Genomic DNA, 511,342 nt, shown 5'->3' on the forward strand with positions numbered 1-511,342 from the left:
GTTCATTAAAGACCAATCACGAGCAGTAATGAAGTGGCCAAGAATAATAAGGTTGTGCTGGGTCTTATTCTCCTGCAGTTGCTGCTGGAGCAGCTTGAAGCTCCAGAGCCCTTTCTTGCAAAGTGAAAAGAATACAATTATATCTAAAAATTAACACATAGGTGCAGATGACCTGCCCTCCAGTGCTGCTCCCCTTGCAGCTACAGTGGCAGTGGGTACGAGGAGCCACTGGGAAGGTTCAGGTGAGGCAGGAGACTCTGTGGAACCCCCCTCAGGGCAGGGATGCAGACTAAGAGCCCGGCTGAGCTGGTGAAGCTGCTGGTGTGGTAAGATGAGGTTTGGGCAGATATTTTGGGGCAAGCTGGTGCTGCTCTTGCCCAGGAGTGGGGCATGGAGCTGTTGATCAAGTAGGCAGGGGGAGAGCAAATCCTTCTGCTGGGGAAGCCCCAGATGAACTTCGCTGTTGCATCATCTGGACACAGGGTTGAAGACCTGTGCCCTTTATCATCTTTGAGCAGACAGGACCCAAAGGTATTTTATTAGGGTGCTTTCCAGGCACACACCACTGTGGCAGGATGAGGAGCTGACTTGGTGTACACAGCGTGGGGGTTTCTAGCTCACAGTGTTCTGCTCTCAAGTCCTTGTATTGCATTATTAATACTATTTGTCAAGGTTGTGTATTCATTTTCCCAAATGTGAGTTGGCCCCATGGGCTATTCAAGGTGTGCTAAGAAATTAGTCGTATTCCTCCCTGCTGATAGCTTGTTAGCTGGGCAGAGCTGGTGTGCTTGTGCCGGGCATGCTGTGTGAGCAGGCAGAATATTCACCTGAATAAATATTCCTCCACTAATGAGAAGTAGCTGAGAGATGCTTATTTTCTTCTTCTTCCTTCCTCATGGGATTTATTTATTTACTTCTTACTTTTTTCCCCAAATTGACAGTCAAACCTACCTAGAAAAAACAGCTTTTTTCCTTCTTGTTTTCCTTGTCCAGCTTTGGGGTCTTGGTAGGGTCTCCTTCACCCCACTGCAGCACCCTTTGCTCCACCAGCTCTTTGTGCCCAAGAACCACAGCAGCTCTTTAACTCTTCTTTCTGCAAACTGGCTGCACCACAGCTGTCCTGGACAGAGGCAAGCTGTGACTCCTGGGCAGGGAGCGGGGTGTCCCCAGGGTGTCCCCAATGCCCCAGCTGCTCCGTGGGTGCCACCACGGCTGGGATGCTCCACTGACCTTTCCTGTGTGCACGGCAGGGTTTCTGTCTATAGCTATTGTGTAGATGTCAAATCCCAGCCTGTTCCCATGGATACAGTAGAATGTAGAGTGAGAAGAGCTGCCTCGTTGCTTTATCTTCATGTAGGGTTTTATATACCTCAGATTTTGGGTTCTGGTGGCCTCAGTGGGCAGTGGCTATAAAGGGCAGGAGGTGGCTGCAACAATTGCCCTGTGTGTCTTTAATTGCAAGCCAGTCTCCCAGATGTAACCCCTCTTTTCACACCACTTTATCTTCAAATCTCTGGTCAATTCGGTCTTTGTGGAAGCAAGATTCTTTTTCATTACTATTACAATTTGTAACACAGGAAAGCACTATTTCCACAAAAAAAAAAAAATTAGCCTCTACTGTGTTGCCAGATTCTATCCCAAGGGCTGGATTTGATGAATAGATTGACTCTAACTGGATATTTTCATGTCTTGAGCAGTTTGCACCGTGATGTTCTGAGGACTCTGTCCAGCGCTTTTAATCAAACCACCTCGGAACTCCCCAAGCCTCATCCCTCTCTCCATTTCCGGTGAAAGGAGAAGTATTCACACAGAAACTGTGATTAATATGCCTTGAAAATACGCAGCACCAGCAGTCAAGGTTATTCCCCAAAAGGCCATCACTTTTGTCACCGGCTCCGGACAAATCTCCTGGCTGTGATGAGATGCAGCTGCTTTTAATCTTTAATGTTAGGATAGCGTGCGTTCATTTTCTTAGAGGCAAAACAAATGTGACAGGGGTGCAGAGAAGGTGTTCCATAGCTTGTGCTTATCCCGGTTTTGCAGCTGCTTAAACTGAGGCTGCTGCAGCTCCATGTGCCCAAAGGGCAGCACCAGCCGCGTCAGGTCCTGGTTAAGCGGCTCATTTTGGATCAAAGTCACTCTTACCTCAATTAGTCCCAACCACCATCAGCACCTCTGGATCTACATGTAGATAAATCCCCAGACCTGAGATTCAGCTTTGTTGCTAATTAGCAAAGTATTTAGGCACGTGCTGAAGTCCCTTGGACTCCAGCAGGATCCACCTCGGAGCCAAAATTAAGCCCAAGCAAAGTTCTGCTGAACAAGAGCTGCCTTTGTTTAATAGCGCTTGGTAGTTGGGTTTCGTGTATCCTGTAGAGGAGCTGGAAGGCACAAAAGAGGAGACAGTACAGAGACATAACCATAAATTTATTATTTTCTACAGTGATAACACTTTTAATGAGGTTCACAAAAATATAACCCTGAGGCTCTCACATCTGCCTGACATCCTGACACGCACCAGCTTCCCGCTGCAACTGCAGGGGAAAACCTGCCAAGGAAGCTGAAAGGTGTTATTTAATTAATAACAGCTAATTTGAATACATACTGAAATGTCACTCTGCTGATCCCAAGGGGAGTGTGGGGAGTTCACCTCCGTGGGAAAGGGAACACGATCGGTGTCATGCGCAGAAGGAGCAGCAGAGTCTGTCCTGTCAGTGCAGGTCAGATCCTGCTCAATTCTGTGTGTTTAATAAGTAAATCTATGGCATTTAGATTTAGCAGAACTGAGTGCTGTGGGGGCCTTAATGCTGGCTTAATCTGCCTCCAGCTCGGCTCATCAAAGGCTGCTGAAGTGAGGGGATAAGAGAATTTGTGGCACTAGCCAAGGCTGTGTAGTGCCCATCCAACGTCTTAAATTGAGATAATGTGGCTTTTAGAGCCTTGCTTCTATGCTAAACAAGCTCAAATATCTGAGTGAGAGCTCTTGATTATCCTGGAAAAGTAAATTGTGCTTTATTTTAGCAGAAATTACGGGGTCTGTTTCTGGAGAGAGCATCCTCAGCTCCTGCTGCACTTAAACTTTGGGGTGACCTGTGTTTGTCCAGGACAATAGGAGTATCTATTATTTAGTGTTATTATTCATAATTTAGATAAACAGAGAAGGTCTCTCCAGCAGTGCAGAACACATACATATAAAATCCCCATCAAATTATTTATTTCCATATAAATTATGTACTGTCAAAACTGTTCTAGTGATCTGAAGGTTAAAGGCTTCATCATGGAAATGTAGCAGCTCCCTGTCATCTTGATCAGAATGTGATTATTTACAGGAAAAAAAGCATCGTAGTGGCTGTGGGTTTCCTACTGATCTGCTTCAGCAGCCCTGTCTGACTGAGAACAGCTGAAATACATGAAATAAAACCACAAACCTATGGTTGTTTCATCTTCCCATAAAAAGTAGGTCATATCCCCAAGTGAGATGTATTTTATTCATGTAAATACATTTTTACAATTAAAAATGCAACAAAAACTATGTTCATATCAACAAAGCTGAGCCTGGTGAAACTGGGTTAGGGCTGATGTCAGGGCCTCCTTGGGCAAAGCCTTGCTGATGGATGATCAGCTCCCTCACGCCTCTACTGTGGGCACAGATCCTCAAACCACATATTTTGGAGCAGGAAAGTGAAGCAGAAGAAGAGTGAAAGAGCTTAAAGCTTTCCATATTGAGTTCCATATAGGAATAATTATGGCTGCTATTTTAAGAAGTTGTTTAATAATGTTAAACCGATGACAGGCTGAGATTATAGCCCTGCCACCTCCATGCTCCTGGGGGCTTTTTCTTCCCCACTCCCACCCCACAGTCAGTTCTTGTATATTTGCATTTTCCCAAGCCAATTATTGTGCTCCAAAGGCTCTGGACCAAGCTGGGAATCGCTTTGCACAAGGGGAGAGGACAAGGCATAAGCCCCTCTCCTGGTGTGTATCTGGAATTTGCTCAGCAGCAATATCTGCATTGTCATTCAGTCCAGGAAAATATTTTAGGGTAAGTCAGAGCTGCTTCTGGGGCTGAGAGGTCACCCCAAAGGTACCACCCTGCATGTGTGGGGCTGCAGACTTCAGGAAAACACACCTCTGTCTCAGCTTTCCTATTTGTAAACCAGAAACTGTACCCTTGATTGGCAGCTTGGCACTTTGGGACCTCTGGATGAAGTGTGCTGCCCCTAGCATGCACACAGATAATTAATGATTTTTTTCTGGAGGTTTAATGTCTTGTTTGTGCTGCATGGTGATCAGCACTGAGCTCCTCCTCACAGGATGCTCCCTCCCCAGTGAGGGGCCTGCAACAGAAATTGGAGCTGCTTATTGAAACTGCCCTGACAGGGATGTCAGGGCTCTCCTAGGGACATGCATAACCAAAAAATTAGAGCCTGAAACAGAGGAAGAAGAAAAAAATAAGCTAAAAAAAAATGGGACTTTCTGCCACATTTTCCTATTTTTCTGGTGTTTCATTTGTAATAAGGGGGAAAAAAAAGAAAGGGTTTGAGTGCAGCTGGCTGTTGTTTAAGAAGGAGGGTAGGAAAGTGATAGCCTGAAGTTCCCAAGGAGAGGGATGTGGGCTCATGTCGGTGCCTCCTCTGAAGCCATCACTGGGCCATTAATGGCCAGAAGAAACCTTATATCCTCTCTTTTCTCAGGTCTGTCCTTGTTCAAAGTGATGTCATCAGCTGGGATTCTTTTGGTTGATTGGTTATTTCTCGTGATGCTGGGGGTAGAATTGTCCTTTCCACACACATCACCTTTTTCCAGCTGGCAAGGAACAGCTGTTTTCCTGCCCCATGCTGGAGCTGCACAAGGAAAAAGAGATTAGGAAGATCAAAATGTAATTTCAAGTAGTGTGAAAATAGATCTGTCAACCTGGCCTATTTGCTTGAGGGTCCTTGGGCTGTGTTTGGTTGAGTTTTTTAAGGTTTCAGGAAAGATGCTGGAAAATAAATTAGGTTTCATTTAGCTCAGAGTAACAATTAAAACTTGGAAAGATCAGGGCCTGTTTAGGCAAATCAATTAAAAGATTGGCACATAAATTACGTGTACCTTCATCTTCCACTGTTCCTGTCATGCTGGGAGAACTTCAGACTGGGACTTTTGAAGGTGAGGCCACTAATCCAACATGTGTTTCCATCAGCCCACCCTACAACTGTCCTTCCTTCCTGGTCTCTAACCTGGGATATTGTGGGCTTCTCTCTCAGGAGGTTTTCTCCATCACCAGCTCCTCCAGCCTCTTTCATTTGAAGCAATTTTGTTCTGCATCTCCAAATTTATCCCCAGGAGCTTGAGGGAGCAGGCACACCCCACTGTCTGCTCACAGTGCTGAAGGAATCTGCTCATCCCACTCCAGGAGCTGTGGCTTTCCATCAGCGGGATAACTCTTGGGAAGGGCAGAAAGGTAAGAAGCCCTTGGGAAGTCCAGTCCCTGTTTCACACTCCCTCAGTGGTGGATTTAACCATTTTCACAATATACAAAGAAATTGGGAAAGGATTTTGAAAAGAATTGCTATTTAAAACAGAGAGAGCCTGGGGGGACCATGGACACAGCACAGAAGACACTGGAGACAGAAAGACATTGGATAGAAGGGGACCCTTCAGTCTAGAGGACAAAGGCTAGAGGAGCCTGGAATGGGACAAAATCCAACCAAAACTGTTAAAGAGGAGTTCCTGGTCTCAGCTTCAGCCCAGCAGCAGTGCTGGTGTTCGGGTTCTTGGGCTGTTCCCAGCATCCTGGACACACAATGGGGCTCGGCAGCAGGCTTGGGAACATCAGTGGCTGCTGTGGCATCCCAGCTGCAGCACTCATTGCATCAAATATTGATTATCCAAAGGGATGCAGGGAGCTCCCAGCCCGCAGCCCCCTGCCCGTGGGCCAGCAGGTCACAATCCAGGAAGCCAATATCAGATCTGTGACACCAAAAGTGCTTGGGAGGGACTTGACGGACCATCAGTGAGGCTGAGGGAAGGCCCCAGGATTGAAATACTGAAGAGCAGCCAGGATGATTCCCTAGTAACGACCTCAAGGAGGCCCTGTCCTGCTCTGAAGGCCCTATTTGGCCTCCAGCTGTGGCTGAAGGAGAGCAGCACCCAAACAGCAGCTGGGAATGATGATGGACAGACTCCCTGGATGGCTGGCAGTGTGGGGGATCAGCCAGGGCTGTGTGACAGCACCCAGCATCACTGAACCCCCGCTAGGGGGGCCTCCCTCCCCAAACACTCTGAGGGATTTGTTACTCCCGACAGGTTCTGTGCAAGGAGCTGAAGTGAAAGCTGGGATAAAACCTGCTCCTCGTCCAGGTCCAGGACACGGGGCCTGCGCTGCCCAGCACGTCCCTCCGGCTGCCGGGCTCCAGGGGCAGGGCAGGCTCTCAGCCTGACCCCTGTGCTCCCTGCCCAGGCTGTGCTGGAAATTCATGGCATTTGTTTTTTCACTGCAAACTGCCCCAGGGGACCTGGAGGCCAAGCGTCCAGCTGAGAGGTACCATCACCGCTGGGACAAGAGCAGCAGCCTGAGGAGCCCATCTGCCTGGCACGCTGGGGGAGTGACCCTTGCCAGCTCCAGAGCTGGCACTTGGTCCAGGCAGGGATGGATAAAATAACAGCTGGAGAATCCCCACCCATTCTTCCTTCGTGAAAGACGGAACAGGTTGTAAAGTTCACCCCTAATCCCAGAGATAGAAAAGCTGAAAATGTTTAAAATGTGGAGTTTTGAACACTTTCATGTTCCTTTTTCTTTTTACTTAAAAACATTGTGGAATGAACATGTGCAGCAGTTTCCATCCTGAACTGCTCATAGCTGGGAAGGGGAAACGCTGAGTTCCAGAGGGACTTCTTAATAATTTCCCCCCCCCCCCCTCCCCTTAGCAGAAAATGTCTTTTCATAGTCTGGAGCTGGGGGGACACTGGGGCTGGGGTGGCTGAGGGACGCCGGGGATGCCTCTCCCCGCAGCCGCCCCGCAGCCGCCGCCGCTGGTTTCGCAGCACCCTCTCCTGCTCCTACGGCGAAACAGCAGCCGGGAAGGCTGGGAGACTCCCAGAAATTGTTTTTTCCATCTCCACTGATCCTGTAAATGATCCTCACCGACCCTGAGCCCCACTGATCACATTTGGGAACACAGGAGGCTGAAAATGCAGGTGAAACTCTTTCTGGAGAGGCAACGGAGGGGGCTGCCCTCTGGAAATGATGCAGCTCCTGCAGAAAGGCTTTCATTTGTTTTTTTCAAGAACTAAAAGCAGAGCTCAGAGTCTTCTCTCAGGTGTAACTCGCAGAGGCTGTCAGGAATTTAATAAAGCAAAAATATTTTAAAACAACAACAAAACAAAAACTAAAACAAGAAAAATACTAGGGTAGGCTCAGATTTAAAAAATGTATATATGGATACTGCTTAAGAGCAGAAAGGAACAGCTAATAGGGGCAAAGAAAGTGTAAAGTCACTCAGCTGGTGACAAAATTGCTGTTTTGGGACCAAACAGTGGCCAAAACCTTCCCCATATCCATGCAGTGCTCCCGCTTTGGTCCTGCAGTGTCACAGCCCCAGCAGCTCACTCTGATTTAAACCAGACATGTCCCTGCACCAGCAGAAACCCTGGGGCTGCCAGAGGGGTGTGAAAAATGTAGTAAGGGAGACACAAACCATGAAACAACTACCAGAGACTGGTTTCTGATGGGCCTGTGGGTGGTTTCTCTGGTGTCTGCTGGAGATAGATTCCCGCAGAAATTCTTCCTCCGGGAGGGGCTTTAGTAGCCTCCTTCTCTTTCATCCAGCTGTTTGCAGTGACTCTGTAGCACTCTTACATTGCTCCAGCTGGGATCCCACATCAAACTGAAACAGCTCAGGAGTTCGAAAGGTGCAGAAAGACTCTGACCGGTCTCTGGACTATCACACACTGACCACACAAAGCAGGTTTTCCTTGGAAGGAATGGTAAAGAAAAAAACAACTGAAAGTTTTATAAATTCTTAGCAGATGGAGAAAAGGCAATACAGTATGAAAGGGCAGAATGAAGGACCCCTGGAGTACCACCAACGTAGTGCTGTGGCAGGGGAGATGCAGCACCTTCAAGCAAGCAAAGCCAAACAAGAATGTGGGCTTGGAGAAAGGAATCAGAAAGCACAGAAGCAAAGGAGCCACTTAAACCTGCACGGAGCAGAGAAGGGGGATAGCACCCAGTCCTGTGCCGGTGCTGGCAGAAAAGTGGAATCAGGGATTTTCTGGAAAATGGCGCCGAAGCCGTAACAGCAAATATCCAGGTTAAATACCTGGGCTTTCCTGAAAGCCTGAGAACCAACTGGTGGTGGTTTCACCCCTTCCAGCACAGATTCCCAGCCCTTCTTCCCCCACGTGGAGCATCTTGGAGCTGGATAATTGATTTTGTTCTGTATTTTCATCTCACTGGTTGCTCAGAGTACCACAGGAAACCCTCCCCGTGGGTGTCAGGACCCCACTGCCAGCTGCTGTCACAGGTGGTTACTGAAGATTTCAGTGGACCCGCATTTTCTGCTATGTAGAAGTGCTGGGTTTATGACATTCAGTAAAAGGGATCTCACTCCTGCCTTTGCTTAGACATTGAGGATACTCCACATTTACGCTATTGGACATGGGAAAGCAGAAAGCAAGCAGATGCCCCACAAGGGAAAGAGCCTGACATGGGAAATATCCTGCCCTTCTCTAGGTCCATAGCTCCAGGGCAGGAGCTTTATCATACTATAATGGTGCAGGTTTTTTATTCTGGCAAAGAGATGTGTCAATAAACACCTCTTTGGTGTGATTTCTGCCAGCTGAGCTTTGATTCATGTGGCCTCTGCAGCTACCTCGGGGATACAGCTACACAAAACACATGGATTTTGTTGCTAAGAGTTGAAAGCCTCAATGTGGACAGAACTGACCCTCCAATAAGTGCTGTCCTAATAAGAGCTGCCTTGCTCCAGCCGGGCTGCAGCACTGGGCAGCTCAAGGTGGGTTGCTCTGCTTAACCATGGACAGCCCGGACAGGGGGATCAGGGGAAACAATCCCACAAAATTACCTGGCAAAGGCAAGGAAAGAAGGAAGGAAGGAAGGCAAGGAAGAGGAGGGAAGATGGCACAAAAAATGTCCGTCCTGTGCAAGGGCAGGTGAATGCATCCTCCTGCATCTGCCTGCTGAGGACCAGAGCAAGGCAGGAGTAGAGAGGTCAGAATATTCCTTATAAATTAAGGATGTTCAGAGAGCAAGAATCCCCCTGAGTTTATCTGTTATTATTTGGAAAAGAAAACAAATGAAAGGGGTTTTTATTATTAAGAGCCTGTCTGAGGAAGCCAAAGACCTCCTCAATATCTGCTTGAATTATTAAAGGGGATGAATCATTAAATACACTTTGAGATGCAGTCACAGGAACCAGGATAAATCAATCCCCCAGAAAAAGAAGCATCAGCTGAGGGTCTTATTTTCAACTGCTCTTCAGAGCAATTTCAAGGTGTGCAGGTCAGTGCTGCAGGAGGGCACCTGCTTCCCTTGGCACCAATAACGCCTGCAGCACATGGATCTCAGGCCGTGGGGAAAGCTGCTGGTTTCTGTGCATCCATGGAGAAGCCAGGAGCTTGGCTTGAGAGAAACAGCAAACGGTGCTAAAGGAAAAAAACCCAAGCCTCAACTCTCAGCAATAAGAGAATTAGCCTGACAGATGGCTTGCAGAAAATGAAAAACTATCTCGGGCTTTGAGATTTGTGCTGACTGAGTCTCAGAAAGGAACTATTGCAATTAGCATTTGTGCCGAGTAATTGAGGAGCATTGAGAGAACCAACCCAATTTGCCACCATTGTCGAGCCTTCATTGTTCTTGATTTTGGGTTGGTGTTTTTTCATTTTCCCTTCAGTCACAAGTCTGGGGGCAGACAAAGTGCCGCTTTGGGTTTTGCCTTCCTGGGGAGGAAGGCAGAGCTGGGCCGAGCGCTGCCTGGGCTGAATGCTCATCCCATGGGCAAAGGTAGCGCAGCCTCCCTTGGGAGCGCGGGATCGTTCCTGCCTCGTTAGGCAGGTCCATCATGAAGCAAACACTGTGATTCATCAATATGGCTAAAGGCAGAGGGTGTGGAGCCGTGTGGCCACGTGCAGCTGTCATTTTGCATTGCCGTAACACAAAGCCGGCCCGGCCTTTCTCTGGGATGGAATTCCTGTCTCCACCAAATGCACCCGAGGAAACGCCTCCCCGGCACACGCGCTGCGAGTCATGGCCCTGGCACCCATCACTCATCTGTCTCCTTCTCTTTGGAAATCAGCCTTGAAATGCCAGTGCTCCTCCTGCTTCCCGTGTTTCTGGGCTGTGGCTGCGCCCCAGGCTCCGGCGCAGGGCATGGGCGAGTGGGGATCAACCCCAAACAGTCCCAAAACTCCTCTCACTGCTCCTTACATACCAGACCTGCCCACAGAAAAATGGGGGGATACTCTTCCATGCGAGTTATGTCCTTTCAGAGACAGAAGGTGGCAGACGAGGTTGCTCTGAGCGCCTGGAGAAGGAGCTGTGATATTACTCAGAAGTTGAAGAACACTGAATTTCCGGGTGGCTCCCACCCCCCAGGCCAGGGCAGCAGCCCTACGGTTGCTCTCACCTTTACAGGTGCTCTGCTATGGCACTGCTGAAAAAGAAGCCCCTCGCCCACAGCTGAGCTAAGCTGGGAAACAGGGCTGGGTTTGCTAAAGCCCGAGAATTTCTGTTGTGAAACTTATATTGGTTATTTGTTAGCTTTTAGTGGTTAAGCTACAGGCATAGCAAAGAACGGGGCAAAGCAGGATTTAATAAAATCTTTCCATTTATGACATTTTTCTCAGTGTTGGGGGTTTTTATGAGTTGCTCACATAGCCAGCATCTAAGAGACATCTGAGAACAGAGCAATGGAACTAATCCTGGCATGGCCCATGCAAGAAGCAACACATGCAGGATAAAACTGCCTTTTTTTTCCCCTTTGTTCGCAATGCGTATGTGCAGGACAGTAATTTTTTCCCAGTGCAGAAAAGGAGAAGACATCACTTCCCCATGGATGACTGCTCCAACTGCAGCACCCACAGCATCACCTGCAGCATCACCTGCAGCAGAAGGTCTCATTAGCGAGAAAGGGCACGGTGGGGCAGCACAGGAGGTGCCTCTCTCTACCTGCTGCCTCCTCCAGCCCTGCTCAAAGCCCTGAGCTTAGCCAGGCTTAGGTACATCCTGAGCTCAGCCAGGCTTGGGTACATCCTGTTCCCCTCACCTGCTGCCTGCCTGCCCTGGACAGCAGGTTTGCTCCCAGGCTCCAGGGGATTTCGTCCCCTTTAATTTGTGCCAAAGAGGTGGGAAGTGTGGGGCTATAAAAGCTCTGCAGTGAGCCCTGAGGCCCCTGTGGAGGGGAACAGTGGATCAGGTAAGGATCCTCCTCTCTGCTCCGGCATTGCTGCTTCCCAACTGAAATTTATCTTATTTTTAGACCTGATTTCCTCAGGAGCCTCTGCAGGCATCAGCAGAGGTCCCCTGCTATGCCCAGCAGTGCTGAAGAACCTGCTGGGGCTGCAGTTTGAGCCTCAGGAGAGGCTTCTTGCCTAGAAAATAAAAGTTAAACTGGGGTAGCAAACCCTGGATCCTGTGGTCTCAGCTGCTGCAAGGTCCAGGCTGTGCTGGAGTGTGTCATGGGCCTGATAAGAAGGAAGAGGGTTTGCTGGTGTGAAGTCTGTTGGCTTTAAAAGCCATATTTTAATGTTCCTGTCTTTAAAAAAAGAAAAAAGCTCTCCTTATATGTTTGTATATCTATCTGTCTATACATATATATATATATTTATGTATCAGGACCATGTGTGGATAAAGACAAGAGGTGTTGCACCCTGAGCAGGAGAAGGATGGGGGAGATAGGCTAGAGAGAATAATTATGGTCCTAGTGAGAAATACTTGAATTAAAATTACAAATGGGTTCCTCCAGCTCTCTGTCAGAGAATCCTGTGATCAGGTGGTAAACTCCTGAGTGGATAAACCCCACTGCTAATTCCCTCATCCATCTTTCACTGCAACAAATCTTGTGTTGCAGTCGGGATTTTCAATTTTCACCTAATTATTAGGCTGCAGGTTGATGTTACTCATCACCCATTCCCTCTGCTCTGGGACAGGTCTAAACTGTTGTTCAAAAATCATGTTTCAGACAAATTCCAGTTCTGAGGAGGATTTGGTTCAGCTGCCACCTTCCAGAACAGGGAATTTCAAGCTTCCAGGTGATGATAGAAAACTTCGATTGTGCTTTCTTTCCATACCAGGATACTTCAGTTTGTTTATCTATGTCTTTATCAAATTCAGAGGAAAGCCTTGAGCTTAGGGTAGAGCTGGATCCTTTGAGACCTGTGGGGAGTTTTTTGACCAAAAGCTTCAGTTTTTCAATGTTTCATCATTAGCATTATGAACAAATAAAGGTGAGTAACAAACCTCCCCTACCTAAGTGAGAGCAGTTATTGGTAGTTCCTAACAGTAAAATGAAAGATAACTTTGCTATATTGTAATTTCAGAAAATGAGTAGGCCATGCTCTATCTAGAGACAAACAGGATAGCAGCAGGGGTGTATCTCCTATTCCATTTCCTGCTAATATCCCATTTATAAGGAACACCTTTAGCTGGGAATTGTTTTCAAATGAGTTGCAGGGGTGCTGGCAAAAAGAGCTGTATTGCATTAATGTTCTCTTAAAGGTTCAAAACTGTTATGGAACAAAAAATTATCAATTCATGCCACTTCTTTAATGGGCTTCCTAATGTATACTTTAAAAAATTAAAAAAAAAAAAAAAAAGTGGATTGCAGAGTTTTCTTGCCGAGCTGTCGAGGCTTCTATCAGGAGCAGCTTCAAAGCCATTTTTCTTTTGCTTGTCTGGTGTGTCTAACTGAGCATGATTACTTTTTCCTAAATGAATAGATAATTTTGCCTTATTTATAAGTAGAGCACCAGGATTTTTTTGTCTGTGATGCTCTTGAGCTGTATCTCAGGATGTCTTCATGTAATGCACGTTCATTATTTAATGAAATTTGTTTTGTGGGGGTTTTTTCCTTCCACCTGGATTTGTTTCCGAGTCATATATTTTTGCCATAGAGCATTCAAACACACTTGAAATATTAATGAGGCAAGTAATGGCCCATTTCAATTGAAGTTTGCCATAATATGCAAGTAATCCTTCACAGGTCTCTGTTTTAGTAATGACGGTCATTAAAATGTCTCATTTTCTTCCCAGCCAAGGATTCTCATTGGGTTTTGGGGTGTGACAGTCGTTAGCTACACAGTGGCTGAACTCATTAAAAATGCTGGGAAAAGGGCTCTTGGTGGGTGAGTTATTGATATAAAACTGCTTTTCAGGCCACACACTCACTTTTTGGCCAAATTTCCAAGGCCTTCAATGAAAAGGCTGGATGCTGGAAAAACCCAAACTGACTCTTAAGGTGGTGAAATGCTTTCATGGCCATAATGACTTCTAGTCGAAAGTTTGAGGTTTTGCCACCCCAGCTTGGGCAGGTCTCTGAGCTTTTCCTGGGGCCAGCAGGGATTGGGGGATGGATGGAAGATGAGACTTTGCCTTCCCATGCCAGCCTCCCTGTGCCTTGCCCAGCCCAGCTGCTACCAGATTGACACTGTTAGTAGAAGGCCCCTGAGATGATGTTGCCTTTGGAGAACTTGACTGAAGGGTCAATGTGGAAAAAAGGGAGCACAAAAGCTGCCTGTGGAGCCCAACATCACTGGCAGGATGGCTCCTCGCTGCAGTGGCCAGCTCAGAAATGAGGGCAAGAGCCTCAAAGGAGGATGAATGGCTACAGAGAGCTCAATCTCCTGCTTTTACAAGCAGCTGTGTCAGAACTTTTGCTAAAGTCATGACTTTCCTGGAGCCTCAAACCTCTCAAAGCTGCCTTCCAGGAAATGCAGCTTCCTTTTTGACCCCAGAGGAGAAAAGAGGGTTTTGATTTTGAAGATGTTAAGAGGCTCAGCAGCTTCACAAGAGAATCCGTGAGAGCTTTGCATCACCTACAAACCCATTTTCCTTAGATCCCTGGCTTCTTTCAGGACTGTCAGGCTGTTCTGTGCTTAAGCTTTATTCAGACCTTGCAGAGAGAAATCTCTGTGTCTCAGTATGTTACTGTGAACATAGAGCAAAAGCTGGTTTGGGACGGGCTGGAAATGTGCACACAAGTCCTTTCCTGCAGCCCTGCCCATGGGTTAAGTCTGGCAGGGGCTCTGATGAGGGGTGTCCCAGCCAGCACTGGGTTCTCCAGTTGATAGACTGAGAAGTAAATACGGCTGGCTTTAAGCTGCAGAATCTGATGTCAACAGCATGAGCTGCTTGGGGAAGATTGATCGAATATTATTGACATAATTCAGTATATTGAATTACATATCAAGCCAGAGCTGTTCTGCATTTTGTGCCTGTTTTGTGAAGGCAGCAAGATCCCCTCCAGGATCAGGGTGTGTGGCTGGGGGAGCACTATCCCTCTGTGCTGAGCACCCCATCCCTTCCCTGTTTTCTGAGCAGAGATAGAAAGAAAAAGGGGAGAAAAGCAAGACGTGGATACTCCTGCTCCATCAGGGAAATTGGCTCTGAAAGTAAACAGCTACCCCAGGGAGGCAGGATTACGTCCAAATCCTGGGAACGTAAATCACTCTGCAGCAAGTGCTTATCTGTAAGGCCTGATGGGGAGAGCCAGGCACCTCTTCCAACTCCCAGCTCTGCTGCTGATTTGCAATGAGAACTTGAGCCTTGAAGGTACCTGGAGAGGCACATTTGTAAAAAAAGCCCCAGAGCTGAGGGGTCTGAAGGAGGAAAACCTTTAGATCCCCTGGAACTCTTGGAAACCTCATATTCTTGCAGCAGAGATCAGCAGCCGTCCTTTCCTTTTCCCAGAGCCACCAGCCTCAGGGTCAAGTGAGCTGCCATATTTCCTGCTTCTCCTCTCTTTTTTGTTCTCCATTTATCACTGCTGGCTGACTATTATGGAAATTATCATGGCCCTGGTACATAGTACGTGCATCACTGGGTCTGCAGAATTACTACAGGGATGAGCTGGCGAGTCACTAACGTGTTTGAGCTGGTAGTTTGGCTCCAAAATTGTTGTTATTTCTTAAGTTGCTGTAAAAGAGAGGGTTTGCCTGTACTCATGGCAGAGATGCAAACGCTCCATCTTTGTCAGAACTCCCTACACATGGACCTGGTTAAGTGATGTTTCCGTACTCCCCTGTAGAAAGGCAGCCTTGTCTTTCTGCTGGTGGACGTGGGCCTTGCCCTGGTCTCGTTCACACTGCTGTCAGCTGGATGTAACCCCTCTGAAGCCAGAATATATAATGCAGCTCCTTGCCACGTTTACATATTCTACTCCTTACAGCATAATTTGTCCTAGTTTTTTAAGCTCCAAATGCCTTCGTAGGAATTTCATTACAGAGCGCAAGTTTTGTCAAGTGCATTCTGCTAGTTTTGCTGGAGGTTGCTAAGCATAGTCTATTTTTTTCTGAATCCTTTGTACTGATAATTATATTTGCTCATGCCACACAAAAATTAAAATACAGCATGTAGGAAAATGCAGCTTTGTGTCGCATTCCTGGAAAAAAGATTGCTCTTGTAAGGGAAGAACTTTCTGTGCTAGGAAACCTATCTCTGGTGACTCTTGGGGATGAAAATGGGGACAATCTGAGGGTAATTTGGAGGATCTCAGCCTTCTTACCCAATGGCACAGCAGTCAGTGCTGATTATTGATTTCAACCCATCTGCAAGATGAACACCTGCTGTGCAATATGGCTCTGTAGCATTAGTTCTCCCTACATAGCTGGAGTAAAATCTCCATTGTTGACCTGCAAGATTGGGTGCCTGTTTGCTAAAATTGGGACCACATCCTACTGTGAAGTTAAGGGTTCTGTTGCCCTGTATTTTAAATACTCTGCCTTGACTCTTCAGCATTTCTGTGGATTTTAATGGGCTTCTTTCTTTCTAAGGAAATTTAATTCCATTACTAAATAATGCATTTGGCCTCCAACCTGATTTGTGCTAATTACTCACGTGCTGAATGGGCTTTAAATCTTGTTTGGAAACACTATAGGGCTTATTGTCTTATTAAAAGCACCTAATGTGAGCCGTTCTTTTTAAGAATGCAATTGGTCCCTAATGAAAACAAACAGATAATGCAATAATTTTTCACTAAACTAATTATCAGAGCAGAAGATGCTAATGTGTTCCGCCAGCTGTGTCCATGTCTCCTCGGTTAATGTGCAGCATGGCCACGGCTGCTCAGCAAGACTTTACATCTCTGCAAGCACAAAAAGGAGGCTGAATTTAGTTCAGGCTGTACCACCTCTGCCTGCACTTAGTGCTAATCAAGTGGGTTTTCTTCCACAAAGGACTTGCGGGGACCTCATTTACATGGATTCCTGAGAGGGTTGGATTTCTGGGTTTTCTGCTTACAAAGGTCCCAAGTACCCAATTCTCAAAAATTACATTACTTCAACTGTGTTGGAAATTGAGGTACCCAAAGTGAATGGCTGCTTGAAAATATCCATGAGATGTTTCTTCAAGCATTGAAATAGATCTCTGTGCACAAATGTGGGATCCTGACCACATGTGTGTGCAGGGGCTGACAAAATGGTCACAGAACCAGGCCTGACAGAGCTCAAGGAGAGCTTGGACAGTGCTCTCGGGTCATGGTGTGGCTCTTGGGGATGGCTCTGTGCAGGGCCAGGAGTTGGACTCGATGATCCTTGTGGGGCCCTTCCACCTCAGCCTATTCTGTGATTCTCTGTATTACTGAGAATGACCTCTCATTTTTAATTACCTGCAGTATGCAACAAGGGTGAGCTTTAAAAAGTAACTAAACAAATATGGAGGCTGCAGAAAAGCTGGTCCTAGATGTCCAAAGCCTGAAGAAAGCCCTGAGTGCTGAGGAAACTGTCCTTTCCTTGGAAGAAGAAAAAAATGAAGAGTGAAAGAAGTTTCACCTTGAGCAAATGTGACCACCGTGTGCTTCCCTAGCTCTCCTCAGCGCAGGCTACATTGAAAAAATTGCAGCTTTGGCAAGGACTGGGATTTGCCTGTCTGATTGTTGTTACTTCCCAAAACAAATAAACAAAACACAATTATCTTTGAATGTTACCCAGGCTAATGTGTAGAAGTGGCACTGGGGAGCGAGGAGAGTAGAGGACACCAGGCTAAAGTCATTAATTGGTAATGGAGTGTGTATATTTGTCAGCAAGATGCTCAGCTTGGAGAGTTGAACAAGAAAAAAATAAGCTGCAGAAAAACAAATGCATACCAAGCCTTGTCACTGACATTTATTTAACAGCCTGTCACAGAAAACAGCAGAAAATGTGGATCAAAGGTAGGAAAGGCAAGGAAGGAGCAGTTCGAGTCCAAGGCATCTGTTCTGCATTGCATCAGGGTTCACTTGTGGATTAGGGTACGTTCTGCCACATCGTGTTACATCAAGCAAGTTGTGAAATGATGGAGCCTAATGCAGAGTGAGTGTTGGGAATGGGAAGAAAAACAACAAGCCGTTGTTTTCTTATTCATTACTCGCCATGGGTTTGGGGGTTATCCAGGAACAGAGATACTGTTTTGAGGTGGAGAGTTAAGATTGCCAGGCTGTGCTTGGTAAGAGAGCCCTGCAAATTGCTTAGGGGATCTGATGTTGTTGTATTCTGCCCCCAGAACAAATCATGGTGGTAGGGGGGTTGGGTTTTCCTTTCTTAATCATTGGAAAAACCTTTACAGAAGAACCCTTCACTCTAAATTTTAAAAAAAATAAATGGTCTTCCTTCTTTTTAAGTTTTTTTCCTTCTTAGTCTCAGATCCTTTTACTGGCTGCACCTTCCTCTTTCTCAGCTCCTTAGGTTGGTCCTGCCCTATCAGTGGAAGTGCAGGGTGAGGTTCACTGGGTTGGTTTGGTGATGACGGTTGTGGCATTGCACTTCTCCACAGGGAATGCTGCTGGAGAGATACACGTTTCCCCTCTGGCCACCTAAGCAGAGGTGACTGCTGGCCCCAAAGGACCAGCAGAGGTAACTGCCCTCTGATGTGTTTTTGGCCAAGCAATGCGAACATGAAGCTTAACTGGATAAGAGATGGGAACAGCTGAGGGAGCAGAGAGAAAATGCCAGTTGAAAAATAAGCATTGCTCAGCTATCAACAGAATGAACTTGAAATTCAACACATAATTTTCATGTCTTTGCATCAGAAAGCAATTTGGGAAGGGAATTGATTTCAATTATTGGAATTTCTTCCAAAAGCTTTAAAGGCTTCCTTCCTAGCCAGCCCCAGTGCTAAGGAGATGAGTGATCAGCGAGAGAAATTGCAGCAAATAATGGAAGCAACTGGTTTATCATACTGTAGTGTGTTAAACAAAAGCTCTGTGTGCTGAGCAGCCTCTGAACATTGTTCCTCACACTGAGCCCATGTGCCTGCACTGAGGATGACTGTGCAGGTCTGGCTGGCAGCGAGGAGCTGCCTTGGTGACTTTCCACTTCCCCTCACAGTGCTGATGGAAGCAGCGGCCACCACGGCTGTGGCGGCCAGGGTTATTAATCACCTCCCCAGCTGCAGATCCTGCACCTCCTGGCCGTGCTTGCGTGCAGGAAATGTCACCTCCAGGATTAATGGGTATTGATGAACTTGCTTAGCAACCTCATCCCAGCTGGCAGCGATCCCTGGGGATGCACAGCTTCCCCATGCTCGGACAGAAACACCGACCCTGTGCAGAGCAGTGCTGGGCTGCAAGAGGGAAAGGAGGATGGGCTTGTGCCAGCTCTGTGTTTTGAGTCCCGTTTATGCTCTGTCTAAGCCCAGACTGGTGGCTCCAATACCCAGCTTTTGGCCAACCAGGGCCAACATCTTCCGTTTCAGAACGATTTCTCGTGTTTCATTAAACTGCTGGCTTTGGATAGGAATTGCAGCAGTAGCATGATCCACGTGCTGAGAGTGCCTCTGGAGACTCAGGCTGGGGATAATCACATCCTTTTCATACTGCTAATAATTAACTCTTAAAACAATTTACTAATGAATGTAGTGGCTTCTTTAAATGATGAATTGATATGATTTAACACAGCTATGAGATATGGGCTTGATGCAAGTATTACTGAGTGCAAATCCAGCCTGCATTATAGCCTGTTGAGGTCAGAACCTATTAGCCATAATTCCTCTTAGCCTAAATTCTCTTCATCTATGGAATACATTTTTCCTACAGAAATTATTCTAAAACCTTCAAAACCAGAGCTGCATGTGCTGTTATCATAAGGCAATGTATGCTGTCATTCACTAAGTGGAGGAGAAGTGTGTTTATGAAATCTCCAGCCAAAAATATAGTCTATATATATATAGTATAAAATATAATATAGTGTTACCTAATGCAGTAAGCTTATTGGATATTTTTGTTTAAAATGGATGAACCTTGTGTGCCTGAATAGATGAAATTATATTTCCTGGCAGAAAGTGAATTGGTTTAATCAGAGTAACGGCTGTTGAATGGGTCTAACATGGATTAATTGAATATGGAACTAGTTTTACCTGATTCTTTCTTTTAAGAGGTTTCCAGTATTTACACAACATAACTGTCACAGAAAGTTTAATTAGATATCTGAGATCTCCCAGATCTTGTCAAATTAATTTCTGAACTCTTGACATTTCTGTGACAATACTGTCCTAATTCTACTTGTAGCATGTTCCTAAGACAACTCTAATAACTAAGAGTCATGTCTGACAAAATAAAGACAAGCTGTTATTTCTCTCGAAGAGATGACAGTTCCATTTTTCAAAAGCAAAGGGAAGGCTGCTCACCGTTTTACTTCCTGCAGCAGCAAAATTTCCAGGCGTGGGACTGGCAAAACAAAGAGTTACTTGCTGTAGGTGAAGGGTTTTTCTTTGCATCCAACCATTGCGCTTGGATAGAAAGGTCAGGTGTGTCAGAGATGGTTAAGGCTTTGAAGAAGACAGATGTGTGTATGCAGAAAGAACATAAAGGGGATTGGAATAGCTTAAAGGAATAAGCAGAATTGGAAAGATCTGGGCTTTAAACTTGGTTCTGCTATTGAAGTCATTGTTAGTGCTCTCCCCAATGGATGAAAAAATGTCTTGGGGGTAAAAAAGCAGAAAAAAATGAAATATTAAATGTATTTTTCCAGCTATCTCAACTGCTGGAATTATAAGAGTGCAAATTACTCCAAGCTTTTAGCAACAGAGTAGAATCAACTTGACCTTTCTTTCCTCTCCAACCTTGTTTTGTCTTCAGCTCTGGGTTGGGATTGTGGGGACAGGTGCTGGCTGAGCTACAAAAGTGGCGGGGGGGAACAAAAAGGTGTCCTGCAGGCTCCAAGCCCAGAGAAGTCTGGAGAAAGAGAGTATGTGTGCAGGACCTGGCTGTGCTCTTATTCTCAGCCAGGCAGGTTTCTGTGCAATAATTGAGCTGGGCTAGCAATCAAAACCTGCTGCCATCCACAGAGGGAGGGACCCCTGTAGTCCCCCAGCCTGTCCCCACAGAGTGTGACAACCACCGCCCTGCCTGGCACCAGGATGGAGAACAGCAAAGCCCTGTGCAATCCCAGCCCTGCGTGAGGGGTTTTCCACCTTTAAAATATCATTTTGTAGGGATGGTGTTGGAGCACTTGCTCTGCCTGTCACTAAACCCACGAGATCTGTGTGGGGTTTGCTGCATTCCAGCCCCGCTGATCAGCCCAGCTCTGCCTGGGGAACCCTCACACCCTCCCCACCTCCACAAGGCTGCACAGAACAGTAAATAAATCATCACGCTCAGTCTAAACAAGAAGAAAATCCCCAGCACATAATCAGTTTGTTGCAAATGGGGATGGATTCTATCACTTTCTTCAGTGAGGCTGCAGTCCGGGGTGGCTGTGGGTGTCCCGCAGCAGCCAATACTCATTAAATAATCCTGCCCACCCATGCTGCCCCATTTGGTTCATCTGCCTCCACAGTGTTCCATCAGGGACTGATTTGGGAGATTGAAAAGCTGCTACATCTTCTCATTACCCCTGTAATGTCCCCTCTGAGAGGGTATTGGAATTTCTGGTCTGTCACATGTAATCTTCACCATGCCATATTTGCCACTTCTATTTATTTTCCATTTTAATGCTTGTAACACTGGAATGGACTTTTTTATAGAGGCATTACTATTACGGGGAAAAAGTCAACATCTGCCAGCTCTTGCAGTAGAGATGCTGTGGGTTTTTTTTTTCCTTGCTACCTAGAAACCATTGTGTTAGTAGAGATCTGCTGGAATGCTTTCCTGTGAAAAATGTAAAAAATCCTGTGAAAAGGTAGAAACATTTATGTTAGAAATGTTCACCTATATAATGCAAAAAAAAAAAAGGGAATGGGGTGGGGTGGGGGAGAAGAAAAAGGGACAGGAGGAGGGATAGGATGGGGAAGGATCAGATGTTCATATTTTGGATTTCTAAGTTCCATGTAAGAACATGCACATATTTCAAGAAAAGGGGGCACTTTTGGCAAAAAAAACCAAAAAAACCCCAAAAAAACCAGTTGAAGGCATGATTTTCCTTTGAAAAATAGAATTAAACAGGACAGTTTTAATGAGTTTAATCATGAAGTCTGACAGTAGATGTTGACCTGGTAATGGTTCTCTGCTATGAGAAGATGGGTTATTTACAACCAGAATTACTGCTGCTATTTTTCATTCTACTAAGTAAATTATAGTAGAATTATTCACATGATACCATTGTTGTGTGGAGCTCAGTAGAAAACTAATTCCTTTCAGCTTTTTGAAACCTCATCCTCATTCTTTAGCAGTTTCCTCATAGATTACAAAAAAAAAAATGTCTGGCTGCATCCACATATATGTGATGAACCTAAAAGACTTTCTAGAGATTTATCTATTGAATTTCCTACACAGAAGTTTAATGGATGCACCACAAAACAGCACATTATTTATTTGTTAATTGAATTGAATAATTATTCAATTGAGTCTTATATGTGTGGATTTTTTTCTCCATTAGGAGAGCTCAAAGTACATGGAAATGCTGTAGGTGTGTTCCAGCCCTTTTTTGCACAGATCACTCAGAAAATAGTGTCTTTTTAATAGCAATGGCAGTAACCATCTAATAACCTGCATTAGAAAGGCTCTAACAATTGGCAAGCTGTTTTCTGGTTCTCTGTGTTAAATATTTTGTCAAGGCTTTTCACAGCTCTGGCTGCTGCAATTCCTTGTCTTTCTCCAAAACTCATTTTCCTTTTGAGCTGATGAGACTTTTCTCTTGGGCAGAACCTCCTGTTTCCTGGATGCTCTCTGGCAGCCCTTGAGAGCTGTGTTGTGCCAGGGCAGCATCACCCCAGTGCCATCAGCTCTGGAGGGCATGGCCTGGAATTGTCCTTTCCATACGCAGGATGGGGAAGCCAAAGCAGGAACCCAGGGACTGGAACCACATGGCTTTGCCCACCCCACCAGGGCATGGGGCTCTGCTGCTCCTCAGATAATCTGAACTACCCTTGCACTTCCAGCTGATGACAAATCAGTGCTTCCCTTGGGATGAGGGAAGCATTGGGCTGGTCTCTCCCAGCCTTGGCACACCCCATCCATCACAGCAGGAATGCTGGTGGCACTGGAGCTCAGCCAGCTCAGCACCAAGATCCCTGAAGGGTTGTGAAGTCCCACCAGAATCTCTTAATCTCTTCTACATTCTTCTAATTATTTTTCTGAGAAGAGTTTCTCGATGGGGAACAGAGAAGGTCATGTTGGTTCAAGGTGCTTCTGAATTTTATTCTTTTTGACAATTTTAAGATGTTTTTCTTTGGTTGCTTTTGATTTGGTTCATATATTGATTGCTGTCAAAAGCCCTCTTACAGAATTTTCTGCATTTGCAGTTTATTGCTAAATGTCTATTGTAGACCTCTTTGACTCCCTCAAACCCCACACCACCATGGGGGAAGAATTTAAACTCAACCTACAGGTGCTACCAGCTGGATGTACTTAGTCACCGTGTTGAGCATAGAAACTTCAGCTTAAACTGAACCAAGTTTAAACCATTTTACATGTGGCATTACCAGGATGTAAAGTGTTACTGGTCCTAGCAGCTTTTCCTCCAAAAAACATCAGAGTCAATATTGGGTTTTCTTGGAAAAGGAAGGGGAGGAGAGGAAACCCCTGGGACCTTATGCTGATTAAAGACTGTCCCAGCGAGTTTATGGCTCAGCCATGGAGTAGGTGTTTGCTGAGTGAATAAGTGTGCCGTGACCTGGCTCTGAGCAGACAGGCAGCATCTGAGGTGTGAAAAGAGATAAAAATCAATATGTACACCATTTACTCAGCCCAAACAAAATATTTCATGGAGACATTGGTGTGGCTTTAAGAAGTGAGAAATTACAGTTCCAGAGCAATGTGGACAGCAAGGCTTCATGGAATTCTGCTGGCTGTATTTACAGCTCACTTAAAACACTGTGCCAGGGTGTTCTGTTATTATTGCTACAGCTTTTCTTCCTCTTCTTCTCACTGCTTCTGTCACATAATGGTCTGGGGAAAGGGGTCTCTGCCACTGCATGTACAGTTGCTAAATGAGGAAGAGGTGAATGGATTCTTCCAGCATTTATTCCACCTCAATTAGCTCGTGAATTGGGACTGGGTTTAAAGTTCTGCTCTTCCTCTTGGCAAAACTCCCCCTTGAGTTTTCCTGTTTCTCACCACCCACCTCCCCTCGCTTGCTGATTTCTCTATCTGGAAAAATAATTACATTGAAAATGGAGAAGAGCAATGGAATGCGAAATCCTTGTCAGAGACAGGCTTAAAGCCTTTCTGTTTAGATAACCTCAGTCCAGTTAGGAGCCTCCCAGCAAAGCTCTGACTACCTGGTTCAACACCCATCTTCCAAGTGTGATTCTATGGAAAAACAGCTCTTCAGACTCATGTTACAAGCATCTGATCAAGAGCAGGTTTCTGATAACTCGTGCTCAGCACCAGAGGTGTGGTTCCAGATGATCCAAAAGGATTTCCTGGTCTTGTGTAGAAAAAAAGAGCCAGAGCACAGGGAAGAGCAGATAAATCCACTTGTGGCTGTTTGTTCTATCCCTGACCTCTCAGAAGTAATGACTAGCTGTCATTTCACCTTCCAATTTCATTTTTTAGCAGGCTGAATGTTTATAAAACTTTTTCAAGGGAGTTGCTGGAGTGTGCTCCTGGAAGACCATCTCTCTGGTGAATAATCGGCTGAAATTCTAATGAGAAAATCCTTTCAGTGGCCAACAGCCTTCCTACTCAAATGCTGCATTATCAGCTCCAAATTATTCAGACAGATCTGAGGAATTTACTTTAGGCAGCTTAGGAGATAAATTCAATGCAGCAAGTTATCGTGATTGATTTAAGTATTTAAGACTTATCCTAAAAACCTGTTTTGCTCAATCCGCCTCCTAACACACTTCCATTGAAGCCCCTTTTTTTCAGGTTAAAAATCAACCTGAGTGCAGCAATTTCCCTCTCATCGGCCAGGGGTGATTCTCCTGCACCCTCTGGGGCTGTGGGTGATGCAGTGCTTCAGAGGCAATGAGCTCCCCACAGATTGCCTAATTTTTTACACTCCTGTGACTTCAGCCATGCTGCTCTACAACACCTTCCCCCCTGGGTCTGAGAGGGAGCATTTGTTCCAAAGAGGATTTACAGATTTATTTGTTAAAGGCCATTAAAGAGACTAATGTCGCTGTGTTTGTAGGAGATTAGGAGCTGGTGCCCAGGAGTGCTGGCAGGATGTGCACACACACGTGTGGGCTCAGGGAGAGCCCTTGGAAACGCCAACCATCACCGGGACATCCCACTCCCTGTTCCATCTCCTGGGCTGGCTGCAGTTCATGTAGGGTTGTGTGGAGTAGCTCTGGGTGTGTGTTTGTACAGCATAAACAGGTGCAGAGTTGTTTCTTAGAGGTGGCTCATAATGGGTGGAATGAGAGAACCTCACAGGCATTTTTTTTCCCCTTCTCCACCCTCCCCATCATTGTACTGTATTCCCAAGGAGAATTTGTATTTCCCTCTGGACGCTGCCCCGAGAATGAACCAGCTCATTCCAGCAGTGCTTTGTCTGGATGAATACACACTCAGCACGTCTATTTCTCCAGCATTCAAAAGATAATGATTTTTTCACTGCCCTCTTGGCAGGTTTCTTGTGCTAGAAACTTCCATACTGTCTCATCAGGACACTCCTCTCAAATCCTTTGAAGTATGATGCAAAATCAAGGCTCCTATTAACCACTTGCTCTTTCTCCCATTCCCTTTTTAACACCTTAAACTCGCAAGTAATCCCTGCTCACGGGTTTAACTCCTACTCCAGGTAATCTTTAATGTGCCATTTGCCACTGCAGTGAATTTCCTTGTGCTTAGGACAGGGACAAGGTAGAACTTGAGACATGGAATTGCATGACAGGTAACAGACACTGTGAACTTTAGATCTGTGTGACATATGCAATATTAGTTCGTACTGTAGCTGGATGTGAATGCTATTGATATTAAATATCTTTCCAGGAGGGCTGAGTGTTTGAAGGACAAGCATTCATAATTTGCTTTGACATTTGACATGATCAAGCAAGTAAAGGAATAAAATTGTATTTCTCCATTGTCAAAAAGATAATGAGTTTCATAACTATTGTTATTATGGGAAAAATAGAGCCTATGTAGTGTAAAATGTGTGAGAGCTGCTATATATTCTTCTATAAATTGTGTATATCATGTTCTTTTGTTGGTCCTATTCAAACACAGCATGCCTATCCTTTTTAATTTTCTGGTTTGCTGTGCAAGTCTCCAACAAAAAATATTTCTTTTTTTTTAATGAAAAAGTTTTTTTGAAATTATTTATAGAAAGAGCATGGCTGTCATCGAGTCTGTCTCATCATATCGTTCTTGGGTATCAATTTCTAGGCTCAGATGACAAACCATAGCAGCTACTTTTCCAATAGCAGCATCTGGCTTCCTGGCAAACTCAAAATGCTGTTATCTGGAGAGCTTCAGAGTTGCTTCTGAGCACATTTTATTTGTTAGAAAGCAGTTGTGTTGCTTTGCTTCCCATGACTAAGGCAAAGCATATTTAATATATTAAAAGGAATAATAGAATCGAGGCCAAGCTGTTGTCCCTCAAGTGGAAAGAAATGACAATATTTTTCCTTTAAGATGACTGTTTGTTCAGCTCTGAAGGACAATCTGAAACTCTTTGCCCTCATTCCAGATGCTCTTTTAAAGGTCTAAAAAAGAAATTCAGCCTTATAGCACCTCAAACAAAATTCAAGCTCACCCTTTCCTAGACTGAAATGCGATGGTGACTTGTCTGCCAGCCTTGCTGGAAGAGGAAGACCCTCTACAAAGAGTGGGGTCCTCAAAGGTGAAAGACACAATGTCCTTGCAATTTATGGGGAATTGTAATAGAAGGAATAGGTGAGTCTGTGGGTCAGGTTCTGTGCCATCCCTGAAAATGAGGGAATTCAGTCTGTGTTTCACCACAGAATTTATGAGCTTGGTAAATCATTTGGATCCAGCTCTGCAAAGATCTCCTAAGGTAGTTCAGTAGGTATCATGATAATCTGCAAGATGTGATCCAAAATACATGAAAATACAGTTCCAGGAACAATTTTTGTAGTACTCCTTCTTAAACATACCTGTGACCCACTGACACCTTCTGCCACGTCCCAGATTCTTGCAAGGTTCTGTGCTCAGGCCGGGCATGTGAGGCTCTGCTGCTCATCTGAGGGTTTAATCAAATCCCACCACTGCCCTGGGGATAAAAGGAGATTATCCAACACTGTACAAAATGTATGAAACATCAAGTTCTCCATACATAGCATAATCTGAAGGAGGTTATTAAGGATAAGTTTTCCCCAGCATCAATCAAATTAGATAGGAAAGACACCAAGACCCATAGAAGATGACAGTCACCAATGATATAGATGTCCTTATAGTTTTAGGACATTCCTAGATGCTAAAATTCATTCTCACATGCACAGAGCTAAAAGCTGAGAAAGAACAAGGGAGGGTGAAATACCTGTTCCAGGTTTTGATGATGGTGGGACTGTATCTACATCAAAAGCCCTATTTAATTGAAGTGATTATTTTCATTCTGAGAAAGAGCTCTCTCAAGTTCTTCTTGAGCAATTTCCAAAAGTTTCTTTCAGTAAAATTCTAGTGTTATTTTTCTAGATGATAGATTAAAAAAAAAAAAAATCCTAATCTGTTAAGCTCAATATGTTTGACACTTAGCAGCAGTAATGCTAAATGGTAACATCTTGCAGTTTTCTTCTGACACCAGTGGTGTCTCTGGGGCAGGATTTTATTAGTGACAGCTCTCACTGAATTCAGTTAAAGCCAAAGTTTTGTTTCCAAAGTAACTGTTATTCAGTTCAGAAATAAAATGATCAGGCACAAGATTTCATTTAAAGCTTTGAACATCAACGTTGAGGAATCAAAACAATTCTGTTTCAAGATTCTGTTTCTCCAGGGTAAAAATTATTTCTGGGTTTGGACTCTTGTCCTTTCACGGTGTCGTGCTGAATTACAAGGAGACGCTGTGGGGCTTTCTCTTCTCATTGTCCTGAGCTTCTGCCTCTGGTCTGATCTTGGAACAATTGGGTCTTAATTCTGATTGAGGATGGAGGAGGCTACTGCAGTGCAAAACACCCTGCCAAGGCTGCTCTGCTGCTACATTCAATGGCAGCTTTATAAGGCTGTATCATAAGCAAAGCCTGCAAATCAAAGGTGACATGGTGGGCAACCTTTGCTGCATGCAGTGGGTCAGAGAGATTTTGTGTTTAAGAAAAGACTACACGCTTTTCTGCTGTTGAAGAGCATAAGCACTTTTGCCTTCCTTCCGCCACGAATGGAGATTATTCAGTGGTTGGATTTAATGAATTCAAAATCCTTAGAAAATCACTAGAGCCAGACATCAGTGTAAAATACTCCACCAGCTTTCGGTAGTGGAATATAATATTAGCTCTCCCACAATCTTCTTCATGCATTTCAAAAGAATAGAGAACATTTTTAAACTAAAGAAGATAGCTTGGGCAGAAAATTATTGCCTGCCTTGGATGCTGCTCTGTAACCCTTCAGGAGCCTGTGTTATTTCTCTCGGGGCTGGAGAAACAGAAACAGATGTCTTCTTTGCAAAAATGGGAGGGGAAGGAAGAGGAGCAAGATATTTTATTAACAAATTCTGTTAATGTGCTGTTACCTTGGACAGTCAATAGAAGTGATGCTGCAGGGCTGGTGGCTCTCAGCCCATGGAAACCCTGTTGTTGTGTGTCCCCTTTCTGCTGGTGGAGGCTGCTGAGAAGCCACCAGAACAACCACCACCCTCCCTGTGTCCTGTGGAATGTCTGGACTGGGAGTGCTCAAGGAGGACGTTTCAGTGCTGTGTGGAATCCCTGCTCCAGGTACAGCCCACCCAGCCCTCCCCCTCCCTCTGCTCCTTGTTGCGGAGAGACAGCCATAAGCATCTCTGCCAGCAATACTGTAATACAAATAAATAATATTAATTAAGGCTTGATAGGTTTAAAAAACTATGGAAATAGCTTCTCTCCCGCTGTTCCAATATCTCATTTCCCCACTCTGTCCAAACCCCCAAAGCCCAGAGGCACAAACATATATTTCAAATGAGAAGTTTATTGAACCTCATTAGACTTAAATGCTCAATCCAGTTTTTCTGAACAAGGTTTCTCTGCTTTTGAGTTTACCTGATATCATTCTTCCATCCCTAATGGAGACATTCATTTAGAAAGTGATTTTTGCAAAGGCACTGATACATCTACAAACCACAACTGAAAAGAAAAGCATAATTTACATTTTTAAACCAAGCATCTGACTTTGGAGCTCTTCTGTGTTTATAGGCTTCATGCCTGTGCAATTCGCCGAGGTGTCTGTGAAATAAAGACCAGTTTTTAATTTGTATTTGCTTTTTGTTCTCCCAGTTTTTTTCTGAAAAGGACGAGCAGCTGAAAAGCCTCTCTGCGTTGGTATGCTGAGCATTGGAGTCACACAAGCACCTGCAGCCATCCACGCACTGCTTGGCAAGAGCACTGTATTTCTTGAGGTTTGTAGCTCTTGTCCTCCCACTCCCTAATTCATATACATAAAACTGGTGTGCTGCCACATTCCCTCCACACAAATGCATTAGCTGATCAGGAAGCCTTCCCATTCATCTGGCTTGTCACTTGGATGAGGTGGAGGCAGGACCGGCTTGTCAACTCGCAGTGATGAGAGTGATGGGTGGAAGACAGGATAACGCGACAAAAATGGTGTCGATACTTCTCCCCTTGGTTTTCCAAGGGAAAATATTTTCAGGTGCTGGATTGTCTCCATACCCTTCCAAACAGGAGCAAACCAGCAACCCAAATACTTGCCTACAACCTCCTCATGTAATTAATCGCAGAGTGAGGCTGCAGGAGGAACTCATGGCTAAACCCCCTTGTTGGCTCTGCTGTAGCTCCCTGGCAATGTGGGCATCATCTTCGAATTGCAACACTTCATCCCCACTGTGTTTGGCACCGTTTCCACGGTGATTTCCAGGGCAGCCCATGCAGCAGAAGGAAGGTGTGCAGAACCCACCCAAGAAAGAGCAGTGGAGGTGCAGAACTTTGCACCTCCAGAGCGGGCAAGACCTCCCTGTTCTCCAGACAGATCCTGGCATGCTGCAGGGTTGAGAGCCAACCTCGTTCACACTCACACCTTCATGCCTTGTGAATTTCATAGAATCATGGAATGGTTTATGTTGGAAGGGACCTTAAAGCCCATGTCGTTCCATTATACTAGGTAGCTCCAAGCCCCGTCCAACCTGCCTCGAACACTTCCCGGGATGAAACATGTCAGATGTGGCAGAGCCCGCTCAGACCGAGGGACCGGAGCGATGCTCGCTGGGCGCGCACCGGGGGGCCGGGGCCGGGCTCTCCCCAGCGGGGCGGCGTCACGTCGGGGGTCGGGAGGCTCTGTGCCTCCGGTGCCCGCGGCCGGGCCGCCCCTCCCTCCCTGCCTCTCTCCGCCCGTCCCCGGTGCCTGCGCGGCCGGGGCGGTGCGCGGGGGCGCGGCCGGCGGCGGAGCCCGGCCCCGCGGCGGCGGCAGCGGCTCCCCCCGCCTGGCCCCCGCCGCCGCGCCCCCGCCGCCGCCTCCGCCCCCCGCCCCGTGACTCGGAGCCTCCCGCGGGCGCGGCGGCTGCCGGGCGGTGTCGTGCGGCCCCCTGCGCCCGTGCGGGGACTATGAAGCACCATGGTGTGGTGTGACCGTGGCGTCCAGATGCTGCTGACCACGGTGGGCGCCTTCGCCGCCTTCAGCCTCATGGCCATCGCCATCGGCACCGACTACTGGCTCTACTCCAGCGCCCACATCTGCAACGGCACCAACATCACGACGGACGAGGCGCAGGGGCCGCCGCGGCGAGCGCGGGGCGATCTCACGCACTCGGGGCTCTGGAGGATCTGCTGCCTCGAAGGTAGCGGGGCCGCGCCGGGGAAGGGGGGAGCAACTTCCCGGGGGGGACCCGGCTGCGCGCCCGGAGCCGCCGGGCAGAGCCCGGGCAGAGCCCAGCCGGAGCTGGACCCGGAGCCGCCGGGCTGAGCCCCGCCGGAGCCGGGGCCGGAGCCGGGGCCGGAGCCGGAGCCGGAGCCGCGCCGCTGCCTCGGACACGGCCGAGGAGGAGGATGGCGTTACCGTGGCAACCGGCATCTCCGACATTGCCATGGGAACCGGCGGCGGGATGCGGAGCGCTGCCCAGGGGAGCGCTGCCCAAGGGGGCGACCTCGCTCCGCGACAATCGCCGGGGCTTTGAGGGGCTCCTGGCGGGGTCGGGGCTTTTGGGGGCTTTGGGGCGTACCTGAGCCCTGCAGGCTTCGGGGCTGGGGCACCTCCCCGGGAGCTTTAGGAGCTTTGGAGCTCAACCACAGCTCTCGGGCAGGACAGTGGGAACTCCACTTCCTCCCAGTCTGCCCTCAGACAGAGGCACCGGGAGCTCAGGTGAAGGTGGTGTTGCCACCGCTCAGGTGCCTCAATGTGGACTCGGGGTTGCTTAACACAGCCCGAGGGTCAGGCTGAAGGATAGTAATAATAAATAGATGGGTGTTTTAGTGGCTGGGCTGGGCAGCAGACCCCGCTCCCCGCAGAGGCCGAACATGTGGCTCCCGCTCTGAAAATGGAGTTGTGGAGAAGGCGCGGCGGTAGCTGCCGGGACAAAGAAGCACATGGGTGTTGCGAGGATTTGGCAGAGCAGGTCGCAAAGCCCAGATGGGAAACAACATCTGCCAGCTGAGAGCGCGGGGCTCTGACCGTGGGAAAGCGGCACATCCCCGGGAAAGGGACCTGTGCTGTCAGTGGGGGCCGTGGCCACCACGGTGGCTCTGAAGCTCCTCACCTGCTGGTCCATTCTGTCTGTGAACAGCCAACAGAGCCTCCGTGGTGCTGGAGGAAAGGGAGAGTGTGGGGGAAAGGGAGAGCAGAGGAACGCTGGTGGCTTGTGCCGAGCTGCTCTGTGGCTCGTGGGGGTGGGGGCACGCCGGAGCCCTTCTCCCCACAGGGATGCACTTGCAGGGCGGGCTGCTGTGCACCCAATTCCATCAGCACGGCTTAGCACACGGGAACTTCGCAAACCTGGCTTTGTGCTTTATTCCAACTGACAGACGGCTCAGCCCAGACGAGCCCAGCTCCAGTTCAGAATCGCAGCTGTGTTCAGATGGGGTTTTTTTCTCCCCAGAAAATGCTGTGGCGTGGTAGAAGACACCTCATTCTCACGCATGTTCTCATCTTCTCCTTTAGCTAATGATTTAAGGCTACAGTGTAACATGATTTTTCTCTTAAAATATCGGATTTGCTACCTAGTAATAGTAGGCATCCATGGAAGAGCTGTACAAAGAGGAAATCTTTTTGGATGCTAAAGAGAGGAAGGATTATTGAAATGTGAAGGTTTAGGGTAATAGCAATGCTTGACTTTATGACTCTTAAAGGAAATCTAACTCTCAGCATGGGCTTTTACGGCACCTGGAAAATGCAGGCTTGCATCTGAGAGCTCCTGAGTTTGCTTGAGCGATGCTGAGCATCCTCCACTTGAACTGAATCTTGTGATCTTCACTGAGCTTGTTCTAAGTGTCTTCAGTCTCTGTTTTTCATGGAAAATAAGTTTGTTTGCATCTTGCAGGAGTTGCTGAGCTTGCTCAGCTAGGCTGGACCTGTCAGGAAAAATCCCTGAGTTTCCCAATGTCAGGATTTCTGTGTGGTCTCCCAGTAACACCGTTCATAGAAGTAAAGTGCAGCTTCGACTGAAACTGGTGGAATTTCTGCCTTGATTTCACCTGGGCTTAAGTCAGAACTTTATTTAGGAGAACAGCAGTCAGGGGAGCTGTGAGGAATGGGCAGTGTTGAAGCAGCTCCCAGTAACGTGGCTGAGCTCCAGTCTCACTGCACCACTGGGCAGCACCGGTGCCCTCCTGGCACTCACCAGGGTATTGGCTGAACAGCTGCACCCAGGAGTTGTATGCAAGTAAAGCTCAAACCCCCACCAGTTTGGGGGATAAAAAGGGATTTCATGGGATGCATCAATCAGCAAGGCAGCTGTTCTGCTCAAAATTCAAACGCTCATAATCAAATTATAAAGTTACAATTTTTAAAGTTGTCAAATATGTGCTAAGAATGCCCAATTTGAGAAAGCTGTCATCTGTTCACAGAGATGAGGAGCAGAGACTACATTCTCTCCTCTTTTTTCAGTATGTTCTGTTTTGTAAGATAAAATCTATAGATACATTAAATTATTCATGTTTTAAACCATACCATGGGACTTGGATTTCAACATGGAACCATTCCTTTGTTTTACAAAATAATAAAACCATTTCCAGAAGCTGATTTAAAACAATACTCTCTTGACCATTTCAGAGCCTCATTCATTTGAAGTGGGTGAGTTTTTCAGTAATATAAAGGTAATATTGCAATTCTGAGGAGATACCTAGCAGGAAAATAACTTCAGTTATGTATTTTTATATGTGATTAAATGGTCTGGCTTCAAACCTATTTTTAGAAATCTTCTGGTGTTTTGGAGAAATAATTGTAAAAACCTCCTTCATTTATTTTAATGGTCTTTATTGCCATTTCACTCATGTCAAAAAGCCAAATCTGAGACACAAATGTGCAGAAGCTGAAAATGCCTTAAACAGCCTCTGAAATTGTTTTTGACATACATAAAGCATTTCGCTCAGCAAATTTCAGGTCAATTGAAATTTCCCAGTAAAATCTTTCTCAACTCTATCCATAATACAATCTGTATGCTGGATTTTGAGCAATCACCTGTTCAGTAGCCCCAATTCAAGATTTCAAACAAAATTACTGAAACAGGATGTAAAAGGATAAACTTGTAATTCAATTATCAGGTGCTCCTCAATGTTTTCCTGATTTTCTTTGAAACAATATTTTACAACAAATTGGCATCATAATTGGAGTGATACAGCTTAGGGATCAAGCATATTATTTGTTTGGAGCTGCAGGGATGAAATAATGTTTCAGTACTAGTAGTTGTTACTACTATGGAGCTTAGTCACTCAAGAAGCAGCGTTAATGATACATCAGTCAAACTCTTGCCTGTCTAATCCCAATTTTGTTCTTTTAGCATGTTTGTCAAAGGTGGAGGTAGGAGGTTCATTGAGTGGATTTTAAATAACAGCACTCTGTTTCTGCGTGGATTTTTAAAAGTAATATCCAAGGTAATTGCCTTCGGTCAGAAACGGAAATGATTCCTGGTGTGGATGTGCAGGACAGAAGGGGCTGAGCCTCTGCAGGAAGATGGCCCAGGGGCTCTCTGGAAAAGCTGTGGTTTGGTTTTCTGGGCCCGAGACAACCACAGTAAATGCAGCCTTGGCTGCTGAAGTTGAAATGTCACCAGAGTAGGGAGTTTCTGACAGAGCCCCCATGCAGCCAATCAACCTGAAACCTGCACCCCAGCCCACAAATTCACAAGAAGAGCAAATCATCCCCATTTCGCGTGGCTGCTGTTCTGTTCCATGTCCACACTTGAGCTGTGGCTGTCACAAGCTGTGGGTCCCTGGGTGCAGAGCAGGATCTTGAAAACACAGCAAAAGCTGTGCCCTGTGAATAACCATTTTGTGGTCAAGCTAACCTGAGAAAGGGAGATTAAACCACTCAGATTTCCCAGCAGCCCCTATTCCTATGGGAAATGTGCAGCACAGCTTTGTAAGCCTCGCAGTCTTACTCACGAGGAAGATCTGATTAAAGTATTTGCCTAGGAAAACACAATGTTAAAACCACCACTTTATCCACTGAAACTGCTTATCTTGGTGAACAATCGTGCTGAAGTTAATAGGACAGCTCACAATAGAGCGCTCTGCTGGCTCTGTGACATCAAGATAGGAAATCAAGTAATGTAGTTGTAATTTAAATTTATTCAAAGAGTATTTTATTAAACACTTCATTCGCATATGAATCTCTTTGAACCCATTGTGTCCACTGCTTTTAGTAGTCTCTGTTTGCCATTTACTTTTCAAGTGGTGCAGTTGGCTATTTAATTCATGTGAGCTCACGTGTCCTTTTTGGCTGCGTGGCTGGAACATTTATAATGGGGAGGAAGGATCGAGTAAATCATTTATGATTTGAAAACTTGCACAAACGCACATTTGCACAATTATTTGCAAGTCTTCCAGCTTGGATGAATGCGCACAAACATGGGAGCTGCGGCACCCGCATGCGCTGCTTCCATGGATACTCCTAAAAACAAAATAAAAATGCTTATACCAGTGTTTGAGGCAAGCAAATAGAGGCAGGCTGCTATCCATCAATACTGCAAATTCATGGCTCATCCAAAAAGAATGAATATTCCTTAGTATTCTCCAAGCACAGCTATGAAGCTCCAGCATCACCACTGTTTGTAATAAACTGAATACAATGCAGACTTTTTCTTCCAGTTCTGTGGCCGAAGTGTTACTTGGTGTAGAGCAAATGTTAAATCACTCTAAGAGCAGACATGACCTGTCTTGGAGGTTGTATCCACAGGCTCCGTAAGAGGTGGTTGCTCTTTTTAGTCTTTGCAGGCACTTGAGCCTGTGCTCACACCATGGAAGAAAAGTGGTTGCAAATGGAGAATACACAAATGGGTGTCTCTGCTCTGAAAAACTTCTTTTGTGGTGCCATGGCCTATTTTTAGGACAATATGTACGTATTATTGCACTCCTGAAGAGTGAACTTTCACCCATGAATCTTTCAACACAAACATAAACCCATTAGTGAAGGACTTTGCTGAGATTCAGCCTGTATTTTCACTCTTTCATTCCATATGTCCTGCTCATACCATCTTTGTTTCCTTGGTAAAACACATGGGGAAGGTCCATGTGTTTTACTCACTGTTTTTAAGAGCAATTCTTAGCACTCCAATGTCAGCTTTGCAACCCTGGCAGAAGCAGGGCAGTTTTGCCAGCAATTCATGGAGTGATTTTTTAACAGCCTTTTTAAGTTAATTTTTTTTTCAAGAGCATTCCATTTGTTAGAGTTTCTGAATTTGGAGCTGCCTCTTGGACACAGAGTTCAATCCCTTTGAAGTATTGTCCATAGTATAAAATACTTTAAAATGCTGAGAAATTTGGTGCTGGAGGACCTGTCAGCAGAAGATGGGTTAAGGTATTATCTGTTCTCAAATGAAAAAAAAAGCATGTGTCTCCTCAGTGCACCTCTTTGAACATTTGTACAGAGGCTCTCAAATGATCATATTGATGTCACAAAACGTCTATTCTTCCCTGCTCTATGAAACAGGGATCTGAAGCTAATTGACTGAATATATGTCACTTTAATGAATTAATTTGCTTTCTTGAATTTGATCTACTCCATATCCAGTTAGGAGCTATCAGGCTACACAAAGGTTTTGGTTTTTTCTCCGTGGCTCTCAGCATGTCAGATATCCCAGTGCAAAACTTAGATCCCAAAGACTCTGTGTGCATTAGCGATGCTCCCTGAAGGCTGCAAACCAATGAAAGCAGATTTGTAATCCAGCTGTAAAGCTCCTTCTACTGTGCAGGATGCAATGTGGAGAGTATTAATCTTACCTCAGTTACAGGATTGTTCTGTGGAGGTTTCAGAAATGTTTTGTGAAGAGTCAGGGAGGCGTTGGGTTGTACAAATAGGATACTCGTGGCTGTGTTGTGCTGTAGTTACTGTTTTATTCTGTATATAGTTACACTGCACGTTCTGAGGACTTGACAGGTGGCATTTGTGGTAGGATCTTTCAGAGCCATAGTAACTCATGTTGGGGTTTGTGGGGACCTTTGCAATGATGTAATGCAGCCTTTGGGCTTCGTCCAGCAGCTGTTATCTTTAACTGAACTTCTGCCATGGGCTTTTATTGCTCTTTTTAGATACTGCCAGGGCTTGCCCTGCCTGCTGGCAGCTCTACTGACCCTCGCCAGTGTAAACTGGTAAAACAAGTCAATATAAAAATGTATTTTTTTTGCTCCTGTGAAATTTGAACACAGTGATTATTCCTTCGGTGCATTCTTTCCCATTTGCTGGGTCACACAGTGTCACCTCTGCTCAGGTCGTGCTGTTCCACCTGTAGCTTTGGTCAGTCTTGCCAGGTGCAGAACACCTCATAAAAAACTCAGGGATAAGGGGAGTGTATCTGATGTCTCCATTCTGTAGTCCTGTGTATTTTTCCAGAAACAGAGAAAAAAAAAAAAAAAATTAGGAAGGGAAGCAAGTGCTTTCATCTCATCTCTAATTCCTTTGAGGAGGTAGGAGTACTTAGGTACTGAGTGTAATCTGAAGTCTGTTATTAACACCTCCCAGCTCCCAGATATTTAGTTGGTGTCTCTGTGGTTTATGTGTTAAAGAGCAGCAATTTCTGTAGAATTTCTGTATCCCCAAACTGAAAATGGAGAGGGGGGAGGAGGAGGAGGAGGAGGTGAAGGAGGAGGAGGATGGGCTTGTGGCTCTGGGCTTTGGTAGGTTTCCTACTTGATCTGGGGCCAGTTACTTTATCTTTCTGCCCCTGACTAGGAGGGATAACTGTGCTTCCTTTCCACCCACTTCCCTCTCATTCTAATAATAAAATGGAAACGAAGATGTGGAGAAACTGGGACACGGCGATAGGGCTGCCCAGCTCAGGGAAGATGCATGAACACTGCTTTAAATGGGGTTGAAACATTTTGCTTGCAACTTATGTTTTATATATGCAATATTTGGTGTTTAAGCATGTCTTCCTTGAGGGACAGGATTAAGTCTGATCCTCCACCTACGTAGACTTAACTGCTTTCTAGGAAGGCGGTGGAATTATGCCAATATGAAGCCAATATAAGAGAAGGGATCACAGATTTGTCCCTTCAATTGGACCTTTTCCTGCTGGTCCTTCTTTTCTGAGCCAAGGCTCATCTCAGGAAATAAATCAAACTATCAAACTGAAAAACTGTTCCTGCTTCCAAACATTACTCGGTGCTTATCTTCGTTTTAGATTTCTGTTTACTGGTATTTATTATATCTCAGACTTATGGTTCAGCATCCAAATTCTTCCCAACAGATGGCAAGGCAAGATGCACAGGAGTAGTAAAATAAACAGGATAAATGCACAACTGCCCATATGTCTGAGAGGCTGATACACATTTATGACTTCAGAACAAAGGGGTGTTTTCAGCAGACAGCACCAGTGCTGGGCAGGACTTCACGGTTTTTTTCTGCCTTGTTCTAAAGCTTCTCACTTTTCCAATGTGTTTTGATCAGTTAGATTGCAACATATTTTGTCCTCCCTCTTCTACTCCCAGGTAGTTCTTTCCCTTAGTTATTTGTCTCCACTCCCAAAGTACATCAGTTCATTTTGTCTTCAGCATTTTAACGTGGAAGGTGGCTCTTTCCTGGGCTTCAGCTCGTATTTTTTCTTTCAGTGTGGTTGTGACTTTTTTGAGGGGCAGACGGAGGTGCTGGGGACCACAGCAAGATTTGAGGCTTTCTCTATATTGAGATTTATTATAATATTAATGACAAGTGTCCTCTCTACTATCTCAAAATAGCAAGCCTCCAAGCAAGCTGCCTGCAGGATGGATAGCCCAGCCTACACAGACTTTAGCTAGATTTCCCCTCAGATCTGGGGGCATTTTTGCCAGTTGTTGCATGCTGTGAGTCAAATGCAGTAGAAGCGTTGAAGAGGTTCTTGATTTAGCCTGGCAGATAGTCCAGCCCCTCTTTCTCCTCCTTCCCGTTGCATCCTGTCATCTCAACATCTTTGTTCTCTTTCTTTTTTTGCCTCTTCTTGCTGAAAAGTTGTAACCTTCCTTCTGCTAACGAGATACCTTTGAAATTAGCTCTTCGATGACAGTGCATGAGTCCTTCTCTAGAAAACTAGTAGATACTGCCCCAGGTAGAAATTTGAGATTTTTAATTTATCTTCTTAACTCTTGACCATCTTCTGTGCCATCCTGCCAATGAAAAGCATATAATCACTTACTTATCCAAAGGTATCGTTTGGGTTCTCTTTTTCTCTACCTGTTTTACTTGTTTCCCAGGATTAATCCAGGCTCCTGCCTACTTTAAAAATAACCCTGTATATTATTCTTCAACAGAATTGAGTCATTTCTTGTCAAATGTTATCCATGAAGGAATGATAGATTATAAACATTTGGTCGTAGTATGAAGAGCTGGGTGAAGGGAGAGCACGTTATGGAATTACAGTATTTCCTGTACCAATTGCCAAGCCCTGATACGAATTAACCTCTTTTATTGTTCTTCTTCAAGCATTCCGCCTTTTAATTGCTGTTTTGGAATTGTGCCACTTAGTTGTGCCCTTTAAATGTGTCTCGCTTAGCCAGTCCTGTTAGCTTGATAATGCCAAATGTTTCTGAGATATTCAGAAGTGCAGAACATCCCCTGCTCGAGTGGGAGAGGAACCCAGTTCAGGCAGGAATTACCACCCTTGTTTAGCTGCCAGGGTTTTTTTCAGATTAAGTTAATAACCATTTTTAAGTCACTGCCAGTTCTCTACCAGGGGTTTCAGATCAGTTGTCTCCCATTTATACTTTTTAAATGATGCAGTTTTCTGTGGAATATGGATGACTGGATATTTTCTCCTGTCCAAATATATAGCATTCTATAACACTGGGATTGTTATTGTCTTCCTTGCATCCCAGAGGCACAGTTTATCTATTGGTGCTGCAAGGCATTAAAAAGGAACCATGACATGTCAGAATTATGACTTGAAATAGGATCTTGCCAGAGGAACATTGCCTAAATGTAATCAAATCCAAACTATAACTTATTGCAAATACCTATTGGAGCTGCGCACACCTATCTCACAGCTCGCTGGCTATCAGTGATAGCTGATAGCAGGGCACTGGATGATTTTTTTGGAAGAATTGTCATGCTGTTGAGGTTTTTTAGAGTTCAGCCCCCAGCATTCAAGTGCCTGCAAGCAAATGAAATAACAAACTCTCAGTGCTGGAAGACCTTGTGACTATTTAGGCTGAGCTTTCAAAGGTATCCAGATATGAAAGTTTGTGATACTCTTCTGTGCATGACTCACTAATGGCAATAGTGGGCTTTAATCGTCCTTGTCCAGTGGATATTCTAAATTCAAGTAAATCATAGCAATGCTCTTTTACATAATGCATATCTTTTAATGCAAAATTTGCTAGACTTGGTTTCTTTGTGTGTTAGTTTGGTTTTAGCCAGATGATGAAACAGCAAGTTGCATTGTGTCACATCACATTTTCATCCACAGGGATTGTGAACAGGGTTGAATCCCTCAAATTCATTGAACAGAGCCCTGGTACTGGAGCCAGTGAAGCCAATAGCCCAAAATGGATTGTTAAGCTCCAGATATGACTCTGCTGAGTGTGGGAAGGTGATCTGCTTGCAACTGTGAACTACCAAAACTTCAGGAACTTGATTTCCATTGGAGAGGGAGAGCTCCAGACTCTGCTTCCTCCCAGATTTAACCTCCTGTTCCCATTTAGCCACCTGATGTACACCTGGCTGAAGGCAGTTTATTCTGTACCGTTGGAGCTCAGGAACAACGTTAACCATTTCAATTGCATTTTATTAGGGCAACTGTTGGAAAACGTCACTATCAAACAGAGCTCTCCGAGACATGATTAAACATCAATTAATAGATCTGGGAGCTCAGTAACAGTTTGGAAATGTTTCTTAAAACCGAGTTGCTAACCCAAACCAGTTGGGTCCTTACTCTCATCCTTCTGCCAGCCAGCAGGGGCTCAGTTATTTGCCGTGACAGCAATTTGGGGGTCACCAGAGTGCTCTTTGCAGACAGACTGACCCCTTCCAGACGGAGCAGTAGGACACAGACAGCTCCAGTCCAAAAGCCCCTCTGCACACACTGAACCAAAGCCAATGAATGTAGCAAGAGGCTGAGTTTCTTGGCTCATGTTTGGAGCTGCTTGGATGTTCCCACCCTCTGTTTGGATCAGAGCTGGTCCACGTCCCCCCAGTTCTGCCCACTGTGAAAACACATTTTTGTTGACAAAAGATGCTCCAAGACAGTGAGCAGACTTTCCAAAGGGGGAGGCTTTCGACCTCTATCCGAGCTTACATCACACTAAGAGTCAACCAAATTTCATTTTTTAAGTTATTTTTTAAGTTTCTTGGCTCATGTTTGGAGCTGCTTGGATGTTCCCACCCTGTGTTTGGATCAGAGCTGGTCCACATCCCCCCAGTTCTGCCCACTGTGAAAACACATTTTGTTGACAAAAGATGCTCCAAGACAGTGAGCAGACTTTCCAAAGGGGGAGGCTTTCAACCTCTATCCGAGCTTACATCACACTAAGAGTCAACCAAATTTCATTTTTTAAGTTATTTGGGTGTTTCAAAATATATTTATCCAAGACTGTGCCAATCTGCTCACTGTGAGATTAAACATCCCATGGTTTGCTCCAGAGGATGGGAAGCATTTCTCCTTTGCTCTGCACATTTTGCTGTGCTCTTGTCCTTGCCTTTAGCGCTGACAAATGCAGACGGTTCTGAGGTGCTTTGGGATCCTTAAAGATGCAAGACCTGAAATAAACCATGTAGCCTTTAGGAATTATGTTCACAGCACCACTTCTAATTACAGCTGTTCGAACAATTCATTTGCAGTGTCCCGCTACTGTGGTGCTTATTAAAACAGAATCCTCTTTATAGTTTGGTAGCAAATTAAGAGGGGAAGAACACAGCTATCCTGTTCCACCCCATGCTTTTGAAAGAGGTTTACCTTCATAACTTGCTTTCTAGGGATATTTTCCTTGTTTTCACTTGCATTCCTGATCTGATTTTTTAATTACTTACTTGGTGACTCTTGGTAGCCATCTTCCAGTGACCTTTTTCCTCATTTTATTTTAATTTCTGTGTATAAATGGCAGTGTTCTAGCTGGAGACAGTCTTTGGGCACAGCACAAAAACCCCATAGGGAAGGAAAAACAGGCCAGAAATTTTACACCTGAATTTTAAAGTCTTAACCCAGGGCTTTGGCTACACAAAGAGCCATCACGCTCAGCTCTGCAGGATCGGGGAGCACTCGCACACCGGAGCTGTATCCTGGTCCAGGATCAGGGCCAGACCTGGGCAGCAGGACCTCACCATCAGCATCTCCAGGCATCAGCACTGGATGCAGCTACTCCTACAGGTTATCCCATTTTTCTGGCATGACTGCTGTGCCCTGGGAGGGCTGAGCAAGTGCTTGCAGCTGGCCAGAATATGGGTACACAGCTCCTAATGCTGATTTTATAGCATTAATGTGCACCTGTTTTGGTGGCCAACTGGCACCGTGCTCAGCCTAAAATGTCTGTGTAAGCTCTGTATTAAAAGAGGCATAAGAATTAGTGTGTATCAAACATGTCATTAGACACGTGCCTGGTAGACATAATGTGGTATAATGAATATGATCACAAGAATAAATTAATAACTGAAAACATTTTTTATACATGTGCACACTTAAAACAGGGTAGGAACTAAGTGACACTTGTGTCACCAGTTTATAATTAAAATGCAGTGCTTGAATGAAAATGTAAGCTTTAATTAGCCAGCACGACCCTGCTTCCGGCTTTACTTCCCACTGAAAAGCAACGATAACAAGCTCACATTTATTATCAGAGTTTTTCCTGGAGCTGTGCACTGAAACATGCTCACATCTGAGCCCTTTCACTGAAGACATTTTTTCGCTTCAGCAGTTTGGCATGCCATACAAAGGCTCTCTGATTTTTAGTGATGTTCACCTCCTCTTACATAAAAATGTTTTCTGTGCATATTATTTGGTTTTAGTTAAAGTCCAGGTGCACGGGTTACTGAAGAACGAAAGGGATGGCTCATCACAGAGCACAATGGGCAATTATTGCTGAGCTTCACTGTATTGCACAGACAAATCCTTTCTTGGAGCTCAGCATTGTGGCTATGAGAAAGAGAATACCTACGATCCAGCCCAAAGTCCTGCCAGGGTAAGAATAGATCCTGTGGGAGATGCTTTGCCCATTTCATTTTTAACTCTCTCAAGGGACAGAGCTTCACAGTTTTGTTTAGAGACACTGTTTTGCATTTTAATTTCACCAGTGGGAAGTTAATACATATATAAATTATGAGGTCTCATGTGTTCCCATTTTCATCCCAAGAGGATGTTAGGCTTTTTGTAAAATGGCTAAATAATTCTCTGGGTTCTGCCCCCCATTTAAACCAAGAGTTATCTTGATTTGTGATCCAAATTTTGCTGCTGCTTTGCCTGAGGATTGAGCTTAATTTCTGCAAGAGAGGGCAGAGTCCTTGGCTGTGCAGGCAGGAAGAAAACCCATCTTGGCTCCTGCCCAACCCCACACTTTGGGTACCTGGCCCAGCACCCCATGTGAGGGGCAGAGCCATCCACGGGAGATCCAGATCCTTGTGGTGCCTTTTGAGAGATCCTGACATCTTCCCAATTTCCCCCAAAATAGGAACCTTTTCGTCTAGGACTTATTCAGCCTTGTGTCCATGCAGGAGGTACCTTATTGGGTATTTTTACACCCTTCAAATTGGTTCATGTGCAGAGAAGGCTGCAGGAATCTGTGTCCCAAATAATAAGGATAGGGAATGGCCACCTCAGCCAGTGCTTAGGCGAGCTGGTGAAAAGCACACAAACCCCAACAGCCCCAAAACGTCAAGATTGAGCAGCTGAGCCTCAGAAAGTGTATTTAAGGAATGTGGCCTCTCTGACAGAGATGGACCAAATGCCCACATGGATATCTTTTGCAATGCCCCCTCCAATATTTTAAGCAATTTCTACGGGCAGAATTCTTGTGATGTGGGAGCAGATGTCAAGCCAGGATGTCTCAACTCAGAATAGATGTGTGCTCATAGCTTTGGGTCAGGCAGTGACGTGTGGTGGAGTTAGAGCCTCCAGGAACTCTTCAAGTTGTAGGAACTACAAAACTCCTGGTTTTTCACTGGTGCTGTTCACATGGGACAGAATGACCTCTCCAGAAAGCCCTTCCAACAGCAGCCGCAGTCTCTCTCAATAGCATTTAATAGCTACCCATAGAGAAAATTACACTCTATTTAAAAGGCCAGAAAAATCATCTTCAGTTTAACTCTGCTGACTTTGGTAGAATTACACCTCAAATGAGTTCTGTCTGATATCCTTTCCCATACTAATGTTCAGTAGCTGGGCATAAAAAGCCTTTCCAAGGCAGATTAAACAAGCCCAAATGGTGAAATATTCTTTTAATTTTCCTTCACACACGTTATTTTAGGTGTAGCTTGGAACTCTGCCCTTACAAGAGGCATCCCTTTAAATATTTATACAGCATAAATATGTAGCCACCTTCATACGTTTTTAATGATATGTTCCTTTCTAAATTAACCATTAGGTAACCCTGTCCTATAGTGTTCTGTATTTTGCACTGCATTTACGCTACTCTTGGATTTTTATTTTTTTATTTCTCCGTGGAACAATGAAGATGTCAAGGCAAGGCCCAGGGGCACCATGGAAATCGAATTCTTGGAGCACCACTGCTGTTGCCATGTGGACACACACTCAATAGCAACACTGTGCTGCTCTGCAAACCAAGGGGATGCAGCCCCAGCCCGACTGCTGGGCCGTGGCAGTTCAGTGCCAGAACAACAGCAGCTCCTCGCTCCTGGAAATGTAACTCCAAGCAGAGAAGGGACAGGAAGAGATATCTCTATTTCAAGGTTCTCCTTGAGAACCAGTAGGTTTCTGAATTTTCCAGAGGTTTTTCTCTTTTTTTCCTTCTTAATTGTGTTATTAAGATGCTACAATGTGCCAAGGTGAACAGGATAAAGCCCAACACTGTCAACTGAGTCAGAGATCTTTTTCTCATGATCTCCTTGCTCAGCCCTGATTCAGCCTGAAAACCCACAGATGAGTAAAATTGTTGGTACAACCCATGGGTTTTTATGGCTCTGGGATTTTTGCATCCTGTTTAATTACACCACTATCATAGCAAAGCAGTTTCTGCAGAAGCTGCTTATGGCTTGTTTCCCCTCCCTCCCAAGGGGACCACAAGAGATGGCTGCACCCTGAGATCACGGCTGCAGAACCAAACACTTAGCAAAGCCTCAGCAGACAGACAGACAGCACCCCTGAAAAAAAAAAAGAGACATCAGAGCTTATCCTATGCCCTGTTATACTGAAAGTATTCCCACACACTGCTTCGCAAAGAAGAGTTTCACCCTTTAGAGCTGGAATCCAACCTCTCCTCCTCTGAAGGAGCCTTACCCTGTACTTGTTTTGTAAGTAAGAGCTTCAGTTAAGTCAGCAGAGATTTTGTCTGAGAATAATGGGCTCAACAAAATACTGAAATGCAATTTCCATGAGTTGCAGGGTATTGAAGGCAGAGATTGAGTCACCAGCAGGGCCCTTCCAGCGCCGGAGCGGTTCCACGGAACACGTCGCGAATCGGTCCCAGGCAGAATATTACCGTCTCCTACAATGTGGATAAGGCACTGTGTAAAAGGCACAGGGGTATTTTTCTGTCTTCCCTCCAGTGAAGCAAATCTGCTAGGGTTTGGCTTCGGCAGTGACTTGGTTTCTGGGTTTTTAAATGTACTGGTAAAGGGACATTGTTTGCTCCAAACAAAAGCCGCCTGGGCTTGGCATTCCTTACGGGTGCCTGAGGAAAAGAAGCCAGGCAGCAGCTGAAATCCAACAAACTGCTCCCTTCCACCACGGGAATGACAAGGTATGGCCAAGCTGAACTTGTGCTGTTATTCGAGGCTTTTCTTTGGGTTGCAGAGGCAATTTTTTTTTTTTCTTTTGGTGTTTGCTGCAAATATGTTTAAATTCTCTCTGGTTTTGAGGCAAGTAGTCAATGCATCTGAAGTGCATACTTGGCATATGTTTCTTTTCGCATGCTGTCCTCCACTCATTTCATGCAGCAGATGCTCAGTTTACCACTTTAAATGTATTCTTATTTACTAGAAATTATTTTAGAAAATAGCTGTTTGGAACTAAACATTTCCAGCCCTTCTTTTGGGTGCAGGGAGCTCCTTTTTGCAGCTGTCCTGGGTGGCTGCATGCAGATGTTGACAGGTTAATTTGCATTTGAAGAGCTGGATGCAGTGAGCTAAGCAAGGGTTTTTCTTCCCTGCCTCTGAAGGCAGTCACTTCACATTCCTTGCCAAATTTAGCCCCAATGCTACTCTTCTTAATTAACTAGAGCAACGTCCAAGCTGAGTTTGGCCCATTGTTAGCTGGCCATTTATTACAGGGTTGAATTAAACCCCTTGGCCACGTAGAAGAAAGGCTCTTATTCTGAAAATTGATTGTGCCAAAGTGAAACACAAGGACAGCCCTAATTCACAGCAAGGTGGTAGGTACAAGCTGGTTTATCTGATTTCCTCTATCCTGTTGCCAGAAACTGCAAGTCCAACCTGGTTTTCCTGCCTGCTGCACACTGCCGGGGTCAGAAATGGCTTAGTAAAAAGGGAATCCTGGTGTTAAGAACAATGTGCAGCTCAGACTGCTCAATCCCCCTTCCCAGAGAGTATTCGTTCTCTTCTTGTTGTGGGTTTCTTTTTTCCCTTTAAAATAAGTTTATATCAAGACTTTGAGCACAAAGACCCAGATTTAGACTTCAGTCCCTTCCATGGCTATAGGAAAAGGCAGAAGTCCTGATTCACAGCCCTTCTTTCAGCCTCTAGGAACTGTTGCTGCTGGTCTTTCATGTGCCTGATCCATCCACATCGGCTCAAAGCTCAGTTTAGCAGAGACCAAAAGCTTCCACGATGCAGCAGGGAGAAGAGCTGGCATTCAAAGAGCTGGCATTCAAAGAGCTGTAGCCCTGTCACCACCAAGGCCCCCACATTTTGCTTCCTCTTTGGTTTCTTTTCTTCCTTTTAGATGTTACAAAGCTGTCAAGGAAAGGTACATCCACTGGGTATTAGAGCACTGAGCTGAACCTACAGAGACATGGGAAGACATAATTAATGGTTTTCCTGGCTTTTTCCACCTTTTTCGCCACACTTCTGTGCTTCCCTGCCATGTCCCTGCCATGCTCTGCTCTGGGCAGATGCTGGTCTCACTTCCCCCATAATCTGGGTTTCAGCTCAGTTTGCTGTGCATCCCCCTGGCCGAGGCTGCCATGGGGACAAAGTTACCCACCTGAGGGACAAAGTTACCCTTCTGAATTTATCAGTTTTGATGTCCATTTGCAGGCGTTAAATGAACACTAGTAACACATTGGATTCAGCCTGCATTCCTGGCAAAATTCTTCCTGGTCACAGTCAAATGCAAACGAATTCCTCACCCCAGCTGTGTATGAGGCAGGTACTGGCACAGTGCACTGTCTTAAAGAGAAGTGTTTGCTGCAGTCCATCATCTGCATCACACATGAAGCTTTTCTTGGAGATATCTTTGGGTTTTCTACGTAAGAACTTAAGGGGAGGGGATGGGAATGGAGAATGTTGCTGTTAGACAGGCATGATTCAGGTACCCATGGCGACATGAGATCACTGCATTGTCACCAGCACAAGGAGATTACCTTATACAAGAATAACTAAGAATAGAATTTTTGACCTTCAATATTTCCTTATCTGTAAATATTAGATCTGTGGAGCAGTGCAGCCCTGCTTGTCAACAAGAAGAAATAAAAGAAAAATAAAACTAATTTAAAACTCCACAGTGGCAGTGGAATAAATTCATACATTTATCATTTCAGAGGTTCCCATCACTCCTGCCTCTTTCCTGCAAGGTTTAAATGATTACTTTTTTTTTTTTAATGTTATGTTTACTCTCCTAAGAATAGAACACACTTTACAGAAGCTCATATGGATGAAAAAGCATTTTCCTTTTGCACTGTTGCTCACAGTTGACACACACAAACCTACACCTTGAGCTTTCTAAAACCTTGGTTCATACCACCATCAAATATATTCATGAAATATTTAGAAATTTATTTTTAAGTCCTTAAAAGTTGAATGTTTATTAATTGAACTTCAACTTTAAGAAATATCATGGAACTCAGTGTTTGGTGCAAGACTTTATCTGGTCCAGTAAAAGGGGCAGATTCTTCACAACACTTGCACCTGCCCCTGCTCCTGCCAGCGCTAAAATTGGAGATATTTGAATGAAAAAAGATCCTTAAAGTGAAGAAATGCAGGATGAGGTTCTAAGCTTACCATAACAGCTGGAAAGAACCTTGTAAAATGAAATTCAGCATCTGCTTCTATAGATGTCTCAGGTTTTAAGTTTCTGAGACAGAGGGTAATTTTTAAGCAGAATTTTAACTTGCACATACATGAATTATTTCTAGTGACTGGCTCAAAAATAGTGATTTGAGCCTGTGCAATGTGTTCACACAGGGCTGGAGCATGCCCAGGCAGCCTGGCCAGGCCTGGGGACACAAAACTTTCTGTGCATACCTGGACCACATACCCCGCCTTGTGTCAGGCACCGTGGGCTGGGGACATGCTCTATGTGTCCCTTGTCCCTTCCTGGGCATAGGTCATCAGGAAATGGCCAGAGTTTGGGGTGCAGACATCTCGCTGAGGTCTGAGCCATAGTTTGGAGTCACTGGAGGCCAAAGGCAAAGTGCTGTCCCCCGAGAGCAGGGGCTCATTGTGCTGTGTTACTCAGATGTGCAGCTGTCACAGCCTCCGTGGCTCCTCCTGTGATGGGAGTGGCTCAGGCACCGTGTTGGGACTGGGCTTCAATTCACCATCCAAGTCGTGGTGCTCAGGCTCCTCATTTGCTTCAGGGGAGAAAGGACTTTGTACTTCTCTGAGAAGGAAAAGGAGGCTGTGGTGTGGGAAAAGCAGCTCCCAGGTTCTCACTCGTGAGAGCACTGCTGGAAAAAAAAAATCCAAGAAACACATTTAAAACACAAGGGGATGGCACTATCTCTGCTGTAGCCCCCCAGAAGTCCATGAAGGAACCCCTGGTGTATCCAGCATTTGCAGGTTAGCAGGACACATCAGGTAGGATTGTGGGGAGCTGCTACAGAAAACCTCTGATGTCTCATGAGGGTACAGCTCTCCTACTCCAGAGCCTGCAGGAGCAGGTCTGCAGAGGGGTTTAGGTGATGCTGTGGCTAAAAAGTCAACCAAACCCCAGCGCCCTGGACAATAAATGACACTGGAGAGCAGAGCGCAGGAGCTGGACCCTAATGCTGAGCGGGCTGACATCAGACCTCCCCTTTACAACCCACAGGGCCGATGTTTGAGGGCCATGCTCATCCTGAGGGATGGACATCACATCTCTGAGTGCTCTGGATGGAGTCAGCAGTGCAGGAGTGCAAGGCACATCCCTCCCAGGGCACTGGTGCTGCCCTGGCAGCACCATCAGAGTTAAATTATGTGGCAGATACGCACTCTCCAGTAGGTATTTGCTGGCCATAACCTGGTGATTCCAGTCTGTAGAGCAGAAGTAATCCACAGTCACTAGGCAAACTTTGTCCAGAGCTTATTTGGGAGAGAAAGCCCTGCTGCATTGGCAGCACTGGGTGCAGGAGAGCTGCTGGAGCCAGGTGATGTTTCAACATGACTGAGTATTTTTAGAGCCATCCTATAGTGCAGGATTTTTAACTTCCATTTCACAGCCCTTGAAGCCTGGCAAACTTTCATTAACATTTGATGCCTTGAAGTCATGCAAGGTCTGGGGGGAAAGGGAGGGGAAGGAGGAAAAAGGAATACACCTTTTTGGAACGTGTAGTTTGCGAAGTTGCTGGGGAGCTGAGGAAAAGCCTCCAGTCTCTCCTTTTTGTACCAGGGGGTTTTAAAGGACCCCAACCATTCAGAAAACAAAGCTAGAATTCCAAACCATGGCTGGGTGGAAGAGTCTTAATTAACATGTGGAATACCTGGAGTCTCTCTGGCCCTTGTGGAGTTGAACCCCACCACCTTGCAAGGACTATGCCTCTCTTCTTTGCCCATTATTAGGCAACTTTGCTCCTATAGGGCTGTTTGACCCAAAAATCCCCAAATCATTTATAAGCCATCACGCATCCATCCTCAAGCAGAGAACACAGGCCATGGAGAAGTCAAAGGATGTGCTCCCATTTCCCACTGCCCTCACTGCCATTTCTGCTCAGCGCAAAGTGAGGCTTTTTTGCCCAAAGTTATAACCAATGAAAACAGTGCTTCCCTGGCTACAAGGCAGACTTTCAACTGGAAAATAAGTTAACAGAAACTCTATTTTTCCCCCCTCTAAATATACACACATATATACACACACACAGCATCTCTTTGTGCACAAAACTGAGATATTTCATAGGCTGAGGGAGTAGGAAGAAGAGACATATTTTTGTCTCCTTGGCAAAAATATATTGGCAGCGTATCACTGAGTTGTAAAGATTGAGTAAGTACCAGAGCATGGCCCCATTAAGCAGGTTTTGGAAAGCTGCCCTTTGGCTGCCCTGGCCTGTCTGCCAGGGCCATAGCAGGGACACTGCCTTGGGGGGACTCAGCCTGAGGGGCCCCAAACAGCCCACCCAGGCTCCTGAGGAGGAAGAGGAGGTTGCACTAGCTGGAAATGAGAAGCTACCAGCTCTGCATCATGCCAGACGAAGTGTCTGAAGGGGAGAGGAGCTGTAAATCTCCCCCTGGGCATGGCAGCGTTCCCGGGCAGTCAGAGCTGCTGCCTGACTCCTGATGTGGACCTGTCAGGAGGTCTCACCAAGGCAGTGACAGACTGGTCCTCTCCTGCTTTCAAAACTCAGGGGGAAATCTGGTCCCCAAAATGTTCTTATCCAAGGGCATGGAGGGCTGAGGGGGAAGGAGTCAGTGGCGCAACAGCCACCACAACCTGCCTTTTGTCCAGTCTTCCCAGCAAAAGGAAAATGTTTTGGTTTTCTCCTCCCAGTTGTAAACATTCCCAGCTGCTTCCATGCCATTCTAGGACAGCAAAAGGCAATGAGCATTTCTGGTTACAATGGCAGATGTGCCTGATGATGGTGAGGGCTGGGACTCTCAGATACATTATTTAAAGGAAATTCTGAGATTCCAAATTGGACTGCTCAAAGCTCCCACCACCGCTGTCCTTCCCCAGTGCAGGTAGAGACATTTCATAGTAAAACAAAATCCTGAAATACTGAAAGTAAACTCAGAAATCTCGACAATAAAATATTTATGAGTCTGTGCTTTGGTGCATTGTAATTTTGCATGATATGTTTTGCTTTTCAAGACTGACTAGATTAAGGCTCTTCTGATTCATTAAACACATTTTCCCAAATGCTGTTTCTACAAATATTGTTGGGTCATTGTGTTTAGTTGCATTTATTAGCTGGTGTAACAAGGAACTTACATCTTCCATAAACCTGAGAGGAACCCGCTTAAATGTGTTGCTCTGAATCTCAGCAGAGAAGAAAACAGTTCTCATGAATAATTAAAGCTTAAAGAGGTCATGCTGGTTTTGCAGCCTCATTTTTATTTTTCACTGCTTAGTTTGCATTAGGAAATAGGAAGTTTCAGGTGCAGGAGCCAAACGGAATCTCTTCTGCATATGTTCATTTAAACAGATCTATTTGGTAGCCATCTCCATTTTTACGTATTAGGTCATTTGTTAGCTGTAATAATTTAAATCACTCCTGGGAATTAGAAGTTTAAGGCTTTTAATTTTTTTTCAGGCAGTTGCTATGCATCCCTTTGCCTTCTGGCAGGAAGGGGCACCAGCTCCTCAGCCAGGCAGGGCTGGGATGCAGGCAGAGATGGGATGCCAGAAGGGCTGGGATGCAGGCGGCGCTGCTCAGGGAGGACCTGGGTCACCATCTGGTCCCCATCTCCACAGGCCCCTCCAAGCAGCCAAGCCCCTGCTCTCCTCCCAGTCCCCCTGCTCACCTCCAGCCACCCCGTGCCCACCCTTCCCCTCTCTTCCTCAGCTTTCTCTCTCTCCCGCTTTCTTCTGAGCTTCTTTTCCTCCTCCTCTGTGAACAACTTCCCATTCCTCCACATTCTGCCCCAAAGTGCTCCTTTGCTCTTTTTCTGGTCCTTTGCTCTTTTTTCACATTGCTCTCCGTCTTCCTCCACGAAGGTGCAGAACCTCTTGGGTTGCACGTACTGCTGGGAATCAGGAATAACCAAGTCAGTAGTAACTCTAATTCAAGTTAAAATCCTACATGCTGCCTTTATATTCCCTTCCAGGGTTTAACAGTTGTGAAATATTTTTGTTCCTTTCCTTTTTTTCCCACTGGAACCTGCTCAGCCTCTCCATCAGCTCTGCTATTTGTTCCCAAGGTTAGACGTTAGCCCTGGCTATTCAGCTCAACAACCCCCACAGCACTAATCTCTCCTGGTGGAGTGTCTTTCGCACTAATACATCATGCAGATGATTACTGAAACCTTTGTCTTGCATTTCCCAAATCCAGCCATCAGCAGGGTTTGGCAGTTACATGCCTTTCTCCCAACCTTTAGATTCCCTGTTGTCATCTGCCTTGTTTCTGCCCCGCATCACTGATTGTGCATGATCAATCTCTAGAGGCTTCTCTTCTATGTATAACTCAACAAGCTGGCAGAGGAACCAGGAAGACTCATTTGTGTGCTCCAAAACGAATGGAGATCCAGCTCAAGGTCACTGCATTCCAAAGACAGACACATTGCAAGCATTCCTTCCAACTAAAATGGTTTATGGAGTGTTATTTCCCTATTGCTTCTTCAATATCCAACTATTTTTCTGAATGCCACCATCTTATGATGAATCTCCATGGATTGAAGAGATGTGGAATCACTACAAGATTCCATGAGTGTCCAAATATTCTGCATATTCCTAATCACTTCACTAGCAAGGTCCTATATCACTACTTTCCAGTGTAACCCTCATGCTTTTTTCATTTAAAAAAACCCAACTTTGCCATGAGCCAATGAAATGAATGAGCCAAAAGAAAGTTTGTAAAGGAAGTTCAGCTCTAGATGTCAGGTTAGAGACATTCCCTGCTATTGGAGCAGACAATAACTCATTTAATGCAGAGAGGTAATTATTTAGTGCCTTGCAAGCTTCTGCTACACCAAGAGAGTTCACCATCAGCAATCAGAACCATCAGTAATCAATTCTCAATATTGATTGCATCAATATTATGAAGCAGCACCTTATTAATAAAATATCAATGGTATGAACCATTAATATGAATCATTTTTTCTACTGACTAGATCTGGAAGGTTTTTCCATTAGAGAAGAAGACACCAGGTGCACCCTGTGTGTGTTACTCCCAAAATCCCGAAGGATTACCCAGGTCCTCATTCTGGAGAGTTGTTTCTTAAGTTTTAGACAGCTGTATGCCAGCTGCAAACCTTGCCTGATGTGAAATGAAAATGTTTCAGAAAATGGAGAAAAAAATGGCAGTTTAATAGCGTCTAAAAGTAGAAGTTAAGACTAGGAAGGTAATAGCTGGAGGTTGTGCATGTGTGAAAGTTGAAGTGGCAGAAAATACAGGGGATTAAGCATCACACATTGCACTGGGTGTGTTTCAGGTAGTTCAAGAAGCACCCCAGAGGTGACCATGACAGTGACTCAAATTATAAACTCAGTAGAAACTCTGAAGAGACATCAATGTCCATTTCCTTAAATTCACCCTCCCAGGAAGTTCTGAGCCATGAGACAGGATTTGTAGACGTGCTGTCATCCTAAAAGGTGAAACCATCCAGTTGATCGCCATGTTAATGAGGGAGAACTGATGACTTACCGAAGGAAGGGAAACCATATGGATAAAGACCAAACTACCCCTTAAGGGAAACTTGATTCCAATTGTGCAAATACAGGAAAAAGGCACAGTTTGACATTGTGAAAATAAACATGATTTGTCATTTTGCAGCATGTGAACTTCACCAGGCAAAACGAGGGTCTGTTCTCAGAACTGCATCCAGTACAGTTTGGGACTTCAGCCCTCTCACAATGACTGATGGACTGGCAGCAGCCTCCCTGGATGAGCAGACTTTGGACTATTCAATTTGTGTCAGGGTCAAGAATACTGGGAGGAAATAATAGATATTGGTCCAAATCCTGGCTAGCATTCAGGCCAGCACCATTTATTTCCCGCACTGAGGTGTTGGAGTGGTGATGGTCACTGTGGGGCCATTCACAGTTGAGAAAAACAAGTCAGTCTCTGACATACTGTGCCAAAAGCACTGCCAGTTACTAAAGTACCTCTTTAAATTAAGGTGTTTGGAGCCAGAATGTAAGTAAGAGCTGGAAACACATTGGAGGATGACTCTCAGTTCAGAGCTCTGATGGATGAAGGCTATTCATCCATCACCTAAGAAGCCAACACCAGCTCCTCAAGTGTTAGACTAATTTTAGCTAAGGTAGAAAAACCAGCTACAGAACTCTAAACTCTAAACAGAGGTTTCTATCCAAGCTCCAAATTCACTTTAAAAGGACAAGGAGGATTATATCAGCCACCCAGAAACAGCCTCAGCGATGTGGCAGCAGAGCAAAATATGGAAGTGAGTGGTGAGACAAACTTCTGGGCTGCCGGGATAAAGGACTGTGGCAGGAGATGCAGGACGAGATGAGGTGTGAAGGCAGAACACAGCGAGTGTGGGCCGTGGTGGTAGAGAGAAAAGCAGACACAGAGAAGTGAGTTAACAACCCCACGACAAACTAGAAATGTTGACAGTTTCTTGGGACTGAGCCAGGCATGAGAATACTCACCGTGGCAGGGCTGACTTATGTCTGACTTTAAAATCTTCCTCAAACAGCATCACCAGTGTTGCCCCAAAACAACCACGTCATACCCAGGCTGAGGAATTGCCCCTATTTCCCTGCGCAGTTGATCTACGAAATGCAAACTGAACATCAGGGCTGGAAGTTGGTTAGTCTTTCTTCCTAGAAAACACAGAGCCATTCCCTCAATAAGTTCCATAAAAAGGAACAACAAGAAAGACTAAACCAGGATCCCCTGAAATTTCCCCCACTTTTCCATCCAAGCAGCAGCACGAGAGGTTGTGGTTGATAAGGAGAAAATTGCAAATGGTAGTAGGAAGACCCTTCAGCAGCACTCCTGGAGTTACTCCATTATCTGCTGCTTGGCCAAGGAAAGGAAGCTGGGAAGGGATAGGAGCACTGCTGAATAACCTCAGTCATTAATTCCATGGCCAGAATGATGGTTTATGAGACAAACATTTGAAGAAACTTGAAACTGAGTAGCCTAAACCAACACTTAACACCCAATTCTCCCCTACTCTGCTGCTGTCCTGCATTTCCCTGGTACCATTGGTATTCACTGTGGTAGCACAAGGACACTTAGTACTTTTGGCAGCAGTTTTGTAATGACTGAAGAGAATTCAAAGGACAGCAGCCAGACACTGTGATGTGTTTTATTAGCTCCCAGATGTGCAGGTAAGGTGAATATTTGGGAAATGAGTTTTGCTGCCACGGGTTTTCTAACATCACTCAAGGTCTCAAAATCTTATAGTGGAACAAAAGGCTGTCATAGAATTTGAAAGTCATCTTTGGCAAAGCATCTTTTCTGAATCTGTTCATTTCTTACACAGAAATACAAATGCACGACATCTTTGATGATATTTGCCCAGCTGAAAACAGGAGGTCAGCTGCTGAGGCTGTGTGTTTTCCACACGAATTATAAGTGACTGAGCCTCTGTAGGCATTTCCTGGGATATCTTCTGGTGTAGATGATCCAGAATCTGGAGATGCTTTACCAGGCTGTATAAAATAGTGTTTGGTGCATCCTGGATTGCAGATCAAAATAACAAAGAGTATTTTGCTTAAAGAGTAAAATTGTTCCTGCCAGAATTAGAAGTCACCCCCGAACAGCAGAGTTGCCCCATCCCTGGAAGTGTTCAAGGCTAGGTTGGATGGGGCTTGGAGCAGCCTGTTCTAGTGGAAGGTGTCCCTGTCCACGGCAGGGGGTGGAACAAGATGAGCTTTAAGATCCCTTCCAACGCAAACCATTCTGTCGTTCCATGAACAGTGGACTTCTTTACCACCTAAGCAAGGTTCACCTTCTGCTATGGGGCCAACTTCTCTGGGAAATAGTGTGCATCCCCTGGCATCTGGAGGAGGTCAGCTAAGGCATCACATCTGGTCCACAGGAAACTCAGGAGTTTTCTAAAAGGGGTGGTTGTGACATGAAGGTTGAACTGCCCAAGTGGGAACCTTGCCAGTTGCTATTTGCGGCTGTGGAATTGGCACTCAGTACGCTGGAGGTGGCTCCTCGGCCACACCAAGCATGAGCTCCACTGCAGTCTAAGACCACTGTAAAAAAAGCAATGCAAGCAACAGAGCAGCACAGCCTTCATTCTGTGGGACTGTGGTGAAAGAAGGGGCTGTGAGCGGCCTCTGCTTCCAACAGAGAGGGCTTTGTCTAGGAACACCAGGGAGAGGCTGTGGACGGCAAAAGGGAATCAGATCAAGCACTGCCACAGTGCAGGCAAGTTGGGGAAAGCAGATTAGAATATTCTAAATACTGGAGAGTGGTGGTATAAGACAGTCTCTTCTCTCATAGAAAGTCTACAATAAATACAGGAGGGAGTATTTATGGAGTGAGATTAACAGTGAGACTGAGCATATCAGACGACAAGATAAACCCAGACCTACTCCTGGAGAAAACGTGCTTCTGCCAGGCTGGAGGGGAATGGGGAGCACTAAGAATAAAGACCAGGCAAGAGCTCCTTGCCAGCCCCAGTTCCTCTGCAGTGCATGGGCAGCAGCAGCAGCTGCTCTGGCGTCTCCTCCAGCTCCTCGGAGCCCTCCTGAGGTACTGAGCACACCGGGAAGGTGTTCTGCCTTTAAAAGCCTTAAAGAGGAGCAAAATGGAGCAGGCATCAAATCCTGACTGGTTGTTCCTCACCTGACACCGAGGGGACTGCCAGGAAGCTCTGAGCAGTGGAAGGTCTGTAGGCAGCAGAGGGGGAGGACTGGAAAAAGGGGAAATTCATGTCACAGCAGAAGATAAGAAAATAAGAGACTTGAGGAGGAGTTTTGCTTTGCCCACCAGACAATTGAAAATAGATCAAAAGAAGAACCCAAAGGGTTTGTTTGAGATGACAGCTCCTAAGGAAGAAAGTGGGGCAAATTTCATACATTTCAACATTTAAAAATAATTTTCTTTCTGCCCGGGAAGTAGATGGGAAGCAAACAAAAGGGAGTAGGCCAGATTCTGATATCACTGGGTGAGACAGATTTGAGTCTACTGCAGTGAAATCAGAATCTGGCCCGTAAGTAGGCAGTTCCACTCCCTGCAATGACAAACAAGTGAGTTCTGAGTTAGGGAATGACAGACAGAGAAAGAAGGAAAGGACTTCTATAAGTGAAATACAAGATTCTTTTTTTCACAGTCTCAAGACCTGTAGAGAAACATGGTTAGGAGTAAGGATGAACTCCTTTTAAGGACTTAGCTGAGCTGAATTTGCTTTGGCCTGACCACGACACACACGGGCAGCTTGTCCTGCCCAGCTGGTTTATGGTACATTGTAGCCCACAGTTACGGGAATAAACTCCTAATGTTTTTAGGTTCTGAGCATTTTCTGGAAACAGGACCTACCCTGGCAAAAGTATGACAATAACCCCAGGTATGAGCAGTGATCTTCATCAAATTCATCAGGATGGAACAAAAATACAAACTGTCATGGGGACAAATTTCCAGGACTGGCAGGACCCCAGGGGTGTCAGACAGAATCTGTCTCAAAAACAGCCTATGCTTTGAAGTTCCCACCTCTCACAACAGCCAAACTTTTTCAAAGGCAGACACCAAATAAATGTGTATTTAACCTCCTGAGGCTTCTTCTTCTGCTGCTGGCTCCATCCTCCACGGTGATGAAGGCGGCTCACAGCAGCATTGTGGTGTAGCAAATTCACATGAGGTGTGTTTTGCACATGACCTGCATCAATAGTTCATGATTTCTTTTATAATGACAGCATTAAACATCTCCAGGCAGAGGCTCATGGGATCTGTGCTCATTCGAGTAACTTAAGGACAGGCTTGTGAAACTCTCAGCAACCAGCAGGAGACAAATAATCAAACTTGGGACAGTTTAACATAGACAGTTCCAAGCTACAGGAAAATCTAATGCTGTTCCTTGTGGTCTGAGGGGAGAGCTCAGGACAAGAATAGCCCATTTGACCACCAGCACCACAAAGCAGGTTTTGAAAGTAAAAGGAGGTGCACCCTCAATTCCTCTTCTTGAGGGTTATTTTACAAGAGGAATGAGAAGAAAGCGAATGCAGCAGCTGCGTGTACTGTGGTGTCAGTCCAGTGAGACAGGGGAGCTGTACTGGTGGAAAATCAAACAAATGAACACAGTGCACAGATAGATATTTGTGTAGAGATGAACATTTTTTGGCATGTCTGATCTCCTTTGCTCACTATTGCTCAAATCACTCAGCAAAAGGCTTCAGAACCTGTCAGCAGAGAAATCCTCCTAAGGAAAAAAATACACAACTGTTTCTCTTCTCCCCTGGCAGAGTCCAGCACTGAGACACTCTCACTCACTATAAATAGAGGTTCTGCACTGATGTCCAAGGGAAGTGTAAAGCCATGCCATTAAGGAAACCCAGTCCTGCATGACATGCTGGGATGGACACTGTGTTCAGGCAACTTCTGTTACAACAGCCCCACTCTGCATGTCACGCTTTTCTTGTGGTCTGTGATGCTATCTGTCAGTCAGCCTTCTCTGTGCTGATATATTCAGAAAACTTGTCATTTAAACATTCAGATATTCATGTGTTGCAGTAAATCAGGCTGACAGTCGGCTCTGGAACTGAGGCACAGTATTTAATCACAGAATAGATGCAACAAGCAGAACCATTGGTCCAAATTTCCCATGGTACCTTACTAACTGCCTTATTTTTAATATACAGTCAGCTCCTTTCAACTTGTATTCCCTGTTTCCGCAAGCACTTGCTGTCAAATGATCCTGAAAATAATTCTGCTCCATGTCTCCAAACCATCCCAGAAGTCCCACATTTGCTAGAAAGAAATTGGCTGGTTGGTGGGATTTTGGGGTGGATGACTGTGGGTGTATTTACCTGCCTGCAGGTGACTGCTGGAGCCAAGTGACCACTTCTGCAGCTGACATTCACAGCCCTCATTCCACTGGTGCAACTCCTTTGGGAGAATCCCCTGTTTCACACTATTAATAGTGTGCATGTGTGTGCTCCAAGTATCCACAGCTGCCCAAGAGCTGCAGGAATGTGGCATGTTGGCAGGAGAGAGCTTGATCCAAGACATTGCAAATGTCTGGTGTCCCATGAGAAAACAAGAAAGGCTTCTCTACCAGGTCCCACACCCAACGTTTTACTGCATAAAGAGGGCTGGCAGCTGAAACAGTTAATGGAGCAGTAGCTCTGCAGAAGATGATGGAGAAGGAGGGAGCAGCTCGGCCCCTGTCTCCTCGAGTGTCTCCCACAGCTATCGGATATCGCCTCCTGTAAGTGCCTGCTCAGCACAGGGAGACAAAAATTGCTATTGACAGAAGTCCCCCGCAGACAGGGCCCTCTGCTGCAGAGCTGCTCGAGTCTGGAGTGCTGGAAACCTATTTTAAATGACAACAGAGCAGCAATGCTATGGGAAGATCTTTTTGTGTAGAGTTTTCAGGATTAGGTCAGGGAGAAAACAAAAGTACAGCCTTGTGTTGACAAATATTGTCAGAACTTGAGGGTTCTGTTTTCCAGTGCTGATTTGTGCGAACACTTCCAGGGCATCAGGGAATGTTGTCATGTATGAACACTAATCACAGGAAATGGCTGTTCTCAAAGACATGGCTGATGTTATGGACAATAACGGGATCATGTAATGTATGGCCACCAAATTAATAAGCATTTGCACCCTAAGCATTAACTTTCACTCTCAGTCATGAAAAAATAAAAACCCAGTGAGCAATCTGCAGTGGCAGAGGCAGGATTATTAAAAGATTATTTGAGAAAGAGCAAGGAGAAGGCAGTATGTCATCAGAATTTGGGATCACTACTTTGATTTGCTGTTGAAACCTCTATGTATTTTAAGATCTCAAACCCCAAAACAAAGCTTAATCTTCACTTAGGCACTACAGTTCCCTCCCTTATCACATTATCCGAGTACATCACACTCTAATTATAGTTGTCTGAACAACACTTAGTGAGATTGGGAAGTACTAACCTTGCCAGAGAAGCCCTTGAACACACAGTAGAACCAAGTCAGAAATGCTTTTTAGTTCTTAAATGCATACAGTTAAGTGTGCTGCAACCAGTGGAAAAAAGTTGTTCTTACACCATCAACAACACTTCAGAAAATTTACCTCTTCATTATAATTAACACAGATCCTGAAGTCCTGGCTCAAAATTGAGAACAAAGATGTTGTTATTGTGAAGGAAAAAAATACATTCTAATATTTGTATTTCTAAAAGCATCATTAAAAACATATCAGTAATCATTCAAAGAAAGGAGTAATACTTACAGCATCTCAGTGGGATATTATATCTCGCTCTCAAGAGGTATTCAGAAGTGCTTCTCAATATTTTAGTATATGTTAGGCAGTGATTCCAGTTTATTTACCTCTCTCTAGTGGGTACAGCAGTATGAGTTAAATATTCCATCTTCCTGTCCCAAGGATATAAGGGACTGTATCTCCAAACTCAAGCAAGGAAGAAAATCTCTCTCCCACATCACCTCCTGGGGTGGGAAATGGCTTCATGTGCCTCAGTGACTGTGGACCAGTGGCCTTGTTTGCCTACATATTTCTTCAAGGCAGCTGCTGAGAAGCCTTCAAGAAGAGCTTCAAGGAGCCCAGACCTTGTGCAGATGCTGCAGAATGGTTGTTACTGAGTTTAACTGAGGCATTTCCTTTTCTGCCACCTCTGCCATTCCAGGGCTTTTATTCTTTTTGCATTGCTTTACATGCCAGGGCATGGAGATGGGTATTCCACCAAATCCCAGCTTTGCTTTGTTCTTACTTTTAATGTATAAATACAACTCAGACTCTGCTGTTGTGCTTTTAGAGCTAACCACTGCTTCAGTAGCTTCTCCAGCTAGTTTTAATGTTTGCCAAATCTGAGTTTCAAAGTCCATCATTATGAAGAAAAGAGGAATTGTTACTTTTCCTAGCAAGCCTTTATTTATGCTACTTTGTGGATTGAAAGAGGCCTCAATACCCTGTAAATCACCAGGGTTCTTGATAGCAACTTCAAGCCTCACTGAGAGTTTAATAAGCTGCTGCTGAATTACATTGCATTTGTTCAGTTTATAGAAAAAAGTTATCCAGTTGGCTGCTGTTACTAGTTATCAAATACCACAGATGTTAAAGAGGACCTTGAACCAGTATCTCTGGTCTGAACTACATCAAAATACTGAGGAGAATATTTTGGATTCCTAGGCATTGATACAAGTCCAAATTTCACAGTCATTTGCTATTTCTATATTTTAGCCAGATAAATAATGACCAATCAATAATGACCAATCCCAGAATTCCTAAAAACTGAAAATAAAAACAACTCTCAAATTCATCCAGATTTTGAATTTTTTTTTTTTTTTTTTAATGGGGGGAGGTGTGGTTATCCTGTTTTTTGCCTCTGCTAGTCTTGCTAATACTCTTTCATGTGAGAGGCTCTAAATATAAGAGCCAGGAAATGAAGATCTCATCACTGCTGTCCTGCTGGTGCATTCCTGCCCTGCAGTGGAAGGAATGGCTTCATGGCCTCTGTGAAAGTTCTGCTGAGGGGCCCGTTTCACTCAGCAGTTTAATTACGTTGGGCCATTTTACAGAGCCCAAACCCCTCCATCAGTCCATCAGTGCTGCAGCACAAGAGGCTTGGGGAACGTTTCAGTCTTGCAGACTTCTTGTCTGTTAAGTTCTGGAACTGCAGTGTTCTGAAACCGCAGTGTTTGTTTGGGCTGTTGCCATGTCCACACTCTGTGAACGTGCAAAAGGAGCTTATGGTGTGTGCACAGAGCTCTCTCCTTCAGGCATCTCCCTTGCTGCACTGGGAGCTTGGTGACCTGGGATACTTCTACTTTTTTATCAGCTCTGGATAAATTCAACCAATTACCTTAACTTTTATTGGAGAATCATAGAATCATGGAGTGGTTTGGGTTGAAAGGGATCTTAAAGCCCATCTCATTCCACACCCTGCCATGAGCAGGGACACCTTCCACTATCCCGGGTTGCTCCAAGCCCTGTCCAACCTGGCCTTGGACACTTCCAGGGATGGGGCAGCCACAGCTTCTCTGGGCGAGCACCCTCACAGGGAGGAATTTCTTCCTAATATCCCATCTAACCCTGCCTTCTGTCAGTGTGAGAAGGACACAGAATACAATACCTACAGAGAGAGAAGTGTGTACAAACTGAGAGATGGCCCCACCCATACACACACAGGCACAGTCATTGGAAAGCCTATTTCCACAGGAAATTAGGATGGGAAGATTATTTAGATTTTTCCTTAATAAATAGAGAGGATAAAAATCACACTCTGAATGTATTTCCGGTAAATTGCACGCCTTAATGGAGAGACCCAATGAAATCACCATCCAGTCTCAGAGACTCTGTAATGCTGGGAATGATTCAGTTTCATTGCGTGAACTGCCATGAAAATAAGCACTGGGATCTTTAAAACTTGAGGTTTGGGTTGCCATGCCCAAGAGCCGTCAGGAGCAACAGACACAGTGATGGCCATCACGGGGATGCTCAGGCACACAGGCTCAGCAGGAGCAGTCCCAGCTGAAGTGCTCTCCCCACCTGGCAGCCAGGACAGGTGTGTCACTTCCAGATGTGACATGAGCCACTTACATGTTGTTCCCAGGCTTTGAAGTGCCGTGCAGAGAAAGCCTGAGCCGCTGCTGCAATTAGAGCCGATACATCATTTACTGGAAGAATTAAATGCGCTGTAGTAGCAAGCCTGCAGTTGACACTCACAGGGTGCAATTTAAATCCTCCGGATTAGTAATTCTTTTGAGATCTTCGTAATCATTGGTAATAGGTAGTGAAATAAATCCACATTTATATCCTACAGACTGCAGCTGTGCTTCTGTTAAAGTAGTATTAACTAATGGGTTTTAAATCCTTCTGCCAGCTCAAGCTGTAAGCACCAAGGCTCCTGTGCAGGGATAACTCAGCCTGGGTGATGTGTTCCTAAGCAGGAGAGCACTGGTTAATGAATAATGGAAGCACCACGGCACAGTCACAGCTCAGGGCTCACTCCTGCAGGAAGCTCTCTCGGGAGAGGTCCCCACGTAGCTCCTTGTGCCACAGCGACCCAACTCCAGCTCAGACTGTGGATAACTGTGATGGGAAAGAACACAAAATGCTCATGGAAAGCTTTACCTACGTGGACAAAGTGCTGAGGTGTCCAGTCGAGCGAGGGGTTTGTCCGGCCAGCTGCAGCTTTGTCCCTTCAGGTATCAGGAGTGCACACTGTGCCCTGATTTACTGCACAGGCTCCCAGTTAACTAAACAAATATGCTATTAAAAGCTGAGCCAACCTTGAGTGGGACATATGGGCTTAAACTTCAGGAGGAAGAGATTTATAGACTTGTTTTTGCAGCCTAGAGAGTAATTGAAGAGGCCTCAGACAATTCAGCATTTACCAGCTCTGATAAGGGAAGGCTGCACTTCACTGGCATGAGATGGGAAGGGTGATGGGAGCAAGATTGGCACTTAGAGCCCCAGCCATGGAGCAGGGACTCAGCATGACGGCCACTCTGGGAACAAAAAGAAGATTTGCAAACCCAGTATGCTTGTAAGATAAGCACGGCACTGATAAAGTGAAGCACTTAGAGATTAAAAAACTCAAGAGAATGATATAAGTGGCTGAAGGAAAAGAGCCCAGGAATCCTGGCTGTCCCTTCCTTCAGCCCAATCTGCTCAAAATTCACTACTTTAAAGATGGTTTCTTGACAGGTAAAAAAAAGCACATTTACCTGGTTCTGTTCTTTATGGGTTCTGTTTGCTTTGTTTTCATTTAGGCATCTACAAAGGACATTGTTTCCGAATCAACCACTTCCCTGAAGACAATGACTACGACCACGACAGCTCCGAATACCTTCTCCGTGAGTGACAGTGATACCTAACACACAGATATGGCCTGAGAGGCTTCCCTGGGTGTCTGTTCTGTAGAGTTTTACTCACTGCCAGACTGGCCCAAACTGGGTTGCACAGCTCAGTGGTGGCACATGTCCAGTTCATGCTGCAGCTGACACAACCATCACCCTTGGGGACCCCAATTTCATAGTCATTGAATCATGGAATGGTTTGCGTTGGAAGGGACCTTGAAGACCACCTAGTTTCAACCCTCTTGCCATGGGGTTTCAAGGATTTTTTCCAAGGGTTTGCTTCGGCCAGAGTAATGCTCATGATTTTGGTGTCCATTCTCTAAACATCATATGGCAAATTTTCAAATGAAAACTACAGCTATCATGCCCAGATTGGCGAGGATATTTTACAGAGGGAGTATTTATTGGGTTAGTGTAACAAAACAGATTTGAGAAGTGGGTTCCAGCCCATTAGGAAGATTTACCTAATGCTTAAACCCAATCCTTACTCAAGCCTCAGCCTGTAACAGCTGCTGAGCCACCTTCCCCTGCAGTGAAATTACTGAACTGTAGGAAGGAATCTGAAATTTCTGCAGCTAACAGCAAAATCCCGGCATGAACAGGGGCTGTGGCTTCCCTGCCTGGCCAGCCACCCACTGCTGCTCCATGCTGGCATGTGATTCCCTCCAGAAGGGGCTTCATCCACCAACCTGGTGCTTGAAACAAGGGCAATTGTTTCACCTCCTCCACATGACCATTCTCTCAGCTGATGGGAAGTCTTGGAACCCAACCATGAAACCTGCAAAGCTGAAGTTGGGTTCCCCTTCCCCAGAGGACTCCTTGCATTGTTGTTCCTTCTGAACGAAAGAGCTGAGCAGCCAAGCTGAAGGCAGTGCCCTTTACCAGGGAGAGGAACTGCAGCTCACAAGATGTTGGGAAATCAGGGAGCAGAGAACAATACCGCTGGCAAGGCAGAGAACTCCTCAATTACAATATTAATTACCTGAAACACCACTTCGAGAACCACTCTGCCCTTCTTCTCACTTCTGGGCAACAACTTCTAGTTGCTAAGACATGAAGAAGGAAAAAAATCTCCAAAAAGTTTGCCTCACTAGAAAGCCCAGATGTTTTTTTCCTCTTTGCTCTTGTCAATTTAGATCAGTCATAGCACCCGGGTGACATAATTTCAGAGCTCAGGCGGAGTGTGAGCACAGCTGCATTTATCTTTCATACAAAGCCTTGGAACTAATGTTAAATTGATGCCAAGTCAGCTTTAGGAAACAAACATTATTAGTAAAATGGAAGAGGAATTAAGTAGCATCTTGATAAAAGTACATTTTGCCTTCTTTATATGGAGAAAAGTGAGAACTGGGAAAAACGGTCTCCAGCTCCACATTAAGACATGAGACTGGTAAATTGTTTGTAAGTGTGCTTGTGACGAGTGTTCCTAAAAGCTGTTTGCAAAAGTGACTAAGTACAGACCTTAAAAACAAGTTGGTCCAACCCTTTATGTCTTCTGCAGAATCAGTCTCCGGTGTCTCCCCCACAGAGCAGAGCTCATCTCACAGAGTCTGCACGGAGACAAGGCTCCTTGGCTTTAACTTTCATAAGAAGAACTGCAGTTTCCCATGCATACAGTTGATTTAGAGATTACTGAAAGGTTACATGTCTAAATCCAAAGGAGATGAGCTCATACCTATATGTAATAGGGACCAAATCATTGTCTAAGACAGGAGGATATTTGCATCCTGTTTCAAAGGGATGTGAGAGCTTCCGTCCCATTTTTGCCCTCTGCAACGCCTTTGCAGTCTATTGGCTCCATATCATTCTCCACTGTTTCTGGCCATTTCTTGGCACAGTTTCTCAGAGAGACATGTTGGGACTAATCCTTATTTTTCCTGCCTGGCTTAGACAAAGGCACCAACACTCATGTATTTCGTGCTCCTGAAAGAGCAGCGTGAGGGGTCTCAGCCTCTACCACTGTCCCCAATTTAATTTGGGCTTCAGAGAAATGCAAACATTGTAGTGCTAGCAGGATCGAGCCCTGGTCCAAAACCCCATGGAAATCAGTGACAAAACCGACTCATTTTAGGAGACTTTGGCCCAGGGTGTGGGTAGAGGCAGGAGTTTGGATTTTGCCCTTTGGTGTTCAAGCTGCTCCCTGCAAAACCAAGCGAATGACAGCACGGTGACAACTGACACGTGCAGAGGAGCTCAAACAAGACCCTTTCTATTGAACCTTCCCCGTGGCAACACGCGCCAATCTGCATGTCTAAAAAAATCCCCCTCACATGCCTGTGCAGGGCCCCAGCGAGCAGCAGATGTCCCACTGCCAGCACGGAGAGCCCGCGCGGTCCCCGGGCTGCTACCGCATCCCCAGCGGCAAACGTGCCCCGACTTCCCTCCTCTCCCGCTTCCCTCCTCTCCGGCATTCCTTTGGGCACACAAAACCCGAGCTGCTCCCATCCAGCATCACAGGAAACACAAGCACCTCTCCCTTTGCAGAAGGGGGATCTCATCCTCACTGTGCGCTGAGGATGTCGGCGCTCTGTTGCTCTGAGCAAGGGCACCCCGTTTCAGGGACATCTCTACAATTTTATCCCTCCTTCCCTGCATGCTAGAGCATCCTGTTTTCAAAGCCATTCCCTCGGCTCTTGCCTTTCTGGAGATTAAAAGCCCGAGCCGAGCAGGGTTTGCAGCCCCATGGGGAGGAGCAGCGCCGCGGCTCCACCGAAGGAGGTGTCACCACACATAGCGGAGCACAGCAGGCGATGCAAACCGACAGGACGGTAAACAAGGGGGGAGAAAAAGCCAGGCAGAAAGCAAAAACCAGATTGCCGTAATGCTTTTTGATGTGCTGTCATTTTATTACCAGTATCAGGAGACATATGTAAATTCTACGTGGTACCTTATGAGCTTCCTTTGAAATTTCGGAGCTAAAAGTACATATTGTGAGAAAAAATATACTGTGGAGTTTTTCAGGAAGAGAACACTGTGTGTTTTGTTTCTCTTCGCAATAATTCCCTACTACCGAAAAATCATCTCTGGAGTTTATTAGTACAAATGGAACAACCCACCCCCTACAATTGGCATGTCTGACAAGCTCCTTCCAATGATATCACTGAAGCATTTTGGGAAAGCTCTTTGACTTAACTGGAATCATTATAAACAGCATGACCATAAAGTACAGGAAACAACATCCATAAAGGGTGGGCCACAGGAGATTTTAAGCCTTTAGCCAGGGCACAAACAGACAGACAGCGATTTGGGGTGCCTTAATGTCCAGCAGCAGAGACTGACTTTGAATCTTTTTCTAATAATTGACTGTAAAAACTGACCCAAAAGCCAAAGTGCTGTTAATTCATACCACACACGTGAGGGTACACCCAGGACAAGGGAACAGGCTCTCACCTCTCAACAGGCTTTGACCAGAGACCTTACACCCACCCGCATCACTTGGATTTGGCAGTTCCTGCAAGACGCTGTCTGAATAGCAATGCACCCGCCTGGACTGGGCTCAGATCCGGCTGGAAAATGCCCCATCTGTGAAGGACACGTGCAGCGACGCTGCTAGTTTGGGAATGGATGGGCTTTTCTCGCTGTTGCAGATCGATAAAGGCAGAAGCTTCCCAGGCAGGGACTGTCTTTTTGGGTTTGTGTCTGCACCCTCCCTCCAAGGCCCGGGCCGAGCGGGGGCTCCGGGGTCGTGCAGGGCACACAGAGCGATGCTGGTGCAGCCCCCCAGCCCTGTCCCTCCCGCAGCCACTGGGAGCTCTGCCACCAGTTACCAGGGGAATCGTTAGGAAGCGATTCACTGAGTCGGGAACGCCACGGCCATCGACAGCAAAATGAGAAAGCAGCAGCTGTAACATCTGCCCGTTTCTCCCGGGGAAACGGGCGCCGCTCGCTGTGCGTGTCAGCCAGGAGGATGGACCCGGAGAGACCGCGGCGGTCACGGCACCGCAGCGGCCCAGATGGCGTTTTCTCCTCTCCATTCATTCAGCCCTGGGGTGCCCGTGGCCTCCCAGTCTGCTGTGGGATTTCCATGCCACTGTGACAGCAGCCCCGACTCTCACTCGCCTTGGGATCCCCCCAGCCTGGCACCCCTCGCACTGCCAGGGCTCCCCTCTGTGCTCTCGCCTTTCCCCGACCTTCAGAGTGATCCTGTTTTCCGCAGCAGTATTCAGCACCTTATCTCCCCGACTTAAAAAAAAAAAAAAAAAAAAAAAATCCTCTCTCTAGAGCAATAAAACTCGGTTCCTCACTCTGCCTTTCAGGAACCCCTGCCAGCTTTTAAACCTGAATGGTTTTTACAATACAGACATCTCTCTTCTCATGCTTGTTTATTTTTTCTCAGCCCTTTTGTTCCTTCCCTGCCACTTCCCTGTCGATTGCTACTCTTTGTTGTGACCCGACTTTGAAAGCTGGCTTGAAGTAGTGTTTTAATATTTTTGTGGGGGATTTTATAGCCCACGCTGGTGAATGGACTGAAGCATACAGAATTTTAAATGACTATTTTGCTGTCAGGAAACTAAACACATACATCTAAGATACACTTGTTAAAATTCCTTCCTTAGAAATCTGAAAGGTTTTGATGTCCTTAATATCTAGCAAAAGAAAAAGGGGTTATTAGCCATGCTTGCTGGCAACATGGGTGCTGCTGACTTCAAGAGCTGTAATTTGCTCACCTTGGGTGTGCACCACGGAACAGATCTGTCTGCTCCAGCTGTCCCAAACGTTGTAGGGTTCACAGCCAGCTCATGAATTTTTCACTGCTGCTCCCTGTGTGATGCTGGGTCTTACTGTCACTTACCTCATGCTTTGCCAGAAATATTCTGCACACGGTGGCATCAGAAAATGCCAATAACACTGGACTTCCTGGGAGAAAGCTCAAAAGATTGAAGCCACTCAGTTGAGAGTCTGTCACACTGACCACCTCATGGCCTCATCATCCCAAAAACATGCCCAGAAATGCAGAATCGGTGATAATTCTAGCAAAAAGGAATAAAAAAAAATAGTAAGTTAGATTAGGGAAAATTTCTTCACTGAAAGGGTTATAAAGCACTGGAATAGGCACCCCTGAGTATGTTCAAAAACATGTGGATGTGGCACTCAAGGATATGGTTTAGTGCTAAGCATGGTGGAGGTGCTGGTTTCACAGTTGGATTTGATGATCTTAAAGGTCTTTTTCAACCTTAACAATTCTCTGGTTCTATTAAATCATTCTTCTCAAAGATTTTAGGAAAAAGCAAGGGTTTTGCGACTCTAATCTCCATGCTTCCACCCAAGGAGGCATTGGAAATGATTACTGTCTCTCTTCCTTTCCTACCTGTCTCCCTCCAGGCATTGTCCGTGCCTCCAGCGTGTTCCCCATCCTAAGCACAATTTTGCTGTTGCTGGGAGGACTCTGTGTCGGAGCAGGAAGGATTTACAACAGCAAAAACAACATTATTCTCAGCGCTGGGATTCTCTTTGTTGCAGCAGGTATGTTTAAATTGAGTTCTTAAGAAGTCCTGCCTTTTTCAACTGGAAAAGACTGTGGAAAAGCTCCTTGGCAGTGCTTTCTCTGCATCCCTTTCCTGAACGGAGGGCATTAACAAAACCACACCAGGCACATTTCTCAAGACAAAATTTTGCTCTTGAAGCCCTACAACAAGTATGTTCTAGAAAAGCTTTTGGTTTTCCTGCAGAAGGAAGTGAAATTCGGTAACAAGCATGTTTTACACTATTTAAAATGTATTAAACATTAGATGAATCAGGCATCTCTTATACCTAGGGCCTTTTTTTTTAATATGAAGGCAGAAAACATTCACCTCTGATAGGTGAACCTGTTTTTCACACTAGAGACATCTGAGAGAGTCAGCCCCATTGTTAATACCTCTCCCTGAAGCCTGGATTAAGCATGCTGCATTTAGATGAAAATTCAGCAAGATGGAAGAGAACTTATCTTGATCAAGGTGAACAGCCATAGCCCTGAGCTCCAAATGTATTTTTATCATTCTTCTGGATGTTAGAATCCCACTAACAATACTAGCAAGCTCCCATACGCTTCTTCTTTCCCACTGTGGCAGTGAAGAGATGGGAAAAAGTCCTGCTGAGTATTTTGGGATTCATGTGAGCACGCGTGACCCATATGTTGATCTATTGGTTGTTTTTCAGGAATATTTTGAAACCTTGAGATAAATGTAAGAGTAAATAAATATAATAAAATTTCCTTGTCCCAGTCTTAGAGCCATTCAGGTCCAGAAAGTAACGTGGCTTGAATTTTATCTCCCCAGGCACATAACCACTGATTTATGTTTTTCTTCCTCCAGGTCTAAGTAATATCATAGGGATCATTGTCTACATATCGAGCAATGCAGGTGACCCAAGTGACAAGCGAGATGAGGACAAAAAGAACCATTACAACTATGGTTGGTCTTTTTATTTTGGAGCCTTGTCTTTTATTGTGGCCGAAACCATAGGTGTTCTGGCTGTGAACATTTATATTGAGAAGAACAAAGAGCTGAGGTTTAAGACCAAGAGGGAATTCCTTAAGACTTCTTCCAGTTCTCCTTATGCCAGGATGCCAAGCTATAGGTACAGGAGGCGGAGGTCCAGATCCAGCTCCCGATCCACGGAGCCTTCTCCATCCAGGGACATTTCTCCGGTTGGCATGAAGATAGCAGGCACCATCCCCATGAACGAAATTTCCATGTACACCCTTTCCAGGGAGCCTTTGAAGGTTACCACGGCTGCCAGCTACAACGCAGACCAAGAAGCCAGTTTCCTGCAGGTCCACAACTTCCTCCAGAAGGAATTTAAGGAAGGACTCCATGTGAATATGGTCAACAGGAGAACGACACCTGTTTGAAGCATCTTCCTTCCTCGTGCTTTTTGAAGAGATGTCCAAACAGGATGGATCTGTCAGGAGCGATGTTAAAATACCCTCTCACCTCTTTAATTGTGGCATGTGTTGAGGTAGCAAGTGGAGATCCTCTGGACCAACATAAAGATATTTACATGCTCATAGCTTTTTTTGAAGCTAATTGGAGTTTGTTGATTTCCGTTCTTGGTGTCACAAGATGAAGGCAGTTCATGTTCCTGCACTTTTGTAGTGTGTACACAGTCTTGGAGAAACTGCAAAGGACTGGCCACCAGTGTGTTTTAAAGGATTACTGAAAAATTGTTGTACAACTTTTTTTTTCTAATATTGAGATCCCTTAATACAAACTTGCAAATATAATTTTTAACCAAGCCCAAGGATGAATATGAACTACTCATCAAGTGAGCCACTTTCCTTTGACACGGCGTAAGCTTTGCCTCTTTCAAAAAAAAAAGAAAAAAAAGAAAAAAAAGAAAATATTTTTGAAGGCAACACTTTCTAAAACTGACCTGTGCCACTGAAACCGTAGAGCACCCATGTACTGAGCATTACAGACTCCCCAATGGGGTGGGAAGGGGGTCTCCCATTCCTGGGGTAAGGCATCCCTTGGGGCAATGCAGGCCGAGGAGCAGAGGGTGGGTGCGTCTTGAAACACCTAGAAAGGGAAAAGATTAAAGTAGGTGGGACTCGAGCATAGTTGCAAATATCATTTCTTGCCTAATGTTTAGAAAACTTGAATTCTCATTTCGACGAGCCCTAGTGCCTGATCTGGCAAGGTGCTGAGTGCTGGCTGTCAGGAGCCCCTAGAGACTTCCTAGAGTGAGGCGAGGAGCAGGGCTGAGCCGGGGCAGCCGCGGAGCCGCCACTCCCCTGAGACCGCATTCCTATTTCCTTACTGCTTCACAAGTGCAACACTAACGCTACTGGAAACGAAGATCTCTGAGCAACGTGCGTCAGCAAATGAGAAGCTCATGCGCCTGGACTGGCGAAATTCCCACAGCAATGGGAGCCAAGCGTTAACAGAGCAGATGACAACTTTGTATTTTTTAAAACAGAACAAAACAAAACAAAAAAAATAATCACAGTTTATGAGATATTTATTAAACTCTTTTTATTATTAATTAAGTGCCGCATGGTGCAAGGTATAGTTGCTTTTAGATGGAAATGGTGGTTCGACCTAATTTAATTTATTTTGTAATGATGCCTCTACTTACGTGCAGAGAGCTCACAGCAAACTCTATGCATCACGTAAGGAGGGAACTAATTTGTACCCTTTGCTTCTGTATGTTTTTGAAAGAGTCTGAAATATTTTTTTTTTCTTATAAATTCCTGCTTTCAGTTTTTACACTTAGGCTTGGATCTCAAAGTTCAAGGTCCTGACTCAAAGGTAATTTAATTTAATAGTACTCATGCTGATTTTAGTGACCACTCAACCAAGCCATATGAGAATGAGGTGCCCGATTCCCCTCAGATGAATTAGATGCAGTGAGAGAGGAGCATCTAATTCCTGTAAATTCCTTTGAATATCCCCATCATCTTTGCCCAGAAAATCTTTGCTAGCAGAAGACTAGACAAGTGGTGACAATAAAAATTCCATAATTTGGAAAGTCTGAGTCACTGGTAGTGGGAGATCTCAGCCAAACTGTTAAAACCTCTTTAGTCTTCATTTATCCTATGATGGCCCCAGGGCCAGAGACTCAGTGGTGGTTTGGATACAAGGCTTTCAGCTAGTGGAACCAAGTCCTCCAGGGAAATCCCGGAGAAACTGCCTTAACATCCCAAAAAGCAAGTTGAATCCCCTCTCGCCCCAGATAAACCCTGCTCAAGCCTCTCTCCTTGCAAGAACCAAGACACAATTCTCAATTTTAAGCGAGAGTCTTCCCCTAGTCACTGTTAATCTCTGCCTGGCCCTCAGCCTGGCAGAGCCACATCGTTATTTTGACAGAGGTGGGTTGGAGCCTTCATCCCTGCTCATTAAGAGTTTCCATTCAGGTTAAAACTCTGCTGGGATCCTTTTTTCAAACCTCTGAATTCTGAGAGCTAAAGCGAATGGAGCAATGGGAACGACTTAAAAGTAGAAAATGTTGTGCTACTTTCTGTATCAACACACTATGGAGAAAGATGTTACACAAGCTTTTTAAAAAACATTCAAACAGAGGCAGAAAAGAAAACTTTTTTACCTACTTTTCGGCTAGGACAACATAAAAGGGTTCTAAAATTATTAAAGTTCTTGATGAAAGGTTTTTTTACAAGAATCTTTATGCTTTCAAACAATAAATTATTTCCTACTTTTTGAGACTTCGTAATATTAAAATACTTTGATTAGCTATGATAGAAGTAGAAGTTTGCAATGAAAAAAACCAACCTTCTGTCTCATTAGTGTGTCATAATAAGTGCTAATTAATTTACATCTAATTATAGTCAATGTATTTTTCAAGTGCAATTTCCCAGAAATATTTGTTTCCCACTGTGTTAATAAACTAATAGTTAGAACTAAGTCCTCATCCGTGTTTACTGTAATTAAGAATAAAACCATTCCCTTTAAAACCAGGAGTTAGATATAGGCTGTTTCTCTAAACTCATGTACCTTGAACTGGAAGTGGACAGTGTGAGGTTTGCTCCACGCGTGGGTTTTGTTCTTTTAGTCATCGTTCTCCAGTGAATGTGCTTCAAACCACCCATCTGATTCCAGCCAAAGTCCAAGGTTTTTCTTCAGCCCAGCTCAGACCTGCAGAGGCACGTGCAGTATTTTTGGAAAAGAAAAGTCTTGCTGGGCTTTCTGGGATGTTGCTCTTTGCCAGAGCTTCCTCCCCCAGGGCAGGGCTGGGTCCAGCAGCTCTCCAAGAGGGATGCCCTGTTTCGGTCCAAGCTGGAACATCTGCTCCTTCTCCAGCAGGCACCTTCAAGAAATGGAGCTGGAGTGGGGATCATGGGCTGCTCATGGGGTCTGGACAGGGAACAAAGGCATGGGGAGATAACACGGACCAGAGCTTTTGTCCTGTGGGACAACAAGGGCTGCAACTGAAAATGCAGCAGCTAAGTTTCAGTGCAGTAAATTGTTCAACCAAAGCCAAACCCAAAAAAATTCATTTGACAATTCCAGTAAAAAAAAAAAAAATCTTCAAAAACCCAGTCCTTTTCCATGGAAAACTTTGATTCTGACAAAACTAAAAAATTTGCAGCATTCCTGCCCATGAACAGTCTTGCTCCATGGTTGATCTATCTGAACAGAGTCAGATTGTGCTCAGACTTTGAAACCACTCAGTGATAGTTTAAAAAAAAATCATCTGTTCTTCCACATCTCTCTGGTTTCCGTGGACAGCATCGAACAAATGAGCCGCATTTCCCAGCAAGGCCTGCAGATAAAACCATAAAACCATATCATTAACAATAATCGGCTACTGTAGCAGCAGAACTAAAAAAATAATAAATGCTATTGGATCAGATATGATTTTCCAAGAAACAAAGTTTCAGGTATACCATGAGCTCTCTCTTCCTCATTTCTCATACACAATAGGAGTAAAAGGAGAAATCACTTCAGCTGTCCAGACATCTAACAATAAACTCTTTTTCTATTTCCTTTTCTCTCTGTATGGATCACATATCCACAAGGGCTAATATATCACGTCCCTTGAGGCTACATTTCTGTCTGCAGTTCTAAAGTGTTATTTCCACTGTGCTTCAGTTCTACTGGTATAATCACAACCATGTATAATGTACTCAATCCTTACTTTTTAAATAAACCATTTTAAATGTATTTGGTTTTGTGTGGAGAAAGGTATATAGGTTTTTAATTTCCAAATTCTCTGAGCTGAGATTTCTGTTTATTTTTTCATGTTTTTCACTGTTTGATTGCAGCTGGCCATGTTACTGGCAGCCAATATTTCAGAGGAGATAAAATTATCCTTGTGGTTCCACAGACCACAAAATCTCCAAGATAAGATATCTTCACAATATTTCCAGTTATTTGGTTGGAAAGTAAGAGAAACCTTCTCATTTCCAGCTTAAACTTGTCCCGTATGACACACACTGTGGTTTCAGTGCCCAGTTTGAGCCTGGTGTGGTGGCCAGAGGCCACTGCAAACCACCCTTGAGGAAAACAATCCAGAGTGTTCTGAAGTGCCCTCCCCAAGCCTGAGCTTTCCTCCAGCTTTTAAGGCTTCTTATGATCTCACCTCGAGCATCCTCCTCTCCCTGATCTCGCCCATTTTGCCTGAAGGAAGCCTGACCCCACGTGCTGAGGCTCCACACAGCCTTGCTGTGATCACCACACAAAATCCCAGCAGGACGAGCAGTGCTGAACACGGGCCAGCAGCTGAGCAGCCTCTCCCTACTCCCAGACATCCTCAACCATCCCTGAATCAGAGACAATATTTCTTCTTCAAATGCTTCTTTTAACTTCACCTCCCAGTTCCTCAGCCTCCAGACTGTCTACAAAGATGAGGACTGGCTGCCTGTCTCTACCCACCTCTCCCAGGCTCATGATGAATTGGCACATCTGGAGGGAGGTAGAGGATTCATCTTTTCAAATGCCTCTGACATGTGGTAGTGAAGCCATTTAAAGCTCAGGCCCAAAGCTGATTCCCTTGGACTGAAATAAATAAGGGTTTTTCCCACATTTACATCCCAAGTCTGTGGGTAAATGGTGACTCCAGGAGCTGTGGCCACCCCACTGTGAGCAGGGGTGTTGGGAAACGTGGTGGTGTTATAGGAGGGGGGAAGCAGAGACAGGCTTCGGAAAGTGGAAAAAAGAGGATGTGGCATTTCCTTGGAATGAGCAAACAAACAGACATGGGCAGTGCTGAAACTAAAAGGGAAAGGAGAAGCTCTGCACCTGTCTGCAATCCAGCGCGACCTTCAGCTGGCGGTCCGTGCTCCCAGAGCCAGGGGATCGCTTTCCCCAACGACACAGCCGGCATGGCCGGCGGTATTTTGGGAGCACGGAGCTGTGGATCAGTCACAGGGGCAGCAGGGATGGCCAGCTATATACAGCGGGGTGGGAGTCTACTGAAAAATAAAATTGCCAGCCAAAGCACACACACACGTTCCACTCTTGCCTTCCATGATCCCAACCCCAGAATCGGGGAGCTTTCAGAGGGTGCCATTGGTGGCATTCCCAGATATTGGCTGTGCAGAGCCCACCCCGATCCCAGTGGTGTCACCACACTGGGGCAATGCAGGCTGGGGAGCCCAAATATTACTGAGGAGCCCCTGTTTGAAGAAAGCTCTTTGCTGAACTCACATTTGAGCTGAGAGCAGAGCAGGTGCCATCTCCCCCTCTCTGGGTTATTCTCACCTGGGGAGGGTCTTCTGCAGAGCATTGTTCTGCAAGCAGGGAACCACAGAGTGAGGTTAATCTGGTTGTGGTAGATACTGAGGCTGGTCTGGGAGAAATACAGAAGAGTTAAGTGCTGGGGAGCAGAGCCAAGTCACCACCTCTGCCAGGGGAAAAAAACAACACAATAGTTGGGCTTCAGACGCCTCCTTTGCCGTATTCTCCAGAAGAGAAACAGAATTGTGTCCCTCACTCACTGCTGCTAAAGTGCAACTAATTGCAGCCCTCCCTGATTTCCAACAGGTCCTCATTAATAGTCTGTTTTTATTTCACATGATATCAATTTTTAAATGTGAGTATTTACCAGCTGACACAGGGAGACTGCTGGAACCATTCCCAGAGGATTAGGTATCGTGATCTTCTGGATGTGCAGAAAACTTCCAGGATTTGCTTTAGTCCTGTGCTCCTCCAGAAATCTGGTTTGCTTCTGCATTTTTCAGGTGCCCAAAAATAACCCACAAAACCCTTTTCTTCCCATGGGCTGGCAGCACTAGGTCATTTTTGGGGGCTGGGGACAGTGTTTCACCTCAACTGCAGCAATGTGAGCTTGGAGAGCCACTGCTGCCCATGCTGGGGCTCTTGGAAGCCTGTTCACACTCCCAGCTCCACTCAGCAGTAGGGAAGGATCAATTACTCCCTTCTGATTTCACTTCATTTGTTTCCTGGAAATTAAGAAACTCAAAGCCAAACCAAACCCATAGAACTTCTCCAGAATGAAGGAGCTAAATGAGAACAAGAAGTGTGATTCTTGCCAACACCGGAAGAGGCACAAAGACCAACACCAGTGAAAAAGTTAATGAGTTCCCACCCCTGCAGTCCTTGTAGGTTGTAATTAGTCTAAAGCAGGATCATTAGCACTTGATGCCTCAGCAACCAGAGCCTCGCTTTGTGCCCACATTTGCAAACACACATTCACTTCCCTCTGCTCCACCTGTGGAGTTCGTAGCATCAAGGAATTGAAGTCGGGATGCAGCTCCTGAGATCGACTGATGTCTAGTGAAATTTAACAAGCGTCTACTTCAAAGGAAAAGGCATTACATCTTTAATGCATTTCTTTTCTGGCTTAATGCTTTAGGCCTTTCTGCTTTCATGAGAACTCTTGGTTCTGGTTTAAATGGAAGCCTCTAATATCTCTGTCAGCCCCAGCACAGATGTGCCTGTCGTCCCTGGTCACTGCCTTGCTCCATGTCCCCACTTCCCTCTCTGGTCCCCTTCCCCTCCAATTTTGCACCTTCACTCCTGCCCACAGTTCCCACATCCCAGCAAGAATGGGGCACCAGATGCCACTCTGGGTGCCCACACATCCCTGTGTTCCACAGGGGTGTCTAACCCATCCCTGTCACATGCGGAGCAGAGTAATGTTAACCCCTCTAATATTTCATATTTCAATTACAGTTATTTTAGACCAACATTTTTTAATTTACACTTTTTTTTCTCTCCCTTTCCCATGCTCTCCCTACACTTTAATTCCTTGCTCCACATTGTCCTCATCAGCTTGAGCTGACACCTCTGCACCTTTATTTTGACATCAAACTGGGGTGTTAATAAAACAGGGCTGGAGAAGCTCTGACATTATCTTGACACAATGATATTTGCAGCTTTTCACTGGCATTTTTTTAACCATTCTTTTAACATTAAGGTACTGTCACCCTCCTCAGTTTGACATCACAATTGTAATGTCACCTCCACAGTGGCCTCTGCATTGACATTACCATCAAATTGGCTTTACAATCAGCTGAAATATCAAAGGGAAGGAGAGAGACTGGCCCAGCCCCAGCAATCTGGGCTCAAGGCAAGAGAAGTCACTTCTGGAAGAAGGAATGGATGTGCCGAGTGGCTGCTGGAGTTACTGTAGGCATTGCAGGGAACCTGGTTGATAGGAAAGGAAACAAGCATTTGAGAGATTTTGCATTAGGAAAAAAAAAAAAAGACACAAAAAAAGCTAACCAAAAGAAAAGCGAAACAAAAAATACCCGAAACAAATGGAACCCACAAACCACCACCCCCCCCCCCCCCCCCCACTACTTTGAATAGTTCAGGTTAATTTAAAATAATTGTAATAAAAACATAGAATGAAAATAACTATAATATAAATAAATAATAAAATAAACTAGTTGGCTGATTTTATCACTCTCTGACACAGTGCTGGGCTCTGGAGGCACGTCCAGCCCCAAGCTCCGTGCAGGGGTTCCCGTGAGCTGCAGGCGTGGAGCGAGCGGGCTCCAGGGCTATTAAACTGTTTAGGATCAGTCTGAACTCAGGCCCAGTACCATTATAAACACAGATGTTTTTGTAACCCCGCAGAAAAGTTAATCATCCTATTAATGCCTATTTCTGGGCATGCTGCAAGTCAAGAGATCTCAGCCCCTGAGCGGCGGCTGCGGCCGCTCCAGGGAGTGCCCGCCCTGCCAGGCGTGGGAATCCAAAACAACCCGGATGGGACGGGGCGAAAGCTGAGCTGTGCATTGGGAGCCTCCTGACACAGCCCAGCAGCTGCCTGCGGCCCCGGGGCTGACATTTCCAGGCATTTAGATGCGCCAGGATTTCGGGAGCCCTCGCGAATCCCCCGCCGCGCTCCGTCGGGAGCGCCGGTCCGGAGCGGGATGGACGAGAGCAAACCCCTGAAGGTCCGGCTGACGTTCTCCGTGATCTTGGTGGGCATCTCGCTGCTCTTCGCAGCCGTAGTGACTGACCACTGGGCCGTGCTCAGCCCCAGTGTGGAGAAAAACACCACCACCTGCGAGGCGGCTCATTTCGGGCTCTGGAGACTCTGCACCAAACGGATTTTCATGCAGGAGCAAGGTCTCAAAGAGAAGAGCTGTGGGCCCATCAGCTTGCCAGGAGGTACGTGAGCATGCACGGGAGAAAGTACCAGAACTCACACCAGGCTTTGTTTAGCAGGCTGGAGGACATGGCAGAAGGGAAAATAGGCACTGCATTTGGGATGGGGTGCATGGGGCTGTTTTCATGTTGGTCTGCAAACACACCTCGTTGCCAATCCCTCCTGCCGGGAGCTGCTTTGCTGTGTTGCCTTGCACATCTGTCTGTGACCATATTTGAGTCTCCCATGCAGCAGCAACAGTGGCGGGGAGAAGGGGAGGAGGATTGGGCACAGTGGGAATCACAAAGGGAAATTGGGATGGAGGGAATCTTGCTGAACCCCAGCCAAGGGTCCTACAGGCATGTTGACAGCAGCAGGCAAGAGAGAGGATATATGGGTCCACACAGCCGGATCTTAGGATTTCCAGATCCATATAATCCCAGAGGAACAGCCCATCCACGGTGGGCACTGGGTTATCTCTGAGCTTTTCCAGTAACAGCCATTCCTCAGGGCAGGGAGGGAGAGGGACCTGCAGGATAGTTTGTCAATCTCCAGAAAAAGAGTCATAAATGGAGTTTGAATCAATTTCTCAAGGACTTAGGGGGAGCCTCCTCACCTCTCACCAGAGGCACCTGCTCTCACACACGTCTCCACCTCCAGTTCAATCGATGGGCAGGGCAGCGGGCACAGCAGCTTTCCGGGAAGGCTGCTCCATTCCCATGGTTAAAGGAGCTCATTATATTTTTGCTGATTGCCAAGTCAGCAACATCTGTGCTGTTTGCACTAATACACTCCCTCTGTGACTGAGCCACGCTGCTTTTTTAGAAGGCTTATAGGGTACTGGATGCTTTCCAGAATAGAAATAACAGGATTGCCTTCATGTTAGACTCACTGCTTGAAATGAAATATATGTTAACATATACTTGAAAATTTCCTGTGAAAAATCTTCCTGCTTGGGCTGACTGTATATTGCCTGTATTACTGCAATCCTTTATCTCTTTGGCCAAATTACATATTCTGAGGAGAGGAGCTGAGCCCTCAGCACGTGGATCTGCCTCTAATCAAACTTGGGAGTGTGTCATCCATATGCTTAATGTCTCTCAGGAAGGTACTTACGTGCCTAGAGATGTATTCCTCGCTGCATGCCTTCCCCCGCACATAGAGAACTCCCACAAAAGGAAAAACAATAGAAATTGGTGGATAAACAGCAAAACTGCATGACCATGGGGTAAATATAAAACTCATAAATATCCAGCTGTCTGCACAAAGCAAATTCATAGGCAGGGCACAGAAAAGCAGCCACTATCTTTGACAGACATCAGCATGTGCTTGCATAGACATTGAATCACATCCCAGTGCCGCGTTCCACCAGGCACAGAGTAACTGGGAATTATGGAGGGGCTGGACTGTCCCCCACACCAGAGCTGGTTCATCCAGTTTTTAAAGATATTTGGGAATTTGGATGATAGCCTGCATCATAATCATGTTCCAAAGGGTGAAATTCACACCTCAATTATAACATAAATACCCTCATCCCTGTTCTAGTCAGGAAAGGATCAGAGCAAGGGGAGGGGAGCAGAGCCCTGGGGCTGGGGCTGCCGAGCGAGGCTGCAGCTGCACGGCTCCTGTTAGATTGATTTCACACTTCTGGGAAGGGATGTCAGCAGGGAAACACCAGGGTTGTGAAACCTGCAGCAGCCGAGAAAATGTGAATGAACAAACGCACAGTAAAAGTGCAGATGCGGGTGCTGCTTTTCCTGAAAATCATGAGACATAACCAGACTTTACTGCCAGGACTGGGAAAGAGGCATCAGAATTTATCACTGAATTAATAACCATTTACTAGTCGCTCCCTGTGGAGAAAATGGATGGCATGATTAATGTTATTTATTAGGTTTTGAGCTCAGCAGTGCAAAGTGGGGAGGATGACTTGGCTTGCAGTCCACAAAGCAGGGCTGTGATTTAGGCAGAGCTTTAAAATTTTACAGCACCCATCCGAGGGTGTTGACAAATTGAAAAGGGTTCAGCATCCTGCTGTAACAAACAAAAAGATCAGGGAGATGTTTGTTAAAACCAGGCAAATTCAGATTAATACTGAGACATTTTTAACTGTGGTCGGTGGGCACTGGGGCATTTTACTACCAGCTGTAAACGGAGTTTGGCGTCACTGCCTGTAACTCCAGTGCTGGTGCTGTCCTGAAAAGTGGCTCCTGTGCTCTGAGCAGTAGCAGGGATGTTCAACAGCTTAAACAGGTCCTTGTAAATACAAGAACCTGAGTGCAGGCAACTGGAGAGGAGAAGTGCTTGAGCAAATGGGTTGTCAGCAGGGCTGCCTGTTCCCTGTTACAAGGGACTCACTCTGCAAGACAGGTGTGAAATTAAACTGCTTGGAGAGACCATCTCCAAAACTCTGTGTGTGTCAAAGGCCTCGTTGGCCAGGTCAGAGCCCAAGGCCTGCCCCCCTCCACTGCTCAGCCCTCACCTTAACACCTCCTCTAAAGTCCTGTCTCCCAAACTCATCACAAGTGGAAAGCCCACACTAAAATCCCAGATTTTCTAACCATCCATCCTGCCACAAACCCCCCATTCTCTGTCCATCTCAGGTTCCAGAGCAGGGTGGGCTGCTTTTTTTTTGGTGAGCCCTTTCCCAGCCTGTCACTCCAATTCTTACAGGGGAAGCTGCCACCCAAAACTCTGCATGGCCCAAACATCTCATCATCTTTCCACCCTTTCTTCCCCCACAAAGTCTCCAAATTGCATCTCCCCAAGGTTCAACCACAGTTCAGTGGGCTTGCACTTCTCTTGCATCCCATGCCCGCATCCAGGAGCGATGGATCTGAACGGCAGGGAGCAGGAAGGCTGTGAGGGGGTGACTTGGAGGGGTGAGGACACTGTGATAAACCACATTACAACCCTGAAGTTCATGCGACCACAGAGCCCCTGGACTGTCCCCATCAGCACGCTGGGGTGACCTCATGGCAGAGATAATGCAACTGGGGTGGAGAGAAAAAAGATTACCACGCAATGTTCATCCATTATCAACCCCAGTGTAAATCCTATCTGTTATGGAAATGTGCTGTGACATAAATGGGCTTTTCTCTTATTCATGATGGCACCAGAGTCACTGCAGTGCCTTGGTTCTGCTGAATAACACACTTGTTGCAACAGATATCTCCAGCTCAACAGAGCCTGGAACCATCTTAGAACTGAAAACAATTCAGCATTTCACCAAAATCAATCTAGTTATATTTTCCCACAACAAGCACATTTTCCAAAAACACCAACCCACCTCGGTGATGACCCCTTTTATCATACCTTGGCAGAGCTTTGCTAAGGGCCACAAAGGACAGAGGCAGCTCCATCTCCTGCAGGCAAGTCCAACTCTGAAAGGTTTATGAGAATGGAGGGTGGACTGGGCTGGTTTGGTTCCCCTGCAGTGGACACAGAGCTATGTGCTCCCACCACACCAAGTCTGGATGCCTCCACCTTTGTATCACATGCTTGGGGACTCCTTTGAGTTCAGGCTCTTTAAAGAATTAATGAAAAGCTAAACCAAACAATCCCAAATAAAGCATCCCAGACACAATGCTCAGCCTCAGCCACCACTGAATTGCTGGTGGAGGCACACAACCACTGCTTTGAGGCTCAAAATTCATGATTAGAGTCACAGAGGCTGAGATCAAATATATTTCTTCCAGTCATTTGCAAGGATAATAAAGAACAGGTCAGGAGATGCAAGAGCTAAACATTAACCTCGTCTCTAGCAAGAAGAATCTGCAGATGAAATAAAAGTCAGCTTATAAACTTAAGTAGATAAGAGTGTCTCAAAGGAATCTTCCACTAACAGGCCCAAAAATGCTGCTTTGCAATTACCTATCTCCTGGGAGACGGAAAATAAATCCTCCCTGAGTCACTTACTCCAGCAGCCGCCATTTACATGACAGAAAAAACCCACAAGAACCAACAGGTAGAATACAGGGATCTTCTGCCAGAGGAATTAATGCTGTAACGAACCACTGAAATGCTCTCTGTGCCCACAGGCAGAAACCCACAGCAGTCCCTGCATGGTCCTGCACCCAGCCTGGCTCAGGCTTCCCCCTGTGCTGGAGCACCCTGTCTCAGCCTGGATGTGGAGAGGCTTCCCCACAGCATCTTCTGGAAGCTGGTGCTAACTCCATTATTTAATGGAAGCAACGCTGGCCTTAACCAAGGGGTGCCTATTTTTTGTGTTTCGGGCAGCCTTGGCTCAATTTCCTGGGCCATTGGGAGCCCCCCTGGCTGCCCAAGAGGTGCTGGGCAGGTGCTGAGCATGTCGTCCCCCCCCCCCCCAACCCAGCTCAGCAGAAGGGCACAGTTGGGGCTGGCACTGCTCAGCATGTCTCCACCAGTGCACCCTTCCAGCCAAATTCCTGGTGAGCAACTGTTCTCCCAGCTCCACACCCCTTCAAACCCTCAATTAAATCAGTTATAAATAGCAAGAACACCCTCCACCCTTACCCTGCTGCTGCCAAAGATCCGAGTCAGCAGGTCCTCACCAGACCCCATCCTCCTGGGAGGCTGAGGCTGGAAGTCTCTTGTGAGTCTGCTGACAGCAGTGACATTGCTCCCCTGGCTGGCCCTCACCAAGCTGAGGAGGAAAAAGGATCGTGGCCATCAAGAGACTCAGCTAACAACCTCCCTCGTCCCCATATCCCCCTGCCCCATAGTCCTGATCCCTGATCACTTCTCAACCCCCCTATGAACACCCCATACCTGGCACTGTGCTCATGTGAAGTCCAGACAGAGGAACTTCATAAAGCTCCCTCTATCTAACTCTGCTGTCTTACCAAATTACCTTAATAGGCTGCTCTGATGGGATCAAACTTAGACAAAGCCTGGCATGAGAGCCTCTTTGCCCTTGGCTCCTACGGCCTACCATTCCCTGGGCAACTGCTTGGGCTTCAAAAAGCTTTGGTCTTTTTTTACTTTTGTCTTTTTTTACTGAAAGAAAAAAAAAAAAAGCTCTCAGCATCCCTATCTTAGTAAAACACCATGTGCTTTGCTGCATTGCAGCAGCCTCATCTCTGGGACCCCCATATCAGCAAACTCCTGCATGCAGCAAAACCCCCCCAACTGCTACACAGGGATCTGGGAGCTGCAGGAGGGAAGAGCTGGGAGGGAGAGGTGGATGAGAACACCCCATCCTCCCTTTTTGGACTCCAAGGTCACCACACCTCAATGGGGTAATGCCACTGTGGGTGGGTTGGTGAGGGAGGAGAACTGCCAGCTCAGCTCTCGGCATGGCAGGTCACATCCCCAAGAAATGCTGCAACACCGAGAGGAAGAAACGTGATGGCCAAAGACAGAATGAGAAAAATCATCTCTAGTTCGTATTTTAAACAGAAGAGCAATCAGCTCTGAGAGGGATACAAAAGGTATCAGAGGGGCTTCAGCCTTGTCCATGCTGGAGCCTGGTGTCCTCATCTGCTCCTGAGGAAATCAGATCCAACTCCAGTTCCTCGGTATCACCAAGAGTAGGGAGCCTCAAAACCACTGCAAGTTTGGTACATCAATAAAAAGCTAATTGACTTCTACTGCATTATATCAGAGGTTTCCAAGCACACAAAATTGAATTTTCTTTTCTCTTTCAGACCACAACTGCTCCTACTTCAAGCACTTCACTCCAGGAGAGACCTCGGAGATATTTGAAGTAACCACCCAGAAAGGTAAGAATGATAACAGAAGAATATTTTCCTAATGTTGGATGAAGTGATGGGCACATAAGATCTAATGGAAAGGGGTCCCCAGAATGAGGGTTCAGCCCTGGTTCCACTGAAAGCAGCAGAATTTCTAACAGGCATCATCAGCTGGGAAAAATGTGGAAAATGCCCTGGACAAGGTCAAATCCCAGCTTCCTGGGGACAATTATTTTTATATATGATCACACTCATAAACATGATTTTACATAAGTTGTCCGACAAATATATAACAATGTCAATATGCAGGAAAACTGCAAGAAGTCCTTTCAGCATAAAAATGACTTCACAACATTGGCACTATCCATGACACTGAGCCTTTGCCATCAAAGGGGAAGATATTAATAAAACCTAAATGAAAAAATCATAGCCCAAGCAGAGTCTTGACCCTGAAAAGAAGTGCAGAGGCTCTCTGAAGACCATTAGGAATTTTATGCTTCATATTGATTTTATATGAAAGTCATGTAAAAAATAGAGCTATCGATGGATGGAAGGAACAGGGATCCTACAAAGACATGAACTGTCAGTGTTTACAGCAAAATAGTCTTTCATGGACAAGTTTCACATTTTTAATAAGTCCAAATATTTTGAGGGCTCCCCTAAAATGCTCCTCTCTCTTTCTCATCCTCTCTTTGAGGACAAATTCCTTCCTAGTTTGCCACACAATGTATTTACTGTGGAAAATGTGAGCCAATGGTTACATTACATGTATTAATCTGCTTTGCTTCTAGTGAAAATTGTAATGGTGGAAAACCCTGAAGATAGGTTCCCTAAAAGAGTAGCTTCCTAAGACAGGAAAGACAGGAATTTTAACTGAATAGAAAAGCATATATTTGAGTCACCTGCTTTTGCTCACTTATCTGCTGTCTGATCCAGCCACCCGATCTTCAGAATGCACCCAATGCCTTCAGGGCAATGAAGAAAAAAATCAGGAAGAATTTCTTCTTCAGAAAAAAAAAAAAAAATCAGGAAGAATTTCTTTTCTTTGGGGCAAAAAGAAAATTTGAAGCCCAGCAAACAATTTTACAACGAAATGAACACTTTCAGGCAGTTCCAGCACAGGGAAAAGAGAAACAGTTAGAAAATTATAGTAAAACAGAGATACAAAAAGCAGTAAGAACAAAGAGTGAGCTGCTCTTCCTCTTCACAGAAATAGCTCATTTGTATGGGAGCTAATTAGTAACAGGCAAAAAAATTCTTCATGATTTTGCCTGGGAGATATTTTTTTTAATGGCTTGAAAGGCAAATATCATCAGGCAATGTGATGTTCATGCATGGCTACATGTGTTAAATATTAAACTAATCTGAAAACGAACACAACATGCAAATGAAGGCCTGAATTACTCAATTAGCAACTCTCCCTCTCCACCCAGACACTGAGCTGTGCTGGGCTGGGGGAAGCGTCCAGGGCATGGCTTAGCAAAAACCAGGAGTTCTGGGGAAGGTTTAATCTTGTGCCCTGAAGAAGCTGGGTTTTCACAGCTGGAAATCATTGTTGTAAAGGAAAAGGAATAAAAATGACCTGTGCAAACACTTCACCCGTGGCCCGCTTGGGTGCTGAACCTACAGAGCACTCGGCTCTCCATGCTCTGGGACAGCATCAGCACTGTGCACGGGCCAGGGCTCTGCAGAAAGCATGGAATAAAAATAGCAGAGGGCTGTCTATTTACTCCAGGAGCAGAGTGTGGGGTGATGTAAGGGACGAGAGCATGGAGCCCAGCAAGGCTTTAAACATTTACACGGCAGAGCCAAAGGGGCTCCAGCCCGGCGCTCCATCAGCCCCATACAGATGAGCTGATGAGCAAAGGCGCCCTGGGCTTGCTCAGTAGGTCTTTAGAAAGTGTTTTCCCCTTCCTGCTCTGATTTTATACCCTCCACATTCAAAAGATACATGGCCAATACTTGCCCTTGTTTTCACTTGAGGGAAATAATTCACCAAAGCCACCTCGCCCCAGCCTCAGGAGTGCACGTATTTCAGAGTGAGCTGCTGCAACATCCCCACAGCTGATGGCAGCGGGCTCAAAATGTGCACACACCATCATTTTTGGTGTTTTTTTTCCCTTTGGCAGAATACAGCATTTCAGCTGCAGCCATTGCCATCTTCAGCGTTGGCTTTGCAATCATCGGGACGATCTGCATCCTCCTGTCTTTCAGGAAGAAGAGGGATTATCTGCTGAAGCCAGCATCTATGTTCTACACCTTCGCAGGTACGAGGAGGGCTGCTCGCATTTCTGCACTTGGTTCATAGGACAAGACAGAGAAACTTAAGATAGATCCAGGGGGAGGGAGACCCTTCTAAAAATGCCCTGAAAGCATTTTCTTCCTGGCCACAGACTACAGGTCCCTGTGTGGTGTGAGAACGTCCTGCTCAGCAGCTGGTCTGTATTTTCTCCAACCCCCTTTAAAAGTACATTCACTCCCTTCTAGTATATTCACTGCCAGCCCCAGTCTGAACCAGGCACACACAATATTCTGTCTCATTTATTAAGCCTCAAACCAACAAAATGGCTCAACAGGCCCAAAATACTCAACTGTCTCCCAAACACATGAAGACTGCACTTTTACATGAGCCAGGAATACCTTGACATGCCACAATGAGTGAAAGACAAGGGTGCAAATTGTCACCTCAATACAAAATCTTCTTCAACCTCTGAAAAAGCTCCCCAGGGAATGCAATTACTCCTCCCCCTCTTTGAGCTTCCCATCCAAGCCTGCCTAAGAGATCACGCTCAACATCAGTGGCTGACCTGGGTTATGGCAGAGCTCTTGGCAGTTCTGAGCATTGGTTCCTTCAAACACTGAAGTCAGTGACTCACCTGTGAATCTCACTGCAGTTCCTGTATGCAAAACAACAGATGAAGCAGTTAATTAAGGATGAAGAATTGACAGCTGATTCAACCCACTGCTCCTATCTTCCTTCAGGTCTCTGCATCATCATCTCTGTTGAAGTCATGAGACAATCCGTGAAGAGGATGATTGACAGCAAGGAGACAGCCTGGATCAAGTACAGTTACTCCTGGTCCTTCGCCTGTGCCTGCGCCTCCTTTGTGCTGCTCTTCGTCTGTGGCATCGCCCTCCTCCTTATCGCGCTGCCCCGCTTCCCCCAGAACCCCTGGGAGACCTGCATGGATGCAGAACCGGAGCACTGATGTTCCCTGCACCCATGAAAAAATCCAGAAAGTGTTCTGAAAAGATTAGTATTTTTTAAAATGTCTGGGTCTCACTACACAATGTGAGTCATTACTGAACCAAGGCATGTTCGATTGCAATTGTTGCTTTCATTTTTCTTTTCCTCTCTTTTTTTCCTTTCTTTTTTCTCTCTTTTTTGATTCTTTTTTTTCTTTTTCTTTTTTTAAGAAAGAAGAAAGACCATTCAACACCACCATGGGTGTGTGTGAATGGCACTGCTCTGTGCCAATTTGGGGCTGACCTGTGCTGATGCAGTTGAGGGGAAATCTGTGTCGGAGACAGCTTTATGATGGAGAAGATGTTTGGTGTAGTTGGGCGTAGATCCATGAGGGATATCAGGCTTTTATACTTTGCTTGGTCAGAGAGAGACTCTGTGGGGAGTCAATGTCCCCATTCATGCCATTACTCCTCTCCTTCCCTCAGAAAGGTTAGCTTGTGTCTCCAGAATAAGTTGGAGATCCTTATGCTCTTCTATTAAACTGTTAACATTTGATATAAAAACAAAACAGCACTTTGTGTAGCATTGGGATAAAAATCCCCCCTCCAAATTTACACCCTGCAGTTCCATTGTTTTAAATCAAGCTTAAAACCCCACAAAACAGAGTCTTTCGTTTTGCTTAAACTTCAATGGCAAAGCCAAGAAGTACTGAACATGAAGAGTGATATTTTCCTTTAATAAAAAGCATAATCTTCCAGTAGCATGATTTTCTGGAAAATTATTTTGATGGATGAATCACTTGGCCCATCAGATTCTGCCAGGTCCACGACAACAGTGCAGTGCTGGGTGGTGTTTGCTGCATGGAGCTCTCATTTGCTCCCCAGGAGTGGCTTTTTAAGAGCACCCTGCTTTGCACACTGCACACGTGTACATAAAGCTACATATCACGAAAAATCCTTCAAGGCAGCTGCCGAGATGGAAAGGACTCAGCCTGAAAGAGCCGGGAGAGGCAGCCCTGAGAACACCCCGCCGGTGCCTCGCTGCTGCTGCTGCTGCTGAAGCACAGACCCCAGGCAGTGCTGGGGGATGCTGCGGGCACTGCTTTGTTGCTGAGAGCCTGCAGGGCTCTGCCACAGCTGCCTGAAGCACTGGGGGGGCTGGGAGTCCCCCAGTCCAACCATCTGCAGCACTGGGCGTCCCCCAGTCTCACACGCTCACCCAGCCCTCCAGCCAAGCCCTTTTCACCCTCATGGTCCCCCCAGCACCAAGAGGTGGGGTGTTGTTTTTTGGGTTTTTTTGCAGTTCAATTTTCAGAATCTGCTCAGCATTTTCCCCCCAAGCAGGAAAAAGTACATGGTTTACAGTGTACTCTTTTCACCCAGTAATTTAAAAATCAGGAGAAAGGGGAACTGAAGTGGCCTTCCCTCTGTGTTTAGCTGTCCACAATCCTAAAGAAAACCAGAATTCTTAACAGAAAATCTCTGGTCAATTTGAAGAGGTCTGAAATCATGGCATGTTCAGACATTTGGAGAAATTCCCCAGCAATTCAGTGCTGGCTCAAGGGGCTGCCCTTGGCCCTGCCGTTGGGGTGGGCTGAGCCCCAGCAGCCCCAGCCAGACTCAGGCTCATCTCCATTTTCCCCACTAGCAGAGTGGCAGCAAGAACAGAAGCCTTTTGTGAAGTTGCATTAATGTTTTTCAAGGTCTTAGAAGTTGAAAAACACTACAAATACATATATTATAAAGTTTGGGGATAAAGCACGCATTGGTGCTCAGATCTGAGTGTGAGCTGAGGAGCTCTGCTTGTCTCTCATCATGAGAGACAACGGCAAGTCTTCACGTTGTCACAGAACCACTCTGAAATGCTAAATGGTTTTGAAATCTTATTTTTGGGTACAGAGCTGACATCCTGAATTTGCATTTTCATTGTTCAGGAAAACAGAGGCTAGTTTCTAGGGAGATCCTTTACATGCAACAACAAAAAGGGAAGTAGTCGGTGTGACCCCCGGGGTGGCTGACCCCAGGCTGGGACATCCAAACCTACACAGCAAAGATTAATCTAAGCAGAGCAACTGGCAGGAACAACAGCATTCCCAGCTCAGCAATCATCATCATCATCACCTCAGACATGGCATGGGTTGAGATAAGCAAGGTTTGGGGACAGGGAGCTGAGTTTGTCACCCCATGCTGAGCAGTGACATGTCCTGTGTCCCTGGGAAGCCCTTCACCCATCCACACTTTTTCTGAAGTGCCATCCCTCTCTTTCAACACCTCTCCTGGGAGAAAGTAATTTCTAGGTGGGTTCTTATCCTGATGGGCCAACTTTTTGCCAGCTAAGACGCTGCTTAGCCCCGTTCCTGATATTCAAGAGTAAGACATTCACATTTCAGATAAACACACCCTGAAACCCATCTCCTGCACGCTCCTGATCCGCTTCATCCAAGTCTTAGTGACGGCAATGGAAAGATTCCTGGTGAGTGCTGGTGTTTGGCCTGGATCCAAGGTTTTACAGTCTCTCTGGGCTCACTTTACTCATGAGTCAGAGAAAACACACAGCTCACGGCACCAAGATCCTACACTCACAGCCAGAGATCAGGCGGCTCAGCCAGATGCCTCCTAAAGCCCTTAAAATTCACTGAGTTTTATTCTCTTTCTGCTCCAGGCTGAGGCTTTGTGATCATTCCCTACTCTGTATGGTCCCTGTCAGACTGAGAAGACGCATGTGGATAACTTCATTTTCTTCCAGATATTAAGAACTGCTGAAGAGGGACCTGTCCATTAAATTGGTCGTTGGTTCTCACAGTGGGAAGGGCTCTGCTCCTGCAGCAGGTTTGTTCTGCCAGAGAGCTGATAATGTGTTTTAAGAGAGTTAATAAAAGCAATTGGCCTTCATAAAGGAAAGGGAATATAATGTTGGAGAGGGGAGCTGTAACCAGTTTCAGTTTTTGTTCTCTCAGCTGAGCAAATAGCAGGGAAGAGCCACCAGAACCTCTGGACTGTACCATGAAAATGTGAAGGAAACATCCTCACCGGCAGGGAGTCACCAGAGCCAAATGGGGATGGGAACCTGGCTGCCACATATCCAACAGGAGCCCTCGTGGGTTTGGGACACAGCCAAAGAACTGAGTGGGAAACATGCACCAGAGAGAGGGAGAGGCAAAGCAATCTGCAGAACAAGGAACCACCAGCAGCCACCATGAAAACCTGAGCGTTGGTCCTGCCACTACCAGACCGACGGAGCCCCTTGGGCATTTGCCACTCCCTAATCCAACACCAGTGCCTGTCCCCTGCTCAGGACACCCACAGAGAGGTGCCCCAGGGCACTGCCCAAGTCACAGTGCTGAGATTTGGGCTGCTTTAGTCTGCCAAAGCCCAAGTGTTAAATCACAGTCAACGGAACAGAAGACGTGAAGGTTTTTGTTTATGTAAGATTTGCTGTGAGGCATGGAGAGAATCTGCTTCCCTTGTTTTTAAATGCTGTGTTGTGTGAATTTAATGTGCAGAAAAGGTGTCAGACAAGCAACCCTGAAGAAGAAAACTGCCTGTTTAGCAGCAAGCTGAGCTCTTGAACACCCTTCATCTGCAACGAGGTACTGCAGGCACAGCCCAGCACCAGCAGGCGGGGAGAGAAGAGCTCAGCACACAAGGCAGCACAGATGGGTGCACGAGAGAGGATTTCACTCAGAAATCCTGGTACACACCCCTATTTCTCCTGCAGTCCAAACCTGGAAAGTGCCAGCACATGCAGGATGCTCAGGTGTTTGATCACCCTGACTTAGTTTACAAAGCCACAGGTATTTACAAATTTACTTTGTTTTTTTCACTGATCCCTTTCCACTCTGTGACTTCCTTGTGGCTGTCACCTTTTTCTCCTCACTCTGACAGCTGTGGAAATGATTTCCAGGAAGTCCCAAAGATCTGGGAATTTTCCGCTCTGCAATGAGATCCCTGGCCCTGCTGCAAAGGAGCACTTTCTATCCTGGGCCTGACAGCTCTTGAGGAACACACCTGACACAGAAGTCAGGACTTCCACCCCTGGGGAGGACCCTGGGGATTCACATGGAGCCAGAGCTGCAGCTGGGCAGTCGCATGCCAGGAACCTGACCATGGGAAGAAACTGTTAGAGAATAAATCTCAGCCTAAACTTCATTTAAAACGAGCTTCCACTGTCCACGGTGGGACAGTGCCCCTTGGAACACCACATTACTTTATAACAACTACAGGAGCATTAGGCTGCTCTGTACCACAAAACACACAGAGCAGTGGGACCTGTTCTAAAAGCACCCATTCCAATTCCCCTTTCCATTGTCACCAAGGGACAAGAAAAGAGCATCGCAACTTTGCTTTGACTGAAGTAGAGGATGAGATTGCTGTTGCTTTGTCACACTTGATCGATGCTTAGGCTCCACTGAAGCTATTGAACATAAATTCAAGGCATGCAGACATCACGCATGCCCACTCTGCATCAGACACTGAGCTGCTTTGCTGCTTTCTACAAATGAATCCAGAGAAGGGAATAAACTTAGATTTCTGGACTATTTTCTATGTAACAGAACCAGCAGCACAATTCCGTTTGGCAAGGCTGCACCCCAGGCTCTGGCTCAGCTTCGTGCCCAGTATCACCAGTCTCACTGGGAGCACCTCGATGGCTTTACAGCTGGTCTTGTTGAGGTATTTACCCTCCAGCAGGAAGCCAAGTCTTCTGGAAAAGGGACTCACAACATCTTTTAACCAGTCTTGGATAATTCACATCACAGAGCATTTTCTGTAATTTTGTCAGAAGCATCTATTAATCCATAATGAGGTAAAAGCTCCTCAACATTTCTCAGCTAAAGTTGCCAAAAAACTGACATTTCCATTGCTGCTGCTGAAAATCCTTTTAATTCTCTTGAATGGAAGAAAGAAACAAATTTAGAAGGATTCAGCCCTTGCTCTCTGACACAGCCAGCAAAAAGAGACTCGCGCGAGTATTGCTACACCAACAGAAATAGCCCATATTTCATGTCAAGGAATACGATGTGCAAATTTTTATAGGCACCATAGATCATCACCATCTGCCTTGACAAGTTAATTGTCTGCAGTTTTTCTAGGAAAACTAGAAACTTTAAAAACTAACAAAACAAGTAAGTTGAAGGATGATATGGGCAGAGCATGAAGCATCGTGGGCTCATTGCCCTGGAAATGTGCAGGTTCTGATATGCCTGAGTTCTGTCTAAAAAGAATATTTGGAGTGGTCAAACACTGCTCTTGGTGCTACTTATAGCACTGGGTACTACATACATAGCAAAAGAATTGCTTATAGAGCATGATCTCTGCAAAAAAAAACCAGCTGAACTTGACAAATCTGGGAACAAAGTATTAATTAATCAAAGGAGGGAATGGCACTCACAGGGTTGTTCGCAGTCAGTGGCAGGACTCACATCCTGCAAAGAGCCAGCAACACCACAGCCCATACAATTAAAAATCCAGGACAAACTGTATTAAATGACAACCTCCAGGAGAAAATGTGGATGCTGGGACCTTGGTTCTAACCAGCCAGCTTTATGCAGAACAGCAACTTAGGAGCTGTCTTGTGGAAACGCCGAAAGCTGCCATGTGACCACAAAGCGGGATGGAGGGGAACTGTCCCTACAACCCACTCTGGGCTCCGAGGAGCTCGGCACTGCTGAGACACATCCTGGGGACACCCACTGCACTTCAGGGAGTAGCAGAGGACACCAGCACACCGTGGAGGGGCCCCCAGCACCCAGAGCACTAACGAAGAGAGACAGGGATGTGCCACAAAACCTCTGCCTGAGCCTGCCGGGTCCTTCAGGACAGGCTGGCAGCTGCAGGACCAGGGCCAGGAGCAATCCAGGCTGTGCACAAGCACATCCATGTCCCACACCATAACCCAGATGAGCCAGGACACCACAGGCAGGTCCTAGAGCGTCAGGAGGTGTGAATGTTACCTCAAAATCCAGCTCCAAGTCAGGCTGTGCTCACAGCAGAGCGGCATTACCTCCGGCTGCTCCTGACCTAGGATGGCCAAGTGGAAAGCTCGCAGTTTCGTAAGAATTCAGTCTTCAAATACACACAGAAAAACCTCCCAGCTGCCACTAAGTGGCTTTTTAAAGGGTGGAGGCTCTATTTGAATTGTAAAAAAAAAATATTTTTTTTTAGAATCCAAATAATTTTTTTTTTAAATATTTCCCTTCATTCTTCATTAGCTCTTATCATCACACTGACAACCTGCCATGAGGCATCCAGATTTTTCTCATGAAAAACTGGAATTAAAGAAAACAAACCCAGAAATTATCCTTTATATTAAATACAAGCTTACTAAATTTAGATCTGTCATTTAAATTTTCCACGGACAACAATGGCAGATTATTCCTGGACAAGGGGCATGGGATTTGGCACTAACTGAAGCATAAAAAGTCAAGGAGCCAAATGCCCAGTTGGTGCATATGCCCCAGCTTCCACTCATCTCCCTCAAATTGAGATAATTCACACAAAGTCAATTTTGAATTTTTGCTGTAATTGCAACAGGTCCATATTTACAGTGCAGCCTGAGCAGTGCCCACTGGAGCCATCTGTAAGGCTTAATTTCATTTTAATTAGAGTTTTATTTAAGCCCTAGGAGAGTTTAAAATACAGTTTTGGGGTTTTCTAAACATGACTTCAGTAAACATTGGATAATTTGCTCCAAAAACCAAAGATCTCACTCAGGGCTGTATATGTGACATACAATGGCTAGACAAGACATTTAAAAAAAAAAAAAAAAATCTTTTGGAAAAAAACTAACTCTCAGAAATCCAAATGATTCATGACAAAGCTGTTAAATCAGATCATCTCTATCATATCATCCTCAAATTCCTGGGTGAGAGCACTTATGAAAATTTAGCACCAAAACCAGCTGGGGTTTTCATAAAGTTAAAGAATTGAAATTCTAAGTCAGAGAGAAAATGGGTTTTTATCTGTAATATTTTCAGTGTAGATAAAATACCAGTGCAAAACAGAATAAAGTGTGGTGAGATGCAACCATCTCCCCTTAACTGATTGACAGATAGCAGTAAATTAACAAGTGATGTTTATTAGTTTAATATTCAATATTAATTGGTGAACAGAATCAAAAGGCTGCTCCACAGAACTGAGTGACTTTGAAACCCCTGAAATTACAAAATGCTGACTCGGGGACGTGAAGTGCATTGTATCCCCAACCTCTGCTCCTCCCTTCCTTGGATCCCCACCTCAGCTCTGCCAGTCCTGCTCCCCTCTCTGTTGGATCCCCAACTCTCTCCTCTCTCCACTGGATCCCCACCTCTGCTCTCTCCCAGGACTCTGCACAGAGCAGTGCTCAGGACACAGATCCATGGAGGAGAACTGACAGTTCTGCCAAAATACCAAATCTGAGGCAAACTCCACTGGGCCCCTGCCCAGCCCCTGCAGGCAAATTTCCCACAGACTGATTCCTGCAGCCAGCAGCTTGGCAAAAAACCCATTTAACAGCAGTTTTGCTTGAGTCAAGGTTGCAGAATTTGGCCTCTCCTCATTTTTGGGTCGTCTGAGTTCAATGCCCTGTGCTGAAGTGCTGAGCAGAACTTGGCAGGGGCTGTCCCCTCCCCAGCATTGTTTGTTTGGTATAACATTAGGAAATAAATTAATGAGTTACACGGGCTTTGCTTTACAGTAAAAAGAAGGAAAAAGGTTTTCAGGTAAGTTTCTGAAACATAACCCAGCAAAGAATTATAGTAAAAAATTTATATGCAAACCTCTGCAGTGTACTGAGCTAAAATCAACCCCATTACATAATGACCCTTGTCTTACCACATGAATTCAAATGCAAAAAAATAAACCTGACTGATTGTAACCAGAGAAAAAAATCTGATTGAACAGAGCAGCAGCCACTGCTCCCCTGTAAGGTGTCCCATGGACAGCTGCAAAAATCTGAAATCACCCCCACACAGCTCTAAAATTTCAATTCTCACAGGTAATTAAGTGGAGGAATTCTGAACTACACCTTGCCAGATTTAAAGTTACTTCAAGTTTAAAAGGAGGACTAAGGAGAAGTAAAGGAGAAACTCTACAACCCCTCTGGAGCTCCCCGGCCACAAAGCAGGGACAGTGTGCAAGACCAGAAATCTTTATCCACAAAGATTTTATCATCTGAGTTTTCATTCACACGTTTCTTTAATTTTTTTTTTTTAATATCCCATAATTAATTTTTTCAGACTGGATTCCTTAAGGGCCAGGTTCATGGAGAACTTCACAGAGCTCATGGAGATAAATAACCTGGTAACCACTCTGATCCCCAGAAGATTTAGATTAATTTGGATACAGCTTTGACAAACATTAAATCTCTTCTTTAATGATGTTCCTCAAACAAAACAGTTAGCAAAATATCTGAATTTCCTTGTATAATGTCACATTTTAATGTAAACATCAAATAATGTACCAAAAGTTTTACCGGAAAAAAAACCCAAAAGTTAAAGCGGCACAATTCTTTATACCACTGGAGAAGAGGGGAGGAAAAAGCCAGATTACAAACATTTACACATGCATAGTGGAAAAAAAATTAAACAAACAAAAAAGTATTTTACTAAAATCACGCATTTTTTTTAAAATAGTTATTAAATCTACTAAGCACCAACATACCTAAAAATTTATTTTCAGCTTCATGATTCATTTAAAAAACCTATCAAATTAACTTTTCAAACAAGCTTATATTACTAGCTTGTCCAAAAATAAAATGTAGAGTTTTTTTGGGTTTTTTGTTACTTTTTTTCTTCTTTTTTCAATTTTTTAATTATTTTTTTAAAGTATACCAATACTTTTATCTGAATGTTTCCAAACAATGGCATAAGTGTCTGCAAAGAATGCCTTTACTTTACCCTACAGTGGATGGAAAATACAATACCACATCATATAGAATCTAAAACTATAAAAGTCTGAGAATGCAGCATCCCTTCACAAAAAAGCTGATAAAACTGAAATTATTTAGAAGATGCTGCACCTTTATTTAAAAAAAAAAATTAAATGAATTTAAGCAGAAATAACATACATTTTTACATTAACTGGCCATTTCTGGTACAGAAACCCAGCATAGTATGCTAATGTTATTGAATAAATGTAAATGCTACTTACAATCTTCTTAAATACAATTTAGACAAACTTTTTTTTTCCTTTTTTTTCTTTTTCCTTTTTTTTTCTTTTTTTCAAGTTGTACAGGTAATCTCTCAGCTGCTAGTTTAATGCAACATATCATTAACATTACACAAATTAAAAAATAACACGTGTTTTCCTACAGAAAAGCTTCCGAAAACCCGACCCACATCAAAAAATGCAAAAAAATGGAATATAATAATAAAAAAAATTAGTTGCAAGTCTAGCAGCAAAGCAATTAAGTGAGGATATATTTACTAATATAAACAAAGGGAATATTTGCAACTACAGGTGAAGCCCCAACTATCTTAGATCTACTGACACAAATAAAAATTAAATTCTCTCTAAAAAAAATAATCTGATTATTTAAAATAGGAGTAAAAGCCATTGCTACCTGATGAACTACCTAGGCTAAGTTCCTGAAACAAGGACAGGGGGTCGCTGTTCTTTTTTGTCTGCTCAGGAGGAGGTTTGGGCTTGGGGGGAGCCCGCAGAGCGCTGGCGTAGGACATGACGGGTTTGGTGCTGCCCGCAGGCTGGGGGATGCTGCTGTTGGACTCTACCAGCTGCTTGCTGGGCATCAGAGGGGGGAACTGGCCCAGGTGCTGGAGCACATTGTAGTTGAAGGAGTTGGAGAGCTGGATGTTCTCGGCCTTCAGGTGCTCCTCCGGGGGCTTGGCCACCTTCGGTGGAGCTGCGAAGGAGAAACCAGAGTTGGAGCAAATGAATGGCTCTGACTCAGCCAATCCACCTGCAGTAAGCCCAAAGCCAGTGCTGACACCACCCCTTTGGTAACCTCCTCCCACACCACCCATCTGCTCTGTTTAGTCACTCTGAAAATGAAGCTTATAGAATGACACAATCACAGAACGGTTTGGGTTGGAAGGGATCTTAAAGCTCATCCCGTCCCATCCCCTACCATGGGCACAGACACCTTCCACAGACCAGCTTGCTCCAAAACCCATCCAGCCTGGCCTTGAAGTGATCCAACTTCATTCCCAACTCTTGGATCATTCAGCAGCAGCACAAAACTGACATTACTAAACACATCCCCCATGTGTTCGTACCCTACAGCCATAACCCCAAACCTGCAATTCCGCACAGCGGATTCTCTGGATGCACTGAAGGGAAGCTGCTTCCAAATGGGATCTACTCTAATTTAAGCACTTTATCCACTGAGACAGCACAAAGAGTATTTCATTCTTCTTGCTTTACAGCTTAATAGGCTAAAATTAAAATTTACAGCACCATATATAATTCATTCTCCAACAGCAAATCAGAGTCCTGAATGCCAACCAACTAATTATTGGTATTTCAGGCTGAATGCATTCCTGCTAACTGATATGTTCTTGCTCCACATTTAACAACTCCTGTAACTATCAGAAAAAATGGTGCTTTAAACCATAGGTATAAAACTGCTTTCGTGAATTTCCTGAATCCTAATGAGGTCCCTTACTTTTGTCTGTAGAATTCTGCTGTCTTGCACAGCTAGAGAGACACCAGACTGAAACACAGTTCTATGTTCTATCTGCAACAGTCTAGGAACTGGGCAACAGATATATTCTGTAATTATTTCAGTCTTTAATCAGATAATGTTATTTTTAAAGTGCACATACAAAAATGTACCACCAAATGAGTGCAAAAGTAGAAAAACATAAAGTTTCTCACTGGAAAGGTCACACACAGGCTTCTGCTTTTTACAGAGCACTAAAAAAAAAAAACAAAAAAAACAAAAAACAAACAAAAAAAAAAAAACCCGCCCCAAATCAGCCCATAAAAGAATGGATATGGAAAGAACACAAGCAAAGCAATTTTGCTAAGGTTGCTATGACTCAACAAAAAACAAACAACCCAGAACATGAGCAAAAAACCTCCCAAAATAACCACAGCACTCAAGAGAAGACAAGTAATGACAAGCAGGGCCAGAGGTGAAAGCTGTGTGTGGTAGAGGTGTCTAACAGAAGGCAAAATATGAAATACACATCTTGAATAAGAACTTAAATCATTTTCTTTCCATCAGCAGAAAAAGCAATGCATATCAAACTCCCTAGATGCAATTTTGGAAGTGCCTGCATAGAACAACCCCGAGCAATTGACAGCAGCTCTCCCTGTGCTTCATAAATCCATCCTGATCCAACCCAACACTGGTGCCACAGCCACTCCTGATGTACAGGAGAGATCAGTCCTTGAACAGTCTGGAGTCAGGGTCACTCCCTCTCAAGCAACAAATGCAGGCACAGGACTTTCACAGCATCACATTCTCACAGGGTTTTATTTCATGGATAAAAACCAACAGTAATGGTGCAGTTACTGGTCATTAACCATTAGATCTATAAAACACATCTGGGCTGTAAATATGATCACAAGCAGTGAGCTGTAGATGTGGAAAGGCACAGCAGCCATAAAATGGAGATGTGTTTGCATGAACCATTAGATACAGGGCTCTGTTTCATATACATTTATTGACAAACAGAAACCATGCTTAACTACAATAAAAAATATTTCATTGCAAATGCAGTTACCAGTGAGAACTTGGTATTTTCACTTAGAATTTAGTATTTGACAGCAAATGTGTGTACATGGTACTTTTTACATACACATCTGTCCTCCGAGGACTTTACTCGCAAACAGGGTTCTCAAGCTTTTCATTAAAGCAAAGAAATGTGGGACTGGCTGATCCCAATATAAACGTGCCAGAGCTCCTGAGCTCCTCTTAGATAACCACGGAGTTTAGAGAGCAACTCTGTGTGAGCAATTCAGTGACGAATGCCACATAATACTGTGCATTCAGCTCCTTAATTTTCAGAAAAAATAGAAATAGATTGAAGGAGGTGCGCTGAGCTTGAAGCTTTGAACTTAGCATGAAAGATGCTGCCATAAATATGGGTTTGCAAAATAACATTTTCACATTTTGGAAATTAAAAGGCACCTTAGGAATTTAATTCTTAACTGCTGTCGCTGATATAAAGAGCTTTTTTCATTCATTCTACACTGCATGTTCCTACTTCATAATTACTATGAAATTACAAGATGTTTTAGGTTTATAAAGTTTGGTGAAAAGCAATTAAATCTTTTAAGGCAAATAAAACCAGCTTATAAATATTTTTCCACATTATTAAGTGGTTTTAATATCCACGCTGGAATACTGTTTGCATTTTTAATTATTTTGTTTTTAAATTACCACTGGAGATTCTTAAAACAAAATCACAGGGAAGAAACTGTACTACCCTGGTAATTTTGTTTTTCATAAACACAAGAAATATGGAGAACAGAAGAAGAGAATAATAGTTGCACTGCTCCAGCTCTCTCTTTGCAGCTTTTTTTCATCTCGAAAAGTTAATTTAGTTTCTGTCTGCTCAATCAATCAGCACTGCTGCTACCACCAGGGAAGCCACATTCCACTGAGATTCTTCCACGGTGAGAGAGAATTTAAACTCGTCACTCCTTTGATGAAGTACCAGAATTTACTAGAGAAATGCTGAGAGCACTAATTCAGTTTATGTGCTGCTCCCCCAGACTGTAATACCAACACAAAATATCACTGATTCTGGAAAAAAATAATCTATCTTGCAAATAAATCCCACCAGTCACCTTAGTTCCCTCCAGCACAAAGTCTGCTGCACTCGAAGCCACTGTAAGAGACTATCTGGGTTTACTGGAACTTTTGGAGAAGACTAAGAAGCAGCATTGCTTTTCTAGATGAAGAACAGGATGTTAACAAGGTGGCACATTAAAATAGGTTTTTCAAGCAAACCTGTAACTACTGAAACAATGAATACTTCAAAATCTTTGCTTAAATTGGTTTTGGGAATTAAAGAACTGGCAGAAAACACTGGGTGGGAAGAAATCCACAGGCAAGCCTGTCCCTCAGCCCTGGTCACTGCAGAGAGAAGCAGCTGCAGCTGTACCCACCTAAGAGCTCCCGGGGGGGAACGGCTCTGCTGGCTCCGTTGCATGGAATGTTTGGGTATGGGGCAGAGGAGGAGGAGTTCACCCACAACTCAGGGGAGGAGTAGTTGAACGACGACTGGTTACTGTGGTCCTGAAGCTCTTTACACTGACCAAGACTGTCTTGAGGAGTGCTTAATTCTTCAGAACAAGCCTGGACTGAACTAGAGGAAATTCTTCTTTGGTACAACGGCCTGCCTGGTCCTCTTGGTTCATACTGTGAACAAAAAACACCAAACCATAAAATAGCCCTTTGCTCTTTTGATTCAACTGCATGTATCAAATACCATTTCCCTATTCAACTTTTTCTCTGAAATGTTTAACCAAAAAAAAAAAAAATCCTTTGCATTTAGGAAAAAAGTCTAATACATTTCAAGTTGTATGCTGTATACTGCAGTCACTGATAACATATTTTGATCACATGAAATACAGAATTTTAAAGGAAGCACAAAGTACATCAACTGAAATTTCTTAATTCTTATCAACCTTTACACCTTTATATCTCACACTTCTACGTGGGCTATGGATCACACAATGAGGAGGAAGATACCCAGCATTTACAGATGAGGCAAAGGAAGCAAAGAAATACACAAGAGCAAGAAAAAATGTTCTTACAATGTAGTCAGGAATAAAATGGCTTTTCCTTTTACAAAGGATAAATTAGTGACTTGTACACCAGGATCTGGGGAAGCAGGATACATTTGTATACTGGTTTTTGCACATACAAAACAAATGCTCTGGAGAAGCGAGTGCCCTCGGAAGAAATAATGCAGAGAATTTTATCTGAAACCACAGAAATTACTTGCTTCCATAACTCTGTAGATCATGTAGATGAAAATGGCAGGAACTCCATTAATTAACCTGTGAGCTTCAACAGTTCAGATTTAAGGGCTCTCTAAGCTTTCTCAAGATTCAAAGCAAGTCTGTTGTATCACAGTTTATTTTTAACAATAAATACACTATTTACTCCCATCTGCACTGACTAACAAGAGCACTAATAACAGAAAAGTCATACAGGTAAATCTAGACTTGGTAAAGGGAAAAAGAACTATCCTAATGAAATGTCGCAAGAAATCAGCTAAACAAACATCAAGTAACTTGCTTGCAGAGTCCCAACATTGTTATTATATCATCTCCAACAAATAGACACGGGAAAAAAGTGCAAGAAAGGAAACTGTTACATCTTATTTCAGTCGCCACAATCAGGGGATCAACACTTGGATATCCTGACAATCCATTCCCCTAAGGAAATTCTTCAACAACAACAAAAACAAAACAAACAAAAAAAAATTCATAAATTACTGCCCAAATCAACCCCAAAAGTATACATTTATTGAATGTAAAAGGGCTATTTTGGTAAGCAAGCAGGAATTTATCAAAGTTCTGGACACTTGCAAGTACAGAACCAGACAGAATAACTCCAGTATTCCCTCTGATGTGCAGTTCAGATCTGGTCTGACTAAACACATGCAAAAGCTTTCAAGTATCAAGTCAATTAACAGCTTTATAAACAGTGGTTGAGGAAACAGTTTAGTAAGGATATCAAAAGTCAAGAAAACTGCCCTGACAAGTGCCTTGTCTGAGGGATGTCTGTTAAAAATACACCTAAAACCCCATATTGATTTCTTTGCGCATTCAGTCCTACCTACCAGCTGGACCAGCAGTTTTGGAAAGTTTGTAAGCAAGTCTCTGTCTTGTAACACTTTTACTGTATTTGGCAGTTCTGTCACATATTTTGAAAGGAAGAAGAAATAAGAACTAAACTGAATTTGCACTAATTACATAAAGGCTCACTCTATTTGTCTTCAGATAGCAGGAGCTGTCACAAGCTCTATAGGAATATTTATTGGTTTATTACTGCTGAAAAACCATTGTTCCTACATCCCGCTGTACTGACAGCATTAACTGTTGTCACAAAGTATTACATTTTATACAGGGTGGTATGACTTAATGGACTGAGACATCAAATTTCTAAATGTCTATAAACCCAAACCTTACTACAGCTCTGGCTGGGCCTGAGGACTCCATTAACCTCTCTGGATCTGTGTAAGAGAGAAATTTGTAAAATGCACTGGAATTCAATTTTAGTTATTTTTCTCATAAACTAAATATTTTCTGTTTTCAGAAGTTGAAAGACAAATTAAATATGTATTGTGTGAGACAGCGATGAGCAGAGCTCCCTGCCCAGCTTCTGTAAAAACCTAAACAGAAATGCATCACAGAACAAGCCACTTATGTACAAATATTGGATTACATGCAGTAAGTGAGAATATTAATTCTCAGATTCCTGGAACGCAACCTGGCTCCAGCATACTCCATGTTTACACATCATACACTCTTTAGCACCTCAGATTCCAATAGGGAATAAAACCTCCTGTTCAAAACATGACCTGTCCTAGCAGGACTGCTGGCACAGTCTGCATCCCATAACAAACCCCCTTAGAGTCCAGGACAAGAGAAGATGAAAAGAGACAGAGCCAGCTGTGGCAGGGTGTGTGCTGGAGCCAGCCTCAGGGAGCACAGCTGGATGTCTCTGATTTCCAACACACAGCCCCTAAAATACACAGGATGGCTTTGTACCAAATTAGTGCAGGCAGGGTGGGATTAATGACATCAGCTTTTGGACCATGTTGGAACAGCTGTACAGCTCTGGTCTCCTATGAGCAGTAACTCAACCACATTCGCAGCTCAGTACTGAGTCAACTGGCTGGGTCATTCCAGCTGACTGTCCAGAGTCCTCTCCTGAGCTTCCACCTGGGCTGTGGTGGATTGTCACTGCAGATAAATGACATGCAGACACAGAGCAGTGACTGCACAAAAACTCTGAGTAACATTCCAAAAGCCAAGGTTTCCCATTTAGCAGAGAAAACCTTACACCTGCAGTGACAAGAACCACAGATCTGCTCACGGTGAACAGCAAAGACGCAGAGAACGATTCCACCTCACAGAAATTCCCACTGTGAGCTTTTAATGTGTGAGGTGTTTTGCACTCATGACCACTTCACAACATAATTTGATATTAAAACAACAGGACAAGTGCAGAGCAGACAAGAACACCCACCTCTTCTAAGCTGTGGAGCGAAGAAGCAGAAACTGCTCGAGATGTGAGTGGATGAAATGGCTCCTGACCGACTGCGTGCTGATGATTCTGGATTTGTATAAAAGGGCTTTGCTGCGACCTGTGGGGCAGTGGAGGTATTCCATAGTGAAAGCCCTGCCCCAGGAGGTGATTCTGCTGTAGGTTAGCGTAAGTCCAGGATCCATCAGGTTGCAGGTATTTCAAGGGAGATGGGGTTATGTGTTCGGATGGCATTGAGAAAGGGGGGTTGTACATTTGGGGTAAATGCTGCTGAAATGCTGGGTTAGTGGGCAGTTCAATGTCTCTGCTGTTCTCAGTGAAGTTGGGGAAGTGGGCGCTGTGGTTGGAGTTGCAGGAAGGAGAAGGGAGTGCTGGTGGGCTTCGGGGCTGGACTTGTCTGTATTGCAACAGTCTCGACTGGGGGGGTGGCATTTCGGCTACGTCCCGACTCTCACTTGGATCGCGGTGTGACAGCTCTCGGAGCAAGTCCTGGAATCTGCATTGGCAGAATAAATGTATCAAGAAAAGGGGGGGAAACAAAAAAAAAAGTTTTGCTGAAATCTCGCTCTTTTTGAGATGTAGAAAACTCAGAGCACAGAACACTGAATTTAAATATTCTTATCTTTGCACTTACTGACCCTAACTTCAAAGGATGTGACTGAGCAATCAGAAATTAGGCACAAGAGGATTAATTGGATGAAATACTCACCTGAATCATCTCAAAGTTTTAATAACTCTTGAGATTTTCTTTTCAGTCAGAAGAATCAATTTTTTGTTATCTCTTAAGAGACAACTAAAGGTAAGGATTTCCTGCTTTACTACACAAAGTAAAAAGTTCACATAGTTAAAAGAAAATTTTAACCCCTTTCAAGGTAAAAGCCAGAACAATCAGGGACTCCCCTCATTTGCGCAATATACTTCCGAACTTCTTCAAAACGTCAAGAACATTCAATGCAGCACTTCAAAGAGTCAGCTAAGAAGGCATTTAGATGCTTTACCATGGCTATAACAAACCAGATGGAAAAGAAAGCATAGTGGGAGATGACAGTAAACAGAGGCAATTTAAAAATCCAGCCTTTACAATACACATGATTAAAGTTGATGACCACTGGAACCATTTTTCTTTTGATGTTCAACAGCTTCCTTTCTTGCCCCCTAAAGCTCCATCTCAAATACAAGCATTTTAAAATTTAAATCTGCTTTTAAAAGCAAAGGGTTTTTAAAAAGGAAGAAAAGTTGAGGTTTCACTGGGGAGCAGTGTTTGGGGAGGGACTGGTTTGTTTATTTTCAAGCACACAGATCTCAGACTGCTACTTCAAACTGAAGAATTTACAACTTAAATAGGCCTTAACTACACTCAGACACCTCTTTCATAAAAACCCAAGGTTGTTACTCTCTATCCATTCCTTATTCCATAAATACAGCACTGAAAAGCTCCATAAAAATATTTTTCCACTACAGCTTTACTACCCAATATACTAGCAGAATAAAGCATAACACATAATAAAAGCATAGTTGTAAGTCAGCCTGTCAACTATTTTAACCTTCATAATAACAGCAGCAAAAAGCAATACCTTTAAGTGCCTTGCACTTGATCACAGTGTTACAGATAGGTGCCCACTGCTCAATTTTACACAAGCTCTGATGACTCAGTAAACAAATACCTTGAATATGTTGCCTCTGTTTCATCTTCTGTATTACTGGCAAGTTTCCAGTTTGCCCTAACTTGCTGCTGCTGATGTAATCCAATTGGTTGCTGAGGAAGATGTGGTAGATGAGGATGGTGATGGTGTTGATATGGAATAGTGCCTTGACTGAGATAGGCATTATGTTCATTCCATTGCTGTAACCTGGCTTGTTGTTGCTGCCTTATTGTTTCCAAAGCTACATTTCCATGCATACGATCTATAAAAATAGTTTTAAAAAAAAATTTTATCTAATGCCCCTTTTTAAAGATCTTTATGTCAGAAAAAAAAAAAAAAAAGAATACTTTTTATACAGTTTATTCCAGGGTCTATTATAGACTAACTGCATTGCAGTGCATAACCTGGTTATTTAAATCATATGGAAAATCATATAAACATAAATCTTCTAATAAAGTGCTGAATATTCAAACATGCCTCAAGCAGCAAATTATGCTCAATGACATTACTTATGGAAACTAACCCAACAATGACCCAATTCAGAGCAATATGCCTGAAAAAGGTAAATACCTCCTTCATTTTCAATTCAATGTAGTTATAATCGCACACTCTGAATTTAAATAAAGAAAAGTCACCTACCTAAAGTGTCCCCTAAGGGCATTCCTGACGGATTCTCTTCAATGAAGTTGTTCAAGTGGGTTGGCAGAACTGGGTTGTGCTGTGCAATAGGCCTCAAAGGATTACTGACTTCTTGTAACAGAGGTGGGGGGTGTTGTTCTGAAATCACAGCATCTACAGCAGGAGAATGTGGTCGGTGGGGAATGGGATTATTAAAAAAGGACTGGCTGGGGCCTGCCTGGAAAGCAGGGGAAAGCTGCGAAGGTGGTGGAGGCTGCTGATTCAAGTGATTATGCTGCTGAACTACCTGGCTCTGTTGGGGTGGCATTTGGTTGGGCTGTTCAGGCAAGTGATTTTGCTGTTGACTTAAAAGGTTTTGCTGCTGCTGCTGCTGCTGCTGCAGAGGGTACGGCTGCCTCGGGATCTGGGAGAGGTGCTGGAAGTGGCGGTTGGGAACTGCAAACTGGGAGTGGGGTGGGGTCAGGTGCAGGTTCAGCTGCCTGAGGTTGGGGTTGTCTTTGCGATGGAATTTAGCATTGGGGTAACCAACACTGGAACGGGACTCTGGGCTTCTCTGTTGAGGATTTGCTTCTAAATCAACCTACAAAAGGAGAATAAAAAGTTTTGTAAATTCGCATTGAAAGAAAAACAAAACCATTTCAGTAATGACTAAATTCTTTAAGAGAGAGTATGAAAAAACAAACAAACAAAAACACCCAAATCCCCACCAAATAAACAAACAAAACAAACCAGAAACCCATACAAGAGAAACCTACCTGCTTGGATTCCAGAGGTTTCTTCTCAGGTGTTCGAATTTTACTGATTTCAGGTCCAGCAGTGTTTTCACTTTTACCTAAAAACATTTACAAAATTATTTAGTTTCAATAGAAGAATTATTATTTTGTGATTTTTTTTCCCCCAGACACAGGAAAATTGACTTATTAGTATGGCATTTACAGCATCACAGACATTTAGTGTCATTTACCTAAATAACACCTTCCCTTTAATCTCTGCACTCTGTTCATTAATCATCACTAAGTAGTTCTTCCAACTTAATTGCAAATAACATCAGCACTACTGCAGAAGGGAGATGGAACAATTACACCCTCAACACCCCTCCCCAACTCCCATTCCTTCTGAATCTCACAATATCTCAGTCATTCTATTTGAAATGGCAAATCCCAGGTTATTTCTCCAATCTGGGGATCCCTCTGTAAGGGAGGAAAGTGCCACAGATAGAGAGGATGGAGGAAAGAAAGTCCTTTCCACAATACCCTATTTCAAGCACAAACTCTCCCCAAAGCAGAGCAGTTTCAAGTGCCATTTCAAGCACTAACCATTTCGAGTTTGTTCGTGCTGCTCCTTGTCCTGGTGCGGGAGCTGCTGCTGTCCTATGCTAACAGGAGAGTGGTGTCCCAGGCCATACGGGATCGGGGACCCTCGCCCATGTGCCTGTAACAGGTTCATGTTATATGCCATAGCTGCTTGATGAGTAATGAGTCGAGGGTCGACTGCAAACCTACCCTGATACCCCGTCCATGGTACCTAAGAGGTAAAAAAAAAAAAAATTAAAAAAAAAAGAAAAGAGAGATGTGATCTGTTTAGGTACATTGAATTAAAGGCTGTGATAATGAGTGCACTGATGTTAGGTCAGTGACAAGAGTTTTTCATGCATCAGATGACCTGACACACACACTACAGCTGGTGCTGGAAAGGGAGAGCTATAAGGGTAGGCAAAACAAGGGGCAGAGATTTTCAGGGAGAACCCTGGGCAAAAATTTTCTATCAAAACCCATTCTTGTTTCAGTAGTTTTGAAGTTCAGAGAGAAAAGACTGATGGACAAATTGTAGTTTAATAAACTTCAGATTAATCTCTTCTCTAATTAAATAGAAATGGGTGAAGTTCAAGCAAATACAAAGCCTTTTCTCCTGGTACGTATGAGGCATTGGGCTGTGGCTCAGAGGTGGGGACAGAGAGAGAAGCCTCAAAGTCAAAGAACAGACCTTGCAGCACCCAGTGCTGTGATTCTGGGCCACAGAAGGAGCAGCTGTGCCCACCTCTGCACACACAGGACACTCAGTGAAGTTACCAGGACTATTGGTGGAACCCAGAGAGTACCCACAGGTGAATAGTGATAGGGAGTGACACTCCAGTGTGCCTGTGCTACATGACTCATGTATTGCAGAGTCAAAGGAAAATCCACCTCCTGAACACAGGTAGAAAGTCGGGATATTTTACAATAGTTTCAATTTTATTCCTAAAAGGAATGCTAAGGAAGATAGCTCTGCATCAAGTGAGTTCAATCTTGTCCTGTAGGGAATTTATTAAAAGAAGGGAATTATATGAATAAGAGAAGATTGTAGGGAAAGTCATCCCCAACACTCAGGCTGCCAAAGCATTCTTTACTGATGGCAGCAAACAACCTCCTCTAGCTTTTACCTTGGGTATGGAAACTGCATTAAACAAAGACATCATTACATCTTCCATGAACATAAACACATTTTACTTCAGTACCAACTTGTTTCAAGTGTAACAACTTTCATCCAATTATTTTTTTTTAATTACTATTTGCCCTTGAAATGTGCACTTTGAACTTCAGCTTTAGGCTACTATTGCATCTGTACAACCCCAAATCATCTCCAAGCTTCTTTTCAAAAGTAGCAGTCTCATTAGTACCTCAGTCTTCCCACTTAATTATTTAAAAATCCATCCTCATGGAAGGTAAGTTCAAAATACTTATTTTTAATAAACTTCTTTTGATTGGAAACACATAAAAAATACATTAACCTTGGAACAATAAGACAGAGCTTTTTAAATTACCTTGGTTTGATATTAATATAATGTGAGCAAGCGTGACAAAGCTACAGCTGCTGGCCTTCTCATTGCATTTAAATTTATCCATCAAATGCAGACTTCTAGTAAGTTTAGAAAAAGGAAAATTCATTGGCCTAGCAAAGAAAACCAATTTACAGCTGCCAGCTGATCTAAGACACAAAACTGAAACTACAGCAAGTCCCCCATTCAGCATCCATAACCCCAATTACAACAGAGGACTCAGAATTACTGGAAAAAAACAAATTAGCTGTATTCCAACATTTAGCATTATGAATGGAATTAAACACATGCATGTGTGGGTTCCACGTCCTTGCCACGGTCTTCAGGAGTTGTGTACAACACAGACATGTTACTCCACAAGCTTCTGCAGCCTTTGTTCTTTCCATGCATTTTCCTCCTGGAATATGTGACTGTGAAGGGTAAAAATAAAGCAGAGACTGCTTCTTTAATGTGTGCAAATTTTGGTGAGACAGTTTTATTTGTAATCCAAAATTCCATGCATAAATGTAGCCTAAAAGACCCGATTAGAAATCTTCATTCTGTTCCCGAATGTCATTAAGGAAAGGGACTGGAGAGGAAACTGGTTCACTATGAGGTTCTGGAAGGGAAAAACATCCCATTATGCTTATTTTTCTTATCACTTCACTTCAGACACCTTGCACTGCAGACATCCAAAACTTGTAATTTAGACTGTGTGAAGCCAATAAAGAGAAACAAACTTGGTGTGAATCACTGAGGTCTCTCCAATGATTAAGAACTGAACCAGGCAAATAATTCAGAGGCAGGTGTCTCAAGTCAGATGAGACAGATTCCACTGGTGTGCCTAAAACACACCAAATTACATGAACATGAAATTGCTTTTAGCCTGCCTGGAGTTATTTGTGGGAGCAAAGCTTTCAGGTCCATATTTTCTGGTGGTCCTCTGCACTGTCACTCCTAAAGCCAGCAATGCCCACAGATTTGGAGTGCTGAAAAAAACCTGCAAAAAATTCACTATCTGATTTTGCCATACATTCATGTGCATACAATAACTGAGGTGGGGACGGGGGAGAAACAGAAAATGAATTCTTACAGGCAAAGGCACAGACATGACCATATTTCCTCCATAGACAGCAGGTACATATAGAATACTTGTCCCAGTGTGTGGATCTATCCTTTGAACAGGACTTGGAGATTTCCCCAGATTGGGGTGAGGTCCCAGAGGAGGAGGGGGAGGAGTATATGCTCGGATAGGATTTCCAATTAGAACAGAAGGATTGGGCTGAACTGAAAATAAAAATAAAAGATACATACATACAAAAAAAGAAGATATATACACAAAAAGAACATGAAGATGACCATTTCTTTGGGTTTTTTTCATCCTAACAGCATCTATCTTTATAATGTATGTGTGCAACTCTCTAACAGCATAGGTCTGGTACACTAACAGAAAGCATTAATCAAATCCTGTATTCCATTTCAAAAATTTGAAGAGGCAGAAAATACGAGCTGAGATACAGAGAAACAGGTAGCTGGTAAGTGCATTAATGAAAGAATGTCCCAAACCAATTAAATATGCTGACAGTCAGAGTGGCTGTTAAGCACTGCATCAAAAACTAAAATAACCCTCCTTTTCTAGCAGGGAAGACAAGCTGTAAACTAATACTTTTTCAAATTAATAACAAAATTATTCAGCTGTTGCATGCTACCTTGCAAAGGTATGATCAGGAGTATCTGGCTATATGACAGCACAGTTTACCTTCAAAGTACCTCAGAAAACAGTGCATGCAAAATAATCTCCAAACCCTCTTAGTGCAAATACACTGGTACAGGGTTGCAACAATGAATTTCAAACACAGCCATTTTTCAAAGGCCAACAACTATGTTTGTGTTAAGGCTCCAAAGTCAGTGCACACACCACCTATAAAGGGAGAGCCTTGGAAATATCAAATGTCCACTTAACAGTTTGTGATCTGATTCCCACATGCAAACAACAAGTAAATGCCTTTCAAACAGAGAAGAGACCAGATACTCAATGTATATCAAACTACTGTCAGCTTCACTGGGCTTGGGAATTCCCCCAGGAACTGCAGAGGCACTTACCAATTCCATCAGGTGGGAAATGGTCATTCTGGTTGTGATGATGGACCTTGCCCTTTAAAGGAAAAAACCCAGTAATAGTGATCTTTGCATTCTTATACAAACCAAAGCTTTTTATTTCAAGTGAACATGATAATTAAACATAAAACAGAGTTTGAAAGGAGTCAGCCCAACAGTTTATTCTGACACATTCAGCCATCCAGTTCCACCACCTGACTATGAATTCACAAAGCTGGACATAAAACACCACTAAATCAATTAACCAGTGGGTCATTACAACTCCCTCTGGGAAAACTCTCTCCCAAAGTCTATTTTCAGATGCAAAGAAAGTTACAGCAGATATTTTGATTTTCTTTTCCCACCATTTTATTTCCCACTGTCCCACATCTTTCAGGAGCAGCACCCAGTACCAATGTAACCCTCAGTACTCCTCTGCCATAGCAGCTTTAGTAGAAGAATGATCCATTTTCTGCTCCGGGTTCCAGCTGAAAAACACTGGAGACAAAGGAGCTGCCCCCAGTTTTACTCAGTTGCTCACCCAGCCCCATTAGACATTTGTCTCCCTGCCCCACCTCATTTATCAGCTTCTGGGCTGTGGTTCCTCTGTGACTGCTCCCCAGAAGTACAATACAGGAGAGTAAAGAACCCCAGTGCTCCAGGGAAACTGTTCTTCCTTGGTGAACTGTACGTTAGAAAAGGATTTTAACAGACCTGAGTTATCCCTACTACTTTCTCATGAGTTTGCAGCATCAATTAATTAGTTAATACTCATAAACTGTGAGCACATATTCCATTGCCAGTATGCTCTCAAGTCCTTTGCAGTACAGAAATACTTAATCAGGACCTAAGTATGTTCACAAATTTAAAATAAATCTAAAAACGCTTTGATGCTGCAAAACTTTTCTTGCCCAGGAGATAAGCCTAGGCAGTTTTCCAGCACTCCGAGCAAATTAGTCAGGGTACAAAGACAGGTTGTTTGACAATGTTGACTCATGCATAAACCAGATTAAAGAACTGGTCTCCAAATTTTCCTCTCATTTGAAAAATGAATTATGGAAAAATAAAATAATAATTGCTTTTCATTGCAGCACTTACACAAAGGAAGCCTGTTTATTCAACAGAGAAGGATTCAATCTAAAAACGTGGAGGAGCTACAGCCTTAATCACTCATGGACAGCACACAGCATTTCTGTATCTGTTACAATGTCAGAGGCAAGCAGCATGTGCAGAAGTCTGACAAACCTCTGTTCTAACCTATCAGACCTGTATTTATAGGTGCCATATTTTTAAAACTGAAATACCAAATAATGCTGTAAGTTTGTAAGAAAATAATGACGTAAGTTTGTAAGAGGAGCTGTCCTCTCAGTGGGAGCTTCAGCACGTCCCTGTATGAGATTGGTAAATGAAAGTCAACTGGGGCCACCTGGAAGTTGGGGAAGGGAGTTGCTGCCTTTCTTTTTTCTTTTTCTCTTCACAGTTTTGACAGTTCAATGATTTTTTAATAGTCTGTTACTAACTCAATTGTTACCATTTCTCAAAGATTTTCACACCAAGGCTCATGTCCCCACCCATCTCCAAATACCTAAACCTACCCTAGAACTGATGGTGACTGACACCACTGGAGCACAAATACACTCAGTTTCCTCTAAAAATTCACTCTACCTTTGGAATATAAAAATCCACATGACATAAAGGCACTCAGAGGAAGCCCAGACCAAGATTTGGGTGACTGCACCCAAGATTTGGGTGAGGCAGTCAACAGCTTCATCATTCCTTGGATCCCCCTTTAGTCAACAAACGGGAGTAGAGAGTTCTGGAGAGATTTATTCCAACCTGTGGTCCTCACTGACTGCAGGAAATGTCTGGGATGATGATGCATCCTGATTTAAGTGCCTGAATCCAGACCAAAAGCTGGCAGGCAGCAAGTGGGAGGTAGGAAAGTTGTAAACTCAGAGCTTAGTTTACTGTACGTGAACTACCCTGAGCGAAGCTCCGAGTTCTGGAAACTTTCCCTTTCCACATCATCACCTTTAATAAAGGCTGCCCCCATCCAACTCCGACATTCCTGCCTCACTCCCATGCCCAGCCAAGCCACACAAACACAGGAGAAGGCAATGCCCTCACACAGTTCCATGCTGGCTGTTTGCCTCTCAGACAGAGAAGACTGAAACATATTTCCTTCTTTAAAATATAAACAGCAAAGAGGTTTTTAATGTCCCTACATAAATCCAGGAGCAATTCTGCTGAATAAGAAGGTGCTGTTTGTACAAAATCACATGTGAAAGACAAGCCCTGCCTTGCACAAGGTCCATAAACTCACCACAAAACATGGTACTGGAGACTGTTCTTATTTTTTTGCTAGGTTCTAATCCTTCATTTTTAATGTTAAATACTGTACTAGGATGTCTAAAATAAGCAAAACCAACCATCTGCTTTCAAAACTCAAGCAAAGGGAAATGTATCCCTGATCCCAGCCGTATTCTCAGTGTATTTGATTATTACCTACTCACTGCTCTGCTGTTACTGCACACACTCACTACCTCTCAATGGCATTCAGAGGGAAGATTTTATTTAGACTTATGATATAGGTGGTTTAAACACTTCACATCTCAAGCTGAAAACACAGCACTGGCAATCTGAACAGCACAAGGGCTTAGTTTGCCAACAAACTAAAGAAAAATAAACAGAGCTTTCTACTTACAAGACTCTCCCCAACACTCACTCCCCTTTTTTTAACGTGTACTATACCTGCATTTTCAAATACTTTTTTTTTTTCATTTAGGAAACTAGAAGTATTAATAATGATGCTCTATTATTAAGGAAAAGACTGAAGAGCTCATGAAAAACGAGAGTGCAGCAGTGGCTTTAAAAGACAATTTTGTAATTTCTGGTTTTCTATAAGCCCAGTGTTTTGACACATGACTAGAAGCTTTAGAAATCTGGTGTTTGTTTCAGAAAGTAATGCATCTTGATGAAGAAACCAAATGTTCTCACTTACAAGCTCCCTTTTAGGAAGGACTGCCAAAGGGAAGGCTTTCCTTTTTGTATCAAAAAAACCTGTCGTAAAAATTTCATTTCAATGATACAGCCTGGAACAAAAATGCAAAGCTATGGGAAATACATGCAGTTCTTCCTTCCTGTACACTGAGTTCATCACAAAGCTGACAACCTGCATTTCAGCTCCACTTCTAAACACAGTTTAATTAAACTACAACCCAAATGATTTTGATATAAACTACAAAGAACTATTAAAATAGAATTCATTACTAATATATTACCCCCCAAGAAAGCTCTAAAATTTAGTGTTGTTCTTTACCATCCGAAGGAAGCTATGTATTTTCATCACTTCTTCACCTGCTTTTATTAAAAGAGCTGATGAAATTACCACTCAGAGGTAATTTTATCTCTCTGTCCTCTTGATGCTAATGAAATTTGGTCTTCTGAATGACATTATCACTGAGCTAATCTATGCAATAAACCAGTTTACAACATATTTTTAATTACATCAAAAAATTATCTTACGTAACTTAAGTCCTTGAATTTTAAACGTGATTTTAGACCAAACCAAATCCCTTCTGGCTATTATTTTGTTGGCTTCTTTATTCCTTGTCAGTTTCTGTATCAACCTGATGTTTCTTGAGGTACAGTCAGAGCACAGCTTGGGATAGGGAGTGGCTCTTGCTCAGAGGGTTTCGTCTGATTTATCTAAACCCTGAGGTTCCATGGCTGAAGTTCTCCACGGTCACTGCAACACTGCCAAGGTGTGTTTTAATAAGGAAACAAGGCTTGGACTACCCCTAGCTATACTGCTAAAAACTTCATGATAATACAAGTCTGGAGGTTTCACTTGAAAATGCTGAGGATCCCTCTGGAATTTGCATTCACCTCTGATTGCATTGATGCAATTTTAAAACAAACAGCTTGTTCCATAAACCTTTTATGTTCTTTCTCTACGTTCACTTCCAGTTTCTGACAGAACCATCACCAGTAACACTTTACCTTTGGAGGTGACTGCTGCTGTTTGGTGGGATTGGCTGAGTGCTGATGCCGGAGAGCTCGGGGGATGAACTCAGGGGCCAGAGGGTTCAACACGTAAGTTTTCTTTAACTCCAGAGCTTCCAGCTGAGCTTTGATCTGCTCAAATGTGATGCCATGAAGACTTTCGTTCTCGTGACACAGGGCAATAAACCTTTCCCAGAATTTCCTATGGAAACGATTTTTACAAACAGTGAGGAAGACTCAGTGGTGATTGTTAAAATAAAAACAGATTTAATGTAACTGTGGGACACTTATTTTTTGTGTGTGCACAGTTTACACACCAAGCCATCCACCCTGAACCTGCTCCCTGCAGCTGAACCCCACAGCACAGTGCAAAGCTCCCCAGCCATTTCAAATGGACACACAGGGCTGTCCATGCGCATCAGATCACAGCACTGGCTGGGTACCACATCTAATATTAATAGCATGGACAGCTCCAACTCGGAATTTTTTCCTAGAAAACCAAAAACAGCGAATTCAATGTTTAAAATTCTGGAATGTATGTGATTTAAGGCATTTATTGAAGCTCAGTCACGGGAATTATACAGATTCTCAGTCCTAGATGATGTCACGAACATTCTCTGAATTTAGGCAGATCATTCAGTGTAACAAATACCAAAGCTGAGATATACCCTCAAAACTACTCTTATGAAACACTTCAGAAGCACATGAAAATTAACATTTTGGGCAGTTTCTAGAGATTGAGATCCTCTGGTAGAAAACAAGCAAAACCATAAATTCTAGTGCATGTCAGATTTTTCTGTAACATATAGAAGTATTTTCGAGATAGAAAGACAACCATCAGGTGACACACAACTTGTCTACAAAAATTCTGTTTCCAACTTTTTGAAGGATGGAGGGGTTATTTAAACCATGTAATAAGAGAACATTCCTCCCTGTCTTCTGCTTTCTCATGACATGTCTTTCTACTGCTTTAAAAAAACGGTCTTTTTTTTTTTTTTTTTATAACATCCACAGCAGGATCTATACGAAAACTTTACACTTATGATTTTTTTTAACCTCAAAGGAACTTTTTGGGTGAAGTCACTGAAACTTAAAAGGTATTTAAATAAGGTCTGAAGATGTCACATTAAAAAAAACCCAACAAACCTGACTGAGCTGTCTCTTTCAAAAATATCAAGAGTAAAGGTGTGCTTGACTATAACTCCTGCTTGTTCACCCTTCAGTAATAAGGTCTGGCCTATCAGCAAGCCCTGTTCTTTCCCCAAAACCTGTAAAATGAGAGATTGCTGCACACTAACTTTAATAGCAGTGTCACATTTTGCTGAGTAGCTGACTTTGTGAGAAAGAACAAACTTCTGTCTTGCAAGAATGCTGGGATGCTAGTGATGTTTTTAAGAATTCAAAACAGTTTTCCCTAAAAGCCCATTTCTGTTGTGATTTTATAGAGGCAAGAAATGCTCTTTCAAAATTCAAGATGCAAGTTGGCCCTTTTTCTCCATTTTGCACTAAGGCAAATAGATCTTGCAAGGTTTTAAAAAACCAAAATTAAATGCATCACTGGGATGCTTTAATGATGGAATTCCCTCTGATTAATCAATTCTGTCACCAAACCTACTGCCAAGTACCACAAATCCACTGAGACTCATCCACTTTTGCTCAGAATGCTGAGAATGCCCCAAGCAGTCTCTCTACACATGGAACACTTGTTCTGGGGTGTAAGAACAGAGAATAAAACCCTGCTGTCTCTGTTTGAGTGTGCTTGGGAGTTTAAAGGGGGCGTCTGCCAAAACAGCCCTGTCTAGTCCAGTTGGAGCACACAGGAATGTAATGATTACCCTGGGCATACTTCACAAAGCCCTCTACAACTATCATTACAGTCTTGACTCATTTTGACAGGTATTAGAATATTTATAAAATTCAAGTACACTCTAAACTTTTTTGAGGTCTGTTTTTCCTAACGAAATGTCACTTCTTTCAGACTTCTCTACTCCTGTTGTACTAAAAAAGAACCATCTTCCCAGCAGCCTCCCTGAGCCCCTCCAGCACTATTTCCAAAGAGTGAATGTTCAATTATTCAGTGAAACAAGACAATGGTGTATTAAAGGAAAAGCTTGAGATACATCTTAATAAAGTTTCAGTGTTCCTTGTTTCTTAATTATCTTTTAGTTTCACAATTTGGAACAGCTCTACGTCTATAAACAGCTGCTGGTCTTCAAAATGCAAACTCAATCCTTAACTGCCAGCACTGTAATTTATTTACCATGCTGACAGCCTATATTTTTATTTTATTAAGTTTTTGCACGCCCTATTTCAGATATTTTGTAGGAGCACTTGGGAGGCACAGGGGCTCTTTGTCATCAGCTCATTATATAAACCAGCCCATGCCTAAAAAACCCAACCAGGTAAAGGTAAAAATGAACTAAACCCACAATAACTATTTCTCTGTCAAGAAGATGTTAGAAGCCATTTAAAGCAGATCACTACATTCATGTACAGATACTCCTGATGTGGCCCCAAGCAGGGAAATGGTGAAATTCAGGTTATATTTCATACATACAGTAAACAAAGGTTTGAGTTCCATTTGGCTTTTTCAACTCTAATCTTTGAAAAGCACATCCCTTTTCAATACAGTAGAAGAAGCACTGCTCAGGAAACTAGAACACAACATAGATATAACAACTAACATGTATTTTTAGCTTTATTTTAATAATGTAGTCAGTGCACTGTTTCCTCTCTTCGAGAATAAGCTGCAGGGTTTATCTCTGATCACCTCAAAATTTCAGCTCTTCCATCAAAAAAAAACCCTTTGAAGAACAAGAACTTGGAACCCTTAACGTGTTTACATATCTCAGCATTTTTCACATTTCTTCACTTAGGTCTATAAAATGTAAATTCACTCAAATCTTAACGAGTTTTTTCCGAGTGTCATAAAGACCTATCAAAACACAAATAATGTTTCTCAAATCTTCTACCATCCTACAACTGCCATAATATTCAACTTTAGAATACCACATTACATCACAATTTTAAACTCCGAATTACACATCAGTTTTATTTGTGCATAAAATTGTAACAGGTATACAACAAAACCCTACTAGAAAGTAAAATGAAGTATCTTCAATTGTTACTGTAAAGTGAAAATTTGACCAACTATAAATATGTGAGAACACCGTTTATCAATGACCAGGTATAGCTAACTCACACTTTTTCCCTGTTATCCATGATGACATCCATCATTTTCCTAAATCCATCAGTCACTGATAAACACATTCTCTAGTACCCTTAAGCCCTGATTAACTAAGGAACATAGACAAAGTACCTGCATCTTCCAATGGAACATAAAGCAATAGGATCTCCCACCACAGCTACCAAGGATTGTGCTCTTGTAATGGCAGTGTTGAGAAGTTTGTAATTCGACAGAAAACCGTAATCCAAGTCTTCTGTTGAATCCTCCAGTAACTGCTCTTTCCTTTTAATTGGAGTTTGCTTATGTTTGCATGTATGCCGTGTTCGTACTGTGCTGAGGAACAAAACTCTGAACTGTTTTCCTAAAATGAAACAGAAAACATCTCTGAGATAATTGTTGCCATTTCTGCTCATCCCACGATCAGACCACTGCCCTTGCCAGCCAGATTTCACGCCTAGATTTTCTGAACTCATAGCTACCCTTCACATGAAGAGCTTTATGCAAGAATAATTAAGATTTAAAAATTTTAGAAGATGCGTATTTCATTACAAGAATATTTCCTCTTCAAAAAACTTACGTTTTCACCTTGATATTAATCCCTCCTGAACTTTCTGAAATGTTAATTATCATTACAGCATTGCCAGTCAGTCAATAGCAAATCTTGAATTTATTTATTCTACCTTTAAAAAAAGTTCTGGACATTTTTGATTCATATTTTAAAATTTCTCAAATACATGAATATCCACCATGAAAAAACAGAGCAAACCACTCACTGTCACTCGGTTACTTTATCCTCTGCCTTTGTTTGTTACTGACTAGAAGTGCAACCTAGCAACAGGCTATGCCTACATAAAATCCTTGTTATCAGTGTGATTTCAGGAAGAAACACCTAAATTTTTAGACTCCTTACAGTTTATTCCACAGGTGGAAAAGAAATCAGCAAAACACTTTGAGGCTAAAGTTCTGTTACATTTGTATTTGGAACTGTAAAATCCATCAGTCTGTTAAAAATGTTAAAATTATGTCAAAAATCTCATTTTTCACAATTTTCACTCCATTTATTTTTTAAATAAGGTTGAACTTAATTCTGAGAAATGATAATGTCCATGAGTTTATAGTCAACGTTGGAGCAACATCTGTGTCACAGCTCTCCTTTTGCTTCCATTGCTTTAGGATAATTTTAATAAGTTATTATTGCAGCAGACACATTTCCCCCTTGCTCGGCCCAGCTCTGGGGCCCAGCACTGCTCCTCACCTTGAACGTTGAGTACTCTCTCCACGCTAACGTCCGAGAGGCGCTTCTTGCGCAGCTCAGCGCGGATCCGGAACACCTGATCGGCATACGGGGTCACCACCCCGATGCTGCCGTCGTCCAGCTTGCCCCAGGCCACGGGCCACTTCCTCCTCAGCTCCTCCACACGCTCCACCACTTCAAACACCTTAGAAGAAAGGCAAGATTCTTAGAAGTTATGCCCCACTGAGCATCACTCTTTGATATGGAAAAGGAATTTGAACTTTAAAGCTCTGAAACACTTACATGACACAGCGTTACACAAGCAATGACACCACTGCATCCTACAGTGATACTCTAAAGTATCATGTATTAAAACAATGTATTCACTATACAGCCCCCTTTTTTAGCTTGAAGTAAGTTTTCCCACAAAAGTCACTGTTAAAATTACAAACTCCAAAATTACAGTAATAATCTTAATTTTCATTCTTAGGTTCTTATGAAAACATCAAGTGCACTAGGAGCCTTCTTGCAATACTTAATCTTATTAATTATTAATACTTAATCTTATTTCTGTAAGTAAATGTACTGCCTAAATAGCTATAATTTTATTTTTCTTCCGGATTTCATATATATGTCATCTTAGAGTCTGATAACTCTAGACACAGAGTCCGTATACCAGAGCACAATCATTTCCCATTCCAGAGGATACCATTGGGAGCTTCAGATTATTCATCAACTGCTAGTTCATCTCTGTGAAATACTATGAAATGTGCTGCCTGAGAAGACTAATGTGTAATAAAACCTGAAAACCTCCTCCTGTGAGGATACAGCCTCAAAGTAATGTCCTGCCAGAGCAGCTCATTTCAACACACCAGAGGTACTGCACTGCAAAAGGCATTTCTGAGTAACTTTATAGGTTTGTGATTCCTTTTCTTTTTTTAAATTTATATTCAATAAATATTTCTTCAGCTATTTAAAGCATAATTGATGATGTAGTTTTCCTACAGCATCACAAATGCAAGCTCAGCCTCTTAAAGAAAAAAAAATCTGTTGATCCTTAAAAAGTCACAAATAGGTTTTTTTTGGCAATTTTAGAGGACAGTGAAAATATGGGACTGTTTTTAAGCAAGTCCTGAATATTTTTGTGACATCAATTCTTGTATTTAAAATTCCAGCTCTACTGACAAAGGATATTAGAATAAACTTTGATATCTATAAAAACCATAGCACAAAAATAATGATCTTTTGTAGGTATTTGGGCAAGATTCTCTGAAAGTATATAGCTTCTGGGTGTGTATTTAGAATTAATACCACATAGGAAAATTTTAAAATGAAGACCAACAAGGGAAAGTGTATTTCCCAGATTAATTCTTAATATAGGCATCAATGAACCCCAAGATGTCCCAATGCAAAACATCCATTAAAGGTCAAACTGAAAAAATCTCCATCATCTAATTTCAGTTTTTCCTGTTGGTGTTTAAGGAGCCGCTGTCCTTCATTTCTGCCTGTGGCTATTAATGACTCACAGTTTTCAGACAGTTACTTGGCCACTGAAGTTATTTTTAGGTATTTTACAACTTTTTTTAAATGGCAAAGTAATCCAAGTAGATTAACGAAAGCAGTCAGGTGTCCAGAAGTCATTGGAGCTTCTTATTTAGGAAGGTATTTTAACACAGCAAAGAACGTTTAACAAGCACAGCATAAGAACAACAAACAGGTTTCAAATTGTGCATCAGATGAACCACACTATGATCAGCAAAAGGAAACAGACAGCTCTGCAGTGCTTCATAACAAGCACTAACCAGAAATTCCTCCTAAACTTACAAAAATTTCTGCTATTTCTTTGATTTTCTCTCCCTCCCCTAACTGAAGGTGACTGGAAAAAGGCATCTTCCACTATGAAAAGCGTTATCGAGTCAGAACGTGGGAGGTGGGTGCTGCTGTATGTGTTTGTTTTTGTGGGCTTGGGTTGTTCATTTTTTTAAAACACAAGGGAAGGAATGAGAATGAAAGTAATTTTTGAAGAATACCAATAAATCTATGTGAAACAAACAGATTGAGAGTAAGTTTTCACCTAAAAGAATCTCATCTGCACATTATCAGTTAGACACTGATCCTAAACATATTAAAGCAAATGTGAAATGTTACTCCAGAGGACTCTTATCTGAGTGGGAACATTTCTACAACAGTTAAAGAAATCTAAGTTTTACTTCAAATTACAGTTACTCTCAGTTGCTAAGATGCATCTATCAGAATGTCACATAAATTATCAGGAAAGACATCCTGAAGAATGAGACTGAGAGAATGAGATGTGGCTTATAATTTGCAAAGAAAGAAGGTAAATTACTGGAAATATTTACTACAATTGCAATTTTCATTACATCATGTTTAGCAAATTCCATGTTCCCCTCTCCTAGTAGAGGACAATTTATGTCTTCCACCCACACTGAGCATAAACCAGTAAATCTGGGGGAGTGAAGCTTTAAGAAAACAATCAATAGTAAAAGCAAAGAAGAGTTACCTCTGCATTATTGTAAAAAGCTGTACTATTTTTTTCTTGCACATCTTCTCCACGTGCTGTGAAGAAAGTCAAAGGGTAGAAATCTTTGTGTGCTGGCTGCTTTCCACTCGCCATCAATTTGCCTTCATAGAAAAGTTCGGATGTGTAACTGTAACGAGGCAAAACAGGGTAAAATGTGGAGTCTACACATGAGCTCACTGATAAAATATGCAAATCTCCCGGATGCAATATGCAACCACAAAATACTTCGTAAGGAAAACAGAACCACTGATTACTATTCAGCATCTTCAAATGATTACTCTGAACTGATATTTCCCTACTACAGACACAGCAGAAGGCACTAAAAATATGCTTCTCCAACACTTTCTCTACAAAGACTGTTTTTTCTTCTCATCTAAAGTTCAACAAAGTTATGAACATTCTCACTGATGTTTCACTCAGAAGTTCTGATGGCTGGAAGCTGGGCAAAAAGAACACTTGCTGTCTGGCACTGGTTATTCCCCAGGCTGGACAATGAGCTTGCTCATGTCAGTTAAGAGTTATTGGACTTGGAAGATAAATTTACTACAGATTTCATGTGCACTGAGCATGACGCAGGCCAAGCGTTCAGATGTCAACCAAGCCTTTCATCTGTGACTTCTACTCCAGGCTGATCTATGTTGCTAGAGACCAGAAACACAACCAGAACAGAGTTCCTCTGCTGGCAGCAGCCACTCCAGCAGCTGGCTGACTGAAAAAGAAATGAGGCAAGAACTCCTTCATGGTGAAAAGCAGGAAGGAACAAGACAAACTGAATGGAATGAGGCAAAAAGGCAGCAAGGAGAGACTGCAGAGTGCTGTAAATCCTGTATGCTATTGCACAGCAGAGATGAACTAATGCACTGGCTTCCAGTAGTTAGTGAATTTTGGTGTCATCTAACTTTTCAATGCTCAGCCTCCAACCTTAATATTCTTCAGATATCACTCAGAGGCTGCAATAACCTGAGTACAGCCTGACATGAAGACAACCAGAGCAGTAGACTGTGCAGCTGGTGGGTCCATTGAGTTCTTCCAGGATTCCAGTTATTGCAGCTTAAGATGGAAATAGCTGCTCATGGAAAAGCCACAGAAATTTGTCTGAGACCAAATCACCATTAAAGCACTGCAGCCCACCCCTGACCTGAACTGGCTTACCCTGGACAACCCTGAAGAACACTGGACTCCTCTGTGGGTTGGGTTGCAGCAGTCAATCCACAGCACCCAGGGGGCAAAACTAACCATTTCTTCTGCAAATTAACTTTTAGTAATGAGATCTCATTAAACAACAAATTTTTTCTGTATGGGCTGTTTTTTCCAATTACAGCTCCAAAGTCAGGCTGAACTAATGGCATGCTCTTTCCTCAGTTTCTCACGGTGTCTCTACTTCAGTGAGGTAAAGATGATTAATGAGCCCTTCATCTTCCTACACTTCTGTCCTAAGTGTCATGGTCCCACTTGTCAGGGGAAATTCCACATTATACAAAAAAGGAGACTTGAGACATCTCCTAAAGGGACCACCACCATGAGAGTGTTCAGCTGGTTTCACCTCACACAGCAACACTTCCCAGTGGAATTGGGCACACTGGACTTTTACCAGAGAGCCAACCAGCCCCAGTGGTGTTTCTGCATCCTCACCTCAGTGTTCAACACAGTGGATCTTTCTTGGAACTCCCTGTCTGAACTCCAGCTGCTGAAGTGAATTTTCATGATCTTTCTGAAGCAAATGACATGGAAGTGATCTCTAAAGAAAAGCTGAAACGATCCCTTCCTTTACAGATGTTCTCTCATTTCAAACTCAGAAACTCAAGCAATGTGTAAGAAATTTAGCAGCACTCAGCCTATAATTACAAAGTCCATAAAGTGAAGATAGATCAAGCTGTGTAAAAAAATATTTTACATTCTCACTTTAGATTCCCCAGAGCACTTAAATATTTCTGCTTTTGCTTTGAACACAGTGATAACCTAATTAGTATGACTGGATACCAACATAATATTCCTCAGTACATATCTGAGCCAGGATTTAAACTTTAGCATTTTTCCCCATGATTGCACTTATTCTTTCCAGCACAGCTCATAGATGAGCTCATTACACTGGCAGCCACTAGTTTATCATAGCAGAAAAATGCAAACCCACTGATTAATGTGTCTTGAAAGAAGTAATAAAAGATGTCAACAGTAAAGAAGTATGCTCAAAATTTGACCTATTTTTCCCATTCACAGTTGCATATCCATATGTTCCTTACATTGCCCACAGCTTACCATTCCAAGATAACCCACCCCAGTAAATCTAAAACTCTGAAATGGTTCAAAGAAGCACAGAGCCTATACAATAGACTGCACAGTGGTTAAAAAGGGAAAGTTGGCTCTTCTTTGGTTTAGTGCGCAAGCAGCCAAAGCATCTCCACCTGAATGAAGGGGTCTGTCCCTCTGGCATCTGCTCTAGGAGACCAAATTACAACACAAAATTACTAATTAACTTTGAAACAACTAAGATTTCATGACAGAGACACTTCAGCTGTGCTTGGCTCTTTTGTTCACTCACAGCAGTCAGAAGAAGCACATGATACAGTGAAAAAGTTCACACCTACTTGATGATTGCTTCATGGGAGCGATAGTTCTCACACAGCAGGATCCTGCATGGGAATTCTGCAGGGTAGTGCTCGTAGAGTCGGTCAAGCAAGGAAACATGAAGGTTTCTCTCCCTGGCAAATTCACTGTAGACAAAAGGACTGAGCTGTAATAGACACACACACACAAAGAAAATGTAACTAAATAGGTGGACTTGGAATTTCATGCTCCCAACATATGTATTTTGCATCAAACCAAAAATAAAACCTTCCTTTTACTGTACATTCATAGTTGGAAGACACAGACCACGGCTATTCCACAGAAATGCTCCTTCCTACCAGCAAAGTGACAATAGACCAGCATGGTCTTAAAGGAACAATAAAATATTCAATAACTATGCAAAGAGACCTTATATTTAAGTTCAACACTCCAAACTGTGTTTAGAATGACTTTACACCATTATTCTGACAACCACTTTTACAATTAAGTTATTACCACAAATAGTACAGATCAGAAAATAAAGAATTTTTAATACTATTTTAAAAGTTAAATAGAAATGTTGTTGAAAAAACAGAAACCCAGTGACCTATTTTCTGTCACACTAAACTCCTACTGGGCTTGTTTAACAATAAAACCAGCATCTATTACAGTAGTAAAAATAGAACCAAAAATGATGAAAAACAGATTTTTAAAATACAATTTCAAAGTGTAGAAATAAATCCAATCTATTTTGTCATTCTGAATTCATATGATTCAGATTCTGAGTTTCACTTCAGCTAAATATTAGTTTCTGAAATTTAAATACTGGACACCTGATCGGGAATCTTCTGGAAGACCCTGAGCTATAGAGCAGCCTGGGACACACAAGCCCAGTCAAGACTTCATCCACCCAGTTGGGCTGACGAGATCAAGCCTGAAGTAAGAATTCCAAACTCTTGAGAAGCACTTTTGAGAGCAATATTCAAAAAGCACTGCCTCAGCCCTTGGCATTACTAATATCATGACTTTAAATGAGCCAGCAGTATTAAATCATAGGTGGCAACACCATTCTAAGTTTGTTACTGTACCAAAGCAAACATCCACTTTACTGCTACTGTGAGATGTGAAGAGAATTAAAGGCTAATCTATAAAAACAAATAAATCTGGCCTAAATCAATAAAGCAAGTAAAGCTGACTTTTCCAAGCATGCTTTCCTATGCCTACAGGCTGCAAAGTGACAGGCATAATCAGTGTTTCAAACTCTCCACACCAAGCAGCTCCCAGGCACTTTGCAGAAATATAAAAGCACTGGCTAGTTTCAGTTTCCCATTTTTCACTTGTTCAAATCTTCACCAGATTAGATGCTTCTAATAAAAATGTGAAGTTCTCTAAACCCTAATTCTCCATATTCTTGAATTCTTTTAAGAATCAACAGGGGAATACCAGTCATAAACTCCTGACTATAATAACTATCACCATATCTTACTCAAATAACATCCCTGGAATTCTCCTTGGCTTCCCCATCTATTATATGATTTGGTGCAGATAAACAAATATATAAATAAAAATATGATACATATGCACTTCATACTCAAAAATTCCATAGCTCTTACCTGCATGTGGTCTCCAGCCAAGACAATTCTTGTGTTTTTATTAGCTAATGCTAGAGGCATAATAGTTTCACACTCCATAGCTTGAGCAGCTTCATCTAACAGAATGTGTGTAAAAAACCCTGTAAAACAGAGATATCAGCAAATAAATGCAACTTGAAATATGATAAAATGAACACTGATACAAAACAAAAACTTGAACTTAACATTCTGTATTCTGACAGTAACCGAAACTAGAATAAAAAAAAATGTACGATTACACAAATTAATTCCTAGCAACTACTGAAAATTACATAAACAATTTTCAAACCCATCAAATGACCAACAGTGGTCACCTGGTTGCCAGTGACATCAGCAGGAGCAACCCAGGTCTGCCTCTTTCTTGTGATACACATGAAATTAAACATGTTTTATCTGAGCCCTCCTTACACCAAGAGGAAATGTCTCTTGGCAGACCATCCTTCAAGAGGTTTCTCACATCTGAAAGTCATTTCACCACCATGAGACTTGAAGAGCTTTGTACAGTGACAATGACAAGGAATTCCTCATGTACTTGAGTCCTATTAACTATTTTATGTACTAAATTTCCCATTAAAATTGCACACATACCTGAGCACTTTGCTGGTTATGGGCTTAAAGGAATGTTGGGGGGGAAAAAAAGGAACAGAAGTTGAAGGAAAATTTAAATTCAATCTTATGATAATATTGGACCAAAGGTTTGGTGGGAATCTATGCACTAAAGAACATGCACTTGAGAAAAAACTTGGCCACTGTAGACTTATATTTTATGAAATCTAAATTCAGGATAGGTATAGAAGTGATTTTATACATTGATGTCTGTGATATATTAAGGTTTAAAACAAAGTATTAGAGGACTTCGTGTACCATCCAATTAAGATTACATACATAAAAATGTAGCAATTTTCTTTGGAAAATATGAATTTCATACAGCTGCACACACATTGCTATGGCATGACTGTACACAGCTCGTTGCCAAACAAAGCAGCTATTTCTATCTAAAGACCCAAAAATATTTACCATAATTCCGTATTAGTTTTCTCTGTTGCAACAAATGCTTAAATGTAGCCATATAAACCCAACCCTAACAACTTATGCAAAGAAATTCCATGTTTTCCAAAAAGCAGATGGATTTAATTTGGAGATCAGGAAAATAATAAACCCTAAGCAGCCTCTGCCCCAAAAAATCAGTCTAATATATTTCAGTTTAGAAAACAACCCTAAATGTATCATGTTAACAAAGACAGGGCTTGTATGTGTGGGAATTGTTTGCAAAGCTAAACAATTCACAAAACAAGGGAAAAAAGCTCTCTGTTATTTATGCTTACATGCTCCACTGAGTAATGACCTTAATGAGCATAATATTCAAAGTCAGAATCTCAAACAGACTTTTCCCTCTTGGATCTCAGAAACACCAGAACACAGATAGTACTGCTTCTTTATTAAATTTTTTTAAAGAAGGAAAAAAAAAGAATAAGCAAAAGTTTAATTAGAATGCCAGCAGTTTACAGCTTTGTAATAAACATTTATTCATAAAAAAACAAAAGAGCATTTTAAGATTATCATTGTTTACTTTATTTTTTTAACAGTTCCAAGAACTGGGTAAGGAACCAACACTGGTAAGAGGAAGATACTTCTCAAGCTTGGATACTTCTTGTCTAGAAATTATCTTACCTGGTTCAAGATCCAGCTGACATAGATACTGTGATGTATTTAAAGTAACAACTACAACTCGTTGCTTAAGAATGTCTTCTTTCTGTGGCATCTGAAAGGTGGAATGTGTGCTTGAAATCAAACAGTACTGATGCACAACTGGGTGAACAGTCTTTACCCAGCGATTTCGGAAATATACCCTAGGAAAGAAAAAGGGGCTTATTTTCTATGAGGTTTGAACACAGCAACAGTCTAATATTTCAAATACTAATATTCTGTTTTCTGGTAAATAAACATCATCCTCAAGAAGCAAACATCACAACTGTGCAGAATTACATGCTAAAATGTCTTTGATTCACCTTCTATTATTGCAGTGCAGTATTACATACACAGTTAGCAGGTTTTAATTCACATATAGAAATCTGTAAAGTCTTTGAACATTTATGTTCTGTGACCCTCACATCAATGCCTATTTCATTTTAAATTTAAAATAAAGTCATTTTAAAGAAATATTTCCTGATCTGAAATGTAACTATAGCCCAGAGCATGGAACTGACAGTGGGCTGCACATCTCACCCACTGCAGCTGATATTTGAAATATATTCAAATCCTGTTGTTCCTTTCACACATCCTGGATGTTGTCTGAATTCTAAGAACCAAACATGAGTTGTATTCATCTTTTTATCATACAGGGTCATAACTTGATACACTGGATAAAAGAATGAGGGAACGGTGCCAGAAGTTTGGCTGGAGCCTAAAATATTAGGACACTGACTGGGCTTCAAGCATCCTTCGATGATACATAAAGGTCAATTTAACCACCATCCCATGGGATGGATCAGTGACGAGTTTTTCTCTGGAAGGGATGACATGTTACAGCCAGTTTAGCTAAATGGAAGAGAAACAGAGGACACAAAGGCTGTGCCTCAGAAAACAGGAGTACAAGTAACTCCACAGGGGTGAACAGAATGACTCCCAAACATATGCAAAGGAGCTGGATAAAAGTGCCCTGTGACACCTCCATCAGGTGTTCCTCAACACTATCATCTCTATCAAGAGCTACAAATCTGAAGTAGAACCTTCAAACGACAAGAAATTCCTGTACAGATATTAAAGTTTGGAATTAAAGTTTTTCAGATTTATTTCCAAAGCAAATTAAGATGAAATTAATTAATTTCATTTCTAAATATGGGATTTAATGCTGTTCAGTTTATCTATTCATTATTTTATTTCTCCTGCACCCATAGTTCAAATCCCAAATCATTAATGAAGTGTTTGGAAAAGTGTAACTATGCACCTAACTGCAAAACATGACTGCACTGGCTGGACTCTGGATATCACATGTCCACCCTCATCTGAAAATTACAGCTGAGCTCCACATAATGTGAGAGAAACGAGTACTACGATTAGAATAAATTTGGTTTGTGAAGATACAATATCCATTTTGGACGAAATGAAATGCAAAGACACTTCAGTATCCTGAATGACTTTTTATCTGACAGCATAACCAACCCAAATCCACACCTGGAGACCACAGGTAACTCCAGGTAAAACTGGGTTCAGTGCAGGAGCAACCCCCACACTCCTGAGTCATTCTCAGAACAAGAGGCTTCTATTGTTACCCCCATGTATTTATTTGTTATCAGCTATCAAACGGATGAGCTTTATTTGATAAATTGTTATTACACTAAGTCATAGCCTAACAGCTACAACAAGGTAGTGGAACTGAGATCACCCTGCTCCACATATCCTCAGCTTTTGGGTGCTTCACTTTCCCAACCCTAACTGAGGTAATACCCACCATCTCACAGGAGTATTGTGAGCATTACTGAGTTTATTGGGAGTTTATGTTTGTAAAGCACTTTGAGATTCTTGGATGAAAGGTGCTATTGAAATGCAAAATATTATGGTTATTAGACATTATTATACCTTGCACTGTCTTTTATTACAAAAATTCAACTGTGGGTGACTCACAGATTGGCTGACAGCCTTTCAAACTGCATTGCTGCTTACCCATTAATTTCTTTTATTTTGATGTGAGATCAAAAAGGTATCCCAGAGCTATTATTCACCACTGGCATAAAAACACCTGACAGATGTGACTACTTCGAAAATGTCGTGATAGAAGTTAAGCCTCACTGAACAAGGACTTTCTTTCTCGGGTGCAACTCAGGCTAATAAAATCACCCATAATTTCATTATTAGGTGTTTTTTCCTCAAGGTTGGAAAAACCAATTACAAAAATGGGGTTTACCAGCTTAACACACATCATAACATTTCACCCTGCAACATGCCCTTAGCTTCTGATTAAAAAGAAGACTAAACTTCTAAAATGTTTAGTCTTAAATCTGCATGAGCAGAGTCCCTTAACTCCAGCAGAGTCAGGCAGTTACTAAACACTCATTAGTACCTACAACACATTTTATTATTATTTGGGTACAAAGTGGGCAAAAGCTGCAGCCACACAACCCAAACCCAGCCACAGCTCACAAGAGAGATTTTCTCCTATCACATGCCTCATACCAAGACTTTAATTCTGGAGAAATGAAAACCTTGCAGGGTAAGGTTTACCCAAACCACAAGCAGTGAAATTACTGGCAAATACATGGAGCACTGCCTCAAAATGGAAATCCCAGAAGATTATAGATTAGGGACTCAATCTTCTGCAAATAAAGGCACTGAATACATCCACTGTACTTCATGCTTGGTTAACACGCATGGAATCTGCATGTCCTGTGGAAATTCAGCTCACCTTTATTTCTACATGTGGCATCTAGGTATCTACAACAGAAGCCTTAATTTCTGTGCATCTCCAGCCAATGAGCCGAAGAATGCAACAAGCTGTCAGCTGATCTGCCTGTGTTTCCATTGCCTTCCCAGCCATGACATCAAAAACGACATCTCCCCCAACTATTTCAACTAAGTGTCAGTCAAATCAAGTAGTTCCAGGCTGGGATTCCTTCTAGCCACTTAAAATACACTTGTAAAATTAAATAAAGGGGGAGTCTGGAGTCAGAACCTCTGAGGGAGGCTAAAAAGAGTTTCATTTGCATTCCTGCCCTTCAACAGCAACTTCCTTTTGTGACTCCTTACAACGGAGTGGGGACTAAACTTCAGTTCTTCCAAACTTCCCTGTTGTGAACTGGAAAACACTGACTCCTCCCAGTTCTCCACAGAAGTTCTCTTCCCAGTTCTCCAGGACTCTCTCCTTCAGGCTGTGCTCCAATAAACCCTTCTTGGCTAAATCCCAGCTCCTCAGCTTTTGTGCTGTCACTTCTCACCTGAAATCCCTCAAGTAAAAAGAGCATAGAAACTCAGAGGGAAAGGAATCTAGCAGGCTAATTTCATGTCTCTGTTAAGAGACCATTAAAAAAGAGAAATCTAACTAGTCCCAAGAAGCCTAAAAAAAATTTTAAAGCACCTGATTTCCCTCTTCCATTTCTTTAGATCCATCTCCAATGAGAGGCTCATTCTCACAAACAAATATGTTCTCTGGATGCAGAAAACATGTGAAGAACCTGTCCTACAACTTGAAAGTTCTCTTCCTTAATCCCTTTTTCTTTAAGGATGGATAAGATAGAAGCTAGAGTTTCAAGAATAAAGTAACTAGCAGAAGACTCATTTATTTTACAAACTAACATTTGGTAAGATAAATTAATTCCATTTTCAGTACAAGAACTCATTTGGAAAAAAGGGCAATGGTCTTTTAAAAACTGCTGGGGGTTTTTGGTCTGGGTTGCTGTTTGCTTTCTTTTTTAATTCAACTCTGGCTCCTATGGATCATTTTTTATAACCTGGATAATTCTTAGCTAGCAGCCACATATTGAAGCTACCTGGTTCCAGGATATATGCAAGACTTACACATGTATGTTATGATCAAAGTACTAAAAAAATCAACTGAAGGGGTTTCAGTGAGATATTTTCAACAGAATCAACTTATTTTTTGACACTGCTGAACTGACAGTCAGCAAGCACATGCTTAGGAATAAATTAAAATACTCAATACATAGATAAAGGCTGTATCAACCTCTTTCCTTTTCCCTTAAGTATTACATACAAAATCAGTGTATGGAAACAACTAAATCTGAAATATGCAAGTAAAATAATACCAAATTAATATTAAAATAATACCTCAACCACTGCCCAGAAACATACAGAGGAATTGCTGCTATCTGCTTCCTGGAGTTTTTAGGAGAGGGTAGTAATCTGAATTCTCCTGCTACAGTGCTCTCCTACCTCAGCACCCACCCCCAGAAGGTTCTAGCAGCTGAGGGAGACAGGCACGTCCACAGAGAAAAAGAATATACAAATTAGGAGCCAATTACTCCCTCTTACAGCTCTGACTCACCATCTAAAGGTGCCTGGCTGCTCCTGCACACTAAAAAATTAAGTGTCTCACCATCAAACAGAAGCACTTAATCAAGGCTCTCTCCTCCCAGCTGTAGCTTGGGTTTGGGTTTCATTCCTTCAGAAACATTTCTGAATTCATTTACGTAAGTATATGAAATTGTTTTAGTGTCAAGTTTCCCCAGTAAAAGACAAGTTTTGGAGTGTGCCCCTAATACAGTTGACTCATCTAATCAAACCCAGGGGCACAGTTTTTTTTCTGGGTAATAATTTGTTTATGGGCATCAGGACTATGAGAATTTGGCCTTCAGGCTTAACTGGTATTTCATTTAGGTGCAGAACTTAGATTTAACATAAATTCTCAGTGTTCATTCTGACTTCGCATTTTCCAAAGGGCATAGAAAGTTATTTTATTAAGAAAAAATACAAATTTATAACATGATATTTAAACAAAAAACCCCACAAACTCTACTTCTCAAACTTTTACGTCACATCACTGGACAGGATAATTTATTTAGTGTACATCTTACCTACAGAAATACCTACACGGTTTTCAGTACAAAATGTTAAATAATTTAGCTTTCCTTCTTTAAAGACAACATAAATATTATAAAATATTATGCTGCTCCCCACTAAGCCAACTCATCACTTGTAGAGTAAATAAGGGATAAAATCTACAGCTAAGTGTTCAGTTATTTAGAAACACAACAAATTCTGCACGCAGTGCATCTACCTTTAATAATTAACTGCTTTCACTCCACTTGATGTTTCCTTTAAAATACTACAAGAGGCTCAGATCACCCTGTTTAACCTAACAGTAATGATTTTCATTTGAAAATACACCTTTACTACAGTCAAGAAGGGAGGTACATCCATAATTAATTTTGAGTTGGGAGTCTCACACAACTCCAGTTCTGATTCAGAAAAATTGACCTTTAACTCCTTCCAGAGCAGGTTACATGCACTTTGTGCTCAAACAATAATTATATGTCAGATTTTTTACTTGAACCATACATACTTGTGGATCTGTTAATATATCTATCCAGCTCCAGAGGTGCCTCCACTTTCTTAAACCTCAATTTTTTTCTAGAGGTGTCCTGACTATTTGAACAGCATCAGACAATCTACAGCAGCCCTTTCTGAAGACTTCATAACAAATACTACAACAACTGAATTCAAACATTCCGTGACTTTTAACTTAACTGTGCTATGATTTTCTTGGCAAATACACATATAAATTTTAACCATAAGAAAAATACCACTTTTTATGTTTTTCATATTTCTGAGACTGGACTACACAGTTGAAAACAAGGTAGCAAAAGCCTGGCAACAATAGAACTGTACTTAACTCCTTGCACTGTTAAATCACACTTCAATATTTGCAGAAGAGCCGATTACACACATTTTTTTCCCTTCAGAAAATTAAGACTCCATAATGTTTTTCATCCCAAAGTGCTTTACAAATCACCTTAAGACAGTCTGTGTTAAAACACAACCAGATCAAAGGTATCTTTTCAAAAATATGCTGCATTCTTTCCCTTGGCCAGATCCTCAGTGTCCATAAAATGTCACATGGCAACTAAAGTCAACAGACCTAAGAGAATTTACACCTGTTGCAAATGTAGCCCTTTCACATAACTTCATTGGCTTTACTGACATTGCATAAAATATAAGTCCAGGATGGCTTTTAATAGCTAGCAAGTAAACACAGAGTCATTTTCTTAGTAATATTATAAATTCACCCACCGGCATTCAGAAAATGATGCCCATAATTTAAAAAAAATTATATATATATATACCAAGTTAGCAGTATAAAGTATACATTGTGATTACTGAGCAAAATGTTCCCAGGAGCAGATAAATCCTTCTTAACTATTTCCTATTTTCATATTACCCTCCTTGCTCTTAAGATTACATTTCTTTTTTTTTTCCTTAACTAATTTCCCCAAAACACCCATGGTAAGTACATGTCAACATATACATATATACAATCACTTCAAATTGACTTATCAGAAGAGGCCAAACTACTTTCACTACTTTCTCTAAATAAGTAGCTCCTATGACATCAAAATATTTCTCCAAGAAGCCAGGTGGGGAGCCCCAGTTTCCAAATCAGCCTTGTAAATGTAAGTCAAAATTTTCAGAAATTGAAATACAATTAAAGTTCATTTTATCATAGTAGCTTTTAGAGGAGCATATCAAAAGCTTGCTCATTAGGAAAGACACATTCATCAACAGAATAATAAAAGCTTAAAAAAGGATGTCTTTATTTTTATTTAACAAATGACCCAAAATTATGTTACAGTATTTCACATTCCTTTTAGGCTGTTTTTAATAGAACTGCTGGCAATGCCGATATGCTTTTATGTTTTAGAAGTTCTTTAACCGTTTTTTATAGACACCTTTTCTTAAGAATAGTATTTTATAGATACATAATAAGCCTTAAAAAATACCTGAGAGGTCTTGCCTGGGGATTGCCTGCTTCTACATATGGATGTAAATAATCCTTTATGTAGAGATCAGCAGCACTATTAGAATGGGTGCAAATGAGAATCCTGCTGGAATAAATGGATGCAAATAAAAAAGCAATGAAGAAACAGAAAACAATTCAAAGCAGTAGAATACAAAAAAAAGGAAACAGTGGCCATCTTCCTGCACATTCCTCTTCATGAAACTACTCCCTAACCCACTGCTCTTCCCATGATCCAGCCCTCAACTCAAATCCTCCAGTTATCAGCCATCAAACACTTTTTCAATAATCATTTTGTAATTACTAATCTAGACTTCATTTCAAAGAACAGCTTTTGTTATCTACCATGCTGCAAAACTCCCCATGCCGAGCAAATTACAGCCATTCTATGTAACTTCCATTTTAATTAGTTTTGTTCTAAATGGCAAATACAGGCTAAGATTATAAAATTACTTTGTCATCCCAAACGATGACGGGTGGCGTGGCTTTGTTTGTTTCTAAGATGGGTGGAAATTCTGTATTTCTACCTTTCACTTGAATTTAAGCAAAAAATCACATCCTCTCTGCTAGTGTAGTCCTGCTCTGTGTTCAGTGCCCCCTCTCACCTGGTGTCCTGCTGTTGGAGGATGTGCTTGACTGCCTGAGCCAGAGTGAAGGTTTTTCCTGTCCCATAGGGACCGATGATAAGAACAGGAGGCAGTTGTATGGAGAGTGGGGTGGTGATAGCCAGAACAGCCTCTTTCTGCTTTGCATTTAGCCGAGGGTCCAACTGCTCATCCCATTGTCTGTGCAAAAGGAGGCCACAGAGGTTAAAAACAGAAGCTTTCACAATCCACTGTCAGGCAGAAGTTAAATGAGGGAAGATTTCAAAAGCATTAAAGAGCCTTTACAGAGCTGCTGTATGGCTCGTGTCACTGAGGCACATGAAACAAATCAACAAAACAATCACATGCTTTAATCATTTGGTATTTACAATAAATCAGTTGGGTTGGTTTTTTTTTTTCAACCTATTCTCAATTTACATCATCCCACCTAACAGTAATTAACCTGCAGAGCACACATTTTAGAAGAAGGACATACTGCACCATCCCCTGATAATAAAAGCAAGTAAACATACAATGATTTTCTACTATTATCATGCAAAATATTAGTTACATTAGTTATGTTTCTTCCCTGCATTTACATTGTCAGCTTTAAAAGTCAACAGTTACACAACCCCGGGGCTTGGTAGAAGCTATCTACAATCAAATTTAAAAACTACTGGCTACTAATTAACTACAAACTTCTCTTTACTTTTTTTTTTTTTTTTTTTTTTTAAGATCACCAGGGCACATACCTCTAATGGGAAAGCACTCTGAAAAAAAAGGATTTTTGTTGTAAGCAGCCTAGTGATGCCAGGATTGGGAGGAAGATGCTTTCAGAAAATTCTTGACAGAGTTTTTAGTATTCCCACTGACAGATTTAAAAGTAGACATGCATAGTAAAAAACACCTGTCACTGCTGCACATATGGCCATACTTTAGTAATGTGATCTGCTTTGGTACAAGCACCACACTACTTACAGACTGGGAAAGTTTCTGTTCTGTAGTAGTTTGCAACAGGGAGCAAGATCAAGAGGGAGTAGACTGAATTCCTAACTTTTAAGATGCCTATGAACAACAAGCTAGCAAGAGACTAAGAAACACTGGAAAGGAACAGGGACATAAAACAGAAGAAAAACGAGGAAGACAGTTTGGAGCTAGTTTTGATTCTTAAGGAACGACAAATCAAACCACCAGATGGAACTGACTTTAAACTGAACTACAATCATTATGTATATTATTTATGTATACAAAAAATACAAAACATTATACCAACATATCAACTGCAACTGATATGTACATAGAAGATAAAGTTCTATCCTATTTGACTTACCTCCTTTTTATTGAAATCACTACTTACTTCCAAACTATTCTTAAACACTATTTCCTTGTAAGACTCACTCAAAACCTAATTAAGTCAGTGAACAGATTGTCACTGACCTCCATTAGCTTTGTAGTGTAACTCTATACAGAACCTATTTCCTTCTTCCTCTCAGTACTGTCAAAGCTCTGATGCACACAGTGATCATCCCACCCAGAACACTGATCCCACTCTTTTATTGGATCTGTTCTTCTCACAATTCCAGAGACAAACTACAATTTTTCCAGTTTTTTGTCTTACAATATCTCACTGTGTCAGCTTTCTGACAGATCACTGTCCTTTTAATCCCTGGGCTATCTCCTGATTTGTCCTGCATCACAATCACACTCCTAATTCTCACCTTCAAGACCCCCCACCACTCTTCCCAGGCTGAACAGGCTGCCAGTTCCACATTCCTCTCATTTCCCTGGTCTCCAAGCACAGAAACCTCATGCCTCTTTTATCAAGAGCAAGAATACTGACCATATTCCCTGAGCCACACAGCCTCACATTTCTCTTCCCTAAGCTTCTTCTTCCAGAAAAACTATTTTCACTGCATCGCTGCATCAGCCTTAAGTTTCTTCAGAAGTATTTATATGACATAGGGGTTTATCATTTCATAAAGGAAACTGTGAGACGTATAGAAAGAATCTCTGGGCTGCTTGCAAGAGCAGGGCTGGTCCTTCAAGAATCATTCCCACACCTTCCATAACCGCACCCTCTGGGATATGTCCAAATCTGGGCTCACTGAAGCTCAAGAAGTACTGATGGATTAGCCCTTGCAAACAGGACTCTGCACGCTTGGGATCCTGCACAGCAAACTCTTGGAACTGGCACTTCCATTCCTATAAAGTATCATGTTTTCAGAAGAGGATGGCAGCACAGTAATTAACAGCAGCAGGTTTGTTTTCTGCAGCCACAGTAGAACTGTGATGCCTCCAAGCCCCAAGCTCAGCCCCAGGGAAAACCACTCAGCAGCTTCTGGCCCTGGGAGGATCATTCCTCTTGTTTTATTTAGCACAGCTCCACTCCCTCCTCTGAACCCCTCACCATTAATGAGGAGCACGGCTTGTCTCCCGTTCAAGGACAGATTTCAGCCATCTGCTCTGAGAAATTCAGTGCTGCATCACCACCCAATCTTTGATATTAAAGTGTTTGTGTTCGTGTACCTGTTGGGACTCCAGGGTATGGTGGGAGTCATGCTGACATCTGGAAACAAAATGCTGTTGTCCTTAATCCTGTCCAAGGCATAATGCATTTCACAGAGGGGTAAGCGGTTCAACTGGAACTGAAGTTCAACCTGCAGAACAAACGAATTAATAAATGGAGAGGTGAACAAAAAGGATTTATTTAGAAAATGCTCATTAGACTTTGCTGTACATGATACATTTTTATCTTCCTGCAGACCACTGGCTCTCAAAAGAAAACAGCAACAGCATTCAATCCAAAGATCTATGATAAAATTAACTTGCTAATTTTTTTTTGTTTTGCATCTAAGATAAATACAGCATTTTTTCTAATTTAATTGTGTTGTTTGACTTTCTAGATTAGATTCCACTTTCTGAAAAAAATTCAAGGGAAAGCATTCTTGGAACTGTTTTTTTAATACAAAAAACACTTCTGGAAAATATTATTGACCTAAAACATTATTTTTACAAAAACAAGCTTTCATCTCTTATTGTAAGAACAACCTCAAAAAAATGTCAGGCCAGAAATTTTACCAGATAAACAGATGATATAAATCAGATGTGTGACCAGCAAAGATAAACCCCAAACACTATTTCCAGTCAAACACTGAAATAGAGTAACCTGTCATTTTTGTTCAATTATTATAACTCTCCAAAAGTTCATTTCTAACAATCAGCTGCTTACCAATACATTCTTGGTTTTGGTCTCTCAATTACACGTGTTTTAATGCTAGTAAATAAAAGATATTGCCAACATAAATTCTGGTACAAAGCCAGAAGCATCACGGAGAGCACTTAACATTCCCGATTCAATTCAGAATGGACCAATACATAGTGAAAGTAGTTGACACATACACACACTGAAAGGGTAAAGAGAAAAATACAATCTAAATTTGAACAAGGGATAAAAGCAGCTCCTGGGGAAATCATCATAAAAACAGTTCACTCAGATTATCATTTACACATATTTAAATTTGCAATTGTTAATCTCTCCAGAAACAAATGAATCTGATCAGAGCATTATGCTGAAGAACTCCACGTTCACAACACAGAAGCCTTTAGACAAAATTTGACACAGATCTGCACTAATAAAAACCCGCATAAAAACACCAAAAGCTGCTGAAGAATTTCAAGTGACTAATACACATTTTTAGATTTTTTCCAAAGAACTGCTGTCACTATATATTTATGTATTTACTGTGCTACAAGTCTAATAAGCATTTTTGATTAAATGGGAGTAAATCAGTCCCTTTCTGAGATTTACAATAAGTGTGTTACATGTTACAAACAGCAGCCACATTACTGCAACCTGTCTGGAATAGCACCCCTCATTTACCTGGAAATATCAATTACTTTACAATTTCTATGCCCATCTGCACCGAGAGATTTCACAACCACCTTACAGAAGCTGGTTCTGTCCTACCAATTAGGAGATGAGAAGAACAGAAACAGAGCAAAGATGAGCTGAATCTGGTCCGTCCCAACTGAAGGTCCAGCCCCAATGTCCTCCCAGAGAAAAGCCATGGAGGTGTCAGTCATTCCAAATGTAACCCCATGCATGGTCTCAGATCTACTAATTTTCTCCTCTAGCATTCACTGATTCACTGTTAGTCTGCTCTTACTCAATCACACTTTAATCTCTTGGTAATTAGTGCTACCAACCAGAAAGTTCAACAAACACAAAGCAATACTAGAATATACTTTTATAATTTTTTTTGACAACTTAGAAAAAAACCTTAAAAAGTCCTTGTCAGTTAAAAAGGAAGGATGAAAGGAAGGAAAAGAAAAGTGATCCCTTCTCTTTCAAAGCCATATAAACTTCTCCCAGGAACCTTCTCCTATGGAGGAGAATTCCTCATATAGAGGAATAATTTATCCTTCTAGATTTAACTACTTCTTGTACCTGACACTCCTTCATCTGCCTACAAAGCCCCTTCCTACCACAGGCATCACACTGGTGCACCAGTAATGTTTACTACTTGCAGATCTCCTTCAAAAGGCTTTGTAAATTAGCATTTTCTTTTTCCTACTCTTATTTCAGTATTACAGTGTTCATATCATTATGGAGCATGTAAAATCATCACTAGCTTTGCTGTAAATAAACAATGTTTGCTTGTATCCCTGCAGAGTGTAGCCATTAACTTTCCATCTCTGGCAGATATAAAGACATTAAATATTCATCTTGACTATCACATTTTACAGCAAGATGTACAACCGTAAGTCTGAAGACAAGGGCAGTAACAAATCTGACAACGTTAAGCATGGAACTCACTGAGGTGTGTGTAAGTGCTAGGAAAACTTTTTTTAAATAGGATACATAAAAATTCAAGAATTATTTTTCCCCACCGTGAAGTTTGTGCTACCTAGCCCCTCAGTCCATGCCCAGCTCTGGCACTCGTCAGGAGTGACAGCACAGCTCATCCTGCCCAAGGGGCAGCTCGAGCTCCTTCCCAAGCTCTCTCCTACCCATCCCTACTAAGTGCTGATTGGTTCCCCAACCACATCCTGCAGATGTTGGGAAAGACTGCCACTCAAATGGCAATGGTCCCAAACTCGTGGTTTGATCTATCTGGGCAAAGTATCTTTGCCCAGACAGACCCCAGGCTGACAAAAGACCACACAATGTAACAAGGGTAATTTAAATGCAGAAAAACTGTGATGCTCATCTGGGTGACACTTTTAACAGCCCCTTCTGGGAGTCCAAGCAAGGTGCCTGGCATTAAATACCTATTATCTACCTGCATTCACCCCTTTCTTAACAGCTTGTGATTTGTTTTGTTTTTAATGCTGCTTGGATGGAATCTAATAGCTCTATTTGCTGTTGCAGAGTACTGAATGAGGCCATCTGGGAAGGAGAGGGACGTAACCTGCTTTAATATACATTCCACAATCAGAAAACAGTGGGAAAGGAAGTTAATCCATTGCCAGGTTCACAGAGCGAGACACAGAACAGAGGAACCACTCCAAAAATAAAAGAGTGGCAGCAGCCACGGTGCTTTAAAGTTCACTCCGCCCCACCTTTATGAATGGTTTACTTGATAAAAGCAGAATTGTGTATTTATTACAGTTTAACCAGAACAGCACGTGAACAAGGCACCACCAAGTTTCTGTGACTAATTATAAGAGAAAAAGGAAAGAAACCACCCAACTTATCCAAAATCCACCGAAATCAAAGCAGTTATCAGTGTTTGAGAATCACATACAGAATATCAACTCTACTGAAGAGAGCAGCAAAATCTCCAGCACCTTTAACAAAAACTCCGTACATCCAAATTACAACCTCCTCAGTTCTAACCTGAGGATCGCTTTCCAAAATTTCAATTAATACTTCATCATAAAAAATTTCCTCACAATTAAAATTCATTCAAATATAGGTAATGCTTTAAGAATCTGACCACCAGTTCAGTGACACATGTATGAAGTACTAAATGATTTTACAAACAACTTTAGGACCTGATTTCTAATGCAGAACAGATCTGCTGCCTCAGGCCAAGATTTGTAAGACACTCAAGGGAAAATTAGCCAGTTCCTGGAGCCCCAGCTCATTTGGCATTCCAGTCAAGTTTCCAATAGAATCAATTAGTAAGTTTAATTATCGTTTTAAGAAAACAAACACAAAACCAAGAGCTCAGAACAACATAAGTCTTCCCAGACCAATTACTGATGTTAAATTAAGACATTAGAATTCTTGCATATGTTTCCCCCAAACAAAATAAATGGGAAGAGATAAACCTTTGGTGAAAATGCATTCATTCCAGGCAACTCCAGAGACCTTAATCTGAGGTTATTTCTGTTTGGTAACAAGATCAACTATGGAGCCAAAGCAAACACAAGGCAAAGAGTTCTGACACCACAACCACCTCCACCCAGACCTACCTGCATTTCACAATCGGCCCGGAGATTCAGCTCCTCACAGCATTCCCTGGATACCCTCAAGAAGATATAATCCTTTGTCTTCTCCTCGATAGCCGCTTCATAAACCTTCTCTTTGGTTCCTTGGGTCTGTGCTGACTTTTCTTTAGTGACAGGCAATAAATAAACAGCATTGACTTTGGTCATCACCAGCCGTCCAGCCAAAGTGTCTTCAGAAAGCGTCTCAGTGAGCTTAAAGCGGCCAAAAAGTTGTCCATTTTGGGCGTATTTTGCACCTCCAGAAACACCAGTGAGCATGAAGCTTGCTACAATCTGCAACTGCACTTTTATGTTGAACCTAAGTGAGAAAGCATCGAGTCAGTGTGCAAAAATGCTCTCAAGATTCTGAAATTTCATGCATTCAGAGTGAAGATTCACTTCATTAATTAATCTTTAAGTATAAACAAGTACGGTCAAACTGACCCTTCGTAAGTATGCAGCTGTCAAATATCCACACTTTTTCCTTTTTACTGTAGCCCATAAAGTATGTATTTAAAAGGATGAAGTTTTAAAAAAGAACCCTCACAAGAGAGAAACAAATACTAGATACCAAAAAAAGCTTAGTGTGAATAAATTACATCTCCCAAAGCAGTAAAAATTTCTATTTAAATAGTCTGTAATCTTATGCTAGGTATGCAAGGAGAGACAGGCAGGCAAAGAACAGAGCAAGATTCCTATTTATCCCATCTGTATCTTCCAGGCTGCACACCAAAGAGGGCAATCTCCATCTTAAAAGGTAAATGGTATTATACCTATAATTCAGAGGGATTGATTAAAATGTGTTGAAACAAATCAGATTGTAGGCATTAAAATGATATAATTTTATTTGAAATGAGGGGCACCACAGGTTCAGCCCTATAAACCATCTATCCACAGAACTCCTATTAGCAGCAGCTTCCTCCTGTAATCAGTGATGTAACAAATTCATCCTTTGCAGTTATCATTTTCCAGAAGTCACATGCACAACACATTAAAGTGACTTATTATCACACTTTATTGACCTCTCACCAATACAAAGTAATCTCGTCTTAGTGTGTTGGGGTTTTTTAAACAGATTGCTTCAACCTGGTTTTAAAAGAACAAAGGAGGAAAAAAGTCTGACACAGTAACAATATTCAGTTCTTTTCTCATCAGCAAGTTTTTCCTAAATTTGCAACAAATTACAGAAAAAAAGTAAAACCCATTCACAAATGAAATAAAAACTCTTGGGAAAATACATTTTTTTCTTGTAATACTTTTCATACTCATACTGGTTTTATTTGATCTGTTCTTCTTATCATTTCTATTTTAACCTAATAAACTGGTAATTGATCATTTAAGCCCTGCAGTATCAATAATCATAAGCCTCTAACAATAAAATCCAACATTTTGGCTTGCTTGGTAATTAAACATCTACCAAACCAATCAAATACATTTTTTCAGATCTGGCAAATCACGAATCTTGCACAAAAACTGCAAGTTTGCCCCCATGTGGTAACAGCTGCTTCTTTACAGAATATGGGCATTGTCAGAGCCGAATTTCCCAGTCCTCCACTCTCCAAAAGCAAGGGAAGTTTTCTTGCCTAAGAGGGATCTGTTTGGTCCATCACTGACCACAAATGTTACTGCACAAGCTACAGTGAAAGCATTCACCCAATCTTTCCCATTTCCACATGGGCCAATAAAAAATCCATAACAAAAAACAAGCTTTCTCCTATTCAAGTGCTGCACTATTCCAAAGAAGCTATCAGCAAGTCAGCAACATCTGAAACAGGTCATATCTCCTTGTTAAAATACCATATAAAACATTTAACTGAGAAACAAGGGCTGGGAATTCTTACTGAGATACAATCCTTTGCTATTGTGAATTTATTTTGCTGAAACTTCCCTGAAGTTGATTCCTATGCTGCTGAATATGTATCAGCTGAAATTCAGATCTATAAAAACGTGCTGCAAAACAGTTTTACTGCATTTCTGAGATAACGCACAGGTTAGTGTTTTCATAAATGACTGAACTGCATCTGCTGCACTAAAGGGAATCTAAAGTTTAGATTATCAAGCAATTTCCATTGAGCAAGCTGACACCTTCTGGCAAGCTACAAAACTACAGAATCCTCTCAGGATTTGATTTTTAAAAAATCAGAAGTTGCTTCTTTCATCCATTTCTCACCCTTGCTTTGCAGGGTTAGACAAAATAAGGTTTTCAGTCAGGCTTATAAAAAACAAACAAAAAAAATCTTTTATTTCTTCCTAAGCACTGCAAATGCCAACCTACCTGCAGTGTTTGTGAAGCAGCTATAAGAAAATCTGTTGTTCATATTTAAAACCACAGAATAATTATGAAGAATGACTTCATAAATCATTAATCATCCAGTACCAATGCAAAAAATAAATTCCCCAAAGGCAAATAAACCCATCCTGGCCAAAGCCCCAGGTGCCACTTTGCAAAAGCACATTCAGCACGTTTGTTCTGACACCGACACCTGCAGGGATCAGGGTGTGCAGTGGGACACCTGCCTGGGGAGTGATCAATGGAAGACACAGTAATGACAAAAGCAAACTTATTTTCCATCAGAGCCAGCATTTGACACACTCACAGCTTTGAGGATAAATCTGCTCTGTAATTCTGGGCGCACGGAAGGAGCTGTCTGTCACCTCACACACTTAAATGTTCATACAAGAAAATGTTCTAGTCACTCTAGCAAGTATATATTGCTTTTCTCTTCAATATGCAAGAGAGAAAGGAAGAGTTTTAAAACCATGAACAGATATTAACACTCTCCAAAACCAAACTACTATCAAGATTGGAACACTGCTTTGCTTTTCCTCAAAAACAGTGTGTTTGTACTTGGAAATTCAACAGCAGTGACTCCCTTATTAGTCTATTTTGTGATACTCATGTGTAGCAACTTGTATAAATGCCTCTTGAAATAGTAAAATAAACAAGATTTAAAAGTAAGGTTCTCTTGAGACTATCCAGAACTCCCTTATAACTGAATTCAAGACACTTAAGAGCCACTGCAACTTTCACCCAATACTGTCCAGTTCCACTCAGGTGATTCCACATAAAGTCTGTAACAGCACTTTCCTAGAAAGTGGGAAATCATCAACATTCTGAAAAACCAAGGATCCACTTCAATCTGAGCTGCAGACACTCGTGTTACTCCAGTGTTGTCAGAAGAGACCACACTGACAATCCTACTCCTTTTACAATGTACATTCACAAACCCTTTTAAAAGTGCAACAGCTCATCAACAGTCACTCATGGCACCACTTCAGAGGTGTTAGAACCCACTTGCATCTGGATTTCTCAGCCCATTTTTAGGCTTGCAACCCTGACACTTCACTAGAGAATACCAAGTGTGTGATCTTAGCCACAGAGGAGTGAAACGTCTGCTGGTTTGAGCCTTGTTGCAATGAAGTGGGTCAGCTACAAGATCAAAAGAATATTTCTGTCATCAACACTATCAAAACAGAAGATTTCAAGAACATTATTAACACTTACTTATAACTTATCAAGCAATAAATTACTGCTGCACCAAATAGTCCAAAGGGGAAGCATTACATACAGGATACAATTATTTTTCTTTCATTTCTCCAGGTTTATTGCTCTTTGGTTTCCTATGAGGCATGAGAGTGCAAATCTCCAGGTGAAAATCCACTTGGTAAAAATACTGCTCATGTTTTGATGATATTTCATAATATTTACTTTAAATCCACTTTTTTCTCAAAAGGCCTTAGAAGAGTCAACCTGTTTATAAATATGCATGATGGAGAATATTTCTGTACGCTGGAAACAGTGTTCAAGCATGATTCCTCCATATGTTAGACTCCAGCTCAAGAGCAGAGTGCAGCAGTGATAAAAGATAAGAAACAGTTCAAATACTGCCCTTCAGCTGCAATTTAAAAAATAAATTGAACCATTTTTCTGGTTTAAAAGAATTAGAAATACAAGACTCATAGTATTTTTTTTTCTAAGTTCTAGAGGGTTGGTTCAATTGAACCTCTATAGCTCCAGGAACAGTTCTTCATCTTAAAAAAGACTTCCTGATTTGGAACTTTCAGTAATTGATAGAACTGAATTTGCTACCAAATTAGGCTAAAAGGATGTTATATCTTTTAGACTTTCCATTCTGAGCAGTGCCAACACTTTAAAACTCTTTAGTACCACATGAATGCAGGAAAAATTTTTGATCACGAATATTAAACTACAGAAAAAAAGTTCACATGAAGGTCGGTAAGTGGGAATTTCACATCTTCCTAAATCCATATTTTTCAAGCATCTACACCAGTTGGGTAATATGTACGTAACACCTAAAGACACAACAAACCAAACAATGTATATTATATGCCTTTTATTAGGAACTTTTATTCAGAAACTGGGTGTCAACCTATTTAGGAAATAAATAAAAGTCAGCTGCCACATCATCACAAGATCAATCTGATCACCCGCAATTCAACTCTTTATACAAAGATTTTACATATTCCTTTTCTATAACCTACTTTCACACAGGAACAAAAACATAACTATTATTAATATATTTTTGTACAGACGGACAAAAAACTAGAAACAAAAATAATTAACAAAACCATGTACAACAGCTGCTTAGTGCCTGCAACTGTAAGCACAGACTGATACACAGTTTGTTTTCAATGAAGTAGCAGTAATTTATATCTGTCAAGTGCTAGTGACCTTTACCAAACAGTACTATTCCCTGCTTTGTTCAGGTTCAGTTCAAAGAAACAGGAAGCCTCAGTATCTTAAAGAAGCAGGTAGGTTTAACGAAAAAAGCTGTCACCCCCATTTTAATAGGAATATTTTTATAAAGGAATCACTTACTTGCTAACTTCCTTATACTGTGCTATTTCCTCAATATAAAGGAGGTCATGGAGCCGTGACTGATAGTTGGTCTTGGTCAATGATTTGTCCAGGACAGATTGTGTGAACAGCTGGTCAGCAGACAGAGGGATTTGGTATCTGGTGAGAAGGCTCTTCTCCAATTCAGTAGTTTCATTAGGCTCAAACTCTACAATAGTCTTAGATGTGGAATCCCAGCGCTTGGCTGTGGTCAGGAGCTGTTGCCGTGCGTGCATCAGGTATTCAAGGTCTGCGTGGACAGACAGAACAGGGAAGGTGTGGTTTGTTTTTACAAACCCCAGGTGGTTTGCTTTGATTTCAAAAAAAAAAAAAAACAAAACAATCCAACAAAACCCACTAGTAAAACCAATCTCCTGAAAAACAATGAACTAAACACAGGCAGGAGTCTCCTCTGCCCACAGCACCTTTAGGAAGTCATTGCTGGTACTTACCATCCCTACTTTTCAGGTGTGCACAGAGAGCAAGCAGGCTCTCCAAGAGTAACAGAAAATAAAACATTCTATAGATAGCAAATAGAATTAATAAAGACAAGCAAAGAAAGCACTTTTAACAATCACCAACAGCTTTGAAGGACTTGGCACCACAATACACTTTAAAACTCAACTGCAACATCCCCTCATTTCGAAAACATTAAATAGTGAGGAACCCTAAAACATATATTATAAAATTTAGGAGGTCATCAAAACAAGTCGATAAACCAGCTGGTAAGGAATCATCGCATTTGCAACACTGTGAAAGCCTTTTAAAAAATTCTCCAGCCCCCGAATCTGTGTGTGGTGCAGACAGTTACATAAAGTAGCTAAAGCTACTTTACTAAGCAGAACTTAGGAAATGTAACCTAAGATGATATAACATTAGAAAATTAAAAGGAAATTAATTTTTCAGTATATCCTGATTTCAGGGACCACATAGCTTAGATGAGAAGACCAAGCACTTGTCTACAGCCACCTAAAATATACCCATTAATACCACAAAACCACTATGACAACAGTGAATCAGTTAACAGAATTGCAGTTAAATTGCAGAGCTGAAAATATTTGGCATTTATAGTCAAGCTATGCTATATTAATATATAATCTCTGAGTAAGATTTAACATAGGTATCCAGGATATCACACCAACGCTGAAAATGTGCAAAAAAGACATTTTCAAATTCAAATTAAATGCTTAACATCATCTTGACTGTCTTTAGACTAAATAAGAAAAAAACCCCAGCATTTTAGCAGAAGAAATCTCCATTCGGCTTGACTATGACTACAGGAACATGGCTTGTGTTACTCACTGATCTCATGTGTTCACTAAGAAGACACATTTAAATATATCCCTCAAGCCTGAACCATACCAGTCGCTACAGTTGTATGGAAAGAAAAAGTCCAAGTTTATGTGGTTTGTGTGTCTGAAATAACATCGCCACAAATGAAGCTTTCTCTGGTACAAATCACACCTCAGATGCCAAAAGCTCAGTAATTATGCTGGGACTGACTCCTTGCTTAAGCCATTTAATTTGCAGCACTGGAGAGGCTCTCCCTGGAAGCCTGACATAAACAGTTCCTGGCACAGATTGCACACACACAGTGACACTTTCTTAAAGAGCAGTTAGTACATAATCAGTGCACAGAAGACTTTGTAGAGCTCCCTTTTTCTGCTGTAAATAAAGATTTCAAAATGCAGAATGCAGGCTCCTCCATTAAAATACTTTAATGTTGACCTTTCATTCCTGCCTTAACATCCAGACAGGGCCCTGAATTACATGCAAATGTAGAAACATCGGGCATCTTTCTGTTAGAAAAGCACTTCCACAATATCTCAATCTATATATACCAAAAAGTAAAAGAAACAATGGAACTGGACACAGATCCAATGCAGTTATCCCTTTCCCTTTCCTATTACACACCTCTTAGATTACACAGCAAAAAGCCCAGGATTCTGTACTTAAAATTATCTGTAAAACTCTTAACACCTTTCCATAGGAAATAAGTATTAGTGATGACCTGCCTGAAGACTTCAGTGTCCCTGTGCACACAGACAGGCAATATGTGGAAGGAACAGCAGTACCTAATGCCGGGGACTGCTACCTCCACTTCATCCATCACCTTCATGTGGAATTCAATTGGCTGTTCTGGGATCCCTGTGGTTAGGACTTGGTTTAAGGCACCAGACCACAGATTGGTTTGACAGGAACTCTGACTCTGCAAGTAAGTCATGGCTTGGTTCCCTTGATCTTACCCAGGTTTACAAGGCAGTGTCTGTTCTCCACAGGCTCAGTGGCTTAGGCAGCCTGTGATTACCCACATGCTCCACGGAGATCACAGAATAGCTCCCAAACAGACCTTGCTTCCAAGATGCCTCTCCCTGGCAATGCCATACCCTCTATTTCCAGAGATGTTACACTATGCACAGTCCCCTGCTCCTGGCTGCAAGTGCTTGGGTCATCTCAAAAGATCAGTTCATGATCTTTGGTATTTGCTATTTACAGCTTCGTTCTGTGAATGTTGCAAATGTTAATGTTATATCGAAATACAGGTCAGGAATAGAGAACTGCTGTTTTCTCAGCTTCATCTTTTTTCCTTCCTTTTCCCTTTTGTTCTTCTTTCTGCTTAAATCCCAGCACTGTAATTCTGTTTTGCTGGTGTTTTTATCTCTCAAGTTTTCATTAAAAATTAAGATCCTGTATCCCACCCTATGGTTTACTGCCAAGTGATACAGTGACCTATATTTATCTCTTACACCACAAATCAAAGTCCTTCCTTCTTTTTTTGCACCTCTTCGAACATCTTTCCATTTTCTGGCATTTTTCTCGTACTGGAGTTATTTCAAGTTTGAACTGAGAGACATAGGTCAGTTTAATAAATAGATTAAACACTTAGAGTAACTTATAGCTCATTTTTTTACTTGAAAATACAAATATAATTACACTTCCTTTACATTTTCAAAATTCATGTCAACAGCAAATTACTGAGTTACGACCCTATACTCAGTCTCTTGCCTATGACAATCCGAGTCAGATATTGCAAGAGGAGAAAAAAATACAAACCAACTTCTCAGATAATCTGTTTTAATTACTGGGTTTATTACCCCATGTATTCTTATACAGAAACACTTCATTTCTCTAACGACCTTTTCTGACATATTTAATGTCCTCATCAATATACGAATGTTTATAAAAACATAAACGTGTTTTTATAAAGGCAGAAGTTGCAGTACTGCACTCAGACACATACCAAACTAGAAAATCCCAGCATTTTAATAATACTTAGGAACCATATTTAACACAGAGTAAGTCATATGCCAATTATCTGCCTGATTTAGATCCTCTGAAGCTTTTGCCCACTATTTATATTCATATCTGTGAAGAACATAACATACAGTACGAAACATTCACGAGCTGTTGACAGAGTTCTGCCCAAAACTGAAAAGGAAAGAGATGGCATGAAAGATCTCCACTATTCAAAAAAAAAAAAAAAAAGTTTTAATACATTACCTTCAGTTGAAGCAGCATCAATCATCACTCGTTGCATGAGGACTGGTTCCAATCCAAAGTCAAACACCACAGTTTGGCGAAAAGTCCCAAAGATTTCTGTGTTAAAGGCTATACTGACTTTGTATATATAATGATCTATTCCATTCTGGACCATCTTTCCTCCTATCCATTCCTGACAGTTTTCTGGAACTTCTTGTGATACCTGGGTAGTGCTGTCTCCAGCAGATATTGCAACGATACTAAAGTGTGGTCGATGGGCATCATAAAGCAGTGCCACTCGATACAACATTCTTGCAGGCTGGAAAAGAAATGCAAAGGTTGAAACACAGAAATTATTCCAGGAATAACTTCATTTGCAATCAGATAAAGAGGGTTAATAAGAACTACCAGTTTCTCAGAGCAGATACAGGTTCTGCCTGATTTCCAGAAATCTGGACAGTTGGTACATAATCACCAGAGCTGCTTGGAAAAGAAAAGAGAAGGGATGGTGCTAGGAAGTTTCTCTACGTTAAGAATGATGCAACTGAAATCTTAATTGCAAAAGGTTATGGGTTGCATTCTAGTTATTACTGACTCACTTTTAAAAAATAAGTAGTCCTACCTTACATGTGAGAGCAAATGTCCATGTCTGGTGAGACTTTTTGGTGGTGACAGTTACTGACAGCTCAGGATTATGTTCTACTCTCACTCCTTCTACATATTCACTAAGCTAGATTAAAAGAAAAGGAAGATAACATTAAACTTCTACAGGCAGTATCAAAACACAAACATTCAGGAAAAGGTAGCATTTTTTCAATAGAAAAAGGAAAGAATGGTTTCGCAGATCATGCAGGATTGATGCAAGTCCCACTCAGGAATTAATGTAAATACGCGCTAATGCAGAGACAAGCAAGCTGAATCTACCAGATCAGTCTGTGTAAGTGCAGAACAGAATCATTTAGGGACAATTAACCACAAGACTTGATTTTCAATAATGAACTTAATTGTAAATTTTTGAAGTAGAACAAGATTTCATTTGGAAAAAAGGATCTGTGATACAATGAGGCCCAGAAGACCCCAGATCTCACTAACATCAATGAGACTACTGAGACAACAGGAAACGAGAACCAGGCTTTCTACTCATCAATGCATTTTGCATAAAGTCCACTTTTCCCAGATTTTAATCAACAATAGATGGACCAAAAATTCCTTAGGGTCAGTGGTAAGTAGAGCTGGTCGAATGCCAAAAAAATATTTCTTCTAATTCCAAAGAGCTGCTAACTTTGATCATATCCATACCCCCCACTCCTTGGTACTCAAACACTTTTGAGTATTTGGGGGATTGGCTGTTCTTCACACCAGTGCCTTGCAGCTGCAGGCAAAGAAAGGGAGCCACACACAAGTAAGAGTATTCCCCACTAAGTTGTGAAAGCTGCACCATTTATTGTTGTCCAGTTTAAAAAGTTCTGCCATCTAGTCAGGGAACAGGAACAATACCATGGGACTTGCCTGATCCATCCTACACTGGGAATAGTGAATATGTAAAATGAACAAGCTGTGATTAACCCACAAATCAGCCCAAGTCTCTTTGCAAACACACCTAGGGCAGGATGGAAAGGAGAGCAAATGGGTTGGACAATTTCTTGGTGAGGAGTGATTCGACCAGCTCTGATAGTCAGGGCCAAAAACAGGCTCATCTGTTAAGTTTTAAATAGGAGCACATACGGAAGCAGTATATTTTCCTTACCACTTTCTCAGGAGATAACGAATTCATCCATTTCTCAATCAAGGTTTCCATATAACTGCCCGAACACTGTTTGTTTTCCTTTTGCTGTTTTAATCTGATCAAGCGGGAAGCATATCGTTTTTGCCATTCTGTGAGCTCTTCCTGGGAATGTGCTGAAGTACACTGGGCACCATACCTACAGATCCCTTGCTCTAAAAATCTACATGAAATAGGAAAAACGATTATGCCTTGAACTTCTCAGCCTCCAATTAGAAAAAAAAATAAAATAAATTTATCAAAATTTTACTTGTAAAGCCAGAAGGACCATTCTTTAAGTTTCTCTCACAGAACTAAAGGCAGTTTAGTCCATGTGAACTAATTTGGAGATATATATATTTATACAGCATTTTCTAAGAGAGACAGCAGCTTCTCTTATTGCAAAGCCCAGGAAAGTATACCAAATTTCTTAGAAACATAGGGGGACAAAAGTCTTAAGAAATTTCCAGCTTTAAAGAAAACAGAATCAAGTGTTTGAACAGCAATTAACAAAAGGAGATCACAGAGCATCCCTGAAATGACTAGGCACTGTATTAATATGCATCAGCTCCCTGTTAATCAAGGGCAAAGGAAAGATGTAGCATAATTTCTTCCAGTGATTACATTTTTAGCTGATAAATACTCATTCAGCAGTTTTTCCTGGAGCAACAGTGACATCACATGGTCCCTTCTACTAAACACACCTACACATAAACCTCTAGGAAAAGGGTTAATCCTCTTCTTTGGAAAGGGTATTAGTCTAAAAGGATCCATTCTTGAAGACACTAAGAATTTCTTAAAGAAATACATTTTCCATTTAGTGGCATGTGTTGATGCATCAAATTAATGCTGTTCCAAAGGCCTGGATACAACTGAAGCATTCTAGTTCTCAGGATATACTGCAAGTCTGGGCAAATGCCTGTATAACTTGGGAACTATTTTTATAATTTAACTTTGTATTAAAATTATAAACCACAAGGCAGTAGATGCACCTCCATTATTCTTCAAAACTGAAGCACTTTAAAAATAGATGACAAAATGAAAATGAAATAGAGGGATAGGCTTAAGTTCTGAAGGTACCAAGAAAGCATTGGATATACAGAATAAAATTAGACCAGGAGACTGTTTTGTTTGTTTGTTTTGCAAAAGGAGACTATAAAAAGTTAATGCAAACATCACATTTTTTTATTTCCACAGTACATGTGTTATATAATGTGAATTAAACTGTGAACTTTGAGCTATGAGACAAAACCAAGCCACACCTGACTGACATGAAAACCTTGCAGCACAAATACCTGCATATCTAGGTCACACTTGCATCAGTGGTTATAATTTGATTTAGCATACACTTTTCCTTTAAGAAATGTATTTTAAAGTTTGCATGCCCAAACTGTAAACAAAATAAACATGATATATAACACCATATTACTAAAGGCCTTCTCAAGCTATGTTTCTTGATATATTTGAAATTAAAATGTTTTTCCTGGCAGTCAATTTCAGTACTTCTACTGTCAATTTTCCAAGTCACCACTGCATTAGAATGCTAAAGTACAATTATGATTTTCATGGCCTAAAGTAAATGGAGTGCAAGCATATAAAATTGCTGACCTGTTCTTATAACCTACATAACAGATTTAAAATCAAGTGGGCTTCCTTTTGATTATTTAATAGGAAAGCATATTACTTCAGAATTCGTCACCATTATACAGGTTTTCCAAGATCCCATTGTTCGTATTTTTAACACTTTTTTTTTCCCCTCAATTCTACCTTCTTATTTAATACCTCCTGCAATTCCATAGCTTCATTATCTAGAATAAATATGCTGCACTCCTACTGCTTTACGGTACACAGGGGAAAAATAAACCAGAACTTCAAAAATTCATATTCAGTACCTGCAACTGTCTCCTCATAAGGAACTAAAATCTTTAGTCTCTGGTCAGAATGATGCTGTTCAGAGGGATTTGCTCAGTAAGGCACATCCTTCTCACTGGAATGGTTAACAGTGAGCATAAAGCTCATTATAGCTTTAGTGGAAAAATGTTTCAGAGCAGTGGTTGGAAACATGGGATAGATGTTACTCAACAAAAGATCACCACAAGCTAAAAACTGTAAATATCTGGTTTTTTTAAATTGCTGATTAAGCACCAGACATGATTAAGAGTCAAGAAAAGTTGCCAAGATTTAGCATCTCTAGAAAATCATGCCAGAAGTAGCTCAAAATCAGCAATTCAGTCATTTCATTTAAAAAGCAGGTCAGAACTTTTGAAAATAATTTGCATTTGTTACATAAATGGCAGAAGCAAGTGCATAATGATGGTTCCTCCCCATATATATTAATACAGTTTTATGTAGAGCAATCACAATTAACAACACTAAGTACAGGCATTATTGACCAGAAGACTGGAAAAGACAAGGAAAAACACCAATGCAAGCCACTGGATCTTCTCTGTGTATTTGAGTTTATGCAAAAGGACAAATAATGAGATCTGAGGGAAATTCTACTTTTTTTGTTTAATCTGAAGACAAAGCCCATTCATCTGAAGGCAGCACCATAACCTCACTGCGCTTCAGTGTGCTTACACTGCTGCTTGGGGAAATTTTCACACCTCTGAAATCATCCGAATTAGAAAAGGTAGGGGAGAAAGACAGGTGCTGACCTGTCACTAGAAAAATGCCCCTCAAACAACTATATTATGAAAACTGAGTTTTATAGTGATTCCATTCTATAAACTGAAGTGCTCTTGGATAAACTGACCCTTCCAAAAATCGGTGAACAGGTCAACTCCTGTTCTAACAAGTACCTTCGCTTTCCTGGCCCCTTAATCATTCTGTCAGCAGGTAAATAAAAGAGGAACCATTCTGCTCCCTTGGAGGAGCTTAACATGAAGCACAGAGTTTACCTTTTACAGAGTGTGTATTCCTCACTGCTCGTGACGCCCCTGGGAGGGGGGCGGAAGTGCCAACTGTCCCGGGACCCTGCCGAGACACAACCAGGGTTAATTCTCAATTGCCAAGAGTTTTCCAGTCAGACACCAACTGCTCAGGGATCCATATCTCTAATCATCAACCCAAGGTGTAGCTGGACACAAGCAAAATTATCCCTTCCAGAATTGATTTACAATCCCTAACAAACTCATTTAGAGCACAGGTTGTGAAGGCAAGTTTCAAACCATCTCCAGAACGGAACAGGCCCTGATAGAGCCCCCTGGTCAATAAACAGAAACTTCTGCCTCCAAATGCAGACACCACTGAGATAATTCTACCTCAGACAGTGGGGCTCATCACAACAGTCAAGCCCCTTTTTTGCTTTTTGCCTGCAATGCAGCGCTGAGCATTCAGCAGGATCCAAGTCTTCTCACTAGGAAATTATGTAGCTTTAAAATTGAGTTACATACCTTCATCTAAATCTTCTACATGATATCCTGATGGTACTTTACCAGCTGCCTAAAATTACATAAAAAAGCCCACAGTTATAAAGGAACACAAAACAATTTCATCAACAGGAACTGCTGTCAAAGTGGGTTTTAGAACAACTATTACAAAAATATCACTCATAAGTTGAAATTACTTCCAGTCATAAACCCTGCTGATAACAGGGATTCTGATGAATTTTGACAGGAACACAAAGTCAACTGGTTAGAAGAAAATTTTAGAGATTTTTACAAGACCAAACTCCATCCTGTGATCAACTTAATGTGGACTGCAGTGAATTTCTAAAACACCAAAAACTAAACTGCATTAATAAGTCCTTCAGCTTTCAATCTACATCAAAAATAAAGCTCAAATAAATGACTAAGCATAAGGAAAAAAAAGAGAGGGGACAATTTAATCAGCAGACAGGAGAGTTTGATGTCCAGTACAAAAAAAAAAGGTGATTAAGAAGGTATTTATATTGTTTAAAAAATTCTGAAGTCATGTTTATTACTTCAGACCAATTTCCAACAGAGAAAAACATAATAAATAAATAAATAAATAAAGCGTATCTAAATGCTTGGAATTCTTTCTACTTTCTATTTCGAGAATAAACAACCTATTAGCATCATTTTTTATTTTCTCATACGTCCTGCAAGACATTGTTGGGTAAAGACCAACACACCAGCAGAAACAATAATGTTTGAACCAGTCTGTTCTCAGCCTGGATCTGAGCCTGGATCTTCTGGGACACGTGGAAAGCAGCCCTTCAGCTGCTTCAGGTACTGCTCGTTATTTTCCCAATAATATCCTCATTATTACCTCTGTTTCAGCAAGAAGTGTTTTCAGTCGTGTCAGATCTTTAGTTACCATCCCGTTCTGGGGGCAGAAAGAATATTAATTAATGAACACCATTACATGCATTAAACCACAGCAAGCAACTCCATTGCCCCCTCAACACCAAGAGAAAGGCAAGAATGAAAAGTCGAGTTTGACTTACAACACCAATTTTAAATGACACTAAATAAAACTGAGTAAACATTATGGTGAAAGAGTGAATTCTACACTGGCCAAAACCAGCACTAGACTTACAGCAAGTATCCATACAGGACAATTCAGGAAAGTACCATATTAAGAAGAACTTGAGGAAAAAATTATACCATGGTTACTGCAACACTTCAGCTCTGAAGAATTAATATAACAATCTTTCACTGCTGTTGGAGTGATGGATTCATTTCTTTTTAAGGATCTGCTTCACAGATCACTAATTTCTGCAGCTCCATAACTCTTCCTGCTCTGATGTAGACTGTGTAATTTTTGGAGTTTTCCCTCAAAAGTAAAGATTAGCCATGTAACTAACTGCATAGTCAAGTACAACTGAAGTAAAAATCTTTCAAAATTGAATTTATGTGAAATACATAGCTATTCGTAACAATTTCACACTCTTTTAAGTCAAAACTTTGATTAAAGGAACCCAGACCTATGGGGTTTGTTTCTATAATCTCTTGCAGAAATTTAATTAAGTGCTCCTACATTTGTTAGATTTCTCCATGTTCTGACTGTGCTACTGAGCAGCAGAAATTACTCTTTGCTGAAAACTTACACACTTAACAATCCTCACACTCAGGCTTTTTCCAAAATGATTTTTCACTTTTGCAGCAGAAGGCTGAAAATTGAACTTGTTGAGCTTAAATGTATTAGAGCAAAAAATGTTACCAAGAATCATTCTCTTAAGCCACTGGGGATGAAACTGGATGGATTCCAACTCTTCAATAAATTCATTCCAAAACTTTGTTTCACTTCTTCTTTCAAACAATGGCACAAGTCAGAAAATCAGCTGCTGATTTTAATATTCCTACTGATAACAACTGTGTCTAACAACCTAAAGCTTGTAAAAACCTCTCAAACTCTGCTTTGGGATGACACTCTGGAACTCTATACAAAGGTACCTTTATTTGCACAACAGCAGCTCAAAACAAGGGCACTCTACATTCCCTGCAATAAGGCTATTTTACTAATTTTTCCTGAAGGCAAGTTTCCTTCAACCTCACCAGGAATTTTTCAATGAAACATTTTTTCATTAGAAAACAGCTAAACAAAGAAAAAAACCCCTTTCTTTATGTAAAAATAGCCAATGGCCGGGGGGAAGGGAATTCAGGATACAGCCCAGACAGACAAACAGAACTCTCATAAATAACCTAGTGATTCAGTTAAGCACCAAGACATGGGAGACAGGATCCAATCTCAGGGTAAGAGGTTCTCCTGCAAGTTTCTGATGTCACACGTTCCCCTCAGTCTGACCAAGCTATGACCATGTTTCTGTTTATTAAGGCCAGCAGTTCATGATGATGAACTTCCTATTTAATCCAGATAACAGAAATTAAAGAGACGCTATTTTTGAGAGACTCACATATGTCCCTAATTTTCCCCATATGAGTAGTCACATAGGAGTCAGAAGTTACTTACACATCTGGGGTTAAAAGCGTCTTTACAAGTTTTTAACAGTTCAAGGGTAAAATAGAAGCTTTGAACTCAGACCTCTACCTTCGTCTTGAAATGCAAAGCTTTTGTTCTTTTCCTGAAAAGCTTTTTATGCTGTCTTACAACTTATCATGGGCCAGTTATTTGAAAGTCCAATCAATAATTTTTCTGCTTTAATGGACAGAATTCCAGAAGTCCATGCAAAATGGGGTCAGGTAAAATTTAGAATAAGCAAGCAAAAGTTTGAGATTTGTATTATTCTCGTCAATCACACAAATATGCAAATTTATTTTACATTCCCTGATGATTCCGGGCCAACAATGAAAAAACTTTTCAAAATCCTAACAACTCTGAAACACTGGTTATGCAAGAACCTGGCATCCTGATGACATATGCGTGCCCATATATTTATCTTTTCCACACAAATAATTTTTGTTGCAACCTGCCAATGAAACGTACGTTTGGAAGTTTGTTATTAAACAGATTTTTTAAAAGAAGGAAATTTAAAACTGTTTTTTTAAATCATGTAGATTGCAGCAAACCCACTTACCAGTGATTCCCCCATCAGTGATTTGGAAAGAACATTAGACACAATTTGCAGCTTCCCTTTGAGATGCATGCAGCAGAGCACTGCCCGGAGAGATCCATCGCCCTTGGCCAGCCCCTCTCCCAGCACTGCAACACAAATCAGCTACCATTATCCTCAGCACACCAAACATTTAAGTCATACATACAGTTTTCCTTCAGCCTTAACAAGAGAACAAAGTCTGAGGCTCAGGTTGAATCCAGGGCTTCTTGGATGTAAATTAAGTATCATGTGCTGTTGTCTAATATTAACTTGAAGCTTGTCTCCCACCATCTAATAAATGCTGCACATGAGCTCAAAAAAGGTTGTCATGTTTGCATGCTAAAATAGACATAAATTAAATATGGGAAGGGTAAATTCAAATATCTGACACAGACACAAAGGACCTCCTCTCACAGAAAGAGTAAAAAAAGAAATAGCAACCAACAACCTCTCAGTAACACAAACATGCTTAGGAAGATCCATTCATGCTCACAAAATGCATGCCCTGTCGTTTCCAAAAATAGCCAACCTCCTCATGGGCAATTCCTGCTCCTTTAAAAGGGCTTTTATTCACTTATGCTGCAAAGTGTGGCATATAGGAACGACTGTCTGAGCCCAGAAATTTACAGGCTCCATGTAACAGAAAACTTTCTGAATGCTTCCTAGCACGGGATCAGCAGCGAGCAGTGCCAAACAGACACTTTCCTGAACACTTCCAGCAGGGACAGGATTTATTTCACGATACAGACGTGCTTCAGACAAGCTGGAACAACATTTAATCACATGTATTACCTGTCCAGAAAAGGAAATGCCAGAGTGACTAAAAAGCTTAGCAAGCCTAGCGTGTGAATTGAAAAGAAGGCTGGACAGTTGTTTAAAATTAAGGAATTATAAAATAACTGTTATTGCAGGCAACATCAACATCTGTGTTTATACTGCTACTCATGCAGATGCAAACGGCCCCTGTTAGTGCTAATAGGAATTTCACATTCACCACAACTTCAGGGTTACATTTTAGAAAATTAAATCAAAACTCCTCACTCAACAGACGTTCACGTCGTTAACAGAAATTGCATTAAAGGCTCAATAAAGAAATAGTCCCACAAAACATTTAAATAAAAACAGCTAAGCATCTCTTCAAACTGCAATGGTAACTAAATCCTTTCTTATAAAGTGCCTCAAAAATTAGTCTGAATTCACCACTCTGATAGTACTGACCACATTGCCAAAAATAGAACTTACTTCCCAAATCAGAAGCAGAAGCACCAAAAATAGCTTTAACATGTCTGACAGTTTGCTATTTTAATCTCAAAGATTAAATCTCCAATTATGATATATACCACTATCTGCATAATATCACCAAGCTAAAACATACGGTTGCACATAAAAAGTTGCAACACATTAACCAGTATCTTTTGGGAAAGATTTGTGGAATAATTTAACAGATTTTAAGTTATCATAATTCCTTGTAACACTGCAAGCAGCATACTATAAAGAACATGTATTTCTCCAGCTATTCCAAAATACACCGATCATTCAGGTTAAAATAAAACCATCATAGCTGCGCAATGTGTCAAGTCTTGTAAAAAAGCTTTGCCCATTATAAAAAGCCTGTGAGCATCAAGGAGTGTGAGTATCAAGTAGTCCATGCTAAGGTTGTTTCTTCCCAATACTTCAAACATCAAACTAAAACTAAGACCTTCTGGGATCATAAATGCAGATAGCAGATACTCTAAATGTCAAGGTGCTGGGCTACAATTGATAACCACACATCATGGAGAACCACAACCAAATCATTCATTCGTATATTCATAAAAATATGGTATGTGTGTATATGTGTGTATATATATATATAAACACATACACAACATTTTTATATACATACATAAATATGGCATTAGTAAGTTCAAAAATGTCCTCAGTTTTAGATCTGGAAAAAAATATGTGCAGAATATGCTGGCATGAATAAAGGAAATTAACATTAATCTGGATGCTATTTCTTTGTTAACTAATATACATTTAAAGGCTGGTTTTTCCTACTTAATTTTAAAAAAGAAGATAAGAGATCAGTGGTCCTATTCCACCCACTTCTACGCCTGTCCAGTGAGAGATGACAAGCAGTTACCATGACAGTTCCTTTGAGATACTGATAACTGACACACACACCAAGAAAAACTTCCACAGATAAATGTCACCCCTGTCCCCTATGACAAACCCATCAGAGCTCATCAATGAGAACACTATTCATTAAAAACAGCATTCTCCCTCCTACCTCCTTTAACCATCATTCGGCTTTCCATATGTCTCTCACTTTTATTTGCCATCATGAAAGACAACTCTGAAGTTAGAATATTACACCCCTATAGCATACATCAATAAGGTAAAAGAAATTTTTTAAAACTTTCAGGCTATTTTAAGAATGGTACTGATTAAGCGACATTCAGACTTTTGTAAGTTATTAAACTTTAATTTTACACCTAGAGAAAGCAAGTTTCTTTTTCTTCGTCAATTTTTATGGACCTTTACAAGCAGGCTGCAGAGCCCCACAAATTCCCCAAACTATGACTTGACTATCAGTGAAGACAAACACATTAAAGAAAACCCAAATCAAATTAAAATCCACAAACCCAGAAAGGAACAATTTAAAGATTATCATTGCTAGCATAGGAATGTCAGAAGAGTAGATCACAGTCTGTGTAACAAAACTGCACCTGAAAAAACTTCCTTTAACATTCAGGAGTAGTTAAAGAATTAAAACCGAAAGGTAGGACCTACCCACCTTTTCTTTCCAAATCTAACTGATAAACTGTGTTCCAACACTTTCCAAACTCAGTGAGCTCTCAGTGAATTCTGAATAATTTGCGTTATACATGAACAACAGGGGATTAGGAAAGATGGTTAACTCCTTCAAAAATACCCAAACTGAACAAGGCAGCGAAACATGAAAGGCTCAACTTCATTGTGACATAGGTACATTTGGAAGCTTTAACAAACGTGCATCATCTTGATTTTCTCTGAACTAAGGCCCAAATGCAAACCAAAATATCCACCATGTCCCTGGGAAGAAAGGCAGAACAATCAGCTGTCTTTTTGTCTTTATCTTCATAAGAATCCTGACATTATCAACTCTTCCTACATTTGTGCACTAAAATAACTATTAGCTAAATAGCACCACTGTGCCAAAGACATGTATTTGAGTCCTGGTACGTGAGCAAGAGCTGAAAAATAGTGAGATCTCTCTTTAAGGGAAAAAAAAAAAAAAAAAGCAGAAAAAGTATTATAAAGCAGATACATAATTTTAAATAGGAAAAAAAACCCTGTTAGCAAACTAACAAATCTGGGCATCAGTTTTAAAAGTTCAGACAACTGACTGCAATTCATAACACTATTTAATAAAAAAAGAAAATAAGCATACCATGCCTACAGTCTTCATCTGCTTGCCCATACTTTTTCTGAAAGGTAAAACATGAAAAGTTTAAAAATAGCATTATTCCAGTTAGCATAAACAACTACATGTTTGAATTACAAGTTTTTTAAAACTTTTTAGAAACCATTACCTTGTCTTTTCCTGGGTGGAACATGTAAAGAACATAAATCACACGTCAATTATAATTTAATTAATTCTTAGAATGCTGACTCTTTCTCAAATTCTCAGTTAATTCTTAAAATGCTGACTTTTTCTCAAATTCTCAGCACGGAGACATTTTAAAAGAAGAGCCTGAATGTGCAAAGGTGTATGTTTTATACAACACCTAGGAAAAAAAATAGAAAACTTAACTTTCTAGACACTGTGTGGTTTTTAATCTTGCACTACTGTGGATCTGTTGAAATTTTAAGATACGCACATTATTTTATTCTGTCTTTTCAGAAGTGATTTTGAAGATTATTTTGTTTAGAAAACAAGAAGGAAAGTTTGGATTGTTTTCCTCTTTTACTTTTAAGACTTTACATATCTATATAATTCAAGTCTTTAATAGGAAAGTTTTGATTTCAAGTCTTTTTCCAAACTCCCTGCAGACTTACTGCAATAATAGCACTATAATGAACATCCAGATAGGTGTCTCAGAGGATTTTCAAAGAATGGCGTCAGAAATGTATTAAATACTCCAAGCACCAATGTGCGTATTTGCTTATGGAAATAATTCTGAGAGGTCAAGTCTGCGGTAACACAACTTCTATTAGAAAAACCAACCTCAGTTATTTGTGAATCTCTTCCCCTGAGGAGCCATAAGATAGGTCACTTCTTCATTTAAGAGGTTTCCCAATTCTTGTTTTGCACACTGAATAGTCCAATCCAGCTATTTATTTAAAGAATGCTTAAAAACACTCCCTCATCAGATGGGCAAGATTTGTCTTAAAGCTGCCCAGCAAGGTCTTGTGACTTGGCCAAACTTTTTCCACCTGGGATGAAACAGCTCCTACTCAATACATAAAGATTTGGAGTGGATAAGGCCCCTGTAAATCTGTAATAGCATTACAGAAAGGTAAGAAAATGCAGGTTGTAGGCTTATTCTTAAGCACTGTAATGTCCTTTCCCTTAAGAAACTGTAGTTCTGATGCTTTAAAGGAAGGACACGACTTTGGCAATGGGGTCACCTATAATTCAGGGTTATGCTTCTTGCTTTGCATTTACAAACCCTTACAAGACCTGTTTTCACCTTTCCACTAAATAAATATTTGCCAGAGTCTAAAAGTTACATCTTTCACCAGATATGCGCTAGTCTAGCCCTGGAAAGCTGGGATTAAGCATTAAAAAACTAATTTTAGGCATACGCAAATGGAGCTAAAGCAGGTATAAACCAGTTACCTAGATTCTGGCATTTCTTAACTTCATTTTTTGAGTGTTTTTATTTGTGGAAACTTTAACTTCATGCTCTTTAAAGATAAGGTAATTTGGTATGTAATTTAGCATATGTACCCTAAACTTAGCTACTTTGCCTTCCTGGAATATATATATATATATATATTTTTTTTTTTTTTTAAATGTTTGAAGTATTTTTCCTTATTTGTTTAGAAAAGTGTGATTGAGACCCAAAGTAAGAGGTTCCAATCCTGAAAAATAAACGGATCAGGGAGAGCTACAAGACAGAAGCCTCACATCATAGCAAGAGGGATTCTATGGGCAGAGCAACATGCCAAAAATTCTGAGTTGTATTTAAATCTTGACAATACAAGATATTTGACTTTTCTTTCCAGTTCACTAGATACTATAAAGAGTCACACTCACAAGTTGTAAAAAGGAAGCAATTCTATACAGAAGAGTCTCGATTTTGATGCGGTCGATTTCTGCCTGGCAGGGCTCCAGGAGGTGAGCTGGGGGGTACTGGCTGAGGGAAAGGAGAGCCTCTGTGCAATGCTTCACTGCCACTTCATAATCCTGCTGCTTAAGGGATTCACATGCTTGTTCACATGCCTTCTCTGGTCTTCTGTCTGCCATGACTCAGGGACAGAAATCCTAGAGCGGGGGCAGAGGGGACGATAAAATGTTGGTTAGCTGTGGAATGGCACTGAAAACTTGCCAACCAACTTCCATTCCCATCTCAAGGTGCTGTATCACATCCCCCTTGTGCTATGCCAGTCACATTTCCTAAACCAAGCTTCTCACTAACTAATTTCTTCCCAGGCTTTTCTCCATCCCAGCTCTTGGTTTTGATTCTAATTCAAGAAGGTACATAAAGCCCACGATTGATTTTAAGAATGTAAGTAGGGGTTTCAAATTTTAAAGTCAGCATGGATTTAAGCAGAGGCTTTTGGGTCTTCAATGGCAACACAACCTTTGCTTTGGAAGGAACACAACTCATCCCCTAAGTGCTGTCTCTTGAGCCTGCAGCCATGGACTCCACAACACCTTCTCTTCCAAGTACTTCTCACCTACACTCGGGAGGAGGAGGTGCTTCCTCTGGGGAAAGGACAACAGGGAGGACAGGGAAGGATAGGAAAGACCAGGGGGTCAACAGCAAACCAAACGCTTGTGTATTCCTCCTGCTGGTTTAGCTACATTTACAGCTGAGAAAGTCTAGATACCCCTGCCACACCAACACCTTTGTGCAGAACTTCTTAAATAATTTTAAAGTAAATATTTGAGGGGATTGAGATAGTTATAATAGAAATCTGTATACAGACAGACATTATCTGCCAATAAACTAAGACAAATGGTTATCTACATCTGAACCACCAACAGAAGAGCAAAGCACTTCTGTAATCTCTGTCTACATTCTCCCTTCATTGACATAATATTTAAATCCATGATACACATCCCTAGAGACACTGTACTTTAAAGCAGACTTCACAAAAACGGGTTCTGATAACTGAAAGAGGAAAAAAACTAACAGTTCTCATTTTTGCTTTTAGCAAGCAGCATATTGTCAATATTCCTGATTACAGATCAACTATTACAATTCTCTCAAATAACTATTTTTAGTCCACTTTAAGAATTCACTGTTAAAAGCTTCCTTTATACTTGGTATTTTCAGATTTTCAACCGAAAGTAAAGTAACTTCAAGAATTTATCTGGAAGTCAAATAAATGCATTTTCCCCATATGAAAAATAATCCCTGACCCCACTTTTCCCATTAACACATGCCTAAGCCAACATTCAGGAGAAATGTAAACAAGTCTTTTAATATATTGTACAACATAGTGTTCTATGTTTTCCCTTCTATTCTAAATTTCCATTCAGTATCAAAATAATTATATAAAGGAATATTGATTTTTCAAGACATAAACTAGCTTCCCTTTTACAACACTGATATAAAAATTTCTCATATACAACTAAAAAAAAAATCTTCTCTAAAATGAAATAACGTAAGCATGACTATTTCACAGTTATCCTGGTACAAATCTGTGACATGTGTCTCTTTCTTAATAACAGCCTTGTAAAATATTACCTCATTCATCCACATTTTTTTTTCTTCTGCTAAAAACGTGTCTGCATTTTCAAACAGAATAGGAACAGGCAAGTAGGTTTTGCATTTCCATATGAGTAAATTCATTCATGAGGTAATTCTATTAAAGATTCTGCTGGATCACTTAAGCACATATTTTCAACTACATAAATGTTAGGTATTCTTAGGCTGTGTATGCAAGGACCCTTTATAGATGCAACTAAAAATCACACTGGTTTCCACTTCACTACCATTTTAGACCACTGTGTATTTCACAAATCTAGGATCTGCTTCCACGGTGATACAACAGTTAATTGATGCTTTTCTCATGTACACTGTTTTCCTCCTAAGGGACTGAAAATAGAGGACTCCATGAACTCTGCTGTACTTTTGATTTCCTCACTTCCTGGCTGACATATAACCAAAATTCCTTTGACCAAAAGGCTGAGCAGAGCTTCTGTGTGTTTATTCTCAAAGAGCTGACTAAACACAGATTCCATCCTAAGTGACCTGGCCAGTGCAGCTGACAGGCATTTGAAAGCCCTTCTCCTCCAGCACGGCACCACGTAAAAGACAAAGATGTTCCTTATCATTTGCCTTACGCTGACTAGTTGGATAAATATAGAACTCTTGTGTTTGAGAAGCTGGATTTTACACACCTAGAAGTGGCCACACAATTTCTTTGGTCAATTTGAAGACTCCAGAGTCCCTCAGAGGACATAACTGACCCTGAGCAAAATCCCGTAAATTAAGTGGAAGCAAGAGCAGTAAGGACCAAGCTGTTGGATAACTGAGTCACACTGATGATATTTCAGGGTGTAAAAAACCCACCAAAATCACAGTGTATGGGACACAGTGATAGATACGGAGCCACTCCAGTGTAATTTGTTTGGAAAAAAATCAAATTATAACAAACAAAACCAGTACGTGGACAACATGTGGAAAATTATGCACTCAGGCTCTCATTTCATTTCAATCCCACCTATGGCCGTACATGCAGACTCAAATACGGACATTTATTAGGTCTTTGTGCCATCTACTTCAGATTCCAATCCAGGTGCTCTAGACTGTTCCTTGGAGACACCTGACCTTTCCTGCTGACTTCAGAAACCATTGTTCCTAGTTTTGGTACCCTGTATCAACAACTGAAACTTGTGAACATGAATTACAACCACCATTTCTTAAAATCTAGTCTGTTGAAGTACCTGACTTGCCTACATTTAAAATCATTCAGAGCAGTTCCTAAGTCCCAGCAGGACCGGGAAAAGCGACTGCCCCTCTGCTGGGCACTGCTGATGCCTCACCACAAGTCCAGTGTCCAGTTCTGGGCTCCTCCCCTCAAGAAGGGCACTGAGGGGCTCATTTGAGCCCAGAGAGGGGAACAGAGCTGGGGAAGGGTCTAGAGCACCAGTGTGATCAGGAGCAGCTGAGGGAGTTGTTGGGGCTCAGCCTGGAGAAAAGGAGGCTAAGGGGGGACCTTCTCAATCCCTGCAATTGTCTGAAAGGAGGTTGTGGCCAGGTGGGAGTCTGGCTGTGCTCCCTGAGAAGAAGTGACAGGACAAGTGGAAATGGCCTCAAGCTGCACCAAGAGAGGTTTAGGTTGGATCTGAGGAAAAATTCCTTCACTGGAAGAGTGGCTAAGCATTGGAATGGGCTACCCAGGAAGTGATGGAGTCACCATCCCTGGAAGTGCTCAAAAACAAGTGCACTTCACAATCTGGTTTAGTTGGCACAGTGGTATTTTGTCAAAGGTTGGACTCAACCTTCGAGGCCGTTTCCAATCTTAAAGTATTCACAGAATCATTAACAGCCAAGGCGTGAAGGCACTTGTTAAAAGAAATTTATTTTCAGTTCTACAAATCTTTATTTTCAAGATTTCAAGCATAAAACTGGAATTTCTACATTCAGTCTAAGAGTAGAATTTATTACAGATTAGAATTGAAAGCTGAAGTGTCACAAGGTCTGTGCTATACTCCCAACTCTCTTTGCAAAACTTATGAGCTTCCCTTCTGTCTGCAAAACTGAAATTAAAATACTAAACATGTAACAGGACAAACGTCATGATTATTCATTTTCTCAAAGAGACCTGGAAAACCACATGCCGAAAGAGTTCAAAATTCAATTTTGAGAAATAACTTACCCTATAGTGAAGTTTAATACATCTTCAAAATATTGAAGAACCAGTAAACAGGCATATTCCCACTAGCTGAAGTTGCATATCTGAAACAGGGGGACTTCCCTAAGAAATTATATATATAAATATATAATCTGGCATCATACTTTGTACCTCAAAAAACTCCTGCCCTTAAGTAGAAGAGAACTTACTGAACTTGCATTTCTTTGAAGGCCAATTTGTACTCAGCTTGTCTTCCACAAAATATTGTTTCAAAGACCTGGTTAGTTCCAACTGGTGTTACTTAAACCTCAGTGGTTTTTACAACTAAGCATGACAATTTTTCCCCCCCTACGACTAATGATTTTCAGGCTCAATATTCCTAATGAGTATTCCACCTTCTTGCCAAAGGGCTTTTGTAAACAAATACAAAAAGAGTAACTAAAATTTAATCTCCAAATAAAGCTGCACATTTCCCCTCCAGAAGTGCAGAGGGGGCTGGGAAAGGCAGAAGGGACAGCTTGAGGAGGAAGAGTGATAAACAACGTGATCTACACAGTCATTTACTTCCAAGTAAACACTACGCCTGCTTGGTGCACAGGAGGCTCTGAAGAGCTACTCCACAGTCTGATGAGTCCAACTTCAAATTAAAATCTATGTAGGAGGAGAGAACATCATGAACTAAAATTCTAGTGTTTCACAGCAGTTTTACTCATGACTGTGCACTTCCATGCTCCACAGCTTACTGATGTGTTTTATGGAATCAAAGGGTCCATGCACTAAGATAATGATAAGTTAAAGCATGTGATGGTTCCTAAAAAAATTTCAAACAGATGCTTTTTCAATTCACTGTAAAGCATCTAGCCAGATAACTCTCGCTGTACTTCATAAACAAACAGATTAGAGGGCACAATGCTGTTCCTATTAATGTTACTGGCAAAATTCCCAATGTCTGCCAAGACAGAAGGATCAGATCCAAGGTCTCGCATGCCAAGCTGACAAACAGTAGACAAGTCAGTAAATATTTGCATATTTTAACCAAACATTAACATCTCTTGTAAAGATTTATGCTAAAGCAATGATGTTCAACTTGCAGTCCTACAGTGAGACTGGTAGGGATTTACTGTCAATTGAATTTACTTCAAGAGCCACATCCTGGGAATCACAGAGTGAAGCAAATGAATGAGACCCATTGCCATGGGGAATGTGCAGGGGAAGAGCCTCTCCAGCTGCCTCCCATTACAATCCATAACCCTTCAAACAGCTCTGCTGAGAGAAATAAGCACAAAATATTCCTTGCCAAAGCCATTCAGCCATGTCCTCCTGTTAGCAGCCTCCTGTCCTGCGGGAAAGGAGAGGAGGAGATAGATTTGCCCTTCCATTGCCTATTGGAGTCAAGCTGGTGCAGGCTCTGAGAGCAGGGCAGAATGAATTCCACTCATCCTGCCCCTCTCTACAGAAATGCAAGCACTCTGTTTCCCAACCCTTTGGGATTTTTCAGCCCATCTCACAGACTGGCCACCAAACTGGACGGAAGTTTTAAACATGTAATAAATTCAGGCAATACTCAAGAAAAGACAGCTGGTTTATCAGAACTTCCCAGCAATTCCTTTTAAGAGCAGTAAGAGACCTACTGGATTTATTTACGAGACTGGTTGCTCTGTCCTTCCTCAGTAAGTTCTGAGCTTCAAGTCAATTGGAACTGAATTTCCCAGAAGTCTGAAGGGTCTCGAAGATGCTGCAGGTTTCATGAAAAATGTGTAACAAGACAGATAACAGACCCAGGGAAAGGTTAAGTTATAACTCAGCCTCTTACTGATACCAAGACATCAGTTACCTATCAATTACTGCCATGTGCTGCTATTTACCATCAAGAGCTGTAGCAAAGCATCACTCACCAGTGAAAGGAAAGCCTTATTTATTTTTCTTGCCCATAACAGTCAATGCTATAGGCTGCATTCATCAGCTTAACTGCTCCATGCAGTTGCTCCATGATCCATCCAACAGTCTCCAGGTTTCACTAAAGCAGAGTTTCCAAAGTTTTTAGACCACAGACCCAAGCAGTACACATCCCATCCCTTTCACAAAGTTATTACTGGTAAACTGAGATGTAAGCAATTCACACATTAAGGGCTCAAAAATTTGTTATTTCCATAATGTATACAAGTAATATTTGAGAAGTCACAAAGTTGGTATGGCTACAATCCCTGTGATTAATAGTTTCCCTCTCACTCAAAATTATCAAGCAAAAAGTGACAAGATACTTTAGTTTATATAGGTATGGAAAGATGTGGGTTTTAATCTGAATTAATATCTTGAATATATGACACAATAAAAAAGTTAGCTACTGTGAACATGCCAACATAATAGTTAAAAATCAGGGGCCACTGAAATTCAACTATCAAAACTCTGCAAACAAACCGCATTTGCCAGTCCACAAACTAAAATAAGAAATAGTACATCTGTCCACTGTTGAATCATATTATAGAATTGCTCTGGCATCTCTTGTGATCCCATCTTAAGGCATGCTTCCATCTCTAGATGTCAATTGGTTTTGTATTATTACCAAATACCACTAAAATACCTTTATATCAGTAAAATAAAATTAAATATCCATTTATTTTCCTTATCTATTGTGGTAAAATAACCCCATCTTTGCCTTGAGATGAAAAAATAAAATAAAAACCCAAAACCACTTTATTCAAGCCTCCAGGATGGAATAAAATAGAGCTGCACAAAATACAGAAGTGACTTACAGACACATACAGAAAAAAAAGTGCTGTCCTAATGTCATGACCTACACATCATAAATAATCCCAGTCTAAAAAATCATTTAATAAAATGAGAGTAGATCATGATAGTGCACTGTACCAATGTAACAAGAGAGGAAAAGGATGGTGCATCTTTCATACACAGGTTGCAAAAAAGAATTATATGAAAGGTGCTTTTAGCTTTTTTTCTTTCAAGAAAAATATAACAGCAAAGATCTTACACACTCATTTATTGCAATTATGGCTGAAGTCCGTAATAGCAGCTAAGGAGTTTTCAGAAATGCACTGCACACCTTACAGAACAAATACAAAAGCCTCCACCCTTGAGAGAGGACAATCTAATCAGTTTTCTGAAATAACTGAATTACTTTGGCTAATGTTGTACAACTCCAGGCAAAATGACCCTACTTTCAATTACAAAAATGATGTTAAATCTGAAATGGAGCATACAGAATGAGGCAAGCACATTTCAAGGTTTTATTCTATACCATAACAGCAGCAAGAATCCTGCTCCAATGCCTCTGAGGAACATGATATGCCTGTTTGGGGAAGGGAAAAAGGGGAGAGGAGAGGTTCATGATGCCCTCGACCACTAAATGCTTAGACTATCCTTTCACATTGAAAAATCAAAGACAGCACCATAAATTAGGAGGACAAGTGATCTCTGGCCACATAAATGGAGCTTTGAGTCTGCTCCTGTGAACCTAAAGTATAGAATAAACACAACCACGTTTCTTGAAAAGGAAACGAGAGCCGTGCGTGGTTTATCATTCACATAACGACAGAGGCAACTGAGATTAAGAGCAAATGCCTTCTGCATCTGGTTCCTCTGCAGGCTTTAAACCACTTTACATACATCACAGACAGTAACAAGTTACATTTTTTTGCATGCCAGTTATGACTTCAGTACAGACTACTAAGTGATTATTAACACTTTATTACCTTTACTAATCTGTTTTATTTTCATTTTGGAAATGGCAGCAAAAGGACAATCTGTGCAGCCAGCAGCAGCAACACTCAGACATGGACAGACTGGCTATCTTTGGCTCAAAATCTAGAAATAACTCATGGCCTCAGCACTTGCAACCACCCCATCCACCACATCCCTAATACCTTCACATCCTGCCTTTAAAATGATCCTTTTTCACACAGATGTCTGAAAACATCACCTGTCCTGACGGAACTAAGCAAAATACCTGGCAAGTCAAAGCACAGCATCTACATGATGTGTGCTGGTGTTGTCTGAAAGCCATCCACAGCCAACAGATACAAGGTTCCTGGTTACACAAAGCAAACATATACATACATATTGCATTCATTAACTTCACAGAACAAATACTAGCTTGTAAAGTTCGATAGTCTGAGGTTGTGTGAGGACAAAAGCATCTGTACAAGCTTATGTTGGCCTTCTGTGTGTCTGCATTATTATGATATTGCCTCTAACTGCGTTAGTCACAGAGTACATTTTCCAAGGGCTACCTGGCGGAATGAGCAGGCAGAACAAGGGCTGCTGCTTAACAGACATCCAGTGAAATACTTCAGCACAGGGCTTGAGGCCTTATTTACTGTGTGTTACTCAAATCTTGTTGTAAAGACAGCATTTGAATGTTTTCACTAACTCTTCAATGATGTCTACAATACTGTGACAGACCACTTTACAAGAATTAAGAAAATATCTTTATCATTCTGACAACATGCCCATTTTCAAAGAATTAAGATAAGAACACACAAGGCCAAAGTTTCTATAAACTTCTTATATTCACATTAAGAGATCTAGAAGTGATTTTTCCCCATTATGCTCTGCCTGTACTCTACAGCCCTTTAACATGACCAACGCAGAGCACTCAGTGTCTGCAGAGTGACTTAGGAGTATCCAGCATTTCTCTACATCACAACATGAGAAAATCATTAGAAATACAGAAAATTAAGTGTAGCAAAGATGGGGCTTAAGTAGGATTTGCCTTCTCCTTTTTTGCTATTCCCTGCTCCATTTCAGAAACACTTTGTAATTTATGCAGATAGCAAAACTGTATTCCAACAAACAAGTGTATTAGCATTATAAAATAAATCATATGTACACTGCACAGCCTCCCTTCTATTTCTTTCGAATACTAATATTTTTCAATCTCCTTCCCCTCATTCAACCACCCCCATCTCTACATTTATTGTACGTAATTCTGCAAAAATCTGCATTTTGCACCTTCTGTTTAAATCCAGTCGCTGCTTCCTCTGTGCTGCAGGAAGGTAGAGCTGAGAGGAAAGAGGACCTTGGTATCAGGAGAACAGAAAGAATTTTCTGTGCTCTCATTTTTATCCAAAATCACACCAGGGGGGAACACAGGAGCCCTAGCCTTCAAATTACAGAGAAATCCTGTTTAGCTGAGGCTGAAGCATATTCATTGCAGGGATTATCTTCTACATTTGTACTTAATGCTGATTTGACCAACCCTGAGAGGATTTTCACAAGGTTGATCACAAGTATATCCTTGGCAGAAACACTATACAATAACGCAACTCAACTTTTCACAAAGCAGCACTATAGGTGATTAATTTCTTTTCTAATTTATCATGAACACAAGAAGAAAATATTTTGCCCAATTTCTAGAAAAGATGGAATCATGTTGGCAGAATCTTCCTCTCCTCCACAGCACCCAAAAAGTCAGACTATGAAAGACACCTACCATGGGAAATTTCAACCCAAATAATTAAAATCTGGCAAGCAATAACCAAGTGACATGAGAAGTATGTCATAGTAAGCACCAGGTAACATAATAATAGGTGGTGCTTCTGCCCCACCTGAAGTTTTTGGCTCCTTCATAGAAAATCATTACTTAAACAATCTTTCATAATGACTGATTAACAACAGCAGTTTGTATTCCATATACCTCTATGTTCACACTGCTTTTTGAGAATAGAGTTTCTCACACTTACCCAAGATGAGGGCATTTCAATTGGAATATTGTCCCATGGTTACCATTTTATCCCCATAACAACATCACCAATCACTTACTTTAAAAAAATGCATTAGAAAAGTAATTTAATCTTTGCTTCTCTTAATGAAATTTGCCAGAGAAAAACAAAGGGAAGAATCAGCACTGCACGACCAGCAAGATCTCCATGAAGCAGCACCAACCTAGTGGACTCAAAACTCAAACACACCTTGCAGAACAATATCCATATTCTAAAAGCTGGTTTAAACATCACAATCCACAGCTTTCTAAACTATAGCTCACTTGTGGCAGAACCTCTTTTCTCAACACTTGAATAACAGAACACAGCCTTGTTCCTGTCTCTGCGCTAGTGTTTAGCAATAAAAAAACTGAACACCACTCATCTTAAGGACTTACCGAGTCCTGCAATTCCCAATACTATTCTCCACTGAGTCACAAGGTAGTGCCAGAAGTCCTCTCTGAGAAATGTCTGCTCTATGATATAGCCACATCCGTGTCGATATGACTAAACATGTGTCACCTCATTTTCAAAATGCCAAGCAAGTGCCAAACTGTGTTCCCAAGGAATGCAAAGGGGAGTCAAAGAAGATTCCCAAGCATCATTTCAACACAGGACACGTACCACTATATTTACAAATATGTTTCAGGAGTTTAAATGCAAAAACATGTCACAAAGTTTTCCAGTGCTCACTGAACCTGCCGCTCATGCAGCACTGTCTGCAGAGAGCACCTGACCATCATTCATTTACCAAAATCACCGATTTAATCAGTCTCAGAGACAGAATCAAAATTAGCAGTTCCTAACTCTCAGTCTCATGTTCCATTCACAGCTTCATCTAATACAGCTGTATTTGGATTTCGGAAATAAAAGTGTTTTTAAACTAGGAAATTATTTATCACAGCATATTCCCATTTCAGAAGCCCCATGCAAACTCTTCCCCATCCCCAGCAGCTCCAAAGCTCTGTGCTCAATCCACATTTTCTCTTCTTAACAGGATATTGTAGCAATGCTGAAACAGTGTTCCCTCAAATGTCAAACTTTCATTTTCACCCAAGAACTTTCTCCACTCCTGAAATGACCTGATACTGCAAGGCAACACCCTCCTGGGAGCAGATCTACCTGAAGAGCACAGCTTTGATCCCGAAGGCAACTGCAGATGCTACAGATATCTATCACAGTTTTAAAGTTGGATAAATGGGAAAAAAAAAAAAAAGCCCCAAGTTCATTTGCTGTTTGAGATGCAAAATATGAATCACTCTTTCAATCCATTCAAAAGGCAAAAGATTGTAAAAAGTCTTCCTGCTGAATATCAGGTACATTGCACAGGTCACAAACCAAGCACAGGAATCAGCCAGAACATTGCGGCACAAAACAGGAAAATTTTCTTTCAATATACATCAGCCTTCATTACAGCTTTATAATGAACTTTAATTTATTATAGTAGTGAATAATACTGTGACTGAGTTTTTTGTTACGCATTTACACAGTGCTTAGCACAAAAGGGTCCTACCGTAACAGATTTAATAACACAATCATGCCGCCCACAGATCCTCCAAACACATCTTTCCCCAAACCATGCCTATTATGTAACTGTACAGGGTATTTTTGTGAGCAGTTTTGAAAGTTCAAAGCAGTAACTAACCCTCCACCTCTAAAAACTGCTATCTTTGTTGTAAATAACCTTTGAAATTCATTTTTATATGACCGTGCTTCAAATAGTTCAGCATAATATAGCTAAGCCTGGTTTGGGGAGTTGTCTTCTAACTCTTTATTTTAATTACATTAACCTTTCTGCATATGGATGATGCTTTTATAACATCCCTGTTTCCTCTCCTCAAATGCCTGACTGTGGTAGTACCAACAGGTTCAATTTTTAGACTCTTTCAAGAAGAGAATATGGATTCCCAAGTTCTCCCTTCATAGCAAACCCTACGAGCAACACCACAACGTGCATCCAGAACACGTTTCCCAATGGGACTCACTCTGCTCATTCCTTTTGAAACGAACATTAGCGATTCAGTCACGTATTTGAAACCCCACTCAAAGAACTGCATCAGCAGGAATGAGTAATGATCCTGCTGTGGTTAACAGCATAATCCTGACAAAACTTGGGAAGCAGAGGAGCGGTGTCTAGCCCAGCCAAACAAATATAAACAAAGCTACAGCCAAGTAGTATTGGTCACTTCAAACAACAAAACAAATGTCCTGCACCATTCCAAACGTGAGTGTCTCAAGATATGGCCAGAGCACAGTTACCTCAAAACCATTAGCACAAACAACTATAATCAAAAACATCACTGGAATAAAAGACTCACAGCACTGCGTTAGCATAGATTCCGAAGTATGCAAAAAACATTCCCCTTAACGACCTCCCTGTGTAGATAATGAGAGAAATCCAAATAATCCTGGCTCCCAAGATAGCAGAGGAGCAGATGCAAGGCAGCTATCGTGGCTGACCCAACAGTATTTGGGAATCCCAGCTGATGGGGAATTTAGTTGAGACCTGTGAAGGAACATTATTGGGAACAGAGGCCAACTACCCATTCCGGTCCCCCCAGTATCACCCCAGGACAAAATGAAATTTTCACTTAAAAAAATACAGACGACCTTACATTAAGTGAAAAGATATATAGGGAAGAAGCGTTATTGTATATGCTGCCAAAACCACTCCACTTTCCATTTGTGGCATTTTCCATTTATGACATCCACAAAGATTTGTTACCTTCTTGGTTTGCTGAACCACTAAACATTCTCCAGCAAATTAAACACTCGTGCCGCATTACTAACAACCAAGATTCTCAAGAACAGCTCATGTTACAGATTTCCCTCTTGCCAATGAGGTCTGAAGGGCTATGAAAGACCTTTTAAGCATATGTAAGCACCGTAGTTTTTTGTGTTTTGATGAATACAGTATTTTTGCTATATATAACTACGGGGGGAAAAAAAAAAACAGACTGTGAAATTCACAGACTGAAAGATCATTTCTAAGTAACACTTACCCTAACTACCGTAAAACCAGCTCAGACGAGTCCACACAGTGCTCACATTTCTATCCTTCACTTCCTGCCGCTCCAACACTCAAAATTTCATACCAACCACAAACCTACTGTTCTTTTTCCTCCAATATTTCATTACAGCTCCGAGAATCACTAGTCTTGCTACTGCTTACAAACAGCAGAGAGCATGACAGTTGTTTCGCCAAACCATATATAAGCCAAAGATTCAAAACATTCACCTCAGACACATCATTCTGCAGGCAAGTGGTATTTCCCAGGACTAACAGCAACAAATGGCACAACAGCTCACAGTCACATCTCCAAAACATGTTTCTACATAACATCACCTACAAAACCTCTTGCTACCAGCTCAGCAGTACTGTGTATCCACTGCTTCTTGGAAAACCTACATAGTCCAGTGCTATTAATTCTAAATTACCTTCCTGCTAAGGTTCAAGCCTTCTAACATCTGACAAAGACTCCATGCCACTCAGAAAATCTGATAGTTTGTGCTCATTCGGAAGCAGGATGGGGTCACAGTCACCACTCAAACTTTGTAGCCACAAAATGGAACCTCTCAGTGTAGTAAAATTACATTTAAGGAGGAAAAAGATTGAAATCTATGATTTCTTATCTGGCTTTCCTGTAATAAGGCTGTAATTTGGTGTCATGGAGGACTCTGAGAAAAGACTGGATAAATAACCAGTACATTTCTAATTAACAACAATGAATTTGCATATAAAATTATAGAGGAATATTTGGGTATTACGTTATAGCCACATGAAGTATCATTTAACTTCAACTGGCAGTGCGATAGAAATGCAACAGAGAAACAAATTCTCACCCATGGGTAATTACTATCTCCCTGCTTAAATTCCCAATCCCTTCTTTTCCTACAGTAATATTCACTTTTCTGTGTTTCTCAAACATGAGCAATTGCTTCTGTTTGAAGCCTCATGTTGTAAACATTCGTGTGAAGAGAAAAGCTCAGTAAGCAAGACTGTTTTGGAATAAGGAACCTGAGTCACATATCAGTGTCACCATAATGAAATCCCCAGAAACTGGTCTGTTCCTGTGGAGCAGTCTCTGACCTTGCAGACTCCAAACTACCCTGTCTACGTAGTTATTTCCTCCCACCCCAAAACATTTGGGGCAAACAAATGTTTATTTTCCCAGTCAGTATCTCCAGAAGACCAAGCATTCCTTCAGATTTTTTTTTAATTCCATACCAATGCTGGGTGGAAACTTTTGAAAAAACAATCTCTTTTTGAAACATTCTCTCTTCCTTGTTGAAAAAGAATGGCAGTCACAGAAGTTTGCACAAAGGGGAGGAAGAAATCCAACATATGAAGTACCAAGTCTTTAAATATATGTCATGGATACATATAAACACAAGTGCTGTCTTGCTGCCAAAGGCCATGGAAGAGATAGCAAGACAAACAAGAACGAAAAAGGAAGGTCTTGTTTGTTCTGATAATCTAACTCACAATCCTTTCATTTATGGGGGAAAAAATACATGTACCATGTAGTGAAAATGAAATTTTGCCACAGCATCTCAGCAAGGAGCGAGGAAGAATTCAACAGCTGCAATACGAGCAGGAGGAAGGGTCGGGATTACAAAATTCGGAATTTCCCCCCCCCACAATGAGCCACTGGCAGCACTGCACAGAGAGGAACACTGTGGATCTGCTTCCTTCCAGGAAGAAAGCTTCGGCACTGCCAGGAGAAAAGTCAGGACAGGACTGAGGCTCACTAGGATTCTTGGCCTACCGATCCCCCAGGCAGGGGAATTCCAGCTGTCCAACCACTCTATCCCTAAGCTAGAGCAGCATGACACCATCCTTCCTTCTCCATCTCCAAGCCAGCTCCCACGACTTTCCCCAGTTACTCAGGCTGTACACAGGGGATGGATTTAAATTATTACCAAAGACTTTTCTAATTTAGATTTCACTCCTGCTACCAGACCTGTGAGGTCCCACCGACCTCAGGAGGGGATGCCAGTGAGGTGAGAGATTCAAGGGCTTTAATAATCTGAATTGCTCCAGCAATTGTTTCTGCCATTACTAAAACGAAAACACCAAGAATAATGTTCAGTAGCAAATATAAGATGGTAATAAATAACAAATAAGAAGAAAAATAAACCAACACACTGAAAGTCAGAAAGAATATCCAGCTATAAATGCAAAGGGGATTTTACTAATAAAAATAATTGCCAACAATGGAGAAAATATTTCATCAGATTATTGAATTAACAGAGTTGAAAAACATCAGTAATATTACTTCCCAGCTCCTACATGGGCTCTTTCATCCGTATCAGGACTCCTTACCAGTCAGTAAAATTCACTATCCCTATTTTAAATTCCTTCAAAAGGAAGCACAAACAGGTGAAGTGATTTGCATCAGGCTGTCCCTATCTCTCAAGCATTAGACCTGTACCATACCCACCTGTGAATATCACCTCAAGCTTTCCAGGCACTCTGACTTACATTTTTTAACATAAGAATTTCTCTATGAATCAACCTTTGAGTAGAAGCTCTCTCCCACACATAGCCCTTCTTCTACAACCAGATCTACTCATGCTGATCCCAAAGCCCAGGAGGAACTTCTCCAAAACCACTGAGATTTCACAAAGGAAAAGAATCCTCCATGACAGATCAAGAAGCAGAACTGGGACAAATTAGAGAATAAGATGCTGCTTCCACATCTCCCTTCAAGTTTTAGTCTGATGGGAAGAGGTAAAACAACCCCCCAAACAAGCAAACAAAAAAATCCCAAAATAAAATTAAAAAAAAAAACAAAAACAAAACAAACAAAAACAAAAAAACCAAAAAAAAAAAAACCAGCGGTTAGAGGTTACAACCCTTCAAGTCTTCAAGCCATGACTTTAACAAGCCTCTTCCACAGAAAAATTCATCTGGCTCACCTAAAAAGGCACAGTGTCTGTATGAATTAAAAGAGGGAAAATACACACTGTACATTTCAGAAGTCCAACAAAATCACAAAGCTGAAGAGTGATAAAGGAAATGTGATTTCAGCCAGGAACAATAAAGAAGTAATTTCTGCTTTCAGAACAAATTACAAAAAGAACTCTTATTTATCAGTAATAACACATAAAATGTCCCTTCACTTACCAATAAAGAAAAACTGTTCTGCTAATTAAAGTTCAACAAAAAAAAGCTTAACTCAGCTTCCACCACTCACAATTTCTGCGCTGTAGAAGCCAAGCCTACCAAAGTCTGATTCCCTGTTTGCACCCCAAGGACGTGGAGGGAATGTGGTGGCCCCTTGTACACTTTCCCCTCCTCTAAGTTTGAACTGAATGTTCAAAATCAGTTCCTCCCTGTAGACCTGCCCAGCACCCCCAGACTATCCCCATCACAAAAGCTTTATCATTAAAAAAAAAAAAAGAGAGAGTTTTCATTCACAATCTGCTATGGCTCAAAAGTACTGAAACAACTGAATTAAACACACATTATTTTAAAGCCTCTCTGTTCTGCCTATCAGTCTTGGAAAATAATACAAACTTCCCAAGTATTATTTGCTTTTTTTTTTTTTTTTTTTTATAAAGGAACATGTCTTTTCTTATATAAATAATGGCAGGTGATGCATTTTATCCTTTGCCTTGCTTCAATTACACTATTTATTAGGAACAACAACATTAGACGATGTCAACAATCCAAGCCACCCCAAGAGGACCAGCCATGGTGATACACTCAATCTGTCAATGGGGATATCCAATTTCAGGGTATATTTCTGTCTCACAACTGAATTCTTTTATTTTTTCAATGAAAAGTGAAAATGTGTTATTTTAAAACTTCCTCTCAAGCTTGCTGTACCTTTGATAATGCAAAAATCCTATTACCTTGTTAACTCTTACTCATTTTCTCATTAACTGGGAAGCAGCCTTGCAATTATTTCCCTGCAGTTATTTCTTAATTTCCATCAATGATATGTTTAATCATATTACTCTAATCAAAAAACAATTGCCTAACAAAGCGCTGAAGCCAAAACAACTGCACTCCCTTGGAAATTTAACAAAAGGACACGTCCCACCACAGGAGGGGTAACACAGATCCTTCTCCTGCCTGGGGATTTGCCCTAAAAATACATATATAAGTGTCTGCTGGAAGGACTGTGTTGCAATGTGCAGTGGAAGCTCTCCTGTTCTCAGTTTCAGAGCTGTTCCAGGGTATAAAAGCTGCTCTCAGGACCTGTGTTAAACCTCTCCACTCCACTCTCCCTGCCTAAGTCTCCTGCAGAAAACAAAAACATAAGCTCATCTGCCCACCCTTCAACCGCTCCGAGGGGGTAATTTTACAACAGTTGTTAAATTCTTCCAATTTATTTTTCCATCCCTCCACAAACCCTACCTACCCCATTTTTTTCACTTCTATTTCACCATTATTATTTCCCGGCCGTCTCTCCCGTCCCCTCCCGCCCCGCCCGGTACAAAAACAAAGCTGCCTCCCACCCCCCCTGCATCCCCCCGAGAGCACCCCCCGCTTGTGCGAGGCATGCCCGGCTCTCCGGGCCGGCCCCTCGGCCCGGCCGGGCGCGGGGCCGCTCCGCCCGCCCGCGGGCCCTGGGGAGCGCGGCGGCGCCGGGGTCCGGCCGAGCGCCCCGTAAACACCCCGCGAGCGGCGGCCGCCGCAGGCCCTCCGCGGACACAGGGCCCGCTCCCGCCGGCACCGCGCGGCCCCCGCGCTCCGCACCGCCCGCGCCGCCGGCCGCGAGGCCCCGCGGGTCCCCCAAGGGCGCGGCGGGGCCGCCGCCGGCCGGTCCGGGCCGCGCTCGGTGCTCGCGGGGGCGGCCGGGGAAGTCCCGACTTACCTGTCATTACTTTCTACGCCATCTTGGATCCACTTGTCAACGTCCCACAAAGCATTGTGGGAAAGGCTGGCCCTCCCCGCCCGCCGCCGGCCCGGAAGGCGGAGGGCGGCGGTGTGAGGGGACGGGACGGGGACGGGGACGAGGACGGGGACGGGGACGGGGGCGGGAACGGGAACGGCGACAGGATATGGATTGGGATAGGAATGGGGTTCGGGTCCGGGACCAGGACCGAGACGGAACGGCGGTGGAGACAGGGTCGCGGTCCGGAATAGGGGATGGGGATGGAGTCCGGGTCCAGGATGGGGACTGGGACCCGCTGTCCCCTCAGCCCGGCGGCCGCTGAAGCGCAGCCAGGGGTCCCCTCACGGAACAGCGTCCGGGGCTACCTGCGTGCCGCCGGCGCTAGACAACGGCAACGGATTTTCCGCGGTTTTTTTCTGCTTGGTTTTTTTTTTTTCCCTGGGCTCGGAGCGCAGCTGCGGAGCCCGAGGGTCGCTGGCGGGGCCGGTACTGGTGGGCGTTGGGGGCCGGCCAGAGCGGCGACACGGAGCCCACCCTTGAAAAAAGCTTGGAAATTACTTTTTCTCATAGTTATTCTACTGCGTGAGTTGGATTTTTTTGTTTGTTTCTTTGGTTTGGGGGGTTTTTTAAAATTATTTTTCTATGGCTTTTTCAAGTTCCTTCCCTTAAAAAAACTTGTGGGAGCCCGGGTCCGGGTGCCGAGGCTGCCGCAGGTGCTGGAGCAGCTCACGCTGTCGCCGTGTTTTCCAAGCCCATCCGCCTGTGCTGAAGAACTGCTGGTAACGCGTTGCTGGCTGCTCATGAATCCCAGAAACTGCTTTGCATAACAGTTTTGTTTTTGCGGAGTAATCTTCCCTGTTAGCTGTGTTTTCAGACTCTTTGGCAATCAGTTCTTAATACCTACACTGTTTTGCAAACTGGCTTTTTCAAGGCGTTACTGGCTCAGCTGCCGTGGATGGGTGCCCCGTGCTCTGCATAGGCTGTTGTGCTTTAGAGCAAAGTGGACAAGAAATTGGGGAAGAGCAGCTTACTTGAGGATCTTAGGAAAGTTTATCACCAAAACAGGATTCCAGTGTTTTTTAAAAACTTTGCCTTCCCCTTTAATTGAAATAAGATCCAGATCATTTTAGTATTGGATCTTCCTGTAAAATGTATTTACATTTATATTTAAATTTACGTCTTAATGCCTCGTAACTCTTTGAAGACCAACCACCAGCCAAGCCTCTGATGCATTGCCACTGCAAGAAAATACTTGTGCCCAAGAAGGTTTTCAATATTCATCAGTAATGCATTTATAAAGAGAGAGCTCCTTGCAAAAATGTAAATACAGGAGGAACTAAATCTAAATAAATTGTTTACATTTGCAGCCCCAGTCTTAAATCAGTCCGCTTTTTAATTCAACTTCATAACTAGTCGGGAGTACAGTTGTGCTGTCACAGAGGGGAGTGTGGGTGGTCCCAGCCTCAACGCAGGAGATGCTATTTCAGAATAAAACCCTCCTGTGGAACTTGCCATAGGCCATGTCTGCTGTCCCTGCAGCCAGCCTGACAGCTTTTCTAGTGGCTTGTGTTTTCCATGGGCACTGTGTGCAAGGAAGTAATCAGATAAAGCTGAAACCATGTTTGGGATCCAACTAACTTTGTGTCATTCAGTCCAGGTTGTTGAAATAGAATTAGTCCTTTTACTTTCAAGGCTGGTTGTGTTTGGTTCCTAGTTGTCTTGGGGGTGACTTTAAGGTGTGTACCCTCTATTGCTGCTCTATGCCCAGAAATTAACTTTGTGCCTTTCTGTGCCTTTAAATTGAGCCTGAGAGGGGGGAGAGGAAAAAACCGAGCAAACTTTTCAAAGCGGTTGTTCAAGGACACACGTACACACACCTCTGCTGCGGTAGCAAGAGCAGAGGAAGCACCCTTCTTGCTCTTCAGCCAGCTTTCGGCTCCTTTTCTCCTGAGGAAGATGGAGAGTTGAACTTTGTTTTCCTGGGACTTTGGTTTTTCCCTTCTTCTCTTCTGGACTGTTTCAACATCAGAACACATTGGGAGAATTTCCCACCAAGGCCCTGGAGGTGGGCCCACAACCCAGCTCCAAGGAGGAGGAGAGAGATTACATCTACAGAAGGACTCTGAGATTTTCCCAGGTTTTTCTCCACAGCGAGAGGTTTTATTATTTAGCATTATTATCCTTTTCCTGTGTGTTTGTTAAATAAATAGTTTTTATCTCTTTCACTTTCCTCCGAGGAAAAATTCTTTTTTTTCCTGAACCTGGTGGGGTTGTAACCTGCCTTCTATCAGAGGATATTTTCCTCCAAATTTGTCCAAACCAGCATACTAGTGAGCTTTATATTACTGGTAATTTTTTTCTGTTAGAAAATGCAAAGGTTTTCTTTAAAATAAATGATAATTAGAAAAACCAGTGGAAGATAGAATTATATTTATATGCATATTTTTAGATATATGTGTTTATATCCTCTGAAGTTCAGTTTGGAAAAGACAGAAATTTAGTTGGGTTTATTTTTCACATAAGCTTTTCTTGAGTCCATTTATTCTGACAGTATTTTTTTATAATGTGCTAAGAAAAAAATTGTGTGGCAGTGACTGAGTTATAGGAGGATCTGTTCAGTGACAGACCCCATTCTTATTACTCTCTGTCTCTGCTGATTTAAAGTTCCAGATTGCAAGTACCAAGAGGCAAAGGCTGCTGTGAAGAGGTGGCAGCTCTGCCCTGTAGGAATAGCCCAGAAAGGAGCTGGGAAGGACTATGGGCGCAGGGGAATCCCCATGTATAAAACACAGAATGGAGCCCATGCCCTTGCACCCACTGCTTTTAATGATCTTGGTACTTTAATTAACCCTGTTAGCTTCCATATGAAGGAAGTTTTAGTCTATTTTGTGAACTGGTCAACTGTATTACATAAACCCAGAGTGGGCGTGCCAGAAGCTGGAGAGGGAGCCAGCAGCTCCAAGATGGGGGTGGCTGCCAAGCACTGTCCTGTGCAAGCACTGCCACTGAGCCTGCAAGCTTGGAACAACTCTGTTTCCATGTGGTGTCCCCTCCAAGCTCTTCCAAAGTCTTTGTTACCAGATAGAAAGATGAAGACTTGGTCCAAAACAAATTGGGGCTCCAAGTGCTCATTAACCCTGGAAATGCTGCGCAAAGTGAGAATCCTACAGCAACTGGCTTAAGGGATGAGATCCCAAATCCAAGGGGCCTAAAAAAACTAAATTTGAGTTCAGAGCCACTTCTGTGAGAACATCCCATGAGACAGAGTATGACCCGGGAACTGGTTACAGATTACCTGGGAAGAAAGAGACTTCTTGTAGCTTTCACTGACATGTTTCAATTCACTATTGAAGGATAATTTAACGAAATAAGGTCATTATATTAGCTACTACTGTGGGAGGAGCTCCATATATATCTATATGAGACATCTCTTTCTCTTTCCTTGATGTGTATTACCCAAGTGGAAGCTGCAATTTTGCCTTCCAACACATCATTCACAACCCCCCAGGATGAGCTGACAAGCCAGGATGTCACTGAGCACTGGGCAAGGCACAGAACCAGACATGTTACATGCTGACTACTGCCTTGCATTTCCAGAATTGTCCAGACTTCCTAAATTCCTGGAATCCTGTGTGCTATGCTCACCAATGGGGTTTCATGCCAAGGAGAGCTCAGAGTGCTAGACTTCTGCCCAAAGAGACCAGGAACAGGGGGTCACAAGGAGCCTGGGGGGAGAAGAAAAGCGACAGTGGATGTTGGAAATATAAGAGATACCAAAGGCATAATGAGGAAACATGAGAGAGTAACAAAGACAAGCAATTCCCACTCAGCATCATGAGACTTGACAGGATTCAGATCCTCAAAAGCCTAACAGTGATATTTCTAGGCGCTCATTATAATGGTAAAATTTAAAAAAACCCTCCAACGAATGCAGCGATATCAAACTCAATTCCACTTGTACATTTTTTAGGATTTTGAAATCTTTCAAATCTGAAAATAGCAATTCCCTACTGAAAGTTTAGAAAGCCCACCCTGCCAGGGACCATGTCTGCAAGGAATCCCTGTACAGAAGCCCTAACACATCCTGTCTCCCTACTCTTCAGTCAGGATTCTGTAAATTATGCTGGCTCACAGGGCTCCCCCCTATTTTGTGAAGCTAGGAGCCATGCCCTGGTCCTTGGAGAATCCAGGCTCCTTGCCAAAAAACAGGGGTTTGAAAACCTGGGGCCACTCAGGGCTGCTAGGCTCCCTGCCATGAAGCCAAGATCTGAGCAGAGCGCTGAAAGGTGTGGCACAGATTCTGGCAGAGTTGGGAACTCTCAAACCCTCACTTGCTCCAGGGCTAATAGAGCGCTGGTAGCCAAAAAGCCCTGGAGTCCTGGCTCGCCCATGAGCTGCACACTTGGAATGACAACTACAGCTTAGTTTCTACATTTTCAAAACAAAAATATTCTATTTGAAAGTTATACTGCTACTTTTTTTCTTTCTCTTCTGCTTTCACAGGAAATTCAGAAAATCAATTTCCATTCTATGTTCAAGTTCACTCCCATTTCTGGGAACTGGTATTTTGTGAATACAGAAAACTCCATTTTCAATCAGCTCCACTCATGATGTCTAACCAGAATACAGGAAAAACCATTACAATTAACATGTAAAAGTAATAAGGACATAATAGAATACATTCAGCAGGGAATTGCCTCCCTGACCCTGCAGCCCAACATCCCAGCAGGCTTCTTGAACAAATCGTTCATCCCCGAGGAACAAAACAACAGGAGGCCTTTCTCAATGGAAGTGCCAGACAGAGTGCAACAACAGGAGCAATGTTTTCATTGCCTTAGCACACTGGACCTTTATAAATTTTGAACTCCGTCAGAAGCAGCAATCATGGGAAAGTAACAGAAGTTAAGTGGTTTACCCTCTTCCACAAACAAGGCAGTGGTAGACCTGGAGTTAGATAGCAACAGTAATTCCTAGTCTTACTAAACAATAAAGCAAACTGTTTCTAGGCAACCATTTAATGTCTCATTATTAGGCTGAAGAGTAGCAAGTTTTGATTTTCCAGCATGAAAATTCCCCTGGAATTCCTCCAGAGTCCTCTCATGAACAGATGATCTCAACTTTAATCTTACTTTGTAATTATCCAAGGGTAACATTTCAACATGGACTCCTTAAACACATGTAATTTCTAGAGCAAGTAATACTCAAACTAATTCATTTCTCCTTTGATCCACAAAATGAGAGCATTGAGAAGCAACCAGCAATAAGGGGATGTTGAGGGTACACTGAGGAGATAGAAACTACAAAGGTCAGAGTAATGTAATGGTTTAGTCCCACACTGTCAAGATCAAGGATCTTCAGTCTCTGCATTTTTTTTAAGAAGCTGGCATGTCTTTATGCTGACCTTTAAATTGCTCATGGAGGAGTTATATCTGACATATATCTGCATTCTTGAGATGAACTGGCACCAAAAATTTATAGCTTTTTTCCTAGCAACCTGAATGTGACAACCTTTTCCAGACAGACTCAAGATACAGTTTCATCAATGGTAGTCTGCAAGCCAAAAAAAAAAAAAAACAAAAACAAAAAAAAAAAACAAAAACAAAAACCAAAAAACACCAAACCCAAACTTCAAGCTAAATAGATTCTTTTCCACTCACTTGGAATTACCCTATAGCCCAATAATTCCAGAGTTTTGTCTTAAAACTTCTCTTTTAACTTTGTGACGTATGGGGAGGGAAACCCTGAGGGATTCTTGCTTCTGGTAACAAGTACTCAGAACACAGCAAAAGTCTCCCTCTGAGGACAGGGAGGGAGTCTGCCTTGGGCAGTATGTTCCAAGCCAAGACTAAGGTGTTCCAAGTGCGAACAAAAATATATTTCAGATCCAAAGACAGAGAGCTTGATCATTGTGGATCTTTGGCATGAACACAGACCATGAAAGTAAACCTTTATAATACTTCTGAACTGACTTTTAAGGAGATACCTGAACTGTTATTTCCATGTTCTTTCTAATGCTGACAGCAAAAGGTGGTTGTGAGGGGAAAGAAACCACCTCCTCTCTCCAACAAACTCCTGCTCTAAATGAAGCCAAAGGCAGCAGAGAGGGATAGAGCCAGGCCAGAGAGGGAGGAGAATTTGCAAGAAACCCAGAAAGAGCCAGGGAACCACTGAAACATTCCACTCTAGGATAAAAAGGAAAAGAGGGTTGGCTGGGGAAACAGGTCCAACATATCTCATCTGGTAAAGCATCAGAGGCTTAAATGCTTGGGGCTGAAGATTCCAGACCAGATAGCAAATGGAAGGAAAATGTTTATTGTAAGAACAGGGAGAGGCAAGTTCCCACTTCCCCTGATGACCAATTGTTCCCCTCTCTGATAGCTCTTGCCTTGGTTCCCAAAAGATACATTGGTTTTTAAGCTACTTTGTCCATTGTTCTGACAGCAGCCAGTTTTGCTCATGCTACTAAAGCCTCCCAATGGCCAGAACATCCCATGCTCAGACATGGTCATGACAAGGTTTTAAACAACTTGTACAACTACGATTAGAATATAATTTAGGAAGTTAGATGGTAAACATTCTGTGCATTCTGAACACCTGCTCCTCTTCCTTCCCTCACTGATAGTTCAGCTGCCTTTTTGTTGCTCAAATGCAGTGAGCTGGATTGGTAACGCTTTGAAAGTTACAAGCTTTCCAAATTACATTCCCAAGTTTCCCATAAGCTATGACCAAAGTCTGCATTTCAAACGCAAATCACTGTTTACAAGCTTCTATCTTTTCCTGTCCCTTCAGACTTCCCTCACTCAAAATCCCTGTTTGGAGTTTCCTAATTTCAGTGTATTCACATGAAAAGAGCATTACTCTGAATGAAGTTCAGAGTGCTTGTAAAGTGATGGGATTTATATATTTCTCAATACATCATTTACAATTATAGTCTCTACTTAATTATGAACAGAATAGTTATGACTAGCATTAAAAATCATTCCAAACCAGCGCAAATTCAATGGAAGTTCCATTGATTCTTACTACACTATTTGTGCTGCTATTTCACTTCCTTAAAAAAACAGAGCAGGGGGAAAAGTCCACAGCTTCCCTCCATTAGAAGGAGGTTAAAGTAAATAGTAGGGCATTATCTGCTCAGAATGTAACACACCCATGATGAGAAGTAGCAGCTTTAAAGCACCATCTTAGCTAACTGATTAACTTGCCATTTTAGCTATTACAAACTGTAACAACAAAACAGGCAAAATTAGTGACTTGCAAACAACATTTACTTACTCATGTACTGATTGCTCTGGCAGTTCAGAATAATAAATTTTAACTGTAGTACTAAATCACAAGAAATAGCATTATTCATAAGCATAAATATCCAGAATTTTGTTCAAAGAGTATCTGACATAATTTCACAGTATTATCATTTTAAGTTACCACTTTGTAAAACCCTAGGTTTTTATTATTTACAGTATATCCTCTCAATCACAGTCTCAAAAATAGTCCTGTAATGAAATAACCACAGAATTTTGTGTTAGACAGATAAGGGTACACATGGAAAAAAAGAAATCACAAGACTATTATTATACAGGCAATACAGTTTTATTCTGTTCTTTCACCAATTGTAGCAAAAACATTTAACAACTGAATGAATAATCAAGGGAACTTAATTGTCAACAGGAATTTCAGAATTATGTTCTAAATTTTAGACCAGGAAGGCTTGACAGGGAGAAAACAAACCATATACACACTTGTAATAATAGTCTCTATTATGAAGATTTAATGCCTTCTTTAAAAGCACTGAGATTATTGAGGCACCTTACTGCAGGTTATGGATCATCTCTTCTTTGGCAATGAGATGTGTGGTTTTGTTAACTAGGGCCATGAGGGAGTTGAGCTTGTGAGACCAGTCATTGAGTATATTGTTTGGGTCCTTAGGCCTCTGGAAATTGATAATTCCTGCCAGCCTGTCTACTTTAGCAAAGATGGTCTTATTAACTACTAGGTTAGACAAGAACTCCTCCGATTCCTGTAAAGACAAACAGCACTAAGTCAAGAAAATAGCATTTTTACCTACAAAAGAATCAGAATTCCTCCCAGACAGCATGAAAGCACCAAGAATAAGATTTTCTTTATACACAAGTACAGCTGTAACAATCTTGTACTTTAAAAAATGCACGGCATTTTAATATTACACGTGCTGGCAATGCAAGGTGCTAGCACAAACTATTAAAAAAAAAAAACCTTTTTGTTTTCAATCGACCTATATCTGATTATCTTTCATGAAATTAAAAGTTTAATATACTACCCCAATAGACTTTTACACTTTGGAGTACTTGGCTACACAGATACCAGAGCAAGTCATGTAGTAAGCAAGGCTTAGGAAAATCCCAGTGAACTAATTACTGGCCACTGTCAAAAAAGGGTTATTTCTGAGTTTGTGGGAAAAGCAGATTTCATGAAAAGGCAGAAGGGTAAAGCTCTTCATTTGCACTCAAAACACCAGAATGTGTCATTCTACTTGGAAAGCTCTTGAAAAAACAAAGGAGGGTGACAGGAAGACCCCCTCCACCCCATGTTCCCAAAGTACCACCACCTATGAACAGGGACATTTACAGGTGAAGGACCCTCTCTTCAGATGATTTTCATCCCTCATTGACAAGAACTTTTTAACACTGAAACACCAGAGAAGCTCCAGCATTTACACAAGGCCTTGAACATAAATTAACTTCTAAGAGCAGCTTTTGCCTTACGGGTATGTGCATCATGAAACTGAGTTTACTGTTTAAAGAATGGTTTTGTAACTCCCATAAAGGCAGAAAATTAAAACCAGAACATTACTCTGCTGAATACTCACATCTCTGCCACACACACAGAGACACAGACCCCTCCCTTATGAAAGAAGGATAAGCAAAGCAAAACTTACATCAACTGACAGATCCAGGAGCTGTGCCATTCTCTTCATTGTAATTCTGGTATAATATTTAGCCATTATTCTAATATTCTGGAATAAAAGTGTTCAGAGTAGAGGGTTATGTGCAAAAAATAATTGAAGCAGGCTGCAAAAATATAAAAGTCCATGTTACAAGTAGATTAGGAACTGTAGTGCTCTAATGACAGTCCGGCACGGGGGACAGGAGGGGTTGTGAACAAACAGCTCTTTTGCTGGTAGAAGGTATAAAAGTCTCTACATGACAAATTATTAAAAAAAGAAATCAACCAATTATGCATTTAATACAAAGCAAGACCTTCCGATTTATGCTTTATTGAAATGTGAATGCTCAATCTCATTTGAGTGCAATATGCTCTTTTTGGTGGCAAGTATGCCAAATATATATATATAAAATAGAGATATACAAGCAAGTAAAATCTTGAAAAACAACACAACAGAAAAGACACCTTATCTGCTGCTTTATTAGCTACTTTTTTGTCTTCTTTGTGATTAAAATACAGCAAGCAAAAAGTGTTTTTAGCTGAGGCACTGAGTACACAGCTACTGCCTACAGACACTGATACTTACATGTTCCACAACTCTGTTCTTTAAATCTTTCCATCTCTTTTCACCTTCCTCTGTACAGCCAAAAACATCTGTTGCAGGACTGTCAAGGGATCCTTCTCTCAACTCCTTCCCATATTCTTCAACTAGGGTACTCCACCTCATCAGCTCCATGGTGGTAAACAGTTTTAGGAGGTCTCTAAATGATTTAGTACAGTTGAATTACAATCCTGTATTAATAAGGCCTAGTCTATACTTCAAATAGATCTAAGGCATAATTTTAAATGTTTTATTCTTATTACCATAAATAATGGGGGCAGCTCAAGTCAGACTGTTCTTCTAACAAAGATCTTTCTCTTACAAGAGACATTTATTTTCACACAGAACAATCATGACATTTTTGCAGTATTCTTAATGCAGCATTAAATTCAGAGTTGCTCACAGCAGACTCAGCATAAAGAGATTTCACTTGCACTGTCAGAGAGAGACACTTCTTAATCTAAGAATTGGTTACTAGAAAGGATACTTACTTATACTTGGGGATTTCTTCTAGCTTTTTGTCACTACTAATTCTGTGCACCAAATCAGATTGTTCATTGTCATAAGGTGAAAGAATAACATAAAGAACAACGCTCTTCAGTGCCTGTTTAAGAGGAAAGAGTGTGGGTTTTTTCCACAAACAGAAGAATTGCCAACACTGATTACAAAACTTAGAGTTTAATAAGCAAAAGATTTAATCTCAGTGTATTAAGAAATTAAGGTGAAACTGATGTCATCTTGCAGAGGTGAACTGTGGTACATTTAAATTGACACAGGTTAACCAAAATTCTAGTATTTCAAATAAATACATGAAGAAAAAAATCTTTTCAAACGTGAAATACATCTGTACTGCACACAGAACAGCACCACTGAGACCACACTTGCACACTGTTTGCAATCTCTACACTTGCATGAAACAGTTGAGACCTTCTCAATTTCAAAGATAATATAATAAAGATATTGGTTATAAACATTCTTTTGAAATCAACTTTATCATATCTGTTTTCAACTAACCAATTTGTTAATATAACCATTTAAATAAAAACAGACTGATGAGCTATTTCATCCACTGTACACCGATGTGGTAAGATATGGGTATTTGTCACATGGAAATGCAGACATTTTTATGTACGGTTTTTTTACCTGTTGCCACTTTTCACTTTCAGCCTGGATACAGGGAGTGTCATAAATGGCTCTGTAGTGCTTACAGATGGAGAGGTAGGAGCCTTCATGTTGATCCAGCTGGATCATTAAGTTGTAGTACTTCAACTTTAGTTTCTGAAACAGTATCAAAAAGTCAAATTAACACAGCTCCATGACCGGTAAATGAAATTCAACTGAACCCCAGAAAACAGAGAGATTTAAATAAATACACTTGGACCCGAAGAGAAGTAAGTCAGATTAAAATTTGTGTGGAGGGAGGGAGAAAGAGTGAGAAATCCTCCAAGGACTTACTTCTGTGTTTTCTTCTTGAAAAAATTTTGTATTTATTTTTTTGCTGATAATTTGAGTCCGAATATAGTCTTTTACAGCTAGACAGAGTCTCATCTGCTCCAAGATAAATTCTACACGTTCTTTCTTTTCCATTGAACCATAGGTTTCCACCTGAAATGAAAATGTAACTACTTAATGTTGTCAAAGTCAAATCAAGTGAAGGCTTAACTGTGCCAGAAGAGTGGGAGGTTGTCTGGAGGCGGAACACACCAAAACAAAACAACAGAAAAAAAGCTATTACAGAGCAAGTGAAAATAGAATAAAGGTTATTCCATTTTAATTATCACCTCCACTTACACCAAAGAATCCACCAACACTAAACTCAATGAACTAGGTAGAGAATTGAAATCCACTTTCCAAGTGGAAAATATTCTGTGTAACCCAATCATGACATTAACAAAAGCAGTTAAAGCTGAACTGCACTTTCACTAATAACAATTCATCTCATTCCAGGCATTTCTGCAAACATACCTGATTCAGTTTCTAAACAATCTCAGAACAGTCAGAATTAATTGCTATTGCTGATGCACTTCTAAGTTCCAAGGCGTTACCTGCAACTCTTGCAGAATCGAGGCAGCCTCTTTCACCTCCCCGTTCTGTTCCTTTATTGTTGCAAGTGTCTTTGTCAGGCGAGCACGCTCAATTTCCACATATATCTGAGGGCAGAAGGAAGAGTTTAAACACTAATTTTTTAAAGAGGAGTGCTAACTCTGAGACTGCAAGCCTCCTGGGAAATACACTTGATGCTGTCATCATACAACCACTTAATTTGTTGTGTATCCATCCACTACACTGGCACTATCCACAATATACACTGATGAAATACAGTGGATAATTGACACACCAAACTTTTTTGGACCAAATTAATCTAAAAATGACCTATGATTCTTCAAGCAAACACAAAGGGATATGCACTGTGAATAAAGTATTAAATATTTTGTCTACTAGAATATATTGAAACAGATAGAAGTTACATTTTATGGTTAATGTGTACTAAGTACTCCCCTTTAAATTATTTCACTTACTCCTAACCAGCCATTAATCAACAAGACTTAATTACTAACAATTTAGACTAACAGACAGAAGTCATAACATTGACACAAATTTGCCTTAATTCAGAATTCTTTATTTTCTTAAAGCAAAAGGAACACAATATAAGTAACTCACTTGGTATAATGCTTTGGTATCACCTTCTGATTACCATAACTATATGTAACACCTTGCTAAGTGCAGGAGAAATTAAACTAAACCTGCCCATTTCTCTACCAAATTCAAATACATGACATACGAAAAAGTGAAAAGTAAATGGTATTTTAGAATTTTGAAATGTATTACTAACTATATTAATAATACATCTAGATAACTACATTATAGGAACATGGACCAGTGTTTCAGCATATGATTTAAATATGGAAAATATCTGAAGTCTTTTAGACAGAAATAAACTACTTGGCTTCCCAGGTTAATTTAAAAATTACTTCTGCTCTTACTTGCACAGGATTAAAAAAATAATGCTAAGAAACCACGCTTTTAAAGAAGGTGAACATTTTTATTCTACCTTTTAGACATTGAGTCTTAAAACAAAATCTTACTTTTCCTTCTGTGACCATACGCAACGTGTCGATTAAGCGCAGTTTGACTGGTAAGTCTGTGATTTCTTCAACATAAGTGCAGCACTGCTGGACCATTTTAGCAACTGCCTAGTATGAAAACAGAGAGGAAAGACATACTATTGTTTTAGACTTCCCTAATGAATTCAAGCTATAACACTCAGAGGTAAGTAAAAAATAGTTTCACATCACACTAAAGAGACTCATTTCAGCAAAAAGCACACAGAGTCTATCTCCTCACTTTGATTCATGAAGATGTGTACAATGATGCTATTGACTGATGCTACAAGGCAAATGGGATGCTGTTCTGTCATTTTTTTCATCTCAGTTTTTCCAATAGTGAAAATAATCCATGCCATGCAGTTCTATCCTGAAAAGCAATTCCTCTTCTGCCAAATCCACAAGACTCACATGGACTGGCAGAACTTCTCTGCTTGCCCTAAGACCCGCATGGCTGAAGAGATGTGTATCTTCTCTTAACTCTGTGCACTACCCCCTCTCCTTACAACACCTGTAGATTCCTCAGGAAGGGAAGGAAGAGGGATGTTTCCTTCAGTGACAAGCACAGGTACTGGAATGTGCGCTTCTGGTAACAATGCTGACAAAGCTGGTAAAATTATTATTAAAATACCTACTTCTAAAAAAAACCCAGAATTAAAACTTCTAGAAATGTCTTCCTCAAAAAGTTCCTCAAAATTCAGCTGGAATGATTCAAGCCTTCAGCTACAGTCTGTGCAAGTCAGAGAACTAAACTGTACTCTTACACACACTAGTGATGATTCCGCACACTAAACAATAGGTAACCCTTTCCTTCCTAAACCAATGATGCCATTAAAATTACCTGTTGCTGACTTCTATTTAAGTCAAACTGAACACGCAGAGCGCAACAAACTTCACACTTTCTAAAATGCAAGTGCTTTATACCAAAGTATGCCAGTTTCAAAAGCAAGCATGCAAAGCCGACATTTCATATGAGCACAAAAAATTGCAGTAACTCTGTTTAATGCACATCTGAACATGAAGAATATGTCTACAATACACCCTGCAGAAGAGTGTAAAGATGAACCACCATCTTTACACAGAAAGTCCCTACACATCTGGGGGAACCAGGTATGTAATACAGCTCCAGAATACAGTTTTATATTTTGTTTCGAAGGATTAAATTCACCTGTTTTAACTGACTTCTTCTCTTTGATAGAAGAATAATATTTTCATTAAGAGCATCCCAGTCTTTAGCTTCGTAACACATTTTCACTACGGCAACTAAGATTCGGGATGTGGAGACCATGTCAGAAGCCTGTAACAAACCAAGAGCATGTTAGAGACAGGATAAACTGATGCTCCAAGGATACTGCAAGTCCCTTCATGACTTTAACACAGTGGAACATGAGGTGTGTAGCACATCCCAGCACCACCATACACTACTCACCGTCCGTGTTTGTTTTTCCAGGGAGAGAAGGTTTTCAATGACTTCTTGCAATCTTCCTTCCTAATAAGACGGGCAAACAAATATCTCCATGAGTCAAGAACATAACTCAGTTTAAACTGAGAGTAGCTCAAATTCTCACATAAATAAAAACACAGACCAGCCCGTACACTCGTTTTAATTTTTTTTCCTTAAAAAAAAGTATGCATAGCACTAACTTTAAAGACATGGTTCTACACAGAGATAGAACTGGAGAGGTACTAGTGGCATTTTTGCACAACACATGCTCCAAGTTGTCTGCCTTGGGAGAGAAACCTGGCAAGTTTCAGACAGGTTTGGTGAGCTCACATTCACTGAGCTGCGTGGAAGACTCATTTCTTCTCTGGCCAAAACAGAGCTTTCAGTGAGATTAGATATGCAATTAAACACCTTGGCCAAAAAAATTGTTCACCTATTACTTCCACCCATATTCATATCTTAATTACAGTGTATTATACAAAGTATAAACTACAACCTTTACAGGCTAAGCATGGAATTATAATAGTCCTGGTTTTAGAGGGGTTTTGAGAACTGTATTTGCCTTCGTTTAGAGGAGTGTAAGATACCACAATGTACTTTTAGTCCTAAGTTGCAATTCCTAGCAAATATCTTGTTAAAAAAAAAAAGTTAATAGGGGTGAATTTGAAACAGCCCATGGCAGTGGTAGGGCTGCAAAAGATGGTTAGAAACTAGAAACAAAAAACGGGTAGAAAATGAGTAACAAACCACAGAAAATGAAATTTGTTTCTAAAACATCCCAGCTGAAATATTGTAGACTACATACAATGGTTTATCAAGGATGTGCTCTTACTGCCACAGAATTTATGTTTTGCAGAATGAAACATGGCCATGGTGTCCATTCCTCTGCAGAGCTGTGCCTGTAGGACAAAATCCTTGTGCCTGCTCTCCGTTCAATAACCTTAAGATAATGTAAGATGCAATTTATTTATCTTAAGGCTACTGCCTTCAGAACTGTACAACGTGTGTCTTGAAACACATGGATCAAGCAGAGCATTTGCAGCATGTGAAGAGTCAGATGCCATCCTACTGGGACAACAAATGACAGCAACAACAGGGAAGCTGTGGCTGCCCCATCGCTGGAAGTGTTCAAAGCCAATTTGTATGGTTTTGGAGCAACCTGGTCTAGTAGAAGGTGTCGCTGCCTGTGGCAGGGGGTGGAATGAAATGAGCTTAAGGCCTCTTCCAACCCAAACCATTCTGTGATTCCATGGTTCTGTCTTTTCTGAGATCTGAGGGGCACAAGAATCTCTACGCCACAGAAGAACTTTTTTATGAAACACCGTATGCTCAATCACTATGACCCCACGTGCAACACATCCTGCGGTCACGCAGGGTGTGTACACAGACGTTGTTTACTGAGCCGAAGGAGGCAGAGACAGCCCTAGCGCCTCTCCTGGCTCTGTTCCTCCATTCCAGCTCCTTGGGGCTCGCATGTAACCGAGTTAAAGCGCTGCCTGTCCAACGTGCCCCGGGACCTGTTACACGAAGGTAGCTCCGGCGTACAGAGCCCCGGGATGAACAAGCAACTCCGCGTATGCCCGCGAGCAGGGGCTGCGGGGAAGAGCCACGGCCCTTGTGATGGACTGGGGCCCGCTGGTTCCCTCACCCGCGAGGCTGCGCCCCGAAACCGCGTCCCGTCTCAAAATCACAGAACACACTGAGCTGGAATGAACCCACAAGGATCATCGAGTGCATCTCTTCGCCTTGGTTCTGCACAGAACCTCCCTAAGAATCCATGTGCCTGAGAGCGTTGTCTAAACATTCCTTGAGCTCTGGCAGGGTTGGGGCCGTGATCACTACCCTGGAGAGCAGTTTCAGGGCTCAGGCACCCTCTGCTTGGCCACCAACCTCCCTCCTTCCCACCCTCCCACACAGTCCTGAAACGGCGGAGCCGCCCCACTCCTTCCCTTCCCCAGCACGGCACGGAGAACCCGCAACCAGACCCCTCAACACCGCATCGTGGGGTAGGATGCGGCCGCGGGTCGCTCCGCGCCACCTCCACGCGCGGCCTAGCGCGCCATGACTCAGCCCGTCCACCCCGCCAGGCTTCTCTCCCGCCTCACCTGCGCCAGCCGCTCGCATTCGGGCAGCCGCTGGTCCACAGTCGCGCTGTAATCCACCTCCATTTTGACGATGCGGCCATCGGCCCGCTCCGCGCCGCCCTCCGCCATGTCCGCCCGCTCCGCTGCCTCAGCGCTCACCGGAACCGGCCGGGCCCGCGCGCAGGCGCGCCGGGTGCAGCCCCGCCGAAGGGCCCCGCGCCGCGGCAAGCAGGCACTGCTGTGGCCATCCCCGGCCGCCTCAGGACCCCCGGCGGGGGAGGTGCCGCCTCTGAGGGGACCCGCCCCGCCCACGGCACTTGGGAGAGGACCGGGTGTGTCACTGCCTCGCTGTGCGGATCTGCCCCTCAATCCGCCCCTTGGAGGGGACCTGGACTGCGATCTGCCCCTCTGAATGGCTCTGCCCCTTAATCCACACTTCTGAGATCCAGTCTGGCCGGGGGATTCCTCGGCACCCAGGAAGGGCAGCTGTGAGTTGATGCCAGATGTCGCGGTGACATCTCCCGGTGACATCTCCCAGTGACATCTCCCGGAGTGCAGACACGACCCCCATTCTGCCCTGTGGCCTCAGCACGGCCACGGGGCTCGGGACAGTTGCCACAGCCACGGTGTTGCTCGTAGCTTGGGGGTGGTGAGGCAGGAAGACGGTGGTTTTGTGCTGTTCTCCCACATTTGGGGACAGCCTGGCCGTGTTGACACGTCAGGTGTGGCTGCAGTGGAGCACTCTGGGTTCTGTAGCTGCTGATTTCACCTTGGTGGTTTCACTGTATCTCATTACAGCCTTACGTCGTTTAATCACCTGGCATTGCTGGAGAGGTGGAGGAAAGGTAGGACACGCTTTGACTTTTAAGTGCACAAGAATCCTGATCTAGACAGTGTTGCACCATCAATGTGTTTGAAAAGTTGTGAGATGTTGGTGCAACGCCTGTGTGTGCAGGTTGCTATCATCTCCCAACACAATTTCATATGCTACAGAAGTTTCATTCACTGGGTAAATCCAGAAAATCTCCCTCGTGTTTGCAAGCAAACAACTCAAATACTGAACAGGGAATGTTCAAATACTCAAAAACTGAATCAGAATCACAGAGTGGCTTGGGTTGTAAGGGACTTTAAAGATCACCTAGTTCCAACCACCTGCCATGGGAATCTTTGGATGTTATTCAAGATTTCCAGAAAGAAGAAGTTACCATGAAATTACATTTTGTGTTGTGTTACTTTCAGACTATACTGTACACAGACCAACATGTTAATGCGGCAAAGGGGTATTTGAGGTAACTGGTTTAAATATTTTTTTTTTACAGAATTAAGACTGAGTTCCTACATCTGCTGCACTGGTGTAAATTCAGAGTAGTTCAGTTAAGTGAATTCAGAGCTCCAATACTGCATTTTGCAACTGTGTCTGATACATACCTTCCAATTAGCACAGCACAGACAGGCTTTGAATCACTTTCTGTTTGAACACAAACTTGATTTAAAAAGTCTGCTAACAGAATTTATCCATTATCCTTAATCATTTTTACTTAATTTCAATTGACTTAAGTACTTAAAATACATGCATGTATCACACAGAGCGTGTCAGTTGTTCTTCCCTAACTCTGGCCATTTGCAAATTTTTACAGAGTTTTTATTTTTACAATCTCATTCTTTTAGCTCATGGTAATATTAGTATATTTTCACAGGTGATGGATTGGGAGTGATGGCTTCCAGAGAAGTTAAAAGTCACATGCTAATCTAATTGAACATAGTCCCATACACAGTAATTTGGTTCAGACAAAAGAGTGAAAGAGGAAGAAAATAACTGCCTTCTGCAACTGTTGTTTTCCTTTAACTGCATGCATGCGCTGGGAAATGAGGCAGCTGTTGCCTCCAATATAGAATCCCTGAGCGGCTGAAAAAGAAACTAAATTCTTATTCAAAAGTCCTTAGTGAAACACCCAAAGAAATGGCTTGGCTCTTGCTGTCTCTTACTCTGAAGTGACACTTTGCTGACACGAGTCCATCTGGAGTTCATACTCAGCATAATTTAACATACCGGCTTTTTTCCTCTGGGTCAGAAATGAAAAATGAGTGAAAAATGTCTCATTTTCACAACAGAGCATAGAGAGCATGTTGCAGAGGTAAGAGTAAAAATTTCTGCCAATTCATGGAAATCAAAGACCCAAAATTGAGGCAGGCATGCTTGGCAGGCACTGCCTGGCTCGTGGGAGCTGCAAGTTTTCTGTGTCAGCATGTCCCCTGGGAAGCATTTGGGAGGTGTGCTTTGGAAAGAGTCTGGGCACTCACAGTGGGGAGTTGTAAGGGATATCCTTGGGGTCACTGCTTTTCCCCAAGAGTATGTGCAACCAGCACAAGACAGAGCTATGGTATGGGGTGACTGGATAATCTTTTGCTGCAGGTACAGGAAGTAGTCTTGGTTTCCATTTTAAGCAGGTTCTGTATTTGACACACTGCTTTCTGCAGATCTGCTTTGTTAATGTACACAGAGCTATAAGGTTTACTTTATGTTGAAAGCATGCGATAGGTGATAAACTAGTTTAAGTCTTCTGGTTTTATTGAAATCAGTGTCCTTGCCTATAGTTGGGTAGCATCAAGGCCCCAAGCCAAGAAGTTCAGGTTCTTTTACACTGGTTTTCAGCAGAAACCAGAAATACTGTTCCCCGTGGATGAAACCACTAGGAAATCACTTAAAGCCGAAGGATGTTTTAGATCTGAATTTGGATTGTCTCTCATCTGTGGGTAATACCACAGAATCACAGAATCCTTAAGGTTGCAAAGACTTTCAAGATCAAGTCCAACTGTCAGCCCAGCACCACCACCACCATGTTCACCACTAAACCAAGTCCCTAGGTGCTACATCCAAACATTTCTTGACCACTTCTGGGGATGGTGACTCCCTTGACAGCCTGTTCCAATGCTTCACAACCCTGTGAAGAAATTTTTTCCAATATCCAATCTATACCTCCCCTGGCACTGCTTGAGGCCATTTCCTCTCATCACTTGTTCCCTGGGAGCAGAGCCCGACACCGCCCTCCCCCCTCCCTCCCCCCCGCCCCCTCCTGTCAGGGAGTTATGGAGAGCCAAAAGGTCCCCCCGAGCCTCCTTTTCTCCAGGCTCCAGCTCCCTCAGCCACCCCTGGTGCTCCAGACTCTTCCCCAGCTCTGTTGCCTTCTCTAGACACACTCCAGCATCTCAATGTCCTTCCAGCAGTGAGATATCACAAGGTATTGCCTTGGTTTTGCTATTTTGCTTGGAATTCCAGGAACATACAGTACCAACATTATGAATTACAGCCACAGTTTTCATATTTATACATGGCTGTGTCAGATTTGAGACAGAAGTCTCATTAAACACATTGTTCATACCTCAGTTGAAAATCCAGACTGTTAATAGAGCTCCCAGATTTTTTATTTCTTTGTGTAGGTGTTTGCACTTCCCTGGGAAGGCAGGGACGTGAAATATTGTGCCATTATTGCAAGGGGCTGGCAAACGGACCTTGGTGGCTCCAGGAGATGGCACTGTGTCCTCTGGGCTAAGAATTATACTCACAGCTCTGAAATGTACATCCAGAACCAATGAAATTCTGAGGGGCTTTTGCTCTTTCTTGTTATGAAACACACATTTTATTGTAGACCTAAATTCCTCTTTAACTGTCCCAAATACGGTATTTCATCGCTTTTATTTTTTTGCAAATAAGGGGTATGTAAGTGCAGATGTATATTTTACCAGTATCTTTGCAGTGCCTTGTTTGTGCTCTTACAGAGCTTCTCTGCAATCCAGTGAATGTTTTATAGGCACTGGGAGCACAGGAGAAACAGCAGGATGAGCATTTTAAGCATGAAATGCTGAGGGTTCCCAAGTAGTTTCAGAATTGGGTTCCTGTGCATTTCAAGTTGTAACTTAATGATGGGGAAATTTCTCTGAAAAACGCAACCCCAAGCATATTAAAAATCGATTTCGCTAACAAATTGCTCACTAAAGGAGGGGGGGAGACTTCCTAAAACGCTTCTGGCTTTATAGTTCAACTAGGAAGGAGGCGTTTTCTCACTGAACTTTCTGCGTGCCATTTGAAAGTAAAAAAACGATATGAAAAAAGCGGTTTATTTGTGCTGAAAAATGTGATGGCTGATAGGTGAGGGCTGACCAGAAGGGAAATGGGTGAGGCCTCCACATCCTGTGTATGTCCGCACCGAGCGCACGTTTTTTCCTTTCCTTTTGTACCGGGAGGTGGGTGCGAGCCCCAGGCTCACCGGCTCGCTTCTCCTGCACCGGGGTGTAAATGCTCTGCAAGGTGCCTTGTCACACGTAGGGCAATAAACTTCAAAACCCGAGAAGTCTTCATGGCAGAATTAACTGAAATCGCGAATCCTTGGGGCTCAGCGCTGCCGGTGTCCCCTTGCCGGGAGGCGCCGGCGGGCGCTGCCCGGAGCCCCGCGGCCCGGCCCCGCTGAGCCCGCCCGAGCGGTGGCGGCCGCTGCCCCCCCGCCGGCCCCCTCCCTCCTTCCTGCCGCCCCGCTGATGTCAGCCGAGCCCCGCCGGGGCCGCCGCCGCTGCAGCCGCTCCGCGCCCGCCCGTGAGCACCCGCGGCTGCGCCGGGGAACCCGCGGCCGCCCGCCCGAGCGCCGCGCTGCCCCCCCGTTCCCGCCTCGAGCCCAGCGGGAGCCGCGGCGGCCGCAACCGCGTTGCGGCGGGGAGGTGGGAGCCGCGTTTGGCAGTCGGGGAAGGCAACGTTATAAAAAGCCTTTGTCTTGGGAATCAGCATCGCATCTCTCCTGCCGCCCGACGTGCTGCCGGCGGGGGCGAAAGCCACATTTTCGGCTCGTTTGTTCTTTTCACCGCCCCAGGCATGTCTTGACACAGCCGCGAGAGAGCCCGGCGTTTCCATGCACTTCCGACGGATGTCTTCGGCTGGGGCGAGAGCGGGGGGGGGGTTTGAGACTTTGTAGCGTATCTCGGTGCGAGCGTCTGTGAGACTCCCATGATCGCAGTGTGAAGGAGGAAGAACTGGGAGAAAGAAGCGGTTGTGGTGGTTTCTCTTCTTGCAGGGTCAGCCTTCCTGGATGGTTGCATTACTGTCTTGTGGACACATTGTCAAGCGCGCACAGAGAAAGAGGCTTGATTATTTTCCCCTGTGTTTGGTTTCCGTCGTGATCTCTGCGTAGAAATCACCACTTTTCTCCCAGTTCGCCGGTCCGCACTGAGCCGCAGGAATATGCTCATGAAGGAGTACCGGATCTGTATGCCTCTGACAGTTGAAGAGGTAAGATCCGCGCTCGTACCGGAGAGGCTGTTCATTACCGAGGCTTTTCTCTTGCAAGGCGAATTGAGGTTATATTTATTTTGGTGAATATTTTTTCTTCGTGTAAGGAACTTAGTCGGAGATGATTGGTTAGAGAGGAATGTTTTTATTGGGAAAATATAAGAATCCTGAAGGAATGAAGGTAACTTAAGTGTATCAAAAGCATTGTGTCGTCAAAATATTGATTATAAAGATTTTTCCAACCAAACTTTCAGAGGAATTTCATGCATGTTTGCAAGGGAATGCTTTGTGCTGGAATTTCTGTCTGATAAGGCGTTTGTCCAAAACCCAGATTCTAAATATATTTCACCTTTGCTTAAAATAACCTCGCAGATGAACGTGGCCTGAAACTCCAACACAGGTAGGTAAGAGAGGTGATCATTTATTAGTAAAACTTTGTTGTCATTTAAAGAAGTGATTGAAAGTCAAACAGCTCTTTGTCGGTGTTCTGAACTCTGTGTTAGGAACATTATGTTTTTATTTATCTGCAACATCCCACCTGCTCACTGTTTTAATTAAGACAGTAATACCTGCATGGAGTACACGTGCTCTGGAGTTATTGGTGCTCATGAAGTGTTTGTGGGTCCAATTAGGTGGCCAAAGGCCTGATGGCATTTGGAAAGGAGATGGTGCTTTATGGTTTAGTGTCCGGCAAGTACAGAAAAGCTCGGTGTTTTCTTATTTGGCCATTTCTGCTGCGGATTTGGCGTCGCGGAGGGAACGAGCCCACTCTGAGCGCGCGTTTTGCGCCGAGCTGCGCGCAAAGTTCCGCTGGTCCCGCGAGCGGCGGCGGGGCCGCCAGGGGGCGCCCCGCCACGGCCCCGCCGGAGGGTCCCGGCCGAGGGTCCCGGGCGGAGCGCCCCAATTCGCTCGTTAATCCGATAATTAATGTACACATTTGTTCTTTGGGTCCATCCAGGCGAGCGTTTTGCCGCACAGTTTTATTTTTTGCAATATGTGTGGAGAAGTCCTCGCGGGTATGACAGAGTAGTCGTCTCAATGGTCTTTTTGTCCATATTTTCAGATTTGGCAAATTAACAGTTCTCTAAAACTCGGGATTGGAACTGCCAAATATTTACTTCAGGCTGCTCAGGAAATTCCTTCTGCTGGGAGCAGGAGCCAAAACCACCACATACATAAAGTTAAATAGGCATAGGTTTAATACTAGTATGTTTCCATCCAAGTTATACTGTATGTTGTGATATTGGATGGCATTATTCTTTTAATATATAATTTTCTTTGTTTATTGCATTACCCTAATGTAGACAACATTTTATCCAAGCCAGTTCCTGATGCCCTTAGACTACCACACTTAGTTAATAACAGTTCATTACATCATCAGAAGGGAGCAGATCTAATTTATTTTGAAAAATTATTGTTAAACAAGATTTCCAGATGCAGAAAAGTTCAAAAATCTTCCAAAGCAGGAATGGTTGATTCATGATGAGGCAGAAGGCAATGCTGGATGTTACTTGTTCTCTAGAATGTTAACAGAATTAGTAAAGATACTAGGTTTTGTAGTTTCTCTCATGTTGAATCATCCATTATTTAATCCAAGCACTGAAGCTGAGATGCCTTAATGAGGAACCTAGAACATGTCTGATGTTTAGCATTAATTTAATTATTATCATAAAATGAATTAGGACAAAATTGTGAAATCAGCAAATACCTTATTTTTCTTACGGTATTTGCATACTAAAGAAGTCCCACACTGTATTTCTCGTAGTGGTTCGTCTTTGTGACATTTCTTACAGTCTTAGGAAGGTGGTGTTATCTTATTTTTACCCTCAGTTGCACATTAACTACCAACACTGTGTAATATTTTTTGCCATCTGTGTAGAACAAGGTGCTACATTGTGCAGTTGTCAGGAGAACATCATGAGGCAATGCTCACCCTTCAAAAGTCAAGAGCATTTTGGTTCTAAGAGGTCCAAACTGCCTTCTGCAGGGTGCAGAGTCACTCTGAAGTTCAGTGGGCTTTGAGGGAAAGGCAGTTTCCAAAGGACCTGCAATTTCCCGCAGGTCTGGGAAGCTGGGCTATGATGTGCACTGGTACTTGGGTATGTGACTCTCATGGATACCACTGGCAATTAAGCACCCAAGGATTTTTGAGGTCCTGTCTCAAGAGGTGTGGGAAAAATGCAGTTCTTATGCAACAGCATGGATTCCATTTTTGTGCTGTTTTTCTTATGTAGACTTAATAAATCCTGTTTTTTCTATTGTTCGGACGTTCTGCCTTTCAGCCTGTGCACTTTATACATATATCCAAAAGCACTTCCTTGAGCAGTTTTCTTTTTTTAGCACTGCCATCCATAGAAGTCTCACAACATGAATGAGAAAGAACTATGTTCTTAATTTGTGGTGGTGGTGGTGGCACCAGCACCAGAGTCATTTCCATATCATTCCTGTAATGATAAAAATAATCTGGCACAGGCAGCAAAATGAAGTGTTAGCTCTGTCAGCCAAGCATCTGTATTCAATCTTCTGTAGTCAGATTTTGTGTGTAATGTGAAAAAATGTGCAGTAAAGTGTTGTGTAATGTCCAGGCAAGTAACTGGAAGTCGTGACCTTGAATGTAAAATACCTGTGCACGCAGCAGTGTAGGAGTTAGTGCTGCTCTGGCTGACTATTATGACCTAAATTTATCTCTGGAGAAGAGTAAAAAACTGATAGATGTCAGTGTAACAGCAGCACTGTCTCCAGGTTTAAAGAGTTTCTGGCATTGTTGTGGATAGGAAATTCCTTCATTAGCTACTGCAGATCCTGTTCCTGAGACATTCTTTCCTTGATGCCCTTATTAGATAAGATACCCAAATATTTATAGGAGGTTTGTTTATCTACCTGTCTGCTTGAAGGCCAAATGCTTTCTTGCAAAGAAAACATTTCCTAAGAAAAGCTGTTTGCTATAGACTGAGCTGTTGTGGTTGTATTTTGAGCCAGGATACAGGCGTTGGAGATGTGTATTTGTTCCTTGTCCGTAAGCACCAGGAAAGATGGGCTGTTCCAAGAGTTCTTGCTGAGATGCAGTGGCACCACACTACAGTTCTCATTGAAGGCTGAGGCTTCCTCAGTAAATGGAATTTTTGACAGCTGTTTAGGTCTGTTACATGTGCATAGTCACAAGCTGCCTGATCAGATTTAAAATAATTTGAGAAAGGAAGCACTGTGTTAACTGCTAAGCAAAATAATAACTGCTGTAAGAACTTTGCAAATAAGGTCAGGATGGAACTGATGGTTGACAAAACCAATATGATTGCCAATGGGAAGTCATTCTTTACCTCATTTGTGGTACTTCTGGCAAATTCAATCTTTCTGTTAACACCAAGTCCTTATAAATTAGAAAAAGCCAGTTCTTTGCATTAGTATATAAAGCAAATAAAATCTGTTCCAGTAGTTCCATAGGATGTTACCACTCTTCATTCCAGCTGCAATTAATAAATGAGCCTGCTGCTTGCTTATTTTTCCCCTGGCATTTTCATGTGTTAGTTCATTCTTACAAATAGCTTGTTACATCGTATGGGAGAATATTATAAGGGACTGCATTGTGGGTTTTAAATATCATCAGTTAAAAAAATACATTCCTAAGCAAGTGACAAGAACACCAAACAATTGAAAAGAGCAGAGATGCTAAAAATTCTCAGGCTTAGAACTCATTGCAAATCAGAATTCCACAATTTTTCACAGGAAGGATTACATGGTTTTGTGCTTTTGAGATACCTTTATCTGAAAATGGAAACCAAATGTGATAGGTTAACGTGGTACTGAACTCTTCTAGAAAAGGCAAAGTATAGTGAGATTCCTGATTTGTGTGCAAAGTGATTATTCTTTAGGGAAATAGATGGAAAGACATTTTTGCTGGATCCTGTTGAAAATGGAGTTGTTACTGCTGTAAAATGCTATGAGCGATGTGAAGCTGGGTTGTGTAAATTTGAAAGCTGAACATCAAATAAACAATGGGAGTCATAGAGTTTTTTCCTTGAAAGTAGGGATGACCGTTAAGGTTTCTATTAGTTCTGAACTGTACGTGCATGGCCAGTACCTAAAGTCCTAACAGGTTTTTCTTTCCTTTGTTCTTTATTTCAACCAAGATTATCTCTGCTGAGGCTGGTGGAATTATTCCCACTCTGTGTTTTAAATAAAAGCCAGGTTGGATCTGTGGGGAGCTCTGCCTGCATGAGGTGTGGAGGAACAGCTGTATTATCATGAATACAAACAAGCAGAGACCTGCAAAATGTCCGTAAATGTAGATCATGGTTTTTCAACAAAAAGTCCTTTCAGCATTAATAAATTCTGATTTTAGAGGTGTTACCCTTGCTCCTTTATGAAAATATCCATTGTTTAGTTCTTGTTTCAAACATTATGAATTCTCCCAGTGTGGATTATTTCCATAAAATTATTTCAACAATATCTGTGTAAACACTGTTTAGATTCTCTGAATCTTGTGTACACTTCTTCTTTAAAAAATTTCGTAGTCTCCCGTTTTGTGTACAAAGAGTACATGTTATAACATGTTTTATTCAGACAGATTTAAAGCTCATTGAAAGCATTTGAGAACATACTGTTACGGCCTGAGAGTCCGCAGGTGTTACAATATTTGTACATAACTATATGTATGTAGCACAGCAAAGCCTTTAGTAGGGTATAAAGTGTAAAATAATTTTTTTCTAAAGTACAGTGATCTGCTGCAGGGCAAACTACATCTACTCATCCTGCATTTAATACAGCTCGATTAAATAATGGTCAGCTATGGGCATTTCCTTCATTTCTCAACTGTAGCCACAGAACATATTTTCAGGAATATATAAATGTATGGAACACTTGTAAAAGCAGTATGTTGGTCATAAGCAAGAGGACTATAAACAAACTTAAGGTGAAGTCATCTTATCAAAATTAATTTATTTTAATTACTTGTAAATGAAATCATAGTTGGACCATGTCATGTCCATGACCTCTGCAGAAAACGTTTATCTGGCATTTTTGAGCTGAGGTTGTCCAGCAAAAACAGAGGCTTATTGTGCAATTTTAATTTGAGCTATCAACAGCTCTAACGCATCTTACACCAGTTCCTTTACAAGATAGTGAATTGCTCTGAAACATAAAGAGCCTTTTGCTGTGGTTAATCATTCTGTCAGGAGATGCCTTCTAAGAACATCACCAGCCTCACCTGCCTTTTGCAGTTAATACAGTGGAGGCACTGACATGTTTGTCTGAGAAGGCTTCAGAGGTAATTATTGAGCTAGAAAGCCTCTTTACACTATTCTGAGTATCTTTACCCTTCAAAATAATTCCTTGTGTAAGTCTCTTGTCAGCAAAGGGATTGGATGTGGTCTTTGGTGGGTGGTCATATGTACTTTCCTCACAAGGCCTTTGCTACATGCAGTGTGACCTTAAAATCACCTTAAATCTTATGGCCTGGGAAGAATCATTGTAACAGATAAAACTCATGAGAGAAATCAACAGAAGTTAGCTGTTAGTACCAAGGAAGAGTACCTATTGAATTTTCTTTTGCTGCACAATCGAGTTGGCAAAAAGGAACAGATGAAAGTGAGAGCTGGTTTTTAGCATGGGAAAAAATAAACACCTTGCTTTAGTTTGGCCTTCTTATATTAGTTGTGGTCAGCTGTAAAAGTATGGCAGTGCAGAGCAGATGTCAAATCTTCACTGATCTCCACTGCAAATAGAAATCCAAAAATATGCAGTTTTCTCCCTTTCTCCTGTTTGCACATTTCAGTGTAACTCTGTGAAAGAAACAAGACAATCTTTGTTCTGCAGACTTCAGTGTAAATCATTAAAAAAATCTTTCAGTGGAAAGGATTAGATATTACCCAAGGAACACCAGACTCTAACATACATCTCTCTTTATCTCTCTTGTTCTGTCTTTCCATGTCAACACTTATTTTCTCCAAGGTGTGTGTGTGTGTATGTATATATATATAGATGTATATATACATATAGCAAATAATGCCACACATTTGATTTGAGGGCTTTGTTAAGCAAAATATGGGCCCAGTTTTCCATTTCCCATAAAAGAAAATGCAGCCTGTTGGTGGTTTAGGATATTTTCTAGCTAAAGCACTTTACAGAGCCTTGATGCTATCAAGAACTCCATGAGCTGTGTTTGTGTTTGAACATAATGTAGGTTTGGAAACAAAAGAACAGGGAGAGAAAAACACAGAATGTCAATACTGGCTTTTAAAACAGAGCTTTCTGGTTTTTTTTATTTTGGGGATGAACTTTGTCTTGCTGAGAACATGAAGTTCTTGTAAGAGTTGATGTTAATGTTGAATGATCAGCATTTTGAAATTCTGACAACTTCCGTTGATGTACCTAATAATGAATGTAGATGTCTATATTGGCATCTTGAAGTTTGATAGCTCTGATATGTCAAATACATTTTACCGTAGTCCAGTCTGTTTAATTTCTTCATTCTTCATACTTTTAAGGTAAGAAATAATATAATGATACCAGTTTTCATGTGCTTGACTGCATATGTTATAAAAAAGTTAGGTGATTTATAGCTTTTAAGTCTATAAAGCCCTTTAGATGAGAGGAAGACAAAGATTTCTGTAATAACTAGGAAAGGTTATAAATTATATTTTCCTTCATGAGTATTCACTTGAGTCTGATAGGCATTTGCATTGTTAAAATCTGTTAGAGATCATGTTCTTGGGTACAAAAGGCTGCCTAGTTAGATAATGGAAAACCCATAGTTTATAACAATGATTCATTCACTAAATTCTTCTGTGTGACTAGTGAGCTGACAAACGTGTTCCCCAGGCTGTTCTTATAGAAGCGAGTCAGTTGTGGATGTTAAATCCATGCAGGCTTTCCATCTTGGCTGTCCAACGTAACACACAAGCAATCATTACATACTCTGAGGATGGGGATGGATAATACACACATGCAAACCCTTGAAATATTCTCAGTCGTTGTGGGTAAGGAATAATCCTTTGTATCCTTATTCATGGAAAACTTACTTGGAATCTTTTTTTTCCCCAATAGTTATAATTTTCCTTATATTCTGTTTTATCTTCCGTGGTTCATAGAGCATTTATCAGCAGCAGCAGTAGATTTTGTGAGACTTTATAACAAAATAAAGCAAATAGTGACATTTCATGCAAATTTGCTCCGAAAGCCCTCCAGTGCAGCCTGAAGAACTCTGCGTAGGCATATTGTGCACATATTTAAGTGTAATTGCCAATGTCTGCAGGCATCTAAAAAGCAAGGAGAAAGGTGGTCCCCAGGATTTTTGACTGTGTTTAAAAAGAAGTGAAGAAAAGCTAATTTAGATATCAAGCTGGGTTAACAGATGGATTTACAGTCTGTAGGTGGGAGAAACCAGACTTGAACTTCACCTGTGTTTCTATATAATGCTTTTAGTCTAGGCTTAGTCTTGTTTATCTCCTTCTAAGTTCATCATTTCTTTCCAATTTTGGTTATAAGTGATCAGCCAATTTTGAATCCTTGGATATGTATCAAAATGCTATTTTTAATTTTCTAAAGTACAATGCAGGGTGCTAAATTGTAGGAATGACACTTTAATGACTCTTCTTGGGACAAAAAATCTTCCATCTTTTGGATTTTTGTTTGTGGTTAGAAAATGCTGAAGCAGTTTTGGGTTCTATTAGTTTTGTACTTTTGCAGTTCCAAAGCTGGTTTTGCAGTGCACCCTCCAAGCTCCAGCACATCCATAACTTGGAGACACACGTAATTTAAAGCACCAGGAGTCATGTGAGTCACATGCATGAATGTTTGTGGATTTAGGAAAAGACTTGTTCGTATGCTCTCCAGAAAAATCATGGTCTTTATTTGGGAGTTTTTACGTGTCTGTTCTAAGATTAGTCTTGCCCAAGTGATTTAGGAATACTTAGGCTCTGTGGGAATTGTTTTCTGTGAGCATGCTGAGAATGCCTTATTTTCCATTTCATCACACTAAATGTCATCTTAGGTTTAATGTGTTGACCAATTAATGACTGTGTTCAGGGTTTTTTCTGTAAAAGTATTACTACAATGCATGACAAAATAATTGTGTGATAATGACACTCCAGTGTGACACACACAGCTGCTCAATTGCTTGATTAACAATCAGCCACTGATGACAAACACAACTAATTTTTTAATATATTTTCAGGTTTTTGCTCTCATTTTATATGAAAGTTATTGAAATAAGTGTTTGTGCTAGTGTCACCATCTTACTTGAAAGTCTCCCAAAATACAGAAGTCTACCATGAACCAAAAAATTGTATTTATCAGAAAGGTAAAGACAATGATAATTCTATTGAAGTTCTTACCCATGCCAAGCTTGAATCTCTCCTGGTCATACTGAGACAACTTTAAATAGTCTCACTTGTTAGGCCCATTGAAACCTTGGTCTTAGTATTTATAATCTTATCTTCTGAAAGATGTTTGACGAATTTATCCAGCTACTTCTCTGATTTTGTCAGGTTTTCTTTGAAAGTGCAAATTAGCAGACCTCTAACTCATATTTTCATTTAATAAATTAATTGTACAATGACTTGCAATAAATCAAATTAAGCGCATGAAATATACTTACGATTACAATCTTACATAACCTGCCTGCTTCTTTTATCCCATAGACTTGATATAAAATTGATTTAAATCTTCCGTCAGTGGGGCAGTTTTTGTTTTGCTTCACTCTGCATGAATGGAAAATCACTCCGTGGAAATTAGTCCATAATAATACCAATGAGTACCATTGCTGTCACTGATGTCAGAGAGGCCAAGATTTCACCAAATATGTGTGATAAAACACAACATATTTTTAGAACAGAAATGTTGAGAATTTAAATTCCATTTTAGTTGCATGGTGCAAATCTGAAATAATTCCACTGATCTCAGGAGATCCACTACAGATTTTTGTCAGTCTGATCAAAAGTGGACCTTAACCAATGGCTGTAAAAGAAAAGAAAATGTAAATTTCTCAGATCTGTTGTTCTCAACAAGAAAGAGACAAAGCTGATGTCTCTAAATCTTTATTATTCTTGCCTAACCTAAATGACATTTTCACATGTTTAGATTAAGGCACCAGATTTGTATCAAACCTCTGTAATGTCTGTGAGCCTACATCAAATGAAATTCTTGCTGTCCTGACACCACAGACTTCTCTGTTACCTCTTTGCTCCCAATTTTCAGTCCTAGTTTTATAGAGCCTTTGATTTCCTTTCCTTTCTCCCGTTTTTGAGCCCTTGGTCACTGAAGTAAGGAAGCCTCTCCAACCCCGGCAGGCATGTGGCCAGCTGGCAAAAAGCTGCTGCTCTTGCTTGGCCTGGGCTTTGCAGGGAATAAGGAACTGCAGAGCAGACTTGAACAATTGATAATTCAGCTCCCTCCTGAATACTTGGCTCAGGCTTGAATCCCTATATTCCTGCAGTTACCATGGATCTTTCTCCCAGAATGAAGCTAAAGAGAGCACCAAGTTCCAGTATCTCTCCAATGTCTTAGAGGGTTGCTAAGTTTATTCACATTTCTAAACTGTTTGCTACTCAGCCCAGTTTTTTCGGTTTTTCTTTTTTTCTCCTCAGGGATGATTCGGTATAAAAACATGTTTGTCTATATTAAGGGGACTTTGTTACACGTTTGGGATATATTGGGATTTTTTTTCCCCATTAACTTTAGTGGAAACAGAATAAAGCCTAAATGGGGATTTTTTTGTTGTTGTTGTTAATTTGTTCTCCACTCTTCTACTATAGCTTATTTTCTCCCCTATCTCTGCTTTTTTTCATGTCTGAACTTGAACTCACTTGGAGTCAAGTGATGCCGAACTTCTAAATCTGTTCTGAGGGAGTTTGAGATGAGGCAAACAGCATTTGAGTGGAAATGTTATGTCATAGTAACAAATGCCTATGGATTAGTTAGTTTATTTCCACGACCTCATGGGCTATACATTACTATTTATAATTTAACTTTCTCAAGCAGCCACGACTGTGTTTATGTTGCCATGGTGTTCCTTGCCATACTTGAGGGTGGATAGTAAATGCTATAATTGAAAATAGATACTCCCACTGAATTAAGGGTAACAGGTGGTTATGTTTTTATTTAACCATGCTGCAAGCATATTACAAGTTAAATGTAGATACCTCTACCCCTGCCTCTTTGCCAAGACATTTTCAGACATGCCAGTTTGTCTTCAGTGGCCAGGACTGGAGTAAACAACGAGTGATTTGTCTTGTGACAGGCCAAGGAATGTCAGTGGCCATCAATGACCGTCCTCCACTTCAGAAGCAAATGTTCTCATGCAGGAGAGCTGCTCTGATGTGTAGGGCGAGGTCTGTGTCTCATCCTTCCTCTGGGAACTGAAGTTGGGGTAAAGCTCTGATTCCTGACCAGCATTTGAGGAGCAGCGATTGCTGTTTGCTTGTGATTTCCACATATCAGCCCTTTACCTCATCTCAACTCTTTATTTCCTTCAGTTTTCCACTGAAGTTTTCCAGATTTTCCATGTGGGCAAGATACATCCTACTAGCCTTTTACAACTATTCAAAGCATTCCCCTCTCAAGACCATTAAGAGTAGCTTTTGATTAAATTTTGTCAACTCCAGTAGAGTCAGTTAATTATTATATCTATAATGCATCATACATAAATCACATAATATATAAATATATGTTTTCTCATGTATATATTTTTTCCATACTTCAGAGTAAAAAGGCAGAAGGACGCAGATACTATCCTACATTATCCTTAACATTTAGGTTGGGGGAATAGAAGTGTTGTAGATTTTTCTCTCCAGAATATTCTAAGACGTGAAAATTAAATAATTCAAAATAATTTCACACTCTCTATTTACTGCAAAAAGCCATATGCCCAGGAGTATTAAGTAACCAGGTGCAAATACTTCAGTCAGGATATTGTGGTTATTATCAAAGGCATTTATAAAATACATGTTAATAGAACCATACTAAGGATGCCTGATCGGTGCAGTTGTGTGAGCAGTGAAGCGCAGAGTGGAGCTTGTGGCCTGAGTTCTGCACAGCAGTCTCCTGCTGAGGATTTTTGTACCTTTTTTAGAAGCAGCTGTCAGACTTCAGTCTTCATTAAGTTTGGCTAATTGGGTCCTCCAATTTTTCCTATAGCTATAGGATATAAAACGAATTTTCAGGAGCAGGAGATGTGTGCATACACAGAGTTTTCTCTAACTCAGTTCAGGGTTGTTTCTCAATTTTCCTTTCACATTTTACCATTTTGTAAAGTAAAGCCAAACAAAATAGCGTTTCATGGATGGTAAGATTTGTCATAATTTGGTTTTAAGCTGGTTTACATTGGCTGGAGATGTTCGTGTTGTTTAAACCAGTGTCACTTGCTTTATATACAAGACCAAGAGTCAGAGAACATCTTAAAGCTTTGCAAGGAGGTCCTTAAGGCCTTTTACAAGCTCCCAGCAATTGCATTCCTTTCCACGGGTTGTTATACTTAACATCTTTGTTTGCAGGCCTTTTCCACAATTTTGGAAGTTAGACTTGCAAATTAAGTGAGCTACTTTAGTTCTCTAGGCTTATGTTATAGGTAGCACTTGATTGAGTTTATTGTTACAGGAAAGCTGAGGACATTCCCTAGGGCCACTCACAAACTTCCATGTAACAGTAAGTATGCAGTAAAGCATGAGGCTTTGAAGTATTCATGCATATTTAATGGTAAGGGAAGAAGAGAACTCAGCATTGTAGCCAACCCAATCCAAACCTTTGACAAGAACAGTGAGTTAAGGGAAAAAAATTGAGTTTGCAAGATGTTTTTGATCAAAGGAAATAAATTGCTGAAGGTGATTAATGTAGATTAGTGTATCATGTGTATTAAGAACAATGTCATGGATTCACAGATCTAATGGAAATTCAGTCTCAAGCTTGGGTTTTTAATGGCCTTTCTGAGTTCTCCCTGCTCAGCTGTCCTTTCACCTGGTCTTTTTGGAGATGTAGGACCTCTGCTTTGTTTTGGTGCTGGTGGCAAGTCTGAAAGTCCCAGAGTCCTTGTGCAAACCTGTGGTGCCCTGGAGCTACCTAAATCTCATCTAAATAGATATTGACCTGGGAAATCACTAACTCACTCTTCTAGCGAGTGTGACCTGTGTGGGCACAAGAGCAAGAGTCCAGAGTCAAGCTGCTGCTTCAGCAAGGTCTTCATCAGCCACAAACTAGAATTTAGTCTTGAAGTTTATGAAAGCTTTACCACTCTGCTTTGCCAGGCTTCATTTTGTTGAGTTTATATCAGGTTATTCCACACTTTTCTTAAGCAGTTATCTATGAATATTCATTCTTAACAGTCACGATTCTCTGTGTGAAATTGTAGCATGAATTTTTATCTTAGTGTTGATGGGTGGTTCCTGATACTCCCCCCTCCTGCACCGGGTGTTCATTTCTCTGGTACCTTGCTTCTTAAATCCAGGTTACACTGCAGTGAAAATGACCCATGACTCTTGGTCTAAAACACTTTTACTCCTTTTGTCAATTAAAAGAAAACAAGTGAAAAGTAAGGGAACAAGGAAGGATACAGAAGGCATTTTTCCAAGAAAAGAATTGAAGAAGTAAAGGTTTATAGCAATAGAATTCACTTGCTCCATCAGGTGACATTTAAAAGGATTTTCCATTTTTTTGGAAACTGGAATTATAATGAAACCATGTAGGAAAAGAAATAGACTTGCTGATTAAATATTTTATAATGCAACCACTGACATAAAAATAATGACAGAGCTGTTGAGGTACATTTTTGCCTGTCTTATCTTGCAAACCCTTCTTTTACTTTTGGACTTTGGACACCTTCCAGTTAAGAGTTTCAAAGAAAAAGGATTTTTAACTCCATCAACATTTCATCACCCCACTGATTTATGTGTGCAAATTGTTTGCATGTGTCAGATTTAAACAAAAACTGTTTTGGAGGCACAGCAAACTTTGTAAGTTGACACATAAAGTTCACCTCAGTAAGTCAGCTGAAGATTTGGTCCCATGTGTCCTTTCTGTAGCAAATTAGTGCACTGCATCTGCTTATGATATTCTAGAAAACAGAGAAAGAAAAATTGTATTATCAAAGCCTAAAATGTGTAGAGCACCAGTAGACCTTTTTTTACTATTTCGCATACCTGCATATTGATGCTAGTTTAAAACAGTTTCTTAGGCTTCAAAGCGATTCTTTCTTGATATTTTGCATTTATACTGGTGAAATAAAGAGTTACTGGGTTTGTTTCTGTTAAATCTTTAGCATTTTTTATAAATTCAAAAAATACACAAACTCTTCTGTGAAAGGTTTCTTGACAGAAGCCAGTGTTTCAGCGTATCTGTCTAATGAAGCTGCTCGGGGAATGGCTGTCATGAAAATGCGAAGACCTGTGGGTGACATAAAGCCATTCTGACATCCTGAGTATGGGATCCTTTTCAGGCAGACTCTGGACAACTGCACAAATTAATCATTACCTTAAGATAGGATGGCACTGGGATTTGCCTTGCATTTTCATAAGAACAAGAAATAACTTGCCCAGGATTGAAGGCTCATGTCCTGTATTCCCTATATTCTGCACTGCTGATAGGGGAGGTCTGGTTTCCTCTCAGCTGACCTTCTGAGATGTTTCTCTGTAATTCCACACTGTTCAGCCGTGTGGCCCAGCTGTACCTCTCTGTGTTGCAGAGATAGAAGCAGTACCAGAGCTGTGTGACACAGTCTAACCAGCACGAAACAGGGGGCTCTTTGGTTCCTCTGTGTGTAGAAGACCATGGTGAAGCCTAAGTTTTCATCCCTGAACTCTTCCATCTGTAGTGCTGAGGTGACCCTGTGGTGAGTTTGGGCTAAAGAATTTTAAGCTGGTGTCCCAGGTGTTCATTCCCACAAGGAGATAAAGTTACGGAGCTTTTCATCTAATCAAGAGCTGCTCTCTGAGCCTTGCAGGCTGCAAGTGATCACTGTCACTGTATCCTCTGTGTTCTCTCCCTTTTTCTCTTTGTACTCTCTGTAATATGCCTCCCACTCCCTCTTTTTAATCCTTTTCGTAGGAGGCTAATTACAAAAATGTAGCTTTCCATCCTGGTTGGATTCAAGTTTTCTTAAGTTGCCACAACCATCGTTAATGACGTGTGGAATACTTTCAGACCCAGCACAAATTCCTCTGGGACTTAACTGTCCAGTGTTGCCCTCTCTCCAGTGTTAAAAATTATTTGTCTATTTATTTTACTTTTTTATTGCAACTTGTAAATGATTATTTGTCCATGCAAGGACTTTTCCTATGGCAGATTTGTTTCTTTCAGAACATGGGGCAATGTGCTCTCAGGCACATGATGTGACTCTTAGGGATGTCCTGTGCAGGGCAAAGAGTTGGACTTGATGATCCTGATGGGTCCCTTCCAACTCAGCATATTCTGTGATTCTGTGGCCTTGGCAAAATGGGCTTTTGATATTAAATTGCCCCTATCAGGTGGGTCTGCTCTGGCTGTGTACCTGTTGACCACTTCAGACACAGATTAACATATGACTTCTCCTCACTAAAGCTATCTCATCTTTCACTCTGTATTTATGCATCCAAGCTGTGCTATTCACACACTTTTAAAAATTTTTCTTGAGTAATAGGAACCACTCTCATATGCTCTTTCTCAATTTTCTGTTCAATATTGAATAGATGGTAGCAAATGAGAAGCATATGAAAAGTAAATTAATACAAGTCCTGTCGTACTTGGTGGAAGTATAGAATTATAATTAAATGCCAACACAACATACTGAATTAATTGTAAATGCAATTATGCAATCTTTAGAATACCAACTGAGGTTTTTTTACCGTGGCTATCTGCTTTACTGCATGTAAGCACAAAACTTCAGGAGAGGATTTTTGATGATTGGTCTTTTAATTCTTATTCTTTTACATCATTGACTATTTGGGGACTGTTTCTTAAAGAGAATCACAGAGGTAGCAATAATGCTAGTAGTTAGGGTTTCAGGCAGTTTATTAATATTTTTTGCAAGTAATATTTGTCAGTGCACCAGTATTTGCATATTATATTAGAAGTCGTTTTGCCAAGTGCTGGTTGGCAGGATGTCATGTTCCCTGCTTTCCATTTGGAGCTGTGATTGTTTTATCTCTGAAAGGAGTTAACATTTGCTTTATTTTAGATCCTAGCTCTTGCAGGATGCACAGCATCTAAACTAACAGGGTCCTGTGCTCTAGGAGTGATTCCTCACTTTGTCACTGCCAGGAACAAACACTGTTGTGCTGTTGTTTCATCACCACAGCCCTGGTTCATGCCTAACACACAGAGAACTGTCCGTCTTGGAAACAGAGATAAATTTCCATGTCCGTGTTTAACTTTGATTTGTAGTTACATTTTCGCTCTGACCTCCTCCCACTGACTGTAAATCAGTAAGTGAAAAGCACACCATGTACACGATCTGCAGTCAAGGATTTGATACACTTGTAATTAATTTACAGCATTCCTATATATGCTGGTAAGAAAGATTAATGCCCTTCTCAGGTCCACTTCCACACAGCCAGTGGGAGTTTCTCTTCTTTTGCATTAAGAATGCAAAAATATGAACCTAAGAGAGAATTCATTGAATGAGGAGCTGTGTGTGACATGCAAGACAATTCTGTCCTGAACTGCACTCTGTAGAACTCTGCTGGCTTTAGGTAAAGTGCTTTGTTTTACTCTCCCACAAGTCATTTTTGCATATGACATTCACATTTATATGTCCTTTAACTGTGCTACCAGAGGACCAAATTACGTTAGAAAATTTAAACTGTTTCCTAGGGACTTCTAATAAAATTGTAAATCTGATGATTTGCTAAATGATATATAATATGGACAAAATGGCACAAGATGAAGCAAGGTTTTTCTGGTCAGTAGATATCTAGGAGGGATGAGCCTGGCTTTGTAAGCCAGTACATTTTTCTGTTCTGGCATTTGTTGCTTTGCTGCCTCATCTTCTTCAGCAAGTGAATTAATAGTCAAAATTCTTCATGTGGCCCCTTGTTCTGGAATGACAAAATTACATTTTGTCATGTCCTCTGTTGATATCTGAAATCCTGTCCACCTTGGGAGAAAATGTGTTTTCCTCATCAGAAAATTAAAACATCCCATGACTACAAGTGAAGGAATCCTGGCAGTTGTGCTCCACATTCAATTAGGAATGACATCTGTAGACGTTGGGACCTTTTTGTTTTGCTGCTCATGCTCTCCTGTAGTGGCTGCAGGCCTGGAATTGATGGCTCTTGGAAGGTTTTGCTGCGAGGAATGGGGGAAATATCCAAATATAATAATCTTCTGAATCATCTTGTAGAAGGCATTGCTGTAGTCTGAGGCAGAAATACAAGCCATCAAAACATGCAAATCACATTTGTGTGAGTGACACAGTGAGGGTGTCCCTGTGCTTCAGTAGGGCATTACTCAAAATAGTACTATTCCAGCTTTCCATGGGAAAGTACTTTCTGTTCAGTGAGATGTTTTCTTTCTCTACCTAGTCATCAAAAACACCATCAATCCCATTTCCAGTGAGGCAAGCTTCTGTGGAATGTGACATTTGTTATTTCCCTTACCTGATAAGAACTGTAGACCTAGATTTGTACAGAATGCAACACATACCTTTTTTTCTTTATTATTTATTTATGCTTGTAAAAGGGTTTGTTCAGAAGAACTTGGCCCCAAAAATTTGATTTTCTGGCTAGATGCAAGAGAGGTAAATTCACCCCTTCTGTAGTTTTCATGCACCTTAATGCAGAGAAGGAAATGAGAGTGAGTTTGTTGGAGTCATGATATAGAGTATATGGTTGGAAATAATTCAGAGGTAACCTCCTGCTGCTCTTTCTGTGTCTGTTGAAGAAAAGAACGTTGTTACAGCAGACAACTGTCAGATGAAGTTTCAGAATTGATATATTACAGAAATAAAATATACTGTGCACATTATGATCATGCTACGAAGTTAGTGAATGTTTTTGGTGGAAGTAACAACATAAATTAAAATCTACACAGGCTATAAGCATGTTATTCACCCAACTGCCCTTGTGGACTTCCAGGCTTGATCTTCTTTCCTTTGCATGCATGGAATTTGTGCAGACATCAAGAATTTCATGCCAGTATATGAGGTGGCTGTCAAACAAGAGCCAGTGAACAGAGGTGATGGCACTTTTCCCCCCTCAGTATCCAAAAGTGGAATTGCACACAAATATGTCATCGCTTATCGGGATATAAAGACAAGCTTTAAAATCTCATAGAACACAGGAACTAATATGTCATTTTTATGTTACTTCACATGGCTTCAGTTTGTGACCTGTAAAGTAAAATATTCTGATCCTTGCCATTTATTTTTTCAGTTTCTACGAGCTTAACCATTTAGGATGATCCACCAGTTCGGTCTGAAGCACAGAATGGGGTGTATTCATGCAAGTATTAGTCCTGGTGTATGTGTTCCTCTGAACATCAAATTAATGGTTTGAGTCATGGAAGCTAAAAGGAATTTCAAGTGCTGTTTTAATGAGGACAGACAGGAACATCTTTTGATACCTTGTACTGAATTTAAGCAGTTGCCTATCTGATATACTTCATAGTGGTGCCCGCTCCGCTTCCATAATTATGGGCCTGTCAGCATTTCCATTACTAACCCCTATATATATGAAAATGTCACTCCAGGATGAAGTTTTGTACAAAGCCTTTCAGCTGTGAACGAAGAAGCTTTCAAAATTAATTTTGCTGCTTCTCCAATTTAAAAAATGAAGTTTTGCTGTTGCTTGCTCTACCCTGTATTAATGTCTTGTTTTCAGAAAAAAAACCCCACAGGGTCAAAATACTGATATTTGTTTCCTGTAGCGTGAATATAACACATTGAAAAGATAAGAACTGAAAGCGGAATGCTTTTATTTAACCACAAAATAAAAGCACAAGCAGGAAAAAGTACATCTGCAAGCTGCCACTCTGAGCTCAGAGCCACCTCACTTCATTTTTACCTGTCTGCAAAGATGTCAGTAGCCTGTACCCTTTTGCATAGATTCCAGAACATCAGGGAATTATAATTTTGGTATCAACGTAGACGGATTTAAAAATCGTGATTTAAAAGTTGAAGGGCACTTAGAATTAGGAGGTGCCAAATTATTGTTGCCCATACAGTTTTGGTTTGCCTGCCTTTTGAATATATTTTCCATAAACTGGTTCCTGGAAAGGCTGGGTGAGGCTGGTGTGAACACCACGTTTTCATGATATAATTTTTTTGTCTTTTTCTCGGGTAACATACTACCCATCTCTGAAGCTGGAACCAGTGTCTACCATGGTTTTGAGTGATGCTTATCACTAAAATGTCTGAATGTTTACTAAATACTAATCAATTTATTTTCATTACATTTTTGTAAATGAAAAAATTCTATAATTTTGCAGGTGACAAAAGTCTGTATTGAGACATAATAGTTGAAAATATTCACTTTTTCTTTGAGTATTTAACATTTGGAGCTTGGTTTTCCAGGGTGGAATTGGAAATACAGTTCTCATTGACTTTACCACTGGCAATCTGGTAATTATTTAGCATTTCTCTGAATCAGATCTTGTGTCGAGTGGGGTACCCAGATGACGAGGAACAAGGGAATAGCAATTGCTTGTGAAGAATTTGGGATTAAGTGATTTGCTTTGTGTTACCTACACTGCTTAAATTCCTCATCCTTCTGCATCACGACTGGGCCCTCGTGCTGGTGATGCCCAGAGGACACGCGCTGATGAAGTCTTCACTTCACATGACCTTGAGCTGGCACTGTTTTCCCTTCCCAGAATGTTTTCCAGCACTTCAGCAAATGGAGCAGAAGCCCTATGTAAAATCATCCCCATTGGAATGCAACTGCCTCGAATAGGGAGAAAAAGTGGTATGTGATTATTTAATTGTGCCAGTGTTTAGGTACCCAAGTGCATTTATATCCAATCAGACACGCATCCCTTTCCGTAGCTCCTGACTGCCTGGATTTACAAGCTGAGTAAGATTTCCTTAAGCATAGTTTTTGTTTGTAATTATTTTGGGAGATTTTGCAAACTTCAGTGAAAAAAAGAGCTTGACTATCATAGAATCATAGAATGGTTTGGGTTGGAAAGGACCTTTAAAGGTCATCTGGTCCCACCCCCTGCCATGGGCAGGGCCATCATGTGATGTGTGATCATCTGGTCTCATGTGAGCTGCTGGCTCTTATCATCATTGCTGGAACCTTGGGATGCACTGCACAGGCTGCTGCACTTGAGACAATGGAGACTAATGGATAAAATGAGCATTTAGAATGTACACAGTGCCATATGATAGAAGAGAATAAGCAATAGAAAAAAAATCTGTGATAAAGAACATGAAAAACACATATCTTAAATATAGTAGGATCTGTGAGAGTGTGCAGTAAGAAGAGAGTATTTTGATGATTCTTCTGGAAAGCCCTAAAAAGCTTCTTTGGGAATATGGAGCTGTATTTGCAAAGACTTAAATTTAAAGGTTTATATTTAGCCAAGGGATTTTCATGCATAAGTATTTATGCAAAGATTACATGTCTGTTGAATTTCAAGTCCCTTTTCTAGCTCCCTGTAGGCATAAGAGCCTTCCAAAGGAAAAAATTCTGACGTTTATTTCCAATACAATGAATCATTTTTATTTAATAATTGCTATTATTTTTACCAGCAACTGAAACTTTCCTGAGCCATTTTCACTGTATTTTTCTGAGCCTAAAGTAGACACAGAAAAACATCGTGCAACTAAAATTCAGTGGAACTTTTACCAGCAAGAGAACAATCTCTTGTAATGGTAGTTGTTAGCCAGTTAATGACTGGTCATCTGTTACTTTCTCTGCTCATACTTTAGATACAAATCTCTTCAATGTAAGTGGTTCATTTTCATATTACTGTTACTGATAGCATGAATTTTAAATACAATTCTGTTAACAGAAAAATGCCACTATGTATTTACACAATACACTGCCTATGTCAGTGTTAAAATAAATAGTTGATGGTAACATAAACTTGTGTTTTACTTAACTGGCAATGACCTGCTGCAGTATCAACATCATTGTTAACAATAACAGACAGCTAGTAAATACACAACACATGCACTAAAGTGCCTTCATTGGAATTATTTTCAGAGCAGGATTAAGTCAAACTACCAGCTGCTTTTGATATTTTAGGCCAGATTCATCAATCCAGTGGCTGTCTTCAAGTCAGATACAGATCAGCAGGAGATGAGAGTGGTTATTTGGCTTCAGTTATAAGCTCCTTTATCTTTTGTTCCAAAAAAAAATAGCAATAAAACTAAAGTTATAGTTAGCAGAAGCTAAGAGGGAGCTAAGAGAATAAGGACAGTCCTGAGGGTAGTATTGGGTTGCTTATCTCCACCTGGATTACCTGCAAACATTGGGCTGAGTGTTGGAAACAATCTCACCATGGGAGCACAGAGCCGTTCAGCCAAATGAGTCAGCCCACGCTGAGCTCACACTGAAGTCCGTGTCTGTGTTATTCATTATTTTCATCTTGTTTCACAGGTTAATTGTTTGATAGCTCTTAAAATTCATCTTCTTTCATCATCTTTTTCATATAACCTTTGAAACCACATTTGATCTTTCATTTCAAGAAAATTTAAGGCAGTTCCACTTCTTTGAGCTTCTCACTTAATAACTATTCATACAGATCTTTAGGTTTATGGTGTTCTCTGAGAGGCTGTCTGAGATTAATTTCTTCTATGTTTTACTGTATTTTTTTTCATTGGATTTTTATTCATTGTTTAGAATTCTTGCAGGGGAAATTGCAATTTTAGGCATTTTAATGAAGTTGTGGTTACGTGTAGAAAATTATTTTGAGGATGATACCTGATGGTAACTGAAAATTCACTTAATGTCACTTTTTCCTACTGATGTCATTGGAAGAAGAAATGTCAGTCAAATGGCCTTAAGGAAACATTTGGTCTACGGATGAGTGGAGAGGCAAGCGTGTCTCTGCAAGTTTCCCTTTGGGATTGCATTTCTAGACTTGAGAAAGTGCATATTGTGCTTCATTGTTGCCCTGAATGTGTGTCCTCACAAAGATGGAACAGTGACACCACAGTGACGTCTGCCAGTTACTCACGTGACAAAGGTACTAAAATGCAGAAACCCTTTCACATCATACTGACTTTACAGGCACCTCAGCTGCAAAGATAAAAGCATCCATTTTGTAAAGGTTGAGATATGAATCTCACCAATAGATAGGGTAGGATAGGGTAGGGTAGGGTAAGAAGGAAAGGAAAGGAAAGGAAAGGAAAGGAAAGGAAAGGAAAGGAAAGGAAAGGAAAGGAAAGGAAAGGAAAGGAAAGGAAAGGAAAGGAAAGGAAAGGAAAGGAAAGGAAAGGAAAGGAAAGGAAAGGAAAGGAAAGGAAAGGAAAGGAAAGGAAAGGAAAGGAAAGGAAAGGAAAGGAAAGGAAAGGAAAGGAAAGGAAAGGAAAGGAAAGGAAAGGAAAGGAAAGGAAAATGGAATGGCAAGGAATAGTTTAGTATTTCAGCCCTGCAGGACTGCCTTTATTAGTAAGTGGAAAACCAATGCTAATTTGATCTTCCTGTTGTAATGAAATTACTGAATTATGCTTTCATGTCCACAGATAAAAAAAAAAAAAAAGAAGAGAAACTTGATCGTTCATAGGCATTTATTCATATGAATGACCTTTAATGACCTTTAGCCATTCTGGCTGTCTTTGTGTCAGGGAAGTCAGTTGTTGAATAGTTGGGGCTGTCAGGGCTTTGTGGCACAGTCGAGGACTGGAATAACTATATAAATAGCCAGCCTCAAATTCAAACCTTCTGGCTGTAGAAGGGCATGTTGTGTCTCTGTAGCACACATCAGGGCTGAGAGGAAAAATGGAAGGTCTTTTTTTAAGAAAAAGAGCCTTCCCAAATTAAGGCAGCTACAGCAAGTTTGGGTCTCCAGTTTGTGAGTTCAGGCACCAAAAACAAAGTGACTTTCAGGGTGACCTGCAGTCAGTGTGTTCTGTACCAGTCTTGTGCTCGGTGCTGCTCAAGCAATAACTTTTGTTAGGAGACCACCAAGAGCCATCAGATCCATAATGCTGCATAGTGGTCCTTGTTCTCTCTACCCTATTTTGCCCATAAAAAAATAAATAGAGGAAGGTGGAAGACTGCCATGAGAGTTGGATCTGCTAGATTTCTACCTTTGGGGGGAACTGTGATGCATAATGCTACATGAGGAATTTCTGACTTTCATTAAGGCAGCATCGACAGGTAATACAGGAAATACCATATGAACCTGTGTTGGGTTGACCCTGAGTTGATGGACAGTCTTTAAGACCAATTACGCTTCTCACAATTTACATATTTAAACCGCACGGAAAGGCGGGACCCCCCTTTTGGTCGGAGCTCGCCTGCTGGAAGGTGGGGGGGCTCCGAGCCTCCCGGCCCCGCTGGGCCGGGCCGGGGCCACTGCCCCTTTCCCCCTTTCCCATCGCTGCGGCACGGACCCTGGGTCACTGAGGGGGACTGTCCCAGAGCCGCAGGCAGCTAAAACCAGCCATGGACTGCTCACAGCTAAACCCATCCAGCGCGGCTTCTGGGGACAGGCGGGTCCCTCTCCCCTCCATGCGGAGCCGGCGGAGCCAGCGGGAGCCGGCAGAGCCTCCTGTCTGCAGCCAGCACACTCCGTGCTGAACTGAAGAGGACACCACGCAGCCAGCAGCACAGAGGGAGCGAGGCTTTCCCCACCGTAAAGCCCGAACAAGAACACTCTTCAACATGGCGGCTTCAGAGTCAGAGAGAAAGAGAAGTGAGTCCCGTGGGACGGAGCTGAGCATGGCGACGGGAGAAAAGAGGGCGGTGCCGCGATTCTGGCGCGCAGCTTAAAAGAAACCTTCTTGCATGCCGTGGTAAGAAACTGTAATACCACAAACTGTTTGTCTCTTTAATCCATTTGAAGAACATGGGGGGGGGTGGAGAATCAACGTGTGCCTATGAAGTTTGTGAAGAGTGCCTATGCCAGGCTATATAGAAGCAGTGAGAGGCTGTTAGAGACTTGTGGCGAAGAAAAGCCTCTGTGTGCAGGCCAAAATAACTTATCCTTAAAAAGATGAATAACCCCATGTGATGGCCTATGTTCTGTAGTGTGAAAGAACTGTGAAATTCTTCATGGGAGAGATGTTCTACACATAGCAGACTGTTTCCGGGCGGGTCTGCTATTGGTGGCAGTTTGGGAACCACGTGCAACTGAAGGAAAACCCTTTTTTTCCTTAAGCATAAGAGAGAGACTTTTCAAGAACTGCAACACTGACTAACATCCCATGTTCTGTTATCCCTTGTGTGAGCTGGATAAAAGGAGAGAAGTGCTGGAAAGAAGGGGGGGGGGGGGGGGGAATTTACTTTAATTTTGTTTTGTTGTTTTCTCTTTACTTTTAATTCTGTTAGTAATAAAGCTCTTTCATTGTACTGCAACTGTTCAAGGTTTGTGGCCTGCTTTGCTTTTCTCCTAATTCTTATCTCACAGAAGGAAAATAAGTAAATAATGAATATTTTGAATCAAAACCACTACATTTAATTGGTGTTTCCGCCCGGTTTCAAACTCAACCCGCTACAGAACCCAAGGCTGAAACTCACACTTCATTTTCTCTCTTCCACGTGCTGTAATTCAGGTGCTAGAATGCAAATCTTTTATTTGTTCTCTGTAACTCAGGAAGAACTGGGGAATGGGAATCCTCTGAGTTGTGAAAGAAGAGCCCTGACCTGTCACTAAATCCAACTGAATTAAACGCACAGTTTGCCCTTTTGGGAGGCCTGTATGTTTGTCAGAGCTAAGCTTTTGTATTCTCTGTTGATGGTCATGATGTGTTTGTGTGTTAGAAATTATTGGAAGAATGAGAAAATAAAGAAATAATCAGTCATGCTTGCCAGACTCTGTAGTTTTAATGTCACTAAGTGCCATGGGAAAATGACGCGAAAACACTTGTCATCCAGCAGCCCTGAATACAGCCTTCCATCTTTCCTTGCCCTAAAAGAACTTTGTTTACAACATTAACTTCTCTTCTGTGTTTAGGCCTCACTTTAAACATCTTAAATTTTTTTTCAGTAGTAATTATTGATTTTGCAATTTGAATTTAAAGAAACAAGTTGGAATAAAAAGTTTCTTTTGATTTTTTCATTTCCCTCCCTTTTTGGCATAAAATATTATTTTTAAGACCACTGCATTATCTGTTCTTTTTTATTGTATACCTGGGGTGCTTTTTCTTTTCTAAGATAACTTCATTTATGTGTGTTATTTGTTTATTTGGTGTGAGTTATTGGTGATCCAGATTATATCAGGTGGCTGTGAAGCTAACTCAGAGTCATGACAAGAGAATAGGCACACGACAGATTTAGTATGGTCAACTAGAGTATACAGTGTATAAAGCATATAGTATATAGTAGAATATATTCAGTACATCAACCTTGTGTGCGTGGATGAATCCCCCTGGAAATGCCAGATCTCTTCCCACGTATTGCCCTACTTGTCAGCATTTGTGCTCACAGCAAGATGACCATTTGGCTTCAACAGAAGTAACATTGTGAGCTTCCCACAGAGCCAAACTGGTGGCTGCCTCTTAGTGACAGTTGTGACCAGTTGAGACAGCAAATTGCTCATTCCCATCCTTTCAATCAAAGAGTAGAATTAGATGCATTAATTTATTTTGGTTTAACTAATTGCCTGCAGCCTGCATAGGAGAAAATATTAAAGAAGCACTGCTTAGGCTGGTTGTCTGTGGTGGCTTTGCTAATCCAAGATTGGGAAGTACGTGTATCAGATGCTGCAGATCAAGGAAGGTGCAGCTGAGGAATACCCCTGCTCTGCTGCTCTACCGTGTAGCTTCAATTTGTGTGTCTGAGGTGCTGGAGACAGTTCAGCCGTGGCAGTGAGGAAGTCAGAGTGCCCAGATGGTTATCTGCTTCTCAGGAGAATCCTGCAGTCCATACAGAGCACAAGGCAAAACAACTGCAAAAAGAAAAAAGAGAAATAGAGAATTTAGGTTTCCAGGTTGGATAATTAACCATTAACATTCCTTGTATGTATTCATTCTGTGAATGAATGTGAGAGACAGAGGAATGAAATATTCTAAAGGTTAACAAGTGGCTGGAAAGTGACAGTGTGGATCTTGCAGGAACAGTTTGCCATGAGCTCCCACTAAAGCTGTTCCCTGAACTACTCAGATAAAATCTTCCTAGTCAAGCTCCCAGGCCCTGCGTAAAATATGTTAGAGGTTTCTCTGTTTTGGGAACATGTATCAGGTAGTGTAACATCCCCTCCCTCCCTTCTCACCCTAAAAGTTTTCAAATAAGGGAGAGAGATTTAAAACAAATCTGAGAAACTGTCCACAAGAGCACTTGATTTGTTACTGCGGAAATTCTTCAAAAGGCATTTGCCCAGCCTTTGAGCTGGAGAAATCCCTGAGTATTCCCATTAAAGCATAGCATTATCTGGTTAACAAAGCTGAGAGTTCATAAAATTTTTAGAATAAAAAAATCCGTCATAAAAATGTTTCACTGTCACAAGCCTGTAGAAATAGTAGAAACTATCTAAATCACTATAAAAGCAATGTTTTAACTTAAAAGTAATGCAAATATGTACTGGTATATATGTTTGACTGAACCACATGCATTTAAAAGTATGTTAGACTAAAATTAGATTACTGACCAACCTGTGAGACCTGTTTGGGGATGGACATTTTTAGTGAGTTTCATTCATGTTTTAATATTTTCTTCCATCTTTTTCCTTAATTATACCTTTTTGTGTTTCCCAAGGAGTGATTTGCAGGCACATGACATATGTCAAAGAATTCTCTAAGTTTGTCTGAATTCTTTACTTTTATGAAAAGTAATAAAGAAGGTCAAGCTGTGTTGCCATGCAACACGTTTGTGGTCTTGCTGTCTGCTCTTTCTGCTTGCTATAAAAAAATCAAAAATATAGGAGATAAAGAGCGTTCATTGGGTTGCCATTGCTGCAGCAACCACTTCCTCTCTGAGTCTGAGCCAATGACAGGAGTGTTTGGGGAGTAGAAGGCCCTCGGTGGCAGGAAAGGAAGCGATGATCTCTTTGTATTTTTAGACTCTGGTGAGGAGGGTTTTTTTGTTCAGCTTGAGTGTGTGGTTTTTGTTTGGGGTTTTGTCAGTTATTGAGCTCTATAGCAGAATGCTTTAGATTAATTCTCTGACTTTTTCCAAACCCAGCTTTTTACAGGGCGTGTGCATTTCAAGTCTTTGAGCTACATGTTTTCCATTTCAAACATGTGTCTTAGATAGCAAATTCCAGCCTGGAGTATGCACGTACATGGTGCTTGCATGACTGTCTCAGAGCACTGTGCTGTACAGAGGGACTGCAGGAAGAAAACCAGGTTGTCTATACAGAATTCTTATCTATTTATACATTTTGTTGTTACGGTTTTCAGCTCTATTCCCTGGTGCTACTGTACACCATGAACTCTTATACCCAAAGGATATGTTCCAAGTGACGCAGCTGGCTCTAACTAATGAGGAAGTGGTTAACTGGAGTAGGGAGTGCAGGAAAGCTGTTTGTTCACTTACGTACAAAGCTCTACGGAGTCAACAGGAGAGGCTTTCCATTGGACTTAACAGGATCTGTTCCAGCTGAAGTGGCCTTTTGGAAACTTCTTTGTACTTGAAAGTTTTCCAAAAGGCCACAACACGAAACAAAATTCTCATGGTGGCAAGAAAGCTATTCCCACTTAGATGTATTGAGGAATTGATTTATCTGTTACTGGTGGTATACAAGCTACTTCAGAAGGATGCGCAGTCCAGCATAGAACTAGGAGCTGCTAATTTTTCTGCTGTTCCTGGTAGTCATTACTGCCGGTTTTGGTAACCAAAGGGGTAAGGCAAGGGTATCTGTCCTAAAAGAGTTTTATAGTTTCCTGGTGCATGGTCAAGGCTCCGCTAGTGCCACTGGATTCTCTGAGATGCTGATATCTGCACTGATAAATTGCCAGCTGTGAGTTATAGCCCCTGCATAATCAGACTGTAGGTAGCTCTGTGGAATATAGCGATATGTATTTGTTGTATAAGCTTGAGAAGCTATATCCCATTTCACCCAAACATTATCACCCTCTCTAATCTTCCTAAGTATGATGAACCCACGTAATTCTTCTGCATTGGTTAAAATCTGCAGGTTGTAGTTTCCTGCACCTCCCTCTCCACTGTTTCCAGGTTCTGTCCCAGAGGAGATGCTGGTTGTGTTTGTGTAATGTTCTAGACTTCCCTTACAGAACACTAAAACCAGACAAGCACTGGTGGAATGCCTAACACTGGGACCCCATCTCTCTAAAATATCTGGAGACCATATAGCTTCACATTCCTGGCTCATGATAAAATTGAATTAAGCATATAGAGTCCCCGGTCAGGAATTCTTTGCCTTCATCCTCCCTTTAGTGTACATGTGGTATTGAAGGAATGTCAGCTCTGGAAGCTTTGTAGCCTGTCAGTCAGTCAGGAATGTGGTCCTTCCTGGAAATTTTGCTTATACTTACGCAAGAGCTTCTGTTCTGTGTAGTGCTGGAAGGCAGCAATTCTGCTCATCTGTACCTCGTCAAAGAACTTGCACCTTCAAGGTGGAGCAGTTTGAAATGAAAGGTTGTGTGCTCTAACTCTAGAGAAAGATATGAGCACCCTGACTCCTCCAGCGTGTGCACCCCCAGGTGTCACAGCTGCTTTTTGTTCTGCAGCAAAACCCAGATTTCCTGCCTGAGAGTTTATTTGGCTGCAGTTTTAATTTTCCATAAGTCAGGAACAGGCAAACAGATTTCTCCCCTAAATGTGCTCCCAACATTTATTACAGATTTGTGCATGTAAAAAATGTTCATGCATAGGTACAAAAGTAGTAAGTTCCTACGGTAGTGATTCATTTCAACATGGGGGGATTTTGTCACAGATGTATAGAATAGGTACTTAAATTGCAAACGTTTGTTCTAACTAAAATGGAAAAATTGTATCTTCTTTCAGTACTAGTTTTGAGACTTCAGTGTATCTCAAAAATCTGGGGAGGAAAGTATGTCTTCATTTCCTTCTTATGCAATTGCTCTAGTGTGCTTCCTTCCATCAAATGACTTCAGGTAACCTTAATATTTTCATTATCCTGATCCCTGGGTTAGATGCAGAGATGCAGGAGTGACCTCCACTATTTACAGACCCGGGATTCTTTATAATATTATTTTTATCTACAGGATGCAGGAATAAAACAAGTGCATTTTAAAAACTAAATTGAAGTCAGTTTTATTTTAGAAGATCAGAAAGTCGGATGAAGTATTTGTGATAATCAAATGAAATATTCTGGACTGTGAATATATTTTTATTTCATTGTAAGTAGCAAACAAAATTTCACTTTCTTCTGAATAAATTTGCAGAAGGCAGACTGGATTTGTCTTGTTCAGCTTGTTACTACTAAGTACTAAATTCTGATGCTGTTTTATTCATTGTAGATTGTGCATACTAAGAAAGTTCTCATTTTTTCATATTTGTAAGCAGAATTATATTGCCTAAAACACGTTGTAAGGAACTTGCTTGCCAAAAAATGTAATTGCAGAATTATTCCCTGCTGTGGTTCTGACAAGGTTTATGGAATCCTTTGTAGTCTCTTTGGTGCTTCTAAACTCAAAGTTGACTCAAATTTTTTTCTGAAAGCATTGAATTCTCTGCACTTGAAAGTTGATGGTGTTGGTGTGAGAGAGATTTTCCTAAGTCATAAAAATGAGTAATTACTGAAGAAGAGTAATTAGAGAAAAAGGAGCCTGAGGGGAAAGAAGTTCTACTTAAGCATTAAGCAAATACCATTAGCCATGCAAAAAGAGAAAATAATTTCTAAAAGCATGAATAGATGCACGTGTGTTTGGTCCATTTATAGTTAAAGATAAACCTAACTCTCAAGTCTGTTTCTGCACTTCATTGAATTTTGAAAGGGTCAAAGGATGTATGAAACTCTGAATACTCCCAGCTTAAACTGAACTGAATTAAAATAACTAAATTTAAATTTTGAATTTTTAAATAACTGAATCCTGCACTTCACGGAAGTCAACCTTCCTGTTCAAAGCCAGCTTTTCAGCCCAGCCCTTTGACACATTGTGTGGCTGGCTGGCCACAGCACATCCCAGCTCTGGCCAACTAAAATGTGTTTAATATGCGTGGCACATGAGTTAGTTTCTTCTCTTCCTCCCCCCTCCCCGCCTCCCCCCTCCCCCCAATCCTGTTTGTTTTAATGGAAAAACAGGTAACAGATTTTGCTGTCAGGTTTAATAGAGCAAGCTTCTCCCTCATCATCACTGGTCCATGGAGAATGTTACATTTCACTGTGAGTGAAATAGAGTCTTGTGTCACCCCATGTGCAGGGCTTGTGCCTGCTGCTGGAAAGAGATTGGTGACAGGGATCAAGAAGAATGCCCACACTTTTCCATTTTGACTTTTCTTGGAATGTCTAAAATGGAAATAGTGTTTTCTTGGAATGTCAGGAAAAGAGTTTATGTCACTGAAAAGCCTTTAGGAACCTCTACAAATATTATGTTGCAGTTTTAGTTCATTTTACTGCATTCTAAGTTAAAATTTAAAGATACTTACTGAACAGCTCCTTGAGCTTCAGGCTTTAAATTAATAACGATCTCATGAATGAATTGTGGCAAACAAATAAAATATGCTTTTGCCTTAGAAAAAGCTTCAATAATGTTGGACAGTTATCAAACTGATTGTACACTGTAAAGCAGAGTGAACTGTGCATGAAAAGCAGGAAGCTGGAATCAAGGCAGGGCATGCTTGCAGACAATCAGAGCAGGTACTCAGAAACAGGGCTGAGAAGATGTGGAGAGTGGTCAGTGTGCAGTACTGACAGACTGCTCAAGAGACAGAGTAAGTTTTTTTAGCCATTTTTTATGTGCACAGAGGACTTTTGAGACAGCCTTTGGAAATGTATCTGCATTCCTTGCAGGAAATACATGGATAAATCTACATAATAGAATATTATCGGTATTTATGTACAAAGCACATAGTGTACATGGTTGAAAAATGCAACCAGCTGACTCACTGTAAAATATTGTTAATAAAAACTGATTCTTAAAAATTGTATGAGCTTGTACACTCTAGATAAACAGCTGGCTTTTTTCAATAGCACAGCTGGTGTAGAAGAATAAAATGACTACAATTTGAACAGGACATGAGCTATGTTTGGCAAACCATTTGCATGAAAACAGAACATTTGCAACTTAATTTTCATTTATTTTAATTTTCATTGTACACCTATTAACCAGAGATCTGGACCTGCTCCTGTTGGTTTCAGTATCACTTGTTTAGTTGTAAGCCATTATGTGTCAGGGTATTGTAAATTTAGAGTAGGCCATGTTTCTTTAGCTGGAAATACCAGAGGAGGATACTGACTTTCAACATCCAGTGTGTCATTGCTGAACTGAAATTCACGGGAATTTAGGCAGATAAAATATCTTAAGGATGTAATTTCTTCCTTGAAAAGGCAAAGCAAACATGAAAGCAGTAAGAATGGCACTTCACAGCATGCAAAAGTCAACTGTTCCCACTGCAACTGTTTGTTTGTGAGGCTACAAAAGCATGTTCCCATGAATTTGGGCAACAGTAAAGAATACTGCTGATGCAAGTCAGCAGATGTGTAGTGCTTTCTGATTCACAGATGCATGCAGGAGTTAGTTGAAAGAAAAATTTCAAGCTCAACTCTAAACTCTGACTGGTTGGATTCTTTATATATTACTGCAGGAAGCAACATTTATATCACCAAATAATTTGCATTATTTTCTGGGGCCTCAAATCACAACAGTGAATCATACTAACATTTAGATTTTAGGACCTAGATGTTTGGTGTTATTCCTTGATTGGTCTTTTGTATCGATAAAAACAGATTTCCCTTTGAGGACAGTAATTTAGAAGTCTACCTTTGCTCCTGGAGCTACTTTCTCATATTTGTTCCTCGGGGACAGCCATTTAAAATACCAGTTCATAAAAACTTCTTTGCACTTAGGATGTTTCTGCATGACAAGGAGAATGCAGTGCAAAGGTGCCTGGTTTGCTCTAAGCATCTTACCTTAGGAACAAGAAGTCAAACAGTATGTTAGTGCCCACTCCACACTGCTGTTTGGCCAGGCTAAAGGAGATTTAGGGTCAGGTCAGCAGGCTGGGGATCTCTGCATAGCACTGCTCTGGGCTGGAAGAACAACACCCCCCTTCTGCCTTCTCTGTTTACTATTCATGCTTTCCTTGCAGAATTTCCCAAGCAGTCAAACCCAGCAGTCCTCTTTTCACAGGATTCTAGCCTACAATGTCATTATTTTACCAGGAAAATCACTATTTTAGAAATATAAACCACTACTTTCACACTGGTAAGTTCTGCTACATAAGAGAGACTTCCAAGTTCAAACTTACAGTGAGTTTATTTTCCTCCTGCTTTCTTTCCTGCATTTCTAAGAAAAAAGAAGGATTATTTCAGTGGCAAGTTTTCTTACTCTGCAGTGGTTTCAAGTCTGACTGATCTCCCTCCATAGCACTGTCCTGCAGTAAAACCTTGAGCTGGTGGTTATCAAGAGATACCCATTTCCATTGCTTGCAAAGTAGTGCCCCAAAAGAAACCAAGTCAAACCAAATTCCTAATTCCAAAAGCAGGCAAGGAGGAGCCAATACAAACCCACCCATACACAAAAAATCAAATACCAGCACACTGCACATTCCTCTATTCTTGTTAAAACCAATCTAGGAATGTTAATAACAAAGAAAACAAATCACTTTGTCAGAACCTGGAACTTCTGTCATGGAAAAGATTTCCTTAAATTATTGTTAATAGCTATGAATCATCACCTGCAGTGGTTTGGGGATCAGAGGGCATAACCTCGGTGCTCCATCAGCCGGGGCTCTAATTGCCCACACGTGAAGGCTCTGCTCCCACATCCACACAAGTGCGAGGATGCATCAGGATTCACCCATTCCAGATGAAATGATGTCTAATAATACTAACATGAAGGATTTATGGTTAGTGGGGGAGATAAGAGAAAACACTTCTCTTTAAGTAATTATCATTTAGAGTGAAAAAGAAATTACAGGTGTGTCTTGTGGTAACAGCACTGAGCTGGAATCGCTAGACTGAGGCTAAATTCCCTGTTCTACCACAGACATCTTTTTTGAAGTTGATGTATTAATTTCTGTTTCAATTAGTCAAATATAAAATAAGGTTAATACTTTCTTTGCCTCTCTTCAGTGTGTAACTGTAAGCTTTTCATATCTGTACCAGTGTAGGGCTTAAGTCTTGATCAAGACCTGAAAACAATGCTCTCAACATCAAAACAAACACAATAGGAAACCTCTGTGTATCCTCCTAAACAAAGATATTTACTCAAGCAAGTACATTTCCAAACAATTTATTCCATATTGTAAAATATTGTCTTGGTTTGAAAGACAAGTGTCTGCTAAGGAAGGCAGAAACCTCCCTTGGAATGGCAGATGCAACCCCTTTCCCTCCGAGTTATTATAATTTTGAAATCAAGGGGCTTTTAGGCAAAGATGTGGGAAATAGGAATAACAGTTCTTTACTGTTATATATCTATATGTGTATAACCAGTCAAACAAACAGCAATAACCATGGCAGTAACAGCAAACAATCACAAACCCAGTCCCAGCCTTTCGGCTGTCAGGCCCTTTCCCCTCGGGTGCAGTTCCGCTCGCAGCCGGCAGGGGCGCTGGCGGCTCCCGGTGAGCAGGGCAGGTGCGATGGTTCCCCCGCGGCTGCAGGGGGCGCTCCGGAGCGAGCTCGGGGAGCACGCGGCTCTGGTGCCCTGGGATCCCGGGGAGGGATGGGACAAAGGCTTCACAAACGCCTGGGCAGCCGATCCCGGTGTCCGGCCAGACCCTCGGGAGCAGCAGGCTGGAACGGCAGGCAGGAGCAGGGACGAGCACAAATCCTGGGTGGCAGACACGATGTATCCAAACAGAGAAACCCCTCGGAGGTCTGGGCAGGCAGGGCGAGCACGGCTACAATGTAGCGAAGGCTCAAAGCAACGGCGGGGCAGGGCGGCCACGGCCCGGCTCCTAGCGGGGCATGGAAGGCAGCTTTGGGATCCTGGGGCTTCTCCAGCAGAAGGAAAAGCAGCCGAAGAAAGCATACTCCTCTCTGTCCAAACGCACTCAGGTGAAAACAAAAGAGTAGCCAGATGCGCCCCACTCTGTAGCCAGGTCTTTTGTTTTTCTTAAATACCCAGCCGTTTGCTCCCCTAGCAACATGTATGGGCAAAAATTCCTTTAACGGAAGAAAAACCAGGAGAGCTCCTAAAAGCCCAACAAATATCTCTGTTAAACTGCTGGGAAGAGATTGCTGGGAGTGACAGGCTGGGCATGTTTGGACAAGTAACTTAGTTGGGGATCACCATGTTTGTCTCATGGTGGTCCTTTGAGGAATAATCAGAAATTGTTTTAAATAATTCGAAATGTAGACAAGTGATGAATAATATTCCTATTAATCTTTTAATAAAAAAATAAAATTAAATCCTGGAACACATTCACAAGGGAGCACACAGAGCATCTTGCAAAGACTAAGACTTGAAAATAGATCAGAAATGTATCAATCAATTTTAAGATTGTTTTATGTGGATGAGACAGCATTCTATAAATCAGAATTCCTTAATAAAATTGCTACTCTTTTGCCATAATCAATGCCCTTGGATTCAGTGTAGCTGGACCGATGTAACTGATGATGAAGCTGATTCATTGTATTTTCTTGATAGAAATAAATCTTAACTAAATTGAGGTCAATGACAAAACAACTATTGCCATCAGTGGAGGCAGAGTTGTACCCTTTAGAGCTGCCTTCGTGCATAAGGACAGATCTGCTTCAGTTTAGTCGTTGCTGGTTTTCTTCTTTTTTTCTGTTTTACCTTTGCAGTTTTCTGAGAACAGGACTAGACACCACTGGCATGTTTTAGCATGAACCTCTGTGAGCAATACTTACCGTTGTTGAAATGCAGCTCACCAAACAATCATTACCTTGAGCAGGCACAAAAGACACTCAGTGTCTTCTGGACTCCAGCTCCTCTCTGCAGGAAGGGATCTCCCTACTGATTTAGAACAAAAAATTGCACAAATTGAAATGGCAGCACCATCCCTGATGGTTTAGTCTAGTTACAGAGAAATAAAAGTAGATTAAAGGGTTCAACTATTCTTTTAAATATGAGAATTATGTGTAAGACGGAGCCAGTGATAAATCTGTTACATTTTCTGTGAGCATTCAGATAAGAACTTCAAGGAGTGGTATGAAAATTTCAGATACAAGATCATTTTGGCATAATTTCTCCTTTGATTGAGTTTTATTTCTTATATTCCACCTGAAGTTTGAAAGTTTGTACTCTAAGACTTGTATTAAATCAAAACCTGAGCAATAGGCAGTCAGGCTGGAAAAAATTCAGACACGTTTGAACAAAGATTTCTTGTGCAGCTCTTGCTGGAGATGGTGGGAGCTCTGCATAAGAAAGATGGGTGGGGTGGACCCCTTTTAAAATATTTTAATTTTTTCCTTTATTTATTTTTTCCCTCCTATCTGAGGGATAAAAATGCTTCTGGTCTCACTTACCATTTTAAACAAAATCAGCTTGACCATCCTTATGCTGTTGCTAACATGAACCTTGTTTCTTGTATGACTAAATCCCAACAGCAAACACCATCTGCCTGTTGAAGGAGCAGGCGAGTCACCACCGAGACAGAGTCTCACTCCTTAGGACTTGGGAAACATCAGAGCTACTACAAAAGCTGAACAGCAATACCCTTAGAAATGTCTAATTCCACATTCTGTGCATTTGTTTATTGAAGTTCTTCCTCTGATATTGAATAAATTTTCACCTATTAAACTGAAGCATTTACAAAGAGTTTTGCTCCAGATCCAAATTCACATCAGGTGCCATTGTGTGAAATTTTACTGAATTCCTTCAAACAGTAGATGGTCTTGGAAAATCATCTTACAGCTAAGAACACAGAAATTCAGATTGTGATAGAGCAACATAAACAGTCATGGCACATCAATTTACCCTTGCAGGAATAATGTGTATCAATTACTGTTGTTAAATGATTCTTAAGTGCTGTTTCTCCACAATATCCATAGGAACTAAGAAAAAGCTGTGACTTATTATTCAGGCATTTAAATTCCAGCAAGTTCTAAAAGACACATCTTTGCCTTGGATTTTTTTCATGTAAATAGAAACATACACTTGAAAAAATGCTATTTTATCTGAAATAATAGTTGTGCACTCTCTGATTTAGTAAAGTACTATTATTTTGGAAGTTAATATTTTCCATCCTGCTCTAGAATGATTTTAACATTTTGTACAGCAGATAGAAGCAAATGAATAGTACGCAAAAGAGCTAAGTTAGCTACTTTAAAGTACATGTACAAATATGTTTCCTTTGCAGAATACAGCTGCTTTCCAGCAGGACTGCCCAGCCACTTCAGTAGTTATGAAAGGTTGTAGAATGGTCAAGGTTGGAAGGAACCTCAAAGCTCATCTCATTCCAGCCCCGTGCCACGGGCAGGGATGTCACTCACTGGATCAGGCTGCACAAGGCCCCATCCAAGCTGGCTTTGGAGGTGGATATTTCTACTCGACTGGTGTCCGATCCGTAGCTATGGAAAGTCATCGCCTGCGGAAGGCGAAGAGCAGTAGGATTCCTGCAGGAGAGCTGTCCAGCAGTGGTGCCTTCTGTTTCCTTCAACATCTTCCAAATGGGAGGCACCATGCTGAGCTGCCTTGGATACCTTTTGTGAGATCATGGCTTTGATTGGAATGTGTGTGATTTTGAGCCTCATCAGAGTAGAACCTTCCTTTAAGCACTGACTGTGCAGCATCTGGAAACCAGTTGCTGTTTGGCAGCACTGACCCTCATCTGCAGAGGGCAGTGGGCAACAAGGCTTAGCCCCCTTAAACTTCTGCTCAGATTAATTTACAGTCTTTGGGATTTGATATCTTGCAAGCATTTTATAGTGAGGTGGGCCCAGGAAAGAACAACAACCTCTGTTAACAAAGCATGGTGTTGCGGGGATATCTCTGGTTCATGATGCTGGAGCAAATGAAGGCATCAGTACAACCCCACAGTTGGTTGTCAGGGTGAATGTACACTCATCTGGATGTTTCTGAGCCAGCATTTCCAGCAGAAACTGAGGTGTTTGACCATTAAAACTGAGAGCAAAACTGCAAAGGACTACATGGACATAGGAAATTGATATGTGCAATTATGAAACACTTTCCAGAGGTGTCCATGGCAACTAAAATTCATAACTTTGTTGGATAACAAAAATCCCAACAGAGATCGTGATCGAAATATTGACTTTATGTCAAGATGTAATTCCTCTCTCTACTCATCTGACCTTTTCATATTTCACAGGATATAAATTGCTGACCTCTTCCTTTCCATTAGAAGATAAGGACCTTATCACCTTTCCTCTTTTCTGCCATCCTTATCACTCCACAGGCAGTAAGTCTGTGCTCCCAGGTGGTGTAATTGATACTTATCTAATTAAAGGCAAAGCATTTTTTCTCAACTTGTATTCAGCTTTGAAGTGTGTTGCTTTGATTTCAGACCTGAAGAACAGCTTTGTGTGCCTGAAAGTTACTCTTTTTTAAACTGTACTAATTGATCAAATCAAATGTGCTACCAACTTTGCCTTCCCTGTGCACCAATGCATTCATTTTTTTTAGAGAAAAAGAGAAGACAATTTGTCATGGATCTAGTTAAAAGCTATGTGTGAGGTTTGCAGCTCTTCAGAGCCTTTGAGATTAGAACAAAATGTTCAAATATGATGAGATAAAGGATTCAGTAGAGACAAAGGTAGATAAGTGGATTAGCAAGTAAAACAGTGTTAGGACTTACTCTCTTAAATGAGCGTTCAAGATGCAAGTTCCAAATTTCTTACCTTCTTGTGGCCTGTTGCTGTAGGGGAATAAATTTGGATTATGTAGAATTGAGGAACTAGTATAGGGTGCCCTCCATCATAGTATTCCTTATCATTTTGTTTAGTGAGACTGTCTTGTTGCCAGTTACTAATAAGGTTTGTGATGGTTTGGGGTTTTTTTTCTGAGCTAATTGCTCTTTTGAGTTGGGCTTTTTAAAGTATGTGATAGGATTGCTGTTTATAATATGCAATAGCTGCAAGAATCTCATAGAGTTTTCTGAGGTCAGACTGTCACGATGCTTTTGTTTGCTTATGCTGAGCTAGTACTTGGCAGCTTGTGTGGTAGCTCAGCCATTCTCTAAATTAACAGGTTGTTCTTTGTATTTGAAGGGGGATTGATGTGGTTGAAGTGATTAGCATGTACATGCCTAAACAAATTGCTCTGGGGGAGAGAGAGATCCATTTGAGAAAACTGGATAGGTCCAAAGACTGTTGTAAGAACCCTAGTATGCTCAAGAGTGTGCAAAGGACTTGAGAATAAAATTTCAGACCAGAAAATTACTGGTAAAGTACAATTTTACTCTAAAATCTTTGTCAATGAAAGTTCAAGGATGTACTTTTTGTTAAATTTCTTTGGAGGCAAAAGCCCTGGTGTAGATACGAGACACAGTGAGAAAAAAAATCAAGTGCAACAATTTATTTTTCTGTGATAACAAAGTTAGGCCAATCCTCACAGTGTTTGGCTTCCTAAGTAACTTGGGAGTAAATGATCATTAAAGTGCTTAAAGGCATTTTAATAATATTGCAAAGTCACTCAAACTTCTTTTTTCAAAGGACTTGGAGTCTACGTGGTTTTTTTCTTAAGAACTGGAGCTCCTGTCTCTGTGGACCAGCAACAGTTACCCTGAATGTTTTTGTGGGGCCTCATTGTGTTGGCAGGGCAGGAGAATCCTGTGTTCCACAGAACTTTTAGAGTTCACCTGATGGTTAAAGTCCCTTTACATTTCAGCATGTGGAAGCACTAGATTAATTGTTTACTTATTCTTAACTGAAATACTTACGAATACAAAGTCTAATAATAGAGGACTGACCTAATTCTTTACATTTGTATGCACACAGGTTTTGTTATTTTTTCCACAAATGATGCCATGGACTTAATAACATAATGGGAGGACCCCAAAAATACTGGTTTTCACCTTCAACTACCTTTTATTTACACACAGCAGTATATCATTGACTAAGACTGGCTTTTGAGTACGTGTATAACATAAAACTAATATACTTTGTTCTTGGTTTTGCCTTGCAGTACAGAATTGGACAGCTGTACATGATCAGCAAGCACAGCCATGAGCAGAGTGACCGAGGGGAGGGTGTGGAAGTGGTGCAGAATGAACCCTATGAAGATCCCAACCATGGCAATGGTCAGCTAACAGAAAAACGTGTCTATCTCAACAGGCAAGTGCACTAAAACTGTTTCTCTCAGCATGGACTTAATAAAAATTTGCAAGGAATGCAGGCAACAGCCTTTCTGTTTCAAAAGAATATGTTCCCATGAATACATGCTGCTTCCTGGTAGCCATGGGGAGGTGGGGTAGATCAGTGGCTTGAAATAGAGGGATTAGTTGTTATTCCTTCTAGAGTGTCTTCTGCATGAGAAGGAACTTGAAGTTAAGGATATAATGAAAATCAGAGCTTTTGTTTTCTTTTACACTTAATTGTTTGTCATTTTGTTCTCCAAAATTGTTGGGGAGGGGGGACCAAAAAACTAAACAACAAAGCCAGCAAAGTCCCACCCTCCAAAAAAACCAAAACCAAACCATTAAAAGGCTTAATTTTTTCTCACCTCATAGTCATGTCTCAAAGCCAACTGTATTTTGCCTCAGCAAAGTTAATTGACATTATGAATGACCATTAGGCTTGTACATTCATTGTATGAATGACAGCCTTCGGGACCATTGGGCTTAAAGATATGGTGGAAAATTTGGGGGTTTTCTCCCTGAAATTTCATCATTTCTTAGAGTGAAATGTTTGTCTTCTTATGCTGAAATGATACTGCTGAGGATCGATGTCTCCACACTCACAGGCCAAAGATGTTTAGATATATATATATTTGTGCAATATGAGATATATTTCTCAATCTGTTCCCATTTTTACTACTGCTGATCTAATTGAATACCACTGCTTTTTCTGAAGTTCTTCTTTTCCCCTGGGCCTGTTTCATTTTATTAAACTTATGCTCTGCAGCATTTTGGAGTGCGCATACAAACACTACAGCTATTGCTTCCACATTGCAAGTTCCTCCTGCACTGCAAACCAGACATATCTAACCTTAATTCAGGCCAAATTGAATCACCAGTGATGTTACACACACACACAAGAGTTCAATAATATATATCTTGCCAACATTTAATATTATTTTTATTGTAAGTGTTCTCTCACAGGCTATATAGGACTTGGGAAAAAATCAATAAATATATTCCCATTGTAGAGCTCCCACAAGTTGTGGGGCTTTTTAAAATGTTTCTGGATATTTCTTTCCTGCATGTTAAAAATAAGGCTTTAAGCACCAAAGAGCATATTCAGAATTGCCACTTCAGGGCGATTCAGAATGACCACAAGAACCTAGAAGCTATGTACTAACCATACTTGGGAAGCACTTGATTCCTGATAGTGCAGGCAATGAAACACGGGATCTTTTAGCCAAAGATGGGTACAAACATTGACAAAGTAAATCTTTGTCCCTATAACAACTCAGAAGAGTTACCTAAAGCTGTGGTGGATGTTTGAAGTCAGGTTCACCGAGCTTAATGATAATTCTGAATCCTCCATCACCAGATTTGCTGTTTGAATCTGGGTGTGGCATCACAATGCCACCTGATATTGCAGCACTGTTGAAGCTTTGTGGAAAGGATGAGGAGGTTTTCTGGCCACTGTGGGTTTTGCTGGGAGGCTAGGGTGTCTCTGGAAGATTTCACTGTAGGAGACATGCTTCCATACAAGATGTGCTGGAAACTTCTCCTCTGGCTGCCTTCCTGAGGAACAGGACTTCCACCAGCACTGTTCTCTCCCTCCGTTTTTTTCTTCTTGGGTCCACTGCCCTAAAAAAACTTTGTTTTGCTCTATTTTGATCTGAACTTATATCTCTTAAAGAAATTTGAGACTGAGCTTCATCTGGACAGGGTAGAAATAAGGAAATAAGGAAAAAAGAAAAGATAATGTGACCCACAGCTACCTGTGCTGCTGAAATAGAGATATTATCTTTTCGTTGAGTGGACCTTGGAAAAATTAATCTGTGTCTGTGAGTGGGATTTGCTGGCAATTCTGAGTATAATCTGTATTTTGCTCATGAAGTTATTTTTTTCAGGATGTGCTGTACTGGTGAAGATAGGCAGACAGGCAAATACGCTAAAAACAACAATAACCAAAAAAAGTACAAAATGAGTGTATGTTTTCTAGTGTCAGTGTAACCTTAGTCATATTTAGAATTATTCACTGCCTCTTCTCTCCTGCTGGAGCAATGTTTTCAGAAGCTGAAAGTCTGCATCCTCTGGTATTTATAATTTAGGCACCAGAGTAAAGTTTAGCAGGGGTAAGGGAGGCAGTCATAAAAACACTGACAGAGACTGACAAAATAAACAGATCTGATACAGGGAAGTCTATTATGCAGGATGTAAAATGCTGCTTAAAAGTCTGTACACAAGAAAGGTTTATGTAAAGAAAAGAATCTGGTTTTGAGCAAAAGTCAATGCACTTGACTTTCAATCTGTAGATAATGTACTAACATCTGCGTTTTGCCTCTGGACAAATAAAATATTTATATGTAGCTAGATAATGGTTAAATAAGCCTTAATGATCCAAAATGTATTTTCTTCAGAAATTTGCTAATATGGAAAGTTAATTTACTTTCTGCACACAGTTATCTAAACAGAACTATTTCAAACATTTACACTCGGGAAATAGAGGTTTGGAAGCATCTCCTGCACTTCAGTACAGATTCAATCTTGGCCTGGGTGATCTGCTCGATGCTTTGCCAGACCAACACCATCTGAACTGTGTCCCCCATGTACAGGGATATTTGTGGCATCCAAGGCCTGCTGTCCTTGGAATGACTAGTCCTGCATCTTTGTTCCTGGCAGCCTGAGTGCTTCTAACTGAAGTCATTAAGAGAGGGTTGAAAGATGAATTATAGTGAACTTGCCTTTTTAAATATTTGTTTGTTCATCAGTTTTTGGTACCCTCTGTGACCAGACTGCTGGAAATGAAACCCAAGAGCCATGGTAAAAAAATGCTCCCACTCTTCCATAGTATTATTCAATTACCCTTTAATGGTCCTTCCATATGGTGTATCCATGTCTTTGTTTTCTGATTCTGCTGCTGTTGTACCACTGCATTGGTGAGTTCTCTTGACAGAATGAGCTCTGAGCTGTAACATCAGTTCCATTAATTCTCTTCACTTTTGTTATTTACTTTTCCCATCAGCAAAATGGGACTAATGCTGCCTACCAGCCTCACGAGGTGTTTTGAGTGATCTGTTAATTTTAATATAAAAGCTTCCTACTCAGGAGTTGGTATTGGTAATGTGGGAACAGCTGAGTGCCAGGTGAGCTGAGCATGAGGGCTTCAGTGCTGGCAGAGAATATGAAGGAAGAAAAAAGAGTCTGTAAGAAGTAATGGATTCGGGATCGAAGTGGACTCAAAGCCCACATTTCCTCCTGACCTCTTGTTAGAGAGTGCCTCCCTGTGGCTGAGGACAAGGTGCCACAGTTACACCTTGTTTGGACTCACCTGTTGAGTTCAGCCCTGGCCAAAGGTTTGGGGCCATGAATTCTCAAAATGAGCAGCCTCAGCTCAGCCCACTCAGAGGTTGTTGCACTGGCACTGATCTGCTCCCTCTGCGAGGGCAGCACAGCTGAGGCAGAAAATGAAAATACTCTTGAGAAGTCTGGGTGTTGCTGTGTCCCCCAAACACCTCACAAATGATGAGCACATCTGGAAGTATCTTTATTTCTACAATACACATAAGTCATAATATATTCTAATTTTATATTTTCTTTTAACTTTCAGCAAACTGCCTAGCTGGGCTAGAGCAGTTGTTCCCAAAATATTTTACGTTACAGAGAAGGCCTGGAATTATTATCCTTATACAATCACAGGTAAGGAATGTAGCAGAAATTATTGCTGCTTTGTGGTGTGGGGGTAGTTTAGTTTATCTTCAGAAGCTCCAAGTTATACGTTGAACTACAAGCACCAAGTCTCTTTAACATCTTCTGTTGAACTGCATATATTTTTTCACCTTATATGTACTGGTATCAGGAACTGAAGATTATAGACTAAGGATAGGTAAAAACTGGAGTGCTATATCTATGAAGTTTCTTGCTGGCAAAGAAAACATCAGGTGCTTGGATTCTGTCTGACTTGTGTCCTTTATTGTCCCATAGACTTTATTCAAATAGAAATCAGCAGCCTATCTGACACAATAATTTTTATTATTAATGTGTGTTTACTGTAAGGATCTCGCATCATTGTTTTATTTCACATTTCTTTTTTTTTTCTTTTCCCTCTTATTTCGTTTTTTTACAAATGGACAATTGGAAATCAGAATACACAGTAAGTTTTTCTTCCTCTTTTTATTCTAAAATAGAAAAATTATGTAAACTATAGTAGTGGAATCCAATCTGATTCCTTCTTAATATAACTAATTCATAATACATTCAATAGTGAAACTTTATTTTAGTTATTTGTTTAAGCAATTTAAAGGGAAATTTGACATAATTCTAAAGGGATCCTATAAATTCTTTTTTATCACTTCAAAATAATTTGATATGTTTTTACTTACTGACTGTAAGAAAGAGAAGGTTCTATAAAACAGGGTGAGGCTTTTAAGGTTCCAGTTATTACCTGGAGACATGAGAACAGATTTTATTTTATTTATTGTTTTATTAACTTATAAAATGCTCATCTCTGGTATAGTATCTGGGAAACTGTACAATCTGTAGACAAAATTAAACATAATCCGGGCATGGTGCCCAGAAAAATCAGCTATTCCCTCTTGCAGAGCTAAGGCAAAATATAGCACATAAATCATGAGAAAAATTGTTTTAAATGTGCTGTCCTCAATAATACGCAATAAGTCTTCACTCTTCAGTCTTGGAAGGTGAGGAGGGGATGGTGAGGAGGTTCCAGGTGAAGGGACCTTTCAGAAACTCCTGCTTTGATTTAGTTTGAACTTCTGACTGCAGATAAAACATAATCCAGATGTTTCTCTTAATTCTGCAGTGCTCAAAATATTTGTGTAGATTTTTTAAAAACTCATAAAGCATAAAAAGAAAAAAAAGATATTTCAGTATGATAAAAAGAAAAAAATTAAGGGATTTAAAGTCTCATATTTGAAAACTGGAGACCAAGAGTTGAAACTGTGATGACCAGGTTTGAAAAACCAAAGCAACAAACTGTGCTTTTCAATATGTGCTACAGGTACTTAGAATATTCATTTGATTGTCAGAGAAAACCCAAATGTACCAAAATGGACAGTAGTGATGAGGGAGAGATTCTTAGCTGGTTTTACCAGAAGACACTTTCAGTAGGATCTGTCACAGTTCACATTAATTAAGGTTTACCTTTGATACCACATTTAGTTTTAGGCTGGGAAGTTGACATTTGCTGTGTTGCACTGATATCTCCCCATGGTAAATTTTTTCTTTAACTGAAAGTAAATTTCAATCTTTTCATGTGATTTTTTTTTTCTTTAACTGAAAGAGACAAGTGGGGATGATGCAAAGGGTGGTGGCAGACAGAAATATGTATCTAAATTTGAAATGCGACACATTATTAAAACCAAACAGCAGTGCTGTACTCAGAGCATCTGAATCAGGAGGTGATCTCTGTCTGGTCTGTGAAACAACACCTGGTGCAGATCGGAGGAAGGTACAGCTACAGAAACGTTCAAGAGCATCAGCAGAAATGATTGCAGCATTGAAGAGACATGTAAAGAAAAATTAAATCAGTCCAGAAATGTAGAAGGTAGGCAAAGCAATCACTGAGTGACAGAGTAACTGCCTAGGGGAGCTGGGGACTAGTTACTCACCATGGTGCAAGGAAACAGAACTAGAAATACTGGGAGGAGATCAGGGAAACTGTACTTCAGACAAAAATCTAAAATATGCATTAATGGAGCTGATAGGCTGTGAATTTATCTTCATGGAAAACAGAGATAGTGCCTTTGCCTCAAACTATTGAATCTAGAAAAAAATGTTTAATATACCACTGGGAATAATTGCTATCCTTGTCTGGAATACTTCTCTAAATTTGATCTTCTATATTCATTAGAGAATTCTGAAAGAAAGAATATATAAATATATAAGATAGCTTGGAAATCCTTTTCTTCAAGATCATAAATTCGCTCTGAAGGGGGACATGGTAAGATTCAAATTGAGCCTCATTTCGAGGGAAACTGATTCTAAAGGCAGGCCAATAACTGGATAAATAAAGCATAATCTTATCGAGTCAAGTACATACTGGTCTGTGGTATGTTCACACCTTATTAACCTTGTAAGCTCCACTCTAAATAAAGAGAAGGACCTTAAAGGCTCAGCATGTTATTTCAGTGTGTGTTAGTGATTTGGAAGAGGATGTGAACAGCAGACTGAACCTTACTGATAGTCTTAAGGTTTTTCAGTTGTAAAATATGAAGGCTGTTGAGAAATTGCATTCAAGCCCATACTCTGACATTCAGAAATGCAGTATGGAATAATTTCATCAATCTGGTTCTCCTGTGAATATTATGGAATTCATAAACATGACTTCTTAAGGATCTGAAATTAGGACACCTAAGAAAAAAGGCTCATCAGGCATTGAAAAATAATTTTCAGAATGTTGTTCTGTGCAATGGTTGTGTAAAAAGCCAAGAGTGATTGGATGCATGAAAACAGGAATGGAAATTATACTGTCATGATGTTAGTCCTCTGTAATCTGGATCCAGTTATGATGGCATCTGCTTTAAGCAATGGTATTTGTTACTCAGCAACCCCCTAAATTTGACAGCAAACAGCACATCTGCTACTGGGTATTGGCAACATTATTAACAGCATGTAAAGCAACTGACACGCTCGAGATAATGAGTTTAACAGAACTATTGCACAAGAGATGCTTTTGTGGGGTGGGATATGTGCCATAGTGTCATGTCAGGAGAGCATTTGCGAATGTACCTTGTTAAAGCTGCTGTACAAAAGACTTCCTATCAGGAAGATGACACATGGGTGCTGCCCCTAGAAGTGCTGTATCAGAGCTGGAGCTAATCCTTGAAAGCTTCCTGCTGGCATTGAGAGGGAGGAGAAAGTCGAAAAAATACTTTCAAAGCTGAAACCAAAGGAAGTAATCCAGATTTGGGGGTACTGTTTAGAGATTAAGATATTCCTGTAAAGTTTGAAGTTATAGTGGCTGGGGTGTTACTTCAGAACCATATGTGAGAAAGTCTCTTCAAGTTAGACAGGAGCTGCTTTGGTTTTGATCTTGTCATTAGAAACCTGACAAGATGTCTTGCTAAAATATTTGTTTGAGGTTTATATATAAATCCATTTAATATTGTGATTAGGTTGATGTTAAGATCATACATCTGGGGTACTCTATTTAGGATGCAGCAGAAAGGGAGCCCTACAGGGGTAACTCCAATGGATTCCACTTCATAAGCAATTCCAGGACTTGGTGTGGTCAAGTGCCTCCTGCCCAGCTACACCTGCTCCTGGGGAATGGGTGCTGCTAGCTGCTGGCTTTGGAAAGAATTCCTTTGCTGGACAAGGGCTGGGGCCTTTTTCACTTGGAGGACGGAGAAAAGATGCCTTGCAGCTCTCAACAACCCCTGTGTGCCAGCTTACCACAGCCTTTGCAAATATGTATCTTTAGTGGAAAATATTTATGCTATTCACGGTGGCAAGAACAACTGAACTTTCAGGAGGCTTTGTTATTTTTCTTTCTGAGGTTGCCCAGCCAGATTAGAAATAATTAACTAGAAAGCAAACTTGTGTCTATTGCAAACCAAACGAAAAAATAATTGCATAGAACTAGGTTTCTTTACCTGCATTGGGATACTGTTAGAAAATAAACAGCACAGAGCAAATATCCATTCGACCTGCTCAAGTGACAGTGGAGATTCTGGACAAAAAAAGAGAGGAGCCTCAAGCAAACAAATACTCAGATCACGAATGTTTGGTGACTAAACCATGGTACAAAATCTTCATGTGATCGAAGTACACTGAAAATGAGCTACACAAAGTTTAGCCCTCAAGTTGGAGAACAAAGGGTTTAGGAAAAATACAAAGAGAATTTAAGCAAACTCTTCTGAATTTGAAGGTACAGTTCAAGTGTTTACCAGGGATCAGTTCAAATAGATTTGCCACCTGACCTGAACAACTTTGGTGTTGTTAGCAATATTTCAGTTCTGGGGCTGAAATTTGAAAACAGCTGGATAAATTTTTTGCACCTAATTTATGGACAAATGTTAGTTTCACAATTATATAAACAAAACAAACATTAAAATGGCATTGTTTGCTCTGTGCAAAGGAGGAGGAGCATTCCTTCAACATGCCAGTGTCTCAAATTAACTTACGAATACAATATAAATTCAGAATATTTATGGAAAACAGTTATGGAACAGAAAGCAGGAGACAACAATTCCTTTGATGATTTATCACAATGACATTTATTCTTCTATAGCAAATGACTGAGGAAAATAAAATTATGTCATCTGGTATGTGTCAAGGCCCCAGAGTGAGAGTTGCTAAATGGTCCATTGCTGACCTGCTGGTTTCTGATTACTTTTGAGAACAGGCATGTTTTGTGCTTCACTTAGCTGCCGGTTTATCCATGAAGTAAATTATCTGGAAGAAATGTTTTTGTATTGTTATTTTTATAATGAGATGACTTGAGAAGGAAAACAGTTGTTTCAGATGAACATTGCTGTAGAGATTTTCCTGTGTTCTCTTTATCTGATTACCAGCCCTTGAAATTTGGATGTAACCCCTCACTCTTCAGTGCAGAAACTTTTCTGCAGTTTGAGGATATGAAGAGTCTTCATCAAAAATGCAGCAGAATCTGTACCGGAGGATTAGAGCCTAATGCCAAGTTACTATCAGCATCCTCCCATCTTACCCCCCGACTCAAAAAACAGGCTAACTGCTGCCATTGTCCTAGGAGAACACAGATTTTTTTTTCCCTTAGGGGTTCTAGCAAAAGGAAGGACCTCTGTAGAATTTATAAGAAGCAAATAATATATCTTTTTAGAGAGCTGCAAACCTGTATTCTCATTTAATAGCTTGATCCCATTGAAATTAGTAACTCAAATTGCTTGAGAGAATTCCCTTTTTCCAGCACTGGCTTATTCCAAAGAAATCCAGCCCCCTCTCTGATGGATGGGACTGTCATTTCCACTTGTGCACGCTGCTTTTCACTTCCCTTCTTCCTCAATAAGCAGGTTACTGTTCCCATGTATCAAAGAAAGAGATCCTAAGGGAAGGCAAAGCCAGAGATAAGAGTTTTATAGTGGTTGGAGGCAACTTGTTAGTCATCGTTCCGTCTTCAAGTTATTGTACACAATACAAACAGTGGTTTTCTTTCTTGGCTTGTTTATGAGAGTTTTGCTCCCTTGTTTATTTTCAAGCCCTGGTTTTGCATTGTTCTTTTCCTTTCCACTCAACAGCACTTTTGTTTTGCTGTTTGCCACCTTCCTGTGCTTATCTTGCTTTCCAAATTTTCCTCCCTCTCACTGAGTCACATCTTCCAAATACTGCCGTGACCCTGCCCAGCCCTTTCCGTCTATTCTCTTCCAACCTTGTCACCCTGATTGATGCTGGTTTGTGCCATGGGTGACCTGATCACACAGCAGCTCTAGGAGCTCACATGCAGACCTGTCTGGAGGAGTCTGAGGGGAGGCAGTAACATGGTAGCCATTTTCCAAAAAACATTGAATATTCCACCTTCCATCACCCCATAGTCCCACATCCCCTTTGTTTGTTACAGCAAAGTTGGGACTCCATTTCTCTTTCCCAGGTTCTTGATCTTCAATAAAGAAATTTTGTTGTAACCCCCTGAGTACCAAAATAGTGCCCAAAAATTTTGAATTTAAAGGATGTGATATCTGGAATTTACCCTACGGAAAAGATTTCATTTGCTTGAACACTCTCCCCTCATTGTAATAGTCATGGTGTTCTTTGTCTGTAGGCTCCATGGAATTTGCTGTCTGAAGAATCTGGTTCCACCTGTGTTGTCAAAAAAATGCATGTGTGACCATATGAGAAAAAAGTCATCAATCTGAAAAGTGGTGGAAGATGAGAGGGAACATTTACATGAAATGTCTGTCTTGCTGGGCTTCTATGTTAAGATTTAGGGGAATATGCTTCTGCTGCTTAAAAAAAAAAAAAAGTGGGATTAATTTTTACTGTACAGAAACAAGTGCCAAGGATTGTGGATTAATATTCACAAGGAGCAGGAGAGGTGAAGAGCAAGGCTGAAGTCTCTAGCAGGTCTTTGAACATTCTGCAGGCAGAAACCACATGGAAAATGAAACCAACTGCAACAGTATTGATGAACTGGCATCACTCGCACAAAGCAGGTTCCAGAGGGTGAAGAAACCTCTCTCAGACAAACATATTTGCTGAAAACTCCAGTAATTCCCACAGCCACCTCAGGTGTAATTACTGTGCGAAGGTTAATTTGACAGTTGTGTCCATTAAACGATTGTCACACACCGCGTGTTTGACTGTCTTTTTAAGACTTTGGCAAGTGTTTTGGCACACTTCGGTTCTACCCTGTTCTTGTAAGTGTTGCTTATTGCTATGGCAACACTAATCAATCATCATGCTAAAAATAGGCCTTTCGTTTTTCAAGAGGTTATATGAAGGGAATTGCAAATGCAACTGCAGGCTGTACTTTCCATATGCTGCTTTCATTCCTTTCATTCTAACATGGAAATACTCCTGCTCACAGCTGGTAATTACTGTTACAGACTCCTGTTATTGCACTGGGTGCTCTCTTGAGCCTTAAACCTCTTCTGGTTCTTCCAAAATTGAGGTTCCAAATATAGAAAGTTTAGGAAAATAAACAAAAAACCTGGAATGTTCCCTTTACTTGTTTTTGAGTGTTACAGGTGTGCTGGGGTATAACAATTTTTAAAGGAGTTTATAAGATGCCTAAAAAATCTGGAGGTGACAATACCTAAGATGCCTCCTTTGAGAGCTTTACACAAAGAAACCTTATCATTGAAGACACTGTGACTGAAGATTTTGTATTATTCTGTAGAACTTAAGTTTAATTTCAAGTTAAAGATTAAATTTGCCACTGTTTTATTCCCAAGAGGAACCTTGCAAGCTGTAGAGGTAGTGAAATGGAGAGCCGGAAACAGTGCCCTGTGCATTCCTGTGTGTGCTTGGGATCGATCGCCTCCAGGTCAGTGATGGAAGAACACAGGCCCCAGAGGAGGCAGAGCAGAAAGGGAGTGGTGCTCAGAAGAAAAGAAAAATCAACTAAAAGGTTTATTACCTACTATTCACTCCCCAGTTTGATTCTGACTGTTACATAACAATTTTAATCCCCAGTTAAGTAAATATGTGGCCATTTGAGGGGAAAAACACCCAACTTTTTGCATGATGAATAATAGTCTTTTGAATGATGCATAAACAGTTTTCTGGTTCTGCCAGAGCCCTCTGCCAATTAGTCAGAGTGCAGCTGATGAATCATGAGACACATTCTGTGAAATGTTCGAAAATTTGGACCCTGCTAAGTGTTCCTGTAAGGCAGAGAGACCCCCCACAGCTGCTGGAGCAGTGGTTGCCAGTCAGTTGAGTTTCTGAGAGAGATTTTTGCGGTGGAGGACTTTCTGGTGAATTTGAATTTTCATTTGGGGTAAACCCATGTTACCATTTATAATCTCAAATTAGGTTGTTACAGTTCTCTCCTTCATACTAAACACACAGGGAGGCTGACTGTGGGTGGCTTTACAGAAAGTGGCTCTCTAATGAGGTGGCTTGAGGTAAATGGCACTTACCATTCCTCTATGCTATTCTAAGGATCCTTGGTCTTTTCTTAATGCTTCTTTTTTGAAATACAAGGTTAAAGGGTCTCTTGTTTTAATTAGAGTTTAGATTCTGGATCACAAGAATCAACAACTAGATTCAAGCAGTGGCTTGCTGAGCTGCTACAAGCAGCCCAATGCAGCCTCACGTTCAATACATGGAACAGTGACATTTCGGTGTCATGACCTGACTCATTCCTGACAACCTCTAGACAGTGATTGAAAATAGCAGGCATTTCTTTAATACCAAGGTAAAAGGGAAATCTGGCATTTGGCTTTACTCATAATTTCCTCTGAAACTTCAGCTGTGCTTCAGATCAACAGTATGAAGGGGGTTTTGCCTTCCATGGCACCAGAACCTTATTTTGAGGAAACTCTCTCACTTGTTTTTTCGACAAGGATTGATTCTAGATGAGCTTATTGAGTACTGGATATCCTGTGACCAGAAGAAAACTGAACAATGACCTGTTGGGTGATATCCATTGAACGAGGAATGTATTTGCTGCAGTCTCCAATGAGTTGCCTTCTCATTTCAATTGTTGCACTACACCTGGCCTCTTAAATCCCTTCTTCCCTTACTCACCAGCCCCTCCCTTTGAAAAACTCTCCAAATGTTTTCAAGCCTGAACTTGGACCAACAGCAGTGTGAACAGTGAGGCATCCAAACATCCTCATTGTATATCCTGTATGTACAGCCCATGAAGGAGTAATTTGCCATAGGGGATTAGTGATGCATCACACAAGGAACTGGCAGTTAATGCAAGGAAAGGCTTGGTGACTAATAGGAAAGATGCTGAACTAGTGTCCTTTAGAGCTGGTTAGACAGCTGCTCTATCTCCCTGTCTGAAAACTTGCTTTGAAAGAAGAACTGTGAAATGATAAATAAAATATACTTGAAATATTTATTCTGTTGGAATTATGTTGTGTACTATTACAAATTCTAGTCTTCATAAGCCAACTAAGCTAAGCAATGCTCAGAAAAATAAGTTTATTCCCATGTAAATACAGAATATTAATCTTTAACAGAAAAATATTGGTGCTTTTTTTTTTTTTTTTTTTTTTTTTGGCCTTATTATCTAAAGATTTGTTTGGATTTAGTATAAAGGAATTTTCACAGGGGCTCATAATCCATCTTAATTTCACTAATAGGAAATTGTGCTAAAATTCATTTCTCACTGAAAATTAAGAAAAGCCCTCACACATGAAAGCATTGCTGTCTGTTTGGTCAGGACCTGCATCTGGTGAAGTGTCATTGGGTTATTTTATATGAGGGATAGACTGGTCTATGATGAGGGATATCGAGTTGCTCTCAAGATCTTATTGAATTGAATTTCTAACAAGACATTCAGGACATTCATACTCCTGGGCATACTGAGCATGAAAACCATTGCATCTCATTATTCCAGAGTGCTTATACTGATTTATTTATACCTTCATTTTGTTTTCAGCTTTTAGATAGAATCTCTGCATCCCTCCAGAATCATCAAACCTTTCAGGTTTACATTCTGTGAACATTTACTCTTTTTCTTGAAGTAATCTGAAAAAAATAAGAAAGCTGATACCAAAAGGGATGTACTGAATATGTCAGCTGATGAAGCAAGGCGTATTTTTTGTGTTAAACATACTTTTCTTTTGTTGCAGTGTTCATTTTTGCCAAAATTCTCCATTCATATAGAGACAAAATATGAGGACAACAAAGGAAGCAATGACAGTGTAAGTATGACACCTTGTGCAAAATTTGATTTAATCTTCTTTGTTAACCACAGTCTGTGTCTGGGGCCTCTAGGTCTCTCAGTTTGGGAAAAAGGCCCCATCAGACTTGTGCCTGTGCCCCTCCCTGGGTGTTCTGGTCTTGAGCAGCTGCAGAGGAGTTACCTCTGAAGCACCAGGAGATGAAAGATCTGTGTACACACCTTCCTTTCTGCCTCTCCTATTCTATTTGTTCCTTCTCTAAACACAACATAATTTACATATGTGAATTTAGTCCTGATAAACATATATGGAAAGTAAAGAAAAGATGACTCTTTTTTTTTTGGTGTAATTGTATTTCACTTTATGTGTTTTACATTATTATCTCTGAATAAAGGGGGTTGAATTCCAAGGAGGTGTCAGGAAGAACAAACGGGAAACTGAACAATGGTCAGAGTTGAGAGATCTTAGTAAACAGCTTCAGGAACAATGGCTGTGCACTTAGGTGATGCTTTTGGCAGTCACTTACCTGAAGTTAAAAAGTTTTCAGAGTTAGAGCTTAGAGATGAGAGGGACAACTAACTATGTAAAATCCTCCCTAGAGGAAGGGCAGGAGTGAATTGCCAGCAGCTGCTGCTCAGAGAGGCTCAGGAGCAGAAGGCAGGAGGTCAGTCAGACTTTGCTGTCCAGACAGAGAGCAAAGCAGAGTCAAACACCTTGCAAAAAAAAAAAAAGAATAACTTTCAATAAAGCCCGGCACGTAAAGCTTGAACCTTTGGGTTCATATACTAATATGTTTCTCCCTCTTTCATTTTGGTATGCATTGGCTGCAGACTTATGGGAGGAAGTTTCTTGTAGGCATGAAATAAAGTTTAACTGTCTGGAACTTTGATCTGTAATACAGAGACCCAATGAAGGGGTGTTTGAACTTATTCTTGAGAAGGAAAAGGCAGTAAAGCAGATTTTAAGCGTTCTGAGCACAGTCTTCCAGTGTCCTGGGGTGTCCCTCCAGCAGCCTTGGTAAGAGGAAGATGTTCTCTTTTCCAGGTGGGAGGTACATTTCCCTCAGCCCGCTGGGCCTGCCTGTTCATGAGGCTGACAGCTTTTGTGCTACTTATGGCAGAATAATTACATGTACAAGAACCAGGTGGAATTTGGAATAATGCTTTTGGCATGCATTTTCCCACTGGGAACATGACAGAGATCATCTATTAGCTACCGGATATCAACCACTCACAGTCACTGCTACTCTAAGCCAGATCAGTGAGTGAGTTAAAAAGAAGTTTATTACATTACCAGCTAGATGAACATTGTGTAATTAATGCACTTTTTAATGTTCACTCCTGCTTTTTGGCAGCACTTTAATTCAGAACTAGCCCACACCTTAGGTTTTGGGAGGGTGCAGACTAATTTTCTGGTGCATTATAATGTCAGCAGTGAGCAGATATTATCTGGGCTGCTGTCTGACAGAGGAAGAACTGAAGCTATTTCAGCAGAGTGAATTCTTTCAGTGTGTCAGCTTGTGGCTAAAATACTGTGAATCAAGCCCTGAACAGTATCCAACCAGGGAATTTAAGATGGCACAGAAGTGGGATACTCCAGTGATGTAAATCAAAGAAACTCTATTCTGCTTGAATCCAGCTCTTCCAATGTCATTTTTACCAGAGTGCCAGTGGGGTAATATCATATTACCTTTCTATTGCAGCACCTGAGTCACAGACTAAGCCAGTGTTTACCTAGATTAAGAGATTTCACTGACCCTTACTTGAACTGAGGAGGAGAAAGAGCAGCTGAATTAGAGGGTTGCACTGCAGTCCTAATTTCCCTGATCTTGTAATTCTGAGAGCTATGCTGTTCACTGGTGTGAACACAATAAACCAATGGAAGATCTACGTTTTTGTGCTCCTGTGACCTTGACATGGGACCACAGACATGACTGGAACAGCACTGAAATGCTGGAAGGTTCGTAAACATGAAAAGGCTTCTGTTAGTCCAGACACCTTGGAACTAGGAGTCAACCTCATTTCCATTAGTCAGTGGGCAGGCTTAAATTTCCCTTAAGAACTGGCAAAGTGTATTTCTCCTTTGTGTCAGATGAGTTTAGATTAAATGTCACTGTTTGTCTGCTTAGAAAACAACAGGAAGCATAGCATCCATTCCTATAGATTTCTATACATACACTTTATTTTCCTTCATTGCAACTATCAGCCTTGTCTGATGAAGAAATAATTAAACCAAAAAATACTTCGTAAATTTTGCAGTTGTAATGCAAAATAGACTGAATGAATGTTAATGTTACAGTAATGAGGGCAATAATACAAGTCTGATTTTAACCCAGCAATTTCTCAATAATTTTTTTTAGATCATACAGGTTTTCTGAAATCTTTGCCCTCTGATCTATTCTTCATTTCCATACTGTCTGATAAAGTAGATATTGATTGTGAAACATACTTAGATATAAGGATATTAAAACTAATTCCATGGAAGAAAGCAATATAAATGGTCTTGGGTTCCTGTCATTGGTAGGCTGGTATGTTATTAGAATTATTTCATGTAACATGTTGCATTGTCTCATATAATTCTACCGAATTATTGCAATACATCTTGATGCAAAGTTCCTACTGATTTTTCTTCCCATTTGGCATGATAGAAGATACTAGTGATACTAATGAAAGACAGTATCTGCTCTGGAACCTGATTTTTCTATGTCTTAGACTTCATTATCATTTTAACCTATTTTAAATGTGTTGAAGCACTCTTGTTCCAATCTGTTAAAGTTTGCAGTTGATTTGCACAAACACTGACAGAAAGAACAACGGACAATAAATACCCTTATTTAGGTAACCTTGCTTAGTAGTGCAGAACCATAAATCCATTCAGCTGTGATTTCAGTGCTCAGCTGATTTTGATGTATCCCATGTAGATGTTCCATGGCAACTCTGTCCTTAGAAAAACAGAGCCAGTATTGGATGAACATGTTAGTACATCAAATATTGTCCCTGCTACCTTGCAGCTTTACAGTTTCATTAATGCTGTCAGAAACTGGACCAGTGAGTCAGTCCAGTCAGTGTTTCCTCTTGCAGGTCTTTTTTAAAAAGTCAGCTTCTTAAAGAGAAATTTTATTTTGATTTTACTTCTATTTTAAATTATGAAATGGAATTTCTAAAAATTAGAATGTTTTGTGAGATGTAAATGACACAGGAGGTGGCATTTGTAGAGTACATGAAAATATTGCTTCCCTTTGCATCCTGAGCTGCTTCCATTGGTCAGGGTCACAGTGGGCAGTGCTGGGCAGGGGGAAGTGCAGGTGCCTACAGCCAACAACCTCGGTGAGCACAGACAAGTGTAAAAGAACACAGCAATCGCACACTTCTCCCATAAGGAAAATTAGTACTTTAGGAATTTGAATATAGATATGCAAAGTCTGTATTCTGAATATTAAACACATAAGGTACATCCAAGAGAATTCTTATGGTTATCTACTGAATGAAATGGTAGAAATCTGGGCAGAAGGGTGTGAGTTACTTCTTGTGTGTCAATAAAAGGGGTGTGTGCTTTCCATGAGAAGACTTCCTTAAGCTCTTTTTGTATTTGCACAGGTATTTTCTTTCAACGGTCCATTGAGTGGTCAGTATTTGTGTCACAAAGGGCTAATTTAGTCAAACTGTCATCCTGCTCTCATTTCTCTCCGATTTCTTCTTACTATTTCAGTGTACATTACAGACACACACTTTGGGTTTTTTTCCTTTTAGTGGGGAATACACCAACTGTGCATTACAATCAACTGTTGATTTCAGAGGATGCACCGTATGGCTCCAGTGGCTGCTGTAATCAATGCCCAGCCATGTCACACACGGCAGCGCCGTGCTGTCCCTGCGTGTCACACTCTGATACGGGGGAAAATGTCTGCAAAGCAGCTGAAGGTACAGGAAAGGCAGAGTGGGGACAGACACTGCTCAAGTAAATCACTGAATCACAGATACATTCAATTTTCCTATTTGTTGCACAAGGACCATTATGTTTGACTGACTTCTGTTGGTTTGTTTTGTTTTGTTTTTTAGTCACAGAATTAATTGCTGCTGATATTTGGGCAGTGATTTTTTGCCATCTGATGGTGACTGGGGAAAGCAAAACAAGTACAGCTTGTCAAATAGTTCAGAGGTTGTCAATAATGAAAATTCACTGTATGTAAAACTTCCAGTGCCTTGCTCTTTGTAGCATAACATTTTTCTCTGGAAAACTCAGTGGCTAGATCTTGATTATGAAACTAAAGTAAAATAAATTTTAGGTATGGCAGCTAACAAGAAAATCCATTTCTAGTTTGGTTGAGTTTAGAGTGGTTTTTTTCTCTATTTTTGTCTCCTATCTTAGTAATGTGGAACTAGGTTGTAACAAAATTGAATATAGCACATGGAAATTAAATGTAAATTCACTATTTAAGGCAACTGCCTTGAAACACTGATTCCAGCTGAAAAGGATTCAGCTGTGCCCTGGTTTAGCCTCACTGCACCTCAGGATCTCATTCTGGAAACCATCAAAAGGATTGCTGGGCATCATTCAAAACACGGCAAAGTCAAAGCAAGGGACACTTTTAGGGTGATTTTATTTGCACCTGGACTTTTCCTGTGTGATGATATTGAGCATCCCACAATTTGCAATAAAAAATTCATGATTTTATGAAGCTTTTCCCCCTCTAAGAATTCTCAAAAGATAAAGGTAAACAAGTGGAAAGGTTAGGCTGAAATTCCTCCTGAGTGAAGAGCTCTCTTTGTTGAACTGCAGATCATATGTCCCAAGAACATATGGCTATCGCAGAACATATGACAAGGCCCACACTGACAGAGTGTGAACAAGTGATATGGTTGTGCCTCTACTTTTTGATTTTTCTAAATGAACTACTGAAGTTAGTCAGTAAATCTGGCACTTGAACTAGATGTGACTTAAAAAAACTAATCCCAATAAATATTATAGTCTATTACAGTCTTGGAAGCATAACTTCTTTGACATAATTACATAAAAATCCATTTCTCTGTCCAGAAAGTACAAATCTGAATGAGATATTTTATAAGAGATGGAATAATAGGGAAGTCGTGACATGGAGATCAAAAGGAGCAGGGAGCAAGGCTGCAGATAAATATGTAACTGCCTCTCCAACTCTGTGGCACACAGGGATATTCCCAGCCAGTTCAGGGAGCCAAATTCCCTGTTCTCAAAGAGAGATTCAATCTTTTTCCACAGAAAAATTGCTCCCAATTATGTGTGTCCACATAAATATTTTTATCCAGTGAACAGGTTTTAAATTGGTCAATTCCTGTAATCTCCGCCCAAATAAATCTCAAAAGGAAATAAAGGGAATTTGGAAGTAGCTGAGGTTGGAGCATGACTTACTGAAAAGTTACACACTGAATAAACTCCATGGATCGAATTCTGAGTCAGAGTTTTCCTTCAGAAAAATAAGAGCTGCAGTGGAGCAGGTGACACAACCTGCTCAAGGTGTGTGGCAACACACTGGGCAGTAGCCAGTGGTTCTGGCCGTGGCAGTCTGCAGAGATGAGAATTTCAAGGTGGAGAGTGCCTATTTTGTGCCTTTTTTTAATGGAAGAAAAGGATTATTCTTGCAATATTTACCACAATTACAACCCTACCATGAATTAGCTGTCTCTTTACAGCCTTCTGATCACAAACTCCTCATGTTTAGGCTAGGAAAAAAAAAACATTTTGTAATAATGACAGAGCCAAACACCTTCCAGCTGGTAATCCCTTGGATGGCTCCTTTGCTCTTGAAGATGGAAAAAAACATCACAAGAGAGAATAATGTATTATGAAATAAAGCCAAGCCAGAGGCACAGATGTGACCCTCGGCATCCTGGTAGTGCAGATGAGTGAGGAGTTTGCCAGTGTGGATGGAATCAATGCATTCAGCAGAAGCTGGCTTTATACTGTTTATATCCAGTCCAGGTTAGCTTTGGGGATTGGCCATAAAAGTTAAATTTTAGATAAATGACATTTGAATAAAATTGAAGCCAACAACTTAGCCTGAAAATAAAATGGAAAAAAATAGAAAAAAACGCTTATAGAAAAGAGGATATTAAATTTCCCGTCATCTCCTAACCTGACTTTCTGTTCTATTCCTGTAGCTACCAGGAAAAGGGAAGTCACTAGCAAAGGATGTGCCAGGACATGTCCTTGTAGGGCAGGAGGGAAACAAGGGAATGAAATTGAAGCTCACCAGGACTTAGATTTCTGCAGCAACCTGTATGAGCTGTCTTTCTTGAGGTTCTGGAATCACCTGCCTGGGGGGGAGGGGAGTTGTGTGCTTTTCTTTTGGTTGGTTGGTTGGTTGATTGGTTGGTTGGTTTGGGGGGGGTTGGTTGTTTTGGGGGTTTTGTTTGGTTTTTTGGCTTTTTTAATTTTCACCAGAACAAACCATTGACGGTCATAAAGAAGACCCAGTTGAAACTTTTCTCCCATTTTCTGTCATTCTGTAGGTGATGTAGTCTAAATCATGCTGAGTTTTCATCCCTCTTAGGAAGAGGAAGTAATAAATGTTTGTTGTAAAAAAGCTGTCATGTTAACCTCCCAAAAGTAAAACCAAAGCCCACAGCAAAAAGGCCACTTCAGTCTGAATGTTGCTCTTTGTTTTCCATTTGATTGTGTATTTTAATCTCAATTAATTACTTGGTTTCCAAATGTAAAGCCTGTCCAGTTCTTTCCAATATAATATTTAATAGTCTTTCTACATCATCTTCTTAAGGATACAGATTGTTCTCACCATTCAGTTTCTGCACATTTGCAAATACAGTTGCACAGATTGGGAGCCTTATGCTTCTTTTTGTGGCCTTTAATCTTTTCCTTTAAAACTTTCAAGTTTCTCTAGTCTTTTTGATCCCAACCACAATAAACCCATCCTCCCTACAGGGTTTCAGGCAATCCAAGATCCTGTGGCTAGGAGAGGCAACAAGAGAATTAGAGCTAAGAAAGAAATCAGTCTTGTTCTCTAATGACTTCTTATTTTCAACTGCTGATAGAATGAGAAGATTAAATCTCTAGCTGCAAATCTTGTGAGGACAATCTGAGAAAGGGAGAAGCATAAATGGTTAGACAACAAGTTCTGCTGGCAAAGGGAAGTGAGAATGCCATACAGCAAACTTCTGGAATAGAGGAAATGGTCAGAGGCAGCCTCGGCAGCAAATAAGGCATTGTTGAAATGGTTGAAAAATTCCTCCTGGTTTTGACAGATTGGCAAAGGCATCTGTCATCCCCACTTCCATCACAGCATTTTAAAGAGAGAAAAGGAATTTAGAACTATTTTCATATGAGGTGAAATATGTGGATCAAGCCTGGGACAGACCACGGCACATTTCTTTGGATAAGATACTAGGTAATAATGTCCATTTAGGTCCTTGCAAATGGGCAGAGATTTGCATGTGCTTGAATTTATGGGGCTTGTACCTAAACCATGGACAGATTCAGAGCCTCAGCTGACCTGGTAAGGTCCATTTAAGAGCAATTTCCATTATTTTATAGAGATTATGGTGAAATACATCTTGTTCCAGAAATAGTTCAACTGATTTCATCAGGGGCTGCCCTGTATTTCTGAACTTGTTTAGGCAAAAAGCAAGTGAGGAAGCTTATAAAAGGTGACCTATATTATATATATAAACACAGAAGTGATTTACATCAACGTACCCAATTCAGAGAAGGAGCACTACAGGGGAAGGGCTGCCCAGCACCAATTTGTTCAAATAATCAACATAATTTTTTTGCAAAACAACGACTGGAGAAGGATAATAATACAAATAAAACCAGGATGGAGTTTCTCTTTCTCAGTTCTTCTGCAGTGTCAGATGTGTGAACATGTTACATCCAGCTCAGTGAGCCTCCAGTGTTGCCTGTTTTATTCACTACCAAGACAAGTTAAAATTGTAGTCAAACTTCAGCTTTTCCTGTATTTGAAGGATGATTTCCTGAGCCATGTTCTTCCTACCAGCTGGTTGCTGTGTTCACTGGAGTCCATTGCTCTTTTTGAATGCTTTAAATGGGCAACCCCAATGCTTTCAAAAGTAATGAAGTAGCATTTCTGTTACTAAAGAGTTGCTGGCATTTTGTATTTTTAACTGTTCCTCTAGAATTAAATTAAATCAACAGAGCATTCACTGCGTTTATTTAAAAAAAAGAAAGAAAGAAAGAAAGAAAACAAAAATATTTTTGCTTCCTGGAAATTTCAGCTATAGAACATTGTGCCCCAAAGGAAAAAGCACATTGTGAGCTTGCTACTGATCCTGACAGTGGATGCACAACTTCCCTGAATTTCATGGCACTAATTCATGGTAGACTTTTAACTTGGTGCTGTTTCTAAGTCTCAGAATCATGAGGGAAATGTATTGCAGACGCAGTGTAAGTCACATGGGTCACTGAGATGCCTAAATAATTAAATTATGGACACAGGCACAGAAGGATACTGTGCTTCAGCTGCAAATGACCTGGATTTCCAAAATATCCCCATCGTTTGCCTTGCATAGAACAGGAGACTTGCTGTTCCAAACGAGGTCCTAAAGAATTGAAATATGTGTGCACGGATAGATGGGGGAAGCTTGCAGCTTCTGCTGAGGCAGTTCAACCAAAATTTTGATTCTCAATGTAAGAACAGCTTAGACTGAGTGTTCCCAGCAAACACCTGTACGTTGCTGTAGTCCTTAGAGGGAAAAGGGTAAAAACACCCCAAGTCCAGAGAGTTGGGTTTTTTCACAGTGACAGATTCTAGTACAAAGATTGGAGAATACAGTAAAACCAATCCAAATTGTTGACTTTACTGTTTGTAATCAAGGTCTCCATTTCAAAAAATCCAAGAAAGAACAGCAGTGGAAGCAGGAAGTGCTGAGCACAATGTGTGCAGTAGGGTAGAGAATGTGACCATGTTCCTGCAAAAACTCAAGTATCTTACACAAAGCTGTTCAGGCACAAGCCTAAAATACATTCTGTTGCACAAGTCATTGAAACTGCTTTTAACAGTTATTCCAGGTGGATTTTGTGAGGGTGTTGTTCTGTAACAGCTTTGAATTTCTTTAACTCTTGCAGATTTTTGACAAAGAAGCTAAAGATCTGGAGCGAGAAGTCTGCTTTATTGATATTGCCAGTGATGAGATTCCCGAGCGCTATTACAAGGAATCAGAGGTAAGAGGCAACTTAGCTGTGAACTGGTGAGGAAGGGAAGGTAAGAGGCTTTAGAAGAGACTTGATAGGAATCAAAACCGTTTTATTTTTGTATAAAATCTTGCTGGTCAGTAATATTTCAAAAGTGTTTGGTCAGAGGAGAAGCAGACAGCAGCCTCTCTGTCTAGATTGCCTGACACTTTCTTTTGCAGATGATTCTTTGAAATGCTTTCCTATCCTTATCAGAACACATCCTGTACCAGACCTTTGATATTCAGCTGAATTATTCCAAACTAGAAAAGGCCTTTTCTTTGCATTATGAAGCTCAGTGAAGAGTTTTCAGATCTGAGCAGTTTTAAACATCTCTTACTTGCATCCCACCCTGAACAGTAGGTCCTGCAAAGTGCCCAAGCCCAGCAAAGGACAGATGTGCTGCAGTGACAACAGGGCTGATGCACAATTGCTTGAGGGGAACAATGGCACAAGACCAAGAGGGACTGAAGCACACTGCAGAGTGCAGCAGATCTGCCAAAAAGCATCAATGGCAGCAGGCACAGTCACTCTCCAAAAATTCCCTTGGAAATTGCTCCCATGTATATTTGATGGAGCACATCTTTGAAGAGCATGTTTCTTCTAGGTCAATGCAATTCACTGTTTGAAATCAGCAGCCACCATGCAAATGAGGATGAGGTCTCAATGTTTTAATCTCAGAGTTGAAAAATGATGGTTCACAACAAACAGCTAGAGAGGAATGATCAGACCTATGCTCGCATTTAATTTTGGAGATATGATTTGCCTCTGGAGCCAAGTCTATATTCATAGCTGGCAGTGAGTATGGCAGCTGTTTAACTATCTAAAATGAGACTACATAATCATTTTTAGGATAGAAAGTGAAGACTTGCCAAGGAATATATTTCTATACTATAGGAGACATGAGTTTCAGGCTAAAAAAGTCAAGTACTTGTTATCTTCCATTTATATAGATCCTACTTTGAATGTTATGTACGGGTCATAAACCAAAACTATGTCTACAGCAGAATGAAAAGTAATTTTATTACTTTCCTTAGATAATGAAACCCATCTGTTTAGTACCAAAAATTATATAATACTCCTGAAACAGCTTATTGGTCCCGTCATCTTATCTGAACTCCACGGATTCCGGCTCCATTTAGGAATGAGCTGCTAATGGAATGGGTCAGCATTTGACTGTACTTTAAAGAAATCCTGTGAGATTTTTCATCCCAGTCTCTGCACTTCAGAAATTGTAAACACAAAGGTAACGTCCGGTTTTGCAACTTTCCTGCTCATTTTTAATATCCAACTATTAAGCATAATTTCCCTATTATTAATCTCCTGATATAGAAGACCAGGCTCATCTTAAAGGAGAAAAGCATTTCAGAGTCTTTGTGTTGCTATTTCAAGGACAAATCCAAAGACCTGATTCCAAGCAAAATGGAATATTATAGGGGTTTAAACAACAAAAATAGCCCAGCATCTGTTGTTTTTTTCTGTACTGATGGATGATTTTCCTGTTGACTATCAAACTCTGTTTCAGAATTCATACAGAGCAGTAAGAACATGTTTAGCATTTAACTGTGCGCATGCTGTAATTGATAGTGAATTAATAATAGTTGAAAACAGTGGATCTTCCAAAGTTTACAAACTATGGGGGTTTTATGCTACCATATGATGAACATGAAGCCAAATTCCCATTTCTGATGAGGCCTCTTACATAATTTAGAGACTATAAAAATTTTTTAATGTTCGTAAATGTGATTTCCATCTGTTTTCAATCAGAACAGTAATTCTATGCAAATGATAAAGAGTTTGTGTTTCCCAAATAGCACCTTCAGAGATAGCTAAACCTGGTTAGTGTAAGCTTTTGAGAGGTATTTTAGTTGCACTAATAACAACAATTTGGCTGCTTTTAGATCATATAATCTGAACTGATACTAAGTTTAAAGATTAAAAGTGAAGTGCAATCCTCAGGATTTAACAATTAGATCCCACAGGATAAATGTCCTGACTCCCATCCAGAAAGACCAATGAGAACAATTTTAACTTCAGGCATGTCAGTAATCTCTCAATTTCAGTGGCTCTTTCACAGGCTGAAAATAAAGCAAGTTCTTTATCAAGGTCAGTGTGTTTGGCAGCTTCTAGAAATGAGCTTTAATTTTCTTTACATCCTGATGAAAGCACATTCCTCTTCAATTAAAAATATGCTTCAGATTTAACACCAAATGTCATTATTTAGCTGTAATATTTCATACTAGAGAGTGGCTTAAATAATTTAAACCCTTCGCACACTACTTCCACTGCTTGCTCAGTGCTGGTGCTTATGAGCCTGATGGTAGAGGGACAAAGCCACTGCGTTCTGCCACCTATGATGTAAAAAGAAGTTTTTCAGTTGTCCTGACACGAATCATATAAATAGATTGCATTTTCGTTTACATAATAGTGATTCCAACATAAAAAGACAAAATGTATAAACCATCCTTGTATATATAATATTCCATTTGAATTGAACAGATCATTCTCACCGGTGCTGAGAGAGGAAATGTGTTCCATGAAAATGTCCTGGCTGAAGGGAAAATGATTGAATTCAACTTTGTGCATATTTGCTTTTCTCTCCTTCTAAATATTAACTAAAATTGAAAAGTGAAGCATCCAGTTAGCTGGAGGCTTAAGGAGAGCTGTTGCTTCATGGCAGGACACTTTAAGGGAGCCTCTGCCAGTAATACTGAGGGATCTCTTAACAGAATCATCCAAGTGATTGGGATTCCCTTAAGGATGAAGGGCTTATCTGGCAGTGTGCACAGGAGGACTGAAAATCACCAAGTCAATAGTGAATCTGAAGACAGTTTTGTGAGCTGTTACAAACACTTACAGAGTCCAGTTCTGTCTTTTGTGGGGGTGAGCTGATGTCTGCCCTTGTAGAAGGCTGGAGGAGGTGGAACTGCAGCAATTCAGGTATCCCAAAGCAGGTGACCTCCCTTTAACTTCATGACCATCTACAAACTCCATGGTGAAGTAGCCACATCTTAAATATAGGGTTTTTTTACAAGCATGGGCCTAATCCTTTAAGTTTTAAGAAGTTTAAATGTGAGGTTTCAAATGGAGAAAGGTTGATTCTAGATCCCAGCTAATAGGTTTGCCTGTTTGTAAGGAGCCATGTGTTTCCAAATTTGGATGTACATATGGCATCAAATACAGAATTTTGTATTTCTGTACAGAGAATGTACCAGCCAGGTAAGAGTAGTTGTACATTTTGTGAAGTCATTTCCTTGTGACTTTACCATCGATGAATATGTATCACCAGCTATATAGACAGATATACTTGTCTGAAATATAGAAAAGAACAAAGCTGAGCTATGCTGAGAAGTGAGGGCCTCCAGTGAATCATTCATGAAATGAAACATTTACCGTGGATGTGAGCTACTGAGTAAAATGTTCTGTGCAAACATATTCAAGTTCTCAGAATTAACAATGTTTCATTTCCTGCTTATAACAAAGCAACAGAGAGCTGAACAAATGGAATAAACTTTTCAGGCTGCTTCTAAACAGATTCCATGCAGCTGCTGCAGTTTTCTTTTTCCATTGCTGGCTTTTCTCCTTTAGCACAGCTGCTCTGTGATAGGTCCACCTTACCTCTGTCCAGGTGCTTTCAGAGAAACAAAACCTCTGTCACATCACTAAATGATGGTAGCTGAAATAATCCAGCTGCCTCAGCCCCCCAGTGAGTGTGGGCACTTTGTCAGCACAGGAGTTCAGTGCAGGATATGCCAAAATTATGAACATTTCCTTTTCCTTACTCATTTAGTATGTGAGTTTACATAAAGGCTGGCTGGATTATCATATTTTAGCACCTCAGAACAGTCCCAATATTTACAGTTCTTAAGTATTTGGCTGGATCGTCCAGAAAATACCATGTAATGGAAATTTTTTTTAAAGTCCTTAAAAAATGACTCCACATAAATGTTTATAGTAGCATCTTTACATCAAGAAATCTTTCCTGAGGCCTGGCTATAAGAGCTGAAATCCAAAACCTAGCAACTACTGCTGATGCTGAAATGCCAGATGACAGGTATTAAACCCGTGATTGGTTCTGAAATTCAAGATCAAACAAAATGGTCTTCAGCTTAAAGAGGGAAAAAATGATTGCACTTCAAAAGCACCATGATATTGCCATAGGAGTCAGAAAAAATTAATCCAGGCATTAAAAGGAAGGAAGGATCTCTTTCAGGGACATCTGGGTACTTCCAGGGAGAGAACAGGATGCGTGGCACAAGCAGGGTGCAGTTTCACCTCTGGGAGCAGGTTCAGCCTGGGGACCTTTGCCCATGCTGGAATGGCCACACAAGCAGCAAGGGGAAACAGAAGGATGGCAAGGCTGCCAAGGTGTCCCATGCAGGTTCCCAGCACACACAAGGAGGTGCTGCCAGCTCCAGGGTGGAGTGGCAGCTTCCAGCCAGGCCTGATACCATGGCAGAACTGAGGGCAAGTGTGCCATGCAGATTTGGAGATCTTCTGTAAACAACAAATGCATTTCATTATTTAACTCCAAGTCCAAAGTAACAGCTCAGAATTAATTGTGAAAAGGCATTGCAACAACCCAGTGCTATGTTGGTGTTTGCTTACTGGAAAGGCTGTTACCATTCCATGTCTGATGCTCGTGACGTCCGTGAGGAAAGTTAAGTGAATAAATGCTAAGTGATAAATAATATACTCCAGCAATAACCATGTTGAGCCAGGACTCGTGGTCTAAGTAATAAACCCTGGGAGAGTGCTATGTTTGACACCATATCCCATATGCAGGGGCTTTTATTTCATTGTAATTTTACATTTTATTCTCAACTAAGCCCAGCTCATGGGTTATTATGTTTCTGCTCTGTTGGCGGAAGTGCTATTTTTAAATCACTCTGCACCTGGCAATAATGTATTGCAAATACAGAGTAGGTTTTGCTCCTCTAGCAAAAGGATTTGCCAGATGGGCTTTCCTAATAAATTGTGTCTGATAAAAGGACGAGAAGGTTATTTAAACAAAAAGATTTTAGTTATGCCATTACATTTAAAACAGATTGAGGATTTTACCAGTAGATAAGGGGAAAATAGTGCATAGACTCAGTATTCTTTGGATGATGCCTTCTCTAGGAAGAAAGGCATGGGTGTCTAAAAGCAAAAATAAGGAACACACAAAATTAATTATCTAAATAATAACATAAAAGTGGGGTCAGAGCAAAGTTCAGCTTGCCCAGTTTCTAGTCATAGGAAGAAAAGCTTCAAGTATGTGTGCTGTGAGAGAAGCAGTGCTGGGTGCCACTGTAATTTCTAGTTGCTTTTAATGGAAAATTATCAGCCATGCTTCATTTTTTGTTATAGAAGGACCTTATATGCCTAATTGCAGAAAGAATTCCAGGTTGTGAGTCTTAATCTGGCAATTTGAACCCACGAGTTAGGCACATAACATCATTCTTGTCCAAGTTCTCATTAATTTCAGTGGGCTTTGGAGCAGGCATGGAAGAGCAAAAGATGAGCAGTCCTGGTCCCACCAAAGTCCCTCTGGCAAAGCCTGCTGCCCATGGCTGTGGTAAATAACAGAGGCCAAGGAAAGGTGTAATTACATGCAAAATATAGAGGTGAATGTACAGGTTCTTCCCCTAAAGGCTTCCTTGTATGTACCATAGCACAAGTGCTGAGACAGGATTTGTTCTAAAACAGTCAAGATGTTGTTAAACACATAATTTTTTAGCAGCTGGGTTAAAGCCCAGGGATATTAGTTTTCCTTACAACAGCTCACCTCTGTCAAACACTTGTGCCCTTTGAATTGATGGCCCAGACATCGAATTCTCAAGTTGACTTTGCCCAATGTCACTGTGTGCCTTACATCCCCCTGCTTGACTCTTGTGCAGCCTTTGAGTCTCAGCTCTCTGAGCAAGCACTCAGTAAAGTCTTTAACACCTTGATCTTTCATACAGCAGGCTTGAAATCTGTTCCTCTGAGGTCTGGCTTCCATTCATCAGTCTGCAGTTTTATAGTACCAATATGTTAATGTTTTCAGAGAAGCAGGAATTTCCTAAGAGCTGTTTGATGTGAGTTGCCTGTACTGTCCGTCATCATCTGGCTCTTCCTGTGGAGCTGTCCAGACAATTTGTGGCTAATCCTCATGTCCTTCAAGAAAAAGAGACAGGATTAAGGGATGCAGAGGTGCCATCCCTGGGTGCTGTTAAGGGAATTTGCACCTGGGAGTTATGTCATGGATGAGTTGCATTGCAGTTGGTGGGTGATTCAGGGACCAAGTTCAGAGTGATTCACTCTGTGTCCCCTTGTCTGATGGGTTAAACTCCCCAAACCAAACCAGACCCAACTCATAAAACTTGGGACCGAGCAGTGATGCAAGGCCATTATTCATTATTTCATTTTTAGGAATTATCAATATTTGATACTGACTCAAGTTGATTACATTAAATCCCTTTGGACTCCACTGAAGTTATTCCATTATAGATCTGGTTATCTCTGAAGGGTGTTGGGGTTTTAGGAGCTCTCCTGGTTTTTTTGGGGTTTTTTTCTGTTAAAGGAATTTCTCCCCCCCCCCCCATACATGTTGCTAGGAGAACAAATACCTGGGCGCTTAAGAAAACCAAAAGACCTGGCTGCTCCTTTTGTTTCACCTGGGTGTGTGGGCAGTTGGGTCTCTGGCATTCGGACACAGAGGAGTCTGCTTTCTTCAGCTGCTTTTCCTTGTGCTAGAAAGCCCCGGGATCCCAAAGCTGCCTTCCATGCCCCGCTAGGAGCCGGGCCGTGGCCGCCCTGCCCCGCCGTTGCTTTGAGCCTTCGCTACATTGTAGCCGTGCTCGCCCTGCCTGCCCAGACCTCCGGGGGGTTCCCCGTTTGGATACACCTCGTCTGCCACCCAGGATTTGTGCTCGTCCCTGCCATTCCAGCCTGCCGTTCCAGCCTGCTGCTCCCGAGGGTCTGGCCGGACACCGGGATCGGCTGCCCAGGGGTTTGTGAAGCCTTTGTCCCATCCCTCCCCGGGATCCCAGGGCACCAGAGCCGCGTGCTCCCCGAGCTCGCTCCGGAGCGCCCCCTGCAGCCGCGGGGGAACCATCGCACCTGCCCTGCTCACCGGGAGCCGCCAGCGCCCCTGCCGGCTGCGAGCGGAACTGCACCCGAGGGGAAAGGGCCTGACAGCCGAAAGGGCTGGGACTGGGTTTGTGATTGTTTGCTGTTACTGCCATGGTTATTGCTGTTTGTTTGACTGGTTATACACATATAGATATATAACAGTAAAGAACTGTTATTCCTATTTCCCACATCTTTGCCTAAAAGCCCCTTGATTTCAAAATTATAATAACTCGGAGGGAAAGGGGTTGCATCTGCCATTCCAAGGGAGGTTTCTGCCTTCCTTAGCAGACACCTGTCTTTCAAACCAAGACAAAGGGTTATAAAGTACAACACTGAATTAAAGTGTGTATCTGAAATGCTGAATCAATGCAATGGCTCCATCACACCAGCACTGTATGTGAGTGTAAGAAAGAGCAGACCCTGACTTACAGGAAACTATTTTCCTTTTTAGAGATTCTTGTTTCACACAGGAATATTTTGCAGGTATATTTGAAATCATATTTTCTGCAATTATTTCTTTTTTCAAGGAACCTCCTACTAGAATGTTACACCTTTCTGAATATTATGCCTTCTTCCCTTTTTTCTTTTTATTAGTATTATTATTATATTGATTGCTCCAGGCAATGATCAATTATTAAACAACTCTTTCAACCAGAAAATGTGTAGCTCCATCTGTGGTTGAGCTTTGTTGGGTGAGAAGATTGGCAGCAGCCTGTGACCATGAGCTGTGCTGTACAGGGGGATGTTGCTCTGATAAATGATGTTGCTGAATTGTTTTTATGGTGATTTAACATTGAAACCTTATTATTCTGTGAGCTCAAAGTCTCCCCTTTGCAAAGCCTGTGTCAGCAATAAAAGCAGTGACTTTCACAGGGAGGAAAGACTATCACCTTATTAGAGCTTTGTAGAGAAGCTTTAATGGCAGAGCTTCAGTTTATGATAAAACCAGAAGTCAGGAGATAACTAAACAGTAGGAAACAGGAATGCTGGATGATGCATAAGCTCACACTGAATGAAACAAAATTATGATCAGAGTAGTTATCAAAATTTGTTAGTTTTTCTCCTGATTGTCATCCATTTAAGCACTGTTTGTTAAGTTATAACAAAGGATCTTCCCAGACCTCAGCACTGGGGAAAGAACACAGCTGAGTACTGGTGGTTACTTTTTAGGACAGATTTTAGAAGCTCCACTATGAATTTTCTGAAATGACATAATTTTCAAGTTCTGACAATCAGTGCTTAACTGTAAATTATTTCTATTTACAAGGTATAATTAGCATGATTGGGCATAAAGGGAAATAGAATTATACCAATATGGAAAATAACACTTTCATAGATAAAACTCTATCTTGTACAGATGAAAGTAAGCTTTAAAAAGATGAACTAATGCCTTTAATGGTTTTATGAAATTACGTTGTAATTTCAATGTTGTAGTTTCTTTGATTTCCCAGTTTCTGAAAGAGAAATAGAGTTGGGATTACTCAGTGATTGCTCATAGCTCATATATAACCAGAGATGGCTGAACTGCAGGAGTTTCCTACCTAGCTTAGGATGTACAAGTTCATTTACAACTGAAAATGGCATTGTCAGGATCGGTGTTGAAGTGTCAAAGCTCCAACTGGACATGATTTCAGGAAGACAGGCATGGATAGAAAGTATGAGCAATTCACACCCAGGGACAGTGGAATAGCAGGCCCTGAAGAAGCCACTTTTTTTTTTTTTCCCCCCCTACCAAAGGCCATAAATAACCCTTGGAGTGTGCTGCACTGTAATGACTTGCAATAACAGGTTTTCTTATAGCAGAAAACATCCTGGATGATATGATTGTCAATGCAGCTCCAAGAATATGCTGCCATCAATTCACTGCCAGGATTGGATTTTAGGATATCCTAGTGCATGTTAAAAATCAATTTCTTATTATTTTTTCATAATGTTTATTAGCATGTTTTAATATTTTATGTCTTATCAAAACTTTGACTTTAGCAAACTGACAAACACGACTTCCCCTCCTGCATGTCCCTGTATGTTTTCTTTGTTTTGCAGGATCCCAAATATTTCAAGTCACAGAAAACTGGGAGAGGCCAATTGAAAAAAGGCTGGAGAGAGACACATCAGCCAATTATGTGTTCCTACAAACTTGTGACTGTGAAATTTGAAGTCTGGGGACTTCAAACCAGAGTAGAACAATTTGTACACAAGGTCAGTGAAACAGGACCTGTTTCTTATCCTTCACATAAGCAGAACTCAAGCACTCACAGGAATGTGACTATGGCTGTGGAGAAGCCTGGGAGCTCGAGCCAGTCTGTTCAGACCTCTCACGAGGTCTGAAAGATCTGGAGCAGAACCCAGGACTTCAGTCTGGGTACAAACTTGACAAAGCCTGGAGCTGCTCAGGCCTAAGGTTGAGAGAAACTGTCAATAACATTTTCAGTGCTGTGACCAATATATGAGCTGAAGTATTTCCCATACACATAGCAATGAGGTGCAGAATTCCTTAGAAACAGATAGTGGGAAAGCTTTCCAATCAGTCTACTAAAAAAATCAATTAATGAATAGCATAACTGCCAAGTGATAAAATTTTTCACAGTATTAACCTTCTACATGTTTGAAAAACTGAGAAAGGAATAGAAGAGATCCAGAATGTCTAATTGGCCAAAGAGTAGTGGATTCTGTACACATTCCCAAATGGACTCCCATGCTAGTCAAAGCCATGATTCAGTGTTGGCAACAGATCTACTTCCAGTGGGAAGCTGGACTAGGAGCCCTTGAGAGCCAGCATGTCTTTTTAGACACAAAACTGTCAGAGGGTTTCTCACTTTCCATCCTGTTGAAAGACATGGGTGAGATGTTTTGTTGCTGCTGAGGCCTTTAACTCTTTCCTTGTTTACAGGTGGTCAGAGACATCCTCCTGATCGGTCACCGGCAGGCATTTGCCTGGGTGGATGAGTGGTATGGTAAGTGTCCTCCAGAGTCAGCCCCTTTCAAAGGGGACAGTTAACAGCAGGTTTCCATTAACTTTCATGGATCATCAGGTCCCAGTGTGAGTTGTTCATGGAGGAGATGGAACCATATTAAAGATCATCTCCTTCCACCCTTCTGCCATGGGCAGGGACACCTTCCACTAGACCAGGTTGCTCCAAGCCCATCTGACCTGGCCTTGGACACTTCCAGGGATGCTGGATTTAGGCAGTAGGCAGCATCCAGGGATGCCTTTCCATCCCAGCATCTCGGTGTACCTGCACCAGTGCCCTCACCCTGCACTGCAGGCAGGCAGGAGTCATCTGTATGGAGAACTTCGTGCAGGTTTGAATAAAGCTTCTTCTTAAGGTTGCCTTAACTTGCAGTCATTTCCATGCTGCAAACTCCTAAGACCTCTGATCCAACACATTTCCAGCTTTTTAGGAAAGTTTTAAGCTATTGATATGGATTGCAACAAAGAAAAGATGGGGCTTTTCTGAAAAAGATATAATATATAAATATAATATATATAAAAGATACATAAGCATAAATCCTACGGGGTCTGATTCAGCAGCAGCTGCATGCAAAAAGTGTTGGGAATCCATGAGTCAGCTGTGGGGATATGGGCACTTCCAGTAGGACAAAGTAATCTGAATATCAAACCAGCCAATTACATTGTATAAAATGAGCTCACTGGGTTTGTTCCTTTTACATGTATTTTCTGTAAGACATATCCATAATCACAGATACTGTTAAAACAGGTTCTGAGACAGTCCTGTAACATGTAATAGGAATTTGGCAATAGGAATTTGGCAATATATTTAGAATGTTTATCTAGACCCTCCTCAAGCTTCAGTAAACACCAATTTGGGCATTTCATGGGTGAGTGACACCCCTCTCATCAGAGCTCAGAACCATTGTGCATTGCTCAGGAACAGTCACTGCTGCAAACACATTTCAGAGGTGTCAGAGCCCTGCACTGGAATTTAACCACGAACTCAGTGGGCCCATTGTTTGGAAATAGAGAAAAAATTGCTTTTGAAATCACAGTGTTCTTATAAATTTAATACTGCATGAAAATCTCGTGCTGTAATGGTCATAAAAATACTGAAACTGCTAAAAATATCTATTTTTCTGGAATAGCTGTAAACTAGTAAGAGAATTTTATATCCAGTCAAAGAGAGATTTTCAGAGCTTTTTTTTTTTTAATTTTAGATTTGTTTCTTTTTTTCCCTGAAATAGAACAATACGTTCTTTTTCATGTACCGAGTTGGGAAAACCGGTAGCTTTAAATGAAACATCCTGACTTCATGTAAAAATTGAGCCCATAAATTTGCTCCCAGTCTACCCAAAATATCTATACAGTGAGAGATGGAGAATGTTACTGAGGAGCAAAGTGTCAGCTGCAGTTCAGCAGATTTATTGATAATGATGACAAATGAGTAGCCATGAAGTTAAACATACCAAACAGGTTTAGCCCAAAAACATTCCACAACAGATTTTCCCCTCCTAAGTCTGAAATCACCCTGTCAAAAATACTCTTTCTACAAATGAAATATTGTGATACAGTCATCTTGAGGATTTTTCCTGTCAGAGTAAGAATTTTTTCTAACCAATATAGTGTACTTTTAAGAGCTCAATTTTCAGCCTAAGTACAAAACCTAAAAAATCTGGGCTTAATAAAATAGATATAAATAATGACTCAATATATAGCATCAAAAATATCCTTTTTAAGTGTCTATTAACACCTTTTAAAATGAAAGTTTGAGAGACCTGGAAATGATGGTAGTCAGCTAAACTGAATCAATCAGTGTAATAAAAAATGTGTTATGGAAATGACTGGTTGCTGTTACTGACCCTGTAAGTATGAATGTGTTTTGTCATTTAATTTACTAAACTGTATTTAGCTTTATTATTAAGAAATTCTATTTTCTCAGTGTTACTTACTAATAAAGAGCATGTTCTCTGCTTGGCAAAGTGCATCCCAGCATGTTACTGACACGGCTTCTGAGCTTACTTCTCATTCCAGATAACAGTTAAAGACTGAAAGAGTACGAGTTAGTGGTATTCCATGTTTCCTTTTGATCAAAATTTTAGACTGCATTTCTTTTTACTGATGAATTACGACATTGTGCTGCCACTGTAACAGCTGAAGTATCTTGCCTTAAAAGCTGCCTCATAAAATGCAGCAGGCATCTCATAGCACAGAACAAGGAGTGGTGTGATACAAGAATTCCCAAATCCCAGTGGCACATCATAAACTTGAGAACAATGGGAGTCTCAAGAGCAGATCACAGTGCATGACCAAAGGGGCACCCATTTGCAAGCAGACTGTGCTAATAAAATGCTCTTTAAGTGTTTTGAGTAAAAAGTTGATGGCTGTTTTTACGAGGCTCTGAAGTTCCCAAAGCATCATAAAGAACAGACCAAACTCTGACAACACTCCCGTTCTGACTCCTTACTCCCCAGTGGATTTATGGAAAGCATGGGAATACTCAGAAGAGTAAGGTCACAAGTCAATTGGATTCTTTATGTTGTTGCTGGAGCTGTGGTTGATGACAAATCCTGTTAAATGTGTAACCATTGCCTGGTGTTCCATAGCGCCTTGCAGATTGTGCTGGGTGGCCACCCCCAGCCAGGCTGGGCAGTGGTCAGTGACCCTGCTGGTGGGATCAGCCTGATTTGTGGGATATTTCTAATTCTTATAATTAATTCAATTGCTTGAGGCTACACAACCATTAACATAGTCACTATAAATTTACTTATCAGTATAAGTGTTAGTTTCTGAATCTAAACTGGTGTGGGCTCTAACACTGAGAGTTTTGCTGGTTATGAGATGCACAATGCAAAGTTAACAAAAACTCTTTTTACAAGTGCTGGAAAGGTAAGTAAATATTTATAATATTTCTGTATCTATTCTCTATTCCAAAGGATCTTCTAAAATCTCTTTAGAAGATCTTGGCCTTTGCCAAGGCCTGCATTTCAGTACTTCCTGCCTACCTTACATTACACGGATACTCCTAAACAATTTCCACTCCTTCCTGTTCTCTGACTCCCTTTGACTTAACCTCGCACCTTCCTTAGCTGACACAACTACCTTTATGAGGCAATTTTCATAAAGCTAGTTGCTCCTTGCTTTTTAAAAAATCCTTTGTTGGCTTCTGCTGAAAGATTTTGTGCTCCTAGAACCTTCTCCTTAGAAAAGAAAAAAATGAAGTTTGCACTGAATCAATGGAAAATGCCAACAATTTTGAACTTTTTACAGATATGACTATGGATGATGTTCGAGAATACGAGAAAAATATGCATGAAAAAACCAACATTAAAGTTTGCAACCAACATTCATCTACTGTGGATGAAATAGAGAGCCATGCCAAAGCAAGAGTATGTCAATTTTTAAAACGTATTGCCCATCCTCAGTCAATACATCTGCACAGACTAGAGAAGAGCAACCAATTGCTGATCAGTCAGTGGAATTTTGGGGAGGTTTTGCTTCAATAAGAACAGAATCTTTCTCCATGAAGTGTGATCTTGCCTTTGGTTTGCATTGTAAACCTGTCAGTTATGTAAGGGAGGGTGGGGTTGGGCTCATATACAGCTCCCTGGCTTCCAGGAAAACATAAAGCTCAAATTTCAGTTGGATGCATAAAGAGGAAGCTAAAGAGGATTTTTACTTTCTATTCTTTGAATAGTTAAAAAATGCAGGAGTTCGCAGTGGTCCAGTCAAAAAGCCAAGAACATGGGGAGTGGAAAACTTCTATGGGACTCACAAAATTCTTTGTTTCACCAGGAAAAAAAAATCTAATTAATTATTCACTCTTTTCAAGGTAGCTTTAATGTCACCATCATCAGCTACCAACAAGGTGGAAGTATTTTCAGAAGTATGTAACAGTGGTTTGGAGAGAAGACCAGGTTTCTGTGTAGGTTCTTTGATTCAAAGTCTGGAGATTTCATAAAGTACTTAATTACCTAATTTGGGCCCCACAAGTAGAGACCTAAAATTAGAGATTGATACTCTCTGCAAATAGAGAAGTTGCAGTGGCCTTTGCTCCTGAAATGTCATTATTCCTTTATTTCTGCTAATGGTGCTGTGGAACTTAGTGCTGGGTTTAGTCACGTAACGAGTGTGGGGCAAGGCCTGAACGGCTCCAAGTCTTTCCTTGGTTCTTGCTCAGTGTCAGTTGTCACCAGCCTGAGGAGGGCGTAGTCTCCAGGAAGGTAATTCCTGTGTTTGTAACACAGCAGCTTCACTGACATCAAGGTTACTCCTTAGTAGAGAATTAGTTCAGATTTTGGCTCTACACTTCAGGATTTGGTTCTGAATGAAGTCTGCCACCTGTAGTTTCCATGTGGAAAAATTGTCATTGAGGTCAGAACAGAAGTTGTTATTACCAAAAAAAAAAGTGAATCTGAGTCTTCCTAGTTCAGTGTAAGGACTGTTCTACTTGACTGTGTATCAGACCAGAAGGAAATTAGAGCAAATATAAGCTAAAAAGCAAAAATCAATTGACGCATTTCATCTCTGAATTGAAAATGAAGAGTCTTGGAGGTTCCATTCAGCAAGACTTCACTTAAAAGGACAGTGCACTGAGAAACCTTCCTGTCCCCTTCATTTGTCCAAGGCAGCTTTTGGTTCACGTCATACAGAATTCCTCAATCAAAATCCCTGTCATTTCAGGGGGATTTGGGACCCTTTGAGTGCAGAAGCATTCACACACTGTTACATGGTGTGAAATGAAATGTAAACCAGCAAAACAGGTTCAAACCTCTCTCCAACACAAGTAGGTACAGTTCCTCTGGGACCATCTGTTTATTGCCAGCACTTCTGTCAGATCTGAAATAGGCAGCATTCTCACTCCTAATAACTGGCAGTGTGGGCTGGAAAGGTCCCTGGAATGTGGTGCAGGGGGGAGTGAAGGCAGCTGGCACCATGCTCGCTTTTGTTTATTTAATATGATGTTGGAACACAACATAAAGCTGCTTCGACAGCCAAGGTTGCACGTCTGCAGCTGGGTAGTGGTAAAAAGCATCAATGCCCTGGAAGGACAGGATTTTTTCACACACTTGGTAATCCCCACTGCCAGCCCTGTGCTTCAGACACTCAGATATGTGAGACTTCTTAATTGATTAAAAGACTACTGGTTTTATTTCTAGGTTTTTGAGCTTTCGTGTCTCAAAGAATCTATAAATGGTCTAATGAAATACTTCAAATTTATGAATTTAACTTGACATTCAGCAAAAATCTTAACATTGCTTTCAGTTGGCTCGGTGGGCGTCTTGCAGGCACTGCAGACATGGAGCAGCAGGTTCCAGAAGAGCCTTGCTGATTTTCTGCTCAACTTCCCAGTTTGTAGCAGATGTCTTTCCCTTGGGATTTTATCCGAAGTTTTGCACGGCTCGGCTCCGGCAGAGCCCGTCCATGATGGGATCGCGCTGCCCTCTTGTGGGGTTCGGCAGCACCGGGACGCCTCTGGCACCTCAGGACATGTCCCGGGCACCCGACTTTCCATTCCGAAATGGCTTTAATCTCTCATCTCATTTTGCCTACATTTTGCAGGGAATTGAGCCGTGGATTTGTCACTTGCCCACCGATATTTAAGTGCAGTTTCTGGATGGAAAGTTGGGAAGCACGGCTTTGAAAGTTGTGCCTTTGTCGGGGGAGATGGAATTCTTTAGGCTTTATTAGTGGAAAAGCAAAACAGGCTCGGTCCTGTGCATGAAGCTGCAGCTACAAGTCAATGGAAGGAGAGAGAATTTTTCATCCCTTGATAATTACAGCAGATGAACAAACCATGACAACCCTTTGCCCATTTGGGCTCATAATCCAAATGAAAAATTTTAAATCCCTTTCAGTTATATTTTGTTTGAAGTTCTGAAAAATTCTACCTGCTGACTGTATATCCAAATGTACTCTTTACTTGCCTGTGGAATAGCTGGATTTTCCCAGCAATTAAAGAGGCAGCAATCTTTATTCAGCTCAGACCCAGGTAGAAGAACCACTAGTACGTGATTAATGTACTTAAAACTTTGTTTCCTTTACATTGTGCTTATTGTGCTCCATTCAGCTCGTTACAATGGGAAGGCATTCATGTGGAGAATCACTTAATGAGATGCATGATAAGCAATCATTCCCTGATTTAGGATTTGGATGGAAGTAGTTTAACTGAGTTAATGAAATTATTATTTGAAATTATTCTAACGTGCCTTTGTCTTTCATTCCTTCTCGTTGAAGACATGACAATGGATGAAGTCCGAGAGTTTGAACGAGCCACTCAGGAAGCTACCAACAAGAAGATTGGGATTTTCCCACCGGCAATATCTATCTCTAATATTTCCATGCCTTCCTCAACCCGCAGTGCTCCATCTAGTGCTCCATCAACTCCTCTCTCCACAGATGCTCCTGATTTCCTAACAGTTCCCAAAGATCGGCCTCGGAAAAAGTCTGCTCCAGAAACTCTCACTCTTCCAGATCCATCGAAAAAAAAATTTTAAATTAACCCTGCATGTTTCCTCCTGATAAGCCATGTCTGCCACAGCAAGAGTGACATAACTCAATTGCTACAAAGGTCATGGTGGTTTGTTGATTATTTGGTTGTTTTGGGGGTTTTTTTGCTTCAAATGATCTTTCTGGTGTGGAAAGATGACTCCTTTCCTCAGACTGGATCCTTAAAACCTTCTGAAAAGTGCATGCAAGAGAAAGTAGTTTATATATTCCTAAAGTAGTGTTTCAAGCCATATGGTGCATCTTACTGACATCAATGGAACAGTCTGAGGGGATGCTATAAATGAAAATCAATCTTTCTGTAGCAGTATTCTGCCTGCAAACCCTCATCTAGGTCACAGCATTTATAATTAGGAGTAGGTATTAAGTAAATCTGCCAAGGACTTCTGAGGCAAATTAGTGCCAATTAGAATGCAGGGTTAACAGAAAAAAACCTCCCATTTTCTTCTTTTATAACCAATTTTAAAATCTTACCCACTCTCAGGCTTCTCCTGTGTGTTCATAAACCTTTGACCTGTAACTCATTGTACTTGAACACCAACAGATCCACATTTCGTTTAATACGACTCAGGATTTGGGGCCTAAAATATAAACCACAAATCTTTTCAAACCTAAAATATCACTGTATCAAAGCCCCAGCTGTAATTAACTATACTGACTTTGAGGTCATTGAACTATTTCTACCTTGCAACGAATTTGTAAAAGAAACCACCTATTTCATGTAGATAATGTATTTTACTAGCTCTTCCCCATCCTTTTGTGAACTCAGAGTGTTGGTGTTCATCAATGGTGTTCTGTGACATTGAAAAAAGCAGCTGAATTGTGTCAGTTAAGAAGCAAAAGCAATGAATTCTGTCTTTTCCTCGCTGGAAGAAGAGTGGTAGTCAGGCTGGGAGACCTTGAATGTAAAGGGAAGAAAACAAGACTCCTTTTGCTTTCCTGCCTCACATCTTTGCTAAACAGAACAATCTGCTGACAGACAGCTGGATCCAGGGACTGCCTCGTCTGGAGAAGGGGGACAAAATCAGTCACTTTAAAAAGCAAACAAATCGTGGGTGATGTTGAGCAGCCAGAAGTGCTCTTCCTGGTCTGTGTGTGAAATCACTCTTAAATCTCAGGAATTAAACTGTAGACAAGGATGTTTCTCAGAGGGAAGCGTAGATTGTGGAAGAAGGAGAAAAATAAATGGCAGGAGTGGTCTCTTCCTTCCTTCCTGTTCAATGCATAAACTGAGCGAGACCCTTTTCCCGCTGCCCCCGCTTTGGGGCACTTTGCTCTCTTCCACACAAGTTACTGTTTGAGGGCTGCTGCAGTTCCTGTCTCTTGGTGACATTCAATGGGCCACTGTTCAATTCCCAGGGAATGACGGCTCTTACCTGAATCATGATCCAAGTGGGTGATACTTTGTACCACCACTGACATGGTTCATGGATTGAGAAAAAAAGAGACTTCTCCAGAACTGAGCTATCACTGAATACTGAACACTCAGTTTGGGGGTGCCCAAACCTGGGGCACAGTGGCTGAAATGTACTGAGCTCCTCGCTGGCTGCAGCTGCAGTACAAGTTTTGTGGAATGTGTGGTATTTAGCAGGAAGTTTTAGGGGCAGAAGTAATTCCACTGCCAACCTGCACTGAAACAAGTGTTCATTTGTCTGATAATGAAAATCCTGCAGCCAGCAAAATCCAGGAGCTCTCTGTAGGTTTGCTGTGGTCTGACTTCCTGCATTCTCCCATGTCTTGTCTATGCTTGGCTTTGCTTTTCTTCCCAGAGCTGGTAATTCCAAGTGATTGGTGACTTGATGGGTGATGTTCTGTTTAAAAAGAAGCCGCTGTAATACTGAAAACAAAACTTTCCTACATTGGTTTATGATTTCAGCTTAACAAGGGTGCACATTATCGAATCATAGGATCATGTGTAATCTTTTTATTGTTAATATTGATTTAGTATCAAGATTGGAATATTAGCAGCAAAGGGAAGCCTTTGAAAACATAAAGCTTTGTTTGGTTGTTTTCTCATTGCCTGACTTTGGCCCATACAGAAATAGTTCAGGTCTGCTCCACCTGAACGTCTGTTTCAATGGATTTTTAATTTGTCCAATACAAATTTACTCAGCTCTATTCACAGTGTCCTCGTGCTCACACGTGGCTGTTTCTATTCACATTTTGGTATCTGGGTTTGACACAGATTATTAGATCACAGCAGTCCCACCTTTACTCATGTTTAACTGATTGATTTCCAATCCTGGGTGGATAATTGATTATGATATTAAGTAGGTTTGGGGATAAGACATTTGTGAAAATTATTAGCTTACTTGAACAGGACAGATCTGAATATCTGCCTGGCAGAGATGTGCCCAGCTTTAGTGTCCCCACAGCTCGATTCACCACTGGCAGGGTCAGGAGCAGCCACTCTGCCTCCATGCTGCTGCTTAATCAAGGCCAATTAAAAGATCTGTAATGTGTCCCTGCTTTGGATAAGAGTACCCCAGGCTTTCACTGCCTGTGGAAGTACCCAGTGCTGAGTTCTGCCTTGCTCTCTCCACCAGTCACCACTCATTTGGTCAATACGATCTTTAAATGTCTTTTTCTGTTTGGTTGGTTGCTATTTAGGGTAAGATAGAATATTCCCAGCAAGTACACAAACCCACATGAAATGAAATGAGAAGGAAGGTCTGAGTATTTCAGTGTAACACATTGAGGAGAAGGGGTTGTTTTCAGTACTGATTTTTCCCAGTGCTTTCTGTTGTATTTTCAAACATGTTTATTGGAATTAAAATAGAGAGTTTGGCAGGTGTTCCTCACTTTATTTGCAAAAATAAAAGCTGTGGTTATTTACTGAGTACAGCTTCAGAGCATGGTGCCTGGCAGCAGAGCCAAGCAGGCACCACAGTCGTGTTCCTCTTCTGTGCCACAGTGACAAGAATTTCGTGATGCAGCTCTGCTAGGACTTGGCAAGGAATTTTTTATCAAGGAGAATACAGTTTAGAGCAAAAAATGTGATGAGTTTGTTCAGGTTTCTATGAAAACTCCAAGCTTTGCTTGTACTTGTGTGTACTTCGGACAGAACAATCATTACAAAACAACTGGCAATTCAGTGCAGCTTCAGAAGGGTCGATCTCCTAAAAACTCAAAAAGGGAGGGACCCATAAAAGTTGTAAGGAGCAGCACATTCCTGAAACACGTACTTAATGGGATTTCTTATGAATGTAATGGTTAATTTTGTAAAGGACTGGATAAATCCTATGGGAAGAAACAATTTGACCTTGTTCTTTGGCTTTTTTGATTATTCTGGAAGGTGATTTTGTGACATCTAGTAGCCAACTTGCATTAATTGCTGCTGTAGAGACTGAAACTGAAATATTTGTTCCTTGGATTTCAGTTTGTAACAAGACTGCTATACTTTGTTAAAACTGCTTTGAAGCTTGCTGCACTACAACTTCAAAATAATGTGTTATCCTTTGAAATAAGCCAGATGTATATGCTTTTTATGAATTAGTGAGTGCAGTAAGAGACAATTCAAGATCTTGTCAATAGGAGACTTTCTGTTGCCATCGTTTGGACTTGGTTTTCTATGTGTAAGTTAAAATTGCTAAATAAGTCTAACAATGTTTTGCTTTAAATGAACAGCATAGTCATTGAATTACTATCTCCTGTAGTTTTGTGGTGTCACTAAAACAGGTTTTATTGGTTTATTTCATTTCTGTGATAATTCCACGTGATTCTGTATGTCCAGTAATTAATTTTTTTTATCTAGAGCACTGATGGCAACATCAGGCAATACATCACCACCATCAAAGAAGGACCAAGTCTTGATTTGCTCTGCACGTTAAATAGTGCAAGGCTCAGCACGAGAATTTGACTGTCATTTTTCTCATATCACTTAGTTTCTGGGTTTTTTCCAAGTTATTTATTATTTTTAATATTGTATTTTTCCTTGCATTTTGTTGTAAATAAACTACCAACAACTATTCTTTACAATGGTGGCTGTTTTCTCTTCCTGGGTCTCCTGTAGGCAGGAGCCTCCTCATTAACATGTACCATTGACATTTCTACCCCAGCGCTGCAAGTCACTTCCTCAAAATTAAATAGCACAAAGAATTAGCTTTGTGAGGAAAATTTAAAGCACTTACAACTTCTCCTGGGTTCTGTTGTGCCTCAGCTCCGTAAAAGTTTTACCGGGGCAGGTGCCCCATTAGTCTGGTATTAGCCCATTCACTTGCAAATGTAAACCATTTGGTTGACAAGGAAGTTTTTCAGTGGGGAATCTAATTCTTTATGCAGGGTTTGGCAGCTCCATGTTGTACCAAGTAACTGGAAAATACTGGAAAAGAGACCACTCGAATCCTCTCAGGCTTGTCTCCAAGTCAGTTAATTTTAGTCAACAGAAATTTCCCTTGTACAACGATTCTTCATAAGCTTTTACACAGAGACTTTCTCCATAGAAACGAAGCTTTCCCTGCTCCAGAGGAACGGCAGCGCTCATTCAGGAGGGAAACGCTTCAGAGCAGCGTGGGACAGGGCAGAGGAAACAAAGAGGGGACTGGAAATGTTTTAGATTGGAAATCACACGGCGCAAAGGGGACAGAGCCCGCGCACGCCGGGGACATCTCGGCAGCCCTGCTGGGGTCACTGTGCCCGGCCCTGCCACCAAAGCCAGGCGTGGCTGAGCAGATGGGGCAGTGCCCAGTCCCAAAGTGACCCCCAGGGACCCGGCCTGACCTGTCGCTGTTGGTTGTTGGTTTGATTTGATGTCTTTTACAGCTTGGGCTCCTATTCCTGGGTAGGGCTGCACTGAAATCTGCACACACTCAAAATCCTACACAAGAAAATACAAAGTGGTGAAACCCTGACGGGAACCCTCCGACTGCGCGGTCGGCGGGGCCAGGCTGTGCTGCGGCAGAGGGGACAACCCCACCTTGTGCCTTACAGGGCACCTCGCACAGGGCGGGGCCGCATCCCGGTGCAGCCCTAAATCCAGCGGGGTTTGCGCGCACATTAAACCCCACAGAAGCCTTTACCTCCACTCCTCGTGCAAATTAGCGCACACGTGACCGCTTTTCATTAACATACACGTGACCTCTCATTAACATAGACGAGAGCCCTCTCATTGGCGTGCACGTGATCCATTCATTAGCATAAATCTGACCTCTCATTAGCATACGCTCGGCACTGCGGGACCAACCGTGGGAACCGGTGCAGGAGCGATGGACACAGTGCGCGAAATGCCCCGGCAACGCCTGAATAAGGGCAGTGCCCATGGATCCCTGACTGTCCCGCTTTCTGACGATGTTCTGAGGATAATAATCATCGTCTTTCCTTAGGTTTTGTATCTAACACATTCGGAACGCAGCGTCATCGCAGACCCTCTGCCGAAGCCCGCTGCAGAGCCGCCCTGCACGCTCGGGGGAAGGCGCAGGCCCGGCCGGGCAGGGCCGCACGACAGCAGCGCTCACTCCCTGTCGCGACAGCGCCGGCCCTGTCCCGACCCCGGCCGGCCCCGCCCCCGGGTCACGCTGGGGCGCGCGCGTCGCGCCAGCTCTCGCGAGAGCCCGGCCTGGCCAAGATGGCGGCGCTGTGCGAGAGCTTCACGCTGCGCGGGCCTGGCCCCGGCGGCGGCGGCCCCGGGTTGTGCCTGGAGCCGGGCCCGGGCCGCGACCTCGTGCTGCTCACCGAGCGCGGCCGGGCCGCCACGCTCTTCAAGGTACCGCCCGCGCGTCCTCGGGGGCGGCACCGCCGCCCCGGGCAGCCCCGGCCTAGGTGGGGGTTCTCCCGGGCAGGGCCGGGGCCGCGGTGCCTCCCGTATTCCCTTTCACCCTGCCTGTCCGGACCAGACTTCGCTGTCTGTCCCCGGGCCCCGCTGTCTGTCCCCGGGCGCCCCCACCTGCAGCCGCCATCCCCCGTGGGAGGCGGGGCGGGGAACGGCCCCGGGCCAGGAGCGGCTCCAGCCCGGCCCGGCCATACTCTGCCCCCTGCGCTCCCCGCTGCCCCCGCTCCCTCTGCCCGGGAACATGGGGCGGCTCGGGCGCTTGTCCGAGTATTTTTCCTTTTGCTGATGTTCTCTGTCCATTCCCCGTCCCAAAAAACACTTCCGTCGCGAAGCCACAGGTACGTGTTACCTGCAGTTCCAGGTTCTGGGCTGTCAGCTCAGTGTCAGGTGCTGTCCTGCTGGCTGCAGCACGGAAGATTTTGGTTTGCAGCACCTGAAACGAAAAGTGTGTTCTGGTCTCTGTTATTCAGTAGACCATAATAAGAAACTTTAAGGCAAATATTTGAGTTTGTCTTTAGCTGACTATCACATCCATGCGGTTGGGGATTGTAGTGACAGGACAAGCAGGGATGGGCTTAAACTGAAAGAGGGTAGGTTTCGATTGGATATTGGGAAGAAATTCTTCCCTGTGAGGGTGGAGAGGCCCTGTCACAGGTTCCCAGAGAAGCTGTGGCTGCCCCATCCCTGGAAGTGTCCAAGGCCAGATTGGATGGGGCTTGGAGCAACCTGGGATAGTGGAAGGTGTCCCTGCCCATGGCAGGGGGTGGGACTTGGTGATCTAAAGTCCCTTCCAACTCAGACCATTCCATGATCTTAGTGGGTTGATGATGCAACCTCCTTTGGGTTCCTTATTCCCAGTGCCAAGACCATATGTGAGAACATAACTGTGTTATAAATATGCCCAGTGTACTCTGGAGTGAGGAGAGGGGGTTGAGTGCCCTCAGAGCAGTTGGGTGTGAATCACACAGAACAGGAGTTCAGACAGCAAAATCCCCTGCTCTTGGTTTCAGTAACTCACCTTGAAATAGAAAGAAAAAAAGCACAAGTCTGTGTATGATTGTATTAGTCACTAAAAGCAAATTACACTAGCAATTAAAATTAGTATCTGCCCTTCGAAAAAGTGGTGCCTTGTATCTGTGCTTCATCGCATAAGCCCTTCAGACTGTTACAGGTCAAAGTTATTTCTTACATGAAAAGAAATCTAATTAATGTAGAGTTCTTTCCTGTTGTTCTGAAACTGTTGGTGTTAAAGGTGGAAACAGGAATGCTCAAGAGGAATTTTTGAGTATAGCGGTTTCCATATTTTAATATTCTAATTCAGATCTGATGTGGCTGCCTTGCATTTCCTTTTTGTCATGAGAGAAGTCCCCAAAGTGATCTTTCATATGTTGTATTTTAATTGCAGTGTCTTTGTTCTGACTCTGTAGATTTCGGATCAGAAGCCCCTGGGCTGTTGGTCAGTTAAACACGGGCAGATTCTCACCTGTCCTGTTGTGTGCAACTTTGAAACCCATGAGTACATCGCAGTTCATGACGACAAGGTGAGAGCCTTCATCCTTCTTTAGAGGAAAAAAGGATGTTGTGGGTTTTCTTGAGGGAATGTAAGTAGGGACAAAATCAGCAGTGTGACATTTCTGGTTGAACATGTGGGGGACCCTCAGCATGTTGGTGGCATGAGCATCTTCAGTCTGTTGGTCCTTTAAACACAGGAGATTCTCAGTGCCTCATGCACACACTCCCTAAGGATAAGTTATTTTTCCTGTTGCAACCTGGGTGACATTTACAACTGCATGGTCATGGTACTGGAGTGGTTACAGTAGTTCAGACCCCATCCTTGTTCTTCTGCTCTTGTTTCACAGTTAAAAGTTTCTGTGTGTATGTGTAGCATTTGCTTAGATCATGCTGGGTCTTTGGCTTTTCATTGTTGTTGATGAAATACCACTCCTAGCCTTGCATTGCTTGTGGAAATCAGGCCAACTCTATCTCACTGTCCCCATCACTCTGATCTACTTTCATTTACAGTTCTGCTGTGCCTTTTTCCTTACTCTTTCCTGTCCTTTCCAATTCAGGATTTCTGAGCTTGGTTTCAGTTCCTGCTGTCTCTGCCCCTCCTGGGCCAGTTCCCACTCAAGTCACTGTGAATACTCCCTGTGTGTTTCCCTCCTGTTGCAATTGCTGGTGTTTTGAGTGCTGACAAGTCTGTGTGTTACTGTTTTACCTAAAAATGATGCTTGTCTTAAAGGTTTTAAGAATATGGAAGAATGAAGACATTAACTTGGACAAAGCCTTTAAAGCAACAGTAAGTCTCCTTCATGTGTTCTCTTCTATGTGTTTTGGATCCCCGTGGAGGGAAGAAATGCTCTAATTTTCATAGTGTTGGCCATATTACATTTTAGCTTAACTTACGCTTCATGATGTTCTGGAGTATTGCAAGGAATCCACTTGCATTGACTTTATTATCAGAATATTTGTCTTAAAATGATTGGACTTTCTTTAAAGATGATGAATTGTGTTCAATTACAGATCTTTGTGTTCTGCTGCTTGATGTGTTAAACAACACTTTGTGTGTTGCTGTAGAGCGGTTGTGTGACCTCCTGACCCTGTTATGGTTTTTATGATGTGATTCAGGAATATGATGCTCTTCAGGACATTTTCCTGGCTTTTTTTTTTTTTTGGGGTAGTGATTTGCATTATTTGTGGCATTTCAACAAATCAGCAGCTACTAGATCTATATTATTAAGGATCTTAAAGGTTCATCATTCTTCTGTTAAATTTTATTGGAAAAAGTTATAATAATGAATAAAGCACTCACTTTTCAGGGTAATGTAGCAGAGAACAGAGATTTGTTTTTGTTCTTGCAGCTCTCAGCAGATGTGTACAGGATCCATTCCCTGCCCAATGGGGGGCCAGTGGTGCTGTTCAGGGGAGGTGGGGTTCGGACGCTGGATGTGCTTTTGGAAGCCCCACAACAGGAGATTGAAAACATTATCTCAGATGAAGTCATCAGGTAAGTGATGCCACTTTGTGATGATTCAGAGGAATTAACTGCGATGATGAAAGCTTTTCCCTTTTTTGAGGAGATGGGGGGAAATCAAAGACCAAGATCTTGGGGTTGGGTGTTTTGTTCCAACACATTGTTTTTAAAATGTTAGAATTACTTTTACAGATTTCCTAAAAATTGAAAGGTGCCTAAGGAATAGTGATACGACTTTTTGTATAAACCTAGAGTTTGAAAGATGTTCATCCAGCTTTCTGGTTTTAGGTGGAGTGGAGCTTTTATGGAAGGCCAACAACCTGTCTTAATTTTCACTACTGAGAAAGTGAGTTAAATACTTTTTATTTTAAAAATCATACCAGGAGACCTGAATGGCTTTTTTCAAAATCCATCACCTGATTTATTTGATTTTAAGAGCTTTTAGTGGAATCATTATCCTGATTTAATCAATACAGCAGTTAAATGGAAGTTGTGTTGCTTTCAGGGCTGAGAAACAGGGCTCTTAGAACTGCAGAGAACAATTAATAAGATGAAATACAGTAGACATGGTGTGACTCTTCATTGCTCATTGAGAAGAACTGTTGAATAGGATGTATGTTTTTAAAAAAGGAATTATGTGTAAATCTGTCTTCATGCAAATGCTTCTTCCTGTGAGTCCATTTGTTGCATCAAATAAGAATATTCTTTACTTGTAGAGTCTGTGGATTCTCTGAATTAGGCTGATGCCCTATAGAAAACACAATTTCCTAATTTTGCACAACATCCAAAGTTAAGCAGTACTAATATCTGAATTTCTGTTATATTTTCTTTGTGTAAATTAAAGGAAAGCTTTATTTTCTTTTTTTGTTTTAGAGTGGGGATTTTTTTGTCTATGTACAGAAACCTAAGCTGAGTAGTCTACACAAATACAAGCTTGAACAACAGGAAGCATCCAAGCCACTGTGTTTCACAGCACATATAACAAACCAAACTGTCACACTTCTGTGTTTGTGTAAGTTATATTTTCTAATGGGATGGGATAATGAAGGAAAGAATTGTATGGAAGGACATAAAATGTTGATATTTATGAATTGCTGTTTAATATTTTTAGTTTTTTAAACTTCTTAAAACAGCTACAAGTAGTAATTAAACCTTCCTGATACTTTAATGGCTGCAAAGGTGAACTGTTCCTACCTGTGATCACTTGTACCCTGCAGCTCTCACTATACCCTTATTGCTATACCTTTATTTTGCTGCTTTGGATCATAGTGAGTGCTTTAAATATCCTGTATTAATTCTTCTTTCAGCATTCACTGGATTTTGTCTTTTTAGATGTTCTTTTGCTATATCATATCAAACAGGTTTTTTTTCCCACGAAAACCAATTGTAAAAGAGTGATTTTTTTTTTTTTTTTTTTTTTTTTTACAGATTCCAATGACTCTGTGTACCAGGTTCTGATACCTCTGCAGCAAGATACTGAGGAAGAAGAAATTTTGTCCAAGTCACTACTACTAAACTTTTCAGTCCCAGGAACTGTTCTGAAAGGAACATCTTTAGTTGTCCTGGACAAAGACCACATTGCAGTGTTGGGCAGTCTGGCTGTACCTGGGAAAGAACCCCGAGGTAACTTGAAAAATCATATAAAGATGTTGTAAGGTCTAAAATTTCCTTGGGCAAAGCACTAGGCAGGAAAATTGTGCTGTCCCTCTTGTCCCAGCTTCTGGTTTAAAGCTCTTCATTGGAAAACCAACTCATCTTTAAATTGAGATGTAACCTGAGTGATGTAATTCCTGATGCTAAATACTGGCCGAGCTATTTTGAAACAGTTATTTCTGTTTCCCGCAGCGTTTGTAACTGAAAGTAGTAAAGGCAAATGTAGCATTTATGTTACTTTTGGGATCATAACCTCTATCTCTTACTTGCCTTAGAGTGCCTGAGCATATGGAATACAAAATTTCAGACGTTGCAAACCTCAAAGGAACTACCCCTGGGGACCAACGGCCAGGTAAAGCTCATGGGTTTGGGGTCCTTGAGCTTTATGCATTTGACAGCAGGGAAGGGAGTGTTGGGCTGCAGAGCTCTGCTGCTGCTGGAGGAGCAGTGAATGCAACATCTGAAGCAAAATTAATACTGACCAGTTGATGAGCAATTTCTGTCAGAATATTCATTGGGAGAATTGTGGCCTGTGGGGATTTCTCTGATAATTTAGTACTTTGTCACATCTCATGGTCTTGATTATTTGGTGTGAATAAAATCACTGAACACAAAACCCAACAGTGTCTCTTCTGTTCAGGCAATTTGCAGTTGAAAGCCTAAATGATTCTATGATCTCCCGAACAGCATTTCAAGCTATTCGGGAGTCAAATAGGTAAAATAGCACCTAAGGAATAAATGCACTGGTGAACCAGAACAGCTGACTGCTTTTGTCTTAAAATTGCACAAGAGGAAACTTGAAAAGGGACTTAATGCCTTGGAGGAACTGCTGTACTTAAGGACATCCCTGGAAAAATACTGAACAGAACACTTCTAATTTCTGTATTTAAAATCAGCAGTTAGTGAAGGTCTGCTAACAAATGTTAAACCTACTGAAAATAATTTTAAATAATCTGATCACTGACTTCTAATTGAACTTTGTAGGAAGGAGTTACACATCAGTGCAGGAACTCACTTCTCTGCTCATCTTATTAATGACACATTTTAATATTTTGCAGTTGTGGTGTTATGAGGAAAATTTTTTTTTAATTCATGGGAAAGTGTTGACTGTAATTATGTACAAGTGTGAAACATCATCCTTGGCAGCTGCTGTGGGAAAGCTCAAGGACAGTCAAAACCCTGGTAAGAATTTTTTTTTTAATTACGGTGAAAAGAGCTTGTAAAAGGAAGACATCTGAAATCGTATAAAAGTTATTTTAACACAGTCCTATAAAATGAATTGAATCTCAACAGCTTGAAGCAAATCACACTGTACTGTGTTCCTGGCTGTTAAATTTACTGGTGCTGGGAACAACAAAACACACAGACATCTGAATTTATTGTGGCTTCATTTAACCTGGATTGTCATTCAGCTACTGGAATTACTGAAAACACTGGAATGCTGATGATGAATACTGAAAACAAAGTGAAGTGCTGTTTCCTAAAAAGTGTTTTCAAAGAGTTTGTGATTAGATAGGGCAATGTCAAACCTTAGTTTGTCAACTTCAGTTTAAAATTCTACTGTCATAATGGTTTAATCAAACATTGTATTGGTAAAATGTTGCAAGTAATGCTCAGGATAAATTGTGTAATAATTTACTTCTCTTGCTCCCAGAGGCAAAATGGAGAAACAGTATAAAGAAAGGTCATAAAATTACCTGCTGTTGAAATAAAACTGGCAGCTTTCTTGGCATAAAATCACTTGGATTATAGTTTAGAAAGTATCTATTAGCATGAGAAGTTGGTGCAATATTCATGCTTCAATAAATGTGCTGTAAGTGTTACCTTCATATAGTTTCATTTGTATGTTCACAGATGTGTCCTCATTTGTGAACTGGAATACCCTGGAAGATGAAGAGCTGGTGGTTTCCTTTCAGTCCCAGGAGTCTGTAGCTCTGAAAGCAGAGTCCAAAATGAATGTAAGTTAGAATTAGGGTCGTGTGAGGTTGTTGTTTGTCTTGTCTCTTCCCCATGCTGCTACTTTTAGGTGTTGCAGCAGAAAGAAATTTCACTTTATCTGTTACTGATTGTTTCTAACACTGTTTCTGGAATTGCAGTTAGTAATCATAGTCCAGACAGCAAGTTGACATGTGAAGTACCCAGTTATCTTGCTTGAAGTCCTTAAATATTTCGGAGCTGAATAACAACTCTGTGTTTTTCTTGACCACAGTTAAGATCAAGAAGGAGCACTGTTGCTAAAATACAACCAGAGGCCTTATCAGTTGGGCAGCTCTTACTAAATCTCAAAGTAAGTAACCCAAATATCCTCAAGTAGTGTTTAGACACTCTCAGAATAGTATAGGTGTCTCTTAAGCTATTATCTCTTTCCATGTTCTCTTGCACATACCAGGTTGACCAAGCTGCCTTGAACAGGTGAGTTGAAGGATATTGTTCTTATCATTGTTGTGTAAGAACGGAATTTGGGCATGATGAAACTAAGTTTTGTCACAGGAACGTGTTTTGAGAGCTGTACAATACAGGGCTTATAACATCTGAGTTCTGGAAACTTGCACAAATTTGTTCATTGTTAATGATAGTGTCTTACAGTAAATAACAGAGGATATTTCATCTGAACTTTGCTTGTTTAGGTTCTTATTTATGGCTTTAATTTTGTTGAAGGCATTTCAGCTGTAAGAAGTTGGAGGAATTGTCAGGAATTCCACTGCAAATACAGTAATAAGCTCTTTAGTTCCTTTCTAGAACTTGCTGTAAGTGTTATAATAGGTCATACAGGAAGGGAAACTATCTGCAGTTCGCTTGTGGCTGGACACTTTGGTATTGTTACTGAAGTAACAGGTGATTAATCCATGAGCAGTTACTGAGAGCAGGTACTGCTTACCTGAGTTCAGAATGAGGAATTACCTCATTTAGCTCTTTCATGCTTGAGAGAAACTATGCTATCAAAACACAGAGTGGCGAGGGATTTTTGTAACTTGAATTCCAAAGTAGGTCTGCTTCTACTTGGTCTAATTAATGCCAGGGCAGTTGTCAAACCTGTGCCTTGTATTTCTGAGTTGCACAGTATTTTTGTCTTTTCCAGGATGCTTCTACTTATGTGTTGGAAACTGAATTAAGACAACTGATGTCAAAAGCACCAACCCCAGATCTGCAAGCCGCCATTGGCTGTGTGGTCACTGCCCTTACAGACAGATGTAAAAGAAATCCAAAGTACTACCCTCAAAATTTCCTGCTGGAGATTGTTGAAACCCGGGACTTATCCTACAGGTAGTGACTCTGCATTTTTTAGTGTAAGGAGTAGTCTTTAAAATCAATTTAAAAAAATAGAAATGAAGTTCTTTATAAGTTTCTCTTGAATTATCACAATTTAATACCAAAGGTGCTTATTTTCTGATGAAGCTGGTGTTTTACGTAAAAATCCATCTGGGGAGGAAGATAAGTACTATTACCTTAGTTGTCAGTGTAGTTCTCAGTGGGTGTGGACTGTGCAACCTATTAATTTCATATTTTTATAGTTTATGTCCAGATTTAATGGCTGTTGCTTTGGAGAAAAAAGATATGCATCTCTTACAAATCTGCCTAGAACGGTTTCCAGATATTCCTGAAGAAATTACTTATGCTTGCCTGAAAACATTTTTAAGGTAACTTGAAATGAGTATTTTTTTCTTCACCAAATTTTAGTCTATGTTTTTGCTTTTATAATAAGCTTCAGAGAGTTTATTATGTGTGTTGATGGCATTGCTGATTTTAAAGCTAATAATTCAAGGCATTAAATTTTCTTCCACAGCATTAGTGAAGCCCATCTTCAAAATATAGATGTGAATCTAGATTCTGTGATCTGTTACATTGATGTTGAATCCGACGATAAAGAAGTTAAGACTGAAATTGTAGAAAATGGTTTCGGTGCAGAGATGGACCAGGACATGTATGATACCAAAATCCCAAAGGAAGCCCAATCCAGGAGTGATGGTGAATCCTGCCCTGTTGGGCTTCAGAAGGCAGCATTATTGTATCCTCTGCATGGTGAAGAGAAGCCAGAGCATTGCATGTGCTGTGGATGTTTATATTTGGTATTGCCAAAAGGCACATCTTCTGTTATTGCTGAAAGTTTCTGAGCTCTCGTAAGAGCAGTTCCTACTCAGTAGAAAAACTGTTTAGAATATAAATAGAAACGTTTAGCTTTTAGAATGTATCTACACCAATTTAAACTTAGTTTTATTACACTTTTGCAATAATCTTTCTCTACTTAAGAGAAAATGGTATCAGTGATTTGGATATTTGCCTGTTAAAACACATCAGGCAGTTACACCCTTGCAGTGGATAGAACTGTTCAAGTTAACTGTATTGTGATGGTTCTATTGCTGTAGATATTTCATGATAGAAATAAGATTCAAATAGGACCTCTGTCAAAAACCTGGAGAAATATTCTATTTAGAATTCACTCTGGTTTGTACAAACTGGTATTTTCCTCCAGTGTTATTCCCTTAATAGCACTGCACAGAAATGCTGTTCTCCATTCAGCTTACACTGAAACGTTTCTTTTGCCTCACCTGAAAAACCTTCCAGCTCAAGAAGCTATTGTAAGTATTTTAACATTAAAAGGTTTTAAAACCCTTATTATTTTGTGGTGAGGGAAAGGGAAGAGAGTTTTTCAGTTGTATGTGAGAAATTCACCATTCTTTCAGGAGTCTGAATAACAAACTAATGCATGGAAATGAAATTAGGATGCCTAATAAGATTTAATATTAAGGAATATGGTGTTTTTCCACGTATTTAAGGAAATCTTCCTAATTTTTGTAGTCCTTGCTTATTTTGGAACATGTAAGTAAGAAACCCTCTTTATGACCCAGTCTGACTGGAAAATGCTCATATTCTGTTAGCAAGTTACCTTTGCGCGATTTAGATGCTTTTTAGGAAAGGAAAAAGACACGGTAATTTAGTCAGTTCTATCAGAAACAGAAGTTCAGAAATTATGAGAAACAAACTCTGTTTAATCCCAAATGTAATACAAATCTAGATCCCCCTCAGTTTAGGAAAAAACCCCACCAAGCTCCCCCATTTCTCAAAAGCTGAAATATAACTTCAAGAATTGTGTGTACCTGAGCATATGTGTGATTTTCCAGTGATTTCAAAAAAAACCCACACATCAGAGCAAAGCTGATTTCAGCTCTGACATGTCTCTTTGAACAGTGGTTACCCCTGAATGTAATTTACACTGAATATTGCTGAGAATTTTCAAACATCCAGCTATGGGTGATGTAAGAGAAGCATAAAACTTGTTTTTAATATGTAATATACAGGCATCTATGTTGCTTTCAAAAACAAAAAATCCCTCCGTCTATTAAATGCTTGTCCTTTACAAATGTTCTGACTTTTCTACTTCCAGCTATTTCTCAGGTATTTATATTACCTGTATGTGAAATGCAGTGAAAAAGTTAACACCACTCTTCCTGGAATACGCTCCCCCACGATAAATCAGGTGAGCAGCTCATTCTAAGAACTGTACTTCCTTCCCTTTCTGTGGTGTGTAACTTGGTGAGTAGTTGGGAATATCTAAAATCGGTTGATGCCTACATTCATTCTACTAAGTATTGTCTGTTAATGTAACCTCTGTGAAGTCAGATGTAACACTTTAATAATCAAAACCCAAATATACCTTAAAATATGCTTTAAAATGTGAACCCATGTATTTTGCATTAGAAGTTAATGTTTCAAAGTTCAGCTTTTAGAGCCAAATGTGTGTCATTTCCAGACTGGGAAGTGTAAGTGTACTTTTCTTGTTTGTCGTCAGATCATGGATTGGATGTGCCTGTTACTTGATGCTCACTTCACTGTCATGGTGATGCTGCCAGAAGCAAAGGAGTTGCTTTCAAACCTGCATAAGTTTGTGAGAGCCCAAGTAAGTTGCATCTTCTGGGATAATTATTTCATTTTCAGTTGGATTTGGAATATGGATGTTGAGAAAGGGGGGAGACAGACAACAACAAATTATTCAGTGAAACAAATAATGTGTGTCCTCCTCTGTATGCTCCTTCCTGAGCATGAATTGCAGTTGCCTCTGTCTCATTTGGCTTTCAAAAGCTGCTTTGTTTGTTTGGTTTAAATATCTTAAACTGTGCAGAACCACAGATAGTTCCACAGTATGATGATGTATTAAAAGAATTAAAATGTATTTTACTATAAATGTCTCTGTTTCTTCTTTTCAGGTACGGTTTTACTCAGAACTCAACAAGATTGAAGGAAGTTTGCGGGAGTTACAAAGACTGAACCACCTGAGAGAATCTCAGACCTATTCTATTGAAGTGCTGGAAATTATTTGAATTTGAAATTCGTTATTAACACATTTCTTTTTTATTGATTCCTTTTATGACAAGGATGTATTAGCACTCCATATTGGGGCTGTCGAAAGTTGTTTTCTACATAGGAGGAGCCTGGTTACTCGGTAGTTACATGGGAGTTGTAAGTTTGAAACTTGTGTATTAAAAGCTCTCTTTTTGATTGATGAGAAGCTGGATGCTTGCTTATATTTTCATGTAGAATTCTGATATGTGATCATGAGAACATCCTAAAATACCACACGATTCTTGGCTAAGCACAAGATGGTTATGGCAGAAATGCTGGGGGCATAACTTGCCCATCTTGGGCTGTGTAACTTGGAAAGAGCTGCACACACAGTTAAAAGGCTCAAGATACTTTGGAAGTTGACATATTTTAGTTTTATTTATACACTGTCAGTACCAAATGTATATAAAACTAAAATTCTAAAAACAAAACCCCACTGCAGTGGCAGCTAAAGATTCATACAGAGGGTGACGACTTGGCACTGGTAGTAGTTGCTTTCAGTATTTTGAACAAGAAAACTGGAATTTAAAATAAGAATATTCTTACCTACATCAGTTTGTTTTCTCTAAGTACTTTTTCAACTATTGAACACTTCAGCTTAGTTAATGTCATCTATACTGCTTGAATTCTAGCATTTCAAAGTATATCTTAGATTGGTTTTGACTCCCTTTGAAATACAAAGTGATGAACTAAAGTTTTATGTAAACAACATTTGTTGAAGATTTTACAGGTATCTGTTGAATTATTATTCTGATGAGGCATTCACTTACAGCTGACTTGTTACAAGATACTTGTGGGACTGTATTCATGTAAATGAAAGCTCATCTGGAGTAGGGGAAAATGGGACAGAAGCATAATGCTGGATTTCTTGGAGTCAAGTATAAGATGGATTGTTGGGGACAAGATAATCAGTACATCTTCAGAACAGCAAATACAATGTTATTTTTACTTATTTTTACTAATGATGTGATTGAATATTAGTAGAATTCAGCATATTGGTATATTGGTATACTTTGGTTTTCATCACACTAAATAAAATGGCAATTGGAAACATATTGAATTACCTCAGCAAAAAAGTCATGTAAGCCCTTTGTTCCTACAACTGACTTCCAGTCTGCAGCTGAGCTCCAGTGGAACGTTACTCAGCAACACCTTTGGTATCTTAGAAAAATGTACGTGGAACTGATTTGAGAGCTGAACACCTAAATGCAATTCCTAACACAAGTTATGAAATAGTTTGGAGTGAAGGACTGGACACAAGCATCTCAGTAATTTAAGCAAGAGCATATGCTCACTTGTTTTGAATGCCATCCAGCTGTAGGTTAAGTTCTTTCCCTTATTCTTGGAGAAGGGAACCTACCCAGACAACAGCTTGGAACAATTGGGCTCTTCATCTTCTCCAAAGTGTCTTGTGAAAGGAGTCTTTTTTTCCATCTGTCCTGAGGATGGAGGCAGGGTAGGGCCTCCACCCAAAAATTCCTCCTCCTGCTGTATTCAATTCAGTTATAAATATGCTCATTTAGCTCTACCACCAGACTCCAAATCGGAACTCCAAGTTCCAAATCAATATGTTCTACTCTGAGTGGAATGGGCAGGCTTTGGCATTGGGTTGATTTCTCTGTACTGAGGTGTGTGTTGGAAAGGACTAATTTATGTCCTGTCCCTGAGAGGTAACATACCTCTCTATGCACCCATTTCTCCATCTAAATAATTTTCATTTTAGAAGTCCTGTTCAGTAAGCACTTCCACATCACCAACTGATACGGGATGGGATTAAGAGACAAGATATTCTGGTTCACAGTTCAAAAGCACATGATTCTCAGCACCTTTGATCTACTGCAAATACGCAAATTCCTCAGTATTTCAGAGGCGTTAATGCTCTCACGATGCTACAGGCTGTGTCATTGGTGCAGTAGGTGTGCTAGGTACCTTTGCTAGATGGTCAGTGTATAGATGACAGAATGCACAGGTGTTTTTCCCAAGATACCAGAAGAACATAATGGAATAACCTCCCTCAAAATGTGTGTCTGTGTATTCGTGTATTTAAAGAGTTACCACAATCCTTTGCAACCTTGTAAGAGGTAGCGAAAATCAGCCTGACATAAGGTAACTTTGAAAGGTTCAGAATACAAATTGAGTAGAAAGGCATATATAGGGTTGGGCAGTGTTGGCTGCTGCTGTGTGTATCATCCTAAACACACCAGGGCTCTGAGCCTGTGCAGCTGCAACACTGAATATAAAAGAGCTGCAGATAAAAAGCTGGATATACGAGTGCAAATTGGGCTAAACCCTACTGCCATTGTTGTGTGCTTGATGCTGTGGCAGGTTTGTGGGTTTAATGAGGTGCTCGGCCTGAGCAACAAGTTAATGAACAAAAGGGCTTCAAAAATTACTATAGAAGAATGCAAATTAAATGACACATTGGACATGTTGCTGCCATGCTTGTGGCATGACCAGTGTTGGGTTTTACCTCGCTCAGAAATATAAACAAGGGACTGAGATAAATGAACATGTAAACAGACTGATTCTCTAATGATAAGACTTCTGGCTTTCTGAAATCCCGAAGCTGTCTCAATCTAGCAATGAAAAGGAAGGGTGGTTGTAAGAAATACCAGATGTTTTTGTGCCTTGGGCTGGCTTTCAGTTTGTACTGCTTTTGCTTATGAAACTGATACCCTGAATTCAAGTGGTGGCATTGGAAACCCAACTGTGCAACTGTTTTTTGTTGATTTTTAGATCTTTGTGGGTTCTGGCAAATGAGACAACTACAGGGAATACAAAATAGACGGAGCCCATCTCTTTCCTAGTGCTCCAGGGAACTGCGGAAACAGCAGAATAGAGGAAGTGGATGGACAAAAACAGTGATGGTGGGTCCCTATGTGATCTCAGTGTTTGCTTTACACAGGCGCTGGCTGTGTAAGGGCAAGCTGTAAGAGGGGTTTAATGGGTGAGGAGTCAAAGCACGGCCAGAGATGAGTGTCAGTGGTCAGGAGAGCTACTTAGTACCGATGCAGGGGGGAAGCCTCTCCCGAGGGGACACCCTCGGGCGGGGGATGAAGACCCCCGTGAGGAGACCCTGCCTGGGGGCCGGCGCGCACCCGACGGGCCTGGGGGCTCCCCTGGGGCGCGGGTCGAGCTCCGGGAGAGACCCCGGCCACGGACCCAGCGACTCTGGTGTGGGGAGAGGGGGCAGGGCCGGCTGAGCGAGCGGCGGTGTCGGGACCGTGAGCTGGGGCAGGGGGCGCGCCGGGTGCCGGCGGAGGGGAAAGCGGAGCATACGGGGGCAAGGGGCGGTGCCGGTGCCTGCGGTTGGTGCCGGGTTCGCGGTCAGTGGTGGGAGTCGCTGCCGGGTTCAGGTTGGGGGTCGGTGCCGGGTTCGGGGTCAGTGGTGGGAGTCGCTGCCGGGTTCCGGCTGGGGGTCGGTGCCGTTGTCGGTGCCTGGGGTCGATGTCGGTGCCGGTGTCGGATCCGGGGCCGGTGCTCGGTGCCGGGTTCGAGTTCGGTCCGGGCTTTGTGTCCGTGTCGGGCTGGGTGCTGCGTCCGGGGGTCGCGGGGCCGCCCCATCGCGGCGGCTCCCTCACGGCCGTGACGGGCGCGCCCCCTGGCGGCGGCGGCGGGCGCGGCGGTCACGTGAGGCGCTCGGGGCCTGGTGCCGCTTCCCCCAGTCAGCGCGGAGCGGCCGAGGCGCAGGCGGGGAACAAGATGGCGGCCGGCGGCGATCCGGAGCGGGGCGCCGGCGATTCGCGTTGAGCCGCGGCCCGCTCGGCCCGGCCCCCCCCCCGCCCCGGCCCCGCGCCCTCCGCGGGGCGCGGAGCTTGCCCGTAGCCGCCTGTCCGGACTCCGAGCGCCCTCCCGAGCCGCCCTTCCCCTCCCTTCCCCCTCGGCCAGCGCCCAGCGATGCGGGGCCGGCGCGGCAGGCCGCCCAAACAGCAGCAGCCGGCGGCGGCCGCCGCTCCAGCGAGCGCCCCGGCTCCAGCGGGCCCCATCGGCGGGCTGCGCTCCCGGCAGCGCGGCAGCAGCCGCGGCAGGTGGGCGGCCGCGGCCCAGGCGGAGACGGCGGGGCCCAAGCAGAAGGGAGCCGGCGCTGCCCAGGCCTCGTCGCCCGCCGCCGCCGCCTCGCCCAGGGGGGGCGGCAAGAGGAAGGCGGGCGGCGGCGGCAGCAGCACCCCCGGTGGGGGAGGCAGCGGCGGTAAGGGCAGGGGCAGGGCCGGGGCGGCAGGAGCAGGGGGAGGAGGAGGCGCAGGAGGCAGCTGCAACAGCCCAGGCAGGGCTGCCTCGTCCAGGAGGAGCATCAGTAAAGTGGTGTACGACGATCATGAGAGCGAGGAGGAGGAGGAGAGCATGGTGTCCGAGGAGGAGGAGGAGGAGGGAGACCCCGAGGATAACCAGGACTCCGAGGAGGAAGAGGAGGAGGAGATAATGGAGGAGGAGGACGACGACGACTCTGACTACCCCGAAGAGATGGAGGATGAAGATGATGCCAGTTATTGCACTGAGAGCAGCTTCAGGAGCCACAGCACCTACAGCAGCACCCCAGGTAGAGAGTCCATGGGCGAACTCATACAAGTCGAGGGCACCCCACATGCTCTCTCTAGGTTGGCAGATACGGTCCGTACTCCCATGCGAGGATGTGAGGGATGTCCGCAAGCACTCCCAGGGAGAGGGGTATGCAAATAACCACTGGCAACCCCGGGGACGTTGGGAGCATTGGAAGATGCTCACAAACGCATGCACGGAGAGGAGCAGGGAGGGCGGGCGGCACTCTCTGGAACAAGGGGATGCTTTGCAAATGTTCGTGAGGAACCTGGTGGCTGCAGAAATGCGCGACCCACCAGGACGTGTTGCAGACAATGTCAAAAGTGTGTGGAGCATTCACTTTAAATTTAAAAACAAGGGAAACGAGAGGCATGCCTTGCAAAGTGGTCCTTTCAGTTAAATACAGGAAAGGCTGGCTTGTGCTTGCAAATATAGCTTGATGTTGAAAGGAAAGGAAGCACATGTAAGTTGAAGTGACTTTAATAAAACAAAAAACCGTAAACACCGAGGATTTTAAGGCTCTTGAGATCAGAGCTATAACTGGATCCAGCATTTACTGGCTTTAAGACAAAAGTAGCTTTCCAAGGAGGGAAATGAGGTGCATTGTTCAAAATGGAGATTGCATTGTTATAGTTTGGGGAAAAGTGCACAGGGCCTCATTGCAAGGATGTAAACCTAGTTTTAGTTCAACACAAAGATTAAAAGATGGAGGTTGAGTCAGAGGTCTTGCATTTAAATACTGTGTTTATCTTAAAATATAGCAACCTTTAAAACTCATATTGGGGTTAAAATTCATTCAACATAATAGTGTTGTTTTTTTTTTTTTTTTAATTCTAGTGGAAAATTTGGGAAATTTTTAAGGCCTGCATTTCTGTTTGTCCTTAATTGGTTCATTCACCAAGGTTCAAAAATTCTTTTATTTAAACTTAAGCACTTTGGATTTATTTGAACTCATTCCAGAATGGCGTTCAAGCTTAGAATTTTTTTTTTTTTTTAAGTGTCTGAACCAGGAGAGCAGTTCAACTTAGAGGTAACCTGGTATGATTTGGGCTACAGGATGGCAGACACTGATGTTGTACGAGTATTTGGCCAGTCTGGAAGAGGGGAGGAACAGGTTGTTGGTGTGAATGCATTGCATCCTAATTAAAAAAGGAGTGTAGATCCGAGTAGTTAGCTGAGGACTTTTAAAAAGGGGGAAGTACTGGCTGCTAGATTTGTCTTTATTTGCGTGAGTTAATGATATCGGCTTATTCTGTGACTTCATAATAGTACTTTAAAAAGCTCTGTGTGTTTGTCTGTATGTATATTTTAAACTTATATCCATATGCTCAAGAACCTAAATGAATCAAAATGAGTACATACATTACTAAATCTGTTTAGAGATAATTTTTTAAAGATGTTAGTTTACCTGTTGCAGGAATGTCCTGCAATCAGATTGAAATTTTTTGAATATTTATTACTCAAAGATTGAGATCTGGCTTCATGGAAGAAAAAAGCTCCAAAATACTCTCTTGACTTTTAACTCTCCATTTTCTGCTTAGTTGTGATAACTTAATTTCTATTACTTTTTTTGGGAATGCTTATGTCAGGGAAATAATATTTTTATGATTTTAGCTGACTAGGTCAGGATAATATTTTTTACATGAGCATCCAGGTTTAAAATGAGTTCTGCAGAGAATGGGTGTATGCCATTTTTCAAATGTGCTAAGTGTTTTGGCAAATCAGAAGATAGGTCTGTGTGCATTGTTGTACAAGCATAGACAGGTTTTATGTGGTATTTAGATGTATCAGAAACCATTTTGATAATTCATATGCTTGTTTCTCACTTGGTCAGAATGACTTCAGTTAACTTTTTTGAGAGACGTGTCAGTGTAAGGATTTTTATCCGTAGGTGATTTTGCTCTGTATTGAGTTTTTGAGAGTTAAAATGTTTGTGTTGTTATTTTGGCAATTTACTGGTGGTTCTCATTAGTTCAGTGTTTGCCTAAAGGTCACACTCCCTCCTTCCCTATCTCCCAGACACTCCGATGTCCTTTTACGAAAAAAGTACAAACTTTTCATTCAGGCAGCTCAGTCCATGTCTCATCTTGGACAAACACCTGCTTTGGGACCGTGGCTCTGCAGGGGTGGCACTGATGGAAATCTCAGTCTTGTCATAGTCCAGCAAGAGTTGCTGGACACCAGAGCAGCATTGATAGGCAAGGAAGTGCTTTATTTCTCATCAGTATTTCTGTGTCTGATGGGGGCCAGTGCAGAGAGGAGGTTAAGAGCAGGGCAGGGGTCCAGAGCTGTGTCTCCAGTGTTCCTGCAGGGGCTCCAGAGCTGTTTGACTGGCGTGCACTCCGAGCCAGAGTTGGTCCTCAGCTGTGTTTAGATACAGGGGGGATTATTTCCTATCCTTGTCTTCAAGCCAGTCAGATTGTAACACAGTGGCAGAGTTCCCATGCTGAGCTGGAGGGCTTGAAGGAGTGTCTCCTCCCTTGGCTTAAACTGCCTCCTGACAGAATTGTGCAGGTTTTTTACCAGAAGAGATGATGAACAATCCTTCTCCTCTTATCTTCTCTCAGTCAGTGCAACCTGAGTTACAACCACTTTCAGGATGTAGTCTTAGGGGCTGAAGACTGTTTTTGAGAGCAGGGTATTGAATAATTGCCATTCCAGTCAAACTTCTGCCAACTAAGCTTTTACACATTCCACTTAAGTGAGGGACAGTTTTTTTTTAACTTAGTTAAGCAATGAATTAAAAGATCGCAGAGCAATGTGTCTGGCCAAGAAAGCCTCAGGTTTTGTGCTCTGACTGGGAGCTTATGCTTTATCTTGAACTTAGATGTAGAAGTACTTTCTACTATAATATGATAGTGAAATTAATATTGTTATAATATAAAATAATATTATCAAACTATTTAAAGAAGCAAAATCTTAGAAAAGATAAAATGTCTTTAATATACCACTTAGTCATGGTACAGTAAAAACATACTGTGTGAATAACAGTTACTTCTTTTTCTTCTGCTGGATGTACTTTTGGTAGCGGGATTTTGTGTGTTTGTAATGTCCCTTCCCTCTCACCCCTTTGTATCCCCAGAAGGTGGATGAACTGTTAGGACAGGTATCCTCTATATCTTGTATCACTAAACATTTTTGCTGTTCCCTGTCCACTGTAAATTCTACTTGAGGCTTGTCACCGTTGCATTACAGTTACTAAGTATTTTTCATATGTTGAATAATTTTAAGAGAAGGGTTTAATCAAGGTGCCTAGAAGTCCTTCATTTTTTGTTTCTTGATTTTTCTTCATCAGAAACCGGGAAAACTAGTTTTAGGAAGAGCTGTACATCTAGATTTCATCTGAGATCATCATCAGTGTGTCAAACAAGCAAATGCACAACACTGGAGTTGGGAGCCAAAATATTTATCTTAAAATACATTAAATAATATTTTTAGATGGATTTTGCTAGTCTGAGCATTTGCAGGGATTGACCATTGCTTCTATTAACCAGTTACTTCACAGTGTGCTTTTATCTTCAGAGTGAAAGAATTTAGCAGGAAACCAGGTGCTGCATTTGGTGTGTCTGTAGTAATTTTTTAGCTGAACACGTTTTCATGCTCTTGAAGAATTGTCTAAGTGGAGCCACTGAGATACAACATTAAGATATGCAGCCTCTTTTGTCTGCCATGTGAGAAGATTTACCAGCCTCCCAAACATCTTACCTGGGGTACCCTCTTCTCTAAATTAAACCTGGCATGCTCTTAGTTTACCATTTAGTGATCTGCACTTTGATTTGTGCTCTAGAGGGAACGATCAGTAGTTCATCATGCCAGTCATGAAAAATGTAGAAGAAGAGTTTTAACAAAGAAATTGTGTAGAAGGCCAGAGGACTAAATTTGGGCTGATCCTGCTGTACTGACTTGTAAATTGGCAGCTTATCTGAAGAGAGCTTTGTCACTTCAGTCATCTCAGAAGCTCTAAGCAGCAAATATCTCACCTGTATACAAGTATGTGTGTTGTCAAAGAGTAATTTCATGTGCTGCAGATGACTTTATTGTGCAAACTTTTTTTGTAGATCTGCAGTAAAATTCTGTAAGTGCTCATTGTGTTGCATGGAACAGGTGTAAGGTGAATAAACGTGGATTTTAGTAGGTTGGGGCTGGCTCTCAGCGCTCACTAACTTCTGAAATTACAGCTTATCCTGAGTGTGTCCCGAGAAATTGTTTAACTCTTTCTGAGAATCATTCTGTTAGTTCTGTGGTTTTGGTTGGATTTTTTTCTTTGCCTGGGTTCTAGGCACAAAAGGGTTGTGCCTCCAAGTCCTTCTCGGAGTGATCTCATCTGCTTCTTGTCTTGCATTAGTTATCCGAATGTTAAAATGATGCTATAGAATATAGGAGGCTTTGTATTCCTGGCTCCTGAGGGAGTGCTGATGGCCATAATGTTGAGAAATTAAATTCTTCATGTCAAATCAGTCGAGAACCCTAGTTTGGTTTAAAAGTGTACTGCTGACAGGTGTGCAAACTGAAAAAAGAAGCAGGCAAAAGTTTTACTGTTTTAAAAGAACATAAGGACATACTTTTGTACAAGGCAAGGTAGGAGTCGAACTTTACTTAGGAACACGTGTGAGAATTTGTGTGATGTGAGTGCACTCAGGATCTAGCCTAATAACCAGTTATTTTTTCATTTGTGTTTCAACTTCCAAAGCTTTTGTGGTGATTGGAATGCCTCCTTTTTAATGTTGGCTTAGTTTTTTATGTTTAATCTTATTTATTCTGTTCTCCAGACAAAATAAATAAATTTGGGTTAAGTGTGATTACTGCAGAGCAATATTCAAATTGGATCTGCATCTACAAGTAGTTACAAATGCATCTTATTCTTTCAGAAAGTTTTTCTGGAGAGACTGTTTGACTTGTGATTATTAGAAACATGATTATCATGTTGTCATTTTTAAAAGGGAAAAAAGTGTTTTGTAAAAGTCAAAGCCTTTAATTTCAGCCCATCCCAAGAAAAAGATTTAGATTTTTCTATTTGGGCACTGCTTTTCATAATATATTCTTATTTTATGTTAAACTCATCCATTTTGCTGCTTTTTTTTCTTTGGTGGAAGCTGAGCCAATGTTCTCCCAAGAGGTTGACTTTTAATTAAAGAACCAGTTTGGATATTGCTGTGGCAAACATGCAGCTCTATCCAGTTTCTGCATTCTGCTGTGAAAGGAAAGAAAAAAATACAAAAAAGGTTCTCTTACACATTATCATCAACTGTTTCCAGTTTTCTCAGTGATATCTAACAAAAACTTCTGTGTTGCTATGCAGTCCCATTTGAAACGTTCCTGGTACAAAGCAATAATATGGGACAGCAAGTGTGTGTTTATTAAAACCAAACCAAAATAGGAGGGTCTCAGGGAGTTTGAGGGCAGTCAAAAGGCAAAGTTTCCAGGAGGAAGGAAAATGTCGGAGAGGGCGTCTTCTCTAAGGAGTGCTCATGCTTCCAGAACATCATATATAACTGCCAGCTGGTCTTTATGTTGAAAAGTTTTTGCAGTGACTCACGATCTGGAAAACAAAACCAGCCCAGTTCTACTTTACTAAAGATGAACTTTCGTGTAAGTGTAGTGTGGTTTGACTTGGCTCATGGAACTTGAAGCCAAAATTTAAATCTTTTTTTGGGAAAATTGAAAGTCTTTTCTGGGGTCAATTAGTGGAGTGTGACTGGAGGGGTGGGGGTTTGTTCTGTATTTTCCCCCCTCCTGTGACAGGTTGCTGAAGTATCTGAAACTCCTAGGTATCTTTTCTCTCCCCAATGCTTCTACCAAGTTTATCTTCTCCATGGCAGCTGTCATCAGGAACTCTGAGCTGGAGAGCCCAAGTGCTGAGAAATTATGAGGAAGGGAAAGTTCTTAGAGAAGAGAAATGAGACCAGCTGTGAACTTTCAAATCAAGAGAGGCTGGAACCAGTGTTTATTTTTCAGGTCAGATTAATGCAGCCACCACTCTGTCCCTGTTTAAACAAGACAGTGGTCTGAAGGACTTCCATCCACCAGTCCAATATTTGAAATATGTTGGATTGAAAGCCTGTGTTTTCTGGAGGGGAGGGATGTGTAACGTCAGTGAGACAAGGCAAAACTGGATTTTGGTGATTTTTGTTAGCCTACATGTGTATGGTGATTGAATACAACTAAAGCTGAGGAGCCTGAAAGTGATTTAGTTGTGATACAATCTTTTTGTATTCTGGACAGTGATGTCTATAGTTAATTCAGGTACTCTGTTTACATAAACCAGCAGATGTGTTAAAGATGGTTAAAGTAGTTTTAAATTCTGTATTCTCCTGAGGTAAAGAGTAGATATGACTTTCCCTTTTCTTCTTTCAGTCTGTGAATGAAAAGAGAGGCAAGGGGTTTGGTCCTTTTAAATTCTGTTTCATTTCTAAATTCTGAAAGGTTGAATTGATGGAAGTGAAAAAAAATAAAGCAGTGATTTGGGGTTTTTAAGTAAATTCTGGTTTTGGGCGTTCAGACAGTTACTTGAGTAACTTCGTTTTATTTCAAATATCATTAGTGTGTTGGCTTAAATATTTGTAATATAAATTATTTTAGTAGATTATCCTAAGTGTAGACTATAATTATCAGTATCTATAATTAAATGTGCCGTGGGAATAGAATTGTTTACCCTTTAATCTTAATTACAGGCAGCTCTTCAACTAGGGACGGGTAACCACTGCAGACTGCTTCAGCACTTGGGGAGATGACCAGTGAAGGATTTGCCATTTAAAAGAATTTTGTGCTAGATAGAAATGTAGTGCTGAGACACTCGAGGGGATCCGGATCCTGTCAGTAGTCCAGCTGTGGCAGCAGGAGGCTGTTGGCAAATCTATTTTTTTCCTCCAAATAGAGCTGTGGAATTTGAGTGGTGTAGAAGTGGACATTTTCTGCCTTTGTATTGCCTCAAATGTAGAGGTAAAATTTGATTCAGACTTAGTTAATATGCAGAAACTATCTCAGAAGTATCCAATTTGCATGTAATAAAACTTGAGTACGTTTTGGGAAACTTCAGTGTGGGTAAATTGAGAGTAGATTTCTTGAATTGAGAGTAGTTACATGAAGCTTCAGTTTAAAGTGTGGTCAGTCAAGTGGTGGTACTTAAAGGAGAGGGAAGCTGCCAGTGCACCTGCTCTGCAATCCTCTTCATGGATTTGGGGTTAAACAAAATAGTACATACTGCAATTTCTATTTAAAACAAAAATTCCCTGTCGGGGCCCAAATACTTGACAAATGACAACAAATTTAAAAAAAAAAAAAAAAAAGTTGTCAAATCCTAGTATCTCTAAAATAATTTAAACCAAAATAAAGTGTTTGAAGTGGCCAGAGTTCTTTGTTGGGCTGTGGGTTTTTTGTGTCTGCCAGTGAATGTCAAATTTAAATATTGGTCCACTTGCCTCATGAAAAAGAAGATTGTCTTTGAAAGTGAAGAGCTTGAAAAATTGGTTATGTTTATGGTAGGAAGACATTTTTCAACGTTTGAGGGATTTTGTGTTTATGAGGCGTAGTTGGGTAAAAATGGACTGTGATCTTCAGAAACCTTCACACAGGAGGTGGAACTGCTCTGAAGCAGGGTGAGCTCTGTGGGTTGTCAGCGCACTGAAAAATCAGCAGTGAAGAAAGGTTGTCCACCCAACCAGTAAAATACCAACATTTCAGCTCAAAAAAGACATGTAGCACTTTGACATCATTATATCATATTCCACTGACCTGCACTTTTAATTTCAGTTCAGCAGCCACTTACAATGCTTCAAGATTTATGAGCACCTTGGCAGAGAGTGTCCATCCTTTTCACTGGAGATTATTAGACTGCTTGGGTTTGTTGGTTTGGGCTTTTGAGGTTTTTGTAAAAGGTGTCTGAGTGTTTCTTGAGATCACAGTTGATGTATTGGTCAGTAATACATTTAAGCACAAATTGCTTGGAATTTCTGAATTCCCAAATCACACTTTGTGATTCTCTTCTCAACTTCTGATTCTCTTCAACCCCAGTACAGAGAATATTAATAACAAATTGAAAGTGAAATTGGAAAGAAAAAAAGCCAGCATAAAAAGATTTGAAATACTGTGCCATCAAGTCATTCAAGAAAAATAGTTTCTTTCTAAATATTCTGCATCTTTGAATACTTGCCTTTTTTAGCTCTGGAAACCAGTTTATATTTAGTCTAGAATTGTTCAGAGCAGTTCAGTGTCCGAAAAGAAATTATTTGAGCTCTTGAGCTGTGGTGTGTGGTTTCCAGTGTGGATGGGGAGTGTTGAGGTGCGCAGTATCATAATGTGCTGCAACTGTGTGGCCTAACACAAATGAAGCACCCATTTTATAATGCGGTGTTCTTTTCCTGTTGTCTGTTTTACTATTGCTTTTGAAATTTCTGTTCTTTATACCAAAGAAAACATGAAAATACATAAATTGATTTAAGTGACTAATGCAGCCGTAGGGTTGCGTTGTGCTTGCACCAAAGTACAGTTCTTTATTATGCTATTGTGACATATTTGTATCCCAATAACACATTTCTTCTAGATCTCTAATTGTACCAATGTGCTTCCTTTGTAAGAGGAAGTGTTAGAGACTAACTTCTTCAGAACAAATTAGGAATGCCTTGTTTTAAGGTTCTTTTTTTATTCCCCTATTAATTTCACGTAGCAAATATGCGAATGGCCTCCTTGCACCAGGAGAGGTTTGGATTATATATTAGGAAACTTTGTTTCGCTGAAAGGGTTGTAAAGCACTGAACCAGGCTGCTCAGGAAACTGGTGTAAGTCATCACCCCTGGAGGTGTTCAAAAATGTGTGGATATGGCACTTGAGGACATGGTGGTGAGGCTGGGCTGATGGTTGGGCTTGATCTTGAAGGTATTTCCCAACCTTAATAATTCTGTGATTCCATACCATGGTTATCTCATGTGAAGGAGACATCAGCAAAATTGGTATATTGGGAGTCCATTTGTGTCAGCAGTATTCCTTCACTCTGGTTTATCTTTGTCTAAAATTCCTGGGGGGATTTGTCACTTCTGATTAATTCAGGTAAAGCAGGGTTAACACCCTTGCTGCTCCCTTTCTTGAAGGGCTGTTTTACGGCTTTACTGCATGACAGACACGTTTTTTCTGCTACAGTTGCAAACACTGGAAAGAATCCTGGTTGATAGCTTTGCTGTTTTTTGTGATATTTGGACTCTGTGAGGGCCATCACTGATTTCAGAATATCTGTTCGGTGGAGGTGGTGGTGTTGTCTTGCATGGCCAACTAGGACTGCAATGTTGAAGGAAGCTTCAGGACCCTGAAGTAGTTTATTGTGGGAATGTGTCTTTTTTTTGCTTTGGGGTCTTTTAATTAAACCAGCTGTGCCTTATGCATATATGATTTTGGATCATGGTGATAGAAAAGTTGAGTTTAATCTAGAGAACACTTGCTTTGTGCGTGGCTGTGAAACTCCTTTGTCTTTGTGTGTTTGCCATGATTAAACATTTTCCACTGATTTGTGCAGAGGCATGTTGGAAGAGAGTCATAGAAACATTCTTTCATTTTCCACAGTCAGAACTCAAACTTCGCTAAACTTGGAAAGTTATTTTTATCCACAGATGATGTTGACCTACTACTTCTGTAATGGAAACATCTTGCAGTTCATCTTCTGTATTGTTTGGGTGTGTAATTTGTTGCATAAGATTTCATTCTTTAACGTTGGAAAGGGAGAGCTGTATCTGGTGCCCTCTTGCCATACCAGCCTAAGGGTTGATTTATTTCTCTGGAATCATTTGTTGTGCATCAGAATGTTTCTTAGAGTAGCTTTTCTTTCTGGTAACTATTTTTTTCCCCCTTTTCAATGCTTTAAAGTTTTAATGATGGTGTTTCAGGTTCAGCAGGCTCTGCCTTAGCAGATCTTCTCCCATATTAGATTTATTTTCTGTATTTCTGGGAGTATCGAAGGGAGTAGGGTGGGTTGAAAAGTGCTACAGAGAACCATTTCCTCTTAACGGTAACATCCAAGCTGAGATAAAGTTCACTTTATCTCTCAATTTCCTTGAACCTATTTTTGGAGAGGTCTGTTATTTGCAGAATTTGGTCAAGAAGTTATGACTGTGAATCTTAAAATTCCAGACTACTGGTTGTGTCACTCTTCAGTCTCAGAACACACGAAGTTTAATACATGTCACATTTTAATGAAGTGTGTGTGTGCTATGGACAACTGCAGTTTTCCTTTGGATTATCTCTGTGAATGAAATGCATCCTGCTGACACTTCCCTATGGACAATGGATAATTTTGAAGTTTAATTGTTGACCAGAATCTTAGTATGCTTAGTAAGAGGACCTAAAACCAGCTTTCATCTCAGTTCTTAGATTAAACTTAGATGATGGTTTATGAGATTTTCTCAACTTGTTTTTTTTCTATAAAGGGAAATAAGTTTAATGAATGCATCTAAAACCTTTAACTGATAGCTGAGAAATAGTTGCTTGTAGCTGGTTATTTTGATAGAAGATTAAAATATTTCATCTGTCGGGTAGTGTCACAAAAATTTTCCTCTTTTATTTTTCCTTCTGCTTGGCATCAAGGATAGTGGAATTAAAGGGAAGAAAGTGTAGCATCCTATCTGAATTAGCATCTGAGACTGAATTGATTATGCTCAGTGTCTTTTCTTTTAGGTAATAAAACAGCTCTTTAGATTAGCTTTTTTTGGTAAGCTTGTCCTTGAATAATTTTGCTTCCTCATTCTGTGGATATGGTTCCTGTTTTATTGAAGCATGAGGGTGGGTTGGGGTGGTTTTTTTGTTTGTTTGTTTTGAAAAACTGAGAATTTTTGAAATATTTTCATAAAACATCACATTTACCTTCTGGTTTTGGTTTGTAGGTAGCCAGGAGAAATATTCTAGTTAGAAAGCAGTGGGCAATGCACTTCAGGTTCTCTTTTGTATTTTAATTTGATTGAAATTGATGTTCTAAGACATCTGCCTGAAATGAGATTTCCTGGATGCTGTTGCTGGATAGGAGAATAACTTGCAATAATTTAATACAAAATATCTGTTTGGAGCTTTATGTTTGGAGTTTAAACTAGTCATGCTGAATAAAATTGAGAAAAAATTAATATTTTGGCTGCGGGAAATGTCTTTCTTTTTAAGTCGTTTAAACAATTACATTTCTAGATTTCATTTTAAAGATTCAGTAGATGTATATTGTATGGGAAATGCAATTCCTGTATGTGTCTGAAGCAAAACTTCAGGTATCTTGTGTTTTGTTTTCATACTATTAGTTAAAGTATATATATAAAGTAGGTGAGTTAACACATTCATGTAACTGTGAAGCTTGTGAAGCCTTAATTTGCATTAGTTCAGAATGTTAGCGCAGTGACTGATGATAGATGTTTAAACACATTGGCCTGTGAACAGCAAAATTCTTACTGTTGTTTTTTATTCCAGGTAGGAGAAGACAAAGAGCACATCGTCCTCGTTCTCCAATATTGGAAGAAAAAGATATCCCACCCTTGGAGTTTCCTAAATCCTCAGAGGACTTAATGGTGCCTAGTGAGCATATAATGAATGTTATTGCCATCTATGAGGTACTAAGGAACTTTGGCACTGTTTTGCGCCTCTCTCCTTTTCGTTTTGAGGACTTCTGTGCTGCTCTGGTAAGTCAAGAGCAGTGCACACTTATGGCAGAGATGCATATAGTGCTGTTAAAAGCAGTTTTACGTGAAGAAGACACTTCAAATACTACCTTTGGACCTGCTGACCTCAAAGATAGCGTTAATTCCACTTTGTATTTCATAGATGGAATGACGTGGCCAGAGGTTCTGCGGGTATATTGTGAGAGTGACAAGGAATACCATCATGTTCTTCCTTACCAAGAGACAGAGGACTATCCTTATGGACCAGTAGAGAGTAAAATCAAAGTTCTGCAGTTCTTAGTGGATCAGTTTCTTACCACAAACATTGCACGTGAGGAGTTAATGTCAGAAGGTGTTATTCAGTATGATGATCATTGTAGGGTTTGTCACAAACTTGGGGATTTGCTTTGCTGTGAGACTTGCTCAGCCGTGTACCACTTGGAGTGCGTGAAACCCCCTCTGGAGGAGGTGCCAGAAGACGAGTGGCAGTGCGAGGTCTGCGTGGCACATAAGGTGCCTGGAGTGACTGACTGTGTGGCTGAAATCCAAAAAAACAAACCATACATCCGACACGAACCTATTGGATATGACAGGCATAGGCGGAAATACTGGTTCCTGAACAGGAGAATCATCATGTAAGTCAACTAATTGCATAATTTCTGAACAATAATATTGTGTTTTTAATACATCATGTAAATTGCTGTTGCCATCTTAAAATTGTTCTTTCTTTAGATAAGGCCGTTGCTTGCTGTTTTGTAAGGAGATTACTAAAGAACATGGAAATAATCCACATTTATCCAAAATTAATATTCTCATAATCTATACATTAAAAGGAAATTTTAAAAGGGCCTCAGGCTTAATATTAATGTGCTAAAACACATGAATGTGAGGAAAAGAAAGGGAATTTTAATGAGAACTCCCCAGTTTCTTGTAAAAGTTACTGAAGAGAACTTTGATTCTTTCTATGATCACATGGTGTGTAGGACAGACACTACTTGTGGTCTGTCACCTGCTTAAGCAGTGTTTGGCTGCCAGGTTCTGGTACCAGTTTGATGCTCTGCCTTTGAAGCTGAAACTTTCAGAGATGCTCAAAGGAATTCACTGTTACTAGAAATGCAGAAAATGTTGTGTTGAACATTTCTGTTGTGCAGAGAAAGTCAAGAAGACATGCCTGTCTCTGAGGGAGGTACTGTGTGTGCTTCACACAATTTCCTGTTACTGGTTAGTCTCAAGATACAAATTTACCTCAAAATACTAATAGTAATCAAACCCTTGCTAGTGAGGGCATTGCGCCCTGGATTTTACCTGAAAAGTTGAATCTGAAATTATAAAAACACTTCCTACGTTTTTCACAGGAAGATAGCTAAACACTGGTTTTTCTCATAAAAGACGGTTCTTATCTAATTGTTCTCATAATGGAGGAGAAATAATATTTAAGTGAAATCAGTGCTATTGTTAAATTAGGAGAAATAGAGATTTTACCAGAGCTCTGTAAACAGTTTTCCATTCAGTGTTACGGAGAAAATAAACCACAGCTCGGTACCTCACAGAATTTCATACAAAGCAGGTTATAGTGAAATGTTAAGATAGTAGCTAGTGTGTTTAAAAGGGACTGTGAGGTCTGATGATGATGTTACATCTTGCAAAGAAGACACTTCTAAGGACTCATGGTATTCCTTTAAAATGTGGGGCTGTTTCTCTGGGGTATTGTCAGCTGATGGTTTAAGTATTAATTATCTCTGCTCTGTTTCCTCTGTTCTTCTTTCATATTTGTAAAAAAAGAGTCCATGTTTGATCTTTTTTAGTTTCTCTGGGTTATAAATGTCACAGTGGTGTCAAGAAACCTTTCGAAGAATGCAGGGAATCTTTTATACTCTCCTCTTTTTTTGCTATATATACGCTCCGTGTTTATACTCAGCCACATGCTCCACAGTAAGGGGTGGATCATTCAGGTGGTTCACCAGATGTGATGGGCACCTGAAGCTGTGGATATTCAAATTCGTCCATTGCCTCATGCAGAATTTCCTACCTTTTGTTTTCAGAAAATGTGTTGAAATTTGGATTTTCACAAAAAGCCTGATTGTGAAGGACATGTAACTGGGATTCTTTTTGCTCTAGTTACTTATGCTTTAATAACTTATGCTTTCCTCTGCATGGTTTTTGTATATTTCCACTCGAACTCTTGAGAAAAAGGCTGTTCTAAAGATGGGTTTGTCTTCAGTGCTCTCCTGTACTGGCAGAGATCTGGGAATTAATGTAAAAAAATCCAGATCGCTCAGGAGCTGATTTTGAGATAAATAGGCAGACTTTGTTTCCTCCCTGTATGTGGGCAGATAGGTAATTATTTTTAACCAAATTTGGTCTGTGAAACAATGTTTTTTCCCACTGGAGTATCTGATGTTCAGAAGGTTTTGATACAGGCAATACTTCAACATATTTCAAACTAAAATGAATCATGCAGGTGCTTCATGATCCTTTGACATCTGCACATGTGTTCTTTCTAGCACATTGGTAATAATTTTAGCTGCACTAGAAGAGATATCTTCAAAAGTTAAATGTATTGAGTTTTTAAAAACCCAATATTTTGCATTCCTTTGAGGTGTTATGTGGGCAAATTATTTCATAAGGGGGCACAAGTACTACACAACTTAATTCCAGGGAAATGCAACTGTAATAACTCACATAGACATTAAACTCTGTACTTCCAGTTTTTAAATTCAGTAAGCATGCTGTATTGCAAACCCAATATGTATATTTATCTCTCTCTCTCTATATATATATATGTCTGTATATCTACACACTGAACAAGATCAAACCACAGCTGGTGTCTTGGATAACTGAAGGGTAACTTGAAGGATAACTGCCAAATGCTAAAACCTGAGATTCATGAAATTATATTATCATATCAACTTTATTAAAATGAATGAAGTGTATTCCCCAATGCCATGTGATCAAATGTATCAGAGGAAACTAGTAGATCTAAAAATAATCTGCACAAATACTGATTTGAAATCCTGCCCAGGAGGATTACAGACCTGAAATCCTAAATTCTTAGTGGTTTTGTTTCTCAAAAGGGTTTTTAGGGCTTTTTACTTCTTCTCCCCTCTCCCCCTTTAAATGTCATAAATTCAACCTGCTGCTGGTTTTCCTACCTTTTAAAGGATTTCGTAGACTTGTTCCCTGATACTTTTATTTCCATCATTTGCCTTGTTTAAGCCCATCATTGTGGGTTTGTTTCTCTTTCCACCTCTTCTGTTTTACAAAGATGGAAACGTGGACACTGAAGGGGTCTCCTCATGAACAAATATCAACAAGATTAAAACAAAAAACAGGCCAAGAACAAATTAATTCCCAAGGTTTTTGTTTCAAGCTGTTTACAAATTAAGGATGATGCCTCTGGGTCAATTGCATTTGTTTCACTTGTGAAGATCATTTCTGCAAGTTAATAACTCAGGAAATTTGGGACTTTGACTTGCATTGTCCTAGTAAGCTGCTGCAGTGTTTTAACAAGTTTATCTTTATAGAAATACTGCGATGCTTTGGATTTATCAACTATCTGTGAAAGAATATAATGAAACACTGTTTGGCTTTCATTTTGATAGCAGAAATAGGACACACATTGTTATTCCTGAGTTGTATGGATCTTCCTCGACAGTCAAAAGCAGCTTTTCTTCTGTAAGATTTGTAATGCTGTTTATGTTCTTGGGGGGGTCCTCCTCTATTTTCTACAATTAATTAACAAGGGTTTGGGTCTTCATTTGAATAGATTGCTTTAAACAATTTCCTGAATTCTTCAGTTTCCAACTGTATCATCATGTAATGCAGGAAATATCTGCTACTACTAGTACTAAATATTTTGTTATCACCTTACTTGAGAGTTTGTAGCATCTTCTATGTTGCTTTTATCAGTCTTTGAACTTGTCTCTGCAGCCTGCCAGTGAATAGTTCCTGGCAGCCAGGGAGGCTGAAAGAGGTAGGAAATAGTCATGTGATTCTTTTTCCCCTCCTTGGCCTCACACATTGTCTGTGACTCAGCTGAGTCCTCTGGAGACTCAGCAGACCTGTCCAGCACCAAGCTGGCAAATCTGTCTGGCTCGTCTGAAAAAACATTGGGAACTGGTCCTTGTGCAGCTTTTCATCTTTCCATCTTTTTATGACAGCCCCTCTGATTTCTTCAGAGGGTAAAAGTCGTGTCCCTTTAGTAAACACAAAAAGACATTAAGGGAAAGTTAGCTGGAATCATATAATTGTTCATGTAGGTCTTACCTAAGTTGGCCAAAATAGAGTGCATGGATTGATTTCTGCTGTGTGCTCCAAGTCTTCCCCTGGCACAATCTGAATCTTGGAAAGAAGTTTGGGTGGAGATGAGTTTGGTGTAAGCACACAGACCAACCAGTTTGTGCCATTTGATTTTCTGCCTGTGCTTTTCCAATAGAAAACTCTTAATTCCTGAAATTCTCTTGCTGACGTTGTGATAGCCTTCAGTTCAAAACAAACTCTATGCTCAAACCCTGGTATAAATGAAGTAGAAGGGTATTAAAATACTCTTGGATAACCTCATTGTCTGTATCCAGAACATTATCTGAGCAGTTCTTTAGTGGGCAGGACTCCAATCACGCATGGAAGGATTAGCTCCAGGTGCTTTCTGCAGAATACTCTCAGTAGTATGATGTCTCTCTCAGCTCTGTGCACTGAGCCTCAGGGTTTACTGGCCTGCAATACAGCAAACCTTTACTGGTGCAGAAGGCTTTTTCTTGAGTTATCCAGGGAAATTGAAAACAGCAGTTAATTGCTTTTCAGTCCAATGAAACCTTGCAAACCTAGAATAGAAAGGGCTGATGGGAAGGGGAAAGCCAGATGCTGCTTGGGATGTTCAGGTGACACACATACCCTGGCTCCATTAGTGCAGCTAGAGCAATCTCAGATTTGCTGAATGGGGGGAGAAACATGAAAATAAGAAAACATTTGGTTGATCACCATCAAAATTGAAGCAATGTGTACAGGCTGCTTGTCTGGCAGATGGATGCAGGCATGGCCTTCCCTCATGGAGAGATAAGAATATATTGGACTTGATCTCAAAGGTCTTTTCCATCCAAAGTGACTCTCTGATTCTATATAAAGCGTTCATATCTAGGTCATGTAAGAGGATGTATAAATGGCATTATCTCTCTAGCAAATAATCCTGTAACAGCTACACTAGAGGGGTTCAAAATGAAAGGTTCAAGTTCCCTTTTTGGTCAGTTAAGAAATAAAATAAAAACAGCATTCATATTCTGCAGTTAACGTTTGTCAGGAGCAGAGCGGCCTTACAACTGCTGCTTTGCCAGGGTCTTGCACTTGCCACTTCCCTTGGAAACTTGCCAGGGAAAGCTCAGAAGGCACCCATTCCCTGTCCTTTTTAGTTAAGCATTTTGTTTCATCCTTTTATTTCCTCTCACTGTGTAAAGCCCTATTCTTGCATTCTCATCTCCCTTTCCATCTTGGTTTTTGGGTGTTTGCCTCTATCTTCCTCTTCTGTGGCTTTAGTTCACCACTGGTAATGAAAGTGCTGTTGTTCCTATTGTTGTTAGTAAATAACTCGTGGTTTAGAGGAAACATAGTTTAAACAGTAATTTTTTTTCAACATGGGAGTTTACAGGCCTAGAATATTCCATAGAGTCAAATGATTGTCAGTGTTCAGCTGTAATATTTTGGTGTGTTGTATGTGACAGTCTTGCTGAAATGAACTGTTTTCTGAGAAAACTTGTCAAACTTAACAGGTTGGTGTGGGTAAAACTAATGGAATGTTGGCAGTTTAGAGGAACAAATGGGTAAAGCAGAATTAGTTGCTTTTCATGAGTAAAGCCCTTTATGAGAGAGATGCAAGTTTCTTTGCAATACACCAGGTTTTATCATCAAAACCAAAAGCCAGTTTTGTAATAATGGTTTTGACAAGTTAGTAGTTGAATTTTGAGTAATATTGCCATTATTAACTTCATAACCACCTTATTTCAGTAGTGTTCTGTTTGAGTTGCAAATATTAATTGTTTCACAAACACAGTGTAGGAGGCAGTAGACCAACAGCGATCAAGTTGCCTTAAGGTTGTTTGTCTTTTTGAATCCCTGAGGCCAGTTTGTGCCATTTTTAATGTATAAGCCATGGGAAGGCAACCAGTAGAGAGGAACCTGCAACAAACCCTACAAGGGCAGATCTTTGAGACTTAGTCAGCTTCCCATTGCTGTCAGCGCTCTGGATTAGGATCCTCAGTAGCCACAGGCCTGCAGTGCTGTAACAGGGTGCAAGTGCAGCAGTAGTTTAGTTCCTTTGCCCAGGTGAAGGCCAGACTGGTCAATCAGTGTCACCCACAAGGTGTGGGGAGCACTGGGATGTGCTGTGCAAATAGTGCTTGGGTTCATGCCAGCCTGGATCTGGCTGCTGCTGCTCAACAGGATGGAACAAGCCAAGCTGAAATCCAGCAGCTGCAGAACCACTTGGAGCATCCTCCCTGTGCTCTGCAGCCTCCAGGAGAGCCTGTTACCTGAGGTATTTATGGAGCTCCCTTGGGTCCGTGGCCCTGCTGAGGTGATGTTGGCACCAGTAATTCTGGGCTCATGGGGTCATGGAGTACTGTAGAAAAAATGTGGAAATCCCCATATCTTTTCAAATGGGTTGTGTTATGACTCATCCCTTACTGGTGCTCTCAGAGGTGGATGCTGTAGGATGCCAATATAAAATATTTTATGAATGTGATGTTCTATACTTCGAATTCCCTAACTGTGCTCTTCCCTGAATACGCTGTCAGAAACTACCATTATGGATTCTGGACTTTCAAATTATTTCAGGGTTAGTAGTAAATTACTGGTTACAGTAATAATAAATATAATGAGAATAAACCTTGTTGTCAGATTGGACAAACCAGTTTTAAGGAGACTTCAAAGCTTTCCTGAGGTAGTTGTGAGAACTGAGGGGGTGAAGAAAGGGAAGGAAACAAGAAACGAATATTGATAATTGAATATTGATATTAGACTGGGTGCATATGAGCGATGTGATTTGTTTATTCACACTCAGGTATTGACATTTAATCATTCTCTGCAGAAAACAGACTGATAGTAATTTTTGTCATTTATCCAGGTATTTTAAAATCAATATTTTTTAAATACTCCTACAGAGAGGAAGATTCAGAAAGTGAGAAGGATAAGAAAATCTGGTACTACAGCACAAAGATCCAGCTGGCAGAGTTAATTGAATGCCTGGACAAGGATTACTGGGAAGCTGACCTATGCAAAACCCTGGACGAGATGCGTGAAGAAGTTCATCGGCACATGGATGTGACAGAAGATCTTACAAACAAAGCAAGGGGCAACAACAAGTCTTTCCTTTCTGCAGCAAATGGTAGGAATATTTTATGTGATGGGAATAGATGCTGCACTTTGAATCAAATCTAGTTTATCATCATCAGAAGCAGGATTTATGTCATGTTATTTGTGCTCCATGGCTCTGTAGGTGGTTTGTTTTTTCATGCTGACAACATGCTTTATGTTGTAGATGAAATTTTGGACATTATCAGAGCAAGAAAAGGAGAAATAGCGGAAGATAAAAACACAGGAGATGAGGAAGCAGAAAAGCCCAAAAGTGATGTAGATAATGACCAGACAGATGCTGAGAGAGACAAGGAAGAATCTGGAGACCAGGATAAAATTGAGGAAATGCCCAATGAGCAAGACATGGAAAAAGAGAAAACAGAAGGTAAAGAAACTCTGACTGTGCTTTAACAGCTCCATTTAAGTGAAGTGAACCCCACATTTCTGTAAGTGTTAATGTGATACTTTCTCTGTATGATTATCCAAGATACTTTAGTAATAGGTAGTATTTGTTAGTTCCTTTGTGCTTGTATGTTGGAGTTGTTCTTGTTAAGTAATTTCACCAATTTTCCTACTTCTATACAGCTGGCTCCTAGATACCCTGCCTTGAGGTACAGGAGGCACTTACAGGTTGTGATCAACATGTTTGTAGCAAGCCATATTACATGATTTTCAACTTTTTCCTCATCGCAACTGGTTTGTTCTTTGATTCTGAGACAATACTATCTCATAGCAAAAAAAAAAGGAAGGAGAAAGCTCGCTATTTTTCAGCATTATCAAATAAAGCTTCTGAAGTTGTTTCTATGGATGATGCCAAATGACATCCTAAGGCATAATAAAGAACATCCCTAAAGTTTTGTTGTGCGTTTTACTATAGAGGCAACAGTCGTTGGGGATAAAAGTAACTCTGTGACCTCAAGCACTGATGACAACACCACAAATCCTTCTGCAGGAGAGAATAGTTGCTCTGAACGGAAGGACGCAGTGGGGTGTCAGTCAGAAACCCTTGATAGCAACAACGTGGCAGAGAAGAAGGTGGCATCAGAGCTCCCTCTGGAACTCTCAGGTACAGAAGGCACTGTTACCAATGCCTCTGTAATTTGGGGAATCTGTTTTTCTCTCTGATATGTCCACTAAAACCATTCCCAGTGTATATCACTCATGCTGTTCGCTTGCAGTGCCATCCTTTACTGCTACATTGTCATTATTAACATTTCAAAGTTAATTTTCTTGCAACTAGTGCTTGAAATTTGTGGTCCACCATGACATTAGCATTTATTTCCATGCCTTCCAAAGATGACTATGGCTAAGCTTTTTATTTTCTATTTTCTGTATATTTTATTTTTCCATAGTGATCCATAATGATCATTAGCATCTTCTCAAAGTTTATTTCAAATTCTAATTTGCTGATGGCTTGTTTATTATTTTAACCTCTCATTTACTGTGTAAATTACTAACAAACGAAGCATTTTCATTCACATGTATAAACCATTGCACTGAAATGATTAAAATTGTCATGTTAGAAATTTTAAACAGATTTCAGAATTATAAGCACAAGGGTTATTGTATTTTAACATGTTTTGTTCTGCCATGTCAGTGACTCAAATGTAATAATATACACTGTTTAAAACCAGACAAACTTACTCTTGCTTTAGGAGTAAGTGGGAGTTGATTAGATGTAACATAAACTATAAGTATACTATTTTAGAATTACTTTATATTACATTTAGAATTATATTCTGTTACAAGATGTACTACATAACCAAATGTTGTTTTAAACAGCTGATCACCATTGAAATGATGAGGATTTTATTCTCAGTTCTTAAAAATCAAAACATACTCTAATGTGTGATGTGGACATACTTGGTGGGTTATGTTTTAAAAAGGGGTAGTAAATGTTTTCTCTCCTACAGAAATAGTTCTCCATGCAGTCACAGTCTGCAGCTTTTCAACTTATGAAAGTCAGTACATCCAAGCCTTGTAATAAACTTTCTTAACAGGTGGACAAAATGAAAGCTAAGATTAATCTATAATCTGCAAGCCTCATAATACACTTTTTAAGTATAGGAAGTATCCTCATGTACGAGACAAAAACCATATATTTTAGATACATGACCAAATATTTTTGCCAGTTCTCCTATTTTTTATTCCCTTTTAAAGTTAAAATAACTATGTAGAGGGTTATTGGAAAAGATACATATCCTATAATTTTGTTTCAGACACTTTTATGAGTTTGTATTTTATTTCAAAGATTCACTTATATATATATCATTATTTATTATGCTTTCACAAGTACTTTTCTCCTTCCAAAGCTTCTACATGAGTTGTAAATTAGTGAGCTCTTCTTTTGTAGGAAAGTGTGTGGAGAGGGTTTTTCTTTATGTCTAATTCACTATATTCACAGTGATGTTTGTGTTCTTGCTATGAAATTTCAGTTTGAGACTCTTCTTTCAGAGAGAGGGAGAGATACTGAACCAGGATCAGTGACGCAGTTACTGCCAAAAGGGGGAAAACATGAGTAAAATGCAGAGGTAGATGAGAATGTCTGTCACCATCCCTGTTAAATGTAATTAGGATATTAATCTTTATTAAGAGTCTGGTTTGGGTGCTTCTACTCTCCTCCAAACAGCCGCCATGGAAACAGGTCCATTTTTCCTTACAGCAAAAAGGGAAATGGATCAAACAGTGGTGGTCACCCATTTGGCAAAGTCAGAAAATCACGATGCATTCAGATTAGGGATTCTCTAAGAATTCCAGAATATTTACCTGATCCATCCTTCTGCTAGAAGTGATTATTTCACAAGAAACAGATTTTGTTCTGTCACTTTTCTTAACAACATCAGAATCCCTGATGTTTTGGAAGAATTCTGGAAACAGGCAGATCTTGTAGTTTTTAAACAGCTGAACTGTCTTTGGCACAAACCTCAGAAGACATTGCTGGGTTTGCTGTTTTGAGGGATGAGGGCTTGTTCCTACTGGGAAGCTGGAGGGATTTATTTCAAGGTAGCTGCAATTCACTGATATTTAGTCAAAAATTCCTACTGGGGCAGCACAACAGGTGAGGTGACCACAAAGTCCAGAGCTGTCAAGACACTGTAACAAGGACAGCTGGGGGCCAGGAACCCATTTGAAGCCACATTAAGACCCATCAGATCAGGAAGGGGCTGATATTTTGAGTGGGCTGATACTTACAGTGGTGCCAATGGAACAGAAATCTGTGGGATTCCTCAGAATTAAGGTGCTGAAGAAGAGACAATCAAAGACTCAATGGAAAACGAGGGGAACTGAAAGGTGTGTGCTTTGAAGAACAGCTAAAGCTCAAGAAAATAAAAAGAGAGAAAATCAGAAGCTGCAGGAGGACCAAATTTTATGAATTTTAAATGCAAAACAGTCTCAGTAGAGGGTTCTCTGTGTATCTATAGAAAAAAACTGTCTTGGATAAAATATGAATGTATTTTAAATACAGGTATGAATTTCAGTTCTTCAGAGATGTAGAAGTTGAAACTGCTTGGAACAAAACAAAAAATACTTTCATGGATACAGTGCTCTGAAGGGAATTAATATTTTATACTTGTTTCCCTTCAGTCCAGCAAAACATGTTCATCTGCCTTTTTTTGATGAAAACTTTAAAAGGTTGCATTGATCCAATTCAAAAGAAAAAACTAAAACTGAAGTTGTTCTTTTTTAGAAGAAACTGGTCAGATGATCCCCAGCAGTAGGTTTGCTGCACCTCCACAGCCAGATGTTGAGAACAGCAGTGGCAGCGAGCTGGACTCTGGGCAGAATGACTCCATTAAGACTCTTGATGATGCTGAAAATGCAGAGAGGGGATCCCAGGCTTCAGAGGACATAGGTAATAATAATAATGATGATGATAATAATAATGATAATGATAAGGATAATGACAGTGATGTCTCCAACTTTCATTTTATGCATCTTTTCACTAAACTTTTCTGGTTTTTTCGTAACTTCCATACATCAATAGAAAACTTCCAATTCTTAAGTTTGTTTTAAAAGCCTTTTTTTTCCCTGGGCAGGAGAGAAATCCAATGGTGACAGAAGTGATTCTCCAGGTGCAGGGAAGGGCATGCCAGGCTTGACACGGATGCTCACCAGATTGAGAAATCCCGATAGCAAACTGAGCCAGATGAAAAGCCAGCAGGTTGCTGCTGCAGCAAATGAAGCAAATAAGTTATATAAAGAAACCAGAGAGGTTTGTGCACATCTTGGAAAACTCAACTGCAAAAAATGTTCTGGAAAGATGATAATTTCTTTAAACAATACCAAATTTTATTTAAAAGTTTAAAAAATGGGTATTGGCAGGCAATGGAGGTACTTAAAAAAAAATTAGCAAATGGTGAAATTGTAATATCAGAGGAAGCTTTTTCCCCCTTCTCCTTTGCTCTTTCTGTTTTGGGTGCTCTCTACAGAGTGATATGACACTGACCCAATGCACTGGTGTAGTTGTTTTATATGACTGGGTTGTTTGTTGTTTTGGTTCTGTTCTTTTTAAGTAGCCAAATTTTTCCAGGAAGGAAGTGTTTGACTGTTGGGACTTTTTTGCAGTTAATTGTATGGATATTATTTGGTATATTAATTTTATTTCTATTAACTGATTTTTCTTTATAAGTTAACATTTGGTGCATTTATTGACAAACAAATTAGTCTAGTGATGTTATCCATGCCATGTTTTCAGAGTCCAGGATACTTGTTTGCTAAGCTACCTGTCTGAATTCTGTGAGGAGGGGGTTCACAGCTTACCTGAGTTTAGTGAAGCTCTTTTCCCAAGGCTCTCTTCCTCCATAGGCATAATCAGAGCAGCAAAACAGGCTCCTGTTTGGTCTGAGGAGCCTGGATGGTGATTTTTTAATGTTAAAGTTGATCCTGGGAATATCCTAGCTCTATAGACAGCCATTGATGAAGTACATATATTGCTGTATTGGATAAACAGTTACTTGCTTCTACAAACTGATGCAGGGTATTTTTATTCTTTTATAGATAGACATTTGAAGCCTAAATCATAAGTAAATAGAAGGAATGGTTTTAAAGATTCATTTAAATTTCCAATATTTCTTTCATAAGGTTCTGGTGGTCAACTCTCAAGGCGAAGTCTCCCGAGTGAACACCAAGAAGGATGTTGTGACTAAAGGAAATATCAACAATTATTTCAAACTGGGGCAGGAGGGGAAGTACCGTGTTTATCACAATCAATATGCAACCAATTCCTTTGCTTTGAACAAGCACCAGCACAGGGAAGACCACGACAAGAGGCGACACCTCTCACACAAATTCTGCCTGACTCCAGCTGGAGAGTTCAAGTGGAACGGATCTGTTCATGGCTCCAAAGTTCTGACCATATCCACCCTGAGGCTGACCATTATTCAGCTAGAAAACAATATCCCAGCGTCCTTCCTTCACCCTAATTGGGCTTCTCACAGGTAAATTAATAAATGGAAATACATATTCTCGTGTTTTACTTGTGGTTTTGCTAGCAGTGTTAATAAGCAATGGTCTTTGTTTTTTTCAAATCTGTGATTTCCAAGCATTCAGTGTAATAAAATATGATGTGTGTTTAAGATGGAGGCTAAAAGGGTTGTACATTTGAGTAAAGTACTAATACAGGAGTTTTTATCCTACCATTAAATCTTCTTAAAATGGCAAGCTATATTAGTGCGTGTAAATATTTCATATCTTTTTCTTCTTTCCAATTTAGGTCTAACTGGATTAAGGCTGTTCAGATGTGCAGCAAACCCAGAGAATTTGCACTAGCACTGGCTATACTGGAGTGTGCAATCAAACCAGTTGTCATGCTGCCCATCTGGCGAGAATCCTTGGGGCACACGAGGTAAAATTAATAAATACTAAAATATTTTGCATTATGAGAATTTTACTTTGGTTTGCAATTGCTAGTTCCTTTAAGTCTGTAAGAATTACGTTTAAATTGAAACTTCAGCACTTGAAGTGTTTTTTCTCAACCAGAAACACTGAAAAACCATGACAATATTTAAAAGTGTCATTGCTCCTGCGTTTTTCTGAGCCACAGTTTCAAAAGTGCTAAAACTCTGGGAGAAGAGAAGAGCATATTTCAACACTCTCAGTTCAGTGGAGTCTGAGTTTTGTCTTTCATTTTGTCATAGGAGCAGAAAATAGATGTCTGTGTTAGACACAGTTGCATCCAGCTGTGTTTGCCTCATTGAAATCGCAAAAGAAAGTGATGTTCCTGTTACAAGTAATACCTAAAACCTGATAGTGGGCATTCCTCTTAACTTCAGATATTTAAACTTCTTCAAAGGAGTATTATGTGCTGTTGACTTCTTATATTTGCTTGCACGATTCTGTACTTAAATGCACTTAAATCTGTACGGAATAGATTACGCAGAATGACAGCAATAGAAAGAGAAGAAAAGGAGAAAGTAAAAAAAAAAGAGAGAAAACAAGAAGAAGAAGAAACAATGCAGCAAGCTACATGGGTGAAATACACATTTCCTGTCAAACACCAGGTGAGTGTTTCTTTTGTGGGAAGAACAAAGAAAATACAGAAACTGTTGATTTCTGACTCTTTTTCTGTTTTCGTTTAAGTTTACAATGTTCATGTCCTTGTGTTACTGCCTGCCATGGGAGTAGGAACCATGGCCATGTATTCAAGCACATAATCCTGGTTTGAACTGAATTTGATCTGTGTCATGCTCTTATTGACACTGCCTGGAGTGAGAGATAAATGGTCTGCAAATGCAGCCTTTCCTAATGGAAGGTTTTGGTGGTTATTGGAATCTTGTCTGTATGTCTGTCCCATACCCACTCCCTCTCCCCAAAAAATCCAGCCTAGCTACCATTTGGAAGTTGTCTAATATGATGGAAACTACTATAGAAACCTCTTTATACTGTCCTACGGTAGATACTAACTACTTTTGTTGGAATAGTTCTTTGCTCTACACTTGTAACAAGCATACAGGTTGATTCAAAAACTCCTATAATCTTTCAGCTTTTAGGTAAATAGATTCTCACTATTGCATAAATAAACGAGGCTTTTAGATGTTACTGTGATAGAGCAATTTAATTATCAGCAAATATATCTTCAATTTTAGTACATTATTTCACAAATATACTTCAGCTTGCTTGGAAAAGTGTGTAAAAATTTGGAGGTTTTTTAAATCATCTTTTGGTTTTTAAATGTAAACATTAATGATGCAGCAATTAGCATCATTAATATTACGATTTTAAAAATATTTACAGGTTTGGAAGCAAAAAGGAGAGGAATATAGAGTAACAGGATATGGTGGCTGGAGCTGGATTAGTAAAACCTATGTCCACAGGTTTATGCCCAAACTGCCAGGAAATACTAATGCAAATTACAGAAAATTGCTATCAAGTAAGTGTCTGCATTGCTTATATTTTTTTAATTTCAGTTAATTTGTGTGTGATATTTCTTAAGGAGCCTTTAGGAATAATTTTGTTCCAGCAAAGCTTTTGTGGATATCTGCTGATCTTTGTCGGTGTAACCTGTTCAGTCATCACAGATACTTTTTAGCTACATTAAATTATTTCAATTATGTTGTGTGTAATACTTGTGCATCTTTGTATATCCTTATTTAAATTAAAGGTAGATAAAAATTATGTAGAGAATCAAAACCAAAAAATAACATCTTAAATTTTGGGGGGATGTATAGATATATTCAATAGTGCACTGTTTAATCTATGGTGTTACCACTGGATACTGAATTTTCTTTCTGAATTTCACTAATGGTGTGCAGATGATTTGAGAAGTAAACTGGCATACATTCAAATGTGGCAGAGTACAAAAAATACTCTGGATAATTGAAATAATTTAATTTGTTAATAGCAAAGAGTGAAGATGAAAAGTGCAACTTGGATAAACGAAAAGGTCCAACTAAGATAAAAACAGAGAAAGACAGAGCAAAGGATTCTTGGGATCTGCAAGCAAAAGACAAAGCAGATGTCTCAGAAACCTTGGAGAAAGTACAAGTAAAAGAAGAAAAGTTGCGTGAAGAAAAAGTAGAAGTTGACACAATTTCTGAAAACTTAGATCAGGCCAAAGACACAGGTAATAATCTTTTGTTATTCTGAAACTGCTGTTCATGACACCATTGCATGAGTAAAAGCATAGAACCTCAGAAATAACTACTGAAACACTGTAACAGATTTTTTCAAGACATCTAAAATGTCTCAGTTAAATGATTGCCTATTATCCATTGTAGTAGTGTCTGAAGTTTTTGTTCCTTTTTTTATTGAAATCTATTAATATGCTAAATATGCATTTATTTCTTAGTACTTAATGTAAAAATATAATTTAGTATTCATTGTTGGGGAGCTCACTGACTCAGAGTTACTTCTTCTTCACAGTGGAAAAAGATATCGATGGTGAAAATGATAAAGTCATTAAGGAAGAACCTATGGATGTAGATGATGTGAAAATTGAATCGTCCATAAAAGATGAGGAAAGTCATTGTAAGCGGGATATAATCAATGTCAGTGAGGGATTTCATTTAAGGACTTGCTACAAAAGGAAAGTAAAATCATCAAAATTAGATGGACTCCTGGAGAGGCGAATAAAACAATTTACACTGGAAGAAAAACAACGTCTAGAAAAGATTAAGCTAGAGGCTGGTGCTAAGACTGGGGGCATTCGATCTGTAAGCCCCCAGAAAAATGCAGATGAGCTACAAACGAGGAAAGGAAAAGAAGGAAGCCAGTTTGACAGTTCTTCCCAAGATCAAAGCTGTATTTCAGACAAGACCCAAGCCGAAGATGCAGAACAGGACTGTTTGCCCATCAGCAGCATCTCCTGTACCAAAACTGGGGATGAAGATGAGCCTTCTTTGCCTTTGTCAAACAGGCTCTCAAAAGGAGAAGGGCAGCTGCCGGATGAAGACTCCCCTCAATCCTCTGAAGGAGACAGCTCCATTCAGAATGATGGCAAAGAAAACAATCCTGAACCTTTGGCTGCTGCTAAGTGTCAAGGACAAGAGGCTCTTGGAGAGTCTGAGAGCTCTTTAGTGGATGGCTTGAAACAAACCAGTGCAGAAGGCAGAATCAAATGGGATGTTTCAGAAACAAATGAAAAACCCTTGAAACAAAAGCTACCTATTACCAGAGTATCTCAGCGAGAACTTGAAAACTTAGGGCCAGTGGTACTTGAAAGCAGCTGTAGAAGAGATGCTGTGGCCACTCTTGAAAAACCAGACTCAGAAGGGAATTCTGAACAGCAGAGCAAAGATCCAGAAAACAATTATATGATAAAAAGCCATATGGAAACAATGTCCTCTCAAGAAAGTGAAATGGAGGAAGAAATTGCTCCTGTAAAGGCTGAAAGTAAATCTGAAAAGATGGTATTTCACCAAAAATCAGCTAATAAAAATCTAGAATCATTTAAAACAGGGCTGATTTCTGAAAGAAACCGTGAAAGTCAAACTCTGGAACACATGGATGGGGAACATATTAATGAGGATTTACTGAGCTCTAAACTAACAGAGGCGAATGGTCAAAAGAAAGGTCAGGAACTGAAAGTGGAGACAGGTACCATGAACAAATATCTTGATCAGACAAATGTAAATACTGTTACTGATAAAAAAAATAATAAAGATGAAGAAACTGAGACAGACTTAGAAAAAGAAAAATCATCATTTCAAATGAATGGAAAAGACAATGACATCAAAGCATTATCAAATGATGACTGCTTAGTGAAAAATACCTGTGAAGCTAAGGCCGGGGGTGATATCGAACCAAAAGTTAATAATATTAATAAATCCATTCCAGAACATGAAATAAAACCATTGACTTTTAAGGAATCTTCAGTAAAACCATTCATGAATGGTGGCATCATGGGAGGAGAGGACACCAAGGATAAAAATAATGTGGACTTGAAGTCACATCTGCGCAGTTCACTTGAATCTGAGTCTGGAGAGAGTCTTCAGCCACCAGATGAAGTTCTCAAGTATGTGCAGAAAACTGAAGAAAACCAGCTTTCTCCGGAGAGATCTGCCAGTATTGGCTCTGCTTCCCCACCAACACAGCCTGTCTGTAAAGAAAATAACCTGAACAGAGAAACAGAATCTATGGAAACTGAAGCAGCTGAGGAGAAGAAAGTTGCTCCATCACCTGTAATCTCATGTGAAGAATCCAGCTTGAGGAGTCACTTTGCTGACCAGAATGGTGTACAGACCTATAAAATGGAAAATATTAATGGAGAAAGTAAAATAAAAACTGTTATTACTGAAGTGACTACCACAACCTCAACTGTGTCCACAGAGTCCAAAACGGTGTTTAAAGTCGCAGAGACTGGAGCTGCCAGTGATGAGAAAACCACAGTTGTTTCATCTACAGAAAACTGCGCCACCACCACTGTCACCACCACCACCACTGTGACCAAGCTCACCACTCCATCCGCAGACAGTAACTCTGATTTCATCTCTGTCCAAGAGCACAGTAAAACGGTGGTTACAACAACGGTCACCGATTCACTGACCACCCCAGAAGGCACATTGGTGACTTCTATGACTGTCAGCAAAGAATATTCCACAAAAGACAAAGTGAAGTTAATGAAATTTGCAAGACCCAAAAAAACTCGTTCTGGAACTGCCTTACCATCTTATAGGAAATTTGTTACCAAAAGCAGTAAAAAAAGCATATTTGTTTTACCCAATGATGACTTAAAAAAGCTGGCCAGGAGAGGAGGTATCAGAGAGGTTCCTTATTTCAATTACAATGCAAAGCCTGCCTTGGATATCTGGCCATATCCATCGCCAAGACCAACTTTTGGGATCACTTGGAGGTACATATTTTACATTTTTGAGAAAAAGTGTAGAATGTGATGAAATGACTTGATTTTTAAAATACAAGTGATACACAGGTTTGTGCCCAAACATGCAAATTTTGCTATTTATGATTCAGTTTTTTATATTGTTCAGTAAAAGTAGAATGGAAAACCTTTGTCCTGATGGTTTGGTTGGGCATTTTAAGTTGATTTTAAAATATAAGTCATTTTCTGTCATTAGGTATCGACTCCAAACAGTCAAATCTTTGGCTGGAGTGAGCCTGATGTTGAGATTATTGTGGGCATGTCTCAAGTGGGATGATATGGCAGCAAAAGCTCCACCTGGGGGAGGAACCACAAGGACAGGTATTGTTATTTTAAATTTCTTTGCAAAAGCTTTTGCTGTAAATTCTGAGTATTTCACTCCCTCAAAACATTTCTATAAAGGCTTGCTGTCAGCTGTGGCATTTGAATTTTGTTTGCTGTTTCTTTGCCTTGAGTATGTTGGGTTGATTGGAGATACAGTTTTATTTGTTTCTTTTATTAATGTACTGGGACTCATTTGTTGCAGAAACAACTGAAACTGAAATAACAACAACAGAAATAATCAAGCGGAGAGATGTTGGTCCGTATGGGATCCGGTCAGAGTACTGTATAAGAAAAATCATTTGTCCCATTGGTGTTCCAGAGGCTCCAAAAGGTTGGTTGGTTTGTTTGTTTGTTCGTTTGTTTAGACATTTCCCCCCTCCCTGTAATCCTGAGGTAAGATAATCTAGATCTAAGGTAGCTGTATCTTTATGCTAATTCAAACCATCAAAGGAGCAAATGCAGCTTGCCTGAACGACTCATTTACCTACCGGGAAACAAATAACTGCATTTAACAAATGGACATGATTTATCTGAAGCTGAAAGGCCTTCCTGTTTATAAAATGGGACTGAAATCTCTTAATCTTGGTTTACACTTCAATTTCATTTTACAGTATAGCTTAATGTGTGTGTTTTGACTGTTCTCTAAAGAAACTCCAACACCCCAGAGGAAGGGACTTCGATCAAGTGCCCTCAGGCCAAAAAGGCCAGAAACACCCAAGCAAACAGGCCCTGTTATAATGGAAACTTGGGTAGCAGAGGAGGAATTGGAACTGTGGGAGATCAGGGCATTTGCTGAAAGGTAAACAAACTCAAGTGAACTTTTAAAGAAAGTAGTCTTAATTTGTATGATTGTTAAGTAAAAGTTCCCCCTAGAGAACACGAACTTGGTCACTCTGATCACTAAAAACACATCCATGTTGTATTTTTACTGGGCCTTTTGTTAATGATAGTCAAGCTTAAAGTTATAAAGCTTAACTATTTGCTGGTACCAAAACTAAGGTATGCAGATATTTCAGATTTGTTAGAACTAATACTATGTTAATTTTTCCATGCTTATGAACTAACCACTATTATATGCTAAAAGGCTACTACTGTAATTCATGGAAAGGCTTTAGGCTGCTTTTGGCATGACTTTATACAGTATTTGTTAAATACTTCTATAATCCAAAGAAAATAACTGTGTACAAGTAAATTGAGCCTGAGAATATTCAAGTCATAAGGTGCATATTTTCAGTATCACATGCTTAGAGTTGGAACAAGATTTTTGAATCTCTTGGAAAGAATAATTTTAAATATATGTTATTACATGGGTTCCTTGCAGTCTCAGATGTAATTATAAATTCCAGTTTTGATTAATAGTTTCCTGTAAGATGTTGCAGTAGTTTAGCATCAGGATGTTTCAGGGATGTTGCATGCAACTTCAGTAGTTTATTTTGAAATATTTTTAAAGCCGTGACCAGTTTTTCAATGATCTTCTGTCTCAACAGTTGCTCTTATGAGAGCAATTAAACTCGATAGAAACGAATGCAGTTTGATGGTTGGATTTTATGTGGTGGTATAACTTACTTTTGGTTGTGTCTTTGGCAGGGTGGAGAAGGAAAAGGCACAGGCAGTTGAACAACAGGCTAAGGTTAGTGAACAGAAGAAGGCAGAGGAATTCAAGGCCCAATTGGAGGCTCAGCTAAAACACCAACGTTTGGCTGCCCAGCAGGTGGGGAGCTGTTGGTTGTCCCACCAGTCAGCAACTGCACTGCTCACCACATGCATCACAGGCTGGGAAATGAACTTATCCCTTGCTTACACCATTTCTCAAATAGCGCCAACTGCAAATTAAGCCATCAAACAATGCTGCTGCCACTGTGTACATTTGTTATTTTGAAACAGGGTTAAAGCAAAGGTTTGTTCTGGATTGCCTTTTTTCCCCCCCACGTCATTTATAATGCTTTAGAAAGGTGTAGTTTGTTTCCATTTTAAAAGAAGGCTGGGAAGCACCCATTTCCAGGCGAGGTCCTCAGTGTTCTATGTGTAATGGAAAGCTGCCTTGGAATACAGCTGACTTGGGAATACAACTGCATTTCATGCTTCACTCAAATCTTTTGATTTTATTCTATCTTTTCTGAGTTAAGCCCATTAATAATTTTATTTAAATTTATGTAGATATGTGTATGTATTTATATATAAATGTATGCCCTTAGGAAACCCGATGCCATGTTGGTATTTCACATACATTATTAAGAACAGTGCTTTTTCCAACTTATTCCTTTTTCATTTCATCTTCCCTGACAAAAACCCAAGTAGTGAATGAGTGCTTCTGATTTGTGGGCATTACTATAGTGCTGGAATTCAAATTAAATAAATACAGAGATAATTCCAGTAACATAGGAAAAAATGTTAGATTAGTTGACATTTTAGAAGAGCCTACTGATACAATCCCTTCACAAAGGGGCTCTCTAGATGAAATGTGCCTTTTCAACAGTTACAGCACAGAAGGTCACTAGGTAAGGTAAGGGATTTTGAACCTAATTTTTTTAAGCAGGCTGCAAACTGGATTTACATTTAAAAGAATATTTTTTAAAATTGCATTCTCAATGGTGAAGCAGAATGAAAGTCTGTTTTTTTCGGTTACTGGCAGGATCTCAGTGCAGGAAGCTCTAAATTTAGGAATGCTAATAGTAAACTCTGTGTTGATGATGATATACCAATTACTGACCTAGATGTATGCACATGGTCAAAGCCAAATATAGATGGAAATTCTTCGATTTTTTTTCTAATCTTTCTGATTAATCTGAGACAAATTAATATGTTGAGGGGTTTTTTTTTTTAAGTAAAATGTGGAGTGAAATTAACATAAACTGATAAGGTTTTTAAAGTTGCTATAAATGAAAATTTCTGGCTGTGTATTCTAAGCATATTTTTAGTTCTGGAGGTCAAGGAGCCTATTCTTCAATCCTCTACAATTTAAACTAAAATCCTACCAGAGGCCTTTTTCTCTCAATACTGGGTAGAGACAATGTTTATGTTGCAAAATCTGAAAATACTAATTATCCCTTTATTCCATTTTTTTTTTCTAAATTCCATAGAAACGGCTGGAACAGCAGAAGCAGATCCCTGCAGGAGGTGTGGTCCCTGCAGCCACCACAGCCAGCAGCCCTGCAACCACAGTCTCCACACCACAGAAAGTCATGGTGGGCCCTCTGACAGGCCCTGTCCCCACGGGAACCAAAGTAGTACTCACCACTAAAGTGGGTTCTCCAGCTACAGTAACATTCCAACAGAACAAGAATTTCCATCAAACTTTTGCTACTTGGGTTAAACAAGGCCAATCTTCAACAGGTAAGGAGCCATTTGTCATGGAAGGAACATGTGCTGGAGTTCATCCTGTGTATACATCACATTCTATATACACATCACATCTCCTCCAAATATGCAGCATTATTACATTTCTCGTTATCTTTGCTCTTAACTCCTGCTGTGCCAGAAGGACATTTCTGAGATTATACCTGTCTAGTTTTCACTTGTTTTGACTTGGTAGGAAGTCTCATTTCTGACTTGTCTCATTCATTACTTACAGTTTTTGTACTAGTAATCATTCATTAAAGCATTTTATGGTGTAACATACTGTTTCCAAAAAAGAATCTTTACCAAAGAAAGCATGACACATTCAAAAAAAACAAAAATGTAAAAGTAATCCTGTAGTTTGCTGTTTCATACTTGAAAAACAGTCATTTCATTGACTAATTATTCTGCTCTAAACCTGCCTGTTCTGTGTGCCTCAATAGCCACTAGCACAGCTGCCACCTCAGCCACAACCATTGCCAGCACAGGGCAGACCTTCCAGCTCTCAGGCAGCCCAGTAACGATGGCAGGGAAAGTGATAACTAAGCTGCCACTCCCTGCAAACAGCAAGATTGTTGCCGTCAATGTGCCATCAACTCAAGGAGGTAGGGCAAAGGGAACTGAATAAAAATTGTATTCCAGCTTGCTGCTTAATTCTCCTTTGACACTATTTTCCCAGTGAAGTAAACTGCGACTTGAAGGGGGAAAAATATTTTATATATATATATAAATACAAGTTTCCACAGCTTGTTCCCCCTGTGTTACATATTTGTGTCTGGAAGGGAAAAAATGCAAGATTTTGCCTATAAATTATTCTGCATTTCCTAGCACAAAATTAGGAGCTTTATTTTGAACAATGTGGAATGAAGCATGCTTTTTTTTTGTTATCTAAATCAACAAAGCAACTTTCTTCACAAAAATATTAATGCCTACAGCTGCTCTTCACTGATGAGGAGTATGGCTCCAGACTAAGATTAGCATTTTTGATTCTTGCCTCAAGAAGAGGACTTAATATTTTGAGATTTGTGAATGTATGTTGAACAGAAAAGCCCAATTCTCTGTCTCCATCATATTTAGCATTTGAGCAAGTCATGAAGGCTGCAGATTTTGTATTGAAATTTCTTAGGTGACAGGAGAAGCGTTGCCTGTTTTCTTCAGCACCACATGTTGTAGGTGAAAGGTGTTTAAACTGTTCTCTACATTTGAAATTAATCAGATTATAGCTTTTAATGGTTGTATAACAGTAATTTGTGGCACCCTGTCAATGCAAGGACTTTGCAGTTACCATCAAACTGATATTAGCGAAGTTCATACTTTCCTTAACCTTTTCTAAAATATCTGTTTCCTAACTTAAAATGGACTATTTAAACTACTTGAAGCTGGACTACTGATAAAGTATGATGCTGCTTCTTTTTACAATATGACAAAGGCTCTCCCAAGACGTGTTGAAAGGCTCAAAGGCATTCTAGAAACCTGGAGACTGAGTTCTAAATGCCACCCTGGAGTTGCAGTTACCTATTTTGCTGGCCATTATGTCATTAATGAATGCTCAATTTTTCTTTAATTAGGTGTGGTTCAAGTTCAGCAAAAGGTATTGGGTATCATTCCATCAACTACAGGTGCAAGTCAAACCTTTACTTCATTCCAGCCAAGGACAGCAACTGTAACCATTAGGCCAAACACCACAGGGACGCTAGGAACAACAAGCACTTCACAAGTAAGATGTTTTTCTGGTTATTTAACTCAAAAAAAAAAGTGGGTGCATAGATTTTAAGTTACTGGCAGATAGTAAAACTTCTGGCTAATCACTTTTCAGTGTTTTTGGCTCCTCTCAGCAATGGTGTGTATGGGTCCTTTATTCCAAAGAGGTACAACAGTTCCCTCCAATTGGGAAAATTAAAACACACAAGGAAAATAATTCAGGGCATATTTCAGGGGCTTTTTCCCTAAGTTTACACATGGTCTCCTCTTTGGTGTGCACAGGTAGTGCAGGGTACACCGCTGCGCCCTGGGATGACAGTGATCCGGACACCACTGCAGCAGTCAACCCTTGGCAAGACCATCATTCGAACACCTGTAGTGGTGCAACAAGGTATTCTGCCAGCCAGTAGGTTCACTTTAATATTTAAATTCCCAGTGTGAAATCCATGGTTTGTTTCTTCATTAATTCCTTGTGTATCATTGTGTCCCAATGTAAAAATCCCTCATTTTGATGCTTGACTTTTAACTAACGCCTTTTTTGGCTCTTGGATGTGTTGGCTGGAGGCTTTGTCAGTGTTGTTCATCATTGACACTGGGAAAGGTAGTACTTAATTTTAAGTCCATTCATTCTGGGGAAAAAAAAAGAAAAACTGAAAAACCCTAAAAACATATAGAGTAATTGTGCATTGAGAAAGCCTCCCTTTTTGTTGTTTTTTTCATAAAGAGAAGCTAAATGTTTGAAGTATTCCATATGCATGCAACCTTAAAATAGAAAACATTTTGCAGACATTTTTCAGTCAATCACATAAATGGTTTGTAAAGAAAATTTATGTGCAAACTGCAGTGTTTGCTTCACCTGTCTGATCACTATCACACCCCACTGCAATTTGTGACTTGGAGGTTTCCTGTGCTTATGGTTAAAAAACTCAAAACGTGTTTCTTAGCTCAAATTCTTCTCTTCCAGGTCAGACACAGCAAGTGGTGACTCAAATAATCAGGGGTCAGCCTGTCTCAACAGCAGTTTCTAGTACCAGCACAGCTTCTTCCAGCACTGGGCAGAAAACCATCACAAGCTCTGGAGCAGCCCCTCAACAAGTTCAGCCACAGACCCCAGCACCGCCCCCTCGCCCTCAGCAGGGCCAGGTGAAGCTGACAATGGCCCAGCTCACGCAGCTCACACAAGGACAGGTAAAGCACTGGACAGTCCTGGGTGTGGAAGTGTGCTAACACCCATCCAGCCTTTGGATTTCAGCAGTGTAGTGCCTGTGCCCTTAAATTTATGTGTCTGGCTTCATTTAGGATGACCATTGGCATAATTACAGACTGAAAGCAGCCTAAATAGTAAATAAATAAAATAAATAGTAACTACAAGTAAGTCGTTTTAATAGTAAAGTTTTAACTCCCACTTCCTGTTGTATTTCCCAGTAAGGTATCTGGCATCAGGAGTGTTCAGCAGTATGGAAAAAGAAGTCTTTAATAGCAGTAAGGGACATAATTATTCTGTATGGCCTATTTTGTAGACATTCAGATCATAATGTTGATTCCTTGTCTTTTGATTTGATGTGAAGATTTAGTTTTCATTCATGCTATCCAGAATCTCAGAGGAAAAGTTGCAGTATCTTTGAGCAGAGGAGGAAAAAGTTCTTACAACTTCTGCTCAGATCATGAAGGTCTGTTGGCAAAAAATAAGTTTAGAGTCAATTTTTGGGTCCAAGTACATTTCTGTGATTTACCACAATATCTATTCTTCAAACTATAAATAATACATATAAATTATTGCAATGTACAGACTGCTGGTTGCCAGATAAGGTTTTTTGTAGGTGGAACAAGACTTGGAGTTCAAGCTGAAGGAGGAGGGTAGGTTTAGATTAGATACTGGGAGGAAATTCTTCCCTGTGAGGGTGGGGAGGCCCTGGTGCAGGGTGCCCAGAGAAGCTGTGGCTGCCCCATCCCTGGAAGTGTCCAAGGCCAGGTTGGACGGGGCTTGGAGCAGCCTGGGACAGTGGAAGGTGTGGGCGGAACTGGGTGAGCTTTAAGTTCCCTCCCAGCCTAAACCATTCTGTGAGTTTCTACACCAAAGACTCACAGGTTTTGTATTGTGTTCTGTTCGTTCACAAAATGTGTAACTCCACCCTAGTCATCTGGGGCGATAGAATTGTTGAAAGAGTATTTTATTATCTCAGATGCTAGTTTTAGATTTTAGGAGTATGGTATGTGATAAAAATATTGAATTTTGAAATCTAAACCCCTCATTATTCTGATTTTCAGCAAAGTCTGTCTAAGAATCGTGTCACTAATACATCAATATTAACTTTTTTTTAGGGTGGCAGTCAAGGTTTAACTGTGGTAATTCAGGGACAAGGTCAAACTACTGGTCAGTTACAGTTAATCCCTCAGGGTGTGACTGTAATACCTGGTCCAGGACAACAGCTTATGCAAGCAGCTATGCCAAATGGTACAATTCAGAGATTTCTGTTCACCCCACTACCAGCAGCTGCTACTACAGCTAGCACAACTACAACCACGGTTTCTACTTCAGCCTCGGGTAAGCACTGTTCTGTTCAGCAGGAAAAAAGCTTCCATTTCAATTGCATGGGAGTATTTATGCAGCTGGAGGTGGTCTGTTAGTGCAGTAAATTTGTTGGAAGTGTGTTGCAGAGTCTGTTGAGTTGCTGCATAGAGCTTTGCAGTAGTTCCAGAGGGTTTGAGTTAGTAAGGCTCATAGCCCCACCATTTACAATTAATGGAATCCTCGTTTGTGTCGTTCTCAGCTGCAGGGGAACTGAAGCCAGCTCTGCAGGCGCCACCAGCACCGGCTGTGCCCGCGGGGCAGGGGCAGCCCCAGGGCCAGCCCAGCTCGGCCCCTGCGCAGCCCGTGGGGGCGCAGCCCCAGGGTGCTCAGCCCGAGGCCCTGAGCCAGCCCGAAGTCTCCGGTGACTCTGCGGCGCCCCCCGAAGCTCAGCCGTCCAAATCTCCAGCTCAGTCTCCAGCCCAGGCTCGGGGACTCTCTCCAGCGCCAGGCCTGATGCAGCCGCCGCCTGCGGGCCTGCCCCCAGGCCAGTCCCCGGCCCAGGCTCAGCATCCAGCTCAGGTGCAGACTCCAACCCGACAACCCAGTCCGATGTGGCCCCATGCTCCCATACAAATTCCAGCTGGGCTGCAGCAATCCCAGCCTCAGGTTCAGACCTCAGGCTCAACCCTTGCAAGTTTAAACCCTCAAAGTTTAAATCAGGTTCCTGTGCAGTGCCCAGCTCATCCTCAGCTGCACCTTCAGCAGCCTCCAACAAGTGTTACTGAATTGCCTCAGCTTCAGCAGCAAGTGGAAATCCTCTCTCAGCTGCAGCCCCATGCTGTGGCTCAGATACAAGCCCAGCAGGGCAGCGTGCCGCAGATCAAGCTTCAGTTACCTCTTGAGATCCAGCACGGTAGCCCAGTGCAGGCTCAGCAGATTGCCAGTGTGGTGACAGTGCAAACAGCTAGTGTTCAGGAGCAGCTGCACAGAGTTCAGCAGCTCAGGGAGCAGCAACAGAAGAAAAAGCAGCAACAGATAGAAATTAAACATGAGCACACCCTTCAGGCTTCTAATCAAAGTGACATTATCCAGAAACAGGTAAAGTTAACAGAAGGAAATTAACACTTACTGAAGTAAGTATTGAAAGAAATACAGTTTGAAATGCCTGTTGTTGTTAACAATGTTAATACATTTGATAGGCAGTTAATTTGATTCTTTCAAAGATAGTGCACGATTGCTGTTGGCAATTTAATGACACATTCCAAGTTAATTCAGCACATCAAGTCACTTGTACCATGTTTGCATTCTTCTGTCACCTTGATTCTGTTTACCACTAGCTGCTGGGACAAATCCATCTCTATTCTCAATTCAGGAAAGATAGGTCAGAGCTAGGAGAGCTGATGGAGAGAACACATGTGCAGTACTTTCATTACCTGAAAACTGAGGTTCCACAGAGGTATCTGAAATGGGATGCTGTTGGATGGCTGCAGGGCTTAAAAAATACATGTTATAAGACTCTTACCATTTTTAAAACAACCAGTCACTGAGGAAATAGAGTCAACTTACATTTAGTCCCTGGATTTAAACCTGACATAAGCAAACTGTCCTGCTCTGGGGGTGGTGGTATTCATTTTCAAATTCTTTTTCAATTTTCAAATAATTGTTTTAAACCAGCACTGCTTCCCTGATAAAATCAGCTTTATTTTGTAACTCAGTGAAATAAATGGCACTTCAACTTTTTCTTTAACTTAAGAAATGTCCTGGTTCTGCCCATAATGCTGTGAAATGCTGGCTAAAGTTTTCATGTTGTATTTTGAAATCTGTATCATCCTACAGGTGGTTGTGAAGCAGAATGCTGTCATAGAACATTTGAAACAGAAGAAGACATTGAGTCCAGCTGAGAGGGAAGAAAATCAGAGGTGAATGTGCATCACAGTGCATCTGTAGATGTCAAGTTTTTCATTTATTACATCTTTTAATGGTATCATAATGAAATGCTGGTTTGTAAAAACCTGGTTAAAGAAGTGTTGCTATTTTAAATTGGTTAGAGTAACATTTAGAAGTAAGTTTCATAATGATCTTTATTGCATTAGTATAATCTCAATTTTATTTTGATCATATGTTTTTTAAGTAATATTACATATTGTGTTTGAAGCTGGCCACAGTTCTTAAACTCAAGTAAAAACCATCCTTAAAGGAGCACAGAATGGAGAATTAATGGCTCTGCTGCAAAAAAAGCCTGGGTTTTGTTTGTCCTTTATCATGGCCATGTGTTTCCATTCTTGTTCCTGCACATCCCACTCTACAGAAGGAGCTGAAGAGTTGGAAGACAGATTGACAAACGGAGAGATTTTATGCTTGAAGCTGCTAAACAGAAATTTGGAATGTTTGTCATTTGTCATGGGGTTATTTTGACTCCTTTTCACACATACAGTTGCTCTAATTAGATAATCACAAGTGTGTGTCAGATACTAAGAAAAAGAAGATTGTATTTTAAAAAATTTGGATCATCAGATCACAGGCTCAGTTGATTACAACACTGTCCCTGGGTGCCACTCCTTTACTGTTCACAGTTGCATAAAGAAAAAGATGTGTTGGATATGCTCTTCATTTCATAGTGTCAGACAGCCAAATAGGTGTTTCGACTGACAAAAGTCCAATTTAAGAGAAAGATGAAAAGTATAGTTCTAGCTAGCTTGGTTCATGGTGCAGCTGCCTTTCCATCTCACTGATTTATTCTTCTTCAAAAATACAAGGTGGGGACCTTTAGTCTGTGAAAAAAACAGACTGAATCAAGTAGATATAGAAGAGCAAGCTAAACAAAATTGTATGGCCCTACAAATATTTATCTACATATTACATTTGTCATCAAAATTCATCTGTCTGTCAAAGGACAAAATGTCCGAGACCACAGAGTTGCCAGCAGCTGCTTGTCCTGGCCATTGCTATTCTGCTGTTTCCTCTCAGCTCAATGGGAGTTGTTTTACATGGTCACTCTGGCAAGGAGAAGCATTTGGTTTTCTAGTGGTTTTGGAAAAGAATAGAGAAGGGAAAAGTAAATTCAGAAGAACCAAAATACATTCATTTTCTAATTTAAATATAAAGCAAAATAAATGGAAGGTGCAGAACAAGTGAACAGGAAAATAGATTTATAGTTGAATGTACAACAAGTAGATGAAAAACTAATCTTGAGCTGTCATTAGTGGAGAAATTGGGAACTGTTAATAGTGAATTCTATACAATGAAAAGTATTTGTCAGTCCTTACGCCAAAACACAAAATCTTGGTAGTATTTGGTGGTCACTGGAACGTAGAAATGTCTGTTTTAAAAGAAATTACAGGCTTCCAACTCACTTTCATCTTATATCAGAATGAAAATCCAGCTCTTTGAAACAAATTGTGGAAACTGAATTGAGTGAAAACGTCTCTTCATCCTACTAAAGCCAAAGCTTTGGGAGTTGGATGGGGGAGGGGAGGAACAATTAGTACTCAGATCATTTAAGTGAAATTGGGACTGGCCCTCTTGAGCCTAACAAGGGACTTGATCTCTCCCAGCAGTGTTCTAGTAAATAAGCAGGAGTGGAAGCACTGTGTGTTGCTAAATTTACCTTTTACATCTTAGGAAATATAATAATGAGCTTGCAGCGACTGGAGAATTGATTCTGCATTCTCAACTGGGAATAAACAGGCAGCTCAGCACAATGCCCTTTTCCTTTATTCCTTCCCCAGAATGATTGTGTGCAACCAAGTGATGAAATATATTCTGGATAAGATAGACAAAGAAGAAAAACAGGCAGCTAAGAAACGGAAGCGAGAAGAGAGCGTGGAGCAGAAGCGGAGCAAACAGAACGCAACCAAGCTCTCAGCTCTGCTTTTCAAGCATAAAGAACAGCTGAAAGCTGAAATACTGAAAAAAAGAGCACTTCTGGACAAAGATCTACAGATTGAAGTGCAGGTAAGGACAGAGTCTCAAAGGCTAATTTGATGTTAAGCTGGGGAGAACATTTCTGTGTTCATCTTTGTCTGTTTGCTCAGTGAGATTTTAAGGGAATTTACAGGAAGAAGCTGCGGTTGTGGATCTCTGCAAAGCTACTCATATGTCCTTTGAGGGCCTCTTGGTTTTCTTCTGGACTGAAATTACCTGCTTTCATGAAACAGCTTCTGATAAGTTACAGCCAGTGGGCCATTGTAGCCCAAGTGTGTCATCCCTTAATATTATGTGAATTGTAGGTTGAGAACATGAAAGAAATGCATATTTGAGTGGATTTAATTATTTTCTTCTGGTTAAGCATGGGGATTTTTGCATAGATTGTAACCCTGTCTTGCAGTTATCATATGAAGTGCCTCCCTCTATTTATTCATTTAATACACTTCAGGAGGAGCTAAAGAAAGACTTGACTAAAATTAAGAAAGAAAAAGAAAGAGCCCAGGCAGCAGCTGCTGCATCTGCAGCTGCAGCCATGGCCGCTGCTGCCCCACCACCAGTGCCACCAGCACCACCACAGCCACCGGCAGCCAGCATCACCTCCTCCTCCTCCACCACTGTCCCCATGCCAGTCTCCTCCCAGAAGAGGAAACGAGAGGAGGAGAAGGATTCCTCGGCTTCCAAGTCCAAGAAAAAGAAAATGATTTCTACTACCTCAAAGGAAACGAAGAAGGACACAAAGCTTTATTGCATCTGTAAAACGCCTTACGACGAGTCCAAGTGAGTAACGATGCCATAGCCCCTCCTGCATGTCCTTAGCTTTAGGTTTAGTGTCAGCTCTTAGTGCCAGGTAGTGCTAGAAGTGGAGGTAGTGGCAGGTTATTGCAGTGATCACTAGGGTATAGAGAATAAAGTCTCTATTTTCCACTAGCAGTTACAAATATTAACATACTCGATTGATACTGTTACTGTGTGTGGTTTATATTTACTCGTTTGCATGTCTCCATTGTGTGACCTTCCTGTCTCATATGCACATACTCTTTTCTTTTTTTTCCCTCCGCTCTGTTACTCTTTCTTTTGCTGTTTTGCCTCTGCCTCAGAAGCAAGTGACAATTTGGTTTGAGCAATTTCTTTTTAATAAGTAGCTGATGTTTTTCAGAAATAGCTTTGGTACCGTCTTCCAATAAATGACTTTTTTTTGTAAGGCAGTACCCAGTAAAGGGGGCTCTGAGTCACTGGACTGCAGTTCACTTTGGACAATGTTTCAGGGAGAAATGGTTTCCATGTGTTATTATTTGCATTCCAGGGTTGATAAAAATCAATATTTAAGCATTTGACAAAGTGAAAACTGCAGTTCTCTGTAGTTTGATTCTGACTGCGAATGAGGAAAAAGTATTTATGTTATGTACAGAGCTTGTGAAGAAATGCTGTAAGTGCTGGAGTGGAGAATCCAGTGGATTCCAGGGGATAGTGTTACATGTTCCTCCTTAAGGTAGAGGTGACTAACAGCAGTAGTTAGTAATGGTTAACATCTGAGAGCTGTGCAGAGATGTATGTACAGTAAGTCTGACTTCAGACCAATTCCAAGTAAGCGACAATACCCAAAAATACGAACTGGTACCATTTGGTGGTACTTTAAGGGCTGGTAACAGGAAAACCATAGATCTGGAGTGATGCATTCACTCCATGGGTCATGGTTCTTCATTTCAAGTTTAGGGCCAGGACTAGGAGACTTCTTGGTTCCTTCTAGCCTTTTTTGGGGTTTAATTATGTTTTTTTAATAAAGTTGAGATCTTGAGGTTTTGAGTAACTCTGACCATTGCACTATTACTTCAGCGTGGGAAATGGGGCTGCTCCCTGGACTGCCAGTGCTGCAGGAAGAGCAGAGTGATGCTCTGGCTGTTATGTCACTGTCACCTCTGAGGGATGTCCCCAGCCTCACTTAACTTTGTGTCTGTATCAGGTTTTCTGTTATCCAGCGTACTTAGGAGGGACCCTGTTCTCTGGCTGTGATACCAGAGGTCTGTGTGTTACTGCATCTGGAGTTAGTGAGTGAGCAAAGGGATTTGATTGTCAGACTAACTCTTTGTGTTGACTCTAGTGGTCATAGAGTGAATTTTGGTAGCTTGAATTGAGAACTGTGCTTCCAAGAAAATGAAATGTTAATAACTCAGTAGTATCCTTAGCAATATGACAGAGCTCTGCTGCTTTGCTTTTTGTGAATCTTGTATTTGATATTCCTACAAATGATGACTATACTGTTGAAGTACATAATCCTTTTGCTATTTGGAATTAGTCAAGTTTTGAAACAGTTTTCTGAGAATTTTTTTATTTTTTCATATATGTATATGTAGGCATTGGATACTTTTCCTCTTTATGCTGGTGTCTCTTTTCTACTTGAGAAAAGATAGGTGTGCTACTTGAAAAGCCAGTTTGTGGTATTTTATGAATACCCTGTGTGTTTCTTTGGATTTAGTAAAGCCTTTTAAGTTGTTTTGTGCTGTGTATTTTATTGCAAAACTATTACATTTATTTCTCATTCATGATACTCCAGGGTTATAGGGATTTGCTAATACTGTTTTCAAGGATGGTCAGTAAGGATATCTTTCCAAGATTCCTGCTTAGATTCCAATCTATCTGTTAAAGCATAATGTGGCACCTGCTCCACATTCCAGTGGCAAGGCTTAGCACCTACACCTGGATGCAAATGTGCTTCCACATCACCAGGACCAGACACGGCCTCTCTTGGGAACAGGGCACAGGCTGAGTTCCTTATAGTTGTCAGAATCTATGTCTAGCCATTCTTTATGGAAATGGGGTTGTGTGATATTTATTTTAGGATTTGCCTGACTGAAAACAAGAGAAAAAGCAGGATCTGAGTGTGCAGGATGTGTGCAGAGGCCCAGGAAATCAGAGATGCTTCCTGTGGAACATGGGGTAGCTACTGCCCTGCTGGTGCAACGCCCCAGGGTGTTGCCTGCAGGCTGACAGGGTGGCAGGAATTCCTACGGCAGCACCTGGCAGGGGGTTGAGGTCTCCAAAATCCAGGAGGATGGAGGTTCCGAGTCTGCTTGCTTTTGCTTAGGCAGAGAGAATGGATGTGAGTGTTGCCCATCTGGTTGTCACTGGTCATAGGTGTGTTCTGAGAGATCCATACACGAGTTACAAACATCCTGGCATAATATTTTACAGTTTCGTCACATCATTCTGTGCAAGGTCCCATTCCCATGATTCTGTCCCTGGTTCCCTTCACTTTGTGTCATACCATACCTGGTTCCGTCACACAGCTGTGTCTGAGAGGAGGCGTTATTCAGTCAAAATTCCACTTTGTCGCAGTTTTAAGTAGTTTATTATCAGATTTCAGTGCACATCCCCCTCAAAAAAAACCTCCAAGATTTAAAATTGACAGTCATGCCCTGACCCTATTTTCTTTCGTATCATGTTACACCAAGACGTACCTACACACTGCTGGTTGCATGTTCTTGTAGTGTACTCGTAACTCCTAGCTGGTGTTTGCGCTTTGCTTTTGTTTTTTAAATTAACTGAGACCTACATTTTCAAACTTTAAGGAAATGTTTCAGTGGCTTTTGAGCTGCAATTTTGAAAATGTAAACCTTTTTTCTTTGGCCTTGTCTTTTTGTGCCTTTGACAGTTTTTCACACACACATTGAAGACAGTAGATTTTCAGCCCATAGTTTTGTCAAGTCTGGTTACATATTAATATGTACATATCAATACATGTGCATTTTGATGAACTGTCAATTTAAATTGACCCAAGTGACCTTACTGCCAGTCTAGCTGCAGCATGAGATGTTAGTTTGTAAGGTTAGGGAGCAGGGAAGCTGAGACAGAAAGTAGCCCAGCAGCAAGTGCATCAGAGAGAAATGCAGGGAAAAGTTCCATGCCATTTGAAATGACAATTACATTGTCATTTTCATTGTGAACACTTTTAGGTTCTATATTGGCTGTGATCTTTGTACTAACTGGTATCATGGAGAATGTGTTGGAATCACAGAAAAGGAGGCTAAGAAAATGGATGTGTACATCTGTAATGAGTGTAAACGGGCACAAGAGGGCAGCAGTGAGGAGTTGTACTGTATCTGCAGAACACCTTATGATGAGTCGCAGTGAGTTCGGATAAGAACCTCTTATTCCATGTCTAGGTAGCAAAACTGCTCTGACTGTGCTTTCCTGTTCCTTGCAAAGAGTAAACAACTAGTTATTCTGCATATATTGTATTCATTCGTAATACAAATTGCTTTTCAGTAATTGTCTCCCCCTCCCAGATGTTTCTGTTCAGTAAATGTTTAGGAAAAGTGAACTTTCTCAGGGTGGTCAAAATGTATTGTGGTTTTTATTTTTAACAACAAACTACCAAAACACCATGTACTTTAATTGGGATTTATTTTCTTTTTTAATTTTATTTTCTTTAACAGGGGATGGTTAGAAAGACTAAAAGACAAATGCTGTATTTAGTGGGTTTTTTTGTGCTTTAATCTGATCTGGCTGGAGAACATAATTTTAGTACGGGGGTATATGGTTGGTATATGATTATATATATGTGAATTATATACATCTTTTACTGTAAGGCTTTGTGTCATAGAATACTCCGTGTTCAGTTACAAGACTGAAGCTTCCATATGAAAAGTGCTTGTACAGAGTGAAACAAGCCGTAGTTGTAGTCCAGTTTGTGCAAAATGCAGCTTGAATTGGTTTGGATACTGGCTGGGTGAGACTTCTGGCTTTACACTGTTCCTTTCATCTCTAAAGCAGAGGAATGATTTTTGAAATCTTGATTGCTTGAAAGTGTAAAATTTAGGAACGTGTTTTGAAATGGTCTGTAAATACAAAAACAGTTGGAGTAGAATTTGTCACTCTGAAATCTGACGTTACCTGTTGTCTTTAATCATGCCAAGTATCTGCTTGTGTGCAGGTGATGGCAGGTTTATGGGTTTAAATGTAACCTGGACTTGAAATAGTTGAAGCCGCTGACATTTGGTTTGGCTCTTGCAGATTTTACATTGGCTGTGACCGATGTCAGAACTGGTACCACGGGCGCTGCGTGGGCATCCTGCAGAGCGAGGCAGATCTCATTGATGAGTACGTGTGTCCACAGTGCCAGTCCACAGAGGATGCCATGACTGTGCTCAGTCCACTCACAGATAAAGACTATGAAGGGTTGAGGAGGGTCCTGCGCTCCTTGCAGGTGAGGAGAAGGGTGGCAGCATCAGGGAGTGTGACAGACCCAGTGGGTCTGGGAGGAGGGTTTTGATTTCTCTTTAGTAGCTCTGAGATTTGAGGGAATAGCAAAGCTTTGGCACTGTGTCAGCTGCAAACTTGCTTGGCATTATTGTCCTGAGGAATATTTACAATAATTAGTAAATCACCACTCCTGAGTGGGTGAAACTAAATAATCCCTTCAATGAAAGGCTTTTAAAGGAAGCAGATTTAGAATCCCAAAAGGCAAAGTGGGAGCCCAACTGCACAGGGTATGAAAAGTGCCATGTTCTGTTCTCAGATCAGTTTTCTGAGGGTTGTGATCTATACTTCTGTACTTTGAGAGTTACCAGATTTCAGGAGTGTTCTCATAGGGGGTCATTATCAGCATGTAAATGATGGCATCTTGATAATAAGAATATGTCACTGTCCAACAATACAGTATATTTCTGGTTTCTCTGTCACTCCCAAATAGGCTTTTTCTGCTACAACTCTAAAGACTTTTTAAGAATTCTGGTACAATTCTTAAAATTGTGGTAACAGAAATCCTCTAAGTAATAATTTGCATTGTCCTGTATTTTGCATACATTTATAAAAGCATATTAATTTTAGGGTACTAGAAAGCACTCTCAGTAAATTCATTCCATACTTTTCCATGCAGCCTGTTCAGAACAGTATCCTGTTATGTCTGAATTTCACAGTTTCCTGTTTTGAAGCCGAACTACTGGGTCACTGGCATTTAAAACTTTACCCAGTCATCAGATGAGAACTGGTTCCTTTTTCATATAATGCTGCACTTCTTCCTGAAATTCAACTCCAGACCCCAACAGATAAAAGGATGAAAATATTTACCTATTAATAGTACCTAGTTTAACTCGATTTTATATTTTAATTCTCTCCTGTTTCCCTGCCAGGCTCACAAAATGGCGTGGCCGTTCTTAGAACCAGTAGATCCCAACGATGCACCAGATTATTATGGTGTCATCAAAGAACCAATGGGTAAGTGTTGGTGAGAACAGCCTGAGTGAGTGGGTTTGGGCTTTGGAATAACAAGTTAATTTCCTGCTGACCAGTTCCAGCCATATTTTGCAAAATTCACAGGTTAGGCAGATGAAACACTGTGATTTCTCACTGATACATTCAGAAGTTCATGAAGGCTGTTTTATCTACTTCTAGGCTGACTCCTTCACCCTAAATAACTGCCTGTCTTACAGATGAAATGTGGAAGTCAATGCAGCAATAGGATAGAACTCATGTTTTTAAATTTCTTCATTTAAAGAGGACAATTTTTTTCTGTCTTTGTGCATGAGCTTCTCCTCCAGAGGCTGAGCAGGATGTGATGCTATGGAAGCGTGACGTGCACCTTAAGATGGAGTTTAAAATTATCTTCATATGACTTGATAGTAATAGTAAATTTTGTTTTATGTGTAATTTATCTTCAAAGCTGCAGGAACAAAATGCATTCAGATATTGTGAATGTGGGCGAAGTTGAAAGGGAGATGCTGCAGCTTTACAGTGCTTTACTCTAATCTTCTTAGAGCTCACCAGTTAAAACTGGATAAGCACTTGGATGTGAAATTTCTTGAGAAAATCTATCTCCTGGCAGAAATGGTGTTGGGAATGTTACTCCTTTCCTTCCAGTATTGAACCAATACATTTTCATATCTCTAAATGAGAGCCAGTGTGTCATTAGAGCTTTCTCACCTACTCCTTACTCATCCTAGAAATAGGAAAGTTCAGTTTAGTATCTTGGCAAAATGTTGTGGTATGTTGACTGAAAACAGTATTTTGTTTAGAAATTGTGTCCTTTTCTGTTCCAAGTTTTGGACTGTGCTGTTATGACAATGCTGAACAATTCCTATTCCATGGTGGATGGGTTAAAGTTTATAAGGAAAGCTCAAATTACGATACTGCTAGTGGAGTAAACAGAAGTGCATTTAGCCCTTTCTGACTTAAGTAGGAGGAAAAGGCGCCTCTAAGTATACAAGTAAATCTTAGTAAAATACACCAGGTAATCCAGACCCATCTGCAGTTTGCACACATTCGGGCATTACTGGTATCTCAAAATAAGCACCTTAAGGACATTTTTCAAGGGCAGATAGTTGTTTTTCTGGCTAAAAGTGCCACGAGACATTTACACAGCTATATTTGTATTTGACAGGTTTTGTTCCTCTCCCTGTTTTTAATTGATATGTGGATTAAAATGGGACAATTACTGTTCGTATCACCATTCCTGTCTCCTTAATGTGTCTGGTCAGTAAGGATGAGAGCTCTGGAATTTTGCATGACCCTGCACTTGAAATCTTGCATCTGTGCCATGTGTAATGTGCATATGCCCATGAGAATTGATAGTTTGTTCAAAGCAAGGCAGGAATTCAAAAAATAGTCAGGAGGTGATGGCTGTTACATGTACATGGTACCTGAATCTTGGTTGTCTGACCTTCCCTTCATTTCTTCAGAAAAAGCAGGGAGCTCCTTGCAAAGGTTTTCCCTGGTCATTGTGATTCTTGCATTTTATTGAATTTAGCTGCACACAACATATTCATGCCTAAGTGTCGCTTCTGAGGGAGACTTACTGGTGTCACCAGTCACAACCAGCATTCCTGGAAAAGCCTCTAACCTGGATAATGCTTTGTTTCCCACAGTCTTGACAATGTAGATTTCTGTTGAGAATGAAAGTGTCTCATTTAAATAATATTTGGTTTCTTTGAAGACCTTGCAACCATGGAAGAAAGAATCCTGAAACGCTACTACAAAAAGGTCACGGAGTTTGTGGCAGACATGACCAAAATTTTTGATAACTGCCGTTACTACAATCCAAGTGACTCCCCTTTTTACCAGTGTGCAGAAGTTCTCGAGTCCTTCTTTGTACAGAAACTAAAAGGATTTAAGGCAAGCAGGTAAGCTGGAGTGTTCCTAACCACAGATGGTGCATTGGCCCCTGAAATCTCCTTTCTAAGCTTATCCTGCATTCATAGAGGAATTTGCTGCTCTGTGGCCTTTCCTGGAAAATTTTGTCCAAATTAAGGTTTAAATACGGTTTTATGGAGGTTACTTTGGAATGTTTATTCAAAAGGAGTTGTAAAAAATTCGGGTGGTATCATAAATTTGCAAAATTTGAATGATACTTCAACTCATTGCTGCAGAAAACTTAATGAGAGTAATTACTGATCAGGACAAATACTGTGTCTGAGTTGTGCTGATGTTCTACTCTGCAGTAAATACTTCTCATGCTAATAAGAGACAATCCTGCTGTGAAGCTTATAATCAAATGAAAGAAATTAAAATACTTCAGTGTTACACCTTCTCTCATCTTTTTATAACTTACCACCTTTGAAACAGAGGGAATAAGTAAGGTTTAAAGTAGGAGACAGAAAATGAAACATAATTCAAAATTTACCTTTTAAAATTAAACTTCCTTTTAAAATTATTTTTTCTGAAGAAGGGCTGATGTAGACATAGATACAGACATTCCTGGAAAAGAATATGCATTTTTCTTTCCAGTTCAATACTGTAATAATAATTTTTATCAGGTAGTTTTCAACCCATGTTTCTGTCACTGCCATTAGCTGGGTCCCCAGCACTCACTGTGCTTGCACGCTGATTTCATTGCTGCATTTTATTTGTTATTGTTTTTCATTTATACCATCCGTCTTCTTTCTTTTCTTGCAGATTGTGATATCTTTAGTCTGAACTTTTTAACTGGAATCAGAACTGGATGTTGGGGTCACTTTCTTTTATTGTACAATTCAATGACATTAAACTGCCCTAAAAATCCAGGTCATTTGTCTAAAAAGTAAATGTTTTTGTTGCCAGCAGTCACAGTGGTGAACATCACTGTATTAACAAAAAATTGTTCCGTTCCTCAAATACTGTATTGAGAAAAATGAAAAATTCATCATGGAGACCTTGTATTTTATTGTTTAAGTCACTAATAAAACTGTGAATGTCAAAGAGGAGTTTTGCTGAACTCTGCTTAGCAAAAATGTGACTTTAACATGCCTGTTCAGTTTTTTTTCTTTTAAGTTAATCCAAAGACTTCTTGAATAAATTTAAGCAAAGTAGACCTTATTATAAATATTTACAACTAAAAATGTCTTTTTGCTTTCCTTTCAATGGACTACTATTATGTAAATATGTGAGTAAAACTGATTTCAGGCATTTTGGAATATTCCAGTGACACACTGTATTTTACAAGTACCGAAATATTTGTATTCTGGAGCAGAAAATAGGCTTAAAATTCAGAGAAAAAATTATTTTAAGCGTCCTTTTTTATTTCTGAAGGGGAAAAAATAAATGGAAGCAACATGGTGGTAATTCCCTCATTATGATTTATTTTTGGCAACACCTTGCAGCAACTGTGTTCTCCAAATTGAAGGGTGCTTAATTCTTCACTTTCTTCTGTATTCTGCAGGTCCCATAACAACAAACTGCAGTCTACAGCTTCTTAGAGTTCAGCGTGTTAACCAAACACACGAGCAAGGATCTGGTTGTCTGACAATTTTTAATTAAGGAGCCAGATGTTTTTAGTCAGGTTATCCTGACAAGACTTGATGTAAACTGCGTTTCTATTGGTCACAACAGTCAAATTATATTCTTGGCTTATTTTGTCCAAAGGACAAAGAAATAAAAATCAGCAGCACCACTTTCTTGTCAAGATCAAGTTGTTGTACTATTGTGGCAGAAGCAGGAAAACTTTGTTTTGTTGAAGGAGAAAGAGAGAAAGAAAAAAGATACAGTAAATGGGGTCACATTTAACTCCATGGAAATGCCACGTCTGTTCTTCAGTGAAGAAGCTGGTTTAAAGTCCACACAGAAAACTTTGACTGTATTTATTTATTGTTGCAAAAAAGACGCTTTTTTATTGCTGCCCTCATTTGTCAGCTAATTATTTTTTCTTATAAAATCCAGCCCCGGTTCCATGTAATCCATTCTGTATCTTAACATGATTCCTGTAGGTAAAAGTACAAGAAGACCTCTAGATGTCTTTTCTTTCTATGAAAGGAGCTGCTATGTACACATGTGCACATACACAGGACTGGGAATCAACAAGGAGTTTATCATTCATGGTAGATTAAAACAAGCTTGCATAAAAGTTGGGCTGAGTGGTCATGGACTACAGACTCTGTTGCCTTGAATATAACAAACAGTACAATTTGTCATTTACTCTGCACCAGACTGAACTGAGTAAAATCTATTTGAAGGTATCTTGTTTGTAAACATTTGTCAGATTCTAATTTTTTTTCTTTTGTATTAAAATTCAAAATATGGATGTATATGAAACAAAATAAATGGAGATCATTGTTCTCCCCACAGCCGTAGGTGTGTTTGAGTGTGCGCTGACACGTGTGTGTGACACTTCGGGGATCTGTGCAGGAGTGTAGGGATTGCAAGGAACAGGGGTGGGAATGGCCAGGGAGTGGGACCCAATCGTGTTCCAGTCCCGTTATCCCAATGAAACATTCCCACAGTGGTGCCACAATGACTGTTCCAGCTGTGACAGGGTAAGAGGTGTCTGTGAGGTGTCCCTGCCCACTGGAGCTCAGTGATCTTTGCCAAGTGCTCTGGGAATGCTGAGCACCACCTGTAGTTGCGTCCCTGGGAGCCTCCTGGGCTGCCCCAGTGTTCCCTGTGGGAGCAGCGCTGCCCTGAGGGATGAACTGGAGTCCAAGAAGATGCAAATTGCAGATGAGGAGGCTTTTCTTTTGCTGTGTGTGACTGACTTGCTCTGGTACCTGTCTGTAGTTCCCAGCCCTGGTTTCCCTGCAGCTCCTCACCCACCTGACCAGCTTTTGCACTAACTCACAGTCAACTTCTGTTCTACAGTGGTCTGGGATTTACCTGATTTATGGATAAGCTCCTTTTGGGTTTAACCTCACACCTTGCTATGCAAGAACCTCCTCTGTTATTTTTCTTAAAAAGATGTTGCTACTGACCACCCTTTCTTACACTTCCAGCTCAGGTGTTCAGGTTCTTCTGGGGGGATTTTATCTACTAAAAACCCATGTGTTTTTGTACATACAAATGTTGTCATTTAAACTATCTGTGAAAATTACTAATTGTTCAGTGTGGAAACAATCCATTTATGCTTCTGAAAGTCAAAGAAGAGTAGTTGCATTTAGGTTATGTTGTTCTTTGACATTTTAAAAAGATGCTGCATATTGTAAGCAGTGTGTTTTAATGCGACAAGGAAGAATCTCACCTTTAACAGCACTGGGACATATCCTGCATCTCATCCCAACTTCTCAGCATTTCTGTACTATTTATTCATACCTAAATCCATATTGACATGATTTAAATCTTTCCTACCTGTAGGCAATAGATTGCTGTTTTTAACAAATTGTGGCAAACTGAAGAGTACTTTTTTGTACCTTATAGGACACATCATCCTAGACAAATAAAGTAATGTGTTTGACATGGATTTGGTGGTGTTTCTAATGAAACATTTGATAATGTTATTGGATATAAGCCTTGGCTTTGCCAGATCATACGTAACTGTGAATCAGGTTGATTAGGGAAATAATCCATACATGCAATTTAATGCTGCTGATTAATCACCCAACCCAAACCATTCTGTTATTCCATGAGAGCCTGTTTCATTGGGCAGGTCGAGGTACTTCTCTGGATTTATTGGTGGTGATGTTTTATAGTTAAATGGTGTTACAGAAAATAAATCACTTGTGATTAATCCCCACCTGCTGTAAAGCATAAAGTTCATAAGGTTTGTGATCTCTGCTCAGTTCTCGTCCTCTTTGTATTTTATAGATTATTGCAACAGTTGTTTTGAAATGGTCATATGTTGTAAGAGGTATTGATAATGTGAGCTGTGCCAGCTTGATTTTCCTTTTCTGTCTCTTCAAATTTGAAGCAATTATCCTCAATCTCAATTCAGTTCATGCAGAAGTTAATGGAGATTTAAAGTACAGTAAGAAGTTTGGCTTACCCAAAAGCCTCGAGTAAACTCCCTGGACAGATGGGATGACAACAGTTATTCCTGTACACATGGATTTCTGTGTGGTGCTGGCAGAATATTCCGTAATTATCCTGCTGGAAAGAAAATTATGGACTGTGAGGTACCAAAATTACCATGGCAGGTGTTGAACGTGACCGCTATCCAGTTCTCAGTGTGGCTGTTGCTGGGAGAGTTTTGAAATAGCAAATGCAAGACTGGAAATCCTCTCGATCTAGGAATTGTTGTTCAGGAGTTGTGTTTAGTATGTGATAAGCCTTTGGGAATGGCTCTGCAACAGGATGGCATGCTGCAGAGGATAGGTAGATTTTGTGCTCACTCATGACATGCAGGTGGACAAGAAAGCCTGATCCAGCCCCGCCTCAGCCCGTGTCCGGCTGTGTCATCTGGGTGGGGCAACTTTGGGAGCAGCCCCAGCCCTGCTCCTGGTCCTGGCTGGGCACGCAGCTGCTGGGACACAGGTGTGTCCTGATGCCCCCGCCACTCCCCTCACCGGTGGACAAGATTTGGGGCACTTTGAAGCCGTGTTAGGGGTGAATTCGGCCCGCTCAGAGAGGGCAAAGGGACAATTTGAGAGGCTTTCTGGGGTGTCCTTCTTTTGCCTGCCACCGCAAATCTCCCCCCTCCGTTGGTATTCTCTGTCCCGCCTCTACTGGTCCCTCCTGTGTCCCCAAAAGCCCCCGCAGAGGGAGAGGGACCCCCAGTATCCACTGTCCGGGGTATATGGAAAGCCCCTCCCCTGTTACCCCCACCCCCAACTGCGTCCTCGTCCCCGTGGACTTGCAGCCTCCGAATGGGATGACGCTGACGCGAGGAGCGGACCCTGCACTGGCCATACGCGGAGAGATTTCCGTGGCTCTGCAGGCACCACTGCTCACCCTTGTCGGAGAGAATGCCTATGGCGGCGGGGCGAGCGGCCAATCCAAATGGGGCTAGGATGACAGGGGTGGGTCGCGGGGGCGGTGCCGCGGCGCCGGGGAGCGGGCTGGGCTTTGCTCGGGGCCGAAAGCGGGGTGGGAGGGGCAAGGACGGGCGGCGGCCATGCAAAGTCCCTTCCTAGTGTCGACAGGAGCAGGCTGCCGGCCCCGCTCAGCACAGGGAATTGCAGCGGTTTCAGGGCCGCACGCGGGCGCAGAGCCGGCGGCAGCTGCGGGCCGGTCGGGGGAGGCAGCATGGGAAGGGCTCTGCGAGGGCATGAGAGCGGCGTGGGACTTGCCGTCATGTGATTGAGTGTGGCAGGGCTTTATGGCGCCAGTATGCCGGGGCTCAGCTTCCTGGCTGAGATGAAGCGCACCTTTGGGCTTTTAAGCAGTGCAAGAGCAGAGACGACCTCGAGAAGAGACTTTCAGATTCTGCCGTACATAGAGGGCAAGAGTTTACTGCGGAGCTTGCTCTCGCCCACATTCTCCTCCTGCCGGATTTGCTCCCGGGATGCCAGTGACTGTAGGAATGGGGCACCCCGCAATAGGACATTTCTGGCTCAGCTCTAGACACAAATGTTAAGGGCAAACTGTCTGGCACTGGCCTTTGGGCCTCAAAGCTGCCAAAGCCGGGCCTTGCAGGGAGCTGCGGAGTGCCACGGCCCTGGCCGTTTCCCAGAGAGGGCTGGCTTCGTACCGGGGCTCAATCTCAGCCGGCAAGGAAAGCCGCAGCGTGTGGGGAACGAATCCCTGCCGTTCTCGTGCCCCAGGGCGTCCCCCGGGAGCAGCCGTGCTCCAGGCCGTGACTGTCACCTGCACACCTAAGGACCCGGATCTGCTGTTCCAAACCACAGCTGTGGCAGGGACAGAGACATGAGTGGCCACAGAAGTGGCCAGTGCACTGTCCGCACGCTGTCCCTGCTGCTTCTCCCCCAGCCGCTGGCGGGGCACCAACTCCCAGCCACCCACTCCTAAAGCCACGGGCCCACTGGGACACTGCGGGGGCTCGTGGAAGCCAGCGGCCACTGTGACACAGCGGGGCTGCACTGAACCCACGGTGCTTTGTGACCCGTGGCTCCCAGGAGAGCCTTTGTGATGCTGTGGAACTACACGGAACCCTGGCTCCACTGTGACACCACAGAAGCTCAGGGAACCTAGGAGACCCTTTGTGACGCTGTGGAGCCTGACAGAAGCCTGGCTCCACTGTGACACCACAGAACCTCAGGGTGCCCTGGAAACAGTGGGGCCTTTTGGAAGCTGACGGAACCCTGGGCACCACAGTGGCGCTATGGAACCTGGTAGAACCGAGGGGCCACAGTGACACTGTGGGGTCTTTTGGAAGCAACGAGACCCTGGTGGGAACCCATAGGATGATTAATCCTGGCAGGAACCTGCTCCAGGTGAGCTCCTCTCTCTTGACTTGCACAGCTGCTGCTAGGATCCTGCTGCGGCACTGGCTCTTCACGGGCTCACAGCTTCCATTGGGAATGGCTCTGCAACAGGATGGCATGCTGCAGAGGATAGGTAGATTTTGTGCTCACTCATGACATGCAGGTGGACAAGAAAGCCTGATCCAGCCCCGCCTCAGCCCGTGTCCGGCTGTGTCATCTGGGTGGGGCAACTTTGGGAGCAGCCCCAGCCCTGCTCCTGGTCCTGGCTGGGCACGCAGCTGCTGGGACACAGGTGTGTCCTGATGCCCCCACCACTCCCCTCACCAGTGGACAAGATTTGGGGCACTTTGAAGCCGTGTTAGGGGTGAATTCAGCCGGCTCAGAGAGGGCAAAGGGACAATTTGCGATGCTTTCTGGGGTGTCCCTCTGATGAGACTGACGGCTGGACTTACTTCCTCACAGAGTCAGACCTAAAGACAGTCAGAATTTACCCGTGAGACTTTTACCGTGAAATTTTGCAGCTTCAGTGAAACCCACAGAGAAAGCCAAGAAGATAATCAATGAGAACATGTTCAGGACACAAGGAGAGGATGTTCTTGCTTTGGGTCGTTACGTGTGTACAAGGAAGAATTTGAGGATAATATGTAACAACTATACTTTTGCTTGTATAGCTAATTGTTTTACTCTTGAATGGTCATTGTTTGTTAGACAGCCTTGTCATTGTTTGCTAAGCAGCCAGTCTCAATAAGCCACAGCAATTGTGAAGAGGTATAAGAGTAGCAGTAGAAAAAATAAAAAAACTTTCGCGGCTTTGGATTACAACAAGTGTTGTGCTTTTATGTCTGTCTTGACATAGCTACATCTGGTGACCCATAACGTGATCCAAAGAGCCTGCCTGTAGAGCAGGAGGCCTGCGTGCAGGGCATGGGAGACGGAGACCAACAGGAGAAAAGTAGTGGGGAGAGCTACCAAGATCCAGATTGACTGCAACCTTTTTAAAGCTGAGCCGTTGGGAACAAAATGGGAGCAAATACATCCCAAGAGGAAAAATCAATAGTTAATATATAGATGTTGATGTTAAGATGACATGGCATAAATTATGATAAGTTGATATTGCAAAGACTGTTACTGTGGTGCAGAAGTCAAGGGCATGAGACTACATGTGCCAATGCTTTTAGCGCACAGACATGGGAAACAGTGGGATGGCATATTTTGGTCCTTGCTTTTTGTGGAGATGATACTGTTAAAGGACTTACGACAACATGGAGGTTAGTTTTAGACACTTTGAAAGAACGGAAAAAAGAACAAGACGCTGCAGCAGCTGGCACAGCAGAGAGAACGGAGAGTGATAATGCTGGTAGGACTGGGAACATTGCAGTGGGAGGGGTTGATGGGGCACAGGCTGGCAGGGCAAAACCTGTATTGTTTCCAATACCCAAGCCATGGAGGGATTCACTTACTCCCCCTTCCAACCCTCCTTCTCCCTCCTCTTCCCCCCCTCCTGTCCCCACGAACTACTTTGATGCACCTTTACCACCAGCTGTGTGGAGTGACAGTGATGGAAAGGGTGGGAATGAAATTGCACCCTCGGCACCCCTGCTGCCTGCTGCCGCACCCCCGCTGTCTGCTACTACTAATCCTTTTGTACAAGGTGCAAAACAATCCATGCCAGGGATTCAAAATGATAGCCTGCTTTATAGAGATACTTCAATTTTGCAACCCTTATCTGTAACTTTGGGCATGCAAGATCCTGCAGCTTTTTGAAGAGATATCAGGCTTGCAGCTTAAGCTGAGAAAGATTACGAGGCAGCCGAGCAACGTGTTATTCGCAATTACCATACTCAGGGGAGTTATATTCAGAAGACCCAGTAGCCTCTGCTTTTCCGGTCGTTGGAGGGAGAGGCCAGGTGCCTGATCAGCATGTTCCATTTAACTGGCAGGTACTATCCGAGCTACGCCAGCTTGCTACTAATTACAGTTTGGGGTCCCCTGCTGTGACAAAAATGCTGAAATTTATAGCAAGTGAGAATTAACTCCTTTTGATTTAAAGCAGATTGCTAAATTGCTCTGCATGCTGGTTCAGTATGTGGTGTTTGAGAATGAGTGGAGGAGTTCTTGTGAGGACACTGCCTTAAATAATATGCGATTGCCTGTAGTTGATCCTCGGTTCAGTGCAGGTTTACCCCAATTAATGGGATTGAACACCATGGACGACCCTCAGCTACAGGCTCGCTTGCATCCTCTGATCCTAGAGCAGTCCCGTTGCCATGCTTTGCAGTCTCTGCTCTGTTTAAGGTGGCGAATATGTCAGCTCCTGAAAAAAGTTACACAACTATAAAACAGAATCCTAACGAAACTTTTATGGCCTTTTTGGACCACTTTTAGGATGTGATAGAAAAACGAATAGTAGATGTAAATGTAAAAGAAACTTTAATTTTGCAAATGGCACGAAACAATGCAAATGAGGAATGCAGAAAAGCTATTGATTTGCTGTCTATGAAAAACCCCTCACTGAATGATATGATTAATGGATGTGCAAAAATAGGGACTACACTACATCAAATGGTTATGCTAACCCGGTGTTGCTACAGCTGTTGCAGCAGCTATTGAAGTTACACGTAACTGTTATAGCTGTGGACAGCCAGGCCACTTTAAATCTCAGCGCCCTCACAGAACTCTGTCCTCTGGAGCAATTAGCAACAATAAGGTAGCCCCCAGAGCAATTCTGTGTAACCAATGTAATAAACAGGGACATTATGCGAAACAATGTAAATATCGTTTCCATGCTAATGGACAGCCTCTTAAGAATCAGGGAAACTACCAACAGAGCATGAAGGGAAGTCCTGTACAGACACAAATACTTCCCCAGGAACTGTTGCGTCTGGCACAAGTTTATGTAAACGGCTTGCTGGGAGAATAAAAGGTTCAGCAGGGATAGATGTTTGCACTGCCAAATCAAAGACTCTCCTGCAGTTCATAAAGTGCCTTTGGATGCACATATTACTGTATCCTGCAGCCATAGGGAGGAGAGGAGAGAGATCCAACAGGCAGGAATTGTGCAGCAAGATTGATTTATTTAATTATTTACGAACTCTTTTATAGACTTTTTTCTTCATAGTCTAATTGGACAAAGGATCAGCCACCTGATTGGCTAAAATCCTAAAACATCCATTGTCAAAATATTTTTCTACTGTACCATAAACAAGGCTTTGCAAGGTTGCAGGTGTTCATAGTTTATAGAACTCTGCTACTATCTTTGTGAGAGAGAAAAGTATCTCCTGGGCTTAGAAAGAAGCAAGAAAAATTCTTGCTAGCAGCAATATTTGTATCCACAATTCCCCCTTTTTGTTTTATAAGATAACAATTCTACTATTAATCCTAAATAGAAATATACATAAGTTATTAATTCTAAATATGTCCTTAAGGCTTTAACTATCTGACTCCATAACAAGAAATTTAAAGTTCAGTCTCTGCTTGTGGAAGGACCATCCCAGTCTCTGCTTGTAGAAGGACCATCCACCTGATGGTTGACATCTTGGTCATCATCAGAAGAGTCATTAGGCTGATGATCTATATTCTGGTCACCATTTGGATGGTTGGCTTTCTGGTCATCATTTGGAGGTTGCCTGTTCTGCCTCTGGTGTCGCAGGTCAGGGCGAATGCATTTTGCAGGTAGCCACCGTACCCCAGTATCTGTGGAAACGCAAGCATACCCACAACCCCAAACGATAAGCTCATGCAGGCCTTCCCACTGGTTAGTGAGTAAATTCCGTACCCAGACTTTTGCCCGGGGCAGTTGTGTCTCGCCTGCAGACTGCAATGAGAGAAAATGATTCAGAATAACAGGATTATTTGAATTTTGTTGTACTGTAAGGGGATTAATTGTATACAAAGCTTTTTCTAGTCGGCTCTGTGGGATTTATCCATGCATTCCCCCTTTTTGGTTTTCCAAAACATGCTTCAAAGTACCATGAGCACGTTCAACAATGGCTTGGCCAGTAGGAGAATGTGGGATACCGAAGGTATGGTCTACACCCCATAGGTGCAAGAACTGCCACGTCTTCTCTGAGGCAGGACCATTATTGGTCTTCACAATAGCCGGCATGCCTAGGACTGAAAAAGCCAATTTCCAATGGGCAATGACATCATGGCCTTTCTCTCCAGTGTGAGCAGAAGCTCACATAGCTGAGGAGAAAGTGTCAATAGACACGTGCACATATTTCAGCCGACCAAATTCAGGGATGTGAGTTACATCCGTTTGCCAAATCTGCAAGGCTTTTAGCCCTCTGGGGTTTACCCCCGCTGGCAAAGGCGCAGTGAGTCCATGACAGTCAGCACAAGCGCTGACAATGTCGCACGCTTCGGCTGGCGTTAAATGGAACTGCTTCTGCAGGGTGTGTGCACTTTGATGGAAGAAACCGTGCGATACCTTGGCTTGTGCAATTTTTTCAGGCTGAGGCCCTACCCTCGCAGGGTTGGCCAGCCTGTCAGCCCTGGCATTGCCTTCTCTAGGGTGGCTGAGTAGGCCTGTGCCTGTATCTGTGCCACCCTCTGGGGGAGCGACTGCATCAGAGGGCAATTCCCCCTCCTTGCACCCCAGTGAAAATTTCCCGACAAAGGCCAACCATCGGCATGAGTCTGAGATCTACAATAGTCCGAGCAATCCCCTGGCCTGCCACACCTCTTGCACTGGGGGATCACTGTGTTCTCTTCTTGGCTCAGCTTAGGCTATTTCTGGTTTTTTGTGCGTTTGGGTTGCTTTGGTCCACGACCAGAAGATGCGTGAACAGGCTGCAGAAGCGCAGCCAAAGCAGACCTTTTCTGGTTCCCAGATCCCATTTTAGAGCAGGCCTCGACCATGTCTGTGGGCTCAGGTTCTCCTGGTAAGGCATCTATGATTTTTCAGCACTCCTCGTTTGCGTTATCTCTTACTAACTGCCTTAAGAACAAGTGCCTTAACCCGTTATTGTCAACCTGCTTCTCGAGAGAAGCAGCGACTTTCTCTACAAAAGAGAGGAATGACTCTGATCTCCCTTGAATTGTTTCAGTATATTGCTTTCTAGGAGCAGACAGCTCTGTGGTTTTCAACAGGGCAGCCATGCCAACCTGCTGAGCTTGCTGCAGGACACTAGAGGGAAAGGTACCCTGTAGACTGGGATCAGAGAAGGGACCAGTCCCCATAAGAGCATCTGTCGCTACTGCACGTCTAGGATCGTCAGCAGGGAGCTGCATATTCCCTAATGCAGCTTTGTCGGCCAGCTTTCTCCAGGTATTCTCAAAAACTGCACATTGTACAGGTTGAAATAGGATTTGACCTAAGTGCCTGATACCAAATGGAGCAAGCAAATCTGTATTTATCACCCTTAGTATTTGCATAACCTCAGCAGAACTGAGCCCATGTTGTGCAACCTTGGATTGTAGATCCTGTGCGACCTTCCAGGCAATTACCTCATGCTTATCATGCTGCCCTGAGTTTGGGAGAGCCTTATACACTGGGAAAGCTTGGATCTCCCCTTTTGGGGTGTCACTACCATCCTGAAAAATTGGCACAGCCTGTGGATGCAGTGTAACAGCTTCCCGATTACTCTCAGGATCCTCAACTCTGCATGGCATCCCCAGTGTTTCCAGTAAATCCCAACTGCCTTCCTCCAGAGCCCGCATCTTAAGTGACTCCCAGAAACAGTTGTAGTGTCTCGGATGCACTGTCACAGTGCAGTCCAGGAAGGTCCAGGGGCAAGACTGGAGCAGCCTTTTCTTTCGCCTCCCGGCTACAGCCGCTTTATGACCTGGGGCCAAAGCCTCCTCTGCCTCACTGCCTGACGATGTATCATCACTTAAAGGCAACTTTGAGGTGCCGTGAACGAACAAAGGTGAGCAAGGAGGATTGGACTGACCAGAAGAGAAACTGACAGCACAAGCTGCCATCAGGCTGCACTGTGGTTTCAACTGCAGCCTCTTTCTGGGATGCAACCTCAGCCGGTTTCAACCGATTTGGCACTGGAGCTGCTGCAGCCGTCTCCGGCGCTGCTGTCATGCCTGGAGCTGCGGCAGTGCCTGTGCTGCGGCAGTGGCTGGTGCTGCCACCGGCTGGAGCACAGCCACCGTGTCCGCCGCTTCTGTCGCTGGTGTCAGCTCCGTTGGCGGCTGGAACGCCGGTGTTGCGCTGGCGGATAACGCCGCCACTGCTGCCACAGGTTCTGGGTTTGGAGCTTCTGGCAATGCCACTTCCGTGTTCATCGTATCTCTCGCTGGGGGCGTGGGCGGCACAAAAGGTACAGGCACAGTGTGCCCCGCACAGAGGGGTGCCTCTGGCCACTGCAACAGCTGCCTTTGCAAGCTGAGCAGTTCCAATAGCTGTCGTGATATGTTCGGCAGCTCTGTCAACAAAGGCAGATGCTGTATTAGAAGGTAGATTGCTTAGTTCTGCTTTTCCACAGTGCTGTCTGTTGCTACAGAGAGACGAGTCGCATCCGGGCATTCTCAGTGCAGCAGGCGCATGCGCAGCCGGGCTAGGAGCCACCATGGGCGTCCAAGATACCAGCCCACTGAACTGTGGCCCCGAAAAAGCAGTGGCCGCCGCTGAGCGGAACGGCCGGGCAAGCTGTGCACCCCCCCCACTGCCCCGACACCCCCGCCAGTTTCTCTGCCAGTGTGGGGTTCTTGGGGGGCGCAGAGTCCTGCGACTGTGCAGGGTGACCCGGTACAGGCTCCAGGGCATGCTCCGCCCGTGGAGCTGGGACGGATTTTTCGGGTCCGCCACCACACGCCCCTGGAGCCAGGTCAGTGGGGTCTCCTCCAGATATCTCTCCTTCACATATCTCTCCTTCACATTCCACTGAGGCAGGTGAGCCAGCTTTACTGCTACAGTCAAGGTCTAACAGCAGATAAAACAATGACCACCAAGTGCGTAATAATTCTAGCACTGCCGGATCCCCAGATGGGAGCTTGCATCGTATAGCACAGCCTAGCTCCTGCCACAGCCCAAAATCCAGGGTGCTGCCTGCATTCGGGGAGATGCCATGTAGGGCAGCCCAGTCTAATAACTAACAAAGTGAGTTCTCAGAGATAGAGGCGTTCATTGAACTGATAACACCTTTCCAGACCGTTAACACAGTGTCGGTTTTTAAACCGCTGTTCACCATTCTTTCAGCCCCTTCAGACATCCCGGGACAGAGCGGGAAAGGGAACAGCATACCTCTAGAGAAATTCGGCTTGGCTCACAGTGTGCAGGACACTTTGCAGTGTGCACATCACGTCGGGGTCACCAAATATTACTGTATCCTGCAGCCGTAGGGAGGAGAGGAGAGAGATCCAACAGGCAGGAATTGTGCAGCAAAATTGATTTATTTAATTATTTTACAAACTCTTTTATAGACTTTTTCTTCATAGTCTAATTGGACAAAGGATCAGCCACCCCCTGGGGTGATTGGCTAAAATCCTAAAACATCCATTGTCAAAATATTTTTCTACTGTACCATAAACAAGGCTTTGCAAGGTTGCAGGTGTTCATAGTTTATAGAACTCTGCTACTATCTTTGTGAGTGTAGCGGGTTGAGTTCGAAACCGGGTGGAAACACCAATTAAATGTAGTGGTATTGGTTCAAAATATTCATTACTTACTTATTTTCCTTCTGTGAGATAAGAATTAGGAGAAAAAGCAAAGCAGGCACAAACCTTAAACAGTTGCAATACAATGAAAGAGATTTATTACTAATAGAATTAAAAGTAAAGAGAAAATAACAAAACAAAATTAAAGCAAATCCCCCCCCCCAGCACTTCTCTCCTTTTACCCAGCTCACACAAGGGATAACAGAACATGGGATGTTAGTCAGTGTTCCAGTTCTTGAAAAGTCTCTCTCTTATGCTTAAGGAAAAAAGGGTTTTCCTTCAGTTGCACGTGGTTCCCAAACTGCTACTAACAGCACACCCGCCCGGAAACAAACAATCTGCTGTGTGTAGAACATCTCTTCCATGAAAAATCTCACAGTTCCTTCACACTGCAAAACATAGGCCATCACATGGGGTTATTAATCTTTTTAAGGATAAGTTATTTTGGCCTGCACACAAAGGCTTTTTCTTCGCCACAAGTCTCTAACAGCCTCTTACTACTTCTATATAGCCTGGCATAGGCACTCTTCACAATCTTCACAGGCCACATGACAATTCTCTATCCCCCCATGTTCTTCAAATGGATTAAAGAGACAAACAGTTTGTGGTACTACAGTTTCTTACCACGGCATGCAAGAAGGTTTTGTTTAAGCTGCGCGCCAGAATCGCGGCACCGCCCTCTTTTCTCCCGTCGCCATGCTCAGCTCCGTCCCACGTGACTCACTTCTCTTTCTCTCTGACTCTGAAGCCGCCATGTTGAAGGGTGTTCTTGTTCAGGCTTTACGGTGGGGAAAGCCTCGCTCCCTCTGTGCTGCTGGCTGCGTGGTGTCCTCTTCAGTTCAGCACGGAGTGTGCTGGCTGCAGACAGGAGGCTCTGCCGGCTCCCGTTGACTCCGCCGGCTCCGCATGGAGAGGAGAGGGATCTGTCTGTCCCCAGAAGCCGCACTGGATGGGTTTAGCTGTGAGCAGTCCATGGCTGGGTTTAGCTGTGTGACAGTCCATGGCTGGTTTTAGCTGCCTGCGGCTCTGGGACAGTTCCCCCGCAGTGATCCAGGGTCCGTGCCGCAGCGTTGGGAAAGGGGGAAAGGGGCAGTGGCCCTGGCCCGGCCCAGCGGGGCCGGGAGGCTCGGACCCCCCCCCACCTCCCAGCAGGCGACCTCCGACAAAAGGGGAAGTCCCGCCTTTCTGTGCGGTTTAAATATGTAAATTGTGAGAAGCGTAATTGGTCTTAAAGACTGTCCATCAACTCAGGGTCAACCCAATACAGTGAGAGAGAAAAGTATCTCCTGGGCTTAGAAAGAAGCAAGAAAAATTCTTGCTAGCAGCAATATTTGTATCCACATGCACATGAACCTATAGGGCAAAACTTAGGTGCTTTGCTAATAGGAAGATCAAGTGCTACTTTGCAAGGAATTTTTGTGCATCCGGGAATAATTGATGAAGACTTTAAAGGACAAATATGTACAATGGTTACTACACCCACTCCTGCAGTTATACCTGCTCATACTTGTATTGCTCAACTTGTACCTTTCAAGTCTTGTGTTCCCAGGACCGGACTTAAAGAGAAAGGAGACCAAGGCTTTGGTTCTACTGGCGCACCTCAGGTTTTTTGGAATCAACAACTTTCCGAGCAGAGACCGCAACTGCTTTGTGAGCTAACACTGAAGGGGGCACAACCGCAGACTGTTAAGATCAAAGGGTTGATTGATACAGGAGCAGATGTTACATTGATTTCACTTCACAACTGGCCAAACTCATGGCCTGTCATTGCAGTGGGAAATTCAATTGCGGGTCTTGGGGGAATGACACAAAGTTATTTAGGTACTCATTTTGTGCTCATAAAAAATCCAGACAACCAGGTTGTCTCAGTTCGCCCGTATGTGACTGCTGTGCCTCTAAATTTAGGGGGACGTGATGTTTTGGCCACTTGGGGAGTTACAATTGGCACAAAGTTTTAATAGGGGTCACTGTGCAGCAGGGTGGTTGCCACCCAGTAACACCCCTACAATGGTTAACTGACTGACTGGTGTGGCAAAGTCAGTGGCCCCTGACAGAAGAGAAACTTGCTGCCCTGAACAATTTAGTTGATGAGCAGTTATCACAAGGGCACATAGAGCTGTCTGTCAGTCCTTAGAATACTCCTATATTTGTGATTCAAAAGAAATCAAGCAAATGGAGATTGGTGCACGATCTGAAACGCATTAATGCAGTCATGGAAAGTATGAGTGCACTGCAACCAGGCATGCCATCTCCTACTATGATTCCTGCAACATGAGACATTTTAATTGTTGATTTGAAAGATTGCTTCTTTAGAATTCCCTTACATCCTGATGATAGACCAAAATTTGCATTTTCAGTACCAGCTGTTAACAATGCTGAACCTGTAAAACGATATCAATGGGAAGTTTTACCACAAGGTATGAAAAACAGTCCAACTATTTGTCAAATGTATGTGGCCCAAGCTCTATTGCCTATCAGAGAACAATTCCCTAACAATTATTGCTATCGCTATATGGATGACATACTCACAGCATCTCCTTGCAAACAGGATTTGCAAAACATACAGCCAGAGCTTTTAAAGGCTCTTCACAAATATGGATTACAGATTGCACCTGAAAAAATCCAAACACCTGGAAGCACCCTGGAAATATTTGGGATTAAAAATATTTGAAAGTACCATATGCCCTCAAACTGTTCAATTTGACACTACAGTACATACTCTAAATGATGCACAGAAATTGTTAGGAACCATTAATTGGCTACGTCCCTATTTAGGACTCACCACTGCACAACTTTCTCCTTTGTTCAATATATTAGCAGGAGATTCAGATTTAAACTCACCACAGCAGATTACCCCTGAAGCTCAACAAGCCTTAGATAAGGTACAACAAATTATTTCCAATCACCATGTGTACCGTGTGGACCCTGACATGGATGTCATTGTTTTTGTTGTAATTCCAGAATTTCATCCAGCAGGTATTATTGCACAATGGTCTGATCATTGGTCCCCTGACGCATTGCATATTTTAGAATGGATGTTTTTACCTCACAAGCCTAGAAAAACAGTCATTACAATTTTTGAATTGATTGCTCAGATAAAGGCACCGATGCCTGCAAATTGCTGCCAAAGATCCTGCTAAATTTACTATTCCTATTCAGCAAAATTATTTTGAGTGGTCCTTGGCCAATAGTTCTGCACTGTAGAGTGCTCTGCAGAGCTACACAGGACAAATTGATTACCATTTTCCCAGTCATAAATTACTACAATCACTGAATACCACCCCGTTATCAGCAAAACCTTAATTAAGTCATACTCCTGTAGATGGGCCTACAATATTTATGGACAGGTCAGGAAAATCAGGTAAAGCAATTGTTACCTGGAAAAATGAGGACGGATGGCAGACTTTGCAGGGTCAGGGTACTGGATCCGCACAATTGGTTGAATTAAAAGCAGTTACTATGGCCTTGCATCATTTTAATGAACCTTTTAACCTAAATGTTGATTCAGCTTATGTTGCAGATGTTGTACAACGAGTAGATTGTTCCCTTTTGAAAGAAGTTAGTAATGCCGATTTGTTTCTTTTGCTAAAGGCTTTATTATGGACAGCTGTTTTGCAACGCATGTATCCTTTTTATGTTTTGCATATTAGAAGGCATACAAACCTACCAGGATTTCTTGCAGAAGGTAATGCCCATGCTGATGCATTAGCTAATCCTGTTTGGGCAGTTCCTCAGCCAGGTAAACTAGCCCAGCTAAAACATCTCACACCTTTTTTCATCTAAATGCGCACACATTGTGTCAACAGTTTTCGCTAACACCTACAGAAGCTCATGCTATTGTTAATAACTTTAATGGACCTTTACCCTTAGGAGTAAATCCCCATGGTCTTTTGGCCCTACATCTTTGGCAGACTGATGTTACACACATTTCAGATTTTGGTAGTTTTAAATATGTACATGTATCTATTGACACTTTTTCCTCTGTTATATGAGCTTCTGCTCATGTGATGTAATTTTGCACTGGCAGCAAGCCTTTGCTGCTTTAGGCATACCTGCCTTTGTGAAAACTGACAATAGGTTAGCCTACGCCTCTCAGAAAGTTAAGAATTTTTTACGTCTGTGGAGTATCTCTCACAAATTTAGTATTCCTCATTCTCCCACTAGTCAAGCTGTTGTTAAACATGCTCATCGCACACTTAAAACTGTTTTAGAAAAACAAAAAGAGAGAATGCAAGGGGAAACCCCGCAGTCCAGACTTTTGAAAGCTGTATATACAATAAATAACTTGACCATACTGGCTCATTCAAACAACCCCTCCATTTTAAATCATTTTTATTCCTTGCAGACCACCAGTGAAACACATTTGCCTTGAGCTAAAGTGTAGGTAAGAAATTTGCTTACCAGCCAGTGGGCAGGCCCCTGGGACCTTGTCACTTGGGGCCTGGATACGCTTGTGTTTCCACAGATACTAGACTACGGTGGGTGCCAGCAAGGTGTGTGCGTCCTGATTTGAAGCAGAATATCCCACTGCCTGTTCGGCCAGATCCTGAAGATAACAGCAACACAGGTTGATGACATTGGCAGGGTAGTTCGAGCTACCTCCGACCAGAGAGAGCATCAAGCACCGGTGACCAGGAAGGACTGTATTGCACTGTATATCCCTGTGATCAAGAGTATTGGCTTGCACTGAGATGTACTGGAGTGCAAATGGCAACAAATAACAGAAAAATGCAAGTGCCAATAAGCTCAGTTTTGCTGAGCTTAGTGCCTACTGTTTCTGCTTGGCCTGTTAGTCAGCCAAGAACCAATGTGTGGGTTACCCTGGCCGATGCGATGGGGCAAGATACTCTGTGCTTAGCTACTGCTACTCCTGACAATCGTTTTTCTACCTGCCTTGTTGGCTTGCCATTAGATGACTGGCCAAAGCCTAGGACAGTTAGCAAGCTTTTACAATCCCGTAATCACGCTGATGCTTGGGATCAATGGGTTTCATACCTTCCCCATGCAACTCTTGAGCCACAAGAAACAGAGCTTTTAGGATCTGTGAAAATGGACCTTTGTGTTAAGTTTAATTACTCTGGATCTGATCAGTCCAAAGTATGGGATGTTTCTCCTAACCAACCCATATTTGCAAATGAAAGTGCCTGGTGCAATTCCAATTCACCACATATTTCACACTACTACTGTTCCTCTAGCTTTGACACCAGGGGTGTTTTTTATTTGCGGAGACTGAGCATGGGCTGTGATTCCATCACACATCAAGGGAGGTCCTTGAAGCTTAGGACGACTCTCACTGTTAACACCTAACACATCTATGATTTTACAGCATAAACCACAGGGAGGAAAATGCAGTACCTATGCGTTTGCCCCTGATTGTGATGACAGCACCAAATTCTGGCCACCAGGTACTTGATGGACTGTTTCCTTCTTTTCTCCACAAGTAGCAGCTGCTAAAGCATTGGGACTGCTAAACACATTAAGATGTTGGTTAGCTTGGTAAACTAACGCCACTTCACTTGCTTTAGATGGATTATTAACAGATGTTGATTCAGTAAGTCATGCTACACTGCAAAATAGAGCTGCTATTGATTTTTTGTTGCTAGCGCATGGACATGGATGTGAAGATTTCGATGGAATGTGTTGTATGAATTTGTCTGATCATTCAAAATCTATTCATGCCCACATAAAAGAATTACAAACAAGTGTGTTAAAATTGCTTGAAGAATAAGAATCTGATTGGCTTACTAGTTTGTTTGGTAATTGGCAAATTGCAGGATAGATCAAAAATCTACCTAAAATTGGATGCCTGATCATATTACTTATTTTTTGCATCCTGCTCATTGTGCCATGTTATTGTCTTTTTTTGCAAAAGGCCCTGAAAAAATCAATAAACACTGCCTTTGTAATACAAAAAAAAAGAGGGGGACCTGCTGAGGCTGACAGCTGGTCTGGGGGCCTCACAGAGTCAGACCTAAAGACAGTCAGAATTTACCTGTGAGATTTTTACCATGAACTTTTGCAACTTCAGTGAAACCCACAGAGAAAGCCAAGAAGATAATCAATGAGAGATGTTCTGGACACAAGGAGAGGATGTTCTTGCTTTGGGTTGTTAAGTGTGTACAAGGAAGAATTTGCGGATAATATGTAACAACTATATTTTTGCCTGTTGTCATAGGTTAGCAAGCATAGTCCCAGAAGGGATGTCCTTGCTAAGGGGTGCTTACAGCTTCCTCTGGGACCTGATAGAACCTATCAGCTGGCCAGTTTGAATATGGACAATTCTCTAAGCCACTTAAAGTTGTGACAGCCTCTGTGATCCACACTTAAGAACAGACAACCCCCCCAGCTCTCTCTCATTTCCGGTGCTGGGACAGGTGGCTGCGGGGCCCGAGCGGGGGCCAGTGGGCCCGGCCCCTGCTCGGGCCAGGCCAGGCCGGGCCACGGCTACAGGAGGCCCCCTCCCCCAGGCAGGGCTGTGGGCAGCCAGAGCATCTCCGTTCCCCCCTCCCCCCCCTCCACTGCGGCCAAGATTTCAGCAAAAAGCGGCACTGCTGTCCGGCAGAGGTCAGGTGACCATCAGCGATAACGTGAAGTCGGCAGGCAGGCGAGTGGCAGCCACGCTCCTCTCTCGGCGTGTATGCTGCGCACACGAGCCCGGTGCTCTGTGCCTTCGTTCTTCTTCCCTTTTTGGAGCACGTCACGCTTTCATTCTGGCGGAGGCGAACAGTCGCACGGAGCACTGTGCCAGCAGCGAACGGCTCCAGCACACTGCTTGTGCCGAAAGATACCTGGGCCATGCAGTTTCCCTCTCAGAGCTATGTACCACCTCATTATGCCTCTCTGGTTGTTCTAATTTAGATGGAAAGCTACTCGGCTACATGCAAGCATGGCCTTTCTGTTTCACAGAGCCCAAACTGTTGGCCTAGCTCTCACTCAGCAAACTGGGTTAGGAGGGAAACGCCGGATTAGCCTTACACTGGCCAAGACTTTCAGCACAGCACCACAGTCTGGCCAATGAGGAGGAAAAAGGAAGAACATCTTTCCGTCCTGGCACAGTTCTCTGTCCTGGACGTCTCTCCGGATCTTTGGTCCTTGCGAGGCTGTCGTGTGCGCGTTGGGACTTCGAACTGAGAACAAACGTACAGAGAGCACGGCCATCTGCTGGGACGGTGCAGGTTGCAAAGGAAACTCGCATTTGCACCACATTCCAGTGTGTGCATTTGCACACTGAAATGTGGTGCAAATACAAGCTTCCACGCGTCGGGGGCAAGCTCTGGGTAAGCTTGTTGTCGTGGCGCAGTTCTCTGGGCAACACGTGACCGAATAGCTTTCTGTTTACATTGCACCGGGCTCGTGTGTGCAGCATACATGCCGAGAGAGGAGCGTGGCTGCCACTCGCCTGCCTGCCGACTTCATGTTAGCAGTCGGAAGGAGGAAGTTCAACGGCAGCCACTTGTGCTGCTACCTCGTCCTCTTCTAGCCCTCCCTGGAAACAATTGGGCTTGCCTTGAAGCTTGGAGATGCAAAAAACACAGTGGTAGATGCAGATGAGAAGGCAAGTACAGGGTGCGGCGGGGAGTTTATGTGACTTACGGGAGGCAAGGGGAAGGTGCAGCCCAGCACTGGCTTTTACTTCTTCTTTTCTTCATGAGAGCAGCTTGCAACCGAGCTGCAGGAGCCAACAATGGGATTTTCATGCCTGTCGGAGAATGAAGCTACAGAGCCGCAGTTGATTTCCACAATTTTTAGCTGCTATACAAGGAGGGCTCTTTTGGACCGTCTTCTATCCTGACACTCCCATCTCTGTGAGCTCTAGCTGCTTGAAATCGGACACCCTGAAGATGTGTGAAAGTGATTGCACTGCGAGTATCAAGTTCTACAGGGAAGAGGGAAAGTCGACAATTCCTTTCTCTCCTGGCACATCTCTCAGTCCGAACTGCAGCTGGAAACGCTGCGCTGTAACGATGGGCTCTGCCACTTTGAGAGAATGTGATGATGCACTATATATATTTGCGAAGGAAAGTGCGTGTCACTGGTGTGTTTCACCTAGCTTACAGACTTTAGAGGGACTATGAAGGCCAGTGCTGGCTTCTTGTTCTAGGACATTTTCTTTGCATGCAGCTACTGGATGTTTAGAAGGGGTTTGGAATCTGTGAGAGTTGGGGGGTAGGATGGTACACAAAGCTTGAGGGAAAGTGCATATCTCCAGGGACTTTGATCAGTGTATGCGAGTTCAGAAGGTGCGAGTTGCATGTTGAGCATGTTCATGATGGCACAGCAAAGATTGTGAAAGAAAGAGGCGGTTGCTGGACCTGCCTTTTCTTTTGCCGCTTATAAACTGCACAGCCAACAATGAAAATATTACTCTTCCTTCCCCGCTACATGCAGGATCACATTCTTCTATGTCTCCAAGAGCCAGGACGCACAGCGGAACTCTTCCACCAACTGCTCGCACACGACTGGGTCCGGGCCAGCCATGTGCTTGGCTTTTTGCTGGGCACTGTCAGCGCTCATCAAAACAACCACACGATGGCGCTCTGGACTTGCAGAAGAAGGAAACGCTCCGAGCCCAGCTCGAAACCACCCCAAGGGCAGAGGCAACTTGGAAACTTCCCTGCTCTCAAATCAACGGTGTCAGGACAAAAAGATTTCCCGAATCTTCCCCTTCCAAGTGCAGACTCGTCTTTGCACCACACTCCAAGAGCAAGATGAACTCCTTTGCCCTAACAAATCTTTTCCCTCTTGCAGAGTCCGGCCACCAACTTGAAACCATTTGGCAAAAACAGAGTTCACAAAAGTGCCAGCTGAGAAAGCTCTTGCTGCCTACAACTTCAGCTGCACCCCTCAAAATAGCAGCACACACGCTGCTCTCGACACTTTCCTTCTCAGCGCTAGGTACCATCCTAAGCCTTCACTCTCCCAGAGTCAGGATCCAAAGACAGTGGCACCAGGGACTGCTCACACACTAAAGGCACCAGGACAAAAGGCTCACGAGCTTGGCCTTTGCATTCCTGCTTACAGCTCAACAGCTCTAACCCAGAGAACTGCCTGTTGGGAAAAGCCTTTAAAATCACTAAGAGCACCTAATGTGCAGATCCAAACTTGCTTTCCTTGCCAAATGAGCAACTACAAGCCCATCTCCAAAGAAATGGCATCCCCTCCTCCAAAATACATCCAGGGACCGATCCACCTCTAGTACTGAATACGTCCAACAATTGCTCCTACACAGAAGGGGCCAGGAGAGAAATGTCTTGCTGGACTGTACCTGCCCATGGTACCTTAACATCTGCTCCAGCAACACTGGCACCATGTCCTTGCCTTCCCAAGGAAAGGCACGCTGAGTCCCATGACCTTGCCTTGCCTTCGGCACCTTGTCTCATTTTTCCTAACCTACCCTTGCTTTGCTTCCTTTGCCTACGTCTGCCTTGCCTCGCACTACCTCCAACTTCCTGGCTTTGCTTTGCTCCTCCTACCATTCTTCACCTTGCCTTCCATGCAGGCAAGGTACTGCAAACCAAGTGTAGGAAATTGTGGGCAAATCAAGGGAGAGGTAGGCCAGGCCAGAGCAGTGAGGGGAAAGCAAAGGGAGTGGTAGGCAAGAGAAGGCCAAGAAGTTAGAGGCAAGGCTGGCCATAGGAAGGTAAGTCCACTGATGGGTAGGCCAGGCAGAAACAAGAAGGGCTAGGCCCTAGAGGAAAACAGCTGGGGCAGGTCAAGGGCAGGGCATGGCCGTGCAAAGGAATGCAAGGCTACAGAGGGTTAGCAGGGGAAGGCAAGAAAACTTTTGGGTTGCCAAGGCAAAGCAAGGCCTTGGTACAATGTACAAGGTACAAGGTGAGAAGTACATTCAAGGATTGCTGGTACACAAAAGTGGCCAGGACCAACTGCTCTCTGTGGCCTTGATCTCACATGTCTACTCTGCACCTAAAAGACTTGGGCTAGCTGCTTTACTTTGTATGCAAAAGAACTCTCATTGTGGTCCTGGATGCCAAGGCCAAAATGTGAATAGCCTGTCCAAAATTCAAGGCATGCAAGGATTGGTCCCAGACAAAAGCTGCCCAGAAAGACAAACAGAACCTTGCCTGGGCTTCTTCTCACATGCTCCTGAAACACTGGAGATATATGAGAGCCTTGGGAGTCCTTGGGGGAGCAGAAAGGGCAAGGCAAGGCTGGGAAATGCCAGGAGAAAAGGGGTCTTGAATTCCATGTGGGGGAGGGGTGAGCAAGGTAATGGGAGGTAAGAGAGGGTTTCAGGGGCAAGGCAAGGCAAGTGGTGGCTCTGCACGACACAAGGGAGAGGTAGGCAATGCAGTGAGAGTCCTAGAAGGAGAAGGAAATAGGCTGGACCTGGAGAAATGCAAAGGGAAGTCAGGTGGGGGATGGGTGAGCAAGTCCATGCAAGGCAGTAGAGGGAAGGCAGGCCGAGGGAAGGCTGCAGACCGGACAGCAAGGCAATGCAAGGTGTGGGGAAGCAAGGCAAAGTAAAGGAAGGGGGCAGGAAAGGCAAGGAAATGCCAAGGAGATGTAGGCCTGGTAAGGCAAGGCCCTGGAGAAAAGAAGTAAGCAGGTCAAGGGTGGGGCATAGCTAAGGAGGGTTGGCAGGGCAAGGCAAGGAAACAGGTGGGTTGCCAAGGCAAGGCAAGTGACAGGTATGTTCAAGGACTGCTGGTACACAAAAGCGGCCAGTACCACTGCTCTGTCTGGCCTTGATCTCGCATGGGCCGTCTCTAATCTGCACCTAAAAGACTAGGGCTCCCTGCTTTCCTTGGTATGCAAAAGAGCTGTCATTGTAGTCCTGGACCCCGAGTGCAAAAATATGGATTGCCTGTCCAAAACTGAAGACATGCAAGAATAGGTGCCAGAAAAAGCTGCCAGGACAGACAGGTGTGCTTGCATGTGACCTCCTCTGGGCTTCCCTTCACATGCTCCTGAAACACTGGAGGTATGTGAAGGCCTTGAGAGTCCTAGGAGGAGCAAGCAGGGCAAGGCAATTTGAAGAAATTCCACAAAAAGACGGATCTTGAATAGCAGGTGGAGGAGAGGCAAGCAATGTAATGCAAGGCAAGGAATGCCTTCAAGGGCAAGGCAAGGCAAGTGGTGGCTTTGCAAGGCAAGACAAAGGAGAGGCAGGCAAGGCAATGAGAGTCCTAGGAGAAGGAAATGAAAGGTTGGACCTGGACAAATGGGAGGTCTGGTGCAGGATGGGTGTGCGAGTCAATGAAAGGAACTGGATTGGTAGGAAGGGCAAGGGAAGGACATGGATAGGTCAGGAAGGCAAAGGAAAGGAATGGTCAGGAATGACAAGGAAATGCAATGTTGGGCAGGAAAGGCAAGGCAATGTAAGGGAGGGGTAGGCAACACCATGGGTGTCTTAAGAGGAAAGACATCTGTTGTCCATGCGTGACAAGGCCAAGAGAAAAGTGGTAGAGAAAGTCAAGGTGGGGGATGGGTTAGTTCAGCTGAGAAAGAAAGGAAGTGCATAGCTCCAGTGTGTGTGTGTGTGCACATGCACGTTCGTGTGCACGTGAAGTTTGCAGGATGTAAAGCAAAGAAAGCTGTCATTTCATTGCGGAGGGAATGGACATTTTCGAGTGTAAGCGGCAAGGTCCGAGCAACTTTTTCGTCCTTGCACATCTGCGTGTGCGAGGTGTAGGCAGAACTTCTGGGTTTAGATTCAGACTGCAAGCAGGACACAGAATGTGACGGTGCGAATAGCTGAGAAGGAAAGCGTGTAGCATCGGCATGTTTTGACAGAAGCAGTTTGTCTGTGCGAGAAGGAGATTCCGGCAATATGACAATACACTCAGCTGAGAAGCAAAGTGCATAGCTTCAGTGCGTGCTCTGAAAAGGAAAGGATGCAAGTAAAAGGCAAGGCAAGGTCAGTGAAAGCTTTCTGTCCTGGCACATACAGCGGTTTGAAGTGGAACCACTGTTGGGTTTCCCTAACACTGAGAGCATGTGCTTTTACGTGTAGCTGAGAAGGAAAGTGACACTCACCTTCATGTTGGAGTTTTAGGAGTTCTCCTTTTGGTTTGGTTTTTTTTGGTTTCTTTTCTCTTAAGGAGTTTTCCCCCGTGTGTGTTGCTAGGAGACAATCACCACTGGATACTTAAGAGGGACAAAGACGTTGTCACAGCTCAGGGGAGGGGTTGCAGCTGTCTACTTTACCTGGGGGTTTCTCGTGGAGGGCAGAGATACCGAGAGCTTTGGACTGGGAAAACGGGATTGGGTGCAGCCCCCAGCTCTTGTGCTCTTGGCATTTGGAGGGAAAGGGAGACTGTGGTGGCTGTGGGGAGAATTCGTCACCGCTGCGGGGTTCCGTCTCCTGCTGCCTTTCTTCTACCATGAGTGCAGCTCTGCTCGTAAAAGCGGCCATTGCATTGGGACCTTAACACCCTACCTTCGCTAAAAGAGGGACTTCTCACCATCTGCTCGGGTGCCTCAGGGGAAAAACTCCAGGATCCCGAGCCTGCCTTTCCCTGCCCTGCTCAGAGCCAGGCCGCCGCTGCCCTGCCCCCACCCCTGCTTTGCCACTGCTCTTTCTATTATATAGGAATAAATTCACATATAAAGACATGAATATATTGAAGAGATTGACTGATAATATGGGTTATTTACAAGCTTGATTGGCATATTTAAGGCTTGATTGCCACACTGCTCACAAACTACTATTAAATATAACTCACTTTCAGATTTCTAGGAGTAAAATATGTATTCACACTGTATTCAAAATGCATGGTAAATTATTTCAGATATCATGGACAAAAGTAATGCAATAATCACATAATAAGAACTTGAAAAGTCACGTAGGCAAGAGAAAACTGCTGGGTTTTTGTCTGCCCGCATTCTGGACCACGGCTGTGTGAAAATGGTCTGTGAGCCAGGTGCAAAGGTGCACAGCAGGAACAGCACTGTCACCTAATAAACACCCCAGGTTTCGGAGTAGAAGAATGTGTCAAGTTTGCTACAGAGATCCATTTTGAGAGGAGAAATATTTTGAGAGGAGCAAAATCACAGGAGTTTCCACTCTAGGCCATATTCCCGTTCCATTGTATCCTTTTACTGCAGAAACCCATCTGATCCTGACTACTTGAGTTACACGGACACACAGAACTGATTGCACATCTGCACACTGAGCCTGAGAAATGTTTTACAATGAAAAGGAAATGAGAAGGACCAGGATTACAAGTGAACTGAAACACAAGCAGCTCATACATTCCTCCTTTCCTTAAAATCAGTTCTAAGAATTTAGTGTGAAGTACATTTAGGCTTGGTCCACAGTAATTTTAGTTCAAATAAACACGTCTAAATTTTTTCCATCCTTCCCATTAAAGGGTATTGGTTTTGGCTCATTCTTTCAGCATTTTGCCAGCAATATGCTCAATGCTATTTCCATAGGAATGAAAGCTGTAGCATGATATTCCAAAATGTTTGGTGAAACCTTTGCCGTGACTCTCAAGTTGCAACATGCAAGATAATCATTGATTTTCAAAGCTGGTTGAAGATATAAGGAAAGCATCTAAGGTTTATACATGAATCACCTTGTCACAATGTCATGCTGCAGGGATCCCTGCAGAGCTCTAAGACTGGATTTAAAACAGAAAAGCTCAACAGTGGCTCTTGAGCCAGCAGGATTAAACATCCAAGATTGTACATATAATACTCCTCAAACTACTCAAACTACTGTATGAAAACATGTTACCGTTATGGCAGTTTTCTAGTACTCCATAGGAGACATCTCTTTAAGTGACTCCAATATCCTTTCAGTGCTAAAATAGGTGAGTACACAGTACAACTACCCCTGAAGTTGTTGCATAGACAGATTTAGGAGGAAAGGATTTCATCTTCATCACCTTTCTTCTTTCTTGTTTTGACAGCATTAAGAACTTCAGAAAAATCTTATATCACTGGTGCTCAGGACTCCTCCAATTAGACTACACTCAATTACGCTGTGCTGAAGGACAACGAAGTCCAGAGCTTTGGGTATCTTCTGCTTCTGCCCTAGGAACTGCTGTACCTTTGCTCCAGCTGTTAAACCAAGCCAACAGAACCAAGGGAGTTCTGATAGAATGAACCAGGAATTCTCACACAGTGCTAAGCCTAGCCCATTTCTCTTGAAGGGTACAATGGCAGTCATGGCAGTCAACACTGCTCTTCATTGGGCCATTACTCTGAAAAAAACATGCACCACCTCTCAACCTAAACCATTAAGCCTCCTGGTGATGCTGACCGATGAAGTTCAAACTGCAGTTAGATTCCAACAGCTACTTCCAATGACCTGTCAATAGAGCTTTGCAGACTTGCAACAGTCCAACAAACTAAAGGGGCTATGTTTTATGGCTGCTTTTCAAACATCATTGACTTATGTCCCTGTTGCGGTGGCAAAGTCCACTTTACAACCCCACGTTTGTTTGAAAGTGAACCCCTTCACACTGCGCTGGCCGGGAGTCCCCTCCTTGTTTCAGCCTGGTCCCCTTTGGCGGCTGCAAGGCCGCAGGGACAAGGATGGAGGGGGGTGGGTAACGGGGGAGGGGCTTCCCATATACATGGCACAACAGATATTCAGGGTCCCTCCCCCTCCGTGAGGGCTTTTGGGGGGCACAGAAGGGACCCGGTAGGGCTGGTGCAGGGACTACCAATAGAGGGGACAGATTTGGGGTAGGGGGCAAAACAGGGACACCCCAGAAAGCATCTCAAATTATCCCTTTGCCCTCCCTGAACCGGCCTAATTCACCCCTAAAATGGCTTCAAAGTGCCCCAAATCTTGTCCACGGGTGGGGGGGCGAGTGAGGGCATCAGGACGCACACATCTCCCAGCAGCTGTGTGCCCAGCCAGGATGAGAAGCAGTACTGGGGCTCCTCCCAAATTTCTCCCACCCTGATAACACAGCCAGAGACGGGCTAGGGAGGAGGCTGGCTAAGGCTTTACTGTCCACCTGCATGCCATGAGTGAGCACAAAATCCACCTGCATCCTCTGCAGCATGCCATCCTGTAGGAGAGCCATTCCCAAAGGAAGCCGTGAGCCTGTGAAGAGCCAGTGCGGGGCAGGATCCTAGCAGCAGCTGTGGAAGCCGGGAGAGAGGAGCCCACCTGGAGCAGGTTCCTGCCAGGATTAATGATCACGTGGATTCCCAGCAGAGTCTCCTTGCTTCCAAAAGGCCCCACAGTGTCACTATGGCCCCTCGGTTCCACCAGGTTCCATAGCGTCCCAGTGGTGCCCAGGGTTCTGTCAGCTTCCCTAGTGTCCCCATGGTCCCCAGGGCTCTCTGAGCTTCTGTGGTGTCACAGTGGTCCCCAGGGTTCCGACAGCTTCCCTAGTGTCTCCACAGTCTCCAGGGTTGCCTGAGCTTCTCTGGTGTCACAGTGGAGCCAAGGTCCTGTGTACTTCCACAAGGTCACAAAGGGTCTCCTGGGTGCCACGGGCTCACAACGCAGTTGTGGGTTCTGTACGGCCCCTCTGTGTCACAATGGCCACTGGCTTCCACAAGCCCCCTGTCTTGGTTTTGAAAGACAGGTGTCTGCTACGGAAGGCAGACACCTCCCTTGAAGTGGCAGATATAACCCCTTTCCCTCTGAGTTATTATAATTTTGAAATCAAGGGCCTTTAGGCAAAGATGTGGGAAATAGGAATAACAGTTCTTTACTATATATATATATATATATATATAACCAGTCAAACAAAACAACAATAACTATGGCAGTAACAGCAAACAATCACAAACCCAGTGCCAGCCTTCTCGGCTGCCGGGCCCTTTCCCCTCGGGTGCAGTTCCGCTCGCAGCCGGCAGGGGCGCTGGCGGCTCCCGGTGAGCAGGGCAGGTGCGATGGTTCCCCCGCGGCTGCAGGGGGCGCTCCGGAGCGAGCTCGGGGAGCACGCGGCTCTGGTGCCCTGGGATCCCGGGGAGGGATGGGACAAAGGCTTCACAAACCCCTGGGCAGCCGATCCCGGACTCTCGGGAACAGCAGGCTGGAACGGCAGGCTGGAGCAGCAGGCTGGAACGGCAGGCACAAACACAAATCCCGGGTGGCAGACGAGATGTATCCAAAAGGGGAACCCCCCGGAGGTCCAGGCAGGCAGGGAGAGCACGGCTACAATGCAGCGAAAGCTCGAAGCAGCAGCAGGGCAGGGCGGCCACAGCCCGGCCTCCAGCAGGGCAGGGAAAACGGCTTTGGGATCCCGGCGTTGTTTCCAGCAGAAAAGAAAAATGGCCGAAAAAAAAGGAAACAGCAGCTCCTTTCTCTGCAGCTTCTCTCTCCGGACGCTGAGAGCGAACTGAACCCACACCCAGGTGAAACAAAAGAAGTGGCCAGGCCCCCTTGTCTTCTCTTAAGTACCCGGCAATTTATCGTCTTAGTAACAGAATGGGGGAAAATTCCTTTAACAGAAAAAAACTAGATCTCTTAAAACCCCAACACCCCCCCCAGTGTCCCACTGGGCCCTTGGCTGCAGGAGCAGGTGGCTGGCAGTTGCTGCTCCCCCGGCAGCTGGAGGAGAAGCAGCAGGGACAGCATGCAGCCAGTGCCACCCCACTCCTGTGGCCTCTCATGTCTCTGTCCCTGCCACAGCTGTGGTGTGTAACAGCCCCTCCGGGTCCTTAGGTGTGCAGGTGACAGTCACGGCCTGGAGCACGGCTGCTCCCGGGGGACGCCCTGGGGCACGAGAACAGCAGGGATTCGTTCCCCACACGCTGCAGCTCCCTGTGCCAGGTGAGACCCAGCGCCTGTGCGAAGCCAGCCCTCTCTGGGAAACGGCCAGGGCCGTGGCACTCCGCAGCTCCCTGCAAGGCCCGGCTTTGGCACCTTCGAAGCCCAAAGGCCAGTGCCAGACAGTTTGCCCCTCACATTTGTGTCTAGAGCTGAGCCACAAATGTCCCATTGCGGGGTGCCCCTTTCCTGTCACAGTCACTGCCATCCCAAGAGCAGACCGGGGGGGGAGAGAAGGGGGAGAGTGGGGGGAAGGTGGGTGGGAGAAAGCTCCGCAGTAAACTCCCGCCCTGCAAAAGAGGGCAGAATCTGAAAGTCTCTCCTCGAGACCATCTCCGCTCTTGCACTGCTTAAAAGCCCAAAGGTGCGCTTCATCTCAACCGGGAAGCCGAGCCCCGGCATACCGGCGCCATAAAGCCCTGCCCCACTCCATCACCTGACGGCAAGCCCCGCGCCACCCTCACGCCCGGCCCGACCCCTTGGCGCGCTGCCTCCCCCGACCGGCCCGCAGCTGCCGCCGGCTCTGCGCCCGCGTGCGGCCCTGAAACCGCTGCAATTCCCCGCGTTGAGCAGTGCCAGCAGGCTGCTCGCGTCGACACTCGAAAGGGACTTGGCACGACCGCCCACCTCCTTGGGCCTCTGACTCCGCTTTCGGCCCCGAGCAAAGCCCAACCCGCTCCCCGGCGCCGCGGCACTGCCTCCGCGATCCGCCCCTGTCATCCTAGCCCCATTTGGATTGGCCGCTCGCCCGCCGCCGTAGGCATTCTCTCTGGCGACAAGGGTGAGCAGCGGCATCTGCGAAGCCACGGGAAGCCCTCCGCGCTCCGACGGCCTGGGGTCTCCTTCTCGCTTTGGCCTCGTCCTCTTTTGCGGCTGCAAGGCCGCGGGGACGAGGACGGAGGGGGTGGGTAACGGGGGAGGGGCTTCCCATATATGTGGCACAGTGAATATTGGGGGTCCCTCCCCCTCCGTGAGGGCCTTTGGGGGGCACAGGAGGGACCCGGTAGGGCCGGTGCAGGGACTACCAATAGAGGGGACAGATTTGGGGTGGGGGGCAAAACAGGGACACCCCAGAAAGCCTCTCAAATTGTCCCCTTGCCCTCCCTGAACCAGCCTAATTCACCCCTAAAATGGCTTCAAAGTGCCCCAAATCTTGTCCACGGGTGGGGGGGCGAGTGAGGGCATCAGGACACACACGTCTCCCAGCAGCTGCATGCCCAGCCAGGATGAGAAGCAGCACTGGGGCTGCTCCCAATTTTTTTCCACCCTGATAACACAGCCGGACACAAGCTGGGGATGGGCACTGGCTCAGGCTTTACTGTCCATCTGCATGCCATGAGTGAGCACAAAATCCACCTGCATCCTCTTGATGTCTATCTAACTTCGGTCAAAGTTACAAAGTGCTTATATAACTTGGGTTATAAGATATCTGTGTAACCTAATATCATTATAACCTAAATCATGACTTTTTTTTCAATATAACCTCAAGAATATCAATATAACATGAAGCATAGCCTTCTATACTTACATAGCCTGAATCATAGCTTTTACTTATGTAGCCTGAATCATAACTTCTATACCTATATAACCTGATGCTTATATAACCTGAATCATAACTTTTGATATCCCATATAACCTGATATGAGTAACTTTTTTTGTACAATGTAATTGCTAGTATATAGTAAACTAGTTGCTTAAATGTGGAATAGACAAAAAGAGAGGGGAAAAAAAACCAAAACAACTTACCAGGTGTATAGTTTTAGAAGTAGATAAGTGTAGTACTAATGAGAAATTGGCAGGCACAAAGCCAATTAGCCACAAAACAAAGAATTTAGGCCAGTTAAGACCAGATGGACCAAGGAGCACCATAACTACGCATGCCCCAAAGACAAAGTTGAAAAGTTCAAGTGCAAAGAAGACTTTAGAAGCCTTCATCAAAGACCCCCGAAGACCCCCAAACTGGGGAAGCACAAGCACAGTGCAAAGAATTATCTAATAACCATGGGATCATGCTATGTAAATTAGTTCCAGCGCGTATGTGATGATGTTGTAATGACAGAGAAGCATTAAACAAAATTTACTGTATAAATATACCAGAGCACTTGACAAAGGCGGGTGAGTTAGGAGGAAAAGTCCCCCTCACCACCACCACTGCAATAAACAAATACCTGCTCTATAGGCATCGGTCTATGGGAATTTATTTCCAGCCTATCTTTCGGGCATCACTCTGCAGAAACCTACCGTGGCAGGACTTCTCTGCCTGGCTGCAGCATCCGTGGAAGCTGGGGACTCCCTTGTCATGCCCCGAGATTTTCTCGGAGGGACTCTGCGCTTCACTGGCTCTCTGCGGGGGCAGAGAAGGACCGGCTGACTGCAAAAATTCAAGGTATTTGTAACTTGATTTAAAATGTTCTTGGTTTGTTTGGTTAAGAAGCTCCCGTAAGACATACGTGACAACATATGCTGGGTGCACTATCACAGGAAGAATTCCTGAAGGGATACAAAGGGATTGGAGGCCCCAGAAGAAAAACGGGGGGGTTAAAATCCCAAAAAAAGGTACCAAGGCATGTGCTGGTTTGGACAAATTTGGAAATATATCCCCTGAGAGAAGGCAGGTTACAACCACCCCTCCCCCACCAGGTTCAGGAAAAAATAAATTTTCCTCGAAGGAAAGTGAAAGAGATAAAAACTATTTCTTTAACAAACACACAGGAAAAGGATAATAATGCTAAATAATAAAACCTCTCACTCTTCTGAGAGAAAACCTGGGAAAATTTCAGAGTCCTTCTGTAGTCTCTCTCTTCCCCTCCTTGGAGCTGGGATGGGGTGGTGGGCCCACCTCCAGGGCCAAGGCCTCAGTGAAAAGTCCTCCCAATGTATTCTGATGTTGAAACTGTCCAGCAGAGAAGAAGGGAAAAATCGGAGTCCCAGGAAAACAAAGTTCAACTCTCCAGAGGAAAAGGAGCTGAAAAACTGGCCGAAAGCTGGCTGGAAAAAAAAAAAGCAAGCAGAGCGCTTCCTCCTGCTCCTGCCGCTGCTGTTAGAAGCAAAAGGAGTCTGTGTGTATGTGTCCTTGAAACATGAAAACAAACTGCAAACTGCTTTGAAAGTTTTGCTCGGGGTTTTTTTTCTCTCCCCCCTCTCAGGCTCAGTTTAAAAGCATAGAAAGGCACAAAATTAATTTCTGGGCATAGGCCAGCGATATTGGATACACATCATAAAGTCACCCCCAAGACAAGGGGTTAGAGGCCCCAAAAGAAGTCTGATGACTTTTTATTATTGTTGGCCTTGGCTTTAAAAAATCTTAAGTCTGATCGCTATATGTATTGTTTTGTGTAATTTGTATAAAATCAGTGTTTCTTTTCTGTGTGTGTACTAACAACTATTACTGGCTGCTGTGTGTCTGCTAAAAGTTTTCACTGTCTGCATTGGTGCCTTTACAGCTGTTACTGTTTGAGTGTTTTCCAGAAGTTTTTTTATGGTTTGCTTTATTAAGAATTTTAATCCATGCCCCATCCTGTTCTAATACCCTGCTTCATTCCTTTCATTTATAAGACCCCAATTCCTTGTTTTGTGTGTGGAAGGTCATATTGGTATGGTGACTTTTGAGTGGTTTTAGGAGTTGTAAAATTGATGTGTAGAAGGCCGTGTTGGTACAGTGACTTTTGAGTGGTTTTAAGAGCTGTAAAATTGGTGTGTGAAAGGTCATGTCGGTACGGTGACTTTCGAGCAGTTTTAAGAGTTGTAAAATTGATGTATGGAAGGCCGTTAGAGACTTCCGAGATTTAAGAAGTTAAGGAGAAAATTGACAAGTGGTTGTGGAGTTGTCAAAAAAACATTTCGGTGGGGAGTGGAGAAAGCCAAGAGTAAAATGGGGTCTGCGAGTAGCAAAGAAGTAGTAAAGAAAAGCCCGTTAGGATGTATACTAGCACACTGGAAAGAATTAGGAGATAGACCAGGAGCAACTAAAAGAAAAGCAGATTTAATTAACTCCTCTAACCAGTGGTGGCCCCTGTACAAATTAGAGTTGGAAAAAAAATGGCCAATAAATGGAACATTACATTATGATACCTTGTTGCAGTTAATGTTGTTTTTAAGGACACAGCAAAAGTGGTGTGAAGTAATTTATGCCAACATGGTTTTTATTCTGAGAAGTAAACCTGAGTGGCAAAGGGAAAGTGGCATAAATTTGGCTCCAGAGGATCCTTTTGTTTAGCATTAGAAAAAGACAGTAAACAGAAACTGAAGAAATGTTGTTCTGCCTGCAGTATAGGCCAGAAGTGTTTGAAGTTAGCAGATAAGCATGAAAGAGACAGCTTTATAGATGTTCAGGATTTACAATCGAGCTATTCAAGGCCTGCTGCGCACTCTCCTCCAACCGCTTGCTATTACAGTATCCTGCAGTGGTAGGGAGGAGAGGAGAGATCCAACAGGCAGGAATTGTGCAGCAAGATTGATTTATTTAATTATTTCACAAACTCTTTTATAGACTTTTTTCTTCATAGTCTAATTGGACAAAGGATCAGCCACCCCTTGGGGTGATTGGCTAAAATCCTAAAACATCCATTGTCAAAATATTTTTCTACTGTACCATAAACAAGGCTTTGCAAGGTCACAGGTGTTTATAGAACTCTGCTACTATCTTTGTGAGAGAGAAAAGTATCTCGCGGGCTTATAAAGAAGCAGGAAAATGTCTTGCTAACAGCATTTTTGTATCCACAGCTCACCCCTCATCCAGCCCAAGCACTAGCGAAGATGAGATAGATGATCCTGGGGAGGGAACAAGTTCGGGGACTCCAATAACAGCACAGCCGAGAAGTAAAGCAAAAATAACCTTTGCCTCTGATAGCCCCTCTGAGAGAAGTAATAGGCCCTGGGGGAGAAGTAATGCAAGTGAAAGTTCCCTTTTCCACTAGTGATCTCAATAGCTGGAGAGAAGAAGTTAGAAATTACAGAGAAGACCCCGAAAAAGTTGCAAAACGGTTTGAATTAATTGTAAGAAACCAAGATCCTGACTGGGGTGACATTGATTTAATGCTGTCGGAGCTTACAGAAACAGAGAAGGAACTAGTAATAAAAGCAGCTAAAGTGCATGTAGAAGGGCAAATTGCTAGTGGAGCTTTACAAGGGACCGTAGAACAGGCGTTCCCCACCTCTAATCACAGCTGGAATCCAAACGATGAAAGAGATTATGCACTGCTAGTTAAATACCAAAATCAGATAAAAATTGGATTGGAAAATGCTATCCCACAAGCAGTAAATTGGTCCATGATATTTCAAGTTAAACAAGGATGCCAGAAGTCTCCTACTGCCTTTGTAGACAAACTCTGTGCAGCCTTGCAGAAATACACAACCCTAGACCCCTCATCAGACATGGGAAAGCAGCAGTTAGTTTCTCCAGTGTTAGGGCAATCAAGCCCAGACATCAGATTTAAGCTTCAAAAATTGAGCTAACCTGCAAGTGGAGACCTGGAAGCATTAATGGGAGAAGCCTGGAGAGTGTGTAATAACAGGGACAAGCAAGAACAGAAAAAGCTGACCACAGCTATAGTAGCTGCACTAGATCACACGGCAACAAAAACTGTATGGACTATCCATGACATGTTTGCGCAGCTAATCATGAAAGGCCGCAAGCCACTGCAAGCTCAATGGCCATGATCCACATGTAATCTATGTACCTGCAAACAAAGAAAACTTGCCATGGTTGTTGTCAGAGGACACTAAATTTCAGATTGCACTTGCAGACTTTTCAGGACAATTGTCTATCCACTGCCCTTCACATCACCTGTGGACAGAGGTGGGTAGCCTCCCCTTACATGCAAAATGCTGCTGCAGCATGATTCCTGTCAATGGAATGACAGTTTTTACAGACGCATCCAGCAGAACCAGCAAAGCTGCAGTAGTATGGCGTGAGGGTGACTGCCCAATGGCATAAAAGGGTTCTGACAGTGCAAAATGCTTCAGTGCAAATCCTAGAGTTAGCCGCTATCTGCTATGCTTTTCAGTTGTTTTCACAGGAACCACTCAACATTGTAAGTGATTCTGCATATGCCGCTGATGTAGTTGTTCGTTTGGAATCTTCATACTTGCGCTATGTTGATAACCTAATTTTATTTGCAGAGCTGTGTACACTGTGGCTTTTGATTAACAACAAGGCATGACTTTTATGTGCTTCGTGTCCATTCTCATACAGGTTTACCTGGACCTATCATGGAAGGTAATAACTTGTGCTGATCTTATTGTCATGACAAATGTTGTGCCTAGTAAGTTTGCTCAGGCTAAGCTGTCTCATGACTTCTTTCATCAGAATGCACTCTCTTTACGAAAGCAATTCCAATTGACTGCCTCACAAGCTCGAGACATTCTGCTTTCCTGCCCCTCTTGCCGTGGAATTCCTCCTGCTCCTTTAGCAGAAGGCGTCAGTCCTCGAGGCCTAACTGCTAATTCTGTCTCGCAAACTGATGTTACTCATGTTCCAGAATTTGATCACTTAAAGTATGCTCATGTAACTGTTGACACTTTCTCATGTTTTTTCATGGCAACTGCCCAAACAGGAGAAAAGGTTCATGATGTTACTCAACACTGGCTCCCACGCTTTGCTACTTTGGGCCTCCCAGACACTATAAAGACTGACAATGGCCCTGCTTATGCTTCTGAGTGGACTCGCCAGTTCTTACAGCAATGGGGTATCTCCCACAGCATGGGTATCCCTCACTCTCCCACTGGTCAGGCAATTGTTGAACGTGCTTACAGAACACTGAAAACAATGCTTCAAAAACAAAAGAAGGGGGAGTTGGAGCACCCACATGATAGGTTAGCAAAAGCCCTGTATGTTCTCAATTTCCTGAATTGAGATGAAGCTGGCCAAACAGCATGCAAAAGGAAATATTCTTTTGATACAAAGGCTCATCCCAGGCCTCCAGTGATGGTGAAGGACCCAGGAACAGGGCAGTGGGCAGGACCTTTAGACTTGTTAACATGGGGAAGGGGTTATGCTTGTGTCTCCACAGGTCACCACATGAAATGGGTTCCTTCGTGGTGTATGCGACCATTTGTTGTATCATCCTGATTGGCAAAGGCAATCCGAGTGTCGTACCCGCTATGCACGCCGATGCTATGTGCATCTGTATGACAACTGCTAGTGATCCTTTTCTCATGTGCTTGGTAGGGGTACCCATTGACAAGAAACACTTTGGTAAGCTGTATAATGAAAGCGTGCAGCAAAACTACACGGCCCCAGGTATATTGCAGCCTATGTGGTGGTGCCAGGACCCCTGGTGGAAGACAGGACAGGACAGGATGAGACATGGTATAAAGATTTGAGAAGGATGCATGACTTTCCAGCTTTGCCCTCACAGCCACAAGAACTAGATACCCTAGGGACTTTGCGCACTTTGCTGTGCTTTTACATTGATGGTACATTTGGTGTTTATATGAACAGTGTTAACTTTGATGTCTCTCCTAAAGGTATTTTCAGCAATGCTTCCTTGTGGTGTAATCAGACCTTGGAAAGTCAACTGACATCTGGCATCAGCGCTGTTGCTCTCCCCTAGGACCTGTTCTTAATATGCGGGGAGCATGTCTGGAAAGGTATACCAGGCACAGCTGTTGGCGGACCTTGCACCATTGGTCAACTAACCTTGTTTCATCCAAATTGGACTGCTCTAATTGTTGCAGCACAGCATCGAGTTAGGTGCAGCACACAGGTTCTTAACGAGAAGTGCAATCCGACGGTAGCTTTCTAGAACGCAGCAGAGCGCATCTCTGCCAGTTTAGTACCAGCAATTGGTACTGCTCACGCCTTGGCTTCTTTAAATAAGCTTGGCTGCTGGCTTGCAAAGGAAGCTAATGCCACCAGTCCTGCTCTTTCAGCTGTGCTAATGGACGTTAAATCGGTGCGACATGCAACACTGCAAAACAGAGAGGCCATTGACTTCTTGCTGTTGGCTCAAGGCCATGGATGCGATGATTTTGACGGCATGTGCTGCATGAACTTAAGTGATCATTCAGAGTCTATTCATAAGAGTATCAATAATCTGAAGCAGCTCATTAAACAGTTACAGCAACATAATGAGGGTGATTGGTGGGGGGTGTCTTCATGGCTCGACAACCTTGGCTTCGGCTTCAGGACATGGTTTAAACACTTAGCAATGTATGGCATAGTTATCCATATGTGCTCTTACTGATTATGATATGTATCCCATGTATATTATCTTGTGTGCAACAAATGATCAATAATAATCTTAATAAGATAATGGCCATACCGGCACAGACAGTTTTAGCTGTGCAACACTTAAAAAACAAAGAAGGGGGAAGTGTGACCCATAGGTAAAGCTTCGTAAAGGGAAGGCCTGGTCAAATCATGGCTCCAGCCTGTTACTTAGCCTAAGTAGAAGAGGACTGCGGGAGAGTGACCCAGCTAGAATAGAGGAAGTGAGGCGTGCCACGTGAATGCCTCATGCCCACACCGTGGTGTATGGTGGTTGGTTATGTTATAAATGTACTGTGATGTTGTCTTTTTGCATGTTACATAATTATTATGAATGTATTGTGATGTTGGCTTTTCGCATGTTACATAATTGTTATGAATGTATTGTGATATTGGCTTTTTCATGTTCCTTAATGTTAGAAAAATTTTACCTAGGTTCTGTAATGTAATACATGATGTAGAATGTCTATTGTTTATGTAGTCAATTTAAAAAAGACAGGCCGAGAAAGTCTTCACATTCCTAGAGTATCTTATCAGAGAAGAAAAACCAGAAACCAGAGAGAGAAGAATTTATGGAGGGAGTAGAGACGGAATGGAGCCAAGGAGGAACATAGGGCTGATGGGATGATACATAGGAACTCCACAGAATTTATGAATCATGCATGATTGTGATGAATATGCAATAAGAGATGTACTTTTAAAGACGATCTTTTGGATGTAGAGGTGTGCCTTTGGCTCTGCCAAAGCACCCGGCCGTACTATCCTTTTTGCTATTGTCTCCTAATTGTCCCTTTTATTAAACTTTTCTTAAAATTTTACAAAGAGCAAACCTCGTTTTTCACAATTTGGTCGCCCGTATGGGGAAAAGGTGTCACCTCTGAGATCTCCTGGGGCACCCAGAGCGGGGGGGCACCCCTGCCCACTTTTTGGCGGCCTTGCTTTGTGTTTCCCAGCGTGGTCAGGGGGGTTTTCAGGTCAAACACCTGGAGGACAGGAGAGGAGACAAAGCAAAAAGAAAGGAATGAAAAGGCTCCCTAAGATACCACGGCAGTTAAACACGTAAAATCTTGTGCACGAAGACTCAGAGAAAGGTATTTTTTCTTTCCTCTTTTTTGGGGGGAATACGGGGGATGAAAATGTGTGCATGAGAGGCGGGCTTTGCCCCCAGACCTGCAAAGCGAGTGTGGAGCCTCTGAGGCTGCGGTTCTGCTCTCCCGCGAGGGAAGCAGTCAGTAAAGAGGCAAAGCAAAAGATAAAAGGAGAACCCCCGGTTTAACTGGGACAGGATTTCAGGGGAGGGATTGGATCCCTTGAAGGAGGGGAGTCAAAAGTTTCCTAGGACAAACCACGAGGAAACGAGACAAAAAGTAAAAGAGCCTCTAAAGATTAGCCAGGTTGAGGATTGGATCCGAGAGATTTAGGTTTTGAAACTGCTGAACTGAGGACTAAAAATTCCAAGAAATCCGGACTTAATTCTGCCAAATTGAGGATTACTCCAAGAAATTTAGGTTTTGAGACTGCCGGATTGAGGATTAAATTCCAAGAAATCTGGGCTTAATTCTGCTAAATTGAGGATTACTCCAAGAAATTTGGGGTTTGAGACTGTCGAATTGAGGGTTGGATCCAAGAAATTTAGGCTTAATTCTGCTAAATTGAGGATTACTCCAAGAAACCTGGAACATTGGGCCCAGGGGTGAACATTGGCCAACAATTTGAAATTAAAAGGTACCTTAATCTTGTGTGGTTGTGACTGATAGTGCTTGAGAAAGAGAAATTGGAACAATAAAAAGGAGTGAGTGAGAATGAATGAAAATGTATGTGATAGAAATGTTAAACCTTGAAATATAACTTTTATTTTCTGGAGAGAGGCATATTTTATTAAGAGGAGGGAACTTTGGTATTCTAGGAGAAGAAAGGAGAAAGAGGTGGTGGGGTCTGAATAGTTGTTTGTTTTGTTGGTTTTTATTAAAAAAGTGGGAAACAAAAGCCTGGGAAGGACAGATAAGATTCTGAGAAAATGGGACATAAAACTAGTAAGCAAGAGTCAGGAAATAAAAAAGAGAATAGAGGCATGCCAGCGGAAATACCCCAGGAAAGCCCTTTGGAAGTTATGTTAGCTAACTGCAATACTTTTGGATGTAGAGAAAGAAAAAGAGCAAAGTCAAAATGATACAGTTTTATATGTTTGATTGGGCCGAGAAGGAAATAAGATCCGACCATGTTTTCTGGCCCAGATATGGCTCTTTTGAAGTTTGGATCTGTCAAGCTTTACAAGTATTTATAAGTTCAAAAGAACCTTTTAACACAGAAGAAGGCAAGTATGCTTCATGCTGGGCGGGAAACATAGAGTCTAACGGGATAAGAATTTTTAAGTTGTCAGAGACCCAAGAAAAGGAGAAGAGAGAAAACAAGAAAGAGAAGGGCTGGGACCCCCTGAAAGCATTGTCCCCTCCATTCCCGCCTGCCCCCCCCCCCCCAGCCCAGGCTCCTGTGGCGCCGCTCGCAGCTGCACCGCCGGTCCTGGAGCCCGAGGTCCCGCCTGTCCTGGCTCCTATGGCACCACCTTCGGCTCCACCACTTGTCCCAGCGGCTGCAGCACCGCCGGTAGCCCCGGTGTTCCCGCCGACCCCTTCAGCTCCTGCGGGTCCTGTGGGAGCCCAGCCCACCGCCTTTACGGTTGCCCCCGCCCCTAGCCCGGCTCCGACCCCAGTTCCGATGTCTGTGGCCGTTCCATCAGCCCCTGCGGGTCTGGCAGCAGCCCAGCGCCCCCCCGCCCCCCTTACGGTGTCCCGCCCGTCCCTAGCCCGGGTATCTGCTCCGCAGCAGCCCAGCCCGCTGCTTTTGGGGCCCACCCCGCCCCTGCCCCGGCCCCGCTGGCGGCCCCAGTCCCGGCTCCAGCCCCAGTTCCGATGTCCGTGGCCATTCCACCAGCCCCTGCCCCCGCTGCGTTGTTTGCCACGACTCCATTGAACCCGGCTTTGGCCCCACGGGCCGCGCTGGGTCCGCCGGAAGCTCGGAGTCCTGTCGCCGTGGCTGCTGCGGACCGTGTGCAGAGACTCCACGCTAAACTCTGCTATCCGCCGGAAGAACTTGTCCCCTTGGCGGTTCCGGTGGCAGTCCCCGCCTATGCCAACCCCCCCCCCACAGACTCCTGCAGGAATCAGCCTTGGAGAGGATTCCCACCTCCTACCCTCCTTCCCTCGCCTGCACCGTTCCCCTGGCAACGACCGCTTCTGCTGTTCCTCTTAAAGGAGAAACAAAACATCAAAGTATGGGGAGCTCAGTTACAGAACAGCCCTCTCCCGACACCTCCCAAGACAGGAAAGAAGTATCATAAGAGAAAAAGGACACAAGAACTGGGATGGGGAGGTCCGTTTGTTCCCTTTAAGAGAAGTTCCAATGGGGGCTGGTGGAACAGGATTTGTAAACGTCCCCCTCACTTCTTCAGAGGTCAGAAATTTTAAAAAGGAAATTAAAGGATTATTAGATGATCCTATGGGAACAGCTGAACAATTAGATCAATTTTTAGGCCCAAACATTTTCACTTGGGAAGAGATGCAAGCAATAATGAAAATATTATTTTCTCAAGAGGAACGAGAAATGATTAGAGTTGCAGGTATGAGAATTTGGGAAAGAGAGAACCAACAGGGATTGCCAGGAGACCAGAAGATGCCATTGACACCTCCTGCCTGGAATCACAATGAAGAGGTTGGGCGAAGGAATATGAATGATTACCGTAATTTAATAATCAAAGGAATAAAAGAGGCAGCACCTCGGGAGCAGAATTTTAAAAGGGCTTTTGAAGGGCAACAGAGAAAGGAAGAATCTCCAACTGAATGGTTAGAGAGACTTAAGAGAAATATGAAACAATTTTCTGGGATAGATCCCAAAACAGTAGCTGGGCAGGCTTTACTAAGAGTCAATTTTGTCACTCATGCTTGGCCTGATATTAGGAAGAAACTAGAAAAATTGGAAGACTGGCACAAAAGATCACTAAACGACTTATTAAAAGAGGCTCAGAAAGTTTATGTCAGGAGAGATGAAGGAAAAGCCAAAGTAGAAGCCAAAATTATGGTAGCCACTATGAGAGAAAGTAACTTTCAAAGGAATCTGAGGTCTCCGAATACCACTCCTAGGAATTTGGGCTTTAGAAAAGGGGGAAAAGGGAAAAACAGGAACTCAGTACAGACAAAAACTCAGGAGCATTCTAGAACTGCTTGCTATTGCTGTGGAGAGGAAGGGCATTTTAGAAGAGAATGCCCTCATTTAAAGAAGGATGTGAAAATCTTCCGAGAAATAAACCCAGATGAGGAATAGGGATGTCACCGGCTCTATTTTCTGGGGGACAAATACCGTCTAGAGCCTGTGATAACGTTAAAAGTCAGTCCCCAGGAGGAGGAGTTAGAATTTGTGGTTGGTACAGGGGCTGAAAGAACCTGCCTAGTGAATACTCCAAGAAGTTGTAGTACAAATAAAGATACTGTAAAGGTAACAGGGGCAAAAAGAGAAAGTTCTACAGTTCCTGTCATAAAAGACGTGGTAGTGGAAGGGGAAACTAGAATTTGGATGGGGGATGTTTTATTAGTCCCTGGGGCAGGTAGCAATTTATTAGGGAGAGATTTACAGGTGGAGTTGGGAGTAGAAGTTATACCAAAAGAAAGGAAAATGACGGCTAAAATTTTAGAACTCAGTCAAGAAGATGAAAAGAAAATTAACAAGGAGGTGTGGGCTGGAGAAGGGAATAGAGGAGGACTGGATATTGACCCCATAAGGGTCACGACTGAGAAAGAAGAATGTCCCATACGTGTACGTCAGTACCCTATATCCTTAGAAGGACGAGAAGGCTTAAAACCAGTAATAGAGGGACTAATAAAGGATGGGACATTAGAACCTTGTATGTCTCCTCATAAGACCCCTATTCTACCAGTAAAAAAGCCTGATGGGACTGATAGATAAGTGCAAGACTTTCAGGAAGTTAATAAGAGGACTTGGGTTCATTATCCTGTGGTACCCAATCCCTATACTCTCCTGAGTAAAGTCCCACCCCAGCACCAGTGGTTTAGTGTAGTGGATTTAAAAGATGCTTTCTGGACCTGCCCACTGGCTGAAGAAAGCCGAGATATTTTCGCCTTTGAATGGGAGGATCCAAATACCGGGAGAAGGCAGCAGCTGAGATGGATTACCACAGGGATTTACAGAATCGCCAAACCTATTTGGACAAGCTTTAGAAATAATATCACAAGCCTTCCCTACTCCACCAGAAATACAAATCATCCAGTATGTGGATGATCTCTTATTATCTGGGGAAGCTGAAATTGAAGTCAGAGAAGCAACAATAAAACTTCTGAATTTTCTTGGAGAAAAGGGGTTAAGAGTATCGAAAGGGAAACTGTGGAGATACAGCTAGAAAGCAGAAGTGAGAGCACTGCTAAACTCATGTCAGAAGTAGACGCGCTAACGCTGCTAGGCGGCAAACCGTGGCAGGCAGTAAGGCCTATAATGAAACAGTCAGCATAAAAGGCATGCTTGGTATGTACCTGTGATAGTTAGTGCTAGCTTCTAGTTTTGCAACGTTATTAAGAAACATAGATATGGTTGTTATAGTGATTGCTGCTTATAGAACTGAAAGGTATAAATACTCAACCCTGTATCAATAAAATCGGCTTATTGCATCCAAGCAATCTGCCCCGTCTCTTTCATCACCGACTGTCTCGCGACTGTATCGCGACAGAAAACTGCAATTTGTAGAATCAGAAGTAAAATATCTTCGTCACTTAATAAGCAAAGGAAGTCGAAAATTAAACCCCAAGAGAATTGAAGGGATTCTATCCCTCCCTCTTCAAGGAGAGAAATTAGAAAGCTACTTAGATTATTGGGATATTGTAGACTATGGATCGAAGGATATACACAAGCTGTAAAATTTCTGTATGGAAAGCTGACAGAAGGAGATGATATAAAATGATATAAAATTTTATATAAAATATAAAAGAGGATAATGAGAAATTAGAGGAATTGAAATTAAAACTCGCCTCAGTACCCGCTTTAAGCTTACCCTCATTAGAAAAACCCTTTCATCTGTATGTGAATGTGGAAAGTGGAGTAGCTCATGGAGTTCTGGTTCGGGTGTGGGGAAGAATGAAGAGACCAATAGCTTACTTGTCAAAGATGTTAGATCCAGTAAGCCATGGCTGGTCAATATGTATTCATGCTATAGCAGCTACTGCAATCTTGGTAGAAGAAAGTCGTAAACTTACTTTTAGGACCAAGTGTACACACCTCATGCAGTTTGAAATGTGCTAAACCAGAAAGCTGAAAAATGGTTAACAGACTCTAAGATGCTAAAATATGAAGCAATTCTGATAGATAGTGATGATTTGACATTAGACGTAAGAGTCTAAATCCAGTTTAATTCTTATATGGAGAGCCAAAAGACAACCTGACACATAACTGCTTAGAAATTATCCAATACCAAACCAAAGTTTGAGCAGATCTTAAGGAACAAGCCCTTTCAGAAGGAGAAATAATAAATGTAGACGGTTCTTCCAGATGTGTACAAGGAAAAAGAATGTCAGAGTATGCTTTAGTTGATGGGGGAACTATGCAAACCATTGAAAAAGGAAAATTACCCTCAAACTGGTCAGCTCAGACTTGCGAATTATATGGCCTATAAAGGGCACTGGAATATTTAGCACACAAGAAGGGAACTATATATACTGATTCAAGGTACATTTTTGGAGTAGTACCTACCTTTGGGAAAATTTGGGAAGAAAGGGGATTACTTAATTCAAAGGGAAAGGGGTTGATACATGAAGGACTTTTTTTGGAGGTTTTAGAGGCATTAAAATTACCTGAAGAGATAGCTGTAGTACATATAAAAGGACACCAAAAAGGAATGACCTCAGAAATAAGAGGAAATAATTTGGCAAATCAAGAAGCTAAGGATGCTGCAGAAAATGGGATAAAAAAGGTTATGCTAATTTTGACCTCAAAGAACGAAAAATTGGAGACTCCAAAATTCAGTGAAACAGAGGAAAAAGAATTAAGATAGGGGGAAAGCCAGACGAATGAGGAAAACGGAAACTTGCGGATGGAAGGCAGTTACTTAATAAATCACTCACCAGAAAAATATTAGAAAACATGCATCAAAAAACTTATTAAGGTACTAAGGCTTTGTGTGATCACTTTCTAAGGAATTATGTGTGTATTGGAATTTATGGGCTAGTTAAACAAATAACAGAAAGATGTATGGTTTGCCAAAAAATAAATAAAAAGGTGATGAGAAAAACAACTCCAGGAGGTCGTAAGTTAGCTCTCCGACCATTTCAAAGTATCCAAGTGGACTTTACTGAACTCCTCCAAGTGCAGAGGTGGAAATTCTTGTTAGTAATAACGGACCATCTTACCCATTGGGTGGAAGCTGTTCCCACCATCAGAGACACAGCCAATGTAGTATATAAAACCCTCTTAGAACAAATTATTCCTAGGTATGGAATGATTAATAAGACAGACTCAGATAGAGGGACACACTTTACGTCAAAAGTTCTGCAGCAACTAACTCAAGCCTTAAGAATACATACATACATACATACATACATACATAGGGAACTACATACCCCATGGCACCCACAGAGTTCAGGCCGGGTAGAGAGGATGAACCAAACTTTAAAGAGAACCTTAACTAAATTAATAATTGAAACTCAAATGTCATGGATAAAATGCCTACCTCTGGCTTTATTAAGGGTTCAGACACAACCCAGGTCAGTCCTGGGAGTGTCACCTTACGAAATGATGTTTGCAACTCTTTCTGACCACCCAACATAAACTGCTACCTATGAATTAGGGGAAATGAGTATTAAAGTATATGTCAACACAATTGCAAGGACTGTTGAAGATTTGCGGTTAAAAGGGATAATCCCTCAAACCACACCTTTAGACTTTAAAACCCATAATATCCATCCAGGGGAGTGGGTACTAGTAAAAACATGGAAAAAGCAATCTTTAACTCCACAATCGGAAGGTCCTTTTCAGGTACTACTGACAACTGAGGCAGCAATCCGAACCAAGGAGAGAGGGTGGATCCATGCCAGCAGAATCAAAGGACCCGTGGAAGAACCTAAGGAGTGGATTGTAACATCTACACCTAGTGATACCAAGTTAACTCTTAAGCGGGAACTGGGGGGTAATGTGCTGGGAAAACCCAAATGATTCAAGAGATACACCAAGAATCACACCTGACTGGGAAATAAGGCCAAGCTTATATCGGTGGTTTCAAGTGTTACCCTGACAAGTCCTGAGACACCTCTGATATGCCCTTTGGAGAGGAATACTTCCACTACAAACAAGAGGATCAGGACTATTTCGGTCTGAGGGTGTTCATATTCTGGCCTTAGCCTGTGATTTATTTAAAAAGGAGGAGGAATTGCTACCTCCAACAGTGCCATACCATATACCCTGTCTGAAATGTAAATGTCTAGACTGTAAATTGGTATTGTAGTTCACAAAAACGACACTCTCACTGCATGAAGTGTCAAACGCCAAATCTATTCCCCATCCAAGTAGAGCAAAGAACAGCTGAAATAGTAACCTTGCTTTGTGAATGGGAATTACTAGTGCCTGTTGAATGGGAGATACCTGAGGAACGGTGTGAAGTTACAATTAAGAAGTGTCAAAAGCAATTTGCCTGGAAATTAACAAAGAGGAAGTGACAAGGAAATAGAGGGCAAGACCGAATTGACCACTGTACTTGCCACCAAGATCATATACCCCTGCTATGGGTAGCAACCCCATAGGCACGGGGGGGGGTGGAGGTATCAGCCATATCGGAGCTCTGTTATTCCTTTATCTGTCACTCCTCTTTTGTCTCTTCCCTCTGGGGATACCGACACAGCCATGCCATGGGTGTTACTGAAAGCTGTATGTGGAAAAACACCGAGGTTCCTTTTTTGTTGCACATACCCACGTCAACAGTCACCGTTCTAACCCATCCAAAGTAGAAAACTGTATGCAAAATGGGAAAAAGTACTGGATTGCAGAAAACCTAGGAAAAAGTGGTAGCAGGTTGGGAAATAAATGTCCAAAAGGAGAAAGATGGATTTGGTGTACCGGGAAAAGAATTGTAAGTAAATATAAATCAACAAGAAGTTGACTACCGGAGGGCACCAGATGGCCTATTTTGGATATGTGGAAAAAGGGCATATGCAAAGCTCCCCTCTCAGTGGAAAGGGAGTTGTACCCTGGGAATCATACACCCAGGATTCTTTCTTTTACCAGAGCCAGACGGAGACCAACTAGGAATACCAGTGTATAAGGATCTAAAAAGGAATAAAAGAGAATTGATTGGAGGATCTCAAAAATGGAGAGACAAAGAATGGCCCGCTGAGCACATAATTGAAATGTATGGGCCAACCACCTGGGCACAAGATGGGAGTTGGGGGTATCGAACCCCAATTTACATGCTAAATCGGATTATAAGACTCCAAGCAGTTGTAGAAATAATAACGAACCAAACTGGTCAGGCATTGGAATTACTAGCTAGCCAACAAAGCCAAACAAGAGCTGCGGTGTATCAAAATAGGTTGGCTTTAGACTATCCATTGGCTGAAGGAGGAGGTGTTTGTAGAAAATTTAATACATCAGACTGTTGTTTGAAGATAGATGACCATGGGGATGCCGTCCTAGATATAGCCAAAAATATCAGAAAACCAGCCCATGTACTGGTCCAAAAGTCGAATCCGCACTAATACTTAGCTGGTGGGATAATGTATTGGGAATAGAATGGTGGAAGAAGCTAGGTTTCTTCCTTTTATGTGCCACCGCAGGCTTGATATTTCTCCCCTGCCTGATCCCCTGTTTTATTCGATTAATATCTACCGTGGTCCAAGGCATGCAAATAGTACCAATGCCTGTGGAACCAAAATTGGCTACATCTGGAATGGCACAAAAGATCATGGTGTTGAAGAAGCAAAATGATATCAAAGACCCCTTTGAAGAAGCAAGATTGATTTATGAAAAAAAAGAGAAATAATAAAGGCTAGAAAAGAAAGTATACTGCTCAAGCCAAATGATCTGAAAAAAAAAAGGAAAAGGGAGGTGTTGTTATAAATGTACTGTGATGTTGGCTTTTCACATGTTACATAATTGTTATGAATGTATTGTGATATTGGCTTTTTGCATGTTCCTTAATGTTAGAAAAACTTTACCTAGGTTCTGTAATGTAATACATGATGTAGAATGTCTATTGTTTATGTAGTCAATTTAAAAAAGATAGGCCGAGAAAGTCTTCACATTCCTAGAGTATCTTATCAGAGAAGAAAAACCAGAAACCAGAGAGAGAAGAATTTATGGAGGGAGTAGAGACAGAATGGAGCCAAGGATAAGGCTGATGGGATGACACATAGAAACTCCAAAGAATTTATGATTCATGCATGATTGTGATGAATATGCAATAAGAGATGTACTTTTAAAGACGATCTTTTGGATGTAGAGGTGTGCCTTTGGCTCTGCCAAAGCACCCGGCTGTACTATCCTTTTTGCTATTGTCTCCTAATTGTCCCTTTTATTAAACTTTTCTTAAAATTTTTCAAAGAGTGAACCTCGTTTTTCACAGTTACATTGGGTTTGTTGTGCCTTAAAACTATGTAAACTGACAACTGACTAATGGCATGAAATGGCTGGGTTTTTGTCAAGAAAATTCCTCCTTTGCACCTGAGGCAGTGAAAAAACAAGTACCTGTTCATGTCTTAATCTGGAGCTCTTCAAATTGCTTGAAAAGTGAAGCCTTGGACACTGAAGGTTCAGACAAAGGAAAATCCAAAACGTGGACAGCATCTCCCTTCTGCTGGAAGCCTTGAAGTTCACCACTGCACTCTGCAGCCAACACAGATGGTCTGAGTATTGTAAAAGTTCTCCAAGGAAGAATAAGAACATGGCTAATGCATGCACAGCGACGCTGATCAAAGGTGCTTGATGCTCTTGGACAAAAATATGTAACCTTTGCTTTCAGGAAGACAAGGTGACTATGGTTGTCTCTATAGTAGTAGGAGGAAAAAAAACCTGATGTATTGCAAAACCTATTTTCAGGGGTTTGTTAACTTAAGTTTTGTTAAGGTTTGGGGAACACAGAGAGACCTGTCACTTTTTTGCAGAATACCATATAAACTGCTACACTCACTTCAACAACAGTCCGAGTAACCTTCTCTGCAAATACTGACCACATGAAGTTCTGGTTGATGCAAAGCCCCATTACCTAAGAAAAGAACAACTCGGCAAGCAGTTTGCAAAGATGAACAACTTAGCATGACTGCGGCTGATGACATGCCCTGACCTCTTTTGCCTTCAGCTACGGATGCCGTACACTCCTACCCTCACACATGCCACTCAAAGCTCCTTACGTGGAGCTCTCGCACCACCTATGCCAGCATCTGTGCCTCTCTTCAACACCACCGCACCTACCACAAGGTAGCTGAATCAGGGGCGGGAAAAAGAAGTGGCCGATGGAGGGGAGTTGCTCCAGCTGACAGCTAAGCTCCAAGTTCCGTGTCCCTTACGTCTTTCCCAGGACGGGCGGGAAAACGCCTCGGCGGAGCGCAGCGCTGGGCGGGAGCGGCCGGCAGAGCACCGAGCGCGCTCCCCACTCCCTCCCGCCCGCGCCGCTGCGGGGACCCCGGGTTCGCCGGAATCGGCCACGTGCTGCACGGAGGGCAGCGCGGCAAAGGCGGTCGCCCCTCGTCGCTCTGGGAAGGCCGGCCTCGGATCCCCGCTCTCTCCACCGGCACGGGCAGTGCAAGCAGACTCTCGCTGCGGCCGCCGCTGGCCGAAAGCCTCGCCGCGCACCGCCCGGCCGGCCCCGCCGCTCCGCGGGGTCACACGGCACCTGCCGAGGGCGGCCGCCGAGCGACAGGAAGCAGAAGCGCTCACCGCCGCGCCACGCGCCGCCCCGCCCGGGCGCTCCTCTCCTCGCGCTACCACGATGGCGCCGGCCCGCCCCGCCTTCCCCGTGGCCTGCGGCGCAACGCGGGTGCTCCGAGCCACGCAGCACGCGTGCGGCCGGGCCCTGCCGAGCCGCAGGCGGAGCCGGGGCACGGCCCGGGCGGGAGAGCTTCCGGCGAGGCTGGGCGGGCGGCGAGCGCGGCCGAGCGGGAGCGCGCCAGGCGGGGGGCGGCCGGCGGCGCGATGGAGAGCTAGATGGAGGCGACAGCATCTCGCAGCATCAAATGGCTGATTGTCCCGCAGCCTCCCGCTCCGCAGCCCCTCGGCTGCTGTCGAGAGGGGCACCGGCCCTACCCACGCCGGTAACGAGGTGACTCCGCAGCCCCCGGGCAGCCCTGTCAGGGCAGGAGAGCGCTGTGGGCCACCCCAGGGTCGCGCAGCCGTCCGTAAAGCGTGGTGGGAGCCGCCGGGAACTACTTTACACCTCCCAGAGTGCTGGGGGTGCTGCGCACAGAGACCACGCGGCAGGTCGCTGCTGTTGGGAAAGTTAATCGACAATGCCAGAGGTTTATATCCAAAAAGGAGACAGAAGAGTCCTGTAACTTCATTTGAATAAAAGGAGAGGACATGGGGCTTTTCCCATGGGGTCTCTCAAATGGTTGCAGGACACAGCCCCCTTTTTAGCCTAAGTTCTCAGACACATCACCCTCTTCCTTTTCGCCACTGGCTGAGGTACTCGGAAGGTACAGGCTTCCCGAACTGCCTACTCTCTGCCCCCCTCTAATATGCACCCTCCCCTTTTGGTATGGAAAAGAAAGAAAAAGAAACCATTCCTAATTCTATTAAGTCTTTGTTGCCTTGCTCTAGGTTCAGCAATTTAACAGGGCCTTGGCTGGGTAACAGTCTCTGTTGATTAGTAACAGTTTCTAGAACTAATAGTGTCTTCTGTTACTTCACTATCCATAAGTTCCTAGCCTTGTCTACAGGCAGATTCACACGGTCTCTTTGTAAAGACACATTCATCTTATACCTTTCACTCCCACACCTTCTTGGCGGTGGGGCAAGCCCCTGGCACCGCACCCTGCACAAAACCCCCGCTCGCGCACACACACACACACACACCCCTGCACTTACCCTGCACTCCACGGCACACACACACACCCCCCACACACAAACACCCCCGTCCACCTCCCCCCGCCCCGCCACTTGCAGCCCCCCCGCCCCTGCTGCCATGGCCAGCTTGCAGCATGCCTTGCATTTCCTTGCTGCCCCCTCTGTAGCCTTCCCTCGGCCTGCCTTTTCTCCGCTGCCTTGCACTGACTCGCTCAGCCATCCCGCACCTGATTTCCCTTCCCATTGTTCCAGGTCCTTCCTTGCCTTTTCGTCTCCTTCTAGGACCCTCATTGCCTTGCCTCACAAAACCACCACTTGCCCTCCCTTGCCTTGCATTACCTTGCTCCCCCCTCCCCCACCTGGAATTCAAGACCCCTTTTTAATGACATTTCATGGCCTTACACTCCCCTTCCTGCTCCTCCTAGGAATCTCAAAGCTCCCAAGTATCTCCAGTGTTTCAGGATCACTTGAAAGATCCCCTGGAAGACCAGGGGAGCACACATTGTTGCCACACTCGTCTGTATGGGCAGCTTTTGCCTGGGACCAATCCTTGCATGCCTTGAATTTTGGATAGGCTATTCACATTTGGCCCTTGGGCTCCAGGACCACAATGAGAGTTCTTTTCCGTACGAAGTAAAGCAGCTAGCCCAAGTCTTTTAGGTGCGGAGTAGACATGTGTAGCGGGGCGGGGTCCCGGGAGCAGGGGAATCCAGCCAGAGTCACGATACGAACACCGATATGATTTGAGCATCATGCTCCAGTTTTATTGTTCAGTTACACCAAGTTATACTTTTTTCCAAAGTTCACACCCCTTTCCCATGAGAAAGCCTCTAAGCAGCGGGGGAGCTGACCAGTGTATACCTTTTCCCAAGGCTGTTCAAGGCTGCCATCTAGCAGGTGCCTTGCAAGCCTGTTTTCAGCCTGAGGCCCCGTCAGGGGTACTTCTGCAACAGCCCTGGGATGCCCAAGCTCTCCTGGGGTATCCTATATTCCACAAGGAATCCCTCTACAGACATGTGAGATCAGGGCCACAGAGAACACTTGGTCCTGGCCACTTTTGTGTACCAGCAATCCTTGAATGTACTTCTCACCTTGTACCTTGTACATTGTACCAAGGCCTTGCTTTGCCTTGGCAACCCAAAAGTTTTCTTGCCTTCCCCTGCTAACCCTCTGTAGCCTTGCATTCCTTTGCACGGCCATGCCCCGCCCTTGACCTGCCCCAGCTGTTTTCCTCTAGGGCCTAGCCCTTCTTGTTTCTGCCTGGCCTACCCATCAGTGGACTTACCTTCCTATGGCCAGCCTTGCCTCTAACTTCTTGGCCTTCTCTTGCCTACCACTCCCTTTGCTTTCCCCTCACTGCTCTGGCCTGGCCTACCTCTCCCTTGATTTGCCCACAATTTCCTACACTTGGTTTGCAGTACCTTGCCTGCATGGAAGGCAAGGTGAAGAATGGTAGGAGGAGCAAAGCAAAGCCAGGAAGTTGGAGGTAGTGCGAGGCAAGGCAGACGTAGGCAAAGGAAGCAAAGCAAGGGTAGGTTAGGAAAAATGAGACAAGGTGCCGAAGGCAAGGCAAGGTCATGGGACTCAGCGTGCCTTTCCTTGGGAAGGCAAGGACATGGTGCCAGTGTTGCTGGAGCAGATGTTAAGGTACCATGGGCAGGTACAGTCCAGCAAGACATTTCTCTCCTGGCCCCTTCTGTGTAGGAGCAATTGTTGGACGTATTCAGTACTAGAGGTGGATCGGTCCCTGGATGTATTTTGGAGGAGGGGATGCCATTTCTTTGGAGATGGGCTTGTAGTTGCTCATTTGGCAAGGAAAGCAAGTTTGGATCTGCACATTAGGTGCTCTTAGTGATTTTAAAGGCTTTTCCCAACAGGCAGTTCTCTGGGTTAGAGCTGTTGAGCTGTAAGCAGGAATGCAAAGGCCAAGCTCGTGAGCCTTTTGTCCTGGTGCCTTTAGTGTGTGAGCAGTCCCTGGTGCCACTGTCTTTGGATCCTGACTCTGGGAGAGTGAAGGCTTAGGATGGTACCTAGCGCTGAGAAGGAAAGTGTCGAGAGCAGCGTGTGTGCTGCTATTTTGAGGGGTGCAGCTGAAGTTGTAGGCAGCAAGAGCTTTCTCAGCTGGCACTTTTGTGAACTCTGTTTTTGCCAAATGGTTTCAAGTTGGTGGCCGGACTCTGCAAGAGGGAAAAGATTTGTTAGGGCAAAGGAGTTCATCTTGCTCTTGGAGTGTGGTGCAAAGACGAGTCTGCACTTGGAAGGGGAAGATTCGGGAAATCTTTTTGTCCTGACACCGTTGATTTGAGAGCAGGGAAGTTTCCAAGTTGCCTCTGCCCTTGGGGTGGTTTCGAGCTGGGCTCGGAGCGTTTCCTTCTTCTGCAAGTCCAGAGCGCCATCGTGTGGTTGTTTTGATGAGCGCTGACAGTGCCCAGCAAAAAGCCAAGCCCATGGCTGGCCCGGACCCAGTCGTGTGCGAGCAGTTGGTGGAAGAGTTCCGCTGTGCGTCCTGGCTCTTGGAGACATAGAAGAATGTGATCCTGCATGTAGCGGGGAAGGAAGAGTAATATTTTCATTGTTGGCTGTGCAGTTTATAAGCGGCAAAAGAAAAGGCAGGTCCAGCAACCGCCTCTTTCTTTCACAATCTTTGCTGTGCCATCATGAACATGCTCAACATGCAACTCGCACCTTCTGAACTCGCACACACTGATCAAAGTCCCTGGAGATATGCACTTTCCCTCAAGCTTTGTGTACCATCCTACCCCCCAACTCTCACAGATTCCAAACCCCTTCTAAACATCCAGTAGCTGCATGCAAAGAAAATGTCCTAGAACAAGAAGCCAGCACTGGCCTTCATAGTCCCTCTAAAGTCTGTAAGCTAGGTGAAACACACCAGTGACACGCACTTTCCTTCGCAAATATATATAGTGCATCATCACATTCTCTCAAAGTGGCAGAGCCCATCGTTACAGCGCAGCGTTTCCAGCTGCAGTTCGGACTGAGAGATGTGCCAGGAGAGAAAGGAATTGTCGACTTTCCCTCTTCCCTGTAGAACTTGATACTCGCAGTGCAATCACTTTCACACATCTTCAGGGTGTCCGATTTCAAGCAGCTAGAGCTCACAGAGATGGGAGTGTCAGGATAGAAGACGGTCCAAAAGAGCCCTCCTTGTATAGCAGCTAAAAATTGTGGAAATCAACTGCGGCTCTGTAGCTTCATTCTCCGACAGGCATGAAAATCCCATTGTTGGCTCTTGCAGCTCGGTTGCAAGCTGCTCTCATGAAGAAAAGAAGAAGTAAAAGCCAGTGCTGGGCTGCACCTTCCCCTTGCCTCCCGTAAGTCACATAAACTCCCCGCCGCACCCTGTACTTGCCTTCTCATCTGCATCTACCACTGTGTTTTTTGCATCTCCAAGCTTCAAGGCAAGCCCAATTGTTTCCAGGGAGGGTTAGAAGAGGATGAGGTAGCAGCACAAGTGGCTGCCATCGAACTTCCTCCTTCCGACTGCTAACATGAAGTCGGCAGGCACGCGAGTGGCAGCCACGCTCCTCTCTCGGCATGTATGCTGCACACACGAGCCCGGTGCCCTGCGCCTTCATTCTTCTTCCCCTTTTGGAGCACGTCGTGCTTTGATTCTGCCGGAGGCGAACAGTCGTCTACTTGTCGCACGGCACGCTGTGCCGGCAGCAAACTGCTCCAGCGCACTGCTTGTGCCGAAACACACCTGGGCTAAGAAGTTTCCCTCTCAGAGCTACGTACCACCACATTCTGCCTCTCTTGCCGTCCGAATGTAAACGGAAAGCTATTCGGCCACGTGTCGCCCAGAGAACCGTGCCACGACAACAAGCTTACCCAGAGCTTGCCCCCGACGCTTGGAAGCTTGTATTTGCACCACATTTCAGTGTGCATATGCACACACTGGAATGTGGTGCAAATGCGAGTTTCCTTTGCAACCTGCACCGTCCCGGCAGATGGCCGTGCTCTCTGTACGTTTGTTCTCAGTTCGAAGTCCCAACGCGCACACGACAGCCTCGCAAGGACCAAAGATCCGGAGAGACGTCCAGGACAGAGAACTGTGCCAGGACGGAAAGATGTTCTTCCTTTCTCCTCCTCGTCGGCCTGATCGTGGTGCTGTGCTGAAAGTCTTGGCCAGTGTAAGGCTAATCCGGCAAGGGTTTCTCTCCTGACCCATTTTGCTGAGCAAGAGCTACACGGACAGTTTAGACTCTGTGAAGCAGAAAATGCTTATAGCTCCAGCTGAGGGAAATCCGTGCACAGCACGCTGTGGATGCGTGCAGTATACACGCTGAAGCATGGCAAAGCTGGATGCCATCGCTGGCCTTCAGTTGTGTGCAGACCACAGAAGGTGAAGATTGAAGCCGTAGAGCACCGGGCTTGTGTGCTCAGTGTACCGAATTTCAGAAGACCAGCCAAAAGCTGCTTCACAATCCGATTCAGCTGAGAATGTTCCTGCTGCTTCAGAAAGTAACGCGCAGCCCTTGCACTCCACCAACACAAGCCGCCTAGAAGCAGTGTCTTACACCTTTCAGCGTTGCAGAGTCCATGCAGCTTGAGCGCACCCAGAAGGAAGCGTCCAGAAAGAAGTCTGTACACCTTCTCCAAGCAGCCTTGAAACTGAGCACAACACACCGCGGCTCAGTATAACTTCCTTCTCAGACGGACATGCCATCACACATTATTCACTCTGGCAGCTCCGTTGCCGACCTCCAGCAGCAGATACCATCGAAAAAGTCTCGAGAAGTAAAAGCCAGTGCTGGGCTGCACCTTCCCCTTGCCTCCCGTAAGTCACATAAACTCCCCGCCGCACCCTGTACTTGCCTTCTCATCTGCATCTACCACTGTGTTTTTTGCATCACCAAGCTTCAAGGCAAGCCCAATTCTTTCCAGGGAGCGCTAGAAGAGGACGAGGTAGCAGCACAAGGGGCTGCCGTTGAACTTCATCCTTCCGACTGCTAACGTGAAGTCGGCAGGCAGGCAAATAGAAGCTGTCCGCTGCACTCCGTAGTTCCATTCTCTGCCGCATCTGCCACTGTCATCTCTGCATCTCCAAGCATCAAGCTGGGCACAATTCTTTCCAGGGAAAGCTGGAAGAGAAATAGGTAGCAGCACAAGTAGCTGCAAGTGGAACTTCTGTTTTGAAGTGCTAACGTGAATCCGCAAACAAGCGAGTGACACCCACGCTTCCTCTTGCAGCCTGGGCGATGGGCACAGGAACTCGCGCATGTAGCGCTTTCATTCTGCCGGAGTCAAACGGTCATCTACTTCTCGCCCAGAGAGCACGGTGCCGGCAGCGAAAGCCTCCAGGCTGCTGCTTCTGCCGAAACACGCCTGGGCTATATGCACTTTCTCTCTCAGCGCTAGGTAGCAGCACATTCGGTCTGCCTTGTAGCCTTGAACCTTAACGGAAAGCTTCTCGGCTACGTCTGGCACAGAGAACAGGTTGAGGTCAACGAGCTTCCCCAGAGCTTGCCCCCGATGCGTGGAAACCTGTAGGTGCACCACAGTCCAGTGGCAGCCCTCTTGCCTTTACAGCCTGCACAGCGCCGTCAGATCGCTGTGCTCTCTGCACCTGCCTTCTCCGTTCCAAGTACCACCGCCAAGCTTACAGCCTGCAGAGAACAAAGAGGCGGATAGACGTCTCGCCCAGAAGAAGGTGCCAGGACGAAAAGATGTTCCTCCTTTCCGCTCGTCGTCGCCCGGATTGTGGTGCTGTGTTGAAAGTCTTGGCCAGCGAAAGGCTACTCCAGCAAGTGCTTCTCTCCAAACGCATTTCGCTGAGCGAGAGCGACACAGACAGTTTAGACTCTGTGAAACAGCAAGAAAATGCTTGTACGTCGAGCTGAGGAAAATCCCTGCACCGAACCCTGTGCATGCGTGCAGTATACACTCTGAAGAGCGGGACAGCTCCGAGCCATCGCTGCGCTTCACTTCTGTCCAGAGCACAGAAGGCGAAGAACGAAGCAGCCGGCCACCGGGCTCATGCACTCAGTGCACCGAATTGCGTAAGTTCAGCACGAAGCTGCTTCACAAGCACATGCAGCTGAGAATGCTGCAGCAGCTTCAGAGAGTAAGGCGCAGCCGTTGCACTCCATCGCACAAGCTGGCCAGCAACAGTTTCTTCCACCCGCAGCGTTGCAGAGTCCACGCAGCTTGAGCGCACGCAGAAGGACGCGTCCAGAAAGAAGGCGTTCTTCAAGTCCCCCTTCTCTAAGCAGCCTTGAAACTGAGCACAACACACTGCGCCTAGGCAGCTTCCTTCTCCGAGAGACGTGCCCTCCTCACGTGATGCACTCTCGCAGCTCCCTCGCCCACTTGCAGCAGCTGCTCGCAAAGAAAAAGGCTCCAGGGGTAACAGCCACTGCTGGGCTGAACCTTCCCCTTGCCTCACGTCAAGCACCAGAAACTGTCCTCTGCACTCTGTTTTTTCCCTTCTCCACCGCATCTACCACGGTCATCTCTGCATCTCCAAGCATGAAGCTAGCAGAATTGGTTCCAGGGAATACTGGAAGAGAAATAGGTAGCAGCACAAGTAGCCGCAAGTTGAACTTTCTGCTTCCGACTGCTAAAGTGAATCCGCAAACAAGCGAGTGCCACGCACGCTTCCTCTTGCAGCCTGGGCGATTCGCACAGCAGCCCGCTGCTCTGCCTTCGTTCTCATGCTCTTCGTAGCACGTCGCGCTTTCGTTTTGCTGGAGGCCAACAGTCGTCTGCTTCTCGCCCAGAGAGCACGGTGCCGGCAGCGAAAGCCTCCAGGCTGCTGCTTCTGCCGAAACACGCCTGGGCTATATGCACTTTCTCTCTCAGCGCTAGGTAGCAGCACATTCGGTCTGCCTTGTGGCCTGAACCTTAACGGAAAGCTTCTCGGCTACGTCTGGCACAGAGAACAGGTTGAGCTCAACGAGCTTCCCCAGAGCTTGCCCCCGATGCGTGGAAACTTGGATTTGCAGCACATTCCAGGGGTAGCCTTCTTTCCTTTCCAGCCTGCACAGCGCCGTCAGACGGCGGTGCTCTCTGCCGCCTTCTTCTCGCTTCCAAGTACCAGCACGCACCTTGCAGCCTTGCAGAGAGCAAAGAGGCGGATAGACGTCTCGCCCAGAAGAAGGTGCCAGGACGAAAAGATGTTCCTCCTTTCCGCTCGTCGTCGCCCGGATTGTGGTGCTGTGTTGAAAGTCTTGGCCAGCCAAAGGCTAATCCAGCAAGTGCTTCTCTCCTGAAGCATTTGGCTGAGCGAGAGCTACACACACGGTTTGGACACTGTAAAGCAGCAAGAAAAATGATTGGCCCTCGAGCTGAGGAAAATCCCTGCACCGAACCCTGTGCATGCGTGCAGTATACACTCTGAAGAGCGGGACAGCTCCGAGCCATCGCTGCGCTTCACTTCTGTCCAGAGCACAGAAGGCGAAGAACGAAGCAGCCGGCCACCGGGCTCATGCACTCAGTGCACCGAATTGCGTAAGTTCAGCACGAAGCTGCTTCACAAGCACATGCAGCTGAGAATGCTGCGGCAGCTTCAGAGAGTAAGGCGCAGCCGTTGCACTCCATCGCACAAGCTGGCCAGCAACAGTTTCTTCCACCCGCAGCGTTGCAGAGTCCACGCAGCTTGAGCGCACGCAGAAGGACGCGTCCAGAAAGAAGGCGTTCTTCAAGTCCCCCTTCTCTAAGCAGCCTTGAAACTGAGCACAACACACTGCGCCTAGGCAGCTTCCTTCTCCGAGAGACGTGCCCTCCTCACGTGATGCACTCTCGCAGCTCCCTCGCCCACTTGCAGCAGCTGCTCGCAAAGAAAAAGGCTCCAGGGGTAACAGCCACTGCTGGGCTGAACCTTCCCCTTGCCTCACGTCAAGCACCAGAAACTGTCCTCTGCACTCTGTTTTTTCCCTTCTCCACCGCATCTACCACGGTCATCTCTGCATCTCCAAGCATGAAGCTAGCAGAATTGGTTCCAGGGAATACTGGAAGAGAAATAGGTAGCAGCACAAGTAGCCGCAAGTTGAACTTTCTGCTTCCGACTGCTAAAGTGAATCCGCAAACAAGCGAGTGCCACGCACGCTTCCTCTTGCAGCCTGGGCGATTCGCACAGCGGCCCGCTGCTCTGCCTTCGTTCTCATGCTCTTCGTAGCACGTCGCGCTTTCGTTTTGCTGGAGGCCAACAGTCGTCTGCTTCTCGCCCAGAGAGCACGGTGCCGGCAGCGAAAGCCTCCAGGCTGCTGCTTCTGCCGAAACACGCCTGGGCTATATGCACTTTCTCTCTCAGCGCTAGGTAGCAGCACATTCGGTCTGCCTTGTGGCCTGAACCTTAACGGAAAGCTTCTCGGCTACGTCTGGCACAGAGAACAGGTTGAGCTCAACGAGCTTCCCCAGAGCTTGCCCCCGATGCGTGGAAACTTGGATTTGCAGCACATTCCAGGGGTAGCCTTCTTTCCTTTCCAGCCTGCACAGCGCCGTCAGACGGCGGTGCTCTCTGCCGCCTTCTTCTCGCTTCCAAGTACCAGCACGCACCTTGCAGCCTTGCAGAGAGCAAAGAGGCGGATAGACGTCTCGCCCAGAAGAAGGTGCCAGGACGAAAAGATGTTCCTCCTTTCCGCTCGTCGTCGCCCGGATTGTGGTGCTGTGTTGAAAGTCTTGGCCAGCCAAAGGCTAATCCAGCAAGTGCTTCTCTCCTGAAGCATTTGGCTGAGCGAGAGCTACACACACGGTTTGGACACTGTAAAGCAGCAAGAAAAATGATTGGCCCTCGAGCTGAGGAAAATCCCTGCACCGAACCCTGTGCATGCGTGCAGTATACACTCTGAAGAGCGGGACAGCTCCGAGCCATCGCTGCGCTTCACTTCTGTCCAGAGCACAGAAGGCGAAGAACGAAGCAGCCGGCCACCGGGCTCATTGCACTCAGTGCACCGAATTGCGTAAGTTCAGCACGAAGCTGCTTCACAAGCACATGCAGCTGAGAATGCTGCGGCAGCTTCAGAGAGTAAGGCGCAGCCGTTGCACTCCATCGCACAAGCTGGCCAGCAACAGTTTCTTCCACCCGCAGCGTTGCAGAGTCCACGCAGCTTGAGCGCACGCAGAAGGACGCGTCCAGAAAGAAGGCGTTCTTCAAGTCCCCCTTCTCTAAGCAGCCTTGAAACTGAGCACAACACACTGCGCCTAGGCAGCTTCCTTCTCCGAGAGACGTGCCCTCCTCACGTGATGCACTCTCGCAGCTCCCTCGCCCACTTGCAGCAGCTGCTCGCAAAGAAAAAGGCTCCAGGGGTAACAGCCACTGCTGGGCTGAACCTTCCCCTTGCCTCACGTCAAGCACCAGAAACTGTCCTCTGCACTCTGTTTTTTCCCTTCTCCACCGCATCTACCACGGTCATCTCTGCATCTCCAAGCATGAAGCTAGCAGAATTGGTTCCAGGGAATACTGGAAGAGAAATAGGTAGCAGCACATGTAGCCGCAAGTTGAACTTTCTGCTTCCGACTGCTAAAGTGAATCCGCAAACAAGCGAGTGCCACGCACGCTTCCTCTTGCAGCCTGGGCGATTCGCACAGCAGCCCGCTGCTCTGCCTTCGTTCTCATGCTCTTCGTAGCACGTCGCGCTTTCGTTTTGCTGGAGGCCAACAGTCGTCTGCTTCTCGCCCAGAGAGCACGGTGCCGGCAGCGAAAGCCTCCAGGCTGCTGCTTCTGCCGAAACACGCCTGGGCTATATGCACTTTCTCTCTCAGCGCTAGGTAGCAGCACATTCGGTCTGCCTTGTGGCCTGAACCTTAACGGAAAGCTTCTCGGCTACGTCTGGCACAGAGAACAGGTTGAGCTCAACGAGCTTCCCCAGAGCTTGCCCCCGATGCGTGGAAACTTGGATTTGCAGCACATTCCAGGGGTAGCCTTCTTTCCTTTCCAGCCTGCACAGCGCCGTCAGACGGCGGTGCTCTCTGCCGCCTTCTTCTCGCTTCCAAGTACCAGCACGCACCTTGCAGCCTTGCAGAGAGCAAAGAGGCGGATAGACGTCTCGCCCAGAAGAAGGTGCCAGGACGAAAAGATGTTCCTCCTTTCCGCTCGTCGTCGCCCGGATTGTGGTGCTGTGTTGAAAGTCTTGGCCAGCCAAAGGCTAATCCAGCAAGTGCTTCTCTCCTGAAGCATTTGGCTGAGCGAGAGCTACACACACGGTTTGGACACTGTAAAGCAGCAAGAAAAATGATTGGCCCTCGAGCTGAGGAAAATCCCTGCACCGAACCCTGTGCATGCGTGCAGTATACACTCTGAAGAGCGGGACAGCTCCGAGCCATCGCTGCGCTTCACTTCTGTCCAGAGCACAGAAGGCGAAGAACGAAGCAGCCGGCCACCGGGCTCATGCACTCAGTGCACCGAATTGCGTAAGTTCAGCACGAAGCTGCTTCACAAGCACATGCAGCTGAGAATGCTGCGGCAGCTTCAGAGAGTAAGGCGCAGCCGTTGCACTCCATCGCACAAGCTGGCCAGCAACAGTTTCTTCCACCCGCAGCGTTGCAGAGTCCACGCAGCTTGAGCGCACGCAGAAGGACGCGTCCAGAAAGAAGGCGTTCTTCAAGTCCCCCTTCTCTAAGCAGCCTTGAAACTGAGCACAACACACTGCGCCTAGGCAGCTTCCTTCTCCGAGAGACGTGCCCTCCTCACGTGATGCACTCTCGCAGCTCCCTCGCCCACTTGCAGCAGCTGCTCGCAAAGAAAAAGCCTCCAGGGGTAACAGCCACTGCTGGGCTGAACCTTCCCCTTGCCTCACGTCAAGCACCAGAAACTGTCCTCTGCACTCTGTTTTTTCCCTTCTCCACCGCATCTACCACGGTCATCTCTGCATCTCCAAGCATGAAGCTAGCAGAATTGGTTCCAGGGAATACTGGAAGAGAAATAGGTAGCAGCACAAGTAGCCGCAAGTTGAACTTTCTGCTTCCGACTGCTAAAGTGAATCCGCAAACAAGCGAGTGCCACGCACGCTTCCTCTTGCAGCCTGGGCGATTCGCACAGCAGCCCGCTGCTCTGCCTTCGTTCTCATGCTCTTCGTAGCACGTCGCGCTTTCGTTTTGCTGGAGGCCAACAGTCGTCTGCTTCTCGCCCAGAGAGCACGGTGCCGGCAGCGAAAGCCTCCAGGCTGCTGCTTCTGCCGAAACACGCCTGGGCTATATGCACTTTCTCTCTCAGCGCTAGGTAGCAGCACATTCGGTCTGCCTTGTGGCCTGAACCTTAACGGAAAGCTTCTCGGCTACGTCTGGCACAGAGAACAGGTTGAGCTCAACGAGCTTCCCCAGAGCTTGCCCCCGATGCGTGGAAACTTGGATTTGCAGCACATTCCAGGGGTAGCCTTCTTTCCTTTCCAGCCTGCACAGCGCCGTCAGACGGCGGTGCTCTCTGCCGCCTTCTTCTCGCTTCCAAGTACCAGCACGCACCTTGCAGCCTTGCAGAGAGCAAAGAGGCGGATAGACGTCTCGCCCAGAAGAAGGTGCCAGGACGAAAAGATGTTCCTCCTTTCCGCTCGTCGTCGCCCGGATTGTGGTGCTGTGTTGAAAGTCTTGGCCAGCCAAAGGCTAATCCAGCAAGTGCTTCTCTCCTGAAGCATTTGGCTGAGCGAGAGCTACACACACGGTTTGGACACTGTAAAGCAGCAAGAAAAATGATTGGCCCTCGAGCTGAGGAAAATCCCTGCACCGAACCCTGTGCATGCGTGCAGTATACACTCTGAAGAGCGGGACAGCTCCGAGCCATCGCTGCGCTTCACTTCTGTCCAGAGCACAGAAGGCGAAGAACGAAGCAGCCGGCCACCGGGCTCATTGCACTCAGTGCACCGAATTGCGTAAGTTCAGCACGAAGCTGCTTCACAAGCACATGCAGCTGAGAATGCTGCGGCAGCTTCAGAGAGTAAGGCGCAGCCGTTGCACTCCATCGCACAAGCTGGCCAGCAACAGTTTCTTCCACCCGCAGCGTTGCAGAGTCCACGCAGCTTGAGCGCACGCAGAAGGACGCGTCCAGAAAGAAGGCGTTCTTCAAGTCCCCCTTCTCTAAGCAGCCTTGAAACTGAGCACAACACACTGCGCCTAGGCAGCTTCCTTCTCCGAGAGACGTGCCCTCCTCACGTGATGCACTCTCGCAGCTCCCTCGCCCACTTGCAGCAGCTGCTCGCAAAGAAAAAGGCTCCAGGGGTAACAGCCACTGCTGGGCTGAACCTTCCCCTTGCCTCACGTCAAGCACCAGAAACTGTCCTCTGCACTCTGTTTTTTCCCTTCTCCACCGCATCTACCACGGTCATCTCTGCATCTCCAAGCATGAAGCTAGCAGAATTGGTTCCAGGGAATACTGGAAGAGAAATAGGTAGCAGCACAAGTAGCCGCAAGTTGAACTTTCTGCTTCCGACTGCTAAAGTGAATCCGCAAACAAGCGAGTGCCACGCACGCTTCCTCTTGCAGCCTGGGCGATTCGCACAGCGGCCCGCTGCTCTGCCTTCGTTCTCATGCTCTTCGTAGCACGTCGCGCTTTCGTTTTGCTGGAGGCCAACAGTCGTCTGCTTCTCGCCCAGAGAGCACGGTGCCGGCAGCGAAAGCCTCCAGGCTGCTGCTTCTGCCGAAACACGCCTGGGCTATATGCACTTTCTCTCTCAGCGCTAGGTAGCAGCACATTCGGTCTGCCTTGTAGCCTTGAACCTTAACGGAAAGCTTCTCGGCTACGTCTGGCACAGAGAACAGGTTGAGCTCAACGAGCTTCCCCAGAGCTTGCCCCCGATGCGTGGAAACTTGGATTTGCAGCACATTCCAGGGGTAGCCTTCTTTCCTTTCCAGCCTGCACAGCGCCGTCAGACGGCGGTGCTCTCTGCCGCCTTCTTCTCGCTTCCAAGTACCAGCACGCACCTTGCAGCCTTGCAGAGAGCAAAGAGGCGGATAGACGTCTCGCCCAGAAGAAGGTGCCAGGACGAAAAGATGTTCCTCCTTTCCGCTCGTCGTCGCCCGGATTGTGGTGCTGTGTTGAAAGTCTTGGCCAGCCAAAGGCTAATCCAGCAAGTGCTTCTCTCCTGAAGCATTTGGCTGAGCGAGAGCTACACACACGGTTTGGACACTGTAAAGCAGCAAGAAAAATGATTGGCCCTCGAGCTGAGGAAAATCCCTGCACCGAACCCTGTGCATGCGTGCAGTATACACTCTGAAGAGCGGGACAGCTCCGAGCCATCGCTGCGCTTCACTTCTGTCCAGAGCACAGAAGGCGAAGAACGAAGCAGCCGGCCACCGGGCTCATTGCACTCAGTGCACCGAATTGCGTAAGTTCAGCACGAAGCTGCTTCACAAGCACATGCAGCTGAGAATGCTGCGGCAGCTTCAGAGAGTAAGGCGCAGCCGTTGCACTCCATCGCACAAGCTGGCCAGCAACAGTTTCTTCCACCCGCAGCGTTGCAGAGTCCACGCAGCTTGAGCGCACGCAGAAGGACGCGTCCAGAAAGAAGGCGTTCTTCAAGTCCCCCTTCTCTAAGCAGCCTTGAAACTGAGCACAACACACTGCGCCTAGGCAGCTTCCTTCTCCGAGAGACGTGCCCTCCTCACGTGATGCACTCTCGCAGCTCCCTCGCCCACTTGCAGCAGCTGCTCGCAAAGAAAAAGGCTCCAGGGGTAACAGCCACTGCTGGGCTGAACCTTCCCCTTGCCTCACGTCAAGCACCAGAAACTGTCCTCTGCACTCTGTTTTTTCCCTTCTCCACCGCATCTACCACGGTCATCTCTGCATCTCCAAGCATGAAGCTAGCAGAATTGGTTCCAGGGAATACTGGAAGAGAAATAGGTAGCAGCACAAGTAGCCGCAAGTTGAACTTTCTGCTTCCGACTGCTAAAGTGAATCCGCAAACAAGCGAGTGCCACGCACGCTTCCTCTTGCAGCCTGGGCGATTCGCACAGCAGCCCGCTGCTCTGCCTTCGTTCTCATGCTCTTCGTAGCACGTCGCGCTTTCGTTTTGCTGGAGGCCAACAGTCGTCTGCTTCTCGCCCAGAGAGCACGGTGCCGGCAGCGAAAGCCTCCAGGCTGCTGCTTCTGCCGAAACACGCCTGGGCTATATGCACTTTCTCTCTCAGCGCTAGGTAGCAGCACATTCGGTCTGCCTTGTGGCCTGAACCTTAACGGAAAGCTTCTCGGCTACGTCTGGCACAGAGAACAGGTTGAGCTCAACGAGCTTCCCCAGAGCTTGCCCCCGATGCGTGGAAACTTGGATTTGCAGCACATTCCAGGGGTAGCCTTCTTTCCTTTCCAGCCTGCACAGCGCCGTCAGACGGCGGTGCTCTCTGCCGCCTTCTTCTCGCTTCCAAGTACCAGCACGCACCTTGCAGCCTTGCAGAGAGCAAAGAGGCGGATAGACGTCTCGCCCAGAAGAAGGTGCCAGGACGAAAAGATGTTCCTCCTTTCCGCTCGTCGTCGCCCGGATTGTGGTGCTGTGTTGAAAGTCTTGGCCAGCCAAAGGCTAATCCAGCAAGTGCTTCTCTCCTGAAGCATTTGGCTGAGCGAGAGCTACACACACGGTTTGGACACTGTAAAGCAGCAAGAAAAATGATTGGCCCTCGAGCTGAGGAAAATCCCTGCACCGAACCCTGTGCATGCGTGCAGTATACACTCTGAAGAGCGGGACAGCTCCGAGCCATCGCTGCGCTTCACTTCTGTCCAGAGCACAGAAGGCGAAGAACGAAGCAGCCGGCCACCGGGCTCATTGCACTCAGTGCACCGAATTGCGTAAGTTCAGCACGAAGCTGCTTCACAAGCACATGCAGCTGAGAATGCTGCGGCAGCTTCAGAGAGTAAGGCGCAGCCGTTGCACTCCATCGCACAAGCTGGCCAGCAACAGTTTCTTCCACCCGCAGCGTTGCAGAGTCCACGCAGCTTGAGCGCACGCAGAAGGACGCGTCCAGAAAGAAGGCGTTCTTCAAGTCCCCCTTCTCTAAGCAGCCTTGAAACTGAGCACAACACACTGCGCCTAGGCAGCTTCCTTCTCCGAGAGACGTGCCCTCCTCACGTGATGCACTCTCGCAGCTCCCTCGCCCACTTGCAGCAGCTGCTCGCAAAGAAAAAGGCTCCAGGGGTAACAGCCACTGCTGGGCTGAACCTTCCCCTTGCCTCACGTCAAGCACCAGAAACTGTCCTCTGCACTCTGTTTTTTCCCTTCTCCACCGCATCTACCACGGTCATCTCTGCATCTCCAAGCATGAAGCTAGCAGAATTGGTTCCAGGGAATACTGGAAGAGAAATAGGTAGCAGCACAAGTAGCCGCAAGTTGAACTTTCTGCTTCCGACTGCTAAAGTGAATCCGCAAACAAGCGAGTGCCACGCACGCTTCCTCTTGCAGCCTGGGCGATTCGCACAGCAGCCCGCTGCTCTGCCTTCGTTCTCATGCTCTTCGTAGCACGTCGCGCTTTCGTTTTGCTGGAGGCCAACAGTCGTCTGCTTCTCGCCCAGAGAGCACGGTGCCGGCAGCGAAAGCCTCCAGGCTGCTGCTTCTGCCGAAACACGCCTGGGCTATATGCACTTTCTCTCTCAGCGCTAGGTAGCAGCACATTCGGTCTGCCTTGTGGCCTGAACCTTAACGGAAAGCTTCTCGGCTACGTCTGGCACAGAGAACAGGTTGAGCTCAACGAGCTTCCCCAGAGCTTGCCCCCGATGCGTGGAAACTTGGATTTGCAGCACATTCCAGGGGTAGCCTTCTTTCCTTTCCAGCCTGCACAGCGCCGTCAGACGGCGGTGCTCTCTGCCGCCTTCTTCTCGCTTCCAAGTACCAGCACGCACCTTGCAGCCTTGCAGAGAGCAAAGAGGCGGATAGACGTCTCGCCCAGAAGAAGGTGCCAGGACGAAAAGATGTTCCTCCTTTCCGCTCGTCGTCGCCCGGATTGTGGTGCTGTGTTGAAAGTCTTGGCCAGCCAAAGGCTAATCCAGCAAGTGCTTCTCTCCTGAAGCATTTGGCTGAGCGAGAGCTACACACACGGTTTGGACACTGTAAAGCAGCAAGAAAAATGATTGGCCCTCGAGCTGAGGAAAATCCCTGCACCGAACCCTGTGCATGCGTGCAGTATACACTCTGAAGAGCGGGACAGCTCCGAGCCATCGCTGCGCTTCACTTCTGTCCAGAGCACAGAAGGCGAAGAACGAAGCAGCCGGCCACCGGGCTCATTGCACTCAGTGCACCGAATTGCGTAAGTTCAGCACGAAGCTGCTTCACAAGCACATGCAGCTGAGAATGCTGCGGCAGCTTCAGAGAGTAAGGCGCAGCCGTTGCACTCCATCGCACAAGCTGGCCAGCAACAGTTTCTTCCACCCGCAGCGTTGCAGAGTCCACGCAGCTTGAGCGCACGCAGAAGGACGCGTCCAGAAAGAAGGCGTTCTTCAAGTCCCCCTTCTCTAAGCAGCCTTGAAACTGAGCACAACACACTGCGCCTAGGCAGCTTCCTTCTCCGAGAGACGTGCCCTCCTCACGTGATGCACTCTCGCAGCTCCCTCGCCCACTTGCAGCAGCTGCTCGCAAAGAAAAAGGCTCCAGGGGTAACAGCCACTGCTGGGCTGAACCTTCCCCTTGCCTCACGTCAAGCACCAGAAACTGTCCTCTGCACTCTGTTTTTTCCCTTCTCCACCGCATCTACCACGGTCATCTCTGCATCTCCAAGCATGAAGCTAGCAGAATTGGTTCCAGGGAATACTGGAAGAGAAATAGGTAGCAGCACAAGTAGCCGCAAGTTGAACTTTCTGCTTCCGACTGCTAAAGTGAATCCGCAAACAAGCGAGTGCCACGCACGCTTCCTCTTGCAGCCTGGGCGATTCGCACAGCGGCCCGCTGCTCTGCCTTCGTTCTCATGCTCTTCGTAGCACGTCGCGCTTTCGTTTTGCTGGAGGCCAACAGTCGTCTGCTTCTCGCCCAGAGAGCACGGTGCCGGCAGCGAAAGCCTCCAGGCTGCTGCTTCTGCCGAAACACGCCTGGGCTATATGCACTTTCTCTCTCAGCGCTAGGTAGCAGCACGTTCGGTCTGCCTTGTAGCCTGAACCTTAACGGAAAGCTTCTCGGCTACGTCTGGCACAGAGAACAGGTTGAGCTCAACGAGCTTCCCCAGAGCTTGCCCCCGATGCGTGGAAACTTGGATTTGCAGCACATTCCAGGGGTAGCCTTCTTTCCTTTCCAGCCTGCACAGCGCCGTCAGACGGCGGTGCTCTCTGCCGCCTTCTTCTCGCTTCCAAGTACCAGCACGCACCTTGCAGCCTTGCAGAGAGCAAAGAGGCGGATAGACGTCTCGCCCAGAAGAAGGTGCCAGGACGAAAAGATGTTCCTCCTTTCCGCTCGTCGTCGCCCGGATTGTGGTGCTGTGTTGAAAGTCTTGGCCAGCCAAAGGCTAATCCAGCAAGTGCTTCTCTCCTGAAGCATTTGGCTGAGCGAGAGCTACACACACGGTTTGGACACTGTAAAGCAGCAAGAAAAATGATTGGCCCTCGAGCTGAGGAAAATCCCTGCACCGAACCCTGTGCATGCGTGCAGTATACACTCTGAAGAGCGGGACAGCTCCGAGCCATCGCTGCGCTTCACTTCTGTCCAGAGCACAGAAGGCGAAGAACGAAGCAGCCGGCCACCGGGCTCATTGCACTCAGTGCACCGAATTGCGTAAGTTCAGCACGAAGCTGCTTCACAAGCACATGCAGCTGAGAATGCTGCGGCAGCTTCAGAGAGTAAGGCGCAGCCGTTGCACTCCATCGCACAAGCTGGCCAGCAACAGTTTCTTCCACCCGCAGCGTTGCAGAGTCCACGCAGCTTGAGCGCACGCAGAAGGACGCGTCCAGAAAGAAGGCGTTCTTCAAGTCCCCCTTCTCTAAGCAGCCTTGAAACTGAGCACAACACACTGCGCCTAGGCAGCTTCCTTCTCCGAGAGACGTGCCCTCCTCACGTGATGCACTCTCGCAGCTCCCTCGCCCACTTGCAGCAGCTGCTCGCAAAGAAAAAGGCTCCAGGGGTAACAGCCACTGCTGGGCTGAACCTTCCCCTTGCCTCACGTCAAGCACCAGAAACTGTCCTCTGCACTCTGTTTTTTCCCTTCTCCACCGCATCTACCACGGTCATCTCTGCATCTCCAAGCATGAAGCTAGCAGAATTGGTTCCAGGGAATACTGGAAGAGAAATAGGTAGCAGCACAAGTAGCCGCAAGTTGAACTTTCTGCTTCCGACTGCTAAAGTGAATCCGCAAACAAGCGAGTGCCACGCACGCTTCCTCTTGCAGCCTGGGCGATTCGCACAGCAGCCCGCTGCTCTGCCTTCGTTCTCATGCTCTTCGTAGCACGTCGCGCTTTCGTTTTGCTGGAGGCCAACAGTCGTCTGCTTCTCGCCCAGAGAGCACGGTGCCGGCAGCGAAAGCCTCCAGGCTGCTGCTTCTGCCGAAACACGCCTGGGCTATATGCACTTTCTCTCTCAGCGCTAGGTAGCAGCACATTCGGTCTGCCTTGTGGCCTGAACCTTAACGGAAAGCTTCTCGGCTACGTCTGGCACAGAGAACAGGTTGAGCTCAACGAGCTTCCCCAGAGCTTGCCCCCGATGCGTGGAAACTTGGATTTGCAGCACATTCCAGGGGTAGCCTTCTTTCCTTTCCAGCCTGCACAGCGCCGTCAGACGGCGGTGCTCTCTGCCGCCTTCTTCTCGCTTCCAAGTACCAGCACGCACCTTGCAGCCTTGCAGAGAGCAAAGAGGCGGATAGACGTCTCGCCCAGAAGAAGGTGCCAGGACGAAAAGATGTTCCTCCTTTCCGCTCGTCGTCGCCCGGATTGTGGTGCTGTGTTGAAAGTCTTGGCCAGCCAAAGGCTAATCCAGCAAGTGCTTCTCTCCTGAAGCATTTGGCTGAGCGAGAGCTACACACACGGTTTGGACACTGTAAAGCAGCAAGAAAAATGATTGGCCCTCGAGCTGAGGAAAATCCCTGCACCGAACCCTGTGCATGCGTGCAGTATACACTCTGAAGAGCGGGACAGCTCCGAGCCATCGCTGCGCTTCACTTCTGTCCAGAGCACAGAAGGCGAAGAACGAAGCAGCCGGCCACCGGGCTCATTGCACTCAGTGCACCGAATTGCGTAAGTTCAGCACGAAGCTGCTTCACAAGCACATGCAGCTGAGAATGCTGCGGCAGCTTCAGAGAGTAAGGCGCAGCCGTTGCACTCCATCGCACAAGCTGGCCAGCAACAGTTTCTTCCACCCGCAGCGTTGCAGAGTCCACGCAGCTTGAGCGCACGCAGAAGGACGCGTCCAGAAAGAAGGCGTTCTTCAAGTCCCCCTTCTCTAAGCAGCCTTGAAACTGAGCACAACACACTGCGCCTAGGCAGCTTCCTTCTCCGAGAGACGTGCCCTCCTCACGTGATGCACTCTCGCAGCTCCCTCGCCCACTTGCAGCAGCTGCTCGCAAAGAAAAAGGCTCCAGGGGTAACAGCCACTGCTGGGCTGAACCTTCCCCTTGCCTCACGTCAAGCACCAGAAACTGTCCTCTGCACTCTGTTTTTTCCCTTCTCCACCGCATCTACCACGGTCATCTCTGCATCTCCAAGCATGAAGCTAGCAGAATTGGTTCCAGGGAATACTGGAAGAGAAATAGGTAGCAGCACAAGTAGCCGCAAGTTGAACTTTCTGCTTCCGACTGCTAAAGTGAATCCGCAAACAAGCGAGTGCCACGCACGCTTCCTCTTGCAGCCTGGGCGATTCGCACAGCAGCCCGCTGCTCTGCCTTCGTTCTCATGCTCTTCGTAGCACGTCGCGCTTTCGTTTTGCTGGAGGCCAACAGTCGTCTGCTTCTCGCCCAGAGAGCACGGTGCCGGCAGCGAAAGCCTCCAGGCTGCTGCTTCTGCCGAAACACGCCTGGGCTATATGCACTTTCTCTCTCAGCGCTAGGTAGCAGCACATTCGGTCTGCCTTGTGGCCTGAACCTTAACGGAAAGCTTCTCGGCTACGTCTGGCACAGAGAACAGGTTGAGCTCAACGAGCTTCCCCAGAGCTTGCCCCCGATGCGTGGAAACTTGGATTTGCAGCACATTCCAGGGGTAGCCTTCTTTCCTTTCCAGCCTGCACAGCGCCGTCAGACGGCGGTGCTCTCTGCCGCCTTCTTCTCGCTTCCAAGTACCAGCACGCACCTTGCAGCCTTGCAGAGAGCAAAGAGGCGGATAGACGTCTCGCCCAGAAGAAGGTGCCAGGACGAAAAGATGTTCCTCCTTTCCGCTCGTCGTCGCCCGGATTGTGGTGCTGTGTTGAAAGTCTTGGCCAGCCAAAGGCTAATCCAGCAAGTGCTTCTCTCCTGAAGCATTTGGCTGAGCGAGAGCTACACACACGGTTTGGACACTGTAAAGCAGCAAGAAAAATGATTGGCCCTCGAGCTGAGGAAAATCCCTGCACCGAACCCTGTGCATGCGTGCAGTATACACTCTGAAGAGCGGGACAGCTCCGAGCCATCGCTGCGCTTCACTTCTGTCCAGAGCACAGAAGGCGAAGAACGAAGCAGCCGGCCACCGGGCTCATTGCACTCAGTGCACCGAATTGCGTAAGTTCAGCACGAAGCTGCTTCACAAGCACATGCAGCTGAGAATGCTGCGGCAGCTTCAGAGAGTAAGGCGCAGCCGTTGCACTCCATCGCACAAGCTGGCCAGCAACAGTTTCTTCCACCCGCAGCGTTGCAGAGTCCACGCAGCTTGAGCGCACGCAGAAGGACGCGTCCAGAAAGAAGGCGTTCTTCAAGTCCCCCTTCTCTAAGCAGCCTTGAAACTGAGCACAACACACTGCGCCTAGGCAGCTTCCTTCTCCGAGAGACGTGCCCTCCTCACGTGATGCACTCTCGCAGCTCCCTCGCCCACTTGCAGCAGCTGCTCGCAAAGAAAAAGGCTCCAGGGGTAACAGCCACTGCTGGGCTGAACCTTCCCCTTGCCTCACGTCAAGCACCAGAAACTGTCCTCTGCACTCTGTTTTTTTCCCTTCTCCACCGCATCTACCACGGTCATCTCTGCATCTCCAAGCATGAAGCTAGCAGAATTGGTTCCAGGGAATACTGGAAGAGAAATAGGTAGCAGCACAAGTAGCCGCAAGTTGAACTTTCTGCTTCCGACTGCTAAAGTGAATCCGCAAACAAGCGAGTGCCACGCACGCTTCCTCTTGCAGCCTGGGCGATTCGCACAGCAGCCCGCTGCTCTGCCTTCGTTCTCATGCTCTTCGTAGCACGTCGCGCTTTCGTTTTGCTGGAGGCCAACAGTCGTCTGCTTCTCGCCCAGAGAGCACGGTGCCGGCAGCGAAAGCCTCCAGGCTGCTGCTTCTGCCGAAACACGCCTGGGCTATATGCACTTTCTCTCTCAGCGCTAGGTAGCAGCACATTCGGTCTGCCTTGTGGCCTGAACCTTAACGGAAAGCTTCTCGGCTACGTCTGGCACAGAGAACAGGTTGAGCTCAACGAGCTTCCCCAGAGCTTGCCCCCGATGCGTGGAAACTTGGATTTGCAGCACATTCCAGGGGTAGCCTTCTTTCCTTTCCAGCCTGCACAGCGCCGTCAGACGGCGGTGCTCTCTGCCGCCTTCTTCTCGCTTCCAAGTACCAGCACGCACCTTGCAGCCTTGCAGAGAGCAAAGAGGCGGATAGACGTCTCGCCCAGAAGAAGGTGCCAGGACGAAAAGATGTTCCTCCTTTCCGCTCGTCGTCGCCCGGATTGTGGTGCTGTGTTGAAAGTCTTGGCCAGCCAAAGGCTAATCCAGCAAGTGCTTCTCTCCTGAAGCATTTGGCTGAGCGAGAGCTACACACACGGTTTGGACACTGTAAAGCAGCAAGAAAAATGATTGGCCCTCGAGCTGAGGAAAATCCCTGCACCGAACCCTGTGCATGCGTGCAGTATACACTCTGAAGAGCGGGACAGCTCCGAGCCATCGCTGCGCTTCACTTCTGTCCAGAGCACAGAAGGCGAAGAACGAAGCAGCCGGCCACCGGGCTCATTGCACTCAGTGCACCGAATTGCGTAAGTTCAGCACGAAGCTGCTTCACAAGCACATGCAGCTGAGAATGCTGCGGCAGCTTCAGAGAGTAAGGCGCAGCCGTTGCACTCCATCGCACAAGCTGGCCAGCAACAGTTTCTTCCACCCGCAGCGTTGCAGAGTCCACGCAGCTTGAGCGCACGCAGAAGGACGCGTCCAGAAAGAAGGCGTTCTTCAAGTCCCCCTTCTCTAAGCAGCCTTGAAACTGAGCACAACACACTGCGCCTAGGCAGCTTCCTTCTCCGAGAGACGTGCCCTCCTCACGTGATGCACTCTCGCAGCTCCCTCGCCCACTTGCAGCAGCTGCTCGCAAAGAAAAAGGCTCCAGGGGTAACAGCCACTGCTGGGCTGAACCTTCCCCTTGCCTCACGTCAAGCACCAGAAACTGTCCTCTGCACTCTGTTTTTTTCCCTTCTCCACCGCATCTACCACGGTCATCTCTGCATCTCCAAGCATGAAGCTAGCAGAATTGGTTCCAGGGAATACTGGAAGAGAAATAGGTAGCAGCACAAGTAGCCGCAAGTTGAACTTTCTGCTTCCGACTGCTAAAGTGAATCCGCAAACAAGCGAGTGCCACGCACGCTTCCTCTTGCAGCCTGGGCGATTCGCACAGCAGCCCGCTGCTCTGCCTTCGTTCTCATGCTCTTCGTAGCACGTCGCGCTTTCGTTTTGCTGGAGGCCAACAGTCGTCTGCTTCTCGCCCAGAGAGCACGGTGCCGGCAGCGAAAGCCTCCAGGCTGCTGCTTCTGCCGAAACACGCCTGGGCTATATGCACTTTCTCTCTCAGCGCTAGGTAGCAGCACATTCGGTCTGCCTTGTGGCCTGAACCTTAACGGAAAGCTTCTCGGCTACGTCTGGCACAGAGAACAGGTTGAGCTCAACGAGCTTCCCCAGAGCTTGCCCCCGATGCGTGGAAACTTGGATTTGCAGCACATTCCAGGGGTAGCCTTCTTTCCTTTCCAGCCTGCACAGCGCCGTCAGACGGCGGTGCTCTCTGCCGCCTTCTTCTCGCTTCCAAGTACCAGCACGCACCTTGCAGCCTTGCAGAGAGCAAAGAGGCGGATAGACGTCTCGCCCAGAAGAAGGTGCCAGGACGAAAAGATGTTCCTCCTTTCCGCTCGTCGTCGCCCGGATTGTGGTGCTGTGTTGAAAGTCTTGGCCAGCCAAAGGCTAATCCAGCAAGTGCTTCTCTCCTGAAGCATTTGGCTGAGCGAGAGCTACACACACGGTTTGGACACTGTAAAGCAGCAAGAAAAATGATTGGCCCTCGAGCTGAGGAAAATCCCTGCACCGAACCCTGTGCATGCGTGCAGTATACACTCTGAAGAGCGGGACAGCTCCGAGCCATCGCTGCGCTTCACTTCTGTCCAGAGCACAGAAGGCGAAGAACAAAGCAGCCGGCCACCGGGCTCATTGCACTCAGTGCACCGAATTGCGTAAGTTCAGCACGAAGCTGCTTCACAAGCACATGCAGCTGAGAATGCTGCGGCAGCTTCAGAGAGTAAGGCGCAGCCGTTGCACTCCATCGCACAAGCTGGCCAGCAACAGTTTCTTCCACCCGCAGCGTTGCAGAGTCCACGCAGCTTGAGCGCACGCAGAAGGACGCGTCCAGAAAGAAGGCGTTCTTCAAGTCCCCCTTCTCTAAGCAGCCTTGAAACTGAGCACAACACACTGCGCCTAGGCAGCTTCCTTCTCCGAGAGACGTGCCCACCTCACGTGATGCACTCTCGCAGCTCCCTCGCCCACTTGCAGCAGCTGCTCGCAAAGAAAAAGGCTCCAGGGGTAACAGCCACTGCTGGGCTGAACCTTCCCCTTGCCTCACGTCAAGCACCAGAAACTGTCCTCTGCACTCTGTTTTTTCCCTTCTCCACCGCATCTACCACGGTCATCTCTGCATCTCCAAGCATGAAGCTAGCAGAATTGGTTCCAGGGAATACTGGAAGAGAAATAGGTAGCAGCACAAGTAGCCGCAAGTTGAACTTTCTGCTTCCGACTGCTAAAGTGAATCCGCAAACAAGCGAGTGCCACGCACGCTTCCTCTTGCAGCCTGGGCGATTCGCACAGCAGCCCGCTGCTCTGCCTTCGTTCTCATGCTCTTCGTAGCACGTCGCGCTTTCGTTTTGCTGGAGGCCAACAGTCGTCTGCTTCTCGCCCAGAGAGCACGGTGCCGGCAGCGAAAGCCTCCAGGCTGCTGCTTCTGCCGAAACACGCCTGGGCTATATGCACTTTCTCTCTCAGCGCTAGGTAGCAGCACATTCGGTCTGCCTTGTGGCCTGAACCTTAACGGAAAGCTTCTCGGCTACGTCTGGCACAGAGAACAGGTTGAGCTCAACGAGCTTCCCCAGAGCTTGCCCCCGATGCGTGGAAACTTGGATTTGCAGCACATTCCAGGGGTAGCCTTCTTTCCTTTCCAGCCTGCACAGCGCCGTCAGACGGCGGTGCTCTCTGCCGCCTTCTTCTCGCTTCCAAGTACCAGCACGCACCTTGCAGCCTTGCAGAGAGCAAAGAGGCGGATAGACGTCTCGCCCAGAAGAAGGTGCCAGGACGAAAAGATGTTCCTCCTTTCCGCTCGTCGTCGCCCGGATTGTGGTGCTGTGTTGAAAGTCTTGGCCAGCCAAAGGCTAATCCAGCAAGTGCTTCTCTCCTGAAGCATTTGGCTGAGCGAGAGCTACACACACGGTTTGGACACTGTAAAGCAGCAAGAAAAATGATTGGCCCTCGAGCTGAGGAAAATCCCTGCACCGAACCCTGTGCATGCGTGCAGTATACACTCTGAAGAGCGGGACAGCTCCGAGCCATCGCTGCGCTTCACTTCTGTCCAGAGCACAGAAGGCGAAGAACGAAGCAGCCGGCCACCGGGCTCATTGCACTCAGTGCACCGAATTGCGTAAGTTCAGCACGAAGCTGCTTCACAAGCACATGCAGCTGAGAATGCTGCGGCAGCTTCAGAGAGTAAGGCGCAGCCGTTGCACTCCATCGCACAAGCTGGCCAGCAACAGTTTCTTCCACCCGCAGCGTTGCAGAGTCCACGCAGCTTGAGCGCACGCAGAAGGACGCGTCCAGAAAGAAGGCGTTCTTCAAGTCCCCCTTCTCTAAGCAGCCTTGAAACTGAGCACAACACACTGCGCCTAGGCAGCTTCCTTCTCCGAGAGACGTGCCCTCCTCACGTGATGCACTCTCGCAGCTCCCTCGCCCACTTGCAGCAGCTGCTCGCAAAGAAAAAGCCTCCAGGGGTAACAGCCACTGCTGGGCTGAACCTTCCCCTTGCCTCACGTCAAGCACCAGAAACTGTCCTCTGCACTCTGTTTTTTCCCTTCTCCACCGCATCTACCACGGTCATCTCTGCATCTCCAAGCATGAAGCTAGCAGAATTGGTTCCAGGGAATACTGGAAGAGAAATAGGTAGCAGCACATGTAGCCGCAAGTTGAACTTTCTGCTTCCGACTGCTAAAGTGAATCCGCAAACAAGCGAGTGCCACGCACGCTTCCTCTTGCAGCCTGGGCGATTCGCACAGCAGCCCGCTGCTCTGCCTTCGTTCTCATGCTCTTCGTAGCACGTCGCGCTTTCGTTTTGCTGGAGGCCAACAGTCGTCTGCTTCTCGCCCAGAGAGCACGGTGCCGGCAGCGAAAGCCTCCAGGCTGCTGCTTCTGCCGAAACACGCCTGGGCTATATGCACTTTCTCTCTCAGCGCTAGGTAGCAGCACATTCGGTCTGCCTTGTGGCCTGAACCTTAACGGAAAGCTTCTCGGCTACGTCTGGCACAGAGAACAGGTTGAGCTCAACGAGCTTCCCCAGAGCTTGCCCCCGATGCGTGGAAACTTGGATTTGCAGCACATTCCAGGGGTAGCCTTCTTTCCTTTCCAGCCTGCACAGCGCCGTCAGACGGCGGTGCTCTCTGCCGCCTTCTTCTCGCTTCCAAGTACCAGCACGCACCTTGCAGCCTTGCAGAGAGCAAAGAGGCGGATAGACGTCTCGCCCAGAAGAAGGTGCCAGGACGAAAAGATGTTCCTCCTTTCCGCTCGTCGTCGCCCGGATTGTGGTGCTGTGTTGAAAGTCTTGGCCAGCCAAAGGCTAATCCAGCAAGTGCTTCTCTCCTGAAGCATTTGGCTGAGCGAGAGCTACACACACGGTTTGGACACTGTAAAGCAGCAAGAAAAATGATTGGCCCTCGAGCTGAGGAAAATCCCTGCACCGAACCCTGTGCATGCGTGCAGTATACACTCTGAAGAGCGGGACAGCTCCGAGCCATCGCTGCGCTTCACTTCTGTCCAGAGCACAGAAGGCGAAGAACGAAGCAGCCGGCCACCGGGCTCATTGCACTCAGTGCACCGAATTGCGTAAGTTCAGCACGAAGCTGCTTCACAAGCACATGCAGCTGAGAATGCTGCGGCAGCTTCAGAGAGTAAGGCGCAGCCGTTGCACTCCATCGCACAAGCTGGCCAGCAACAGTTTCTTCCACCCGCAGCGTTGCAGAGTCCACGCAGCTTGAGCGCACGCAGAAGGACGCGTCCAGAAAGAAGGCGTTCTTCAAGTCCCCCTTCTCTAAGCAGCCTTGAAACTGAGCACAACACACTGCGCCTAGGCAGCTTCCTTCTCCGAGAGACGTGCCCTCCTCACGTGATGCACTCTCGCAGCTCCCTCGCCCACTTGCAGCAGCTGCTCGCAAAGAAAAAGGCTCCAGGGGTAACAGCCACTGCTGGGCTGAACCTTCCCCTTGCCTCACGTCAAGCACCAGAAACTGTCCTCTGCACTCTGTTTTTTCCCTTCTCCACCGCATCTACCACGGTCATCTCTGCATCTCCAAGCATGAAGCTAGCAGAATTGGTTCCAGGGAATACTGGAAGAGAAATAGGTAGCAGCACAAGTAGCCGCAAGTTGAACTTTCTGCTTCCGACTGCTAAAGTGAATCCGCAAACAAGCGAGTGCCACGCACGCTTCCTCTTGCAGCCTGGGCGATTCGCACAGCGGCCCGCTGCTCTGCCTTCGTTCTCATGCTCTTCGTAGCACGTCGCGCTTTCGTTTTGCTGGAGGCCAACAGTCGTCTGCTTCTCGCCCAGAGAGCACGGTGCCGGCAGCGAAAGCCTCCAGGCTGCTGCTTCTGCCGAAACACGCCTGGGCTATATGCACTTTCTCTCTCAGCGCTAGGTAGCAGCACGTTCGGTCTGCCTTGTAGCCTGAACCTTAACGGAAAGCTTCTCGGCTACGTCTGGCACAGAGAACAGGTTGAGCTCAACGAGCTTCCCCAGAGCTTGCCCCCGATGCGTGGAAACTTGGATTTGCAGCACATTCCAGGGGTAGCCTTCTTTCCTTTCCAGCCTGCACAGCGCCGTCAGACGGCGGTGCTCTCTGCCGCCTTCTTCTCGCTTCCAAGTACCAGCACGCACCTTGCAGCCTTGCAGAGAGCAAAGAGGCGGATAGACGTCTCGCCCAGAAGAAGGTGCCAGGACGAAAAGATGTTCCTCCTTTCCGCTCGTCGTCGCCCGGATTGTGGTGCTGTGTTGAAAGTCTTGGCCAGCCAAAGGCTAATCCAGCAAGTGCTTCTCTCCTGAAGCATTTGGCTGAGCGAGAGCTACACACACGGTTTGGACACTGTAAAGCAGCAAGAAAAATGATTGGCCCTCGAGCTGAGGAAAATCCCTGCACCGAACCCTGTGCATGCGTGCAGTATACACTCTGAAGAGCGGGACAGCTCCGAGCCATCGCTGCGCTTCACTTCTGTCCAGAGCACAGAAGGCGAAGAACGAAGCAGCCGGCCACCGGGCTCATTGCACTCAGTGCACCGAATTGCGTAAGTTCAGCACGAAGCTGCTTCACAAGCACATGCAGCTGAGAATGCTGCGGCAGCTTCAGAGAGTAAGGCGCAGCCGTTGCACTCCATCGCACAAGCTGGCCAGCAACAGTTTCTTCCACCCGCAGCGTTGCAGAGTCCACGCAGCTTGAGCGCACGCAGAAGGACGCGTCCAGAAAGAAGGCGTTCTTCAAGTCCCCCTTCTCTAAGCAGCCTTGAAACTGAGCACAACACACTGCGCCTAGGCAGCTTCCTTCTCCGAGAGACGTGCCCTCCTCACGTGATGCACTCTCGCAGCTCCCTCGCCCACTTGCAGCAGCTGCTCGCAAAGAAAAAGCCTCCAGGGGTAACAGCCACTGCTGGGCTGAACCTTCCCCTTGCCTCACGTCAAGCACCAGAAACTGTCCTCTGCACTCTGTTTTTTCCCTTCTCCACCGCATCTACCACGGTCATCTCTGCATCTCCAAGCATGAAGCTAGCAGAATTGGTTCCAGGGAATACTGGAAGAGAAATAGGTAGCAGCACAAGTAGCCGCAAGTTGAACTTTCTGCTTCCGACTGCTAAAGTGAATCCGCAAACAAGCGAGTGCCACGCACGCTTCCTCTTGCAGCCTGGGCGATTCGCACAGCAGCCCGCTGCTCTGCCTTCGTTCTCATGCTCTTCGTAGCACGTCGCGCTTTCGTTTTGCTGGAGGCCAACAGTCGTCTGCTTCTCGCCCAGAGAGCACGGTGCCGGCAGCGAAAGCCTCCAGGCTGCTGCTTCTGCCGAAACACGCCTGGGCTATATGCACTTTCTCTCTCAGCGCTAGGTAGCAGCACATTCGGTCTGCCTTGTGGCCTGAACCTTAACGGAAAGCTTCTCGGCTACGTCTGGCACAGAGAACAGGTTGAGCTCAACGAGCTTCCCCAGAGCTTGCCCCCGATGCGTGGAAACTTGGATTTGCAGCACATTCCAGGGGTAGCCTTCTTTCCTTTCCAGCCTGCACAGCGCCGTCAGACGGCGGTGCTCTCTGCCGCCTTCTTCTCGCTTCCAAGTACCAGCACGCACCTTGCAGCCTTGCAGAGAGCAAAGAGGCGGATAGACGTCTCGCCCAGAAGAAGGTGCCAGGACGAAAAGATGTTCCTCCTTTCCGCTCGTCGTCGCCCGGATTGTGGTGCTGTGTTGAAAGTCTTGGCCAGCCAAAGGCTAATCCAGCAAGTGCTTCTCTCCTGAAGCATTTGGCTGAGCGAGAGCTACACACACGGTTTGGACACTGTAAAGCAGCAAGAAAAATGATTGGCCCTCGAGCTGAGGAAAATCCCTGCACCGAACCCTGTGCATGCGTGCAGTATACACTCTGAAGAGCGGGACAGCTCCGAGCCATCGCTGCGCTTCACTTCTGTCCAGAGCACAGAAGGCGAAGAACGAAGCAGCCGGCCACCGGGCTCATTGCACTCAGTGCACCGAATTGCGTAAGTTCAGCACGAAGCTGCTTCACAAGCACATGCAGCTGAGAATGCTGCGGCAGCTTCAGAGAGTAAGGCGCAGCCGTTGCACTCCATCGCACAAGCTGGCCAGCAACAGTTTCTTCCACCCGCAGCGTTGCAGAGTCCACGCAGCTTGAGCGCACGCAGAAGGACGCGTCCAGAAAGAAGGCGTTCTTCAAGTCCCCCTTCTCTAAGCAGCCTTGAAACTGAGCACAACACACTGCGCCTAGGCAGCTTCCTTCTCCGAGAGACGTGCCCTCCTCACGTGATGCACTCTCGCAGCTCCCTCGCCCACTTGCAGCAGCTGCTCGCAAAGAAAAAGCCTCCAGGGGTAACAGCCACTGCTGGGCTGAACCTTCCCCTTGCCTCACGTCAAGCACCAGAAACTGTCCTCTGCACTCTGTTTTTTCCCTTCTCCACCGCATCTACCACGGTCATCTCTGCATCTCCAAGCATGAAGCTAGCAGAATTGGTTCCAGGGAATACTGGAAGAGAAATAGGTAGCAGCACAAGTAGCCGCAAGTTGAACTTTCTGCTTCCGACTGCTAAAGTGAATCCGCAAACAAGCGAGTGCCACGCACGCTTCCTCTTGCAGCCTGGGCGATTCGCACAGCAGCCCGCTGCTCTGCCTTCGTTCTCATGCTCTTCGTAGCACGTCGCGCTTTCGTTTTGCTGGAGGCCAACAGTCGTCTGCTTCTCGCCCAGAGAGCACGGTGCCGGCAGCGAAAGCCTCCAGGCTGCTGCTTCTGCCGAAACACGCCTGGGCTATATGCACTTTCTCTCTCAGCGCTAGGTAGCAGCACATTCGGTCTGCCTTGTGGCCTGAACCTTAACGGAAAGCTTCTCGGCTACGTCTGGCACAGAGAACAGGTTGAGCTCAACGAGCTTCCCCAGAGCTTGCCCCCGATGCGTGGAAACTTGGATTTGCAGCACATTCCAGGGGTAGCCTTCTTTCCTTTCCAGCCTGCACAGCGCCGTCAGACGGCGGTGCTCTCTGCCGCCTTCTTCTCGCTTCCAAGTACCAGCACGCACCTTGCAGCCTTGCAGAGAGCAAAGAGGCGGATAGACGTCTCGCCCAGAAGAAGGTGCCAGGACGAAAAGATGTTCCTCCTTTCCGCTCGTCGTCGCCCGGATTGTGGTGCTGTGTTGAAAGTCTTGGCCAGCCAAAGGCTAATCCAGCAAGTGCTTCTCTCCTGAAGCATTTGGCTGAGCGAGAGCTACACACACGGTTTGGACACTGTAAAGCAGCAAGAAAAATGATTGGCCCTCGAGCTGAGGAAAATCCCTGCACCGAACCCTGTGCATGCGTGCAGTATACACTCTGAAGAGCGGGACAGCTCCGAGCCATCGCTGCGCTTCACTTCTGTCCAGAGCACAGAAGGCGAAGAACGAAGCAGCCGGCCACCGGGCTCATTGCACTCAGTGCACCGAATTGCGTAAGTTCAGCACGAAGCTGCTTCACAAGCACATGCAGCTGAGAATGCTGCGGCAGCTTCAGAGAGTAAGGCGCAGCCGTTGCACTCCATCGCACAAGCTGGCCAGCAACAGTTTCTTCCACCCGCAGCGTTGCAGAGTCCACGCAGCTTGAGCGCACGCAGAAGGACGCGTCCAGAAAGAAGGCGTTCTTCAAGTCCCCCTTCTCTAAGCAGCCTTGAAACTGAGCACAACACACTGCGCCTAGGCAGCTTCCTTCTCCGAGAGACGTGCCCTCCTCACGTGATGCACTCTCGCAGCTCCCTCGCCCACTTGCAGCAGCTGCTCGCAAAGAAAAAGGCTCCAGGGGTAACAGCCACTGCTGGGCTGAACCTTCCCCTTGCCTCACGTCAAGCACCAGAAACTGTCCTCTGCACTCTGTTTTTTCCCTTCTCCACCGCATCTACCACGGTCATCTCTGCATCTCCAAGCATGAAGCTAGCAGAATTGGTTCCAGGGAATACTGGAAGAGAAATAGGTAGCAGCACAAGTAGCCGCAAGTTGAACTTTCTGCTTCCGACTGCTAAAGTGAATCCGCAAACAAGCGAGTGCCACGCACGCTTCCTCTTGCAGCCTGGGCGATTCGCACAGCAGCCCGCTGCTCTGCCTTCGTTCTCATGCTCTTCGTAGCACGTCGCGCTTTCGTTTTGCTGGAGGCCAACAGTCGTCTGCTTTTCGCCCAGAGAGCACGGTGCCGGCAGCGAAAGCCTCCAGGCTGCTGCTTCTGCCGAAACACGCCTGGGCTATATGCACTTTCTCTCTCAGCGCTAGGTAGCTGCACATTCGGTCTGCCTTGTGGCCTGAACCTTAACGGAAAGCTTCTCGGCTACGTCTGGCACAGAGAACAGGTTGAGCTCAACGAGCTTCCCCAGAGCTTGCCCCCGATGCGTGGAAACTTGGATTTGCAGCACATTCCAGGGGTAGCCTTCTTTCCTTTCCAGCCTGCACAGCGCCGTCAGACGGCGGTGCTCTCTGCCGCCTTCTTCTCGCTTCCAAGTACCAGCACGCACCTTGCAGCCTTGCAGAGAGCAAAGAGGCGGATAGACGTCTCGCCCAGAAGAAGGTGCCAGGACGAAAAGATGTTCCTCCTTTCCGCTCGTCGTCGCCCGGATTGTGGTGCTGTGTTGAAAGTCTTGGCCAGCCAAAGGCTAATCCAGCAAGTGCTTCTCTCCTGAAGCATTTGGCTGAGCGAGAGCTACACACACGGTTTGGACACTGTAAAGCAGCAAGAAAAATGATTGGCCCTCGAGCTGAGGAAAATCCCTGCACCGAACCCTGTGCATGCGTGCAGTATACACTCTGAAGAGCGGGACAGCTCCGAGCCATCGCTGCGCTTCACTTCTGTCCAGAGCACAGAAGGCGAAGAACGAAGCAGCCGGCCACCGGGCTCATGCACTCAGTGCACCGAATTGCGTAAGTTCAGCACGAAGCTGCTTCACAAGCACATGCAGCTGAGAATGCTGCGGCAGCTTCAGAGAGTAAGGCGCAGCCGTTGCACTCCATCGCACAAGCTGGCCAGCAACAGTTTCTTCCACCCGCAGCGTTGCAGAGTCCACGCAGCTTGAGCGCACGCAGAAGGACGCGTCCAGAAAGAAGGCGTTCTTCAAGTCCCCCTTCTCTAAGCAGCCTTGAAACTGAGCACAACACACTGCGCCTAGGCAGCTTCCTTCTCCGAGAGACGTGCCCTCCTCACGTGATGCACTCTCGCAGCTCCCTCGCCCACTTGCAGCAGCTGCTCGCAAAGAAAAAGCCTCCAGGGGTAACAGCCACTGCTGGGCTGAACCTTCCCCTTGCCTCACGTCAAGCACCAGAAACTGTCCTCTGCACTCTGTTTTTTCCCTTCTCCACCGCATCTACCACGGTCATCTCTGCATCTCCAAGCATGAAGCTAGCAGAATTGGTTCCAGGGAATACTGGAAGAGAAATAGGTAGCAGCACAAGTAGCCGCAAGTTGAACTTTCTGCTTCCGACTGCTAAAGTGAATCCGCAAACAAGCGAGTGCCACGCACGCTTCCTCTTGCAGCCTGGGCGATTCGCACAGCAGCCCGCTGCTCTGCCTTCGTTCTCATGCTCTTCGTAGCACGTCGCGCTTTCGTTTTGCTGGAGGCCAACAGTCGTCTGCTTCTCGCCCAGAGAGCACGGTGCCGGCAGCGAAAGCCTCCAGGCTGCTGCTTCTGCCGAAACACGCCTGGGCTATATGCACTTTCTCTCTCAGCGCTAGGTAGCAGCACATTCGGTCTGCCTTGTGGCCTGAACCTTAACGGAAAGCTTCTCGGCTACGTCTGGCACAGAGAACAGGTTGAGCTCAACGAGCTTCCCCAGAGCTTGCCCCCGATGCGTGGAAACTTGGATTTGCAGCACATTCCAGGGGTAGCCTTCTTTCCTTTCCAGCCTGCACAGCGCCGTCAGACGGCGGTGCTCTCTGCCGCCTTCTTCTCGCTTCCAAGTACCAGCACGCACCTTGCAGCCTTGCAGAGAGCAAAGAGGCGGATAGACGTCTCGCCCAGAAGAAGGTGCCAGGACGAAAAGATGTTCCTCCTTTCCGCTCGTCGTCGCCCGGATTGTGGTGCTGTGTTGAAAGTCTTGGCCAGCCAAAGGCTAATCCAGCAAGTGCTTCTCTCCTGAAGCATTTGGCTGAGCGAGAGCTACACACACGGTTTGGACACTGTAAAGCAGCAAGAAAAATGATTGGCCCTCGAGCTGAGGAAAATCCCTGCACCGAACCCTGTGCATGCGTGCAGTATACACTCTGAAGAGCGGGACAGCTCCGAGCCATCGCTGCGCTTCACTTCTGTCCAGAGCACAGAAGGCGAAGAACGAAGCAGCCGGCCACCGGGCTCATTGCACTCAGTGCACCGAATTGCGTAAGTTCAGCACGAAGCTGCTTCACAAGCACATGCAGCTGAGAATGCTGCGGCAGCTTCAGAGAGTAAGGCGCAGCCGTTGCACTCCATCGCACAAGCTGGCCAGCAACAGTTTCTTCCACCCGCAGCGTTGCAGAGTCCACGCAGCTTGAGCGCACGCAGAAGGACGCGTCCAGAAAGAAGGCGTTCTTCAAGTCCCCCTTCTCTAAGCAGCCTTGAAACTGAGCACAACACACTGCGCCTAGGCAGCTTCCTTCTCCGAGAGACGTGCCCTCCTCACGTGATGCACTCTCGCAGCTCCCTCGCCCACTTGCAGCAGCTGCTCGCAAAGAAAAAGCCTCCAGGGGTAACAGCCACTGCTGGGCTGAACCTTCCCCTTGCCTCACGTCAAGCACCAGAAACTGTCCTCTGCACTCTGTTTTTTCCCTTCTCCACCGCATCTACCACGGTCATCTCTGCATCTCCAAGCATGAAGCTAGCAGAATTGGTTCCAGGGAATACTGGAAGAGAAATAGGTAGCAGCACAAGTAGCCGCAAGTTGAACTTTCTGCTTCCGACTGCTAAAGTGAATCCGCAAACAAGCGAGTGCCACGCACGCTTCCTCTTGCAGCCTGGGCGATTCGCACAGCAGCCCGCTGCTCTGCCTTCGTTCTCATGCTCTTCGTAGCACGTCGCGCTTTCGTTTTGCTGGAGGCCAACAGTCGTCTGCTTCTCGCCCAGAGAGCACGGTGCCGGCAGCGAAAGCCTCCAGGCTGCTGCTTCTGCCGAAACACGCCTGGGCTATATGCACTTTCTCTCTCAGCGCTAGGTAGCAGCACATTCGGTCTGCCTTGTGGCCTGAACCTTAACGGAAAGCTTCTCGGCTACGTCTGGCACAGAGAACAGGTTGAGCTCAACGAGCTTCCCCAGAGCTTGCCCCCGATGCGTGGAAACTTGGATTTGCAGCACATTCCAGGGGTAGCCTTCTTTCCTTTCCAGCCTGCACAGCGCCGTCAGACGGCGGTGCTCTCTGCCGCCTTCTTCTCGCTTCCAAGTACCAGCACGCACCTTGCAGCCTTGCAGAGAGCAAAGAGGCGGATAGACGTCTCGCCCAGAAGAAGGTGCCAGGACGAAAAGATGTTCCTCCTTTCCGCTCGTCGTCGCCCGGATTGTGGTGCTGTGTTGAAAGTCTTGGCCAGCCAAAGGCTAATCCAGCAAGTGCTTCTCTCCTGAAGCATTTGGCTGAGCGAGAGCTACACACACGGTTTGGACACTGTAAAGCAGCAAGAAAAATGATTGGCCCTCGAGCTGAGGAAAATCCCTGCACCGAACCCTGTGCATGCGTGCAGTATACACTCTGAAGAGCGGGACAGCTCCGAGCCATCGCTGCGCTTCACTTCTGTCCAGAGCACAGAAGGCGAAGAACGAAGCAGCCGGCCACCGGGCTCATGCACTCAGTGCACCGAATTGCGTAAGTTCAGCACGAAGCTGCTTCACAAGCACATGCAGCTGAGAATGCTGCGGCAGCTTCAGAGAGTAAGGCGCAGCCGTTGCACTCCATCGCACAAGCTGGCCAGCAACAGTTTCTTCCACCCGCAGCGTTGCAGAGTCCACGCAGCTTGAGCGCACGCAGAAGGACGCGTCCAGAAAGAAGGCGTTCTTCAAGTCCCCCTTCTCTAAGCAGCCTTGAAACTGAGCACAACACACTGCGCCTAGGCAGCTTCCTTCTCCGAGAGACGTGCCCTCCTCACGTGATGCACTCTCGCAGCTCCCTCGCCCACTTGCAGCAGCTGCTCGCAAAGAAAAAGGCTCCAGGGGTAACAGCCACTGCTGGGCTGAACCTTCCCCTTGCCTCACGTCAAGCACCAGAAACTGTCCTCTGCACTCTGTTTTTTCCCTTCTCCACCGCATCTACCACGGTCATCTCTGCATCTCCAAGCATGAAGCTAGCAGAATTGGTTCCAGGGAATACTGGAAGAGAAATAGGTAGCAGCACAAGTAGCCGCAAGTTGAACTTTCTGCTTCCGACTGCTAAAGTGAATCCGCAAACAAGCGAGTGCCACGCACGCTTCCTCTTGCAGCCTGGGCGATTCGCACAGCAGCCCGCTGCTCTGCCTTCGTTCTCATGCTCTTCGTAGCACGTCGCGCTTTCGTTTTGCTGGAGGCCAACAGTCGTCTGCTTCTCGCCCAGAGAGCACGGTGCCGGCAGCGAAAGCCTCCAGGCTGCTGCTTCTGCCGAAACACGCCTGGGCTATATGCACTTTCTCTCTCAGCGCTAGGTAGCAGCACATTCGGTCTGCCTTGTGGCCTGAACCTTAACGGAAAGCTTCTCGGCTACGTCTGGCACAGAGAACAGGTTGAGCTCAACGAGCTTCCCCAGAGCTTGCCCCCGATGCGTGGAAACTTGGATTTGCAGCACATTCCAGGGGTAGCCTTCTTTCCTTTCCAGCCTGCACAGCGCCGTCAGACGGCGGTGCTCTCTGCCGCCTTCTTCTCGCTTCCAAGTACCAGCACGCACCTTGCAGCCTTGCAGAGAGCAAAGAGGCGGATAGACGTCTCGCCCAGAAGAAGGTGCCAGGACGAAAAGATGTTCCTCCTTTCCGCTCGTCGTCGCCCGGATTGTGGTGCTGTGTTGAAAGTCTTGGCCAGCCAAAGGCTAATCCAGCAAGTGCTTCTCTCCTGAAGCATTTGGCTGAGCGAGAGCTACACACACGGTTTGGACACTGTAAAGCAGCAAGAAAAATGATTGGCCCTCGAGCTGAGGAAAATCCCTGCACCGAACCCTGTGCATGCGTGCAGTATACACTCTGAAGAGCGGGACAGCTCCGAGCCATCGCTGCGCTTCACTTCTGTCCAGAGCACAGAAGGCGAAGAACGAAGCAGCCGGCCACCGGGCTCATTGCACTCAGTGCACCGAATTGCGTAAGTTCAGCACGAAGCTGCTTCACAAGCACATGCAGCTGAGAATGCTGCGGCAGCTTCAGAGAGTAAGGCGCAGCCGTTGCACTCCATCGCACAAGCTGGCCAGCAACAGTTTCTTCCACCCGCAGCGTTGCAGAGTCCACGCAGCTTGAGCGCACGCAGAAGGACGCGTCCAGAAAGAAGGCGTTCTTCAAGTCCCCCTTCTCTAAGCAGCCTTGAAACTGAGCACAACACACTGCGCCTAGGCAGCTTCCTTCTCCGAGAGACGTGCCCTCCTCACGTGATGCACTCTCGCAGCTCCCTCGCCCACTTGCAGCAGCTGCTCGCAAAGAAAAAGGCTCCAGGGGTAACAGCCACTGCTGGGCTGAACCTTCCCCTTGCCTCACGTCAAGCACCAGAAACTGTCCTCTGCACTCTGTTTTTTCCCTTCTCCACCGCATCTACCACGGTCATCTCTGCATCTCCAAGCATGAAGCTAGCAGAATTGGTTCCAGGGAATACTGGAAGAGAAATAGGTAGCAGCACAAGTAGCCGCAAGTTGAACTTTCTGCTTCCGACTGCTAAAGTGAATCCGCAAACAAGCGAGTGCCACGCACGCTTCCTCTTGCAGCCTGGGCGATTCGCACAGCAGCCCGCTGCTCTGCCTTCGTTCTCATGCTCTTCGTAGCACGTCGCGCTTTCGTTTTGCTGGAGGCCAACAGTCGTCTGCTTCTCGCCCAGAGAGCACGGTGCCGGCAGCGAAAGCCTCCAGGCTGCTGCTTCTGCCGAAACACGCCTGGGCTATATGCACTTTCTCTCTCAGCGCTAGGTAGCAGCACATTCGGTCTGCCTTGTGGCCTGAACCTTAACGGAAAGCTTCTCGGCTACGTCTGGCACAGAGAACAGGTTGAGCTCAACGAGCTTCCCCAGAGCTTGCCCCCGATGCGTGGAAACTTGGATTTGCAGCACATTCCAGGGGTAGCCTTCTTTCCTTTCCAGCCTGCACAGCGCCGTCAGACGGCGGTGCTCTCTGCCGCCTTCTTCTCGCTTCCAAGTACCAGCACGCACCTTGCAGCCTTGCAGAGAGCAAAGAGGCGGATAGACGTCTCGCCCAGAAGAAGGTGCCAGGACGAAAAGATGTTCCTCCTTTCCGCTCGTCGTCGCCCGGATTGTGGTGCTGTGTTGAAAGTCTTGGCCAGCCAAAGGCTAATCCAGCAAGTGCTTCTCTCCTGAAGCATTTGGCTGAGCGAGAGCTACACACACGGTTTGGACACTGTAAAGCAGCAAGAAAAATGATTGGCCCTCGAGCTGAGGAAAATCCCTGCACCGAACCCTGTGCATGCGTGCAGTATACACTCTGAAGAGCGGGACAGCTCCGAGCCATCGCTGCGCTTCACTTCTGTCCAGAGCACAGAAGGCGAAGAACGAAGCAGCCGGCCACCGGGCTCATTGCACTCAGTGCACCGAATTGCGTAAGTTCAGCACGAAGCTGCTTCACAAGCACATGCAGCTGAGAATGCTGCGGCAGCTTCAGAGAGTAAGGCGCAGCCGTTGCACTCCATCGCACAAGCTGGCCAGCAACAGTTTCTTCCACCCGCAGCGTTGCAGAGTCCACGCAGCTTGAGCGCACGCAGAAGGACGCGTCCAGAAAGAAGGCGTTCTTCAAGTCCCCCTTCTCTAAGCAGCCTTGAAACTGAGCACAACACACTGCGCCTAGGCAGCTTCCTTCTCCGAGAGACGTGCCCTCCTCACGTGATGCACTCTCGCAGCTCCCTCGCCCACTTGCAGCAGCTGCTCGCAAAGAAAAAGCCTCCAGGGGTAACAGCCACTGCTGGGCTGAACCTTCCCCTTGCCTCACGTCAAGCACCAGAAACTGTCCTCTGCACTCTGTTTTTTCCCTTCTCCACCGCATCTACCACGGTCATCTCTGCATCTCCAAGCATGAAGCTAGCAGAATTGGTTCCAGGGAATACTGGAAGAGAAATAGGTAGCAGCACAAGTAGCCGCAAGTTGAACTTTCTGCTTCCGACTGCTAAAGTGAATCCGCAAACAAGCGAGTGCCACGCACGCTTCCTCTTGCAGCCTGGGCGATTCGCACAGCAGCCCGCTGCTCTGCCTTCGTTCTCATGCTCTTCGTAGCACGTCGCGCTTTCGTTTTGCTGGAGGCCAACAGTCGTCTGCTTCTCGCCCAGAGAGCACGGTGCCGGCAGCGAAAGCCTCCAGGCTGCTGCTTCTGCCGAAACACGCCTGGGCTATATGCACTTTCTCTCTCAGCGCTAGGTAGCAGCACATTCGGTCTGCCTTGTGGCCTGAACCTTAACGGAAAGCTTCTCGGCTACGTCTGGCACAGAGAACAGGTTGAGCTCAACGAGCTTCCCCAGAGCTTGCCCCCGATGCGTGGAAACTTGGATTTGCAGCACATTCCAGGGGTAGCCTTCTTTCCTTTCCAGCCTGCACAGCGCCGTCAGACGGCGGTGCTCTCTGCCGCCTTCTTCTCGCTTCCAAGTACCAGCACGCACCTTGCAGCCTTGCAGAGAGCAAAGAGGCGGATAGACGTCTCGCCCAGAAGAAGGTGCCAGGACGAAAAGATGTTCCTCCTTTCCGCTCGTCGTCGCCCGGATTGTGGTGCTGTGTTGAAAGTCTTGGCCAGCCAAAGGCTAATCCAGCAAGTGCTTCTCTCCTGAAGCATTTGGCTGAGCGAGAGCTACACACACGGTTTGGACACTGTAAAGCAGCAAGAAAAATGATTGGCCCTCGAGCTGAGGAAAATCCCTGCACCGAACCCTGTGCATGCGTGCAGTATACACTCTGAAGAGCGGGACAGCTCCGAGCCATCGCTGCGCTTCACTTCTGTCCAGAGCACAGAAGGCGAAGAACGAAGCAGCCGGCCACCGGGCTCATTGCACTCAGTGCACCGAATTGCGTAAGTTCAGCACGAAGCTGCTTCACAAGCACATGCAGCTGAGAATGCTGCGGCAGCTTCAGAGAGTAAGGCGCAGCCGTTGCACTCCATCGCACAAGCTGGCCAGCAACAGTTTCTTCCACCCGCAGCGTTGCAGAGTCCACGCAGCTTGAGCGCACGCAGAAGGACGCGTCCAGAAAGAAGGCGTTCTTCAAGTCCCCCTTCTCTAAGCAGCCTTGAAACTGAGCACAACACACTGCGCCTAGGCAGCTTCCTTCTCCGAGAGACGTGCCCTCCTCACGTGATGCACTCTCGCAGCTCCCTCGCCCACTTGCAGCAGCTGCTCGCAAAGAAAAAGGCTCCAGGGGTAACAGCCACTGCTGGGCTGAACCTTCCCCTTGCCTCACGTCAAGCACCAGAAACTGTCCTCTGCACTCTGTTTTTTCCCTTCTCCACCGCATCTACCACGGTCATCTCTGCATCTCCAAGCATGAAGCTAGCAGAATTGGTTCCAGGGAATACTGGAAGAGAAATAGGTAGCAGCACAAGTAGCCGCAAGTTGAACTTTCTGCTTCCGACTGCTAAAGTGAATCCGCAAACAAGCGAGTGCCACGCACGCTTCCTCTTGCAGCCTGGGCGATTCGCACAGCAGCCCGCTGCTCTGCCTTCGTTCTCATGCTCTTCGTAGCACGTCGCGCTTTCGTTTTGCTGGAGGCCAACAGTCGTCTGCTTCTCGCCCAGAGAGCACGGTGCCGGCAGCGAAAGCCTCCAGGCTGCTGCTTCTGCCGAAACACGCCTGGGCTATATGCACTTTCTCTCTCAGCGCTAGGTAGCAGCACATTCGGTCTGCCTTGTGGCCTGAACCTTAACGGAAAGCTTCTCGGCTACGTCTGGCACAGAGAACAGGTTGAGCTCAACGAGCTTCCCCAGAGCTTGCCCCCGATGCGTGGAAACTTGGATTTGCAGCACATTCCAGGGGTAGCCTTCTTTCCTTTCCAGCCTGCACAGCGCCGTCAGACGGCGGTGCTCTCTGCCGCCTTCTTCTCGCTTCCAAGTACCAGCACGCACCTTGCAGCCTTGCAGAGAGCAAAGAGGCGGATAGACGTCTCGCCCAGAAGAAGGTGCCAGGACGAAAAGATGTTCCTCCTTTCCGCTCGTCGTCGCCCGGATTGTGGTGCTGTGTTGAAAGTCTTGGCCAGCCAAAGGCTAATCCAGCAAGTGCTTCTCTCCTGAAGCATTTGGCTGAGCGAGAGCTACACACACGGTTTGGACACTGTAAAGCAGCAAGAAAAATGATTGGCCCTCGAGCTGAGGAAAATCCCTGCACCGAACCCTGTGCATGCGTGCAGTATACACTCTGAAGAGCGGGACAGCTCCGAGCCATCGCTGCGCTTCACTTCTGTCCAGAGCACAGAAGGCGAAGAACGAAGCAGCCGGCCACCGGGCTCATTGCACTCAGTGCACCGAATTGCGTAAGTTCAGCACGAAGCTGCTTCACAAGCACATGCAGCTGAGAATGCTGCGGCAGCTTCAGAGAGTAAGGCGCAGCCGTTGCACTCCATCGCACAAGCTGGCCAGCAACAGTTTCTTCCACCCGCAGCGTTGCAGAGTCCACGCAGCTTGAGCGCACGCAGAAGGACGCGTCCAGAAAGAAGGCGTTCTTCAAGTCCCCCTTCTCTAAGCAGCCTTGAAACTGAGCACAACACACTGCGCCTAGGCAGCTTCCTTCTCCGAGAGACGTGCCCTCCTCACGTGATGCACTCTCGCAGCTCCCTCGCCCACTTGCAGCAGCTGCTCGCAAAGAAAAAGCCTCCAGGGGTAACAGCCACTGCTGGGCTGAACCTTCCCCTTGCCTCACGTCAAGCACCAGAAACTGTCCTCTGCACTCTGTTTTTTCCCTTCTCCACCGCATCTACCACGGTCATCTCTGCATCTCCAAGCATGAAGCTAGCAGAATTGGTTCCAGGGAATACTGGAAGAGAAATAGGTAGCAGCACATGTAGCCGCAAGTTGAACTTTCTGCTTCCGACTGCTAAAGTGAATCCGCAAACAAGCGAGTGCCACGCACGCTTCCTCTTGCAGCCTGGGCGATTCGCACAGCAGCCCGCTGCTCTGCCTTCGTTCTCATGCTCTTCGTAGCACGTCGCGCTTTCGTTTTGCTGGAGGCCAACAGTCGTCTGCTTCTCGCCCAGAGAGCACGGTGCCGGCAGCGAAAGCCTCCAGGCTGCTGCTTCTGCCGAAACACGCCTGGGCTATATGCACTTTCTCTCTCAGCGCTAGGTAGCAGCACATTCGGTCTGCCTTGTGGCCTGAACCTTAACGGAAAGCTTCTCGGCTACGTCTGGCACAGAGAACAGGTTGAGCTCAACGAGCTTCCCCAGAGCTTGCCCCCGATGCGTGGAAACTTGGATTTGCAGCACATTCCAGGGGTAGCCTTCTTTCCTTTCCAGCCTGCACAGCGCCGTCAGACGGCGGTGCTCTCTGCCGCCTTCTTCTCGCTTCCAAGTACCAGCACGCACCTTGCAGCCTTGCAGAGAGCAAAGAGGCGGATAGACGTCTCGCCCAGAAGAAGGTGCCAGGACGAAAAGATGTTCCTCCTTTCCGCTCGTCGTCGCCCGGATTGTGGTGCTGTGTTGAAAGTCTTGGCCAGCCAAAGGCTAATCCAGCAAGTGCTTCTCTCCTGAAGCATTTGGCTGAGCGAGAGCTACACACACGGTTTGGACACTGTAAAGCAGCAAGAAAAATGATTGGCCCTCGAGCTGAGGAAAATCCCTGCACCGAACCCTGTGCATGCGTGCAGTATACACTCTGAAGAGCGGGACAGCTCCGAGCCATCGCTGCGCTTCACTTCTGTCCAGAGCACAGAAGGCGAAGAACGAAGCAGCCGGCCACCGGGCTCATTGCACTCAGTGCACCGAATTGCGTAAGTTCAGCACGAAGCTGCTTCACAAGCACATGCAGCTGAGAATGCTGCGGCAGCTTCAGAGAGTAAGGCGCAGCCGTTGCACTCCATCGCACAAGCTGGCCAGCAACAGTTTCTTCCACCCGCAGCGTTGCAGAGTCCACGCAGCTTGAGCGCACGCAGAAGGACGCGTCCAGAAAGAAGGCGTTCTTCAAGTCCCCCTTCTCTAAGCAGCCTTGAAACTGAGCACAACACACTGCGCCTAGGCAGCTTCCTTCTCCGAGAGACGTGCCCTCCTCACGTGATGCACTCTCGCAGCTCCCTCGCCCACTTGCAGCAGCTGCTCGCAAAGAAAAAGCCTCCAGGGGTAACAGCCACTGCTGGGCTGAACCTTCCCCTTGCCTCACGTCAAGCACCAGAAACTGTCCTCTGCACTCTGTTTTTTCCCTTCTCCACCGCATCTACCACGGTCATCTCTGCATCTCCAAGCATGAAGCTAGCAGAATTGGTTCCAGGGAATACTGGAAGAGAAATAGGTAGCAGCACATGTAGCCGCAAGTTGAACTTTCTGCTTCCGACTGCTAAAGTGAATCCGCAAACAAGCGAGTGCCACGCACGCTTCCTCTTGCAGCCTGGGCGATTCGCACAGCAGCCCGCTGCTCTGCCTTCGTTCTCATGCTCTTCGTAGCACGTCGCGCTTTCGTTTTGCTGGAGGCCAACAGTCGTCTGCTTCTCGCCCAGAGAGCACGGTGCCGGCAGCGAAAGCCTCCAGGCTGCTGCTTCTGCCGAAACACGCCTGGGCTATATGCACTTTCTCTCTCAGCGCTAGGTAGCAGCACATTCGGTCTGCCTTGTGGCCTGAACCTTAACGGAAAGCTTCTCGGCTACGTCTGGCACAGAGAACAGGTTGAGCTCAACGAGCTTCCCCAGAGCTTGCCCCCGATGCGTGGAAACTTGGATTTGCAGCACATTCCAGGGGTAGCCTTCTTTCCTTTCCAGCCTGCACAGCGCCGTCAGACGGCGGTGCTCTCTGCCGCCTTCTTCTCGCTTCCAAGTACCAGCACGCACCTTGCAGCCTTGCAGAGAGCAAAGAGGCGGATAGACGTCTCGCCCAGAAGAAGGTGCCAGGACGAAAAGATGTTCCTCCTTTCCGCTCGTCGTCGCCCGGATTGTGGTGCTGTGTTGAAAGTCTTGGCCAGCCAAAGGCTAATCCAGCAAGTGCTTCTCTCCTGAAGCATTTGGCTGAGCGAGAGCTACACACACGGTTTGGACACTGTAAAGCAGCAAGAAAAATGATTGGCCCTCGAGCTGAGGAAAATCCCTGCACCGAACCCTGTGCATGCGTGCAGTATACACTCTGAAGAGCGGGACAGCTCCGAGCCATCGCTGCGCTTCACTTCTGTCCAGAGCACAGAAGGCGAAGAACGAAGCAGCCGGCCACCGGGCTCATGCACTCAGTGCACCGAATTGCGTAAGTTCAGCACGAAGCTGCTTCACAAGCACATGCAGCTGAGAATGCTGCGGCAGCTTCAGAGAGTAAGGCGCAGCCGTTGCACTCCATCGCACAAGCTGGCCAGCAACAGTTTCTTCCACCCGCAGCGTTGCAGAGTCCACGCAGCTTGAGCGCACGCAGAAGGACGCGTCCAGAAAGAAGGCGTTCTTCAAGTCCCCCTTCTCTAAGCAGCCTTGAAACTGAGCACAACACACTGCGCCTAGGCAGCTTCCTTCTCCGAGAGACGTGCCCTCCTCACGTGATGCACTCTCGCAGCTCCCTCGCCCACTTGCAGCAGCTGCTCGCAAAGAAAAAGCCTCCAGGGGTAACAGCCACTGCTGGGCTGAACCTTCCCCTTGCCTCACGTCAAGCACCAGAAACTGTCCTCTGCACTCTGTTTTTTCCCTTCTCCACCGCATCTACCACGGTCATCTCTGCATCTCCAAGCATGAAGCTAGCAGAATTGGTTCCAGGGAATACTGGAAGAGAAATAGGTAGCAGCACAAGTAGCCGCAAGTTGAACTTTCTGCTTCCGACTGCTAAAGTGAATCCGCAAACAAGCGAGTGCCACGCACGCTTCCTCTTGCAGCCTGGGCGATTCGCACAGCAGCCCGCTGCTCTGCCTTCGTTCTCATGCTCTTCGTAGCACGTCGCGCTTTCGTTTTGCTGGAGGCCAACAGTCGTCTGCTTCTCGCCCAGAGAGCACGGTGCCGGCAGCGAAAGCCTCCAGGCTGCTGCTTCTGCCGAAACACGCCTGGGCTATATGCACTTTCTCTCTCAGCGCTAGGTAGCAGCACATTCGGTCTGCCTTGTGGCCTGAACCTTAACGGAAAGCTTCTCGGCTACGTCTGGCACAGAGAACAGGTTGAGCTCAACGAGCTTCCCCAGAGCTTGCCCCCGATGCGTGGAAACTTGGATTTGCAGCACATTCCAGGGGTAGCCTTCTTTCCTTTCCAGCCTGCACAGCGCCGTCAGACGGCGGTGCTCTCTGCCGCCTTCTTCTCGCTTCCAAGTACCAGCACGCACCTTGCAGCCTTGCAGAGAGCAAAGAGGCGGATAGACGTCTCGCCCAGAAGAAGGTGCCAGGACGAAAAGATGTTCCTCCTTTCCGCTCGTCGTCGCCCGGATTGTGGTGCTGTGTTGAAAGTCTTGGCCAGCCAAAGGCTAATCCAGCAAGTGCTTCTCTCCTGAAGCATTTGGCTGAGCGAGAGCTACACACACGGTTTGGACACTGTAAAGCAGCAAGAAAAATGATTGGCCCTCGAGCTGAGGAAAATCCCTGCACCGAACCCTGTGCATGCGTGCAGTATACACTCTGAAGAGCGGGACAGCTCCGAGCCATCGCTGCGCTTCACTTCTGTCCAGAGCACAGAAGGCGAAGAACGAAGCAGCCGGCCACCGGGCTCATTGCACTCAGTGCACCGAATTGCGTAAGTTCAGCACGAAGCTGCTTCACAAGCACATGCAGCTGAGAATGCTGCGGCAGCTTCAGAGAGTAAGGCGCAGCCGTTGCACTCCATCGCACAAGCTGGCCAGCAACAGTTTCTTCCACCCGCAGCGTTGCAGAGTCCACGCAGCTTGAGCGCACGCAGAAGGACGCGTCCAGAAAGAAGGCGTTCTTCAAGTCCCCCTTCTCTAAGCAGCCTTGAAACTGAGCACAACACACTGCGCCTAGGCAGCTTCCTTCTCCGAGAGACGTGCCCTCCTCACGTGATGCACTCTCGCAGCTCCCTCGCCCACTTGCAGCAGCTGCTCGCAAAGAAAAAGCCTCCAGGGGTAACAGCCACTGCTGGGCTGAACCTTCCCCTTGCCTCACGTCAAGCACCAGAAACTGTCCTCTGCACTCTGTTTTTTCCCTTCTCCACCGCATCTACCACGGTCATCTCTGCATCTCCAAGCATGAAGCTAGCAGAATTGGTTCCAGGGAATACTGGAAGAGAAATAGGTAGCAGCACAAGTAGCCGCAAGTTGAACTTTCTGCTTCCGACTGCTAAAGTGAATCCGCAAACAAGCGAGTGCCACGCACGCTTCCTCTTGCAGCCTGGGCGATTCGCACAGCAGCCCGCTGCTCTGCCTTCGTTCTCGTGCTCTTCGTAGCACGTCGCGCTTTCGTTTTGCTGGAGGCCAACAGTCGTCTGCTTCTCGCCCAGAGAGCACGGTGCCGGCAGCGAAAGCCTCCAGGCTGCTGTTTCTGCCGAAACACGCCTGGGCTATATGCACTTTCTCTCTCAGCGCTAGGTAGCAGCACATTCGGTCTGCCTTGTGGCCTGAACCTTAACGGAAAGCTTCTCGGCTACGTCTGGCACAGAGAACAGGTTGAGCTCAACGAGCTTCCCCAGAGCTTGCCCCCGATGCGTGGAAACTTGGATTTGCAGCACATTCCAGGGGTAGCCTTCTTTCCTTTCCAGCCTGCACAGCGCCGTCAGACGGCGGTGCTCTCTGCCGCCTTCTTCTCGCTTCCAAGTACCAGCACGCACCTTGCAGCCTTGCAGAGAGCAAAGAGGCGGATAGACGTCTCGCCCAGAAGAAGGTGCCAGGACGAAAAGATGTTCCTCCTTTCCGCTCGTCGTCGCCCGGATTGTGGTGCTGTGTTGAAAGTCTTGGCCAGCCAAAGGCTAATCCAGCAAGTGCTTCTCTCCTGAAGCATTTGGCTGAGCGAGAGCTACACACACGGTTTGGACACTGTAAAGCAGCAAGAAAAATGATTGGCCCTCGAGCTGAGGAAAATCCCTGCACCGAACCCTGTGCATGCGTGCAGTATACACTCTGAAGAGCGGGACAGCTCCGAGCCATCGCTGCGCTTCACTTCTGTCCAGAGCACAGAAGGCGAAGAACGAAGCAGCCGGCCACCGGGCTCATTGCACTCAGTGCACCGAATTGCGTAAGTTCAGCACGAAGCTGCTTCACAAGCACATGCAGCTGAGAATGCTGCGGCAGCTTCAGAGAGTAAGGCGCAGCCGTTGCACTCCATCGCACAAGCTGGCCAGCAACAGTTTCTTCCACCCGCAGCGTTGCAGAGTCCACGCAGCTTGAGCGCACGCAGAAGGACGCGTCCAGAAAGAAGGCGTTCTTCAAGTCCCCCTTCTCTAAGCAGCCTTGAAACTGAGCACAACACACTGCGCCTAGGCAGCTTCCTTCTCCGAGAGACGTGCCCTCCTCACGTGATGCACTCTCGCAGCTCCCTCGCCCACTTGCAGCAGCTGCTCGCAAAGAAAAAGCCTCCAGGGGTAACAGCCACTGCTGGGCTGAACCTTCCCCTTGCCTCATGCCAAGCACCAGAAACTGTCCTCTGCACTCTGTTTTTTCCCTTCTCCACCGCATCTACCACGGTCATCTCTGCATCTCCAAGCATGAAGCTAGCAGAATTGGTTCCAGGGAATACTGGAAGAGAAATAGGTAGCAGCACAAGTAGCCGCAGGTTGAACTTTCTGCTTCCGACTGCTAAAGTGAATCCGCAAACAAGCGAGTGCCACGCACGCTTCCTCTTGCAGCCTGGGCGATTCGCACAGCAGCCCGCTGCTCTGCCTTCGTTCTCATGCTCTTCGTAGCACGTCGCGCTTTCGTTTTGCTGGAGGCCAACAGTCGTCTGCTTCTCGCCCAGAGAGCACGGTGCCGGCAGCGAAAGCCTCCAGGCTGCTGCTTCTGCCGAAACACGCCTGGGCTATATGCACTTTCTCTCTCAGCGCTAGGTAGCAGCACATTCGGTCTGCCTTGTGGCCTGAACCTTAACGGAAAGCTTCTCGGCTACGTCTGGCACAGAGAACAGGTTGAGCTCAACGAGCTTCCCCAGAGCTTGCCCCCGATGCGTGGAAACTTGGATTTGCAGCACATTCCAGGGGTAGCCTTCTTTCCTTTCCAGCCTGCACAGCGCCGTCAGACGGCGGTGCTCTCTGCCGCCTTCTTCTCGCTTCCAAGTACCAGCACGCACCTTGCAGCCTTGCAGAGAGCAAAGAGGCGGATAGACGTCTCGCCCAGAAGAAGGTGCCAGGACGAAAAGATGTTCCTCCTTTCCGCTCGTCGTCGCCCGGATTGTGGTGCTGTGTTGAAAGTCTTGGCCAGCCAAAGGCTAATCCAGCAAGTGCTTCTCTCCTGAAGCATTTGGCTGAGCGAGAGCTACACACACGGTTTGGACACTGTAAAGCAGCAAGAAAAATGATTGGCCCTCGAGCTGAGGAAAATCCCTGCACCGAACCCTGTGCATGCGTGCAGTATACACTCTGAAGAGCGGGACAGCTCCGAGCCATCGCTGCGCTTCACTTCTGTCCAGAGCACAGAAGGCGAAGAACGAAGCAGCCGGCCACCGGGCTCATTGCACTCAGTGCACCGAATTGCGTAAGTTCAGCACGAAGCTGCTTCACAAGCACATGCAGCTGAGAATGCTGCGGCAGCTTCAGAGAGTAAGGCGCAGCCGTTGCACTCCATCGCACAAGCTGGCCAGCAACAGTTTCTTCCACCTGCAGCGTTGCAGAGTCCACGCAGCTTGAGCGCACGCAGAAGGACGCGTCCAGAAAGAAGGCGTTCTTCAAGTCCCCCTTCTCTAAGCAGCCTTGAAACTGAGCACAACACACTGCGCCTAGGCAGCTTCCTTCTCCGAGAGACGTGCCCTCCTCACGTGATGCACTCTCGCAGCTCCCTCGCCCACTTGCAGCAGCTGCTCGCAAAGAAAAAGGCTCCAGGGGTAACAGCCACTGCTGGGCTGAACCTTCCCCTTGCCTCACGTCAAGCACCAGAAACTGTCCTCTGCACTCTGTTTTTTCCCTTCTCCACCGCATCTACCACGGTCATCTCTGCATCTCCAAGCATGAAGCTAGCAGAATTGGTTCCAGGGAATACTGGAAGAGAAATAGGTAGCAGCACAAGTAGCCGCAAGTTGAACTTTCTGCTTCCGACTGCTAAAGTGAATCCGCAAACAAGCGAGTGCCACGCACGCTTCCTCTTGCAGCCTGGGCGATTCGCACAGCAGCCCGCTGCTCTGCCTTCGTTCTCATGCTCTTCGTAGCACGTCGCGCTTTCGTTTTGCTGGAGGCCAACAGTCGTCTGCTTCTCGCCCAGAGAGCACGGTGCCGGCAGCGAAAGCCTCCAGGCTGCTGCTTCTGCCGAAACACGCCTGGGCTATATGCACTTTCTCTCTCAGCGCTAGGTAGCAGCACATTCGGTCTGCCTTGTGGCCTGAACCTTAACGGAAAGCTTCTCGGCTACGTCTGGCACAGAGAACAGGTTGAGCTCAACGAGCTTCCCCAGAGCTTGCCCCCGATGCGTGGAAACTTGGATTTGCAGCACATTCCAGGGGTAGCCTTCTTTCCTTTCCAGCCTGCACAGCGCCGTCAGACGGCGGTGCTCTCTGCCGCCTTCTTCTCGCTTCCAAGTACCAGCACGCACCTTGCAGCCTTGCAGAGAGCAAAGAGGCGGATAGACGTCTCGCCCAGAAGAAGGTGCCAGGACGAAAAGATGTTCCTCCTTTCCGCTCGTCGTCGCCCGGATTGTGGTGCTGTGTTGAAAGTCTTGGCCAGCCAAAGGCTAATCCAGCAAGTGCTTCTCTCCTGAAGCATTTGGCTGAGCGAGAGCTACACACACGGTTTGGACACTGTAAAGCAGCAAGAAAAATGATTGGCCCTCGAGCTGAGGAAAATCCCTGCACCGAACCCTGTGCATGCGTGCAGTATACACTCTGAAGAGCGGGACAGCTCCGAGCCATCGCTGCGCTTCACTTCTGTCCAGAGCACAGAAGGCGAAGAACGAAGCAGCCGGCCACCGGGCTCATGCACTCAGTGCACCGAATTGCGTAAGTTCAGCACGAAGCTGCTTCACAAGCACATGCAGCTGAGAATGCTGCGGCAGCTTCAGAGAGTAAGGCGCAGCCGTTGCACTCCATCGCACAAGCTGGCCAGCAACAGTTTCTTCCACCCGCAGCGTTGCAGAGTCCACGCAGCTTGAGCGCACGCAGAAGGACGCGTCCAGAAAGAAGGCGTTCTTCAAGTCCCCCTTCTCTAAGCAGCCTTGAAACTGAGCACAACACACTGCGCCTAGGCAGCTTCCTTCTCCGAGAGACGTGCCCTCCTCACGTGATGCACTCTCGCAGCTCCCTCGCCCACTTGCAGCAGCTGCTCGCAAAGAAAAAGCCTCCAGGGGTAACAGCCACTGCTGGGCTGAACCTTCCCCTTGCCTCACGTCAAGCACCAGAAACTGTCCTCTGCACTCTGTTTTTTCCCTTCTCCACCGCATCTACCACGGTCATCTCTGCATCTCCAAGCATGAAGCTAGCAGAATTGGTTCCAGGGAATACTGGAAGAGAAATAGGTAGCAGCACAAGTAGCCGCAAGTTGAACTTTCTGCTTCCGACTGCTAAAGTGAATCCGCAAACAAGCGAGTGCCACGCACGCTTCCTCTTGCAGCCTGGGCGATTCGCACAGCAGCCCGCTGCTCTGCCTTCGTTCTCATGCTCTTCGTAGCACGTCGCGCTTTCGTTTTGCTGGAGGCCAACAGTCGTCTGCTTCTCGCCCAGAGAGCACGGTGCCGGCAGCGAAAGCCTCCAGGCTGCTGCTTCTGCCGAAACACGCCTGGGCTATATGCACTTTCTCTCTCAGCGCTAGGTAGCAGCACATTCGGTCTGCCTTGTGGCCTGAACCTTAACGGAAAGCTTCTCGGCTACGTCTGGCACAGAGAACAGGTTGAGCTCAACGAGCTTCCCCAGAGCTTGCCCCCGATGCGTGGAAACTTGGATTTGCAGCACATTCCAGGGGTAGCCTTCTTTCCTTTCCAGCCTGCACAGCGCCGTCAGACGGCGGTGCTCTCTGCCGCCTTCTTCTCGCTTCCAAGTACCAGCACGCACCTTGCAGCCTTGCAGAGAGCAAAGAGGCGGATAGACGTCTCGCCCAGAAGAAGGTGCCAGGACGAAAAGATGTTCCTCCTTTCCGCTCGTCGTCGCCCGGATTGTGGTGCTGTGTTGAAAGTCTTGGCCAGCCAAAGGCTAATCCAGCAAGTGCTTCTCTCCTGAAGCATTTGGCTGAGCGAGAGCTACACACACGGTTTGGACACTGTAAAGCAGCAAGAAAAATGATTGGCCCTCGAGCTGAGGAAAATCCCTGCACCGAACCCTGTGCATGCGTGCAGTATACACTCTGAAGAGCGGGACAGCTCCGAGCCATCGCTGCGCTTCACTTCTGTCCAGAGCACAGAAGGCGAAGAACGAAGCAGCCGGCCACCGGGCTCATTGCACTCAGTGCACCGAATTGCGTAAGTTCAGCACGAAGCTGCTTCACAAGCACATGCAGCTGAGAATGCTGCGGCAGCTTCAGAGAGTAAGGCGCAGCCGTTGCACTCCATCGCACAAGCTGGCCAGCAACAGTTTCTTCCACCCGCAGCGTTGCAGAGTCCACGCAGCTTGAGCGCACGCAGAAGGACGCGTCCAGAAAGAAGGCGTTCTTCAAGTCCCCCTTCTCTAAGCAGCCTTGAAACTGAGCACAACACACTGCGCCTAGGCAGCTTCCTTCTCCGAGAGACGTGCCCTCCTCACGTGATGCACTCTCGCAGCTCCCTCGCCCACTTGCAGCAGCTGCTCGCAAAGAAAAAGCCTCCAGGGGTAACAGCCACTGCTGGGCTGAACCTTCCCCTTGCCTCACGTCAAGCACCAGAAACTGTCCTCTGCACTCTGTTTTTTCCCTTCTCCACCGCATCTACCACGGTCATCTCTGCATCTCCAAGCATGAAGCTAGCAGAATTGGTTCCAGGGAATACTGGAAGAGAAATAGGTAGCAGCACAAGTAGCCGCAAGTTGAACTTTCTGCTTCCGACTGCTAAAGTGAATCCGCAAACAAGCGAGTGCCACGCACGCTTCCTCTTGCAGCCTGGGCGATTCGCACAGCAGCCCGCTGCTCTGCCTTCGTTCTCATGCTCTTCGTAGCACGTCGCGCTTTCGTTTTGCTGGAGGCCAACAGTCGTCTGCTTCTCGCCCAGAGAGCACGGTGCCGGCAGCGAAAGCCTCCAGGCTGCTGCTTCTGCCGAAACACGCCTGGGCTATATGCACTTTCTCTCTCAGCGCTAGGTAGCAGCACATTCGGTCTGCCTTGTGGCCTGAACCTTAACGGAAAGCTTCTCGGCTACGTCTGGCACAGAGAACAGGTTGAGCTCAACGAGCTTCCCCAGAGCTTGCCCCCGATGCGTGGAAACTTGGATTTGCAGCACATTCCAGGGGTAGCCTTCTTTCCTTTCCAGCCTGCACAGCGCCGTCAGACGGCGGTGCTCTCTGCCGCCTTCTTCTCGCTTCCAAGTACCAGCACGCACCTTGCAGCCTTGCAGAGAGCAAAGAGGCGGATAGACGTCTCGCCCAGAAGAAGGTGCCAGGACGAAAAGATGTTCCTCCTTTCCGCTCGTCGTCGCCCGGATTGTGGTGCTGTGTTGAAAGTCTTGGCCAGCCAAAGGCTAATCCAGCAAGTGCTTCTCTCCTGAAGCATTTGGCTGAGCGAGAGCTACACACACGGTTTGGACACTGTAAAGCAGCAAGAAAAATGATTGGCCCTCGAGCTGAGGAAAATCCCTGCACCGAACCCTGTGCATGCGTGCAGTATACACTCTGAAGAGCGGGACAGCTCCGAGCCATCGCTGCGCTTCACTTCTGTCCAGAGCACAGAAGGCGAAGAACGAAGCAGCCGGCCACCGGGCTCATTGCACTCAGTGCACCGAATTGCGTAAGTTCAGCACGAAGCTGCTTCACAAGCACATGCAGCTGAGAATGCTGCGGCAGCTTCAGAGAGTAAGGCGCAGCCGTTGCACTCCATCGCACAAGCTGGCCAGCAACAGTTTCTTCCACCCGCAGCGTTGCAGAGTCCACGCAGCTTGAGCGCACGCAGAAGGACGCGTCCAGAAAGAAGGCGTTCTTCAAGTCCCCCTTCTCTAAGCAGCCTTGAAACTGAGCACAACACACTGCGCCTAGGCAGCTTCCTTCTCCGAGAGACGTGCCCTCCTCACGTGATGCACTCTCGCAGCTCCCTCGCCCACTTGCAGCAGCTGCTCGCAAAGAAAAAGGCTCCAGGGGTAACAGCCACTGCTGGGCTGAACCTTCCCCTTGCCTCACGTCAAGCACCAGAAACTGTCCTCTGCACTCTGTTTTTTCCCTTCTCCACCGCATCTACCACGGTCATCTCTGCATCTCCAAGCATGAAGCTAGCAGAATTGGTTCCAGGGAATACTGGAAGAGAAATAGGTAGCAGCACAAGTAGCCGCAAGTTGAACTTTCTGCTTCCGACTGCTAAAGTGAATCCGCAAACAAGCGAGTGCCACGCACGCTTCCTCTTGCAGCCTGGGCGATTCGCACAGCAGCCCGCTGCTCTGCCTTCGTTCTCATGCTCTTCGTAGCACGTCGCGCTTTCGTTTTGCTGGAGGCCAACAGTCGTCTGCTTCTCGCCCAGAGAGCACGGTGCCGGCAGCGAAAGCCTCCAGGCTGCTGCTTCTGCCGAAACACGCCTGGGCTATATGCACTTTCTCTCTCAGCGCTAGGTAGCAGCACATTCGGTCTGCCTTGTGGCCTGAACCTTAACGGAAAGCTTCTCGGCTACGTCTGGCACAGAGAACAGGTTGAGCTCAACGAGCTTCCCCAGAGCTTGCCCCCGATGCGTGGAAACTTGGATTTGCAGCACATTCCAGGGGTAGCCTTCTTTCCTTTCCAGCCTGCACAGCGCCGTCAGACGGCGGTGCTCTCTGCCGCCTTCTTCTCGCTTCCAAGTACCAGCACGCACCTTGCAGCCTTGCAGAGAGCAAAGAGGCGGATAGACGTCTCGCCCAGAAGAAGGTGCCAGGACGAAAAGATGTTCCTCCTTTCCGCTCGTCGTCGCCCGGATTGTGGTGCTGTGTTGAAAGTCTTGGCCAGCCAAAGGCTAATCCAGCAAGTGCTTCTCTCCTGAAGCATTTGGCTGAGCGAGAGCTACACACACGGTTTGGACACTGTAAAGCAGCAAGAAAAATGATTGGCCCTCGAGCTGAGGAAAATCCCTGCACCGAACCCTGTGCATGCGTGCAGTATACACTCTGAAGAGCGGGACAGCTCCGAGCCATCGCTGCGCTTCACTTCTGTCCAGAGCACAGAAGGCGAAGAACGAAGCAGCCGGCCACCGGGCTCATTGCACTCAGTGCACCGAATTGCGTAAGTTCAGCACGAAGCTGCTTCACAAGCACATGCAGCTGAGAATGCTGCGGCAGCTTCAGAGAGTAAGGCGCAGCCGTTGCACTCCATCGCACAAGCTGGCCAGCAACAGTTTCTTCCACCCGCAGCGTTGCAGAGTCCACGCAGCTTGAGCGCACGCAGAAGGACGCGTCCAGAAAGAAGGCGTTCTTCAAGTCCCCCTTCTCTAAGCAGCCTTGAAACTGAGCACAACACACTGCGCCTAGGCAGCTTCCTTCTCCGAGAGACGTGCCCTCCTCACGTGATGCACTCTCGCAGCTCCCTCGCCCACTTGCAGCAGCTGCTCGCAAAGAAAAAGCCTCCAGGGGTAACAGCCACTGCTGGGCTGAACCTTCCCCTTGCCTCACGTCAAGCACCAGAAACTGTCCTCTGCACTCTGTTTTTTCCCTTCTCCACCGCATCTACCACGGTCATCTCTGCATCTCCAAGCATGAAGCTAGCAGAATTGGTTCCAGGGAATACTGGAAGAGAAATAGGTAGCAGCACAAGTAGCCGCAAGTTGAACTTTCTGCTTCCGACTGCTAAAGTGAATCCGCAAACAAGCGAGTGCCACGCACGCTTCCTCTTGCAGCCTGGGCGATTCGCACAGCAGCCCGCTGCTCTGCCTTCGTTCTCGTGCTCTTCGTAGCACGTCGCGCTTTCGTTTTGCTGGAGGCCAACAGTCGTCTGCTTCTCGCCCAGAGAGCACGGTGCCGGCAGCGAAAGCCTCCAGGCTGCTGCTTCTGCCGAAACACGCCTGGGCTATATGCACTTTCTCTCTCAGCGCTAGGTAGCAGCACATTCGGTCTGCCTTGTGGCCTGAACCTTAACGGAAAGCTTCTCGGCTACGTCTGGCACAGAGAACAGGTTGAGCTCAACGAGCTTCCCCAGAGCTTGCCCCCGATGCGTGGAAACTTGGATTTGCAGCACATTCCAGGGGTAGCCTTCTTTCCTTTCCAGCCTGCACAGCGCCGTCAGACGGCGGTGCTCTCTGCCGCCTTCTTCTCGCTTCCAAGTACCAGCACGCACCTTGCAGCCTTGCAGAGAGCAAAGAGGCGGATAGACGTCTCGCCCAGAAGAAGGTGCCAGGACGAAAAGATGTTCCTCCTTTCCGCTCGTCGTCGCCCGGATTGTGGTGCTGTGTTGAAAGTCTTGGCCAGCCAAAGGCTAATCCAGCAAGTGCTTCTCTCCTGAAGCATTTGGCTGAGCGAGAGCTACACACACGGTTTGGACACTGTAAAGCAGCAAGAAAAATGATTGGCCCTCGAGCTGAGGAAAATCCCTGCACCGAACCCTGTGCATGCGTGCAGTATACACTCTGAAGAGCGGGACAGCTCCGAGCCATCGCTGCGCTTCACTTCTGTCCAGAGCACAGAAGGCGAAGAACGAAGCAGCCGGCCACCGGGCTCATTGCACTCAGTGCACCGAATTGCGTAAGTTCAGCACGAAGCTGCTTCACAAGCACATGCAGCTGAGAATGCTGCGGCAGCTTCAGAGAGTAAGGCGCAGCCGTTGCACTCCATCGCACAAGCTGGCCAGCAACAGTTTCTTCCACCCGCAGCGTTGCAGAGTCCACGCAGCTTGAGCGCACGCAGAAGGACGCGTCCAGAAAGAAGGCGTTCTTCAAGTCCCCCTTCTCTAAGCAGCCTTGAAACTGAGCACAACACACTGCGCCTAGGCAGCTTCCTTCTCCGAGAGACGTGCCCTCCTCACGTGATGCACTCTCGCAGCTCCCTCGCCCACTTGCAGCAGCTGCTCGCAAAGAAAAAGCCTCCAGGGGTAACAGCCACTGCTGGGCTGAACCTTCCCCTTGCCTCACGTCAAGCACCAGAAACTGTCCTCTGCACTCTGTTTTTTCCCTTCTCCACCGCATCTACCACGGTCATCTCTGCATCTCCAAGCATGAAGCTAGCAGAATTGGTTCCAGGGAATACTGGAAGAGAAATAGGTAGCAGCACAAGTAGCCGCAAGTTGAACTTTCTGCTTCCGACTGCTAAAGTGAATCCGCAAACAAGCGAGTGCCACGCACGCTTCCTCTTGCAGCCTGGGCGATTCGCACAGCAGCCCGCTGCTCTGCCTTCGTTCTCATGCTCTTCGTAGCACGTCGCGCTTTCGTTTTGCTGGAGGCCAACAGTCGTCTGCTTCTCGCCCAGAGAGCACGGTGCCGGCAGCGAAAGCCTCCAGGCTGCTGCTTCTGCCGAAACACGCCTGGGCTATATGCACTTTCTCTCTCAGCGCTAGGTAGCAGCACATTCGGTCTGCCTTGTGGCCTGAACCTTAACGGAAAGCTTCTCGGCTACGTCTGGCACAGAGAACAGGTTGAGCTCAACGAGCTTCCCCAGAGCTTGCCCCCGATGCGTGGAAACTTGGATTTGCAGCACATTCCAGGGGTAGCCTTCTTTCCTTTCCAGCCTGCACAGCGCCGTCAGACGGCGGTGCTCTCTGCCGCCTTCTTCTCGCTTCCAAGTACCAGCACGCACCTTGCAGCCTTGCAGAGAGCAAAGAGGCGGATAGACGTCTCGCCCAGAAGAAGGTGCCAGGACGAAAAGATGTTCCTCCTTTCCGCTCGTCGTCGCCCGGATTGTGGTGCTGTGTTGAAAGTCTTGGCCAGCCAAAGGCTAATCCAGCAAGTGCTTCTCTCCTGAAGCATTTGGCTGAGCGAGAGCTACACACACGGTTTGGACACTGTAAAGCAGCAAGAAAAATGATTGGCCCTCGAGCTGAGGAAAATCCCTGCACCGAACCCTGTGCATGCGTGCAGTATACACTCTGAAGAGCGGGACAGCTCCGAGCCATCGCTGCGCTTCACTTCTGTCCAGAGCACAGAAGGCGAAGAACGAAGCAGCCGGCCACCGGGCTCATTGCACTCAGTGCACCGAATTGCGTAAGTTCAGCACGAAGCTGCTTCACAAGCACATGCAGCTGAGAATGCTGCGGCAGCTTCAGAGAGTAAGGCGCAGCCGTTGCACTCCATCGCACAAGCTGGCCAGCAACAGTTTCTTCCACCCGCAGCGTTGCAGAGTCCACGCAGCTTGAGCGCACGCAGAAGGACGCGTCCAGAAAGAAGGCGTTCTTCAAGTCCCCCTTCTCTAAGCAGCCTTGAAACTGAGCACAACACACTGCGCCTAGGCAGCTTCCTTCTCCGAGAGACGTGCCCTCCTCACGTGATGCACTCTCGCAGCTCCCTCGCCCACTTGCAGCAGCTGCTCGCAAAGAAAAAGCCTCCAGGGGTAACAGCCACTGCTGGGCTGAACCTTCCCCTTGCCTCACGTCAAGCACCAGAAACTGTCCTCTGCACTCTGTTTTTTCCCTTCTCCACCGCATCTACCACGGTCATCTCTGCATCTCCAAGCATGAAGCTAGCAGAATTGGTTCCAGGGAATACTGGAAGAGAAATAGGTAGCAGCACAAGTAGCCGCAAGTTGAACTTTCTGCTTCCGACTGCTAAAGTGAATCCGCAAACAAGCGAGTGCCACGCACGCTTCCTCTTGCAGCCTGGGCGATTCGCACAGCAGCCCGCTGCTCTGCCTTCGTTCTCATGCTCTTCGTAGCACGTCGCGCTTTCGTTTTGCTGGAGGCCAACAGTCGTCTGCTTCTCGCCCAGAGAGCACGGTGCCGGCAGCGAAAGCCTCCAGGCTGCTGCTTCTGCCGAAACACGCCTAGGCTATATGCACTTTCTCTCTCAGCGCTAGGTAGCAGCACATTCGGTCTGCCTTGTGGCCTGAACCTTAACGGAAAGCTTCTCGGCTACGTCTGGCACAGAGAACAGGTTGAGCTCAACGAGCTTCCCCAGAGCTTGCCCCCGATGCGTGGAAACTTGGATTTGCAGCACATTCCAGGGGTAGCCTTCTTTCCTTTCCAGCCTGCACAGCGCCGTCAGACGGCGGTGCTCTCTGCCGCCTTCTTCTCGCTTCCAAGTACCAGCACGCACCTTGCAGCCTTGCAGAGAGCAAAGAGGCGGATAGACGTCTCGCCCAGAAGAAGGTGCCAGGACGAAAAGATGTTCCTCCTTTCCGCTCGTCGTCGCCCGGATTGTGGTGCTGTGTTGAAAGTCTTGGCCAGCCAAAGGCTAATCCAGCAAGTGCTTCTCTCCTGAAGCATTTGGCTGAGCGAGAGCTACACACACGGTTTGGACACTGTAAAGCAGCAAGAAAAATGATTGGCCCTCGAGCTGAGGAAAATCCCTGCACCGAACCCTGTGCATGCGTGCAGTATACACTCTGAAGAGCGGGACAGCTCCGAGCCATCGCTGCGCTTCACTTCTGTCCAGAGCACAGAAGGCGAAGAACGAAGCAGCCGGCCACCGGGCTCATTGCACTCAGTGCACCGAATTGCGTAAGTTCAGCACGAAGCTGCTTCACAAGCACATGCAGCTGAGAATGCTGCGGCAGCTTCAGAGAGTAAGGCGCAGCCGTTGCACTCCATCGCACAAGCTGGCCAGCAACAGTTTCTTCCACCCGCAGCGTTGCAGAGTCCACGCAGCTTGAGCGCACGCAGAAGGACGCGTCCAGAAAGAAGGCGTTCTTCAAGTCCCCCTTCTCTAAGCAGCCTTGAAACTGAGCACAACACACTGCGCCTAGGCAGCTTCCTTCTCCGAGAGACGTGCCCTCCTCACGTGATGCACTCTCGCAGCTCCCTCGCCCACTTGCAGCAGCTGCTCGCAAAGAAAAAGCCTCCAGGGGTAACAGCCACTGCTGGGCTGAACCTTCCCCTTGCCTCACGTCAAGCACCAGAAACTCTCCTCTGCACTCTGTTTTTTCCCTTCTCCACCGCATCTACCACGGTCATCTCTGCATCTCCAAGCATGAAGCTAGCAGAATTGGTTCCAGGGAATACTGGAAGAGAAATAGGTAGCAGCACAAGTAGCCGCAAGTTGAACTTTCTGCTTCCGACTGCTAAAGTGAATCCGCAAACAAGCGAGTGCCACGCACGCTTCCTCTTGCAGCCTGGGCGATTCGCACAGCAGCCCGCTGCTCTGCCTTCGTTCTCATGCTCTTCGTAGCACGTCGCGCTTTCGTTTTGCTGGAGGCCAACAGTCGTCTGCTTTTCGCCCAGAGAGCACGGTGCCGGCAGCGAAAGCCTCCAGGCTGCTGCTTCTGCCGAAACACGCCTGGGCTGTATGCACTTTCTCTCTCAGCGCTAGGTAGCTGCACATTCGGTCTGCCTTGTGGCCTGAACCTTAACGGAAAGCTTCTCGGCTACGTCTGGCACAGAGAACAGGTTGAGCTCAACGAGCTTCCCCAGAGCTTGCCCCCGATGCGTGGAAACTTGGATTTGCAGCACATTCCAGGGGTAGCCTTCTTTCCTTTCCAGCCTGCACAGCGCCGTCAGACGGCGGTGCTCTCTGCCGCCTTCTTCTCGCTTCCAAGTACCAGCACGCACCTTGCAGCCTTGCAGAGAGCAAAGAGGCGGATAGACGTCTCGCCCAGAAGAAGGTGCCAGGACGAAAAGATGTTCCTCCTTTCCGCTCGTCGTCGCCCGGATTGTGGTGCTGTGTTGAAAGTCTTGGCCAGCCAAAGGCTAATCCAGCAAGTGCTTCTCTCCTGAAGCATTTGGCTGAGCGAGAGCTACACACACGGTTTGGACACTGTAAAGCAGCAAGAAAAATGATTGGCCCTCGAGCTGAGGAAAATCCCTGCACCGAACCCTGTGCATGCGTGCAGTATACACTCTGAAGAGCGGGACAGCTCCGAGCCATCGCTGCGCTTCACTTCTGTCCAGAGCACAGAAGGCGAAGAACGAAGCAGCCGGCCACCGGGCTCATTGCACTCAGTGCACCGAATTGCGTAAGTTCAGCACGAAGCTGCTTCACAAGCACATGCAGCTGAGAATGCTGCGGCAGCTTCAGAGAGTAAGGCGCAGCCGTTGCACTCCATCGCACAAGCTGGCCAGCAACAGTTTCTTCCACCCGCAGCGTTGCAGAGTCCACGCAGCTTGAGCGCACGCAGAAGGACGCGTCCAGAAAGAAGGCGTTCTTCAAGTCCCCCTTCTCTAAGCAGCCTTGAAACTGAGCACAACACACTGCGCCTAGGCAGCTTCCTTCTCCGAGAGACGTGCCCTCCTCACGTGATGCACTCTCGCAGCTCCCTCGCCCACTTGCAGCAGCTGCTCGCAAAGAAAAAGCCTCCAGGGGTAACAGCCACTGCTGGGCTGAACCTTCCCCTTGCCTCACGTCAAGCACCAGAAACTGTCCTCTGCACTCTGTTTTTTCCCTTCTCCACCGCATCTACCACGGTCATCTCTGCATCTCCAAGCATGAAGCTAGCAGAATTGGTTCCAGGGAATACTGGAAGAGAAATAGGTAGCAGCACAAGTAGCCGCAAGTTGAACTTTCTGCTTCCGACTGCTAAAGTGAATCCGCAAACAAGCGAGTGCCACGCACGCTTCCTCTTGCAGCCTGGGCGATTCGCACAGCAGCCCGCTGCTCTGCCTTCGTTCTCATGCTCTTCGTAGCACGTCGCGCTTTCGTTTTGCTGGAGGCCAACAGTCGTCTGCTTCTCGCCCAGAGAGCACGGTGCCGGCAGCGAAAGCCTCCAGGCTGCTGCTTCTGCCGAAACACGCCTGGGCTATATGCACTTTCTCTCTCAGCGCTAGGTAGCAGCACATTCGGTCTGCCTTGTGGCCTGAACCTTAACGGAAAGCTTCTCGGCTACGTCTGGCACAGAGAACAGGTTGAGCTCAACGAGCTTCCCCAGAGCTTGCCCCCGATGCGTGGAAACTTGGATTTGCAGCACATTCCAGGGGTAGCCTTCTTTCCTTTCCAGCCTGCACAGCGCCGTCAGACGGCGGTGCTCTCTGCCGCCTTCTTCTCGCTTCCAAGTACCAGCACGCACCTTGCAGCCTTGCAGAGAGCAAAGAGGCGGATAGACGTCTCGCCCAGAAGAAGGTGCCAGGACGAAAAGATGTTCCTCCTTTCCGCTCGTCGTCGCCCGGATTGTGGTGCTGTGTTGAAAGTCTTGGCCAGCCAAAGGCTAATCCAGCAAGTGCTTCTCTCCTGAAGCATTTGGCTGAGCGAGAGCTACACACACGGTTTGGACACTGTAAAGCAGCAAGAAAAATGATTGGCCCTCGAGCTGAGGAAAATCCCTGCACCGAACCCTGTGCATGCGTGCAGTATACACTCTGAAGAGCGGGACAGCTCCGAGCCATCGCTGCGCTTCACTTCTGTCCAGAGCACAGAAGGCGAAGAACGAAGCAGCCGGCCACCGGGCTCATGCACTCAGTGCACCGAATTGCGTAAGTTCAGCACGAAGCTGCTTCACAAGCACATGCAGCTGAGAATGCTGCGGCAGCTTCAGAGAGTAAGGCGCAGCCGTTGCACTCCATCGCACAAGCTGGCCAGCAACAGTTTCTTCCACCCGCAGCGTTGCAGAGTCCACGCAGCTTGAGCGCACGCAGAAGGACGCGTCCAGAAAGAAGGCGTTCTTCAAGTCCCCCTTCTCTAAGCAGCCTTGAAACTGAGCACAACACACTGCGCCTAGGCAGCTTCCTTCTCCGAGAGACGTGCCCTCCTCACGTGATGCACTCTCGCAGCTCCCTCGCCCACTTGCAGCAGCTGCTCGCAAAGAAAAAGGCTCCAGGGGTAACAGCCACTGCTGGGCTGAACCTTCCCCTTGCCTCACGTCAAGCACCAGAAACTGTCCTCTGCACTCTGTTTTTTCCCTTCTCCACCGCATCTACCACGGTCATCTCTGCATCTCCAAGCATGAAGCTAGCAGAATTGGTTCCAGGGAATACTGGAAGAGAAATAGGTAGCAGCACAAGTAGCCGCAAGTTGAACTTTCTGCTTCCGACTGCTAAAGTGAATCCGCAAACAAGCGAGTGCCACGCACGCTTCCTCTTGCAGCCTGGGCGATTCGCACAGCAGCCCGCTGCTCTGCCTTCGTTCTCATGCTCTTCGTAGCACGTCGCGCTTTCGTTTTGCTGGAGGCCAACAGTCGTCTGCTTCTCGCCCAGAGAGCACGGTGCCGGCAGCGAAAGCCTCCAGGCTGCTGCTTCTGCCGAAACACGCCTGGGCTATATGCACTTTCTCTCTCAGCGCTAGGTAGCAGCACATTCGGTCTGCCTTGTGGCCTGAACCTTAACGGAAAGCTTCTCGGCTACGTCTGGCACAGAGAACAGGTTGAGCTCAACGAGCTTCCCCAGAGCTTGCCCCCGATGCGTGGAAACTTGGATTTGCAGCACATTCCAGGGGTAGCCTTCTTTCCTTTCCAGCCTGCACAGCGCCGTCAGACGGCGGTGCTCTCTGCCGCCTTCTTCTCGCTTCCAAGTACCAGCACGCACCTTGCAGCCTTGCAGAGAGCAAAGAGGCGGATAGACGTCTCGCCCAGAAGAAGGTGCCAGGACGAAAAGATGTTCCTCCTTTCCGCTCGTCGTCGCCCGGATTGTGGTGCTGTGTTGAAAGTCTTGGCCAGCCAAAGGCTAATCCAGCAAGTGCTTCTCTCCTGAAGCATTTGGCTGAGCGAGAGCTACACACACGGTTTGGACACTGTAAAGCAGCAAGAAAAATGATTGGCCCTCGAGCTGAGGAAAATCCCTGCACCGAACCCTGTGCATGCGTGCAGTATACACTCTGAAGAGCGGGACAGCTCCGAGCCATCGCTGCGCTTCACTTCTGTCCAGAGCACAGAAGGCGAAGAACGAAGCAGCCGGCCACCGGGCTCATTGCACTCAGTGCACCGAATTGCGTAAGTTCAGCACGAAGCTGCTTCACAAGCACATGCAGCTGAGAATGCTGCGGCAGCTTCAGAGAGTAAGGCGCAGCCGTTGCACTCCATCGCACAAGCTGGCCAGCAACAGTTTCTTCCACCCGCAGCGTTGCAGAGTCCACGCAGCTTGAGCGCACGCAGAAGGACGCGTCCAGAAAGAAGGCGTTCTTCAAGTCCCCCTTCTCTAAGCAGCCTTGAAACTGAGCACAACACACTGCGCCTAGGCAGCTTCCTTCTCCGAGAGACGTGCCCTCCTCACGTGATGCACTCTCGCAGCTCCCTCGCCCACTTGCAGCAGCTGCTCGCAAAGAAAAAGCCTCCAGGGGTAACAGCCACTGCTGGGCTGAACCTTCCCCTTGCCTCACGTCAAGCACCAGAAACTGTCCTCTGCACTCTGTTTTTTCCCTTCTCCACCGCATCTACCACGGTCATCTCTGCATCTCCAAGCATGAAGCTAGCAGAATTGGTTCCAGGGAATACTGGAAGAGAAATAGGTAGCAGCACAAGTAGCCGCAAGTTGAACTTTCTGCTTCCGACTGCTAAAGTGAATCCGCAAACAAGCGAGTGCCACGCACGCTTCCTCTTGCAGCCTGGGCGATTCGCACAGCAGCCCGCTGCTCTGCCTTCGTTCTCGTGCTCTTCGTAGCACGTCGCGCTTTCGTTTTGCTGGAGGCCAACAGTCGTCTGCTTCTCGCCCAGAGAGCACGGTGCCGGCAGCGAAAGCCTCCAGGCTGCTGCTTCTGCCGAAACACGCCTGGGCTATATGCACTTTCTCTCTCAGCGCTAGGTAGCAGCACATTCGGTCTGCCTTGTAGCCTGAACCTTAACGGAAAGCTTCTCGGCTACGTCTGGCACAGAGAACAGGTTGAGCTCAACGAGCTTCCCCAGAGCTTGCCCCCGATGCGTGGAAACTTGGATTTGCAGCACATTCCAGGGGTAGCCTTCTTTCCTTTCCAGCCTGCACAGCGCCGTCAGACGGCGGTGCTCTCTGCCGCCTTCTTCTCGCTTCCAAGTACCAGCACGCACCTTGCAGCCTTGCAGAGAGCAAAGAGGCGGATAGACGTCTCGCCCAGAAGAAGGTGCCAGGACGAAAAGATGTTCCTCCTTTCCGCTCGTCGTCGCCCGGATTGTGGTGCTGTGTTGAAAGTCTTGGCCAGCCAAAGGCTAACCCAGCAAGTGCTTCTCTCCTGAAGCATTTGGCTGAGCGAGAGCTACACACACGGTTTGGACACTGTAAAGCAGCAAGAAAAATGATTGGCCCTCGAGCTGAGGAAAATCCCTGCACCGAACCCTGTGCATGCGTGCAGTATACACTCTGAAGAGCGGGACAGCTCCGAGCCATCGCTGCGCTTCACTTCTGTCCAGAGCACAGAAGGCGAAGAACGAAGCAGCCGGCCACCGGGCTCATTGCACTCAGTGCACCGAATTGCGTAAGTTCAGCACGAAGCTGCTTCACAAGCACATGCAGCTGAGAATGCTGCGGCAGCTTCAGAGAGTAAGGCGCAGCCGTTGCACTCCATCGCACAAGCTGGCCAGCAACAGTTTCTTCCACCCGCAGCGTTGCAGAGTCCACGCAGCTTGAGCGCACGCAGAAGGACGCGTCCAGAAAGAAGGCGTTCTTCAAGTCCCCCTTCTCTAAGCAGCCTTGAAACTGAGCACAACACACTGCGCCTAGGCAGCTTCCTTCTCCGAGAGACGTGCCCTCCTCACGTGATGCACTCTCGCAGCTCCCTCGCCCACTTGCAGCAGCTGCTCGCAAAGAAAAAGCCTCCAGGGGTAACAGCCACTGCTGGGCTGAACCTTCCCCTTGCCTCACGTCAAGCACCAGAAACTGTCCTCTGCACTCTGTTTTTTCCCTTCTCCACCGCATCTACCACGGTCATCTCTGCATCTCCAAGCATGAAGCTAGCAGAATTGGTTCCAGGGAATACTGGAAGAGAAATAGGTAGCAGCACAAGTAGCCGCAAGTTGAACTTTCTGCTTCCGACTGCTAAAGTGAATCCGCAAACAAGCGAGTGCCACGCACGCTTCCTCTTGCAGCCTGGGCGATTCGCACAGCAGCCCGCTGCTCTGCCTTCGTTCTCATGCTCTTCGTAGCACGTCGCGCTTTCGTTTTGCTGGAGGCCAACAGTCGTCTGCTTCTCGCCCAGAGAGCACGGTGCCGGCAGCGAAAGCCTCCAGGCTGCTGCTTCTGCCGAAACACGCCTGGGCTATATGCACTTTCTCTCTCAGCGCTAGGTAGCAGCACATTCGGTCTGCCTTGTGGCCTGAACCTTAACGGAAAGCTTCTCGGCTACGTCTGGCACAGAGAACAGGTTGAGCTCAACGAGCTTCCCCAGAGCTTGCCCCCGATGCGTGGAAACTTGGATTTGCAGCACATTCCAGGGGTAGCCTTCTTTCCTTTCCAGCCTGCACAGCGCCGTCAGACGGCGGTGCTCTCTGCCGCCTTCTTCTCGCTTCCAAGTACCAGCACGCACCTTGCAGCCTTGCAGAGAGCAAAGAGGCGGATAGACGTCTCGCCCAGAAGAAGGTGCCAGGACGAAAAGATGTTCCTCCTTTCCGCTCGTCGTCGCCCGGATTGTGGTGCTGTGTTGAAAGTCTTGGCCAGCCAAAGGCTAATCCAGCAAGTGCTTCTCTCCTGAAGCATTTGGCTGAGCGAGAGCTACACACACGGTTTGGACACTGTAAAGCAGCAAGAAAAATGATTGGCCCTCGAGCTGAGGAAAATCCCTGCACCGAACCCTGTGCATGCGTGCAGTATACACTCTGAAGAGCGGGACAGCTCCGAGCCATCGCTGCGCTTCACTTCTGTCCAGAGCACAGAAGGCGAAGAACGAAGCAGCCGGCCACCGGGCTCATGCACTCAGTGCACCGAATTGCGTAAGTTCAGCACGAAGCTGCTTCACAAGCACATGCAGCTGAGAATGCTGCGGCAGCTTCAGAGAGTAAGGCGCAGCCGTTGCACTCCATCGCACAAGCTGGCCAGCAACAGTTTCTTCCACCCGCAGCGTTGCAGAGTCCACGCAGCTTGAGCGCACGCAGAAGGACGCGTCCAGAAAGAAGGCGTTCTTCAAGTCCCCCTTCTCTAAGCAGCCTTGAAACTGAGCACAACACACTGCGCCTAGGCAGCTTCCTTCTCCGAGAGACGTGCCCTCCTCACGTGATGCACTCTCGCAGCTCCCTCGCCCACTTGCAGCAGCTGCTCGCAAAGAAAAAGGCTCCAGGGGTAACAGCCACTGCTGGGCTGAACCTTCCCCTTGCCTCACGTCAAGCACCAGAAACTGTCCTCTGCACTCTGTTTTTTCCCTTCTCCACCGCATCTACCACGGTCATCTCTGCATCTCCAAGCATGAAGCTAGCAGAATTGGTTCCAGGGAATACTGGAAGAGAAATAGGTAGCAGCACAAGTAGCCGCAAGTTGAACTTTCTGCTTCCGACTGCTAAAGTGAATCCGCAAACAAGCGAGTGCCACGCACGCTTCCTCTTGCAGCCTGGGCGATTCGCACAGCAGCCCGCTGCTCTGCCTTCGTTCTCATGCTCTTCGTAGCACGTCGCGCTTTCGTTTTGCTGGAGGCCAACAGTCGTCTGCTTCTCGCCCAGAGAGCACGGTGCCGGCAGCGAAAGCCTCCAGGCTGCTGCTTCTGCCGAAACACGCCTGGGCTATATGCACTTTCTCTCTCAGCGCTAGGTAGCAGCACATTCGGTCTGCCTTGTAGCCTGAACCTTAACGGAAAGCTTCTCGGCTACGTCTGGCACAGAGAACAGGTTGAGCTCAACGAGCTTCCCCAGAGCTTGCCCCCGATGCGTGGAAACTTGGATTTGCAGCACATTCCAGGGGTAGCCTTCTTTCCTTTCCAGCCTGCACAGCGCCGTCAGACGGCGGTGCTCTCTGCCGCCTTCTTCTCGCTTCCAAGTACCAGCACGCACCTTGCAGCCTTGCAGAGAGCAAAGAGGCGGATAGACGTCTCGCCCAGAAGAAGGTGCCAGGACGAAAAGATGTTCCTCCTTTCCGCTCGTCGTCGCCCGGATTGTGGTGCTGTGTTGAAAGTCTTGGCCAGCCAAAGGCTAATCCAGCAAGTGCTTCTCTCCTGAAGCATTTGGCTGAGCGAGAGCTACACACACGGTTTGGACACTGTAAAGCAGCAAGAAAAATGATTGGCCCTCGAGCTGAGGAAAATCCCTGCACCGAACCCTGTGCATGCGTGCAGTATACACTCTGAAGAGCGGGACAGCTCCGAGCCATCGCTGCGCTTCACTTCTGTCCAGAGCACAGAAGGCGAAGAACGAAGCAGCCGGCCACCGGGCTCATTGCACTCAGTGCACCGAATTGCGTAAGTTCAGCACGAAGCTGCTTCACAAGCACATGCAGCTGAGAATGCTGCGGCAGCTTCAGAGAGTAAGGCGCAGCCGTTGCACTCCATCGCACAAGCTGGCCAGCAACAGTTTCTTCCACCCGCAGCGTTGCAGAGTCCACGCAGCTTGAGCGCACGCAGAAGGACGCGTCCAGAAAGAAGGCGTTCTTCAAGTCCCCCTTCTCTAAGCAGCCTTGAAACTGAGCACAACACACTGCGCCTAGGCAGCTTCCTTCTCCGAGAGACGTGCCCTCCTCACGTGATGCACTCTCGCAGCTCCCTCGCCCACTTGCAGCAGCTGCTCGCAAAGAAAAAGCCTCCAGGGGTAACAGCCACTGCTGGGCTGAACCTTCCCCTTGCCTCACGTCAAGCACCAGAAACTGTCCTCTGCACTCTGGTTTTTCCCTTCTCCACCGCATCTACCACGGTCATCTCTGCATCTCCAAGCATGAAGCTAGCAGAATTGGTTCCAGGGAATACTGGAAGAGAAATAGGTAGCAGCACAAGTAGCCGCAAGTTGAACTTTCTGCTTCCGACTGCTAAAGTGAATCCGCAAACAAGCGAGTGCCACGCACGCTTCCTCTTGCAGCCTGGGCGATTCGCACAGCAGCCCGCTGCTCTGCCTTCGTTCTCGTGCTCTTCGTAGCACGTCGCGCTTTCGTTTTGCTCGAGGCCAACAGTCGTCTGCTTCTCGCCCAGAGAGCACGGTGCCGGCAGCGAAAGCCTCCAGGCTGCTGCTTCTGCCGAAACACGCCTGGGCTATATGCACTTTCTCTCTCAGCGCTAGGTAGCAGCACATTCGGTCTGCCTTGTAGCCTGAACCTTAACGGAAAGCTTCTCGGCTACGTCTGGCACAGAGAACAGGTTGAGCTCAACGAGCTTCCCCAGAGCTTGCCCCCGATGCGTGGAAACTTGGATTTGCAGCACATTCCAGGGGTAGCCTTCTTTCCTTTCCAGCCTGCACAGCGCCGTCAGACGGCGGTGCTCTCTGCCGCCTTCTTCTCGCTTCCAAGTACCAGCACGCACCTTGCAGCCTTGCAGAGAGCAAAGAGGCGGATAGACGTCTCGCCCAGAAGAAGGTGCCAGGACGAAAAGATGTTCCTCCTTTCCGCTCGTCGTCGCCCGGATTGTGGTGCTGTGTTGAAAGTCTTGGCCAGCCAAAGGCTAACCCAGCAAGTGCTTCTCTCCTGAAGCATTTGGCTGAGCGAGAGCTACACACACGGTTTGGACACTGTAAAGCAGCAAGAAAAATGATTGGCCCTCGAGCTGAGGAAAATCCCTGCACCGAACCCTGTGCATGCGTGCAGTATACACTCTGAAGAGCGGGACAGCTCCGAGCCATCGCTGCGCTTCACTTCTGTCCAGAGCACAGAAGGCGAAGAACGAAGCAGCCGGCCACCGGGCTCATTGCACTCAGTGCACCGAATTGCGTAAGTTCAGCACGAAGCTGCTTCACAAGCACATGCAGCTGAGAATGCTGCGGCAGCTTCAGAGAGTAAGGCGCAGCCGTTGCACTCCATCGCACAAGCTGGCCAGCAACAGTTTCTTCCACCCGCAGCGTTGCAGAGTCCACGCAGCTTGAGCGCACGCAGAAGGACGCGTCCAGAAAGAAGGCGTTCTTCAAGTCCCCCTTCTCTAAGCAGCCTTGAAACTGAGCACAACACACTGCGCCTAGGCAGCTTCCTTCTCCGAGAGACGTGCCCTCCTCACGTGATGCACTCTCGCAGCTCCCTCGCCCACTTGCAGCAGCTGCTCGCAAAGAAAAAGCCTCCAGGGGTAACAGCCACTGCTGGGCTGAACCTTCCCCTTGCCTCACGTCAAGCACCAGAAACTGTCCTCTGCACTCTGTTTTTTCCCTTCTCCACCGCATCTACCACGGTCATCTCTGCATCTCCAAGCATGAAGCTAGCAGAATTGGTTCCAGGGAATACTGGAAGAGAAATAGGTAGCAGCACAAGTAGCCGCAAGTTGAACTTTCTGCTTCCGACTGCTAAAGTGAATCCGCAAACAAGCGAGTGCCACGCACGCTTCCTCTTGCAGCCTGGGCGATTCGCACAGCAGCCCGCTGCTCTGCCTTCGTTCTCATGCTCTTCGTAGCACGTCGCGCTTTCGTTTTGCTGGAGGCCAACAGTCGTCTGCTTCTCGCCCAGAGAGCACGGTGCCGGCAGCGAAAGCCTCCAGGCTGCTGCTTCTGCCGAAACACGCCTGGGCTATATGCACTTTCTCTCTCAGCGCTAGGTAGCAGCACATTCGGTCTGCCTTGTGGCCTGAACCTTAACGGAAAGCTTCTCGGCTACGTCTGGCACAGAGAACAGGTTGAGCTCAACGAGCTTCCCCAGAGCTTGCCCCCGATGCGTGGAAACTTGGATTTGCAGCACATTCCAGGGGTAGCCTTCTTTCCTTTCCAGCCTGCACAGCGCCGTCAGACGGCGGTGCTCTCTGCCGCCTTCTTCTCGCTTCCAAGTACCAGCACGCACCTTGCAGCCTTGCAGAGAGCAAAGAGGCGGATAGACGTCTCGCCCAGAAGAAGGTGCCAGGACGAAAAGATGTTCCTCCTTTCCGCTCGTCGTCGCCCGGATTGTGGTGCTGTGTTGAAAGTCTTGGCCAGCCAAAGGCTAATCCAGCAAGTGCTTCTCTCCTGAAGCATTTGGCTGAGCGAGAGCTACACACACGGTTTGGACACTGTAAAGCAGCAAGAAAAATGATTGGCCCTCGAGCTGAGGAAAATCCCTGCACCGAACCCTGTGCATGCGTGCAGTATACACTCTGAAGAGCGGGACAGCTCCGAGCCATCGCTGCGCTTCACTTCTGTCCAGAGCACAGAAGGCGAAGAACGAAGCAGCCGGCCACCGGGCTCATGCACTCAGTGCACCGAATTGCGTAAGTTCAGCACGAAGCTGCTTCACAAGCACATGCAGCTGAGAATGCTGCGGCAGCTTCAGAGAGTAAGGCGCAGCCGTTGCACTCCATCGCACAAGCTGGCCAGCAACAGTTTCTTCCACCCGCAGCGTTGCAGAGTCCACGCAGCTTGAGCGCACGCAGAAGGACGCGTCCAGAAAGAAGGCGTTCTTCAAGTCCCCCTTCTCTAAGCAGCCTTGAAACTGAGCACAACACACTGCGCCTAGGCAGCTTCCTTCTCCGAGAGACGTGCCCTCCTCACGTGATGCACTCTCGCAGCTCCCTCGCCCACTTGCAGCAGCTGCTCGCAAAGAAAAAGGCTCCAGGGGTAACAGCCACTGCTGGGCTGAACCTTCCCCTTGCCTCACGTCAAGCACCAGAAACTGTCCTCTGCACTCTGTTTTTTCCCTTCTCCACCGCATCTACCACGGTCATCTCTGCATCTCCAAGCATGAAGCTAGCAGAATTGGTTCCAGGGAATACTGGAAGAGAAATAGGTAGCAGCACAAGTAGCCGCAAGTTGAACTTTCTGCTTCCGACTGCTAAAGTGAATCCGCAAACAAGCGAGTGCCACGCACGCTTCCTCTTGCAGCCTGGGCGATTCGCACAGCAGCCCGCTGCTCTGCCTTCGTTCTCATGCTCTTCGTAGCACGTCGCGCTTTCGTTTTGCTGGAGGCCAACAGTCGTCTGCTTCTCGCCCAGAGAGCACGGTGCCGGCAGCGAAAGCCTCCAGGCTGCTGCTTCTGCCGAAACACGCCTGGGCTATATGCACTTTCTCTCTCAGCGCTAGGTAGCAGCACATTCGGTCTGCCTTGTGGCCTGAACCTTAACGGAAAGCTTCTCGGCTACGTCTGGCACAGAGAACAGGTTGAGCTCAACGAGCTTCCCCAGAGCTTGCCCCCGATGCGTGGAAACTTGGATTTGCAGCACATTCCAGGGGTAGCCTTCTTTCCTTTCCAGCCTGCACAGCGCCGTCAGACGGCGGTGCTCTCTGCCGCCTTCTTCTCGCTTCCAAGTACCAGCACGCACCTTGCAGCCTTGCAGAGAGCAAAGAGGCGGATAGACGTCTCGCCCAGAAGAAGGTGCCAGGACGAAAAGATGTTCCTCCTTTCCGCTCGTCGTCGCCCGGATTGTGGTGCTGTGTTGAAAGTCTTGGCCAGCCAAAGGCTAATCCAGCAAGTGCTTCTCTCCTGAAGCATTTGGCTGAGCGAGAGCTACACACACGGTTTGGACACTGTAAAGCAGCAAGAAAAATGATTGGCCCTCGAGCTGAGGAAAATCCCTGCACCGAACCCTGTGCATGCGTGCAGTATACACTCTGAAGAGCGGGACAGCTCCGAGCCATCGCTGCGCTTCACTTCTGTCCAGAGCACAGAAGGCGAAGAACGAAGCAGCCGGCCACCGGGCTCATGCACTCAGTGCACCGAATTGCGTAAGTTCAGCACGAAGCTGCTTCACAAGCACATGCAGCTGAGAATGCTGCGGCAGCTTCAGAGAGTAAGGCGCAGCCGTTGCACTCCATCGCACAAGCTGGCCAGCAACAGTTTCTTCCACCCGCAGCGTTGCAGAGTCCACGCAGCTTGAGCGCACGCAGAAGGACGCGTCCAGAAAGAAGGCGTTCTTCAAGTCCCCCTTCTCTAAGCAGCCTTGAAACTGAGCACAACACACTGCGCCTAGGCAGCTTCCTTCTCCGAGAGACGTGCCCTCCTCACGTGATGCACTCTCGCAGCTCCCTCGCCCACTTGCAGCAGCTGCTCGCAAAGAAAAAGGCTCCAGGGGTAACAGCCACTGCTGGGCTGAACCTTCCCCTTGCCTCACGTCAAGCACCAGAAACTGTCCTCTGCACTCTGTTTTTTCCCTTCTCCACCGCATCTACCACGGTCATCTCTGCATCTCCAAGCATGAAGCTAGCAGAATTGGTTCCAGGGAATACTGGAAGAGAAATAGGTAGCAGCACAAGTAGCCGCAAGTTGAACTTTCTGCTTCCGACTGCTAAAGTGAATCCGCAAACAAGCGAGTGCCACGCACGCTTCCTCTTGCAGCCTGGGCGATTCGCACAGCAGCCCGCTGCTCTGCCTTCGTTCTCATGCTCTTCGTAGCACGTCGCGCTTTCGTTTTGCTGGAGGCCAACAGTCGTCTGCTTCTCGCCCAGAGAGCACGGTGCCGGCAGCGAAAGCCTCCAGGCTGCTGCTTCTGCCGAAACACGCCTGGGCTATATGCACTTTCTCTCTCAGCGCTAGGTAGCAGCACATTCGGTCTGCCTTGTAGCCTGAACCTTAACGGAAAGCTTCTCGGCTACGTCTGGCACAGAGAACAGGTTGAGCTCAACGAGCTTCCCCAGAGCTTGCCCCCGATGCGTGGAAACTTGGATTTGCAGCACATTCCAGGGGTAGCCTTCTTTCCTTTCCAGCCTGCACAGCGCCGTCAGACGGCGGTGCTCTCTGCCGCCTTCTTCTCGCTTCCAAGTACCAGCACGCACCTTGCAGCCTTGCAGAGAGCAAAGAGGCGGATAGACGTCTCGCCCAGAAGAAGGTGCCAGGACGAAAAGATGTTCCTCCTTTCCGCTCGTCGTCGCCCGGATTGTGGTGCTGTGTTGAAAGTCTTGGCCAGCCAAAGGCTAATCCAGCAAGTGCTTCTCTCCTGAAGCATTTGGCTGAGCGAGAGCTACACACACGGTTTGGACACTGTAAAGCAGCAAGAAAAATGATTGGCCCTCGAGCTGAGGAAAATCCCTGCACCGAACCCTGTGCATGCGTGCAGTATACACTCTGAAGAGCGGGACAGCTCCGAGCCATCGCTGCGCTTCACTTCTGTCCAGAGCACAGAAGGCGAAGAACGAAGCAGCCGGCCACCGGGCTCATTGCACTCAGTGCACCGAATTGCGTAAGTTCAGCACGAAGCTGCTTCACAAGCACATGCAGCTGAGAATGCTGCGGCAGCTTCAGAGAGTAAGGCGCAGCCGTTGCACTCCATCGCACAAGCTGGCCAGCAACAGTTTCTTCCACCCGCAGCGTTGCAGAGTCCACGCAGCTTGAGCGCACGCAGAAGGACGCGTCCAGAAAGAAGGCGTTCTTCAAGTCCCCCTTCTCTAAGCAGCCTTGAAACTGAGCACAACACACTGCGCCTAGGCAGCTTCCTTCTCCGAGAGACGTGCCCTCCTCACGTGATGCACTCTCGCAGCTCCCTCGCCCACTTGCAGCAGCTGCTCGCAAAGAAAAAGCCTCCAGGGGTAACAGCCACTGCTGGGCTGAACCTTCCCCTTGCCTCACGTCAAGCACCAGAAACTGTCCTCTGCACTCTGTTTTTTCCCTTCTCCACCGCATCTACCACGGTCATCTCTGCATCTCCAAGCATGAAGCTAGCAGAATTGGTTCCAGGGAATACTGGAAGAGAAATAGGTAGCAGCACAAGTAGCCGCAAGTTGAACTTTCTGCTTCCGACTGCTAAAGTGAATCCGCAAACAAGCGAGTGCCACGCACGCTTCCTCTTGCAGCCTGGGCGATTCGCACAGCAGCCCGCTGCTCTGCCTTCGTTCTCATGCTCTTCGTAGCACGTCGCGCTTTCGTTTTGCTGGAGGCCAACAGTCGTCTGCTTCTCGCCCAGAGAGCACGGTGCCGGCAGCGAAAGCCTCCAGGCTGCTGCTTCTGCCGAAACACGCCTGGGCTATATGCACTTTCTCTCTCAGCGCTAGGTAGCAGCACATTCGGTCTGCCTTGTAGCCTGAACCTTAACGGAAAGCTTCTCGGCTACGTCTGGCACAGAGAACAGGTTGAGCTCAACGAGCTTCCCCAGAGCTTGCCCCCGATGCGTGGAAACTTGGATTTGCAGCACATTCCAGGGGTAGCCTTCTTTCCTTTCCAGCCTGCACAGCGCCGTCAGACGGCGGTGCTCTCTGCCGCCTTCTTCTCGCTTCCAAGTACCAGCACGCACCTTGCAGCCTTGCAGAGAGCAAAGAGGCGGATAGACGTCTCGCCCAGAAGAAGGTGCCAGGACGAAAAGATGTTCCTCCTTTCCGCTCGTCGTCGCCCGGATTGTGGTGCTGTGTTGAAAGTCTTGGCCAGCCAAAGGCTAATCCAGCAAGTGCTTCTCTCCTGAAGCATTTGGCTGAGCGAGAGCTACACACACGGTTTGGACACTGTAAAGCAGCAAGAAAAATGATTGGCCCTCGAGCTGAGGAAAATCCCTGCACCGAACCCTGTGCATGCGTGCAGTATACACTCTGAAGAGCGGGACAGCTCCGAGCCATCGCTGCGCTTCACTTCTGTCCAGAGCACAGAAGGCGAAGAACGAAGCAGCCGGCCACCGGGCTCATTGCACTCAGTGCACCGAATTGCGTAAGTTCAGCACGAAGCTGCTTCACAAGCACATGCAGCTGAGAATGCTGCGGCAGCTTCAGAGAGTAAGGCGCAGCCGTTGCACTCCATCGCACAAGCTGGCCAGCAACAGTTTCTTCCACCCGCAGCGTTGCAGAGTCCACGCAGCTTGAGCGCACGCAGAAGGACGCGTCCAGAAAGAAGGCGTTCTTCAAGTCCCCCTTCTCTAAGCAGCCTTGAAACTGAGCACAACACACTGCGCCTAGGCAGCTTCCTTCTCCGAGAGACGTGCCCTCCTCACGTGATGCACTCTCGCAGCTCCCTCGCCCACTTGCAGCAGCTGCTCGCAAAGAAAAAGCCTCCAGGGGTAACAGCCACTGCTGGGCTGAACCTTCCCCTTGCCTCACGTCAAGCACCAGATACTGTCCTCTGCACTCTGTTTTTTCCCTTCTCCACCGCATCTACCACGGTCATCTCTGCATCTCCAAGCATGAAGCTAGCAGAATTGGTTCCAGGGAATACTGGAAGAGAAATAGGTAGCAGCACAAGTAGCCGCAAGTTGAACTTTCTGCTTCCGACTGCTAAAGTGAATCCGCAAACAAGCGAGTGCCACGCACGCTTCCTCTTGCAGCCTGGGCGATTCGCACAGCAGCCCGCTGCTCTGCCTTCGTTCTCGTGCTCTTCGTAGCACGTCGCGCTTTCGTTTTGCTGGAGGCCAACAGTCGTCTGCTTCTCGCCCAGAGAGCACGGTGCCGGCAGCGAAAGCCTCCAGGCTGCTGCTTCTGCCGAAACACGCCTGGGCTATATGCACTTTCTCTCTCAGCGCTAGGTAGCAGCACATTCGGTCTGCCTTGTGGCCTGAACCTTAACGGAAAGCTTCTCGGCTACGTCTGGCACAGAGAACAGGTTGAGCTCAACGAGCTTCCCCAGAGCTTGCCCCCGATGCGTGGAAACTTGGATTTGCAGCACATTCCAGGGGTAGCCTTCTTTCCTTTCCAGCCTGCACAGCGCCGTCAGACGGCGGTGCTCTCTGCCGCCTTCTTCTCGCTTCCAAGTACCAGCACGCACCTTGCAGCCTTGCAGAGAGCAAAGAGGCGGATAGACGTCTCGCCCAGAAGAAGGTGCCAGGACGAAAAGATGTTCCTCCTTTCCGCTCGTCGTCGCCCGGATTGTGGTGCTGTGTTGAAAGTCTTGGCCAGCCAAAGGCTAATCCAGCAAGTGCTTCTCTCCTGAAGCATTTGGCTGAGCGAGAGCTACACACACGGTTTGGACACTGTAAAGCAGCAAGAAAAATGATTGGCCCTCGAGCTGAGGAAAATCCCTGCACCGAACCCTGTGCATGCGTGCAGTATACACTCTGAAGAGCGGGACAGCTCCGAGCCATCGCTGCGCTTCACTTCTGTCCAGAGCACAGAAGGCGAAGAACGAAGCAGCCGGCCACCGGGCTCATTGCACTCAGTGCACCGAATTGCGTAAGTTCAGCACGAAGCTGCTTCACAAGCACATGCAGCTGAGAATGCTGCGGCAGCTTCAGAGAGTAAGGCGCAGCCGTTGCACTCCATCGCACAAGCTGGCCAGCAACAGTTTCTTCCACCCGCAGCGTTGCAGAGTCCACGCAGCTTGAGCGCACGCAGAAGGACGCGTCCAGAAAGAAGGCGTTCTTCAAGTCCCCCTTCTCTAAGCAGCCTTGAAACTGAGCACAACACACTGCGCCTAGGCAGCTTCCTTCTCCGAGAGACGTGCCCTCCTCACGTGATGCACTCTCGCAGCTCCCTCGCCCACTTGCAGCAGCTGCTCGCAAAGAAAAAGCCTCCAGGGGTAACAGCCACTGCTGGGCTGAACCTTCCCCTTGCCTCACGTCAAGCACCAGAAACTGTCCTCTGCACTCTGTTTTTTCCCTTCTCCACCGCATCTACCACGGTCATCTCTGCATCTCCAAGCATGAAGCTAGCAGAATTGGTTCCAGGGAATACTGGAAGAGAAATAGGTAGCAGCACAAGTAGCCGCAAGTTGAACTTTCTGCTTCCGACTGCTAAAGTGAATCCGCAAACAAGCGAGTGCCACGCACGCTTCCTCTTGCAGCCTGGGCGATTCGCACAGCAGCCCGCTGCTCTGCCTTCGTTCTCATGCTCTTCGTAGCACGTCGCGCTTTCGTTTTGCTGGAGGCCAACAGTCGTCTGCTTCTCGCCCAGAGAGCACGGTGCCGGCAGCGAAAGCCTCCAGGCTGCTGCTTCTGCCGAAACACGCCTGGGCTATATGCACTTTCTCTCTCAGCGCTAGGTAGCAGCACATTCGGTCTGCCTTGTGGCCTGAACCTTAACGGAAAGCTTCTCGGCTACGTCTGGCACAGAGAACAGGTTGAGCTCAACGAGCTTCCCCAGAGCTTGCCCCCGATGCGTGGAAACTTGGATTTGCAGCACATTCCAGGGGTAGCCTTCTTTCCTTTCCAGCCTGCACAGCGCCGTCAGACGGCGGTGCTCTCTGCCGCCTTCTTCTCGCTTCCAAGTACCAGCACGCACCTTGCAGCCTTGCAGAGAGCAAAGAGGCGGATAGACGTCTCGCCCAGAAGAAGGTGCCAGGACGAAAAGATGTTCCTCCTTTCCGCTCGTCGTCGCCCGGATTGTGGTGCTGTGTTGAAAGTCTTGGCCAGCCAAAGGCTAATCCAGCAAGTGCTTCTCTCCTGAAGCATTTGGCTGAGCGAGAGCTACACACACGGTTTGGACACTGTAAAGCAGCAAGAAAAATGATTGGCCCTCGAGCTGAGGAAAATCCCTGCACCGAACCCTGTGCATGCGTGCAGTATACACTCTGAAGAGCGGGACAGCTCCGAGCCATCGCTGCGCTTCACTTCTGTCCAGAGCACAGAAGGCGAAGAACGAAGCAGCCGGCCACCGGGCTCATTGCACTCAGTGCACCGAATTGCGTAAGTTCAGCACGAAGCTGCTTCACAAGCACATGCAGCTGAGAATGCTGCGGCAGCTTCAGAGAGTAAGGCGCAGCCGTTGCACTCCATCGCACAAGCTGGCCAGCAACAGTTTCTTCCACCCGCAGCGTTGCAGAGTCCACGCAGCTTGAGCGCACGCAGAAGGACGCGTCCAGAAAGAAGGCGTTCTTCAAGTCCCCCTTCTCTAAGCAGCCTTGAAACTGAGCACAACACACTGCGCCTAGGCAGCTTCCTTCTCCGAGAGACGTGCCCTCCTCACGTGATGCACTCTCGCAGCTCCCTCGCCCACTTGCAGCAGCTGCTCGCAAAGAAAAAGCCTCCAGGGGTAACAGCCACTGCTGGGCTGAACCTTCCCCTTGCCTCACGTCAAGCACCAGATACTGTCCTCTGCACTCTGTTTTTTCCCTTCTCCACCGCATCTACCACGGTCATCTCTGCATCTCCAAGCATGAAGCTAGCAGAATTGGTTCCAGGGAATACTGGAAGAGAAATAGGTAGCAGCACAAGTAGCCGCAAGTTGAACTTTCTGCTTCCGACTGCTAAAGTGAATCCGCAAACAAGCGAGTGCCACGCACGCTTCCTCTTGCAGCCTGGGCGATTCGCACAGCAGCCCGCTGCTCTGCCTTCGTTCTCGTGCTCTTCGTAGCACGTCGCGCTTTCGTTTTGCTGGAGGCCAACAGTCGTCTGCTTCTCGCCCAGAGAGCACGGTGCCGGCAGCGAAAGCCTCCAGGCTGCTGCTTCTGCCGAAACACGCCTGGGCTATATGCACTTTCTCTCTCAGCGCTAGGTAGCAGCACATTCGGTCTGCCTTGTGGCCTGAACCTTAACGGAAAGCTTCTCGGCTACGTCTGGCACAGAGAACAGGTTGAGCTCAACGAGCTTCCCCAGAGCTTGCCCCCGATGCGTGGAAACTTGGATTTGCAGCACATTCCAGGGGTAGCCTTCTTTCCTTTCCAGCCTGCACAGCGCCGTCAGACGGCGGTGCTCTCTGCCGCCTTCTTCTCGCTTCCAAGTACCAGCACGCACCTTGCAGCCTTGCAGAGAGCAAAGAGGCGGATAGACGTCTCGCCCAGAAGAAGGTGCCAGGACGAAAAGATGTTCCTCCTTTCCGCTCGTCGTCGCCCGGATTGTGGTGCTGTGTTGAAAGTCTTGGCCAGCCAAAGGCTAATCCAGCAAGTGCTTCTCTCCTGAAGCATTTGGCTGAGCGAGAGCTACACACACGGTTTGGACACTGTAAAGCAGCAAGAAAAATGATTGGCCCTCGAGCTGAGGAAAATCCCTGCACCGAACCCTGTGCATGCGTGCAGTATACACTCTGAAGAGCGGGACAGCTCCGAGCCATCGCTGCGCTTCACTTCTGTCCAGAGCACAGAAGGCGAAGAACGAAGCAGCCGGCCACCGGGCTCATTGCACTCAGTGCACCGAATTGCGTAAGTTCAGCACGAAGCTGCTTCACAAGCACATGCAGCTGAGAATGCTGCGGCAGCTTCAGAGAGTAAGGCGCAGCCGTTGCACTCCATCGCACAAGCTGGCCAGCAACAGTTTCTTCCACCCGCAGCGTTGCAGAGTCCACGCAGCTTGAGCGCACGCAGAAGGACGCGTCCAGAAAGAAGGCGTTCTTCAAGTCCCCCTTCTCTAAGCAGCCTTGAAACTGAGCACAACACACTGCGCCTAGGCAGCTTCCTTCTCCGAGAGACGTGCCCTCCTCACGTGATGCACTCTCGCAGCTCCCTCGCCCACTTGCAGCAGCTGCTCGCAAAGAAAAAGCCTCCAGGGGTAACAGCCACTGCTGGGCTGAACCTTCCCCTTGCCTCACGTCAAGCACCAGAAACTGTCCTCTGCACTCTGTTTTTTCCCTTCTCCACCGCATCTACCACGGTCATCTCTGCATCTCCAAGCATGAAGCTAGCAGAATTGGTTCCAGGGAATACTGGAAGAGAAATAGGTAGCAGCACAAGTAGCCGCAAGTTGAACTTTCTGCTTCCGACTGCTAAAGTGAATCCGCAAACAAGCGAGTGCCACGCACGCTTCCTCTTGCAGCCTGGGCGATTCGCACAGCAGCCCGCTGCTCTGCCTTCGTTCTCATGCTCTTCGTAGCACGTCGCGCTTTCGTTTTGCTGGAGGCCAACAGTCGTCTGCTTCTCGCCCAGAGAGCACGGTGCCGGCAGCGAAAGCCTCCAGGCTGCTGCTTCTGCCGAAACACGCCTGGGCTATATGCACTTTCTCTCTCAGCGCTAGGTAGCAGCACATTCGGTCTGCCTTGTGGCCTGAACCTTAACGGAAAGCTTCTCGGCTACGTCTGGCACAGAGAACAGGTTGAGCTCAACGAGCTTCCCCAGAGCTTGCCCCCGATGCGTGGAAACTTGGATTTGCAGCACATTCCAGGGGTAGCCTTCTTTCCTTTCCAGCCTGCACAGCGCCGTCAGACGGCGGTGCTCTCTGCCGCCTTCTTCTCGCTTCCAAGTACCAGCACGCACCTTGCAGCCTTGCAGAGAGCAAAGAGGCGGATAGACGTCTCGCCCAGAAGAAGGTGCCAGGACGAAAAGATGTTCCTCCTTTCCGCTCGTCGTCGCCCGGATTGTGGTGCTGTGTTGAAAGTCTTGGCCAGCCAAAGGCTAATCCAGCAAGTGCTTCTCTCCTGAAGCATTTGGCTGAGCGAGAGCTACACACACGGTTTGGACACTGTAAAGCAGCAAGAAAAATGATTGGCCCTCGAGCTGAGGAAAATCCCTGCACCGAACCCTGTGCATGCGTGCAGTATACACTCTGAAGAGCGGGACAGCTCCGAGCCATCGCTGCGCTTCACTTCTGTCCAGAGCACAGAAGGCGAAGAACGAAGCAGCCGGCCACCGGGCTCATTGCACTCAGTGCACCGAATTGCGTAAGTTCAGCACGAAGCTGCTTCACAAGCACATGCAGCTGAGAATGCTGCGGCAGCTTCAGAGAGTAAGGCGCAGCCGTTGCACTCCATCGCACAAGCTGGCCAGCAACAGTTTCTTCCACCCGCAGCGTTGCAGAGTCCACGCAGCTTGAGCGCACGCAGAAGGACGCGTCCAGAAAGAAGGCGTTCTTCAAGTCCCCCTTCTCTAAGCAGCCTTGAAACTGAGCACAACACACTGCGCCTAGGCAGCTTCCTTCTCCGAGAGACGTGCCCTCCTCACGTGATGCACTCTCGCAGCTCCCTCGCCCACTTGCAGCAGCTGCTCGCAAAGAAAAAGCCTCCAGGGGTAACAGCCACTGCTGGGCTGAACCTTCCCCTTGCCTCACGTCAAGCACCAGAAACTGTCCTCTGCACTCTGTTTTTTCCCTTCTCCACCGCATCTACCACGGTCATCTCTGCATCTCCAAGCATGAAGCTAGCAGAATTGGTTCCAGGGAATACTGGAAGAGAAATAGGTAGCAGCACAAGTAGCCGCAAGTTGAACTTTCTGCTTCCGACTGCTAAAGTGAATCCGCAAACAAGCGAGTGCCACGCACGCTTCCTCTTGCAGCCTGGGCGATTCGCACAGCAGCCCGCTGCTCTGCCTTCGTTCTCATGCTCTTCGTAGCACGTCGCGCTTTCGTTTTGCTGGAGGCCAACAGTCGTCTGCTTCTCGCCCAGAGAGCACGGTGCCGGCAGCGAAAGCCTCCAGGCTGCTGCTTCTGCCGAAACACGCCTGGGCTATATGCACTTTCTCTCTCAGCGCTAGGTAGCAGCACATTCGGTCTGCCTTGTGGCCTGAACCTTAACGGAAAGCTTCTCGGCTACGTCTGGCACAGAGAACAGGTTGAGCTCAACGAGCTTCCCCAGAGCTTGCCCCCGATGCGTGGAAACTTGGATTTGCAGCACATTCCAGGGGTAGCCTTCTTTCCTTTCCAGCCTGCACAGCGCCGTCAGACGGCGGTGCTCTCTGCCGCCTTCTTCTCGCTTCCAAGTACCAGCACGCACCTTGCAGCCTTGCAGAGAGCAAAGAGGCGGATAGACGTCTCGCCCAGAAGAAGGTGCCAGGACGAAAAGATGTTCCTCCTTTCCGCTCGTCGTCGCCCGGATTGTGGTGCTGTGTTGAAAGTCTTGGCCAGCCAAAGGCTAATCCAGCAAGTGCTTCTCTCCTGAAGCATTTGGCTGAGCGAGAGCTACACACACGGTTTGGACACTGTAAAGCAGCAAGAAAAATGATTGGCCCTCGAGCTGAGGAAAATCCCTGCACCGAACCCTGTGCATGCGTGCAGTATACACTCTGAAGAGCGGGACAGCTCCGAGCCATCGCTGCGCTTCACTTCTGTCCAGAGCACAGAAGGCGAAGAACGAAGCAGCCGGCCACCGGGCTCATTGCACTCAGTGCACCGAATTGCGTAAGTTCAGCACGAAGCTGCTTCACAAGCACATGCAGCTGAGAATGCTGCGGCAGCTTCAGAGAGTAAGGCGCAGCCGTTGCACTCCATCGCACAAGCTGGCCAGCAACAGTTTCTTCCACCCGCAGCGTTGCAGAGTCCACGCAGCTTGAGCGCACGCAGAAGGACGCGTCCAGAAAGAAGGCGTTCTTCAAGTCCCCCTTCTCTAAGCAGCCTTGAAACTGAGCACAACACACTGCGCCTAGGCAGCTTCCTTCTCCGAGAGACGTGCCCTCCTCACGTGATGCACTCTCGCAGCTCCCTCGCCCACTTGCAGCAGCTGCTCGCAAAGAAAAAGCCTCCAGGGGTAACAGCCACTGCTGGGCTGAACCTTCCCCTTGCCTCACGTCAAGCACCAGAAACTGTCCTCTGCACTCTATTTTTTCCCTTCTCCACCGCATCTACCACGGTCATCTCTGCATCTCCAAGCATGAAGCTAGCAGAATTGGTTCCAGGGAATACTGGAAGAGAAATAGGTAGCAGCACAAGTAGCCGCAAGTTGAACTTTCTGCTTCCGACTGCTAAAGTGAATCCGCAAACAAGCGAGTGCCACGCACGCTTCCTCTTGCAGCCTGGGCGATTCGCACAGCAGCCCGCTGCTCTGCCTTCGTTCTCATGCTCTTCGTAGCACGTCGCGCTTTCGTTTTGCTGGAGGCCAACAGTCGTCTGCTTCTCGCCCAGAGAGCACGGTGCCGGCAGCGAAAGCCTCCAGGCTGCTGCTTCTGCCGAAACACGCCTGGGCTATATGCACTTTCTCTCTCAGCGCTAGGTAGCAGCACATTCGGTCTGCCTTGTGGCCTGAACCTTAACGGAAAGCTTCTCGGCTACGTCTGGCACAGAGAACAGGTTGAGCTCAACGAGCTTCCCCAGAGCTTGCCCCCGATGCGTGGAAACTTGGATTTGCAGCACATTCCAGGGGTAGCCTTCTTTCCTTTCCAGCCTGCACAGCGCCGTCAGACGGCGGTGCTCTCTGCCGCCTTCTTCTCGCTTCCAAGTACCAGCACGCACCTTGCAGCCTTGCAGAGAGCAAAGAGGCGGATAGACGTCTCGCCCAGAAGAAGGTGCCAGGACGAAAAGATGTTCCTCCTTTCCGCTCGTCGTCGCCCGGATTGTGGTGCTGTGTTGAAAGTCTTGGCCAGCCAAAGGCTAACCCAGCAAGTGCTTCTCTCCTGAAGCATTTGGCTGAGCGAGAGCTACACACACGGTTTGGACACTGTAAAGCAGCAAGAAAAATGATTGGCCCTCGAGCTGAGGAAAATCCCTGCACCGAACCCTGTGCATGCGTGCAGTATACACTCTGAAGAGCGGGACAGCTCCGAGCCATCGCTGCGCTTCACTTCTGTCCAGAGCACAGAAGGCGAAGAACGAAGCAGCCGGCCACCGGGCTCATTGCACTCAGTGCACCGAATTGCGTAAGTTCAGCACGAAGCTGCTTCACAAGCACATGCAGCTGAGAATGCTGCGGCAGCTTCAGAGAGTAAGGCGCAGCCGTTGCACTCCATCGCACAAGCTGGCCAGCAACAGTTTCTTCCACCCGCAGCGTTGCAGAGTCCACGCAGCTTGAGCGCACGCAGAAGGACGCGTCCAGAAAGAAGGCGTTCTTCAAGTCCCCCTTCTCTAAGCAGCCTTGAAACTGAGCACAACACACTGCGCCTAGGCAGCTTCCTTCTCCGAGAGACGTGCCCTCCTCACGTGATGCACTCTCGCAGCTCCCTCGCCCACTTGCAGCAGCTGCTCGCAAAGAAAAAGCCTCCAGGGGTAACAGCCACTGCTGGGCTGAACCTTCCCCTTGCCTCACGTCAAGCACCAGAAACTGTCCTCTGCACTCTGTTTTTTCCCTTCTCCACCGCATCTACCACGGTCATCTCTGCATCTCCAAGCATGAAGCTAGCAGAATTGGTTCCAGGGAATACTGGAAGAGAAATAGGTAGCAGCACAAGTAGCCGCAAGTTGAACTTTCTGCTTCCGACTGCTAAAGTGAATCCGCAAACAAGCGAGTGCCACGCACGCTTCCTCTTGCAGCCTGGGCGATTCGCACAGCAGCCCGCTGCTCTGCCTTCGTTCTCATGCTCTTCGTAGCACGTCGCGCTTTCGTTTTGCTGGAGGCCAACAGTCGTCTGCTTCTCGCCCAGAGAGCACGGTGCCGGCAGCGAAAGCCTCCAGGCTGCTGCTTCTGCCGAAACACGCCTGGGCTATATGCACTTTCTCTCTCAGCGCTAGGTAGCAGCACATTCGGTCTGCCTTGTGGCCTGAACCTTAACGGAAAGCTTCTCGGCTACGTCTGGCACAGAGAACAGGTTGAGCTCAACGAGCTTCCCCAGAGCTTGCCCCCGATGCGTGGAAACTTGGATTTGCAGCACATTCCAGGGGTAGCCTTCTTTCCTTTCCAGCCTGCACAGCGCCGTCAGACGGCGGTGCTCTCTGCCGCCTTCTTCTCGCTTCCAAGTACCAGCACGCACCTTGCAGCCTTGCAGAGAGCAAAGAGGCGGATAGACGTCTCGCCCAGAAGAAGGTGCCAGGACGAAAAGATGTTCCTCCTTTCCGCTCGTCGTCGCCCGGATTGTGGTGCTGTGTTGAAAGTCTTGGCCAGCCAAAGGCTAATCCAGCAAGTGCTTCTCTCCTGAAGCATTTGGCTGAGCGAGAGCTACACACACGGTTTGGACACTGTAAAGCAGCAAGAAAAATGATTGGCCCTCGAGCTGAGGAAAATCCCTGCACCGAACCCTGTGCATGCGTGCAGTATACACTCTGAAGAGCGGGACAGCTCCGAGCCATCGCTGCGCTTCACTTCTGTCCAGAGCACAGAAGGCGAAGAACGAAGCAGCCGGCCACCGGGCTCATGCACTCAGTGCACCGAATTGCGTAAGTTCAGCACGAAGCTGCTTCACAAGCACATGCAGCTGAGAATGCTGCGGCAGCTTCAGAGAGTAAGGCGCAGCCGTTGCACTCCATCGCACAAGCTGGCCAGCAACAGTTTCTTCCACCCGCAGCGTTGCAGAGTCCACGCAGCTTGAGCGCACGCAGAAGGACGCGTCCAGAAAGAAGGCGTTCTTCAAGTCCCCCTTCTCTAAGCAGCCTTGAAACTGAGCACAACACACTGCGCCTAGGCAGCTTCCTTCTCCGAGAGACGTGCCCTCCTCACGTGATGCACTCTCGCAGCTCCCTCGCCCACTTGCAGCAGCTGCTCGCAAAGAAAAAGCCTCCAGGGGTAACAGCCACTGCTGGGCTGAACCTTCCCCTTGCCTCACGTCAAGCACCAGAAACTGTCCTCTGCACTCTGTTTTTTCCCTTCTCCACCGCATCTACCACGGTCATCTCTGCATCTCCAAGCATGAAGCTAGCAGAATTGGTTCCAGGGAATACTGGAAGAGAAATAGGTAGCAGCACAAGTAGCCGCAAGTTGAACTTTCTGCTTCCGACTGCTAAAGTGAATCCGCAAACAAGCGAGTGCCACGCACGCTTCCTCTTGCAGCCTGGGCGATTCGCACAGCAGCCCGCTGCTCTGCCTTCGTTCTCGTGCTCTTCGTAGCACGTCGCGCTTTCGTTTTGCTGGAGGCCAACAGTCGTCTGCTTCTCGCCCAGAGAGCACGGTGCCGGCAGCGAAAGCCTCCAGGCTGCTGCTTCTGCCGAAACACGCCTGGGCTATATGCACTTTCTCTCTCAGCGCTAGGTAGCAGCACATTCGGTCTGCCTTGTAGCCTGAACCTTAACGGAAAGCTTCTCGGCTACGTCTGGCACAGAGAACAGGTTGAGCTCAACGAGCTTCCCCAGAGCTTGCCCCCGATGCGTGGAAACTTGGATTTGCAGCACATTCCAGGGGTAGCCTTCTTTCCTTTCCAGCCTGCACAGCGCCGTCAGACGGCGGTGCTCTCTGCCGCCTTCTTCTCGCTTCCAAGTACCAGCACGCACCTTGCAGCCTTGCAGAGAGCAAAGAGGCGGATAGACGTCTCGCCCAGAAGAAGGTGCCAGGACGAAAAGATGTTCCTCCTTTCCGCTCGTCGTCGCCCGGATTGTGGTGCTGTGTTGAAAGTCTTGGCCAGCCAAAGGCTAATCCAGCAAGTGCTTCTCTCCTGAAGCATTTGGCTGAGCGAGAGCTACACACACGGTTTGGACACTGTAAAGCAGCAAGAAAAATGATTGGCCCTCGAGCTGAGGAAAATCCCTGCACCGAACCCTGTGCATGCGTGCAGTATACACTCTGAAGAGCGGGACAGCTCCGAGCCATCGCTGCGCTTCACTTCTGTCCAGAGCACAGAAGGCGAAGAACGAAGCAGCCGGCCACCGGGCTCATTGCACTCAGTGCACCGAATTGCGTAAGTTCAGCACGAAGCTGCTTCACAAGCACATGCAGCTGAGAATGCTGCGGCAGCTTCAGAGAGTAAGGCGCAGCCGTTGCACTCCATCGCACAAGCTGGCCAGCAACAGTTTCTTCCACCCGCAGCGTTGCAGAGTCCACGCAGCTTGAGCGCACGCAGAAGGACGCGTCCAGAAAGAAGGCGTTCTTCAAGTCCCCCTTCTCTAAGCAGCCTTGAAACTGAGCACAACACACTGCGCCTAGGCAGCTTCCTTCTCCGAGAGACGTGCCCTCCTCACGTGATGCACTCTCGCAGCTCCCTCGCCCACTTGCAGCAGCTGCTCGCAAAGAAAAAGCCTCCAGGGGTAACAGCCACTGCTGGGCTGAACCTTCCCCTTGCCTCACGTCAAGCACCAGAAACTGTCCTCTGCACTCTGTTTTTTCCCTTCTCCACCGCATCTACCACGGTCATCTCTGCATCTCCAAGCATGAAGCTAGCAGAATTGGTTCCAGGGAATACTGGAAGAGAAATAGGTAGCAGCACAAGTAGCCGCAAGTTGAACTTTCTGCTTCCGACTGCTAAAGTGAATCCGCAAACAAGCGAGTGCCACGCACGCTTCCTCTTGCAGCCTGGGCGATTCGCACAGCAGCCCGCTGCTCTGCCTTCGTTCTCGTGCTCTTCGTAGCACGTCGCGCTTTCGTTTTGCTGGAGGCCAACAGTCGTCTGCTTCTCGCCCAGAGAGCACGGTGCCGGCAGCGAAAGCCTCCAGGCTGCTGCTTCTGCCGAAACACGCCTGGGCTATATGCACTTTCTCTCTCAGCGCTAGGTAGCAGCACATTCGGTCTGCCTTGTGGCCTGAACCTTAACGGAAAGCTTCTCGGCTACGTCTGGCACAGAGAACAGGTTGAGCTCAACGAGCTTCCCCAGAGCTTGCCCCCGATGCGTGGAAACTTGGATTTGCAGCACATTCCAGGGGTAGCCTTCTTTCCTTTCCAGCCTGCACAGCGCCGTCAGACGGCGGTGCTCTCTGCCGCCTTCTTCTCGCTTCCAAGTACCAGCACGCACCTTGCAGCCTTGCAGAGAGCAAAGAGGCGGATAGACGTCTCGCCCAGAAGAAGGTGCCAGGACGAAAAGATGTTCCTCCTTTCCGCTCGTCGTCGCCCGGATTGTGGTGCTGTGTTGAAAGTCTTGGCCAGCCAAAGGCTAATCCAGCAAGTGCTTCTCTCCTGAAGCATTTGGCTGAGCGAGAGCTACACACACGGTTTGGACACTGTAAAGCAGCAAGAAAAATGATTGGCCCTCGAGCTGAGGAAAATCCCTGCACCGAACCCTGTGCATGCGTGCAGTATACACTCTGAAGAGCGGGACAGCTCCGAGCCATCGCTGCGCTTCACTTCTGTCCAGAGCACAGAAGGCGAAGAACGAAGCAGCCGGCCACCGGGCTCATGCACTCAGTGCACCGAATTGCGTAAGTTCAGCACGAAGCTGCTTCACAAGCACATGCAGCTGAGAATGCTGCGGCAGCTTCAGAGAGTAAGGCGCAGCCGTTGCACTCCATCGCACAAGCTGGCCAGCAACAGTTTCTTCCACCCGCAGCGTTGCAGAGTCCACGCAGCTTGAGCGCACGCAGAAGGACGCGTCCAGAAAGAAGGCGTTCTTCAAGTCCCCCTTCTCTAAGCAGCCTTGAAACTGAGCACAACACACTGCGCCTAGGCAGCTTCCTTCTCCGAGAGACGTGCCCTCCTCACGTGATGCACTCTCGCAGCTCCCTCGCCCACTTGCAGCAGCTGCTCGCAAAGAAAAAGCCTCCAGGGGTAACAGCCACTGCTGGGCTGAACCTTCCCCTTGCCTCACGTCAAGCACCAGAAACTGTCCTCTGCACTCTGTTTTTTCCCTTCTCCACCGCATCTACCACGGTCATCTCTGCATCTCCAAGCATGAAGCTAGCAGAATTGGTTCCAGGGAATACTGGAAGAGAAATAGGTAGCAGCACAAGTAGCCGCAAGTTGAACTTTCTGCTTCCGACTGCTAAAGTGAATCCGCAAACAAGCGAGTGCCACGCACGCTTCCTCTTGCAGCCTGGGCGATTCGCACAGCAGCCCGCTGCTCTGCCTTCGTTCTCATGCTCTTCGTAGCACGTCGCGCTTTCGTTTTGCTGGAGGCCAACAGTCGTCTGCTTCTCGCCCAGAGAGCACGGTGCCGGCAGCGAAAGCCTCCAGGCTGCTGCTTCTGCCGAAACACGCCTGGGCTATATGCACTTTCTCTCTCAGCGCTAGGTAGCAGCACATTCGGTCTGCCTTGTGGCCTGAACCTTAACGGAAAGCTTCTCGGCTACGTCTGGCACAGAGAACAGGTTGAGCTCAACGAGCTTCCCCAGAGCTTGCCCCCGATGCGTGGAAACTTGGATTTGCAGCACATTCCAGGGGTAGCCTTCTTTCCTTTCCAGCCTGCACAGCGCCGTCAGACGGCGGTGCTCTCTGCCGCCTTCTTCTCGCTTCCAAGTACCAGCACGCACCTTGCAGCCTTGCAGAGAGCAAAGAGGCGGATAGACGTCTCGCCCAGAAGAAGGTGCCAGGACGAAAAGATGTTCCTCCTTTCCGCTCGTCGTCGCCCGGATTGTGGTGCTGTGTTGAAAGTCTTGGCCAGCCAAAGGCTAATCCAGCAAGTGCTTCTCTCCTGAAGCATTTGGCTGAGCGAGAGCTACACACACGGTTTGGACACTGTAAAGCAGCAAGAAAAATGATTGGCCCTCGAGCTGAGGAAAATCCCTGCACCGAACCCTGTGCATGCGTGCAGTATACACTCTGAAGAGCGGGACAGCTCCGAGCCATCGCTGCGCTTCACTTCTGTCCAGAGCACAGAAGGCGAAGAACGAAGCAGCCGGCCACCGGGCTCATTGCACTCAGTGCACCGAATTGCGTAAGTTCAGCACGAAGCTGCTTCACAAGCACATGCAGCTGAGAATGCTGCGGCAGCTTCAGAGAGTAAGGCGCAGCCGTTGCACTCCATCGCACAAGCTGGCCAGCAACAGTTTCTTCCACCCGCAGCGTTGCAGAGTCCACGCAGCTTGAGCGCACGCAGAAGGACGCGTCCAGAAAGAAGGCGTTCTTCAAGTCCCCCTTCTCTAAGCAGCCTTGAAACTGAGCACAACACACTGCGCCTAGGCAGCTTCCTTCTCCGAGAGACGTGCCCTCCTCACGTGATGCACTCTCGCAGCTCCCTCGCCCACTTGCAGCAGCTGCTCGCAAAGAAAAAGCCTCCAGGGGTAACAGCCACTGCTGGGCTGAACCTTCCCCTTGCCTCACGTCAAGCACCAGATACTGTCCTCTGCACTCTGTTTTTTCCCTTCTCCACCGCATCTACCACGGTCATCTCTGCATCTCCAAGCATGAAGCTAGCAGAATTGGTTCCAGGGAATACTGGAAGAGAAATAGGTAGCAGCACAAGTAGCCGCAAGTTGAACTTTCTGCTTCCGACTGCTAAAGTGAATCCGCAAACAAGCGAGTGCCACGCACGCTTCCTCTTGCAGCCTGGGCGATTCGCACAGCAGCCCGCTGCTCTGCCTTCGTTCTCGTGCTCTTCGTAGCACGTCGCGCTTTCGTTTTGCTGGAGGCCAACAGTCGTCTGCTTCTCGCCCAGAGAGCACGGTGCCGGCAGCGAAAGCCTCCAGGCTGCTGCTTCTGCCGAAACACGCCTGGGCTATATGCACTTTCTCTCTCAGCGCTAGGTAGCAGCACATTCGGTCTGCCTTGTGGCCTGAACCTTAACGGAAAGCTTCTCGGCTACGTCTGGCACAGAGAACAGGTTGAGCTCAACGAGCTTCCCCAGAGCTTGCCCCCGATGCGTGGAAACTTGGATTTGCAGCACATTCCAGGGGTAGCCTTCTTTCCTTTCCAGCCTGCACAGCGCCGTCAGACGGCGGTGCTCTCTGCCGCCTTCTTCTCGCTTCCAAGTACCAGCACGCACCTTGCAGCCTTGCAGAGAGCAAAGAGGCGGATAGACGTCTCGCCCAGAAGAAGGTGCCAGGACGAAAAGATGTTCCTCCTTTCCGCTCGTCGTCGCCCGGATTGTGGTGCTGTGTTGAAAGTCTTGGCCAGCCAAAGGCTAATCCAGCAAGTGCTTCTCTCCTGAAGCATTTGGCTGAGCGAGAGCTACACACACGGTTTGGACACTGTAAAGCAGCAAGAAAAATGATTGGCCCTCGAGCTGAGGAAAATCCCTGCACCGAACCCTGTGCATGCGTGCAGTATACACTCTGAAGAGCGGGACAGCTCCGAGCCATCGCTGCGCTTCACTTCTGTCCAGAGCACAGAAGGCGAAGAACGAAGCAGCCGGCCACCGGGCTCATTGCACTCAGTGCACCGAATTGCGTAAGTTCAGCACGAAGCTGCTTCACAAGCACATGCAGCTGAGAATGCTGCGGCAGCTTCAGAGAGTAAGGCGCAGCCGTTGCACTCCATCGCACAAGCTGGCCAGCAACAGTTTCTTCCACCCGCAGCGTTGCAGAGTCCACGCAGCTTGAGCGCACGCAGAAGGACGCGTCCAGAAAGAAGGCGTTCTTCAAGTCCCCCTTCTCTAAGCAGCCTTGAAACTGAGCACAACACACTGCGCCTAGGCAGCTTCCTTCTCCGAGAGACGTGCCCTCCTCACGTGATGCACTCTCGCAGCTCCCTCGCCCACTTGCAGCAGCTGCTCGCAAAGAAAAAGCCTCCAGGGGTAACAGCCACTGCTGGGCTGAACCTTCCCCTTGCCTCACGTCAAGCACCAGAAACTGTCCTCTGCACTCTATTTTTTCCCTTCTCCACCGCATCTACCACGGTCATCTCTGCATCTCCAAGCATGAAGCTAGCAGAATTGGTTCCAGGGAATACTGGAAGAGAAATAGGTAGCAGCACAAGTAGCCGCAAGTTGAACTTTCTGCTTCCGACTGCTAAAGTGAATCCGCAAACAAGCGAGTGCCACGCACGCTTCCTCTTGCAGCCTGGGCGATTCGCACAGCAGCCCGCTGCTCTGCCTTCGTTCTCATGCTCTTCGTAGCACGTCGCGCTTTCGTTTTGCTGGAGGCCAACAGTCGTCTGCTTCTCGCCCAGAGAGCACGGTGCCGGCAGCGAAAGCCTCCAGGCTGCTGCTTCTGCCGAAACACGCCTGGGCTATATGCACTTTCTCTCTCAGCGCTAGGTAGCAGCACATTCGGTCTGCCTTGTGGCCTGAACCTTAACGGAAAGCTTCTCGGCTACGTCTGGCACAGAGAACAGGTTGAGCTCAACGAGCTTCCCCAGAGCTTGCCCCCGATGCGTGGAAACTTGGATTTGCAGCACATTCCAGGGGTAGCCTTCTTTCCTTTCCAGCCTGCACAGCGCCGTCAGACGGCGGTGCTCTCTGCCGCCTTCTTCTCGCTTCCAAGTACCAGCACGCACCTTGCAGCCTTGCAGAGAGCAAAGAGGCGGATAGACGTCTCGCCCAGAAGAAGGTGCCAGGACGAAAAGATGTTCCTCCTTTCCGCTCGTCGTCGCCCGGATTGTGGTGCTGTGTTGAAAGTCTTGGCCAGCCAAAGGCTAACCCAGCAAGTGCTTCTCTCCTGAAGCATTTGGCTGAGCGAGAGCTACACACACGGTTTGGACACTGTAAAGCAGCAAGAAAAATGATTGGCCCTCGAGCTGAGGAAAATCCCTGCACCGAACCCTGTGCATGCGTGCAGTATACACTCTGAAGAGCGGGACAGCTCCGAGCCATCGCTGCGCTTCACTTCTGTCCAGAGCACAGAAGGCGAAGAACGAAGCAGCCGGCCACCGGGCTCATTGCACTCAGTGCACCGAATTGCGTAAGTTCAGCACGAAGCTGCTTCACAAGCACATGCAGCTGAGAATGCTGCGGCAGCTTCAGAGAGTAAGGCGCAGCCGTTGCACTCCATCGCACAAGCTGGCCAGCAACAGTTTCTTCCACCCGCAGCGTTGCAGAGTCCACGCAGCTTGAGCGCACGCAGAAGGACGCGTCCAGAAAGAAGGCGTTCTTCAAGTCCCCCTTCTCTAAGCAGCCTTGAAACTGAGCACAACACACTGCGCCTAGGCAGCTTCCTTCTCCGAGAGACGTGCCCTCCTCACGTGATGCACTCTCGCAGCTCCCTCGCCCACTTGCAGCAGCTGCTCGCAAAGAAAAAGCCTCCAGGGGTAACAGCCACTGCTGGGCTGAACCTTCCCCTTGCCTCACGTCAAGCACCAGAAACTGTCCTCTGCACTCTGTTTTTTCCCTTCTCCACCGCATCTACCACGGTCATCTCTGCATCTCCAAGCATGAAGCTAGCAGAATTGGTTCCAGGGAATACTGGAAGAGAAATAGGTAGCAGCACAAGTAGCCGCAAGTTGAACTTTCTGCTTCCGACTGCTAAAGTGAATCCGCAAACAAGCGAGTGCCACGCACGCTTCCTCTTGCAGCCTGGGCGATTCGCACAGCAGCCCGCTGCTCTGCCTTCGTTCTCATGCTCTTCGTAGCACGTCGCGCTTTCGTTTTGCTGGAGGCCAACAGTCGTCTGCTTCTCGCCCAGAGAGCACGGTGCCGGCAGCGAAAGCCTCCAGGCTGCTGCTTCTGCCGAAACACGCCTGGGCTATATGCACTTTCTCTCTCAGCGCTAGGTAGCAGCACATTCGGTCTGCCTTGTGGCCTGAACCTTAACGGAAAGCTTCTCGGCTACGTCTGGCACAGAGAACAGGTTGAGCTCAACGAGCTTCCCCAGAGCTTGCCCCCGATGCGTGGAAACTTGGATTTGCAGCACATTCCAGGGGTAGCCTTCTTTCCTTTCCAGCCTGCACAGCGCCGTCAGACGGCGGTGCTCTCTGCCGCCTTCTTCTCGCTTCCAAGTACCAGCACGCACCTTGCAGCCTTGCAGAGAGCAAAGAGGCGGATAGACGTCTCGCCCAGAAGAAGGTGCCAGGACGAAAAGATGTTCCTCCTTTCCGCTCGTCGTCGCCCGGATTGTGGTGCTGTGTTGAAAGTCTTGGCCAGCCAAAGGCTAATCCAGCAAGTGCTTCTCTCCTGAAGCATTTGGCTGAGCGAGAGCTACACACACGGTTTGGACACTGTAAAGCAGCAAGAAAAATGATTGGCCCTCGAGCTGAGGAAAATCCCTGCACCGAACCCTGTGCATGCGTGCAGTATACACTCTGAAGAGCGGGACAGCTCCGAGCCATCGCTGCGCTTCACTTCTGTCCAGAGCACAGAAGGCGAAGAACGAAGCAGCCGGCCACCGGGCTCATTGCACTCAGTGCACCGAATTGCGTAAGTTCAGCACGAAGCTGCTTCACAAGCACATGCAGCTGAGAATGCTGCGGCAGCTTCAGAGAGTAAGGCGCAGCCGTTGCACTCCATCGCACAAGCTGGCCAGCAACAGTTTCTTCCACCCGCAGCGTTGCAGAGTCCACGCAGCTTGAGCGCACGCAGAAGGACGCGTCCAGAAAGAAGGCGTTCTTCAAGTCCCCCTTCTCTAAGCAGCCTTGAAACTGAGCACAACACACTGCGCCTAGGCAGCTTCCTTCTCCGAGAGACGTGCCCTCCTCACGTGATGCACTCTCGCAGCTCCCTCGCCCACTTGCAGCAGCTGCTCGCAAAGAAAAAGCCTCCAGGGGTAACAGCCACTGCTGGGCTGAACCTTCCCCTTGCCTCACGTCAAGCACCAGAAACTGTCCTCTGCACTCTGTTTTTTCCCTTCTCCACCGCATCTACCACGGTCATCTCTGCATCTCCAAGCATGAAGCTAGCAGAATTGGTTCCAGGGAATACTGGAAGAGAAATAGGTAGCAGCACAAGTAGCCGCAAGTTGAACTTTCTGCTTCCGACTGCTAAAGTGAATCCGCAAACAAGCGAGTGCCACGCACGCTTCCTCTTGCAGCCTGGGCGATTCGCACAGCAGCCCGCTGCTCTGCCTTCGTTCTCGTGCTCTTCGTAGCACGTCGCGCTTTCGTTTTGCTGGAGGCCAACAGTCGTCTGCTTCTCGCCCAGAGAGCACGGTGCCGGCAGCGAAAGCCTCCAGGCTGCTGCTTCTGCCGAAACACGCCTGGGCTATATGCACTTTCTCTCTCAGCGCTAGGTAGCAGCACATTCGGTCTGCCTTGTAGCCTGAACCTTAACGGAAAGCTTCTCGGCTACGTCTGGCACAGAGAACAGGTTGAGCTCAACGAGCTTCCCCAGAGCTTGCCCCCGATGCGTGGAAACTTGGATTTGCAGCACATTCCAGGGGTAGCCTTCTTTCCTTTCCAGCCTGCACAGCGCCGTCAGACGGCGGTGCTCTCTGCCGCCTTCTTCTCGCTTCCAAGTACCAGCACGCACCTTGCAGCCTTGCAGAGAGCAAAGAGGCGGATAGACGTCTCGCCCAGAAGAAGGTGCCAGGACGAAAAGATGTTCCTCCTTTCCGCTCGTCGTCGCCCGGATTGTGGTGCTGTGTTGAAAGTCTTGGCCAGCCAAAGGCTAATCCAGCAAGTGCTTCTCTCCTGAAGCATTTGGCTGAGCGAGAGCTACACACACGGTTTGGACACTGTAAAGCAGCAAGAAAAATGATTGGCCCTCGAGCTGAGGAAAATCCCTGCACCGAACCCTGTGCATGCGTGCAGTATACACTCTGAAGAGCGGGACAGCTCCGAGCCATCGCTGCGCTTCACTTCTGTCCAGAGCACAGAAGGCGAAGAACGAAGCAGCCGGCCACCGGGCTCATTGCACTCAGTGCACCGAATTGCGTAAGTTCAGCACGAAGCTGCTTCACAAGCACATGCAGCTGAGAATGCTGCGGCAGCTTCAGAGAGTAAGGCGCAGCCGTTGCACTCCATCGCACAAGCTGGCCAGCAACAGTTTCTTCCACCCGCAGCGTTGCAGAGTCCACGCAGCTTGAGCGCACGCAGAAGGACGCGTCCAGAAAGAAGGCGTTCTTCAAGTCCCCCTTCTCTAAGCAGCCTTGAAACTGAGCACAACACACTGCGCCTAGGCAGCTTCCTTCTCCGAGAGACGTGCCCTCCTCACGTGATGCACTCTCGCAGCTCCCTCGCCCACTTGCAGCAGCTGCTCGCAAAGAAAAAGCCTCCAGGGGTAACAGCCACTGCTGGGCTGAACCTTCCCCTTGCCTCACGTCAAGCACCAGAAACTGTCCTCTGCACTCTGTTTTTTCCCTTCTCCACCGCATCTACCACGGTCATCTCTGCATCTCCAAGCATGAAGCTAGCAGAATTGGTTCCAGGGAATACTGGAAGAGAAATAGGTAGCAGCACAAGTAGCCGCAAGTTGAACTTTCTGCTTCCGACTGCTAAAGTGAATCCGCAAACAAGCGAGTGCCACGCACGCTTCCTCTTGCAGCCTGGGCGATTCGCACAGCAGCCCGCTGCTCTGCCTTCGTTCTCGTGCTCTTCGTAGCACGTCGCGCTTTCGTTTTGCTGGAGGCCAACAGTCGTCTGCTTCTCGCCCAGAGAGCACGGTGCCGGCAGCGAAAGCCTCCAGGCTGCTGCTTCTGCCGAAACACGCCTGGGCTATATGCACTTTCTCTCTCAGCGCTAGGTAGCAGCACATTCGGTCTGCCTTGTAGCCTGAACCTTAACGGAAAGCTTCTCGGCTACGTCTGGCACAGAGAACAGGTTGAGCTCAACGAGCTTCCCCAGAGCTTGCCCCCGATGCGTGGAAACTTGGATTTGCAGCACATTCCAGGGGTAGCCTTCTTTCCTTTCCAGCCTGCACAGCGCCGTCAGACGGCGGTGCTCTCTGCCGCCTTCTTCTCGCTTCCAAGTACCAGCACGCACCTTGCAGCCTTGCAGAGAGCAAAGAGGCGGATAGACGTCTCGCCCAGAAGAAGGTGCCAGGACGAAAAGATGTTCCTCCTTTCCGCTCGTCGTCGCCCGGATTGTGGTGCTGTGTTGAAAGTCTTGGCCAGCCAAAGGCTAACCCAGCAAGTGCTTCTCTCCTGAAGCATTTGGCTGAGCGAGAGCTACACACACGGTTTGGACACTGTAAAGCAGCAAGAAAAATGATTGGCCCTCGAGCTGAGGAAAATCCCTGCACCGAACCCTGTGCATGCGTGCAGTATACACTCTGAAGAGCGGGACAGCTCCGAGCCATCGCTGCGCTTCACTTCTGTCCAGAGCACAGAAGGCGAAGAACGAAGCAGCCGGCCACCGGGCTCATTGCACTCAGTGCACCGAATTGCGTAAGTTCAGCACGAAGCTGCTTCACAAGCACATGCAGCTGAGAATGCTGCGGCAGCTTCAGAGAGTAAGGCGCAGCCGTTGCACTCCATCGCACAAGCTGGCCAGCAACAGTTTCTTCCACCCGCAGCGTTGCAGAGTCCACGCAGCTTGAGCGCACGCAGAAGGACGCGTCCAGAAAGAAGGCGTTCTTCAAGTCCCCCTTCTCTAAGCAGCCTTGAAACTGAGCACAACACACTGCGCCTAGGCAGCTTCCTTCTCCGAGAGACGTGCCCTCCTCACGTGATGCACTCTCGCAGCTCCCTCGCCCACTTGCAGCAGCTGCTCGCAAAGAAAAAGCCTCCAGGGGTAACAGCCACTGCTGGGCTGAACCTTCCCCTTGCCTCACGTCAAGCACCAGAAACTGTCCTCTGCACTCTGTTTTTTCCCTTCTCCACCGCATCTACCACGGTCATCTCTGCATCTCCAAGCATGAAGCTAGCAGAATTGGTTCCAGGGAATACTGGAAGAGAAATAGGTAGCAGCACAAGTAGCCGCAAGTTGAACTTTCTGCTTCCGACTGCTAAAGTGAATCCGCAAACAAGCGAGTGCCACGCACGCTTCCTCTTGCAGCCTGGGCGATTCGCACAGCAGCCCGCTGCTCTGCCTTCGTTCTCATGCTCTTCGTAGCACGTCGCGCTTTCGTTTTGCTGGAGGCCAACAGTCGTCTGCTTCTCGCCCAGAGAGCACGGTGCCGGCAGCGAAAGCCTCCAGGCTGCTGCTTCTGCCGAAACACGCCTGGGCTATATGCACTTTCTCTCTCAGCGCTAGGTAGCAGCACATTCGGTCTGCCTTGTGGCCTGAACCTTAACGGAAAGCTTCTCGGCTACGTCTGGCACAGAGAACAGGTTGAGCTCAACGAGCTTCCCCAGAGCTTGCCCCCGATGCGTGGAAACTTGGATTTGCAGCACATTCCAGGGGTAGCCTTCTTTCCTTTCCAGCCTGCACAGCGCCGTCAGACGGCGGTGCTCTCTGCCGCCTTCTTCTCGCTTCCAAGTACCAGCACGCACCTTGCAGCCTTGCAGAGAGCAAAGAGGCGGATAGACGTCTCGCCCAGAAGAAGGTGCCAGGACGAAAAGATGTTCCTCCTTTCCGCTCGTCGTCGCCCGGATTGTGGTGCTGTGTTGAAAGTCTTGGCCAGCCAAAGGCTAACCCAGCAAGTGCTTCTCTCCTGAAGCATTTGGCTGAGCGAGAGCTACACACACGGTTTGGACACTGTAAAGCAGCAAGAAAAATGATTGGCCCTCGAGCTGAGGAAAATCCCTGCACCGAACCCTGTGCATGCGTGCAGTATACACTCTGAAGAGCGGGACAGCTCCGAGCCATCGCTGCGCTTCACTTCTGTCCAGAGCACAGAAGGCGAAGAACGAAGCAGCCGGCCACCGGGCTCATTGCACTCAGTGCACCGAATTGCGTAAGTTCAGCACGAAGCTGCTTCACAAGCACATGCAGCTGAGAATGCTGCGGCAGCTTCAGAGAGTAAGGCGCAGCCGTTGCACTCCATCGCACAAGCTGGCCAGCAACAGTTTCTTCCACCCGCAGCGTTGCAGAGTCCACGCAGCTTGAGCGCACGCAGAAGGACGCGTCCAGAAAGAAGGCGTTCTTCAAGTCCCCCTTCTCTAAGCAGCCTTGAAACTGAGCACAACACACTGCGCCTAGGCAGCTTCCTTCTCCGAGAGACGTGCCCTCCTCACGTGATGCACTCTCGCAGCTCCCTCGCCCACTTGCAGCAGCTGCTCGCAAAGAAAAAGCCTCCAGGGGTAACAGCCACTGCTGGGCTGAACCTTCCCCTTGCCTCACGTCAAGCACCAGAAACTGTCCTCTGCACTCTGTTTTTTCCCTTCTCCACCGCATCTACCACGGTCATCTCTGCATCTCCAAGCATGAAGCTAGCAGAATTGGTTCCAGGGAATACTGGAAGAGAAATAGGTAGCAGCACAAGTAGCCGCAAGTTGAACTTTCTGCTTCCGACTGCTAAAGTGAATCCGCAAACAAGCGAGTGCCACGCACGCTTCCTCTTGCAGCCTGGGCGATTCGCACAGCAGCCCGCTGCTCTGCCTTCGTTCTCATGCTCTTCGTAGCACGTCGCGCTTTCGTTTTGCTGGAGGCCAACAGTCGTCTGCTTCTCGCCCAGAGAGCACGGTGCCGGCAGCGAAAGCCTCCAGGCTGCTGCTTCTGCCGAAACACGCCTGGGCTATATGCACTTTCTCTCTCAGCGCTAGGTAGCAGCACATTCGGTCTGCCTTGTGGCCTGAACCTTAACGGAAAGCTTCTCGGCTACGTCTGGCACAGAGAACAGGTTGAGCTCAACGAGCTTCCCCAGAGCTTGCCCCCGATGCGTGGAAACTTGGATTTGCAGCACATTCCAGGGGTAGCCTTCTTTCCTTTCCAGCCTGCACAGCGCCGTCAGACGGCGGTGCTCTCTGCCGCCTTCTTCTCGCTTCCAAGTACCAGCACGCACCTTGCAGCCTTGCAGAGAGCAAAGAGGCGGATAGACGTCTCGCCCAGAAGAAGGTGCCAGGACGAAAAGATGTTCCTCCTTTCCGCTCGTCGTCGCCCGGATTGTGGTGCTGTGTTGAAAGTCTTGGCCAGCCAAAGGCTAATCCAGCAAGTGCTTCTCTCCTGAAGCATTTGGCTGAGCGAGAGCTACACACACGGTTTGGACACTGTAAAGCAGCAAGAAAAATGATTGGCCCTCGAGCTGAGGAAAATCCCTGCACCGAACCCTGTGCATGCGTGCAGTATACACTCTGAAGAGCGGGACAGCTCCGAGCCATCGCTGCGCTTCACTTCTGTCCAGAGCACAGAAGGCGAAGAACGAAGCAGCCGGCCACCGGGCTCATTGCACTCAGTGCACCGAATTGCGTAAGTTCAGCACGAAGCTGCTTCACAAGCACATGCAGCTGAGAATGCTGCGGCAGCTTCAGAGAGTAAGGCGCAGCCGTTGCACTCCATCGCACAAGCTGGCCAGCAACAGTTTCTTCCACCCGCAGCGTTGCAGAGTCCACGCAGCTTGAGCGCACGCAGAAGGACGCGTCCAGAAAGAAGGCGTTCTTCAAGTCCCCCTTCTCTAAGCAGCCTTGAAACTGAGCACAACACACTGCGCCTAGGCAGCTTCCTTCTCCGAGAGACGTGCCCTCCTCACGTGATGCACTCTCGCAGCTCCCTCGCCCACTTGCAGCAGCTGCTCGCAAAGAAAAAGCCTCCAGGGGTAACAGCCACTGCTGGGCTGAACCTTCCCCTTGCCTCACGTCAAGCACCAGAAACTGTCCTCTGCACTCTGTTTTTTCCCTTCTCCACCGCATCTACCACGGTCATCTCTGCATCTCCAAGCATGAAGCTAGCAGAATTGGTTCCAGGGAATACTGGAAGAGAAATAGGTAGCAGCACAAGTAGCCGCAAGTTGAACTTTCTGCTTCCGACTGCTAAAGTGAATCCGCAAACAAGCGAGTGCCACGCACGCTTCCTCTTGCAGCCTGGGCGATTCGCACAGCAGCCCGCTGCTCTGCCTTCGTTCTCATGCTCTTCGTAGCACGTCGCGCTTTCGTTTTGCTGGAGGCCAACAGTCGTCTGCTTCTCGCCCAGAGAGCACGGTGCCGGCAGCGAAAGCCTCCAGGCTGCTGCTTCTGCCGAAACACGCCTGGGCTATATGCACTTTCTCTCTCAGCGCTAGGTAGCAGCACATTCGGTCTGCCTTGTAGCCTGAACCTTAACGGAAAGCTTCTCGGCTACGTCTGGCACAGAGAACAGGTTGAGCTCAACGAGCTTCCCCAGAGCTTGCCCCCGATGCGTGGAAACTTGGATTTGCAGCACATTCCAGGGGTAGCCTTCTTTCCTTTCCAGCCTGCACAGCGCCGTCAGACGGCGGTGCTCTCTGCCGCCTTCTTCTCGCTTCCAAGTACCAGCACGCACCTTGCAGCCTTGCAGAGAGCAAAGAGGCGGATAGACGTCTCGCCCAGAAGAAGGTGCCAGGACGAAAAGATGTTCCTCCTTTCCGCTCGTCGTCGCCCGGATTGTGGTGCTGTGTTGAAAGTCTTGGCCAGCCAAAGGCTAATCCAGCAAGTGCTTCTCTCCTGAAGCATTTGGCTGAGCGAGAGCTACACACACGGTTTGGACACTGTAAAGCAGCAAGAAAAATGATTGGCCCTCGAGCTGAGGAAAATCCCTGCACCGAACCCTGTGCATGCGTGCAGTATACACTCTGAAGAGCGGGACAGCTCCGAGCCATCGCTGCGCTTCACTTCTGTCCAGAGCACAGAAGGCGAAGAACGAAGCAGCCGGCCACCGGGCTCATGCACTCAGTGCACCGAATTGCGTAAGTTCAGCACGAAGCTGCTTCACAAGCACATGCAGCTGAGAATGCTGCGGCAGCTTCAGAGAGTAAGGCGCAGCCGTTGCACTCCATCGCACAAGCTGGCCAGCAACAGTTTCTTCCACCCGCAGCGTTGCAGAGTCCACGCAGCTTGAGCGCACGCAGAAGGACGCGTCCAGAAAGAAGGCGTTCTTCAAGTCCCCCTTCTCTAAGCAGCCTTGAAACTGAGCACAACACACTGCGCCTAGGCAGCTTCCTTCTCCGAGAGACGTGCCCTCCTCACGTGATGCACTCTCGCAGCTCCCTCGCCCACTTGCAGCAGCTGCTCGCAAAGAAAAAGCCTCCAGGGGTAACAGCCACTGCTGGGCTGAACCTTCCCCTTGCCTCACGTCAAGCACCAGAAACTGTCCTCTGCACTCTGTTTTTTCCCTTCTCCACCGCATCTACCACGGTCATCTCTGCATCTCCAAGCATGAAGCTAGCAGAATTGGTTCCAGGGAATACTGGAAGAGAAATAGGTAGCAGCACAAGTAGCCGCAAGTTGAACTTTCTGCTTCCGACTGCTAAAGTGAATCCGCAAACAAGCGAGTGCCACGCACGCTTCCTCTTGCAGCCTGGGCGATTCGCACAGCAGCCCGCTGCTCTGCCTTCGTTCTCATGCTCTTCGTAGCACGTCGCGCTTTCGTTTTGCTGGAGGCCAACAGTCGTCTGCTTCTCGCCCAGAGAGCACGGTGCCGGCAGCGAAAGCCTCCAGGCTGCTGCTTCTGCCGAAACACGCCTGGGCTATATGCACTTTCTCTCTCAGCGCTAGGTAGCAGCACATTCGGTCTGCCTTGTGGCCTGAACCTTAACGGAAAGCTTCTCGGCTACGTCTGGCACAGAGAACAGGTTGAGCTCAACGAGCTTCCCCAGAGCTTGCCCCCGATGCGTGGAAACTTGGATTTGCAGCACATTCCAGGGGTAGCCTTCTTTCCTTTCCAGCCTGCACAGCGCCGTCAGACGGCGGTGCTCTCTGCCGCCTTCTTCTCGCTTCCAAGTACCAGCACGCACCTTGCAGCCTTGCAGAGAGCAAAGAGGCGGATAGACGTCTCGCCCAGAAGAAGGTGCCAGGACGAAAAGATGTTCCTCCTTTCCGCTCGTCGTCGCCCGGATTGTGGTGCTGTGTTGAAAGTCTTGGCCAGCCAAAGGCTAATCCAGCAAGTGCTTCTCTCCTGAAGCATTTGGCTGAGCGAGAGCTACACACACGGTTTGGACACTGTAAAGCAGCAAGAAAAATGATTGGCCCTCGAGCTGAGGAAAATCCCTGCACCGAACCCTGTGCATGCGTGCAGTATACACTCTGAAGAGCGGGACAGCTCCGAGCCATCGCTGCGCTTCACTTCTGTCCAGAGCACAGAAGGCGAAGAACGAAGCAGCCGGCCACCGGGCTCATTGCACTCAGTGCACCGAATTGCGTAAGTTCAGCACGAAGCTGCTTCACAAGCACATGCAGCTGAGAATGCTGCGGCAGCTTCAGAGAGTAAGGCGCAGCCGTTGCACTCCATCGCACAAGCTGGCCAGCAACAGTTTCTTCCACCCGCAGCGTTGCAGAGTCCACGCAGCTTGAGCGCACGCAGAAGGACGCGTCCAGAAAGAAGGCGTTCTTCAAGTCCCCCTTCTCTAAGCAGCCTTGAAACTGAGCACAACACACTGCGCCTAGGCAGCTTCCTTCTCCGAGAGACGTGCCCTCCTCACGTGATGCACTCTCGCAGCTCCCTCGCCCACTTGCAGCAGCTGCTCGCAAAGAAAAAGCCTCCAGGGGTAACAGCCACTGCTGGGCTGAACCTTCCCCTTGCCTCACGTCAAGCACCAGAAACTGTCCTCTGCACTCTGTTTTTTCCCTTCTCCACCGCATCTACCACGGTCATCTCTGCATCTCCAAGCATGAAGCTAGCAGAATTGGTTCCAGGGAATACTGGAAGAGAAATAGGTAGCAGCACAAGTAGCCGCAAGTTGAACTTTCTGCTTCCGACTGCTAAAGTGAATCCGCAAACAAGCGAGTGCCACGCACGCTTCCTCTTGCAGCCTGGGCGATTCGCACAGCAGCCCGCTGCTCTGCCTTCGTTCTCGTGCTCTTCGTAGCACGTCGCGCTTTCGTTTTGCTGGAGGCCAACAGTCGTCTGCTTCTCGCCCAGAGAGCACGGTGCCGGCAGCGAAAGCCTCCAGGCTGCTGCTTCTGCCGAAACACGCCTGGGCTATATGCACTTTCTCTCTCAGCGCTAGGTAGCAGCACATTCGGTCTGCCTTGTGGCCTGAACCTTAACGGAAAGCTTCTCGGCTACGTCTGGCACAGAGAACAGGTTGAGCTCAACGAGCTTCCCCAGAGCTTGCCCCCGATGCGTGGAAACTTGGATTTGCAGCACATTCCAGGGGTAGCCTTCTTTCCTTTCCAGCCTGCACAGCGCCGTCAGACGGCGGTGCTCTCTGCCGCCTTCTTCTCGCTTCCAAGTACCAGCACGCACCTTGCAGCCTTGCAGAGAGCAAAGAGGCGGATAGACGTCTCGCCCAGAAGAAGGTGCCAGGACGAAAAGATGTTCCTCCTTTCCGCTCGTCGTCGCCCGGATTGTGGTGCTGTGTTGAAAGTCTTGGCCAGCCAAAGGCTAATCCAGCAAGTGCTTCTCTCCTGAAGCATTTGGCTGAGCGAGAGCTACACACACGGTTTGGACACTGTAAAGCAGCAAGAAAAATGATTGGCCCTCGAGCTGAGGAAAATCCCTGCACCGAACCCTGTGCATGCGTGCAGTATACACTCTGAAGAGCGGGACAGCTCCGAGCCATCGCTGCGCTTCACTTCTGTCCAGAGCACAGAAGGCGAAGAACGAAGCAGCCGGCCACCGGGCTCATTGCACTCAGTGCACCGAATTGCGTAAGTTCAGCACGAAGCTGCTTCACAAGCACATGCAGCTGAGAATGCTGCGGCAGCTTCAGAGAGTAAGGCGCAGCCGTTGCACTCCATCGCACAAGCTGGCCAGCAACAGTTTCTTCCACCCGCAGCGTTGCAGAGTCCACGCAGCTTGAGCGCACGCAGAAGGACGCGTCCAGAAAGAAGGCGTTCTTCAAGTCCCCCTTCTCTAAGCAGCCTTGAAACTGAGCACAACACACTGCGCCTAGGCAGCTTCCTTCTCCGAGAGACGTGCCCTCCTCACGTGATGCACTCTCGCAGCTCCCTCGCCCACTTGCAGCAGCTGCTCGCAAAGAAAAAGCCTCCAGGGGTAACAGCCACTGCTGGGCTGAACCTTCCCCTTGCCTCACGTCAAGCACCAGAAACTGTCCTCTGCACTCTGTTTTTTCCCTTCTCCACCGCATCTACCACGGTCATCTCTGCATCTCCAAGCATGAAGCTAGCAGAATTGGTTCCAGGGAATACTGGAAGAGAAATAGGTAGCAGCACAAGTAGCCGCAAGTTGAACTTTCTGCTTCCGACTGCTAAAGTGAATCCGCAAACAAGCGAGTGCCACGCACGCTTCCTCTTGCAGCCTGGGCGATTCGCACAGCAGCCCGCTGCTCTGCCTTCGTTCTCATGCTCTTCGTAGCACGTCGCGCTTTCGTTTTGCTGGAGGCCAACAGTCGTCTGCTTCTCGCCCAGAGAGCACGGTGCCGGCAGCGAAAGCCTCCAGGCTGCTGCTTCTGCCGAAACACGCCTGGGCTATATGCACTTTCTCTCTCAGCGCTAGGTAGCAGCACATTCGGTCTGCCTTGTGGCCTGAACCTTAACGGAAAGCTTCTCGGCTACGTCTGGCACAGAGAACAGGTTGAGCTCAACGAGCTTCCCCAGAGCTTGCCCCCGATGCGTGGAAACTTGGATTTGCAGCACATTCCAGGGGTAGCCTTCTTTCCTTTCCAGCCTGCACAGCGCCGTCAGACGGCGGTGCTCTCTGCCGCCTTCTTCTCGCTTCCAAGTACCAGCACGCACCTTGCAGCCTTGCAGAGAGCAAAGAGGCGGATAGACGTCTCGCCCAGAAGAAGGTGCCAGGACGAAAAGATGTTCCTCCTTTCCGCTCGTCGTCGCCCGGATTGTGGTGCTGTGTTGAAAGTCTTGGCCAGCCAAAGGCTAATCCAGCAAGTGCTTCTCTCCTGAAGCATTTGGCTGAGCGAGAGCTACACACACGGTTTGGACACTGTAAAGCAGCAAGAAAAATGATTGGCCCTCGAGCTGAGGAAAATCCCTGCACCGAACCCTGTGCATGCGTGCAGTATACACTCTGAAGAGCGGGACAGCTCCGAGCCATCGCTGCGCTTCACTTCTGTCCAGAGCACAGAAGGCGAAGAACGAAGCAGCCGGCCACCGGGCTCATTGCACTCAGTGCACCGAATTGCGTAAGTTCAGCACGAAGCTGCTTCACAAGCACATGCAGCTGAGAATGCTGCGGCAGCTTCAGAGAGTAAGGCGCAGCCGTTGCACTCCATCGCACAAGCTGGCCAGCAACAGTTTCTTCCACCCGCAGCGTTGCAGAGTCCACGCAGCTTGAGCGCACGCAGAAGGACGCGTCCAGAAAGAAGGCGTTCTTCAAGTCCCCCTTCTCTAAGCAGCCTTGAAACTGAGCACAACACACTGCGCCTAGGCAGCTTCCTTCTCCGAGAGACGTGCCCTCCTCACGTGATGCACTCTCGCAGCTCCCTCGCCCACTTGCAGCAGCTGCTCGCAAAGAAAAAGCCTCCAGGGGTAACAGCCACTGCTGGGCTGAACCTTCCCCTTGCCTCACGTCAAGCACCAGAAACTGTCCTCTGCACTCTGTTTTTTCCCTTCTCCACCGCATCTACCACGGTCATCTCTGCATCTCCAAGCATGAAGCTAGCAGAATTGGTTCCAGGGAATACTGGAAGAGAAATAGGTAGCAGCACAAGTAGCCGCAAGTTGAACTTTCTGCTTCCGACTGCTAAAGTGAATCCGCAAACAAGCGAGTGCCACGCACGCTTCCTCTTGCAGCCTGGGCGATTCGCACAGCAGCCCGCTGCTCTGCCTTCGTTCTCATGCTCTTCGTAGCACGTCGCGCTTTCGTTTTGCTGGAGGCCAACAGTCGTCTGCTTCTCGCCCAGAGAGCACGGTGCCGGCAGCGAAAGCCTCCAGGCTGCTGCTTCTGCCGAAACACGCCTGGGCTATATGCACTTTCTCTCTCAGCGCTAGGTAGCAGCACATTCGGTCTGCCTTGTGGCCTGAACCTTAACGGAAAGCTTCTCGGCTACGTCTGGCACAGAGAACAGGTTGAGCTCAACGAGCTTCCCCAGAGCTTGCCCCCGATGCGTGGAAACTTGGATTTGCAGCACATTCCAGGGGTAGCCTTCTTTCCTTTCCAGCCTGCACAGCGCCGTCAGACGGCGGTGCTCTCTGCCGCCTTCTTCTCGCTTCCAAGTACCAGCACGCACCTTGCAGCCTTGCAGAGAGCAAAGAGGCGGATAGACGTCTCGCCCAGAAGAAGGTGCCAGGACGAAAAGATGTTCCTCCTTTCCGCTCGTCGTCGCCCGGATTGTGGTGCTGTGTTGAAAGTCTTGGCCAGCCAAAGGCTAATCCAGCAAGTGCTTCTCTCCTGAAGCATTTGGCTGAGCGAGAGCTACACACACGGTTTGGACACTGTAAAGCAGCAAGAAAAATGATTGGCCCTCGAGCTGAGGAAAATCCCTGCACCGAACCCTGTGCATGCGTGCAGTATACACTCTGAAGAGCGGGACAGCTCCGAGCCATCGCTGCGCTTCACTTCTGTCCAGAGCACAGAAGGCGAAGAACGAAGCAGCCGGCCACCGGGCTCATTGCACTCAGTGCACCGAATTGCGTAAGTTCAGCACGAAGCTGCTTCACAAGCACATGCAGCTGAGAATGCTGCGGCAGCTTCAGAGAGTAAGGCGCAGCCGTTGCACTCCATCGCACAAGCTGGCCAGCAACAGTTTCTTCCACCCGCAGCGTTGCAGAGTCCACGCAGCTTGAGCGCACGCAGAAGGACGCGTCCAGAAAGAAGGCGTTCTTCAAGTCCCCCTTCTCTAAGCAGCCTTGAAACTGAGCACAACACACTGCGCCTAGGCAGCTTCCTTCTCCGAGAGACGTGCCCTCCTCACGTGATGCACTCTCGCAGCTCCCTCGCCCACTTGCAGCAGCTGCTCGCAAAGAAAAAGCCTCCAGGGGTAACAGCCACTGCTGGGCTGAACCTTCCCCTTGCCTCACGTCAAGCACCAGAAACTGTCCTCTGCACTCTGTTTTTTCCCTTCTCCACCGCATCTACCACGGTCATCTCTGCATCTCCAAGCATGAAGCTAGCAGAATTGGTTCCAGGGAATACTGGAAGAGAAATAGGTAGCAGCACAAGTAGCCGCAAGTTGAACTTTCTGCTTCCGACTGCTAAAGTGAATCCGCAAACAAGCGAGTGCCACGCACGCTTCCTCTTGCAGCCTGGGCGATTCGCACAGCAGCCCGCTGCTCTGCCTTCGTTCTCATGCTCTTCGTAGCACGTCGCGCTTTCGTTTTGCTGGAGGCCAACAGTCGTCTGCTTCTCGCCCAGAGAGCACGGTGCCGGCAGCGAAAGCCTCCAGGCTGCTGCTTCTGCCGAAACACGCCTGGGCTATATGCACTTTCTCTCTCAGCGCTAGGTAGCAGCACATTCGGTCTGCCTTGTGGCCTGAACCTTAACGGAAAGCTTCTCGGCTACGTCTGGCACAGAGAACAGGTTGAGCTCAACGAGCTTCCCCAGAGCTTGCCCCCGATGCGTGGAAACTTGGATTTGCAGCACATTCCAGGGGTAGCCTTCTTTCCTTTCCAGCCTGCACAGCGCCGTCAGACGGCGGTGCTCTCTGCCGCCTTCTTCTCGCTTCCAAGTACCAGCACGCACCTTGCAGCCTTGCAGAGAGCAAAGAGGCGGATAGACGTCTCGCCCAGAAGAAGGTGCCAGGACGAAAAGATGTTCCTCCTTTCCGCTCGTCGTCGCCCGGATTGTGGTGCTGTGTTGAAAGTCTTGGCCAGCCAAAGGCTAATCCAGCAAGTGCTTCTCTCCTGAAGCATTTGGCTGAGCGAGAGCTACACACACGGTTTGGACACTGTAAAGCAGCAAGAAAAATGATTGGCCCTCGAGCTGAGGAAAATCCCTGCACCGAACCCTGTGCATGCGTGCAGTATACACTCTGAAGAGCGGGACAGCTCCGAGCCATCGCTGCGCTTCACTTCTGTCCAGAGCACAGAAGGCGAAGAACGAAGCAGCCGGCCACCGGGCTCATTGCACTCAGTGCACCGAATTGCGTAAGTTCAGCACGAAGCTGCTTCACAAGCACATGCAGCTGAGAATGCTGCGGCAGCTTCAGAGAGTAAGGCGCAGCCGTTGCACTCCATCGCACAAGCTGGCCAGCAACAGTTTCTTCCACCCGCAGCGTTGCAGAGTCCACGCAGCTTGAGCGCACGCAGAAGGACGCGTCCAGAAAGAAGGCGTTCTTCAAGTCCCCCTTCTCTAAGCAGCCTTGAAACTGAGCACAACACACTGCGCCTAGGCAGCTTCCTTCTCCGAGAGACGTGCCCTCCTCACGTGATGCACTCTCGCAGCTCCCTCGCCCACTTGCAGCAGCTGCTCGCAAAGAAAAAGCCTCCAGGGGTAACAGCCACTGCTGGGCTGAACCTTCCCCTTGCCTCACGTCAAGCACCAGAAACTGTCCTCTGCACTCTGTTTTTTCCCTTCTCCACCGCATCTACCACGGTCATCTCTGCATCTCCAAGCATGAAGCTAGCAGAATTGGTTCCAGGGAATACTGGAAGAGAAATAGGTAGCAGCACAAGTAGCCGCAAGTTGAACTTTCTGCTTCCGACTGCTAAAGTGAATCCGCAAACAAGCGAGTGCCACGCACGCTTCCTCTTGCAGCCTGGGCGATTCGCACAGCAGCCCGCTGCTCTGCCTTCGTTCTCATGCTCTTCGTAGCACGTCGCGCTTTCGTTTTGCTGGAGGCCAACAGTCGTCTGCTTCTCGCCCAGAGAGCACGGTGCCGGCAGCGAAAGCCTCCAGGCTGCTGCTTCTGCCGAAACACGCCTGGGCTATATGCACTTTCTCTCTCAGCGCTAGGTAGCAGCACATTCGGTCTGCCTTGTGGCCTGAACCTTAACGGAAAGCTTCTCGGCTACGTCTGGCACAGAGAACAGGTTGAGCTCAACGAGCTTCCCCAGAGCTTGCCCCCGATGCGTGGAAACTTGGATTTGCAGCACATTCCAGGGGTAGCCTTCTTTCCTTTCCAGCCTGCACAGCGCCGTCAGACGGCGGTGCTCTCTGCCGCCTTCTTCTCGCTTCCAAGTACCAGCACGCACCTTGCAGCCTTGCAGAGAGCAAAGAGGCGGATAGACGTCTCGCCCAGAAGAAGGTGCCAGGACGAAAAGATGTTCCTCCTTTCCGCTCGTCGTCGCCCGGATTGTGGTGCTGTGTTGAAAGTCTTGGCCAGCCAAAGGCTAATCCAGCAAGTGCTTCTCTCCTGAAGCATTTGGCTGAGCGAGAGCTACACACACGGTTTGGACACTGTAAAGCAGCAAGAAAAATGATTGGCCCTCGAGCTGAGGAAAATCCCTGCACCGAACCCTGTGCATGCGTGCAGTATACACTCTGAAGAGCGGGACAGCTCCGAGCCATCGCTGCGCTTCACTTCTGTCCAGAGCACAGAAGGCGAAGAACGAAGCAGCCGGCCACCGGGCTCATTGCACTCAGTGCACCGAATTGCGTAAGTTCAGCACGAAGCTGCTTCACAAGCACATGCAGCTGAGAATGCTGCGGCAGCTTCAGAGAGTAAGGCGCAGCCGTTGCACTCCATCGCACAAGCTGGCCAGCAACAGTTTCTTCCACCCGCAGCGTTGCAGAGTCCACGCAGCTTGAGCGCACGCAGAAGGACGCGTCCAGAAAGAAGGCGTTCTTCAAGTCCCCCTTCTCTAAGCAGCCTTGAAACTGAGCACAACACACTGCGCCTAGGCAGCTTCCTTCTCCGAGAGACGTGCCCTCCTCA

The 511,342-nt window shown here is 45.1% G+C and overlaps 7 protein-coding genes and 2 long non-coding RNA genes across 26 annotated transcripts; 6 read left to right on the forward strand and 3 right to left on the reverse strand.

Annotated features, from left to right (window-relative positions):
- The first annotated feature begins 30,125 nt into the window (after positions 1-30,125).
- On the forward strand, positions 30,126-73,959 carry CACNG4 (calcium voltage-gated channel auxiliary subunit gamma 4). Its single transcript, XM_048324128.1, has 4 exons — positions 30,126-30,447; positions 63,272-63,355; positions 68,681-68,821; positions 69,652-73,959. The coding sequence occupies exons 1-4, from the start codon at positions 30,225-30,227 to the stop codon at positions 70,188-70,190; spliced, it is 987 nt and encodes a 328-aa protein (XP_048180085.1). The 5' UTR covers positions 30,126-30,224; the 3' UTR covers positions 70,191-73,959.
- Positions 73,960-77,990: 4,031 nt separating this feature from the next.
- CACNG1 (calcium voltage-gated channel auxiliary subunit gamma 1) lies at positions 77,991-87,980 on the forward strand. The gene is made up of 4 exons (XM_048324141.1): positions 77,991-78,381; positions 83,989-84,063; positions 86,163-86,300; positions 87,016-87,980. The coding sequence occupies exons 1-4, from the start codon at positions 78,141-78,143 to the stop codon at positions 87,240-87,242; spliced, it is 681 nt and encodes a 226-aa protein (XP_048180098.1). The 5' UTR covers positions 77,991-78,140; the 3' UTR covers positions 87,243-87,980.
- Positions 87,981-95,542: 7,562 nt separating this feature from the next.
- HELZ (helicase with zinc finger) lies at positions 95,543-180,356 on the reverse strand. 4 transcript variants are annotated; one of them, XM_048324103.1, is made up of 31 exons: positions 180,299-180,343; positions 162,980-163,207; positions 161,168-161,204; positions 157,735-157,859; positions 155,526-155,582; positions 154,688-154,736; positions 154,193-154,268; positions 151,278-151,476; positions 150,153-150,260; positions 149,552-149,849; positions 146,033-146,300; positions 141,178-141,511; positions 137,284-137,414; positions 134,779-134,958; positions 134,157-134,258; positions 127,378-127,556; positions 125,689-125,807; positions 124,117-124,262; positions 121,511-121,658; positions 119,011-119,194; positions 117,888-118,116; positions 114,566-114,770; positions 110,570-110,621; positions 109,560-109,753; positions 106,989-107,196; positions 106,428-106,504; positions 105,673-106,252; positions 105,055-105,295; positions 103,373-103,886; positions 100,276-100,528; positions 95,543-97,057 (listed from the first exon to the last, which is right to left on the reverse strand). In XM_048324103.1, the coding sequence occupies exons 2-31, from the start codon at positions 163,187-163,189 to the stop codon at positions 96,726-96,728; spliced, it is 5,835 nt and encodes a 1,944-aa protein (XP_048180060.1). In that variant the 5' UTR covers positions 163,190-163,207; positions 180,299-180,343; the 3' UTR covers positions 95,543-96,725. The 4 variants fall into 4 exon arrangements, with proteins under 4 accessions (XP_048180060.1, XP_048180059.1, XP_048180062.1 ...); XM_048324102.1 differs by having other exon boundaries at positions 134,157-134,261; XM_048324105.1 differs by lacking the exon at positions 162,980-163,207 and having other exon boundaries at positions 134,157-134,261; positions 180,299-180,317.
- Positions 180,357-187,887: 7,531 nt separating this feature from the next.
- Positions 187,888-196,670, reverse strand: PSMD12 (proteasome 26S subunit, non-ATPase 12). Of its 2 annotated transcripts, XM_048324117.1 has the most exons (11): positions 196,496-196,667; positions 194,376-194,435; positions 194,115-194,243; positions 192,929-193,036; positions 191,888-191,992; positions 191,298-191,447; positions 190,986-191,120; positions 190,334-190,446; positions 189,828-190,002; positions 189,234-189,311; positions 187,888-188,336 (listed from the first exon to the last, which is right to left on the reverse strand). In XM_048324117.1, exons 1-11 carry the CDS (start codon positions 196,601-196,603, stop codon positions 188,127-188,129), a joined length of 1,371 nt encoding a protein of 456 aa, XP_048180074.1. In that variant the 5' UTR covers positions 196,604-196,667; the 3' UTR covers positions 187,888-188,126. The 2 variants fall into 2 exon arrangements, with proteins under 2 accessions (XP_048180074.1, XP_048180075.1); XM_048324118.1 differs by lacking the exon at positions 187,888-188,336 and having other exon boundaries at positions 189,278-189,366; positions 196,496-196,670.
- Positions 196,671-201,099: 4,429 nt separating this feature from the next.
- PITPNC1 (phosphatidylinositol transfer protein cytoplasmic 1) lies at positions 201,100-283,108 on the forward strand. 4 transcript variants are annotated; one of them, XM_048324130.1, is made up of 11 exons: positions 201,100-201,749; positions 239,953-240,101; positions 243,711-243,799; positions 244,246-244,253; positions 253,348-253,419; positions 262,474-262,569; positions 271,717-271,872; positions 272,564-272,627; positions 275,897-276,015; positions 276,459-276,551; positions 278,864-278,952. In XM_048324130.1, exons 1-11 carry the CDS (start codon positions 201,702-201,704, stop codon positions 278,867-278,869), a joined length of 900 nt encoding a protein of 299 aa, XP_048180087.1. In that variant the 5' UTR covers positions 201,100-201,701; the 3' UTR covers positions 278,870-278,952. The 4 variants fall into 4 exon arrangements, with proteins under 4 accessions (XP_048180087.1, XP_048180088.1, XP_048180089.1 ...); XM_048324132.1 differs by lacking the exon at positions 276,459-276,551 and having other exon boundaries at positions 201,103-201,749; positions 278,864-278,953; XM_048324129.1 differs by lacking the exons at positions 275,897-276,015; positions 276,459-276,551 and having other exon boundaries at positions 201,105-201,749; positions 278,864-283,108.
- A 1,571-nt stretch (positions 283,109-284,679) lies between these two features.
- On the forward strand, positions 284,680-296,921 carry NOL11 (nucleolar protein 11). The gene is made up of 18 exons (XM_048324112.1): positions 284,680-284,834; positions 286,328-286,441; positions 287,143-287,199; positions 287,762-287,907; positions 288,163-288,220; positions 288,748-288,886; positions 289,303-289,497; positions 289,803-289,879; positions 290,586-290,709; positions 291,382-291,485; positions 291,737-291,814; positions 292,607-292,791; positions 293,040-293,165; positions 293,312-293,533; positions 294,026-294,104; positions 294,911-295,003; positions 295,316-295,423; positions 295,731-296,921. Exons 1-18 carry the CDS (start codon positions 284,697-284,699, stop codon positions 295,842-295,844), a joined length of 2,157 nt encoding a protein of 718 aa, XP_048180069.1. The 5' UTR covers positions 284,680-284,696; the 3' UTR covers positions 295,845-296,921.
- A 2,679-nt stretch (positions 296,922-299,600) lies between these two features.
- On the forward strand, positions 299,601-352,503 carry BPTF (bromodomain PHD finger transcription factor). 10 transcript variants are annotated; one of them, XM_048324094.1, is made up of 32 exons: positions 299,601-300,403; positions 311,830-312,652; positions 319,166-319,389; positions 319,543-319,743; positions 320,236-320,424; positions 323,047-323,211; positions 323,396-323,571; positions 324,441-324,796; positions 325,072-325,203; positions 325,729-325,858; positions 326,592-326,727; positions 327,199-327,420; positions 327,720-330,147; positions 330,371-330,495; positions 330,701-330,829; positions 331,147-331,297; positions 332,086-332,209; positions 333,579-333,831; positions 334,278-334,439; positions 335,403-335,551; positions 335,818-335,941; positions 336,500-336,723; positions 337,858-338,080; positions 338,307-338,626; positions 339,884-339,966; positions 341,776-342,001; positions 342,423-342,751; positions 345,925-346,098; positions 346,985-347,177; positions 348,103-348,187; positions 349,902-350,088; positions 350,861-352,503. In XM_048324094.1, the coding sequence occupies exons 1-32, from the start codon at positions 299,764-299,766 to the stop codon at positions 350,865-350,867; spliced, it is 9,090 nt and encodes a 3,029-aa protein (XP_048180051.1). In that variant the 5' UTR covers positions 299,601-299,763; the 3' UTR covers positions 350,868-352,503. The 10 variants fall into 10 exon arrangements, with proteins under 10 accessions (XP_048180051.1, XP_048180055.1, XP_048180049.1 ...); XM_048324092.1 differs by having other exon boundaries at positions 299,602-300,403; positions 351,603-352,503; XM_048324093.1 differs by having other exon boundaries at positions 299,602-300,403; positions 335,818-335,926; positions 351,603-352,503.
- Positions 352,010-355,101, reverse strand: LOC125336030. Of its 2 annotated transcripts, none has more exons than XR_007207630.1 (2): positions 355,037-355,101; positions 352,010-354,232 (listed from the first exon to the last, which is right to left on the reverse strand). It is a non-coding gene; the product is annotated as an uncharacterized LOC125336030 (long non-coding RNA). The 2 variants fall into 2 exon arrangements; XR_007207629.1 differs by having other exon boundaries at positions 354,981-355,046.
- A 25,977-nt stretch (positions 355,102-381,078) lies between these two features.
- LOC125336032 lies at positions 381,079-389,809 on the forward strand. Its single transcript, XR_007207631.1, has 2 exons — positions 381,079-383,168; positions 385,505-389,809. It is a non-coding gene; the product is annotated as an uncharacterized LOC125336032 (long non-coding RNA).
- Positions 389,810-511,342: the final 121,533 nt, after the last annotated feature.

Source organism: Corvus hawaiiensis, chromosome 19 (genome assembly GCF_020740725.1).
Source record: "Corvus hawaiiensis isolate bCorHaw1 chromosome 19, bCorHaw1.pri.cur, whole genome shotgun sequence".
Lineage (NCBI taxonomy): Eukaryota > Metazoa > Chordata > Aves > Passeriformes > Corvidae > Corvus > Corvus hawaiiensis.

Excerpts from the sequence above, each read along its gene's own strand:
- CACNG4 (XM_048324128.1), top strand. The coding sequence starts at position 30,225 with ATGGTGTGGTGTGACCGTGGCGTCCAGATGCTGCTGACCACGGTGGGC. Across the intron at positions 30,448-63,271 it reads GAGGATCTGCTGCCTCGAAG|GCATCTACAAAGGACATTGT; the intron begins GTAGCGGGGCCG and ends GTTTTCATTTAG. Across the intron at positions 68,822-69,651 it reads GATTCTCTTTGTTGCAGCAG|GTCTAAGTAATATCATAGGG; the intron begins GTATGTTTAAAT and ends TTCTTCCTCCAG.
- CACNG1 (XM_048324141.1), top strand. The coding sequence starts at position 78,141 with ATGGACGAGAGCAAACCCCTGAAGGTCCGGCTGACGTTCTCCGTGATC. Across the intron at positions 78,382-83,988 it reads GCCCATCAGCTTGCCAGGAG|ACCACAACTGCTCCTACTTC; the intron begins GTACGTGAGCAT and ends TTTCTCTTTCAG. Across the intron at positions 86,301-87,015 it reads TATGTTCTACACCTTCGCAG|GTCTCTGCATCATCATCTCT; the intron begins GTACGAGGAGGG and ends ATCTTCCTTCAG.
- HELZ (XM_048324102.1), bottom strand. The coding sequence starts at position 163,189 with ATGGCAGACAGAAGACCAGAGAAGGCATGTGAACAAGCATGTGAATCC. Across the intron at positions 110,622-114,565 it reads AGCAGCAGTCACCTCCAAAG|GGCAAGGTCCATCATCACAA; the intron begins GTAAAGTGTTAC and ends TTTCCTTTAAAG. Across the intron at positions 109,754-110,569 it reads TTTCCCACCTGATGGAATTG|TTCAGCCCAATCCTTCTGTT; the intron begins GTAAGTGCCTCT and ends TTTTATTTTCAG.
- PSMD12 (XM_048324117.1), bottom strand. The coding sequence starts at position 196,603 with ATGGCGGAGGGCGGCGCGGAGCGGGCCGATGGCCGCATCGTCAAAATG. Across the intron at positions 193,037-194,114 it reads GAAGAAGTCAGTTAAAACAG|GCAGTTGCTAAAATGGTCCA; the intron begins GTGAATTTAATC and ends TTTTCATACTAG. Across the intron at positions 190,003-190,333 it reads GAAGAAATCCCCAAGTATAA|AGACCTCCTAAAACTGTTTA; the intron begins GTAAGTATCCTT and ends TAAATCATTTAG.
- PITPNC1 (XM_048324129.1), top strand. The coding sequence starts at position 201,702 with ATGCTCATGAAGGAGTACCGGATCTGTATGCCTCTGACAGTTGAAGAG. Across the intron at positions 240,102-243,710 it reads AAACGTGTCTATCTCAACAG|CAAACTGCCTAGCTGGGCTA; the intron begins GCAAGTGCACTA and ends TTTAACTTTCAG. Across the intron at positions 253,420-262,473 it reads ACAAAGGAAGCAATGACAGT|ATTTTTGACAAAGAAGCTAA; the intron begins GTAAGTATGACA and ends TAACTCTTGCAG.
- NOL11 (XM_048324112.1), top strand. The coding sequence starts at position 284,697 with ATGGCGGCGCTGTGCGAGAGCTTCACGCTGCGCGGGCCTGGCCCCGGC. Across the intron at positions 287,908-288,162 it reads ATCTCAGATGAAGTCATCAG|GTGGAGTGGAGCTTTTATGG; the intron begins GTAAGTGATGCC and ends TTCTGGTTTTAG. Across the intron at positions 295,004-295,315 it reads GCTCCCCCACGATAAATCAG|ATCATGGATTGGATGTGCCT; the intron begins GTGAGCAGCTCA and ends GTTTGTCGTCAG.
- BPTF (XM_048324092.1), top strand. The coding sequence starts at position 299,764 with ATGCGGGGCCGGCGCGGCAGGCCGCCCAAACAGCAGCAGCCGGCGGCG. Across the intron at positions 320,425-323,046 it reads GCTCCCTCTGGAACTCTCAG|AAGAAACTGGTCAGATGATC; the intron begins GTACAGAAGGCA and ends GTTCTTTTTTAG. Across the intron at positions 338,081-338,306 it reads GGTTTCTACTTCAGCCTCGG|CTGCAGGGGAACTGAAGCCA; the intron begins GTAAGCACTGTT and ends TGTCGTTCTCAG.